Genomic DNA, 458,615 nt, shown 5'->3' on the forward strand with positions numbered 1-458,615 from the left:
TAAATTAAAAAAAAAAAAAAGATGAAGGGAAAGATGGCTGATGGGCAAATGAGCAGCTTCTGCCACCAGCATGGGACAAAACCTGTAAAAATCTGTGTCCTTTGGAGCTTACCTTTTAGTGGTGACAGATGGACAAGAAAATAAGCAAAGACACAACTAAACCACTCCTCAATGGTTTCCCAGTAGTACATCTGACCCTGTTTTCCACAATGGCCACCAGATACCATTGTGACCCATCATATCATTCCCTCAGCATCAAGAGCTCCCAAAGCCAGAGCTTTCACACATGCTCTTCTCTGGGCCTTCGTGTGTCCATTTTTTTCTTTCTCTTCTGATACAAAAGTAATAAATAGCAAGGGAAACCTAGTTTGTGGGATGGTAAGTACCAGAGGGAGAAATAAAAGGGGAAGAAGAAAAGAGAGTTCCCTGTGTCCTGGGGTGCGTGTGTTGCTGTTTTAAATAAAATGGCCAGAAATTCCTTCTTTATAAACTTCTGCAGCTACACACAAAGCTGCAGGGTCCCCATAAAAGCTTGCCACCACTGTGGATGCGGGAAATTCCACCTGTCACCAACAGATGGCGGGAGAGGCCCTGCTCTGGTGTGTGGTCCCCAGTCCAGGTCATTGCACTGTTGAGCCTACAATGTTGTCTGCTTATTTGAGAGGTGATTCTGCAAGAGGTGCACAAGACTTTCAGAGCCCCTAAGCCCTGCAAAGATTTTACTACCTTCCCCAGATACGTACCTCAAAATTAAAAATCACTCAGACCATAAATTTTGTTTTTTCCATGAAGACTCCCGTTTAAATTTTTTTTAATTTTATGCTTTTTTTTTTTTTTTAGTTTTATTTATTCATCCATGAGAGACACAGAGAGAGAGAGAGAGAGAGAGAGAGAGAGAGTCAGAGACACAGGCAGAGGGAGAAGCAGGCTCCATGCAGGGAGCCCGACGTGGGACTCGATCTCGGGTCTCCAGGATCAGGCCCTGGGATGAAGGCAGCGCTAAACCACTGAGCCACCCGGGCTGTCCAAGACTCCCTTTTAAAAATATCAAATATGGATTTCTTTTCCCAAAGAAATTCAAAGACCATTTTTTCTGTAGCCCTAAGGCACATGTTTTGTGTTCAGAAGGTGATCCAGCTAATTTTACAACATTATTAGTCACAATGATAGTCTATCAGGACAAAGGAGCAAATATTCAAAGTGCTTATAAGAGGGGCATCCAGGGGGCACCTGGGTGGCTCAGTCAGTTAAGCATCTGCCATCTTCTCAGGTCATGATCTCAGGGTCCTGGGATCAAACCCCACATCGGGCTCCCTGCTTCTCCCTCTCCTGCTCCCCCTGCTTATGCTCTCTTTCTCTCTCTCTCTCTCTCTCAATAAATAAAATCTACTTTTAAAAAGAGGAGCATCCAGTTATAATGGGGAAGAAGATAAAATGTAACTTTGCATGGAGATGTACATGTTACTGGGTGTCTGGTATTGTGGCACTTTTTTAGGACTTGGGATCCAATGCCTCACAAGCTGTTGGTATGAATGTCACAAGATGGTTCAAGATGGTATTTGTGTGTAGGAAAGACAAATAATATTCAATCTATTGCATTTGTAAGTTCAAAAACCTAGTTCTTAATCTTTGGGGTTCAGCTTAGAAATTCTATTATTTCTCAGCCTAGTTTCTAGCAATTTTTTAAAAACTTTTAAATAATGTTGGCTCTTTTTCTTTGTCAGTTAAAAGCCTTCAAATATTTTATGTGGTATTTATACATTGCATGAAATTTATTTCTGTCTTAAGCCCTTCAATTATCCGACTTAAGCAAATCTTTCTGCGTATTTAAGTGTTTTATAAATGCAAATGTATAATATAAATAGTACATAAATCAGTGGCCTTAAAGTTCTTTTATATATCCCAAAGTGGAAAATTAATCTAATATGGCTTTAACTTAAAATTATAAATTTAAATCAAGTACTCAATGACACATTTTAAATTGGCATCATAAGCTACCATTCTCATAGTTCAAATGTTTAAAGTCATGGCAATTATATAAGCTATCAAATTTTTACATGTTTCTAACACTAAAATCTTAATACAATCATTCCGATTCCCTTAAGCATTTTTATATCTTAAGTCCTACTGTTAGCATGCATAAACGTTGAGCATTGTACAGCTGCTGCAGAGCCAGACTCCCACTGAGCATAAGATCCAGAGCGGGAGACAGCCAGGGTGGTTCTTCTCATTGCAACTAGGGAAACCTTTTGTATTTATGTCCTATTGTTGCTGTAACACATTTCCTCAGGCCAGGTTTAAAACACTATGAAAGGGCGCCTGGGTGGCTCAGTCAGTTAAGCATCTGCCTTCAGCTCAGGTCCTGATCCCAGGCTGCATGTCAGGCTCCCTGCTCAGCGAGGAGTCTGCTTCTCCTTCTCCCTCTGCCCCTCGCCCTGCTCATGCACACACTCTCTCTCTCTCTGTCAAATAAATAAATAAAATATTTTTTAAAAACAATATAAATGTATTACTTCATAGTTCTGGAGGTCAGACATCTTAAATGGGTCGGTAGGGCTGTGTTCCTTCTGGAGGTTCTAGGGGAGAATCAATTTCCTTGCCTTTCCAGCTTCTAGAGGCCATCTACCCTCCTTGGCTCACAGCCCCTCCTCCATCTTTGAAGCCAGCAGTGGTAGCACTGAAAAGTAGCCTTTTCAGGGGCACCTGGGTGGCTCAGTTAAGGATCTGGCTCTTGGTTTCAGCTCAGGTCATGATCTCAGGGTGACAGGAATGAGCCCTGTGTGGGGCTATGTGCTCAGCACCAAGTTGGCTTGAGATTCTCTCTCTCCTCCCTGTGCACCACCTCCCCTCCACTCACACATGAGCTCACACTCTCTCAAACAAATAAATCTTAAAAAAGAAAACAAGAAAAAGAAAAAAGAAAAGTAGCATTTTCAGATTTCTTTCTCCCTATCTGACCTCTGCTTCCATCAGCATAACACCTTCTCTGACTTTGACTCACTTGCTTCATTTTTTATTGCATTGGGCCCACCAGATAAGCAACAGTATCTTTCTTATCTTGAGATCCTTAACATGATCCTATCTGCAAAGTCCCTAATGACATGTCAGGTAAGCCCCTGTGATATGTTTGGAGATTGAGACGTGGTTATCATTGGGGGTCATGATTCTGCCTACTGTACCTTCTCTGCATATTTAAGGACCAGAGATATTGGTCAGATGCTGACATGATTGTTCAAATCCCAAATGGGCCACGCTGGCTTTTAATGTCTTTGACCCTCAAGACAGGAGTGTCCCCCAGCCCCTGTTCCTGGATTTGAATTCTGTGCAGTACCTAATTTTTTTCAACCACGTTCCAAAGTCTGCAACAAACTGTTTGATTCAATTTTGCATGCAGCTCTTATACATGAATATCTTCCTGTCTTGGTCCAAAGACTTTTGAACTTGACAAGAATTCTGTTTTCACATGTACTTCCTAGGATGTAGAAGTCTGACGACACTAAAGAGACCAGGTGTGCTGAATTCTGGGTATCTCTTGTACTTGGACATCTCTGACCTGCCCTGAAGAATTATAGGACCTCTCTTATGACAGCCTTCTAGAACAAAAGCCATTATATGAACCCTTCATAGGAATACTTGGTATCAGTACGTTTATCATCTTTCTTGTCAGGCCAGGATGCTTCTTCAGTGCCTTAATGCTCAGCTTCACAATACCACAGAATGGGTGTGCATATGGGAGCTTCCTGAGCCCCAACTTACCCAGGGCAAAGGAAGGAGACTTCAGGGACTTCCCGTGTGGTCCCTGGGCACACACCTAAGTTTAATCAATATCTCTAGAGATAGGGCCTAAGAATCTGCCTTTTTAACAGGTTTCCCAAGTGATATGTCTGCACATGAGGGAGAACCCACCACCACCCCAGAGTTTCCTTCTTCCCACACAGTGTGAGCACCTCCAGACAGTATCAGTTTCCTGCTCCCTCACTCTAGCACTTACCTTCGCCTGTTGTGAGTCTGTGGTCAGTACCCATGGGCTCTAGAACATGGTGGAATGGCTTGTCTTGGCCTTGGACATGATGCCTACACTTCCCAGCCTCATTTTCTTCTTCAGTGACATGAGGGATGATAATGGATCCCAAGTTATTTGGTTGCCATGAGGATTCAACGTGTGAATACCTTTAAAGCATTTAGAACATCAATTGGAAAAAAAAAAAAGAACATCAATTGGCATGTAGCAAGTACTCAGTATCTCTTCGCTATTGGAACATATATGTAAAACATAAGTACGTGCTATGTATAACCTATGCTTTAATTTGGGAAAGGCTACTGTGGGGAAAGTATGAAGACATTGGCCCAACTTTTACCTCAACAGCATGTCCTAGAGTTGAGAAAACTAGGTTTTCGTGTAGGTCCCTCGTGAGATTCCATTTGTGTACAAAATGCTATGGTTCTTTGTTTCCTTTCCCAAAATGTGAATGACAGCTACGAATCAGAGGTTGATGTCAAGACGGGGAGGAACCTGGAAGGATATACAGACCAACGATAATCACAGTAACTACATCAAAAGAATAATAGAAACTGTATTTATTGACCATTCACTATGTATGATGGTTAATTTGTGCATCAATTTGGCGAATCCACAGTACCCTGTTTTTAGTCAAACACCAGGCTAGATGTTGCTGTGAAGGGGTTTGGTGGGATTTTTTTGGTTGGTTTTTTTTTTTTTTTTTTTTTTTTTGGATGTGCTTAACATTTAAATCAGTAGACTTTGGGTAAAGCAGCTTACTCTCTACGCTGCAGGAAACTTCATCCGATCAGTGGAAATTCTTAAGAGAAAAAGACTGAGGTCCCCTGAGGATGAAGGTCTTGGGCCACTAGGCTGCCTTCAGACTGCAACATCAGCTCTTCCTGGGTCTCTGCTCTGCACATTTTGGACTTGCCAGCCCACACAATCACAGAGGCCATAGAAATAAATCTCTAGATAGATAGTATCATAGAATCTAGTGTTTATCTCGATATATTCTGTGTCTATATCTGACAGATCTCTCCTATTAGTTCTGTTCTTCTGGAGAACCCCAACTAATAGACTATGTCACAGGCCAGGGCCACCCCTTCGCACAACTCTAGAGGGAATCATTCCCCATGAGCCCTGAATGCTTTGCACGTGTCCTGTCACCGACCCCTCATGACAGCTTCCTGGGGGAACCAGTATGTTTATTCCCATTTTAGAGCCAAAGGTTGGGTCTGATAGCCTGACGCCCAAACCCAGGGTCTTCACCACTTGGGGGAGGCGACACCCAGAGCCGCCGCCTCCTCACTCCCCACACACTGGCTCTCCACACCAGCGAGCTCCGTCACGGAAAGAAGAGGACCTCCAGGATCTTGGTGCAGGTGGGCCAGCCGAGGGAGAGAGAAAGCCGTGCCCCCGGGAGGCTTCCCGTGACCGCCCCACTGTCTCCTGGCCCAGCCGCCAGCACCTGCGAGGTCAAGATGAAGCCAGGTTCCAGGTAACGAGTTCGAGTCTCCTCCTCTCGCACTCCTCGCCGTGGCTCCACTTCCTCCGACTGAGCGGAGCTGCCGGGCGGCCTCCCCCGGGCACCGGCCAGGGCCCCCCGACTCTGGGCCTGAAAGGGAAGCCCTTCGTCCAGGCCGGAGCCAGCTGTGGCTCAGCAGCTGTGGGGAGCAGAGACCCCGCCGTGTCTGAAGGGGGGTATTTTCCATCTCTGCCCAGGTATTAGTGTACTTAGGAAATGAAGTGTTAAAAGCAATTGCTCGGCCGGTTTGGGCTAACCCAGGGGTTGGCAGATCCCGGCTTCTTGCACAATTTACAAAATAGTTTCTTTGTAGCTGTCCTTGAAGCCCGAGGGGGACTAATGGCTTTAACTACCAGCCGCCGCGTTTCAAAGTGATCTCCACATCGGGAAGCCATCGTCGGCTTCCCCAACCCCTTCATTGCTGTAGGATGTGAGCGGTTCTGGAAGGCCCGACCCCCGCTCACAGAGGAGCTGGTTTTCAGCAGCAATTTCCACTTCTGCCTCCTCGTGCGTGCTAAATCATTTATGGCCCCATTTTTCTATGGGATAAGAGGGCTCCTTGGTAATGAGAGGGCGTGCTAATCCTCGCGGCCCCTAGCAAATGGAGTGGGCTCGGCCTTGGCAGAAAGTCGCGGAGGAGGAGCGTCCAAACAGTCTTGGCGAGTGCCTGGTGGCGAGGGGTGCGGTTCCTAAAATCTGGACGTGCTGCTTCCTGCTCTAGAACTCAGTTTCCCCGGTTGTAAGTCAGAGCAATCATGGCATGGACCTCGTGTCCTTGTGGCACAACAAAACGCCCCAAAACTGCAAAATACAACCATACACGTCTTGCCTCAGGGTAGGGTCTGTGGGTAGGAGACCCAGGTACGAGGTAGCTTTTTCTCCCTCGAGGGGAGCCTCTCTCCCACAGGCTCCATTCAAGGTGTCGGCAGGGGCTGCAGTCAGTTCTAGGCTGACGAGGGGGCATCTGCTTCCAAGCTCATGCCCGTGGTTGTTGGCAGGATTTTGTTTCCTGCAGGCTGTTGGCTGGATGCTGCCCTTAGTTCCTGCCCAGTGGATCTTCCTATAGATCCAGAGTGGATCTCTGATCAGAGTGAGCAAGCAGAAAAAGCCAGAAAGAGAGTGTCCGTCAAGTGGATGTCAGTCTTTTATAACCTAATCTCAGAGGTGGCATCCCATCCCTTTCGTTGTTTTCTAGTCACAAGAAGCAAATCGTTAGCTAAGTTCAAACATCAGGAGCTTTTACTCCTAAGCTCTTCAATTATTCATCTCAAAAAAATAGACATTCTCCTCCTTAGCCACAATGCCTTATGACATCTAAAATGATGACAATAATTCTTTTAATTTTTTTTTTATGATAGTCAGAGAGAGAGAGGCAGAGACACAGGCAGAGGGAGAAGCAGGCTCCATGCACTGGGAGCCTGACGTGGGATTCGATCCCGGGTCTCCAGGATCGCGCCCTGGGCCAAAGGCAGGAGCCAAACCGCTGCGCCACCCAGGGATCCCAAAATAATTCTTTATATCACCAAAATTCCCGTTTATGTTTCCAGTTGTCCTGCAATGTCTCTTGTGGATAGTTTTTTTTTTTTTTTTTTTTTGAGAGAGAGAGAGAGAGGAGTGAAGCAGACTATCCGCTGAGCAGGGAACCTGACTTGGGGCTGTATCTCAGGACCCCAGGATCATGACCTGAACCAAAGGCAGATGCTTAACCTACTGAGCCACCCAGGCACCCCTCCCATGGATCGTTTATTGGAACCATGATCAATTAAGATCCACTCATAGCATAAATTTGATTGTGATATCTTTTAACTCTCTTTTTTTATTTTTTTAAAGATTTTATTTATTTATTCATGAGAGAACAGAGAGAGAGAGGCAGAAGGAGAAGCAGGCTCCATGCAGGGAGCCTGATGTGGGGCTCAATCCCAGGACTCCAGGATCATGCCCTGGGCTGAAGGCAGTCACTTTAAATGCTGAACCACCCAGGTGTCCCTCTCTCTCTCTCTCTCTTTTTTTTTTTTTTTTTTTAAAGACTTTACCTATTTATTCATGAGAGACAGAGAGAGAGAGAGAGGCAGAAGGAGAAGCAGGCTCCACGCAGTGAGCCCAATGTGGGACTCGATCCCAGGTCCTCAGGATCAGGCCCTGGGCTGAAGGCAGCACTAAACCGCTGAGCCACCCGAGCTGCCCATCTTTTAACTCTCTTTCAATCTATAACACCCTCCACCCTTTTTTCATGCCATTGATTTATTTTTCCATTTTTCTTCTTCATTGATTTTGTTGAAAGAAAGGATGCCACTGGTTTCACCTTCTGGATTTATCTGAGTGTTTCCTTGTGATATCCTTGAACTTGTTCTTCTATCTCCTGTATGTATGTTTATGTTCCCATAAACTGGATGTTAGATTTAAAGAATTATATTCAGCAAACTATTTCATCAGTGACACCGTGTCATCCAATTTCTATTTCACTAGGAGACACATTAATGTCTGGTTGTGCCACTACTAGTGATTTTAAGATTAATCAGAGTGGTGTTTTTAAAATGTTTATGTTACTGCTCTGCTTAATACCCTGGAAGGGTAATCCATTACACTTAGGATAAATCCCAGCTCCCTACCATAATCTGGCTCTGGGCTAATTTTTTTTTCTATTTGTCACTATACCTCAACTGCAGTGAGTTATCTTCCCTCATACTTGCCAAGATCTTTCTCAACTTAAGACCTTTGCATTAATTACTTGGGACACTCTCCCCCTAGAGCTTTGCATGGCTGGTTACTTCTCACCCCTTCTCAACAGCCCTCCTTCCCAAACCACTCCCTAACTCACAGCCCTGTTTTATTTTCTTTTGCCATGTTTCACAAACAGAAACAATTTCATCTTTTCTTGCTTGTATATTTCCTTATGTGTTTCTGAGTATATTGTCTGACTTTCCATACTGGAATGGAAATATCTCATGGTCAGAGACCTTGTCATGGGTACTTACCACTGCACTCCAGAAACCTGAAACAGTGCCGAGCACCTAGTCAAAGCTCAATCAATATTTGTTGAGCAAATAAATGAATCTTACCAGGTGGTTTATGTTAAGCTATGGCCTCTAAGACACCTATCTGCTGAGAATGAAAATAGCACTGACTCCTATTTGTACTTCTGGGGTTTGGGGGTTTTTTGTTTCGTTTTGGTGTACTGATGTCATTCAAGGGGTATATAATGCTTTCCTATCACAGATCGTTGCTATTCAAAGTGTAGCGCACAGACCAGGTTTGGCCTTACCTGTAACCCTATTAAAAATGCAGAATCTTATGGGATGCCCAGGTGGCTCAGTTGGTTAAGCATCTGCCTTCCACTCAGGTCATGATCGCAGGGTCCTGGGATCCCACGCTGCCCCCCACGCCCCCCACCTGCCACTCTGCTCAGCAGGAAGCCTGCTTCTCCCTTTCCCTCTGCCCCACTCCCCTTCTCCCTTCCCTTGTGCTCTCTCTCGTCTGCTCTCTCTCAAATAAATGAATAAAATCTTTTTTAAAAAATGCAGACTCTTAGGCCTCAGTGCAGACCTACTGAATCAGAAGCAGTATTGAACCAGATGCCCAGGTGCTACACATCTGAAAATTTGAGGAACCCTGGTCTGTTTCATTTCTCTTCCCCACCCTTCTCTCCAGCTTTACCCAATTGCTGCCACTGTTAAGCCTGCCTTATCCCGGGAAGCAGCTTCTGAGGCCTCCTGAACTATTTACCTAAAGGCTTATCTTCCAGGGCTCCTTCCCTCCGGATTTCGTTCTGTTTATAAATATTGAAGCTGAAATGTAAACCATGTTGAAACTCTTCCCCCAAAGGCCTGCGTGTCCTGGTAAGATTCTACATTTGTCCGTATCTCTTGACCTATCTTTAGGCAAAAAGTCTTAAATGTTTTCACTCGTGCCTTGGGTTTAGCTTTTCCTTTCATCTTGCCCAGTGAGCAGATCGAAGTTAGCATTTATTTTGAAAGCATGAAATTTTTGCAATATTTCTTAACTGTGGGTTGAAGTCACAAAGCACCATGCCATGGAAGTAGGATTTGATCCCGTGCAGCCCTGATGGCAAAATCGGGCTCGATAACCCAGTGATAATGGCGGTGTGTGCAAAGTGTGCTTTACAACAATGTTCTTCGTGTGTCCCGGCTTTTATTCATTCATTGCTTCATTGGAAAGGCATATGAGAGGGCAGCCCGGGTGGCTCAGCGGTTTAGCACTGCCTTCAGCCCAGGGCCTGATCCTGGAGACTCGGGATCGAGTCCCCTGTCGGGCTACCTGCATGGAGCCTGCTTCTCCCTCTGTCTGTGTCTCTGCCTCTCTCTCATGAAAAAAAATAATAAAATCCTAAAAAAAAAAAAAAAAGGCATGTGAGGATGTTGACATGGTAGAGCTTGTCAGCCCTTCAGAAGAGGATGAGCAAGAATGGAGTATAAAAGGAACCTCACAAGGTTGAGTCATGTAGATGGTCCTACTGTGTGCTTTGAGGACCGTGGGAGAGTTCGTGGGGCAGGGGGGACAGAGGACAGACAGCAAGTATAGGTGTCCTTGAAGAGCAGATCACCCAGGAAGTCAGGGTGCCCCTAAACCCTTCCATCAGACTTTGTCCAGCATCTTGACTGTGTTCCACACTGTCACTAGATCTCGGCCTCTCAGGATGTATGAATAAGAGCCCAGGAATCACACAAGACCTTAGGGCAAAGAGTATTCACCTCCACTAAATATTTTCCTGAGCATTTGCTATGTGCTCCACATGGCCCTTGAGGACTGAGAGCACCTCTGACGGGAGTTGACATCCCAAAACCATTCTTCCAGACCTTCTATTTGAAGGGGAGATAAGTGATGTCAATAATGTCTGAAGGACTTGAAGTTTTGGGGGTACAAGAAAGACTGTTCTGAAGTGTATCTTGGCTTTAGAAGTTAACAATTTCTTGAAGTCACATGTTGAAAAAGCAAGGGTTTAGGCTCACCTTATACATCTACCTTTAAGTCTGAAACACATGAGCCATCATGTGCAAGGGCTATTTGGAAGATGTTTGATTGCATTTGCAAACTTAATTAAGCCACATTTATAAATTCTGTGTATTCAGTTTCATTTTTTAGTAGCTCATCTGTGTTATTGACAAATCTTCCTAGGTGCTTAAGTAATTTTTATAAAGCTATTAAATTAAGCTAATAAATGTGGTGATCCTTAAAACATCTTCACATTCTAACTTTATATATAAATTTAGTTAAGATTTCAAATTAAAATCATAAGTCAAGCTCAATTATTACTCAATTACGTATTTTAAGTGGCTGTTATAGGTTGATCTGTTCACTCTAACAGATCAAATCCTGTAAGCAAAATAAGCGTACAAAATATACATTTTGCTATTGAAATATTTAAAATATAAATAGTAATACTATGGATTTTGTCCTCTCAAACATTTTTGTGATTAATTTTACATCTCCTAAGGATAGTAATATGCTTAACCTTTAAGGAACAATGATATGAACCCCTTCCAGGTTCACAGAGTATGATGACCAGCTATAGCTAGGCAACTGAGGTGTCATGTGCCACCGAACCCCCTTCTCAGAGTTGCCAAAGGAAGAAGGTGGTGGCTTCACTCGTGTCCCTTAATTCACGTGTAATTCATGCCTCTTCACCCAGATGGCTGCACTGTGGGTTTCGTATTCACTTTACAGATAAGGACCATGTCTAAAAGACATGGGTACCTAACCAGATTCTGGCTTTGTTTTCCTTTTTCTTTTCTTTTTTTCTTTTCCTTCCATAATCTGAAGGGCACACAACACTTACAGATTTCCAATCACACTGTGGATATCCCTCAGCGGGCCATAGAATTTTAAGCACAATGTCCGAGATCATTCTGTTGATAAGAGGTGCAAAGTGAAGAGGATAAAAATAAGGTAGAGTAGAGGGTTTAGGAAGTGAGGGGTGGGTACTGGTTTACAGGGTAGTCTGAGATGGCCTGAGGAGAGGACATTGGATCAGACACAGAAGGATGGAAGGGACAAGGCCAAGCAGATATCTGGCAAGGTCATGTTTTGGATAGAGGGAAGAGTGGATGCAAAGGGCCTGAGGTAGGAGTGTGCTTGGCATTTTAAAAGAATAGCAGGGAATCCAGGGTTAGGGTTGTATACATGGGGTGGGGGTGGGAGGATAGTGAGAAGAGATGAAATCAGAGGGGAAATAGCAGGATGAGATGGGGACACTTAGACATTATTGACCAGCATAAGGATCCTACATTCTATTCTGAATCAGCTAGGAAGCCATTGGACCTGGTTTAGGTTTTCAAAAGCTTTCTCTAGGTACCAGTTGGAAAAATAGAATGTAGTGAGAGGCTAATCCAGATAACCAGCGAGGAAGAAACTCTTCAAATAGTCCCATCTGGTACTGGCTTTGGCAGCACATATACTAAAACTGGCACCATACAGAGAAGGTTAAGCATGGCTCCTGCACAAGGATGACACACAAAACAGTCCCATCTAGAAAGCATGGTGGCCTATGGTACCAGTGGAAATTGTGCGAAGTGATTGGATTACAGGCACATTTTCAAGGTAGTGAAAACACAATCAGTTAAGGATGGGAGACCAGGAGAGGAATGGAGGAGAGCAGAGTATTCAGAAGAATGAAGTGGCTAGGTTCAGAGACGGGGGAAGTACCAGGTGGAGTGGTAGCAGTCAGGAGTTCAGTTGAGGGCATGTCAAGGAGCAGCTGGTCACATGAACTGGAAGTGCAAGGAGGATGCTGGAGCCATCCTGGCTGCCAACTCTGGCCACAACCACCCCCCCACTAAACTCCTGGTCGATGTCCACTTGCTCTTTGACACCTCCCCTGTATGTCTAAGGGGCATCTCTACCTCTCTGCAAAATTAAATAAGTAAGTAAATAAATAAATAAATAAATAAATAAATAAACAAATCATTATTATCTATAAGCACTAGCTGTCATGGGTGTCTGGTGCGGTGGGTGAGAAGGGAAGGAGGGGCAGAGAAGCAAAAGTAAATGGTATATTCTTCTAGGAAAAGTGAGTAATATCCTATGGGCAGCTTTTCAGGACTTCTTGTTGCTTTGGCAATGCAATTTCAAAGATTAATGTACCCCACTGAAATTCCAGCCCACTGTTGATCCAACTTGCGTAAAATGCTGTGGATGTATGTAGAGTCCAGGGACTTGATATCAAAACATGGGCAAGAATCTCTTGACTTGACTTCTTCCAGTGTTTACGTGCCTCCCACACAGCGGCATGTTCATTCCCTAGAGCTGCCATAACATATTTCCACAAACTGGGTGGCTTAACACAACAGAAATATATTCTCTTGTGGTTCTGCAAGCCAGAAGTCAGAAATCCAGCTGTCAGCAGGGCCATGCTCCCTCTGGAGGCTCTAGAGGGCAACCCTTCCTTTTGTCTTCTAGCTTCCAGAAGCTGCTGGCATTCCCTGTGGCTCACATCACTCCTGTCCCAGCGTCCATCTTCACATGACCTTCTCTGTTTCTGTGACTTCTCTTCTGTCCCTCATCAGGACCCTTGTTATTGGATTTAGGTATGCTATAGGATGAAATTATAATTATAACCAATTACAGGGATTGTATGCCCCCAAAACTAGTACGTTGAAACCTTTTCCCCAGTATGATAGTATTAGGAGATGGGGCCTTTGGGAGGTGCTGAGGTCATGAAAGGGGGGCCTCATGCATGGGATGAGTGCCCTTATAAAAGAGATCCCAGAGAGGTCCCTCATCCCTTCTACCATGTGAGGACACAATGACAAAGTGGCTGTCTGTGAATGTTAGCCAGGAAGCAGGCTCTGACCAGATACCGGATCTGCTGGCACCCTGATCTTGGACTTCCCAGCCTCTAGACCTGTGAGAAACAGATGTTTGAGTGTATAAGCCACCAAGTCTATGGTGTTTTGTTTTGTTTTTAATATTTTATTTTTAAGTTATCTCTATACCCATCGTGAGGCTTGAACCCACAATCCTGAGATCAAGCGTTGCACGCTCCACTGACTGAGCCAGCCAGTTGCCTCTATGGTATTTTTGCTATGGCAACCTGAATAGATTAAAATAGGTTCCACTCAAATAATCCAGGAAGATCTCATCTGGACATCATTAAATTAATTACATCTGCCAAGACCCTCTAGCCAACTAAGGTCATAATCACAGGTTCTGGGGATGTGGACATATCTTCTGGCATGGTACCATTCAATCCATTAGATTTGACTAGTATTTTAGAGGAAAAGATCTAACCTCTTCACACATTCATGCGCCTATTAATTAGTTTAGCAAATGTTTACTGAGCAGATTATAAGACAAGGCCTATGTGTGGCATTGCACACTGGGGTCAAGATAATAAGCAAAGGCTTTACAGAGACCTCACAGCCCTGTTAGGGTAACAGGATAAAAACAAAACAAAAAACCAATTCAGCTCACCTAGGAGCATTCATGGTGTCCTCATGTATATTGATATATAGATATTAGTATATATATTACATATACATATTATATATACAATATATAGGTAATATACATGTATATTTTATATATAAATTATTTTATATATATAAAAAATATAAATACATATATAGACAATGTATAGATATTATACATGTATATTTTATTTATATATATATAAATTATTTTTATATATGCATATATATATATGTGTATATATATCCTACCAATTACTTCCATCTAGCAAGTAACTATTACTGTTTCTATTTACAGTCATGGAAATTGGCTGAGAGAAGTAAAGTGACTTCCACAGGGTGACAATATGTAAGTGGTACGGTCAGGATTCAAACCTAGGTGTGCCCAAATTGGGGGAGGGAGATGTTCTTTAAATCTTCTGGTCAATCTCTTTTGGGAAGTACTCACTTTTATTTTATAACCTGTAAATCAAAAGGTGTAGGAGGGATGACTGGGTGGCTCAGTGGTTGAGCGTCGGCCTTTGGCTCAGGGTGTGATCCCTGTCTAGAAATCGAGTCCCTCATCAGGCTCCCCGCAGGGAGCCTGCTTCTCTCTCTGCCTATGTCTCTGCCTCTTTATCGTGTGTCTCTCATGAATAAATAAATAAATTAAAAAAAAAAAAAAACAGGTGTAGGACTTGGGTTTCCTTAAGGTCTGGTGTTCTCAGAGCCCTCAGTCCTGTCAAACAGTATGAGAATGACAAAATATCTCTGAGCCCCCATGACCCAGACTCTGTTTCCAAAAGAGTGGTACCCTCCACGTGTGTGCATCTGAAAAACAGCAATCCCTGTAATCGATTATAATTAGATGCAGCACGGAGCGGCCAACCAGTACTTTGCAGCATAGTTAGAAATGTGCTTTCATTTATACTTACTACTTGGTAGGACAGTAGTAATTCTTTTTTTCTTTTTCCTACTGTGGCTTATGGAAGCAGTCATGTGGCACACAGGAGAGGTGTGTACCCTCTTGCAACACCACCTCTGAGTTGAGTGATCCAGGGCAACATTGCTTCTATCCTGAGCCCTGGGGTCCTCATCGCTAAGGTGAATGTTTGTACTGGGTGGTCTTTGAAGTTCCTTCTGCCTCTGAAATGTTGTAATGGCAAGGCTAAATATTTAGTGCTAATTATATTTGTTAGGATATATGTTCTGTATGGCTAGGCTTAGTTTACATTTTTTATGAGACAGATGAATGAGGTTAATAAGAATAGATAATTTTTAAAAAAATACTGGATTCCCAGAAGGCATTTTACTGTGAATTTAATTATGGAAAATGTTAATTGTAGCACTTCAAGACTTGAAAGTTGTCCAATTGCTTCATGCACGAGTAAGGGACAGCTTTTCTCAAGTTAGCCTCTGTTCTAAACTAGTACCAGATGGGATCCCTGGGTGGCGCAGCGGTTTGGCGCCTGCCTTTGACCCAGGGCGCGATCCTGGAGACCCGGGATCGAATCCCACATCGGGCTCCCGGTGCATGGAGCCTGCTTCTCCCTCTGCCTGTGTCTCTGCCTCTCTCTCTCTCACTGTGTGCCTATCATAAATAAATTAAAAAAATAAAAAAAAAATGTTTAAACTAGTACCAGAGATGCAGAATGGCTACTTTCTAGCCATAGAAAGAAAGAAAATGCCAGGCAGTTGGCATAGTCAGTTTCTTTCTTGGTCTTTGGCAAATTAATGTGTCTACAACAGATAGGAAATACACATTTTTAAATGGAGCTCCACTATTATCCACCTACTGTATGCTCTCACTGTAGGGCTGTCACTAGCCTATATGGCCTCTTCATTACAGATTAGCCAAAGGCATGTTCTTTCAGAGCATTACAGCTCCACAAACAGCTTGGTGAGCAAGTGGCTCTGCACCTGCATGGGTATGAGATGACTACTGGAGCTTGGGATGAATTGCAGTCTCTACTCCTGGCCTTGGCTATTTGTGCAGTGCACACACTGCCCCACTGAACACGGCAGCCCTTCCTGGCTCAATCACTTAAACTCTTTCTACTCCTCCCAGGAAGCAGCCTATCCCTATTTTTAAAGAGCCCATCATCACTGCTTTGAAAATGGCTTCATTTGAGTTTGCAGGCAGAGGGCCTGGAATATTTGAGGACCTTGGAGAGAACAACACTTTTGAACAATGGAAAGAAAAACCATTGTGGCTAAGGTTAGGGAATAAGGGATATGAAGTTAGGAGACAAGATTCTAGAGATAATAGAGGTCATTCTTTAATTTCTAGGCCATTGGTGAGGAACTTTCTCCTAAAAACAACAGGACTCTGTGACTGTGTAAGCATTGAACAGTTTAAACAGATCTAACCGGTTACTCTGTAGAGACTAAATTGTGGGAAGCCTGGAGTGGCTTGGGCAAGGGTGATGCTGGATAAAGAGGAATGGATTATAAAGATATTTATAAAGTAGAATTACCCAGGAATGGGGATGATTTGGGTTGAGGGATGAGAGAGAATTTCAAAGGTAGGAATAATTGCTTACATGACACTTGGATGTGCCAGGTGCCATTCTAGACGTCCTACATATACTAGTTGTTTTAATCTGTGAAGGAGGGACTATTATCTTCCTCCCTTTATATAAAACATGAACTTGAAGCACAGAAAGATTAAATAATTTGCCCATGTCCCACGGCACAGTTGGGATTTCAAGCCTGAGAGTCTGAGCTTTAATTTAAGTCCTTGCTGCAAACCAGTGGTCTGCACCAGAGGACGTTTGGCAATATCTGGTGGCATTAATGGCCACCAACTCAGGGTTAGGGGGCGCTACTGTCATCTACAGGATGGAAGCCATGACTGCTGCCAAACTTCTTATATCACAGGACGGCCCCCACCAGAGAGGATGATCTGGCCCCGTCTGTCTAGTAGTGCCAAGATCGGGGGTTGAGCTCTGATCACTGCCTTAGACTACCTCTTGAGGATAGTGCCTGGGTTACATCTTAGACTAGGGTAAGACCAGTTTGAGGGAGACTATGAGTTACTGTCTGGGCACATCCAGTTAAAGTCCTTAAAGACACCCAAGAGAACATGACAAATGCATGGCTGGATGCCTGCTGGGATCCAGCATTGGTTGAAGTTGATTTCTATTCTTGGTAACTGGACACACCCAAATACCTTATACATTTTATCTTGAAGTTGTTTGTTTACACCCCACCCTCTTCTAGAAAGGATGTAAACCTGCTTACAAGGATAAGAAATAAACAACAGGTCATACAAGTTAAAAGTGGGACAAAAGGCAAGGACACCACGGGGAAGGCATGGGATGGAACCAGAAACAAGGCCTGAAAGGACCCGGACCGTCTTTCTGGCCGTTGCAGGCTTGTTATTAGGATTTTACTAGACTCATGCATTCCTGGCTGAATATTGCCCTTCTCCAGCAGATGGACCCTTAGTTGCATCTCCTGGCCTCTCTGTGGATAAGAAAACTGGATATTTTAAGTTCCTGGTATCTAGTGGGAAAGCAACAAATCGTTGTTCAGAGAATCTCTGGGAATCCAGCTGTGAACAGGACACAAACCTTCCCCTCCTATGACTGCCTTTCTAAGAGCATCCCAAAGACAGGCATCTGGTGCAGTAATTTGTGGTTTTGTTTTTTTCCATATAAATCAATAAAATAGTTTTGAGGTGTCATTCACGCTATAACAAAACAAAAGTTGGAGTCAGGAAAAAATGATGAGGACTGTGTCAGGCGGTGTGGTCGAGAGGTCTGTCCAGAGGTGATGGAACACCCAGCCCTGAAGGAGAAAAAGGAGCCAGCCGGCACAGAGTGAGCGTGGCGGGTTCCAGGCCCAGGGAACAGCATGGGTGGATACCCCAATGGAAGGAGCCTTGGCCTCTGAGAGATCCAAAGGAGGACCTGAAGGAGGACAAGGCTGGATGCTTCTACAGAAAGGAAAGGTATAGGAAAGGGTGTGGGTTTCATTCCAAGTGCAGGAAGGAGCTGTGGAGGGATTATGTGGTGAAGGCCAATGGATGTCTCCTTGTATCCATGTTCCCCTTCTTCCTCATTGCTAAATCACACAGCTCTTGAACTGGGCTGGGGGCAGCCTAGGATGGGCACAGCTTCCCTAGCCTTCTTGGTAGATGCGGTCATGTGATATAAGCTGGCCACAAGAATGCAAGCTGAGGTGTAGCTTGGAAAGGAGGGAATGGCACGGTCCTTGCTGCTCTATGGGATGCAGACTCAATGGCTGGAGCCCCAGCACCGTCGTGGACTTGGAGGCACCCTTGGACATGGAGCCTAGGGATGGAGGTGCCCCGAGCTAGACGGAGCCTGAATTCTGGTACTGTACTGGTACACCAGTCTTGGGTAGCCTAGTGCTGGATGCTTCTATGGGAAGGAGAAATGTCACTCTCACTGAAGACCCTGTTAGTGTGAGTTGTCTGCCACAGCTGAACCTAATCATAACTGATGGAGGTTTTCAGCGGGGGAAGGACATGGTTCTATTTATCCTATAAGAAGTTCCCTTAGACTACTGTGTGAGGAGAGTGGGCAAAAAGGGAATAGCATGGAAGCGAGGAGAAGGGGTAGAGTCTGCTGCACCTGTCCAGGCAAATGCATGAATGAATGTATCAGTGAATGAATGAATGGCCCAGTCCTGCCTGCTTCCTCATGCTCTCTGATGATCTGCTCTCCTTCGCCTTTCTGCTCCATGAGCTGGTGAGCCCTCCGTAAAGGCTGCACGGGCTGCTATAACGAAATACCCTAGGTGGGATGACTTAAAGACAGACAGAAGTTCTGGGAACTGACAAGTCCCAAGATCAAAGTGCCTATAGATGCAGTTGTTGGTGGCTGAGAGAGTAAGCTCCGATGGCTCTTCCTCCTCCCAACATGGGGGCCCCATCCCAGAAGCTCCTCTAAACCTAACTACCTCTCAAGACCCCACCTCCAAATACCCTCAAGTCATGGAGGATTAGGGCTCCAACATATGAATTATGGGAAGTGGGTTGAATTTTTACTTCTACAACAGAACACTTCACTTCTGACACTTCTGGTCGCCCAGTGTGGGGGCTGGGGTATTCCCCACAACAAGTAACTCTGCAACATCCGCTGAGTATCCTAGAATTCATTCTGATACTATCTACCTGGAGATAGTGTAAGATTCCCCCAGAGGAAGGGTTCAGTCCAAAAGACTGCTCCCACCTCATTTCAGATGTCGATTGCAAGTGGTGGGTCTCCAGGTTAGTCACAACTTCTGTCCACCTTGGCTACAAATTGGAGATCTTTGCAACCAGCTCACAGAACTCAGAAAAACACTTGCTTACATTTACCAGTTTATTAAAAGAGATGATAAAGGATATGGATGAACTGCCAGTTTGGGGGATACATAGGGCAAGGTCTGGAAGGGTGCCAGGCACAGGAGCTTCTGTCCTCATGGAGCTGGGGTGCATCACCTCCCTGGTACATGGATGTGCTCGCCAACCTGGACGTTCTCTGGACCCTGCACTGTGGAGATGTTTTATTGAGGCTTCCTCATGCAGGCACAGTAGATCAGTAACTGCATTTTCAGCCCTTCCTTCTTCACAAAAGAATAGGGGGTGGGGACTGAAGATTCCAAGCTTGGTCTTTCTTGTGGCCAGCCCCCTTCCAGAACCCCACCCAGAGTCACCTCATTAGAATTAAAAGATGCTTCCTGTCACTGAGGTTACAAGGGTCTCAAGAGCTCTATGCCAAGAATGGGGTGAAGAGACCCATATATTTTTTCTATCACCTCACTGGTGCACAATATTAATTCCATAACTTGTGCTGTTGGTACTTTCCTTCTTTCTCCTGTCCTGATCCTTAAGTTCACCAGTGCAGGCAAAAGGAAGAGACCTGGAATGTCCCCACCATCCCTGGACCTCAGCACCTGCTTGAAGATTTTACCTCCCCTTCCACAGATGGAAAAAGTTCCTGCAAACAAGAGAGCAGAGGGGAAGAGGCACATCTTTGAGTATTAACCTTGGAAGGGTCCTTCGGGGCCATTGAATCCCCACTTCATAGATGGAGAAACTGACACCCAGAAAGGGAAGGGACTTGCCCATGGCCACACAGTGTGTCAGTAGGACAGAAGTCCTAAAAGGTAGAAGGTGGAAGAAGGTGTAGAAATCATGTACCTCTCTCCCCTCACCCTCACCCCCAATTAGAGAAGAGAAAAGCAAGGCCCAGAGGAGAGGAGGTAGTGACAGCTAGGACTGGAACTCAGGACAGGGCCACCATCGCAGTGTGCAAGTAGGACACTCCCACAGAACTTTAACTTGGGACTTAATGCCCTGTGCTCATGTCTTGAAATGAGCAATCATTTTATCTTTAAATCTGTGTTTCGTAAGTGAAATCTGTTGGGACAACAGAGCATACATCAAGGGTTGGGAGCATCAGGGGCAGCCCCTGGTGGCTCAGAGGTTTAGCGCCACCTTCAGCCCAGGGCGTGATCCTGGAGACCCAGGATCAAGTCCCATGTCAGGCTCCTTGCATGGAGACTGCTTCTCCCTCTGTCCTGTGTCTCTGCCTCTCTCTCTCCTCTCTCTCTCTGTGTGTGTGTGTGTGTGTGTGTGTGTGTCTCTCATGAATAAATAAAATCTTAAAAAAAAAAAGGGTTGGGAGCATCAGTTCTTATGAACTCCTGCCTCCTGCTGCCTCCCCAGGTGGGTTCTCAGCACCCCCCACCCCCTGGGAGTGCCACACCTGGTCCAGTCTGCCCCTCCCCCCTCTCTCAGCCCCATCCCCACCACAACCACCAGGAGGGGCCTGTGGATGGAGAGGGTTGGTATGCACACCCTATGGCGTTGCAGGGTAGCGAACACTATGGCCATCGCCGCCTGAGGTTGGCTGCGCCATGGTGCATTCACTGGGCAGCCCAGCAGGACTGAGCCTCTTCCCCACCCTGATTCAGCAGCTTAGGGCATCCTGATATGGGAGTTGCAATATTTGGGGCTGCCTGTCCATTGTGGGTTGGGGTAAAGGGCATATAGGAAAACAGGATGCCTTGTTCCCCTTCCCTGTTCCCCCAGACACTTGGTGGTCATCTAGAGAGTCTGCAAAAGAAAAAAAAGCCTTATATTTTAGTAACTTCAACAGCACCTCTTTTCTACTTTTTGAACAAGGGGGCCCTGCATTTCTCTTTGCACTGAGACTTCAATTAGATAGCAGGTCCTGAGTCAGGATTTCTGGTTGCTCCTTCCATCAATTGCCAGCTCTAACTGGGCAGCACTAGCTCTTTTATGGTCAAGCTACTGTGTCCCAGGCCGGGTGCTCAGCCCTGTTCCTCTACTATCTGTTTGAAGGCTTACAAGAACATGGAGAGGTGTATACTAATAGGACACATCAGACCCAGTAGTACACAATAGACTCATTTTAAAGGGGAGCCACAAAAAGGCTATACAAAGATGTCGAAATCCTACAGCTGATGAGCAGGTGAGGCAGGCTTCCAACCCAGGCAGCTTGTCCACTTGTCCTACCCTGATCTGTGGGCAGCAGGTGTGGGAGAAGGAAGGCACAGTGTCTAGGAGCTGGCTCTAGCTGAATCTCTTCCCCCCAGCCCCCCTGCACAGGGCTGCGTGTTCCTCCCCTCCTCAGCAGGCTCACCCTGGGCCCTCCGAGGGGAGGAGACCACGTGGTCCAGATCACTGTGTAACCAGGCAACCGTTCCAAGATGCTGCTTTTTCCTCCATGCTCCCTTCTGCCTTATTCAATATCTGTTGGGCAGGCACGGCTCCTGGGAGCATCCAGAAAGACATCGTTAAGAAATAAGACTGACTGGGGAGGCCTGCGGGGACATCTAATATTCATCTCTCTGAACCATGTACCCCAAAGTCTTGAACTTGCCTGTTGGGGGTTCTGAGAGAATAATGGGAATCCAGATTGCCTGGGACTGAATCTTGGTGGATAGGGCATGGGATTTGGGAAAGGCAGGGCACGGGGGACATTTGGTGTAATACTCTGCTCTCAGCTATTCCCCGGATCCCCCTGTTTCCCCAGGATGGAGGTTCAAATACCTTGCTCTCTGAGGCAGCTCAAAGCTTAGATATCTGCCTTCTGCCCACACGGTTCCTGCCGTCTGCAATCAGGTGCGAGATGAGGGGACAACCAGGATTTATTGAGCTCCTATTATATTCCCGGTGCACTAGGGGATACTAGGGAAAAGGGAAATACTAGGGAATACTAGGGACACTAGGGAAAGAAAAATGAGCAAATCAGACCCCATTCCAATTTCACAGATGGGAAAACCAAGGCTCAGATTGGCAGGAAGAATGTGAATCTAGCTGATGACAGCATCTGCCCATGCTGCTAGCAATGCTGCTTCTACTCGAAAAAGGGAATGCAGGAGTCCTCTAGGCCAGGGGAAACTGATGAGCACCGAGACAAAGCATCTCTTCCCCGGCCACACAGCTTGCTTGGCTCCAAGGTTATCAGGGGTTACTTGAGCTTAATGTTGACCAGTTCTTAGATTCAGTAACCATTGAGAACTTCAACCGTCTATTCTGGAAACCCACTGCATTATGCTGGTGTGACGGCAACGCATATCCAGTGTGGTAATTCAGCGGTAGCAGCGGCATAATGGAGTAGAGACTCATTCCTGCTTCTTAGAAGTGGGAGATTTTATTTTATTTATTTACTTTTAAAAAGATTTTATTCACCCATTCATGAGAGACACAGAGAGAGGCAGAGACACAGGCAAAGGGAGAGGGAGAAGCAGGCTCCCCTCAGGGAGCCCGATGCAGGACTCGATCCCTGAACTCCAGGATGACACCCTGAGCCAAAGGCAGAGTCCAACCTCTGAGCCATCCAGGCGTCCCAGGAATGGGGGATTTTAGATAATTATTTCATCTCTTTCGGTCTCAGTTTCTGTCTCTGTAAAACGGGGCTGATAACAATACCTCATAGGATTCTTGTGAGCATTAAGTGAGACCATTTGTGGGATCCCTGGGTGGTGCAGCGGTTTGGCACCTGCCTTTGGCCCAGGGCACAATCCTGGAGACCCGGGATCAAATCCCACATCGGGCTCCCAATGCATGGAGCCTGCTTCTCCCTCTGCCTATGTCTCTGCCTCTCTCTCTCTTTCTCTCTATGACTATCATAAATAAATAAAAAAATTTTTAAAAATTAAAAAAAAATAAGTGAGACCATTTGTGTCGTGTATTGAATGCAATGTTGAATATTATTTGTGTTAAACTTGTTTTTTTTAAGATTGTATTTGCTCATTAGAGAGAGAGAGAGAACTTGAGTGGGGTGGGAGGGACAGAAGGCGAGGGAGAAGCAGTTTCCCTACTGAGCAGGGAGCTTGAGGTGGGGCTCGATCTCAGGACCCCAGGATCATGACCTGAGCCAAAGGAAGATGCTTAACTGACTGAGCCTCCCAAACATCCCTATTTGTGTCAAACTTTTATCACAGATGTTTTCAAATCCTCAACCATACAAAATAGGGCTTCTATCATATTCTGTATTTCTTTGTTGGTATCCCAAAAGCCTAGGACTATGTCTGTAAAACAGTAGATACTCGACAATAAGTGGTTTTTCAGTTAGTGAAATTCTGAAAAATTTAGAGTTGAAGTCAGGGTTGACACCAAAAGGGTCGACAAAGCAGTAGTTTCTGTCTAAGTCAAGACTGACCTCGAACAGTTGTGCAACTGTTCCTCTGTTCTCTGTTCTCCTCTTCCTTCCCTTGACCCTCTCCAAACCTCCAGCCTTCTCTCAGGGGAATACCGGAGGCCTGCCATTTCCTCTGTGATGTGAATTGAAGATCAAGGTGGCTGTCTTCCCAGGGGCACTGGCATTTACAATCTTCTCTGCAATTGTGGAAACGCTTCCATCAGAAAGAGGAAGTGGACCACGGTGGACAGCTCCTCACAGAGCTTGGGGAAGGAGGCCGAGACCGGCTGGCTGGCTATTCCCTAACGTTGACATCTGGGCTCTATTTCCCAGCTTCCCTTGCAGCCAAGTATGACCGTGGGACTGGGTACTGATTAGAGACTGTGGGTGCAAATGAGGTGCACCACTCCCAACCCTGACCCATCAAACTTGCTATGTGCTGTCCCCTTGCCCAGCTATGATGGTGGGAAGAAGGGGGCCTCGCTCCCCTACCCCATGTCAGAAGTACCGATTTAGGACTTTACCAGGAAGATGAACTTCTAGTATGTTAAGCCATTGAGTTTGAGAAGGGAGATGGTTATCTGTTACAGCATCTAGTATTACCTTAGCTCATACTGTCACCAGGCAGGTGACCACAAAAGGAAGTTGTATCTGCTGCCCTCCGGTATTGCAGATGTAGGCCAAGGCAGGCTCTGCAGGAAGCGGGACAGAGCTCAGGGTCTGCCTTCCTCATTTCCTACCTGAGCTTTTCTTCCAAAGGCTCTGAGCGAGCTACTAAAAATAAATAAATAAATAAATAAAAATTTTTAAAAATCTTTAAAGTTGAGACACCCATCATTGCTTGATCATTCTCTTCTAAAGAGATTCTGGGAGAATCAGAGAGCTGGAAAGTAGGGCAAGGGTTCTTTGATTTCAGCTTAGTTTTTTTTATTTTTGCCTTGGCTAAGAGTTTAGAGTTAAAAATTCCCTGAGGGAAGAGTTCTTCTAGCTCTCCCTTTGCTGCCTGCTTCTCCTTCTTCCCTCCCTCTCTCCTCTTAGGGGGATTGTGGAAGAAGGCAGCCTGGAATCCCAGCTGCTTCCACCACTTTGAGCTGTCTGACCTCAGCCCCGTATCTCTACCTCCTCGGGGTCTTCATCTTCACATCCGTAGATTGAAGATAATGCCACCTGCCTTGCCATGTCCTTGTGTGGATTAGAGATACGATGTTAAAAGACCAGCCTCAGGGGGAAGATGGCTCCTGCTTGTATTATTGCTACTTGTAAACCTTACATTCTCTGAATCTGTGTTTCTATCCAATTCTTCACTCAGTGGCCATTTATTGAGCACCTGCTATGTAACAGGTAGTGAACAAAAATGCCAAGTCGTTGCCCTCAAACAACCTGCCTTCTGGCAGAGAGGTAGATCTAATAGAAGTGAGCAGACACATAAAATAATTGCCAATTTTAACAAGTGCTATAAAGGAAATAAACAGGTTGCTGAGAGAGATAGTAAGAAGTGAGAAGGTGAAGCCCATGCATGGGGGCAGTCAGGGAAGGCTTTTTTGAGGACATGGTATTTCTATGAACCCCAAAGACTGAGAGGCAATCAGGCAAGAGATGAGGTAAAGGAGGAGCTCTCTGGGCAGGGAGAACAGCTGGTACAAAAGTCTTTAAGTGTTCAAGAGGCAGACAGGAAGCCAGTGCTCCTGGAGCAAAGGGATTAAGGGACCCCGAGATAGGAGGGGCCACATCCTGCCTGGCAGGCCATGGTATAAAAGGGGAATTTTAAAAACATACATCTAAGTGCAATGAGAAGTCATTTGAATAGGGAGCTTGTGTTTCAAGTGATATTTTTACATTCCTGATTCTCTAAGTATGGTCCCCAGACCAGCGGCATCTGTATCACCTTGGAACTTGTGGGACCCGGAAATTCTCAGGGCCACCCCAGACCTTTTAAACAGAAACTTACAGTGGGTTCTAACAAGCCTTCCAGGTGATGTTGACACTTCTGATCTGGACTGTGGTTCTCAATCCTGGCTGCACAAAAGAATCATCTGGGAGCTTTAATGAGCTACGAGTGTATGAACTATGTATCTCTGAACTGAGACTCCAAGACTCTGATGTTATAGTCTGGGATTGGCATGGAGGCATTGGTAGTGCATTAAAGCTCCCCAGGGCATTCTGGTACTCTGGGTACTCTGCAGCCAGATCACAGTTCTCATTGCTGGGTGCAACCTGGGCTGGAGAAGAGTGAAGCTGGAAGAAGGCCCAGTAGGAGGCTGATGAGGTGGCCCAGGTGAGCAATGCTGGCAGCTGAGGTGGTGACAGAACGTGGAAGGGCATGAACAGATTCTAATACTTGTAAGAGGAAAAAACCCACAGGACTTTTAGATGGTTAGGATGTAGAGACAGAGGGTGGGACTTAATTGAGCGTCGGGCTGAAGGCAACACCAGTATGATAGTGAAGACACCGTGCTGGTAGGTGGCCTGAGCCTAGACGAGTCAGGGAGCATGGGCTGGACATTGAGAATGGGGACCTAAAGCAGTTCACCTTCTCTGTCTGCTGGGCAGTGAAGGCAGCAAAGGCCCCAGCCCAGTTAGCAGCAAGCGCAGAGTTTCTCCTGAGTGATAAGAGGAGCTTCAATGTGAAAGAACCTTTTTCTTTTTCTTGGAATGCTCTGTTTTATAGCCAAGTGGCTCCAGAACGCGGTGGACTGACGGCAGCAGAGCACACCCGGCCGAGAGTGTGTCCAGGAGTGACCAGCAGGGCGCGCGCCAGACTCGGAAATGTACGTTGCAGGGCGTGAGGTTTCTGACTTAGCTGGGAGAAAGGGATTTGCTCGGGGAACGGTAATCATACCCACATCTACGTAGCTAAACAGCTTCTGCGTTCCCAATACTGTGCTAAGTGCTTTACCTGTGCAGGCTCCTTTAATCCTCATGGCTCTACAAGGTGGGTGCTGTAAATGTCCCCACTCTGGGGGCCCCTGGGTGGCTCCGTGGTTGAGGTCTGCCTTTGGCGAAGGCCGTGATCCCAGGGTCCGGTTACTCCCTCTGCCTATGTCTCTGCCTTTTTCTTTGCATCTCTCATGAATAAATAAATAAAATATATATTTTTTAAATCCCCACTTTATGGGCAGCCTTGGGTGGCTCAGCGGTTTAGCGCTGCCTTCAGCCCAGGGTGTGATCCTGGGGACCCAGGATCGAGTCCCATGTCGGGCTCCCTCCATGGAACCTGCTTCTCCCTCTGCCTGTGTCTCTGCCTCTCTCTGTGTGTGTGTCTCTCATGAATGAATGAATAAATAAAATCTTAAAATCCCCACTTTATGTATGCTCAGAGTAGATATGTGACTTGGCCAATGTCACCCAGCTAGTTGGTGGGGAAACTGGGCTTGGTCTTCTAGCCTGTATGACCCCAAAGACCTGTGGCCACTTCTGCATCAGAAGGGCTAGATTTTCTTAGCCCTGGTGGTGCTTCTCCTCACTCGGGGGGAGATGCCTTTGGAAGGTGACATCACCTGAATGAGCAAAGCTTTTGAAATCAAACTCCTGGGCTCTGCAACTCCCTTCCTATGTGACGGTGAGAGAGTTGCTTAGCCTCTCTGCGCTCAGGTTTCTTTATCTCTAAAATGGAGTGAGATGATGTTATATAACTGGCTCACACCTTGAAGCCCAGAGGACGTGCTCCATTAATAACAGCTTTTCTGTCTGCAGTGATTTCAGGAGAGGTAGAAACAGCTCTGGCAGGTCTGAGAACTGTGGTATCCAACAGCACTTTCTGTGATGTTGGAAATGCTCTATATCTGTGCCGTGTTATCGATAGGGTAGTCTCTAGCCAAAGGTGCAACCGAGCAGTTGACATGCTGCCATGTAAAATTCGAGGACTGACCTTTTAATTTTATTTCATGATAATAAATTGAAATAAACACATGTGGCTGGTAGCTACTGTGTTGGATAGTGTGAGTCTAAAACATAACTGAGCTCAAGGTCTTTGTATCCTCAAGAACCCCAGGGTGTTGGATAAAATAAGCTGTGTTCAACATTTAGAACCTGGCAAACAGCAAGTGCTCAGTGATTTTGAGTTTGTGAGAAAGAAAGAAAAGAGGAAGGGAAATTGACAAGCAAAGCCACATTCTGCATTTGACAAATTCTGTTAAACTGTGGGACTAAACTCTCAGACTTCCTCACGGCAAAGCTCCCAGTCAAGCCAGAACTCTTTAAATGTTTCTTCAAGATGTATTTAAGTGGGGATAAAGAAAAGAGCTATGTTCTAGTTAATAATGTGTATATTCAAAATAAATTTTCTTCATTTATTCTCTAAGGAAATACTTTTTTTTTCTTTTCTGTGCCCCTCTCTTCAGTTTTCTCTTGCAATATTAAAAACCAGACAATTTGGGGGCACCTGGGTGCAGCATAGGTTAAGCGACTGGCTCTTGGTTTGGGCTCAGGTAGTGATCTCAGGGTCATGAGATCAAGTCCCGAGACAGGCTTCACACTCAGCATAGAGTCTGCTTGAGATTCCCTCTGCCCCTGACCATCTCTCTCTTTCTCAAATAAATAAATAAATCTTAAAAAAAATAAATAAATAAGCAAGGCAGCCCGGGTGGCTCAGCAGTTTAGCGCCACCTTCAGCCCAGGGCATGATCCTGGAGACCTGGGATCGAGTCCCATGTCGGACTCCCTGCATGGAGCCTGCTTCTCCCTCTGCCTGTGTCTCTGCCTCTCTCTCTCTCCTCTCTGTGTTTCTCATGAATAAATAAACAAAATCTTAAAAATAAAATAAAATAAATTTTTTAAAAAGTAGAATACTTCTTAGAAAGTTTTTTAAAGGCTTCAAATGTAAATTAAATAACTAGTCTCTAGGAAACAGCACTACATCATACATTTCTCAGTTCTAAAATTTCATCCATTTGATCTTTGCCTGTAAGCAGTGGTCAGTTGGCAAATCCCAAGATTCTATGGTTGTGTCTGCAGCTCATAAGGGCTAGTGGCAATGGTTCCCCCCAGAAATAGGTCAGCATTGGTGGACACTGTCATTTGTTTCTGCCCAAGAGTAATTTCTACTCTGACAGTATTAGGGCCAATTTGCATTCTAGCCAGTTAACTGGAGTTAATGGGTGCCTTGTTTCCAGTGTATTCCTGAGATGTATAGTGTTCCTTGTGGACCGGTGCTCTGGGCTGCAGGCTGTGACCTCGTGTAATGTGAAGCCCCTGTTATCCAGACTGCCCTGGCTGCTCACGGGGCTGGCTTTACCACACTCAGCTGCCTGGCAGATCCCGTCCTCCTTTCTTACTGCCCTGGAGGCGCGTGCTTTCTGGACACTCTAACTTGATAACACGGCTCCTTGGACAGGACCTACGGTTCTAGCAACAGTGACCCCCGTAAGGAGTTACGTCTCTTTCCTAAAGTTTCCTTTCATGGCACATCAACGCTCCCAAGGAACAAAGATAATTCTTTACCAAGATGACATATTCCACCTTTTTAAAAACTTTTAACATTGAGTTGTAAGTGACATACAATGTTATATTCGTTTCTGGTGTACAGCATAATGATTCGGTATCTGTATACACTGCAAAATGATCACTACTAGAAGTCCAATTAACGTCTAGAATTACAACAGTTATTTTTCCTGTATCTCTTTTCTTCTGTCTTTACTTTTTTTCTGAACATAGCTCACTCCCAGCTCAGTCAGAAAAGTCCTGTGGTCCCCCTGGGAGTGTGGAACAGAATGAATAAAGAGGCTTCCTCCATGATTGTGTCTTTGAGTGAGGGGAGGTGAGGTCTTTGGGTCGGCCTCCTCACCCACCACTCATGTCACCTCTGTATGTCCTCACAGGTCCCCAAATGGCTGGGGGTCCTTTACCAAAATAGCTGTTTCCAGCATTTCAGCAGCCCATTTAGCTATTAACACACCCGCAGTAAGACACTGTGCTAGATGCTGTCAATGAGGTGAACATTTGCTCAAAGGGCTCAAAGAATCTGCAGCAGCCATGAAGTGCTTCACCCAGGCCTTAGCCGAGCCCCTGTGGGGGTGGCAGTTCCCACCAGTGGCTGAGTATGTGTTTTCATGCTATATTATTCCATGATTCTATCAGAGCCAATCTGCAACCCTAGCTCTCTCCTAGCCCTCCATCAGCCCTGATCTGTTCACTCCTCTGCACCTGTTTCAAGGTGAAAAGTGCTGCCTCCATCTTCTGGGCTGAGCATCTGGGCTCCCATTCAGACCCTCTGCTCTGTGCCTGGTGGCCAACCATCTGTCACGGGGTGTCCTTGACTTCTGTTGTTCAGTTGGGGTCTGCCAACGCAGAGCCCTGCAGATCGGAGAGAGGGGCAAGAGGTGGGGTAGAGATATCCTTGGTCTTCCCTTTCAAGGTCCCCTCAGCCAGGCTATGTCCCCGCCCTCATCCCTTCAGATCTAGGGATGTGACCCTGAGCTGCTCCTAGCCCTGGGTTTTTGCGAGAGTCCTTCTGTTCCTCTGCCCTGCTTGAAATAGCTCCATTCTAAATAAGCCTTCCTCTGGTTGTCCTCACTTGAGTGCATTGAGTCCCTGATTGACATAGTTTCCTTTGGCATGTATATGCATTCTGGTTTTGCTGTATTTATATTCCTGGTTGCTCAGTGAACCTCGCTACTGACATGTACACCTCCTCCAAACATTGCTTGGACTCGAGACGTTTGCTAATTGTTCCCAAACCTTAAGCCTTAATTTCCCAATTCCGGTCTCTTTCAGACTGACCAACCACCTGTGCTCCCTCTCTCCAACCCTTTCTTCCTTCCTACTAGGTAGTCAGACTGCCTTGATTAAAATCCCAGCTCCTCTGCCTAATAAGTATATGACTTTACCTTTCTAACACTGTGTAATGGGGATAATGGTTAAGTATTCATAGAATTAGGAAGATCTTAACAAGATCTGTACAGTTTGAGTCTCCACTGTATCTATTTCTATGTCCAGGCCACCCTATAACTGCCAGTTTCTTAACTTAGGTTTCTAAAGACCTTCTTTCCTGCCCTTCCAGGTGGTAGATGACTCCCCACTCCCCCAGCACTACCCAGGATCCTGCAGTAAACTTTTGCTTCCCAATCTTTAAAGAAATCCTTAATTTCCATGGGCCCAGTGTAGTCTGAGAACAAACGGTTACCTAATTCTTATTTATAGTTTGCTTATTCCCCACAGTTACTGGTAAAGAAGAGCAAAAGGTACCTTAAATTGTATTATTTTTAGTATCTCCTATGAAGTCCTGGATATTCAGAACGCCTCAGAGGGAGGCATAGAGGCCAGGAATCTTTTCTTACATAGGAGATGGGCCCAGCAGGAGGGAGAATTTGATACCAGTTCTAACAGGTTGGCAGACAGAAGAGAACAAAGTGCTTTACATGGGAAGGCTGTATAAGTATCTGTGGTTTTGCAGTGGATTTAGTGAGGATTGTAGAGGAAGCAGTTGAGACCAACGGTTAGCTCAGAGATTTAGGAAGATCCGTGGCTATAAATTTTCCATTACACTTTTGATCCATTGACAATTTTTAAGTGTTGATTATGTGATTTTTCACCGTGAAGCTCCTAAGAATTGGAGGAAAGAGATGAGGTAGATGTGTGTGTGTGTGAAACTCACCGAGAAAGAGTTAAAGATGCAGTTAACAACACCTCCACAGTGGAACGCATCTTCTTGATGCTCTGTTTATTTCATATTTTTATTTTCTCAAGAGTCCCCCAAAATAGCAATTTATGCACATTTATCTTCCCATCTAATTTTGCTTTAACAATAGTGGAAAACACAGCCAGATGCTTTCTTTTAAACAAAAGAAATCTGCATATTGTCATCAGTGTCAAAATTAGTAGTCAGTCTCCTTTAGAAAGTTACTTTTTCAGCTCAGTTAATAATTAAATTGACCCAGTCACCTCTTAAATTCTGGGATCTTGGTGAGGAGGAGAGGGCATGCCGGGAGGGGGTTGCTGAACCCTGACCTGGCCTCAGGGAAATCAGCCTGCGAAGATATTCTTTCTTGCGGTTCCCTGGAGAAGTATGCTGTAAGCCAGGCTTCCTATTTAAACAATTAAACTTTAATTACCTAAGTCAGATATGAATAGATTCTCCTTTAAAAACCTTAATAAGTCACAGATGAGGCTAAAGTTCCCTTGGACCACTACTCCTAATCATGATCCTGACCGTCTTTCCTGGAAGTTGCAAGTTTGGAGTGTATCTTTCTAGAACCTTGACTTTGTGTTTTCCAGTATATATAGGGACACAGAGAAAACAAGTAGCCTTGTTGTATGTTTTTCTCACAAACCATTTTCTCCTTGGTTCCCTGCAGTCCTGTTTTTCCTGGATCCTTGCTCTTGAAGACAGAGACCAAACTGAGTAACCCAACGGATGTATTTCATCTTTCATTCCTTCCAAGGAGTAGGGAATTAATTTATGTCCTTATAGGATGAATGATTGCTTCTTAATAAGGAAGAATTAAAGGATTAATTAAAGAAAATTATTTCTTAATAAGGTAGAGGCTAATTTATTTCATTTCAACTTATTGAGTGTAATTTGTAATTGTAATTCATTGATCCTGAAGAGAAAATTCAGGGAAAAAATTTCCCCTTAGGATGCCATGTTCATAGAGTTCATACTAGAATGATCTGAGAGTATAAGTTCAAGTGAGGAAATGAAGATAGAGAAAACATCAGGACTGGATCCCTGTCTTCTGCATTCTGCTCTATGTGCCCTTCTCTACCCCACACGCACGTAGCCCTAGAAGTTGGTTGGTGGGGAGCACATCACAAATAACCAAGGAAAAACTCCTTAAAGAAATAATGCAAAGAATTAAATATTCAACAAACACAGGACTCACCTTGGTTTTTCTTTTAAAATCAAGTAATAGAAGGTGGAGGATATCGGACTCTAACCCAAACGCCCCTTCAGATTATGATAAAAAAATTACTTTCTGTGTTCATCCCATCTCTTTATACTGCCCTGTTCCTCTGAGCCACCCTGTCTCAGCTGTGTTATCTTTCCTGAATCCATTTTGGCATTCATTAACTTTCTGCTTTGAATTTCTTAATGGCGAAGCTAATTACCAATGTTGATTATGCTTATCCTGAGAGAGACTGAATGGAGAGCTTTCCATACATTTTCCAATTTATCCTCTCAGAATGCTGTATGAGATTGGTACTGTTATTTTCCCCCCATTTTACAGTTGAGAAAGCTGAGGCTCAGGGAGCGTAGGAACCCTAGCCAAAGTCCCTTAGAGGTAAGTGATAGCATTAGGATCCAACTTCACTTGCTCCTTAACTCTGAAGCTCACACTCTCAACTCAACCCTATATAACCACATGTTTAGTTAGTTTTTAAAACCAGCAAGAAGAAATATTCACAATAGAATGGGGAGAATGGGTAAGTGACTCTTAACAAGTTCTGGCAAACTGCCCTGTATGCAGTAGGAGCTCAATAAATGTTTGAAATCTAAATGAAATGGTCTGAAGACTAAATGGGTTAATATGTGTAAAGCACCTAAAAGTTGTCTTGAACCTACTAAGTTCTAAATGAGTATTAGATGTTATTACTAATTTGTGGGATTAATCATGTCCGTGTTTATGTCCCTGGAGATAAGTCAAAGGCAAGGCATTTCTCGTCCAAGGTCCAACATCATGGGCGTCCATGATACTCTGGAGACATTTTAGAGACTGGCCTGAAATATCACTCCAAGAAACGGGAGGGCTTGGGCTTGCTAACAAAACCATCTGGGACATCCTGACAGTGGGAGTAAGTGCAGCCATGGCCCCTAAGAAAGAAGAATTGGAATCCTTTATTATTACTAAGGTTTGGAATTAGGGACCTTCTCTCCCATTGTATTTCCTTTCCTACAGAGCACAGCTACTGTTATTGCTTTATTCCCGAGCTGCTACACATTCTGCTGCTCGTCTTTTACTCTGTTACCTTTTTGTGTATGTAGATCCTTTTAGCCTGTATCCGAAATGTCAGTTAGTGTTTGCCCTGCCTCCTGGGGCAATCTGCATGTAGCCTGGCTAAGGAATCATCAAATCATGTGATCCATCCTATCCCTTCCCCAGCCATAATGAACCAGGATGAGTGCACTTGATCTTTAAGGTCATCATGTCCTATTGAGATTGGCTACCAGCTTGGGTCCCAGGCAAGATACAGAAGCAGATGGAAAAGCCAAAGCAGGATAAGGAGATGGCCTCTTTTCTCTGGGTTTTGAGTTCTAGTGCCTGCTCATGGTGACTCACTAAAGTCTGTCTCCTGTTCTTGATTCCACAACCAGTTCTCCTTTTTTTCTTTTCTTTTCTTTTTTTTTTTTCTTAAGTCTAGTGAGATTTGTGTTGTGTGGATCTAGACAAGCTTTTACCAGAATATCTCTTAATGGGCTAATTAAACTCCCTGAGGCCATAGTCCCTATGTGCCTCTCTTAGTGTAAGATGCCATCTAGGACATTGCAAGCATTTGATAAATGCAAACAAATATTTGATAAATATTCGTTTCTTGGTAATGGAGATTTGATGGAGTGGATATTATCCGGATCTGTGGATTCAGATTATCCTTTGATTTCTTGAGGGAGAGAGGCCACGTGGCAATAATACCAATCATTCATTTGTTCACCCAAAGACATTTATTCTACAGCAGAGAAATTGAAAGATAAAATAAGGTCCAAGTTCTGACCTTAGAAGCCTCTCTGTCAAGCAGGAGAGATGCCATGGCCAGTGGGAAAATTGCAGTTTGATTGGCTAGTGAGACCTAAATGAAGTGTTCCCTGTCTATACCAGCTGTGATAGTTGATCATTCTGGCAAATGCCAATGACTCTGGCAAACTCAGAGGTGAACACCAGCACTCTCACTAGCCAATGCCTACCCAAAGACCTGTGATTGAGCATCTCATGGTGATGGGTAAGTGTCCCTTACCTCATCTAATTCTAACATAGAATTCCTTTCTTCATCCCAGGCTGCTAGTCATGTCTGAATTCAAGACTGGTTCCCATAGTCTCTGTGAAGCATGTGGAGGATTTTTTTTTTTTATGAAATACCAGAATATCTTTCAATTGCCTCTCCCAGATTTCACAAGCTGGAGTATATTCAGAGTCAAAGGATTTTTCCCCTACCCTCATATTGTGAACCAGGTTGGCAACATGACTACAATTCCTTTATGTACCCCAATATGAAAACTCATGTATTTCCCATGGGAAAGGCCCAAGTCTCTGTCACTAATTAATAAATGTGTTGAATTAATTATTATGAATTATTGAATGATTAATTCATCATTTAACATGCACTTTTGAGTGTCAGCCACATTCTATCCCTCAGGCTAGGTCCTGGAACAGTGAAAATAAAATACAAGCCACTCAATACCCATTATCTTGATCTTGGAGTCCAGGGGGAAAGACGATGTTCAACAGACAGTTACATAGATGATAGGACAAATGACATTGTCCTATATGATGTGAAACAATATTATCAAGTCAGATGAGGGCATATAACAGAAGTCACAATGGATGTCTAAGAGGTGTCACAAAGTCACACTGAGGCTGAGAGTGCTGTAGGAATGAATCAGGTAAAGAAGGAGGGGAGAGCCATTTGGATTTAGAGAAGAATGTGTCCCAAAGCTCCAAGCAGGGAGAAATAGCCCAAATAACTTGGTGGCATCAAATTGTCACCTTTCAAAACACAGATGTTCTGTTTTAACCAAAATAACTGACTGATAGGTGAGAAACTCACAATCAAAATGAATGCCTCAGTTGTCACTGAATTAGAAACTGTTTGACATCAAGATGTTTAAAAATCTGCTTGGCAATTCTGATGTAATCCCACCCTGCTTCCCTCCTCCCCTCCTCTCCTCTCCTCTCCCTCCTTGGGGATGAGAATTTCGCACAACCCCAGGATCCCAGAGGATCCTTTCAATAGAAGATCCACTAAGACCTGAAGATTCCTGATTTACCTTTATGAAACATTGGCCTCCCTGACTTCGTGGAGACAAAAAGAGCAAAAACCCAAAAGTACAAGATTTGGGGGAAATAAACAGAACTATCGGTCAAGCCTGAGAACTGCTGAAATCTATCTCTCTTTCTGTTCCCTTTTTGTGACTGTTTCTTCACCACTCCTCCACCATCATCATCACCTTTATCATCACCTTCATCACCACCACCACCATCATCACTATCATCATCTTCATCCCCACCCCCACCCCATCATCATCTTCATCACCACCTCCACCCTTACCATCATCATCTTCATTACTACTACCACCATCACCATCATCAAGGTGGTAGCAGCAGGTAACACCTAGCCATGGTCTTGGTGCCAAGTGTTGTGCTAACAACTACATATGCCGCCTCTCATTTAATCCCAACAATACCCCATTAGGTGGGAACTGTTAATTTGAACAATGTGAAATTGTCAATATTCAAACATTTTTTTGGCTTATAAAAGTCATCATTTTGTCTGTTTGAACCAGTGGATTTATAAAAATTGCGTGTGTTTTTATAACCAGAGAAAGGCTGAGCTGAGATTCCCACCCAGAAGTGTATTGTTCCAAAGGGGAATGTGCTTTTTTGCTGACTTGTGAGAGGGAGGGAGGAAGGAAATAAATAGCACAAAGCTTCTTTCTTTTCTCTTCCCTTGTCCTAGTTATCTACTCTGTGTGTCTTGTGGGTTAAAAGAGGAGAGAAAAGTCAGAAGATGTTGAAGTCTGAAGATACTCCAGCAGTTCTTACCCTCTTCACTCTGCTGTACCATCCCCTGCCCTGACTCCAGCTAAAACTGATTTTTTGTGTGAAAGGTAATCACTGGTGCATGCTACTGAAAAGTCCAGGGAAGTGGTGACTGCAGGCACAGCCAGATCCAGGTCCTCAAATAATGCTGATTAAAACCTGTCTCTGGACCACTCAGATCTCCTTTCCAGTGGCTGTTCCAGGCCCATATCTCACAGCCAAACATCCCTACCAGAGAGAGAGAGAGAGAGAGAGAGAGAGAGAGAGATGAAAGGCATGAGTGTGGGTTAGGAGAGAGAGAGAAAAAAAAGAGATAGGAGGGACTTTTTTAGTACTTCCAGCAAAATCCTAGCAAAGATTCCCATTGAATTGCATATGTCACATACCCATGCCTGGGTCAGTGATGATCACAGTGGTATCAGTGTTCATTATGTATGTTATCTTAACTCTTTCTCAAAACAGCCCTATAGAGTCAGGGCTACTTTATCATCCCATTTTATAGCGGGGAAGACTGAGGCACAGAAATGACTAGGTAAGTGGCTCAAGGTCATGCCTTTGTAGACTCTGGCCCCTCCACACTGAGTGCCTCTCTGACTAAGGTCATCGACTGTAAGGACTGGCATCCAGACCCTGATGCCCACCCCTGGAGTGGGAAGCAAGGGGGCAGGATCAGCTGTATGGGGCCAGTTCCACTCCACAGCCTGGGATGAGGGCTGGGGAAGCTGATTCCCCAAAGGAAGCCTGGGTGCTCTTACCCAGGAGAAAAGAGATTGGGTGCTGGGCAGGGGAAACAACTGCCTTCTACAATGAGACTGTAGAAAAGTTTTGACAGAGAGGATATTTTTCTCTCCAATCTGATGTTGGGCCCCAATTTCAAAGAACAGGAGGCTATAAAAAGGTCAAAGGAAGGAAGTGCTAATTAAGAGGTCCCTGTGGGCTCTAGGGTCAGAGAGAACAAAGAATCATAGTTAGGGAGGCTCACAAGCTGGTGTTAACTACAAGGGCTCTGGGGCAGGGCAGAGGTTCAGACCAAGGACCCTTAGATGGGGGATGGAAACTCTCTGACTTCTTTCTCATTTGTAAAATGGTGATAAAATACTGACCTCTCAGGTTTCCTGACAAGATTAGATGTCCTCATATATGGTGATTCCCTAGCCTGGTCCTTGGCATATGGCTCATTCTCAAAAAATGGTAATAGCTGTAGTTAATGTTGCTACTAGGGCTATTCAAATATTAGGGCCCTTGTGACTCCCTTAGGCCAAAATTTTCCCTTCCTCCTGTGAGATCTTTGGTTTCTTTTTTTAGGAACACAAGATCAGGGACTTTTTATATTGATCCCAGAAGTCCCAAGGCACTTTTCCAGAACCTACATTGTCCTGACGTCAGAGGTGGCCATCGGGGCTAACATCAGTATGGCCCTCTCTGGTATATTTAGTCTGTTTCAGTCACATGCTGGACAAACAAGAGCCCTTATATATATATATATATATATATATTTTTTTTTTTTGAGCCCTTATATTCCTTTGATCCAGAGTGGCCAAATGGCAGTGTCTTTCAATATTCCTTTTATACTGATCGGCTGTCTCAGGGTACCTTGTGAAAGGCTCTGTAACCCATGTCCAGGGGCCTCTGGCAGCCAATCTAGGCTCAGCCTCCAGAACTCACTTGCTTTATCTTGTTTGTTCTTTGAATCTGGCCATTTCTTATTGAGACTTGACGCTGTAGACTTCCATGTTTCCTGACTGATACAGATAAGTCAGGCATCTTCGTTGCAAAGGAGAGAAACACAATTGAAACAGACTTCAGGGCAGCCCCAGTGGCTCAGCAGTTTAGCGCCACCTTTGGCCTGGGGCGTGATCCTGGAGACCTGGGATCGAGTCCCACGTCGGGCTCCCTGCGTGGAGTCTGCTTCTCCTTCTGCCTGTGTCTCTGCCTCTCTCTCTCTCTCTCTCTCTCTCTCTCTCTCTCTCTCTGTTCTCATAAATATATAAAATCTTAAAAAAGAAAAGAAACAGACATAAATAATTATATAATTGAAAAGTCAGGACAGGGCAGGATTATCGCGTCTCAGCCTCCATGTCTTGCCTTTGCTCTGCTTTCTGTTGGCTTCATTCAGGCAGACTTGTCCCATCAGGTGGCAAATCAGCCACCAGCAAAGGCAGCTTGTGCCGTGTGATCAACTGACAGCATGAATGTCTCCAATTCTTCGCCCCTCTTGCATGTCTGCCCTTTGCCAGTGATGTTGTAGTTTTTCCCACCAGAGGTGGAGTACGTCTGTCACCCCACTGATGTTGGGCATGGCTGCGAGAGCTATTTTGGCCAAAGAAACATGGATGGAAATGACAGTGTGCCAGTTCCAAGCCTTTCCATTTGCCTTTCTTTTGTGCTTCTGGAATTACCCTGAGCATACACCACAGGTAGCCTGCTGGTCCCTGAGAAGCAAAAGACATTTAGAGCAGAGCTACCCACTGACCACAGATGCTAACACACAGACCCATCAGTGTGACCAGTGCTTATTATTGTGTGCCAATGAACTGGGGGCAGGTCCGTTGTGTAGACTTACCGTGGCCATAGTTGAGCGATATACAAGCTATTTTCCCAACAACCTCCACCAAAAGGGAGCTTTTCTGTTCCTATCCTTCCAACAAAAATTTTAAGATTGATTTCGATTGGCCAGACTTAGGTCTCCTCCCAGTACTGGGAAGCAGGGGAAAGAGAAGCATCTGGAACCGAGACATAAGAGCTGAAAGTGAAAAAGAGGTCATTCCCTATAGGAAGACAAAGAAAGTGGTAAGGATGCCAAGCAGGCAGAATGAATGACTCTCATTACACCTGTGTCCCATGGTGCCATAAAAGCCAGGAACCAGCCTTGGTCATACCTATACCCGACAGTGTAGGGTGGAACTCAACTGGAACTAAGACCAGTCACCAGTGAGCCAGGTAGTGAGGCCCAAGTGCACGGTGTTTGCTGTACTACTGACATTGAAAAGCCCTAGCCCCTGACTTCTCTCTTTCCAGCCCAGAATGGGTAAGGTGGCTTCAGCCAACTGGCAGGCTGCTACTTGGCAACTTGCCCTCCCTTCCCCATAGTGCCAGCTCAGCTTGGAGGTAAAAGAGAGTGGCCGGGATGATTGCTGGGTCCCCACCTGGACCTGATTTAGAACAGTCCTTTCTCACCAGCCCCCAACGTCAATTGTGCTCCACGGCTTTAATCCCCAGTGGGGTTCGTGTCCTGCTGCCTCTCCGTCTTTGAGACAGAGTAGACCTGAATTGGAAGCGTGGTATGGAATAAATGTAACACCTTTGCCCTGTTCCATGGGGTCATTAAACTTCCTGCTGAATATGATTTAAAATCGAGCTGAATTAAAAACTGTGATGGCTGTAGTTTGCTTTCTTCTGCCAAATCTGACCTTTCTACCTTGACCTTTTTTTCTGCTCTATTTAGCAGCGGCTGTCTTCCAGGAATGCTGCTTGGCTCCAAGATATTCATGGAAAAGGGCAAATTTCTATCTTACTTCAACAGTATCGGGACCCCAGGGCTATGTGGCAACCTGCGCTTTCTCCAGGGCTCCTATTGTCTAGAAGCATTTGGAGATGTAAAGGGATGGCTACGTTTTCTGTATTCCAGGGGTGACCTATCGCTCTTGTCACACTCCACCCCCACCCTCCTTTATATGCCAAACCTCCCTGTGGAACTGGGAGAAAAATGTGGGCGAAGGCCCAGGTGGAGGAAAGCAAATACTGTTCAATGCATTCACTCTGATTACACCGCCATGGACGAGACAATAGCCACCGTGAACACAAGCAGGCAAGGTTCAATGCAGCTTTCTTCCCCTCCTCAATGCAGCTTTGATCCAGCCAAGCCTACCCAGGAGGAATTGCAGTCTAACTGGGGCAGCGCAATCTGGGAACTATGCCTCACTCTGTGGGGGTGGCTCCTTTCATGATTTCCGAGGCTATTGGGACTGAGTTTAGAACGTTCCATGAAGGTGGATCGCTAGCACCCCACCAGCGCCTCCACACAGCAGCACACTTGAATTTTTAGCACGTCTCCTTGATATAGATCTGCTCGCAGGTGCCATTTACTAAGCTGCTGTCTCTCAGCCTCAAAGTCCCCACCATTCTAGGCTGCTGGGCCTGGAACTGTCATTTCTCCCAGCCAGCTGGTGCCATGCTAGGCTCTGCCACTAGGGGGCACCAGAGCGAAGTTGCTGGAGGATAGAGACCTTGAAGTCTTCAGTTTTTTTTTTTCCAACAATCCCAGTACCAACCTCTTAATCATTTCTATGTTCCATGATTTACAAATTTCTCCTACATAAAAAACAACCACCTATGGGTTTTTAAAAACAATTCCAGCTCCCTGTGCGCCTTCCATTCGTGATGTAGAACAGAAACCTCAACAGCTGGTACGGTAGGCAGAGAGGTCTCTGGCTGCATAAAGATCCAATTTCTTCCCGGGTGGTGGATAAGGCTAAGAAGATAAAAAATGACCTTTAACCTTTGAGAACAGTAATGTAAGATTAATTTGAGGCCTTGAAACTAATGAGTTGGCTCATCCTGGCGCAGCACCCCGTGAATAACGTGGTATTTGCAGAGCCAGCAACCTAGTGATCTTTCTTCCTCAGATGGGGCTTGGGAGGGAGGAGGGAGGAGAAAGAAACTCACTTTTAAAAATAATCCTCAGAGGAGAGAGATCTGCTAGGTCCCCATAAAGCCGGCATTAGAGGAAAGAAGAAAAAAAAAAGCGAATTATGTACCTTTAATCTGCTTAGCTTTTCACTGTCGAATAGCTGAAGGGCTCAGACAGGCAAGAGTATTGTGAGGTGGTTAAATCCATGAACTTGGAGTTAGACCCCTTGGGGTCCAGGCCTGATCTGTGACTTTCTAGCTGTGTGATCTTGGGCATGTTTTTTAACTTGTGCTTCAGGGAGGTTTGGATTAGATAGTGCACGGAAAACGCTTCTGTTCAGGCTGGGAGTCTGGTTATTTTTGCATTTTTGATGATGATGGAGGGAGGTGGGAGCAATTTGAGGGTGATTTATCCACAGGACGGGAAGTCTGAGGTTTCTGCTCTGACAAGAGGAAATGTCTAGCAGCAGAAGACAAAAGTAGAAGCAGGCCGAGGCAAATCAGGGAAACGGGTTTCAGCACCACCCAAGAAAGAACTGTCTTACAGGGTGGCTGGCAGACGGTGGGAATGGCTGCCTGGAGAGGCAGTGAATGCCCCATCCCTGGGAGAGTTGCAAGCAGAAGCTCTTCCTATTATATGAAATCCTAGGTTAGATTATTGCTCAGGATCTTTCTGCCTCTTCAGATCTGGCTCTTCCATTTGCTAACCGTGTTGCCTGCGCTAGCTCTACCTATCAGAGCTCCAATTGCCTCCTCCATAAATCAGGGGTGGTAATGGCTTACTTTTTAGGATCTCTCTCCCTCTCCCTTTTCCTCCTTCTCGCCAACTGACGCTCACGTTGGGCTAGGCACTGTGCCAGGCTCTGGGAAGACTGCAAGGGAAAAGATGAGATATAGACACTGCCTTGGAAGAAGCTCCAACATGTAGTGAGGGAGACAGATGAACAGACATTATAAAGCAGTCCCACAGATGCACTGGTAGTGTTATGCAGTGAGTGCTCTGGGAGTCCTGAGGAGGTGGTTGCAGTAATCAGATGGTGGAAATATATGCTGTGGAAGCAGAATAAGCAGTATGATCAAAGACCCGGGGGCAAGAAACAGCGTGGTGTGCAGGGAACCATACCAGCAGTGCTGGTGGGATGCAAAACGTGAGGAGACAGTGCCAGGAGATGAGATGAAGAAAGCAGAGGCTAGGTGATGGAGATCCTTGTCTCCCATGCTAAGGAACGTGAACCTACATCCTGTCAATCAGGAAATGCAGTGGCTGATTTAAACAGTTCCTGGCGTGCTCAGGTCTCCGCGTGAAAGCAAACTCTCTGGAGCCCGTGTGGAGGATGAATTAGAAAAAGGCCAAGCTGGACCACCAGCCAGCAGACTGTGGAAGTCAGGAAGTCATCTGAGCCAGGAGTGATGGATGATGCGACCAACCAGACCTCTTCAGAAGTTGCAGTGAGAATCCGATGTTGAGATACCCAGGGAGAAGCAATGTTGAGAAGCTCCTAGTAAAACAGGAGCTGCTCTCCATATGCAAAGGGTCATTATAATTATGATCACTCCATAAAACTTTGGTTTGAGGGGCCATCATATAAATTGGGTCCCCTCATCAATTATCCAGGCAGTGGCAATAAAATTTGCGTATGTGGTCCAAATCAGTATAAATGGTACTTGTGCTTAATAACAGCCTTTAAAAAGGTAATGTGACCCCTGACTTGAGAAATTATTTTGCAGATGCTTCTGGGATCCAAAGTTTTCCATTCAAAACTGGATTCTGGTGCCGCTGAGAAGGACTGGGGGAGAGAATCACAAGATTGGATTTCACACAGGCAAACTAAGAGGGCAGATGATGCTCTTTGAGTAAAGTTCTAATGGATTTGGCACAAGAGGGCACTGGAGATGGGCCCAAATGTCTCACATTTGCTCAACTGTTTTTGCAGACAGCTGGGAATTTACCAGTAATACCTTTTTTTTTTTTTTTTAACAGGAGTATTTTAGACTGTAGATGTGCCCTGAAATGCCTCATCTCAGGGAGGGTGAGAAGAGCTTCTCTTAAGCAAGTGTGGTGTCTGCTTCTGGTGCTGTTTATGGCAGAAGCTGGAAACTGTCTTCAAAATTAACAATAGATGTGCATAAATCTTCTTCAGTTACCTAGCAACTAATACAAGACAACGCAGAGGTTCACAGGCTGGGTGGAGGTAAGCCTGTTTTAGGAATACCTGGGATCATTTCCACAATATTTGGGGGATTGTGGGGAAGGAGAGAAAGAAAATTAATGCAACTAATGAAATGTTTGCGTTTCTTTCTTTTCGTTTTTTGATAAAAATTGAATCAGAGCATAGAAACCTTTCCTAAATCTCTGAGGTTTCTAGCAACAGTGAGGATTTACAAAGACTAGATAATTTCCAGGACCCCATCCAAAGCTACACTTTTGGCTGTAAATTAGCTATGTGACCACATTTGTAAAATAAGAGGTTAGATGAGGGGAATTGGAAAGTTTCATCCACGTTACTACGATGTGTGTGGTGATAGGGTTTTTAGGTTTCTGTTCTATTCAATTAAAAGGTACGTATTCAGAATCAAAGTGGATTTTTAAAAAGGAAAAGATGTTGAAATAATGACATCAAGAGGCATGTGACTTAAGGGACACATATACATTCATGCACGTATATACATCTATTTCCGTATGGGGACTTAAGTGTGCTTATTTTTTATTTACCAAAATTAGTTTATGCATTAAGGCTTGGGTTACAAATGCAGTGCTACAGGGCCTGGCAGGCGACACGGATGAGTTCCGTGCCCAGAAGCCATGTGAGCCAGAAGGCTGGACAGCTGCTAGGTGGCTCCAGCTGAATACAGCCATAGGAGCGTCGGGCTTCGTGCTGCCAAATCTCCTGCTTTTTCACAAAGCCAGAAACCCAGCATTCGTGCAGAACCTCTTATTTTAAAAATATTGACAGCTAATTCCAAGTTTTAAAAAACGTTGTGTGGGCTCAATAAAGTAAGTCTACCTGAAAGCAAAAGTCTTGAACGTGTGGTTCTCTTTTCAAAAATGACACGGTTCCTCACGACTCACTTTATCTACAGGGAGGTAGATGAGCTTGTACAGGCCACTGGCTAACAAGTTTCATCCACTGCCTCCTACATACTGTGCTGGGGACTCCTCCCATCTGCCAGGCTCAGAATCCTCCCAAGGGGTGGGTATTATTTAGCACAGGAATCATGACCCCTGTTTCAAAGATGAGGACACTGAGGCTCACACACATCAAAGTCATACTGCAGATGGTTTAGTGCCTGAGTCCCGGGGACTGGATTCCAGTCCCATCTCTCTGACTCTAAAGCAGCTTGCTCTTAGGGGGTTGACTCACCTGGAATAAAAGGAGAAAGGACTTTTTTTATTGGGGGGTAGCTTTTTCTCTCTCTCTTTTTTTTTTTTTTAGGAAAAAATAGTTTTCTTTTAACCGAATTTCTCTGAAGAAGTATCAGGAAGCTGTATTCATTTGCTGGAACTGCTGTAAGAAAGTACCACAAACCGGGTGGCTCAAAGAACAGAAATGTATTCTCTCATGATTCCGGAGGCTAGAAGTCCAACATCAAAGTGTCAGCAGGATTAGTCCGTTCTGAAATCTTTCTTCCTGGTTTGTAGATAACTGTCTTCTCCCTGTGTCTTCACATGGTCTTTGTGTGTGTCCTACATGACTGTGTCCTTATAAGAAGAGGAGATCAGGACATAGACACATTGGATTAGGACTCACCACATGACCTCGTTTTACCTTACTCTCCTCTTTAAAGATCCTGTCTCCAAAATACAGTCACATTCTGAGGAAGGGAGGGTTTGAGCTTCCACAGAGGGATTTGGAGCAGACACAATTCAGCCCATAACAGAAGGCATCCATTTTATTGTCTTCTTCCTGCCCCTTTAGCATTATTACTACTGGAGGGACAAGAGGTTTCCGGAGCCCAGGAACCAGAGCAAAGGGCAGGGCGTTGGCACACCCGAGACGGTTTGCTTCTCTCATAACCAATTCATCAGCTGCCATCCAACCCAGGGAGGAATAGCTTCGTAGATTTGAACCAGGTAGCCTATTCCCAAGAAACAGCTTCAATGTTGGAGAATAAATAAAACATGAGATGCTTAGCAATGTCACTGTTTTCCTTGGCATCACTGGTTATATCTTAGTGTCTTGATTTAAAATAATATTGATATGGACAAGTAGCATCACTCATCATATCAAAGACTAGAAACAACTGCATTGGCCAACTATAGGGTTTAATAGGATCCTATGCAGCCTTTGGAAACCATACTGTGGAAAAATATTCACAATGTGAGAAAATTCTCATAATAGATAAAGTGGAAAAAAATGTTACAAAAAAGGATGTACGGCTTGATTCCAATTTTTTTGAAAACAGTTTATTATATGTACATATAGATTCATATATATGCATATATATGAGTGTGTGCATGTGTTCATCTGGAAAAGTATACTCCAAAATACTTAAAATAGCTCTCTCTCAGTGATGGAATTATACATATTTTAAATTTTTCTTCTGTTTTTCTAAATGCTTCATGTTTTCTGCAATAGTAGATATTATTTTTGCAATCCAGGGGAAAACATTAAAAATTATAATCCCCAATATACACACTCCATTTCCAGAAAAATCATCTTAAGTATGCCTTGTTCATAAGGAGCTCCATTATGGTTTTTCACATGGGATTGTACTTATACAATATGGAGTTTACTTGCTATTTTCCGGATACAACTGTCAACCACAATTACCTGGATCCTAGAAAAATTTCTGTGGCAAGCCTGAGAACCTCTTCTCTCTTTTTTTGTCCATCCAACTCCCTTTTCCAATGAGAAAGACTTTTTTGGAGTAAATTCAGGAAGGGGTGGTGCCCCATAGATGTGGACAAAGGGCACTAAAATAATAAAGTAGACTAGTTTAATGTGTTTAAAGTATCATCTGAGCAGATCCAAAAAGAAGCAGGATGTAACTTCATAGTGACTTTGTTCATTCTATCTATATTTATTTGAGAGATCCTCTGGACAGACTTCCTTTTCCACAGAATGTGCTCTAACTGGCTAAGGATCTCTAGATGTATTCTTTTATGAAGGAGAGGTCCATGGGGAATACTGCTGTCACGTCAAACTTGGAAGAAGCAATATTGGTCACTTTGCCCAACTCTTGACATCATTGGTTCCCAGACCCCTGAATACCCTGGAGAGGTTTTGCAAAGTGGCAGTCCCCCACACCATTATAGACATGGAAGTAGCCTGGGACTTTGGATTGGGCAAGGTCCAATCTTTTTGATGTTCAGCCTGGTTGGAGAAACCTTTCTCTACATGGCTCATGAATTTCTCCCTGAAACATCACAATAGATGGTTACATGAACACTTTTAAAGGAGAATTTTCTATCTCATGACTATGCCTACTATAATTGTTTTGTATGTAACTTGGATTCCTCTGACCAGTTAAGAGATTAAAAATGGAGTCACTTTGCTCATATAACCTGATAAAAATATCAAGGTCCAAAGATGTGGCCAAATCTCATTGTAGTCACATCTTCAAAAGCGAAAGTAATTACAATGATAACTTAGGGCTTTTTTTAAAAAGGGATTTTATTTATTTATTCATGAGAGACACAGACAAAGAGGCTGAGACATAGGCAGAGGGAGAAGCAGGCTCCATGTAGGGAGCCTGAGGCAGGACTCAATCCCAGGACCCCAGGATCATGTCCTGAGCTCAACCACTGAGCCACCCAGGTGCCCCAACTTAGGGCTTTAAATGCAACTCCCGAAGAATGTTGTAAGGGGTCTGGTTTATAACTTGTGGTAGCATTTCTCAAAACCCCAGCATTTCCCTTTCCTTCTTCATTCCCATATCCCTCCGTTGTAGAGCTTCTCATTCACTACCCCAAACCCAAGTCTCTCTGTGAGAAGCCCACATTCTCTTTCAACCTCTTTTCAACCTTTGTTTGTTCTAAGCAATACACTGTAGTTCTCTCTGGCTCTTTCCTCTCTGATTGCTCCTTCTCTCTCTCTGTCTCTTTCATTCTCTGGTTTATTACTACCCAGACTTCCCACAAGAAAGGAGAGCACAGAAAATGCCTAACAAAGATCTTCCTCCCTTTCTTCCATTCCACCTAGGTATATTTCTCTATACCCAATGTCCTGGTTTCACATTTTTTTTCCTTAAAAAAAAAACTAACTGGGTAAAGGAGATGCTGAAGTCAAAGACAAAAGTCCATTTCTAATATGATGGGGGGAGGACTAAAATTGGGTACATTAGTAAGCCTTGTGCTCATCCCAATAATGATTTCCCCCATCTGCCACTGTGAAACTATAGACCCTACATAGTTTATATGGCTTGCCCTTATTTTACTTCCCCCATCTCCCTGCTGGTCACAAATAAATCCCATCAACTACTATTTGATATAAGTTCTTTTTCCATCTCCTGTTCTAATTCTCTCTGTCTGGCAATGCCTATGGATAAATTCTTTCTTGATTACCACTTTGGGGGGATATTAAGCAATATGCTCTGAGTCCCAATGATTCATAGTGAAGCATACACTATGCATTTAGAATCTCAGCCTCTGCATCAGCCAAGCCTGGCTTCGATTGCAGCTTGGCCTTTACCTGCTATGTGACACTGAGCACACCACTTGACCTTTCTGGCCTTCAGCTTCCTCATCTGTAAAATGAGGAAATCACAAAATCTAACTTAAAGGGTTTTAAGAATTAAATGAAATGTCATTAACTCGAGTGAAATGTTTAACACAGAATGTTGGTTCTACATATACAATATTTTCATTTTTCTTTTTACCATCCTTTTTTGGGGGAATGTGGGCAGAAGAGAAGGGTGGTTTTGCTAGAAAGTAAAGAGGACCTAATGAAAGAGCAGAAATCAGGGGCTCCTGGGTGGCTCAGTCTGTTAAGCGTCTGGCTCTTGATTTTGGCTCAGCTCATGATCTCAGGGTTATGAGATGGAGCCCTGAGTCGGCTGCACACTCTGTGCAGAACCTGGGTTTCTCTTTCCTTCTCTCTTTGCCCCTCCCCCACTCTCTAAAATAAATAAATCTTAGAAAGAAAGAAAGAAAGAAAGAAAGAAAGAAAGAAAGAAAGAAAGAAAGAAAGAAAGAAAGAAAGAAATCAGCAACCTAAGCCCACAGGCCAAATTTGACATACCACCTGGTTTTGTAAAGTTGTGCTAACACACGGTCACACTTGTATCTCTATGATAGTTTTATACTACAGTTGCAGAGTTGAGTCATTGTGATAAACACTGCATGACCTACACAACCTGTAATATTTACTATCTGGCTCTTTACACAAAAAGTTCACCAACCTTGATTTGGAATGAAACAACAGAGTATTTTTTCCACATGGTTTGCCACTGGGTGATGAATGTCACCAGGCTTTTTCTTTTTTAATCAAGTGACGTGGTTGACTGTAGACCTAAGAGTCAATCTTCACCAACACCTTCATTACTGTTTTGTAAGTAATGAAGAAATTCTTTACCAAGAATTTACATCAACAACAGCCAAGAGTAAGGCAATGTTCCTTAGAAGCTTGGCTTATCCTACTAGAATGACAAGGAATGGAATATTGCACATCTGATAAGGCCATCGGGACCAGGCTACCAAGGGCTCACCCAGGTCTGTGCTTCTTTCTAGGCACAAAGCTAATCGACATGTCCCAGTTTCCTTGCAGTAAGGTGGGCCAAATCTTGAGTTTTTGCTGATGGAATTAAGGGGAAACACATCACCGTTCCCCACATCCTACTTAACTAACCCTCCATACTCTCCTCTTCTTTGCCTGTAAGATACAAACAACCCAGTGGAGGACTCTGAAGTTTAGAGCAAGATGTCCAATAGAACTTTCTGGAATGATGGGAAACTTCTATTCAGCATTGTTCGATATAGTAGCATCTCATCCCATGTGGTAATTGTGTACTGGAAATGTGTCTAGTGTAACTGAGGAGGTGAATGTTTAACCTTGGTAAGTTTTAAGAGCACATAAGACTAGTGACTGTCCTATTGGATAGTGCAGTTCTGCAAGATGGCAGATCAGAAGCCTGAGGTCTGGGTGGAGCAGAGCACGTCCTACCCTTCTCTCCACACCTCTCCCTTCCTTCTCCTGCTCCACTTGCCCTGGATTGTGATGTGAGCAAGAAATAACAGCTCTACAGACAGGCTTGTGAGAATTACTGTTTGACTAGCTAAGCAGCCCTGAGTTATACAGACACACGTCCTGGCAACCATTTTTATGAAGAGAGGACAATTCAGTCCACTACTCATCCATTTTACAAGCTTAAGGAATGCCAAGGAAGGCCTCTACTGAGATCTAGTTTTTAACCTAGTCTGTGGTGTTAATTATCCTGTTTAAAAGATGAAAGAAGTGCTTTCGTGAGCCAGAGAGTAAGTAGCTTCATTAGTGGCTTGGACATACTGATCCCAGCTATAAGCTAGGTAGGAAGGCTCAGTTCTGTTCAACACTGCCAATTTTTTTTTTTTTACAACCATTTTAAACTGTGCATGTCCCATGCATGACAGAGAAAGGGCCATCTGGTTTGATGATTTTTTGGCTTGGAAGAGGAGAACACGAAAGAAAAGTGTAAGTTTTAATACTCAAGAGATCAGATTCTCTGCTGAAGAGGAAATGACTCCATGTCCAAGAGGATTCCGCCAAGAAAGGGGCCAGACTGCTCTCTGGGGGGTGGGGGGGTTGTTCCTCAGTGGGGCTGTGCATGCCACTCAACGTTCCTTTCGTTCCTTTCTAAGGTGAGATGGTGACTCACTGGAGCAAGATGACTGGTCTCTCTTTCTTTGGCGTTGCAGGCTTCAGTCCCAAGCAAGAAGGGCTAGGATGGCACATGCTGTTTCACCTACTCTGTGTGCCAACCCATTTCTGGGCAAAGCACCACAGCACCTATTTTATTGTAAAGAGAACCAACTTTGTAACCAAACAGACCTCTACCAAAATTTCAAGTCTATTGCTTACTAGTTTGGATGAGTTACTTCACTTCTCTGAGGCTTATTTTCTTTCACTTAGGGATAATAATACATCTACCCCACAGAGCTGTAGCAAAAATAAAATGAACCCACACCTACAAAAGCAGTGAGGACAGGGCTTCATACAGAATCAGTACTTTGGGAGACTGAGGGTTTGGAGCACGTATTTCCAAGCCTGGCCCATCAAGCGGGGGCCTTTGGGTGGTCCTGTAGTGAGGATGTGGGTGTATGTGCTAATTACTACAGTGCTTCTCAGAGTCTGATACACATTTTATCGGCTGGGGAGTTTGTTTAAATGCAGATTCTGAGTTTCCAGGTAATTTCAAAGCTGCCTGTCCCTGACATCACCTTTGAAGAGCAAGAAATTCAGGTCTTGCCCTTCTCTATTTCTCTCTTCTGGTTCCTCCCTAGATGAAATGCCCTGTCTACTTTGAGTAGGGAGGATAGGGGTAAGCAGGATAGGCAGCCCGAAGTGGAACCTAGTTAGATGAGTACAGAAATCATGGAAAAAGAGATGGGTTGGGGGTTTCCAACGCTGACTAGACTTTAAACTCACCTGGAGAGCTTTAAAAACTATCCATTGTCAAGTCTCACCCCAGGAATACTGATTTAATTGATTGGGATGGGGCCAGACGTGACATATTAAAGAAAATAACTCCCCAGGTTATTCTCAGGCGCAGCCAGGGCTCAGAACCGCTGGGCTGGACAAAAGAGGCAACTTTCCCAGCTGGAAAGAATCTGGAAAGGGTCTTATCAGGATATTAAATCAGATTTGGTTTTGAGGGGCTGCTAGTTGAGGGAAAAAAAGAAAGAAAAAGGAAAAAGCATCATGGAAATTTCATGTAAGGGAAGCCACTTGGTTGAAACCTTGAAAAATCAGATCCATTTGATGAAGCTGTTACAAAAAACACTAAAACTCTGTCTCACCTGAAATGATAACTTAGCTCTGGGCCTTTGAAGCAATTTGTTGAGAAGCCAAGAGTAAATGGGAAATGTGAAATCCATGCCATTTTTGTGGAATCGGAGGCTCTTTTTCTTTCATTAACATTGTGGATTTGATTGTCCTCTGTGCTCGTTGGAGCACAGAAGCCAGCTTTGGCTAGTAGCAGTATCTAGGTCTCAGTCCAGGGGGTCTCCATCAGGGGGTCTCTATCAGGGGACTATGAGCCCAGCACAGGTGGTCCAACAAATTCGAACCAATGTGCATAAGCAGTTTTGCTGTGATTGAGTTTATGTACTTTTGAAGCCCAGGTGGTAGGCTGCCTCTTTGCCATGGGAAGCCAGCTCAGAGTTGGCCCTTCACCAGCTTTGACACGAAGCTCAGCCCCGTTCCAGAATCCAGGCATGCCAAGTGTCTGCAAATACTGTGGTCATATGTAAGATTCCTGGGTCTTGGAATGGGTGCTGCATCACCCACTGCACAACATCTTAAACAATCTGCATTAGACATACCGCTCCCTGGGAATGCCTCTGCACACAGCCAATAAGGAGATTCTCCTGCACCGCTGTGCCCCGTCCCTCTCCCAATCTTTTACTCCTTTGGAGCAGAGTTTGGCTGTGTCCTAGCTGCTCCACACTTGGCTGCCTGTCCCCAGGTATAGTGAACACAAGTCTCTCTAGAAACCCGGACCTGCTCTCTGTAGGGAGACACGTTTCTGCTGCTATTTCAAGGCAGAGTCTCCCTATGAAAGCTTTCAGCATTTCATAAATGGAAAAATCACCGTCAGATTTCTTTCAATTAGTGGAAACAGGCATGAATGTAAGTCTTTTGTAATAGCGAAGCAGCATGAAGTGAATTTTTGGATAGCGGAGGGGAGCCCTGTATGTTATGAACTATCATCTGGATGTTAACAAATTTATTTGGACAATTTTAGGGCAGGGCACAGCTTCTGGAAGGAAGAAAAAGTATAGCCGTTGCAAACCATAGCCAAAGAAGCTGGCCCTGAGAAGCCCTTGCCTAAAGTGTCACACGGGCAAGAGCTCCTGCTTTGTGCCTGGACACTGGAATCACAAGGGAGTTCTTAGTATGCTCCTGAATGGGTTGTGCCCCAGGAAATTGGGATTTAGCTGGCCTGGGGTGTGGCCTGGGCATTGGGATTCTTGAGAGTTATTCTAGGTCATTTTTAATGTCTAGCCAGGTTTGCAACTCACTTTTCTTTCTACACTGCTCAGCGCCAAAGGGCAGGAGAGCAGGGATCTTGTAAGCCAGGTTTCTTACATTCCCGTGTCCAGATTGCTGACCTATGTAGTCGTGTTTAAAGCCCATCAAGTGAGCCCTCTCAAATTCTACCATCATAAAGCATAAGCATAGAAATAAAGTCAATTCTGTGTCTTTGTGGGACAAAGGGGCCATTAAATAGCAGACAGATTGAGAAGGGCAGGCAGGGCAGAGACTTTAGTTTTGAGTTTGGATTGAGGAGACTCAGGTCTCAGCATCCAGGTATCAGCTCCCTGTGTCAGACCTTGTTGGCACAATGCTTCTCAGGCATAAACCAAGATACCGGGGCAGGGAGATGGGGAGGTGATTCCAGGAAGCTTTCATCTCTTTCCTTTTCATGGTTTCTATTTATTTCACAGAAGGCACTGCAGGAAAATTACAGAACACCAACCTGGGTGCTGAAAGGAAGCGGCATCCTTGAGAGGTGAGCAGCGGGGAAGAGAGGTGGGGAATCTGGGGAAACAGGTAGTCAAGGAGGGAAGTTGTTCACTGACATTCCCAAAAACGCTGTTTGCTCAGCCCCAAGCTGGACTTTCAAACATACTTTTGGGTGAATTAGAAGGTGACCCTTGGAGCAACCAGCTCCCACCCCAAGGCATGTGAGGAACCTGAACACTTCTGTGTGTGTGTGTGTGTGTGTGTGTAGGGGGGGATCGGGATGGGGATAGAAAGAGGGAGAGAAAGAGCACTTTAATAAAAAAGTTATCCCCCTCTAGGCAGTAAGCGATCATGAAAACCTGGCACAACACAGCTGGGCTTCATTCCTTCTGGAACCACTTCTCAACAGCACAAGGTACTAGGCAAATCACATCACCTCACTGAGCATTGGTTTCTTCTTCTGGCCTTCCTGTGAGTCTCGGGGTTCCTGCATGTCACTTAGGAATCTATTTTGGAAACAGTAGGCTGCAACATTAGTATAAGGAATTATTAAAAAGCCAACTTTGCATCTTTGTGCTTTTATAGGGGTTCTGGGGAGACCAAGAGCACAGTATTATAAAGCCCTCAAGTGAATGGCTGAAGGGAGTAACAGAAAGGAAAACCAATATTTTCCTGTTGTTACAAAAGACACATATGTCATAGGGGAAAACAACATAGAAAATTGCGAAGAAAAAAAAAAAAAAAAAAAAAAAAAGAAAATTGCGAAGAAATGAAATCTGAAATTTCTCCTCCCAAAAGAATAGCAGTATTTGTCTTATAAAACAACTATGTGTGCAGATTTAAAACCCCTTATATTTTCAAATTTGGAAGTGTTTCTTACAACAATACATGCTTCTTGCAGAAATTGAGGATAACAAAAATCATCTATATTCTCCCATTTAGGACCACCTGGTGTTCTAGAATTTTAAAAAGTCAAATAATTATTTACACCTTATACAGGAAATACCCATTTATCTTATAGAAATTAGATGAACAAAAGGGAAACTGTTAAACTACTTAAAATCCAGACCCCCAAATAGCTGGTAACAGTCTGTAATATTTTTTGTTGTAGTCTCTGGACTTTTCATTTTTTTTCTAGACTTTTCAATATTCAAATGTGTATATATATTCGAAAGCACAAGAGGTTCCTGTCAAAATCCTTTGCAAATGTGAATGCATATTGCTATTTGGTAACCTGCTTTCCAAATGAAACAATATTTGTACAAATTTCCCTATATTCTATATTACTTTTAATGTCTGAGTAGAATTCCATTAGATGGATGCAACATTATTCATCTAACAGATCCTTCTGATGTTAAGTAATTAGATCATTTGTGATTTTTCTTTTTTCTCTTACAAACAGTGCCAGGATGATTATCCTTTAACCACATGTTTGTGGTTTCTTAGTAATTTAACTTTTAGGATAAGCTGGGCCAATGGCTCTGCAGAATTCTAAGGATTTTTGAAGAGAAGACATAGGGTGCTTGGTGTAGTACCTTCTCTCATTTCAAATATTTTTGCTTTGTGTATATGAGAATATATTTATAAATTTGAGGTGATTTGATGCCCTGTGAAATACTTTGCCTACCAACACTCTTTATTACAGTTCCCTCCTGACTTAATTTTTTTTTCTGATTATACATGTCAGTGTCATGCTCATACAAGAAAATTTGTAAACTACAGAAGAGTTAGTTGGATTGAAAGAGGAAAGCCCCTTATAATCCCAGTACTGAAATGGACCCAGCTCTCCTGTCACCCCTGCCAACTCCCTTGCCACCCATGGCTTTCCATACTTTTTCAACATTCTCTTTGTAGACTTCTGATTAGGGAGATGTTTTCATGAATCTTCTAAGTGTTGGCTGCTGTTCAGGGAGATTTTACCCCCTTTGCAACACTCAGGATTGTTTCCAGTAGCTAACAGCAAGAGATGTGCACCTGGGTAAGCCTATGTTGAGCTATTGTGTTCTTACTCCCTATCTTAGGGAACACTATGTGTACACACCCCTAAGGTTTGCTGCGGGTGCATAGAAACGGGGCATCAGAGGCTTCACCTGGCTTAATAGTCTCGAGTTCATATAAGAAAAAATAGAAAAGCCCAAACAGAAGGTGGGCATGTATAGACCAAGGGAAGATGAGACCAACAACTTCTTGCTATACGTGCCCCAGATTTTATGTTAGGCGACCTCAGGCCACCAGGGTACAATTTTTCCATTCAGATAAATAACTTTACATTTCTGATTATAAAATGAACATTCATTCATTATAGGAAACACATTTAAAAGGAAAAAAGAAAAAAAAAAACTTATTTTGTGTGTTTCTTTCCAGTTTCTTGATGCCTGTTTTAAGACGAATTAAAGCCAAACAGCCTATATACTGGTTTTGTTTTCCCACTTTGTATGATAGCAGAGGCGTTTTCCATGTCAATAATCATGCATGAGGATTTCTTCAAGTTCCATCAGTAATTGCACTGCCTTGAGAAATGAGGAAAGAGCACACATCAAAGAATTCTATGAAGGGTAAACGCAGCGATATCAAGTAAAATAAAATTGTCTACAGTTCACCCACAGCTGACAGTGAGAATGAGTTTTCCTTCCCAGGTTACTAAGCCTTATCTTCCTAAGCAAGATAAAGTGGTTCTTGACTAGAGAAGTAAAATACTGCTTCTCAAACGTGAGCCTCAGGTGTAAATAAGCCCATAGAAAACTAGCTCCTGTTCAGAAGAGATAAACCAAGGAGGAACTCGTCCAGCAGGGGATGATTTGAAAGCAATTTTATTATTATTTTTTTTTAGTTTTACTGCTTTTTAAAATTGAAGTATAATTAACATTCAATGTTACATTAGTTTCAGGGTAGGTTTTTGTTTTGTTTTTAGATTTTGTTTATTTTCGAGAGAGATCATTCTACGAAGGGCTCAATCTCACAACCCCGAGAATATGACCCAAGCGAAATCAACAGTTGGACGCCCAAACTGACAGGGCCACCCAGGCACCCCAATTTCAGGTGTGATTTTTATGGCTGGTGTCAAAGGAAACACTTGGTGCTCTGTTTGGGAAGTAGAATTGGGCCTCATGAATGTGGCTTGATCAGACAACATGTGGAGACCACTTACATCTTCTTGGCATCTCCTCTTTAAAAAAAAAAAAAGTTATTTATTCATGAGAGACACAGAGAGAGGCAGAGACATAGGCAGAGGGAGAAGCGGGCTCCCTATAGGACCCCGGGATCATGCCCTGAGCCAAAGGCAGACCTCAACCACTGAGCCACCCAGTTGCCCCCTGGCATCTCCTCTTTAACGGAGAAACAAGTTAAGTGCCCAGATTACCCACCGCATTTTCCCCAAGGGCATAATGATTGTTACCTCCTTCACCAGCTACATCCTTCCAGAAGTGAGACTATTGCCACCTGCCCTTGTACTTCTTTCGGGGAATTTGAAGACGATGCTGCTTCCTTGGGATACATTCCTTCCATCTGTTAGAAACTTGTAATGCATTGGTTTTGTTCCTGACCTTGGCCGACAGTTTTCATAATTAAAATACAAGTAGGCAATAGCTGCAGTGAGAACAGAGTCCTCCCGACCCACACCTGCCAGTTATAAGGCCCCACACAGTGCAGTGCTGAGCAGGTAATGCAGTAGCCCTGCTGAGAAGGCCAGGTGAGCCTCTTGCACCGGTACCGATTATAACCTGGGGTTTTAATTGCTACCACCCCTGCCCCTCACCTCTACCAAAGCTACTGACTTCTCCTTAGTCATTTAACAAACATTTGTTAAGCATTTGAAATGAGCCAGAGCCTGTGCAAATAAAGAGATGAATGAGCTATGGCATTTACTCTCTGCAAGTATACCTCCTATTGGTGCTGGAGGGTGTTGGGTAAACAGATAAATGCAATATAAAGAAGTCTACCCTTTAGGTCGCTAAGCGTTGGAGTATTTTTTCCAGAGCTAGGATTATGGTGAGGTGAAGGAGGGAGGGACATGTAAGTATAGGGTAGGATCTGGTCTTTATTAAAAATCTTTATTTTTTTTTGCATCAATTACAATTCTTTAAAATACTGAGTGAGAATATTGTTTACCTCAATATTATGTTTACTAAGTTTTGGGGTCCCCTGTAAATTTGGCTCCTCCCTTGCCTCCCCCTTGTTCTGGCCTGGAACTCAAATCAGACCTTACTTTCTGGGCATCAGTGATCATCAGTTCACATTGATACGCAGTGGGTATCCAAGCTGAGTCACTCCCCCTGTTCTTTCGTGGTTGGAATATAAGTAGGCTGGCCTTGCCACTAATTTTGCTATTACCCCAAGCACACAGCTTTTCTTTTCTCAGCTTCAATGTCTCACCCAGAATAATAGCTAAGCCCAGAGAATTATCTTTTTGACAATGACAAGAATGTCTCCTTTTGACAAATATTTGTGGTGTACTTACCACATGCAGGCGCCTGTATACAGGCCCTAGAGCCATTGACGTGAACAAGCGTGGGTGGGGGCAAATAAGTAAGCAAGATCATTTCAGTGTATGCCACATGTGGTATGAGGGAGCATCTGTGTGTGAGACATTCCAATCGGGGGTCAGGGAAGTTCTCTCAGAGGAGGTGGTATTTAAGCAGAAACATCAATGGTAAATACACACCATGGCCTAGAAGTCTCAGGTTTGCAAACTTTTTTTTTTTTGACAGCTAATCTTTAATGAGTCCTTTGTGCCTGTTATAATATCTATAACCACTGTACCAGTGCCCACCCATCTCTCTCAATACTGTGAGATTAGGACTCTTGCTATATCTTTTTTTTTATTTTTTATTTTTAAATAAGTCTGAATGTTTTTTATTATTTTTTTAAAGATTTTATTTTTTCATGAGAGACACAGAGAGAGGCAGAGCCACAGACAGAGGGAGAAGCAGGCTCCATGCAGGGAGCCCCATGTGGGACTTGATCCCAGGACTCCAGGATCATGCCCTGAGCCGAAGGCAGACGCTCAACTGCTGAGCCACTCAGGCGTCCCTATATCTTTTTTTAAAAAAAGAAAGATTTTATTTATTTTTTCATGAGACACAGAGAGAGAGAGGCAGAGACATAGGCAGAAGGAGAAGCAGACTCCCTCTTGGGAGCCTGATGTGGGACTCAGGACCCTGGGATCACCACCTGAGCAGAAGACAGATGCTCAACCACGGTGCCACCCAGGCGACCGGGACTCTTGTCAACATCTTTTCTGAATTGATAAGGAGACAGAATCACAAAGTTAGTTACTTTGGGAAGATCACGAGCTACCAAACGGTGGGAAAAGAATGGGCACGTGATGGGTGGGGGGTGGTGGTGGGGAGCTTCCAAGCTGGCCCTGCAATGATTCACCAGTTCCTTAATGAGCATCTGCTATATTCCAGGCATTGTACGGAGAGGGGCATATGTCCTCCTCCTCCACCTCCTCTTCCTCCTCCTCTTCTCCTCCTCCTCCTCCTCCTCATCTACCAGGACTTAGTCAATGAATTCCATGCATGTCACAAACTTTTAAAACAGTTTTGGAGGACGATGGAATTGCTCTAGATCTTGATTGTGCTGGCTGTTACAGGTCTGTGTGAATCTGCCTAAACTAGCAGAATGGTGCATTAAAAAGGGTGAATTTAAAAAAAAAATAAAAAATAAAAATAAAAAAAATAAAAAGGGTGAATTTTACTATATGCGAATTATATTTAAAAAAAAAAATCTAAGACACAGACACAGACACAGCCCGCATCCGTCCCCTTGCACCGGCTCTCCCAGCCCCAGCAGCCGGGCACCTCCGAGCGGCCCCTGCCCCAACCTGGGCGGGGGTGAGGGAAGAGCCCGGGGGGCGGGCCCAGGTGCGGGGGGCGGGAAGGTCGGCGCAGCGGGTGCGGGCAGGGCTGGGAGCGCCGGCGGCCCGCGGGGCGAACCCGGGGAGGCGGGGGGATGCCGGGAGAGGGGGAGGGACGTGCGGGCGGGGGAGCGGGAGCGGGAGCGGGAGGCGGGAGGCGGGGAGGCGCGCGCTGCGGAGCGAGCCCGGGGCTGCGAGGCGGAGACAGCCAGGCCCCCGGCCGCCCCGCCCGCCCTCCCGGCCCCGCGCGGACCGACCGACGGACGGCGCTGCGTGCAGGAGGCGCCCGGCCATGTTCAGCCGGAGCTCCCGGAAAAGACTCTCCAGCCGCTCGGTGAGTGTCCCCCCCGGGGCCCCCGCCTGCGCCCTGCCCGGCCCCCCTGCGCCCGGCGGCCGCGCACCTGTGGCCCCAGGTAAGCCGGCCCCGCGGGCGGGGCGCGTCCGGGGCGCGCGGGAGCGCTCGGAGGCGCGGAGGGCGTTAAGTTCGAATCCCCCGTCGGGGCGAGAGCCGGACCCGGAGCCGCGGCCCCGAGTGTCACAGAGTGGGGCTGCCCCGGAGAGCCCCCTCCCTCGCCTTTTTCCCCTGAAGGCGGATCGGGATCACGGTACCGAGGCTCCCCCGGTGCAGGCTCCTGGAGCTCTAGCCGCGGACTTGACTTTGGGCTGTGTTTTGGGGTGCCCCGCGCTACCCCCTTCCCAGGGGCACGAGCTTGGCCCCAGGCGAAGGCGCGATGGTCGCTTCTCGGGGACCCTGGGGGAACAGAAAGGTCTTGCTTTTGTTTCTTAGGACCCCGCGACCAAGGTGTCTGGGGGAGACAAAGCCCCAGCCGTGGCCATCTCTTGGTGGCCTGGTGCCCACGCCCGAGGTAGCCCGTCCGGGTTCACAACCCTTCCCCACAACACACAGCAGCGTGGGAGTCGAACCCGATAAGGTGGGGTGGGAGGGGCAGGTCATCCGGCCCGGACGCCGGTGGGGCTTGGAGGGAGCCCCCGGGTGGAAACATGGTTGTGTTGTCTTTTCTGTTTTGAAGTTGACCGGACTGGGGCGGATAGAGAGAGGCCAGCCATGTAACGCCTGCGGTGACCAGTGCCCCGGGTTCGCCTTGCATAAATGGAGGTAGGATGCATCAAACCCGAGTCCTAAGGCGTAACGCTTCGGGGGAGGGCGGACTAGGGAAATATGTATGTGCATATATATATATACACACACGCACACACAAACGCCTATATTTATCTCCTTTTGTAAATCTCACTTGTAAGTCACATGGAAAGAATGCAAAGGCTGTTCCTTTAAGAATGAGGCTACATCTGCTACAAATATCGAAAGGTGGAAGTGGTGGCCAGACACTGGGGGATGCAGGAGAGCTGGGCTCAGGCTGCATTTCCCTGATGGGAGAGTTTTGAGTCCCTCCTACCCACGCTCTGTGTATCTAAGTTGCTCAGCCCCCAAACAATTCAACTTGGGCATGGCAGTGTCTCCAAGGGCCGCAGTGTAGGGTTCCGAGGATACCCTGGACTAGCTGGTGTTTTCCGATTGTGTTTTTAATTCAGCCCCTGTAGCTCTTGGGTCCCACCCACAAATCCACTACTGCCCGCCTGTGCTGTGTCAACCCTCTTCGGTGGCCAGATGTTTCTTATTAATGTGCCGTGAATGTTGACTTCCAGGCAGCCCCAGCCTGGATTGGAATGATTATGTTTGGGAGATGCGGGATCTGGGTGCCCTCCCATTGCATCTGGCTGCTGGGGCTCTGGTTGGAAAAAGTTGGGGTGCAGGCTTGCAGGATCTCAGTTTGATGATGTAAAGAGAAGAGGTGGATCCTTCTTGGCAACTTCACGGAAAGGAAAAACCAGTGACAGGAGGATATTCTCCGACATCATAACATGTTCTCTCTTTGATGAGTGCATCTTTCCCTTTTCCCCACCACTCATATGGCTCTTTGAAGAGGGCGGTTTCTGGGCACAAGGGGAAAAAAGGATGCTTTGATTTTATTTTACCCCTCTGTACGCGCTTCTCTACTTTCTCCCAAATGGTAATGTGTGCTGGGCACCCAGTTATAAGGAAACTCCCAACCGGCTCCTTCAGAAATTAAATGCTTTTGTTCCTGCCTCATATGGGTCTGGCAGCCTCTTTGCCTTTTGTTTCAAGGCACTGAGCGGAGCCCTTATGGCTTCCCCAGCATTTAATAACTTCTGTGTCAGAGGCAAGGCCTGGCGACCTTATAAATATGTAATGGGCAGAAAGAGGCATCCATCAGGGCTGGTTTTGTAGCCCAAATAGGTGTGGTCTGAGCTGGCCCCCTGCACATCCCAAATGCAAGAGTAGGTGATACGTGGAATAGGTGTAGGAGCTTTACTTGCAAACCCAATCCAGGAGGGCAGGACCACTCGCCGCTTCCTTCCTGATCTGTCTTGTGCTCACTGAGGGTGGGAAAGGCAGAGCCCGAACAGGAGAGTGCTTGCCAGCTCCTCCCCTACTCTGGAGTCTTCTGAGAGGTCTGTGGGGTGGTGGTTGTGTGGGGGTTGTGTGGGGGTTGTGGCGGGGTGCTCCTTCTTTCTTCCCTGTGACCTCTGACCTCCAGTAAGTCACTCACTCTCCGGGGTTCTCGGTTTCCCTAGCCATCAGGTGGGAATAATAATGGTACTTAGCTCACAGCATTATTGTAGGGTTTAATTGAGATACGGAAAGCACATTGTTTGCCAGGATTAGGCACACAGTAACTATTGGCTACCTTTGTTCATTATTTTTAGCTTCCTCTCAACTGCTGCTTGGGAGGAGGCATAGCTAGCCTGTTTGAGGCTGCTGGGTGTCCAGGTTACTTTAGACTTTCATGACCACAGTTTCTTGGAGAACCTTCAGCTGTTTTAATCCAGTTGATTTTGTGACGCGGAAAACAAGTGTTGTATTTTCAGCCCATTATGGAGCCTTTCTTTTGGAAAGAGACCCTTTCATTAGGCTGAGATGGGTTTTCATGCAGAAGCAGTTTCTCCACTGGCAGGAGAAAGGCTTCACTTTGGCTCCATGAATGGGGTTTTTATGGCATTTCCACCCATTGCTGGAAAGGAAGCAGCTCCTTGCTTTTGCTCCCTCCTTTTCCCCCATGGGCATATTTTCTGGTGACCTTTTGGAGAGGAGGGACAACCATTTCTGGGTTACAGCACAATGTTCTTTTTGGCAGTTTGAAACCTACAGCATGCTCACTTTCCACTCCTCTGCCTGGGGAGGCTGTGAGCCCCTGGGAAAGACCGTTGTGCCCTAAGAGAAGCAGAAGGCTGGCCTGACATAGGCTGAAAGGCTTCTTTTGGTCTGACCCAAAGAGAGAGAATTTTCCTTACCCTGGAGTACCAAGGCACCCGAACTATAACTGTTTGGCCTCTCCTTTAGCATCTCTGCTTCCACAGTGGTCCCCTCCAATCCACTGCGCACCAGCGGACATCTCCCAAAAGTAGAAGAGAATTGTGTCCCTGCATCCAGCTTGAAAGCACTAAGGTTCTAGGGGAGGAAGCGTCTTGTAAACAAACTTTGCTTCCTCCTCTGGTGCGGTGGAGGGAGCTAAGGCTTTGAAGTCCAGAAGGAGCCGCCCTGCTGTCTTGCTCTGGCTTTGACAAGCTGGGTGACCTTCAGCAAATGGCTTAGGCTCCCCGAGTTTCATTTCCCTCCACTGCCAAAGTGAGATCGCTCTACTGAACAAATATTTGAGTGCCTGCTTTGTGCCTGGTGCTCTGCTGGTGCTGGGGTTACTGCAAAGAACACACCAGACAGGATTCCTGCCCTCATTCACCAAATAATTACATGTTAGATAAGGTGGTCTGGAAAGGACCCCCTGAGGAGGTGACATTTGAGTGGAGACCTAGAGGAAACAAGGGAAGAGGAGGAACCCTGTTGATTCAGACCTGGGGCGAGAACCAGCTGTATCACCATCTCCTGGGAGCTTGCTAGACATGCAAAATCACAGGCCCTGCCCAAGACCTCCTGAATCTGAGTCTGAGCTTTAACAGGATCCCCAGCTGACTCGTGTGCACTTTAGAGAGAGAGAAATGGCGAGTTCTAACACCTAGCACTGCGTATGCCAAATTGTTCTCTGTACTCTGGGGCTTTCTATGTGTGAGGAAAGATGCCGAAGGTCCCATGGAAGTCTCTTAGAGCTTGTGGGTTTTCCCTGAGTTAGAATACTCTTTCCCTATTTCTACTATCACCCACACCTGTAGGTGACAAATGTGGGGATTTGTAGGCTTTTTAAAGGGGGTGGGGGGAAGCAAACCCTAGGAGGATTTTCGTGCCTTGGGGAACAGAGGGCTCGCAGTTGTCCAGCACAGCACTCTCCTCCACCTGACCTAGGGTAGGAGCAAAGGTAAGCAAGCCCTGCTCCCTGCAGGTGACCTGGCCACGAAGCAGCAGCACCTCCGGGCAGCCTAGGGCAGACCCCACAGTGGCCAGGCCTCAGAGTGAATTTTCATTAAGAGGAACATTTAAGGCATCTTCATGGACTGTGGCCAGAACAAAATCATTAATAACTAAGCTCTTAGTGTACAATGAGACAGCGTGCTCAGTGGGGGGTTCGTTGGGCTTGCTTGTTTGCAACCAGTTTGAGCAGGGAGAGAAAAATAGCCATTTTTACAGTGAAGATTTGCCCTGTGAATGCCTAGGGTCTGATGAATAAAATAGTAATAATAATGCCAAAACCTCAGCAATGCCAAGGATGAGCGTTTACCCAGTCCTGAGTGACGTGCCTCCCCATATTACATGCACTTCTAGTTCATCCTCACCAAACGCTCCAAGGTAGATGTGGTGATTTCCCTGATGAGGAGATGGAGGCTCAGAGTTGTTAAATAATCTATCCCAGGTCTCCTGGCTAGGGAGGATGAGCCGGAATTTAGCTTTAAAATCCAGGTTCATTTTCTTGTGACTTATTTCTCTTGTTACCTCTCTGTTGTAAGGCAGAGGGCTCTCTGGTCACATCTAGCCTGCAGGTGGATTTTCTTTGGTCTGCACAGTGTGTTAAGTAAGAGGGCTTTTTATAACATTAAAAATCCAGGTTTCCAGCTTCTCTTCAAAAATGCAAAGATGTGGTAGCAAGGAGCCTACTTTGCTCTCTGGCAGCGGATAAGCAGTCTCCCTTCAGATGGGTGTGACCTTGGCTTGCAGTAGTCCCTGACATTCCAGGTGCATTCAAGGACCTCTTCACATATTTAGATGGCCTGTCCCATACTGGAAGTGACTGGAGTTTGTAACTCCTGGATAAGCATTTTCCTCTCTCCAAAAATGATTTAAAAAAAATAGTAAGATTCTGTAATGTTAGCTACTATTTTAAAAGTATTGACAGTGCCAGGCAAGAATTTTACATCTTTCTTGTCTTTCACTTACAACAGTCCTTGGCAATGGCACAATTATTTATATCTGTTTTAATAAGGAAACCGAGTCTCAGGGTCGAACAATTTGCCTAGACTCCATAGCCGGCTAGTCGATGGTCCTATAACTCCTGTCTGACTGCGGAATTCTGTGTCTGGACCAGGACTTTTCAAACTTGGCTTACATGTGAATTCCCAGGGCATCTTATTCAAATGCAGATTCCAATTGAACAGGATTGAGGCAGGGGCCTAAGATTCTGCATTTCTAAGAAGCTCCCAGGTGATGCTAATGCTGCTGGTCCAGGGACCACACTTTGAATAGCAAGGGTCTGGACCAGGGGCTGGCAAATTAAGTCCCACTGGCCAAATATGACCCATTACCTGTTTTGTATGACCTATAAGACATACATGGTTTTAACATTTTTTTAATGGTTGGAAAAAAAATTAAGGATAGTTTATGACATAGGAAAATCCTATGAAATTCAAATTTCAGTGCCCATAAAGAGCTATCTGAACAAAGTCAAGCTCATTTGCTTGCATACTGTCTATGGATGTTTTCTTGCTATGGTGATAGAGTTCAGTATTTGTAACAGAGATCGTATGGCCTACAAAGCCAAAACAATTTGCTATCTTGCCATTAACAGAAAATGTTTGTTGATCACTGGTCTGTACCACTGTCTAGGGGAATATGCAAGCAGCTTCTCCTGGTTTTAGGAGAAAGGATTCTGAGAACCTTTTGGAATCAGAGGAAACCTCCCCTCCCCTCCAACCTGGATGGGATTGGTGCAGAAATCAAAGACAACCAAAGAACCAGGGAATAGACCAAAGCCATTTCTAAAGGGCATGTGGAGATGAGGTTTGCTGGACCAGATCAATGAACTGCCAGTGGATTCTAAGCTCCTTGTAATCCCTTTAACGTTTCAGCTTTGCTGATAAATGTAAATTCGACTTGACTATTAAAAGGCGGGCTTTTAGAACAAGCCTCCTGGCGTTGCACTTGCAAGAACAGCTGACGTGGACAGCTCAGACCAGTGGTAGCTATGTGAGGTGGTTTTAATAATGCAGAGCGGTTTGTCTCTGGACAACCAGCGGCCTTTCCAGGCAGGATGCTTTGGCCTCACGCAGCCACCCCAGAGGCAGTGCTCACTGGGTCAGCCAAGACTGCCTCGAAAAGCATCTTAGTTGCCCTGGCAATTGTGTTGATTGATGACTCGGGTGGTGATCTGGGGAGATGCCGGCCTGGTTTCCTTTAGTGGATTGTAATTTGGCTAAGAAATGGGTTCCCACCAATTATTTTGCTTAGGGAGGAAAAACACTCTCTGTCTCAGTCACTTGACGTGCCAAGAAAAGGGGGGAAGAAAGAGATGGTGAGTGTGTATGTGTGTGTGCACCCAAGGTTTATGCCTGGAATCCTCAAAGTAGAGAAGGATCCTTAGCAACTCAGAAACTTACTGTTTGGCTCACTTTATGTCCGTAGCATTTGATAATATGTTTGATGGAAGCTCTAGCACCTTCGTAGGATTTTTTCTCTTGAAGAAACCTAATAGTTCATCCTGTATGTCTATATTATTGTCTCCGATTTCAAAATAAGGCATGGCTATTATGAAGTATTTAAAATCACACATCCTCTCACACGTGCACATATAAAATGTACAGCACACAGAAGAAAACCCTTAATTAGATCTCAGAGAGCAGGGGTCAGCAAACTATAGCCAGTGGGACAAAATCAGGCTGCTACTTGTTTTTTAGAGCCTACTAGCCAAACATAGTTCTCATATTTTTAAATGGTTGAGGAAAAAAAAATCAACAGAAGAATAACATTTTGTGGCACATATAGATTGTATAAAATTTACATTTTAAATCCATAAATAGAGTTTTAATGGGACACAGCCATGCCCATTCATCTAGTATTCATCTCTGGTGGCTTGTGCAATAGCAGAATCAGGTAACTGAGATAGCCCTCATGGTCCAGGAAACTGAAAGTGTTGACGACATGGACCTCTGCAGAAAGTTTGCTGATCTCACAGCTAGAGACCTATTGCTTATGGCTTGGTTTTATTTCCCCAGATTCATTCAAATTATTATTTGTTGGGATGCCTGGGTGGCTCAGCGGTTGAGCATCTGCCTTTGACTCAGGGCATGATCCTGGGGTCCTGGGATCGAATCCCACATCGGGCTCCCTGCATGGAGCCTGCTTCTGCCTCTGCCTGTGTCTATGCCCCTCCCCCCTCTCTCTCTGTGTGTGTGTCTCGTGAATAAATAAATAAAATCTTTAAAAAATTATTATTTGTTAATAAGATTTCAGAGAATATATACATTCTATGTGGTCTTTTATAGCATACTTTAATAATGAGAAATTTTTTGGACATCTTCATATGTCATTATACAAAGAGCAAAAAGATGTAATCTAACACATTTATTAGCTTTCAGAATCTAGTGTATGGGTTATCTATCACTGAATTAAAAATTTTCTGTCTGTGGCCACTTTGGTTGTTTTCCATTGTCCCTGATTATATATTATATGATAATAGCTTTTCCTATGCTACAGCATGACTATGTGGGGCTCTTGTCAAGTTGTCCTCCAAGTAGATGGTGCCAAATTCCACCCCTGCTATTAAAAAAAATCTTTGTATATTTATGTGTTCTTCAGGCTGAAACTTTGAAACATCTCAGCTTGTATAGCAACCTTGTAATTAATCCTTGTTTAATCACCCTGAGTGACAATTTGTACCCGATGAATAGTGAGAAAACACGGAGCATTGTTGTCAATCATATTTTTTTCGAAATACATTTTTTTTTGTCTTTAATCCTGAAAGTGGTACTCACATTCTGCTGAAAGATTGTCATTCATCCTTATGCTTCTGTTGTTTAAGGTTGGTGGGATGAGGGGGGATCTCATAAATGTGTTATTTTGTGGTCTGTTGGTTCAAAAAGCTGTAAGGTTATCCTTTAACTCTGCCATTAATGAGAACCCCAGAGGGAATTCCCTGTGGACAGAGGAACATTCTGTAAAGGCAATGATTCCCAGAGCATTGAGCACTTTGAGATCAGAAGGCTTCTACCTGCCTTGTATATGGAAGAGCCATGGGGGGTGATCTCTGGAGAGGAATGTATACTGTGAGGCAGTGTCATAAAACTTCTATGAAGCATCTAAGGGCTTCTATGGGAACATTATAGTTGAGTGGTTAAAGGAACAGGCTTTGAAGACATTTTGCTTGGATTATAGTCTTGTTTCTGCCTTTTACTAGCTAAGAATCCTTGAAAACATAACTTAACCTTTTTGAGCCTTTCTTGGTTTTCTCGCCTGAAAAATGGGAATAATACTATTACGAGGTTCTCTTATGAGACTGTCATGAGGATTACATGGGATAAAGCATGTAACATGCCTCATTGTACATGTTGTGTAATGTAAGCTCCATCTGTTTGTGGTCAAAAGAAATGAATAGTAACAAGACTACATAGGAGTACGAAGGTAGGAGCACCTGGTGGCTCAGTTGGTTAAGCATCTGACTCTTGGTTTTGGTTCATGGCATGACCTCACAGGTTGTGAGATTGAGCCCTGCATTGGGCTCCATGCTCACTGGGGAGTCTGCTTGAAGATCCTCTTCATCTACCCCTTCCCCTACTCGCAGTGTCTGTCTCTCACTAATAAAAAAAAAAAAATCTTAAAAAAAGAAGGAAGGTGTGGGTTCATGGCCCTGGGAATTCGAGATTCAGTGACAGAACAAGTCACCCCCACCGTGAGCTGCAATGCTTCATTTGCTAAATGGATGTGATGATCCTCATTTTATGAACTTCAGCCAGAAGAGATGGGATCCCCAAGCTCCACTACCCTCAGCGACGTGGGAGTTCAGGTTCTAAAGAAATGAATATTCCAGATGGAATAGCAGATTCACATCACACACTTACCTGCCGACATAGACACTTCAGATGAAATGGAGTTTGGTAGAATTGAATCCTATACCCTCAATATCTGTTTGCTTAAATGAAGTATGCATATGATGTTTGTTCAAACAATTTGCAAACCATAACAAGAAGACATTTAAATTTTGCCCTTGGGATGAGTATATAAAAAAAAAGGACCTTTTTTGTGCCTCACACCTATCCCCTGGACCATGAAAATTCATATCCAAGATGAAAGCCACGCATCATTAAGGTGATACTTACTCCGTGTTACTCAAGCCTACTTAATAAGTGTCAGTGTTTGTGGCTTCTGGTGCGCCATACCAAACACTTTAACTTACATGATCATTAAGCAGAATCTTCCTTTTCTAAGGCATGAAAAACAAGGATAGTTATACAACATTTGAACCCAAGATTATACCCTGAGAACTCCTGAGATAAGATCTGGCCTCTACCTATATTTTGTTGACATGGTACCAGATTTAAAATGTTAGGTAGTTGCCAGCATTTGATGTTTCATGTAAGAAATCAGATTTGAGGTTTTCTCTGGGATAATGAGACTTTCTGGCAGTTCTGGCCACAGGCCATTCTTCCCTTCCTTTCTGGTAGGAACACATGGGCCCAACTTTTCCACAGTCCCCATCATTCCCTATTGCATTACACTTGGCCTGCCTTACTCATTTACATTACCGACTACCTGTTGTAGACCTATAATTTTGTGCTACTAATTTGAAGAAGCAAGTGATTATGCATGACTGGAAGGATGATAAGAATGGCAAAATAGAATAACGTTGCCACTTGGCAGGGACAAGTGTGCTGAGCAGGACATCTAAGTAGTTAAATCCTCCCTATTTGGGAGATGCTCTTTGGAAGGAGCTCACATTGTTGAGGGTCTGCCGTATTGGCTTTTTTCATACAGTGGCACATGGCTCTCTCGGAACAATTTTCTGAGGGAGCCATGTGCCATGTATTTTATCTTCTACTTGGTAAATAGGAGGAAACTGAGATCCAGGGAGGTTAGGTAAAGTGCTGTAGGGTCACATGGGTGATAACCACTGGAGTCAATATTTGAAACCAGGTCTTTGAGGCTTAAGATCACAAGTACTGTAACCAAGGCAGAGTGTTTAGCTCTGGCATTTTGACTCTCTTGGTCTAAATATAAAACTATATGTTGGGGAAAACAGTCATATTTTCAGTGATCTGGGGATGAGATTAGATTGTTGTCTACACTGAACAAAATGTCTTAAGAACCCTGGGCTAGTTGGTTTATTTGTGGATGAGACGTTAAAGGTGAAGCTTCTATAAAATCAGAGGGTGTGGTGTTGAGCTTCTTAGGGTGTCTGAAAGGTGAGAAATTGGCTACTTACAGTTTCCCCCATCAGATCTGCATACATTAAGGGCGCTCCATTCAGTTTATTGGCAGCTTTGGTGTTAAATTGGGCTATGGGGGGAGTGGTATGCTTGGGAAAGGCAGAGGTCTGCTGAATGCCATTTGCATGTGCTCTAGAGGAAACCTCCACAGAAGAGGTCAAGGGTGGGAGTTTACAGAGCACCCCTTTCCAGCCAGTTTCAAGTCCACAAGCTAAAAATAAATCTGCTCTCCAGTCTTTGGAGCTGTGCTTTTGAGCTGATGTTCCCCAATGCTCTACAGATCCTGACACCACATTGCAAACCAGACATAAGCACCTTTGACAGCTGGAAGGCATTTAATGAGAGTGTTATTTGATTTTATGTTTGGTAAACTACTTGGTGATGCAGAAACTGCTCTCACAATTCTTAAAAACTGGCTCATTAAGTGTACATGGAACATCCAAAGCGGGTCCTCCACTTTGAGTGCTGAGGAATTAGGCCTCCAGGGGGCTTATTATAAGAATGCAGGTGTTTTCTTTCTTCAACAATACTATGAAATTACTCTGATCATATAATTTCTCAAAGCCTTTTGTTCCACAGTGTGTCACCCAGGAGCACACTCCTGTCATTTGCATCCTTGATGACTCGGCCTTTGGAGCTTCTCCGTTGACTTACTGAGTTGTTTGGAAGTCATAATTACAGTCTCCTCTCAACTTCTTGAAGCCCCAAATTTGGAGGCAATTGATAACAGGAATGTCTCCATCATCTTGGGTCCAGGAATATTTGAACCCATAGGGAAGAGTGCATACATAGGTTTTCCTGGGTTCTGGAAGGTAGAACAGTTGAACAGATGTATCCTACTGCTAGGGATTTTGGAAAATTTTGGGTTTTACTCTTGAAAATTCCAGTGATAAAGCATTTTAAGGCAGGTTGATTTCTTATTTTAAATTAATTTTGATCAAATTGTTGGACAATGAATGAATGGGCCATGTAGATAGTTAAGATTCAACAAAGACAAATGATTTCTTTAGGAAAAAAAAAAAAAAAAAAAAGAGTGCAACTCCATCACCCAGAAGAGTCCTCTCATCATTAAGGTGTGATTTTTTTTTCTAGGTTTTTTTTTTTTGATAGAAAGTTTTACATAATTGTATTATTATGTAAATTAAACTGGGTGGCTTTAAATAACAGGAATTCATTCTTTAACAGTTCTGAAGGCTAGAAGTCCAAGATCAAGGTGTCAGGAATGTTGATTGTCTATGGAGGGTCCGAGGGGGAGTCCACTCCATGCCTGCATCTCAGCTTCTGGTGGCTTTTGGCAGTCTTTGCATAGGTGTCACTCCCATCTCTGCTTCTAACATCACCACGTGTTTGCTTTTGTTCTCCAGCCCTTTTTCTTTTCTTGTCATTGGACTTGGGTCCACCCTAATCCAGGATGACCTCAAGTTCCTTAACTTTGTTAGATCTGCAAAGACTCCTTTCTGAAATAAAATCAAATTTAGAGATTCCAGGTGGATGTATCTTTTGGGGGATATCAACTGTTCAACCCATTATAATAATAATCGTGGTGATAAAGCATATACTGTTTCATTATAATAATCGTTATAAAACATACACTCTTTCATATTCTTCAGCAATGCACCCAATGAGGGCTTTTTAAATGTGTTATCTGTAAAAGTATAGTGGTGCTGGAGGGCTGGGTATTGACTTTGGGGCACCTTTGTGGGGAATGTGCCTTTTTCTAGGTGCAGTTAAATGCTTTGCTTGCAATAGGTGGGGATTGTGCAAACTGCTATTAGTGGATGGAATTTGCTGTCTATATTGATGAATTCAGCAGTCTGAATTGGTTGACCCCCGGGGTCACCCTATGAAGTTCATCCATCTTCTTTTCGCTTTTGCTGGGCTTTGCCAGGAGATGTATAAGAAATGAACTGATAGTGTGTGGACAGTTATTTGTGGGAAGCACTTTTGGCCCTGGGGCTTTTAACTAATGCCTAGGTTATGCAATTGATTCACTTTCAACAGAGGGGAAAAATGGGCTCCCTTCGAAAAGAAAATTCTTCATACTCCTGGAAATCCCATCTCTACAAAGTTCCACCAGAATTAACTTACTCCACTCCTCAGCTCCTATCACTTCTCTGTAAACACAACCAGAAAAAGTATAACATTAATTATACTTCTCTATACCCTGATTTCTGTTCTGTTCAATTCAGCATGAATGGATGTTGGCTTTTCATAATAAATGAACTGAAATAAAATGAAAGCAAATGAAGATTTTTCTCATTATCCCTATCATATTAGCTATCATGAATTGACCATTTACAATGTGCAAGGGCTATTCTATTCTAACATTTCTTATATTCTCAGATTTAATTCTTGAAACCCTTTATGAGATAGACACCAGAATCCACCTTAGTTTCAAAAGGAGACCTGGATGCTACAAGTTTAACTTCCTTCCCCAAGGTCACACACACAATTAGTTAGTATTGAAGCCAAGGTTAGATCTTACGACTCAGATCTGTGGTATGGGTTTTTGAGCATCATATTATTTGCCTAGCTCCAGAGGAATCTAAATGGTAGTAGGGCTATCCGCTTCCTGCTCAGAGTTCCCCCGTTCATTAGCTCTCCGTTGGTGCTTAATTTACATCTAATAAATTAGGTGCTGCTGCTGGTGCTGCTGCTGGTGGTAGTCCAGAGAACATAGTTTGAGAACCACTATAGCCCAGCCCCCAACTCAATGTTGCATCGGGGAGACCAGATAAACCTGATTAAATGATTGTCCACGTTAGCAGTCTATGAGCTTTCTTATCATGAAGTGGTTTAGGTTACTGTGAAGTGATGGGTGTTGCAGTTGAGGGCCAGAAGTTTTAGGTTGGAGAGAGTCCCCACCCCCCACTTAAGCATTAGTATATTCTTCCTATCACTGAGAGGCCATGGAATTTACTAAACTAGATTTTAAGCTCTTTCATCAGCTGGGAAGTTGAACCAGTCAGTCTGGTATCTGTGAAAATGACTCAAGATGAAGGAGGTTCTGGCTCCACTGGACAGTAAAATACTTCCTAAGGCTAGCTACATGGGTGAACTAGTGTGGTGCTGGAGCAGGAATTGATCCTTGAGGCAGACCAGGACGCCTCCAACACTAGATCCAAGTCTCTGGGCACAGTCGTATACAAGAGAGGTGACGTGTAAAAGCAGTGGGCTAAGATTCAATAAATGGTACTAGAACAAGCAACTTTCCAGTTGCAATAAAAAGAGATCCGAAACTTAAAAAAAATTTTTTTTTTCTTTTGGGTGAATGCTTTTACAAATTTGGAAAGTAAAAGGCATATCTAAATTCAAATAGTTTCTCTTTTTCTATTCCCACTGCATACCCTCTTACCATACTGACCACCTTACTTGTCCCCAAACACAGTTGGCATATTTCCACCTCAGGGCATTTGCCTGTGCTAGTACCTCCCCCAGATGTCTACACAGTTTCCCTCCCGGCCTCTTCTCCAGTGTTTCCTTAGAGCAGCATTTCCTCACCATCCTAAATAGTGCTCCAGCCCTTCCCTTTTCCCTGCTTCTCTTAGGTTTTTCTCAGAGCACTTTTCACTACCTGACATTATATTACATTTTTAATGGATTGTCTACATTTTGATCTGCTTTCAATTTAATTACTAGAGTCTATGCAAGAATTTCAACTTCATAAGAGTCTTTTGTTCCATGTCTTTTTTTAATTCCCCAACACACCAAAAAATACCTGGTGCACAGCAAAAATCCCAATAGAAGTTGTTGAATGAATGAATAAATGAATGGATGACCTGGAGCCTGGAAGTCATAAAGGAAGATTATTTTCATGTGAATAACTTAAAAATTTTCAAAGGACAAATTGAGAAAATTATTTGTAGTGTGTGATATACAGAGACCTAATTTTTCAAAATGTGGAAACAGCTCTAATGAGGAAAATATGAAATGACTCAATAGAAAATTGGACAAAGGATCTCAACAGGCAGAGGTATGAAAAAACATTATTTGTTTTCTTAATGACATTAGCATTTCACATGTTTCTCTTTACTTGAGTCCAGTATAAATAGCTATTAGAAAACAGATTTGTTTTCTAATAGACGGGTGAAGTTTGTGTTCATGAACTATAGCATCTGTTTTCCAAGGAATTATTAAAATACTATGCATACCCTCATGTTTTGGGCCAAGCTTTATTCACTTCTGTCAAGGAGACTAAAAGAGCTCTTAAGGTTCCTTAGGATTTGATATTGTCTGTGGATGTAAGCAAGGTCCATAGCTGTGATTGTGTGATCCAGGAGACAATTGGAAAACAACTCTACAACTACAACAAAAAAATCACGTCTACATCTTGGGATGTGGGCATCTGGTCACTCATGACTGCATTTCTGTGTTCTTGTCACAGTGACTTGGAAGGGCTGCTCCTGTCACTCAGTGGGCTGGAGACAGGATTGTTGAACATTCTGCAGCCTGAGAGTCTGTGCCTTCACAGTCAAGGTAGTCCTGCCCTAAAGCCAATGGCATTCTCACCCCGGTGAGAAGTAATGCAAACTGTTGCAAGCAGCAAATGCCTTTGGGAAATGCAGAACATATCTCTGATACTTGGAAATTTACCGGACTCCTCTGGATCTCATTTTCCTTCTTCTTGAGATTGAGGCAGATAAATGAATCAGGAAGGGCTCCATCATCATTACACATGATGATAGCATTACTTACTAGGGCTTTTTGGATGAAACAGCTAACTGAGAAGATTTTGGCAAGAAGAAAATTGAGAGGAGTTTTTTATTCAATCCCCTTGCTGTGTAAACTAAAGATGTCTATTCCCTCAGTGAAACATCCAGTTATTAAGTCCTTTTTCAGGACACTCTCTTGTAATCCCTGTAGTTGTGTTGTAGACCTGTGTATTACCGGGACTGAATTTGTTCCTAAATCTATTTGTGGATGTTATACTTGGGACTGTAGGTACATATGTTAATTAACTTCATAGCTCTATGAAATAAAGATGTAAACAGAAATAAGAGTTGTGATTTCTATGAAAATTAAGCCGAATGCTTGGAAATGACCCAGTGATGAATACTAAGAACAATCCAGTTGAATTAGGTTTTGGGCAAAATGATTCTAAAAGACCAGGAATGAGGCAGAGATGGTAAAAGAACATAGATTTTGGGGGGACATCTTTAAGTTATGACACAGCTCTAAAAATAACCAAAATGGAAAGTGAAGGAAATGGATGATAGGTTTCTTTTGTCCATGGCATAAAAAGTGTTCTGTTCAGTAAACCCATATGCAAAATCTCCTCTCTCCCTAGAAATGAATGTATGGCTGTGTATTTCAAGAAAAAAATTAAGATACATATATGTTATTTTGTGATTCCTCAGTGTGGTAGGTACTGCTGGTTGTCCCCACATCCATCATCTACTCCTTCCTTAGGGATAAAACCTTTAAAATATTGTCTGGGGGCACCTGGGTATCTCAGTGGTTGAGCGTCTGTCTTTGGCTCAAGTTGTGATCCCGGGGTTCTGGGATTGAGTCCTGCATCAGGCTCCCAACAGGGAGCCTGCTTCTCCCTCTGCCTGTGTCTCTGCCTCTCTGTTTCTGTGTCTCTCATGAATAAATAAATAAGATCTTTAAAAAAATTAAAAGATAAAATATTGTCTGGCATATAGCCTGAGAATTAAGACAGTATGTCCCAACTCTTTTTACTCCTAAGGGTTGCCATTTGACTAGGTTCTACTCAAAGGCATTTAAGTTGAAATAGTAAGTAAAAATTTGGGGAAATACCTTTCAAAAGAAAGCACACCCCTGCTTCCTGCCCACTGGGACATGAGTGTGACAATTGGAGCTCAAGCAGCTAAATTGGACTGTGAAGTGGAAGCCCTGTGTTGAGGAACGCAGAACAAGACAGGCACTGCCTGGGTTCCTGGTGACCCTAGAGACATCATGGTAGCCTTGAATTGCATAACCCCAGACTGTATTGACATGAGGGAGAAATTAGTTTCTTGTTTAAGCCACTATTATCTTGGATTTTCAGTCAACCACAGCCGAATTTCATCCCAACTGGACTGCAGATGTTGATTATGTTGGATAAAAGGCTCTATTATATTAGCTATTGCCCAAGAGTCAAGAATTAGTTTTGACTACTTTGACAGATTTAGAACTGTCATTTCTAGCAATAAGCATTATGTTCTCAATGACTGAGGATCCAAAATATTTTTTTTTAAATTTCAGGAGTGCTTGCTAAGGGCAAGAGTGCTATTCCAGAACGTATTGTTCTGAGGTAGGGATGACTTCATCTGAAACCTTGAGTTTTCCTAAGTTACGAGAGTAAATTCAATTACACATGGTTATAATAAGTATTAAAGCGAGAATGTTTTTTTCCCCCCTGTAGTTCAACTTCTCTGTGAATATGCACCATTATCTATCGAGGAATAACCTGGAACATTTCAGGAATGTCATCATGGAGCACTGATTTCACTCTCTGAAAAAGTGCATATGCTGTTGTGGAATGCATTTAGAACTGCTTATTTTAGGATTAAAGGGTATAGAATGAAGGGATACGATTAATCCCTGTGATAGCCCCCTATCGTTTTACCAGCCGACGAGGCAGAAAGCTTGGGTTCACATTACATACGTGGGGAAGTATGCCACAGTGCTACTGTATGTGAGTGTGGGCAAGGCCTGAAACCTTACCGCCTTTGTGTGAAGAGAGACGGCATGTGCCTTTTTAACCTCTTAATTAAATAATCACCATTCAAAAACTTTGCTTGCCGGAAAGTCTGCCTTGTTGGTTATATTGCAGGATAGTTTTTTTGTGTGTAAAAGACTTTAAGCTGGAATTGCTTTTTTGATGGTTATTCCTCACCGGCTTTCCCAAATTATCTGAGAAGAGTGTTAAATTGGTAAAAAAAAAAAAAAAAAAAAAAAAAAAAAGTCTGAGAAAAAATTGGATGACATTTTGGGGTCAAGTTTGATTTATAAAACACACCGGGAAGTTGATTTATAAAAAGCATGTAGGGAATTCATTCATTCAAGAAAATTTATGTGCCTACTACAGCCTCACATGGCCTGAAATACAGTAAAAATCATATCATAAACTTATATAGTTTGAATTAGTTGGATGTCCTTCCTTGAGGCATGTCATATATATAGGTATGGATATCTATTATGCATATGTCCTTATGAATATACATGTGTGTATGTGTACCTAACATTTGTTTTTTTTTAACACAGATGGTAGCATATCATAGCTGCTTCCTCTTTGTCATTCAACAATAGAGCTTTTAGTATCAGTATATGTAAATATTCTTTTTAAAAAGGACTGTAAAATCCCATTAGATAGCTGTACCATAATTTGTTTTTACCAGATCTCCACCGATGATCATTTAGGATATCTAAAATTTCTGGATATTGCAAATGTTGCTCTAGCAGACATTCTTATCTGTAGCTCATCATTGCCTTTATGCATGAAAGTATAGGATACATTTTTAGAAGTAGAATCACTGAACCAAAAGGAATATATGTTTCGATTACATAAATAATATTAGAAGGAAAAATGTTGGTTTTTGAAGATATTTCTATCCATGCGTATGGGGGTAGAAGACTAATTTTAAATGGCTAAGCATTTAAGTTCAACAAACTTCTTGGAATGCCAATTAAAAACTTTTTTTATTGTGGTAAAATACACATAACTGGAATGCCATTTGTATTCATTACTTTGATTTGCCACCCTCGAGTTCTTGCAAAACCACCAAATTGGATTTAACCTCACTGTACTGAGATAGGAGCTATTAAATATTTTTCTCCTGATAGTCTCTGTGGGAGTAAAACACGCTGTCCCTACCGTAGACAAGGACCAACATGCTGGCAACGTTCGGCTGCTGATCGTGCCCACAGTGCGGGACTGGATGTCGGGTGTATACTAATAGTGGTTTGTGTTCTCCACAGGGTTGAGTGGAAGGAGGCAGAGACCTGGGTGTTCTTGATTTCAGTAGTCGTGGCTCTGTTCTGCCCCTGATTTGTCTCATCTCCTCTCTGGGTCTTGATTTACACATATGTAAAAATCAAGGGATTGAGTAAATAAATATCCCCCCCAATCATTCCCATCACACCCTCCAGAAATGTTTGGGAAATTAAACCTGGAAGCGGTTTTTTCTGTCTCCACTGAATCCCCCCTCTACTCCCCACTACCGTTCCTTCCTGTCTCAGCAGCTGCCCTTGCCCCCAGCAACTCTCCCCACTTCCACCTTTTCACCCCACTAATCGATTTTCCACACAGCGCTCAGATACAAAGCAGTAGTTCTGATGAAATATTGAGCAGATACAAACACACTCATAAAATATGTATTAGGCATAAACAATAGCAACACAATGGATGCCCGTGAGCCTACCACCTGCTTGAGGAAAAAGAACCTTGTTATCTTTTCTGATTCCATCCTGTCCTACCCCCACCTCCTCCACCCAGAGGTAACCATTCTCCCGAATTAGAAATGTATCATCTCCTTCTTTGCTTATGAGATTTGCCCCACGTCTGTCTCCCTGATAGTCTTTTGTTTGCATCTCCAGTTGCTGTTTGGGATAAATGTGCAAGAGCTGCTCTGATGCAGGGACCCAGGAGTGGCCTTGCAGGGGGAACTTACCCAGATAAGGAAATGTTTCCCGAATCAGTTCCACTCCCATCAGCGGGTAAGGTGGTTCTCGCGTTCCTCCTTGCCCACACTTGGTTTGTCACCTCTCCCCCTCGGTCCTTGCACATGTGGCTTCCTCTGCGTGAAATGTTCTTTCCTGTTTATCCCAGGCCTGGGTGCTCCTCCACTCAGCCTCTAATTCTCAGTTGAGATGTCACCTTCTCAGAGCAGTTCTCCCACCATATGCCCCCTTGGCCCAAGTTTGTAAGCCCCAGGAGGACAGGGCTCATCCCTGCAGCCTCCGGGGCCTAGCACAGTGCTGGGCACATAGGGGGTACTCAGTACACACATAGTGGGTTTATTTTTTATTTTATTTTATTATTATTATTTTTTCCCCCACACATAGTGGGTTTAATAAATAAGTGGTTGAATGAGTCAGGTCCTTTCCAGCCTAGAGTCCCCTGGTTCAGTGACATGAAAGAAGACTATGAGAAAGTGAAGGAAAACTTGCTTTATGTTTGCCTCCGGCTTCAAGGCAGTTTTGTGATGGAGACGAGAACAGAAGACCTTCTTTGAAGGTGTGTCAACACTGTGCTACTCTGGTACAGCATTTCTAACACCAGATACCAGAGATGATGTCCATTTGAATGTCCAATTGAATACCCAGAGCATAAATAAGTGAGAGTTTTATACTTGCCTGCCTTCAGATATAGGTATAAAGATAACAGGAACAGAGTGAACCTATATTCCAGTCAGTGGAACAGGGGGAAAAAAAAAAAAGTAATCCCAGATGAGAGGCCTGGGCACATTTTCCTCAAGAGCCTAGATGCCCATTGTGGACGTCCTACCAGTGGGTGTTTGTTTTTCTGCCTGGATGCATGGGACTTGGATTCTTTCAATCCTTCGTGGTAGCACATTGCCTCTGAGGTAAGCATGTTGGAAGCTGGGCAGTAGGGCTGCACGTCTGGACAGACTGGGAAGGGGGGCAGGCCCTTGTGAATGAAGCTAAGGAAGTACTCAGACTGATCTCCATAAAGAATGAAATCCATGACACAGAATCACTCAGCCAGCAGAGTCCTTTCTCATACGTAGTCTTATCAAATTGAAATGGGAGGAAGTAAACATGTGCCCAGCATTCCAGAGAAGTCCCAGCAGGGGATTGGGGGGTGGTGGTGATAATAGGCTCCAGCTGGAATCTCAGTTTGCTCATGGGCCTGCTCCGTAAACATGGGCAAGTTAACTTACCTTCTCTGTGCCTCAGTTTCCTCAGCTGTAACATGGAAATATTAATACCTCTCTTATCAGGTTTCCAGTGCAGAAAAAGTGATATAAGGAAGGTGAACCATTTGATCTAGTGACAGACACATAGTTTTTTAAATGTCTGTCTGTATTTATTTAGTTACTTAGATTTTGTTTATTTATTCATGAGAGATACGCAGAGAGAGAGAGAGAGAGAGAGGCATTGACACAGGTAGAGGGAGAAGCACGCTCCATGCAGGGAGCCCGACGCGGGACTCGATTCCGGGTCTCCAGGATCACGCCCTGGGCTGAAGGCGGTGCTAAACCACTGAGCCACCCGGGCTGCCCAAATGTCTTTATTTTAAAGAATTATCTTTATTTTACCCATAAGGGGGCAGGGGCTACACAAAGGTGGTTAACTTATTGGAATATGTATTTGGAAGTAGCCCAGAGTCCAGATCTGCGACTGCTTGCCATTGTTCTTTGTACTCACTGGACTCTACTCTTGAGAGTCGCTAAGATAACAAACTTCTCTTAATTTAACTGTTGCTGTGAAGGGGCTACTCTTAATTTTTAAAAGGTTTCACAAGTCTTTTTTTTTTTTTTTATGTTTCTTAATGGCTTATGACTTAAATTGGGAGGATTAGAACAGAGGAGTTGGCAGTAGCCTACAGGTACAAATGACTTTGAAGATTTGTTAAAAATGAAGCAAGGAGTAAGAGAGGGCTAAGGAGAGTCGTCAGAGCATCAGCTTCCAGACTGCACGCCTGTGGGAAAAGAGGCTCTGAGGGGCTCTCTGTGGTCTTGGCTTGCTCCCTGACATGAGAGGCCGTCTTCATGTCTGTGGCCAAGAGGAAGTGTCATGTTTGTGTGTGTGTGTGTGTGTGTGTGTGTGTGTGAGAGAGAGAGAGAGAGAGAAAGAGAGAGAGAGAGAGAGAGAGAGAGAGAAGTCAGCTCAGTGTGAAAAAGATAGGCAGGCTGACTTGTGATAATTAGTGACCCAGCAGGGTAGAAAAATCCCCCTCTAAAGCTGCTTACTTTCCACCAGTGGATGGATCCTCCCACTTCAGCCCTGGCCTTATCCTGACATCCTTCTAGAGCACCATTGCTTAACCTGGCCACCCCTGATTAAAATTCAGGACAACCTTGAACTTGGGTGGAGACGGTTTTACATCTTTCTACTAACCCCTGCTTGAACTTTGGCATTTCCCTCAATTATGAAGGTGACAAACCACAGTAATAGCATTAACAATACCTGTGAGTCTGTCCCCAATAAAAATTCCAGATGTCTTCATGTCACATAGTAGTCGTGGAAGTCATCTGGAAATATTATTTACATAGAAATTAGGCTGCTTAGAAATTATGGAAGTTATCAGACTTGGTGCTAGATCTTCCTGTATCATATGTTAATAAGTACAGTATTACCACATATACTAAATTATATAAATCATAGCTTACATATAAAACTTAACAGGATAAAAAAATAAAAAATTAAAATAAAAGAACTTAACAGGAGCACCTGGGTGGCTCAGTTGGTTAAGTATCCAAGGATTGATTTCAGCTCAGGTCATAATCTCAGGATCCTGGGATCAAGCCCTGCCTCAAGCTCTACCCTAGAGCCTGCTTGGGATTCTCTCCCTTTGCCTCTCCCCTGCCCTGGATCTCTTTTGTTCTCAAAAAAACAAAAACAAAAACAACAAAAAAAACAAAATTACTTACTAGCATGTAGCTTAGATTTATAAGCATATAACACATATTGTCTATGACATGCACAGTATACTAAGTTACATAGTATATATGCCATACATACTAACACAAAAGGACATAAATTGCTACATCGAATTGAAAAATGTTAGTAACTATATATTTTAATGTAACCGGTTGCCCTTATCTGATACATTTTATTTTACTCCCTTTGGGAAGCAGTTCCCCAAAGGAGAGCAAGGCACAGAAAGATGAATTCTGACACTTGTCTGGAGAGAGGAGAAGAAGGGGGAGGAAGATGCCCTCAGATATTTTGTGGTCTCTCTTTAGAAGCCTGTGAGCACAGTAGAATTGCTGGTTTGGGGTTAAGTTCGGCTTTTCATAACCATTCTGTTGAGTAGTCTTTATTTTTAAATCAGACATTGCTTTTCAGACATCTCATTTCAAAATGAGAAGCCTTTTGTTCTCCAGAGACTCATTCGTCCCCTCACTCCAGTGTTTTGTGAAGCCTCTTTTTTTTTTTGGATTCACTGAGGACCAAGTCAAAAGCAGAGTCTCCAGAGGTGAATCAGAGCTTTGTGTGTGTCTACCACTCCTCACGTTCACTGAAAATCCCACCACACACACACAGCAGGCCCTCAGGCTGCCCTCCCTCTTCCCTTCATAGCGTGATGAGCCCTTCTCTCCAGCCCTTGTCCTGATCAGAGTTTAAAGGGGTGAGAAGGCCAAATCAGGGCATCACCAAGCCCCACCAAGAACACCTCAGGGAACTGCCATGTGTCAGTGATCCATTCACTTGCAAGGGACTGGGCCTGACAGCTCCCTCTATTTCACCCAAGCAGCACTCCTTAAAAACACCGCTTCCCAAAGTCATCTGCTCCCAGCCCCTGCTCTGTGCCTTCAGCTAGATCTAGACATGGTCCCTGTGGCCGAGAGGCAATCTCAGGTGGTGGTTCTACTTAGGAGGCCTCAGACTGCCACGGTTCCCATCCCAACTCCACCCCTGGGTTGCTGTGTGTCTTTTGTCTTTGGGCAAGTTAGTTAAGCTCCCTGGGCTTTCATGTTGATTCCCCCATCCCAGAACTCAGGATTGGAAGAGTGCTTATGGGGTTGTGAGGAGGATTAAGTGAATTAGTGTGTGTGAAGTCCAAAGAGCAGCGTGTGACTTCCTAAGAAGCACTCAGTTAAGGGTTGGCTATTGAAATTTGTGATTGCTGACCTTATAATTTTGTTAACATTGGCCTACAAGAGCCAGAATGAATATAATTTAGAAAGGGAATTAGACAATATTGAGGGGGAAAAAGGTGTGAAAACAGGGAGGACCATGGGTTCAAAGAGTCGAACTCCAGGGGGAGGGAGTAGGAATTCCTGAGGCAGAGAGAAAGGTGGGTGGGGGTGGGGAGCCAGGTCCCTCACTGCAAGGGAAGTCGAGGGCCAGTGGGACTACAAGTGCCTGACCGGGCATGGGATCCAGATCTGAGGCTAGCAAAGGTCAAGCTGGTAGGAAAATGAGAGAGGAGACACAGGGTCTGAGGCTGGAGTGGGGGTGCTGGGCTGAGGGGTGATGGGAAATGCTGAGCTGTGACATGGAGAGGCATGATGGAGCCTAAGGAGGAGCTAGAAGAATTTGGAAGCTGAGGGATTGGGGGGCTGGAGGAAGTGTAGGGGCTGGGGCTGTGAAGAGGGTTGGGGGTAATGATGTAAGGCATGGAATTTGGGCTGGGGTATGGGTACTTGATGGTATAGTAATGAGTTTTCCAAGGGATGTACTTACATGGAAATTGTTTTTTGAAAACTTTTTATTTAAGTATTCCATGTAGAGATTAAAGTATACAAATCATGGGACGCCTGGGTAGCTCAATGGTTTGAGCATCTGCCTTTGACTCAGGTCATGATCCTGGGATCCTGGGATTGAGTCCTGCATCAGGTTCCCTGCAGGGAGCCTGCTTCTCCCCCTGCCTATGTCTCTGCCTTTTCTGTGTCTCTCATGAATAAATAAATACAATCTTTAAAAAAAAAAAAAAGATACAAATTATGTGTGCAGCTTGAAAAATTTCCCCAAACTGTACACTGAAGGCCTAGATCAAGGTACAATACTGTCATCCTTTCTACAGTCAGTGCTCCCACCAGTGGTATGTGTGCCGTGCTTTTGGAGGCATGCAGAAGAATCACTTGGGAAGGCTAATCACTCCAGTGGGGATTTCCTGATCATGTTGGAGTCATGAGGTTTCATAGTTTTTTTTCCTCAGTTGCAATTGGCAGTAGGTGGGAACAGTGACAGTTATATGGCCAACATTTCCCCAAGAGGCAAAGATATAAATGCAAGTAAGGAACCAAATACAAAGGGAAGGAAACCAGTGTGTGTTGGGTCCCTCTCTATGGTAGCTGCTGTGCAAGGTGCTTTATATACACTGTCTTTCAGTCCTCAAAACAGCCTCGCAAGGTAGGCGTCCATTTTACAGAGGGTAAAACTGAGTCTCAGAGGTCAGCTCTTGGCTTAGCCCACGTTGCTGGTAAATGTCAGAACCAGCATTCAAGTCCAGGTTTATCTAGTTTGAAAAGTCTGATCACGTTGCTTAGCTTTGCTCATCTTTACTGCTTCTCTTGTACATGAGAACAATGATATTCATTAAAAAATTTTTTTTGTTACAGGATTTAACCAAGTAGAATTCTATGAGGCTTAGGGAGTTTTGCAAGGATTAAATGATAATATCCCAATATACTTAGGAAATAGCCTGGCACATATTAAATTGCCCCATAAATGCTAATTACCTCACCTGACAAAGAGGTATTAAATAAATGTTAACTTTGGTTGTTGTTGTTAAGCCTCTAGGCTGAGAACTATTTGTTCAGACTCCTTATTGAGTGTGTGTCTTTAATGTTATCTGGTAATGGTTACTCCTTGGAGCTAAAACATCTAATTGCACAGGGAAAGCTTTTTAATGATGATGCCTAATAAAAATAGAATCTCTTTTTATCCACTGACTCTTTCATTGCCCAGTTAATTCACTTGATTTTTGTTTTCTGGCACAGTAGATAGAGAGTCTGTGAATAGAGACCTGTATATTTTGTTTCTTATAGATTGCAACTTTTTTTTCTTGGCCTGGTATTCACATTTGTCCTAGCTACTTAAAATTGAAAGGAAAAGAAGAAGTGGTATTTGAGAAAGTCATTTTAACATCATCCACTTAAAAAGAAAAGGCAAAACTCCCTGTAAGATATCTAATTTAGAGTATTATGAAAGATTATCTCTGAAAAATGATATGTGTTCATCCAAAAAATTTAAAGCCTTATTACTTTCACTTGAACTGAAATATCCGCAGTGATTTTTAATTAGGTTTCTTTCTTTCTTTCTTTCTTTTTTTTTTTTTTGACTCACAAAGTTCCCAGGCCTAGAATGGAAAAGGTCAAGACAGTTTCTGAAGAAAAAAGATCTGATTTTTATTCTTCACATTGTATAATCATACTCTTTTTTTTTTTTTTCGTATACTTTTTCCCCCCCATCTCAATAGCTGACATTCTAAAAATAATCTTGTGTTAGTTTGTAAGCTTCCTTAGTTTGGCCTAGGATGATTTTTTTTTTTTTTTTTTTGAGACGTTATCACTGGATTTGGTTTCCAGTGATAATCTACATGAACTTAGAAGAATTCCCCTAGCAAAACCTTGTGAGGTCGGCCAGGGCAGATGTTTAACATTTCGGCAACTTATCTCCTTGTTTGTTTAGCATTTCTTAGCCTTTGGAGCTTCCCATAAATAGTCATGAAGTTATCACAGAGGAAATCAGCGAAGATGAATTGATGTTATTCCCAAATGCAGGTTGAGTGCCAGAAGCTGGCTGGTATTTCAGAAAGGTGGCAGTGCAAGCAGTGTTGCCTGCATTGCCAAAAGCCCCTCTTTGTGGCATCAGACACTGCCATGTTAGTGTTGTTCTCCTAATGGCTAACCCTGTTGGATCTTTGCAATAAGCCTTTTGAATTTAGATTTCATCCTAGTGGACTGGAGTATGAATTAGGCAGCCAACAAAGGAAACTCTTGACTCTAAGCTAATTTACCAGTGACATGAATGCTTTTGTGGGGATGGAGGTTAGCGGAAGGAGTAAGTGCCTCCAAAATACCGTCCCTAACACATTCACGCACCCCAGTGCCACCATCAATTACCTAAGGAATTCAGAATAGAAAAATATATCAGACTCAATGGACTGGATAATTGTCCTAATTACCTACTTTGCTTTAGCCATAGAGGTTGAGTGTTGCATTGCTCTTCACTGAAAGTCCCCCCAAGGCACCATGTCTGCTCTAAGAAATGATACTGGAGCTCCGGGTGGATGATAAATCATTAAAAAGGACTTCATGAAGATCTGCCCCTTTTCCCTGACCCTTTGCTCCCTCCCTGGTCCCTGGTAGCAGGGACCAGGACAGCATGGGCTTGAATCTGTGAGTCACTTTGGAATTAGAATTCTTAAGACTCAGTGGCTGAGTTTAAATTGAGGGATTGAAAGAGAAGAAAGGTTTCTGTATTCTGGGTAATGAGGAATATCCTAAATGGGGAAGACAACATTCCCAGAACTGGGAAGAGGAGGAGAACACACTTGGGGAGAAAAAGAAGAGCTTCAGTTTGGATAAGATGGGGTTGAGTGGCCTGTGGGATGTTCTGACCAAGAAGTTCTAGAGGCTGATCTTAGATACGGGTTTGGTGTATGCCTAGCACTTGAGATAAAGATACTAGTAATTGGTGTTTAGGTAGTTAATGGGAGTTATTGAAGCCATGGGAACAACTTGAGCAGGAGAGGGTATAGACACTATATTGTATGATAAAGAGTACAATTATTGGTGAAGAACTGCACATGCAATTCTGGAATAACACAGACCCCTTCCTCCCCAAGACAAAAGTTGGCTTAAATGAATTAGGAATTTTATTTTTATTGTGTAATGAGAAAGAGTGACTTTGGGCCTTCTGGGTGGTATGTCAGCTTAGATGCTGTCATCTGAGACCCACACTTCTCGCTCTTTCAGCTCATCCATTGTTAGCATGTACTCTTATCCTCAAGAGAATAAGATGGCTTTTCTTGCCCACCTACCAGTTATGCCACTCTGCACCAACATTCTCTTTGAGATGGGAAGAAAGGGGCAGAGTAACAAGCACAGTTTCAGCTGAATTGTCTTCCTTCCCAGAAGATTCATCCATGACATTGATGCACATCTCATTGGCCAATGTGTGGTCACGTGGCCATCCCTACCTGCATGGGAGGTTAGGAAGCTGAGCTTGGTTTATTGCCACTCTGAGTATAACATTGTAGTCCTGGTAGCAAGGCATGAGGGCCAAAGGGATGAATAAATAAATGAAGTAAATGTTTGGCAAATATTTACTGAATGTGACTGTGTCCAAAATCTGTAAGCATCCTTCCTCAAGTGGCTTTCCTGTCTTTATATTACAGTCTTCTTCCAGTTGGATCATGTCCTGCCCTGAATAAACTATGGGGTACTTACAACTGGTCCAGGACTCATCCAAGAGATTGACTTGCATTCTTGTGTTTGATCTTCATCTACAACCCTTTGGGACTGGCACTGTTATGTCCATTTTGCAGGTAGAAAAACTGAGGCATAGAAAGGTTTCACTTGCCTGGTGTCACATAGCAGGTGATACTGTTTTCAGTGCTTTCTACATTTTTGGCTCCATATATGCAACCCAAAGTCCTACCTTCTGCCAAGACCGTTTCTTGTGCCCAGTTGTTTTATACCAGTTCATTTCCTGAGTTAACATAGTTTCCTCCCTACTTAAAGGCCACGTGCTACTTATCTCACCTAGGATTCACATTTTTAAGCAGAGTTTGCAACTGAAGAGGCCCATTTTGTGTGACAAATGGTGGATCCAAAGGAGAATTCCAAGAGTATTCACCTGTACCAAAGTGGGAAGTATTTGGGGGATGCAGGTAGAGGGATTCCAGTGGAGAGAAACCTAACCCCTGTGGCAAGATGGTGGCAGGTGAGTTCCTGTTGGACTAATTCATCCTTGTGGCAAAGACAGAATGAGAGATGGAAATACTGTAGGAAAGTATGGACACGTTATCTTCCATGCGACTCCTGTGGCCCAGCCCCAGGGTGAACAGGAGAGCCAGAACATGAATCTCTTGCTTCTTGTTGGTTTCAGCTTCTGAATCCCTGTGGTAGTATGGGCTTCTGGCCATGCTGGGTGAGATGCTAGTGTTTACAGATAAATATTTTTTAATGCATTGATGCAAACTGGTGACTTTGTTTAGTTTTCAACTTGAAGCAGTAGCAGTGTCTGTTTCAACATTGGCAGAAGACTGCCTGGGGTAGACCAGGAGAGAGGATTATCATTGTGCAAGGTCACACCTTTCTCAAGCGTATTGTTAAAGAATAATTTCCCCTCTACATCAGGGTTTCTTATCTTGACACTATCGACATGTAGACTGGATAACTCTGGTGTCTGTATGTGTGTAGGGGTGGGGGGTTCTCTTGTTTATTGTAGGACATTCAGCAATGTCCCTGATTTCAATGCACTAGATGCCAGTTGTGGCGACCAAAAATTTCTTTGGCTATCACCACATGTTTCCTGAGGGGGCACATCGTCCCCAGTCCAGAGCCACTCCTCTACTTTGGTTGGCTTTGTGTGCTAACTTTAAAACCCAAGCCTTAGCTGTGGTATAACTCCACTTCATATTTTTTTCTAGCTCTATTGAGATAAAATTGATATGTAACATTTCCAGCCTGTATTTATAAGACTCCTGTAAAGCTACCAGGAGTGAGATACCTGGGACTTAGAAAAATACCATAACATGACATCGAGCAGAGACAAAACCTTTGTTTTGGCATGACATTGGGCAGTTACCAAAACCATGGTAACATACCATGGAACTATTTATTACATTTTTATTGAGTGCCAGTCAAGTGCAAGTCACCAAACTATAATGCCTGTGTACAGCAGTATAAAGCATAGATATAGTTCATGCCCTCATAGAGATTCTTCTCTACCTCTTCGTGCTCATGAGTCCTGAAAGATTAAATTGTAGATTTCATTAAATTGCAGCAAATGCTCTACAGGGAAGGATGGGATGGCCTGATCAAGCTGAGCAAACCAGAGAAGGTGATGTTTAATCATTTAGTCTGAAAGATGAACAGGTGACAAAGGGAGGGAGGAAGAATCTCCTGGGCAGAGGAAATGGCATGTGCAAAGGCCCTGTGGCAGGGAGGAACATAGCATATTTGATGTACTGAAAACCAGGGCAGCTGATTCACAGAAAATAAGACAGAGAGTGGGAGAGGTGAGATGGAAGAAGGATGCATGGACTAATGCCATCTTGGGGAGTTAAGATTTTATCCTAAGGACGGTAGGAGGCCATTGATTTGACCTGGGGGAGCGATATGTTTCACTTAGGGCTTTAAAAGATAAATCTGTCTCTGTCCACAAAGTACAGGTTTCTCTCCAGACCTTGAGGGATTGATCTTGTCCCCTGCAGGCCGACCCTGATGGGAGACTTTTGAGGTTACCCCTGCCATTGGAACCTGTGCCCATCCTCCAACCAACCCAGTTTGGAACCTTTTAAAACTTTAAATAAAAGAAGCAATTTCTGTCCATGTTCTCCCTTTGTTCTCCTTCTTTAAACAGTGATTGAAGCTGAGCTCAGATATCTGAAAACCCCAGAGAAGAAAATGATTTCCATAGCAGCCGTAACCATGGGAAACCTTCAAAATAGCTCCCATTCCTATATTCCGCTCTGCTCTATTGGTTGGCTAGAAATGAGGGCTCACATTTTGGTGTTCTTCTTTTTGTCAAAATCCATGTAGATGAGAGTCGTCTTTTCATTTCCACATATATCTTATCATAGCTTGAGAATCAAAGGATGGCATATTTGGGGTGAGGAAGAAAAGATGAAGCCGCTAGGATACCTTCATTTGTTCCTAACCTAGAGATGCTCGAGTGGAATGTTGATTTAGAAGATGAGACCTCAGGTTGCTTTTCCTGTGGCTTATTTCCTCCCAAGGTGCATGCTAGGACCAACTATATCTCCTTTGAGAGGTATCAGGAGAAAACATTTTTTTTTTCTTTTTTGAGAAACTTGAAAGTGCTTTTCATCAGTTTCCCTTCCATTTTGCTCTCCCAGTCTCTTGGTAGTGAGCCATTTCTTTGTCGCTTCAGAGATGCTCAAAATTCTTCCAGAAACACGTGATTCCCCTTCGGAGGGTTTCTGTCATAAAAAATCAGGACTTTTTTGGGGGGAAGGGAGCCGAATCTCTGGTCCAGTGCCCCTTTCTGGGGTGGGCACAGGGCAAAAATGGGCTGGTCGGTGTTGTTCGTGATGAGCAGAGTGTAATGAGATGAAAGCATGACAGTGAATCAGAAGTTATTGCCGCAGAAGTTCATAAGGAGACTGGAACATATGAGTGTAGTGTTTGCTTTTGGAATTTAGCCAGACCGCTGGGAGAGGCTCAGGAGGAAAGCTGAGAAAGGAAATACAAAGTTCAGGCAAGTCCGTTATGTGCATTCTCATTTCCAAAATGTTTGAAAACCATGTCGAGAAATGCATTGCCTAAGTTAAACCAGCTGCTGGCGACTTCAACGTTCCTCCCTTTCCTGGGTCACCAGATAACAGGCCAACTTCTCCAAGATCTCTGTGTGTACGATTGAAGACTGGGGGGTTGGGGGGTGGTGTTTCCTTTATGCAACATCCTTATCCTAACAGGGCGGCATCCTTTTACCTCCGGAACTCACTGTATAAAAAGAAATGACGACTGTGGTTGAGTTGGACTTACTGCCTGTTGTCCTTTGAGGTTTAGGTTTCTAAACAAGGCACCGAGGACCAGGCAGACGGTCTATTGGAATCATGACGCAGGAATTGAAGAGTTTTGCCCTAGTTCAAGAGTTTGGCCTGGTCTTCCAGAGTTCTCCTGTTGACATTCATGCACCTGATCAGAGAGTTTGCTTGTTAAAATGAAATAAGATGACGGACGCAGCTTGCCTAGCATATGTTCCATAAATGTCAGCTCCTGTCTCTGGTTAAACTCTTATAAGGACGGTCCTAAGATATGACAGTCGAGTCTGCTGGATTGAAGCATGTTGGGGTGGGCATGTTGAGATGTCTTCAACAGCTACAGTTTTCCATGAGACATGTAGCATAAAACCAGACCAGGAGGTCTGGAATGATAATGACAGTCCTGTTAGCCTCTCTATCACTTGTGGTGGAGACTGGCTTGTGTGAAAGCAGTCCTTTCTCTCCGTGTGCAGCACAAGGCCCTGGACAGTGTGCCTCGCTAGCATGAGGTAGCCTCTTTGAGGTCACCACCGAAGATGCTGGTTCCTGTGCTGGAAAAACACACTTTACCACAGCCTGCCTACTAACATGTTTTTTCTGGGTGAGTTGTTAGTTGTTAAGTAACAAATGTCTCTATGTCCTTTAGATGTGATCAGAACCACCGCAGAGTTTTTCAGTCCACATTCGTCTTTCAGGGGTACCTTGAGAAATTTCTAGTTGGAGATTCCCTTTCCTCGCAGACTCTATTGTTCAGTTCTTGATGAGAAGAAAACTTTTCTTACATAATCCCAGAGAAAACTACCTTTTCTTTCTGTGTCTTATAGAATCTCAGACCTGGAAAGACTCTCAGAGAGTTCCTGGTCTGTCCAGTTGAGAAAACCGATTTACAAGGAGCAGACGTGACTTTTCTTAAGAGAACATTCTGGGTCGCATAGCCCAGGCCACAATCTGGGTCTGCTGTGGTGATTTACCAACTAAGGTCTATACATTCTGTATACATTTTTTTTTAATGAGCTTTTATTATTATTTTTTTAATTTTTATTTATTTATGATAGTCACACACACACACAGAGAGAGAGAGAGAGAGAGAGAGAGGCAGAGACACAGGCAGAGGGAGAAGCAGGCTCCATGCACCGGGAGCCCGACGTGGGATTCGATCCCGGGTCTCCAGGATCGCGACCTGGGCCAAAGGCAGGTGCCAAACCGCTGCGCCACCCAGAGATCCCTATTCTGTATACATTTTTTTCCAATTTTTTAAAATACTAGTAAAAAATTACTAGTTATAAAAGCAAAATGCATCTTTTATAGTGAGTGGTTTTTGATCGATAAACATTTTAAGTGCATAAGATTTGGTCACTGAAGTCTCCCTCCAACCACGGACCTAATCCATGGTGATTGGCAGGTGGGAGGGGGGACTGTGTGAGACTGGTCCTCCTTTTAAAGCTTGCCTTTAACAAAGATTGATTTTGTGCTGAAGACATCCGATTCTAAAAGATGGGAAGATTGATGTCTCAGATCCCTTTGTGGATGTTATTTGGGGGAGGGTTTGAATTTAGCCGGGCCTGGAGGCAATCCCTGGCATTCCTGCCACCTAATTTTGTGGGTGCGGGGCTGGCACTCGCTAAGCTCCCACTTTCTCCTCAGCACGATGAAGACCATAATACTGCTTTGATGAGGTTATTGTGAAGATAAAATGGTGTATAGTCCATGGAAAGCCTTTAGCACAGTGCCTGGCGGTAGCTACAAACTATTATTAGCTCCAAGATCAGCCACTCATTTCCACTCCTGAATTTGAGTCCAGGCTGACAAAGAAGGCACCCTCAACTTCCCTTGTAATATGAACAAGTTATTGAACACTCTGGCTCAATTTTTTTCCCCCTAATCTCTTAGACTGACTGAATCAGACCATTCTTACCTGTAGGAAAAGATGTTTGTTCATTGGCTAACCTGTTTTTCCCTAAAGTCTCCTGTGTCCATATTCAGATGGATCTTCTGATTTTTAGGCTCTTTATTACCAGGGTCCTGATAGACCCACTGTATCTCCCTATTTTGTTTCCAGTCCTGTTATTTATCCTTAGGAATCTGAGTCGTTCCCCTCCACCCCAAGCAGGGATACAAAAGTCCTATTTAAGACGGTGTGATGAAGAAAAGAACAAGAAATCATACGGGAACAATGCGGAGATGCAGAATAGCTACCCTTTCTCACACATGGAACTAATCGAGGCTCTCGTCTTGGGGCCCAGTTTCTGCACTGGGATCCCAGAGCCTGTCCTATAAAGAGGTGGTGGAACCACACCTCCGTTGGTGCCCAGTCGGAGAGGCTGCGCCCTCAGCTTGGAGCTGTGCAATAATAATAAAGCTGAACATGTGTAGGGAAAGGTGACCCATATATTTAATAGATCCCAGTGTGTGAACCGAAGTCAAGTCTGATCACAAGGCACGTAAAAGCTTCATGGCGGGGGTGGGGGGGGTGGGATGGTTCTCATTTTTCCCACCGTTTCTTTGAAACATGGATTATTTACTGAGGCTCTGTTTGTGGCTGCTCTCCCTGCACCGTTCACCCATTCTGTGACCCCACCAAAGGAGGAAACTCTGAATCCTGCATTCATGCTTTGAGGTTCCAAGATTGCGTTTCACCACCTTCTCAGACCAAAAGGGACATTAATCATAATAGTGGAGCTAACAGAACTCTGTGACTTTCTACCCTCTTTGAAAGCCCCTTGAATTACATTTTCATTTTTGGATTGGCTAGTTCTCAATAAGTGGGTCTCCTTTAAGTTCCTATAGTTTTTCATAGGTAGATTGCAGTAGTAGTTTTAAATATTCATTATGAAGCATCACGAGTTCTAGTTTTTAAGTACCATTAAAACAGGATTGTTCCCTGAAGGTGTCGCTGTGCTTCCGTCCAAGAGTAAGAATAACCTATATTTGCAAGGCTCTCCATGGTTTTCTAAACCCTTTTGCATATATTAGCTCATGATACTGGCACCCCAGAATATTCTTTTGCTTTTTTTTTTTTTTTTTTTAATGATCATCATTTTCCAGATGCTGAAGCCAAGGCTCAGAAGTAGAGTGTTCAGCATAGGTGGGGTGAGACAAAACCAGGACAGGAATCTGGTTCTGACCCTAAAACAAGAGCTCAAAAATAAACAAATAAACAAGAGCTCTTGCCTCTTCCTCAAGTGGTCTCTCCATACTTCAGCTACAGTTCATACTGACCAAGGCATCGGCAGCAGATGTCCACACATTCATTGAGCACCTTCTATAACCAAGTAGCTTATACATCAGTTCGTTAAACCTCTCTACAACCCTCTAAAGTAAGTAGGAGTCCCATCTTACAGATGAGAAAACAAGTTCAGGGAGGAGGGTTTTGCACAGAATCCAGAGTTCCAGAGTTTAGATTTATTTTTGCAGCCTCTGCCTTATCCTGCCTTCCTACAAAATAGTTAAACCTGTAGGCTGTATACTCTGCTGGCTAAGGTGGGCAAGTCTATAAAATATTTGGAAAAATTAAAAATGGATTTGCTAGAGTTGAGGTTTTTTTAAAAAGATAATCTACAAATATTTGGAAAATGAATACATTCATTAAAAGTTAAACAGCCGAGACAGCCCAATATGGTGACCCATATTCTTGGTCCCAGCTCAATCATTTTTCTTTGCTTGAGCAAAAGACTCACTTCTCTTATAGCCAAGAATTGGGAAAGAGGTCAAGAGCATTTTATAGAAGGTAGGTGGGAGTGAGATTGAGATGCTGCACTCTGCTTATACGACTCAGCCCTAATGGCATCAGGTTATTCTTCTTCTACTCTAAGAAAATTCCACAATTTAGATCCTATATCAGCTAGCTATTGTCACAGTAATGATGTTTAACAGATAACCTCAGAATTTCAGTGGTATGCAACGCTAAGCATTTTTTTTCTCACTCTTGAGTTTGTGAGTTGGGTGATTTGGCTCTGCTTCTCAAGTCTTTCATCCTGTTCTTGGGACGTGTAGCTAATCTGGACAAGTTCTGCTCATGGCAGGGGCAGAGGTACAAAACTGACAATCATTATGTGCTCTGAAGGCTTCAGTTTGGAGGTGGGATATTGTTATTTCCGCTCATTTGCCATTGGCCAAGGCAAGTCATGTGGTCAACTCAGTGGTGAGGAGTGGGGAAAAAAGTCCCATGATGGGCAAGTGTGGATGCAGGGAGAGGTGACAATGGGGACTATTTTAATCTGCTATACATTCCAGTAGGGCATATTTTGGCATTGGCCCTTTTTAACAGTGACTTTATAGTTTTTGAGTTTGAGTCTTTTTTTTTAATAAAGATTTTATTTATTAAATTATGAGAGACAGAGAGAGAGAGAGAAAGAGAGGGAGAGAGGCAGAAGAAGCAGGCTCCATGCAGGGAGCCCGACGTGGGACTTGATCCTGGGTCTGCAGTATCACTGCCCTGGGCTGAAGGCAGTGCTAAACTGCTGAGCCACCGGGGCTGCCCTGAATCTCTTTTTGAACATGATGTCTAAACACGTTCTCTGAGAAAATACAATACATACCTAATTTGACAATCGTTTTTCAGGGGATCTCTCAAGTCCAACAATGAGCTCTAAGTTCTGAGTAGGGGAGCATTGCCCTGGGTAGTACCCTGTCTTTTCCAGGTGGTGAGTGAAACAGCATGGTACCACTTTAGCCACCTTTCAAGAATTTCCTCTTTCCCTGCTGCTCAACACCGATCCTCCTAAATTTTTAAATGCAAACAAAATTGGATGGAGGGTTTTTTTTTTTTTAAAAGATCTTTTCCGAAATTAAGATAACTTTCTCAATCTTTTTTGATCACACACACAGTTTCTCCAAAATAATGGGTAAATATGCACTGTTCTAAAATACTTTAATTTGTTCACAGATAAATGTGAAAAGTAAGGGTTGTGAAACTAAATACAATTTAAAGAATATTTCTTCTTTCTCTGATACTTGTCTCGATCTTTAGATTTGTTTTATTTTTTAAAAGATTTTATTTATTTATTCATGAGAGACACAGAGAAAGAGATAGAGGCAGAGACACAGGCAGAGGGAGAAGCAGGCTCCATTGGACTCGATCCTGGATCTCCAGGATCACACCCTGGGCTGAAGGCGGAGCTAAACCGCTGAGCCACCGGGGCTGCCCTTTAGATTTGTTTTAAATTATTCCTTCTTTAAATAAACTGTGGCGATATTAAATAGTTTTTATAAATGTCCCTAAACCCTGCATAGTTCCTTTAAATTATTTTGGACCTTGTTTGGAGCCTGTGAAATGTCAGACTCTGAGAATTACTGATTTAGACCAACTGTCCATCTGAATCTGAAATCTGGAGATTTCTCCCCCAGACCTAAGGACTCATCCAGGCTGTGTTTGAATGGCTCCGGAAATGGAAGGTTGCCAGGCATCCCTGGGTCAGCTGTGACCACAGGATCCTTCTCCCTTATATAATGGACAATCTTCCCCCTGTACCCAGTACCCGAGGAGACTGGGATTCAGCACCGTGACTTTTTGAAGTTTGCCCAGCATTTCAGCTGTGGAAAGAGGAGCTGACTTAACTTTCATCTGCCTATTGCTGGTTCTGTAAACTCATCACTTGGGGATTTTGTAATAACTTGTGGTCCATCTGAAATGTAGGGACTCTTCAGAAGTGAACCAGCTTCTATTCTCCCTGTGGGCTCTTCCCTGGATTTGAGGTTGGGTAGGCAGGGATGGGAGTGTATCATTTTGTAGCTACACCTCCCCGCTCTGTCCCAGCCTCTCCTCTGGAATTCTTCATTTGACGGAGAATCCTGTACATTGTTCTTTCCCTTTTGCGGGGAACAGAGCTCAAAGAATCTGTGTCCTCCAGTCCAACAGGCCTTTCAGGTTTCCTGGACTTTGATCCACTCACTGCCTGGCCCAGCAGCTGTCAAACCAACCCTTGGTGCACTAATGAAAACCCACAGCAGAGGGCGGTCTCTCATGCTTATCAAGACCATTGGCGTGATGGCTATTTCATTGAAGAACCCATAAAAATGTTTCCTTGATTAAGTTGGCCTCATAAAGGGGAGAAAAGTCCCTTACTCTCCTAGAGGCCATGTTCAGTCTGTGAGAAGGGCCATTTTTTCCTCTGGAGAGTGATTTGCCTCTTCTTCTGTCCCCAACCCCCTCCTACTGTTGGGGTTATTTGTGAAGTTCAAAGACAAAAGGGGATTGATTTTGGAGTCACCTTTCCAGTTTTGTGGGTGTGTGTGTGTCTACCAAATACACAAAGTGGTAGGGATGCTGGACAAACTGTAGCCAGCCTCGCTGATTTCTCAGGCTCTCCTAACAGCTCCTGGCTCAAAAGATCAGCCTGGAGAAGATTATTAATGCCAAACATCTGTTTTTCTTTCTTGTGCCTGGCACTCTGCTGGGTCTGTTCTATACAGTATTGCGTTTAATCGTCATAAGGCAGCTATGTTTGTTATTGACACTTTACAATGGAGAGATGGAGTCCTGAGGTTAAGGGCTGTGCTGTGTGGCCTTGAGCAGGTTGCTGGGGTTCTCTGGGTTTTGTCTTGCTCTTCTTTAGTGAAACAAAGGCATTAAAGAGCTTCTGAAATCCCCATTTCCTTGAGGTTCCAGACAAAATCAAATGAAAAGCACTGAAAGGAAAGTTATCATGAAAATGAGACCTCTTTTTTGTGTGTGTGGGGAGGAGGGAGGGCAGGAGTGTTGGTGTCAGTGACAAGGGAGCAAGGCTGTGCTTTTTGCCGTTGGTTTAAAATTCTTTGAGCTGAGCTGATGGCGAGTCAGGAGCCCAGAAACCCCAGAAGGAGTAACACCCACAAATGATAAAGTGCTGAGCCTGGTCCAGTTTTAGCAATAACCTGCCTCAATTGCCAGGGCATGTTAAAATGGGAATTGCATTAGTGCTTCTGGAAGTTTGGCCAATCTTAGCATATGTATCTACTCTCTCAGGAAAGGCAGAAGCAAATTGTGAACTCACTGAATTATACAAAAGAGATGACTCTCATTTTGTTTCCCCTGATAAAAATTTACCAGAAAACCTGACTTGCCCCCTTCCCAAAACATAAAAGTTTCAAAAAGGAAACAAATACAGCTTTTGGTGGCCAGTCCCCTTAGAGAGAAGTGTTATTCTCTGAAGTATCAACCACCTCCCAAGACTTAAGGGGAGTCCTTTCTGATGGATTTATATTCTTTCAGGTACCTCCCAGCAGGCCCCAGATGGTGCTGGGAGCTACCTAACAGGAGTGAGGTGGAGACGGAGAGGAAAAAAAAAACACACTAAGAGCTTCTCCAGTAACAGTGGCTTTATCTTGGTTGTGTGTGAACTGGGCCAAGCCTGTTACAAAAGGTGGAGGTGATTATTCAATGATTTTGGGGGTTTATAAATTGTGTGATGAGAAAGAATCATTTTAAAGAGAGAAAAAAAATTTAAGGTATGAGTGAGAAGCTTTTTATTGGTGGATATATTAAGCTGTACCTAGGAAATTGCTGTTTGGTAGAGAAGGTCGGGGCTGGGAAAAATAAATTCAGAATTCATCAGCATACTGATGATACTTAAATCTGTGATTGAGATGACTTCAGGAGGGGATGGATGTAGGACAGAGGGTCTGCCCAAGGCCTGAGGCCTTGCAGTGTTCAGAGGATTTATAGAGGAATCAGCAAAGGATTTAAAGAAGGGTGGAAAAAATGTGTCCTTAGATAATATTCTATCAGCTGAGTGTAATATGCGCGCGCACAAACACACACAAATAAGCACCGTTAGAAGTCCGGCATACAGCATTGCTTTTTACAAGTGAATTCTCCCCTCCCAAATAACCTTGCCTGACAACATCCTATTTTGTCCGAGGAAACAGCAGGAGCTGCTAAGCTCAGATGATGATTCATTATCTGTTAATAGTTTCCCCCTGGGGTGTGTCTCTCATCCTCGCCATCCCCCACCCCTTTTAGTGGAGATTTCTATGTGCTAGAAAATCCATCTCTGTAAAATCTCCAGAATTCCCAAGCCTTATGGACTTTTCTTGACACATGGAACCCAGAAACTTTTATGCCAATCCAGAATAATTGGCTGTCACACTGTGCCTGAAACATAGTTAACTTGTCTAGATAGATGCTTATGATGGGTGATTTTATGTCAAGTGGCCTGGACAATAGGGTGCCCAGAGAGCAGTCAAACATAATCCTTCTGGGTGTTTCTGTGGGGTGTTTTTGAGTGAGATTAATATTGAAATAGGTGGACTTGAGTAAAGCAGGTCGCCTTCCATAATGTGGGCGGGCCTTGTCCAATCAGTTGAAAGCCTCCATAGAACCAAAAAACCCCACCTTCCCTGAATAAGAGACAGTTTTCCAGCTGACTGCCTTTGGACTTCATCTGCAATATTAGCTCTTCCTGCCCAATGACCTTCAAACTGGAATGTGGACTCTCCCTAGGTCCACACCCCTGGCTTACTCTGCACATTTTAGACTTCTTAACCTCCATAATCATGTGAGCCAATTCCTTCTCATTAACAAGCCTTCACTTCTCTCTCTAGATAAAGAGAGTGGGCATGCAGCACTGCCATTGGTTCTGTTTCTAATATGATGCTTTTTACCACTGTTCCTACTGTCTGTCTCTTTACTCACCTGCGCTTCAAAGGCCTGGTCCGGTACCACCTGACTCTTCTACTATGGAGAGCCCCCTATGTTCTGGGACGGCATAACAAGGGTAGAGGCCTTAGGACTGCATACATCCGGTGTAGATTAATCGCAGACCCCCCAGGCTAGGAGCACTGCCATTATTACAGGATTATGAGCTGCGTGTTGGCCAGGAAGGACTATTTTTACCCCCACTCTCTTACCTGTTTGAACTCTGCCCAGCACAGCAGTCTGCTGACAAACAGCCCTCTTGGTTTCTTTTACATGCTTTGCAGATTGCTTCCTAGGATTAGTGACCGGAAAGCAACAGAAGAGTGGAAGAGGAACACTGGATTTCTTTTGCTGTATCAAGTATGCATTTGGGGCCTGAAAACATGTCCCAAAGCATTTTCTCAGCAGTTATTTCCTATTTATTTTGAAGATATCTCCTACATTTGCTCATTTAAATAGCACAGAAAGCCATAGTAGGTGCAAAAAACAAGTATTGCTCAGGACTGAAATTTAGTCACTGGGCACCAGGAGAGCTTTACTGTGGTTACACTGTTGATTGACATGGCCACCAAGCCAGCAGTGAAGGAGGCCTGGCCTGCTACCAGGGCTGGGGTAGCTGATGGTCGGAGGCAGGCCTCTGCAGCCCTGGCACTGATTGGGACTTCAGAGAAGTCAGGAGGTCAAGTTGGTCAAGAGGCTAACTTCAAGATCTCTAGGTCCAGCTTCTGTAGGAAATGCTGACACCCTTTCACTGACCAAGACACACACACCAGCAGCATCTGGCCTCCCTCTAGCTACCAGTTGTTGGTGGTTGGGGTCCTAATGACTATTATAATGTGGGAATGCCCTTGAATGACCTTAGGATGGTTCTCTATGTCAACTGCGATTCAGACAGTATCAGTCACTAGTGACAAGTGCCTCAGACAAAAGAGTGTGCTAACAGGCCTCTCACAATCAACAAATGATTTGGGAAATTGTAAAGAACAGGTTGAAACATGGTATATGGTATGGCTTGTATCATTTAGCAACTTCTGACAAGCACTTCACTTTTATGCACACACGTATATTATGTGGAGAATGAAGGGGAATCCATTTTAAGATTTTGGTACGTATTTTTTATATCAACTTAAGTATAGTGTCTTGGGTATAATCACTGAATAGTCTGAATTTACGGAAAAGGAACCAAAGGTATCTGAAACCAAGGGCTTCTTCCCCCTCCTGCTCTGCTCCTTGGAGCTTTGTTGATTTCCTCCCTCTATGGTTTTTATTCAGAGATGGGCAGCAGCCAGTCAGATCTTGTATCTTGAGTCTTATCCTATATTCTCCCTAGAAACTGTCTTAGTTAATATACAAATGGAAGAAATACTAAATTAGACTAGTGAGGCATTGAGTAAAATGTAGGCGTTTTTAGACAGAATAGTCTTTCTGTCAGGAACAGAAGATTCAGGAGCTCTGAGTATTTATAAATAAAGAGAACAGTATGACAAGGCCATTGAGACTTACATGAATGAAGACAGGGATGGTATAGGGTAGTGGTAAGATGCACCATCTGTACAACCACGTGGACCTGGGTTCAAGTTCTGGTGCTTCTTTTACTATTTGTGGGTTCTTGGACAGTTGAACCCCTGGCCTTGGTTTCCACATCTGTAAAATTGGCATCATCATCATAATATCTACGGTTTGCTATCAAAATTAAGAATAGGAAACCCTGGGTGGCGCAGCGGTTTGGCGCCTGCCTTTGGCCTGGGGCGGGCGCGATCCTGGAGACCCGGGATCGAGTCCCACGTCGGGCTCCCGGTGCATGGAGCCTGCTTCTCCCTCTGCCTGTGTCTCTGCCTCTCTCTCTCTCTCTCTCTCTCTCTCTCTCTCATGTGTGACTATCATAAATAAATAAAAATTAAAAAAAAATTAAGAAGAATAACTCCTAGAAAGTGTTTAGCCCAAACATGGTAAGTGCTGCATCAATGTTTGCAGTTATTGCAGTTACTCTTGCTAGGCCATTATAGGCTGTAAATAAGAGTCTATTCTAGCTTAGTCAGAAACGTTCAACCATTGTTCAGAGGTGTTTTGGTAATTTTACTCATTAGTGACTGTCCCTCTTGATTTTCAGAAGAGTGTATAACTGTTTTACCAGGTGATTCATGCACTACCTGGAATTCAACATCAAAATGTCTCAGAATTGACCACCTTTTGCCATCTAGACCACTCTCCTCAGGAGGTATTTCTCACCTGGGAGGGCATAAAAATCCTAGTCAAGCCTGATTTGGGGCTCAGAAAGTATCGTTACTGGCTCTATAATGCGACCAGGACCAATTCTTCCCTGCCTCCGTTTATGTTATCCTGCTCCAACGCAGCCATGGGGCTGCTTTGACCAGTGGGATGTTAGCAAACCTGATGTATGCAGAGGCTTGGAAAAAGTGCAGGCATGTTTTCTGCATGAGTTCTTCCACTCCACTGCCATCCTGAGTATAGCTTAGCCTATGGTCCAGGAAAAACAGCAAGAGACACATAAAGTAGAGCAGAGTAGACCAGCGGAACTTAACCTAAATCAGCCAGCCTGCAGATGTGTGAGGGAGCCCAGCCCTAGAGTGGCTCTTGCAAGACCCCTGGGAAAGACATACCACTGAGGTCTTCTGTTCAGCATTATTGTTGCAACAGACAACTGATACAACCTGGTGGGGAGGAAACTCTGTTTTCTGGCGGTCAATTTCTCTATGAGGAGGAAAATGTTGGAATCTCTGTCTTTTTAAATTTTTATATTTCATAAAATTTTTTTGATGCCTTAAAAGGGAATGAAGCTGCAAGCTGACATGTCCTCAGGAGTGCCAACCAGATTTTCAGCTCATGGCAGGATGTCGTTATTTAAAGTCTGCTGGGAAATAAAACATGTGTACTCATTTGAAGCTGCTTGTAAGTGCCACAAACAATAATCTATAAGAATGGGGAAGGGGATGAGAGGGGGACTTTGTTTCCCTGCCACATGCTGCTGAGAAGTACTCAGAATAGTGGGAGCCCAGGTCCTCGGATCACTGCTATATGAGATCTTTGGGGTAATCATGGCTGGTGGGGGCTCATGTAGCTGAGGAAGAGAGGATGCTACCAAAGAGCAAGCAATCACTGGAGGATTCCATTGCCAGTGTCCTTGGCAGGGGTGGACACTGTTGATCACCTGGCTCCATCTTCTTTTGGATTCCTATTCTCTGACCTGTGTTGGAACCTGAGCATCTGCCACCATTGTGCTTCCTACATGGTATCCTGTGAACCTATTTGGAGGTTTTCCCACTAGCCTGTGACTCTTCTGAGGGCAACAAGTGGGGCTCATTCATTCTTTTTGGTTTATGAACTATCCAGTATGTAGTTGGATTCAAAGAGTGAATGGAATGAACGAACGAATGAACGAAATAGCATAAAGTATTCACAAGGTGCTGAATTTTTCCCTATTTGACAGACATACTTTGGAGACTGCAGACAGATAAAGAAGCCACATATGATATCGGAGAAGCTATGTCATCTTTTTAAGCCTGATTTTGCCTGTGTGGGAAGGACAGTAAAAATAACTAACTAACAAACAAACAAACACGTCCTAGAGTTAGGATGGGAATTCTGTGAGTAGGCTTCAGGCTCGGCCCAGTGCCTGGCACACTCTACATGGCTAACCGAACATTAGTGGTGTCAATAGTGGGATTTATATTTTAAAAGTATAAATTATGCTTAAGACGTAAGACCCCCAAAGAGAATCTATGTGCAAGTACTTGAATGGGGATGGTAAGAGAAAGACACAGTCACAGTGGGAGTCAAAGCAAGGACACAGCTCCCCATGGGGACTGCTGCATCTGAGATGGCTGTGCAGGCCACAGTGGGGCCCAGAACGGTCAGAAGAGACTCTGAGGAGTGGGTGGTTTTTGAAGGATGGGTGAGATTTCAACAATGGTCATTGATGTGACACAGATTTGGGGACTTCATGGAATTCTGAGAAGGTACACATCTGCCTGGATGTGTGGCTTTGGGGGTTTGATGAGGAAAGTGGACCTTCCATCGGGCCTTGCGGGGAAATAGAAGGACAGAATTATAGAGGAGAAAGCTTTATTTCTTGGACCCCTTTAAATCTTACTTCTATATTCTGGATAGATATAATGCATTGCAGAGTACATTGTATTTCTTCTCTTCCTATGTTTTTCTCTGTTTCTTCCATTTCTTTTCACCCTTCACAAAAGCTCATGGGCTGTGGATTTGAGCAGATCTGGGTTCTAATTTCAAACACCATAGCTTATTTCTAGTGTGGCTTCAGGAAAGATATTTTGCTTTCTGGGTCTTGATTTTCTCATCTGTAAAATGTGAAAATAATTCCTACTTAAGAAGGTCACCACTGTCTTTCAGTTTTTTTGTTTGTTTGTTTTTGTCATTCAGTTTTTATTCTGCTTGCCATCCAAGTACAAGGGACTCTCTTCAACTGGCCTCAAGCTTGGAGAGAAACCAGTTTAGACCCAAAGGCTGCTAAGTGATTCAGCATTACCATTTGGCTCAGCCACCCCACTTAAGCTGAGTGGTCTTCCTGTGGGACAGTCCACTGGTTACCATCATACACCATAGGAAAACCTTGGGGGTCTGTCCTCTGAGTATGCTGTTTCCCTGAGTCCTTATCTGCCACTGGTGGATGCCTTCACAATCCACAGCTGATACCCAGCACTTGAGAAGGTTCTAAGTCTCTTAGTTTACACTCATCCATAGTCATTGCTGGTTACTAAGTATTTTGATTGTTGCTCTTGGCTGCCACCTTCCCAGGCATTGGTTTGCAGGACAAATGATTAGGAGATGAGTTATTAATGTCTACCATTGAAGACTGTAATTTAGAGACTGGCAGCATCTGGGCTGTGACCAGATAGCTCAAATCTGCATGGACAGGTAACAGAGACTAAGGAATTGGAGACGGTTTCTAAGAAAGAAACCCTTATTTTCTAGAAAAATTCAGTTCCTCAGTAGTTCTGTATTTCTCAATAGGGGAGCTATAGGATTTGGGGTTGGGTACATTCTTCATGGTAAAAGAAAGACAAAATCACATGTATATCTTTGTCCTTTGTGCAGTAAACACACAGCACCAAAAACTGCCCCTGAGTATTTCCAGATGTGTCTGGTGGGAGATTGGTGGTGGAGAGGAGTAGTAATAAGGCCTTTGGTGGAGAACTGCCATGTAAGCAGCCAAACCAAAATAGTGAACAATGGTTTTATGAGTACATTGCAGAATTAAATTCAAGGTAGAAAAGCTGCACATAATAAAAAATAATAATAAGGAAGATTGAACTCGCTGCTTAATTCTTGACTTTAAAACTGATAGGTAGTAGCCCTGAAGTGTTTCATTTAGCTTATGCTTAGCAGTTACACTGTGCCAGGGCCTGGACGAGGTGTTGGAAGCACAAGGGAATACCAGGTAGTTCTTGCTCTTCACAAGCTAACGTTTGCCGGCCTGCCAGACTGGGTTCTGCTGGCTTCATTCACTGGGCAGCAGAAGTGTGGGCGGGGAATGTCCATTTATTCCTCCTCCTCATTCTAGAAGGAATACAGGCACACCTCAGAGTTACTGCGGGTTTGATTCCAGACCACCACAATCAAGCATGTATCACAATAAAGCAAGTCAAATGAATGTTTGGTTTTCCAGTGCCTTTAAAAGTTAAGTTGAGCAGCAACTTCTTTCTAGATGGGCCTCTTGAGGCAAGGGAAACAAAATTCAAGAACAAGCATTTGGGATATCATCAAAATAAAAAGCTTCTGCACAAAAAGGAAATAATCTGCCAAACTAAAAGGCAGCCTACGGAATGGGAGAAGAGATTTCAGATGACATATCTGATAAAAGCTTAGTATCCAAAATAACTAAAGAACTTAACAAAATTCAACACCCTAAAAAAAGAATAATCCAATTAAAAATGGGCAGAGGAACTCAGTAGGAATTTCCAGAGGAGACATCCAGATGGCCAACAGGTACATGAAAAGATGCTCAACATCACTGATCATCAGGGAAATACAAATAAAAATTACAACGAGTAATTGTAATCACCTCACACCCATCAGAATGGCCTAAAATCAACAACACAAGAAACAACAGGTATTGGCGAGGATGTAGAGAAAAAGGAACTCTCTTTCACTGTTGGTGGAAATGCAAACTGGAATAGCCACTCTGGAAAACAGTATGCAGGTTCCTCAAAAAGTTAAAAATAGAACTACCCTGTGACCTGGCAATTGCACCACTAGATATTTACCCAAAGAACATAAAAATAGTGACTCAAAGGGATACATGCATCCCAGTGTTTATAGCAGCATTATCTACAATAGCCAAATTATGGAAGCAGGCTAAGTATCCATTGACTAATGAATAGATAAAGAAGATGTGTGTGTGTGTGTGTGTGTGTGTGTGTATACACACAGACACCTAAATATTACTCAGCCTCAGCCATAAAAAAGTAAAATCTTGCCATTTGCAACAACATGGTTAGAGCTAGAACATATTATGCTAAGTGAAATAAGTCCAACAGAGCCAAATCCATTTGATTTCACTCATATTTGGAATTTAAGAAACTAACAAGCAAAGGGAAAATACAAGTAAACCAAGAAACCGATTCTTACCCACAGAAAACAAACTGATGGTTGCCAGAGGGGAGGTGGGTGGAGGCATGGGTGAAATAGGTGATAGGGTAAAAGAGGGTACTTGTCATGAGCACTGGGTGATGTATGGAAGTGTTGAATCACTATATTGTACACTTGAAACTAACACTACGCTGTTAACTAAATGGAATTTAAAAGCTTTTTTAAAAAGGTATGCTTATACCATACTGTTATAATCTGTTAAGTATAATCTTTTTTTTTTTTAATTTTTTATTTATTTTTATTTATGATAGTCACACAGAGAGAGAGAGAGGCAGAGACACAGGCAGAAGGAGAGGCAGAGACACAGGCAGAGGGAGAAGCAGGCTCCATGCACCGGGAGCCTGACGTGGGATTCGATCCCGGGTCTCCAGGATCGCGCCCTGGGCCAAAGGCAGGCGCTAAACCGCTGCGCCACCCAGGGATCCCTGTTAAGTATAATCTGATAAGTATGTAATAGCATTTAAAATAGCAATGTACATACCTTAATTAATAATACTTGATTGCTTAAGAAAAAAAGGCTAAAACTTACCATTGTCTGGACTTTCAGTGAATCATAACCTTTTTGCTGGTGGAGGGTCTTGCCTCCATGTTGATGGCGCTCACGGATCAGGGTGGTGGTTGCTGAAGGTTGGGGCAGTGTGGCAGATTCTTAAGATAAGACAACAATGAAGTTTGCTACATAAATTGACTCTTCCTCTCATGAACAACTTCCCTGCAGCATGTGATACTGTTTGACAGCATTTTGCCCACAGTAGAAGTTTTTTTTCAAAACTGGAATCAATACTCTCAAACCCCGCCACTACTTCATCAACCAAGTCGATGGTAATATTCTAAATCCTTTGTTGTCATGTTAACAATCATCATAGCATCTTCACCAGGAGTAGATACCATCTTAAGAAACCCCTTTATTTAGGGATGCCTGGGTGGCTCAGCAGTTGAGCATCTGCCTTCGGCTTAGGGTGCGATCCCGGAGTCTCCGGGATCGAGTCCCATATCGGGCCCTCTGTGTGGACCCTGGTTCTCCCTCTGCCTGCGTCTCTGCCTCTCTCTCTGTGTGTCTCTCATGAATAAATAAATAAAATCTTTTTTTAAAAAAACTTTCTTTAAAAGAAGGAAAGAAAGAAAACAAGCAAGCGTTTTCTTTGCTCATCCAACTCATCCTCATAGTTGTTTCCTATGCTCATCCATAGGAAACAACTCCTCATCCATTAAAGTTTGATCATGAGATTGCAAGCAGAGCCATCACATCTTTAGGCTCCACTTCAAATTCAAGTTCTGTTGCTATTTCCACCTCATCTGCAGTCAGACCGCACACGTAACGTTTACTGATTAAGTTTCTCATCTTACATGGGCACTGTTCATGGCGTCCCAAAACAATTACAATAGTAACAACACCAGTGATCACAGATCACTGGGACAGACATAATGAAAATGCTTGAACCGTTGTGAGAATTGCCCGAATGTGACAGAGATGCAAAGTGAGCAAATGCCGTAGGGAAGATGGCACCAGTAGGCCTGCCAGATACAGGGTTGCTACGAACCTTCAATTTCTAAAAGATGCAGTATCTATGGAGTACAATAAAATGGGGTGTGCCGGGAGACCTTGATCTCATTCCTCTGGGATTTTATAAAGCAATATTTAAGTTCCTAGTTGATGGGTTCATCCTTTTCTCACCCCTGGAATAAGATGGGGAAATGTCATGTACACAAAAATGATATTAAGAATATTTAATAAATGCCATGGCACAGAAGCCTGGAATTGAAAACCAGTCCTGGCCCTCACCCTGGCAATGGGCCCCTGGGAGAGTCCCTTCTGGACCCCAAGCAAGCCCTTTGTTGCTGGTGGGGCTGCCTCAGGGAGGGTTTTGGAGAAGCGGCTGTTTGCCAAGTATTTCAGTACTTCAGCCGTAGATACGGTTGTTCATTCTTACCACCCAAAGTCAACCTTGCGTGTCAGTCCTTGTGACCCTCCTTTTGCAGGCAGGCAGAAGACTTCCCAGGTCACTGTATCGGAAACCCTGTGCCCAGTTTCCCTCCTTGGAGGTGGGGTGCCATTCTCCCTGTGTCAGCTAGGTGTCCTCATTAAAGCACCATTAGTGGCACACGGGTTGGACCTAAGTGCTTCTGGAAAAAGTCCATCTGCTTACTGCAAGGCAAACATCATAAACACATTTAATGAAGATGTAATACGTTTTTAAGCCAAAATGAAGGGGTTTCTCCCCCATTAGTACCAGTTGTGCTCTTTCTCTTTTTATACAAGGTCACGTGGTATCTTTTTAAAGGTGGTTCCTCCCTCCTTTGGACCAGATTGCACACACCCAGCTGGCTCTCTGGGAATCTGTTCCCAGCCCTGGTGCTTTCGTGTTTTTGCTTCTGTGGTTTCAAGACAAACCTCTAACATTTGTCCAATGTAGCATTTTGTGGTCACATACATGTGAGCACAGAGCTTTTTGAAGTTGATTGACATTCTTGTTTTACAAATTGCTACCTTTTGAGATTTTCATTTGGTTTTCTTTGGCAAAATAACTTTTCAGTCTTGAGATCCTGGCAGCATCGGATGTCTGCTGGCTTTTGTGTGTTTAATATTATAATTGCTTTGATATCTGTTCTTACCTCTAACTTGGTTAGAATATTTTTTCACAGTGCTCTGTGTTTGCTCAAGGGAGACTGTAAATCTATAAAAGTGTTTGATTTCTGTTCCCTAGTTTATTTTAAGGGGAAAATAAATGGCCTTTGAGTACAGAATGGTGGAAGCTGATGTCTTCGAACCCATTTGATAATCATCAGCCACCCAAATAAGAACGTGAAAAGGGGTATTTATCCCAATCATAACCCCTAAATTCCTATTAGCATTTGAAAGAAAAATGTACCTGAGATGATAGAATTACAAAATGGGCTGTTTAGCAAACATTTGTAGAGTCGTAAGTCATTAAATCATCTCTGTTCATGGCTTTAGGTGAAAGAAACCTAATTTGTCAACTGCCTTACAGAAAAGAAATTGGCGCCTCCAAGACTTGGTAATTTTAATCAAATCAGATCTTTATTGGCTTGTATCATTGAAGCTGCTCGGGAATGATTTTTAAACATAATTATTTAGTCACAAATCAAAGCCTCAGCAAAAGGGAAATGTCACGGAGTAAAATGGAGAACACTCCTTTAGCTGTGTAATACAGGTCAATTTGCCCTCCTTTTGAAACCAGGAGAGGGCCTTCTGGATTCTTTCCTCCTGGTCCCTTGTGGTTCAGAGCCATTTCTCACTTTCTCCTCCCAATGTCCCTATTAAAGGCTTTTAGGGATCAGAGGCAAAAGGGGTCGGTGGGGGATTTGTGCACGGGGAGTGGGGAGTGGTGTCGGATGGGAAAGATGTGATTCAGAATGTAGGAATGGAGGCAGAGTGAGAGGTAAGGGATGGTAGGAAGACAGAAACAGGGGCCAAGTCTATGCCTGGCTGAATTTCTGGGGACAGCTCCAAGCTCCATGTACAGCCAGCTTGGCAGATACCTCTTTTGGTTATGATCAATTAGGGTGGAAATTCATGATGGTGGTAGTAGTCCTAGCCATAGCAGCTAACTTATAACTGAGTACTGACTATCTACCCTTTGAAATGCGAAGTGTTTGATTGGATTATCCCCTTTAATCCTCATGGAGACCTTAAGAAGATGAAATTTATTATCTTCATTTTCCTGTTGAAAAAACTAGGGCTTAGAGAAAAAACTCAGGGTGAAAAGAAGTAATCGTTAAACTGGAAACGGAGGTTTGTTATCTATACTTTTCACATGAGGTATCCGTAGGAGCCTGTTTGAGACCATCTCCATGGTGAAATTCCAATCCAGATGTGACCAAGAAGGCACAAATGGGAAGATGGAAAACACTTTGAGGTAGGCTTCCACTGTTTGGGAAATATGGCGTTACACCAAGTCAGAGGTTGGAATTTATCAATTTGTTTTATTTTTATTGGAAGACAGAACTTTTAATATGTTAACATGTGTCACAAATTCTCTAGAAAATTTAAGTCTATTTTTCTGAACCTTCTTGGCCATAGAACCACTCCTTTTCTTTTTCTTTCTCTTTTTCTCTCTTCCTCCTTTCCTCCCTCCCCCCTTCTCTCTTTCCTTTGGATTATCTATTAACTTCTCAAAACGTATATATGAAGCACCTTTTGAGAAACACAGATGAAAGGATAGAATGTCTGACTGGAAGGAAAACGATCTAGGTGCCTCCTTAGTTTCACTCCTGACTCCATAATTCAGGGTAAAATTTCACTGCTTTCTGCCAAAGCTTTGCCTCTACAGCTTGGAATGTGTGCGTCTCTGATACTACGTTACAGAATTGTGTTACTGTGAGTAGTTAAAGTAAAAATTAAAACATATTTCATTGTGGATACTAAAGTGATATGACTGCATTTTGTAAAGAAAAAAATAAGAATACATTATCAGCCTTCAGTAGTGGCCCCCTGGAAGAGGAAATTTGAATTTTCTTTCAGTACCTAGTAATCTAATAATCTAAAGTATTGAAACTGATTCTTTTCCTTCATGCTTGGGACGTTGGAAGGAACATTTTGAAAAAATGATTGAGACGGTTGGGTTCTGACACGTAGGACCTTGTATAGACACGAAAGCACACACACCTCAGCTGGAAGTTGGTAACCCTGCTTGGATGAAGAACCCCAAATTCTGAGCCAGAGTCCTCTGAAACTGTGGTCTTGTTCTTGTGATGTAGAGCTCCTGGTGACTGTTCGATCCTTGTCAGAAACAACACGAGTGCAGTAACTAGACAGGAATAGTTTGTACAGTCAAAAAGGAAAAGATCACACCTCCCAGAATCCCCCGGGCAGGAAGAGAGCCTGGACCAAATTAGACACCACAGGGAGTGAAGTGGCCATATTGCAGAAACACATCCTTGAATGTTCTGTGGGTTTTTCTTTCTCTTTCTCTTTCTTTTCCTTTGAGGTATCGGTTGTGAAGCCAGTAGAGAGAAGACCTCTCCCTACCACCAAACAGGAAAATGCCGTGAAGCCTTCTGAAGTGAACGGTACCGGGTGCAGAGCTGTGGAAAGAAGAATACATTTTCTCCTCAGTGAGGTCATGCATTTAGCAGCTTTTTGATTGCACTTGACCTCTGAAGCGTGGCTGTGGCCAGTTTCGGTTGCTGAAACCTAAGATGGCGTAGAGGACCACGGAGGCAAGGCCGCCGCCTCGCTGACGGTCCGAGATTCAGCTCCGGTTAGCAAGAATGTAAAATATCTTTCCATCCCAACAACGCCAGGCTGGCGGTGGGTTTTTGTTGTTGCTTCTTCCACCCTTCTTTCTTTTACAGTTCATTGACAATTCTGCTCAGGCTTTAAAATAATCTGGGCTCGAAGTGAGGCTTGCATCGCGCTGATTTTGATTACTCCCACATACCGTATTTATTTGCCATTTAAAGCATCTTTGTCTGGAGGAGATTCAGTTTCTGCAGCAACTGATCTTGCTGCCGTTAACTAAGGAAAGGTGAAGGGGAGGCAGGTCCCTCCAGTGTGGGGCCTATTGTGTGAGGAGGCCTCCAGGGAAGATGGAAGCCAAAATAACACTCAGAATGACCAGGGGAGCTTGACTGTTCACTCAAACCTTTGTCTGGTGCCTCTGCACTCTCTCTAGGGCTTGATGGGTGGTTGTGCCATCAGGACTGTCCTTATCCCAGGAAATACAGCATTCATTGTGGACCTGGCAGCTGGGCCCTGGATGCAGTTCCATAGGCTGCTGTCCTGGGACTCCGCTCTTCTTTCTCTTGTCCTGTGGTGACACGAGATGCTAAGGGACCAGGTATTTCCATGTTTCCCATAAGTTCAAGGGCCCAGGGTTGGGGGAGTCATCCCCCCCGCCCCCCTCCTGGCATGAGAACAAAACATCAAAATTTTGGATAATGAACTTTGTGTGAAGACTGCATCTTCACAGTGCCATACAGGAGCCAGAAGCAAAAGGGGGAAAATTTGCTGACACTAATTTTGTTTTTATTTAAAAACTCTTGACGATCTGTTTAGTGTCAGCTGTTTTGCATTAAATTTGATTTTTTTAAAAATATTACATCAAACCATGATTTTCTCAATGGCTAAGTTTTGTGGTGCCCTCTTAAATGTTGCATCCAAAGCGAGTGCCTCACTTGGTGTCAGCCCTGATAACAAGTTCCATAGGAGTGCTTTTTTTTATTATTAAAAATTATTATATAGTAATGTTGATAATGTAACTTACCTCGTGACACATGGGCCTCTTAGCATCATGGGAAACATTCATAAGGGTTAACTCATGAAATAGGCCCAGAGATAGGCACTGTGATTATTCCCATCCTACAAAGGAAGAAATTGAGGCATCAAAAAATTTAGGTTGTTGGCCTGAAGTCATCACTCAGCCAATAAAGGCAGAAGTAGGATTTGAGCCCTGTCATTGATGGCTCCAATTCTCTTTCTTAGCCTCCTATCCTTGAGGGCCCGAATTCTTTTCACCCTACTCCATGTGGGTTGATTCTCTTTTACCTGGCTGGCAACTTCACCTTTTCCATGGTTGAAATGTATCATGTCGACTTCTGCCCCAGAGATAATACATCAAATTGAAAGCGAAGCCTGAAATAGGAGATCACAGAAAGCACATGGAAGTCCTTGATTCTGTGAATCCATGGAAAAGGGGTAGCTGGGTGTCAGTCTCATCCTCTAGCCCTTGTCATGCAGATGGTTTTCTCATAATGGCTTTAATAGCTTTTAAAAAATTGTAATATTGAAAATGTGTGCCTATTGGTTGGTTCTTCAGTGATATCGTAGCATAATTTCATCGCCTTTATTTTCTTTTTCCTCAAACACATTCATTTTGGAATTCTTGTTAGGAAATTTGGGTCTTGGCTGGAAGTGTTGCCACCCCCGCTCTGTAGACCTATGCTGTGCGGTACGGTAGCCACCCACCACATATGGTTATTGAAGTGTGTCTCATCCTTTTTTATTTTTTATTTAAGATTTTATTTATGTATTTTACAGAGAGAGTGTGCAAGAGCGGGTGAGGGGCAGAAGGAGAGGGAGAGAATCTCAACCAGACTCTCTGCTGAGCATGGAGCTCAAAGTCTGACATGGGGCTTAACCTCAGGACCTCACGACCCTGAGCCCAAATCAAGAGTCAGACGCTTAGCCTACTGAGCGACCCAGGTGCCCCAAGTGTGACTCATCCTAAGATGTGCTCTAAGTGAGAAATCATGCTGGAATTGAAAGTCTTATATGCTACAGACAATGGAAACTATCTCATTACTAATTTTTTTGTTGCTTACATATGGCGATGGTATTGTGTATCTACTTGTTTAAATATGATATACTGATAAAATTAATTTTGAGGGTTTTATTTTTTAGACATGAGCCGTGGGGAATTTAAAGTCACGTACACGACTTGCATTTATTTCTCTTGGACAGTGCTGCCGTGAAATATTGCCTTTTAACTGTTCCATTTATGAGGCAAGTGGTTGGTGTGTTCTGTTTTGTTTATAACTGTTAGAGGAGCAAGTAAACTTTGCCCAAAAAGAAAGAAAGAGAAAACATTTGAAGCTTGAGACTTTGAGTCAACAGACAGTTGCTTCATTAAGGAAACTTCACCTTTGTTCCTGCCACCTCTGCAGACAAGTGAATTCTTTAGGCTCTAGCATTAATTTACATTCCAAGAGGTGTGTACACAATCGGGCCTGTCTTCCAGAGCTGCTGGCTTTAAATGACATCATGGCACTCTAAACCATGTTGAGGTGCTCCTTTAGGTATTGGATGCTGATGGAGCTGAGTAGCCTGTGTTTGCCAAGTTAGGAGCTCTGCCGCCTTTTCCTCAAATTCTTGCAGAATGGTTCTCTGAGCACTAAGGCCTGCATTTTGGCCCTCAATCTCTTGTTTGCAGGAGAACCTGGGGACCTCCATAGAGATGCAGATTCCTGCAGGCTGTTCCCTGGAGTGCCTGGCTTGGCTTTCCTGGATCAAGCACATCTGTATTCTTTCTAACAAAGCCCTCAAACCTTCCTCTTCATTCAGATATGGGTATTCCCTCTTCCTGTTCACTCTATCTTGGGGATATCTTTCCTCTTTCCAGAAAGCATTCATCAGTAATCCAATCAGTTTCCCCTTCTCCTTCCTTTCCATAAGCTGGAGATGCTAATTTACTTCCAAATCCATATTAGCCACCCTTAGCTTTACAAAAATATCCTTCTAGTGCATGAGGACAGGAGATGGGGGGGAGGGGCAGTCTTTTTTTCCTTTTCTCTTCATTGTCTTACGGATCAGTGAAGTTTAACTTGAAAGATATCTGAATTCCCCTTTGAAGTAAATGAGATAATTTTTCAGCAAATGTTAGCTTCAGTGCCTGATAGAAGATGCTCCATAAATATCTATTGAATGAATGAATTTCTGTCCTGCATATCTTCCTTGGAAGCTGCATTAATTCCCTGTTACCAAGGGTCTGAATCTGTAGTGCTCTAAGGCACTAATTAGGTAACTACCTAGAGGAATTGTGGGGGGGGGGGGGGAGCTTTAATGCCAATTTATAGATTGTGCCTCAATGCAGTAAATAAAATGCATCCTCAGGAGTAACTGAGCACAACTTCCCCTCGGTATTTTTTCCACTCCCCTTGGACCACCACATCTGCCCACTTGCCATTCGGCATCTCTTCCTTATAGTGTGGAATTGTATTTCTCTGGACTCTGGGTTGCAAGTGTCAGAGACCAATTTTAAAGGGGTTTATGCATAAAACTGAGAATTTATTGGTTGAGGTTATCAGAATACCCAGATATGGCTATGTGCAACGGTTCCAGGGACATCTTTAGGGTACGGATCTCTCCATTACTTGGCTCTACTATCCCATCCTGTCCACCACCCTTGTTAGTCAGATGGTAGGTCATTGTTAAAAGTCTTCTCAATGCTCTACACCCCTCCCCCAGCCCTGACCAGCCACACTTAAGACCTTATCTCTCCGAGTAGCTCCAGGGAAAATTCTAATTCTCAGGGTTGGCTCTGATTGGATTGTGTGAACTGTGGCCAAACAGATTAAATGCTTGGATTTGCCTGATCTGGGTCACATACCTCCCCTGGATCAGGATTCTGGGCTAGCCCATCCAAACTGCTCGAATGGAGAGAGGGGCAGGGCATGGCACTCCAGAGCTACTTCAAGGTCAATTTATCATTGAAAAGAAGGAAAGGCACTGAGCTGGGAAAACATATCAAAGCGCTGTTTTAAAAACCTACAAAGGAATCACTTTTCTGTTTCTATAGGAGAATGACTCTCGCCACAGAAATCATAGCTCTCCCCCACATCCAAAAATCATTTCAGGGGGGGTTCCTCAGTCATCAGCAGCTGGGAAGACCCTGCTCTTTGAACATACTCCAGTACATTGCATACAGCAGGTTTTTAATCATTGTTCCAATCAACATAACTGTGCACCTAATGTGTGCCTGGCAGTATTCAATCACTGAGCATCTCCTGTTGCAATAATCATTCAAACTAGCTTTTTCACCACAGCCTCCTGACAGCATGAGCCTCGAGAGGGTGCAAAGATAGCTCCAAATCTGACTGCCATTGACTAGCTCTGTGGGTCTGGGTGAATCGCCAGCCCCTCTATGCCTCAGTTTTTGCATTTATGAAATGAAGTTACTATAGTAACTTCTCCATATAGTGCGTGTGATGGGGATCCCTGGGTGGCGCAGCGGTTTGGCGCCTGCCTTTGGCCCAGGGCGTGATCCTGGAGACCCGGGATCGAATCCCATGTTGGGCTCCCGGTGCATAGAGCCTGCTTCTCCCTCTTCCTGTGTCTCTGCCTCTCTCTCTTTCTCTCTCTCTCTGTGTGACTATCATAAATAAATTTAAAAAAATAAATAAAAAAGAATTATAGTGCGTGCGATGGTTAAATGAGATGATGCATATAAGGTGCTTTGCACAGCAGCTGGCTTAGAGTGAAGGCTGACACATAGTCATTAGTAATTAATGTTAATATATGTTGAAGAACATATTTGGTGGCCATTTACATTCATTTGGTATCTATTAAATTTTTGTTATATGCTGGGTCTTTTGCTAGACTCGGGATAAAGATGAATAAGATACAACTCTTGTTCTTAAGGAATTTGTGGTCTCTTGGTAGAGGCAATCATGTAGATAATCAGAGGTAATGCAGATAATTGCATGGTCCATGTGATTCAATCCCTAGAGCTGTGTACAACCAAAAGCAATTTATTCAGATTTCTAGAATATCACAAAGGGAATCCTATGCTCTGTACGTATCATTCCCTCTTTCCCTCTTTCATTGACCACCCTCAGCCTTCCGAGACACGCAAGTCCCTGTATTTCATGGACCTTGCTGAGCTCCTCTGCCCCATGCACTATGACAAAGACTCCCTGATGACTCCTTTTCCTTCCCTACCTTAGATTCTCCATCCAGTCATTTTCTCTGCCAAAAAAAAAGGCTCTCTCTATCCCTATGTAGGTTGAGCGACATTTACTATTCCTTCAAGACTTAGCTTAAGTGCCGCCCTTGATTTTAGGCCTTCCTGGCCTCTTAGGCCCTAGCAAGCGGTGTACACCACTGTTCAGAGACTAGCTTTCTGAGGATGTGATGATTGGCCTTTCTGACTATTGTGTGTGGACTGCAGGCAGGTAGGTCCTCCAGAGAGAAAAATCATCATTTCCTGTATTTCCTCTGGCATGCTGGCACCATGTGGGATGGGGGGAGAGAGGGAAAGTGGCCGTTCCCAAAGGCCAGCTGGAGGGTCCTCTAAGGTTGACAGTTCTCTATGGCTAATTTCAAATGGCCATCACCTAGGAAATGATGTTTCTTCGTGTCAGTTATAAAATGACAGTAAAGGCAGAGTAGTGTGGTGTGGCCACCGCAAAGCATGGTCTTTGCCAGCAGCTAGAACTGGGATGGACTCTTAGCTCTCACTGGCAGGGGGCAAGTTACTTAACCTCTTATACCTCCTTATCATTACAATGGACATGATGACAGGGTTTATCATAGGGGTGCTGTGAGATCTCATTTTATGAGATGGTGCTGGGAAAGTCCGTGGCACAAAACCTGGCACCCAGTAAAGTCCTCAATCACAGTGGATACTGTTATTACAAACATGAAAATATATTTCTGAGAGCTCCAGTGATTTTTCAAGGTGAACAACCAACAACAGTGTTCTTCAAGGCAGTGACTCGAAGGTTTCTTGTGACAATTAGGAAGAAAGAAACAAACAGCATATTGGTTGCAGTGAGGGAACGTGATTTTGTTTTGGTTGTTGTTTGCTTGTGTTTTTCACACCTGTTTTCTCAGGGGATTGGGAGGTAGTGTCTCGCCAAGACTTGACGGCAAGTAAAATATATAGTTGAAAGTCCTCAGCAGTCACAGCAAATGTGAAATCAAATCTCTCATTTGCTTTGGAGCGTCCGGACGGCAAGGACAGCTGCAGTGTTGCTATTTTTTATTTCAAATAAAAGAGTCAGCTCCTTGTTACCATAGAAACCACCAACCTAATTATAAGGAGTTTTGTTCACTGGATAAAAGTCATCATTTCTCTTTCCTCCCCACGCTCATACAGGTCCCCAAAATATTGGCATGGATTTGATCCTAGATGAAGGGATTTGCAATCTTTAGCAAGATGATTATAGTGCACTGACCACCCCACACAGGAAAGGAAAGCACTTGGAGCTGGCCAGAGACTTGGAGCGTCTGAAGCTCATTTTCTACTTTGAAAACAAGCATTTAGCAAGAACAAATTCATGTTTTTAAAGTAACATTTAAAGAAAGATGATCCTGATCTATCCTACCACTAGGTAGACATCCCCTTTCTTATTTGGAAGTAGAAAAGTAGATGCTAGCTCCAGGGTCCTTCTGTGCTAGGATTTTATACTGGAATTCTGAGATCAATCATATTATATAACATTGCAGTATTTGGAGAAGAAATGCTGGACCATGGGTTTCCAAGGGCTGTTTGATGTATGTTGGGGGTTTGCTAGAATGGTAAATAGTTGTATGTCACCATTAAGGCTCACCCAGAGAATGTGGAACCTTCTGGTACATGCTTCTCTCTTCTTGAACCCACTCTTCCATCTGTTTCCTGACCTTCATGCTGATAAGTACCTAAGTGGAGATTTGTTTTCCCTGACCCTGAAGAGGTGGTCCCTCAATAGTCAGCTGGTAGAAAGCTAAGTGGCACTGAGGATTAAGAGTCTTAGAGGTATTTCAGGCATAAGGTTACTTAGGGGTTAGAGATTTGCAAGTACAATTAATATATATATATTTTGAAGATTCCATTTATAGAATGTGCCAGCTGTAGGTCAGTGCTGGCACTGAGCACATTGCTTGCATTTTGTAGATACTGTAATACTCGGTGACATGAATGTTCCATATACACATCAGGAATTTTGGAAGATACATCAAGCCATTAGGGGGAGGGGGAAACGAGGCTTGCTGTACAGAAGAACTGGACTAGGATGGGGCCAGGTGAAAGCCTGACAGTGAAGACAGGAGTCCCTGAAGAGTCCCTAAACATGAAAAGAAGCTTACATAGATATGTGTGGGGGACAAGGTAGGAGAGACGGTGCTAAGAATGCCCCTGGCTCTTAACTTTTTAATCTGGGGCAGGTCAGTGCGTCCTTGGTGCTTGTCCAGAACTAGTCCCTTGATTGGGAAACAGGTGTCTTTGACCTGGACTTGATCGTTGTATGGTTTCCTTTCCCCTTTGTGCTATGGACACCCCTTCTCTTGATCGTGGGGCGAGAGGAGTGATGGAAATGTTGGTGGCACTTGTAATGACCATGGTGGTGGGGATGATGGAAATTGTGATAATCGTGGGGTTGTAATGACCTTGTTGATGTTGATGGTGCAGGATGGTGCTTCATGTTTTGAGCACTTTCTCAATTGTTGGCCCATGTTGTAAGCGCTTATATCCACTTATATCCAATGTCTAGTCCTTTATTTAGGCCAGAAACCTGCGATTCTTTCCTGATTGATCCTTTTTCTCACACATGCCATCAGACTATCAGCAAGCTTTCACCAGTTCTACCTTTAGAACCTATGTGTGTTTGTCCCCTTTCACCATCTCCTTTGCTACCACTGTGGGCCACACTGCCTCCCTCATTCAACCTGTCTTACTGCCAGACCTTCTCCCTGGATTCCCTGATTCCATTTTTGCCTCTTATTATTCATTCACAAAGCAGGCAGAGTGACCTTGTAAAATCATACGTACTCCCAATCCAGAACCTTCTTTATGGTTTCCCTTCACACTGACAGTGAAATCCAAGACCTTAACACCAGTTAGGTCTCAAATGCCCATCTTACTGGCTTCATCTCCTACCCTTTACCAGTTGCTTATTCTCCATTCCTACCACCTTTCTTCCTGATCTGTGAGTAATGCTGGTCCTGCATCCTTAGCTCCTCCCCATAGGATTTAGCAGGGCTTATTCCCTTATTTCATTTAGGGCTCTCCTCAAACTCAGCTTCCTCAGGGAGGATTTCCCTGGCCATCCGTTATGAAACAGCAATCCACCTTTCTCTGTCCCTCATCTTCCCTCTATCCCATTAACCTGATTTATTTTCTTCATAACATGTAACACTCTTGCCATCATTTTATAAAGTTGTATAATTTATTCTATCACTGGGGGAGTTTTCCTCCCTAGAACATCAACTTCCTAAAGACAAGAACCTCCTCTGAGTTACTCACTTGTATACACTCATGGTCTAGAAGTGTGCCTGGCTCATAGCTGGTTTGAAGGAATGAACAAATGATAAGCGTGTGCAATTTAAAAATAAAATCCTAAGACTTGGGGACTTTGGGAGAGAAAATCTAGGGACGTCACTTTCCTGGGAAACTTGTTTGTAACTCATTTGAATTTCTCAAAGTTGCAACTCTGGCAGGCCTAATACAGCATTCGTCCAACTATGTGATCCTTGGCATTGGTGGTATACAAGATGTCTTAGTTCATAGACAAGACAATACTGTTGAATCACAGCGTGAATCTCCTTTTTTTGGCAGTGGAATTTAAAAATTTTCTATTTTATTTAACAGTGACTTAATTTACATGGCATACAATTCAACAGTTCAAGTTGTATCATTCAGCATATTTCAGTCTCTTCAGAGTTGTGCAACTATCGCCATAATCAATTTTAGAACATTTTTATCACTCACAAAAAGAAACCTTATGCCCACGAGCAGTCATGTCGCCTCTCCCCAGCCCCAGACAACCACTTACATTTTTTCTGTCTGTATGGATTTGCCTTTTCTTGTTATTTTGTGTCAATGGAATCATGCAATTTTTTCTAGATATACAATTTTGTGTCTGGCTCCTTTTACTTTAGTATGATGTTTACAAGGTTCTTCAGAGTTTTAGCATTAGTCATGATTCCATTCCTTTTTATGATTGAATAATACTCCTCTGTATGGATGTATCCCAGTTTGTTCGTTCATCATTTGCTATATAAAAAGTGTGGTGTTTACACTTTTTGGCTATCAAGAATAATGCTGGGGATCCCTGGGTGGCGCAGCGGTTTGGCTCCTGCCTGCGGCCCAGGGCGCGATCCTGGAGACCCGGGATTGAATCCCACGTCAGGCTCCCGGTGCATGGAGCCTGCCTCTCCCTCTGCCTGTGTCTCTGCCTCTCTCTCTCTTTCTCTCTCTCTATCATAAATAAATAAATAAATAAAAATTAAAAAAAAAGAATAATGCTGCTATGAACACTCATGTACAAGTTTTCTATGTGGACATATATTTTCAGTTCTCTTGTATACACCTAGTATACACCTAGGAGTGGAATTGCTGGTTCACACAGCAATTCTATGCTTACCATTTTGAGGAACCACCAAACTGTTTCCCAAAGGGCTTCCACCATTTTACATTCCCAGCAGCAATGTATAGGTGTTCCACTTTCTGGGCAACCCTGGTGGCTCAGCGGTTTAGCACTGCCCTTCACCTGCCCAGGGTGTGATCCTGGAGACCCGGGATCAAGTCCCACATCGGGCTCCCTGCATGGAGCCTGCTTCTCCCTCTGCCTGTGTCTCTGCCTCTCTTGCTGTGTCTGTCATGAATAAATAAATAAAATCTTTAAAAAAAAAAAAAAAAAAAGGAGTTCCACTTTCTGTGCATTCTTGCCATCACTTGCTGCTGACTACATTTTGCACTATAGCCCTCCTAAAGGGTGCAAGAATGAATTCACTTTTGTGTTTCCCTTTTTAAGAAAGAAGTTAGAAGGTAAATGGGTGGCTCAGTCGGTTGAACTTCTGACTTTGGCTCAGGTTATGATCTCAGGGTCCTCGGATGGAACCCCATATGGAGCTCCCTGCTCAGTGGAGAATCTGCTTGTCCTTCTCCCTCTGCCTTTCCCCCCATGCATGCTCATGCATTCTCTCTCTCTCTCTCTTAAATAAATAAAATCTTAAAAACAAAAGAAGGTAGGCCCTCAGAGCTGTCATCAGGGAGACTACAGGGTCTAAGTAGAATTTTATAACATTATTTGACATTTACTGTATTTTATAATAACAAATCACTTTCCTTTTATTGCTCCTTTATTTTAAAGTGAGAGCATTATATAGACTTTCAAAAACACAGCTTTATGAAGATATAATTTACGTCCCACACAATTCACTCACTTAAGGTGTATAATTCAATGGCTTTTAGCATATTCACAGGGTTGGGCATCCTTCATCACAGTCAATTTTCAGGTATTTTTATTACCTTAGAAGAAACCCCCACACCCCTTAGCCATCATCTTCCAAGTTCCCCTCTATGTGAGCCTCTGGCAACCAGTAATCTACTTTTTATTTGTATAGATTTGCCTATTCTGGATATTTTGTGTATTTTTTTAAAAAATGGTTAGCTTCTGGGGCACCTGGCTGGTTCAGTCAGTGGAGTGAGCTACTCTTGATCTCAGGGTTGTGAGTTTGAGCCCCACATAGGCTGTGGAGATTAACTGGAAATAAAAAATCTTTTAAAAAAATTATTAACTACTATTTATAGCAAAATGTATTATTTTCCTATTGAAATACAAAGTTTCCTATTAAAGTAAATATATTAAAATGAAATACTAGTGGGGCACCTTAGTAGCTGAGCATCTGTCTTTGGCTCAAATTGTGATCCTGGGGTTTGGGGATCGAGTCCTGCAAACTCGGTCTATGTTTCTGCTTTTCTCTGTGTGTCTCTCAAGAATAAATAAAAATGGGCAGCCCTGGTGGTGGAGCGGTTTAGTGCTGCCTGCAGCCCACGGCGTGATCCTGGAGACCCGGGGTCGAGTCCCAGGTTGGGCATGGAGCCTGCTTTTCCCTCTGCCTGTGTCTCTGCCTCTCTCTCGCTCCGTATCTCTCATGAGTAAATAAAATAAAATCTTTAAAAAAAAAAATCAGATGTTTAAAAAAAAGAATAAAAACATAAAAATAAAAAAAATAGTAAGATAAAATAAGTGCTATGTACATAAAAGGTAAATATTGCTGCAGTGATCAGTGATGGGCTGTAGGTAGGGTAGGTATCCTCACAGTATACCTGTAGGTGCCTGTGGCCACCGTTTGAGAAATGGTGGATGATCAATGTCCGTGGTCTACATTGATCAAGAGAAATAATATGTCTTTGGACTAGAACACTAGGATGCTCAGGGAGACTAAGCACCTTCTAGGCCCACACATCCACATTGTCAAAGAGCACTGTCCACTCAAGAGTCATGTGACCTTGTACATCAGTGCCTCAGTTTGCCAATTTAGCCTGGAGGGGACAAGACCCATCTCATGGGGTCATAGTGAGGACTAAATGACTGACTCATAGAAAGCATTTAGAACATTGCCTGACACAATTCGCTGCTAGCAGATTTCAGTTATCGCCAAGAGGGAGCTCTGACTCCTCCCTACCCCCACTTTATCCCACCCCACTTTGATCACTTCTTTGTGGCCTTGTCTTGTCTCTGCACCCCCTGCTGCTTTGCCTTCCCAAGGCAGACAGCTTTGCCAGAAGAATACCCTACCCCTAATAGCCAGGCAAAGCTTTCTGTAGTTGAGGATTGAGGGTATTTGAGTAGCTGTGTTAGAAATATCCCAGCTAGCTTTCAAGTCAGAAACATATTGCCCTTAACCAAGTTTACAAAACCACAGGTTACCTCTTTATGTTTTTGCAAATTGCATCAAGTCAAACACTGAAAGCCAAACTCCATGGGGGCTGAGTGCCTTTGTTATCAGTTTAGCAAGTAACCCTTGGACATGTACATGTTTCCATACCCTAACATTTGGAATGTATCAGCAGACCAGAAACACGATAAATGATTTTTTAAAAACCATTATACAAGTAAATTGGGATTTTAAAAATGCATTTTTAACATGTTTTTCTTCAGTTGGATCAACCATATGTTAAAGTAAGCTTCACCTATGGCAACAGTTTTCATCTGTGGCTTATTATAGCTTAATAAAAGAGTGTGTGGGTGGTGAGCCCAACCTCCTGCAGAGCTGCTAGAAAATCGGAACTAAAGGGCTTTTGTCTTTTTGCCTTGTTGATTGAAAATGGTTTGATTTTTGCCAAGATTATGGATGGGTGAGTCCAGATCACCATTACTGCAGGACTTAAGCTAGACTCTGTAGATGTCCAAAGAGAAGATCTCATTAGGGCAGAAGCCACGAGCAGAAGAACCCAGGACTGAGAATGCCTGGGTTCTCATCCCAGGTGTCCCCCATTTAACAGCTGTGTGAAAATTATAATTTATTAATTCCTCCAACCTTAGGTTGCTTAATCTTTGAAAAATAGAGCAGATGACATTTACCTTGCATGATCATGCTGGGTCAAATGGAATATCGCATGTGAAGTTCTTTGCATGATGCTTGGCATGGAGCTAATTTGCCTGCCATCATTGCTATTATAATTGTTTTCCTTCCCTCATTTCTGGAGAATTTGACTCCTTCAGGCCTGTCTGGAATGCCGTCTGATGTCTGGTCTAATTGCATTTAATTTCCACACTGGGCTCCTCTCTGTTTCTTGAACATACCCGTTTTGTTCCTGCATCAGAGCTTTGCATTCACTGCCCACCTACCCTGCCTGCCCTTTCACCAGCTCTCCACATGGTAGCTCCTTACTAACCCTCAGGCCTCTCCTTCAGATCTGCACCTCCACTCACATGCGGTTTCATCTCATAGTGTTTCTTGCCTTCATTGCCCTTGCCTCACCTGAAGCTGTCCTGGTCATTGGTCTGTTTCCTTGTCTGTTGTCTGTCTCCCCCGCTAGCCTGTAGGCTCCAAGAAGGCACTGTCTGGCTGAGGTCTGATGGCCCCCTCCTAGCTCAGTGCCTGGCATGTAAAGGGCACTCCTTAAATATCTGTTAAATTTCAGCATACAGCGTGGAGCTCACATACAAGGTTTCATAAGTAGTGGGACGTGAAGCTTTAAAATAAGTCCTATACTAGAAGGGCTACCATGGTTTTACAAGCCTTGTGTTCTGAATTTATCTCTCCCCCAACTGTCTCCTTGATCCAACCTGATGTCGTTAGGAGGAAGGGATATAGGGTGATAACAATAATTGATACAGGGAAATAGGACTGGTTTAAAGGCCTTGAGAGGATATAATTTTCATGCCACAATATAGGCAGCCAAATTTCACCTGTGGTAAAATGCAGGCATATGCATGGACTGTGTTACCTCCTTTTTTGCCAGTTAGTAGATGTTTCATGGAAACAATTGGAATGATCATAATGAAAATTTTGTGGTGCTTGTATGACATGGTCCTGAAGGGAGGAAGAATATCCTTCTGGGGCATCCATGTCAGTAGATCCTTGCTGTTCTGTTTCTAGTGTCCTTAGGTCCCCAGAGATAGCATTAAAGAAGTAAGCTTTAATATATTTATTATATATTAATAATACGTTACAAGTATATTATTAATTGCTTACTATAATAAATGCCATGGAGGAAAAAAATGGTTTCTAATAAGAAAATAATTGTTGCAGCAAACCTACTTTCTATTGGATGATCAAAATGAATGAATCCCTAAGAAAAGATGAATATCATTTCTTATAATTTGGTGTGAAAAATAGATACTCTGATGTCTTCACACCAGAATCCTTTTCCTTGTACTACTGGCACAAGGCAGAAGGAACATCAGTGATTCTTCAAGCACCCAGCTGATTTCTGTCTTTTTCAGGCAGGTAGTGTGTGCTAGATCCTCTCCTTGCTCCAGCATCTCTTCCCTCCCTGCATCCCTCCCCACCTGAGAGAAAGGAGTACCATGTGGTCCAGAGCTACACAAGGACCTTGGACTTGCTGGGTGGCCACCTGCTGTGGTACATTGATAAAAAACAAAATCCTCTTGGAAAGGAGTGAGGACAGTGGTGACCTCTGGGTCACGTCCTTGGCAGAGCATGTGCTTGTCTGCAGCGTTGCAGAAGCCTCTGGAACAGATCCTCAGTGCTGTTTGGAGTAGTACAGGAAGGTAGATGTTTTGGCAAGTGGCCCCTCTCCACCTGTTCACCAACCCAGCCAGGGCCGCCTTACACTTCAGATGTGGGAGCGCAACACCTGGAGCATACATTCTGGCCATGTCTTCCGAAAGACCCAGTGTGCATATTTGTTTATTGATGTTTATTTCTTTAAATCTCTTCCTGTTTCAAAGGTTTCGATTTATTTAAGGACTGTGTGCCATCATCTGGATTAAACACTGTACATGGACCTTATCACAGTGCTAAGAGAGGGGCCTGATTTTGGGGTGCAGTTCTTTTTTTTTAGATGGGGAAATTAAGGCTGCGAGAAATTCTGTTTACTTAGGTTAGCATCGGTAGGAATCACACAGCCCTTTCTCTTAACCACTGTGCTCTCTCTCTCCTCACAAATCGCACATGCTCATCATGAATACTCAGATGATAGGGATAAGAGAAATAAAAATTAAAACTAAACCTGTGGGGATCCCTGGGTGGCGCAGCGGTTTGGCGCCTGCCTTTGGCCCGGGGCGCGATCCTGGAGACCCGGGATCGAATCCCATGTCGGGCTCCTGGTGCATGGAGCCTGCTTCTCCCTCTGCCTGTGTCTCTGCCTCTCTCTCTCTGTGTGACTATCATAAATAAATAAAAATTTAAAAAAAAAAAAAAAAAAAAAAAAAAAAAAAACTAAACCTGTGAGTCATTCATAGGGTCTACTATTTAGCCCCTCATAAGTTTATTAACCACTGTTAAATTTTTACGTTTTAAATTCTGTGGGCGTGTGTATTTGTGTGTGTCTGTTTATGTAAAATATCCAATGCATGTACCTTTATTTTTTTATTATTTTTTTTAAAGATTTTATTTATTTATTCATGATAGTCACAGAGAGAGAGAGAGAGAGAGAGGCAGAGACACAGGCAGAGGGAGAAGCAGGCTCCATGCACCGGGAGCCCGATGTGGGATTCGATCCCGGGTCTCCAGGATCGTGCCCTGGGCCAAAGGCAGGCGCCAAACCGCTGCGCCACCCAGGGATCCCCTGCATGTACCTTTATATAAATATGTGATTATAGTTTGACACTTTAAGAAAAAAGCAACTAATAACTTCCCCTATCAATTATAGCTACATGTTATTTAAAAATACTGTGATATCCTATGCTTGTAACATCTAGTGTAATGTGCTATACCATGACTTATTTTTACCAAATCCCTATTATTGGACTCTCCGTGGTCCCTCCCTCCCAGATGACAATAATAAGCCTACTGTGGTCCAGTCTTCCACTATTCCAGACTTCTGCTATGGATGTTTTTGTACATAAGTCTTTTTGAATTTGTTATTTCTGTAGGATGATTCCTTGGGTGGTATCCAAGCCCTGCCACAAAAGATAATTCGGGATAATGACTATAGGCCATCAGTCTTTGAAATAATATAGTGCTTTGATTATTTAACCTGCCTCTCTGTTTCCTGGTTGACTAGTTGCTTGCAGCTAGCAAGGAGCAATGCAGTAGAGTAGAGAGAGGTTGAAGCTTGGTGTTATGATGTGATAAGTTCAGTAATAGAAATATGCTTAGTATATAGGACAGAGAAAAGTTGCACTTGCCTAACTCTACCTGGCACTGGATGGATGGATAGGGCAGAGGATGAACAGCTTAGATTTGCAAAGTGGAATATATAGTAGAATAGCCAGTGATGGAGCCAGAAAAATAGCCAGGAGCTATATCAAAGAGGGCTTAATATATATTACTGAGAATGTTTCGACCACCCTCTGGATTTGATACAGATGTGATGAGTGAAGACCTTGGAAAGGCCCTAAGGGTAGCTGATTTGCATTGTAGAAGATTCCTGCTGCCCGGGGGATGGAGGACAAGCTGTGTGGAGACAAGGTTGGAGACAAAGAGAGATGTTGGAAGGAGGGTACCGTTTTCTGGGTGAGAGGTCATGAGGTCTAGAGGCATGAAGTCAAGAAGAGCGGATGGCAGGGCTAGACTGGAGACTGTGTAGATCAGTGGCCTCCACTTGGATATGGAGTTAACTTTACAGGAATATCTGACCCCTGAAATTCTATCCAAAATTGTGCAAAGATGGAAGAACAGCTCTCTTTCTAAATATTATCCCCACCCTTCCCACTTCCCAGTATACATCCCTCCCTAGCTTGAGTGTTCAAGTAATATTTGTGACAATTATAAAATTTTGTATACTGACACTTGCTCCATCCAAATTTTAAAAACCCTTTCCATTTAGAAAGGCAAGAGTGATTCCTTTACTGCCTGGCTAAGAAATATGAAATGATTTTTTTCACTTATTTCAGGAGTCAAAAGCAAACATGAGTTTGATCCTATAAATTCATAGATCTGCTTTATATCTACCAAAGAAAGAGAACCAAGTTTAATAAGCAACACAATTTTATATTCAAATGAAAAAAATATATACAAATATTAAGAATATTTACACTGCTAAGCCTTAAATGTTGGGCATAAACAACCTGTAGTGTTGTACCTGTTTGTTCTGGCTGAGTTATTAGATTTTCCAAAGGATCCTCATATGTGAGCGATCTTATTAGTGATAAAAGTCTTCTAAACTGGATGATATTGATGGTGTAGAACTTGATAAACTTACTAAAAATCATCCATTTGTGTACTTAAAATAGATGAGTTTTATGATAGATGAACTATACCTCAATGAACTTTATGAAGGGGAGAGATCCAAAGTCCAAAGAAGATAAAAGCCACTGAATTACATGTGTTGAATTAAGATGTGTTGGTTAATTCAATGTGTCAGCTTGACTAGGCTTTGGTGCCCAGTTGTTTGTTTGTTTTTTAAAGATTTATTTCTTTATTCATGATAGACATAGAGAGAGACAGAGACAGAGACACAGGAGGAGAGAGAAGCAGGCTCCATGCACCGGGAGCCCGACGTGGGATTCGATCCCGGGTCTCCAGGATCATGCCCTGGGCCAAAGGCAGGCGCTAAACTGCTGAGCCACCCAGGGATCCCCGGTGCCCAGCTGTTTTGTCAAAGACTAGCCTAGATGTTGCTGTGAAGCATTTTTTTCAGATGTGGTTGGTGTTTAGTCGGTTGACTTTAAGTAAAACAGGTTGCCCTCTGTAACGTGGGTGGGCCTTTTCTAGTCAATTAAAGGTCTTAAGAGAAAAAGCCTGAGGTGCCCCCAGGAAAGAAGGGATTTGGCTTCCAGACTGCAACATAGAAACCCTGCATGCATATATCCAGACTGCTGGCCTGCTCTATAGATTTCAGACTCAAGACAGCAGTATTGACTCACCTGAATTTTTAGTCTGCTGAACTGCCCTGTGCATTTCAGATTTGCCAGCCCCTACAACTGTGTGAGCTAGTTCCTTAAAATACCTCTCTCTTTCCTTCTCTCTCTCCATTTATATATATGCATACATACATATACACACGCACACAACTGTACATTATGTATATCCTCCTGGTCCTTTCTCTGAACAACTCTGACTGATACAAAAGGAAAAATGAAGTATTTTGGTTGCTTTAATTTTTTTTATACATATATATATTTTTTTATTTATGATAGTCACACAGAGAGAGAGGGGCAGAGACACAGGCAGAGGGAGAAGCAGGCTCCATGCACTGGGAGCCCGACGTGAGATTCAATCCCGGGTCTCCAGGATCGCGCCCTGGGCCAAAGGCAGGCGCTAAACCGCTGCGCCACCCAGGGATCCCGGTTGCTTTAATTTTTGAAGTCCTTGTCACTCTGAAAGGTATCTTCTGATCTGCTGTTCATATTCCAGCCTGGTATGCCATGGGCCTGACATTCTGGCATATTTTGGGGCAAGTTAGGCAGAGCTCTGAGGGCCCTAGGTCTGCTCCATGCAAAATTAGATGTCAGCTCCAGTACAGTATGGGTGAGTGGACAGGCCATGTAGACGGGCTTGTAATAGTGGTCTGAGAGAGGCTGCTCCTTTTGTAAACAAGAACCCAAATGAATCACAGAGAAGATGGCCCCTGTGTGACTGTGCTCTCAGAAACCTAGCTACCCCTCCACCGTGCCCCCCCCACCCCAGCCTTCAATCCAAAGTGTGTGTTTTGAAAGAAGGCACACCAATGTGATCAGCTACAGCTCTGAGTTTTGTTAAGGGTTGGCCAGAAACTATGTGAAAATGGAAGCCAGTTCCCAGCTCTGGGTTCTCATCCCTTTACATATCATGACTCAGTGTGGGTCCCTCTCGCAGCTTCACAAAAGGGGAGCTAACGGTTGCTTTCTCTGGTTTCTGTTTCTGCCATGGCATGTGGGGATGGAGGAGGGAATTCCAGGCAGACATTTCTGGGGAAACTTGAAAGAGTGGAAGCTTCTTACATAGAATGCACTGGAATTTAGGTTCGCGTTGAATATGTTAGTGATCTAGTTTTTATTGAATACCTACTATGTGCCAGGAATTATGTTGGGCTTTTGGGCTGCTGTTGGCCCAAGGTCTTCCTTCCTGAAATAGTCTTCCTTCCTGAAGGAACAAAGGAAAAGAATATATCCTCAGTGGGAAAACTGTATTCTAACTAATTCTAATAGAACTGTCTATTCTAACACAAAGAAAGGACAAAGACTTGCCTACTTACCTTGTTCCCTCATCTACAAAACCCTTCTCATCACAGAACTGTGGCAAGGAATAGATGAAACTGACTGTAAAAAGAATTTGTAAGGAGTTACGTGTGCCCAGCACGAAGAGTCATGTCGTCTTTTAACAGTACAAGAAATGCCTCCTGGTCTTAGTGAAATTGCATTCAAAGGAGGGAGATAGACCTCAATAAAGCGGGGTGTGTACTGTTTTGTGTGAGTGTGTGTGTGTGTGTCCAGAGCCCAATGTGTTGAAGAGATGTTGTCATCAAAGACATTTTGACAATTTTTTGTAGGTAATATAAAAAAAAAAAATGCATCCTTTTCTCAGACGTCATAAAGTGATACATGAACGCAGTCCTTTAAAAAAAAAAGATTTTCCGCATCCATCTACTTTTCTCTCACACATTGTTGGTTCCCCTCCATCTTTGTCATCCAGACTTACCCAGAAATTCCTCAGAAAGCACTCTCCCCCAGCCCTCCTCCTCACAGCTCTTCAATTTCTCCTTTTCCACCCCCACTTTCTCTCAATTCAGCTTCACAGAGGCCTAATCTAGTGCCCTAGTGAATGCAAACCCCCTTGGCCTGCACGACCACAGATGGGGTGCAAGGTAGGCATAAGGTGGAGATAAAGAAAGCATATTGGCAAAGCCAGAACTTTTAAAAACATTTTAGTTCTTGATTGAGAAAGAAACATACAAGCCAAAGGAGAAGGGCAGGGAGAGAGAGAGAGAAGTAGACTTCCCATTGAGCAGGGAGCCCGACATGGGGCTCCATCCTGGGACCCCAAGATCATGACTTGAGCCAAAGGCAGATGCTTAACCAGCAGAGCCACCCAGGTGGCAAAGCCAGAACTCCTGTCACTAGTGTGGGGGCAGGGAGCGGAGTCTGGAATCACGTGTCCATCAATATTTGCCTGGTCACATGTACCTAATGCTATGGCCTTTCTCAGGGAGTCCACACAAAAGGCCACTAACTCTGCCTGGAGAAGCCACAGGAGGTCTCTGAATTGGGCTGGAGAGGAGAAGTACAGTGGTGTTGAGGTGGCAGCAAGGAGTAGCATGCTGTGAATCAGGGAAGAGAAGGACATTCTGTGAGCTTGGATAGTCAGGCAGGATGAAGAAGATGGAAGACAGATAAGGCTGGACAGGATCTTTGGGGGCCGTGTATGGCGCGCGCTATCTGCACAGGTGATCTCCATCCCCTTGGTCAGGATGCCTCCTCACACTTGCCGGTTGGTTTGCAGATGATCCACCCTGTGACCACAAGGCAGGTGGGTGAGGTTTTTGTGGCCTTAGGCAACCATCTCTGGCCCCTGAAAAACTGCGGGGGAAGTGTTCAACATTTTCTCCCTGGTGTCTCCCTCAGATTGCTTGGGTGACAGAAACCTAAGTTACTAACTGATGCAAAAATGTTGACACAAGTAACTAAGAGGTGGTGGGGGCAGGGGACGGGAGGTGGGGTGTAGTGAGTGCCTGGCTTTCGGCTTGGGCACTGATGGTGTTTTTATTTCAGTCTGTCTGTCTGTCTCTCCTTGTGTTCTCTTGTCCAGACAGATCCTCTGCCGATGATGGCAGAAGGACCCAGGCAGCCCTAGGCTGACATGCTATTAACATAATGCTCCAGGGAAAGAGAACTTTCCCTTCCAGTTACCCCTGTAGGAGTTGCCACATTGACTGTCCTTGTACGTTCCCATCCCTGAACTCTGGCTGCGAGGATGGACTATGCTGATCAGCCAGTCCTGGCTCATTTGTTCTAGGGTAGAAGCTGCCCGGTGTGCTCAGACCTGTGAACTGAGAATGAGGGAAGCGTGCCTCCCCCCGGAGGATGACCAGGGTGCCACTAACCAGACCTAGGAACGGATCAAGGTTAAAACAGCAGATGCCTACAACATACAATTTCTCTTCCATCTTAGATCTTGGAAGCACTGAGAAAATGACCTACCCTAGAGGTAATGAACATAGCTATTGTTAGGGCTTTTTATGGAGGGAAGGGGTGGGATGACTTCAGGGAATATATGTGCAGCAGGAAAAAAGATTTGAAACGAAGCCCAGCTTCTTATGGGTTTTTTAGTATCTTGTTTGCTGAGGCGAATTAAGCAAGAAGAGAACTTGATTGCGTCTGATTGCTTGTAAAAGTGTTCAAAAGGCATTTTATCACGCTGTTTAGATGGGTAAACGGCTAGGAGGTGAGCGCCACCCTCCAAAGTAATCAACAGAATGTGAAGGCCTTCCTTCATATTGCATTTATTTACGATTTTGAAAGTGCAGCCTGTGTTCATTGCTTGAACTTGGGAGGAGTTGTGTTAACTCAGGACAGATGGTGCTTAATACTGACCACACATGAAGACTGGTGGCCCCAGGCTCCAAGTTCAGGCAGAAGGCAAAACAGATTTGCTTCCATATGGGATGAGTATCATTACATACTAGGACACTGTGGTTTGGGAGTGAAACTGCAGAATTGTCTTGACTAGGTATGTATTGTTAATCCGCTAATTTCAATAACCATTTTATTTGTATTAAAGCAGGGTTTTACCATTTACCTAATGCTTTCAGGCACATCTCTTGTCTTTATCCTAATAATCATCATGTGCAATAAAGTTTGTTCATCTCCGTTTTTACAGATGACAAGTGCCTGACTCATTATCACAAAGCTATGTTGTCTTGCCAGCAGTTGAGCATTTGTATCCATACCTTTGCAAATCCAGGGCTGTTTCAATGGTTCCATGATTACTTGTCTAGCAACCCTCCTCAGTTATGAAAGTGCTGGATTTCTTTATGTGCCCATCAATGCAAGCATCAGAATTAAACTGCTCTCTACCCAGTAATCTTCATCAGCATCCTTGGCCTTATTCGTTAATCTCCGAAGTATATGGACATGATAGCCCATTCAGGGAGGGAAGATGATATTAACATTACTGTGAATAATTATTTTTAAACAACTGAACTAGTCTTTAAAAACTTGTTATTTTGAAATATTTTAGAAGTACAGAGAATTGCAAAACTACTGCAGAGAGTTCTTGCACACCTTTCTTGCAGGTTCTTATAATGTTCATATCTTCCAAAATTACTATGTCATCATCAGAACCAGGAAATTGTCATCCACACAATATTACTATCTAAATTACAGACTTTATTTAAAAGTCGGGAGCTTTCCTCCTGATGTCCTTTTTTCCTGATCGTGGATCCCCTCCAGGACCTCATATTACACTTAGCTGTCATGTGCTTTATAGTTTTCTACTCCAGCCTTGGACATTGCTCGGTCTTTGTCCTCATGACTTTGACACATTGGAATAGAACTGGTCATTTATTTTGTGGAGCGTTCTTCTATTTTGATTTGTCTGATATTTTGTATGATCAGATTGAAGTGTGCCTTTTTTGACAAGAAGACCACAAACAGATGTTGGGCTCCTCTCAGTTCATTGTATCAGGGGCTACGTGATCTCAATGTGTTTTGGTATCAGAAATACCAATCTTTTTTTTTTTAAGATCTTATTTATTTGTTTTTTGAGGGGTTAGGAACAGAGAGGAAGGGAGAAGAAGAGGGAAAGAACCCCAGGCAGACTCCTTGCTCAGCACCAAGCCCAATGCGAGCTCGATCTCACAACCCTGAGATCGCAACCTGAGCCGAAACCAAGAATCAGATTCTTAACTGACTGAGCCACCCAGGTGCCCCAGAAATGCCAATCTTGACACCTTGTTTAAGGTACTGTTTGCCAGATTTCTCTTATATCAAGCTATTATTTTTCCTTTTGTAATCAACGGGGAAACATTTTTGAGATTTACAAATATCCTGTTTCAGCATACATTTTGCCCACCATTTTTGCCTCCGTTAATGTTTTTTGTTAGCAACATTTATTACTGTGGCATTCACCTAATGAGTTTGACTGAAATTTCATAAATTTTCCCTTAATGCTCTTACTCAGATGTCACATCACGTGATGACATGCCATGGTAGTACTCTATATTTTTATGTTTTCTTTTCCTTTGTCTCTTCACATTGATGCATGTTTTTACTCAAAATAATAGTTTGTGGGCAACTTTTAAAATACTTTTTTTAAAAAGAAATACAAAAAAAGTGTTTTTGGAAGCATATTATTGACTTAAAGAATTGCCAGGAGGCTAGAGAATTGAGCATGGAACTCTAAGATCATGCAGGAGGACGCATGGAAAAGACAATATTCTGCTTTCTGTTGCCCACTGGAGACAAAATCCAACCTCGTCCATCCCACTTGATGCTATATCACAAGGATTTCTACATGTTTCCAGTTATCATTCTTTAATACCTGTGTAAGATCCCCCATACTACCGTTGGGTGTTTAGGTTGTTCCAAGTTTCCTAGGGGATGAATTAATAAATATCTTCTTGCTCAGTGTTTCTGAAACTTGGCTGCACATTAGCATAACGTATGGAATTTTAAGAAACATGGTTCCTTGGGCTCTACCCCCAGAGATTTTGACATAACAGGTATAGCTATGGACTGGGCATGGGGAGTTTTTAAAGGTCTCCAAAGATTCTAGTGTGTATCAAAGGTTGAGAACCATTATTATAGAAGCCTCTTTGCCTGTATGGTGTGTGTTTTCTTATACATGAATAATTCATGTATTCACTAGTTCCTATTGACCACAGAAACTTGTGCTGTTTTCTCTTCACTAGACAAAAACAACACATTCACACCCAGAGGCATTCACACACGAGGGTGGCCTAAGATTGCTTTATGATATTACCATTTCCTGATTATACAAATAGGACAAGGTGTATGGCTTTCTGTACCTTTGGGGTTTTTTTCTTTAAAGATTTATTTATTTATTTTAGAGAGAGAGAATGCACACAAGTGCACGCATGCTGTGGAGAGGGGGAGAGGGTGAGGGAGAGATATAATCTCAAGCATATTCCCCACTGAGCATGGAGCAGGACGTGCGGCTCAGTCTTAATGACCCCGAGATCATGACCTGAAAAAACATCAAGAGTCAGATGCCAGGTGCACCTACATTTGTTTTCTCATCTGTGAAATGGAGAAACATCATGTCTCCTTCCTAGGGTTCTGGGGATGATTTAAAAATTGAAATTTAGACTCTTTAAGCACAGCTGTTTAGTGCAACTATTTTAGAGAACAATTTGGCAATATCTGATAAAAAGGAAGATGTGCATCCCCTGCTCTGGAAAGAGCTTCAGGCATATGACAGTGGTTAAATTCTTGAAGAGTTAGAAAACCATGATCATGTTTTTCTAGGGCTGGGCTTAAGAAGTCATGGAGCCATGATGTTGGTTCTCCAAGACTGGGTTTGGTAGAAAGCACGAAAGGGTATCAACCTCTTCTCTTAGGGAGCTGGCCACCTTTGGTATAGCCGTCTCCGTGATTGGTAAGTTTCATTACCAGTTTTTTGGTTTGTTTCTCCCCTTATTTCATTTGAAATGTGTTTTTAGCTTTGTTTTACACAACCGATAGCACAGTTTTGAATTACCTGTGTGATATCCTAAGCATTTGCTCATCAATGCCAGATTCCCAAATGAAAATGGAAATGAATGAGTGAGGGTTTGGTAAATTCAGGACCAGAATGGAGATGTTCTAACATTGTATAATTTTTATTTTATTGTATCGTAAAGATTTTATTTATTTTAGAGAAACAGAGGGGGTGAAAGCAGGGGGAAGGAAAAGGGAAAGAATCTCAAGCTGACTCTGCTGATTATAGAGCCTGATGTGGGGCTTGATCTCACAACCTGGGCCAAAACCAAGAGTGGGATGCCCAACCAACTGAGCTACCCAGGCACCCTGATTATATACTTTTTAAATTCTGAAGCTCTTCATTAATTAAAAAGTCTAGCTGCCATTATTGAACACTTCCTCTGGGCCAGGTACAATGATGAACATCTCACAAGATTTATTTAATCCTCACAATTTAGCCCTCAAGGGGTAGTTTGAGTTAGAAATACATGTTATTTTAAGGTTGAGGAAACGTAATAACAATAACAAGATTATCTCCCTCTCTCTCCCTCTCCAAGGTAAGGACAGTCCTTACCATGTCCCAGCTACTGTTTAAATAGTCTTATTTGAACTCACTTATTAATTGCCCCACAAGAATATAAGTAACTTGCCCATTGTCATACAACCCACAAGCAGAGAGCTAGGAATTGAATCCAGTCCTGTCTGCCTGATGTTGAGGCCTGTTTACTTGTCCCCAGAAGGCTGATTGTTGGTCAGCTATGTAAGTATTCAGGTGCAGATGACACAGGAAGATTTTGTTTCATTTCAGTCCCAGCCAAGTGCTGACCTCATTGCCAGGTAAAACAGCACCTAGGTACAGAGCAACTGTAGCAGCATTGTCATTGGCTGCCCCAATCCAGTGCTTACCTGGCTCTTTAGGACACATGCCTGCTAGGTAGGATAAGTGCAATCAGTGTTTCGTGAAGTTAGGTTTATGAATTAAAAAAATGAAATAGAACAGGCTTTTGTTAGTAACAAGACCAAGGTGAAGGAAAGTCCCTGTTGATTTTCACTCCAGAGAGGAGTGGACGCTTCAGGCAAGTCAGCGTAGATTCTGTTGTCTCAGAGCTTCTGCAATTAGTCCTGGGCATGCCAGGAAAAACAACTCCATTCTTTCTTGTTTAACATCCACAGTGAGGATGTTTATTTTGAGGAGTGCTGCTACATGGATATTAGAAATGCGATTCCAGGTCTCTCATTTAATCTTGTATATTTAACCTTGGATTCCTTATTCTGTTGTCTCTGTGACTTTGCAGAGCCCAAGCACTATGCGCCTGATTTCCTGCAAACAGAAGTATTTCCAAAGAATTAATACTCAGCTCTGTGACAGGGTGGGTCTTTCCTCCTCAGGCCCCCAAACTCCTGTGTGCTGAGTTTCCATCTATTTCATGGGATGTTCTCTGAGACACATGGCTCAGAGGGCACCTCAGCATGGTGTGCGTGCCAGTCTCCATGCCTCTATAGGGAGGCAGCTTGGTTGGAAGTGACCAGGGCTGGAATCAATTTTGGCAGATCTCTAATCTTTCTAATCGGAGGCTGGTGTTGGAGGTGGTTCTCTGTGATGCTGCTTATAGAATTCACTTCCATCCCCCTCTGAACTCTTGGGGTTTTCTTTTCCCACTGGAGTCTGTGGGCTCTGGCTTGTAAGGGGTGAGAAAAACAGCAGACATGATGAGCAGTCCAGCAATTCCTAAGCCGGGGAGGAAGAGGCAGCCCTCTCTTCTATAGGTGGGAATGCATTCTCTGCCATTAATGTTCACTTCCCCATATTAGAACATCAATAAGAAGATGAAGCTAAGAGGAAGAAAAACAAGATTAAAGAGCATGGACTGAACCTATTCTCTTGTTCACAAACGAAGACTGCTTGCTTTCAGAGTGCCTTCCAGATGGGCAAAGGATCTGAACGGAAAGTGCAGAGAGGCTGAGTCCACATGGCAAATGGGGATTTTAAAAGTTCAGCTCATCAGCAATGAAAGCAGTGCACATTAGCCCAAAAATGAAATGCCATTTTATGTATTAATTTAACAAAGTTTTGTTGTTGTTGTTGTTGTCGTTTGGGTTGCCAGTGATAAAACAGTGCTAAGAGGGTGCGGTGACAGGCACTTACAGACATTGCTGTTGGGAACACACATTGGTTCAAAATTTCTGGCAAGATATTATCAGGAGCCCAAAAAATACTCATGCCCTTTCTCTCAATAATGACACTTCCAGGATTCCTTGCTAAGGAAACCATCCAAAAACAGGAAGAAAAAAACTGCAGTGCTTTGGTGTTTATAACAATGTTATTTCTTATAATTACAAATCGGAAATAACATAAATATGTAGCAATAAGATTGTGAAACGTTCTAGCAAGAGGAGACTAGAATATTAATATATTTAAATAATGTACCCATTAAAAGTGTTGTTGACTAAGATTTTTATGACACAGGAAATGCTTATGATATATTAATAAGGGAGAATTGTGTATTTAGTTTCTCATTATTTTTTAAAATAATGCATACACACAGAAAAAAAGACAGAAAAGAAATATACCAACATGGTAATTATGGTTATGTCTGGGTGGTGGAATTTTCTTTCCCTTAAAAAAAAAGACAATTCGATGTATATTGAGCTTATTTAATTCTGTTCAGCATTAATTTAATTAATTTTGATCAAGTTCCAATTATATATCAGCACTGATTTGTTTTGGCTGTATTTATCTTAAAAGTGTTTTTATTTGTATATATCTAAGTTGGTTACAGTATTCAAAGTTGTTTTCTCAGGGCTCTCAGGGAAGTGTGAGTTTCCACTGATGAGGACTAACGAACCCTCCTGTACCTAGCCACAATATGACAAGAGGAGAAATCATCATTCTCTGTGTGTCATTGTTTCATTGTCTTGTGCTTCATGGTCTCGAGAAGGTTATGGACTCATGGTCCCTGGAAAGAGGGCCTATGTGAAATGGTGCTAGAGGTGTCATGAAAATGCCAAGGAAATCTAAACCGAATGGATATTAAGAATGCAAGAGCTACACAGAGCAACTTCCACATTTGTGGGGAGGGGCACTTATTTTTTAAATAAGGAAGAAGGATCAGGAGTGGGGATGAAAGGAAGGAGGGGGAGATAAAGAATTCTCCTAGTAAACTCTGTGTTCACACCATGGCTTTGGGTGATTGTCTTGGACCCTCTGGATTTTGAAACTGAGAGGTAGGTCCATGATTTTATATTTTACTGTTGATTGTATATGTCACCAACGTGGTACCTGCTAGGACAGAGGGGAAATTACCATGTCATATCAAAAGGGCTTCTTGAGAAGGTCCATCTAGGCTCAGGGTCTTGCTTTAACCTTGGGTGACTTAAGCTGTTTGTGCCTGTTTCCTGATCCACAAATCTCCATTAGAGATTTGTAAAATGATCTTTGAGGTCCCTTAACTTCCAGTGATTTTGTTGCTTATATGAGATATCTGGAGATATGAACTTGGCAAGAGAAGGAATTAAGCCTTATTGTGCTAGTTTCCCTGGGGGTTCGCATGCTTCTCTTGGCATAGGTTGAACTGTGGTTGGGTGTCTAAACAAGCAGAGTCACCTCATGAGGATCTTTCTTGAGATATAGGAAGGACTTTTTATAGCATTGCACATGGTTAGAAGTGAAAATAAGTATATTGATAAAATTAACTATCCTATATTAAATGCCATGTCCCGTCATGTCACATTTAATCCTCACAGCTCCCCTGAGAGGTAGATGTACCATTATACCCATTTTACAGAGGGAGGGAGAAAGAGAAAAAGAGAGAGTGAGAAGCTAAGATCTCATGGCAAGTTACTTAGCTGGTAGGTGTTAAAGAGTAGAGTCTAGATCTAGCCGACTCCAAGATCTGTACGATTCATCTTCATCCATGTTCCTTCTCTCTCTTCTTTTACTACCATCATCATTGGAATTCACAAGTTAGCCCAGGGCTCAAGTAACTCAAAGCAGTGATACAAAATGGTGGCCATAGGCAGCGATATACCTATAATGTGTTTGTTGGGCCGTAAAGAATGGGATCAGTTGCTAATGTTTATAAATTGATATTTCACCTTGGACTCACAGCATTGAAAACCTGGTTGGAACTCAATAACTGGGCCACTTTTAGGTGGGGCATTTGCTGTGCAGTTTGCTGCCTACCCATCTGACCTGGCTCCCTTATGTACATTAGTTCTCAGGTTGGAAGAAAAATTCAACCTTTTGAATGATGCAGAAACAGGACAGCTAGTTCCTGAATGATTATAATCCAACCACAGCTACAATAGAATTGAAAGCACTACAGATGTAAATACCTCCCCCTATGAAAGTAACTGAATACCATGTCTGAAAATAAAAATGTGCAAAACAATGAGTTATCAGGTACACACTGTGCAAAAAGAGTCTCTCATGCTTCCAAAAGGCTTTACCAGAATATTCTCTAAAATGATGAGCTCATTTAAATTACAATTTAAAAAAAATTAAAACTAAGTGCTGCTTCCTAGAAATGCCCCTGATATAGAGTGAAGTTTGAAATAGCTTTTATCTGCTCAAGGCACCACAGCCGCTATGGCAATGTTGGGGGTGGAGTGGTTGCAGCCTATATAGGTGTTAGCATTGCTTAATGATTTTAGAACCTGAAAAGCTTGGGTTCAAGCACTAGCTCGCTCTTATATATGTTGTACATATTTGGGACACCTGCTCAATCTCTCTGAGACTCAATATCATTTTTTATAAAATGGATTGTTTGAAGATGAAAGAACACACACACATACACATTATTATATGTTTGTTTCTATATTATCTATATCACTTAAACATAGTGCCTGGCATATTGAAATAATGAATTTATTACAGTTATTATTGTTTTTCTCTTTAACCTTTGAGAAATTACATGTTTATCTCTCTTGATCCTGACCTGGTCACTTCCTGATATTTCTTGAAAAGTCTTGTGACATCAGAGAGACCGATGCCCTGAAGTAGGTGACTTTCCTTCTAGTAAAAGCAAGAGTGGGTACAATTACCTGAGTTCAGAAAGAGGAACGAAAGAACCACTTGTGCGATGGTGTTTGGAAATAATGCCAGCCATCAGGTGAGGTTGCTTGAGGCTGAGCTCCAATGCAGGGCTGTGGAGAGTCCGGGGTGAGTTCAGCTTCCAGGCTTTGGGCTGCTCTAAGGGCAATCCCTCCTGAAAGGAGCTTGCTTCCTTCCAAGTTGTTATCCCATTAATTTGCCTAGGCAGGAAGGAGATGCCAGGTGTCATTACTTGGAGGTGGGAGGATAAATGGTGGGACCTCATTCTGTTCCTTTTCTATCTTTCACACCCTCCATTTTGTAGTCCTCACACTGTTTCCTGTCACTCTTGCCATTTTCCTCCTTTTTTCTCACTGCTTTGTGCAGCTGGAAGGAAAGGACCCTCTGCAGGATAAAGTAGCAGAGCTAATTAATTCTCTTCTTGTCTCTCATGCTAAGGACTTGAACGCCCCATTCCTTACTACTTTGTGGCAGATAATGCCTATCTCTCCCAACATCCATTCTCCCAGTCGGCTTTTCTGCTGAAATTTAGGAAGATACGTGGCAAAGACTACATTTCTCAGCCTCCCTTGAAACCAGGTGGAGCCACGTCCCTTAGTTACGACCAGTGGATGAGGGAACCTACTGGGTCACAATCTCAGAAGGAGGAGGCAAGCCCTCCTCTCCTCCTTTGTCTCCTTCTTCCCAACCTCAGGGATGTGGCCATGGTGGCAGTGAGGCATCACTGACTTGGGATGATAGCGATGCTTTAAAGATGGGAGCATAACAGAGGAGGAGGAGGCTGGGTCCCTGAACCCATGGAATCTCTGCATCAGTGCTGGTCCCCATATCCTCAGACAATTAGCCTAAAAGGGAAATAGCCTGTCTTTTGTTTAGGTCACCGTTGGTTTGGTCTGTGTGATGACTGACAAACTAGGATTCTGAGAGATGAGATGAGCATGCACACACAAAGCCCTTCCATTGTGAATAAAGATTTTGTGGCGATCCATAACTCTCATGGTCAGAAGTTATTGTTGTATCCTGAGAGCTTTTGGCTCTATGTGCCTTGATCCCTGAGGCACTGTTGAAGACTGGGTGGAAGAGCTGGGAATTAGAGAAATCTGGATTTGAATGTTGGCTCTGTCATTTATTAGCTGTGTGATGTTGAACAAATTAAACTCCTGTTTCCTCACCTGTAAAATGAGATAATAGTGCCTGCCTTACAGTGTTGTATTTTTATAAAGCCCTTTGCCAGTTGCTTAGAATATGTAAATGGATATCTATCTATCTATCTATCTATCTATCTATCTATCTATCTATCTATCTATCTATCTATCTTTTGGGGTTATCCTTAGCAAACAATACTGAAGGAGTTTCTGTATGACCAGGAAATCAGTAGATGTCTGCAGGGTTATGGGTGTTGGTTGTTCCTGAAAATGAGTCGTCATTCATTGTTTGATTGTAATGATTGTAACAAGACCTCCACAATCAGGTTTCTCGGTGCTCTTCTTCCTCCTTTTGTCCAATATTCACTTCATGCAGAGCTGCCGGAAATGCTATTACATTAAATTGTGAATTGGTTATATGTTTTTTTTAGTCTTACTGTGTTTTTTCAGTGTATAAGAAGTTAGGGCCTTTTCTTTTTATTTAAGATCTATTTATTCATTTTAGAGAGCACACACAAGAGTTGCGGGAGGGGCAGAGGGATTGAACTTTAAGACTCCTTGCTGAGCTAGGAGCTAGATGGACTTGAGGCTCGGTACCACGACCCATGAGATCATGACCTGAGCTGAAACCAACAGTAGGAAGCCCAACTGACAGAGCCACCCAGGCACCCTGGGCATTCTCATTTTATTTATTTATTTTTAATTTTTTTTATTTATTTATGATAGTCACACAGAGAGAGAGAGAGGCAGAGACATAGGCAGAGGGAGAAGCAGGCTCCATGCCCCGGGAGACTGACGTGGGATTCGATCCTGGGTCTCCAGGATCGCGCCCTGGGCCAAAGGCAGGCGCTAAACCGCTGCGCCACCCAGGGATCCCGGCATTCTCATTTTAAAGTAGCATGTCTCCAAAAACATTTGAGTTCTATCTCACTTTAAATGGTGGTATTACCTTATCTGTTTGGGTCAGCTATAAATATTTCTATCTCCAGGAAGGAGCCTATGTCTCCAATATATTCCTCAGTGTTTTGTAGTCATAGCTTAGATAATAGTTGTCATGATATCTGACTTCTTGAGATGAGTCCCATTATTTTGTTCAACTGAATAGTGATAAATACCTACTGGTAAGTGACCTTCAGGTTGGTACACCTGTCCAGTGTCTGCAAAAAGTAGAAGAGTCTAGGAATTGAAGTATAAATTTTAAAGGTCATCTGACCCATCTAGGGTCACATACCAGTTCTGTGCTTATTAACTATGTGACTTCAGCAAGCTTAAATCTCTGGGCCTCAGTTTCTACATCTATAAAATAGGGAAAATTCATGTCTCAAGGGATTGTTAGGATAAAGTAAGTTATTATTATAGACTCTATTTTCACAAATATTTTCTCCTAATGCCCCATAATACTTTATGTATGAGTCTGGTTACTCTCAGGAATGGTTATTTAATGTGCTTTGCCTAATTAATTACAACTAAAAGGATATGTGTGATTTCCCAGCATGGTTTGCTATGTTTTCCTGTCCTCCCACCACAAGTCTGGCAGTGGTCCTAATAGAGGCTGCTCCATCATCCTGGACTCAGGAGCAGAGCTCATGGGGCAGAGCCACAACCAGCGGACGTGTAGCCTGAGGGAGAAGTAAACCTCTGTGATTGTAAGCAGTGAGCTACTGGCATCCTGTGTCACCATGGCATGACCTCTCCTATCCTTACTAATATGTGTAAAGCCCTTAGCTTGGTGCCTGGCATGTATTAAGCATTCAACCAACTTAGCTTTATATAATTATCGGTCTGCTCGCCTTGTATTTTTCCAGTTGCTGGCCCCACTATTAACTTTCTTTAAACCTCTTTGGTCTTCTGCTCTCATTACATTAAGGCATGGAAATGTCACTGGCCTTGGGTAGTTTGTTCAAGAACAGAACAACCAAAACATTATAAGGAAAGATACATTTAGCAAAAACAGATTCAGTATTCTTGGTCAGGGCTTGGTAACTGCCAGTTTGAGGGCGAATCTGGCACACTTCCTATTTTTTGTAAAATCTGTAAGCTAAGAATGGTTTTTACATTTGTAAATGGTTAGGAAAAATAAAAACAAGGAAAATACTTTGTGACTTATAAAAATTATATGAAATTCAAATTTCAGTTCCCATAAAGTTTTGCTTAAAACATAGCTATGTCCTTTTGTTTATGTGTTGTCAGGTTTAGCCAGTTACCGTACTATTTGGTCTCAATGTTCTAATCTGTACATATCTTAAGACTATTTTATTTTATTTTTTAAAGGTATTTATTTATTTATTTATTTATTTATTTATTTATTTATTTATTTATTTATTTATTTATTTATTTATAGAGACAGAGAGAGGCAGAGACACAGGCAGAGGGAGAAGCAAGCTCCATGCAGAGAGCCTGATGTGGGACTCGATCCAGGGTCTCCAGGATCACACCCTAGGCTGCAGGCGGCGCTAAACCGCTGCGCCACCAGGGCTGCCCTTAAGACCATTTTAGAGACCCAAACTATGTATATGACATTGTATTAAAAAAAAAAAGTAAGAAATTATGATATACTCTTAGGTGGAAAACCTATATAACACAGAATGTCATTTGAAATCATTTTTTGTTGTTAACATGTTGCTGGAAAAATTACTTGAAATATGTAGAAACAAATCTTAGGTGGTCCTGGGTAGTCGGGTAACTGACAATTTTTATATTCTATAAATCTGTGTATCTGGGTGTTTTCTTTGCGTCTTATCCATTGAAGACATAATTAGAGAAGTTATTTTAAGTTAATAAAAGGGTAAGAACATAAGATAGAAGGACTGAGGGGTGGGGACATGGGTAATTTAGGTGATGGGGATGAAGGAGGACACTTGTATGAGTGTCAGGTGGCTTATAGAAGTGTTGAATCACCATATTGTTCACCTGAAACTAATATTACACTCTATGTTAACTAACTGGAATTAAAAACTTAAAAGAATTTGGACCATTACACATACACACACACCATAGAAGGAGCGGAAATAACTCCATTTATCCCATTCAACAGTGCATTGGGCCTCTCAGGCCCTGATCCTATGTTGCACTGAAAAGAAAGGTTCTGTTCCAGAGAATGTCTCCTTCAAACACCATTCCATTATTTTCTGTGTCACTTGGAAACAGAAACATCCTCTTCTTTCCATACATTTTTCATCTTGGCTCCTGAGCCAGGCATCTCCATGTGCTTTGGAGACTGTACTTAGAATTGGTGACTTCTTAGAACCCCACCAGAACTTCCAGATGCCACCTGACCTGTGGACTCAGCAGTGGCTGGCAGACATGCCTGTTCCGACTTGTGAAACTGTCTGGGCCGGTTCTACTTTTTTTGAGAGCATCCTTCCAGGACCCAGTGCCAGGACTGCCAAGTTCCTATATACAACCTTTGGCTTTGAACATGAGCCTCTGTGTTATCCACAGAAGTGTTGCATGGAGAGCTAAAAAGGGGCGTTGGTGTGAACCTTTCAGAGGGAGCAGACTTCTCCACTGGTGGGCAGGCCTGGACTTTGGGAGAAGGAGTACCAGTTATCAGAGCCATCTGGCCCATCCCTGGACTTATCACTTCCATGCAGGCAGTCTCCCCAGGCTCGCAGGAGCCACCCTTTTTATAAGTGGCATAGTTCTGGAGCTTCCAAGACGAATGTGGCTTACACAATTCCTCCTTTGTTCTCCAGGGCCTGGGCAGAGCAAATGCTCTCCAGAAGGCATCTCAGCAGGTGTCCTTGGGTACGTGTGCTTTATTTAGGCCTCCTTAAGTTGGAGCATTTAGTGGACAGCCTACAGAGAAAATGTGGCAGACAAAAAAAAAAAAAAAAAAAAAAAAGTCAAGAACACTATGTGTTGTTCAAGTCCATCAGAGGGAAACTGATTCACTGTTGTGCGTCCCTGGGTCACACTGTGCTTTTATTCCCAGGATAAAAGCCAGGTAGAGGTGATAGAACTATAGTTAAACACTCAGATCAGAGTCAAGTGCACCTGCATTCTGGTCCTGGTGCTGTTGTAAACTGGCTAAGTGCCCTTGGGCATGATTCTTCATTTGGGTAGATTTTCTTTTCCTCACTGCCAAGAGGAAGCTGTGAAAGAGCACCTACTTCGTGGTGTTAGAAACAGCAACCGAGATATGATGTGATGGAGAGTGTCATGTGGGGCACACAGTAAGTGCACAGGCATTTTAATTGTATCTGTTTATACATCCATTGGCTCACGTAGCCCTTGGAGCAAATGTAAAGGGCCTATTTGTATCTGTCATCCATCTGAGCATAGTTCCTTTTCTAAGAAACTGTAAAGTCCAAAGTTGATTTTGAGAACAATTGACATGTCTTTCTCACGTCCAGAACTTCCTGCCATTCTCCTATTTCACCAAGGGATTAAGAAATGATATTAGTAACTGTAATAATAACAGCAACAAATATTCAGAAGTAGGCATTGTACTAAGCATTTTACTCTATTAATCTTCATGATACCCATACAAAGTGTCATGAAGGAGAGATATCCCCCTTTGGCAGATTAGGAAAATGAGACACAAAGAGTTTAAGTAACTTGCCCAAGGTTGTACAATTAATAAATGGTGGAGCTGGGATTCACTGGTAGACCAACTGGTTCTGGATTCCTGGCTCTAAAGTACCATGTGAAGAACTTCCCAGATAGTGACTGTTCAACAGTTTCACCATTGAATCTAGCTTCCTCCTTTCAAAAGAACCAGGCAGTAATAGTTGAGCACATTCAAAGCAAGGCTTCACACTGGCCTTGGAAGGAAATGAATCATACTTATTCCTTGAGTGCATTTTAAAAAAATCTTTTCACAAGATCTATGAAATGCCAAACAAAATGAATCAGACTTTTTTTTTCTTTTTGCAGGAAGGTAAACTCTCTCCAGGTAGCTAAAGATAATAATTCAATGGGTTATTAAGTTGAGAAATATAAACATCTCTCCTCCTAAATCTTTGTGCTTCCATTTTTCAATCTGTCAGGAGTGAAGGATTTCACTGGAGAATTTTCTAAGGCAAAGTTTCTCAGCCTTGGCAGTATTGACATTTTGAGTCAGCTAGTTCTTGGCTTTAGGGCCTATCCTGTGCATTACAGGATGTTTAGCAGCATCCCTGGCTTCTAGGTGACCTTCTAAGATGCCAGAAACACCTTCTCCTTTCAGTTGGACAAACAAAAATTTCTCCAGATTCCCCATTGTCCCCTGGGGAGTGGAACTGCCATTGGTTGAGAACTGCCACTCTTAAGTGCCCATGAAATGCATCTTGGAATTTGACTTCTGTCACTTGCACAGTTGGGCAGCGTGGCCATGGACATGCCTTATGAGCCCTCTCAGCTCTCATTTCCTCACCTGCATCCAGAAGGGCATATTGAGGGCACCTGGGTGTGCAGTCAGTTAAGTGTCCCACTCTCGATTTCGGCTCAGGTCATCATCTCAGGGTCACGGGATTGAGGCCCACATTGGGCTCCATGCTCAGTGGGGAGTGTGCTCAAGATTTTCTCTCTCCCTCTAGCCCTCCTGCTTCTGTTCTCTCTCCAAAATAAATAAATAAATCTTAAAAAAATAGAAAAGAAGACGACTAAGGGCACATTGACCCCTTTCTGTAGGGTGACAGGAAGGCTGATGTGAGGAAACCTAATTAAATTATAGTGGATGGTTAGTAAATGTATCTATACATATTTTTCAACTGTCCTTTGCCTTTCAGCTTCAAAATTCAATTCCAATCATAATTATAGTTCTTCATTTCCCTCCAGATGCTAACATATGTATGTGATAAATCATTTTATATTTTTCTGGAAGACTACGCCTGGGAATAAAAGTTGAGCACAATTTTTCTCCTTTTTCTTTTTTTTTTTTTTCTGAGTTTATGCACTCCTTTCTTTTGCTTCCACTGCAGAGAAGTCTTTTATATTATTCCACATGAAGGATTGCTTCAGAGAAGATCGAGACCAACCCTTTTGAATATCTACTAGCACTTAAGGAGTAAATGAGTTGAAATACCAGCTCCTGAGAGTTAAGTCAGATAAAGGAAGGAACTTTCAGACAAAGATATCCAACAATGAGAATCCATTGCCAGAGCAGGTGATAGAATTGTCTTTTTGGAGACTAATAAAACCTAGAAAGCCATTGATCTGGAACAGTCTGGCGAAAGACTTCTAAATTTGGAAAGCAGTCTAAACCTTGCACGTGTGCCCTTGAAAAATCTGCAAGCTCCACTCCTGATCTCAGCTTCTGAGAAAGACTCTGGAATACTTTGGCAAGTGTGTTTCATCCTCCCTCCCTGGTAATTCGGCCCCTTTCCCCCTCTCACCTCTTGCTAAAAGAACTCGAGAAACAATTGGCTGAATTTTGGCACTTAAGACCTTGATGAAGGCAAAAACAAAAGCAAGGAATAATTATTCTTCCTTTGTTAGCAATTTCTTGTACTTTGAATGTAACTTTTTGTTATTGGAGACATGGCGAAACAGATGCCATGCTTCTTTAACAGCCACAGCATTGCCTGAATTACCACTGGCTGAGTCACCCCTGTAGCTTCTGAAAAAGATGAATGCTTAGGCCTCATCTCTGGGATTCTAATTCAGGAGGTTGGGAATTACCAGACAGCTGTGTTAAGCGTGCACATACACACACACACACACACACACACACACACACGATTCTCATGATGGTCTTAATTCTTACAAGCATGGACTCTGGATCCTAGATGTTTCCTATCTGTGTTTCTCCTCATCAGTAATATGGTGATAGTAACAATAGTACCAACCACACAGAGTGGCTGAGGTGATGGTGCAGATAAATCAGATCAAGCGCTTAGCACAGAGCCCAGAGGAGCTGGGGCCTCAGTTTCCCTGACCTGGTGTTGTACTGTCATCATTTCTACCTTTAGAAACATTTTTTTTCTATTTTTACTCCTCTCATGCATACCTGGCCCAGAAAATAAGCAGCCTCTTTACTGATCTTCCTGCCCCCTTGCCTTCCTGTCTTTTCTCCCACACGTAGCCTGAGTGATCTTTCAAATGTACCTTGGGTATCATTCCCTAGCTTAAAACTCTTTATTGTAGTCAAGATAAAACCAAAATCTTTCCAAGATATACATGGCCTTGAATGATCTGATTTGCCAGTGGGCACCCCATGCCACCTTCTGCACTGCCTTCTGTATTTGAGCCACAGTGACCTCTGGTCACATTTAGCTGTACTTCAATCATGCCAAGTTTTTTTCTTCCTCAGGACCTTTGCAGGGGGCTTTTCCTGCAGCTCCATGGTTCTTCACATACCTACCTCACTCTTACTTTGGGTCTTAGCCATTATCACCTTTTCAGAAAGGCCTTCCGGAGTACACCCATTCACAGTCAATATTTTATTCTCATTATTTGCATCTCAGCCTCCTGCAAAGGTCCTTCCCTTCATAGTATGAGACACTTTGTAATTATTTTATTTGTAGGCTTACTTGTGTTTTCTCACACTCCTTCACTAGAATGTAACAACCACTCAGGAAGTGACCGTGTTTGTTTTCTTCACCAACCTGTCCCTAGCACCGAGTTCAGTGCCTGGCACAAAGTCTCTGCCCAAGAAGCTTTCCTGGGGGAAGGGAATGAATGATAAATGAAGGGGTGAGTGAGTTTATTTGCTTACATATTCATTCCCATATCTACAGACACTGAAGAGCTCCAAGAGACAAGTCGTGAGCTGGGTGCCTAAAGGGAGGAAGGGATCGAGTGATGTTATCTAGGGCGTATGGGAGTGTTTTAATTTTTCCAGAGCATTTGGACTGATTTTACTTTTTGGACACGGTGAGTTGTGTAATTATGTCATTTTTCCTTTTCCACATCGGCTGCTACAAATTTAGAGCCAAGTCTGTGGCCCATACATCTTCTCGGTATGCAGTGTAGCCTCATTCTTGGATCCGCTTTATGTCCCCGTCCTCATTTCTCTTTTCCTTTTGTTCCTATTTTAAATTTATGCCATCTTGTATTTTATGTCTTTTCATAAGCTGCCTCAAATTCTCCCTAAAACAAGACAAAGTATATATCAATCAATATATAAAAACGTGAAGAGTTTTATGAGAAGTATAAATAAAGTGCTTCTTGCATTAGAGAGGGAGATCTTGCGCAGATGGCTCCCAGGAGCTCCAGGGGGTGGAGAGGAGAGGTGAGCGCCTTCTCCAGGGGAGCCCTGAACGCTTAGTGGGCACAGGAAATAGGACTTCACTGAAATTAGTTGGGGGGTGCGGATTTAATTCAGGTAACTGGTTATTTTGCCTGTTTTGACTGCACACTGGAGCTCTAGAGCTCCCGCTGTTTTTTCCCATTATCTTCTTTCTCTGGAAGCACCATATAATTTTCAAAATAAGCAGGAGTCACCCACTCTGCTGTCTCTGAAAGCTTCATGCAAGCTTTCACGCAACTCTCTTTGTGCATTCTTAGCTGACCGTGACTTTGGTTTGAAGAGCAAGGTGTGGCTGCTCTTCTGCTCCCTTCTTTTTTTTTTTTTTAAGGATTTTATTTATTTATTCATGAGAGACACAGAGAGAGGCAGAAACATAGGTAGAGGGAGAAGCAGGCTCCTCACGGGGAGCTTGATGCGGGACTCTATCTTAGGACCCTGGGATCACGCCCTGAGCCAAACATAGAAGCTCAACCAGTTGAGCCACTGAGGCACCCTCCTCCTCTGCTTCTGTCTGTGGTTGCATTTGTTTGCAGGCCTCCTGATTCAGGACTAGATGGAGAAGGGGATCAAACCCTTTCCTGGATAAGGGTGACTTTGTATGTAAAATGCCTGGAAGAGTGGTGAGCTCACCCTTCTCCCTTCTCAGGGCTCTGAGCACCCCACCTGCCCCCAACCGGAAGCTTTGCGTCTCCGGTTCAGACTTCTGGCCAGGACTCAGTGGCTGTCTCCACATCTCTCTCTTCTTGAACGACTAGTAGACAAAGGGAGCTTAACGTGTCCAAAGTTGGGTTCCTCATCCTCTTTCTATTCCAGCTGCAGCTTTGCCATATCACTTGATGACAGTTTCATTCATCCCTTTCACAGGCCAAAAGCTTTGAGGTCATCTTTGACTCTTCCTCTGACATCTCATGCTTAGTCCACCAGGAAGTGCTACAGCCTCTGCCTACAGAATATGCAGACACTGACCTTACCCAGCACACCCCTGTTCCAGTCACTACCGTCTCTTGCCTGGATTCCAGCAAGAGCCTCCAGAGGGATATTTGGAAAACCTAAATCAGATCTTCAATCAAAAGCCTCCAGGGGCAACCCCATCTCCCATAGTCTAAAAGCCAAAGTCCTTCAGTGACCTTGGAGTCATCACGTGATCAGCTGGCCCTTTCCTCACCCCGACTTCCAGTTTTCATCCACCACCACTCACTCAGCCTCACTACTCCAGCGACGCCAGACTGTTCCTGGAGCACACTATGCCTGCTCTGGCCTGAGGACCTCTGCATCAGACTTCCCTTCTGTGTGGAATACCTTTACCTCCTTAAAGTCTTTGCTTGGCTGCCCTAGACAATCTATTTCTAATTACAACATTCTTCCCTGGGATTCCCAGTCTTTCTAGTATGCTTTTCTTCTTTCATGCAGAAGTCTTTTTTTTTTTTTTTTTTAATTTTATTTATTTATTCGTGAGAGACACAGTGAGTAAAGAGAGAGAGAGACACAGGCAGAGGGAGAAGCAGGCTCCATGCAGGGAGCCCGACGTGGGACTCCATCCCGGGTCTCCAAGATCACGTCCTGGGCTGAAGGTGGTGCTATACCGCTGAGCCCCCCGGGCTGCCCTCATGCAGAAGTCTTAACAACCTCCTAACACAATATATAGTTTGCTTATTTATTTGGTCTATTTTTTTTTTTTTTTTTGGTCTTTTTACCCTTCTCGCACCATGCACTAAATGTAAGGGCAGGAATCTTGTTTTATACACTAACGTATGCCATGGGCCTAGAATAGTGCCTGACACATAGTGGAATCTGAGTAATCTTTGTTATTAATGAAGCATTAGCTCTTCTCAAGTGAGAGTGCTTTTCACGGCTTACCATCGTTTAACCCAGCACACTGTCCTGCTTGAGGGAACACTCTGTAAAGTCTTAATTACATTGATAAAGCTGGGGCAGATTCCTCTGAAATAAACTCTGGCTTAACAGCACCCTCCATGTGAACCTTGCATGATTCTTTAGTAACCTCTCTTTTGGAGCCTCCTGGATCCATCTGGAAACCATTCCAGCAAACATCCATCCTATATAATAGATCACAATTTTCCTTTTTAATACGACTCTGGCTCCCCAGAGCCTACAGTCAGCATCGAGATGGATTTCTTATCTCTGTTGCTTCATTAAGAGTGTACATGTTTGGTTGCCAATGCTACAGTCCTCCCCAGTGCAGTTTGTTGCAACAAAAGAAAGTGTTTGCCAAATGATTTGTCAGCATATGTTATAAAGCCACACAGGCGCTCTTTATGTAACTGGAAAATACTCATCCCTATTAGTGACAGATTAAAGACCAGGAGGGAAAAATGGCATTGCTTTCTTCATAGGAACTTGGAGGGGTGGTACAAAGGTGTAGGGGTGGAGTGAGGAGAAAGAGGGGAGAGAGGCAGAGAGAAGAAAAGGAGCAGACTGTAGGTGATGAGGTAAAACTCTGGAACTGAGGAAACAAAGACTTAGCATCAGAGGGCCTAGCTATTTATCTTCTAGACACCTAACATTCTTCAAGGTAATAACCTTTCAAGGCTGACAGCTGGTCTTATGAGTCAACTCTAGGGAAGAGACACATTCATGGACTTTCTGAAATGGTAGTGACCATGGCTGACCTGTCAAGGAGCACAGTCCTGCCCTCCTGCCGTGAGGAGCCCCCCTAGGTGGGTTGGTGAGCGAGATGCCTGCAGCTCTAGGGAAGGAGGTCCTAACTGCTGGGGTTGGCAGCCATTTATAAATTCAGCAGCTTGTGATTCTGGCTGCTTTTGGAAGTGACTCACCTACCCATTGGGAGAGCACATTAGGCAAGCCTGGCCTCTTCTCTGCAAATAAATATTTGACCTCTTGATGTTCTCCAGGCTTCTTCCTAATTAGGAAACTCAGACAGATTTCTAAGAGCAAAACCAAACATGGCTTCCCAGCTCAGGGAAGGCAGACCTTCCCTCCAGTGTTAAGTGCCCAAGCTCATAACACCCAGTTGTTGGTGACTCGGAAACCTCTCTTAGACTTGCCTCTAATGAGAAAAAAAAAAAAAAAAAAGCAAGAGCAGCCTTTTGGTTTATTTCCATGTAGAAGAAATGAACTTCTCTTATCAAAACCAAATGTTTATCTAGCAAAAGGCTCGCTTCATCTAGCATTCTTTGGGTGATGTCAGCAAATGTAAATGCTTGGAGGACAGACAAATATGTCTTGTCAGGAGGTGAGGTGGCTGACAATGTAAATTCAACTTTTTCCACAAAGGATGCCACGTTCTGACATTCTGCATGCCTGTGGCAAGGGGGGGAGGCTGGAAATGCCCCCTTGTTTACTCTGAAGCTATTTAGTGGTAATGTTCCTTGGAATGTTTTTCAATTGAGCTCAAGAATTTATAATTGTTAGATCATGGCGGTGTTTTAAGCTTTTACGGTGCAGCCTTGAGGCTCCCACACTAAATGGGCACAGAATGTGCTCATCCTGTGGTGCGTGGTCTTGGGGTCCAGACTCTGTGAGTTCAAGTTAATGTTCTTTAGCTCCACCATTTCTAGTTGCAGAACAGCCCCCACTTCACCCCTCCTCAGCCCAACTGCAGTCAACAGGAAGATACTTTACATGAAGAAGCCGTTCCTTGGGAAATGTAAGCAAATGGGGAGCTAGGCTGCAAAATCCAAGTGGTTTTTCCATCAAGTGATTTTTGTCTTTCTCTCACTATCGAGAACCCTCACTCACAGGGCTCTGACATACTTGACCTGAGAGGGAGTCCAGGTTGGGGATTCAGTAGGTAGTCTGCGGGCACATGGCACAAAAGTTATCTTCAATGTTGTCTCGTTGTCAGCCCCAGCATATTATCCCGTGTGTTAGCTAGGACAAGGATAGCAGGGGAGGGCTGAGAAGCAGACTCTTCTGTGGTTAATAATGTCGTATCTATCTTTGGGTAGCATCTGATTACAGCCTTGTGTATTATTTAAAAGGTTCTTTAAAAAAACATGACCACAGGGGACAAAGAGTGGCTTTCTCTTCCTGCTGTCTGGAGATTGTATTTTAATCATGCACATGTAAAGATGTGGTGTTTTCTCAAGAAATTTGTCAAAACTAATAAGGCCATTTTCTATCCTGTGGCAATGCCATTAAGTAACTGGTGTAAGTTTACTCAGGACAACCCAGGCCGGCTCTGGGATGAAGGTATAGGTTGCTCTTTTTTCTCTATCCCCTTCAAAACCTACTTGGGATGAACCAGTACCTGTATTTCAAAATCCTGCCAGGGGACATGGAGCTGGATATTCCTGAGAAATTTATAGAGAAGGGGGTTTTAAATGCAAATAGCCCAGAAGACCTGGTGCTTGTGGGTCTGGGGTCCAGAGATGGATGAGAAGTAAGCAGGCCTCCTTGGAACTGCTACCATACTAAATCCCCGAACAGTGCACTGTGAAGGTGCTCAGCCAGGACTGAGGGGGCTTGCAGGGTAGAAGGCATTCCCACCTGTCACACAGTAGTCTGTAACATAGCAGGTTCTGATCCTATAGGTTTCAGGGTGAGTTTTCACCCACAGTGACTTAGCCAAATAAACTATGCCTTAAATCTGGCCTACCTCCTGTTTTTGTAAATAAAGTTTTATTGGAACACAGCCAGGCAATTTGTTTAGTTATTCCATTGTAGAGGAAAGTGGTGGCTTTCCTCTACAATGGCACAGTTAAGTAGCTGGGGCAGAGACCATGTGATGCAAAGTTGAAAATATTTACCATCTGGCTCTATACAGAAAGAGTTTGCCAACCCTCAGTGGATTTTTAACTTGGAGACTCTGGTTTTTCAAGGGTATATCCATCGATGGCCCTCTGTGGAACAAATCCCCTGAAATAACATGCAAAATATTTCATCTGTGTGCATGCCCACATAGGATTTTTCTGGAGAGGGAATGCATGGATTATAATATTTTTTCCAAGGTATCAGTGATTCTAAGATGAAAATCCTAAACCTGAAAGGATATGCAAATTTTACCCAGGTTTATAGACTTCAATTTTGCTTTCCCTTAACCTTTTTTTTTTTTTTTTAATCCTAAGCTCTTCTGCTAAGTAATTGGTCCAAAAAATAAGTTATATCTGAAGTATCAGGGTCTATCAGGAAAATATTTTGCTACATGACAATAGTTTTGTTTTGTTTTTTAAACCAAGCAAGGCCTTTTATGCTAGAGCCTAAAGGTTGTCAGGGGCAATATCAGAAACCAGGGCAAGAGTAGGGGAGAGGAGGGGGCTGTGGTGACCAGGAGGCTGTTGAGTGGAGGCAAATGCAAGTTTTGCTCCTTTTTAAGGAGACAACAGGGCAGTTATCTTACTGGTCAGACACAGCTGTAAAACCCTAACAGTAGCGGCTCTGTAACAATGGGTAAGGCTGTATGCTAACTAAGCATATTATGTGAAATATTTTACTTTACAACTGGCACCTCCCCAGTGAATTAACATCCTTAATTTTACAACAGCAACCAGCACAAAGTGCACACAATAAAGTTGTTAGAGGCTCTATTTACTTGTCCTTGGCCTCACCATCCCCCATTTATTACCTGAGGAAATTGAGGCTCAGGCTTGCCTAAGGCTTCCCAGCTCCTAAATCCTAGCTCCTAAATCACAGAGGAGGAGCTGGACCTTGTGTCTGTCAGCCTCACCTATTGAATGAGAAGCCAAATCCATGCACTTCCAAAGTTACCATTTTTAAAACCCCGTCTTTCTGACCAACTCCATTTATACCAGGTTGTGGGTTATTTCTCTCTCAAAGGCACCCAGGCAGGATCCTGTGCTATTCATGTCAAGAAACATGTATTTTCTCATATTTCCTCATCTCACTTCTTTGATAGACTTACCTTTAGTATCTTGGTTCTAGAACACAGGTATCCATCTACCCTTCTTAGGAAGCATACAAAAAAAATATCTAGATTCTCAGTTATCATGTCAGGACCTACTGAATTCAAAGTTCTGGGGGTGGGCCTTGGAAGTCGTTATGTTTTATAAACCTGTAGAGGTAGTGATGCTCTGGCCAGCCAAGCATTGGTCCATCAACGGCTGCTTGGATACCCCTGTTGTAGACAAGAACGGGGGTGTAATGTTGCTCAGATCTGACTGCTTGAACCAAGGTGACTCACTCCCCTTTTGGAAACAGGCAAGATGTTCCCTCTTTGCAGTTGGGTCCTCCTGTCCAAACAGAGCCAGGAGTCTGTGGGTGGTCCTAGGCATGCAGGAGGGCTCCCTTCTGGCAGAGCCAAGAGAGAACAGGCTGAGATGCAGTTGGTTCTTAGGAAGGGAGTAGAGAAGGGTGGGGGTGGTTGGCCCAGAAACAGCAGGATTAGGAAGTTGATTCGGAACTCCAAAGTGGAGTTGGAGGAGGAAGAATGTTCCTCTTTTTCCTCTGGGCCTCATTTTAAGGTCTTTAAGACATCTTCATTTAACTCTTAAGAGCTAGCTCTGTAAGTATAGAGGTTTCCTGAAGAAAAGCACATTGTATGACAAATTATGGCCCTTTATTTCATAGTTTATGGGCAATGTCCCTAGTGTTCATACCGGTGACCCCCTCCAGAGCCCTGGGCAATTTACAGATTGGCCACTGAACTTTGATTGCACGTAGGTCTGAATTACGTACTGCCTGAAAGCATGAGGGGGGAAGCTCCAAGTTTGGAAAAGACTCCAGGACCCAGCAGGCGAGCCTGCCAGATTCTTGATGAAAAATCTGAGCCCCTCAAAAAAATGAGAGCAAGGTGCTCTGTGCGTGCATGTTTGTGTGTGTACATATTTGCTAGTCTGCACTGGTCTTTTAGGGGGTCAGAGCAATTAACCTTTTTTTTTTTTTTTTAATTCTTGTAACTAGGAGTCTGGAAAGAACTTGCAGCCTTTAAAGTTTGGAAAATACGCAGGGAACAGACGTATTTATGTTAAACTCGATATTTGAGAGCCTTCTTTCCTACAAAGCACCATGAGTAACAAACTACCAGTGGGAATCGAGCACTTTGAGTCATGCATTTAGGTTTCTGTCTGGCTTTTCCTGGCGAGTTGACATCCCTGGAGTCTCAGGGATACACGGAAACATCATTTCTAGTGTTTTTTTTTTTTTTTTTTTCTTTTCTTTTTCTCAAGTGCTGCTCTCTTGGGCTAATTCATACAGGGGGCAATGTCATAATTGAAGTGTAGATTGCCCATGATATCTCAGCTAATTGAGTTATTAATTATACAAATAAGCCTCCATCAAATTCTGACTTCTGTAAATTCTTTGCTGTTCCAACCTGGCTGGATGGAAAGTTTGGACTGGGATGCAATCTCATGTTCTGCTGGTATAAGGATTTAAGAAGGGATGGCAGATGGAGTCAGCCTAATTAAAATGGAAATCTAATTAGTTGAGGAGAAGGAGAGAAATTCAGTGTCACACTTCTACCACATTAACAATGGCACTTCCCCCAACCATCTTCCCTAGGCTCTGTTACTTTTATTTAGACATCAAGACTTGAACTCTGTTCCCTAGCTGGTTTCCCTGCCTCCTCTGAGAAGAGTCCCAAATGACAAGCTTGACTCCTCCATAGAGGGTATTAAAAACTGCCAAGCAGGACTGGCATGTGAGTCGGTGACTACGTTAATTGTAACACTGGGTCTAGAGGGACCTCACTGCCTGGATCCCCATCCTTGAGAGTGAAGACACTTCTGTTTAAACAGTCGATGGATACAGAAGCAGGAGTGGGCCAGGCTTAAGGGAATAACTGAGCTCCAGCCTTTGACTGACCTGAATCAGCAGATCTGTCCTTAGGTGGGAAAGGAAACAGCATTAGGCTCCCAATTTTTTCAACAGCTTTATAAAACTATAATTCCCATGCCATTCAACTCATCTATATAAGTGTGCAATTCAGTGGTCATTAGTGTACTCACAGACTTACACATCTGTCACCACTGTCTAATTCCAGAATATTCTCATCACTCCAAGGGAAAAGATCCATATCTATCGGCAGTCATGCCCCACGTGCCCTCCAGCTCCCCCTCCCCCAGCCCTAGGTAGTCCCTAATCTATTTTCTGCCTCTGTGGAGTTACTTATTCTGGACATTTCATATAAGTAAAATCATACAATATGCAGTCTTTTGTGACTGGCATCTTTCATTTAGTTTTATGCCTTTATGGCTCATCTATGCTAGCAATGATCAATACTTAACACCTTTTAATTGGTGAATAATCATAGGTTGTATGGATATACCGCATTTTGTCTATTCAGATGTTGATGGCCATTTGAGTTGTTTCCTCTTCGTAGCTATTATGGTGGTTGTATGGTGTCTTTTATCTTGGTTTATATACCACATATATCTACGAGTAGATTGCTGGATCAAGTAGTAACTTCATCCTAACATTTTGAGAAATGGTCAAACTGTTGCAAAGTGGGTATCTCCTTTTACATGCCCAGGAGCAGTATGTGAGGATTGCCATGTCTCCACATCTTCCCCCACGCTTATTAGTTTCTGTGTTTTGATTAGAGCCATCCTGGTGGACATGAAGTGCAGCAGAGGGTGGTGATTTGCTTTTCCATGCTGACTAATGATGATAACCACCTTTACATGTGCACTTGGCCATTGTGTATCTTCTTCAAACAAGTATCTTTTGCCCACTTTTAATTGATTTGCCTTTTTATTGTTAAATTTTAAAGATTCTTTGTATGTTGTAGATTTAAGTCCCCTATCAGATGCTTTGCAAATATTTTCTCCCATTTTATGGGTTATCTTCACTTTCTTGATGGTCTCCTTTGAAACACAAAAAGTTTTCTATTATGATGACGTCCGTGTGAGCTATACTTTTTTTTGCGGGGGGGTCACTTGTAATTTAGGATCATCTCTAAGAAAACATTGCCTATCCCCAGGTTACAAAGATTGACATATATTTTCTTCTAGGAATTTTATAGTTTTAGCTCGTACACGTACGTCTGTGATCCATTTTGAGTTAATTTTTGTTCATAGTATGAGGATATCTACTTGTCCTAGAACCATGTATTGCAACAACTATCATTTTCCCCATTGGAATTCTTTTGGGTCCCTTTTCATCAATCACTTGATGATAGATCATGATTTTATTTCTGGGCTCTCAGTTCTCTTCCATTTATCAATATGTCTGTCTTATGTCAGTAACACACTGTCTTGATTATTGCAAATTTTTGGTAAGTTTTGGAATAGGGAAATGCAAGTCTTCCAACTTTGCTTTTCTGTTTCAAGATTGTTTTTGGCTCTTCTCAGTGCCCTGAATTTCCACATGGAGTTGGTCAATTTCTGCAAAACAGCCAGTGGGGATTTTGACCTATCCCCCAAATTTGAGATGGTTTTCAATTTGTTGACTATAGGTAGTAACTAAGGGAAGTAGTCTAGAGAGATCCAGAAAAAGGGAGGTGGTGGTTCAAGATAAGCAGCTGACTTTTCCTGCTGAAATTAAAGCATGTGTGCATACACACACACACACACACACACACACGTGCATATATACCCTCTGAGGTTCACATATACAGGCAGCTGCACATTCTCAACCTACCACCCAATGTCATCTAGGCTCTGTGCAATTCTGTACCTTATATGTATGTTGGGAGTAGTATCATTATTCCCATTTTACAGATCACGTGAGGTGAGTCTTCAGTGAGAGGATATCAGTGGTTTATCGCATTGCCTGGCATAGAGTGAGTGCTTAATGAATCTTTGCTATTGCTGATATTACTGTTTTTGGTGAGTGACATCAGTCACCTGGAGAAGTAGTAAGTCCTTAAACAAAACATAGACTTTAGGGATCCCTGGGTGGTGCAGCGGTTTGGCGCCTGCCTTTGGCCCAGGGCGCGATCCTAGAGACCCGGGATCGAATCCCACGTTGGGCTCCCAGTGCATAGAGCCTGCTTCTCCCTCTGCCTGTGTCTCTGTCTCTCTCTTTCTGTGTGACTATCGTAAATAAAAAAAAAAAAAATCAAAACATAGACTTTAGTACTAAGTAGACTGCAGCCCATCAGTATATGACATAGTGAATCCCTATCTCTTCCTGATCCCTGCATTGCCTCATAGACTCAGACATGAAGTCTAGGGTCATGCTTTTCAAATTTCACGATATAGGAATCACTTGTAGATCTTATTAAAATGAAGATTCTAATTCAGTAGGTCTAGGGGTAGGGCCTCCAACCTGCATTTCTAACAAGCTCTGGGTGATGTCTTTCTGAAGACCACCTCTGAAGATTAAGGTGATAGAGGTCCTGGAGGACATGCCCAGGTTGGAGGTGTTCATGATGGCCTCTGCACTTGGGAGCAGGCTGGAGGTTAGAAGGAAAAGCTAGCATCAAGGGGAATTTAAGAAATCAACATCATGATATATAGATTATCCTTGTCCCTTGTTATTGTGGTTATTTCCCTGTTGCCATCCTGTGTTCTCCAGTAAACATGGTCTGAGTCACTGGTTTCTAGACTCTTCTAACTTCATACTCCGTCAGTAGAAAATGTTTGAACACAGACTGCCAAACCATGTACAGTTACTTGTCAATAAATTATAAACATATACTCCTATGATTAGCTAAAACAGTCAGTACTAGCTTTGCATGGCAGTGTGGGACTATAAATATAACCACGCAAGCTAAAACTTTGCAGAGTGATCTTAATAAGCAGTGGGAAAAATTACAATTGTATCAGGACCCTTAAAATTTTTCAACATGGTAAAAACTCTCTTACTGTTGGTTATAAATGCATAGGGAAATAAGAAAAATAGTAAAACTAATATTTAGTATACTCCAATTTAAGACATGAGAAGCATTGACCATGAACATTTTTTTTAGTCAAAATCTTATCAAAAGTAGTTCGAACAGTGCTTGTCTTCCTTTTTCATCTTAAAACTATGATACAGAGTAATATCTTCTTTATAACCTGGCAAATTGTCACACTCCTTTCTAATCTAGATTCAGTTTCCATTTTATGCTTTGTGATTTCATGAAATGTCTCCAAGAGCTCCTTTTTTTTTTTTTTTAATATTTATTTATTTATTTTAGAGAATGAGCATGAGCAGGGGATAAGGGCAAAAGGGAAATGGGGAGAGAGAATCCTAAGCAGACTCTTTGCTGAGCACAGAGCCTGGCAGGGGGTTCAATCCCACGACCCTAACATCATGACCTGAGCCAAACCAAGAATTGAACGGTTAACTGACTGAGCCACCCAACCGCCCCTCCAGGAGCTCCTTTAGAGAGAACTTTTTTGTTGTATGCCACTTCCTCTCTCACATAAATCGTCATCCTTTTTGTCACAATGACTTTTCTATCAATGTTATAAGTTCTCCTTCATTAAATCCTTCTGGGGGCATATCCATGATCAACCCCATGGTCAGCTATTCCTTCTTTCATAATTCAATTTATATTCTCTTTGTATTTCATTTCTAGCATTACCACTTTATGTTTCTTTGCTACATTTTGAATATTGGTGAGCAGTTCAGTCATATGGGTGTATCACTGGGAGACAAGCAAACAACACAGCTACATGCTTTGCTGTCTGTGTATGAACTAAGTAACAAACGTGTGCAGACAGTGACCAGTCATTGGCAGACGTTGAGAGAGGTAACATGATTGGTTACTGATCATAATGTGTATTTGTTTTTTACATAGTGATTTTGTGGAAGGAGTGAAGTTTATACTTTATGTAAATTACTCACAGTTAAATACCATGCAAATTACTCACAGTTAAAATAGCATAGAAATTGAAATTTGAACCGTGATGGGAGACTGACATTACTTAACTAAACTGGGGTAACTGAAATTTGTGCATAAGGAACCGTGCAAAGTGAATACTGTCTGTATTCCAAAGCATGACATATATGTAAATCAACGTTTGTGGTTTCAATAATAGTATGCAAAAGCCATACTTCAAAGAACTGTCTTGATCTTTTGGTTTTAACCAATTTATGGTTAGTTTTTCTTGTTTTTGCTTTTACTTGATGATGTGGCATTCAAAGAGCCTACACTAGGAGTAGAAAATGGACCAACTCTGCCTATTTCTCTGTGTTTACATTATTAGAATTATACTCTGTCTATGGAGTTTTTGTAGAATCTGTTTAAGTTGTTTATAAAAGTTTGAATAATACTAGATTTCCACAACTCCATAAATCCATTTAACCTGGCAAACTCAATAGTATGTCACAGAGTGCTAAAATTTAATACTCAATATGCCCATCATCACCTGTCCCATATTGTGACATTCCCACCCTTTTCTCAGGGTCCTGTCAATGCCACATGTGTCATAGAGGCACACCCCATGCCCAGCTGACAGAAAACTCAAGTGAGGGTCCCATTGTTAAACCATATAGTAAATATCTATAAAGTTTAAGATTTTTTAAACATTTTATTCATGAGAGAGAGGGAGAGAGAGAGAGAGAGAGGCAGACACAGGCAGAGGGAGAAGCAGGCTCTGTGCCAGGAGCCTGACGCGGGACTCCATCCCGGGACTCTAGGATCGCACCCTGGGCCAAAGGCAGGTGCCAAACCGCTACACCACCCATGGATCCCCAATATCTATAAAGTTTAATCCTCTAATTTTTAGGTAAACATTTAAATATAAACTTTAAATATTTTCCATTCATTGTGTAGACCATTGGCCTAAACATTCTGGTTGTGCTTGAGTTTTGCTAAGGGAGAAGGTCCTTTGTGGGAAGAGGTCAGTTCTTCCCCAATGACAGCAGGGTGATTGGGAGTTGATCATCTTCAAAGTCATAGTTCTCAATTCAGGCACAGTAGATTTCCCTGGGAAACTTTGAAAAGTACCAGTGCTGGAGGTTCCACCCCAGAGCCTTTATTTTAATTTTTAATTTTATTATTTTTTAAAGATTTTATTTGAGATAGCATGAGAGAGAGAGAGAGATTGAGCACACCAGCAGGAGTGGGGGAAGGGCAGAGAGAGAAGCAGACTCCCCACTGAACAGGGAGCCTGATGTGGGGCTCCATCCCAGGACCCAGAGATCATGACCTGAACTGAATCAGAGGCTTAACTGACTGAGCCACCCAGGTACCCCTCACCCCAGACCCTTTATATAAAAATCTTTGAGTGGGTATAGGAGAATGTATACATTTTCTTACAGCCCACATTTGGTTCTAACGCACAGGTAGGATTGGCAACTATAGCCTCAAGAGGAAAGCAAATCTTGAGCAAGGTTTTCCCTCCATTGCCAAATTTGAAGGACTCTCATTTATATGTATATATTTGTGTACATTTTTGTGTATGTGTATGTATTTGTGTGTGTTTCAAAATGCTGAGGAATCCCCTCTGACAAATAGCATTTGTGTGCTGCCTCCTTAATTATATATATTTGCCAAGGAGGGGGCCTCCTGCAGTCATTTAAATACTGGTAGAAGAAAGTTAAGTTAAGCTGATGGCTCTGCCCTCCAAGATGACTCTATGGTTGTAGTGGAGTCCTGCAAATGCCAGAAGAGGCCTAGGCTTCCTCATGGTGTTCTACCCCTTCATTTGGAGCTTGTTCTGCAGTTAAAAAACAAAAGCCCTTACTAGACATCCCTGTGGATGATAGCTAGCACAGTGACCATACACTAAAAGATCGTCCTGCCCACCCAGAAGTTTTGAAACCCACAAAGCCCAGTTAGTCAAAAGGATGACGGCCAGATAATCCAAATAAGACAAGAGTTGCTTTCCAAAGCAAAAGTCCAAAGAGGGGGCAGCCCCAGTGGCTCAGCGGTTTAGCACCTGCCTTCAGCCCAGAGCGTGATCCTGGAGACTCAGGATCGAGTCCCACGTCAGGCTCCTTGCATAGAGCCTGCTTGTGTCTCTGCCCCCACCCCTCTGTCATGAATAAATAAATAAAAATCTTAAAAAAAAAAACGTCCAAAGAGGTTAGGTGAGTTGTTAAAGGCTTTATAGCAAACGTGCCCCAGAGCTAAGCTGTGGGTTCCTGATTCCCCACCCACTTCTCCGTCACCTAACTGTGGTCTGAGACCAACTGGCATGGGAATAACTGGGAGTTTATGAAAAGTCAGATTCCTGGGCTCCACCTTAAGCAGGTTGGATGATCATGGGGTGGCAGGGAGGCTGGGAGCCTGCATTTTTACTTGGCTTTCCAGATACATGCTCATTAAGGCAAGCTCACGTTGGAGTATCATTGTCCTGGCATAAGCTGCCGTTATGCAGTATTCTGCACTGTGCACACCCTTGTTAATAATGTTCTAGAAATTGAAGAATGAATGGGAAGCGTCTATAGTACTCTTACCAGGTTGTAGTACTTGAACACAGGTCCCAAAGAATGCTCATTTCTTTTTGGTAAGAAGAATAGTGTCTTAATATTTGTAGAAAGGGCAGAGTTATTCATAATATATACAAGTAAGTGTAGAAATTACTTAAATTATAAGAGGCACTGTGATGGACCGTTGTGTCCACTGGCCCACCAAGCTTTGCACAATTTAGAAATGCAGGTGCCCTCTGACGCCAAAGCAGTCTGATCTGGGATCAAATCTTGCCTGTGCTGCTTATTAGCTGTGTGAAATTAGACGAGTTATTTAAACTGAGTTTCAGTTTTCACATCAAAAACTGAGGCTAGTTATATCAATCCTGAAGGGCTATGGGGAAGATTAAATCAGAAAATAAATTCAAAGAACTCAATTTCCATTTTAGAAATAGTATTGCTATTTTGGGGGCAATCAGATCATATTTCAGATGTATTGGTAGAATCGACTGAAGAAAACCTTAGGCGAACCCTTTCGTGGGGTACAAAGATGTTTGAAAACCAGCCACTCGCACAAAACCTCGGCTCTGCACTTAATGTGGTAGGAGGTGCAAAGAAATACGAGATGACTCTTCTGTATACAGCCGTAGTAGTTCCCGAGCCCAGGTGAGGCAAAGATGATGGTCATGATCCCCTTGCTTTTGATTGTTCCTTTGTAGTTTCTGATGTGGTATTTTATCCTTGGTGTACCCCACGGGTAAGATAGGGCAGCTGTGATTGTCACCATCACCTCCCATTCCACAAGTTAGGAAACTGAGATTCAGGGGCGTCTCTGACTTGATCATTGCTGCTAAAACCCACGCTGAGTTCTGCCCATGCTCCCTCTTTCTACCCATCAAACAATCCGAGGACACCAACCAACCAAGCCTTGTGGCTAATGGTCAGGTGTGTACCTTGGAGTGGTGATGGATTGCCTTTCTTATACCCGGTAGCTTTGCATGCTTTGTTTCCAGGGACAGGGTCTGACCTGTGCTGACTCCCGAAATGGGCCATGATGTGAAAGAGGGACGCTGGCATTGACTTATTGGCGTTCTCTTTGTTAACTCTCTCCGCCTTGGCATTTTCATTCCATTACGCGTCAAGTTTGTAAAGGCACATACCACTGGCTACAGCTCATCTCCTTAGTGCTGAATTGAAAATAATTAAAGCACATGTAAAGTCAGCATATCTGTCTTCCAAGTGTTTAAAAAAAAAAGGAAGTCTTGTTGAAATTGAATTAACTGCTGGAATCAAGAATGCAGTAACTATTTTAAGGAATTCACTTAGACTTTTTTTTTCCAATCTGTTTTTTAATATGTAACATCAGCCTAGGGCTGCTTACCTACCTCAAAGCAGAGTCCTGTGGCTTTAGTGAGTGAATGTTTGGTGAGTGCCAGCCATGGTCAACAGTATCATGATCATTATTATTTTTATCAGCCTTATCATTTTTTATTATCATCATCACGTACAGTTCCTTATGTAATAACTGTACTTTCAAGGACACAGAAACATTTTTCTTTAATAAGCTCCCAAACTTTTTCTTCTCCTCCTCCTCCCAACTACCTTTCCATTTCTGTTGCTCTGGGATTTGGCAACCCAGTTTAATTTATGATGAGAAGACACTCTGGAAAATTGAAACGAGATAACATGAGTTGATTGGGGGAAAAAATAACTTCATCTTAACTCTTGAAGCAGAAGACATCAGGTTTCCTAATTCCTTCCTTTCGTCCTTGAAAATAGAACATCAGCCACGGAGCGCACCTGTGCCGAGTTCTAAAATGAATCTGTGGCAGCCGTTGCCAGAGTAGCAATTAGACAATTAAAGCTAAATTTCACCTGCAGAGGCAGACCAAAAAAAAAAAAAAAGAGAGAGAGAGACAACAGAAAACTGGCGGTTTGACCTTCCACACTTTGGGATGAGGTAAATAATCCGTGGGAGATATGATGTCATGAATTTGGTATTGGCAGGGAAGTCAGGCAGTGGTGTGGTTCCTGGCCGACCTCCACAGCCTGGGGGACGTTGGTCGCAGCACAGAATTCAACTATTTTTGTCTGCTACTCAGCTGTGATGGAGGCATAGTACACTTTCCCTTCTTTCTTCTAGAGTTGTAAATAATCAAGGAAATCATCCAGTCTATCACCCTGCTGGGTTTTTTGCAGGGAACTTGCCATAGTGGGAAAGATCTTTTTGATTTGTTTCATTAGTTTTGTTTTTCCCACTCCCGTCCCTGTCACCACCCCAACTGTGACCTCTGCAAAGAGAGACCTTCTCATCTGCCTGGCTCATCTCTCGACTCATTTCCCATATCAGCCCCTGGTGTGTAACAAGTGCTCAATAAACATTTGTTGCATAAATGTGTTAAAAATGCTTTTGACACGTAAAACGCAAATCACAAACCAACAGCCCAGAGGCCAAATTTGGCTTGCTAGCTTGTTTCTGGGTTGTTTTTGTTTTTGTTGTTGTTGTTGGCTTGCACAGTATTGTTAAAAATAGTGAATTAGTCGCCAGCATTTAAATATGGTGAGCCTTCGTACAGCAGGCCACATTTCTGGCTTCTCTTAAAATTCAATCAGAAAATCTGGAATACAGGACCAGCCTTAGGAGAGGAAAAATAGCTTAGGACAGTGGTTCTCCAGGTGTGGTCCTCAGATCAACGTCGTCAGTATCACCCGGGAACTTGTTAGCAATGCAGATTCTTGGTCCTTTCCCCATTCCTGACATATGGAATCATGGGGCAGTTTTTATTTTAACAAGTTCTCTGGGTGATTCTGATGGACCCAAAAAGCTTGAGAGCCACTCACTGCCCTTAGAGTGTAAAGAGAGTTGACTGGCTCTGAAAACAGAGTGCCTGGGGGGAACATCTGGGTGGCTCAGTGGTTGAGCATCTACTTTTGGCTCAGGTCATGGTCCCGTGGTCCCAGGATGGAGTGCCACACCAGGCTCCCCACAGGGAGCCTGCTTCTCCCTCTGCCTATGTCTCTTCCTCTCTCTCTGTGTCTCTCATGAATAAATAAATAAAATCTTAAAAAAAAAAAAAAAAAGGAAAGGAAAGGAAACAGAATGCCTAGGTCTGGCTTTGCCACTTCCTAAGTTGTATGGGATCAGACAAGTTAGCAGATCTCACCGTACCTCAGTTGGCTCACACGAAGGTGAGCTAGTATAGTATATATACTAGGTGAGCTAGTATAACCTGAAGTTGATACTAGGACCTCCCTCCTAGGGCTAAGATTAAATAAGTAATGGTAATAGCTTAATAAATGTCAACTGATTGTTACCATCACCATGGTCAGCTGAGGATGAACAAACAGCTGCCTCTTTTAGACACAACCTTAGCTGGATCTAGGACACTATCCAACATGTTTACTTCCTTCATGTGACTTGCTGGGCCCCTGTGGGCACCCAGGTTGTCATTCTTGACAGGAACCCACTTTTTCAGTATCAGCAATGATTCCTATGCTTTCCCATCAAAGAGTTTTACTGTATATTGTGTGCCTACTGGGTTCCAAGCACTAAGCTAGGCATATTTTATCCCTTTCTCTTTCCCAGCAGCCATACAAAGTTGATATTATTATATTCACTTGACAGACGAAGAGCCGGTAATTCAGAGAAGTTAAGTAATTTGCTTAAAGCCACACAGCTGCTAAGTAGCAGAGTGGGAATCCAACCCAGGTATAGAACTCGAAAGTCTGTCTTGTTTTCTCTTTACCTGTGTGCCCCCATGTGGGACACATGCCACAGCAGTTTAAAAATGATTTTATATGGCACTGAATTGTTTCTAGGTGGTAAGGAAGATGGTTTCAGTTGGTGTACAAATTCTACACTATGTACAAATAAAGTACATTGTGAAAAAGTTAATGCATTCTACATTCTTCCACAAACGTGAGGGGAAAGTCTTAAGTGTTACTTGTAGGTCTTTTCTCTTTTATTTTTTTATTTTTTTAAAGATTTTATTTATTTATTCATGAGACACACACACACACAGAGGCAGAGACACAGGCAGAGGAGAAGCAGGCTCCATGCAGGGAGCCCGACGTGGGACTCGATTCCGGGTCTCCAGGATCACACCCTGGACTGAAGGCGGCGCTAAACTGCTGAGCCACCCGGGCTGCCTTTTCTCTTTTAGCTGAAATTCCGGTTTAATAATCTTTAAGATTGTGTGTTTTAGTTATGTGAATTGAAGATGTATTTTCATGGATGGCATTAGAAAAAAGGAAGGGAGGGATCCCTGGGTGGTGCAGCGGTTTGGCGCCTGCCTTTGGCCCAGGGCGCGATCCTGGAGACCCGGGATCGAATCCCACATCGGGCTCCCGGTGCATGGAGCCTGCCTCTCCCTCTGCCTATGTCTCTGCCTCTCTCCCTTTCTCTCTCTGTGACTATCATAAATAAATAAATTAAAAAAAAAAAAAAAGAAAAAAGGAAGGGAAATCCTATGCTTATATGGGCACTTAAAAATCAGAGCATATGAAAATGTTTCTCTTTATGTTGAAACATAATTGTATTCGATGTCAAAACTTTTTTTTTTTGGAGATGTCAAAACTTTTTATTTAAACATTTCTGATGGAAGTCTTACTAAAATGGTTTGTCAAGAATAACCAGCACAGATTCTGACCCAAAATAGGTGTTTGGTCAAGGTTCGCTGACCCAAAGTGCTTCATGTACTCCCTGGCTTTTCAAATAATGTGTCATTTAGTCTGATTTTACTCAAGGTTACTAGCTAATAGATCTTTAACACCTCTCTACTACTTGTAATCTTGCTTTTTTTTTTTTTTTTCTTGTTCAGCCTCCTGGCCTTTGCTGGACAAATGTGTTTAGTAAAATTGCTTATGTTTTTAAGACTTCTTTTTTCCCCAATACATTTTCTATTTATAGCAAGTAAAAATAGTCTCTCTATATAAAATTATATAAAACTCCTTTTGAAATTGATTTATTTTAATGAAACAAGGAGCCGGTTAAAACTATGCTATAAATAATGTTAAAGGTAGTCTGTAAAAAAAAAAAAAAAAAAAAAGGTAGCCTGTGAATATGACGTATATATCATGGAGGGGAGATATAAATGACAAATATTTAGAAACAGCCACTCCTGCGACCATAAGGAGAGAGCTCACGAATGTCCTCCCTTCTGCCCAGAGTCCTTAAAGCCTCTGCTTAGACTTCAGAGGGTATCTGCTGCCAGTTCTTTCTTTCTCCATTCTGGCAGCTGGCCATCCATGTTACCCTAAAGCTGCACCTGACAACAACAATAACAACAACAAAAAAATCAGGCCATGACCAAGGAAAGGTAAAGAAAGGTGTGAGTTAACTCATGTCAGTAAGCCTCATAGCATTTTAGGAATTGGAGTTGGGACCCTACTCTCTAGGGGCAGAGACCACAGCCCTGTGACTCAATGACTCATGCCAGACCAGCACCACCCATAAGGAGGAGTTTAAATTGACCAAGGGATCCCAACTGGAGGAAGAGTGGCAGGAGCATGGATTATGCTTGTGGGCTTGCTGCTTCTTGTAATTACTTTTGTGGCCCCATGCCCCAAATCTCTGAGAAAGAAGAGTAACCTCAGGAATTTTATCCCAGAAATTGGGGAGCTGAGCTGGTGGGTGAAGTCTTTGTGATAGATCTAGGGAGGCCTGAGTTGGTTTCCTGGATCTTCATTACTAGCATTTGACGTGGGACAAGTCATTTAACCTCTGATTATCTACAAAAGTGGGAATAGTATACTAGATAATTAAGCTGACAGGAACAAAGATGTCACACAGAACCTAGTATGTAGCATGTATGATTTATTGTTGAAGATGAAGGTAGAGTTGGTGAGAGTGCTGGCATTATGTTCTTGCCACTGCAAATTCTGCAAGCCAACGCATTGTGCTGGGACCACCATTTGATCATGTATTAGGGTTCTCAAGAGAAACCTATCTCTCTAGATCTATACTTATATCTCTATCTATATAGGTATAGAGATTAATGCAGATTTATCTTAAGGATTTATTTTAGATTTGTTTTAAGGAATTGGTTTGGGCCCCTGTGGATGCCAGCAAGTCTAGAATCTGCAGGGTAAGCTGGCAAGCTGGAGACCTAGGGAGGAGTTGGAGTTAAGAGTTCAGAGGCATTCTGCTGACTGAATTCCCTCTTCTTCCAAGGAGGTCGTCTTTTCTCTTAAGGCCTTCAACTGTTTGGATGAGGCCCACCCACATTACATAGGATAATTTGCTTTACCCAAAGTCTATTTAAATGAAAATCTCATCTTAAAAATACCTTTACAGAAACATATAATGTCATACCATATCATGTCCAGGAACCATGATGCTGCCAAATTGACATATGATTATCATCCCAGATAGTGTTCCTTCCTGTCATTGGGGGCCACTGGTGGAACCCCATTGATTTTCTTCCATGTTAAACAGAATTCTTTATATTGCTAGCAGCAGAACACTAATTCAAACTGGTTTAAAAAAATTTGGGGGTGGGAGGGAGGAATCACTGATTCGGCTCAAATGATCAGAGGTTTCTAGCTTCTAGATCAGGGTTCCATATAGTATGAGGACCTCTCTCTATTCCCATTCTCCTGTGCAGGCTAGACTGCTGCCAGCTACTCTTAGCTTTAAAGTCTTTCCAGAGTCATTTTCTTCTCAAAATTTCCAACAGAAGTCCTGGGCCTCAATCTTATTGGCCCATTCGGGTCATGTGCTCATCCCTAACCCCATCATGCAGCAGGGGGAATGAATGTGTGGATTGGCTTAGATCAGGTCTTGTGGCCTCTACTGTGGCTGCACTTCCACACCACCCAAACCGAGTGGCCTGAAGCACTGAAAAAGCGTGGCTTCCCATGGGAAATCAGATGGCCACATGCAGAAAGAGGATGGCTTGCTGGAGGGGCTACATCACAGAACTGCTCTAGCTTCACACACCCAATGCTCTTCTTCTTGCCTTCACCTTTTTCTCTCTCCCTTCTTTCTCCTCGTCAGTGCATAAACCCCTTTCTATCCCTTTAAAAACCTGGTTCTTTGCTTCCTGATTTTGAAACTCCCAATTCATTTAGGAAAGCAGATGCTTCAGAAGCAGGCTGCCTCAGAGAAGCAGTTTTGAGCCTGATCCTGTTCACATGATTACTGTCCAGGGACAGTTTGGTACCAGCTGATCCTTCAGAGCTTCTGTTCCTGGTGTGGGAGGATGGAACTCAGAGTAACTGGGTCCTAACTTGCACTGTGCACTGTAGAAAGGCAAGTTATGCTTCCTGTGGCTTCCCTTTGTCCACTTAGCCAGAGGTCTATAGGAAGCTGTTTAGATTGGAAATATGGGACTTACCTATGAATTGTAGCAGATGGGAAGAAATGTCTCTCTAGAAAGACCAAAGATGATGGGAAAGTCTCCTTGCCAACACTTTTGAGGTCATAATTGTGTGTGTGTACATATGTATGTATATACATATATATGAAATATATGTGTTTTAAGTCAACCTCATAGAGATAATCCACCAGACAGTTCATAGAGATAATCCACCAGTTTCATATATACAAAATATATGTAAAGTCAGCTTCATAGAGATAATCCACCAGACAGTTAATGTACAATTCTTTGTGTTTTAGTATTTTCACAGGATTGTGAAATCACCACTAAAATCTAATTTAGAACATTTTTTTTAATCCCTTAAGTAAATCCCATTGGTATTAGCAGTCACTCTCCATCCTCCTCTTCCTTCAAGCCTCCAGCAACCACTAATCACTTTCTGTCCCCAGAGATTTGCACACTCTGGACATTTCATATAAATGAAGTCAGACCCTCTGTAGGCTTTGTGATTGGCTTCTTGCATTCAATGTGATGTTTTCAAGGTTCATCCACTCTGTTATGTGTATCAGCGTGCCCTTTGTTTTTATTGCCAAATCCTCTTCCATTGCCTAGATACACCACAGCTGATGGGCATTTGGACTGTGCCCACTTTTTGGCTATAGTAAGTAATGCTGCTGTGAAACATTTGTGTACACATTTTCATATATATGGATGTTTTCATTTTTCTTGTGTATATGCCTAGGAAAGGAGTGGCTCTCCTGAGTCACAAGGTAATTGTGCTTAAATTTGAAGAACTGCTGAACTGTTTTCCAGAGTTGGCTGTACCACTTAGGTTCTCTGTTAGGGTTCCAGTTTCTCCACCTCTTCACTAACACTTGTTATTGTCTGTCTGTTTTGATCATAGCTATTCTGGTAGATGCAAAGTGGAGTCTCATGGTATCTTTGATCGGCATTTGTCTAGTGGCTAATGGTACTGAGTGTCTGTTCATGTGCTCATTGGCCATTTGTATATCTTCCCTGGAAAAATATATGTTACCTATTTTTTCATTAAGTTGTCACTTTATTATTGAGTTGTAAATATTCTTTATATATTCTGGCTGCGAACACTTCTGACATTGGTTCTTCACGTCCTATGAGGCCTCAACTTCTAACAGCTTCTGGGTGAATGAGAATATCTTTTATTCAAGCCTGAGGCGAAACCAAGAGATGGACGAAGCTCTAATTGATAACATTGCCAGTGGTGTGGGTGTGTCATTTAATGATGTCTCTGAACCTGAGTCTTTGTTCCCTCCAAGTTTTTTTTTTCCTTGAAAAAATGTTAAAATACTGAAATGAAAGGACAGCACACAGAACCTCTCTATATCTTCCCCTAGATTCACCAGTCATGAACATTTTGCCACAGTTGCTTTCTTGTTCTCTGTGTGTGTGTGTGTGTGTGTGTGTGCGTGTATATACAACTTAACAGAGCTGAATCCTTTGAAAGTAATTTGCAGACATATTGCTACATATGAAGAACTCTAGCATATGTAGATGGTAAACCAGGATCCACTCCTACATAACCACTGTAACTTTCTCACATCTAAGAAATATCATATTAATTCAGTAATATCTAATAAATAGTCCAGATTTCTCCAGTATTCCCCCAAATATCTTTTCATGCCTTTTAAAAAAAAATTCCAGGATCCATTCAAAATTCACATGTTACCTTTGCTTGTGTCGTCTCCTACTCTCCTATGAGATAGAAAATTTTCTCCCTTTTTTGTCTTTTGTGACATTGATATTTTTTGAAACGTCCAAACTATCTTGTAGAATGATCTATGCTCTGGGTTTGTTGGATTGTTTCCTTAAGATTGGAATTAGGGTAGACTTTTCTTGGTAAGAATATTGCATGGGTGCTGCTGTGGGTTTCCCCTCCATCTGGAGCAACATAACATGAATTTGTCCTGTAATTGGCCATACTTATTTTGATCATTTGATCAAGAGATTGCCTGTCAGATCTCTTCATTGTAGAGGTAACTTTCCCCCACTGTAGTTAATAAGTAATCTGTGTCACTATCTTGTTCCCTGAAATCCTTCCACCCCATTGTTGTAGCATGCACTGATGAGCCTCACTTGGATTGGTTGTTACAGGGGAAGTTGCAAGACATTGATTTTTCTAATTCTACCATTCATTGTCCATTTTGTAGATATTCTTCTGTCAAGAAGAGCTTTACCAAAAAAAAAAAAAAAAGAAAGAAAGAAGAGCTTTACCTTGTACTTTCTCAGACTTTAAAAATTTTACCTTTCTCCTTTTCCCTTTTTCTTTTTGAGTATCATGATGAACTCAAGAATCACTTTAATCATTGTTTCCTAACTCAAAAAGCTATTTATCCTCTCAACAGGTGTTTCTGAGTGCCTACTATGCAGTAGGCATTACTGTTCAAAAAAAAAAAAAAAAAAATCAGATTACCTTTAAGGCCTCTTTCAGCCCTAATTTCTGGTTCTATGACCATTGAGTAAATCACTTCCTTGTATCTGTGTTTTTGTATTTATCTCTGCCTGCCTCTAAGTTATGTATTTAATTCCATGTGTTTGTTGATTTTATTTTAGTGTTTTGTCAAAATGTTTTTATAGATTTGCATTTCTGTTTTATTAAAGAAGGCAAAGCAAGCAAAGAACTTTAGGATAATCTGTATCTCTTAGTGTTCCAAGTTTAGGCTTAGACCAACTCTGTGGGCTCAATGAAGCTTCCAGGGCTGTCTAAAATAGGTAGCGGCCCCCTGAGTACTTCCAGGTCCCCTGGGTGAAGTAAATGACCTTTTAAGGTCACAGCATTGTATTAGATATACTTCTAACTTGCATTCATTAAGTACTTGACCATCAACTCCCTCCGCAAACAAAAATAACACTTAAAATACCACAGGTGATTCTACCTGCAATTCTATTAAATAAGGTTTGTGCCCAGATTATGTGTGAGATAAGAGACACGTCTCTTTTTTTTAGAACCCACTTGCTGCTTGTAGTGTGGGCTTCTCACACATGGAGATTTCATGTTTCAGATTCTGTCTTACGTAGTTAAAAATATAAAATTACATTTTGCGTTTGTACTCTTATTACACAATGTACATTTTAGTCTCTGTAATACATTTATAATGATCTCTCCGTGTATGGGATCATCAGTTATATTGTACTGTTTGGTAATTCAAAAGATAAGTTGATTGTGACTCAATTACATTTGCCTTGTACAATGACTTCAGAACCTAACCCCTAAGATGTCTCTATTATCCTGTTCTTGCAACTCCATCTCTAGATAGTTTTGACGTCTCTTTTCCTTTTGAACTTTGTTTTTTTCTCTTGGATGATGAAATCCACTAGCCTCACTTAATTAATCCCACAAGAGTGCCAGTCTATCAGTTATGCCCGTGCCCTCCTGCCTCCCCCTCATCTCTGCTCTACTCTGGTAACTGGCAGGAGAAATGAAAACTATTAAACTAAGATACCCTTGGTGACAATTTTACAGCTGTCTTGAAAATAGCTCCTTGCTCGCAATAAAAAAAGCCAGTGCACAGCTGGTAAATGCAAACATACCAACTTATTGTTTTTCCTGAACTGCTGCTCTTTCCTTGGGAAGGCTAGATTTAGAGCTTACATCATTTGTGAGTCTTTGGTTGCACGCAACAGAAAGTGCTTTTGCTAGCTTCAATAAAAAGGAAGGATGTAGGGTGACTTACAGATTCTAAGGCAAAGCAGAAAAAGCAGACCTCTTGAAAGAGCAGGACCTGAGGATCAAGGGAGCAGGAACCCACGTCTGTTGATTGGCCTTCTTTAATATCGTACTTCTCTGCTGAAAATGGTAAAGCATGGGAGAGAAAAATGGAAATTGTTTTCCCTGGATCACGTACTTGGTAGGGGGTGGAGGAATGGAATATGATAGACATTCCCAACCAAAATTGGGGAGGGAGCCTGCTGCCAAGGGAAATTTGAATGGCTCTTTCCAGAAGAAGGTAAAAGAAGTTGGCCAGACAGGTAGCCCTGGCCTCAATCCAGCACCTCCATGTATCTTTGTCAAGCATTGTCTGTGATGCCCGATACTGTAAAGCATTATGCTGCTCTTCCTGCACTAACAGCCACCAGCCCTAGATCAAGCCTTGTCTCACAATCTGTTTCCCTGTCCCCTTCTTTGAACGTCCTCTCTCTGGGCTGTTCCTCTAAGAACGCTGGTAGTCAGTATCAGCTCGATAGATGAAAAAATGTGAAAGGCAAGAGAGCAACAAAGATAGGAGAAAAATGGCTGAGAATGGGTTAAACTGGTTAACTTTCTTCTGGAGATATCCAGCTGTCAAATGTTTATTTCCAGAGACCCAAACCTTCCTCATTAGAAATTCCCTGGCTTGGTCACTGCTGCCTGGAGCTGTGGGTGTGTAAATGTCAACTCTCTCACTAGCAAGTCAGTGAAATTTGCTGATGACACAAATCTGCGTAGGTTTGGGAGAAGGCAGGGTTGTGAGAAACTCCAGATGCATCACAGCAAACTGTGTGAGTCACTCAGACTGGTCAATGAGAGTCTGCGGGTTGCCTGGAAGTGGGAAGGAAAAGAGAAATTAGCATATTTAGCACCAGAAAAGGGGAAAAAAAAAAAACAGTCAAACTTGAGGGCAGCAGTGTTATTAACTGGCCTTCTACAAAAATCATCTCAAGTTCTTTCTTGGAACTGTGTACTAAATTTGACTCTTCCTATGTCAGAGAGAGAAAAAGGAAAAAATAGAGCAGAGCATCAGAGCGAGGCTGAGATGAAGTTCCTGGTTCCTATACCCAGAATCTATTTTTATTAATGTTGATAATAATAACAGTTAACCATTTATTGATGACTTAACTGAATTACTGAATAATACGGGGTACTATTACTGGGCATTTTATGTACATCATCAGTCGGCTTAGTAAGTACATGAGGAAATTCAGCGGACAACACCGAGGCTCAGTTTGATTGTCCACGGTGTTCAGTTCATAAGTGGTAAGAAAAGAATGCAAAATAAAGACGTTAGCACTCCTGCCATAGAAGTAGCAGGTGCATCATTTCTTAATGCCTCATGCACTGTTAGTGGATGTCCTTCATTGTGAACCTGAGATGTCTGTGATAAAGAGCCTGTACCAAAGCCCCCCATTGGACATGTAAATATTAATATTTTCATTTAACAGATACCTATTGAGCTGTTCCTCTATGCTAGATACACACCTTTATTACCGGAGCAGGATCCCCACTAGGACGGTCAGCTTTTTAATGCCCATTTTTTACTCACGGGCCAGACGCTTTTTAGATGTTTCTCTGATTTGGGGGCCTCTTTGAGCTTCTCACATCCTTTTTTAACCCCTTGATCAAAGGGGTAGAATGCAACAGACATCAGTCCCTCTCTGCATTTATAACTTTAAACTGTGTTGGGCTTTAATGCATTTACTTAAGAATGAGGTTGAAAAAAGAGGAAGTCCCAATGGGATGGGACAGGGAAGAATCAGGCATTTAATAGTAAGCAATGAGGAAAGAAAAGCTGACTGTTTCTGAGCACCTGCTAGATTTCAGAACACATTACCATATTTAATTCTGGCAAAAATCCTGTCTCGAACAAGTGAACTGCCATTTTATTTTATTATTCAACATACTACTAGTATGGAAAGCTTCGATGGTTTGCTCAAGGATGCACAGGTTGCAAATGCAAAAGTCAGAGTCTTTAATTTCCTTATTCTCTTTCTCTCTCTCATCTTTGTGGGCTCCACCTTCCAAATATATTAAGTATCTGACCACTTCAGAGTAAACAGCCCCTCTGGTACCCACATCCCCATCTGAGCCACCTTCCTCTCTTGCCAGAATTATTGAACACAGTAAGCTGAAGTCCGTGGAGTGGCCTGCAAAGCCTTTGGAGGGTCTCTATGATTCAGAACCACAATTGTAACCTCAGGGACTGCCTCTCCTCCTGTCCTTCCCATCACTCGCTGCACTCAGCCATCTGGCCTCCAGCTGTTCCTTGAACACCTGAGCTGAGTTCCTTCCCAGGGACTTGGCACTTGCAGTTCCCTCTGCCTGGAATGTTCTTCCATGTAGCTTATTTACTCACATCCATCATGTCATCTTCCCAGTGAGACTGGCTCTGTCCAGACTACTGAAAATTATAGCTGTACCAGAGGCCCAGGCACAGGGTGGTGTGGTAGGCTGAAACTGTTAGGTGGCTTCTTGACCTCCTTCCCTGATGTCACTGCCACAGTTCTGATACATTACATGGCCACAGGCAAAGGGAAGCCATTTGGGCCTACAATCACAAAGAAGTAAATTCTGCAACAACTTGAACCAGCTTGGGGTGGATACCTCCCTGGAGCCTCCAGATAAGAGATCCGCCCACCAACACCTGGTTTAAGACTTGGGACAGCCAAGCAGAGAAGGGCTGCAGAGCCCCCTGGACTTGGACCTACAGAACCCTGGGATGAGTGAGTGCTGTTTCCAGCTGCTAAGTCTGTGGCGCGTTGCTGGAGCACAATGAACAGAGATGGCAAACAGGATTCACCTCTCCTGGAGGAGTTGATCACTGAGCAGCGCCTGACCACACACAGCTGTGTTGAGGAGGGTTTGGAGACTCCACGATGGTTTAGAGTAGCTGCATATCAGCGTGTATCCAGTCTGGGCTCTTCCTACCGACCTGGGATGGTGCAGTTACATGGACTTCATCAAGCGGTCGGGCTGGGTTCAGGGACAGAGAACATGGTGCCATTAAAACCAGCCAGCAGAATCAGAAATCAAGAATTTAAGGATCTCTTTGTTTGGGCTGCTCTGACAAAAATACAGACCGGGTGGCCTATAAACTGCACAGATTTCTTTCTCACAGTTCTGAGGCTGGAAAGGCTAAGATGAAGGTGCTGGTGGATTCTGTGTCTAGTGAGAGCAGGCTTCCAGATTCAGAGACTGCTGTCTTCCTGCTCTGAGACCTCAGGTCTCTTCTCTAAGGGTGCTAATCCCATTTATGATGGCTCCACCCTCATGACTGAGTCACCCACCAATGACCTCACCTCTTCATACCATTACACTGAAGGTCAGGATTTCTATATATTACTTGGGGGTGGGGGGAAGGAGGGGCAGGCAAATATCCAGTCTTTAGCAAAGACCTAGAATGTAAATCCTGTTAGGGCACAGCTTTTTGCTTGTTATTGTTCTATCCTTGGTGTCTAGAATTGTGCCTGGCATATAGTGGATTCTCCATAAAATTTTTTGAATTAATGATCTAGGTCCCAAGGGATAGGAGTTAAAATCTGGCCTGGCAGTTAACTGGGTATATGGGTACTCTAGTGGCCTGAAGTCAAATTCCATTTCTACCACTCTACCATTCCCTCCCTCCCTCCCTCCCTCCCTCCCTCCCTCCCTCCCTTCCTTCCTTCCTTCCTTTTCTTTCTTTCCTCCTTTCAAAGAGGGAGACAAGAGGATTTCTTTGCAGTGGGTTGCGAAAATTAATTGAGATACCATGCAGAAAATGCTGGACCCAGGGCTGGCACCTGGTCAGATTTACTGTGCGGAAGCTATTTTAGGATTACTGTATCAGTCAAGGTTCTTAGCAGCAGCAGTGAGCTCAGGCTGATTTAATCAGGGAGATCTCTATTCAGAGGTTATCAGGAAGCTTACCAAATCCTCAGGAAGGCTGGAGAGTCAGATTCTGAGTGCAGACAGATAAAAGGGAGGCAGTCTTTTGAGTCAGACAACCAGAAGCGCACCAGAAAATAGGTTCATGGGGACATGGCGGCTGACACTGCAATGGCTGGGGTTTCAGTCACGTACCTCAGGGTGCCTGACCTGGACACCGGCTTCCTCCCTGCCACCCCTAGAAGCCCACGTTGCAGCTGTTGAAAGACTCACAAGATGCCCCATTCTTGGTTCTTTGTGTCATTAGATCCATATTCTAGTCCATGTTCTGGTCTAGACAAGTACATGTGATTGGTCAGACCTGGCTCATGCCTATGCTCCAGCCAGCAGGAGAGCCAGCAAGTGGGGTTTTGGCTTTTCACCCTCTCCAGTGTGAGATAGTCTCTGTCTTCCTTTTATAAAGCAAGGATTCTCAAAACCTTAAAAGAGCTGAAGTGCCAGGCAGCACCCCTCACCCCACCCCTGCAAAAAAAGACAAAACTCCCTGCATTCATCCTTCAGTGGCGGATTTGGGGTCAGACATACCATTTCAAGAGGGCAGGGAAAGCTCTAATATCTAGTCTCAGGATGATTCCAGGTGGGAGGCATGATTCATGGGGGCCTTAAATAGATCTAGAGGAGGGTGTCTTTTATTCCATTTAATACTGGCTTTCAACTTGACCTCTTATGATTAATTCTGCACCAGAGTCACGCATAATTAAAGGGTCACTTATCTTTGACCTCAGAATAGGGTTGCAGCAGGATGGTACCTGTAAGGATGAGCAGCTTTATCTGAACCCAGGTCCAGAGCTCTTGGCCTTTATGCTCTGATAGGACCTACGGAGTCCTGTGACATGTCCAAGGGTGAATCATTCTGAGGTAATAAGTCAGTAATGACTGTCATTCTTTTCCTGCAGTTTTTACACCTGAGAACACCTTTTAAAAAATAACCTGGGGTGCCTGGGTGGCTCATCACGTAAGCATCTGACTTTGGCTCAGGTCATGATCCCAGGGTCCTCGGACTGAGTCCCACATCAGGCTCCCTGCTCAGCAGGAAGTTTTCTTCTCCTCACTCTCCCTGTACCTCTCCCCCTGCTCATACTCTGTCTGTCTCTTGCTTGCTCTCTCTTCTCAAATAAAATCTTTTTTTTTTAAAATCTTATGTTAACAGGTAACATTTATGCTTGTCATTTTGTGGCTGCTGGCTAAATGCTTTAAGTTGTACATGGTCTCATTTAGTTCTTCCTTTTGTGAAGCATGGTGTAATTATGCCCATTTTATAGACCAGGAAACTGAGGCTTGGGAAACACATCAACCAGGTTGTAAATGGTAGAACTTGGACTTTGAACCAAAGTGTGCCCAACACCAAAAGATATGGTCTTCATCACAAATTTACATGAAACTGACAGATGGTGAGCACTAAAAGCCTTTTGCACAGCAAGCTATGCTCTTCGTCGTTCAGCATTACAGAAGGTCAATTTTGGTGAAGTCTGCCATAAAGACTGTAGAAAATTCACAGATGCTCTTTTAGATTTGGGGTGGGATTTGGGAATTTTGGGGTCCCCAGGTCTTTCCTCAAGGTTTTGCCTGCAGATGAAGTTTTTTTTTTTTTAATGTAGTAGCAGTATGAGAGAACATATAATTTTTTTCTGTAATCAGGATAATGAACTGAGCTTGCCTATATTTATTTCCATTAGCACAGTGATTACATATAATTAAAACTAAGACATCATCATCAGAAAAGGTCAGATAACAAAAAACATAGGATGAACAGATGAATTATCTTTTCACAGAAAAGATTTGTGCAGGCCCACCCAGAAGAAATGCCCATGTCCCTCCCTCCCCTTCAGCAGCCCCCAGTGCTCCCTGCTACTTTCTCCTTTTCTATTGCATTTCACCTTTTAAACCTACTCTTTTTTCTTGTATTTCTTTTCTGTCCTCCTCCCTTTAAAATGTAAGCTCCTTGAGGGCAGAAGCCTTTGTTGCCTTCTGTGATGCATCTCAAATGTCAGCAGGACTCTTGCTGTGCTCTCAGTGCTCAGTAAATATTTGTTGAATGGATGAGTGATTGTAATAAATAGTAGTAGAAGTAAAATGAGATGAGAGGAAATTCTTTAAAACAAGGGCATGCATTTGCATGACTGCTTCAGTTCTCTATTGCTGTGAGACAAACCACCTCACAATGTGGTGGTTTAAGGCAATAACCAATCTGTGGCCTACCTAGCGTTCTGTGGTCAGGAATCTGGGCAGGGTTCAGCTCCCATGGCTTGCCTCTATTCCCCATGGGGCTGCCTGGGGTCGTTGAGCCGGTTCTGGAGAATCTGAGCTGGCCCTTCTCAAGTGACTGGGTGCTGATTCTTGGCTGGGGTCCCTTCGTTTTCCTCATGTGGCCTGTCTCTGCACATGGCCCTTCCTCTTGCAAGGGTCTTTCTTTCCATATGGCCTCTCTCTCCAGACAGTCAGGAATTCTTCATGGGGTGGCCAGATTCTGAGTGTGAAAGGGGAGCTGCAAGGCATCTCAAGGCCTCAGCTCCAACATCCCAGAACATCACTTCCGCCACATTCTGTGGTGAAAGCCAGTCTGTCCCAGAGCCAGCCCAGATTCAAGGGCTGGGGACAGGGATGCTGCCTCTTGGCCGGAGACCTTGCAGAAAGGGTGTGGATGGAGGGGAGGGGGCTCCTTTTGTGTTCTGAGGGTTTTTCCCTCCAGTTTACTTTATTGTGGTAATATACATGTAACATACAATTTATCATTTTAGTCATTTTTAAGTGTACAGTTCATTGGCACCAAGTATATTCATGCTGTTGTGCGGCCATCACCACCATCCATCTCCAGATTTTTTTTGTACCTCCCTAAACTGAAACTTCCGCATCATTAACCAATAATCCCCCATTCCATGTTCCCTCCCCGAGCCCCTGGTAACCACCTTTCTACTTTCTGTCCCTATTAATTGGACTACTTTAGGGATAACCTATCTAGATACTTTTTTTTTTAAGGATTTTTATTTATTTATTCATGAGAAACACAGAGAGAAGCAGAGACATGGGCAGAGGCTTCCTGTTGGGAGCCTGATGTAGGACTTAATCCCAGGACCCCAGGATCACAACCTGAGCCAAAGGTAGATGCTCAATCACTGAACCACACAGGTGCCCTTATCTAGATACTTCTGCATGGAATGATACAGTATTTGTCTTTTTGTGATGAGCTTATTTCATTTGGCATGATAATGTCCTCAGTGAGCATCCATGTTATAGCCTGGGTCAGAATTCTGTTTCTCTTGAAGGCTTAATATATACTTTTTTGTATGTAGGTACCACGTTTTATGAATCCATTTATCCTCCAATGGGCACTTAAGTTGTTCCCACCTTTTGGCTACTGTGAATAATGCTACTATGAACACAAGTGTACAGATACCTGTTTGAGTCCTTGCTTGCAGTTCCTTTGGGTATATACCCAACAGCGTATACTGTTTAATTTTTTGAGGAGCCTCCAGACTTTTCCACAGTGACTGCACTATTTCACAGAGAGGGAGCTTTTTAAAATAACCTATTAGACCACAGTAATATAATCTCATTTTCTTTATAGCCTGTATTCACCACCTTTATAAGGACTGATTTTAACTTCTTTTTTTTTTTTTTTTCCTGCTGAAACGTATTATAATGCACATTTTCCCCCTTTACTTTGTTTTTCAAGTCTTCCTTTCTTTTTCCACATGTATTTATGGTCCTGGAGAACTTCATTGTGTCAGGTTTTCTACCATTTCTAGATTACTCCTCCGTTTAGTGAAGAAAAGGTCCATTCCAAGTTCAGCTAAATAGCAAGGGTCACTTACCCCAAGGTTTCTACACTCTGCATTGCTTAAACTCTGCAGCTCACACAGATTTCTGGGCAAGGGCAGCATCATTTCCCTGAAAAGCTTTGGAGAATTGCCCTAGAAGACGGCTCTGAAGTACCTTCAACTTCTCAGCATCTTGCCAGCCCTCTGTGACTAATCTGAAAATGAATCTTTTGAGAAACAAGAGAGAAAGAGAAAAGCACCCTCCCAAGACAAATAACGAGAAATTGCTAAAAATAATAGATGCTTTCTTGTTTCTCTTCCTAAAGGCCATATTTTTGGCTGGCTTTAACTATTATTCATTCCCCTGGGGCACATTTCGTTTTTGCTGAAAGATTGTATAGTAAGGGGGGATAGCTTATAATTTAGGCTACAAATTGTGCGTGACGTTTCTGTATCTTGTTTGGTTGTTCTTATCTCTATTGTTGCCTAAGAAGAGCTTTTCCTTTCATAGGCATTGTTTGAAAGTAGGTAATGCTCCTCACAAACAGATATCCCCCTTCTGTAAAGATGTATATAATATGGCTCATTTCTGTGTTTTTTAAAGACTGAGATTCATGATTTACCCCTTAGGTTCACAGTACTGTTCTATACCCCAACCCATAACAGAAGTAATTCTGTTCTTTGTGTCCCTAGAGCCTTGAATGTTGGAATATTGGAACCATATAAAGATGGGTATGTTGGGATTTCTTGGGGCCTTTTTGGAGTAAGGACATACTTCTGTTTCCCTTTGAAGGTAAACTCTGGTTCAATACTTTCTAGGGTCCACGTGGTATTGGTAAAGACCAAGGCCTTTGTGGTCACACGTGTAGGTTTTACTTGATATACACCTACTTGCTAACTGTATGCTTTGGGGCACGTTGTTACATCTTTGTCAGTCTCAGTAATTGCCTCTATAAAATGCAGAAGTCAATAGTAACTATCTCAGTGGTTTGAACTGAATAGTCAAAAGTAGCTTGGTACAAAGTATGACCTAAATAATTATTCTTCTTCTTATTAAGTTATAAATTCCATGAGGACACAGTCATTTGGGGGTGGGGGGGGCACAATCTGTTTCTTTTGATCTTTGAATGCATTGTGTTTATTGATGCATAGTATTCCTTTTTAAAAAAGATTTTATTTATTTGTTTTAGAGGGAGAGAGAGGGCATGAGCAGGAGAAGGGGCAGAGGGAGAAGGAGAGAGAGAATCTTAAGTAGACTCTGCACCGAACATGGAGCCCAACACAGGGCTTGCCCTCATGACCCTGGGATCATGACCTGAGCTGAAATCAAGAGTCAAACACTTAACTAACTGAGCCACCCAGGCACCCTGATACATAGTATTTCTAAATAATCTGCTAAAAGGAATTGTTACACCCAAAACAGTACATATATATTGTAGTGCTCTGTATAATTCAATTTTTATGCCATATTTTCAACTTTAGTAATAATGATCATAGCAACTAAGATTTTTTTTTTAGCATTCAGTGAACTAAGCATTTTACCTATATTAACTCATTTAATCCTCAAATTAACCTTGGGAGATACGTACTATAATATGTCCATTTTACAAATGAGAAAAGTAAGGACAGCCAAGAAAAGTTAAGTCACTTCCCTCCCTCAGTAGGTCAGTGAGTAGCATAGCCAAAATTTGAACTCACTTTGCCTGGCTCCCAAATCCATGTTCTGCATGAGTTTTCAAAGTTTTTATTCTCAAGACTCCTTTAGTCTGTTAAAAGAACTTGATTTGAGTGGGTTCTATTTATAAATATTTATCATAATCAAACCCTACCTGGAAAAAATTTTAAATTAATTATTTAAAACATAAGAATAAGGAATTCGTTATATGTTATCATAAATACCATATTTTGTAAACAACAAAAATGACTGGGCCCAATGCAATTGTTTTTCAAAATCTTAACATCTAGCTTAATAGAACACAGCTGGATAACCACATTGGCCTCTGCATTCAGTTTGTTGTGGTATCACAAATCATTTAACCTCTGGAAAACTTAATTGATCATTAAAGAATGAGGACAACATCTCAGTGTTATTATCAGAATAGTTTTATCTCACAGACCCCCTGGAAGTATTTTGGGGGTTCTTAGGAGTTTTCAGACCACACTTTGAGAACTACTCTCTACCTTTTCCTCCTCTTCTGGTAAGAAGTATATGAACTAGATAAAACAGGAAAGGGAAGAAGTATTAGTAGCTGTTTTTGAACCACCAAATGATGGCTGGCCCAGTTGGTAGCCAGATGTCACCTACTGCTTCTCATTTCATTTACATGATTAGCCCAAAGAGAAATATTTTTAACATCCATTTTATAGGGAAGAACAATCAGGCTTAAAGATCATCTTACTCAGAGACACCCCCAGAAGAGCTGAGATTTGAACCCATATCATCTGAGCCCAAGGAAGCCTGCTTGTTCTGTTCTTTTCACAGGAAGTAGTTGACATACTACACTGTTAGGTAGGCCACTACGAGTGAGGGACCTTTATAGATCAGGACTTCGGGTTGTTAGTGATAGAAGTCCAATTCAAACTTATTTCAACCGAGAAAGGTAAATTTGTTGCCAGCAGAACCAAGTGGTAGATTAACTTCAAGCATGACTAGATCTAGGAGCTCCTCTGTCACCTCACTGACAAAATCAGACCTCATATTTTTCTCTCCGCATCCCTTGGGCTTGCTTCCCTTTTGTTTGGCATCATTCTTAGGTGAGATATGACCTGAACACCTCTAGACTTTTTCTAACCAGCTTGACAACCCCTGCAACAAGGAAATGAATCTTTCTCAGAAGTTTCAGCACTAGTCTTGGGAAGGACTCCTTCACTTAGAATAAGAGTCTGCCCATAAGCCAATCCCTGATCCACAGCTGAAGGGACAAGTGGCCAGGGTTAAGACCACGTGCCAGTGGTTGAAGCCTAAGGGTTGAGTAGGGTTAACCCACCTACTTTTATGTTAGTCAGTAACCTCATCTGAGAGTGGTGGAGGGGTAGTTTCCAAATGAAAACCAGGGTGCTTTTACCAAAGAAATGGGAAAAACCCATTAGGTAAAACCCCACAGATGCCCACTATAGATCTCATTTTTCTTATATATACCATTTAAACTCATACCCTGAATGGAATCCATTGATTTCCCTCCCCGCTCTTCTTCATTCTACAAGGTTATTGTATGTGATGCTGTGGTCATTTCAAAATGTTCTTTGGCTCCTAGCTGTTAAGGAACTTACAGCAGCATTGTCCTGGAGACACATCACACATACATACAAAATGCTCTAAAAATAGATACCGAGCAACAAAGTAGCGCACAGAAATGAACTTACAGTCCAGGTCAAATGTCTGTGAGCCAAGAGATTGTGCAGAGGGTCATGAAAGACACAAATTTGGGACAGAGCAGCATCTTTGATGTATAAATTACAGAGAAACAGGCTCACTGTGGCCTTTGTTGTGCAAGAGTGTTCTGAAGGAGTCAGCTCCTCTCTACCTGGGAGATAGCTTGAAGTTGAAAGAGTATGAGATAGAAGTTAGAGACTCAATACTGGGATTTGCATTCTGGTCAGAGTTTGCATGTCCAAGTAGAACTTGAGAGGCACGCTGTTCCTATTCTTTCCATTTTGCTGTCCTCACATGTGGAATATGTATTTTTCAACAACTGGTATCCAGGTGACCATTCAGTCCTGGACCCTGAGGAGCAGTGTCTTGGGATGGTGGTTGTTTCCACTGGAAAGAGGTATAATTCAGGAGAGTGAATGATTGGTTGTTGTTGTCACGATTGAGCCGAACATGGCTTGTATTGATCAACAGCCATGGCCTCAATTTTGTGACTGGATACAGGTAAATTGCAATGTGGTATTAAAACTGATTTAAACAAGATGTTTTTTTAGCAGCTTAGGATTTCTATTTAAAGGATATTTAAAAAAATATTTCAAGCACTTCATATGTTATGACTGAGCATTATTATTAACTGCTGTGATGCATTTTTTTAAAAAGAGAAAGAAAAATGTAGCTTGTGTTTCGTGAAGCTTATTTAGCTGTTAGCCGAGCTTGAGGAATCCAGATATTGTTCCATTTATTTCCAGCGTCAAAAACAGCCACTCTGAATTAGTCTTTACTTGAAGATTTTGCTTTGAAATGTTCAGAGATTGTTTTCTCCAAAGCTCCCTTTTCCAACCCAAACATGCACAGATCGAAATTTCTTGCTCAGACAATTGTAATGCTCACTCACTCCAGTGCAGAAAATGGAAGAAATTGGCATTTCTACAACCAGTTGGAAGCTTTTATCTCCAGGTTTTTTGGTTTGATACTTAAACTGCACTACGTGCATTGGCCTGAGCCCTGCTTTCACTCTGAGTCCTGAATGGCCAATCATAAGGACTAACTAGCTTTTGGACTTTCCATTTGCAACTTGTTTTTTGATGGCATATCGTGGGGGCATTTTTTTTTTTCACTCCTTCCCCCAACCTCAGTTTTGATAGAGAAAAGTCTCCATACTGTAGTGAGTTGAACTCCTCCTGGTAAAATGGAGACCCATTTCTCTTCTTAGAAGAGAAATACTTTCAAGATTAGTGCATTAGTCAGCTAGGGCTGCCATAACACAGTCCCACACACGGGGTGAGTTAAGTAGCACAGATTTATAGTTCTCATAGTTCTAGAGGCTAGAAGTTCAAGAGTGAGGTGCCAGCCAGATTCATTTCTGGTGAGACCTCTTTTCTTGGCTTGCAGATGACTGCCTTCTTGCTATGTCTACACTTGCCCTTTCCTCTGTGTGTGTGGAGAGAGAGAGAGACAGATAGACAAAGTGATATCTCTGGTGTTTCTTCCTCTTCTAATAAGGACACTAGTCCTGTGTGATTAGTGCCCTACCTAATGAGCTCCTTAGAGGCCCAGTCTCCAAATTCAGTCACAGTGTGCGGTTAGGGCTGTAATATATGAATTTGTGGGAGACACATTTCAGTTTACTAGAATTATCCTATTTTTTTTTTTCTTTCATGAAGGGTAACATGAAAATGTTTTCTATGCTTGCTTCTAATTCATATGGTGTTCTTGTCGACCACAGTCTCTGCTGGGAGATCTCAGTGAGCACGCTGTGGGTGGAAAAAGGACATGGTAAACTCTTTCAGCTGGTGAGAGTGACATGAGAGATTAAAAGCACAGAAAATTTAATCTCATCTCTTCTTGTTCTCCTCTCCTGTGAATGTAGTCCGTCCTATTTGTAACTGTCTGTTTATTTTGCGGTCCTCTTCTGATGGATGCCTGTTATTAAAGTGGATAGGGCCCTGAAGTGGTAATAACAGAGAGCTCCTGGGGAGAGGTTTGCTTAGTGTGGAGATGAGCCCAGTGTTCAGCAATCTAGTCTTTGTCAAGACACTGGGAAGAAAAGACCAGGGGTTACATGTCTACCTTCCTTCCATCATTTTGCCATTGAGTTTAAATGTGTCAGGGCATTTTCCAAGATACTTGGCTGTGGCCTCTAATTCTATACCTATATGTGCCCACTTATTTATGGATTTATAATAGAATAGTGTTTGGGAACTGACAGAAGTCATACCCTGTTATTCCAGAATTTTGGCCAAGACCCAGAGTATGAACAGAAGATGCAAGTACCATGTACTCTATATTCAAAAGTTGGGGCCATCCAGCACTTGCCAATGGGCTCCATTTCAGTAGAATGGGCCTTCTGGCTTCACCCACAAATGAGTTTATGAAAGGTTGTTTTTTTTAGCAAGAAGTGTTTCCCAAAAGCTATTATCTCCCTCCCCTTCCTATAAGAGAAGTAGGGGATGGTCCCCTCACTGTGAGCTGACCAAAGCCAATTTGATCCCTCCAGATTTTTTGGAAGCCGCCAAAGAAGCTAGAGTTGGTGAGCATTAGCTGTTCTTCTATAACCTTGCTCCAGTTTTAATGAACGCAGGCCTCAGACCAAAGTTCTCCCACGCATACAGACACTTACTAAATGAATATTCATTAGCAAAGCAGGCTCAAAACAGCTCATCACCCCCTTCTGCAAGCCCGGTGCAGTCCCAGCACGCCGTATTGCTGTTCAGTGGTGGTGCTTATCCTGGCTACTCACTGGAACCATCAGGGGAGCTTTAAAAAGGTACGGAGTCTAGTCCTCCCTTAAGAGATTCCTGCACCATTTTGCTAGGTGAGGCCTGGCTATTGAGATTCTGAAAGCTCCTGTGCAATGCTCATGTTCGGCCTAGGTTGAGAATGAGTGTTTTAGAAACTCCCATCATATACCTTGTATGAAAGGTCATTTAAGGCCAACCCAGCAACGTCACAGAGGCAGGATTCTGACTCTGCTAGCTAGGACTCTTCAATTAGAAAATCTCCAATGTTGGGCCGCCTGGGTGACTCAGTGGTTGAGTGTCTGCCTTCGGCTCAGGGTGGGATCCCGGGGTCCAGGAGCAAAGTCCCACACTGGGCTTTCTTGCACTGAACCTGCTTCTCCCTCTGCCTGTGTCTCTGCCTCTCTCTGTGTCTCTCATGAATAAATAAATGAAATCTTTAAAAAGAAAAATCTCTAATGTCTGCCCCTAGGGTTGGGAATGACGTTGGGGTGTCAGCATAAGGCATACAGGGTACAAGCAAAAGTGGATTTTTATTTCCAGTTCGTGCAGAAGTAGAAAGTATACCCAGACTATTTTAGCCACTTCAAGTATTCTAAATACCTTGGATTTCACCAACGAGGCCCTATTTCTAACATCCATCATGCTAATTAACAAGTCATTAGTTTTACCAATAAGAACCTGTTTTGGCATCCCTGATGCTAATTAACAACTGCTGGTTGTTGATTAAACTCAGCTAAGGAAGTGTGCATATGGTAGCTGTCCTTGGATTATGGCCCTTTCCAGTGTGGTGCTAAGTGGCCTCCCTGAGTTTGTGTATTCTTGGTCACATGTTAGCTTACAACCCCTAAATTTAAGACTAAACTAACTGGCACATACAGGATATCACCCTAATTATGCAGATGTATTTTAAACAAAATTACAGCCCTATAGTGCTGCATTTTTTTGAGGCCGCAGGAGGGATGTTCCAAGAGAGAGCTGTTTGTAAAGTCTGGACATGTCCCAGCTGCCAATCATCCCCTCTCTACCCTCCAGTCAAGTCAGGGCCTGGTGATCTTCTCTGGTGTGTGCGCATTTTGCAGAGCAACTACAGTGGCTTATTACCTTCTGGGACCTTCGTGAAAAGACTTAGCCAAAAAACAGGGGATATGTGACCAGTGGGGTGGTCAGACCTAGGTTGGGCCAGGGTACCCTCTAGTTCTTCAGAGGAATAGATCTCTCCTCATTGTACCTGAGAGTTCTAGAGTTGGAGGACAGAGAGAGGAAATGAGGTGGAGGATTTGGACTTGGAAAGAAGTGCTGCCTAGGGCAGTGGCACATATGCTAGAGGAATGTGACCCACGGCCACCAGCTGGGAGTCAGCTAAATTCTCTCAGGAGGACCTCCAGTGACTAGGGCAGCAAGGTGCCACTTGTTCATACCAAGTGCACATTAAGAAACCATATGAATTCTACACGTTCTCTGTGATCCCGCTGTATTGTTGGCTTTTCCTGCAATGGTACTGTGTGGCAATCCACCCCTAATCAAAATGGCCCATGACAATCATTTCCTCTTGCTCATGTCAGCTTTTCTAAGACGGGTTGGTGTTAGACTTCAAGGTGTGAGTTGAGTAATGCCTGTCCACTATGGGTTAGCTCAGTTCTGCTCCCCTGTGTTTAATTTGGTACCCAGGCCAAAGGGGCTGCAGCTACCTGGGGAAATTTTTGCTCATGGCAGTGAATGAAGTGCAAAAGAGCAAGCTCTACTGCTCATGCATGCACTAAGATTCTGCTGATGTCATGACTGTTAACATCCTATTGGTCAAAGTGAGTCACATGACCAAGCCCAACATCAAGGAGGGAGAGAAAGATATTCCTTCTGAAAAGGCATATTGGAGAGATGGATATTTTTGAACAATCTCTAATCTGCTACAGAGGCCAATAAAGAGGCAAACCTCATCTTTCCTTTTATCCTCTGTGTCCCAAACACCAGAGCAGATAGTTCAGGAAAGAGAGTACATTGGAAGGCAGGCCACACCCCTCTGCCTTTGGATTTTAGCCACCTGTGCTGTTGGGATGGGGGAAGGAATGTTGACCCAAATACAAAATAGGGTTTTTAAAAGAACAGCGGCTTAGTCTTAGAAAACCAGAATGGGACACCTGAAATAATTAGAAGTTAATGGAAAATTAGAGTCAGATTAAGATGTTTATTGATGGAGCCTTCCACCTGATAGGTAAGAGGGGTTTGACACAGCAGAGTTGAACGCTGAGATTGGTCAAGTGATGCCATCTCATGTTTATGCCTCACTTGCCCAGATGCTGTGGTCATCTGTTACATGTGTCTGCTTTGATGTCATGGAAGGAAATACCTTCACACATTCCTTGTCTAGTGGAATGGTTCGCATGAGCCATGCCTGGGGAAATTCACATAGTTGGCAGGGTAAAAAGGAACAGAACTGGATGTTTCTGTGGAGGTTTTTCCTTATCAAGCCCTAAGAAGTTCTTTCCCTCTTTGGGATTCCAGTTGCCCTTTTGTTCATTATTGAGAATAGTGCCTTTTCATCAAATAATATGTCTCAGAGTATGCTTCACAGACCTCATGTTTGAATTATATTATAAAAGTTTCTCTAGAAAGAGAAGATTCTCTCATCAAATAAATTTGGGAAACTCTGGGTTAAATAAATAGTTTTCTTCACAGCACGACTTTTCAGAGCCTTAAATATGCTAATATTCACTGTAAGTATCTAAAAAGAGGAATATTTTGTAATGATTTTTAAAAGTCATTTTAACTAGAGAATGCTTTTTTTCCCAAGGAATACCTAGATCTGCACATGGTGATGCATCAACTGCTGCCCTGGGGGAATTTATACAATAAATTGTGTTACATTACTTTGGGTTTTGGAGAAAAGTGGGAGGTAAATTCATGGGTTATTATTATTGTTGTTATTATTCTTATGTACTTCCCTTCAATGTACTATTTCACACATACCACCTCCATTAAAATGTGAGTGAGCCTGAGTAATAAAATCCATTTCCAGCAAGAAAATGTGACAGTGATAAGGTGTTGGAGAAAAAGAACTATAGAGAGAAAGAAAACGTGGAAAGAAATAAAAATCAACAAAACAATGAACACGTCATCATTGACTTTTCTCATTTCCAGGCTAAAGAAGCCTAGTTCCTTTCTTCCTGCTGGAGAGCTAAGCTTTGTTTTAGACTCACCATCTCTCAAGAAATTTCACGCAATTGTTTCATTCTTGGCTCTGTTAGCAGCACATCCTTCCTCTGTTCTCGGCTGAAACTCCATTGCCAGTCCCTCAGTGACATTTCTGAGCATACTCTTTTTCCCTCACTTCATTTTTCTTTGCCCACAGCCCCAGCCCATCAACAGCCCCAGAAAAGTCCTGTCATCCTGTTTTCTGTTATTGACTCCTGGTCGCCATGTTTTTGTAAGGGAGGACTGTCACAGCCATGTGAGTGACATCCCTGAACTTATGTGTTTTTTTGCCTCAGCTGGCCTCTCATCTATTTGTCAGCTTTGCCAAGGTGACTTCTTTCCCAACCCCCCACAGCCCATTCTCTCAGCACACACACATAAAAATAAAAGCACTCATGGGTTATATCTTCAGCTTCATTCTTCTCCAATTCTAGACACACCTGCTCCATCATCTCTCTTTCCCTCCTTTCTTCCTCAGAAGGTCAGGAAAAGGCTGAAACTCCTCCTCCCCGAATAATAGCAATAGTTGATTCATTTAATCCCCACAACAATCTCACTAAGTAGGTACTATCATGGCACCCATTTTACAGATGAAGATACTGAGGTACACAGAGGTTAAATAGTTTGCAAGAGTCTCACAGTTAATAAGTGTCATAACTGAGATTTAACCTGGTAGTCTGGCTCCAGAATCCTGGCAATCTATTTTTTGTTTGTTCCTATCAGCTTAATTAAAAAAAAAACAAGCAAACAGCTTTATAGAGCTATGTATGATTCACATATCATAAAATTTTCCCTTTTAAAATGAACAGTTTAGTACGTTCTAGGATAATTACAAGATTGTGCAACCAACACACTATCTAATTCCAAAATATTTTCATCACTCCCAAAGAAATCTTGTACTCATTAACCGTCATCCCCCCATTGTTTCCTGTCCCTAGTCCCTGCTAATCTACTCCTGGCCTCTGGATTTGCCTGTTCTAGACATTTTATATAAATGGTGTCATGCAATCTGTGGTTGTTTATGACTGGCTTTTTTACCTTAGCATAATATCTTCAAGGTTCAGTTACTTTGCAGCATGTATCAGTACTTTGTTCCCCTTTTTGTTGTTGAATAATATTTCATTGTGTGAATTTGTCACATTTTGTGTTTCCATCCGTCAGTCAATGGACATTTGGATTGCTTCTACTTTTTGGCTGTTGTGAATATGCTGCTATGAATATTCACATACAAGTTTTTGTGTGTACCTACATTTTCATTTCTCATAGGTATATGCTTGGGAGTGGAATAATGTTTTGAAGAACCGCCAAGCTGTTTTCCAACGCAACTGCACCATTTTATGATCCCACCAAGAATGTGTGAGGGTTCTGTTGTTTCTGCATTCTTAAGAACACTTGTCTTTTTTATCATAGATGTCCTAGTCTACGTGACGTGGTGTCTCATTGTGGTTTTGATTTGTACTTTCCTGATGACTGATGATGTAGAGCATCTTTTCTTATGCTTACTGGTCATTTGTATAACATTTTGGAAGACAGATGTGTCAAAACCCTTGACCTTTCTATAATTGGATTATTTGTCTTTTTATTGTGGAATTGTAAGAGTTCTTTATACAGTCTGGATCCAAATCCCTCATTGGATATACAATTTATGGTCTTTTTCTCATTTTATGAGTTATCTTTTTGCTTTCATGATAGAATCCTGGGAAGAACAGAAGTTTTTCATTTTGATGAAGACCAGTTTTTCTATTTTTTTTTCTTTTTTGCTTGTGCTTTCAGTTTTATATCTAAGAAATTGTTATCTAACCCAAGGTCATAAAGATTTATTCCTCTGTTTTCTTCTAAGAATCTTTTTTTATAGTGTTAGGTCTTACATGTAGGTTTCACACTTAGGTCTCTGATTAATTTTGAGTTAATTTTTATATATGGTATAGGGAAAGCGGTCCAGCTTCACAGTCCAGCATGTGAGTATTAGCCTGAAGGTGTACCTTTATTAGTATTTCTTGCAGCACAGGTATGCTAGTGGCAAAATCTCTCAATATTTGTTTATCTGGGAATATCTTAATTTCTTCTTTGGTTTTGAAGGATAGTCTTAATGGATTCATGGTTGACAGTCTTTCCCCCTCCCTACTCCACCCCCAGTAATTTGAATATGCCATCCAACTGCTTTCTGACCTCTATGGTTTTTAAATTTTTTTTAAATTTTAATTCAGTTAATTAACATATAGTGTATTATTAGTTTCAGAAGTAGCATTCAGTGATTCATCAGCTGTATAGAACACCCAGTGCTCATTACAGCATGTGCCCTCCTTAATACCTATCACCATGTTACCGCATCCCCTACAGCAACCCTCAGTTTGTTTCCCATAGTTTAAGAGTCTCAAAAGGTTTGTCCCTCTCTCTGATTACATCTTGTTTTGTTTTTTCCTCTCTTCCTCTATGCTCCTCTGTTTTGTTTCTTAAATTCCACAAATGAGTGAAATTATATGATCATTGTCTTTCTGTAATTGACTTATTTCACTTAGCATAATACCCTCTAGTTTCATCCATGGCTCTATGGTTTTTGATGAGAAATATGTGCTCATTATTGAGAATTTCTTGTACTTGAGAAGTCACTTTTGTCAGGCTGCTTTTAAGTTTCTCTTCTTGTCTTTGGCCTTTTATAATTTATGTTGTGTCTAGGAGGAGATACTTCTGAATTTAACATACTTGATGTTTGTTTAGCTTCTTGGATGTGCACATGCATGTTTATTAAATTTGGGTATCTTTTAGTTATTTTATATTCACATTTTCTTTCTGTGTATTTCTTTTTTACCTTTCCTTCTGGAATGTCTCTTATGTATATGTTGGTACACTTGATGGCATCCTGTTGGTCTCTGAGGCTTTATTCATTTTCCTACATTCTTTTTCTTTTGTGTTCCTCAGACTAGATCATCTTTAGTCTGTCTTCAAGCTTGCTGATTATTTCTTCTGGTAGCTCATGAATCTCCAGTGAAATGAAATTTTTATTTCAATTATTATTGCTTTTCAATTCAATTTCAGTTTGGGCATTTGGTTTCTTGTTTGTTTTTTAGAGGGCTGGGAGTGGCAGAAGGAGAGAGAAAAAGAATCTTAAGCAGGCTCCACACCCAGTGCATGCAGGGCTCAATCTCATAAACCTGAGATAATAATCTGAGCCACAAACACTAGTTGGACACTTAACTGACTGAGCCACCCAGGCTCCCTTTTTGGTTTGTTTTTACATTTTTTATCTTTTGTTGGGATCTTCTATTTAGTAGACATCATTCACATACTTTCCTTTAGTACTTTAGGCATGTTTTCCTTTAACTCTTTGAATATATTTATAATAAACTCTTTGTTCAGAAAATCTAATGTTTAGCCTTCTTCAGGATCAGTTTATACTGAGTGCTCTTTTTTCCTGTGTATGGGCTATAGTTTTCTGGTCTCATAATTAGAAATGAAATCTGAACATTCAAAATAATATTGTTAAAACTCCAGAAATCATACCTTCCCCCACCTGCAGAGGGTTTGTTGTTATAGTTATTGTCTGTTCAGTGACTTTCCTGGATGAATTCTATAGTGTCTGTATTCTGTGTCACATGTGTCACTAGGGTTTTTTTTTTTTTTAATTTTTATTTATTTATGATAGTCACAGAGAGAGAGAGAGAGAGAGAGAGAGAGGCAGAGACATAGGCAGAGGGAGAAGCAGGCTCCATGCACCGGGAGCCCGACGTGGGATTCAATCCCAGGTCTCCAGGATCGCGCCCTGGGCCAAAGGCAGGCGCTAAACCGCTGCGCCACCCAGGGATCTTTTTTTTTTTTTTTTTTTTTAATTTTTATTTATTCCACTAGGGTTTTTATAGAGTTACCTTCATGACCACCTAGTAAATGGACAGAGATATTCTTCAATACCTAAGGCAAATAAGTCTCATCTCCACCAGAAGGTGTGGTGTGTGTGTTGACCTATACCTTCACTCAGGCAGCTTCCAACTCTGCATTAGCTTTCACTTCCCATTTGTCAGAACATCAAGGTCAATAAGAGGTCAGAGAGCCCTCTTGTGTCTTTCATGGGCACGTTCATGGCCCTTTACATGCCTACTTTTTAGAGCCTCAAGAATATGTTGGAGCTTTTCTAAACCCTCCATATTCACCTCATTCTCTAAATTTCCTTTTTAAGACTTTTGGCCAGCCTCTTATTTCCCTCAAATGGTATTACTTTCTCAGGCAACTGCAATGTTAAACAATTGCTGCTAAATGTTTTCAACAAACATCTGGGGATAGGGTTTTTACCGCTGAGCTAACTCTGGTTGGGATCAACTGAACAGAAGCCCTGTTAATAGGGCTTTTAAAGGAAACTTCCAGACTGGCCAAATAGTGAAAAGTCTCTGTGGATGGGACTCTCTTGGGGGGAGCAGGGAGGCTATCCAAGCACATTCTACCGTCCCTCTAGTGACTGCCAGGTTATTGATTTTTATAGTTGCCATTATTGTAAGACTGCTGGTTTTAAGAGCTATTGCAGAAAGGGGAAGAAGAGGATGGGGACAATATCAGCTAAAAAGCTACAGAGCTTGCTGTTCTCATCAAGATTGTGATGTTTTTCTCAAATTAATGCCCTTTTTGGTTGTTCCAGGGCCCTGAAAAAGTTTAGTTTGACAATTTTATCCTTGTTGCTTTTATGGAGGAATCAATTTTTTGGAGGCCCTTACTCTCTCATTCTGGAATTTCTTCTCTAGGCAATCCGGTTTTAATTTATGAACACAAATTTTTAAAAATCCTTAATTAGTACTCTGAAGACCTAGTTATGAGTGAAAGTGGAAGTCTCTAGGATTTTAAGTCATTTTTGCGGAAGAACTCAAGAAGTGATTTAAATTTTTTCCTTCTGGGTGTTCAAGACCATCAAGACATTTGTAGCCAGTATGTGCCACAAATGATTTAAGAACTCATTTCTCTGTGAGTTAAATTTTCATGACTGGATAGTGTTACTTTTGTATGGCTGTGTCCTAATTTTTGACTAATGAACACTTAGGTATTTTCCCCTAGCTTTCACTGCCACAAGTAGTGGTATAGACATATTACTGGGCAAATATGTTAGTGTGTGTAAGTCATTTGGTGAGATAAATCTATTGCACTGAATTTGCTAGCTCAAATGATGTATGTGTTTAAAATCTTGGTAACTAGGCTGATAAATTCATTTTTTTTTAATCTTTAGAGTTTGTATTTTCTTTCTCATGCTAGTTTTGAAAGTATTTTTCTTTATGGGTGGTTCTTTGTCCTTTATTTTAAATGGCCCTGAATATGTACAGAATCTCTAAGATATTGGGAGATAAGATAAACTAATTTTAAACTCCTTATTATTTTTTCTAATATATTTTTCTGTACCCTCCTGACATCTTTATAGATGAAATACACCTAAATTTAAGGCACTGGGGATAATTGTTAATCTGAAAAGTAGATTGTGAATACACTATTTCTCATAAAATGCCCAAAATTTTGAATATCCTATAGATTGGCAAGTAAGATATTTCATTTTATCATGACTTACAATTTTTGTACCCAGTACCAACTTGAATGGCTAAAACCCTTCTTGGGATCTGAAATCCTACTTTTTCATTTGCTCCTTTTGAATATTTTTCTCTTTCAAGTGAGTTGTAGTGGGATGACTCACCTTCCTGTATTTGTTACCCAGAGGACGTGGTATCTTAAATTATAACGTAGGTGCTCCTCTAGCTGGGTTAGATTAGATCATGATTGAAAGTAACACAGTACAAGCAGAACCTGGCTGTTTATAAGACTTTTTTAAGAAGGTACCTTGAATTGTGATGTATTCTTTTTCATGACATAAAGGGAGAATAAAAATAATGTCTTATTGATAGCCTCTCTCCCCTTTACCTTAATGTTTATCTGGCTGCCTTTTGATATTTTATTACTCATCCTACCTTCTGATGAGCAAGCAGTAAAATGTGTTTTAGGCAGACTATGTTGAGGTATTAATTGCCTCATTAGGAGAAAGCTGGTTCTTGTGCCAGTACCCTCTGGCACTAGGATTCAGGAAATAAAAGTGGCCTTTTGCTAATTCTCAGTTAAGTTATAGGCCAAATCCCATTACAGCAAATCCTAACACAACAGAATCTTTATATGACAACAGATTTCCAAAGCTCAGCCAAACAATGACCTGCTCCTTGCCGGCAACACCATCCTGGCCTACATATGCATTAGGAGTTTTCTTCATAATGGAATTTAACCTGTGGTTATGTTTGAAATTAGAATTATGTTTTGGGAATAGTGATTCTGCACACGAATGCAAGGCCTCATTTGCCTTCCCCTGAAATATGTTATCAGTGAACCGGAGCAACCCTCTAATAACGTGGTGAATTCTCCTAAGTATACAGGAGATTAGTAAAAGCCATTCATCACAACATGATCCACAGCTCAGGCTCCTATACCAAATGGCAGCTGCCAATCTCTGCCCCATCACACAGTCCCTGGCACTTAAATTACATTCAGGGAATACCTGTTGAATGGAGAAGAGACCAGAAACAGCTTTGAGTTGCATTTCCATAGCCTCTGAGTGAGAAAGGTCCACAGGGGGACTTAGGCTTTGCAGGGAGCCTGGATTTTCATTGCACTGCAAACAAGTCCAGTCTTTTATTAGTCTACTGGCCAAGGTGCTGAGAGCACCTGAGCACCCGCCAGCCGGCTCCTGAGGTACATAGCTGATGAAGGAGCAGCACTGTTATTATGAGCTCAGGAGTCCTTGGGATCAAGGGACCCTTTGCAGAGCTGCTGCTCTCAGCCTGTCTACAGAGGACCTTAGGGAGGGTGTGGGGGGTCTGTAGAATGTGGAACTGAAGCTCTTCTTCCAGGAATGGAAGAACTCCATTGTGGCTACTAGTGTCACCTGTGCCGAGATCAGAGAATATCACCCTGTCACTTTAGCCATTGTACAGAAAGAAAAATACCACTCCTAATACAAATTTTAACAATAACAGTGTTAACAACTTCTTACATTTTTTTATGTCCCAGACACTGTTGGAAGGCTTTAGATACTTACATGCTTTATCAATAAGGATGCTGTGAATAAAGTGGGGTCCTCTCTTCCCCACTTTATAAGGAAAGTAAGGCTCAGGTCTCACAGCTATTAAGTGACAGAGCAGGAATTTGAACCAAGGCAATTGAACTCCTTAACTCATGCACTTAATCACTTTGCTTTAGTGCATCTCATCTGTGAAACCTCTATTTTCAAACAATGTCTCTCTGTGAAGTTACTGATGATGCAGGTATATTCAACAAACATTTATTTAGCACCTATCGCGGGCCAGGCACTGGGATTATAAAGGTGAACAAAAGTAGACAAGGTGCCTGCCCTCTTTTGTGATCAGTTGCCAGGTGGACAAATGCTAGGAAAGTAAAACTTGGTTCCATGGTGACCTCTGAGGAGGGTCCCTGCTCCAGGCCAGGAAGAAGCAACACTGAGGCTGACAGGACAGGCAAAGGGAGAAGGAAATGGTGTTCCACACATAGAACAGCATATCCAAAAGTTGGAGGAGGGGGGCACGTGTGGGATCATGGTCTTTTCCAGGAATTGCAGCCCCTGTAGTAAAAGGAGGAGGCTGCAGAGATTGGCTGAGGCAGACCTCCCAGGGCTCTGTACAACGTGTTAAGGAAACTTACCTAACTAGTAATGGAAAGCCACTAAAGAGCCTTCAGCAGGAGAGTGGAATGAATAAATTTAGGTTTTATTTTTTATTTTATTATTTTTTAAAGATTTTATTTATCCATTCATGAAAGACATAGAGAGAGAGAGAGAGAGAGAGAGAGAGAGGCAGAGACACAGGCAGAGGGAGAAGCAGGCTCCATGCAGGGAGCCCGACATGGGACTCCATCCGGGGTCTCCAGTATCACACCCTGGGCCAAAGGCAGGCACTAAACCACTGAGCCACCAGGCTGCCCATAAATTTAGGTTTTAAAAATGCCTGTCTCAGGCAGAACAGATGGGGGGGCGGTCACCAGAAGAGGGTACTGGGACAGCAGTGAGGAGGCTCATCCTGTGGTCCACACAAAAGAGGAGGCAGCTTGGTTGGGCTAGGGTGGCGGCAGTGAAGATGAGGAGGATCAGAAATATCTGGGGGATAAAATCAATTTATTAAGGGTGAAATATAGAGAATTAATGATAACTCCATCTGTCATGGAAACCAACTATCAGAATGAAGCAGTGCAAAGATTTAGACTCAGATTTCATTCTGGGTCCCCTAGGTTGATAAGATGTTACCAATGCTAACAATGTCCTTAGCTATATCACTGGAGAAAGACATTGTGCAGTGATTTCAGTGTTTATTAAAAACCTACTGTGTGCCAGGCCCTGCATCAGGCAGTAGGTTAAACAGTGAGGTGGACAGAAACCTTGTTCTCAAGGGGTTTGATAGCAATAGTTCTCAACCACAAGCAATTTTACCCTGTTTGGTCAGGTTTGCTATTGGCATCTAAGTGGTCAGAAGCCAGGGAGGCTGCTAAACATCCTACAATTCCCAGGACGTGCTCCACAGGAAGGAACTCTGTGGCCCCAAGGGTCCACACATACCCTGGTTTGTACTTCAGATGGGAAGACAGCACCAAGCGGTACAGTTAATAATACGATGTGAGGAGTCAAGAGCAAGGCATTATGGCAGTACCAGGCTTAAAACCCAGCCTTATTTGGGGGAAGAGAGAAGCAGAGGTGTCTACTTCTAGCAAAGTTTGGAAAGAGCATTGTAACATGTAAACATACTGGAACAGTCCTTGAGTTCTGATTAATTCAGATTAATTTAATTTTTTAAAGATTTATTTTATTTTATTTATTCATAGAGACACAGAGAGAGAGAGGCAGAGACACAGGCAGAGGGAGAAGCAGGCTCCATGCAGGGAGCCCGATGTGGGACTCGATCCCGGGTCTCCAGGATCACGCCCTGGGCTGCAGGCGGCGCTAAACCACTGTGCCATTGGGGCTGCCCTAATTCAGATTAATTTAAGTGATAAGTATTAGTTAGACCCCTGGGCTCTGGTCTCTGCAGTGGCATGACCTTTGACCTCACTGTGCCTCAGTGGTGGGATTGTGGTGGGATTGTGGGATTGTGGGAGATAGTCTTTGTGAAGGCTTGTACACAGTATCTTGTAAACGATAATCACTCAGTAAATGCCCGTAATAAACACTGTTTCTCTCAGTTACCTCACTGATACCATTTTTAGTTTCTCTCCATTTTCTTGAATGAGCAGAGAACATAAAACTGCTTGGCTCCAGCACCTTCCCCAGACCAGCTCCTAAACTCCTTTCCTGAGTTTTCCCGCTGAATGCAAGCAGCCTCTTTCTGCTTGTGACAAGAAGCATGAAAGAGAAGACAATAATGCAGTAGCTGTTCATTTTAACTGTAGTATTCAGATCGTTGTGGGAACGTGTGATGGAAAAGTTGAGCTCTTGAAATGGGCCGCTCAGCCTTTACTCTGTTGAGCCATCAGTGTGGTGCTCCTAATGCAAGACTGAGCATGTCTGCAGAGCCTAATTGTCAGCTATGGAACTGCTGTCCAACACACTGAATCATCATGTAGTAATTGGCTCAGAAGTTCTTCAGAATTTGAGGGCATGGTAGTCTGTTAATGTGCTAAAGCCAGTTGCATTCATGCAGTTGCGTTTATTGAAAAGTAAGACCAATTGTTTGTTAATTCCCCAAAGAACGAACTTAACAATGCACTCACACTCTTTTAATTTGATGTCTTTGTACCAAAGGGAAAAAGCATTTGGGGGGAATTTCCCACTGGCCTTGTGAACCCTGGGCCATCTGTAAAATGATGTTAAAATTGAGACAACCATCTCACCTGAAGAAAAAGAGAGTATTTGAGGAGGTTGGTAGATGGTATAGCTGGGAATTTGCTGCTTGGTAGCAATGGGTGAAGTTAGTTGGGAAATATGTTCAGTTGTCTTCCAGCAGATCAGAGAATGAATCCATCTGTATGGTATAGCCATTCGACTCTGGACTGTTGGCTGGCAAGCTGTGGCCCACAGGCCACATCTGTCTCATGACCTTTTTTTGGCAAATAAAGAATTTTTGGAACACAGCCAGGCTTAGTCAATTATATATTGCCTGTGGCTGCTTTCATGGCAAACTTGAGTGATGGCAACACAGCACGGAAGACACACCAAGCTCAAATTGCTTTCTATCTGGTCTTTTACAGAAAAAGTTTGCTGGCCCTTGCTCTAGAAGAGTGCTTCTCAAATGCTAATGTACCTAAGAATCACCCACAGATTCTGATTCAGTAGGTGTGAGAATCTGCATTTCTAACAATCTCCCAAGTGATGCCAATTCTGATGGTCCCTACTGAATAGCAAGATTCTAGAAACTCACTGGCTTCGTGGGATGTTGTTCCTATTGGGGGGTAGAATGCTTGGTGGTTAAGAGCAAGGGGTTCAAGTCCTGTTTTTAGCATTTATTACCTTGTCATCTTGGTAAGATAGATAATGTCCTTAAGCTTTGGATTGCTGTTCTATAAAACAGAGAGGTACTCTTTACAAAGAGCTTAGCCAGGGGTTGGCCTACAGTATGGATTTGGTGCTTATTATCAGCTAATACATGGGCATACCCTGACACGTGTTATATTACCACATATTACCTTTGTCAGGCATAATCCCTGCTGTGGCCTTCATTAGAGTCACCTTAGTGACAGGAGTCTTGTGAGTACTTTGGAGTCACTAGAGTGTAGTTGTTTGTTTTTGTTTTTGTTTTAAGGGAAGATTATTTCAAGATTGCTTTGGTTTTAAAACTTAATATTCAAGTAATTGAAAAACCTAATTCTGGGACCCCTGGGTGGCCCAGCAGTTGAGTGTCTACCCTTGACTCAGGGCATGATCCCGGGAGTCTGGAGATTCAGTCCCACATCGGGCTCCCTGCATGGAGCCTGCTTCTCCCTCTGCCTGTGTCTCTGCCTCTCTCTCTCTGTGTCTCTCATGAATAAATAAATAAAAATCTTAAAAAAAAAAAAAAAAAAACAAACCTAATTCTTTAAGTTTTGCATTCATAACTTACTATTCTATAATGGTTGTAATCTTTGGTCCCTGTTTATGAATTTAATAATTAAATTCTTTACATTTTAAGATGCATTCATAAATGTAAAATATTTGGCCTTTTTTAAAGTTCTCTGACTGAACCCCCTCCTTTCCCAAGAAAACACCCTTTCCAAACTCCCCGTTTAATAATTCTTGCAAGTCTCATAAACTTATAAATGAAGTCTCCTAAAACTATGTAAATTTTGTAAGATTTTAGTTTAAAATCGTAAGTCTATACCAATTACTCAAACATTTTAAATTAGAATTACAAAAACAACCTGATTATATGAATAGGGCGTATTCTTTTAAATGTTAAAATGATTAAAGTCTGCAATAGGTACAGATTCCATAATACAAGCTATATAAAGATTATAAGTTTGGTTCTCTGAAATGTTCTATAAAATGACTTATATCATTATAAATCTTAGCAGGGTTAAAAGATGCTTACCTACCAGGGAAACATTTGTTATCCCAAGCAATTTTGGGGTATACCTTTTCAGCCACCTTGAAATTGCATGATGATAGGAAATTTCAGGTGGGATGTAGATTAGTTTCTTGTCTTTAATGCTTTTGGGAAACCCTGAGCCCTGTTAATAATCCTTATGTCATTGACTTCATAAATTAATAAAATGAATAGTCAGGTAGTCTATAACCTTTAAATGCAAGTTAGAACACTCTTCAAAGCTGCTCCAAGCTCACTGCTTGGATGTTGCCTTTCTTTGTTTCTTAAGGAATGTGAGTATCTTCCCAGCTAACTTGAGTGACTTTTGAACTTGTTGGAAAATGATGTCTTTTAAAAAATGTCCTGTCTCAGTCACAATTCTTTTAGATATTAGAAAGAGAACCTGTTTAATTTTGGATACCTTTACTGACAGGTAGTGACAATTTCTAAGGTCATTCTGCTAGTTGAATTGGCCCAGGTCAGTAAACTCTTTTGGTATTGAAAACAATGAGAATTATTAAAGATTATTCATGTGGTATCTTTGGTAGTCCAATTATAATGGAATTATAGTCCAACTGTAACTGTATTACAGTTACAAGTGGTTAAGACTGTCTAGGTTGTATAGTCCAACCTTTTCATTTTAAGGAAAGGGAAGGTTCAAGTTCAGACCGAGCCAGAGAAGGCCTAAGACAGGCCCCGCTGTGTGCCAGGTAGATCAGATGGTTGAGTCTTGCTTGGGAGACCAATGCTATCCATAGTTATCCTCTTTTCATAATTGAACATTTCATGGAAGTTTGTCATAATTGGGATGAGAGCAATGACTCCAGATGATTAATTTCTGCCCACATTTCATTATTTGAAAATGTGAGTAGGTCTTGGATTATATTACCATAATTCATTTGAAAGGCATTCAATTGAAAGATAGTATTACTCCACCTTTGGCCATTTGCTAGATGGGTACCTGATGTAGATTTTTTACCAGAACAAGCTTTTCTTTTATTTTTTTCTTTTTTCTTTTTTTTTAGAACAAGCTTTTCTTAGATGGAATTGAACTTCAGGTACACACTGCAATCTTTATTTTATTTTATTTTATTTTATTTTATTTTATTTTATTTTATTTACTATTTTTAAATTTTATTTTGTGGTTGTTAAAAAAGTTCACTGCATACCTATATAATTTTATGAGCTTAACTGTTGAAGGAATAGAGTACTCTAATCCTATTTTGCCAGTCTGTCTACCCAAGGAGGGCCATTCTCAGCAACCTAAAGGTAACCAGAGTTTTATGTGGAATTCACACCTAGCCATCTCAAGACTTCTCTACTACATACGAGTGTATTTTGTAATTGAGGGTAAAAAGAGCATTTTTTGGTCCATTTATGCTTGGGGGCCCCAGAAGTTAAACCTGTCAGTGGTATTATAGGTATTAAATATGATCTTATTCCCTTGGAATAAATTAAGAAATTAAATGATTTCCTTCCTGCTCATGGTTAGGATTAAAACTGCTGTGGTTAAGCCAAACATTTATCCACATTGGACAATTTTGAGCAATGAAAAATTCTTTCAAATGATAACATGGAGAGTTGATAGCTATCCCATTTATTACCCCTGTTGTAAATTTTGGTAGCACACCAAGACATATGGCTTTCTTCCTTTCTTGGGAATCCATTCTTCTTGCATTTGAATTGCTGTTAAATGACATACTCCCTTCCAGAGATATTTTTTGGGCCTTGTTGTCCTTGCTGCTGTTATTGTTACTGAAGCACATGAAAGTTAAGTCAGCCTTTAAGATTTTCATTAACATTCCTGATGCGGTCACTGCTGCTCAGAATACACGAATGTGCTATGGTTCTGGGAACTTTGAGAAACTATTGAAGTGCAGCTGAAAAAAGGAGAGAGGTGATTTTTATTGAATCTTGAAAGATACCAAACTCTTCATTTTGACTTGAGTTCAAAATTCAAGTCCCTAAGTTCACATTTGTTACTTGAAAAGCACAGTGCTGATGATTAGGATCTGATACTAGTTCATATATCCCTGACTAGGAAAGATGTCCTAAGTTGCAAAAGTCTTTTAAAACCCTATCTGATCTGCTTGCTACAGGCTCTTTTCCCAATGCTAAGTGTGAGAATGTGATGCTTGTCAATGTGTCAATGCTTCCCTAAAAGGTAGTGGTAGGGAATTTATAGTCCTCAGAGTGAGTTCCCACTTAGAATTCGACTTCCTTAAGGGCAGCAACTGTTTCCTAGCTCAGTTTTATCCACGTCTTTGGTCTCTGTTCATTCAATGAATCATAAATATTTGTGTGCCTCCTGCATACAAGGCACTCTGTGCTTCTAGGATTGCAGTCATGGATAAACCTGGGTCCCACTAGCTGGTGCTTTTTTTTTTTTTTTTTTTTTTTTTTTTTTTTTTTTTTTTTTTTTTTTTTTTTTTTTTTTTTTTTTAAGATTTTATTTTTTATTTATTTAGAGAGAGAGAGAGAAAGAGAGAGAGAGAGATTGAGAGGCAGAATCACAGGCAGAGGGAGGAGCAGGCTCCATGCAGGGAGCCCGACGTGGGACTCGATCCCGGGTCTCCAGGATCACACCCCGGGCTGCAGGCGGCGCTAAACCACTGCGCCACCGGGGCTGCCCGGCTGGTGCTTTTATATTCTAGAATGGAAGGCCAACCTGAAACAGATGATCACATGATCAGTTTGTCACAGTTTGTGACAAGTGAATACTACCATGTATTGCATGTAATAAAATTACATTCACCCATAGGCCATATGATCAGGAATTGTTGCTTGTAATTGGACAGGAACTCGAAGGGTCCACTTAGTTCATTTTGGATTGCCTTGCAGTATTGGGTAACATGTTTTTAAAGCAGTTTCTTATACATTTGTTATTTATGCCAAAGTGCATTATCTGGAAAGCTTTAAAAATTGGGATTTGAATACTATAAGCAAACATAGAAAAACAGGATTACGTTAATATTATCTAACTATGTATATGTCAATAGGATATGGAGTCTCTCAGTTCCTTTTTGTTATTATCACGAAATGAATATATATGTGGCCTAATCACGTGTATGCCTTATTATGCTTGTGCTATGAGCTCCATCTTCCCCCCCTTGGGTTGCTATAAGCATTTATTCCTTGTCAATGATTTTTCCAAAAAATTTTACCCCACATCTTACCATGAGCTCTATGAAAATGTCAAGTTTTGGTTAAAGAATTCAGCAATGATGGGTAACAATAGGTTCAAATTCAAGAAAGGCTCATAAAAATGACCCTGGTAATGACAAGTAATGATGAATAAGATGCATGGTAGCAGTTACAAACAGAAGAGACTTACCTGATTTTATTTTTTACAAGCCTAATTCCAGTCCAACCCAGTAATAATAGATCTTTCTCATCATAGGAATTGACGGACACATCAGCTATTGGAAGCACCAGAGACTAAGTGATTTCCGGTATACTTTTCATCAATTGATACTAAAATGTTATCAGTCCATTTCACTCTGTCTATTAACACATGGACAGCAGGGGTGTCTCGTGAGGACTTTTGGCAATTGTAGAAGCCTGAGCCATGAAGCGGAACACTTCTCTCTTATCAAAATGCGAAGACATCCTTCAAATGCGAAAAAAAGCCAGGTTGCCAGTGTGCAGATTAGTATTCCACAATGAAAAGACGTGTGGTCTGTCCGCTTGTACCCACTCCTGCACTTGCTGACACATACATTCTCTCCAGGTGGAGTCCCTCCCCCAAATTCTGGCCAACACTTGAGTTCAAGAAGTGCTTCCATATGTGCTCAGGGGCTGACATCTTAAAGGATGAGAGTGGGTTCTTTGGAAACTCAGCCAGTTGAGTTTCCTGGGCTGCTCCCCAGACTGGCATCTGATGCCTGAGGCCATGCAGTCTTACTGTCCATGCTTGTCCTTCCATAAATGCCCTGTTATCTTCGTAATGGGGTATACTGAAATGCCACCTTGGAGCAGCTCAGGTACTTGCCAAGTCAGATGAATTTGGCAGCAGAAAGCTGTGCTGTTTTCATAAAAGGCTGTTGGTCCTTTCTTATTATAAAGTAATGGTGCCGGTTCCTGCCAGGTGTGCAGGCAGCTCCTGGAAGAATGTTGGGTGGTTGGGTGGGTTGTTAACACTTTCAAGGTGCTAGATACCTAAGGAAAAGGAAGGCATGTGGAATGAAGTCAGGGAAGGTAAGAACTCCCGTGGGAGTCAGGCCACTGCGGAAAACCAAAGATCACAGGCATCCACCAGCTTGACTGCTGCCTTGAAGAAATTTAAAGCCCATTTTGTCAGATGTAAATTTCTTAAAAGAAGCTGGAATTGCTGCTTTTTATATAAAATCTCCTGATTTTTATAAGTTGCCAACTAAAAGACTTTTTGGAACACTGCAAGAGCCAAACACAACACATCTGTTGGCCAGGGGCTTTTGTGCAAGGGACTGGCTACTCCAAGTGTGGTCTCCAGACCAGCAGCCTCGGCATCTCCCTGGAACTGATTAGCAAAACAGAATCGCAGGTCTGCCCTGGACCTACTGAGTCAGAATCTGTCTTTGAACAGATCCCAGGTGATTCAAATACATGTTAAAATTGGACACTTGCACTGGTGGCCCGATTCAGGTCATCATGCCCTCAATGCCAGAAAGAGCTCTCAAATCATTAGCTAGAAGTTAAATATTTTAAACAGAATTCTGTTTTAAAAGCCCAAAGAGAACCTCATCCTTGAGGTATGAACTTGAATATAACTTGTCTGGGAAGGCCTCTTCCCTAAAACTAGGTTAGGTGTCCTTGCTCTGTGACTCCCTCCCACCGTGTTCTTACAGTTGCCTTTTGACATGAGGTCCCCATGAGGGCAGGAGGCATGTCTTGCTCAGTTTATATTTCCAGCACTTATCACATTGCCTGGCACATAAGGATGTTCAATGAGTAAGTGCTGTGAAATCTCACGATCTCAACTCCACGGTTGAATTTTGCATGGTAACTTATTTACTATTTGAAAGGTCTTAACTAGATTTGTTCAAGGAGGGAACCCAGCAGTGGCACCAACTTTTTTGTACCTACAGTCTTGTCCACTCTTTTGGGGTGTAGCTTCCATCTCACTATATTGCTTATTTGTGCCTACATTCCTGGGACTCATCCCAAGACCAGCCACATAGCAGCTATTCCATTAGGATGTCTTGAATGGATTGAACTAGAAAAAATAAAGGGTTTAGGACTGGCTCCTGTGCTCATGCTCCTTTTAATATCATCCCTTAATTACTCATTCAGGTTATAGACTCGTGGGTACATTATGGACTTAAGAAAAAATTATAGATATATAGTTGGCTGTTCACTGTTGTGAATTAAATAGGCTTATAGTGCCCTTAAAGATGTAGAATGCATTCCATTATGGAAATGATGAAGTAGTGTCTTTATGTTTATCTTGTTCAGGTAGAAGAAGGCAGGAGTACTTCCCTTTCCTCATCTCAGTAGATTGCTATTATGAAATCTGAAGTGGATTTTAACTATCTTGACCTCATATTCTTTATCCACAGATAGTCTAGAATAGCATATCATGAAGGAGAAAGAGGACAGGGCAGCCCAGGTGGCTCATTGGTTTAGCGCCGCCTTTGGCCCAGGGTGTGATCCTGGAGTCCCGGGATCGAGTCCCACGTCAGGCTCTCTGCATGGAGCCTGCTTTTCCCTCTGCCTGTGTCTCTGCCTCTCTTTCTCTCTCCTCTCTGTGTATTCTCATGAATAAATAAATAAAAATCTTAAAAAAAAAAAAAAAACAGAAGAAAGAGGACAGGCCAAAGCAGATACAAAGATAATATTTCCTACATCAATATTCACTTATTCTATATTCTCTACAAAGGTCATTTGTCATCAAAAACCTTTTGATCCAAACAAAAATATTTTAGGTTGGATTCTCAAAAAATCAAATTCAGACATATTTGAATGCAATGAAAAGTGAATTGCTTTGCTGTGATTCCATCACTTGATAGAAATTGACTTCCCATGGTTCCTATCTACTGGCAATATATATCAACACTCTTACCTTCTAAAGGAATTCATTCCATTTAGTGGCACACTCTTATTCTGCACTGGGATGGCCTCTCATTTTTGTATTTGTGCATTTATTGTTTTTTTTGTTTTGTTTTGTTTTGTTTTGTTTTGTTTTGTTTTGGGGGAGTGGTGTATATAGATACGTGTCTGTGATTTTAATGGCTTCTTTTAAAATTCCTAGACTCTCATCTAGCATGGCCATTCTGAGAGTATGACTTTAATTCTAAAAGATGTAGTAATGCCTTTTGGATAAGAATTCTATTTTAGACCAAAAAAACAGAAAATTGACTTCCTGTATATGTGTCATAGAAATTAATTTTTCTGTTGATTGTGTAAAGTGAAGGAATAATTGTCACTTTAAGAATTAATGTACAGTTAATGTCGTAGGTACTTGATATCATGAACTGAGACTTATAAAATTTCTTTGAATGACAAGCCTGTTAAAATATGCTCTTCAGTGTATAGTCAACTCATTTTTTTTCTTATTTTCTATTTTAAAGAACAATAACCTGGTAAGCCTTTAATAACTGCATAATTAAAGGAAAAGTATAAATGGATACACATTAAATTATTAATAGTTTGTCACATTAAACAAGGTGAAGTTGGAGGTGAGTGAGGTAGAGACTCATTTTTCACTTTATATTTAAAAAGCTTGTATTACTTTTGTGATTTAATTGCCTGAAATAAAATGTATGAAGAATTGAGTAGGTACATGACCTAAAAAATTAATCAATTCTGATGGGACTTTCTTATTTACTTTCTATTTTCAAATTCATTATAAAAGCTCCATTGTGTCAGTCAGATTTAAAATTATTTTGAGTATATTTGACAATGGTTTTAAGTGTACATCAAGTTATATTGTATGCATCAGAATTTTGGCATGCAACTTGATGTTTGGGTGATGAGGGGGTACTTTTAATTGACTGCTTTCTGGATCCAAAATGCATTCTTTATGGAACAATAGTATTTTGTGATCTTGATTGTTGACATAAATGTTTACCTTAAATAATGCTTTCCATAATGTATAGAAAAAACATTTCTGTAGGGGGAAAAATGAGAAGGTTTGGGAATTAGTACTGTGGTTTTGGGACAGGTATCTGGAACCAGACTGGTTTCAAAGTCAGTCTCCATTATGTTCTAGCTGTGTGATCTCAGGCTAGTTATGGGATCTCTATGTGCTTTAATTTTTTCTTCTGTGAAATAAAGAATGGTACTATCCCCAAAAGGTTGTGATAGGGAGGAAATCAGTTTACTTATATAAAGCACTTTGAAGACTGCCTGATATAATATAAACATTGTATCAGTTAGCCCATGCTGTATAACAAAGCACTCCCCAAATTTTGTAGTTTAAAATAACACCCATTTATTATCTCTCATGATTTAGATTGACAGGCCCATCCTTCTGGTCTGGGTCACTTTGGCTGGGGCTGGATTAGACTACTTACTGAATGGCCTCTCTTCCATGTTTCATGTGATGATGGCTGAGATAGTGGCAGCTGGGCTTGTTCACATGGTTGTGGCCACAGAGTTCTCAACAGTAGCAAAAGGGCAAAAGCCAAATGCACAGTTTCTTTTCAAGCCTTTCCTTCTGTCATTTTTGCTAATAATGCATTGGTCAAAGCAAGTCACATAGCCAAGGCCATAGCCAGAATGGTAGAAGACTACTCAGGAGCATGAATATGGGTAGGGAAATTATTCAGACCATTTTTACAGACAATCTGCTTCAAACACTATATAAACATTATCTGCTGCTTATTATTATTATTACTATTATCACTATTATCATCATCATTATTATTACTAATATTAACTCTCCAAACATAAAGCTACTAAGAGTAAAGACATACTCTAGTAAAGCTCTTGAGTATGTCTTTAGTTAGTCATTAGCATTTGCCATTTCCAGATATTGTGGGAGCCTCAAAAATTAATACTTGCAACAAGAGAGTTTTTAAGAGGAGCTTATTCTGCAGGGCTGAAATTATTATTTTTGTTACAAACCATAGCTGTCCCTACTGGTCTCCCTGGGAGCATTTTGCAGGTTATAAAATACAGCTATTACTATGGTAATCATATTGCAAGTATAAAATGGCTTTGACCTACTTGTTAAAATGCAGTGTGTATTAAAATAAAGACTGTGAGCTTAAAGCTAAATGAACTCAGAATAAAAACAGAATGGCAAGTCCAAAGTGCTTGAGAGATCTTCAAATGAAAGAAGGGCATTTGATGAAGAGGATACACTTTTCCTCATTCTTTTCATTTTCCCCTTGTTGTGATGACCTCCGGGAAATGACACTCATCTCTAAAAGCATTTCTGTCCTCTGACTTGCAGGCAAAATTTTTTTTAAATAATAAGAGCTACCATTTGCACAGTTGCTTACTTCACACCAGCCATGTGCTGGGTCTATGATACAGTCTTTCACTATCTCATCATGACACCTCTCTAAAGTAGGAGCAGTTATTCTCTTTTTATAAATGAGGAAGCTGAGGTTCAGAGAAGAAATGACTTACCCCAAAGCATGGGACTTCCTGCTCTTAGAGGCTTGGATCTAAAACTTAGAAGAAATTGGTTCTAATTGTCTCAGTCAGTTTGTACATTGCCATCTTCATTTACTCAGGAAATAGTGATTATGCAGCAGACATCACGCTGATTGTTGTGTTAGTCAACAGATGGGCCATTTGAGAGGTCTTCTGAGGTCAAGGGAAGCTTCCCGATGTCCAAAATGCGACGTGGAGGATATGTAGACATTGCTTAGGAGTAAAGGGCTGACCTGTGTTTCAGGTAGCAGGAGGAGTAGGAGCAAGAAACCAGAGGACATGCAAACAGGTCAGCTTAGCTACATTTGGGAGGCAATTTTGATAAACTGGCATTGTAAATAAGGTCACATCCTAGAGGTCTTCGTGAGTCCAGTTCCTTTACCTGAGGGCACTGGAGAGCTATAGGAATGTTCTGAGCGGGAGATGTCATGATCATATGGTTTGTTTAAACAGGTCATTCCAGTCACAGCTTATAAAATGGGGTTGGCTGGGCCGGAAGGAGAGGCAGGAGTTCTGGTTGCAAGTCAGACCAACACCCTGGCCAGGGAAGGAGACAACAGTGCCAGGATCAGGGCATGAGAGCAGAAATCTGTTTGGATAGAGGGGGAGGAGTTACAGATGACATCTGCTTGCCTGACTTAGAGGTCTGAGTGGATGGGATGGTTCCCCTGAGGAAGAAGACTTGAAAGAGGATGATGTATCTTTGATGAACTCAGTGGTTTTGTGCCTCTGGAACTTCCTGGTGGAGGCACCCAGATGGTGGTGAGGACTCACTAGTCTTATCCTTATAAGAGCTCTCACGACTAGAAGGAGATCTGAGGTCCTGAGCACCCTCTAAGCTTGCATCTCCTCATCTTTCTCCTCCTTTGACTGACTTTGCCCCTTTAGTACTTCTAATGTTATTTCCTTATTGTCTTTCTCTACCACAATAGAATATAAGCTCCATGAGTATAAGCTCCATGAGAACAAAAAATGTACGTGTTCTCTTCACTGCCACATCCCCTGTACCTAGACCGATGCTGGGCTGTAAACGAGCCAGCCATCAGAGGGTGACAGATGCCTCTAGAGATAGGGGGAGTTTATCAGCTTATCTTCAGAGAATGTGGAAAAGAGCCCAGGACAGAACCTTGGAAGGGACTCCAGTAAAAGGAAAGACCAAGAAAGAAAGAAAGAGGAGTCTTCAAAGAAAACAGAAGATGTTTCCTCTCTTTGCTCTGAAGTTTGAATGACAAAACATTGCGAACTTATAAGTATCCAAAAAGAGTGGCTCTTGGGGACCTTATGGTTTCTGGAAACACAACAGGATAGAACTGAGTAGGCAATGTGCTTCAGTTTTATTTTTGTTTTTGTTTTTAAGGATTTTATTTATTTATTCATGAGAGACACAGAGACATAGGCAGAAGGAGAAGGAAGCTCCCTGCAGGGAGCCTTGATGGGTACTCGATCCCAGGACCCCGGGATCATGACCTGAGCCAAGCCAAAGGCAGACGTTCAACCCAGGAGCCACCTAAGCATCCCAAGTTTCTTTTTTCTTTTCTTATTTTCTTTTTCCTTGCCTGCATTAAAAAAATAATAATAATTTTTAAAATAAATAAATAATCAGCCAAGTTCAAGCAGGGCTCTAGGTAAGGAGTACGAACTCTTGGTACATTCAATTCAACAGGAAGCAGATTAAATTTATCTTGCAGGCCAATTGGGATTATTTAGTAGGCACTTTATTCCCAAGACAGTTGTGTTGAGAAAGATTCTGAGGCCCATTCCAAGCCCAGCAGGAAAGAGTGCTGTGGTCATTTAGTGCTCTTTGCTGTGGAAACTGTCCTTGGGTGGCAACAAAGCTGACATTCACCACCCTCATCTAGCAAATGTGTTACTATGAATAATAATTTTCCAGAATTACTTCCATTCTATCTCTCACAGTATGTATTATTTCCCAGATATGAATCCTGCCCACCTTCCTCAGTCCCTGGTACCCTGCTTGGTAACTTGTGGTCCTCCGGTCTCATTAGCACAACTCACTAAGGGACTTGAATGAGGCCAGAGTGAAGCTTGACTTTTTATAGCCTGATCATTTTTTTTTTTAATTTTTATTTATTTATGATAGTCACAGAGAGAGAGAGAGAGAGAGGCAGAGACATAGGCAGAGGGAGAAGCAGGCTCCATGCACTGGAGCCCGACGTGGGATTCGATCCCAGGTCTCCAGGATCGCGCCCTGGGCCAAAGGCAGGCGCTAAACCGCTGCGCCACCCAGGGATCCCTAGCCTGATCATTTTTATGCACCCTGGAAAGCTGTGTCTCCATAGCTTATAAGTTCAGGTGCTGAGTTTTGTCCATAATTATTTGCTCTTTAGCATAGATAGTTTTGAGACCTAATCCATCCCAACTTAACTTACTTCAGTTAATAGTTTCTATTAATTATTCTTTTCTACTTGTGCTAATCCTTGTCCCAGATAAAAGTAAATCCTTGAAATTCTCTTGTTGCCCCCCTAGAAGAGAGTAGAATACTCGATAGGCAATGCTAATGGCAGGCTTCCTTTTGGAAAGCTCCTCAGTTGTGTCTCCTAACTAGGAGAGTAAACTCCAAGGCCAATAACCAGAAACCTCAAGCTTCAATATCTGGAAGGAGGAGCACCAAGAAAGTCTGAAATGCAAGGAACATTGAGATTTTTGGCTGGCAGCTCATAGTAACCTATCATTACTTGACCCTGAGAAGTTAAATGACTCATGAGAGGTCACCATAACTTGATGAGAATCATTATCACTCGAGAGAGTGAGCTCATGTAATTATCAAAATATAAATGGTTCTTTGGAATGCTAGCCTGTTGCTCCAAGTCAGTTCAATCATAATGTGAATTTTGGCAATAGTATGCAATACCTTTTCTCCCCTCATGTTGGGGTAGAGGGTGAAGACCCATGGTCATCAATCAGTAATGATTTACCAAGTGTCTACATCGGCCTCACCTTTGTTACAGACATTATGGAAAAATTCAAAAGAGCCTTGTAGAGATGCCCGGTATCTTCCAAATGCTGATTTTTGCAAGGGGAAGTGGAGGAGAGGTACAAACAAATGAAAAAGCAAGAAACCATTCAGAGCATATTCAATGGTGGACAGATGGTAGTTTATCAACATGAGATACCCCATAAAGTGTCTGGGGCAGCAGGATCAGCATGAGAGGGTATGTGGTGATTCGAGAAAACTTGAAATGGCCCTGCCTGCCCTTTGTACAGTGGGGAGAGGCTTTATGGAGGAGGAGGATCTTCCCTGGACCTGGGAGGATTGGAGGATCTAAGATGTATTTGTTTTCTGTTGCTGCATAACAGATTACCACTGGTTTAGTAGCTTCAAACAACATCTATTTCTCATCTCACAGTTCTATGGGTTAGAAGTTCAGGCATAGTATTCCTGGCTTCTCCACACAGGTTCTCAAAAAGCTAAAATCAAGGTTTTGCCATCTGTGTCCTCGTCTGCTCCTCTTCTGAACTCCTTTAAATCGTTAGCAGAATTCAATTCTTTGCATTGGGTAAAGGACTGAGCTCCCTGTTTCCCTGCTAGCTGTCAACTAGGGGCCACTGTCAGCTCTTAAGGGTAACTGTTAAATCCTTGCCACGTGGCCTTCCATCTGCAGAGCCAGTGACTGACAACCACCCCCTTATATAAAAGTGCCCCTCACTCTTTGAATCTGTATCTCCAGAAAGATCCGAGTCTTTTTAAAGGACTCCTAAGATTAGGTCAGGCTCACTGTGGATAATCTCCTAATCTTAAAACCAACTCATTTGGGACCTCAATTACAGTGATAAAATTCCTTCCCATCAGCTCCTACATTCGTGTTTGATTGGAAAACCAGGAGAGTGTGTGTGTGTGTCCCCAGGCCAGGAGTCTTGGGGACCATCTCCGAATTCTGCCTACCGTATGATTAGGTAGAGGGCATGAAATGTCCAAGCTGGTAACTAAATTATCAAAATAATGGCTTCTATGTGGATCTCATGCACAGCCTGAAATTGGAAGGAGGCCCTTTTAAAGAAAATGAGCTTCAGAGTGGCCAGATGGTGACTTAGAACTTGAGGGATCTGACCGACTGTCTGATTTCACCATTTGTTTTTTTTTTTTTTTTTTTTTTAATATTTTATTTATTTATTTAGGATAGTCACAGAGAGAGAGAGAGAGAGAGGCAGAGACACAGGCAGAGGGAGAAGCAGGCTCCATGCACCGGGAGCCTGACGTGGGATTCGATCCCAGGTCTCCAGGATCGCGCCCTGGGCCAAAGGCAGGCGCCAAACCGCTGCGCCACCCAGGGATCCCTGATTTCACCATTTGGAACCAGAGTACCTCACTGGGTTGTTTTAGTCTACTGGCAGGCTCTTCTTTCTGTCCTCTTCTCTCACATGCATGTACAAGTTTTCCCATTTGTCCACATTTCAGTGGGATGTGTTACTCAGAAACACGTGGCAGCATCTGGAGATACTTTGGTCATCACAGAGAGAGAGGATACTTACTGGCATGTGGCAGGTAGAAAGAAGCCAGAGATGCTGCTAACCATCCTTCATGGACAGAACAGCCTTCACAACAAAGAATTATCTGGTCCCCAGTGTCACCAGTGCCAAGGTTGATTTCCTTTATGAAATGACATGTCACTTGCCCGTGCAGGGTCTCTCTCAAACTTCCTAAATTTTGATCATAATATTGTATCTGCCTGGCTTCGCCATCGAACCCCTTCGCCATCTCAAGGGTTCCCACTCATTCTTCAAGACTTGGTGCCAACATAACCTTCTTATCTGGTTGGTCCATGTTACTTGCTCTGCACCACTTCATCATACCTGGGATACCTTACTCAGGGCTTTGTTTGATGTATGTACATATAACAGATCTAGATCTGTCTCTCTCCCATCAGACTGTAGGTTCCTTTTGAGAGTGAACTGTGTCTTTTTTGTTCCTATATCCCCAAAGCTTATTACCATACTGTGTCTATATAGTAGATACTCAGTAAGTGTAAGGTAGACAGGTGGATGGACAAGTGTATGATTGCCTGAAAAGTTCCTGGAAGTAAACTACAGTTCTCAGTTTCCTCTCTGCTTCTCTTCTGAATGTCTTTGGTGACTACGTATTGGCCAGAGTGATTGGTATATGCAACTGCTCAAGGATCTGGAAGCAGAACCACCTGGGTTTGAATCCCATCCCTGCCACTTACAAGCTGTGTTACTAGAGGCAGTTTACTAAACTCTTCTTTGCCTCAGTTTTTTTCTGCTAAAAAATGGAGATCATCATAATCCCTGCCTCAAAGGGCTGTTTCAAGGATTTAATGAGAGAGTTTATAAAAGGGCAGAGTTAGAGGAAATGGGGAGGGGTGGCATTTGCATAATGCTTCCTTGTTTTTCAAATGTCACGGTAATGGACTTCCCCCAAAAAATCGGGGTGTGGGTCAGCATGGCTGAAAGTGACATACACCTCCACAGGAATATTCCTAAAAATACAGGGGCAAATTTTCTCCACAAGCACACTATTTTGAGTGGTTGGGGTATCAAAGAGTTTGAAACCATGCCCCATGAGGAGCAGTTAACAGATGTAAGTTGACAGAAGATGAGGTTTGGGTTATTGAAGGATGTTGAATGGGAGAGTTGGCTGAAGTGGCTCTGTGTGATCCATATTGATAGAGTGTTGGCTGCCAGTTTACTGGAAGGAAGAACTTAATCCAGGAGCCAGCTGTCCAGTGATGAACTGAGCTGCCGCAGGAGCTTTCCTTCTTGGAGGGCTGGAATGTGGGACACTGTAAAAAAGATTCATTTGCTTTATTTTATGAATATTTGTCAAGTGCATACTATATTAGCCCTCAGGATGCTGTGAAAAACAAGATGGAGACAATCCCTACCGTAATGGGGCTTCCAATCTATGGCACCTATTTCCCAAAATGTGAGGTGGTTTGGGATGGTATAGAGTCAAGTCATTAACCAAAACTGAGTTATGCATAATTAAAAATTCTCTTTCCAAACTTCTAAACCTTATAAATACATCAAGAAGGAGATCTCATGGGACACCTGGGTGGCTCAGCAGTTGAGAGACTGCCTTCAGCTCAGGGCCTGATCCTGGGGTCCTGTGATCGAGTCCTGTATCGGGCTCCCTATAAGGAGCCTGCTTCTTCCTCTGCCTGTGTCTCTGCCTCTCTCTCTCTCTCTCTCTCTCTCTCTCTCTGTCTCTCATGAATAAAGAAAAAGAAGGAAATCTCATTTGGTGGCTAGAGTTGTCACTTTTCTAAAACTTGATCATCTCCCTTTTTAGTGAAAAAGAGTGACTTGAGGGTTACAGTCTTAGGCCACAGTTCCTAAGTAACTATTTTTTGAGTGATTTGCTATACATCTTTATAAAAATAAGACAACAGAAAGTATTTAATACAGAATAATTAAAACCAAAGTGATACTAGGGGTGATTTTATCTGGCTGGGCTTTTTTTCACTTTTCATATGTCCATACAGTAAAATTCACTCTTGGGTTTACAGTTTAATGATTTTTACAAATGCATATGGTCTTATAACTGCTCCCCTAGTCAAGATACAGTTCAGTTCTATCACCTTCCAAAATTTTCTCATGCTACTCAATCCCACCTACCATCTCCAGCCTTTGGCAACTACTGGATCTGCTTTGTGTTCCCATAATTTTGTCCCTTTGGGATGTCATGTCCTGAAATCCTCTAGTATGTAGCCTTTTTAGTCTGGCTTTTTCTTAGCATAATGCATTTGAGATTCATCCATCTTGTTGCGTGTGCTCAGTTCTTTTAATTGCTGAGTAGTAGTCCATTATATGGATATACCACAATATATTCATTCTAAATAATAATACATTCTAAATAAATAATTTGTTCAATATGACAAATTATGAACATGGTACTTAGTAAAAGCAGATTTGGCTGAAATCCTATAGGTGGTATGCAAATAAGTGAGTCTGGCAGGGGAGGTGGGAACTAGTCTGACTCATTATGCATTAAGGAATTGTTTGTGATGGGTAGCCTTTTAATTTTTTATCCAAACCTTCAGCAGTGTGTTGATTGAACTATAAACAGGCTTTCTGTCTTCTTGAGTAAGAAAATACCTTTTGGGCCCTTGAGGTAAACCTAGTGGCCTCTAGACCATCCATTCTTGTCTCTTATTTATTCATTTCCTCCTTGTCTCCCTTCCTCCCTCTTTCCCTGCCTCCTTCATTCCTTCCATCAACCCCTCCTTGTCTTTGTCCTCTTCATCCTCATCCTCACATTCTCTTTCTCTCTCTCTCCCCTCATACCCTCCCCCTAATATTTCATTGGAGTTTATGTAACTGAATTAATTAGACCTATTTCTCAAAGAGTTGGTTTTCTGTAAAATTCACTTTGCAGTTGGCATAACAGAAGAGCTGGCATATTAATCAAATGCTACAATTTGTTCTTTGTATCTGAATCAGGCTTGGGTTGGGCTTCCTGCTTATCTGTTGTCCGTTTATACTGTTTTGTCCTTTGCAGCAAATGAGCCTGGATTCTTTGTGATTGGGCCAGGTGATGGCTGTGAGTGTTGATAGATTGGGTGTGGAAATGCTTAACAGGGACAGACCCTATCTCCTTAGTTAGTGTTACAGAGTCCCCAGGATATAAGGTGTCTGTATGAAAATAAATAAGGGCTTTTCTTTTCCTTTCTTTGGCTGATATCAATACCATTTAATAGAATAAAATGATAAAAATCCCGTCCTGTCTTAAATAACGTGTTAATCGCTGTTCTATGTATTTATTCATGTTGTGTTTCTGAAATATGCTTATAGACATTTCCTTCACCCAGTGCATTTTAAATCCTCAAGCATGTTCAAATTATATATATATTTAATTATCTTGTGTGTGTTGGGGGGGGGGAGCGAAGGAAAGATGCCCTTTGTATCTAACCAGATCCAAGTTGGTAGCCTCCTCCATTTAGTCGGTTTGCTACAGAATATAAAGCCTCTTAAAGGATTCGAGTGCATATCTTAAAAGCTCATCAGAAATATTCTAAGCCATAGATGTTTTTTTCTCTCTCAGCAACATTTCAGATATGGAGGTTCTCCTCGGTTGCCCCTGCTAGAGTTGCTGAATTTATAATGCCACAGGAAGAAAGAAAGATCTGTTCTGTTTTCTCGTCTATGGAACGAGGGGGTTGAACTGGATGGGAGATGTCAAATTTACAGCACTAGGGCTGTCACTCCCTTTCCATCCACATGACAGACATCACTAATCAATCACAGCATGCTTTGCTGCCAAATGTAGTCTCAGACTTCTTGTCAAGTCAGCACTCCAGGAAGCCACGGTTAATCAATCAGTGTTAGTCCAAGAGATGAAATCTATTTGCCATTCTGAAACATGATGATGTTTAATCTGTAAAGGTTGCATCACTGTTTCATAGTAAAAGGAAGAATGTTGGAGGATATGGGTAGTTTCAAGTGAAGAGGATTTCAGATCATTCTATTTTATGCTCCTTGAAGGCAGGCATTGTGTTTTATTCATATTTCTCCATGTTTCTCTACTCTATAAGGCAAACCCTTTCTCACAATAGACATTCCATAAATGTTTGTGAAGTGGTGCACGCAGGAATGAATAGAAAGCATGTCTTTCTTCCCAAATGTCTGGCCAGTTCTTTGCTCCTTCCGTAAGACTGTACAGTTCAGTGCTTCTTCCAAAGGGCAGGCACAACCATTACCATGACTGAATTTTGTCTGCTTTCATTCTGGCCGTTCCTGCAGACTGGCTAGATCAATGTGTGCTTTTATCCACCAAGCATTGGCAGAGCCAGGCAACTTGGCATCCTTAGCTGGACTTGATGAGTTTCCCCTCCATCCATTGTCCTATTCATAAACCTATTGAGTAATACAGATGGGGGTCCACTTAATCCTTCCCCTGCTGGACTCTGAATTCTTGCAATCTGACTTATGGCTGGGAATCTGAAGTTTTAATGCTGTAGATAGGAATTCTGTCCATTTCAGGATTTAACACCAGGGGGAATTGTGTATTTGACACAAGATATGCAGCCTTGAGTTATTGTTTGTAACTCAAAGTAGATTTGGGAAGTAGATTTTAGGTTCCTTATGGAAAGGACCAGATCTGATAACTTTTTATATTTTGATAGCATGATAATATGCCTTTTGCAGGATAGATTCTCACTGACCATTTCATATTCCTCAAGGTAGTTTGATGAAATTTCTGCAAACCTCTGTCTTCTTTAACTTTTAGAAGAAAATCATCTTTCAAAAACAGAAAGCAAAACAAAACAAAACAAAACAAAACAAAAACAGAAAGCATTTTTCCCCATCCAGGCACTGGATTTCATCTAATGAGAATACTAGCTGTCCATTTAATGGAAAATCACTTATAGGCAGGGCATTCTACTAAGTGCTTTATATATATTATGCCTAAACCTCAAAACAACACCAAGGCTAGTGATATGAATACCATTTCATATATGAATAAATGAGCCTTGGGAAAATTATGCAACTTGGCCAAAGTCACAAGATAATAGTAAGTGGCAGTAAGTACTGGGATTTAAAGCCAGACCTAACTCTAAAGTCTTTTCCCCCTAAAGATTCCAGCTGTCTCAGTTCAGATGCTACTTCCTCTAGGAAGCTTTCCATAAGGTAATACTTCCCTCTGCAAGGCTGTTTGAGACGTTCTTCCTCTGTGTTTCCATAGCAGTTTATACTCCCTTGTTAGGATACTCTGTTCTGTGATGGGCTGTTTCTCTGCTGCCACCCCACCCCTTGCTTTTGTCTGATGGCTGAATGAGTCCATCTTTCCCAGGAGAACATCTGTCACGTTTCCTTCTTCCCAGTGCACCATATATAATGTACAGCTACACCCTCAACAGTCTAGTGCAGTTGAGAATTCATTATATTTGGGGAGGAAGAATATAGGGAAATGTAATCCATCTCTAAATGTGGAATGGTGGAGTTGCCTCTCTCCTCTACTACTAAGTGCCTTCTGCTTCCCTCTGTCATGGCATTATTAAACCATTCCATTTTTTAACACTTCACTGTTTTATTAACTGTACTTCTATGAATAATTAATACGTGCAGATGTTCTTATGTTTATTTATTGTGCTTCAGATACCTTGTGTTTCTTGAATCTGAGAATCCATGAGTTTTATAAATTCTAGAAATTTCTCAGCTATTATGCCTCTCCCCAATTTCTTTATTCTCTCCCTGTGGGACTTCTAGTAGACGTATGTTGGATCTTCTCATTCTCTTCTCCATATCTCTTACCCTCTCTTTCATCATTTTCCACTCTTTATCCCTCTGTGCTTCATTTTGTGTTACATCCTAAAATCTCTATTTTTCTTTTCAGTAGTATCTGACCTCCTACTTAACTGATTGATAGGCTTTTTAATTTCAATGAATCAGTGGGGAGAGATAGAAATCACTTCTAGTTTTCTTGTAGGCTTTCATGTTTTTAATCATTGTAGACTTTATTGCGTGTTCTATTTCACAATGTTATTTTATGACCCTAAACTCTTGAGCTCTCATCCTCATATTTGTTAACATGGGTGTCCTGAAATTTATTCTTGGAAGCTCATGTTTCTGCAGGGCCAGTTATATAGCCCAGGTTAGGAAACTGGCTCTCCAGGGCCATCATTTTCAACTGCTTTTGTGAGACATTCCAGGCATATCATGAACAGGATTGATTTTTATGTTTATTTTTCAGTCAGGGTTTCTTGGTTCTGACCTTTGTTATTCGTATTCCACTCCCAAGAAAGACACAGGCCTAGGGTTTCTAATTCTTAGCTTAAACTTTTCCATCCTCTTCAGAGCACAGGTAAAGATAGACAAGTTTCACTGGGCTGGTCGATAGTTCTTCTAACCTATTTTGTTCTTTGAGGGTGCAACCCTCACTAAATGTTCCTGGTTTTCTGCAGGGGTCCCATAACAAATTCCTGCTTCTCCTTATCCCAAGGCCTTGTCTCCCATGCTGCTTGGGTTAAAACCCTAGCCCCTTGGGTTTAACCCAAACTTTTCCATTGCTGCAACTGCCTTTCCCTCTCCCTCATGAGTTCACATGCTTACCATTCTTTTCTTCAGATACCTCTTTATTTCTGCCAGCTGGGTGTTTTCCTCTCTTTATTGTGGGTCAGTTAAGAACTTAAAGATTTTGTTAAATATTTTATCCAGCATACCTAGGTGTTTGAAGGGTGGGAATTTTCAGCCTGTCATCATTTACCATCTTGCCCAGACCTAGGAATTTACTATAAGTTCATGGTAAAATAATCAAATAATACACAGGGACGTATTAGTCTCCTTCCCATCTTAGACCTGTGTACTTCTCAATTCACCTAACTAGATGTCATAATCTTTATCCTTCTCTGAGGTATCCTCCTAGAAGCATTTATGTATATTACAGTGTGCATATGTATATACCATACATAAAGATTTATTTATGCTGGTGAGAATATATTTTACCTTCTGCACTGCACTTAGCAATATATTTTGGAGTTCATCATACATTAATCCACTCAGCTCTGCCTCTTTTCTTGTCATGACTGCATTTATTCCATTAAGTGGATGTACTATAATTCATTTAACAATGTCCCCTATTAGATAATTTTTGTTACTTGGATCTTATAAACTATCCAATAAACATTCCAATACATATAAATTTGCTTGTGTATCATTTAACATAGTTTTCTTTGTTGACCTGTTTCTCTGTTTTTCTCTCTTCTCCCCAACCTAAGATGGTTAATTTTATGTATCAACTTGACTGGGCTAAGGTATACCCAGATGACTGGTAAAACATTATTTTGGGACGTATCTGTGTGTTTCCAGCAGAGATTAATGTTTGAATCAGCAGACTTCCCTGAGATTGCCCTCACCAATGCAGGTGAGCATCACCCATTACTCTCTCTCTACTTGAGCTGAGATATTCATATTCCCTTGGCTTCAGACATCACCATTCCTGGCTCTCAGGATTTCAGACTCAGACCAAGTCTTACACCATTGGCTTTCAGTTCTCAGACCTTTACTCCAGCCTGATTTATGCTATTGGTTCTCCAGGTTGCAAACTGTGTATCATGGGACTTCTTGGCTTCTATGACTACAAGAGCCAATTCTGTTAATAAATCTCAAATGTATGTGTATCCTATTGGTTCTGTTTCTCTGGAAAACCCTGGCTGACATATACACCCAGGCCTTGCAGTTAAGGACATTATCAATCATTGGTGATTCTGGCACCTTATGTGGGCCTGGTGCTGATTCAGCACTTAATTTAGATCTGTTTCGTGAATGACGGGGTACTTACCAAAAAGCCAAACCAGTGGTTGGACCAGTCCCAACCTCAGGCAGATGTATTTTGATTTCAGTAATAACAACAGCTATTGACTATTCAATAGCTCTGAAGCTATTTACTGAGCACCTCCTCTACTCTAGACATGAACTAATGCAATCTTGACAACAACTCTGTGAGGCCAGAGACATCATCTTACTTTACAGACCAGGGCACTGAGGCACATGTTATTTACATAACTAGCAAGAAGTAGAGGCCACATTTGGGTACAGTTGTGTCTGAAATCAGTGCCTGGCTTCTTGAATAGTGCCTCTTAATTAACATTTGTATTGTCACAAAGGAGGCAGGACTATCTTTCCCTTCCCTCCCTTCCCTCCCTTCTTGCCTTCCTTGCTTCCTTAAATGTCTACTGAGAGCTCACAGTGTTCCAGGCAGGGAGTGATAGTATGATTATTGGTGAAATAATTTCTGCTCTGATGGAACATGCAGTGGAAAGGCAGAGACAGATTAAGAAAAAAAAAAAGTGTGATGAGTGTCTGGAAGGGGAGATAATGGGGAGGCTTTAGAAGTACATAGCTTGGAGGCTCTTTTCAGGCATAGAGGGTCTCCAGCATCCGTGATAAATTGGATGACCCTTGAACCATGAGTGAACTGAGAGAAGATGGACCAGAGAGGTGAAGGAGAAGGGTCTGGCATGTTTCTTGTCTTCTTCCAGGGCTCTCTACAGTGTAATCTTGCTCTTGCAGCCACAGCCAGCTCTCAGGACCTCTGCATGCAAAAGCCAGAGAGCCTGTGTCCTGCTTCTGAAAGGTGGCCGAACCCCCCACCCTCACCCCCACCCCACCCCACCCCACCACCACCACCACCACCACCACCACCACCACCCATCAGCCCTTTCTAATTTTAAAGCAGTAGCTCCCCTGATTGAAATCTCAATTCGGGAACAGGCCTAGGATTGGCCTGTGGCTCGGGATTTTCACCAATAAGCAGAGTGGGAGGTGGAGAGGCGTCCCTTTAAGCAGCAGGGAGGCAGCCTTGGAGAGCTTGAAGCTTCTCTCCCCGGGACCTGAGCGATTATCCTGGACCCAGAGCTGCGCACGGAGCAGCTGCCACAGCCCCGGGAATGTCACCCCCCTTGCGCGGAGCCCCTGCAGGGCCCCTCTCTGGCTCCGGGCAGTTGGCGGCCGACGCCCCGCTGGGCTTCCTAGCCGCGGCCGCACCCCAGGTCCCCAGGTCTGCGGCCCCCTCCTCGCTCCCCCCCAGTCCCCCGCCGGCGGAGGCGCCGCAGCGGCGAGCAATGCGAGGCTGAGCCTGGTAAGTGGCCCTCCCTTGGCCGGGGCGCTCGGAGGGGCGCTGGGGCGCCTGTGCGCCTGGTTTGGCACGACCCTCCCAGGGAAGGGGGCTTGCGCTGGGGCACTAACCCCTGGCAGTGATGTGCCTTGCCACACAGAGACACGGAGGCCGTCGTGAGCTCTGGGGATGGGGGGACCTAGGGATCATTTTGCTCTGCCTGCCAGCTCTTGCGCAGCCACTTTATTAACCAATACTAATAACCAATAATGATATCAGGGGGTGGGGGTATCATCGTGACTGTATGAGGACGATGTGTGTGTGTGGGGGGGGGGGACGACATTTAAACTTCTCCGAACTTGCTGTTTAAACAGTCCTTATTCTCTTACAATTCATTTTCCTCAAATATTTGAAATGTATTTATTGCTCACGACCTACGTATTTATTTCCGTTGCACTACCAAAAAATATTTTCAGTGTATTCAGAAATATCGTAAAATAATGAAGGATAGCTCCCCACACTCCTTATTGCTTTCCTTTCTAGAACTTTTTAATATTCTTCCCTTTTCTCCTTTGGTAGATACCCGTAATTTAGCAATTCCGGATTTATGTCTTCTCTCTGAACTGGGAGTAGAGGTAGGGGAGAGATCTCATCTCTTGGCCGCCTTCTAGTTCACACAGAGGAGTCTATAGGAGGAGGAAAGGGGTTGTTTTTTTTTTTTTTTTGTGGAGTGGGTCGTTAATTGGAATCTTACTCTTCCAGCTTTTCAAATGCACCCTCAGCTTCTAGGAGTCAGGGCTTGAGGACTGGAATCATGCATATCTGGAGCGTCTAGGCAGCTGTATCTTAGGGAATTTTAAAACCAAAATAACCTATAGGGTTTGGAGCGGGGGTGGGGGGGTGGTAAGGTTTATTGAAAGAGACAATTTTAGCTTTCTTCTTCTCCCTCCCTATCTGTCTGTTCACTTGCATATAACCTAAGCAAGAAGTTGAAAGCCTAATGCAAAGGGTCAGGGATTTTTTTTTTTTTTTTTTAAGATGAGGCAGCTGGAAGAAATGCCTTCCAAAATTGGAGCAAAGTCTGATGCATGGATTGCCAAACTCCATTTCTGCCCATATTAAATTATTTCGACTGTTAGCAGACCTCATTTTGCTGGGCTGGCCTTTATTTTCAGTCGTTGAGGTGGTGTGAATCATTTGTATGCTTTGAGTTCCCTGACTTCTGCAAACAGATGTTTTTATCTGTGCAACTAGTTGAATAATTAGAGAGATGGACATGGGCCTCTACGCACAGAGCGGACAAACACTGCTTGGGGAGGATTTGGGCATTTCCTTTTCAAATCATCAATTGCCAAATCTTCCCAGCCGTTGGGCAATTCAGATAAAGGTGTCAAGTGAGCTGAGCAGTGAAGAATTTATATGTGCAGCTAATTCTGCTCGTCCTACAATAAAACATCTTCCCATGGGGCCAGAAAGTCGGGGGAAGGGAGGCTTATAAAAATGATCCTGTGTTCTTAGTCACTGACTACCCAGCTCTCCCTGGATTTCTGAGAACCTGCCAGGAGAAACTGTTGACTGAATGGAAGTTTCAAGAAATGCAGAACAGAAATCAGTACAAGCCCTCCTCGAGTGACTTTTATTTCTGTTTGGAGGAAAGGAACACTTTGTTAGAATAACAAATCGTGGCTGCTTTTCAAGAGCAGAAAATGGTTCTCGCTCCAAAGGCAGATTCGTTTTAAGAGTGTGAATCATTTGGTTTAGGTTTTTTCTTTTTTCTTAACCCCCCCCCCCCCCCCCGCCTTTTGCAGTGAAGGCTTGGAGATGATTAAACGTCCTGTCTGCAGGAAATTACCAGGAGATTTGAGTATTTTCCTGAATCAGCCTCAGATGGTACACAGCTTTGGGTGTAATACAAGAAAGCTCTGTTACCAGGCAATCTTTCTGCAGTGATAACCTCAACTCCCAGTCTTTCAAGCTTCTCCATCAACAAGCCTTTTATTTTTTATTTTTGGGGTTGTGCTTTCATTTAAGAAACTGAAATAACTCTCTCATTCCCTTCATGAGCTTTTTAAGATGGAACTTATTTTTGAGACAGTTTTATCGAGCACACTTCCCCACTGGCCTCCTCCCACTAGCCTCAGCAGGAAAAGCTCTTGGCTGCTTTTCCCCAGATTTCCTATAAGCCGGGATTGGTATCCTTAGGGACACAGATGTCTCAAGGAAGGAGATGCGCCAGGGTTGGAGCTAGTGCTCACCAATTTGGTAGTGACATTTATGTCTGTGTAGAGCTGTATGCAGAGAAGGCAAAGTCGTTCTGTGTTGAGTTTACCATAAAGTGCTTCGTGCATCAGCAGTGTGGAGAATGGGCAATTAAAAGACTGTAAGAGATAACCAAGGGACACAACGTGCTGCTTTGTCAAGTTGTGATAATAGAGATCTGCAGTTTTTAATAATTTGGAAAACCAAGTCTCAGAGATGCTGTGCTCCCCAGGCCATTTTTCTTAATCTTTCCTTAAAGGCACCCCCATCACATTAAGCACTTCCTAGCCACATCATCAAATAGGAGAGCTTTGGGTGAATATAAGCTCAGTGCACTATTCCAATGTCAATGAGAGGAAGCAGAGGGAGTAATTTTTTTTTTTTTTTTTTTTTTTTAGCTTCTGGAGCACAGAATGGTAATCCTGGTTGAATAAAATGAAACTTTATGAAAATTGTAGCAAGAGTTTAAATGCAATGTTGAAAAAAATGTTTCTCTGCTATTTTTTATTTTCTCAAAATCTAAATGGCAAGGGATTCTTTTTCAGGATACTTAGCATTTGATTACCATGCAGTTGTTTTGGTGACGTTCTTTTTCATATCCTGCTGCTCTGCGTGACAAGCAGGAGAAGATGCGGGTTTTTTTGCAGAGATGGTATCTGGACGTTTTCCAGAACAATGGAAGGTGTAGGGGCGGTGGAGGAAACAGACAGACACAGGTACTGTGGGACTCAGTGTCTGGGAAAACTCATGAATGATTTCACTGCAAATTTAGCCTACAGGCCTTTGAGAATTGCTTCATATTTGACTTTTACCAGGCAGCCTGTGTATAGAAATCATGGTACCCATCACAGGGGGCTCTCTCCTCACAAACCACCTTCCAGAAGATGCCAAACCACAGGGAGTGTGTACGTGACATTGCTTATCACATCTTTGAAAATTTGCTTCATGCCATTTTTTCTTAAACCGACCACCCAAACAAAAACTATGACTACTTGATTTGCTGGGAACATTTGCAGAAGGTTACTTTGCATTCACTTGGACTGCTATAATTATGCACTTTAATTTTTTCAGTCATCAGGGTTTTGTTCAGGCTTCTGAGGATGAGCAAATATCTGTTGAGTTGGATTTCAAACAATTCCTTTTTTTTTTAAAGATTGATTTATTTATTTTAGAGAGAATGTGGAGGGGGGGGCAGAGGAAGAGAGAGAATCTCAAGCAGACTTCTTGCTGAACATGGAGCTTTACTCAGAGCTGGATCCTGACCCTGAGATCATGACCTGAGTCAAAATCAAGAGTCAGATGCTTAACTGACCACCTCATCTATGCACCCCTCAAACAGTTCCATTTTTGAGCGGTTGGCTGTCTAGCCAGGAGTAAAGGTCTCATATATGCATACTGCAAGTGATCATAAACAGAATGACAACGATTAACTTACTTTTTGTCAAGCACAAACTAAATGTGTTCTCAACCTTTCTTAGACTTCATTATACATAAGAATATCCTTCTGAGAGTCTGTTTCAGTAAATCTGTGATGTGACCTGGAAATTTGCATTTTAAGAAGCATCTCAGGAGGGACCTTGGATTCTCTTTTGAAACACACTTTGCTTTTTTGTTCATTATCATTCAGAATCCCCGCAATAACCCCAGTAGATGCTATTGTCATCCCTATTTCACAGATAAGGAAGAGTAGGCTTAGAAAGGTTCAGCCACTCCCTGGGGTCACACAGCTACTAAGTGGCCACGCTGGGGACCTGAACCCGTAACTGTCCAACTCCAGTGTCCATATGCTCAAGCCCATGCCCTGTGTGATTAGGAGGTCTTATCTTTACCACTTGGACCTAGTGACCCTCCCTCACCAACTTTCTCTGCTAAAGTCCCCTTCTCTATGACACTGGCATCTGGGGGATGCTAGTCCCCAGGGACCCCTTTTATGTAGTCTGCCCCAGCAGAATTTAGGAAGGACTGAATAGGGGTGTAGGCATTCAGGTTAATACTTAAAGAGTATCCAGCTAATTTCCCCTGAGTTCTCTAACTGCTGAGCCAAGATAAGTCAAGATCCGATTAATTTATTTATGAGGTGCTTTTCAGTCCTCCAGCTTTTGGAATCTTTAAAGCAGCTCTGTCCCCTTCACTGGGCCCGTTCACAACTCCCAGGGCCACTTCCTGTCTTCTCTGCCTACACTTCCACAGATTCCTCCCGCATGAACCCTCATGGTTCCCGTGACCAAGGAGGTAGAAGCTCTTTCCTGATGCCCATAACCTGAGCCCACCTGGAGCCCTGCTTTTCTCTCAGTCTTCTATATAAACTGCCCCCAATCTGGGGAGGTTCCCGAAGAAAACAAACACAAAGGGAATATTGTGAAGAAGAGAAGCAGAGACGAGGAGTCTCATTTAGACCTCTCGCCTGATTCCCCCTTGGCCTGACCTGATTTCCCTTGCCTCTGGGCACACGGACTGGTGCTGATTTATCTTGCTTAATTGCTGCAAGATTGTGATATAGGACAAACCACTTAACCTCATGAGCTTTGCCTCCATTATCTGTACAATGGAATGTTCATGTCAACCCTGTCTCCTCTGGGTACAAGTGACATAACGACCGTGGAAGCACTTTGGGCTTTGTTCAAACACATTCTGAAGATGCGCTTCTGTTGCCTTCAAGCAAGTGGTAGTTCTCATTCTGCGTTCCAGGGAGCACCTGTTGGCAAGTTGCTCTTCCAGACAAGAAGGCAAAAAATGGTTCCATGTAGATTTGCAAAATGTGACATCCTGCATCTTTTTTTTTTTGAGGAATCACAATTTGTGCTAGTATATTAAAGTGCTGAAGGAGAGAAACCTGTTTGGCTCTGCATGTTCCTTGTTAAAGGGGATCCCAGAACCCCTTGGCAGTGTCATCCATGACTGTGCTGCACAACATAGCTGGGGGAGCTGCTGTGCTTCAAACTGGCAGCTACTGCTTACTAGTGGTGTGCCTTTAGACAAGTCACCCATATCTCTGAATCTCTGTTTCCTTCTCTCTGAAATGGGAATAATCATGATACCCACCCCACAGAATTTTAAATAAAGTTGTGTACTTTAGGAGACTGCCTTCCACCTGTCAGAAACATTCATCTGAGCCCTCTGGGAATGTCATTCCTTCTTTCTGGTTTGCTCGCTCTCTCTAAGCTTGTGAGAGCTTAGACACAAATGTGTCCCATTTGTCCTATTTTCCTTTCTTTATTCTCCTCCACTAGTTCTTTATAAGTTGAACTATTCTAGTCCTCTCTCTCTCTCTCTGTTCTTCCGTTGCTCATTTTTTGTTTGTTTGCTTGCTGACATCCATCTCTGGCTGCATGTTGTCACATGCTGATGACTCCCAGATTGACGTATTCGACCTGGACCCCTCTCCTGAGCTCCAGACTTGCGTACACACATCTCTTCTTAGTGTCTTTATTAGATATTAAACAGGCTCCTCACTTCGTCTGTCAAAGTACAACCCTAAATTTATTCCTCTACCCGAGTCTTTACCCGGTCAGCAAATGGACACCCCCACTCCTACCTCCCTGCCACCCAGTTGCTGAGCTACAAATTTTTGGCATCTTTCTCTTTTCCACACACTCCCTTGTCTGGTCTGGTGGGAATAAGTCCTTGCAGCTCTACCTCAAAAATATACTCCAAATGGGACATGGGGAAGGAAGAGGGAGGACTGCTTAGAGAGGGGCTTCAGGTAATTTCCTGGTGTTCTGCAGGTGCTTATATCTTGGTTAGTGTGTGTGAGTTTCACGGGTCTAGGCAGTTGTCAAAATGGATCAGACTCTCCATGTAAAATACACGTTTTGCTGTATGTAAATTATACCTCAATAAAAAATATGATCGAAAAGATATATATCCCAAATGGCACCACTGCTTCCTGTCTCCGCAGGCACGACTTTAGAATGCCACCATCCTGCCTCACTTTGATTTTCAGCCACCTTCCCAAATACCTAGTGTTTCTAAAGCTTAAATCTGATTCCCCCACTCCCTTAACAGCACCTTCTGATAGCTTCCTATTACAGTAAGGACAAACTCTATACATATTACCATGAGCTACGAGACCACGCACTCCTACTCTGACAACACCAGCACAAACCTTTCTATGTAAGGAGATCTTCCTCCCCAACCTCTGGTACCTGTACTCCAGTCATACCAACCCTTTAACACCCAAGCTCCTGCCTGCCTCTGGGCCTTTGTACCTGCTATTCCCTTTGCTCAGAATGTTCTAGGACTTTGTCGGGCTGGCAGCTTCTCATCACTGACCTTCTTAGCTTAAATGTCATTCTACCAGGAGGACTCCCTACCTGGCTTTGCCTCCCCCACCCCCAACATACATACACTACATTTTTCTTTGCCACATCACTTTATTAATTTTTGTTCAAAGCACTTCTGAAGATAGAAGTGCTTGTTTTTCGAGATAATGACTGTCTGCCTCTCCCTCCTGAAGTGCAAGGAGCATGTCATTCAGTTCCCATCTTCTGTGCACAGAACTGCCACCCAGCAGGGACCCACTAAGTTGAATGCCCGTCACCTACCTCAGTGTTTGATGCAGCAACTGCAAGAAAATTGTTGCTTAATAAACAGTTTTAAAGTTCTGTTTTATTGCTCTTCTCCTTTTCTCATCTCCCTCTTCCTTGGGGATGGGAAGACTAATGTGCTTTGTGACCCCACTAAATCCACATTTTTAATGTTTCTGACCCTCTGTTTGTTTTGTTTTGTTTAATTATAAAACAAGGTCAGTGATAGCTGCCCCTTGTAGGGGTCTATAAACTCTTTGGAGGAAGGTGTTATCACAGTAGGGGTGAGGCATTAGTGGTTTATCACCTTTTAAAAATTGTCCCCGCAGCTAATGGTTTTCTTTGAAGACCCTGAGCCTCTGAGCTCTCCTGCTGAGGAAATCTTACCAGATCAGCTGCTGCTCTGGGAACATTACTTGAGATGCAAAGATTTTTAAGATTCACTGAAACTCCCACACATGGCCTTGGAACTCAGAGAGCAGTAAACATGTACATATTTTAACCTGTTGGAGAAAATGTTACCCACAGAACAAAGGTGAACTGGATGTATAGTGCCCCAGACTTCCTCCCCTCCCTAGTCATAAAGGCTCTCACCCAACATCATTACTAGAATACCCATTTAAAAATCAGAGCAAAGGATTGTATATTCTAGAAATGAGTAAAACTCATCTAGTATTGGTGAGGAAGAGAATGATACTGACATATCTGAAAACCTACAGGCCAGGGTTTATTTAGACTGTTCATCCAGTCACTAGAACAGGAAAAATGCAGAGGGTTTATTTGCTTGGAGCTCTGGTTGGAAGCATTAAAGGGCCCTTTCAGAGCTCAGGGGGCAGTGCTGTGATTGATGAGCAGTGTCTGCTGTGGGCAAGGATTATCTTTGGTCTTGTCCATAAAGAATGAGATTGTTAGATTGGGAAGGGCCCAAGGAGATTGTCCAGTCCAACTCTTGACCTGGTAACTACTAAGCCGTGTTTTGGGGGCTTTAGAAAAATAATCATGAGCTTGGCAAAGTAATAACCCTTAACTTTTTAGGCCTTTGTTTCCCTCATGAGTCACATCAGTTCATTCAGCATGGCGCACTACAGCATTTCCTGGGGATGTTTGGGATCCTCCAGTTAAGTTTGGGGAAATTCTGCATTACTATATTCCTTCTGAAACACACATAAGGCAGAGTAAACATAGAAGTTCAACTATAAAGAAACCGATCTAACATCGTTTCCCAAATCTGTGTGATCCCAGGATACTTTTCAGGGACACCTGTTGCCATCTTGTTGAACACCCCCTTTGGATGATGCCATATGATGTTTAGGAAGTGGCGAGTGTATTAGTTTCCAAGAGCTGCTGTATTCCAAGTGTCATCAAGTTGGAACTGTTAAGCAACAGAAATGTATTCTTTCACAGTTTTGGAGGCCAGAGGCTTAAAAATGAAGGTGACACCAGGGCCACACTCCCTTCAGAAGCTCCTTCCTTGCCAGTTCACTGGAACTGGTGCCTGCTGGCAATCCTTGGTGTTTCTTGGTTCGTAGGTGTATCATTTCCAGTATCTGCCTCATCTTCACATGGCCTTCTTTCTCTCTGTGTGTTTCTTAAATCTCCCTTGGCCTTCCCTTATAAGTTCATTTACAATGACTTTTAGGCTCACCCAGATAATGCAGAATAATCTCATTTCAAAATCCATAATTTTAATTGTATCTGCAGAGACCCTTTTCTATATAAGAGAACATTCACAGATTCCAGGATTTAGGACATGGACACATCTTTAGAGGATCATTTTTCAACCTCACACAAGGACATCGACTCAAGAATCAGGAGACCTGGGTGAAGTCCTTGTTTTGCCAAGAGCTCCACCCACCACAGCTACACAGGGTAGCAGTTAGAAAGCTTAAATTAGGAGACAGGGCCCATTTCCTTACCCTCAAAACCTCAGTCCCCTCAACTATTAAATGGGATGTAATTGTACCTACTTCAAAGGATTATCATAATAGTTTTCGTAGTGTGCTTAGCACAGGTGAGTACTAAGTATTAGCCTGTTACTATAATTACGAGTTTTTACTGTTGCTGCTGCTCCTACCACTCTTACCATGTTCCTTCTCTTTGGACTTTATTGTTAAATGCAGTAATAAGGTCTGCTTCATCACACCAGATATCCAGGTCCTTTTAGAACTGGTGGATGGGGGATCCCTGGGTGGCGCAGCGGTTTGGCGCCTGCCTTTGGCTCAGGGCGCGATCCTGGAGACCCGGGATCGAATCCCACTCGGGCTCCCGGGGCATGGAGCCTGCTTCTCTCTCTGCCTGTGTCTCTGCCTCTCTCTCTTTCTCTCTCTGTGACTATCATAAATAAATAAAAATTTTTAAAAAAATTTAAAAATAAAGAACTAGTGGATGGTTCTGGATCTCTCAAAGGCCTTATTATATTTATAAAATCTTTTCATGGAAGTATACTATACATAAAGGAAAGTGAACATAAGTGATCAGCTCAGGGAGATTTTATAAACTGACCCCACCCGTGTCACTAGCACACAGATCAAGAATCAGACATCACCCGTGTTCCAGAGCCCTTTCTGTGTCCCCTTCTTTGGGCTTTTTACACTAACGATTATCCTTACTTCTAGCGTCATAGAGTCTTCCTGTTTTTAGAGCTTACATGAATAGAATCGCACAATAGGTACTCTTTTGTATTTGACTTTCACTCAATGTTTTGTTTGTGAGATTCAATCATTTTGGTGCATATAGTTACAGATCTTTAATTTTAATTGTTTAGTATTCCATTCTTTCATGAACCACAATGTATCCATTCAATTGTTGATGGGTGTTTGGTTAGTTTCTTGTTAGAGGCTATTACAAAGAGTACTGTTTTGATCATTCTAGTATGTATCTTGGGGAATATACAATGCTCAAACAAAATCCACAATATTTTAAGTCAAGAACTCTTTTTTTCCCATATAGCCCATTTCAGATGCTCTGCAACATGGAAAGCATCTCGTAACCAAGGGTCATGGCTACTTTGAAGGAATCATTCTCCTTCCCTCATCACCGCCTTCCTAAACTGTTGGCTAATGCTACATTTCCATAATGGTTGAAATCTATTTGAAGTACCACACTTTGCAGAATACTGTTCCCTTGGACTGCCTTCCAGTGGGCTGGGACCAGATGTGGTCATTCAAAGTAGTCAACACCCAGCCAGGGACACAGCTCCACCTCCTGGCACCCTACTCAGTGCCACTGCATTCATTTACTCATGTCCCCACTGCCAGTGGGAAGTCCACCCTTTCTTCCCTGACTGCCTTAAGGAGAGTTGAGATGGGCCACAGATGTCCCCTTCCTTCTTCATCTGCGGCCTCCCCTGAAGTAATCCTACACACTCATCTCATAATCCGAAGCCTCGCATTTGGAACAACCCAAACTGTCTTATAGATTAGAGCGTGTCCGACTGAAGGCTGGGGGCAGAAGGGTGGAGGGAGGAGTTGGCACAGACTGGTAGTGTGATGTGGGCATGAGCCAGAAACTTGGCACCATTGCTGACAAAGGTTGGGAGCTGCTGGTTTAACTCAGCCATATAATTTTCCTTTTGTTGGGGAAGGTTGGAACTCATACTTCAACTGTTCCTGGTATTACGTGCATGAGAGATTCATTCCTAGATCCCTGAATTGAGTTTGGTCATGGGTGAAGCATTACCACCATATGGTGAATGGTAGGATCCATTGGAGGCCTGGCCTGGGGTTCTATTCATTTGTGCCAGATTACGCATGTCAAATCTGGAATTCACTGGGGAAATAGAAGATGGTTATCAGGCCCAGTTACCAAAATATTTAGAGAGATCTAAATGAAATTAGGCTTGTCTTGTCCTTTTGTCTTATTCATTTTGTCCCTTTTTTTGATAGGTGGCCTTAAAATATATCTATGATGGCTGGAGTGGGGAGGGAAGCATGGGAAACAATACATTGTGTCTTTGTTATGCTCTTGTGTTTATTTGTATTCCCTGACGACCAAGAAGTGGCAGAGAAGTGGGGCTATTTAGGAAGGGTGAGGTTCACTCTCGGAGATTTCTTATCCGTTAAACTCAACAAAAAATTAAACCATACTTTCTAGAGGATTATAATCTCTCACAAAAATGAGCAAATAATTGAGCAACTTCTATGTCATCTTCCTTTGGAGATTTAATTATAATAATAGCTGTCATTTATTAAGCTTTTTTTATAAGACCAGCAGTGTCATGGGTCTCTGTCATGAGCCAACAGACTTTTTTTTTTTTTTGGTAAAGGGCTGGACAGTAAATATTTATATTTTGCAAGTAAAGAGGTAAAATTGTGGACAGTATGTAGGTACTTACATGATGATAGGACAGATTTCCACAAAATTTTTATTTAATTTACAATGTAAGGATAATAATTGGGCATAATGTTTTCACAATACAGGTCTGCTAATGAGAAGAATGGAATTATTTTTTGAGGAGGTGGAAATTCACATTACTGTTCCCTATCATGAAATTGATTGCAAATGTTTATCTCAGAAAAATCTCTTTTTACTCATGGGCCAGGTGGTGGGCTGGATTGGTTCTGTAGGCCACAGTTTAATTTACATTGTTGCTGAGCTTTACGTATCAGTAATGATTAAGTTGGGCTGCATAGGATAGGGAAAAACTCAATAGCGGCATAAATGTGTTATCATTTATTTCTCTCTCTTTCATCTAAAAGAAGTTTAGAGGTGACTGTGAGGGCTGACCTGGCAGCTTCACTATGTCATAGTGACCTAGGTTTATTTTTTCTGCCCTGCCAATCTCAGCATATGGCTTCTGTCCTCAAAATTAACCCCCCACCCCGTCCCAGCTACTTCTGTCATATTTGCATCTCAGGAAGCAAGAATAAAGGGGGGAAGAAATGCATAGCTTCTCTTTTTAAAGGAATCTTCTCTAAGTGCCCCCTAATCCTACCATGTCTCATTGACCATGGTCACATGGTCACACATCTCTGCAGAAAGGATTATCTACTCCTCTTGTTCATGTGTTTACAGAATGGTTGGAATCCTAACTCCTGAGGGGACAGGAGAGATGTTAGGATCAGGAACTAGAGTTCTCTGCCATGTGTACCAAGGGCAGGAGGAGAGCCTTGACAAGAGTGCCACCTTCCTCAAGGGCATGAGGTAGCAGACTGGGATTTGAACCAGGTCTTCCCAACTCCAGAGTCTTCTGTCCCTCTCCCCAAGTCTACCCTTAAGCATTGTGGGGAGGTCCACATGCATAACATTAGGAATGAGGTGATGAGTGATCTGTATCCTTGATCCTTCCAAAGATGTTCCCAAATACCTATAAGGAAGGATGATGACCATCATCCTTCAGTGGAGAGCCCAGTGAAGGCTGGACCAGGGCACATGGCTGGGCTCTTCTACTTCCCCCCCCCCAAAACATTAATGCAAATCTTAAGATCCTACCAAACCGTTTCTGCAGTCACACAGAAGTAAATACAGTGACCATCAAGCTCAGACATGCAGAGAGAAAGCTGATAAGCCTTATCATAAGCCCACTTACCTGCCAAACTTCATGGAAGCAAGGACATAGGAACAAGGACACAGTGACTGTGCACGTGGACTTCTAAAGTGACTCTACTCACTACTATGGTTTGGCATTTAGCCAACTAGGCTCAGTTGGGGAAAGGTCAGTATGAGACCTCAGATTCCTTCTGCTTGCTATGTATACAAGATACTTCTACATATTCCATGGATGTGGATGCAATCTGAAACCTCACGCCCATGTGTATGTCTGTCTGTGTGTGTGTGTGTATGTATGAGTAATGTATAAATATAGATATAGGTACAGATGTCCAGCTATTAGAACATTTGAGTACTTGCTAAGTACCAAATCATTTAATTCCCATAATCCCACAGTAGCCCTTTGGGGTATCATCATCCTCGCCATGTTAAAGACAAGTCAGTATCGTGCTAAAGGGGTAAGTAACTTGTCCAAGGCCACAGGGCTGGACATGGCAAACCCAGGCAGTTGGACTTCAGTCTTTACTTTCACCTCTACTACTTTTGACTGTTAATACTTAAGTTACCCTGTAAGCTAAAAGCTGCAATAGCATTTTCAACAAATCACATGAGATTACCACAGTGGGAATGATTAATTTTGACTTGGGGAGAGAAACAGGCAAAGCTTTCAAGAGGAGGGGACATGTGAGCTGGACTCAAACGTTTGAGTAGGGTCATGTGGGTGGAAAGCATGAAATCCACTGAAACAGATGATTATTGGTCAAAGAAGTTACACAATCCTCTATTATAATAACAAATAACTAGCTCTGACCAGTGAGGAGGTGAGAAGTGGATTCAGGGGCCCCATCTTTTGTTCACCTCCCTCTGAATACTCCCATCCCTATAAAAATAGCTGATCCGTATTCCTGAGGTGGCTTCTTTTCTCCAGCTCAGTCTTGTCTGCCACTTTGGGAACCAGGAGCAAAGCTTCTTGCCAGGAGACAATTTGCACCAAATTTCGATGGCCTGGTCTTGAATGGTTTGTTCCTCTTTCTACTGTCTTCAGGACTTTGGTTTGTCTAAACTGGGCTCTATGTGATAATGTAAAGGAATAAAGCTCATAAATAAAAGAGGAGGTGGAAGTAGGTTTTAGTAATGAGGCTCCTGCTTGATCGCATCAGCAAGCTAAGGAAAGAGCCATTAAATATTTATTGAATTGTTGCATTAACATTTTTACTGTGCCTGCTGTGGACACTAAAACTCTCTGGAGAGTCCAGTCATCTGCCACCAAACAGGGAAGGGAACTGTGGCTGAGCTGAAACCTACACCTCAATTATTACAGTCCTCCATCTATCCGAGGGGCCCACAGAGACTGCATTAATAATTGCCAGTTGCTCCAGGAGACTTTGTTGAAGTTTAAGACAGTGAGACAGTGCACAGGCGTTGATGGAGCATCAGCAGGCGCCCTACCTTGAAACGCCTCTCAGGAGATCAGCCAGCAGGTCCCATGTACATTCCAAGCTGCCCTTTGATTTTTTCCAAGGCCACTGTTTTTAAAGAGTTCTGTTTATGATTAGTTTAATTATGATAAACCATGGTTAAGATGTAGACCCTTGGCTCTTCTTCCTTGCCCCCACCCGCACCCCTTCTTCTTAGTTTAAAAGAATCTTTAAACGGAGCTGTGTTAGCCTGGGTGAGAGAGTGCAGATTGCTTCAGCAGACCCAGTGCTTGTCTTGTGGTCACCTTCCAAATAAGGCATGCTGTAGGTATTCCAGCCGCTGTAAGGTCTTGAGCTGGTCAAGGAGTCAATTATTATGCATTAAAAAGCAATTCATCATCTAGAGTAGTGAACTCTTATGTTATTTTTAGGCCAACCTTTTAATTTATTTGGCATGCAAGAACAGGGTTTCTCACGTGAACTTCTGGAGGGTTCATGGAACAATAACCAGGGTAGGGGGTGGAACGGCCAGCAGGAGTAGGTCTCTGGACAACTTCATGACAATCCCATAGTTGACTAATTTTTAGCAAGGACATTGGAGTCAGACAGTAGTTCAGATTCCAGCTATGCACTTCCCACTTTGATGATGTCGAGTGGGTCACTTACACTGCATAAGTCTGTTTCTTTACTTGTAAAATGGATTCATTATGGTGTGTACCTCAACAAATTGCTCTGAGGACAAGATGAGGTAGTGCACATAAAGCCCCAAAGACAATACTTGGTACACAGCAATGACTTAATAAGTGCTAGCTGTTGTTACAGTTTCTTAAACTTTTAATTCTAACTTAGAACTTTCTAGCCTTTGAGACTTCCTGTAAGGCCAGACAGGAGGTGAATTTTGAATCATTGAATCATGGACATTCAGAACCGCAAGGTACCAAGAAAAGATCATCGAATCGGGGCTTGACAAAGTATGGCACCCTAGGCACATCCAGCCTGCAGTCTTCTTTGTAGGTCATTTTATTGGAACACATTCAGGCCCATTCATTTATGTTTTCTGTTCTACTCTATGACTGTTCTCCTACTTCAAGGGCAGAGCCTGAATAGTTATGACAGATATGATATGAACTCAAAGCCTAAAAGGTTTACTATCTGACCCTTTATAGAACAGGTTTGTTGACCCCAATCTAATCCACTGAAGATTTGCCCCTTAGGAAACCAAGGCCCAAAGGAGGACAAAGACTTGAAGAGAGACACTTCCAAGTCTTTATCTCAAGCTCCCTGACTGCTCTCATGCCATTGTGCATCCTGCCTCCTAGCTTGATAGGAAAGGGATGATGGAAGCACCAGGGAAACCTCATGCCACTCATGTATTGAAAACCATAACAGAAGTGCTGTTGACCAGCAAATAGACCAATACTGCCATGGAAGACACCACTTCTTGGAGGTAAAGGATCAACACTGGTATGATGCAGGATCATGCCTACTACTCTGGTGCTCAGGTCAGCTGAAGGACTTACTGCTTTATGCTCCATGTTCTCCAACCAGTCAACCAGTAGGTGGGGAAGAGGGCCTGCTGTGGCAGAGCTGGCTGGGTACAGTCAGTGGTGACCAATTATGAACTTTCCTTAAAGAGAAAGCTGATAGGGGAAGTCATTTCCATAGGTTTTTTTTGCTTCAGAGTCCCTCCCTGTGCTGATTGCCTCCTTGTTTTTTTTTTTTCCCCCCATTATGTTGAGTTTCCTATTTGAAGCACTTCCTTGAATCCTCCTAACAGCCTTATAAGATAGGAAACTGTTGTTCCCTCATTTTACAGAAGAGGAAGTGGAAGTTCAGAGCAGTTAATTGACCTGGTCATGGTCATGAGACCAGTGGTGGAGCCAGGGCCCAGATGAGGTCTGTTAGATTCCAAAGAAAAGAAGGCATATATTACAGATGAGGGAAGACTGTTGGCATAAGTGTAGGCAATGCCCATTATTTTTTTCTAGACCATCTTGGGTTGATTCATACACATTCTTAATCTCTTTGTTATAATGTCTCCAATGTGTTCCATTAAAAATGTGAATTCACCCATAAGAATGTCTGACCAGAAAAGCAATAAATCTTGTCTGCGTCCAAAGTGGTAAGAGACCCCCTTTCCCTGGATGGTTCATCAGAGCAGGGGGATATACCTGTTGCGCGCATTGATATGTCCCCAGAGCCTAGAACAGAGCCTGGCGTGTGTTAGGAGCTTAGTTAAAGATTGTCTTGTGACTGCTGCTCTGCCTCCAGAAAGGGTATGCTGCATACAGACTTCGGGGAACCAAGGCATCCTGATATTGGAGGTGTGTCCCAGGCAGAGGGACCAGCACACAGCACAGCTGGGGTGTCAAGGAACAGCAGGGAGAGTGACCCTGAGGCCGGAGCAGGGGTGAATGAGCAGGGAGGATGGGAAATACCAGAGCATGTAAGGCCTTGCTGGCCTGGAAGAGGAGTCTGGTTTGCATTCTGAGCCAGAAGCCCATATTAGGCTTCACATACTAAATGAGACCTCTTGGGGTCTCAGGTTCAGAATTTCAAGTCAAAGCAGTTTAAACCTAGAGGGAATTTATTGGTTCAGGGGAATTCTGAGGGGTGGCCCTTATTTCAGGCACTACTGGAGGTGTGTTCTTGCACAGTGTCATAGGGACTCTGTCTCTTCTCTTGCATCTGTACCACTCTGTATTGGCTTCATTTCCAGGCATGCTCTCTCTACCTTTCACCAAAGATGAAGGCAGCTCCAGACCTAAGAGTGCCATGATCTCAGGAACAAGGCTTTCTCACACTTCCCACGTCCTTATCAGTGCCCTTGCCATGAAAAAGTTATTGATTGGCCCTTCTTGCTGACATATACGCTCATGGACTAATCAGGAGCAGGGGACACTCTGCTTGGTTGATTTGGGTCATATGCCCCCCTACAGGCAAGGTAAACTTGTCCTCTCTGTAGCCCCCTGGTTGCCAGTGTGTGGTCCACTCCTCCCTCTCTCACAGGGATAGTTGCCAATGTCAGAAAATATGAACAGATGAGAAGCCCAGTATAGCCCCATGAGGACAGAGCTCCGCAAGTAGAACTTGTAATGCAGATCTGCTGATCAGTAACACTATGGTTGAGAGCTAAAATCAGCATATCCTTTGGTGGCCAAGGGAAGGGAAATAATGATAGCATCTGAAATACTGAGTTCCATTCTACCTCTGTTCCTTAAGAGTGTTCAGGCCTTGAGCAAATCATTAAACTTCTATTTTGTCTTCAGGAAAATCGCTGGAAATAGACCCCATCTCACCAAGTGTTGGGAGGGTTTGATTGAAGCTTCTTGTGAAAGCAGTTTATAAACTGATAAGCTACACAAGTCATGCATGCTCAAGACCCCCCTCTTGGGTTCGGGGGACTTTGCTACCTGTTGCATGTTCCACAAAAGAGTCTGTGCCCTGAAGAAACATCCATTACAGTGTGGGTGACAGGACTATACTTCTAGTATAGGACAGCAAGTAGAAAAGCACCCCCCCAAAAGTAGGAGGGATTCAAACCTGGATAATGGAATATTCTGGGAGTGCAAAAGAGCCAGTGAGCTGTCAGGCACAAGGGAAAGGACTGTGTAGTCCTCAGGGCATTTACTGTGTAGCTTCTCTCCATTTGAAGGTTCAGCCTTGCAGGAACAAACAGTTGGTTGTGTAGTTTATTGGCAAGTAATAATCTTTCACACTGAGCCTCCATTTGACAAGACTATGACTGGCACTATAGTTAATACAGCTGCAATTTTTCCCCTTAGATTGTTAATGTATGTTATTTTTTTTATGGAAAAGGGAAAGATTGTTAGAGTTTTAGAATTTTTTTTTTTTGAAGATTTTTTTATTTACTCATGAGAGACACAGAGAGAGAGAGAGAGGCAGAGATACAGGCAGAGGGAGAAGCAGGCTCCATGCAGGGAACCTGATGTGGGACTCGATCCCGGGTCTCCAGGATCATGCCCTGGGCTGAAGGCGGCGCTAAACCGCTTCGCCACCCAGGCTGCCCGATTACTAGAGTTTTATTTTATTTTATTTTTATTTTTTTAATTTTTATTTATTTACTTATGATAGTCACAGAGAGAGAGAGAGGCAGAGACACAGGCAGAGGGAGAAGCAGGCTCCATGCACCAGGAGCCTGATATGGGATTCGATCCCGGGTCTCCAGGATCGCGCCCTGGGCCAAAGGCAGGCGCCAAACCGCTGCGCCACCCAGGGATCCCTGCTAGAGTTTTAAAGGTAGTAAATTGTATTGAGGAAATGTTTGATAAGTTTGTATATCAAAGGAATTTACTTTAAATCATAGTTTTAAATTATGGCTTTGGGTAAGGAATCAAGAAAGAATTTCCTTTAAGAGTTAAATTCTTGACATATTTTTCAGCTTCCCTTAAGTCCTGTTACTAACCAAGGTAGTGGGTGATCATGGTTTCTATGGAATCTACTATTATTGTTTAATTCTCTTTCCTGAGAGAGTCAGGATAAAAGATTTGCTGCATCTTGCAATGGAGAGTAGAGTTTGTGTGGGGGGGTGTCTTTTAAAAAGGGGTGATGCATTGTCAAATGAAGGGACACAGTTTTCCAGCTGGATCTGTCTCATTGGCTTTACCTCTCACTCCTTTGATGTGAATGGTGATTGATCTGTGGTTCCAGTCACCACTGGCCTGATAGCTAGAGAGGTTGACCTTTTGCTGTTCACGTGGCAGACTTTAATTATTAGCCTGCAACTTACTGAATGTGTGTGTGTCCCCACATCCACATGCTGTTGCACATTAATTAGCTCTCCTTGGTCATTACTGATTGGGAAGTTATTGGGGACGAGAGGCAATTTCCCTTTGGAGTTGACTGGAAGTTGTCTCCGCCCATAATTATTTGCCATTTGCCCATTATTAAATGCTTTCCTTGAAATGAGTAAGGAAGACAGAAGAGGACTTAGATGAAGTAGGTTTCTGCCAAGACAGATCATTAGCAAGAAGTTAGTGGGAATGACTCATGAAAATTAACTGATGTTAAGAGAATTATTTCTAATGTGCAGGTTAATTTTTATCTGGTGAGATGGTGGGCTGCCTTTTTAAAAAAAGAAGTACTAAGTGCTCAGCTTTCTATTGCACAAATGTTCAGGGAGTAAAGTCTCAGTTACATAAGTTTTATAGAGGATGGACTTTAAAGTTTTATGGATTGGAGTGTGCAGACCATGGAGGGGCTGTCAGTTTTCCTGCCATCTAAAGAATGAATGGCTGATTTCTCAGTTGGTGACAAGCTGGTGAAAACCGTTACAGACCCGGAGCCACTTTGATCTCAAAATTATTTTATACAGCCACTTGTGTTTCAGGCCCATTAGAAAATGAAGTTCCATACTGTAATTCCTAAATTGAATTAATTTTCCTTCATTAAAAATCAATTTGAGTTGTCAGCTCAGTAGTATCCCACACTGGAAGGCCTATGTCTTGTGAAAGTCTTTGTATCTTATCACATGTCTAAAGAAACTTTAGGAGGAACACAGTTCATTCTATCCTGTGTTATGGTTAGGGCCCAGGTCTCTTAAATTATGACCTACAATACTTTAGTCTAGGCACTCCTTCCTTTGAAATGGTGTTGTACTAAGTTAGGGAAAAAACTTTGTGCCTTGCTCCTAATTTCTGCAAAATTTTGCATAGCTAAACAATGGAATGAAAAGAATCCACCTACAATTCAGGAGGTTATATATGATACAAGACAAAAGGATTGCAAAATAAAATGTCTTTATCCCTTGAGAATAATAGTCATTTTAGAGTGTTACTCTTTTAAAATCAGAATGCTTAAAGGTAATCTGTAGCCTATAAATACATGGCAAGGTAATATAAATAGGATGGTGCTGCTTCAAAAAGAACCTCACTTCTATCTTCCTTGCACATTTAAACGCATGCATAGTAATGGCTGCAATTATTAAACTGTATTTTAGGAGCTTTCTGTTCAAACGAGGAAAAAAAATAATATATAGATCATCGAAATGTATCCCCTGATAACGGAGCCTGGCCTTCTGGAGAAGAATTCTGTACTGGAAACTGACCAATCAAGAGGCCTAGATTGTAGGTACAGCCCGGCTAGCTACCACTATCTAGCATTGTGACTTTGGACAAGCCACACGACCTGTTTTGGTTTCAGGATTTCATCTACAAAATGAGATGTTCGAATAGGTGATGCCAAATATATGAGTTTTGAAAAATGGACTTCAGATTGACCCATGGAAACCTTCCTGTGAACAAATATTGGTAAACCTGGGAATGAGCCCTGTGGATAGATCCTGCCCCTCCTTCTCTGAGATTCCTCCCTGTATCAGCGGGGCAGGATGGCCCCAGGAAACCTGAGAACTTGGTGAACCTGAACCACTTTTTACCAGGGACTTCACTGAAGCAAAGGTAGAGGTGTAGCATGGGTGAGTAAGACCTTTGACTGTGAACTGGATCCAGCTCTACCACTTAAGTTTAAGCATCTAATTTAGTGGTCCTCAGAGCATGATCCCTAGGTTAGCAGCATTAGCCTTATCATCACAGGGAAATTTGTTAGAAATGTGAATTCTCAGGCTCCACACGTCCCAGACCCACGGGCAAGCAGAAAGTCTGGGGTTGCGGCTCCAGGTCTCTAGATAATAAGCCCTCCAGGTGATTGATTCTCTTGCACATTAAAACTTAAAAACACTGATATAACTGAACCTAGACCCCAGGCTTTATCATGTGGAGAAACTAGAAGGACAAAAACAAAGGGGGATTTTATTCTAATGTCTAAAGATGGGGACTGGGACTAGGGGTTGGATGAGGGTACCTGAGATGATCCCAAGATCTGTTTTTAATAGCATCACCAGGATCCCTGGGATAAAGTTTTAAAGTGACAACTACAGCAGTGAGGTTTTCCAAGGAAGTGGGGTGTACACAGGAATGATAATGATATTCAGGAGAGATCAGACTGACAAGAGAAGTCTCAGAAAACACTCTTTAAAAAGGGAGACAGTCATATTTACAGAAATACTTGGGTTATTGGCCAAATGGAGAGCACACAGTGATTCACAGACTTGGTCCTTTCACCCATGCTTTCTGCTATACCTAAAAACTCTGAGGCCAAATTTGGGTTTCAAACCATAAAACCTTCAGCTAGAAAAAGCTTGGCTTGCCTGTGAATCTGGATTTGAAATGCTTTCAGGAATCATCCATTGGGCCAAAAAAGAATCTCCCTCCATACCTCCCTGGATTTCTGTGATTGGTTTGATTGAGGAAATAGTTTTATCACCAAGTAAACATCATTGAACTGCTCAGTGTATCCTCCTAAAGTCTACGAGAACACATCTCACCCCTTCAAGGTTGTCATTTTTCTTTAAGATCTGTTGGTATGAGCATGGAGTCTGATTCCAAGTCGAAGCTGCAATCAACGTGTACAGCATGGATTTCTGAGTCCTCTGGATGCTCTAAAAGCAGAAGGATGGTGGTAGGAGCTGAGGGCCACTAGTGCTTAGATAGCCTTGATGACAAAGAATTCTAATCCATTTTTCCCTTCTTTGTTCCAGATTGAGAAACCTAGTATATCCACAGAGGTGCTTCCCCTGTCCTTCCTCATCTACCCATCCAACCCTTTTAGTTGTGGAACTCTAAGAAATACTAGAATTTTTGGCAGATCATTTTAAGGGAATAGAATTGAACCTTTTTTTTTTAAGCCAGTTTTGGAAAATTGAAAAAGAAAATTTCAATGTTCTTGATCTACTGGACATACAATTTTTCTCTTAGAAAAGTTGGCTTGAAACTATTCCCATGTTTCTTACCTTTTCTTACTAATAATTCACCCCATTGACACCAACTGTCTAAATAACCTAATTCTGTGGCAGAATATCAATGTTCATCTTTGACTGCAAAAATAATGTATACACACTGATCAAAATTTGACAGCTCAATTTTGAAGCATACAGGGTGCACTGTGGTATACTATGACACTGGTGTAGAACCACTGGTCTACTGACAACTTCAAAGTAATCACATATGTGTATTATGTATGCAACTGTATCTTTCTGTCTTAAGCTGTGATCCACTTGAGTCAAGGACTGTGCCTTATTCTTCCTGTATCCTGGTGATCAAATGAAGCCTAGATCATGCTACACTGTGGTTTGTTAGAGGAATGTATGAATTTACCCATACTCATTCTTTGTCTGCCCCCCCTACACACAAATACACACACACACACACACACACACACACACACACACACCAGCCATTCATTTTTTCCCTCTAGGCTTATCACTGTTTTTCCTATAATTTTCATCACCTAGTGACCAACATCAGAAGGTCCAGCACGTGTCCACTAAATCCAGGGTAATTGAATGTCGACTCCATCTAGGAAGAGCTCTCTTCTAAATGTGATTTGATAATTATCCTGGACATTTTCAAGTGAGAGACTAATTATTGCATTACTTACTACTTGACTCCCTCCACCAGCTAGCTTGTCTTATAACTTCCCTTAAAATGACAGGGCACAAATGAGTTTATGAACTGGAGCATATCAAGATGATATTTTTCCCTGAAGTTCCAGGGTTTCTGGCCATGGTTACCAAGTGGTGGCCCAAACATTTTCACTGAGCAAAATCAAAGAACATGGGGTAGTCCGCCACCAGGGTTGATTTCAGCAGACTATCAAGGCCAAAATACTGTAACTTCAACAATGCCAGAAGGGTCTCTGGGAGCCACTGCTGTGGTTTCATGCAAGTTAACACTTCTTTTTCTCCTGTTGTTTTGTCTTTGGTTCATTGCATCATCAAATGGATGGTAGGTCCTTACCTAAAAGACTCACTTTGTCCCATTCCATAACTTGCCACAAATGGAATACTAGCAATTATGAGATGAAAGAACATGGGAAGTACAGAAATAATGTATTAGGAGGCTCTAAGACATAGGTTTATGGGGCAGAAATGATCATGGGTATTTGGAGTGGTGACCAAAACTATGTATTCTTGGGGAAGTAGAACGAGTCCTGATTAGAAATAATACCTATTTCTGAGCCTCAGTTTATCATGAGTTGAGGTGATTAAACAAACACCTTCTAACATCTGTTTTTCTTAATCACAATAACAGTGGCTGCCATTATCACATTGTTACTATGTCAGGCACTCTGCTAAAGCCTTCATCTGCATTTTCTCCTTTAATCCTCAAAATATTATACTCTGTCCCATTTTAAACTGAAAAGCTCAGAGCTGGTAAGTGACAGACTTGGGGACTCTGACTCAGCTATGTTGAATGTTAAAATTTATGCTCTTCACCTCTACTTTCTATGGTCCCTAAAGAGGCAGTTAATAACTCACTGCAAGGTAGCAACTACTAGACCAGTGGTTCCCAGCAGGGGCATTTTTGTCCTCCAGGGGACATATGGCCATGTCTGCAGGCATTTCTAGTTCTCACAATTAGGAAGAGGGGTGCTACTGGCCTCTGGTGGATAGAAGCCAGAGACACTAATAAACACTGTATAATATATGGCACAGATCCCTATGCCCAAGAATTACCTGGCACAGAATGTCCATAATACCAAGGTCAAGAAATCCTGGTCTAGGCCCAGCATAGAAACACCCTCTTCATCACTGTCCCCAGAAGTTAAGTAACAAGGACCCAGCCTCAAGGAGTGACAGCCCTATTGTTAGAGTTGTATACACATGTGCTCCACAGCTGAACCCTCTTAGTCCATCACTGCATCTAAACCACAGACCTCGGGATCCCTGGGTGGCGCAGCGGTTTGGCGCCTGCCTTTGGCCCAGGGCATGATCCCGGAGACCCGGGATCGAATCCCACATCGGGCTCCCGGTGCATGGAGCCTGCTTCTCCCTCTGCCTGTGTCTCTGCCTCCCTCTCTCTCTCTCTGTAACTACATAAATAAATAAAAATAAATAAATAAATAAATAAATAAACCACAGACCTCTGTATAAGACAGACCCATGTTCAAATTTCTGGTCCATCACTTATGCTCTTGAGCCTCACTTTTCTCATCTCACAAATAAAGATCCTCATTCTGTATCCTGGGTCATAGTAAGAGCTCAGTATCCTTACAACCTTCTCTCATCATTGCTTCCCTTCCCTTTTCTAGATCTTTCAGTCTACCTGTGCTCTTAAGGATGGCCAGGTATGTTCTTGGCTCCACCATTGATGCTGGCAGGAGCCACAGGCTGCCATTTGTAGAATGGTGCTCAGTGTCTTAGATAAGTGAAATGCACTCCAAGAAAAGCAGCTGGGAAGTATTGTGGCCCGTGCGAGTGCAGGAGTCAGAGTGGTAGAAGCAAAAGAATCCAGGAATCTTGGCTCCCGGCCAACGCATTGGCTGAAGTGGACTCCCAGGGTTGGCTAGTTTTATTGTAGAATAAATTGTTGCTCCATAATGTAAATGGAAAATTAACTGTGTAACCAGTCAAAGAATCTTTGTGATTCTCTGTGAAACATACCACCCAGATAAGTTAAAGATTTATGTATTTTCTTTCAAGAGACATTTTCTGGAAGAGACCGGGTAGGAAAAGGGTACGAGTGGAAGAAAGACGGCCGTGGTTTGGTGGAGGAATTTCCTTCATGGAAAAAGGAAGAAAAAAGAAGAAAAGGCGTAGTTCAAAATGCTGTGTTTGCTTCATGTAACTTAAGTTAAAATGGAGGGTTCCAGCTAGCTTGCTAAGAAGGTGAAATTAAATATGCCTTTTCCTTCTTTTTTTTTTTAAAGAGATTATTATCATTACACACACAGTATTTATTTATTTGGGTCAGTGTGAAATGGAAAGAAAGAGAAAGAAAACGGGATGAGGGTGGAAGGCTCCTGGTAAGACCTCCGATGCTTTGAGCCACTTGCAGAGAAGAACAGATGCTCAGAAGTCACACCTGGCATCCTGAGCTTATCAAAGAACCCTCCAGCTGATCTGAGCAAAGTAACACATAGGCAGGGATTTCTCTACCATCTTTCAGGCACAGTCTGTGAGGTGAGTAAGGACAGAAAAGTGTACTGGAACAGCACCCATTTTGACTTAAGGAATTGTTCAGATACCTGATGTCGGAGAAAACTAAACAAAACAAAGCCCTTTCCTCTCTGCTCGGCCAGCCCTCCAAGCATGCTGTGTGCTGCTGTCCCAGGGTGTTCAACTGGCTCATTCTCACAGTGACCCTGGGAGGCATGGCTTCCATATTTGGACACAAGAGGAAGCTGTACCCCTGAGAGGGTCAGACCCTGGTTCAAGTGACAGCTTCAAGGACAAAGCAATGGCTGGAGCCCTCATCCCTGGACTCAAAACTAGCCTTTATACCACTGTAGTATTAAAGCCTGTTAGAGATCATTGAGATATCTCCATAGCAGAAGCGTACCAAAAGCTAGTGAATATTAAAATGCACATTTATGTCAGTAAAAGTAGATAAATGAGACAGTGAGCAGGATGTTGATGGGAACTGACTCTCTGCCCTGGTATCTGGGAGAGAAGAGGTAGGGAATATGGAAAACCAGAGTGTCCCCAGCCTGTATAAAGGCTACTCCATTCAGCTCGACCACCTCATCAGTGTGTCTTGGGAACTTGAACTCAGAATGGCCAGGTCTTCTAAGGGTTTTTCTTTCCTTTTTTGTTAGAAGCTGTTGTGCAGATGTAGGGTTGGCAAGCCACACCCTACAGCCCAGATTCGGGCAACATCTGTTTAAAGATTGGTTGGAATAAGCCCCTCCTGCTTGTTTTCATGCTGCAGTAGCAGGGCCGAGGAGTTAGGACAGAGATTCTATGGCCTTCACAGCCTAACATCTATACTGTTTGGCTCTTTGCAGTTTCCTGACCTCTGATGTAGGCCCAATGAAACAAGGTAGGGCCAAATTCCACCTCCAGCCAACCATCCTAGACCCCTCAGAGGTCATCCACTCTCACACCTCCTTCCTCTTGTTGGCTTTCAGCAGCAAATGCTGGGGATCAGTTAGACCACCATTTCTCACAATTCACCCTACATGCAGATCATCTGGATGGTTAGACTCCTACCTCTGATTCAGTGGGTCCAGGTGGGGCCTAAGAACCTGCATGTTCAGCAAGTTCCCTGGTAAAGCTATTGCTGCTAGTCCAGGATTCCACTTTGGGAGGTAGGGGCTTAGACTCGCCATGTTTTTGTTTTCAGGTTTTTTAGAGGGGTGGGTGCGTCTCAAAGCCCCAGGCCTATCATGTGGATGACTTAGTTGGCCAACGCAGAGGGATGAATTCTGTAGAACCCCTAAAATAGGCTCACTGAGGCATTGCACAGCCCAGAGGAGAATTCTGTGAATCCTCCTGTACCTATAGAATGGCTACATTTCTTCAATTTGAGGAGCATCACACTGACCCAAATCTATCCTAGACCAACTCCATAGCCTGCCAAGGGGCTCTAGCTATGTGTAAAGTATTCAATATTGGGATCCCTGGGTGGCGCAGTGGTTTGGTGTGCCTGCCTTTGGCCCCAGGGCGCGATCCTGGAGACCCAGGATCGAATCCCACGTCGGGCTCCCGGTGCATGGAGCCTGCTTCTCCCTCTGCCTACGTCTTTGCCTCTCTCTCTCTCTCTCTCTCTCTCTCTGTGACTATCATTAAAAAAAAAAAAAAAATTATTCAATATTTCCCATGGCAGTGTTGCCATAAGAAGGGGCTGTGGTTGGCTAACCCTGTACAAAAAGCTTGTCTCTTATTCCTGGAGTACCATCTCTTATGTCAAGGTCAACCCAAATCTGGGATAGAACGGGAAGAATGGACTCAGCAAGCTACATGAGATTTTTAAGGATGCCATTTTAAGAGAAGAAAAGGGAAATAGATTCAGAAATTGGAGGACTACACATAGTTAATAGCTATTTTGATTTCTTTGAGCCTCCATTTACTTATCTATAACGCAGTTTTCCTTACATTATTGGTATAACCTTGAAGGTTGTCCCAGGGGTTATTTTAGAGGTTGTGTATGTAGTAAATGTCATGTATATCCTGGCTTATAAATCTCTCCACGTATGGCCCTATGGCTCAATATGCTGATAGCAGTCATCTGAGAGATCCAAAAAGACTGGGTGCTTAGAAGGTCTGTGGGTAGCACCTGGTGGCTCTGATTTGGCTCTGCCAAAGGGTCCCTCCAAGAAGCATTCCTGTTTTTTTCTGGGCAGCTGACTCCAGCTACTGGCTGACTCAAAGCGTTTTCCATTCCTCGTGTTTCTGGTTGCCAGTCCTATGGCTCCTCTCATCCCAGCTAGCTGAACCCCCTGTTTGTATCTTCTTGTTGGCTGGGCTCCTAACAGCCCTTCTTTGCACAGCCTCCCCAGCTGTGCAGAGTTGAGCAGTAAAGGCTCTGCCAGCTTCAGCCCCCAGCAGGACTCTCTTTGTGCCATTTATGGGACAAGGAATGTGGCTCCTGCCGGATGAGTCTGGCCACTGCCATAAAGAAGGGGTGCTAAATAATTCACCACAGCAGCCTGCTCTGGCATCCATCTGGGCTGTCCCCCAGCGACCCTGAGGATGCCCCAGCAGGACTTCTCCTTGCTACAGTGCAGCATCCAGGGTTGCTGGGAGAATAAACAAGTCAGCATGAAAACCCCCTGGGCCGTCAAGGGCTCTGTGGGCCTCAGTGTCAGGGAAGTGTGCAGCCTGAGTGGACTGGTCATGTGCCCTGCCAGCTGCTCAGATCAGAGGGCTCCGGATGCCTTCACTCTACAGACCATAACTGATGGCATGTTCACACTCAGGCCCAAGAAACATTTTTTAAGAACCTGCTGTGTGCTGGCACTTTGACCTGTATTATCTCCTATAATCCAGAAAGTCTGTGAGGCAGAGCCTGTTAGTAAAGGCTGAGAGAAGACAAGTGACTTGTCACCCTTCACACAGTTAATAAGGGGGCAGAGTCAGACTTGCCCTTGGATACATCCTGTCTGACTAGATCCCGTGTTATCCAGAGGTCCTGGCCATCAGGGACCCTTTCCCTCTCCTCCAGACATTGGCTGTTTCAGTGGGTCAGGCTCCCACACCTGAGGTCAAACACTACTAGCTTCTCTGTAGGGAAGCACATTGCAGTGTGTAACTGAACTTCTCACACTGCCCATTCTGGCTGATGTTTCAAGTTCTGTGATATGGTTTTTGTAGTTTGGATCTTGCCTTGGCCTGGCTCTCTGCTGAGCAAGATGGTAGCTGGGAGGCAGTGCTGAAGATGATAGGCCTTGTCCCCTGATCTTCCTACCTGAGGGAAGTGAGGGTCTTGAAGCAGGATTCCCAAGTTCTCCTGCAGGGCCTCAGGGAGTCTAAAGGTTGAAAAGTTGGGACACAGGCTCAGAGGAGTGGAAGGATAGGCTGAGGCAGAAATGAAAGTTAAATGGGGCTTTTTCTCAGTCCAGCAAGACAGGAAGACTCAGTTCTGTAGTTCTCATCAGGCCATTTTGCACAATGCATCACAGGAACAATCTACTTGCCGAGCTATTCTCCCATTGGACATAGAAATCATCCCATGCATTAAGCGGCAGGTCTGTGATGACTGTTGTACAGATAATGATAATAATGTCTAACGCTTACTGAGTGTTCTTGGTGTGTCTCCTACTATGCAAGGTGCTTTGTGAAGATGATTTGAACTCATAAAATAAGAGGTATTAGAGTTATCACTGTTACATTTTCCAAGAAGACTTCTGAGGAACAGAGAGGTTAAAAGCTTGCCCAGTGTCACACAGATAGCAAGAGTCAGAGCCCAGAATCAAATACAGATTTCTTGATTGCAATTCTGGGGCTAGTTTCACTGTAGCAGGACTCTCTTTTAAGCAGGATAAATTAGTCCTTTATAGCTATTTATAGATGCTAAGGAGATTTAAGATGAAAAGGAACAGAGGCAGAATCCAGCACAGTGGATTGAGCAATATGTGTACCATAGCTACATGTCTCATTCTTTTTTTCTCCATCAGTCACTGCCTGATGACATTCACAGGTGTGACAGTTTCCCAGGGCTGTGATCAGCTTCTGAGAACATTACAAAAAAAAAAAAAAGTTACATGGACATAAAGGACTGCAGTTATTAATAATTGTCACAACCATAAATGGATCATCAGCTGTGGTGGTTTATGATTGCCCATGACATACATAGGATAGGCCATGGGTCATGGGCACTTCATCCAACTGTATTTTTAGAGGGTCTACTGTGTGCTAAGCAGTGTTCAGGTTTTGAGGATAGAGTGCTCAATGACACAAAAATCCTGCCCACCATACCCTAGAGCTTACTTTTTAAGCCTCCATAGTGAGACAGAGTATATAGCAACAAAAACAAGTAAAAATATATAGTGATTTAAAAGTACTAAGTCCTGTGTATCAGCTTCCAAAATGACAGTGTGAGGAGCACAGCAGACCCTTTAACCAGGGAAATAATAATTTGATTGTGAAAATAATTTTTTTTTAAAAAACCTAAGGTTTCTGAAAATTGTCACAAGGGTATGTAGCAAACGTAGAAGTATCTATTCAAGACAATCTACTAAATTTTGGTAAGGAGAGTGAGTCTGTGGCATGTGAGCCATTACCCACACATCTCCTGCTACCCCTTATCCCCATCACAGATCAATGTGGCGTATACTCTACTCTGGAAGTATGCAGCCAAGAACATGGGGTTCCTTCTCCACCTAGCTCTCAGTCGAGGGCTATGATTTCACCCTGGGAGGGGCACTTCAGAGATTGACAACGCCCTGCCCCTGCAAAGAAGCCCTACCTTAGATCAAACTGTGGAGCAATTTGTGCCCGAGGCTATTGTCAAGAATAATAGAACAATCACCTAGCCATTAGTGGAGATTAACAGCTGGGTGTGATACCAATAAATATAGATCAAGCCGGGTGCTCAGGGAGACTGTACTCTTGCCTTTTAAGTAGCAATATCAGAGGCTGCACACTGCAGGGGAAACAGATTTCACTCAACTTGTCTACCCAGTCACTAAACAAATAAAACAATAATAATAACAAGCTTCAGAAAGGGGGAGGGGGGGTTCATCATTCGGAATTGCTTCAATATGTTATCTAAAATGTTCCATTTCCAATAAAATATCATGAATCATTCAAAGAAACAGAAAAGTCTGGCCCATACACAGGGGAAAAGTAAGCAAAAGAAACTGCCAGTGAAGGTGTGTAAATGCCAGAATTATTAGGCAAAAACTTTAAAGTAGGGATTATAAATATGTGCAAAGAACTGTAGAGACTATGTCTAAAGAATTAAAGGAAAGTACAATGATAATCCCTCATCAAAGAGAGAATATCAATGAAGAGAAATTATTTTAAAAAAATAATTACTTAAAAAATGGAAATTTGGGGGTTGAAAAGTATAATAATTGAAATGAAAAATTCACTTGAGGGGCTCAACAGCAGATTTAATCGGGAGGAAGAAAGAAACCAAAAACTTGAAGGTAGGTGAATAAAGATGATGCAACCTAAAGAATAGGAGAAAAAAGAAAAATGAACAGAGCTTTTTAAAAATAATTTATTTTTTTCCAGTTTTATTAATAATTGACAAACATCAGTATATAAAGTTTAAGATACACAGTGTGATGGTTTGATTTACTGAATAGTGTTTGAGAATATGGAATAGCATTATGCACACCAATATATGCATGAGATTAGCTCAAGAGAGGAAAAAAGAGCAGAAAAAAACAATACTTATTTCCAGTAGTGGAAAACTTCCAAATCTGATGAAAAATATTAGTTTTCACATCTAAGAAGCTAATGCAACCCAAGTAGGTAAATTTTAAAAGATCTACATTCACTACATTGAGACACATCACAGTCAGAATGTCAAAAGACAAAGAGAAAATGTTGAAAGTAGCAGAGGAAAACAACTTATCACAGACAAGGGAACCCTCAGAGAATTAACAGCTGATTCTTAAGTCTTGGCAAAGAGATTGCTACTCTCCTTAAATGTTAAACAGAATAAACTTGTGTCCCACCAATTCTATTCTTTGATATATACCCAAGAAAAGTTGAACATGCATCCTCAAAAGAACTGTACACAAATGCTCCTGATAGCATTCTTAGTAGTCAAAAAGTGGAAATAACCCAAATGTCTATCAGTTGATGAAATGTTAAATAAAATGTACATCTGTACAATGGCATATTATTCAATAGTAAAAAATAATGAAGCTCTGGTATGAGCTACAACATGGATGAACCATGAAAATATAACACTAAATGAAGGAAACAGATTATCAAAGACCACATATTATATGATTCCACTTATATGAAATGCTCAGAATAGGCAAATCTGTACACACAGAGAATGTATCACTGTCTGCTTGAGGCTGGAATAGAGGGACAAATGGGGAGTGATTATTCCTGGCTAAGCATGAAGGGTTGGTGAAAGTGTTTTAAAATTAGATTGTGATACAGTTTTGTAAGTCTATGAGTATACTAAAATCTATTGAATTGTACACTTTAAATGGGTGAAGTGTATGATATGTAAATTGTATTTGAATAAAACCTTTTTTTAAAGAGTGCCAAGTGCAAAGGAAAAAAAAAAATAAAGTAGGGTAAAGCTTTGTCAGTATTAGCAAGATGGGAAGGAGGACAATCTGGGATAGGATGGAGAGGCTGCACTTCAGTGACATTTTAAGACTAGAAAAGGTGAGGGAGTGAGCCATGCTACTATCTCCAAGAAGAACCATTCAGACAGAGGGAAGAGCCAATGCGAAGGCCTGGAAGCAAGTATATGCCTGGTGTGTGTGAGAACTAGTGTTCATATGACAGTAAAGCAGAGAGTAGCAGGAGATGGTATCAGAGAAGTCATAGGGCCCCAAACTCAAGGGCCTGACTCTGAGATGAGCAGCACTGGTGCATTTTGAGTAGAAGTGAGACACGCTATTTTCAGAGAATCACTATGGTTGCAGTTTTGTGAATAGACTGAGGGAAGCCAGGTAGAGGCAATAGCTGATGGTGGCTTGTATCTCCATCCAGGAGGGTGATGATATGGCTTGGAGCAGGGGAAGAAGGGTGGGGATGATGGGAAAGTGGTTCTGCATGCACTTTGAAGGTAGAGCCAACAGGACTAGTCAGGGATCACAAAATGTTCCACAAAGAGTAAATATGTTAGGCTTTTCAGGCCATACAGTCTCTGTTGGAACTCTTCAACTCTGCTATTGAAATCTGGAAGTGGCTCTAGCCATGTATAAATGAATGAGCATGGTTGTGTTGCAGTAAAACTGTATTTGCAAAACATGTGGAACATTAGATTTGGCCAATGGGATGTGATTTGCCAACTCCTGGGTTAATTATCAGAGCAAGAGGAGAAAATGAGTGAAGGAGAACTCCAAGGTGTTTGTTCTCAACCATTGGAAAGATGGAGCTGCCATTAACTGTGATAGTGAATCCTGCAGGCAGAGCAGATCTGTGGAGGGTATGAAGAACTGATCTCTTGCTAAATTTGAGAAGCCTTAAGACATTGAGATGTAGTTTCAGGTGGATTTGTGAGCCTTACATTCCAGAGAAAGTCTGGTTGGATGAAGAACTGGAGACCGTAGACCAGGTCAAGGAAGTGCACGTACATAGAGAAAAAAGCAAGGCTCTGAGGGCTGAGCCCTGGGATGTGACAGGGCTTCACAGTTAGCAAGATGAAGAGGAACCAACAAAGAGACACATGAAGTACAACCACAAGAAGGGAGACCAGGAGAAGGTGGCATCATGGGAGCTAAGCTAAGGAAGGGCTTCAGAAAGGGTAAATCCATCCTTTCCTTCCCGGCTCACAAAAGCACGTTGGTATGCAAATGAGCAGAGAAATGTTCTGACAGGAAGAATCCTGAATTCCCTCTAATTTCCAGATGAGAAAATTGTCAGATCTTTTATTCATTTAACAAATATTGATGAGCTGTCATGTCTCCAGGCACTGTGCTAGATGCTTGGAACAGAACAGCATGCCAAAAAAGGCATAGTCCTTATCCTCAGAGAGCATGCGGTCTCTTTAGGGACAGAGGGACGTTAATCAGGTAACTCAGTAACATTACCAAGGGGTGAATCGTAGTTACTCACCATGGATGAAGACCTATGAAACACAAGAGTTCTAAAGGAAAGGAATTCTCTAAGAAAGCAATATTATGAGTTTTCTACAAAAGGATTGATCTAAAGGCACCTGGGTGGCTCAGTGGGTTAAGCACGTGACTGGATTTTGGCTCAGGTCTTGATCTTAGGGTTGTGAGCTCAAGCCCCATGCTGAACTGGGATAGATTTCATGCCACTATAGAGCTTACTTGTGGTGGGGGGGGGGGGGAGGGGAGGAGATCATCGACCTAATCTGGAGGTCCAGAGGACCTTCCATCCTTTTTTAAAATAATAAATGCTTTCTGATATGTCACATCCTGATTGGGACACACCTGGTTTTTGAGAGGATGTTTGAGAACCTCTGAATTCGAGGAAGAAATGCAGGCTTTGTCTTCAGACCCAGGACCAAATCTCAACTTTGGGTCCTGATGCCATTCTTTATCCTCTTGGAAACTCATTGTCCTCCTGTATAGAAGAGAAGATATTAAAAGCTACAGTTTGAGATGATCGTGAGGGCTCAATGAGATAAAGTACATAAAACACCTGGCATGCAGGTCCTTCCCATTCCTTGAAAAAAATAGTATGCCATTTCATACATCTGTGACATTATGTCTTCCAAAATCATTTTCCCAAGACAGGTCTTGGCTGCAAGTTTGCCGTTTTCTGAGAGCGAGAGTTTTTTGGCTTTTTTTTCTGGGGTATCTTCCATCTTGCCAGCGTTCTCTCCCAAGAGAAGCGTGTGGGAGCTCTCGTGCCCACATTTAGGAAGTGCTGGAAAACCGAAGCATCCCTGTGCAACCCTTGCTCGTTCTTCTGGTCCTTTACACAGAGACAATTCAGGCTTCTACTCGGCTGTTTAATGAAAATGAGGACTTCCAAAAAGCTGCTGTAATAAAGGACAGCTTTCTTTCTCTAAAACAAAAACGATGTTTGCTAGCACATCATGTCCGTTTAACAATATTTTCATGGAAGTGTGCAGTGGTAAGCGGGTTTAAAACATTGATGCAGTTTCTAATCTTTTGTGGGGAGGGAGCAAAATCTGAGCAGCCTTTCATTTTGATTTGCCCATGCTAGCCTGTCCACATTGCTCCTTTTAATTAATGTAATTAAAAAAGGATAAGAGGCTGTGGTAGAGTTTTGTGCATTAGATTATCAGGATCAAGAATAATTAAAATGTCGGAAATGAGGCAGATTCCTAAAATGGCGGAAAAGAGCAAAGGAAGGCTTTTTTTCTGGATTTAAAGTGTGCCAGATTATTTTTCACAAGATTCTGAAATGGATCCATGGTCCAAGAAACATTTATGATATGGAATCTTAAATGGGCAAGAAGGAAGGGGTGCCGGGGGTGAGTCAATCCTTATGTTTGTCACAATTTTATGATTTACCTTCGCACCTCTCATTCTTGCCCCCTTATCTGAAAATCAAGTCAAGAATAACATTAACACTATATGCTAGGCACTCTTCAGAGTACTTTATATATTTTAACTCAGCTCATCTTATCCGAACTCCTTGTAGATAGATGTCTCCATTTTATAGAAGGGGAAACTGAGACTTAAAAATGATGAGTGGCTGTTCTTGCCGAGTCACACCGGTAGGAGGTTATAGAGCCAAATTGGAATTCAGGTCTTTCTGTTGCAGAAGGCACGTGTTTTATTGTAAGTCCTAATTAGACAAGTAGCTAGAAACTGTTGAGGACCATCTCCTTGGAGTGTTTCTTTTTCATGAAGGCAGCCCTGTCTCTTTGGGTGCCTTATTTATCTTTACCTGCACTGGGTGAGCCCTATATGTATATCGCCTGTGCTACAGAAACCTCACAAGTTTATTTTCTGTGTGGTTATGTGGGTTGGCTGTTGTTGCTGAGAGTTATTACAAACCTAGAACATGGACTTTTTTGTTGTTGTTTTTCTTTTTGGAGCAGACCAGATGCATCCTTGATCTCTAACATTCCTTTAGAACTGTCATCATTTTTTGATGTTCAACATCCCTTTGTTTTAAGACATTATGGTTTTAGTATGTTGTGCTAATGGATTTACATGGCAAACATAAAAATTGACAGCTGTGGTATATGTTACCAGGGTCCCCCAGGATCCCTTTTTCCTCTTCTTCCTGGGCATGTACTGACCAGCCCCACTGCAGTTGTTTGAGGTCATGCGACAAGTTCAACCAATAGAAGTGATGTCATTTGCCTCCATGTTAATGCACCTAAAAGCACCTCTAGAGATTAGGTGTTGAGACCACAGAAACACAAGAAGGAAGCAGACTGGATCCCTGAGTCACTGCTTGGAATGGAAGTGCCTGCAGAGCCTCTGTACCTCCAGCCAATTTTGCATGAGTGAGAAATCAATTCTTATTGTCAAACCACTGAGATTATGATTGTTATTGTGTCAGAGTCCAGCTTATTCCAGCTAATAAGACAATTCTTTGACAGTCTTCTCACCCCCATTTAAAAAAATTTACTGGATGTTGAAATTTGAGGATTATTTAAAACTGTATAAAATTATGCATTTGTGTGTGTGTGTGTGTATGCACACATATGTATATATGTATAAACTGATTTTTTTGGAGATTTTATTTATTTATTCATGAGAGACAGAGAGAGAGAGGCAGAGACACAGGCAGAGGGAGAAGCAGGCTCCATGCTGGGAGCCCGACGTGGGACTCCATCCTGGGACTCCAGGATCACTCCCTGGGCTAAAGGCAGGTGCTGAACCGCTGAGCCACCCAGGGATCCCCCACAAATACTTTAAAAAAAAATAAACTTACGACCTTTGTTAGATGCATGCTTTGAAACTTTAGTAATATCCATTATAGTAATTAGGATTTCACAGTAGGAGGGTCAGGAGTACTAATTTAAACCAGCTAGGACTGGTTTTCTCTCTCTCTATCTCTTTCTTTAGAGAAAGAACAGGGAGAGGGACAGAGGAAGAGAGAGAATCCCAAGCACGTGCCATGCCTATTATGGAGCCTGACACGGCTTGATCTCACAACCCTGAGATCTGGACCTGAGCTAAAATCAAGAGTCAGACGCTTAACTTCCTACACTACCAGGTGCCCCCATATTTCTCCTTTAAAGTGTTCCTGAGACCAAATGGCCGCCATTGCTCGGAGTGACCCATGCCAGTTCTTACCATCTCAGTATTCAAAAGTCTTCCTTGAGTCCAAGTGAAATCTTCTTTAATTCATTTCAAATCCATTCTGTCTTATTTTATACCTCTGGAAGTGGAGATAAAAAGCTGCCAGTTAGGACTGTCCTCCACAGAGCCCTTCATCCTGGGGGCCACAGCACCCCTGTCACTTCTTCTCTTCTATGAGCCAACCAGCAGTGATTGACTTACCCTTCCCTATACTCCTCTAACAAGATTATGACAGATGCTAGCTGGAATGTAAAGCTGATTCGATTTTCCTCAATGTCAGGAGCACCCTCTTTGTCAGCCCTCCCCAGTGTCCCGTCGGTGTTGCTCCACTGTCTCATGCCCTTGCAGACAAGTCTTTAATTCTCCATGGGTGCTAACACTTTTATCTCCTATTTTTCTCCCTCCTGCCTGCAACACCCTCTCTAGCAGCTCAAATTTGACCTTGGCAATTAGAGCAGACTTTTCACTTATGGCTTCTGGATCTTGTGTCATGCTGTGTAAGACCTTCCCCTCTCTAAAATTATTTTCTCATTCCAAAAAAAAAAAAAGATTTTTGACCTTCAATGTAACTCAAATTATACTTTTCTTGATTTCTGATCACCTCAGCCACAATTACTCTCATCTTCTGTGTCTCTTTTCCTGTATACTGTATGCAGTCCTGGCCACTTATGTGAATATCTGATTTAGTATCTAAATAGAAAGTTGTGAAGGTCAGCAGTTGTGTTTTTGTTGTTGTTGTTTTAATGAGAGAGAAGTCTCTTATTTTTCTTTTTACTGTACTCTTTTTTTTAAGGTTTTATTTATTCATGAGACAGAGAGAGAGAGAGAGAGAAGCAGGGACATAGGCAGAGAGAGAAGCAGACTCCATGCAGGGAGCTTGACCTGGGACTCGATCCTGAGACTTCAGGATCACGCCCTGGGGCAAAGGCAGGCGCTCAACCACTTAGCCACCCAGGCGTCCCAAGCAGTTGTGTTCTTGTCTCAAAAAGCATGTCCTGAATTTCACAGATTCCCTAATAAATACTTGATTGAGTGTCTCATATGTATTGTGTGCTCTCCCTGCCACCCCCTGCCAAGAAGTTTGCTGTCTTAACTGTGGAATTTCACTGTTTTTCTAGAAAACAGTGTGAGGTTTGTCCCCATTTCCCCGGGCTCTGAAATTTCCAAGCAGTTGGGGTCTCACCTTGTCTAATACTTAACAGTATACTTTCTAAAAATCCTGAGTAGAATGGTGTCCAGGATGAAAATACTTGTCATGAGGCATTACTGATCTGTGGGCTTTATTATTTCAATAATCTGTACAGAGACAATGCATCCAGATGCATCTCCAGATTCCCCATCACTAAGCCATGCCACAGGGAACTCAGAAATGTGCTTTTGCACCATCCCCCTCCTGACTGCAGTTAGACCTTCGAGAACCCTGCACACACCCAGTCCTGACATGCACCATGCTCGTTCTAATTGCTTGCTTACTTGTCTTCCCTCCTCATTCCTAAGCTTGTTTAAGGCAGGACTTCGTGTCCGTCTTGGTCACCATGATGTACCTAAGGCCTAACACAGAGACTGATAAATAATGAGTGAATGGATAATGAATGAATGGATGAAGTGTCCATGCTTCCTAGAAATCTAGCTATCTTGGCCTTTGCACAGCCTCAAAGGAGGCTCCTGATGTCTCTTGGTCATTTTTACTGCTCTTCCCTAGTTTCATAGCCCTTGCAAATGTTTGTTGTTTCATGTAGGAAGAGCATGTCAGCAGCTCACCCATGTGAGGTGGGACTTTGAGTTATACCCAGGAAGTGGGGATGATTTTGCGGTCTCCATTGACCCACCTCCTCCTATGTTTTGAACTTTGTATAGTCAGTTAACAATCAGTACTAAAGTTAGCAGTGAAAGCATCATTATGTCCATTACTGAGAGCTTACATTTATTGAACGCTTGCTGTGTGCTAGGCTCAGTGCTCAATGCTTCACACTGAGGATCATCTGATTCTCTAAACAGCCCTGCAAAGGTAGGCACTATTCTTGTCCCTCCTGTTATAGATGAAAACCTCTGGCCCCAAATCCTACAGTTAGCAAATGTCAGAGCCAGATCTGTCCCCAGGCCATTTTTTCCAGACCCCATGTTCTACTGTTAACTCTCATGAGGTTGGTAGTCCTGTGCCAGCTTTCTTCTTCATTGCTTCCCTTTGAATCACTTGTGAATTGCTTCTCATAATTCTCATAGGATAATAAGTCCATCAGAGAGCAGTGGGCCCATCTTCAGGTGAAGAAACTGGGACATGGGCATACAAAGTCAAAGTGACTTCTCCATGGCCACCCCCAGAGCGGGATGCCTCTTTGCCACTGGTGGCTCCAAATTCGTGTATTTGCTAGTCTCCTTCATGAAGGATATTGAGGCCTAGGGGGACCATCCACTTTCCTCCATGCTCTGAGTTCTGAATGATGGACATCCTAAAGCAGAGTGTTACTCATCCATTCGTATTCTGTTTCTATTGGTGCCAACTTAAACCAGGTCCCATGATTCTCACCATGAAAGGTCTTCTCTGAACCGAAGAGAAGCATTCTGAAAGAAGTTATAGGGCATTATTAATACAATTACATATAACAAAAGACATAATTTAACTTTGCCACCTCCAACAAAGAAATTCATTTGAAGCTTCAGGAACTCCAGCTGGAAGGGCAGAGCTCATCAGAGTGGGTTCTTCAGGCGGGGGAGTGTGGGCAAGGAGCCGTGCTGACTGCTTTGTCCTGAGGGACACTTCTGTGCATGATGGAATATACCTCTCTCCCTGCTCCCCCAGCCCTTCCCTCAGCCTCTACCTAAGGAACCCACAACACTTCCTTATCACAGGGGGCCAGAATATTGGCTTGTACTTGCCTCTCTCCTAGCCCAGAATACTGCATAGACAACACTGAAAGAACACTTGATTTTATTTTTTTTTATTTTTTTTTAAGATTTTATTTATTTATTCGTGAGAAACAGAGAGAGAGAGAGAGAGAAAGGCAGAGACATAGGCAGAGGGAGAAGCAGGCTCCATGCAGGGAGCCTGATGTGGGACCCGATCCTGGGTCTCCAGAATCACGCCGCGGGCCAAAGGCGGCGCTAAACCGCTGAGCCACCGGGGCTGCCCAACACTTGATTTTAAACAATAAGAGGTGAACATGGAAATACTCAGAGGATGGAAACAATGACCATCCTAGTGGAAAGAAGGCCTTGGTGATTTTTTTTTTTCCTGACTTCATCCAAAGTGTCAGAAATCACTGTTATTTATGAAGTGTGACATTGTGTCAATCTTCACTATCGTTGCCTTCAACACTTAATCGCACTAGAACATGAGCTAGGAGAGATCAAACTGTATATCTATACCTAGTCCTTAGAACAGTGCACGGCACAGAGTAGATGCTCGCAGATATTCCTTGAATGAAGGGATGGGACAGATGAAAATATTGAAGACCCCAAGAGTTAAGTTACTAGTGCAGGGTCACATCACTTGCAGAAAATTGAAATCAGGATTCAAACCCAGGAGTCCCCAGCTCTGTGGCGTGCCTTCTTCATGATTGCTTGGCTAGGCCTGTGTTGTAGGAGTGAATGGGATATATTAGAGACCCAAAGGTGTCTAACAAAGCTGCAGTCTGAGATTCAGGAAATGTGGGTTCTATCCTATCCTTCCTGAAGTCCCAGTATGATTGTGGGGGGAAAAAAAAAAAAACATGCTCTCTAAGGGTCCTCAAATGGCCCTGGACCGGTTTATGCTTTGTCATCTCTTATACTCAGGAGGAGCTAGGGTCAGGGCTTGGAGGGAGGGAATGACTAAGTCATCACCCAAGCACCTGAGGAAAGTAGTCTTGTGTTTTATTTCCAGCGTGCACAAAAATTCGAGGAGGATGACGTAGTCTCCAGCCAGCAAACACCCAGAAATAAAAGTTAAAGAGAGAAAAGAAAGTACAGGCATTCGAAGACTCCACACAGTTTTGGGGGAGGAAAGGAAAAAAAAAAAAAAAAAGAGCTTGGATTCCACTCCTGGGTTAGTGCAACATATAATCTAAAACAGGCGCTCAGGTTGAGAACTGTGCCCAGATCCGATCCCCAACACATAAGAGCACAGCCTTGAAAAAGAAAAAAGAAAAAAAGAAAAAAAAAAAACCCAGGCATATATCTTTAAAGCCTCTGTTCTTACGTGTGATATTTTTATGCTCCTTCGGAGGTAGCAGAGCTGGGGCCTTTGCATCCCGAGAAGGCTTTCTTCCCCTCTCCCCGGCTTGGGGATTATTGATTTGGAAGGAGGCTAATTTCCATGTAAATAAAGCTCGGTGCTGGGCAGTGGGACGGGATGTCCAGATGCGGTGACTGACTAGCTGACGTCACGGCTTCATTAGCATGCGGAGGATGCGGGCACTGCAACAGCGGCTTCTCAGGCACCACCAGCCTCTCCGACGACAGTTAATATTATTTTTTTGGCCGAGCCGCACATTTCCTGGTTCGGTGTCTCGGGCTCTGCGACCTGCCGACGGGTCGCCCCGGGTCTGGCTCGGCATCAGTTGGTGACGCTGACTCTGGGGTCTGTGACTTCCTGCAGATTGACAAGCTGGGTTCTCAGGAAGGCAATCCGGAGCCAGAGGAAGGGCAGAAGTCACACTTTTTTTTTTTTTTTTTTCCTTGCTCGGTGGGTGCCCAGCAGGGTCTCCATCCAGCAGTGCTTGTTTTCCATGAGTGCACGCAGAGCAGCTCCGCCTTGAGCCTGCTTCTGGCTTGGGAAGGGTCTAGGTTTTGAGAAGGGTTTCCAGAAGAAGATGCTTTGGCTGCCTGCGGTCCTGCTTGCGTTCTTAGAAGCCGGACCTGGGGAGAAAGTGAACTGTGGCAACTGACAAGCTTAGAGGGTCTGGTGGAAGCTTCCCTCTCCACCCGGAAACTGGGCATTTTATCCTCCCCAGAGGTAGGTAAGAAATTTGTTCTAATTCACATATTAAACAACTGTATGTTTTCTAGGGAGGATGAGAAAGCTGGATGTAAATGCTTTGCATGAGGACAGGTTATCACAGCTCCGTTATCCTGGTCAAGTGACGTTTTTAGTGGTCCTCTGGCACCTTTTACCATTTCTCTACTGATTAGAAAGCTCACTCGCAAAGTGACATGTCACAGCTGTAGGGAGTCTTGAAGAAACGCTTCAGTCTCAGTGCTTTAGAAGCAGCAGTTCTGTAAAAGAAGTGCAGCTATCTTTAAAAAATAATGATAAAGGGGAGAGGGTTTAAAAACCAAACACCTGGTAATGTTCATGCACAGTAGTCATTTCCGCTCAGGATGTCAGAAACCATTAGAGGGTCTGGGGAATGAGGACTTCGCTGAGACTTCCAGGTAAAGAAATGGTGCTCGAATAATTTAGGTTTAATTTTAGCCAGTGCTTTCATATTAGCAATGGTGACAGAGCTCCCGAATGTGACTGCACTACCAGGCTGAAACACATGACTCAGTGTGTTCTCTACATTGGGCTTTTAGGCAAGGTCTCCTAGTTAGTGCTCCTCACTCTTGGTTTCCCAAAAACCAATCATAGCACTGCTAATCTGCCATGGAGGTCTTGAGATGAAATCCAGATCTTTAATCCCATTATTCTTTGTTGTGTGGTCTTAGAATATGCTGGGGTCCAACAGGACTCTTATGAACCATAAATAAGCCGGGCTGGGCCAAATCACACCAGGGTAAGTGATCTGTACCAGATGCGATGCCATCCCCCGATCCAAGCATGGCTCTTGTATAATTTAGGCACATATATTATTTCCCTAGTGAGAGAGTTCTGCTTCCAGGCAATGCATCCATGACCACAGTCAGGGGAGGGCTCCAGTGTGCCGTGAATATATCGGCACCAACTGCCATGTACCAGAGCTGCAGCTTAGCTTGCAAGGCTGCAATTTGTTTTGCTTGAACATCTCTTCCCAGAGACTGTTTTAAACCATCTCAGTGAGACTTAAACTAAACGAAGCAGCCTGGCCTCCTAGCTGGAGGCCGAATTGGCAGCTCTAATCCTGCTCCCCAGAAGGTTTATTGGCTGCTGATGGCTTTCACAGATGGGTCAGGATGAGTATCCCCCTGGGCTCCAGAGTAAGTCACAACTTTGACAGAATTACCATATTTTGGAAATTTGGATTTTAATGGCTCCTTGAGTGCTTGTAAAGATTTTGCCTTTCCATCAGATGCTCTTTCCCCTCGGAAATTCTTTTTTTAAATTAAAACATGTTGGCCCCACTGGGCATTTCAGCCTATAAATAGTCACGGGGCAGCCAGAAATAATAAAATAGCGTTGTTTGGAATGGCAGGTTTGTAAAGGTTCCCCATGCAATGTAGGGAAATAAATAGAAATGTAGGAAAGAAGATGCATTTATGGAAGCCTAAAGAATGAGAAGAAAACTTAGAGGTTAGGCACTATGGGATGATGGTGACTGAGGGCTCAGACTCTGGATTCAGACAGCACTGAAGACACAGCTAGCTAGTCCTCTCTGAGGACTGATACCTGTCTGGATGACGGGGAGAGCAGTAGAACCTACAGACAGTTTACTGGGTTTACAGATTTAATGAGATGACATGAGAGCATGTAGCACAGTGCTAGCCATGTGGCACATGCTCAGCAAATGTTAGCTGTTGTTATTGCTGTCACTGTTTTCTTTTTGTAACTATTATTATAAACATTGCTATTTATAATACATTTCATTTGTCCGCAAAGAGGTGTTACTGGCAGAAAGGGTGCCATTTGCAGTGACTGTACTGTCCACATCCCTTCCCACTCGAGGAAACTTTCCACCCTATTGATCGAGTTGACAGAGTAAAGTGTATCATCCAGGGCTCCTGTGTTTTGTAGAACTCAGAGTGACCGGATGGTGTAATGAAAATCATTTAGCACTAGCTGGGGCTCAGGCATGCTGAAAGAAGGTCTCCTGTTTTGGCAGCTGACGAGTCACATGCAGAAAGCTGTGGGATCCAAATTGGAATTGACGCATTTCTGGATTTCTGTTCACATTTCTCTTCGGTTCCAACTTTGCAGGGGAGAGGCAGTTGGCATTTTTCTTCTCCATCCAGAGAGGCCTTTGGATGTGGGCTTCACCTGCTGGTTGGGTCCTTCGAAGTTCCAGGGCTGAATATATACCACCGTATGGGTGACTTCAGTGTGGAGGTGTGCTGTCAAGAAGGGGCTAGGCCTCCCTGCGCCCGTTTGGTCTCCACTGACACAATAGGTCTTTTTCAGACTTGGATGCATACTCCTCGTACCACTGCATGTACTTGAGTCACATAGTTTGACAGCTCTTTCTTCCTTTCTTCTCAACATCTTTCTTTTAAATTTAGGTGAAGCGGAGCTCCGATGTAGGGGTTCAAAAGACCAATGAAAAGTGACCAAAGGAGCCCAAGGGGTCTTGCAGAAAATTTTTTCTCAGAAGACTCAGAATGGAGAGTTGGTCATTCTCGGTTTCTGTTGATTTTTAGTAAAGTTGTGCTTTGCTTAGAGAATTGTATTTATACCTTGATAATGGCCCACCTCCATTATCTCCTGCCGGAGCATGTGATCTTGAGAGAGTTGCCTAACATCTCTGAACTTTGGTTTCATTCTGGGAAAATTGGAAATCTGTTCCCCTGGGCACACAGCATGGCCGTGAAATGGAGGCTGTGATGTCCTTGGCCACTAGGTGTTGGACTTTCTTTCTGGTTCCAGTAGTTTTCGTATTTCCCATTTAGTCCCAACCTATGAACAACAGGAGGTAGTAGCTTCAATGCCCATTTGATGGAAGAAATGGAAGGCCACAGAGGGAAAGCACTTACCTTAAGCGACACACTGTTGATGAAGCTTGGTTCCTGGCAAAATGTTGCTTCCACTACCCATCGATTCCAAAGGCTCAGAGTTGGAGCAGAGCTTTTAACCACCCCATGGCACTGCCAGCCATTAGCAGCAATGTGTCTCTTGAGAAGCCTCAAGACATGGTCCTCTCTCATCTCTGTTGTTTTCAAACACACTCCAGTGAAAATGTCCTGTCCCTCAGTCAGAACTGTGGCTGTCATTTGGCCGAGGACTTTTCTTTTGTGTCTCAAGGCCCATGAAAAGCATTCTGTCTCCCGTCTCCCCGCTGAGTGTTGTACTCAAAAATCAGGTGACTGCTGGTGACCCGTGAACTGTCACAAACTAAGAAGCTTTGGGGTTAGGCAGTGGGACAGTCTGTTTCCCTCATTCATGTTCATGACTGCCACTTGCCACTTTGCTCCTGTCCCAACCTGTAAAGATTTGTAATGAAACATTCTTGATTTTAATACCTTGCCCGCATGCACATGCGGACCCACGTTTGAATGATGCAGGAAAGAAACTGTTGGATAAGATCACGCTGGGTTCCCAGCCATGTAAGTCCTCCAGAATCTCACTGGGGACTTGGCCAGTTGAGTTTGGAGACTTGGTTTTCTTTTTTCTTTGGCCTGTTGTTTGAGCAGCTCTTTGTTTGGAGTCTGAAGGCCTGAGGCTTGCTCGTTTTTGTTATTTCCCTGGGGAAGAGGCCAAGGGAGAAAGAAGCAAGGAAAGAGAAAGGAGGGGGTGGGGGAACTAGTTGGAGGAAGTTAGGAGGAGGGGAGGAGGGAAGCCAGAATGCAGAAGCAGCTGGGAGTGTATCAGAGCAATCTCCAATCCACCATGAAAGTGTAAAGCTGAAGGTTCCCTGTGGGTGAGGTTGCAACTCAAAGACAGGAGCCTCTGTTCTCCTTCAGCTAGAAATTCCTCTCCCCATCTGTCCTACAGAATTCTTAGTGCAGCCATTTTAAATCCTCAAACCCTACTGGTGGCTGAACACAGTGTGTGTTTCCCACCAGAGCACCATGGACCATTTCGAAATATGCATTGAAAAGAGCATGTTTTTAAGCACAATATGAACCTGCCTTTCCTTGGTGCATATAGATGGTAAACTTCCAGTACATATTTGGCCACAAAGTCTGTAAAAATCAAGTTGGTGGAACGAAAGACTCAAATTTTCTGAGCACTGACACAGAAGAAGAGATACGACACTCGAAGGGACACAGAATCTGGAAGCATCACTGGTTGGAAGTAGGGGCCCAGGGAATTCAGAGCTGGCGTCGTATGGGCAAGTGTTACCCAAATCATACTCCCTCAGAACAGCAGAGTGAACCCAGAGGAGGAAGGAAGAATGATGATTTCCGGTATCCCCCTTCTTCCTGGTCCTAGCATTTGAGCTGCCGTATGTAAACCATCCTGAGGCTCTGAAGGGATCACAGGTATCATTTAGTCCTTGGAATATGGCACAGAGTTGAAACCCAGGTTGGTACCTTTGACAGTCTGGCACTCTGCATGCCTCATGATAAATGGCTGACTTGAGTTGCCTTCATTCCTCTCACATAGGGAGTGTCACTGGCCTCAGAGCCTCCACCCCTCCCGGACTCCTTAAAATCAAAACTTATACGTGTTATCCAGCCCCATCCAGGGTTAAAAGTAACTAGGACAAAAATTCTTAGCATTGCATTTCAACTGGGCAAGATGCCATTTTTCCAGCTCTTTTCTTGGCATCCATTCGTCAGTTGTGAGTCCTCAGAGATGCTTGTTCAAGAAAGTTCCAGAGCTCAGCTGAGAAACAGCCATACTTTCTGTGCTCACAGGGTCAGATAGGTTTTCAGAGTAGCTGTTAGCATACATGCAAGTATGTTTTGGGTGTCTGTGTATCTATTTATAGTTTTTGTGTTAGTGTTTGTATGTATAGAAAAAGTGATAACTATCACAGATGGCATACCTACTGTGTGTTTTACATACCTTGCCTTATTAGTTCTTGCAGCAATTACTGTAGCTACGTATTACTAGCTTTATTTCATAGTAAAGAAACCAAGACTGCTAGAAGTTAAGTGACTTGCCCAAGGTTACATGGATGGTAAAGAGTGAAACTGGGATTCAAACTCAGGATAATCATCATCCAAAGCCTGAGGGGTGTCCCCCATTCTGGGCCTCTGTACACTCTTTACCATAACATCCACTATAAATGTTTTTCTTTACCTTCTAGATCATTTCTGTGGATCTCTTATTTGAGAAACATCTCATTATTCATCCCTTAAATTAAAATCCTTTCAGCTAATCTTTTTGGTAAGATTAGAAGAAATATTAAAGAGAATTTGTCAGGCCTGAAACAGAATACAGTGGCATCTTCAATTCCGGTTTCGAATGTGGCTCTTAGAATATAAGAGAGGTTGGTTGGAGAGTCAGTTAAGACACATTGAGGTGAGGAGTAAAAGCTAAAGGCCGGTGGAAGCAGCCCTTGGTTGGACAAGAGGCATCATGGGAAGTTCTGCTGTTCTAAAACTGTAGGCAAACGTAGGCTAACAACCCAGTTGGAATGTGGGTGGGGGCAAGGGGGGGACCACACTTGTTAGCTTTTAATGCCTAGTTGTATATACATCATGTTCTAACTAGAATGTATGTATTTTCCTTTCTGAACTTCTGTTCTTTCATCCTGAAAATGAAGGTCTTGGAGGTACTGGGTGGCTCATTTGGTTAAGCATCTGCCTTTGGCTCAGGTCTTGATTCCAGGATTCTGGGATTGAGCCCTGCATTGGGCTCCCTGCTCAGTGGGGAGCCTGCTTCTCCCTCTCACCTTGCTCCTTCCCCCCCATTCATTTGTGCGTGTGTTCTCGTTCTCTCTCTCTCTCTCTCTCTCTCTCTCTCCCCTCCTCCTCCTCTCCCCCTCACTCACTCTCTCTCAAATAAATAAAATCTTTTTTTAAAAAATCAAATAAAATGAAGATCCTGAATCAAATAATCTATAAGTTCTCTTTCAGCACTGACCTTGATGAGTGTGAACTTTGAGAATGAGCTCAGCCTTGTCAGTGGATACATGTGATTTGCAGCATCGGCTGCTCTGGCGCAGAGAACTAAAAGGTCAGGTTTTATATCAGGACCTGACCCCTCTGTGTTGTGACTATGTGCTGCAAGATGAGAAGCAGTAGCTCTCCAGAGAATGACTCGGCGCTTCCTGGAGAAACATCTGACCTTTGGATGTCTCACACTAGTGAAGAGGGGGTGCATGTATCTCACCCGCCCTGGCGCTGCTCATTCACTCTTAGAAGCCCTCTGGGGCTGTTGCATATGCAAGCATCCTGCAGAGTGCAGAGAGAAAGGCTGCTCCAGTTGAATGTGTATACACCTTGGGGTGCTGCTAAAATTCAGACTCAGCATTTTGAACATGCTCCCTGATGGATGCCAATGCTGTTCTTTCTTAGCCACCTTTCTACTAGGCATAGAGGAAAGAAAATTTAACTAAATTCAGACATCCTAGGTTCTAATCCCAATGATATCATTCCTTATCTGAGCAAACCTCAAAGAAATCACTTAGCTCTTATAGAGTTTCTCCTACAGAGTTATAAAAATAATTAATAACTAGTGTTTAATGATGGCATATTCATGTGCCAGGCATTGTGCTCACTCTGGTGTGTGCTGTATCTTATTTCATACTCATGATAACCTTATGAGGTACAGTCTGTTATCATCTGTATTCTACAGAAGCTAGGCAGGAAGAGGTTAAATAACTTGCCCAAGGTCCACAACTAATAAATGGGTAAGCTGGGATTTGAGTTTCTACCATCTGACTCTAGAGCCTTCACAACTTGTAGAGATGGGGCACCTGGGTGGTGCCTGGCGATGATAGATGGGAAAGATCTAGGGACTTACTTGTATGTATGTGTGTGTTACATAAACATACCACAGAAATAAATAAGTTCATTAGGTGAATGTACTATAGAAATGAAGGTATTTATTTCTATGGTACGTTCACCTAAATATTTAGAACACCCGAAATTATAAGCAGTGGATGAGGTGTTTTCCAGATGTAGTTGTATTTGTCTTAAGTAAAACGTATTCCAATTTATATAAAGTCAGATGCTCTGTGAAGTTTTGAAGAGCACAGGTGTTTGCCGTGGCATCTCCGTAGTTCAGCTAGCCCTCCAAAAAAGGTGTTACCTCAGAGGAATGGAGGTTCTGGCTAACTGAGGTTTTCGTTGTTTGGAGTTAAATCCAAGTTAGTTTCCTATCTTATTTTTGCCAATTTGGAAAATATACCCAATCGCTTTTCTGCCTTGGTAGAAAGAGCAGGGTTATCTAACTGCATACCCATTTAGGACATGGCAGCCATGTGAATTATTATCCTGAACGTGAATTCCCAGTGAATTTGTCCTTCAAGTGGAAGGCATAAGAGGTTGATTGCAAACATCCTCTGAATTTGATATCTGTCACCTTGCTGGACATCAGGCTGTGATCTGGTAAGACAAGCAGCTATCTACTTTCTTCCCCCACTGCTCCTTGTTATTCTCCAAAAGCTTCTATCTGACTGGTAGAGGCAGTCTTCTTCAGGTGGGAAAATTATTCTTATGTGAATGTGTACCCATGTATGAACTCCATTCTTAGAAGCCTCATGACTGTAGTTAGTGTGGCGCTTAGCTAGCACCTGCATCACCAGGCCCCAGTCTCCCTTGTCTGTTGCAGACCTCACTGATGAAAGCCTACAATCTTTTCATCACACCCCAACAGAATCTTGGAATCTTTCTCAACACAGCACACCAGGCAGCCTGTACCCATCAGTTGCAGTTGGCTCAAGAAATTTAACCTACATGCAATGTCTACCCTTAAAAACTCCCTGAAAGCTGATACTCTTTTCAATGTGGTAAATATGTATTTAACACCTAATTGCTTAGACGTGTGAAAAAGAAATTATGTTTTCCACTTGCTCCACATTTTGTTCTTCCCTCCCCAAAGTGGACAACCTGCAGGCCTATTGGAAGTTTTGAGTTAGTTGAATTTTTAGTAAACTGAAGTTTTAATAGAGTTTTTCTTCTTTTTCTGGGTTATGCATCCTGTTGTTCTGATTAATTTGGTGAGCATTGTTAAGATTCCTGCCACTTTTCATCACTGGTGAATGTAGTCTTCATCCAGCTTTCCTGCTACGATGCTCCCGGAGGAATACCCACTTTACAATGACCTGCTTTCGGTAGACATCCACTGGGTGATTCAGCCATTGGGTAGGTGGCCACTGCATAGGGAATGGCTGCTTTTGGCCCAACAACCACACAGCGCTTGGCTAAAGCCCTCCCCTGACCGTTTATCTAGCAAAATTCAGGAGTTGGTTTAAATGACTGCTTACATTTACTCCTTGCATTTGAGTTCATCATGTCAGAAGTCACCTGGGAAGCCTGTCTAGACTGGATGCTTGCCACCAGCCAGAACAGTGAATGAACACCCTGCCCCACCCCATCTCTCACGCTTTCTGTCCAGTTAGGACATTCTGACACACCTGCCTCATTATGAAGTGATGTGGAAATGCAAAGCAAAGGCTTCACATATTCCTCCCAACCCTGTGAGCTCAGGTTCCTGCTAGAATGCCTTCTGAAAGGTGAGTGGGTGAAAAGTAATCTAGGCACACGACTCCACTGATCAGACTGGCATAAACCTGCCTTCCCCTCCTAGTGTCAGTTCAGCTGCCTGACCCGCTTCCTGGACACCATGGTGGTTTGCCTTCACCGCACTTAAAGATTGATTTGAATTCCATACCACTGAGTTGCTAAGGTTCAGCTTCCTTAGTGGTAACTATGATATCATTTGCTATTTTGAATTTTTAAAAGAGAGTGAGAAATAGAGCATCTGCAAAATGCAAGGCACTGTTTCTGGCCCTACAGGGAATGGCAGAGAAGGCCTATTACAACTGGTTCTTGAAACCAGGTGTTTTTAACTTGGAATCCAGGAGCACCAAAGGACCAGCAAAGATTGCTGAACTTTTTGAAATTAAATGCAATCTCTATTTCTGTGAATGTGTATATGTAAGGGTTATTTTGGCAGGAGGATGTATTTTTGTTTTTAAAGGGAGAGGATCTGAGTCTTCATCAGATTCCTAAAGATGTAAAGTGACTCATAAGAAATGCTAAACTGACTGTTAGATTGTTGTAACCTTGTCCAGGAAAGTATCTAAAGGCGACTTGACTGGGAAAACCTATCCACCTATTCTGTGAAAGGAAGCACACCACTTTTCTGTGTGGCTACCCGGGAGCTAATGTTAAGCTCCGTGGAACTAGAAGGGGAATTACCTGGATCTCTTTCATTTTACAGATGAGTAAATCAAGGTCTGCAGTTTCAGGTGCCAAGGCCATGGCAGTCTTTGTTTCTTATGTGTTTCAGAGACTTTGGGGTTTAAAAAAAATTTTTTTATTATTTATTTATTCATGAGAGACACAGAGGGAGTCAGAGTCAGAGACAGAGGCAGAGGGGGAAGCAGGCTCCTTGCGGGCAGCCTGATATGGGACTCAATCCCAGGACCCTGGTATCACAACCTGAGCCAAACGCAGACACTCAACTACTGAGCCACCCAGGTGCCCTTCAGAGACTTTTTTAGTATTCATTTAACACTCTAACGATGTTTTGAATATTTGCTTTGGGTTAGGTCAGGAGTTTTCCGTCTCTCACTATATTCAAGGCACTCTTTTAAAAACTTGACATTTCACAATACACTTAACAGAATAAAATTTCACCCTAGTTATGATTTGATTCTCACTCATCCTAAATGCTTTCTTCTCTGCCCATACTTTACTCTTTGCATACTTTCATTTAATCCAGGAAAAATGTAGTCTTTCTTTGGTATGGTTTTGATGATCTACTACCGATCGTGTTGATAGTAGACTCACACTCTACATTTCTGGCGTTATTGTAACTGTACATTTTTAATTAATGCAAAAAATAAGTATAAAGAAGATAAAATTATACACAACGATCACAAGGGTTTGGAGACTTCTGGTTGAGAACTGCCAAGCTAGATTCTGGGCTAGGCATGAAAGATTCAAAATTTTAAGGAACTATACCTATTGAATGCTTATTGTTCTAGATACAAGATAAGCTCCTTAACTTTGTAGACGTTACTAATTACAGTGGGAAAAACATAATGGACACATTGACAAGACAGTTTCTGAGCATGACAAGTGTTAAGAAAAAACATCAAAGGATGATAAAACAGCGAGTGAATGAGAAGGGGAAGTTGGCTACTTTCTGGAGGGTCCTTGGTGAAGGTGACTGTGAGTGACATGAATGGTGAAGAGTAGGCTGGTCTGCTCCTAAAGAGCGCAGGGAAGGAAGGCTATTCCAGGCAGAGGAAGAGTTGCTACAAAGATCCTAAGAGAAGGATGGCCTTGGCAAGTTCATAGGAAAAACAAAAGGTCAATGAGGCTGAAGTACAGTAGACGATGTGCAGAGTGGGACAAAATGAAGTTGGAGAAAGAGGAAAAAGGGTAGATGACATTGGATCTTGTGAGCCAGGGTTAAAGAGAGTATACTTCATTCTGATTGCATTGGGAACGAGCAGTTTAAGTAGGAGAGTGGAGTGTTATCACCCTTGTTTTAAAAACAAACAGCTGGTGGACAATAGGTTCTAGAAGGGCAGGGTTGGAAGCAGGGAATTAGAATAGCAGGCTGTTACAATAGCCCAGGCAGAAGGTTGTGGTGAATTGGACTAGGAGAGTAAAGGCAGGAATAGTGTGAAGAGCCAATGAAGAAATGACCAACACTGATCCACACACCAAAGAAGTCCACTGTCTGGATGGTTGTTCATTGTAACAACTATGGCAAGAGTGTGTGGGCATGGCTATTTCCAACATGCTTTGGGGGTGGGGGGAGGGTACGTCCAGGGGGCACACGTTCTTCAAGCATCACCTTGTCAAAATCTGAATACAATAAATTTTTAAGTGTTTTCCTGTAGACCATGTGAATTCAATTCATCGAGGGCTTCTTTCCAATAAAACATGAAACTAGGAAATGTCATTTTCTTTCCATGTGCTTCCCCCTGTCCTCTTGCTGCTGCAGAATGAGGAAACTAGTTGTGGCTCGGAACAAAACCACAAAAACCGTTCCATAGATCCAGCTTCCATAGAAGGGAAGTCAGCATCTTGCCTTTTTTTTTTTTTTTTTTTTTTTGCCTAGCCCTCCTGTGGGAAACCCTGAGAAATTTGTTTTGTTTTGTTTTTTCCCTTGGACTTGACTGAAGCCAGGTCTCTCCTGAAAATCACGTCTTTCCCTATTGTGTCTGACTCGATCTGAATTGAGGGGGCTTTACTTCCAGCTTTGGGATTTGGGAAACACCCAATTTCTTGATGTTCTCGTTTCCCAAATCTGCTGGGGTTGTCTTGAGCCTTTGGCCTCATTCACTGAGGAACACGGATTTCTGGGAAGGTTTTGCCTCAAGCCCTTCAGCGCGGATATTAAAGGGCCCCTGTCAAGTTTTGAAGGGTGTGACCATTGCCAGAATCCCCACAAGCCAAGCCCCTGAGGGATGCTGTTGCCAGCTGGCCCACAGCCATACCAGAAATGGCTGGATTTCAGTGGTTCTCTGTGTATGGAGCTGGCTGAGTTCCCCTGGATGAAAGGCAGTCTAATATAAACTGAAAATGTTATTAATAAGCAGCCACTTAAGAATTTCCTATGACTTGCCAGTGATTTGGGGGCCTCTATGTGAACAAGGAGAAAAGCACAACTTGTTTTACATGGATTAGGGGACCGGTGCCGTCAGCCTGAAAGGGCATCAAAAAGGCATTCAGGTGTTGGGTGAAGGGCTCTGGAGTCCAACAGATCTCAGTTTGCATTCCCATTTTCATCACCTCCTGGCTGTGGGAGCTGGGGTAAGTTCCAGAAATGCTCTGAGCCTTGGTTTTCCCATCTGTAAAATGAGAATAATAATGGTAATTTCCATTGCATACTGTGCTTTGAGGATTGAAGAAGGAAATGTGGAAAGTGCTTAGCACAGAGCCTAGCATACAATCAGAAAATATTTTCTTAAAAAAAGAAAAGTCGGAGGGTGCCTGGGTGGCTCAATCAGTTGACCATCTGACTCTTGATTTCAGGTCAGGTCATGGTCTCACAGTCACGAGATTGAGCCCTGCATTGGGTTACATGTTCAGTGGGGAGTTTGCTAGAGATTCTCTCCCCCTCCCTGTCTCCCTCCCTCTCCATGTGCAAGCACATTCACGTTTCGTCTCTCTCTCTTTCACTCAAATAAATACATTTTAAAAAGAAAAGTTACAGGGATCCCTGGGTGGCGCAGCGGTTTGGCGCCTACCTTTGGCCCAGGGCGCGATCCTGGAGACCCGGGATCGAATCCCACATCGGGCTCCCGGTGCATGGAGCCTGCTTCTCCCTCTGCCTGTGTCTCTGCCTCTCTCTCTCTCTCTCTCTCTGTGACTATCATAAATAAATACATTTAAAAAAAAAAAAGTTACAGAAATCATACCCTAGAAATGGAGCCAACCTGACCTCACTTCCCCTGCTCATGGGAAAAAAAAAGAATTTGGGGTTCTAGACACTCCCAACCATGGCAATTGGTGTCTCTGAACTTCACTTTCTTTATCTCTAAAAGGGCAAAAATAGCCCTTGCTATTTTCATTAACATTGTAAGGATTCAAAAAAGTAATTCAAAGATTTACCTCAACTGAAACTGCATGGTAGGCTTTAAAGTGCTTGATTCGCCCCAGAAGTCAATAATTTAACATGTAACGTGTCTGCCAATTGTATTTTGGTAAGAAAAGAAGGTCATTTGTGTCACCCTGAAATACTAAAAGCATGCTAAAGATAAGTAATCCTTTGGTAAGGAAAATAATCAAGTTACCTTGCTCAGCACAGCTCACTTTTAAGTATATAGTGGGTGTTTAATAAAGACTTATAGAAATAACTTGTTTGCTCCTCATCTGTTTTCCATTGATCTATCTTCTATCCCAAGTAGAATACATTAGTACGGTCTAGATTGAGTTCTAGAGAACAGGAACCATGACTACTTTTACTTGTTTGCTTTATTTTCCATCCTTCCACATACCATAGGGTGTGACATACCAGCAACATAGTCAGGTTTTGCTATGTGAAGCATGCTGTATATATATATATATATTTTTTTTTTTTTTTCACTGTCTGATCCTAGCAGCAAGCCAATAAAGTGGTGGAGTTAGGATTTGAAACCAAGTCAGCTTGACTCTAGAATCTAAGATCTTACTTAATCCACTGCACTATATACTGCCTTTAAGTACTTAGGCAATATTTAATGCCTTAGATCTTGTCTTCCTGAGATTAGCCATTTTCTTCTACAAGGGAAGTAGAGATAAAACAAGTAGTTCAGCAGATGGCATGGAAGAAGGCAAACAAAAAGATATTTTGTGGAATCTCCCAGGCTTTGCCATGAAGTTTGGAGGCAAATGTTAGAATTCTATTTGTAGTCACTTCCTCAGAAACTTCTCCTAAAGGACTTCTCTGGTAAGGAAGTGCTCTTGGAACTTGGTCTGCTAAATGACCAATGAAGCAAAACATACATGTCATAAAATCATAGTTTGGGGACAAAATGAAGTTGAAGAATTTTTCCCAGAAAAAACTGGGAAAACTGTTCTGTCTACCTTGGTTTATTCTTAACGGGGCAGTGGGTCTGAGAGGCAGCTAAGGAAATCAGAGCTTCTCTAGATACCCATAGCCTTTCTTGGGGATGCAGTGATGCAGGTAACAGTGTTGCCATGGAGACACCATCCGTGGCCAAGCTCTTCTCCTTTGAGGGTTCACTGTGTGTACTCATTATGATGCTGAATTAGCTAGCTGTGTGTTTGGGTAGGCAGATTCCTTACTGGCCAGGGAACGCTTTTACAATGAAGTCAAAACTCCTTCAGATGGATTGTATGTATAATTCTCCAGCTGCCCTCTTGTCGCCATCTTTGACTCCTATCTGTATCTTGATGACACCTTGTTCTCTCCTAACTCCATGTCCTTTATTCACCTGTTGAGAATATTTCTTCCTTCTCTTTTTGCTTAGTATCCTCCTACTTGGCAACCTTTAGGTCCAGCTTCCTCAAAGGAGCCCTCCCTGACTCCTTGATAACCAAGAACTCTCTGTAGCACAGTGCCTGGCACATGGTAGGTTTCCTGTTAATAACTCCTCTAATAGCAAAGGAAATGACTTTCTAGTTGGTTTATTTTAAGACATTATTTTGGGAAACTGCAGTATTACATGATTGTTTCAAGAATAGTGTAGTGAACTTCCATACATTCCTTTTTTTTTTTTAAGATTTTATTTATTTATTTATTCATGAGAATATAGACAGAGAGAGAGAGAGGCAGAGACACAGGCAGAGGGAGAAGCAGGCTCCATGCAGGAAGCCTGACGTGGGACTCGATCCCGGGTCTCCAGGATCACACCGTGGGCTGAAGGCAGTGCTAAACCACTGAGCCACCTGGGCTGCCCAATTCCCTTTTTTTTTTTTTTTTTTAAGATTTCATTTATTCATGAGAGATACACAGAGAGAGACAGGCAGAGACATAGGTGGAGAGGGAAGCAGGCTCCCTGTGGGGGGCCTGATGTGGGGCTCAATCCCAGGACCCCAAGATCACAACTTGAGCCAAAGGTGGACGCTCAACCACTGAGCCACCCACGTGCCCCGAACTTCCATACGTTCTTCTAGATTTCTCTGTTGTTAACATTTTGCCACATTTGCTACATGTTGTATCTCTCTCTCTCTCTCCCTACACATGCATACATATATTAATATTCTAGCTTAACCATGTGAAAATAAATGACAAACATCATCCTTTACCTGATCCTATTTCAGCATCTACCTCCTCAAAACAAGGACATTCTCCTCTGTATCCCCGCAAACAACCCTTCACTTTGGTATGTGTGGTTTAGCTCTTTGTGACTATATCTTTGTGTCCTAGTCAGACAGGGACTCTTGGTTTTTTTTGTTTTTTGTTTTTTGTTTTGTTTTTTGTTTTGTTTTAATCCCTCACAGTAACCCCTGGGATGTATAGTACATACATGTTCAGTGAATTATTGTATAATAAATGAAGCTGCCTGCAGCAAACATTTTTGGTATTCTCATCTTCCCCTTGGCACTCACCAGCCCAGTTTACTGTGACCCATGGTTCCTGCTGTAGTAGGAACTGCAGACTCCCTGTCTTGCCTGCGGGTAAGCGACAGGACCCCAGGAATAGTCCTCACCCAGTTGGTAATTGATGGGTGACCACCTCTGCCTCTTTGACTCTCCAGTGACACATTTCTGAGGAGTGTTTCAAGCTATCTTCCATAGCTCCTCAACTGAAATGGGTCACCATGGTCCAAAGCTTCAGCCTGCACATTACCTCACCTTATGTTGGCATCCTTCCCTTTGCCAAGTCCCTTTTCAATTTCCCTGTCAGGACTGTTTGGAGACCATCTCCCACAATTCTTTACACTCAGATACCTCCTGAGGATCTGATTCTGGGGAAAGCCAATCTAAGGCATTGTCCCTCAGTTACTGAGACATCATACCCCTAAATCAAAGTATGGTAAGAGAGGTTCAAAAAAGTCTTTCTTAGAGAGGTCATCCAGGAGGCTTATTTTTCAAAGGGGGTATGTTTCAACTGCTCAGAAATTACAAGGTGAATTCAGAATAGGAGCCATGTATATTTGCTCATGGAAATATGAAATGACATATTACGAGAGGAAACCACTGCCACTGAAAATTATCCACTACCAACTTTGGCAGTGCCTGGGAGAGAGAAGCTCCTCTTGATGCAGATGGCCAGAGCCACTGGAGCCCAGGCAGAGGGCAGGGAGTTGGATGGAGCCAGGCAGCATGGTCTTGGCTCTCAGCACACACCAGCCTCCTACCCAGCTGGCCCTGTCACGGTCTCACCCTTTAGCTTCTGTGTTTATTCGGAAACCATTTTTCCTTTCTCACAGAGATAGGAATCTTGCTTCTAGACATGGCCAGTGTCAAGGTTCATGCCTGGGCCCCTCATTCAGACTGAGTGCTTGCCAAAAAGAGGGGAAAACAAAGTATTGTGGCTGGGAAGAGGGAGTGAAGGAGCCAGCCAGACTGCAAATAACAGGATACACTGGTATCTGGGTATCAAGAACAAGGAACATAGGAATTTCAAGAAGGGGATGAAAAAGAACAGAGGAGCTGACGGCACCCACTCAGATGGTGCTATCCCCTGAATTTCACATTTTATGCTTGGGTTTTGAGACAGGCAGTGGCTCATACATTCTGGTCACTGTCGTGGAGGCAGATAGTAATGGGGGAGGGAAGCCTCAGACCACCTCCTGAGAGTGCTTCATGCCACACTCTTCCCCACCTCAGGGCCTTTGTGCTTGCTTTCCTCTGCCTGGAGATCTCGCTGCCTGGGTTCTCTCAGAGAACTGAGAATATCATATTCAATATTCTGATCACAGCTCAGATGCCACTGGAGCGGGAAGACCTATCCTGACCCATCCTCAGTCCCTCTCTTCTTCATCTTCCTATTTATTTCCATCATTGCATTTACCAAAATCTGCAAATGGGAGGTTTCCCTATTTGTCTACCTGCCTATTGTCTATCGTCCCCACTGGAGTCAAAGCTCCATGAGGTTAAAGCTGTTGTATGTCTTTATCACTGCTCTGTGCCCAACATCTTAATACTGTACCTGTGTCCTATAGATGCTCATTCACTGTCATCTGCTTGGGTGGTGGGCAGGTTGGATGGATGGATGGATATGGATATGGATGAATGGACCAATGGATAGTAGGACAGAAGGACACATGGAAAAAAAGAAGGAAGGAAGATTTGGCCACTCCATTTACAACAAGATGGTAGAAAGATCCCTCATCTTAGAATCAGATGACATAAGTGCTAATCTGTACAATTTTGGTGAAGTCATAGATGAGTTTACAGCCTTAATTTTTGTGTCTGCGTAGTAGATTCAAATGCTAACTCAACAGAACTGAGAATGAATAAAGGAACTATGTGAAGATCACACAAATATCATACATCCTCCATAAATGTGGGAAATGACACAAGTAGTAGAAATGTAGCCACCGTGTTCACCCTTACCTGGTGTCCTCCGGTCAGAAAGCACATGTTGGAGTGGAGAGGAAGGAGCCCAAGCCCTGGAGCTGTCATGTTAAGCCCTTGCTCCTTTGGGGGCAGTTTCACCAACTGAACATCCTCACTTCATTACAGGCCAGCCTCCACTCATGTATCTCTTCTTGCCTGCCTCCCTTTCTGCCATTCTGATCCTTCACATGTGTTTTGTGAACGATGTAAAAGGTGGGAGCAGAAGCCTCATGTGTAGGTTCTATAATCATGTGACCTGTGCAGTTTCAGAGGGAAGCAGCTGATGTTCCTGTGAGAGCTCAAATTTGATAGCTTTTTTTGCCTTATTCACGACAGGATTATCTCAGCCCTATTTTAGGCAGGCAGACCCCACTTCCATTTCTTACCAGCTTACTAGAAACACAGCATGGTGATGACTTTTCTGCTAATAGCATCCACTGTCTTTTCATTTGTTGACCTCCGGGAAGCCTGCAGTCCAGTAAAAACTCTTTCACCCCACACATTTATGTACCTCCTAGGAACACCCAGGGGAGGTATCCCCACAGGACAGTGAACCAGAGCAACATTCACCTCATTTTAGGCTGGCACTTTGCATGCACGTGAAAAGTTGATGCTCTCATTAGAAACTTAAGGAGACTGGGTGACAGAGCAGACTGCGAAAATAAGGCCCCTGCCTAGCTCTTCCTGAGTCCATCTTGCCCAGGGTGGATCCTCCAGGTGGTTTGAAGTGATGGAAGTTTCCACAGCATTGAGAGTATGTGACTGATGTACAAAGACCCAATTCTCAGCCAAGGCTTAGTGGTTTTAAATTATCCATGCCCCATCTCTCCCCACTTGCACAGAAAATTGAAAGTCGATAGCTGTTGAAATCTGGTTTTCAGATGTTTTTTATCTGACGGACCTAACTTAACTCTGTGATACCCGTAAATATATATGTGGGCCCCACATTGCCAGCATCTTCCCTGCTACGTAAGTCCTCTAATCCTGTTACAGGGCACTGGATCAGAACAAACCCACTTATCTGGATTGAATAATGCTCTTCTATTTGCTGAGAGTGTTGTGTGTACGTGTGTGGGTGTTCTGGCTCACGCTTTGTTATTCCAGGCCAGTCTTGTCTCTTGGTACTTGCTAATGGCGAGCACATAGAATGAAATCTGGTCTCCAGTTTCTTAACATGAAGGAAAAAGAGGACCAGCAGCTGTTTCTGTTTAACAGTGATTATCCCTGGGATTGTGGGTGTTTTGAAATATTTCTTCTCTTGCTTATCTGCAATTCCTGATTCTTTCCTACATTAACTGTGTGCTACTTTTTTTTTTTTTTTTTTAAGGATAAGGAATCAGTAAAAGGTTTCCCCCTTTTCCTCTTAGTAAGAATAAAAGAAGTTATTTTTTTGCCTTCAGTGAGCTGGAGTCATGGAAGAATTTAAATACCCAGGACACATCCGTTACATAGCTTTTTGCTATTTGGGTTATTTTATCCCTTTTGTCTTAACAAAAGTGTTTTTTCCCACACCTGATCTCGGCAGCCTGAGGCGCTGCCATGTTGCCACATTCCCATGTGTCCAGTGTTGCACGTTCCTCATGAGTCACTTAGTATGTGATGCTGCTGAGTTGCCCTTTAAGCAGTCTACCCTTTGACCTTTGCATAAAAGTGGCCTGAACCTGATCTGGCTATGGACTTGGGACAGAGAAGCCCATAATACAGGGAAGGTGGAAGGCTGGAAGGACAGATGGCAGGGCTGGCAGCGAGACACCCCTCTGGTGGCTGATGTGGTACTGCCTCTCTCTAGCACTTTGTTACATCCATGCTCTGATCAGTACCCAGCTGAGTGACAGTTGGGCTTAGTGACCTCAGAGTCTAAGACACAGTGGTCAGGAGGGATCACCGTAGGTTCCCTGTAACAGTTTTAAAAATGTGTGCTGCCCAGAGTTCCTGAGTCCATCCGGTGTGTTGGTGGAACACACGTTTCCAGACCATTCCCTGACTCTGGTGTTCCTTCTAACTGAAATGCCAGCAACAGAAGGTGTCCTCTAACTGTGCATCGGAGATGCTGGTAGAAATGCACTTCCTGGGCCTGGTCTCAGATCAATCAAATCTGAGTCTCCAGTTTATCCCAGGCCTCCCCAAGCACCTCCATGTAATGTCTTGGCAACCGGATATGTAATTTCCCATGATTAGAATCAGTATTTATACGCAGAGTTTCATGATTAGGAATTGTTTGTCTTTTAAAAGCCATTGACAGTCTCTCTTTTTTTGGTCTTTCTATCATCTATCAGAATATTGAGCATCTAATTCATATTTTGCTAAGTGCTAGGAATGACCTTGAGCTGTCAAGGGAAGTATGCTTGTTTCCAAACTTACATTCTTGAAATCTTAAGGCCATGAAAATGCCTGGAGTTTGAAAGCAGGTTGAGCTTGAGAGGGGTTAGGCCTCCTCCCCTTACATCAATCTGGGCAGCTGTTTTATATATCGAGTTTTCACATAGGGGTTCTTTTGCAAAAAATGTTTTCCTCTCATTAAAAAAGGAAGGGGGGGGGGGTGAAAGAGAGAAAGCCATTTTTTTTGAAAAAGGACTTAATGATGTTTGCAATGCCATCTGAATCTAGAATCCTGCAGTTGAGGAAACGAACTTGTCAGAATCACATTATAAAGGAGGATCCCTTTTTCCCTTCATCCTATCACTTCTCATACAAAACAAGACATTTGGGTTCTGAGATCAGTGTTGTAAATAATGTGTCAACATTTCCAAGATGAGTCCCTTCCACATACACACACAGGCACCCAGCCTATTTATAATGAATCCTTTCACAGCACTGTAGGTAAATTAATTAGCATAAATTAGTTATTCTCCAAATGGTGTGGCCCTGGGCCCAGATGACCAGAATACTGTGAGATGGTTAGAAAAGAGAGCCTCTGCTGCCCACCAGTCTTGTGTGTTCCATGGAAGAGCAGATTGAGGCCTCTGGATGTGGAAGCAAATACATTAATAGCTTTTGGATTAGGAGGGTTGCAAGGGTGGTTGCCGGGCAGAGGGAGGGAAGGAAGGGGAATGAGGGATCACTGCTCGGAATCCTGCCTTCTTCCTTGGAAACCTGTCATTCACAAACCCAATTATGTGCAGGTAGCATGTCAACTCTGACAGAATGAAACCAATGCACACTTTATATGGCCTTTTTTTTTTTTTTTTAATGAAATCCTGCTATACTAGCAGGTTCTATTTTCATAAATGTCTTTTTTTTTTTTAAGCCAAATCATAGATTTCCTCCACACACCCCTGAAGAGCTTTAATCAGTGTGTTGGAAGACAGAGCCATTGGGTGTTGCTATGTACATTTTACCAAGAGGGGGAGAGAGACATGAGGATCAAGAGAAATCCTTATGGCCTATCTCTGACCCTCTGCTCCTTTCTGAGCATCTGGGCCTTGGGTTCCCCATTTGTAAACAGGGGTTATTAGATTAGTCTTTCCAAAGGCTGTCATGGACTCACTCAAAGATTGAAAATTCTTTGCAAATAAAAATGCCTTTCCACGGGAGTGCCTGTTAATTATCAATGAGAAGTAGAAGGCAAGCAGCTAGCAGGGAAAACACATGAGGTCCTCATGGTTTTGATTTAACATTTTGTTTTCTTTTTTCCTTTTTCTTTCTCTTTGATTTTGATATTTCTGAATGTGTTTGTTGTTCAAGGGCAAAAGGGTATTCTGTGGTTGGGGTCAAGTGCACCTTCTGCAGTTAATTGTTGGGGTTTGGGGTCACGTAAATCCTATTTTGAGTCTCTGTTCCGCTCACCATTTCGGGTTTACTTTGAACATGTTGCTTGATCCCTCTGGGCCTTTGCTTTCTTCTCTGGAAAGTGGGGATAATATTTTCTTTCTTGGAGGACTGGTGTACAAATCTGAACTCATGAGTGTAAGGTATGCGTAAGCCCAGTGCTGTGTGTTCTGCCCATGTATGCACCCTCGCAATTCAGATCACCCTCATCCTGATTCACCTTTCTTGTATTCCTGAGCACTTAGCATCTTTAATGTGCTATTTGACCAAATTATTCATTATGTGGATTGCTCAGGTCCCAGGAGGGCAGAGATCATTGTTTTGGTTAGGTATCCCAGGTACAAGAGCAGTGCGTGCCTGGAACATGGTAGGTACTTGATGGTTGTTGAGTGACAAAATAGGCCCTTAGCCATCTCCCCTTTCTCTGTTCTGTTCATAGTTCTACTCAGTGAGATTCATTCTGGATCTGGTTCTGTATTCTGTATTTTGTTATTTTCTTGTCTTTTTTTCTTTTCCTGGGACTTCAGTTCGTTAGATTATGTCCTTCAAACATTAAATATTGCACTTTTCCCTGCAGTGCCGAATACATGAGTTGCACAGATCAATATTTTGGAGGCTGAGTTTGGCAAAAAATCTTTTACATTTTGTTTGAAAAGTATGACTTTCTAGTATAAACCATAAGTCACCAAAGAGCTTCCTAAACTTGCTAAAACACACTGAGTTTTTTTTTTTTTTTCTCTTAAGTCATTAACTGGTATAAAAATAACTGGAGAGGAAAATCCCTGACCACTTCCTAACACCCTTGACTTCTTTACAGTAGCTGGTTAATTAAAGAGTTACTGTTAAAATGGGCTCTGACTATTTTTAAAAGCAGCAGCCAAGGTTTGGAAGAAACCCCTTTGAGTTTGGAGATGCAAACCAGATCCAAGTGTGCATTCTGTCTGTGTATATTTTCGATCTGATGAAAAGCAGGAAGTGGGAGAATCTGACAAGCCTGACTTGGCTGAACTAAACTGATTTTGTTTCTTGAGTACATTTTGGTGTCAAATGTTAGGCATAAGACATTAATAGAGTGAGGACAAAAACCAACTGATCATCTTAATAGTTGGAAAAAACATTTGACAAAACCCAATACCCTTCTGTCATTAAAAAAAAAAAAAAAACACTCAACAAACTAGCGTAGAAAGAATCTTCTTCAACTTGATAAAGGGCATCTACAAAAAGCCTAGAGCTAAATAATACTTGATGGTGAAAGATTGGATGTTTTTCCTTAAGATCAAGAACAAGACAAAGATATCTGCCACTGCCACTTCTGTTGACCGTTGTGCTGAAGGTTGTAGCCAGGGCAATAAGGCAAGACAAAGACATAAAAGGTATCAAATTGGAAAAGAAAGAATAAAACTATCTCCATTTGTAGATGACATGATCTTGCATATGGGAAATGCTAAGGAATACAAACACATACACCATACTCTTAAAACTGAAAAAAACTAGTTCAACAAGATCGTATGATGGAAGATCAATGTACAAGCATTCTTGGTGTTTCTATACCATAACAATGTGAAAAGGAAATTAAGCAAACAATTTTACAATAGCATTAAAAGAATAAAATACTTGGGAATAAACTTAACAAAAAATATGTAAGACTCATGACAGAAAACCATAAAATAGCATTGAAAGAAACTAAAATAGACTGAAATAAATGGAAAGACATCTTTCGTTCATGAATTGGAAGATCTAATATTGTTAAGATAGCAGTATTCTCAAAATTGATCTCTAGATTCAGTGCAATTCCTGTTGGAATCCCAGCTAGATTTTTTGCAAAAAACGGGCAAGTTAATCCAAAATTCATATTTTATGATACAAATGCCAGGGACCTAAGAGAGCCAACACAATTTTTTTTAAGGACAAAGCTGGACAACTCATATTCACAATTTCAAAACCTACTGCAAAACTACAGTAATGAAGACAGAGTGGTAATGGCATAAGGTAGACAGAGAACTCAATGGACTAGAACTGAAAATCCAAAAATAAACTCTTACATTTATGATCAACTGATTTTTGACAAAGACACCAAGACAACCCAAAGGAAAAAGAATCGAGTTTTTAACCAATGGTGCTAAGACAGTTGAATAACTACATGAGTATGAAGTTGGACTCCTAACTTACACCATGCATGAAAACCAATTCAAAATGGAATATAGACCTAAATATAAGAGCTAAAGCCGGGGATCCTTGGGTGGCTCAGCGGTTTGGCGCCTGCCTTCAGCCCAGGGCGTGATCCTGGAGTCCCGGGATCAAGTCCCACATCAGGCTCCCTGCGTGGAGCCTGCTTCTCCCTCTGCCTGTGTCTCTGCCTCTCTCTTTCTTTCTCTCCCTGTGTCTCTCATGAATAAATAAATAAAATATTTTTTTAAAAAGAGCTAAAGCCATAAACATCTTAGATGAAAACATAGGAGTAAATCTTTATGAATTTGAGTTAGACAAGGTTTCTTAGATGTGACACCAAAAGCACAAAGCATAGCAGAAGACTTTATCAGAATAAGAAACTTTGGTGCTTCAGTAGTCATATCAAGAATGTGGCAACCAGGGGCGCCTGAGTGGTTCAGTTAAGTATCTGACTCTTGATTTTGGCTCAGGTCATGATCTCAGGGTTGTAAGATCAGACTCTGAATCAGGCTCCATGCTGCTTAAGATTCTCTTCTTTCTCTGCCCGCCCCCCCCCAATACAAATAGATAAATTAGTTAGTTAATTAATTAAAATAAAATCCCAAAGGCCTATGTTTTTTAAAAAAAAAAAAACAGACTTGGAAGTGTTCATACAATTAAAAAAAGAAGTGAAGACCACCCACAAAATGGGAGAATATTTTTACAAATCTTATTTCTGATAAAGGACTTATATTCAGAAATATATATATATAAAGAATGCTTATAATTCAACAAGAAAAAGACAACAATTTTAAAAATGGACTAAGACTTTTTTTTTTAAGATTTTATTTATTTATTCATAGAGACACACGGGGATGGGGCGGGGGGGGGGGGGGAGGCAGAGGGAGAAGCAGGCCCCATGCAGGGAGCCTGACGTGGGACTCGATCCTGGGTCTCCAGGATCACACCCCAGGCTGCAGGCGGCGCCAAACCGCTGCGCCACCAGGGCTGCCCGGACTAAGACTTTCAATGGACACTTCTCCAAAGAGGAGAAGTGTATTTAATAAAAATAATAAAAATTTAATTAAAAAAAGTGTATTTAATAAAATAAAAAGATGCTCAGTATCATTAGCTATTAATGAAGTACAAATCAAAACCACAATAAGATGGACACTTCTCCAAAGAGAAGTGTATTTAATAAAAATAATAAAAATTTAATAAAAAGAAGTGTATTTAATAAAATAAAAAGATGCTCAGTATCATTAGCTATTAATGAAGTACAAATCAAAACCACAATGTCACTCCACACCCACTAGGATGGAAACAATGGAAAGATATTAACAAGTGTGGCAAGGATATAAAGAAAATAAAACAGTCATTCATTAATGGTGGGAATATAAAAACGGTGCAGCTATTTCTGAAAAACAGTTTGACAGTTCCTCAAAATGTTAAACATAAGGTTACCATATGACCTAGCAATTCTACTCCTGGATATATACTCAAGAAAATTGAAAACCTGTGTTCACACAAAAACACTTGTATATAAATATTTAGAGCAGTATTATTCACAAAAATAAAAATAGTGGAAATAATCCAAATGTCCAACTGATGAATGGATGAACAAAATGTAATATATCCATTCTCTGGAATATTATAATGCAATAAAAAGGAAGGAAGGATTGTCACATGCTACAACATGAATTAATCTTGAAAACATCCTACTCTGTAAAAGAAGCCAGTTTCAAAAAACTACATATTGCATGATTCCATACATATGCCTTTCTAGAACAGGCAAAGCCACATAGAGACAAAAAAAAAAAAAGAAAAAAAAAAACAGATAAGTGGTTGTCAGGGCCTGGGGTTGAAGGGGAGAGGATTGTGGAAAGTCACTGCTAACGTGCCTTGGGTTTCTTTTGGGATGATGAAAACATTCTACCATTAAATAGTGGTGAGAGTTTTAAACTCTGTGAATGTCTAAAAGCCAGTGATTTGTACATTTTAAAATGATGACCTTTATGGTACAGGAATTCTATCTTAACAAAGCTGTTGTCAAAAAATTAGGCATATGTGGGGATTCTGAACCCTCTCATTGCCTCAATAAGATGCTACTGAAACTAATCATAAAGATCTGAGTACCACGTAGAACAGCTCATTTTCTAAAAATTTTCCTCCTTGATTTCTTTTTCTTCTCTTTTTCATTGGTAGAAGCTAGAAATGCTTTTGTACTGCTGACATCAACCTTTTTACTGCTTCATCATTTTTGTAGCCATGGAAAAGGGAACAGATGGTAACCTTAAAAGAGAAATGTTCAACTTTGGGGAGAGATTTTATCTTTGGCTGCTACCTTTTGAAATAATTCACATGCATGATCCTCTTATACTGTATTTAAAAAAAAAAAAAAAACAACCAATGTGGGAAAGATTTGGGTTTCTGATTGGAATTTCAAACCTATGGGGATATTTACTAGAGGTGAAAATGTCTTTCCCATGAGATCTTAGGGCCAGATTTGTTTGGTGGGAAAATATATTCTTACTCTTTTTCTTAAAGAAAACCTCGCGGGCAGTTCTCTTTAAAACCTTCCAGAGCTGGTCGCTCAGTGGTTTAGCGCCACCTTCAGCCCAGGGCGTGATCCTGGAGACACAGGATCGAGTCCCACATCAGGCTCCCTGCATGGAGCCTCCCTGCATGTCTCTCTGTGTCTCTTGTGAATAAATAAATAAAATATTAAAAAAAAAAAAAACTTCCAGGGCAGCCCGGGTGGCTCAGCGGTTTAGCGCCACCTTCAGCCCAGGGCGTGATCCTGGAGACTGAGGCTCGAGTTCCACATCCAGCTCCCTGGATGAAGCCTACTTCTCCCTCTGCCTGTGTCTCTGCCGCTCTCTCAGTGTCTCTCATGAATAAATAAGTAAGATCTTAAAAAATAAAATAAAACCGCCTAAGCTTCTAGGAAATGCAAATGGTATGTTGTCAGCATTTGTTAAGTCCCCTGGTAATATTTCTGATCATCATATGTATTATGTCGATTTAATTACTATTCTAGTTAAAATTGTAGTCATGGTCCCTATCCAGTGCTCTAATAAAAGATATTTTGACATGATTTTTGGGATATTGATTTAGAAGAAGAGGTGGGAGTCCATGTTCAAATATTCTCATCAGGCTTACCTGGTGGCCTCTGACCTTTCGTGACATTTCCACATGTGCAGCACCACACCTTCAAGAAGACAGGCATGCTGTGGAGTACCGCTTTAGATGCTCTTGCCAAAAGCCAGTTGCCAAGGAATGTGTTTATGGTTTGGGATCCAAGGGCTGGTGACTGGCAGCCAGATGATCAATGGTTTCTTTTACCTTCCTTCTTACCTCCTACCTTTGCTGCTTGCAGGAAGATCTGCCTACACTGCAAGTGCCCTCAGGAGGAGCACATGGTGACAGTGATGCCCCTAGAGATGGAGAAGACTGTCAGCAAACTCATGTTTGACTTCCAGAGGAACTCCACATCAGATGACGACTCGGGCTGTGCCTTGGAGGAGTACGCTTGGATCCCGCCGGGGCTGAAGCCTGAACAGGTACCATTCTTGATGGGGAGGGCAAGTGTGGTTTGGGCTGTTTTTCTTTGTCCTGCCCATCCTTCTTCATTCCAGTTCAGAAGGAAGAGTTCATTTTGCTGATTCAGACAAGTGGCTGGGGCTCCACGGGTTGGCGACATCTGGGGCACCAGTGGGTACTGAAGAAGAGAAAAGAAACTGAGTCCTGTGTGGGCCATTGCTCATTTGTTCTGGGTTGCTATTATTCACTGTCAACAGAAGATGGAAACTTCTCAGAAATGTTGGCTTTGAGACATTAGGGAGGGAGACTTGATTTTTGGAGAGGGAAAGGGAGTGCTACATTGGCCAATAGTCTTAATGATTCTTTGTTAAAGGAGAGTGAGGAAATAAGGATTTGCCTTATTCCTCCCAGTGATATATGCTGTGTTTAATTCTAAGTTCAGCCTTGCTTTACAAAGAAAGACATTGGCATTTCCTGAAATATTTGGCAATACCTACAGGCCATAAGTATTATTGGCTCGATTAGATGAACTTTGTTTCTTTCACTGCATTTTTCTCAATAGTATATACACTCTTCGCTTTGTATTTCTATACTTGGGGTTTTCTCTTTCACCAACCTTCTGTTGGTTTAGAAGCTGGACACTTTTCATGGTCCTGGAGAGCTCCACCCCTATTTTTGCCTTGTGACACAGAAGATGGCTTTCTCTAGTGATCTTTCCCTATGGCTGACAGAATGTTTTGAAGCTTAAAATACCCCAAAATTTTGATGTCAGGAACTTTCAGGATGATAAGTCTTCCAGGAAATGTTCTTTGTGATTAGGCAAGGCTGAAGAATTTGCAAACAACTCAAGAATGGACCCTCAGTAACATCCCTTTGGCCATTTCTCATTCTCTTCTTCTAGTATTTGAGAGCACAAACTGGCACCTGAAATCAAGTACACAGGCAGGATTTGCTTAGCTAGAAAAGTATTATTTAAAATTTTGAATTAGGGGGAGGTGGGCAGGGGGTTGGGGTGACTGGGTGATGGGCACTGAGGGGGGCACTTGGCGGGATGAGTACTGGGTGTTATGCTATATGTTGGCAAATTGAACTCCAATAAAAAAATTAAAATAAAATTTTGAATTAGTTACTAATTCTTAAAAATTAGGAATTTTTATGTAGAAATTCATATCGATGTCTGAAGAACTGAAGATCTGGCATCTCATCCCTGCAAGGATTGGTGCTGGCCAGTTAGCTGAGCGCTGGCCATTCATTCTAGGCAGTTGGATCTCTCTAGGTCACCCAGCCACTTTGTGTTACCTTCCTAAGCTCTGAAGACATTTCATTTTTTGTGATCTCTTTTCTCATTCTTCTAAGGAAGAAAATGTTATAGAACAGAAAACATTCTCAGAAAATAATCTCCACGAGGATTTGGGGAGTTCTGTGTTGAGATATTAGCTGCAAGAAATAAGAACATTTTCTCTCAGTTTGCAGGTTGTTATATCTTTATTTCCTTCTGTTTTGGTGAAGATGGTATTATTAAAGAGTAAGCTTCAGAAGAATGAGAGTATTTGATTGAGTTTGTCTGAACACTCAAAAGAGGTGGTGGATGACTGAATATCTTTGTTTGACATCACCATTCTGCTGCCAGTGTTTGAGCATGGAGTTTTCACACCTAGATACATCTGTGAGCTTGTTTCATTTTCTTGCTAACCTCATTTCCAGCAGCTTCTAAGAGACCCATCTTTCTTTTGTTCACATTGCTTTCTACTAAAAACTGGCCCCTGAAATTCTGAAGTTAAGCTATTTGGGGTTTCCTGCTTATGTAGAAGACCATGAAACATTATTCTGAGATTTTCAGATGCAGGGAAAAATTTCTGTTGGCTTAAGAGAACAGACAGTTGCAGAAGCTGGGGTCTTGGTTCAGTTCACAATTCCAAAAGTGAATGCGGATAGTGTTTTTGAGGGCCGCTTGACTCATCCAAAATGAACGTTTTGGGGAAACAAAAACCAACTTTCTTTGATTTGTTTGACAGAAAACAATTAATGCTATTAAACAAATGGTTTTAATTATGTCCATTGAAAGGATATTCCCATCTCTTATAATTCTGCTATTCCTTGGATGGTTTTCTCTATTCCCTGAATTTATTCAAACCTATGTGACACAGATGGTTAGGAAGGGCAGTTGTTCTCTAGAGAGAGACTCTCTCTTCAAGCTGTTTGAAGGGCTGTATATTTGCCTAATAAAATAGGAGTCTGTATTTAAAGGTATTTGAAGGGATCATGCTGCATAAGAGAAATGGGGTTCAAATTTTAAAATTACGAGATCTTTTAAAATCTATTACTTATGGAACTACTTATAGATTTAAAGATTTTTTAAAAGCTGTGTAGAATGTTTTAAGATTAGACAAATTTGAAACCCTGAATGCCTTTCACTAAAAATTCTGATGTTTAATATCATGTTTAGTTGTCTCTGATTTAAGAAACTTCATTTTTCTATCAAGAGAAATTACAATGAAAGTTGAATGCTTTGTGCCACAGGCGAAATACTAAAGACCAGTTAGGGTTGAGAGTAATGTGCTTTCATTTCTGGTAGAAACCTTTCATTTTACTCCCTGATCATGGGGTTGGTAATATACTTTCAGGTGATACTCTTTATTATTCTATTTCTTCTGAGAAATGCCTTCAATTAAATATAATGCACACGGAAGTCACCTCCCACTTAGGGAGGTGTTTTTGAATAGGGGCATTTAATTTCATAAAAACCTACTACTGCAAAACCCAACCATCTTAAAGTAATGTGAAAAGTGATAAATATAATAGATGATGCCAGAAAGGAAGAGCATTTATGCTGTGATTCTTAATGACTGGCCTAAAAAGTCATGAGTGAGGTTGCTCCGATCCTCCCCCCTTTGTTCACTTCTGATGTTTCTATGACATCAGAAAGCCCTCCAGTACCTGAACTGTCCTAATTGCCCATCCAGTTTCTTTAAAGCTCCAGTTTGTCTTCAAATCAGTTTATAGTATGTGCCCCATCTTATAGAGCTGTTATTGTGATAAATTTACAGTAGATGGTACTTCAGAAAAAAAATTGGAGGATTTTTAACAAGCCATGAGACAAGCAAATGGTGGCCACCTGGGTGGTTCAGTGGTTGAGGGTCTGCCTTTCGCTCAAATTGTGGTCCTGGGGTCCTGGGGTTGAGTTCTGCATTGGGCTGCCCACAGGAAGCCTGTTTATCCCTCTGCCTGTGTCTCTGCCTCTCTCTCTCTGTGTGGGTCTCTCATGAATAAAGAAATAAAATCTTTGAAACAAAAGAAAAGAGAGGCAGGCAAATGGTGAACATGATTTCTGTACCTGAGCACTATTGGAATTCTGGGCTGGATAATTCTTTGCTGTTGGGGCTATCCTGTGCAGTGTAGGATGACTAGCAGTTTCCTTGTCTTCTACTCATGAGATACCAGAAGCACACAACACCTGTTCCTCTAGACTTTGAGGTGACCCAACCTCTCTCCAGGCAGTGCCCAGTGATCCTGGGGGTTAGGTTGGGCACCCCAGTTGAGAACCACTGAATGAAAGTGATGTTGAAACCTAAAGGATCTGTCAGCAAAAATTCTGGCCCAATCAAAACATAAAATTCTGACTCACATCAGCAGACATTTGTTTGAGTACCTACCATGTTCTAGCTCCAGTTTAATAGCTGCTCCCTTGTAACAGGGTCAAGTATTTGGCAGAGGGAAAACATGGTGATTCCTTGCTGCTTGAACAGGGGCCAGTGCTCTCCGAACAGACCCCATGGTGCTCAATAAGACAAAAGAAGAATCTGAGTGTTATGAGGAGCAGGCAGTGGTGGGTGGGTCACCTTTTGTTCTCCAAAACAGAAATCGCTTTTTGATTAAGGAAAGCTGGCTTATTGGAAAACAAACAAACAAACAAACCAGAAAGAAGAGAAAATATAAAACACCTAAGGAAGTGGATCAAAATCCTCCATCATTCCACCAATCCAGGAGTATTGTTTTGTAACCTTTATTGTATGCATGTAGCAAGTATCTTTGTAATAGGAGTACTTTCTGTTTTGTTTTGGACAAAAATGTGATGACGCTGTCCACTTACTCTGACTTTTGTTTCACTTCATGTATTATGAACATTTTTTGGTATCCGTGTATTTAGATCCAACTTATCCTTTCGGAGGTTGTCTGGTCTTCACTGATATTTTCTAACCTGGAAAGGTACCATCCACCACTAGGGAGCATTTGGAAATGTATGTTCAGAAGGGGGTACTTTGTCAAAATAACTCTACTAGCATTAAAATGGGTAGGCTTGGATGCTTAACATCCTGATAATTACCAGATGATTCTGCGCAAAGAAGCAGCCACCCCTCCCGAATGCCAAGAGTACCACCCCTGAGCCAAAGGTCTATTTTTGACTGTGTGCCTTGTTGGCAGCTTTCTTCCACATTAAATAAGATGGGCAGTAGCCCTCCGTCTTGCACATTCGCCTATTCCTCACAATTCTTAGAGGCAGAATGGTCTCATGTAAACCTTTTTAAGGCTTTTGATTTATGGTGACAAACTGCTATCTGGAAAGTTAACTAACTGGTAAGTCCTCTGGGTAGACAGTCTTCATTACGACCATGTCAATTTGGTTTTTTTTTTTTTTTTTTTTTTCTGTTAATTCTACTCATTACTCCATGCAAACCTGAAGAGACCATCAGGTTGTGTCTCCTGACTTGTGTCTCCTTTCCATCCATGTTTTGGATGCTCTAGGGATCTGTGGAAGATTCTCAAATATGAAGGCACCAATCCTTGGTACTCCAAACATTAGTAATATCACCTTGACCTTTACTGTGGTTTTGCTCATAAAGAGTGGTGATTCAGTTACTTCTCCAGAAGTACTTGCACATCAAACCAACATAGGAAAGATGAAGATATCAGGGGTAATTGTCTGATGTTTGGCTTTTTTTTTCTTTCTTTTTCTTTTTTAAGATTTTATTTATTTGAGAGAGAGGAAGGGAGAGAGAGCATGAGCAGGGTGGAGAGACAGAGGGAGAGGGAGAAGCAGGCTCCCCACTGAGCAGGAAGCCTGACACAAGGCTCGACCCCAGGACCCCAGAATCATGACCCGAGCCAAAGGCAGACACTTAACTGGCTGAGCCACCTAGGTGCGTCTGAGCCACCCAGGTGCCCCTGATGTTTGACTTTCATAGTATTCCACAACATGTGGCAAAGCAGACCATCCAGTAGTACCTACAGGAGGGGGTGAATTAGTTGGTTTTGAGCTCTATGTAAGTCTACAACATCTCTCTTAGAGGTACATAAAATTCTGTGTTTGACTTTCAAGGCAGTGACTTTTGCTCATCCATCAAGTATCAGATTAAATGTGTTTCCTCAGGGAGCTTCTGTGGCCATTTTCTACTTCCAACAGAAGATTAGGTCCCCAGTTACATACTCTGTAGCAATCACTGCTACTACTACTTAAGACTTTTCAAAAAAAAAAAGACTTTTCAAACATAATTAGATACTTACTGGTGTAATTATCTGTTTGATATTTGCCTCCTCCACTCTGCTCTAAGATCCAAGAGGGCTGGGATCGTGTCTGGTTTGTTCTTCAGGAATCCTCCACCTCCTAGCACAGAGCCTGACCATGGCAGCCACCCAGCTAATAGTTGATAAGAGACAGGCAGATGACTGGGGTCCTCTGCAGAAGCAGAAAGGCTCAGGATAAAAAGTCTTCAAAATGTTCTTCTACATTAAGGATGGTTCTGTATCAATTTTTCCTACTCCCCTAACCATCTCGATTACTTCAGAGTTTTCTCAGCCAACAAGGGGCAGGAGATGGGTGGCCTCTCATGAAGGACTGTGCTCTAACACACACATGAAGCAGCACTGCTAGCTCCAAGACCCAGATCTGGAGCCAGGTGGAAAGAGCCAAGGGCCTGGCAGGGAGTCACTTGTGTCCCAAATGTAGGGAGCCCTTTGGGAGCCACAGGGTGAAGAGGAAGCAGCGTGGTCCAGAGGGAAGAACCTCACCTCTAGAGTCAGACCCAACTGGCTGCTGCTCCCTCTCTTTCTGGCCTCAGCAAGGATGTTTGGCTTCCAAAAGCCTCGGTTTTCTGATGATGGTGATGATGGTGATGATGATGATGATGATGACGATGACGACGACAACAACAGTGCGGAAAATTATTAACACCTGTTATTTGCCCACTAGTTTTTAACTTTGCTTACATGATCCTGTTTCATTCTGGAAACAGCCTTATTTGGTAATTATTATTCCTGCCTATGTTTCGGAGATGAATAAAGCAAGGCTCAAAGAAATTAAAACACATGCCCGCGGTCACACAGCTGAGCAACAGAGACAGATTCAGCCTCAGGCAACCCGACCTGCGTACCGATACTCTCAGAGCTGTGGGCCACAGGAGCTGCTCTGGGTCCCGAATGAGGGATGCACACAGAAGGTGCTAGATAAAATGGTTGTCACCTTACTGCCCTTCCTGTGAAGCTGTGGTGACACGGATGACTATTGCCCCGAGCAGGCAGGAGGAGGGGGGAAGGGATCTTTAAGCCACCAGGACAGGGGAAGGTTAGGTGGGGGTGGAGGAGGTGAGTGGAGCATAGGCTTAGCAGGAGTCCTAGATCCCTTCCCAGCCTTCTCAAGGACTTCAGTAAAATCATTTTTAATTCTGCAATACAGAGGCCTTCCTGTTCCCTGGGTTGTCTGCTGTGTGAGTGTTGTAAAGGTGCACCGTCTTTCTGATGAAGTTCTGGCTCCACTCAGCCAGAGCAACTTGGACAGGGCCCACCTGGAGCCACCCTGACCATGCGAATTCTCTCATGCACCCAGCAGGTTTCTGGGCTGCCTGCTGATAAAAACAGCTCTGCCGCCCACTTCCCTCCATGCCTGAGGAGGTCTCCTGCAACATCCCGGTCACCAGGCCTGGGAGGAGTGAGTCCCTGGGGCATCTTCTGTAGGCTGCTCTGAGTGCAAAGAGAGCCTTTCCAAGAAGAATATTCTACAAATCAACCCACCCTCACCCCCCCACCCCCCCACCCCCACCCCACTCCCCGGGAATCAACAGGTCAGCAGGAGGCATCACTCCTGGTCTGGCCTCTCTTTGTCACTTAGAGCATTTTTAGGACCTGTCTCTAACGAGTGAGCTTGGCAGTGTTCCACGGGATTGCATTCCCCCCTGAGATTGTGGATTGCATTCCTCCTGAGAGTGTATGGAGTGAATCAGAGAGTATGCTGGAGAATTTTGTCGAAAGGAAATAGCAGTTGGGCTTTTTTCATGCACTCATTCACTTATCCAAGAGATACTAGCATTTAGCTATTATGCTTCAGGCACTACTCTAGGCACTAAGGATAAAACAGTAAACAAGATAATTAAGGTTTCTACTAGATTGTAGTTGCAAGGGGGTGGGTGTTAGAGACATAAATTAGAAAATAAATCAATGTTCAAGATAATCCAAGATCAAAAAAAAGATAATCCAAGACTCTGATAAGTGAAAAAACAATGATGTTAATAATGGCGATATGAACATTTGGCATCAGGCATTACCCTAGGTGCTTTACAAGTTGTGTCCCAGTTAATCCATACCATGAAGAAAATACAGCAACTTCTGTGATAATGGATGTGGGCTGGAGTGTTGGAGGGACCAGCTAATCTAGACCAATTGGTCAGGAACGGCCTCTCTGGGGAGGTGGTATTTGAACTATTGCTGAAGGACATGAAGAAGCCGGGCATGCAAAGATCTAGCTTCACAGATGGTACACGACCCACTTGTATGAAGCTCAGAAGTGAAACGAAATCGCTACCAACTTTGTATTTGCTTGAAGATATTGGGCAGGGGGTCATGAACGGCTTGGGGAGAGATGAATGGAGCCCATGCAGTGTCCAGCTCTCGCCAAGGCATCCAAGGATGTGAAGGCTGCAAAACCCCACTGTCTTTTTGGTTGCCCCATCACACCTATCACCACCTTGATGTTTCTGCCTGCAGGTGAAAATAAGGCAACAGAGGGCCCCCATATGGATACTCCCTGTAGGTTTATGTCTGCGCGTTTTGTCAGATGCCCTAACCTTCTCAAATCTGAGCCTGTTGGTGGGAGTCTCACATTGTCTTGTCCACTGCCTGTGCTTGGTGCCTAAAATAATGTCTGATACATACTACTCATTCAGTAAACAGATGTCACCTGAAAAAACAATTGCATCTACTCCTTGTACAAAATATCCCTCCCTTTTGCAGGGAATATCTTGCCACCCAGAGGGGATCAGACACTCGACCAGGTTGCCACAGGTAATAAAGGGCAGAACCACGATTCACACCAGCTGTCTTTGCAACTCCAGTGCCTGTTGGGGCTCTTCCTCCTCCACCCCTCTTTCTTCTGTGGCGATCCACCCAGGATATCAGATCCAAGGAAGCAGACTTGGCATGTGTTAGAAGAGCAGGCAACGTGTGCCACACAAGGCTCTTTCATTCTTAGGGGAGGGACGTTTCTCCTAATCTCAGGTTGACTCTGGTGACTAAGGGATTCTTTTCTCCACCTCCTGTTGCTCCATCATTGCAGGAAGCAGGAAACTTCAAAGGCTGATTTTCCCCATCAACAATCTCTGTTTATCTCTGGCTCCTCTCCCGCTCTCATTCTGGCTGACAGCCCACATGGTGAGAACCACATTTCCTCTACTTCGCGCTGTGGCCCTCGTGTTCCTAGGCAGTATCACATACCTGGGCACTCAACAGTGATACTCATTCATTCAGCTTATGTTAATGGAGTGCCAACTGTATGCCAGGCAATGAGAGGCAGCCGTGAACAAACAAGTATCCCTGCCCTTCTAGAGTTGGCATGAGAGCAAAGGCTATGGACAAATTAGCAATTTGTCTGTACAAGTGAATGAGACACTTTTAGAAAATGATTCGTGCTGGAAAAGCAATAAAAATGGGAGATACGATTTAGAGCCAGAGAGGACATACTTTTTCTTGAAGAGCCATAGAGTAAATATTTTAGGCTTTGGAGGACATATAATCTCTGTCTCAAATACCCAATGCTGATATTGTAGTGGGAAAGCCGTCATAAACAGTATGTAGATGAAGAGGCATGGCCAGATAACGATAAAACTTTATTTACAAAAATAGTCAGCAGGCCTGATTCGACCCAAAGGCTGTAGTTTGCTGGTCCCTGATTTAGAGAAGCTACTTTAGATGGGGTAGCCAAGGAAGGCCTCTCTGAAGAGATGACATTTGAGCTGAGTTTTCCTTAGAATGATGGTTAGAGGGGATCCCCAGGTGGCTCAGCAGTTTGGCGCCTGCCTTTGGCCCAGGGCGTGATCCTGGGGACCCGGGATCAAGTCCCACATTGGGTTCCCTGCATGGAGCCTGCTTCTCCCTCTGCCTGTGTCTCTGCCCCCCGCCCCCCTGTGTGTCTCTCATGGATAAATAAATAAAATCTTTAAAAAAAAAAAAAAAAAAAAAAGAATGATGGTTATTTTACCCACATTTTGTCAGCCAGTCCAGTGGTTTTCAAAGTATGGTTCCTATACCAGCAGTGTTAACACCACCTAGGTACTTATTTAAAAATGCATATTCCCAGGCTCTGTCCCAGCCCTAGTGAACCAGAACTCTGAAGGTAGGCTAATTTTTTTTTTTTTTTTGACAAGGATTTCAGGTGTTTCTGATATGTGCCGAAGTTTGAGAACTGCTGCTCTAGGGTAATGGAAAAGCCAATGTTAGAAATATATGGAGCCAAATCTTGGCTCTACCAGTTATTAGCTATAGCTATGGACCTGGAGTGCCCTGAGCTTCACTCACTCTGAATGTAAAATGAAGAGGCTTATACCCAAGTCTGAAGTAGCTGTGACTACAGACTAATTCAGTTTCTCTCTAAAGACCCTAAAAGATGCTGACCCATAGTTGATCCTTATTGAGTGGCAGCTACTGTCATCACTAAGGTCATTATTTGGGTCTTCAAGATGTTGCAGCAGAGTTAGTTGCCTGTGGATAATAACAGGGAATGAGCCCCAGAAGCTATTCCCTTCCATCTCCAGCATCTTGCCCCTGACCCACGTCTCTTGAATATGGCCTGAATACAAGGCTGTTTGTTTGTTTGTTTTAAATTTTATTTATTTATTCATGAGAGACAGAGAAAGAGAGGCAGAGGCATAGGCAGAGGGAGAAGCAGGCTCCATGCAGGGAGCCCGATGTGGGACTGGATCCCAGGACTCCAGGATCACATGCCTCTAGGTTGAAGGCAGACCCTCAACTGCTGAGCCACCCAGGCATCTGCCAAGGCTGTTCGTTAAAGGAGAATTCAGGATGTTTTCAAAATCCTTTTCGTTGATCCTGTTCCTCAGCTTTCCCCTTGGCCTGTTAACCCAGAAATTGCTCTGGTCTCTGTTACTGTAGAACCATGAGCTTTACAGCTGTGACTCACTCCTGGGCTGGGGCCACGGTACCAACAACCAGTTTTGCCATTCATTTTCGGGCTATTGACAGTTTGTTCTCTTTAATGTGTGAAGCTATTTATGTCAAGAGGGATGGGGGCTGGCAGCTCTGGGGGAAGGGAGAGAAGAATGACAAAGTGGTTCATCTCTCTAGGCCTGCTGGGTGGTCCTGGTTCCTAAGAAGGGAATGTACAATCAAATCAGCCCTCTAAGAATGTCACAAACACCATTATTAGACTCACCAGCCGTTTGTACCACCATCTTCATTTCATTATTCTATCAGTGCATGCTGAGCTCAAAAATGGAATTTCATGGCTGCAGTGGGATGCATGGCTCTCCAACTGGATTGGATTAAATTTCTTCTAAGCGGCCTCTCCTACGTTCACCTTTGCTGTCACTCATCCTTATGCTTTCTGAGCAGTGTGAGAGGTGAGTGGGGAAGGGAGGTAGAAGGAGGCCCCAGAGCGATCTCCCGCACAGTTCTCAGGATACCAGTCACATGAACGATGGATGCTGTGTTGATCTTGGCTCCAGAAATGCACTGACATCATCACATGGCAATGGGAAATATGCCTGTGTGCAGTATTCAATAAAACTGCCTGTTAATGAACTTGTTTTCAATGGAGCTGTCAGAGATGGGGCTAGAAGCTGGGTTCAGGCTTCAGGGCCTCTACTAGATCAAATCAGCAGCCTTGTGGCCAGGTTCCATGAGCAGGGCCTTGTCAAGACTTGTGTGTAGAGTGTGATGCCTGGAGAAACCAAGACTCCTTTGCAAACATAGTAAAGGAGAGCTGCCTTTGGGGTTTCTAGCTCTCAAGATGGATGGCCCAGCCTTTACATAAAGCATTCTGGGATCCTTAGGATGGCAAGTAGGCCCTGGGACTTGGACTTCCTGCCTGAATTCACAGCTGCCCACACTTTCTGTGGACTGAGTGGCCTACCCCGTGAGTGGATGTGACAGTTGATTTACTATCAGGATGATCTCTGCCTTATTACTCATGAGATATTTTGAGTAGTTTCATGGGATTGTTGGATGAGTTTACCATCAAGTCAATTAATAACTCATCTTCTCCACCTATTCATCTGTTTCTCTGTACATTCATTTATTCACTTTGCACTCAGCCATTTATTCATTTGACCTTTAGTAAATAATCATTACCTGCAAGCCCTTCGTGCAGGTGTGATCCCAGTGTGGCTGTTTTCTGACTCCAGTGTAAAACTGGAGCTTCCCAGCCCCTGACTTGAGATTTTGCTCCATGTGACATGGACTCATTCACAGGCAGATGTAGACAACTGTCTTTATGGAAGACTCACACAGACTTCAGGCTTTGTGCTGATCTCTTGTCACTTCTTTCTTTGAAGTATCTATTCTTCTCAGCTCATAGTATTCCAGAGCGTGAACTTTGACACCCACTCGCTCTGTGTTCAAATCCTACTGTGCTGCTTCCAAACATTGACCAAGTTAGTTTGCCTTCCTGAGCTTTCCGTTCACCATCTGAAAAATAAGAATATCATTATCTAACTATAGCATGGTTGTAGGAATTAAATGAGACAATACCTTAAAGATGGGGCTTTCTTTTTAATAGTGAAAAATCGAAACCACATGTCTATCCATAAATGAGTAGGTAAAGTGTGTTGTATTCATATAGTAGAATACTATATGAATGAACTCTTGAGACATGCAACCACATGAAGGAATCTAAAAATCATTCTAAGTGAAAGAAGTCAGACCAAAAAATTATATAGTGTGATTCCATTTATATAAAACTCTAGAAAATTTAATCTATAGTGACAGAAAGCAGATCAGTGGTTACAGATAGGAGAAGTGGGGAGAGTGGGAAGGAGAAATGGCAAAAAGGAAGAGGAACTTTTGAGAGTAATAGGATTTTTTTCTCTATCTTGATTATGCTGATGGTTTTGTGGTTATATATGTATACACATATATATAGTGTGACATATATGTCAAAATTTATCAAGTTATATTCTTTGAATATGTGCAGTTTATTGTATCTCAATCTAGTGACTGAATGAACTTGCTCTTTAGCAGAAAGGAAGGAAAGCATCTTCTCATACCAATGGTGAGTTCTTCTGAGGGTTCTGTGGTTGCCTCAGAAATTAATGGAGCCTCTTGGCCAAGTGCTATCAGAAAGAATTTGCTTAGTATTAATTATGCACAATAAAAAAGGAGATTGGAGACCGAAATTCATCAATATCCAGATGGATGGCACTAAAAAATCAATTCCACAGACTGGCTCATTTCATCATCTGTAAATTCTCTAGGACAGTGCTTAATATTTAGTTGGCACTCAGTAAATAGAGGTGGTAGTTGTTATTGCTATGGCTGATTAAAACTCAGTGATCAGATCTTGCTAAGAGAAGCTAATTATTCAGGCAGTTTCTAAATCTGAATTTTCTGCGCCAAATGGATAAATTCATAAGCTCTTGCTTGAGAGGGAATCAGGGCTGCCATATACAGTTATACAGTTTGTGCACTGCACAAAGCTTCCCGGCCAACAGGGTGATTGGAAGCTGATATTCATCTGTGCTCTGATGATTCCCCAAAGGAGGAGTACCTCTTGTTTAGCATAAGGCACCTTGCAGCTTACCTTGCTGTGATGCAGGACCTTATCAAGAGATTGGGGGATTTTTCTAATTTGTACTTAGGAGGGTATCTGTGTAATTTCCATAAAGGTACCAAAAATCTAGCAGCCACATAGAAGAGACTGTAAACATTAACTAGCCTAGCTCATTGATGACTTTATTTCTCATTTCCCTGCAATCCTGGGGTTTTGGGAAACCTCTTGTCTGACTCTTGCCAAAGGATATTAGAAGAAGTGATGATATTCCCATCCTCACTGTCATTGAGTGATTGGTAGCAGAAAGGAGGGAGGTTTCTTCCTCTTCTTTTTTTTTTTTTTTTTTTTCAGTTTTGATGATCAAGATTGTGAATACTTCATGCTCTTTTCTATTTTCTCCTTTCTCTTTCACATTTAAAAATCATTGCAAGCATCATAGCCTTGGACAGAGAGGTAGGCAGGGAAAGTAATTCAAATACCAACCAACCAATTTTGCTAAGCACTTGGCAACTCTTTTCATGTTTGAAGAAGAAGTTCAGATCAGTGTGGATAAATTTGACATTGAGCTTGTGCATGGTTTTGAAGCATCCATCTTCTCCTGGACCCCGTTGCTATGTGGATAATCAAGAATTCATCTGGATGATGAATATTACATAAGAAACAGCTCTGTTGAAATAAGGTCTGTGGGTGGTCTTTCCCAGGCATAGGGATTAAAAGCCAGAACAGTGATACCCGACACACCAGGAACCTGATCCACATCTGCCACTCTCTGTCTATATTTATGATTGGAGCAAGTTCTTTTACCTTGGTGAAGTCACTTTTCTTCATTTATAAAATGAAGTAGTAATGGTTCCTGCTTTATAGGGCAACAGTTACAGTACCTGGCATTTTAAGAAGCATTAGATAGAATTACTGATTGAAAAGTCCAGTTGGTGTGAAAACACTTTTCTTGGAAAGGCCCATCTGTGATAACAAAACTGAGATCTAAGTCTAAAGTGGTAGTCCAGAGAACGGGGAGAGAGAGTGGGCAGACACAAGAACTGTAGAAATAAGACCACAGAAATTACTGAATCTAAACCGTGCGTTTGGTGCTTAAGAACACACTCTGAGAGAAAGCATATGATTTGCACATGGTTACATAAAGCCAGAATTTAAGGAGCAGTGTTTATTTACTTGACCACTCTTCCCTCTACAACATCAGCGAAAATACTTAAGGACTGTAGATCTGACAGATAGATGGGAAAAAGGGTATTCAAATCCAGAAAAAGTTATGTATCAGAAAATTCAGTTTCAGACAATGACCTTAACCAAGTTTTAAGCACCTTATCGCTTTCGTTTCTCCTTTGGAAAAAAGAATATTAAATCTTTCTTCCCAATATAAAGTAAGAATAAAGAAGGTAATGTTTCCAGATCGTTAGAAAAAATCATGGTAGGGTTAGCAATAATTACTATTGATATAATAACCTCCTTTGCCTTCATAATTGTTTGCTTTTTTAATTGTTCTGTGCCTGAGAGAGGGTTCTTAAAATCCCTCATTGTATTTATAGGTTTGTTTATCCTTGTATTTCTGTTTTTGCTTTATACGTTTTGAGGCTATATTTTGAGTACCTACATGTTTATGGTTACACTATATTTTTCTAGGTGTTTCCATTTATTATTTTGTGGCATCCTTTTTCAGTATTTTTTGCATTTGATTTATTTTAATAAAATCATTTTTAAAGGGCAGCCTGGGTAGCGCAGTGGTTTAGCGCCACCTGCAGCCCGGGGCGTGATCCTGGAGACCCAGGATCGAGTCCAACGTCTGGTTCCCTGCATGGAGCCTGCTTCTCCCTCTGTCTCTGTCTCTGTCTGTCTGTCTGTCTCTCTCTCTCTCTATCTCTCCTCTCTGTGTATTCTCATGAAGAAATAAATAAAATCTTTTAAAAAATCATTTTTATAGTTTTTATTTTTATTTTTACTTTTTAAGATTTTATTCATGAGAGACACACAGAGAGAGGCAGAGACACAGGCAGAGGGAAAAGCAGGCTCCATGCAGGGAGCCGGACATGGGACTCGATCCCAGGTCTCCAGGATCAGGCCGTCGACTGAAGGCGGCGCTAAACCACTGAGCCACCGGGCTGCCCCATTTTTATAGTTTTTAAAAAGCTATGAATGCTGCATTAATAATATTTTCCTGGAACATAAGTAATGAACCAGTGGCAATTACAAAGTGATCAACAATTGTATCACTAATAATTTTGAAATGACCAAGGATCAGATCATCAGTTGTAACTGATTATCACTACTAATTATATTAACTTAAATTCTAGTTTGTATAATATTAACATTGTATACCAACTTCCTTTTGGTGAGTAATTGCAAGAATGTGCCTTTTCATCCCCTTATTTCAACCTTTTCTTATGGATTTCAGTAAGCAGCATATGATAGATAATGTGTTTTTCTTTCTAATCCAAACCGATAATCCATCTTCTAATTGATGGATATAATATATTTACATTTGTTATGATAACTTAATAATTCTTACTACCACTTTTTGTTGCTTTGTGTTTGCCATCTTTTTCCTCTACTTTTTTCTATTTTCTTCTATTTTTTAATAGAAGTTTCCTTCATTTTCCTTTACCTTTGGAAAGCTATGGAGTATATTCCTATTTTTGTAGGGGTGGCTAACCATTTCTTAACATTCAGCCATGCTGGATCCCTTGCCTCTGTTTAAGTACTCTGGGCTCCCTTCAACGTCAGGGTATTCTCCTGTCATGCATTTTAAACAAGTATCAGTGTTCCATCCTCCTCTTAACTGTGACATACAACTTATGTGATATATTTTTAGTACCATTTCTTAGATTACTTATAGAAGATTTTTTCCTCCCATCTTGAAAAGCCTGCATGGCAGTATGCTTTTCAGCCACCTCATTTGAGTTCATATTGCTCGAAGCATGAGTAAAACAATTTAAAACCAAAATTGTATTAATACTAGTAATTTTGAGATCATCTCATGTCTATTTTACATCTTTATTCCCTTTTCTTAGCATAGATAAGAACATATTTGGAAACTCCCCATTTTTACAGGTCTGCTTTCTTAAAAATGTATGAGTAAAATTGAGGCTTTGCTTTTCTTTTTCATACATTTTCTGCTGATTTCCAAAAAAGTTTTAGAGGAATGTTCAGTAAACTATAACAAGAGTAAAGAAGGCTATAGGCAACAAAGGAATATATTGTGATTATGACAGAGTACCAAGACTATGGGGTACTACTGCAAATATACAATATTGTTGGCTAAGCGCATAATGATATCTACTGTTTTTTTACTTGAGATGGTGATGACATGTGGATGAGCATTGTTTTATACTAGATTGTCAGTATGCTGAACAGTGCCTGCCAGAACTACCTATCTGGGCTGAGCCGAGCTGATATTGAGTTCTCTGTTCTTGCAATCAGTGGCTAACACTTTTGATTCTTCTCATGCCACTTCTAGAATAATAAAGAAACTGTCTTGAGTGAGGAAGAGATACTATATAATGGAAATTCTATGATCTGTGAAATGTTAAGTTAACGCCCTGAGGCTGGAAAGTCAGGAGAAATAACTTGCCCAATTATCAGTGGCGATTTATCACATGGGTCTTCTCTGTGAAAAGCTGAGTTCCCACATCCTCCCATTTGTTATAGATACTGATGGCTGGGGCCAGTGTCTCCTCTGGAATCCTTAATTGTCTTATTAAAAAGAGAAGGAATGTTGCTTATAAAAAGACTTAAATGTAAGTGTAGATATATTGTCTGACTCATTTTTTTCCCTACTGATTTTCATCAGAATTTCAGAGAAGTAATGCTGAAGAAGAACATTTGGTCCCAACATGTAATAAAAATTACTCTCAAGTAGTCAAGTTCATAGAGACAGAAAAGACAATGACAGTTGTGCAGAGCCAGTGGAGGGGAGGGCTGTGGAAGGTGCAGGAAAAGTTCTGGAGATGTATGGCGGTGATGATTGCCCACCAATGTACTTAATGCCACTTAAACATGGTTAAAGTGGTAAGTTTTATATTATGTGTATTTTACCACAAAATAAATACATAAAATGATAGTAAACTAATAAGATTTAAAAATGTACCCTCAGCAATTGGAGCAATCATTTCAAGGACCACATGGTCTTTGTTGGGGATAAACTTGAACACATTATCTTCTCTTGCACAGACCTCAAAGAAAAAACTTCATCTAGCCTGAGTTAGTTCTTATGATTCTTACCACATAACATTCAAAGCATGCACATTACCAAATGGCTGTTGATTTCTACCTTCTTTGGAGTTCCATTTGGTCCATGTAGTTTTCATGATTAAGCAGCAACTCTAGCCTGTTCATTATTCAAGGCTTTAGCAGGAATCTCAAGCTTGAAGAATGAACTGTGACTGCATTGGCCATTTATTCATCAAATACTTAGAGCAAAGTGTAATCCTGTGACTAGTTTATAAGGACAGTGTAGTGAATTGGAAAGAGAATAAGCTTTGAAATCAGACCTAAATTGGAATCCTGAGTAAACCCCTTACTCCTGAACAGGTCAAGTAGATTAGAATCTAGTTGATTCTCATTATTCATGGAGTATTTGCAAATTCACCTATTCATCATCAAAATTTGTCACCCCCAAATCAATACACAGCACTTTTGCAGTTATTCCCAGACATGTGTAAAGGGGTGAAAAAATTGAGTCACCCAACATGTACGTTGCCAGTTGAGGTTGAATGAAGCAATGCTCTGCCTTTTGTCTCAGCTCTCATAAAATAAAGAAGCATGCTCTTTGTCGTCTATTTAGTGCTACATGTTTTGCACTTGGTGATTTCACTATTTAAGTTACATCTCAAGCTCAGTGCTGAAGTGTTGTCTAATGTTCCCAAAGGCAAGAAGCCTGTCAGATGCCTCATGGAGAATATATGTTTGATGGATAATAATAGATCTTCACTCAGCATGAGCTATAGTGCTGTCGACCATGAATTTAGTGTTAGTGAATCAACTACATATATGTAGTTAAAACAAGGTCATGGATTTATGACAAAATGTGACCACCGACAAAATGTGACCAGAGGCTGGCAGGAATTTCCCTTAGGAGCAGTGGTTTACTATTCACTACTTCAATGTTTGCTATTACTTTTCGAATATAACTACCATGAATAAAAAAAATTGACTATACTTTCCTTTCCAAAAGGTAGTATCTTATTCATATACCACTCGTCTTTCTCTACTATAGTGAGCATTAGGGCTATGCACAAATGATTGACTCCTTCCAGGCACTTGAAAATTACTCCTGTGCAAATTAGGCATGAGCATGTGACTTGCTTTAATCAATGAAATATACACAGAAGTTGGGTGTTTCACATCCACATAAAAGCATTTAATTGCCAGTGTTCAGCTCCAACCTCTGTTTTCTCTGCTGCCATGATTATGGAGACAGATATTAATATATAGCCTCGATTACCTGGATCTCAGCCTACTATATCAGAGATATAGTATAAGTGAGAAGTAACACTGTGGTATGGATAAGGCTTTCATATACAGAAGAGATAAAAAACTCCTATAGCTCAACAACAAAATTAAAAAACCACAATCAAAAAATAAGCAAAGAACTTGAATAGAGACTTTTTCCAAAGAAGATCAACAAATGACCAATAAACACTTGAAAAGATGCTTGACATCCTTATTCATTAGAGAAATGCAAATCAAAACCCCAATGAGATGCCATTTCACATCTACTAGGATGCCTATAATTTTTGAAAATGGGAGATTAAAAAATAATTTTAAAAATTTAAAAATTAAAATAAAATGGGAGATAACAAGTGTGGGTGAGGGACTTCTGGGTGGCTCAGTGATTGAGCATCTGCATTTGGCTCAGGTCATGATCCCGGGGTCCTAGAATCAAGTCCTGCGTCAGGCTCCCCACAGGGAGCCTACTTCTCCCTCCACCTATGTCTCTGCCTCTCTCTCTCTGTGTCTCTTGGTGATTTCACTATTTAAGTTACACTCAAGATTTATTTATAAATCTTATTTATTTAATAAATATTAAGTTACACTCAATATTTATTTATTTATTTATTAAATAAATAAATAAATAAATAAATAAATAAATAAATAAATAAATAAAAATCTTCAAAAAAAAAGTGTGGGTGAGGAAAGGAAGAAGTTGGAATCCTTGTACATGTACACTGGTGGTGGAAATGGCAAACACTGTGGAAAAGAGTTTGAGGTCTTCAAAAAAATTAAACACATGATCTGACAACTCCACTCCTACGTGTATACCCAAACAACTAGAAGCAGATTCAAACAGATATTTGTACACGATACAAGTACACATTGAAGCATTATTCACAGTAGCCAAAAGGTGGAAACAACTCAAGTTTTACCAACAGATGAATGGGTAAACAAAATGTGGTATAGTCATGCAGTGGAATAGTATTCAGCCATAAAAAGGAAGGTGTTCTGGTAGATGCTATGAAATGAATGAACCTTGAAAAAATTATGCTAAGTTAAATAAGCTAGAAAAGAAAAATATTGTGTGATTGACCTTAGATGAAATATCTGCACTGGGTAAATTCATAGAGGCAGAAAGTAGATTAGAAGCTAGGGGAAGGGAGAAATAAGGAATTACTGCTTAATGTAAGGTAGAGAGTTTCTGTTCGGTATGATGAAAATATTTTTGTAAAAGATTATGGTGGTGGTTGTACAATATAGTGATTGTAATTAATGAATTGTGTACTTTAAAATGGGGGCACCTGGGTGGCTCGGTCAGTTAAGTGTCAGACTCTTGATCTCAGCCCAAGGCCTGATGTGAGTTCAAACTCTTATTTGGATTCCACACTTGGCAGGGAGCCTACTTAAAAATACCAACAACAGCAAACAAAACTAAAATAAAATAATTAAAATGGCAAATCTTATATATGCTTTACCACAATAAGAACATTTAAAATTTTTTTTAATTAAAAAATGACTGTGGTGCAAAGCCAGTGATATTTTGTTGTTTGTTACAGTGGCGTAATCTAGGTCATCAAAACCAAACCTTCCTTTCCATCTGTTTCTCCACAATAGCACAGTATAGGATATTCAGGGTTTTATGACCATATCTAACCTTGAAATCTAGGCCAAGGTATTACTTCACTGATCTTTTGGCCTCTCAGAGCAGGGGAGACTCAAATTCTTGCTATTGGATCCGTGATACATTTGAAACTTAATGCAGCGGTCAGTGGAACTCAGGCTGATGATAGCCATGGTGGTCAGAAATACTTATTCGGAACTATATATGGAGCCCCTTAGTTCTCATACTTTGTCATGGGTTCACAACCATCATTTAATGGGCAGAAATGAAACTGCCTTAAATGAACTGATTCCAAATAAAGATCACCAATATATGTATATATTTCTTTTGTGAGAGAGAGAGAGAGAGAGCACGTGCCTGCACACATGGTGAGTATATAGGGAAGAGGGGACTCATCCTCCCCTTGCAGGTCTCATCCCTGAGAACATGACTGAGCTGAAATCAAGAGCTCAATGCTTAAACAACTGAGCCACTCAGCACCCCAACCAACTTTTTTTTTTTTTTTTAAGATTTTATTTACTTATTTGACAGAGAGCATGAGCCGGGAGGAGAGAGAGAAGCAGGCTCCCCACTCATACAAGTAAGACTGATGTGGGGCTCAATCCAAGGATGGCAGACATTTAATTGACTGAGCCACTCAGGCACCCTAACCAACTTTTAAAACCATGTTCAAATGGGTTTCCAACAGCATCCTGTAATCACCAATCTCTTATTTAAGGAAGAATTCTTACAGAATTATAGCTGTGTCCTTATGTATCACTTTGGGTAGTTAAAAAGTTGAATTTGTTGTAGAATTTCTCTTGTTGCTGGCTTTCTAAATTTTCTTCAAAATGGTTTTACACAACATTGTGAATCTGTACTTTAGTAGAGGAGGAAAATGGGCTAATTATGTTGTATATGAAGTATAGAATCAGAAACAATAACAACACACAGGAAACATGCCATATAGGAAACTATATAGGAGTCCACCTAGGGAAGAGGTAACTCAAAACTCATATGTTTACTGGGACATAATTGCTACATATGCATCCAATGTCAGTGTCTCCTCATTTCTTACGAACAAAACCTGATTTTTTTCTGGACAGCAATTGCTTAACTAGGGGTTATATTTCCTAGCTTCTCCTGGAGCTTGGTATAGACAAATGGTTATAAATAGAAGTTGGATAGTACTTCGAGGAAATCTCTTCATTTTTTTTATTTTTTTGAAAGATTTATTTATTTATTTATGAGAGAGAGAGAGAGAGAGGCAGAGACACAGGAGGAGGGAGAAGTAGGCTCCATGCCAGAACTCCAGGATCGCGCCCTGGGCCAAAGGCAGGCGCTAAACTGTGGAGCCACCCAGGGATCCCCTAGGAAATCTCTTTAAATGTTACGATCCAACTGGGAGATAGGTAATTTTCCCCTTGGCCTTCCCCATCTTCTTGCCTAGAATGTGAATATGCTGTCTAGAACTCCAGCAGTCATTTGTGATTTGGAGAATAGATGCCACAAATAGTTAGGGTAGTGGTACAGAAAGCTAAAACCTAAATGCTTGATGGTTTTTACAGAATGCCATATTGGCCCTAGACCACTATACTTAGGTTGTTATTACTAGCTGTCCAGTTATAATGCAACACAATTCTAATCTCTACTGTATTTATTTTCAGTAATAATATTCACCTCACAATTATATATGGCCTTACAGTTAAGTGTATTTTCATTCTGTCATCAAACTTTAATCCTCACAACCCTGCAAGATGAGTACCTAGTCTTAGAAATGAAGACACTAAAAAAAAAAAAAAAAAAAAAAAAAAAGAAATGAAGACACTGAAGCCCAGAGAATTTAGATAACTTGGTCACAGTTGAAGCTTAGTATCTGTCATAGTGAAGACTCAAACCTTAAATATCAAATGCAGTTTCTCTCTTCTGTAGACAAATAGTAACATAGTTGAAGTTTGAGTGGATATCCCAGAAGTGGAGAATCTTTTCCTTTTTTTTTTTTTAAAGTAAGAATCACTAACTTACTAGAACACCATTGGCCATTCCCAGGCTAGTTTTTAAGAAGTTGAGTTTATTTAAGGTTTCAGGTGGGGTTTTTGTTGTTGTTTTTCTATATTTTGTGGATACTGACCATATGTTCAACTCAAATCCTTTATAACTTCAGAAGAGAAAATCAGACACCTGCCAGTACATTAATAACTATTTTTAAATGTTCTTGACTTCTGGATTATGCCCAGGGATTTAAGAAGGAAACAAGAAGAGAGCAAAGGAAAAGATGTATAAAGAAAGGGCAGAGTTTTTGGCATGTGGATGGAGGGAATATGGAAAGGATTAGCAGAGTGACCTGTAAATATTTTGAAGAATATATCAGGGAAAGTAGATGACTTGGCACACTGTGCTCTTTGCCAGAACCATCAAAGAGAGAGCTAGAGCTGGATGGGTTGTCTTCATGCCCTTTGAAGTAGTCTTTAGGTATTTACAGGCCTCCTAGTGTTTTTACCTTTTTAAAGAAAGTTTGCCAAAGAAACTGATGATATAAGTTTCTGACAGTGGTGTGCTGGAATTGACTGGCCTCACAAGATCCGGTTGATCAGTTTTCAGGAATTCAGTAAGCCAGTTGTTAAATTCAGCCATTTTTTAAACTTAACTTATATTAAAAATAAAGTAATAGATACTCAGAACTTATCCCTTCATAATTAATTTCCTATGTTTCATGGTTATCTGTGTTCTTGGGTTTATTTCATCTGTCATATCCATGTGGTAGAAATACCATATATAATGGATACGACTCGGCATCTCTTCTCGGGCCCACATCCAATGATGTCACATAGGTAGCTAGAAGTCATCCACAGTGGATTGTTTCCACCATGGAAATTGGTTGACAGATGTACCAATTTAGGCATTTGATTTATTGTTCTTTAACACTTTGTAGTATTTTTGTCTGCCTCGGATGGCTCTTGCATTATTTTAATCTTGCATCATGGTGACTTTCGTACTTGTCTTATACACCGTACTCAAATACAACCTCCTTCATCCAGGGGTCATTTGTATGTGTATCCTCTCCCCACAAGGACTGAACTGTTCCTTGCATATAGGAGACTGTCTTGTCAGTCTGCTCAGGTGCCATAATAGAATACCACAGACTGGGTGGTTTCAACAGCACATTTTATTCCTTCACAGTCCTAGATGCAAGAAGTCCAAGATCTAGGTCCCGGAAGGACTGGTTTCTGGTAAGACCTCTCTTGGGCTGCAGGCGACTGCCCTCTGTGTGTCTTCACATGGCTTTTTCTCTGTGCATGTGCACTCCTGGTGTCTCCTCCTCTTCTTATAAGGACATCAGTTCGTTCTGAGTCCAGCCCCACCCTTCTGACCTCATTTAAATGTAATTCTCTTTAAAGGCTCTGTCTCCAAATACAATCACTTTGGGGGTTAGGGCTTCAATGTGTGAACAGGCGGGCACAATTCAATCCACAACACAGGCATTTATGACTTATGAATTTGATTGCTTCAAAGCTAAGAAATAGAGCCTTTGCTGTGTGTCTGCCTCTGCACTAGTTGCATTATACCATTTGAGCCTCATGGCAATACATTAAGGTGAGTATTATTGTCCCCATTTTACAGATGAGACGCTGACTTTATAAGAGATAGAGTAACTTGCCCAACTATGTACAGATGGTGAGTGTTCAATCCGGTATTCAGACCCAAACAATGTGATTCCAGAGTCCAAACACTTAACCACTATAGGAAACTACCATCCTGCTTTTTCCATACATATGTATGTGTATATTTTGTCTAAAGGCAATATTGAAACTGTTACCAAAAAAAAGTAAGCAACTGTTGAAGAATTTTTAGCAGGGCATGTATGCAAATGTGTAGACGTTCTGCAAAGAATGTTTTGGTAAAATTGGGGTAGGGGAGTCTTTATGTAATTGTAGTTTGAAGGGTAAGTGTTTAAACTCCAAGTTCTTTCATTTTGGGACCTCTTCCTTTTTCAAAAGATTTTATTTAGGGATCCCTGGGTGGCGCAGCGGTTTGGCGCCTGCCTTTGGCCCAGGGCGCGATCCTGGAGACCCGGGATCGAATCCCACATCGGGCTCCCGGTGCATGGAGCCTGCTTCTCCTTCTGCCTATGTCTCTGCCTCTCTCTCTCTCTGTGTGACTATCATAAATAAATAAAAATTAAAAAAAAAAAAAGATTTTATTTATTTATTCATGAGAGACACAGCAAGAGAGAAAGAGAAATAAAATAGGCAGAGACCTATTATTTTAGACAGGTAAAATAACTGCCAGGTAATGCTCCAAAATAAATGGAAAGTATTTTCTAACTAAACATTGAAGTTTAATATTCTAATATTCTAAATTTAAAAAACATTTAACTTAAAAGGTTTGGAAAGAGTGAGTGTGTGGAGCTAACAGGCATACAGGCAGAACAACTCATGTGATTTGCAAGTACAGGAGCTACTTAGAACATAATGTGATTATTTTCCTTAATTTGAATAAAGTTGACTCAACTTAAATTCTCTAGCTTCAAAAACACATGGGTGTTGTTTTGGCCCCTTCCTTTTATAGAAACAGTCCCTTTGGGACACTTCGGTGACTCAGTGGTTGAGCATCTGCCTTTGACTCAGGCATGATTCCAGGGTCCTGGGATCGAGTCCCACATCATATTCCCCATAGGGAGTCTGCTTCTCCCTCTGCCTATGTCTCTGCCTGTCTCTCTGTGTCTCTCAGGAATAAATAAATAAAATCTTAAAAAAAAAAAAAAAGAAAGGAAAGAAACAGTCTCTTGTCAGGTATTCCATTCATCTTTCTAGCTGCTCCTCTATCCCCCTACACCAGGAACCTTCAGTGACAAAGTAGGTGCTTTGATGGGATGAAAGGGAAGCTCTGTGAGTTTGACTCTGGTTCCTCCAGAAACCTCACTTCTCTTGCTCCATGTATCTGTCCAAATCCTTTGATAAACCAAAGAGGCAGTAAGGTGAGATTTGAACACAGCATGCATTCACTCAGCAAACGTGTGTTGAGCACCTGCTAGGTATGATACTCATCTGGAGCTATATAGTGAATAAAATACCAGGTAATCACATTCTAGAGGGGAGAGAGAGATAATGAATTAGTACATTATGCATCAGCCAGTGGTAAATTCTTTGAAGAAAAGCAGATTGTTTACCAGTTTCAATGCTACTGACATTTTGAGTCAGACTATTCTTTACTGTAGAAATTATCTTATACATCATAGAAAACTTAGCAGCATCCCCATCCTCAACCAAACATGTGTGCTATACGCCAATAGCACACATGTTTGCACATATACATGCACTCACCCCAGTTGTGACTATGAAAAATGTCTCCAGACATTCCTAAATAACCCCCGCGGGTCAACATTAGACCCATTTGAGAAGCACTGGTCTCGAGAGTAAGAGGTGAAGGTAGCTGATTTATTAAGGTAGGCCTCTCTGATAGGGAAGACCTCTCTGATGAGGTGTCCTTTAGGCAAAGACTGGAGAAAGTGAGGATGGGCATCATGTAAGTATGTGGGGAGAAGAATGTGCCTGGCAAAGAGAATGGCTAGTACAAAGGCCCTGAGGTAAGAGGAACAGCAAGGAGGCTATTGGGAGTAGAACTGAACCACAGGAATATCGTAAGTAATACAATCAGCCAAGGGTTAAGGAGGCATGATCCTGATCTTTCACTAAAGACTTTGCGTTTGGATCAGAGGGGAATGGGAAGTCATGAAAGGTTTTGAGAAGTGACATGACTTGGTTAATATTCAAATAGAGTTGTTCTTGCTGCTGAATAGAGTATCACCTTCAGGGGAACAAAAGGTGAAAGCTGGGATCCAGAAGCAGTCATGGCAATAACCAGTCATGGCTAAATGGTCCTAGAGATGTGTGGAAAAATGACTGGATTCTGAGTATGTTTTAAACCTATGTCCACATGATTTAATGTTGAATCAGACATTGGGTAAAAGAAAAAAAAAAAAGCCCTCTGAAATATTCTTTGAAAATACCCCATATGAGCTTTTATTTCTGATTTTTTCATCCTAATCCTATGGGAGCTAAAGCATGATGGAGGCATTGTTTAGGCATTAGGTATTAGACTGCTGTTATTTTCCTACATTACTTCCTGAGTAAACCAATTAAAATTATAATGTGGGTCTCCAGGAGAAAAGGAAAGAAGCCAAACTTGGTACAATTTTACCTCTTAGATGCCACTTAACACCACTTTTCTCCTCTTGCTTGGGTAATGAAATTCTGGCAAGTGGGGACACAGTGAACAAATGGGCCCTTAAAAGCAGCCTATCACCACTTGCTTATAGCTGTAATGCTCCCCAATTGTTCTCAAGGTCTCCATTTTGGAACTAGTGTGCACTTTTCATAAAAACCACCACGTGCCACAAATTCAGGCAGCATATTTCCCTTTTTTATAGTACCTGCCTTCTGAGACCTCAGGCATATTCTAGATATTGCCTTCCTGAATTGAGGTAGATTAACTGAGATTCCAAGCTTCTCAAACTGCAGGAGAGGGAGAGTGTGAAATAAAGGTCCAATCTTCTAGTTAGTTTCTGGGTTAAGAGGGCTTTTAGAAAGCCTTTCAAATGTGTCATCCCACATCAGAGATTACACTTCAGGAGTTTTTACTTTCACCTTATGGAGTCATGTTTGCCTTCCTCTTAAACCAGTGTTTTTCCTGGTGTGGTGTGAGGTATTTATTAAAAATATAGAATTCTGGGCTTTTTTTCAGACTGAGAAGAATGAAAAAGGAGATAATACTTATTGAAGACATCCAATGATTCTGCAGTGTGTTAACATTTGAAAACCATTGCTGTATCATTTAGGAATTGCATTCAGTTCCTAGTAACTGAGACTGTAAATAAAGAAATCATTTATTTCTCTCATTGGTAAAAGAAGTTCAGAGATAGACAGTCCAGAGCTGGTATGGTGCTACATGTTATAATAAAGAACTTCATGGTACAAGATGGCTGCTGAAGCTCCAGCCATTGTTTTTATATTCCAGACAGGAAACAGTAAGAAGGGGAATGGGAAAACAAACAAAACCAAACCAAACAAAAAAACAGCCTTTGCCAACTGCTCAGCCTCCTTTAAAAGAACTCTCCCAGGAGTCACATGGTGTGTGTCATTGGCCAAAATTTATTTGCATGGCCACTCATAGCTACTAGGGAGGTATAAACATATTATTCTAAGCTGGGCACACTGATGCTGTAAGTAGGATTTTGGTATTCTTATTAAGGAAGGAAAGGAAAATAGATGAGTGTAGGCAGCCACATCTGCCATAACTCCCTTACACCATCATTGCATGGTATTGTGTGGAAAGACAGTTCCATTTGGAGTACCTCATTTTTTTTTTTACCTACTGCCAGTTCCTTTCGGACCATATGTTGGTTATTTTCTGAAGAACACCAAAGGAAAACGTGTTCATCATTTATGTGGTCAGTCATAATACTGGGAATCTACTATATCTGGTTTTTAGTTCCTTTTCATCCATCTGCCAGTCTCTTTCTCTCTTGATAAAGAAGGCCAAGAATCCACGAAAAACAAAAGGAGAGGATGAGGAAGCCAAGTCCAAAAACGGCTCTCCCACATTTTAGCTGTGTGATGCTCAGTCTAATGAGTACCATGTACCAAACTCCAGTGTATGGGGAGGGTTCATGAGATACTGTATATAAAAACACTTCTGGCATAAGAGCTGCTCAGTAAATAAATACATTCATTGATTCCTTCCTTCATGTAGAGGGTGAAGGACATTGAACCTGAGATCAAGAAAGTAGAACTCTTTTGTTGGGTTCCCACTCTGAAGAAAACAGGGATGCTTTTGATATGGAAAATGTTCCACCCAGTAATACTTTGCCCTTAGGACTTATCCTTGCCACAGTTGGTGGAATCCGCCTTCTTAGGCATACATGTAGGTGTGGCAAGAGACCCTTGCAAAATTGAGTGAGATCCAACAAGTTCCTTCCCCTTTTCTAGGCCTCCTGGGTCTCCTAGAGAGCATAGGCATACCATCATTTACCCTGGCAACCTCACAGGGTTGGCTGTGGAGGGACAGTAGTTGGATGACTCTAAAGCCCTCAAAATATGCTCCCTGGACCACCAGCAGGGGCATCCCATGAGAAGGCGTTACAAATTCGAACCATCGGGCCCTACCGCATGCAGTCCTGCGGAATTAGAAATGTGTCTTAATAAGCCCTCCACGTGTTCTGATGCAAGCTAAAATTTGAGAACCACTGCTCTCAATTAAGCACTTCACACTTTTTTTTTTAATTAGCACACTTTTCTCTCCGACAGGGAGTCATTTGACTCCCCAGGCCGAAATGCTGTCAAATGTGCAGTTCCTTCTAACAAACCCAGTCTTTCAAACTGGGTGAGGCCTTGCTTTGTAGATTTTATTTGCACACTGACTAAAGTTCTTAAAATCCATGTGACACAGACTGAAGTTCTTGCCAAACCTCGCTGTGGAGAGTGACACCATAAATAAAGGCCTTCAGCTATCTCATTTTCCTGAGCCAGTTGATTGTGTTCAAAATGCTTTTGTTTGGGGGAAATGGACCTCATACAGCTCGACCCAAGGCAGTATCACAGGGCACTTCTACCTGAGTAATGAGTAAATAGAACAAAGTTTCTAGCATATTCCATAGTTCTGCTTTTGGAGAATGATATTCATTATACACAGGAGGAAAAAGTTAATACCGTACCAGGTAATAGGCCGGTAATGGTCATCATTGACAAAATTCTATTGGATTTGATTATTTGCTTGTGAAAATTAATAAGAGAAACATGGCTGGATGAAAATGAGCAATCTGCAGGATTTTCAGGGGTGGTGCCAAATTTAATTTCCGTAGTGCCAGAAAGTATACTAAATATTTTTCCCTTACCGTTGGTTTGCTGACTGTTTGTTTTGGGCTACACAGTAGTTTTATTTTGGAGAACGCCAGAGGAATTTTACATGCAGCAGTTCTGTGTTTAGCCAGAGCCAGACTGGGAATTCAAAAGGGGAATTTCCCCATCGTTCCCATCCCTTTGCTCAAGGAAGAGCTTGGACTCCTCAAGGAGGAGGGAAGACAGGAGGAGACACAGAAACCAAGGGGTGGAAGGACCAATGCAAGTGGTGAAGAACCAACTCATTCCCCTTCCTCAGAGCAAGCTGGATCACCAACCACGTGACACGGGGATGATTTGGGAGGTTGTTAGTTAATCTCAGGTGATTTGGTTTAATAATGGTGCATTTCACTAGGTAAGTTTTTAAGTCATCCACCATACTGTGGACTGCCTCCTGAGGAGTTATTTTTAGTACATTCTATATTCAAGAAATTATGGAATGCTGGTAGTAGAAAGGACATGTTTTCTGCGGCATTGATCATTAGGCTTGAGTTATAAAAGGCAACACAAGATGACCCAGGCAGGAAGGATGGAGTTATGTTCTTGAAGAGTAGCCACTGCCTCTGTTGACATAAGAATTCTAAGTCTTTAGGACAGACTTCAGCGTGCCAGGGTATTTATTTAGCTCACCGTCCCTGGAGGTCTCCAGTCACAGTCGCCTCTGCTTTCACCCAGTCCTGACATGTTGGGACTCCTTTATCGCCAGTCTCAAAACAGGGTGGGACTTCTACAATCCACTCAGCAGGTGCGGACCTTGCCCGAGATGGGGTAAGCAGGGGCCTTCTCTGGCAACTTCAAAACTGAGCCAAGTGAGTCAGTCTAGGATGGACACAACGTGAAGTTGTGTAAGTTCAGGTGCTAAGGGAAACCTTAAGCTCTGAGAAGCTAAGGAACAGGTCTGCAGAGGAAGAAGATTAGGGCAGAGATGAGAGGACACTGGGCATAGAGATATAAGAATCCCTTACCAGTCACCTTCCAGCAGCAGGTCCCATTTCCTCATGAGGCCCCACTGTACTGCTGGGTTTCTCAAGAGAACGCCCACATCTTTATAAGAATCTGCCTTTTTTTTTCCCCCTCTAAAATCAAACTAGCTTAAATAACTTTCTTTTTTCCTTGCCGCCTTCTTTCTCAGACAAAGGCTATTGGGGGCCTCCAGGCTTGGTCTCACTCTGCAACCTAACAGTATTTCTCTATTTCTCAAAATGGTGGGGAGGCCAGGAAAATCTGGATTGTTCCCTTGGGAGCATGCAGGCCAGATAATAGACTCACTGCTATGTGTTCATGGTTTTGATTGTCATTGAGGGCCAAGTGCTTAGACTTCACTCTGATTTAATTGCCACAGTCCTGTGATGAGGATTCTGAGAGGTTATGGAACTCGCTCAGGAACACAGAGATGGGAAGTGACAGATGGGAAGTCAAGAATTGGGGTTCAGGAGGAGCTGGCCAAGCTGCAGAGGAGACAAGGAAGATTCCAACCAGGCTCAGCTGTGGCTGGTATCAGCAAAGGCTTGGCTCAAAGTGCTGAGTCACTGGGACTCTCAGGGATGCCTGTGCTCTGGGCAGTGAAGAGGGATGTGTGAGTCATGTGGGGCAACGCAGGGGAGGGTCCATCGTGTTCAAATTGGAGTCTACTATCAAGCATCTGCGGTGATTTCTCTTCTTATTAGCATCTGTCCCTGAGGTTCTGTCAGTGGAGTGGGTGTTGTGAGAAGGACAAAGGGACATTGCCCCGAGGCTTTGCTACAAGCCGTCTCTCAGCTTGGGAGGTGAGGCCCATTCCCCAAGACACAGGCCTCTGCTTTTCTGCCTGCACTTACCTGCTATTGTGTATACGATGCACGGATTCCTCTGAGTACAAAATGGTGGGTCAGTCTCTGATGGGTCCATGGCCAGCATCTAATCAATCCCAAACGAACTCGGGATCTGGGCTTTCATTTCTTCTGGGAGAGAGTGCTGGTAACCTGTGGGCTGCTTTCAAAACCCGGAGCCCTTCCTTCCCATCCCAGAATGTGGCTTCCTGCCAGGTGCCTCTAGGGAGGGGTTGAGGGCCCTGTCTTGAGAAAGCCAGCTAGTCTAAGACAAGCAGTCTGTTTATGGTTGCCTCTGGGCTTTGCCTAAGACAGTAATATGCACACGATGGTGAATGGTTACAGTCATTTGTTACGAAAATAAAGGTGGCTTTCACATTGTTTTAAGGCCTTGTCATTGCAAAGCGTTTCCCTCCCCTCCCCTTTTAAAAGTTATGATTTAGTTTCTGGAGATCAGAGTAGACCAAGCTTTTGTAGCTCTGTGCTCCAGCATACCCAAAACATGTCCAGGGCTTCCTAAACTCAAGGGAATTAGACCAAGTTTGTGGAGTGGAACAAATTTGATGAATTTAGAGCCACAAGTCTTCTGTCTTCTGTGTCTTGTTGAATGAATGCCTTGTTTCGCAAGAGCTGGTCATGATGCTAAGAGATAGCTGAAAAGAATTTTCCATGATGTCATCTGAGCTTGTGGGATTTGTGTGTGTGTGTGTGTGTGTGTGTGTGTGTGTGCGCGCATGCGCGCGCACCTCTCCTGGATAATAGCATACCTTCTGTTTTGGCCAGTTTTTCCTGACCCTAGTTTTGCATACAGCCGGATAGTAGAATGTCTATTTTCTCTTCTCAGGCAAAATTACTTGCTTTCCCAAATCTTTGTTAGAGTTGAATGAACCCCAGAAAGTGTGAGAATATATCCTAACAGCTGTCAATGGGAGCATTCTAGAATGTGCAAAACTACATTGATGGCAAGTTTTAATTACATGCTCGGTATCCCAGATGTGGTGACTCTCTCTTCTGACAGATGTGAAATGCTACCTGCCCTTCCAAAGTGCTCAAAACCTAGAGGGCTTTTAACGTAGGTGGAGGCTGAGGGACCCAGCAGCTCACCGAGTGCCAAAGCCTGGCTCTGACCCCAGTGCGAGGCAGGCACTGACACATCCCTTTGGCTAGGGAGGCACGGTGCGTGCCTGCATGCCAGAGACACAGACAAAATGGTAAAGTTGCTCGCTCTCTCTGGGGGGGAGCCTGCCGACAAAGCCCTACCCTTGGGTCCACCCACCTATTTGCTGAATTCTCTTTTTCTAGGAGAGTTTGCTGGCTTTGTTTTTTCCCTTACAAGAGGGGGAAAGCCCCGGGATATGGGTGATTTGCCCCACTCTTTATTCAAAAATGAATTTGGCTGCTTGTAGTGAGAAATGCATATGCCCTTGAGCTTCAGAAGGGTGGAAACAGCGGGGAAGTACACTGTGTCCTGCTGCCGGAATCGTCTTCCTAGGGGGGCTGGGAATGGGCAAGTGATTTGACGAATGGGCAAACAATCCATGTGCTTTCTATCCTTCAGGTTCACCAGTACTACAGCTGTCTTCCAGAAGAGAAGGTTCCTTATGTCAACAGTCCTGGAGAGAAGCTACGGATCAAGCAGCTACTACATCAGCTGCCGCCACATGACAATGAGGTAAGGGGCTAGTGGGACTTTATGAAACCATTTCTTCGAAGGTTCTGTGAATTGTTACCTACTTCAAAATCAGAATGCTGCAGTCAGTGAGATCTCTCAAGAAAAACTCTGGCCATTCATTTTAGACTTTTGCTTCCTTAATTAGAGATAAAAGAAACTGCCCAACACTTTCTGGAGAGTGTTACTGAAAAGCAGATCTCATTATGGACTGGATTCACCTCTATGCCTGGACACTACTAGCTGTTCTGGGGTATCCAGGGAGCACTAAAAGTTAAAAGCTCAAGCCCAGGTTTTTCCCTAGTTGAAGAAGAACGTGCTGGTGGCTGGAGTCCCTTAACTGATTGCAATTCCCTGGGCCAGTTCAAGCCCTGCAAAAACGGTGGGATTCTCTGGAATTCTCAGCATTGTTTCATTGTTAAGTAAGTGTGTAAGTTTTCCACGTTATGCTGATGTAGAAATCACATGTCCAAATTTACAGCTCTGAATGTCTGTGTTTTTGTCGTTTAAAGGCCAACTTTGGGGACGCCTGGCCGGCTCAGTGGTTGAGTGTTTGCCTTCGGCTCAGGGGGTGATCCCAGAGTCCTGGGATCGAGTCCCACGTCGGGCTCCCTGCATGGAGCCTGCTTCTCCCTCTGCCTGTGTCTCTGCCTCTCTCTCTCTCTCTCTCTCTCTCTCATGAATAAATAAAATATTTAAAAAATAAATAAATAAAATAAAAAATAAAGGCCAACTTTGCAGGGTCACCATTTGTGGAAGGATGGCTTACAGGCTGTCCTTTTTTCCTGAACCTAGATAAAAGGCACTATAATAAGTAGGCATTTCTTATCTTTGAAGTCAAATTGCTCATGAAGGGAAATCCATGAATACATTTTTAAAAGATCATCCAGCTTGAGGGACCTAGGTTTTAAACTAGAAATTAATTTTTAAGTATCTGTCTTTTAAAATTAGTCCTCCTCTAGAATTCAATTGTCCACTTAACCGATTGCATTTTAAACAATTTTAAATTGAAAGGAGAAATAAACCCCTTTAGAGAGCCTGGACCCAGCTTTCTACCCACTGCTCCCACCCACAAGCTGGGCTCTCTGGGGAAATGAGTAGGTGCTATTTTAGTCTTTATCTTCCCATATTCAGATCAAAAGGGATAATTCAAAAGCTTCAAAGATAAATTTGAGTAAGTGAAGCAAAAGCTTTACTAAAACTAAAGCAAGTCCCTAGAAAGAGAACCACAATTTCCTGTCGCCCATTTCTGACTTCATAAAACAAATACAAACAATGTTTTCTCCTTTAAAGCTGAGAGCAAGCACTGTAACCCGATGCTCAGCTAACTAATTTGGAAGTGAAAATGCGGGTTTTTACAAGCAAGAGGGGAGTGCCTTTCTTTAAAAGCACATCCATAAAATGTCAGTGGTGTAACCATATATTCTGGGCTAGTCAGGTCACAGTGGTGCTCGCAGGGACATCCACACAAGAACTTTCTTTTAACACTTTTTTACTTGATAGAGCAAGGTGATCTGTTCTCTGCTTTTAATGACTTATTCTATTTACAGTTAAATGTGGTTTTATGAAAAGAGACCATTCAAACTCCTTCTTCCTGTTGGTGAGAATTCCTTACATGTGACCCAATGGGCAGATTTTGCCCACTTGACATGGCCCTTTTGAGGACAAAGAGTGATTCTAAAGTCAATATCTAATCATTTGCTCTTTCACCCAGATGAAACAACTGAGACACAGACAGCTGCACTGCTTTTCCAGCTAGGATGCAATGCAACAGTCTTGGTCCAAAAGTTTCCCACTAACTGTCATACAACCATCTGAACATTTCACCTAACTTTCCGCAGTTCAGATTATTCAAAAGTAGACAGAAAGTGGGACTAGATCCACGTTTCCCAAAGTGTGGCAGACACAGAACTTTGAGTGGTACCTAGACATGGCCATAAGTGAAAGTGAGCCAAGTAATGAGAGAATCACCCCCTTTTAAATTGAGCACTGGGTGTTATTCTATATGTTGGCAAATTGAACACCAATAAAAAATAAATTTATGAAAAATAAATAAATAAATTGTGCTTCATTCTTTGAGGATTGAGTGGTTGAATAAGCCCCAGGGGGGGGGGGGGGTGGGGGTTGGATTTCAGTTTGGGCTAGTAGTTTTCTGACACCAGTCTCCACTTTTCAGTAACCACATTAAGAATCTCCATTTCAGGATCTCCCTTGAACAGAAGTAGCTAAAATCTAACAACATGATTTTGTTCTCACACTGTTTCGCTTTATGGTCACGTTCTGGGTTTTGTAGGTGATACTGACTTTTAATTTATAGTCATAATATACTTTCTTTTTAGTAAATGTATTCAGGTTTTAAAAAGTGAGACCAATTTAAAGACAGTAATAAGTAAATAATAGTGTAAGACTACGGTAGACTTTCCGTGGTATGTGTTAATAAGAGGAGAGACTGGGAAATGCTGGATTTGAGTGTCTATAGTGTCCCTCCCTTAACTCTGTGAGTTTTTGTGTTGAACAAGAAGGAAAAGATCTTACGAAAGTTGATGGATTAGCCAGTGGGCAGCCCTTCCCTCCTGCACACAGATAAACATGCAGGGACTTCTGGGAAACAGCACGCATACCTCTGGACCAACCCCTCCACCTCAAGACTTTGGTTCCCCATTTTCCCAAAATGAGGTAGGAGGACAGGAACTCTGAGCCCTCTGACAGCTGTTCTGGCTCGCTGGCCTGGAGCCATCCTTTGGTGTCAAGGATCACTGACATGGACACATGGAGGTGAATATATTAGGACCCCACAATCCATTTGAAGATCCACATCATTTTTAAAGTAGGAAAAAGCCCCAGATCTTGACTAGCACCAGAGCTGCCCTACATGATGTGGATCTTAATGGGATAGTAGAGCAGGGCAGTAAGGATGAGGGACAATTACAGAATCTTTAGCCTTCTCGTGACTTGGGCTCTGGACTTGGGAGCCTTTGGTAAGTTCTTTTGGCCATCAGCCATCTCAGGTAGAGACTCACTTTGACCAGCCCCGAGCCTGCTGGTGGGACAGTGCAGGGCAGTGCTGTAAAACTGAATAGGAGCATGCTTAAGGAGAAAACTCTGGCATGGGCTTCAGAAATCCCACGGAGCAAGGGCAACATCTTCCGTGACTCACCTCTGTGTCTATTCAGGTTCGATATTGCAACTCCCTGGATGAAGAAGAGAAGAGGGAGCTAAAGCTCTTCAGCAACCAGAGAAAACGTGAAAACTTGGGTCGAGGGAATGTCAGGCCCTTCCCAGTCACGATGACAGGGGCTATCTGTGAACAGGTGAGAATGGATTCCAGGGAAGGGGGAGGGATGGCTCTGGCATCCTCTTACGCATTCGTTCATTCAATAGGTGTTGTAGTGAGTGCCTACTATGGGCCGGGCACAGTTCTAGCTCTTGGGGATACATTGGTGAACAAAAGATTTGAAGGCTCATTTTACCCTTTTAAGGGTAGTGAGATCCTACCTGAGGGGAGTGGGTGCCATTCGGTGGCCCTCTTTGGAGATTTCAGAGGGATGGGATGAGAAGGTTCAGGTGGGTGGAATGGAGAAGCTACTTAACAGGGCAGCCACAGCACCAGAGAGTTGGCAGTGGAGTCTTCACTCTCAATACTCACCCTTGAGATGCAAGTGGTCAGCAGTTAAGATGTGAGATTTGGGGGAAAAGAGAAAAGGAGAGGGGCTCCTGGGTAGCTCAGTGGGTTGGACAGCTGATTCTTGGTTTCAGCTCAGGTCGTGATCTTAGGGTCTTGGGATGGAGCCCTGCATCTGGCTCTACGCTCAGCAGGAGTGTGCTTGAGGATTCTTCCTCCTTTTCCCTTTGCCATACCTCCCTCCTTCCCCACCCAAATAAACAAATAGATAAATCTTTGAAAAATATGAGGCACCTGGGTGATCTAGTCAGTTAAGCATCCAACCCTTGGTTTCAGATCAGATCATGATCTTGGGTTGTGAGATCAAGCCCTATGTCAGGCTCCCTGCTCAGTGTGGAATCTGCTTGAGTTCCTCTCTCCCTCCGCCACTGTCCCTCTTCCCAGCACACTCTCTTCTTTCTAAAATAAAGAAACAAACCTTTAAAGAAATGCTAATAGCAGTTTTTAAAATAAAGATATAAGATTCAGTGTCCTTACATCAGGAATTCTAACACTCTGAGATGGGTCTCCTGGGACCAGCCCAGCTCGACTCTCCTAAGGAAAAAGGAAGGTTGGGCATCACTTCATGAGCAGGTATCAAAAGTCGTGTAGAATAGTGACAAGAGCACCGAGGCAGTAAAGTTTAACTCCTGTTTCTGCCAGATGACCTTGACCATGTTATTTTCCCTCCATTTTGTCATCTGCAAAATGCAGGTGATAAATGTCTACATCATGGAACTAAGGTGAGGATTATATGGGATCCTGTATTGTTAAAGGAACTAAGCAAGGAGGCCATTACACTGAGGTAGGTGTCTCTGATATCTTCATAGCTACTTAAGCAAACCAAAACCAAGCCAAAGGCAATGTCTTAGTATTGAGAAAAATGACAATACAAATGACAATACAAACAATGTCTCCCTTAAGACAATAGGCAACCAGCCTTTCTCAAATAAGGCAACTGCTTAAGCTACAGCCAGTTAAATAATGTCCCTGCTTTGCATCCCCATCTTCTGTAAGAACCTCTCTGCTCACTCCAGATAGGTAGAGCCCTCCTTACCAAGTAAACTCTTGCAAATTTTAATATGCCTCAGTTTACGTTTTAGCGCTGTACATATCCCAGGTCTACTAATGGTCTAAAAGGCAAGGGTAGTACTTTCTGTAACAGTGTCTTTCTTCTGTCTGGTCACTACCACAGATGAGCTCCCCGAGACTGTTGCATGAGACCTTTACTTCATTTCCTGTGAAATGTTTAATCCCACATGATGGCCATGACATGGGAAAGGTTTGGAAGTATCTTTTCTACACTGCAGACATTGTCCCCAGAGCCAGCCACTCACACAGGGCCAAGGAACTAGACCCTCGGCCCCTGAAGGTCAAGGCCAATGCCATGGTCAGCAGAGAGCCTTTCCCTGGACCTCCCAGCTCACACTTTACTCCTCCCTCCAAGGCCCAACCTCAGCCATAACATGGGATATCAGAGATACCGCCTTGTACCTTTTTGGAACAGAAGCCAGAAGATAGGAGAGGTGGGAGGAAGAAGTCCTTCCCCTAGTGTGGCCTTAGACCTGGTGCTTTTGCAGTCAAGACTAGGTAAACAGGGATGCTTGGGTGGCTCAGCGGTTGAGCATCTGCCTTCGGTTCAGGTCGCGATCCCAGGGTCCTGGGATGGAGTCCTACGTTGGGCTCCCCACAGGGAGCCTGCTTCTCCCTCTGCCTATGTCTCTGCCTCTCTGTCTCTCCTGAATAAATAAACATCTTTAAAAAATAAATAAATAAATAAATAAAAAGACTAGATAAATAGACGTTAGATAAAACAGATTGAAAGCATGCCTAAAAGGCTTTGGAGAAATCATTAAAGTACTTTTATGAACCCACTCCCTGCTCCACTCCCTGTCCCCCTCTTGTACCCCCACCCCCACCCCTGAAACCTACTGCTTGTGGCATTCAACTTGGCTGTGCCTCCGAATGGAGTTGGGAGCTCCTAGGAGATACAGACACCTTCTCCACTTGTCAGCTTGCCTCCGGCTGCAGAGCTCCTGTGTGTCATTGTGCCAAAGGAGCTTTTCTTTCTTTCCCAACTTGTCATGCCTGATTTTCCCAGTCACTTCATCTTGGTCTTATTCGCAAGGAAGGGGTGTGGGAAGGAGGGCAAGCAAACCCTGCACGGCCACGTGCATAAAGCAGGTGGCATGGTGACTAGCTTGAGAATAAGAGTGCAGTAACCCGCTCTTGGGGGGCTGTGGGGGTCTTAGAGCCTTTGCGCGTGGCCCTGAGAGAAGGGACCGGCGTGCGGACTGACGTGTCTGTTTGCCTTGCAGTGCGGAGGCCAGATTAACGGCGGGGACATCGCTGTGTTTGCGTCGCGCGCCGGCCACGGTGTTTGCTGGCACCCACCGTGCTTCATATGCACTGTCTGCAACGAGCTGCTGGTGGACTTGATCTACTTCTACCAAGATGGGAAGATATACTGTGGCAGGCACCACGCCGAGTGCCTGAAGCCGCGCTGCGCAGCCTGCGACGAGGTCAGAGCACACTGCATGGGGCTCCCAGCAAGGCCCATCGCCCCTCGCTTCTGCCAGAGGCAACACTTGGTCCTGTGCTGTCTTTGCTGCCCAGAAGAAAACCATAGGCCACTCCACCTTCTTATATTAGAGCCTTGCAAGAGAAGCCCCACCCATCCCCGGTTGCTAGCATGTCCAAAAGTCCCAGTGTCCTGGGCATCCAGGTAGGAAGGCAGTTTCTGTAGCTGAGGAGAGTCTCTGGCACTGGGGCAGTTACAAACTCTCAAAGCAGCTTGAGATTTCAGCCCGAGTCCCAGAGAGTAATCAATCATTGATAACTGTGGGGCACTTAAGTCTTAAAATAGTTCCGAATCCTAAGCTTCAATAGGACAAACCTGGTTTGAGAAGAGAGACATTTGGTGGCACTATTTAGTGTTCCCATAATTTACAAGCGTTCTGATGGGGATTGAGGAGGCAGGTGCATACTCCCTGGTCTGAGAGGTACTTGAATTTGCGACTCCAGGTCAGACAGTAGACTAGAACATAAAGCCTGTGCCTGGTGTTTCTCCCACCAGGGGCACATCCAGATATGATCTGTAAGCTGCAAGTACAGAAAACCTGCTTTGGCTTCAAAAGTTTGGAGCTTATATTTCTATAAAAAAATCTTTTTTTTCAAGTTTGGAGGAGAAAGGAGAGTATTCTAAACCTGACCACTTTTATGGGAATAATTTAGGAAAGATCTTGGATAGGGGTTTACTCCTGCACAGAATAGAGTTCTGATTGTCTGCCCCTGCCTCTGCAAACAGCAGTATGGGCTTCTGGAAGCAGGACTCCCCCTTTTCATCCATAGCCCACTCCTGCCTGCCTTGGAGGGGTTCCCTCTTCTAGGAAGAAGTTGAGCAGCCTTAAGGAATCTGTATTCTAATGCTAATGGTGGTGTTTCTAGAGAGACCCTCTAGATGGGTATTTGGGAAAATGAATTCAGGTCCACCTGAATTCAGGTGGCCACTTTACCTTCACGCCTCAGTTTCTACTTCTGGAAAGGAGGGCTCCTCATGCTTTATGTTATCTAATGGCAGATAGAGCATGATGATTGAAGTGTTTTGAAATTTTTGTTTATTGAGACGTAATTCACCTAGCATAAGGCCCACTTTTGTTAGGTGTCTCCAATTTGGTGGATTTTAGTATATTCACAGTTTTGCATCTCTCACTGCTGTCTAATCCCAGGACATTTTCATTACCCCAAAAGAAACTTTGTATCTATTTACAGTCATTTCCCTTCTCCCCCTTCCTGGCAGCCACTAATCTCTTCTCTGCATGTTTTCAAATATTCTGGACATTTTACATAAGTGGAATCAGACAACGTGTGATCTTTTGTGTCTGACCGCTTTCATTTAGCCTAAGGTTTTCAGAGTTAATATGTCATAGTGTATCAATACGTTATTCTTTCCAAAGGCTGAATAATATTAAGTTGTGCGTATAGATCCCATTTGGTTGAGCCATTTGTCAGGTGAGAGACATTTAAAGTTCTTTCCACTTTTTGAGTATTATGATCAGTGCTGCTATGAACATTCATATGCAGGTTTTTGCATGGACTTATATTTTTAGTTTTCTTGAGTTTATCTGTAGGAGGTGAATTGTTGGGTCATGTGGCATTTCTGTGTTTAACTTTTGAGGCAATGCAGACTTTCTTTCAGAGAAGCTATACCATTTTATATTCCCACTCTCACTGAAGAAGTTTCCAGTTTCTCCACATCCTCCTCAATACTGTACTTTTCATTGTAGTCATCTTAGTGGGTGCAAAGTGACATCACATTGTGGTTTTGATATGTATGTCCTAATGAGTAATAACATTGAGTATCTTTTCATGTGTTTGTTGGCTTTTTGTGTATCTTCTGTTTTGGAGAATGGTGTATTCAAATCCTTTGCCTGTTTTGTTTTTTTTTTTAATTGGGTGATTTTTCTTTTTATTGTGGGGCTACTAGTATATTCTGGATATTAGCTCCTTATCTGATACATGCTTTGCAACTTTTTCCTCCCACTTTGTGGTTACATTTTCACTTTCTTGATGTCTTTTGAAGTTTTAATTCTGATGAAGTCTAATTTATCTGTTTTTTTTTTTCTTTCGTTGCTCACATTTGTGGTGTCTTAGCTAAGAAATCATTGCTTAATCCAGGTCCTGAAGATTTATATTTGTGTTTTCTTTTAAGCACTTTATAGTATTTGGCTCTTTAGGTCTCTGATCTCTTTTGAATTAATTTTTGTGTACAGATCGGATTCGTTCTTTTGCATGTGGTTATCCAGCTGTCCCAGCCACATTTGTTGAAAAGACTGTTGTTTCCCCATTGAATGTCCTTGGCATCTTTGTTGATAATCAGTTGGCCATAAATGTTTGGGTTTGTTTCTGGACTTTCAGTTCTCTTCTATTGATCTATACGTCTGTTTTTATACCAGGACCACACTGCCCTGATTACTATAGTTTGTAGTAAGCTTTGAAGTCTGTGCTTTGAAATTTTAAAGACTATATTAGAGGTCAAAAACACAAGTGCTTCTGAGGGCAAGGCAGGTTTTGTACATGAAGGTGACTCATTTTAAGACAACAGTGAGTGTTGAAAAATATGACCAAATTGGAGAACTCACCACTCATCTGGAAGCAGCAGCAATCCTTCTCAACTACTGTGTTTTCGACAAAGAAACCAGGATTCAAGGTGTTAATATGACATTTCCTATTTTTAAAAAGATTGTGCATCAGCCAAGTAAAACATGTATGTGTTTCCAAAGTGCCCATGAGCTGTCAGTTTCTGGTCTTGCTTTATCTTCTTCAGGGTAGATTATTTCTTTTGTTAAAATGTAGTTCAATTAATATCTGGCCGGGCCAAAAACTGAGGTTAATTGTGCTTGGGGCAAATCATAATATGTAAACGGATATAGATCTGGAATACTCATAGAAATAGAGATTTTTGTTAATAATTGGTGGGAAGGACCTGCTTTCCTATCCTTCTAGTTTGGGGCCCCTATAGCTGTTTTCTTTTTGAGTGCGTTCTCAGGGCTGGGTCTTAAACACTCATCATTTGGCTTCCCCATCTCCAGATCATCTTTGCAGATGAATGCACAGAAGCCGAGGGACGCCACTGGCACATGAAACACTTCTGCTGCTTTGAGTGCGAGACCGTGCTTGGTGGCCAGCGCTACATCATGAAAGAGGGAAGGCCCTACTGTTGTCACTGCTTCGAGTCCTTGTATGCAGAATACTGCGACACCTGTGCCCAACACATAGGTGAGGCAGCGCTTGGTGCTTGACTCAGTCCAACTTAGTGTCTGATATAGTTAGAAGCCCTTTGGCCAACTCATACTGGCTGAAGCCAACAGGGGAATTTCTTGGCTCCTGTTACTGGAAAGGCCAAGGAGTATTCTTGCTTCAGGTAGGGATGGCTCAAGGGTTTAGACAAAGTCTGAGGGTTTTTTGTGTCAGCTCTGCTTGCCTTCTATTTCCATTGCTAAAAAGGAAGCTGTCTTCACATGCTGGCTAAGAGGACTCCCCACTTATACATAATCTTAGCACTCACATTCTCAAAAGGAATGGGGCCATGTCTGTTCTGGTATCTAAATCAGTTCCTTCCAGTAGGAATCTTATCATCCCTGGTTTGGTCATGTCTTGCATCCTGGAAAAAAGAGAATAGGGTATTTTGGTTGGTCTGCCGGCATCATAACCCTCACCTCCCACCCCGAAATAGGGTTATGTGATATACAGCCCCACTACTGAGTGGACAAGGAGAGGTCTCAGAAGGAAACTATGAGGGAAAATATAAGCAGATGTCTTCCACATCTTGGAAAACTTGAGGATCAGTGGAGGGAGGAACCAAAATAGCCCTCTTGGTAGGAAGAGGTAGTCAAGAAAACCAAATGGTTTCTGGCAAGCATGTCTTTAAAAAAAAAACAGCAAAAGCTGACCCAGCCAAATACAAAGCAAGAGAACCTGAAATAGCTTATAAGCTCTCAACTCCCCAAATAAGCAGCAGATCTGAGATGGTGGAAATCATTTCCCTTTTACAAATAACCGATTTGTTCAACCCTTCAGTGCTATTCCAAATCATGCTGCATCTGTGGCTTCTTCATTCAACTTGCCTGTTCTGGCACCTTGAGAATGAGCCACCCTTTAAAAAGGAAAAGAAAGAGTTGGCAGGGGATGAACGTCTGTGAGACCAGCAGCCTGCTCTTTGCTATGGCTTGTGTTCTTCCAAGAAATCTGCTCAGAAGCTGCCAGCTTCTTACCTCTAGAGGGAAGATGGGGAGATAATCAGTCTGGGAGCCCATTTTGCCCCACTTCAAAGATTTTATCAGGAACAGAAAGAGGTGACTTTGTCTCCTTGCTTCATCAGAAGTGATATTAATCAAATGAAAACCTGGCTAGTAATGTGGAGAGCTTTGTGAGCCGATGAAAATCACAGCTTTATGGACTAGGCACCTACTATGTGTTCAGTGGTCGTTTGTCATTGGGAAGTCTGTCCCACAGACTCCGGCCTGCTTCTGCGAGGTCTTTCTGAGCTGGGATCCCCACGGGCCCGGAGTTCACCATTGCTATGCAGCAGTATTATCCAGCAGTATTCCCTGCTGGGGGCCTGGGTGATGTGCAGATCCACTTTCCTCTGAAGGCCTCACTCTCTCACCGCCTGATACCTCAACCAAGGGCCCAGCAGCTTTCATTTCTCACAAGATTGAAACAGTGAAACAGACCTGCTCTGATGGTAAGAGTTAGGAGACAGGGAGATGATGTGGACAGGTGGCTGGCCATGTGAGGAAGGACAGGATGGGCTGTGTCAGGGGAGAGCAGTGAAGCTTTCAGACCCAGTGCTGCTCACCCTGGATTCTGGTCTGCCAGCAGGTGCCGAGCGCACAGATAGTTAACCTGCAGCCATGACACCTCCTTCTCACTGGTGTTGCTGTTTCTTCTGTTCCTTTCCATTGAGGCTTAAAAGCCTCTCCAGAAACCACCACTTAGAATTTTTGCTCACCAACTTGGAAGAGAGAAAATATGTCTGTCACCACAGCATGCCTCCCTCAGAAGGCCCCTCTGTTTTCTTCTCTTTCTCCTTCTAGCTATTCGAGACTTTGATTGGCGTTCCCTCCTCCTCCCACTTAAATCCATAAAAAGGCATCAATGTTTTACCAGAAAAGGGGACCTCCATGGCCTGCAGTATTATCGTTGCTGTAGTTAAAATATAGCCCCGGATATTTTTTTTCTCCTCAATCTACTTTTCTGTGAAACCTAATTTTCCTGCAACAGTGAAAGGGTGTATTCTGTATATCATGCATACCACCATCTCCTGGTGCTTTGCTCTGACCATATTATACAAATATTGCATATTTATACAGCCGCCCAGAGTGGACTCTGCATCAGGCAGCCGTTGCTAGGGCAACGGTACTTTTGCCTGCGCGCAGCAGAGTAAACAGTCCTATAAACAGACTGAAGCTAGAGCAGCAGTAGACACACACACCCTCCGAGGAGGGCTTACAGGGCTTAGAGGGGGGAATTAAAAAGGAACGCTTAGATGTAGAACAGCAGAGCCCTTTTCCAGATGTTTCGAGTTCAGGACTAGTTCAGAGGACTATCTGACATCAGGGATGTTTATCAGGGACCACAAATGGCTCACTGCCTGTTGAGCCATTTTGTCCCCTTCTTCCTCTCTGCTCGCCCCAGCCCAGCCTTCTGCAAGACCCTTTCTCCAGAACTGGGCTCCTGCTGCCCCATCTGAGCACACGTCCTCACAGAAGCAGGGAGAGGCAGCTGGCAAGGGCCCATACGGGAACTAGGCTTCCTGTGTGCCTCTGACAACCAGCCGGTGAGGCTGCAGCTGCTTGGGATGCAGGGCAGCCCAGGGTGTGAGCACAGCCTGCCGCAGGGGAGGGCAGGGAAGACCCAGCCAGCCTTTCTTGGACCACGTCCAGGCCATGGCCCTCAGTACAGAGAGGAAGACGTTAGGCATTAGGACCTAACAAAAATAGAAGAAGAGCACTGGGGATGGCTAGCAAATGCAGGCCCAAGTACCCTCTGCAGATTAACTCACAACAACCCTGTGAAGTCACAACTATTATTATCTCCAGTCCCCTACAGAGGGGACTGAGGCAGAGAAACGAAGCCGCTTGCTTAGGGTCACACAGCTGCAGAGCCAAGATTGGAAGCTCAGCAGATGGGCTTCAGCTGGGATGAGATGGGAACCTTGTTTCCTCTGACTCCTCAGGAACTCCTGAAGCGTCACTCCTAACCACAACAGGGCTCTGCCCCCATGTGCGGCCTGCCCTGCGCACTCCTAGAAGCCAGGGGAGAAAGCATGGATGGAGCGGTGGCTCTGGGTCCTGTCTCCAGCCCCGCCCCGCCAGTGCTCACCCCTCCTGGGAATGCCCTGTTGAAAGGGACTAGATCCCCACAGTGGCCATTCTGCCTTGGAGTGCCTTCATGGCTGCTCCTGTCCCTCTAAAACTCCCCTCTTACTCCCTAGGGCCAGATTCTCAAATAAAAACAGAGACCTCTTAGTTTGGGGTGGAGCTCAGAGGGGAGGAAAGGTCCTGTGCCTCTCTCTTCCAGTGCTCCAGGGACCTGAAGGTAGGCGGCAGAGAACACAGAAGGCCAGGACCACTGCTTTGCCTTTTTGCCCTTTATTCTTGCCTTTCTCTTTTTCTGGGTAGAGATCGCTTTCCTGTTTCTTACTGACCACCTCTCTAGACACGTCTCTCAAAGTTATTTCTGGAAAGTCCAAGGCTCAGGACTGTCAGCCACTAAAGGTGAAGGTTTACATTAGTACTTCCTTTCCTTTCTGAGAAGGTTTTTATTATCAAAAATCAGGAGTCTTGCAAAGGTCCCCTTCCATCCTACAGTAATTGCATGAGACTGAACACCCCACAGGCTCTCCTCACAGGTAGGGGACCCCAATGTGTCCAGACTTCCATTCTGCCAATTTAGTAACTGCTGTCAAAATAGAGCCTCCCTACGTCACACTCTTAGCAATTGTCCCAGGGAACTCTCCCACTGGTCTAGTGCAAGCTATGTACCCAACCTCTGAAGCAGTCACTAGGGTGGAAGATACAGTTTTTTTACTGGCCAGTGCTAGGTCCCAGGCATGGCTTTAGGCTTGCCCAAAGCTCATGGTCCAAAGCTGGCAAGAAGATGGCGTCCCACGGGAAGATGAAGTCCTAGAACCAGCAGGGGGTGGAGGAGATGCCAAGAAGCAAGAGCACTTGGGCCTCTGGGCGGTTCCTGCAGGGCAGGTGTAACAAGATAATGCAAACCAGGACAGCCTTGGCATGGGGAGGAAATGTGTTTCTTCCTTCCCTGGCGACATGAAACAAAGGGTGTGCGTGCTTATGGAGGGTGTCTTTGATGAACCACACCCAAGTTTTTCCTTACTGAGTGTCGAAATCCACTTTTTTCTTTTCCACGGAACTGTTACGGTGATTTCTTCATCTGAATGGCCTATACTGGTATGGGATTCAGTTCATCCAGTCAATATATAAAGAGCCCCTCTGATGCATCAGGCCATGTTCCTGGACATGCCACAGAAAACTAATGACTCTGTTGTCCTAGAGCTTCACTTCTGGTGGGGGAGAGAATTAATAAGCAGATGCACCTGTGTAGTGGTGCAATGTCAAGCAGTATTCATGCTGTGAAGAAAGTACAGCAGGTCAGGGTGAAGAATGGGGAGTGTATGCTATCAGATGTACAGAAAGACGTCTCCAAGGAGTTGGTGTTTGAGCGGATCCCCAAGTAGAGTGAAAGAGAAAATGTCAGATTCGACAGGTACGGGCCAGACTTCCGAATACAGATCTCACCTGTGATTCTTAGTTGTATTGAGTTAGGCAAGTTTTTGAACCCTCCTGAACCTCTGTTTTTTCATCTGAGAATTGGAAATAATATTAGAAACCTACCTCATATGGTGAAGGAACTAAATGACTTTACATATATGCAAAGGAAGCACTTGAAGCAGTGTTTTCTCCTGTGTTAGTATCAATATTGTTACTTTGTCTGGAGGATTTTGTCCCAGGCAGAAGGATTCATGCGCAGGCCATTTGATCTAGGTTTTTTTTTTTTTTTTTTTTTTTTTCCCTGCTCAGAGCAAATGAGTTAAGAAGCAGCTGAGTGGTAGAACAAGGGGGCTCTCATAAGAGGACATGAGGACCATTTATATGAGGTCCTGATTATTGATTTATTGTTATTTTATTCTGTTCTGTTTGGAATCCTGGGCCAAACCAGGATGCTGTGTGTTTCACATCATAATACAGGGCTCTAAGCAGTTGTCAGCCTCTTCCATGTCTTTTCTGTCCCCAGGGATTGACCAGGGTCAGATGACCTACGACGGCCAACACTGGCATGCCACCGAGACCTGTTTCTGCTGTGCTCACTGCAAGAAATCCCTCCTGGGGCGGCCATTCCTCCCAAAGCAGGGCCAGATATTCTGCTCGCGGGCCTGCAGTGCCGGGGAGGACCCCAACGGCTCTGACTCATCTGATTCGGCTTTCCAGAATGCCAGGGCCAAGGAGTCCCGGCGCAGTGCCAAAATCGGCAAGAACAAGGGCAAGGCAGAGGAGCCCATGCTGAACCAGCACAGCCAGCTGCAGGTGAGTTCCAACCGGCTGTCGGCCGACGTGGACCCCCTGTCGCTGCAGATGGACCTGCTCAGCTTGTCCAGCCAGACGCCCAGCCTCAACCGGGACCCCATTTGGAGGAGCCGGGATGAGCCCTACCATTATGGGAACAAGATGGAGCAGAACCAGTCCCAGAGTCCTCTGCAGCTTCTCAGCCAGTGCAACATCAGAACGTCCTACAGTCCGGGAGGGCAGGGGGCCGGGGCCCAGTCCGACATGTGGGGCAAGCACTTCAGCAACCCCAAAAGGAGCTCATCACTGGCCATGAAGGGGCACGGTGGTAGCTTCATGAAGGAATGCCGAGAGGACTATTACCCTGGAAGGTTGAGATCCCAGGAGAGCTACAGCGATATGTCCAGTCAGAGCTTCAGTGAAACCCGAGGCAACATCCCAGTCCCCAAATATGAGGAGGAGGAAGAGGAGGAGGAAGGAGGCATATCCACTCAGCAGTGTCGGACCCGCCATCCGATCAGTTCCCTGAAATATACTGAGAACATGACGCCCACCGAGCAGACCCCTCCAGGCTCCATGGAATCACTGGCCCTGTCTAATGCCACAGGTAGGTTCTGTTCACCTGGAAAGCAGAAAGCAAGAGGTAATAATTTCTGGGTGACCTAATGCTGGTTGTCAGGACTTTCATGTTGTTCCTGCCATGTGCCTTCCTCCAACAGGTTGTCTAGGAGGGGAACCCCAATTTCAGATGGCTTCTCTCTTTGAATCGCACTCCCTATAAGCAGGGCCTGAGACAGGGTTGAGGATGCCTATGACACATTCAGTGCATGCTCCCAGGGAAGGGGACTGAGAGAGATAGGCCAGGGTTGGGGGAGGAGCCAACTGGGTCTGGAATCTAACCTCAGCCTGACCTCACAGGAGGCTCTGGAGGATGGGCTGCATCATACAGTTGGCTCACTCTTTCAACAAAGGGGCTGACGTCTCACACCACCGTGTCTGTCAGTCACCGGCTCTGAGCTACTAGAGAGCAGCTTTGGGACAAGGTTGTGGATATGGGCGGGGGGCATGGCAGGTGCTATTGGCCAAAGATAACATTCAGGAGAAGAGGCAGCTGTGAGCTGGAGGCAGTACTCACAAAACTGAGTAGTGCTTGAGACACCAGAGCACCCATGACAGCTTCCAAAGCTGTTCTGAACCCCAGTATCTCATTAGGGAGCTCATTTTAATGTGTAAGATGTTCTCAAAAGAAATGTAGATAGACAAGAGAAGGCAGGCAAGCTGAAAAGGACCCAAGTGGGGAGAGAGAGAGAGAAACAATCCAGAGCCTGCCTTCTCCAGCCAAATTGTCCAGCTGGTTTGCATGCATGTGAAGACGGCTGTAGATAATCTCTAAGATGGTGCTGCACAGCATGGAGCCTGAGGATGGAAGCTAGCTGCAGTCTGCAGTGAGATGGGTACTAAAAATGACAATGTTTAGGAACTCTTGAAACAATTTGACACTGCTGCAATGTCCAGGTGCACGCTCGATGGGCTCCGGTCCAGGTACTGACCAGTCAGGGTCTTGTACAACCCATGAGTAAGTTGTATGTGGCATGTGCTGTTTGTCACTCAGGCTCAGGAGGGTCTCATATTTGTCCACAGTGGATTGAAAATTAAAAACAGGTCCTTCGCCATGGATAGCTGAGAAGTACTGTCCTGAGATGCACTTCCCTTATGGGCTGAACACCGAGGAGGGAGACACACCCACTTATATCAGGGACCCCATGGTCAAATGGGTCTTGGTGGTGCTTGTGATAAGCTTGTGCATGTCAGCCCCATCTGGAGGTGACAGGCACTGCTCAGCTCCAGCTGGTTGTTGCCACATGCAAAGACATTTATTTATTCAACTAGCAGTTGGGTAGCTCTTACCATGTGCCAAACTTTGTTCTCAGCACTTTATAAATATTAACTCACTTAATTAGACCCTCACAGCCCTACAAAACAGATATACTATTAAGATTCCCATTTCAGAGTTGAAGAAACCAAAGCACAGAGAAGTTGAAGGATTTGCCCGAGTCACCCAGCTTTTAAAGGGTGGAGTGGGGACCTGAACATGTGCATATGACCCCAGAGCAGCACTCTTAACCATACCAGGTTGCCAACAGTTCCAGTTTCTTCAGACAAGTTAAAGATGAAAAATTTTTAAATGAGAAATCTATTTCAACTCTCTGCTAGACAAGCAAAATGTCTGTATCCCTCCCAGATGCGTTCCCGCCTGTGTTCTCATTTGTCCTAGAGGACAAATAATAGCAGATATCCTTACCCTTATGTTTCATATGAAACGAAAATGAGGCCTTAGTGACCAAGCACTTTACCTCATGTCATAGAAGTGAGCAATTAGTGCAGAGTGATGACTGCCTGGCTTTCAGCCCAGTTTGTGCTATCCTCAAAAAATGTATATGCTTTAATTATTTAAGAGGCCAGGAGATAAATATGTAATTCAGCCTCTAAAGCAGCGTTTCTCAAAGCTAGACCACCTGCATTAGACCTTGACTGCTTGATTCAAATCTGGGATCCAGGGCCTCCCCTTAGACCTCCTGCATCAGACCCTATGGAGGGGGTACCCAGGAGCATGCATTTTAACCAACTCCCTCCTGAAGCTAATGTGACCACTGTCTGAGGACAGTTGTTCCTGGGCTTGTCTGCTTTGACTTTATTGTCCTCATGCAGCGAGTTAGGAGAAAATCAGGAGATCTGGGTGTTGGGAAATATTGGAAAGGCCATGTTTGGTGTGTTTGAAACATACACATATTGGTATGTGGGGAAGATAATCAGACTTCTCTCACAGGGCTGTTAGGATTTAAAGACATGTTACATGTGAAATCATCATGTGAGACCACACAGTCTATGGTCTTACGGCCATAGAATATACCATCTCTCATCCTAAAAAAGAGGCATGGAGTTTATCTCCATGATTTTCTATGGGCTCTTGGGCAAAGCATCCTAATGTCCCTCTGTCTCTGAGATTTGGGGGAAGCATCCCTAAACCATGTCTGATACAGCTAAAAAAATAAATTTCTGAGATCAGCACTGCCCAGTGAAGTCAACAGTCACATGGGACTCTTGAAATTTCGATCCATGCAAATTAAATGAAATTAAAATTTTAGGCCATCAGCCTCACTAGCCACATTTCAAGTCCTCAACAGCACTGACCAAAATTTGAAACTACATTTAATTTCAGTAGCCACATATAGCTAGCAGCCGCCCTATTGGACAGCACAGATGGCAAAAGGGAGTTGGTAGGATGGGCACAATTTTAACTTCATCGTTAGTCTCTTTGGAAATTCTCCCACGAGCCCTAGCTTTTCGGATTGTCAATTAATGATTCGGAGTACCAGTTCAAATGCACCCTTCATCATGTTGGAGCTATGTGGCCTTGAACAAATTGCTTACATTCTGTTCAGTTACCTCATCTATGGAATTTGGTGAATAATAGTACTTCCTTCATAGTGTTTTTGGGAGAATTAAATGATAATGCATTTAAACTCATTAGTATAGTCTTTGACACCGAGGACCTTCTATTATGGTTACCTGATACTTTTTGTTATGATTTCATTTTTATCATTCTTACCCCAAGCATACTGGTGCACACTTTTGGCCTCCAGGGATGTTTTGGCTACTGACATCTCCCAGCGTCCACCAGCTGTGCAGGTTTGCATTTTTAGATTTGCAAATGTTCCCATGGGATCCTCTTTTTTTTTAACCAGCATATGAAGAGCATGAGAAATAGGAAACTGAAGAAATACATTCTGTGCCCCTCTGTTTCCAGAGATCTGTCAGACACAGCAGTGTGGAAGAAAGATTGCAGCTCATATTCTAAGCACTGCTTCATCCTTGGTCACTGGAGCAAACCTTTAATAGCCTTCAGGATCCTATGCTGCACGTGCGTGCGCGCGCACGCACACACACACACACACACACACACACACACACCAAAGACATGGTATTGACTAGACTTAGAAAGTTGGCCGTTGGGCAGCTTGGGTGGCTCGGCGGTTTAGCGCCGCCTTCAGCCCAGGGTGTGATCCTGGAGACCCGGGATCAAGTCCCACATCAGGCTCCCTGCATGGAGCCTGCTTCTCCCTCTGCCTGTGTCTCTGCCTCTCTCTCTGTGTCTCCCATGAATAAATAAATAAAATCTTTTAAAAAATTGAAAAATAAATAAATAATTTAAAAAAAAGAAAGTTGGCCGTTTTGCTGCCAATCCGAACTATTGCATTTAAATTTGCTATGTCTCTGCCTCTCCCTTTGTGTCCCTCATGAATGAATGAATGAATGAATGAATGAATGAATAAATAAAATAAAATAAAATAAAATAAAATAAAATAAAATAAAATAAAAAAAGACCCTACCAGTTCTCACAAGATCTCAATCTAAAACTGTGCTTTTTCCAGGTGTATCTTTTCTCTACAATACAAATACTGTAACTGGCACAGTTTCACCAAGAACAATTTGGAATTGCACTGACCTTTTGGGGGGGCTTTTAACGTGAACAAAGTCGTGCATTTAGGAAGAACCTAAAACAAAAAGTGAAGAAATCTTATAAGGAGATTCTTTGTCTTGTTTTTCTAAAAAAGAAATATCTTAATATAGGTGGTATCCTGTTGTTCCTTCCCATACTTCAAAGAATAGCAAGTATGGGCTTTTTGATTAGATAGCTTGATAAAATTTTAAAGCCTCCAAGTTACTGTCTAAATCATCTGTCCTTGTTTATAAGTATATACGTTTCAAAATTTGTTAACTGCATTTAAATTTTTCTCTCAATTAACTTGATCTTATGTAAATAAGTTAATAAAGAATCTTTGCAAATCTAGACAGTTTCTAAATAAACAGATACAAGGTGTTAGTAAATAAATAAATAAATAAATAAATAAATAAATAAATAAATAAATAAATTTGCTAGAAAATTCCCTAGTCTTTGGAGAAGGCAGTGCTCAGAACTGTGTATCTTTAAATCCTGGAATCCCACTCTGTGAGTAACAAGTATGTGTCATAGAAGGCTTAGTCAAAACACCTTGATCCTTGGGTGAAAGCTAGTTTTCAAGATAATGGATTTTTTTTTTCTTCCTCGTCAGTAACTCATGTTACTGAGTAAGTTTGTAGTGTTTAAACTGGCACGAAGCATGATCATTTTGTAGGCAGCATTTTTCCTTTGAATAGATCTGGAGAAACAGCCCCAGTGACTTGCCAGCCTCAGATCTGGGCTTTGCTACCCCCTGATTTGTTTAGAACCAGGAGCACACTGCCCCTTGTCCCTGGAAAACACAGTCCATCCATTATGCTCACACAGAGTGAGTCAGGCGAGCACAGTCACCATTTACACTAGCACTGTGTGGAGCCTTGCAGAAGCTCTTGAACCCTGCCATTGCCTAAACATGCCTGCCAAGCAGCTTGCAGCCTGGGTGATCACAGGATTGCAGATAGTAACAGGGACAGCTGTAAGACCGTAGACTGTGGTCTGACATGATGGTTTCACATGTAACATCTCTTTAAATCCTCCTAACAGCCCTGTGAGAGAAGTCTGAGTGCTTCCCCATTTTACAGAGAAGTACGCTTGGGTTCACAGGAGTTGTGGCCTCCCCGTGGTCCCCACTGACAGACCAGGACCTGAACCTGGGTGTGAGAGTCTGCAAGGCCCTTGCTCTTAACCTCCTTGGTAGCATCCTCACACAAAGGGTTATGGTCACAGTCGGGATTTGCACAGGACTCAATCTGAAGGGATGAGGATTTCTTTTCCTGTCATAGCCAGTTTGTTAATGTCCATCTGGCCCTGGCGGGGCTGGAGCAAAGCTGGAGAGCATGGCAGAAGGCAAGGCTGGCAGTCCACAGTGGTGTGCTGGGTCAGAGGCACTTAAAAGAGACAGGTGCAGATTGTCCCGGGGTTGGCGCCCTCAGAGAGGAGAGGAAGCCTGTAGTGCAAGTTACGGCCATGGTTCAAGTCACACTGGGGCCAGGGAAAGAGTAGAGTTCAGATTGGGACCAGTGGCCTCAGAGGCCACACCAAAAGACAATAGGAGATGGTCAGCTGGAGCCCTGGAGCACAGCAGTGAGGCTGGGAACACGGCTCTTCCTTGAGGATCAGCCACATGCCATAAGGAGTGGCTGGGTCAGAGAGCTGGGACCTGAAGGAAGGAAGTGTGGGTGTGGATGAGAGTAAAGAAAGGATGGTTTCCATCCATTCATTCATTCATTTGGCCAGCCACTGTGACTTGAGTGCCTACCCTGTGAGTTACCACAGAGTGACTGAGAGCATGGTCTGTAGACCAGTCTGCCAGAGTTGGAAATTGGACGTTGTGCTTTGATACCTCTGTGACCTTGGGCTTATCTTTTCTGTGTCCCCATCCTTGAATGAAAAGACAGCCCTGCCTTCTAGGGTTGTCATGGGAATTAAAGGAATTAATTCCTATAAAGAACTCAGGACAGCGCCTCTCCTCTAAGCGCTCAGTGCCATTAGCGGATAATACTATTAAGTAGGTGCCACTGCCTGTGCAAGGCACTAGGGATACAGTGCTGAGCTAAGTGGACAAGGGGCCTACCTTCCTGCCCCTCACGATCTAGTGGAGTTTGGTAGATAGTAAGCATATAATTGTACAATATGAAATTGAATCTGTGGTAATTGTGGGCTAGGAGGGCATACAAAAAAGGGGTATAGCCAAGTCAGGGAGGTCAGATAGGGTATCCTGAAAAAGTGAAGCTTAAAAGACAAGGGAAGGAGGATTCCAGGCAGCAAGAGCAGCATGTGTAAAGGCCCGGTGGTAGGAATGTATGGCAACTATAAACACATGAAAGAAGGCCCACAGTATAAACAACAGTGACGACTGATATAAGAGGATGGATGGGATGGTGACCTAGGAGAGAATATTGGCCGGTTTACAGTGCCCTTGGGGGATGGGTCTGGAGAGACAGAAGAGGATAGAATTAAAAACCTAGAAATGTATAAAAGTTTGCCAACTCTATGATTAAAAATGCTGGCCATTTAGTGCTGAAAGCACATGTGTCATTGGCCTGGATACGTAGAGACACAGTAGAAATGGAAGTCCAAAAGGGCTTCCTGCTGCCTTTAAAGAGTGTTGCATGGTTGTGACACCTCCACACCTGTACCACCTCCTCATCTTGACAAGGGACACTTCATCCTGCAACATCAAGATATATTGATTGCTAGGGGGTCACAGAGTAACTTTTCAGCATTGCTGGCAAACTGGTAGAGAACAAGAGAACAATAGTGTGGGGATCTGAAGCAACAACTGGATCAGCTCACTTGACCAAGAATGCCTGAAATGTTTTTTAATCCTTGTAATGCAAAACATTTCTATATTTAATTCTGGGCAGGAACATTGCTCCTTTTCTTCTGCATAGTTTGGATATGCATCCGCTACCCCAGTTTCTTTATTTAAATTGCTGGGTAAAACCTCCTAACCAGCTGGTGCCCGTTACTTGAGCAGCCACACCTCACTCATGCTCATGAATCTTATGGCCCAGATCCTTTGTTCATCCCTTCCCCTGGGAATGATGGGTGGCCCAGTCTGGAGTTACAGATTAGAAAATCCAAAGTCCTGTCAGTTGGCCTCAGGGCCAGCCTGGAAAATATGTAGGGATTGTCTTCCTTCATGGGAATTACAGAACTCTTGTTTGCAAGTGTCAGAATCGCAACTTGGCTAGTGTAAACAAATAAGTTTTGTTTGTTTTTTTTAATCAAGTGTCTACAGAGTTCATAGAATTTTGGTTCTGGGAACAGCTGGATCCAAGGGCCCAAATGATGTCCTCAGGACCCACCTTCCTTCCCCCTCTCTCTCTCTATTCTTTTTTTTTTTTTTAAGATTTATTTATTTATGTATTTATTTATGTATTTATTTATTTATTTATTTATTTATGATGGGGGGGGGGCAGAGACACAGGAGGACGGAGAAGCAGGCTCCATGCAGGGAGCCCAATGTGGGACTCGATCCCGGGACTCCAGGATCACGCCCTGGGCCAAAGGCAGGCACTAAACCGCTGAGCCACCCAGGGATCCCCTCTCTATATATTCTTATTTTCTCCCTGAATACTGGCTTGGTTCTCAGGCAGGCTCTTCCCAGTGGTAGCAGAGATAGCTGTGGGCAGCTCTAGGCTAACATCCATTAGCTTCAAATGAAAGGGAATGGGAACTCATCTTTCTTAATAGTATCACCGAAAGCCCCAGAATTGGGTCTCATTTGCCTGACTTGGGTCACCTAACAGTTCTTAAACTAACTCCTGTGGTGGGAGGAGCAGAAGACTGATGCTCTGATTGGTCCATCTTGAGTCACGTGCCGATCAGAACTAGGCAGTGGGGTCAAGCCCATCCCAACTGCAGGGACTGAGAAGGGAGATGGGCTTCCCAAAGAGAAATCAAGGTAGTATATTCAAAGGAAATGGGTACTGCAAGGAAGTAAACAGCACAGGTGTCTGCTACTGAGCCCATCCCATCTAGTGTGTCCCATCCATCTGAGACTGATCCCGGATCTGGTTCCTTCCTCTAGAAGCCCCATCATGTGAACTTGAGGTCATATGTCTATTATGTAGGTTTGCCATGGGTTTCTGGAGACAGTGGCATGTCTCTGTGGTGATTTAGATGTGGGGAATTCAGGCCAGCAAGGAGATGTTTTGCAACGGCAGATTGGACAGAGCTCAGTGTTGAGGATGTGATTTGGGTTTCTGACTGGTCCCACGGGGTGACTTTCACTGTGTTCCTTATGGAAGGCAGTGCCCTCTTGCTGGTTCATGGCTCTGAACAAGACTCACAGACCAAGGGCCAGATGAAAACCAGCAGAAAGTTGTGACAAAATCTGTTCAACTTACTTTTCTCTTTTTGGGTCAATTCCATGGTGTGGAAGCAGAAGGATATTCTTAGAGCCAGGTGAGTGGAATGGGGGGCAAAGGACAGACCAGTCTGGACAGAGCTCACCCTAGAGGGGCCGATGCATCCCTGTTACAGGTCATGGTCTCACATTTCCTGGGTTCAGGGAAATTTTTTCAGTGTCCTGGTTTTTAATAACCGTTCAGGAGGCTTATTTATAACCTCCCTGGGCGTGAGCAGTCATCTATACCCAGAGTAAGTAACCATGGTTGCTGACAGGAGAGAAAAGATTGCTGATTTGATTCATTCTAGTACTGAAAAGGCAACACTGGAAAATGGATCCGGGGTGGAGGCAGGGGGCTGATGGGCTCTTCAGACTGGTGCAAGATTTTGTAGATTTTTTTAAGAACCTGTGTACATTGCTCTTGGAGGTTTTGAATGTGGGACTCTGACAAAGGGAAATGACATTGTTCTCATCCACTTTGATAATGGCTTTGAAATGCAGGTTTTCAGGATTTATTTTTGTAATTATGGGCAACTAGGAAAATGTACAAGAGAAAAATTAAGATAGAAATAGAGAAAAATATATCCCAGCTCTTTCCATTTGACTAACACTAATATTTTGGTGAATTTTCAAATTTTTTCTCTATATACCGTTATGTATTTCTTCTGCATTGTAAACATACTGAATGTTCTGCGTCCTAGATTTTTTTCATTTGCATTCTGTCATTAGCTCATTTTCATAGCTTATGTCACCATCATGTGTAAATGACTGCATTAATATTCAGTTAAATGGATGTCACCACATCCCTGGAATGGGACATTTTGGAGGTTCCCAAATCTGTATTTAAATCTTGATTTCCTTTGACTTAGATCCACAAAATGTACTTTTTTGCCCCACTCTTTCCTTATAAACATAATCAAACCTTCTAAATAGTTTGGCATACTTTCTAGCCAGATGCTTGACCTTCTCACTTGAGCATCTCCTCCATGGAGTGTTCTGAGGGGACTGGGAGGCCCATCAGCAATTCTGTGCCAACCATCCCTGGCCTGGCCACCCCTCTTCTGCCCCTACATGAAGTGCCTCCCAGAGCAGTGGAAAATGAGTGTGATTAAAACCCCACTTCCTAGTACAAGCCACCTGGGACAGCTTTAAGAAAACTAGTTCTCCATGTAAACAGTCACCATCCCCTCCATCAATTAGAGCAACCCGAGGACCACCTACTGCACATTCATCTGGGATGCTTGTCAACAGTGCACATACTTGGGCCCATCCCAGTCCTACAAACAGAATCTCTCAGGGCCCAGACCTGGGAATCAACATTTCTAACAAATGCCCCCACAGAACTCTTAGGCCCCCTAAGTTTAAGGAACAGTGAGCTAGAGAAACCCAGGCTCCCCACCTCATGCCTGAGTGAGCAGCCCTACCTACCACCTCGTCTGTGGCTAGAACTCTTTCCTTGCCCATGGCGCCCCTTTGCCATGAGTCCAGCCTCCTACTTAGAAAAAAGAAAAATTAGACTATGCTTTTTTCCAAAAAGCTCTGAAAATGTCCCTGACATCCAATAGCTCTTGGTACAGTAAATAGTATCTTAGTAAGTTCAGAGCACATTATCAAAAACACAGATGGTGTGTTTCTTAATTACACAGTGTGGACTAAATGCGAAAGAGAGGTAAGACCGGCCGAGAGCATTCGGTGGTTTGGGGATTGTCCTTGACTGCAGCAGGAAAAGTGGACAATAAGATACTCTTAACCTCCAGATAGGGCCTGGTTCAGCTGAAAATCAACGTGCAAGTGAAAAAGCCAGAAGGCCAGAGTTTCCCATGAATTCGAGGGAGTTTGATTGGTAGTTAACATAGAATAATGTTCACCAACATCACCTTGAACATCCAGGTAGTTTTGTGTGTGTCTGTCTGTCTGTCTGTCTGTCTGTGTTTTTCCCAGCCATGTTCCTCCAGGCACCTCCTCCCGCCTGCCCTTCCCAAATCAAAACCAGACCCCGACATGTTTCTGGGAGGCAGCTGTCACAAATCAGGCTGAGTAAACAGGCGGGGCATCGTCTAGAAGATAAAGTCTGTGTCTTCCAACAGAATTACTAAGAAAAAGCCGAGTGTTTTCTTTAGTACAACAGCTTTTAACAGCTTAAAAATGTCATGCTGAATTCCCCATCCACTTACTAAAACGAGCCTATTTCTCCCATTCTTTTCCTTGGTTCCAGAAAAGAGCCTTTCTCAACTCTTGGCTACCCAAGGGTTTGGTGTCCCAGTTTGCAGATGACCCAGCTCCTGTCTTCTCTTTTCTCTTTTGTTCTTCCCATGTCCAAGGAGTGGGGGCAAAAACGTGTTCATTTTGCTTTTTGCAGAAAGCAGTAGAAAATGTCCTCTTGTGAATTTCTGTTCTCTGGGCCTTTTGTTGGAACAGATGCTTGACTCTCAAGTGTGCGAAGCGTAAAGGGATTCTTGCTTCCTGGAGTCCGGCATCCTGCCCAGTCCCGCCTGCCCCACTGAGGGTGTTATCAGTCCAGGGCCACCTGTGAGGATTAACTCCAACTCTGATGGCACCACTCTTGGTGTGACAGTCCCTGGCAGGGACTCTGCTGCTCAGTAGTGAGCAGTGTGGGCCTTGCCTGGATGTCTCAGCCTGGCAGGAGCAGACCACCCGAGGGCTGCCTGTTAAGTTAGTTACAGGTGCTGATTTTCAAAGGCAGAAAAGTCCAGTTCAGGCTTTACTTGTGTCTCTTCCTTGGGAGCAGATTGAGCTGAGAGCAGAAAAGGAGAGGAGTGAAGAGAATGGCCTAGAATAACTCAATTTTTAAAAAAAATTTCCATCTCTATATCTGGATACTGAGTCCTAGGTAAAAACACCAGGAGAGAGATCCCCTTTACCGGGGATACACATTCATACACAAACACCCTTGCAGTGTGAGCATGGTGGGCTAGGTCAGCAGTTCTCAACAGGGGTGAGGTGGGGAGGGGTAGGGACTTTGTCAGCTAAGGGACGCTAGGGGACGTGTGGCAATGTCTAGAGATTATTTTTAAGACTTATTTATTTTAGAGAGAGAGCAATAGCAAGATGGGCAGAGGGAAAGGGAGAAATCTCAAGCAGATTCCATGCTGAGGGCAAAGCCTGGCGCGAGGTTGGATCCCAGGGCCCCAAGATCACAACCTGAGCTGAAACCAAGAGTCAGACACTCAACTGACTGCGCCACTCAGGTGCTGCATTTGATTGTCACAATTTGGGGTGCAGAGTGCTAGTGGCTTCCAGTTGGTAGAGGTCAGGGATGGCAATGCACAGAACAGCACCTCGCCTCCCAACCCGAGTCCTCTGCTCCCATAAGACAGTAGTGCCAAGGTTGAGAAAGCCTGGTCTAGCACAGGGTTTCACATTAGAAATCACTACTTCCCCCATGGAAGGATCCCATCTGAGGAGGGCCTGAGGGCATGTGAAGGAGACACACAGGCTGGGCATTTCCAAAGCAACCCTTGCTGGGGAAAGAGTCCTTTTTGCTTCTTGCTCTGACCCCAGCTGCAGCGCACATTGGAGTTTAGTGTTTAAGGATCTCACTGACCTGGTTGAAATCCCACACTGTTGTGGCTGTGTGACCTCGGGCTGGTGGCTTAAATCTCTCACCCCCTCAGCATCCTGGAGGCTGAATGTAAATGTCTGCCACATGGGGCCGTTGTGAAGCATGAGGTAAAATGCAGAAAGCACTTAATTGCATGCCTGGCACATGGCAAACTCAATATTTGAGAGTTATTTTTATTATCAGGTGCCCCAGAGTACTGACCTCCTGCCACCTTCCTTTTAACTGTGTCTCAGCCCATTGCTCACTTACCAAGGAGAGGAAAGATGGAATGGAATTCAGATGTACAGGGATGAAAGGAGAGGCTGGAATCGATGGATGGGCATGGTGCGCGGCGGTTCTGGAGCTGTCCATAATCCAGACCCACACTGACACCCACAAGTGGGGAGCTCTGCTGCTTGGATCTTCAGGAATGATTGCAGCAAGAAAGACGAACCCTTTCTCTCTGGATCTCCATCTCCAACCTTATCTGAGCATAAAGAGGCCACCATAATCTGTGGCCTAATTATGCCCATGTAACACCTATTAGCGCTAATGGAGCGCCCCCCCCGCCCCCATGTGCGGAAAGGCCTGCCAGCTCCCAGACCTCAGCCCTTTCTTCACTGATGTCCCTTCCCCCCAGCATCAATTAACTTCTCAGAGAATTCCCATTTGCCACAGCTTAGAGGAGTTAATTTGTTCTTTGAATCTGTGGATGAGAAACAGGCTGTGCTTCGTGCTTGGGGCCCTGAGCAGGGGAGAGACAATGGGGACAGGCAACAATGGAAGTTTCCTGAGGAGATCACTATCAGCCCCAGGAACAAGCCCAGCCAGGCCCTTGGCTGCAGATGTGTTTTCAAGCTTGGGACGGGCCCCAGGGCAGGGAGAGGAATTCCAGCCCATCCGGAGGTCCCCAGACTGTTGAGTGCAGCCCAGATCTCACCATCCTTGAGTGGACCATGACCTGTAAGTGGCTGGGCTTTCTGTCACCTTGAGCATTGTCCTTTGTGACCTGCTTTCTGCTCAGGATTAGGGCTGCACAAGAAGCAGATGGCCCCTCTGTCCCTTTTTGCCCTCTGAATCTGTTCGTTGCGTGGGGCCTTGGTAGTCGGGGGATGTGGGTGACACATACCTTTATCTAGCAGTATTAGCTAAAGCACCTCAGGTCAGAGGACATTTTTTATTCCAGTTTTCCTCTGTGCCCCAAGACCACAACAAAAAAAAGCATTTTCAACACTTTTCCATGGGTGCACATAAATACCATCTCCTCACCACCCCTTTCACCAGCTGAACCCCAGGTCCTCTTGGGAGCATTGAGATAGAAATACTCAGTCTCAGCCCAGCCCCTAATATCGCACACCTCAATTGTATACACAGAAGATGCCACATCCTCCTTCATTGCATTCTCCCCAAAATAGATCTCCAATATGCGGGGTTTCTAGAGTGGCCATTCAAAAGAAGACCATGCTTTGTGTCTCTCCCACCCACCCAGAATCCCAACAACCCTGTTTTATCTATTTTCTACCCTAGGGTTTAATTCAAGATTGTTTTGGAAACAGAATGGGGGAGAGAAAGACATTTTTAAAAATCTTGATTCTTCATTCTTCTATATTCATTTATTCAATAGATATTTATTGCGCACCTACCGTGTGTCAGTTATACATTGGTGAATAAATCAGACCCAGTCTCTGTTGGGGATCAGCCCCCCCCACACACACACACACACAGGAAATAGGTGGCACAGGAAGTAAGGCCTCAGGGAGAGAAATACAAGCAACCTGCAGCCTGGCGGAGGGACCCAGAGGAAAACCTTGACCTCGCTCACTCTTTGCCTTCTGATCTCCTCCTTTGAGTCAAGCCTCACCCACTAGAGGCCAGAGGGTAAGAGAGCCAGCCATTGGTGCAGCTTTCAGGGAGAACAGGATGGAGATGGTTTATAATCTGGTAGTCAACACACACTCACACACACACACACACACACACACACTGGACATTTGTAATAAGTGCCATGATGGAAATGACCAGGGTCAAGAATAGAGAATATTGAGGGTTAAGCACCTAAAAAGAATGATCTGGAAGCTCTCTGAAGTGATATTTAAGCGAAGAATTGGAGAAGAACTTGGCCTTGCACAGAAAGAGAAGGGGAGGGAAAAGAGGCTATTGGCCTTAGGAATGGCACATGCAAAGGCCCTGAGGCAAGAGAGCATTTGTGCAGTTCCAGCAACTGAAAGCAGGCCAGTGTAGTTGTCAAGGGGGAGAGAACTATATTTAGACCTGTGAGGCTGGCTCCAGTTCAACCTCCTGGAATCCCTCTGAGAACACTGTCCTCGTCCCCTTTTTCAGTGGGGTGCTTAAAGTAGAAAAAGTCAGATGACTTGCAGAGTGAGTTGAGAAAGTAAATGCAAGCGTACAAAGAAGCATTAGGTCAAAAATATGTGTTACAGAGTGTGAGGGGAGAACGTGCCATTTAAAACAAGTTTTGTTAAAAAAAAGTCTGTGAACTCTTTCTGTTGATCTTTCTATTGCTGTAGCTTACTTTTACTTTCAGTGCTGATTTCTGACTTAGTCATATCCTGGGTTTCATGTACGCAGTACATTTGAATTTTACCCCAGGTATCCAGGCTTAGCCAAGCAACTAATGCATAAATCTGATTAATGCAAAAGTCTTTCCTTAAGTAAACAGTAATCCTTCAAAACATATGCTCTGCAGAAGTATGATTCACAAACCCCCTTCTTTCTTATCGCACAAATTAGCCGGTATTGGCCCTGGCAAACAGACTCCAGGGCTCTTTGGATATGTTTGTTGGTGTTTAAGAAGAAAAACTGAGCAGCTGTCATTTTTTCCCTTGTGGATGTTGCCAAAATTATAGAAGGCTTCCACTTAACCTTCCACCTTTCCTCAAGATCCCTTTCTGAGGTCAAGGTCCAGAAGTTCAGCAGGAGGATTTTATATTGTTGGTAAGGGAAATTGTCATGTGACATTGCCCTTCTAGAATCTCATCACTATGATGGGACAAGAGATGGGACCTTCAGTAATTCACAGTTAGGTCATATTCACGGAGTGGTGACCAAGGCTTATCCTTGGCAAATGTCAGGAACCATCACATGTTTTGGCTGCCATTAACATGGAAAAAGGATCCAATGTCTCATGGGATTTCCTACCTCAAACTCGAAAGGTTTAGAGTGAATACTTAACACCTACTCTAATGAAAGTGACCACCAAGTCTTCTCCATCCTTTCTCAAGGAAAGTGTGATTGGACACCTATTGGCGAGATGTAACATAGATGCTAATACTCAGACACTGGTTCTCAATCTTGGTCACACGTGGAATCATCTGGGGAGTGTAAAGAATACAGATGTCTGGGCCCCATCCCTAAGAGTCCACTTTAACTGGTCTGGCATTTGGCTTGGGCAGGGGGATATTTTCATGCTCCCCAGTAATTCTATCAAGGAGACATGATTGAGAAGCAAAGCCTTAAGGCAAATCCAAATTCTTCATCAGGTGCATTTGTTTCTAGCTTCTGGGATGATCCGTGAAGTAGTTCTACTTTTATTGCCCTAGCTTGGCCCTTCCTCTCTATGAAGTACCACATCTCCAGAGAGAGAGTGCTCATTTATGAACACACTAAAATGTTGTCTAGTAACGTCTCTGCTCCACCAAATCCTACTCAGCGGGCCTAGAAATTGCTATTAAGGTGACAGTCTCAAGAGTCAGATAGACCTGTTAACTCCTGGCTCTGTTCGGTACCAGCTCTGTGACCTTGAGCAAATGACCTAAACTTCTCCAGCCCGAATTCCCTCGCCTTTATCAACCCTGTCATAGGATTAGAAGAGAAGACACTTAATACAATGCAGAGATCACAGTAAACACTAAAAAGTATTTGTTGTTTCCGCATCTGCAGAGATGCAGAATATTCTCAGGACCCGTGTATTGTATCAAAATACTTGGAAAAGCCAAGCGACAATGGTAACAACAACAGTTACAGCTATTATCCCCTTCTTGGAGATGAGAGAACTAAGAGTTAAAGAATTTAAGGTCGCATAGCTAGTTAATGGGGTTTGCTGGTCTACACATGTAACCACTATTCCGTATTTCCATCTATCGATTAAAAGCTCTGAAGAAGAAGGAGGGGAGCTCTCAGTAACATCACCTATTAATTGTGCCTGAAAAGGGGGTATTTACACAAAGCTTAGGTCTTTCTCTGGTGGGAAGGGTTCTCCAGAGAGTCATCAGCATTTGAAGCCAAAATGGACAGAGTCCACTGGCGGCCACAGGCCCCTCCAAAAATCATTTTCCACACCTTTCATTGTTTGCTTTCCTTCCTCACAGCAGCCAGCCTGGGCTCAGCCAAAACAACCTCCCTAGCTGCCACTGCAGGATGAGAGCAGCCCGCTGGGACAGGGGAGTCCCACCTCTTCATCCTCCTGCTCAGTGCTTTTCCTGGTTCCAGTAGAACCAAGAGCCTCTGCGGCTCTGCCCCAAACAGTACTGATTCTGATTGGTGTTCCCCAAGTTTTGTTGTTTTACGAATAAGGCATGCCCTCTTTTTAACACACTAAACACAAGCCTCTGACACACACACCCCCCCCCCTCGCCAGAGTTTCTCATTCTTTGCACCCCCACCCTCTTGTTCGGAGACCATCCTCTGTACATCCCCAAGGCAACAAAGATCTACTGTCATAAATAGAGCCAACAGCTGTGAAGCCTCTTAAGTGGGACACTGTGTTAACTAGAAATGCAGACTTTTCTTGGTTAATCTTGATAATGACGCCATAAAACATACATATCATATCATCTCCATTTCACAGATAAGAAATCCAGGACTTGGAGGTGTTGAATGACATGTTCAGGATCACAGTACAGCCGATGGCCTGAACCAAAATCCACACGCTTAAGTCCTGAACTTGTAAACATAACCTGGTGCTTCTCAGTGAGGGAGATTTTACTCTTCACAGGACATTTGGCAGTGTCTGGGAACATTTTGATTTGTCACAATGGATTGTGGGATGCTACTGCATCTAGTGGGCAGAGGCTGAATATGCCTTTTCTTTTTTTTTTTTTTTAAGATTTTTATTTATTTATTCTTGAGAGAGAGAGAGAGGCAGAGACACAGGCAGAAGGAGAAGCAGGCTCCATGCAGGGAGCCTGACATGGGACTCCTGAGACTCTAGGATCAGGCCCTGGGCCGAAGGCAGGCGCTAAACCACTGAGCCACCTGGGCCGCCCTGAATATGCCTTTTAAAGTGCCCATAGCCCTCCCTGACTATACATCTCTCCCTGCACCAGGGAAACATAGCCACACCAATCCCCACCTTGATGATCCCTGGCTTGACTTTGCCAAAACCCCTACAACCTCTTAGCAACGGAGGTCGACTCTGTCTCCAGAAGCTTCTTTCTCCCTAGGGAGAAGTTCCATGTATGTGTTGTACCAGCTGCAGGGACTCCATGGCGCTGGGCATGGAGAGAGCAAGTAGCACTCCTTGCCCTACTGATTGGCCGTGGGCACTCTCAGACCACGCCAGCCTTCCTGCTTCCTTTCTCCTCTTTCTGCTCTTCATCTTCTGCCACCAGCACCTCATCTCTGTGAGATTGGAGGCTCTCTCCATGGGGGCAGCCCAAAGTGCAGCATGAAAAGGAACAAGGGGAACTTTTTAAATCATATAATCTATGCAGGAATCATCTAGAGATCTAGCCTCAACTGTTTAATTAATCTGCTCGCACTCAACCCCGACTCCCTAGCTGAGGGTTCTAGTTTAATCGGTGCCTACTGCCCACTTCCTGAGTCTGTTTATGGGGAGACCCCAAATCACAAAGTAGGACCAAGAGAGAGAAAGCTTGTCAGGACTCCACATTTGCCTCAGTCAGTTGTCTTCAGCATCATGGGCCGCCCGCCACCATTCACCAGGCAGGAAGTGGTGCTATAGGGCATGTGGGCTCGGTTGCTGGATTCCCAGGAAAGACATTGTCTGCTCTAAGCTGGGCAGGTGGGTCCCAGCATTCAGGCCTGGGAGGCCGAAGAGCTCTGCATTCAGTCAGGCCAACTCGGATTCGAATGCTTTCTGTGTGATCTCCCCGCCACCACCACACTGTCCCTCCCTGCACAACCTCCCTGAGCCTCAAATTCCTCTTTTGAAAAAAACAGAAGTAACAAAATGTACTCTTAGGGGATTCATGAAAATCAAATGAGGTTGGATATGTACAGTTGTTTAGCGGCATGCCTTGTCCACGGTAAATACACAAAAAGGTACCTCTTGTGAAAATCAATGGACCAAAACTTACAAAGGACAGGAATTGGCTGCAGAGGTGGGGGAGGAGGTGGACAGTGGTGGTCACAATGGTAGTCTTGGTAGTAAAGCCATTAATGACTAATTGCTATGGATGGGGCTATGCCTAGAGCATTACATCCTTTAGCTCTTTTTGTAAGGTGAGGTCTATTCCTATTCCCTGATGCAACCCTCCACAGAATGCTTCCCTCCCCTCTCCCTGCCTTACATTCCTCTATAGCATTTAGCACTGTTTGCCACTTAACACTTATTTTGTTGATTGTCTCCCTCACCTACTGGGAGGAAGGCTGCTTGAGGGCAGAGACTTGCATCTGGTTTGCCTTTGCCTTGGTTGCCCCAGCAGCTGGGACCACTTGTCTGACACATGGTGGATATTTGTTAATTCTCATACATGGTACGAATTCATGAAATATTTGTTGAACAAATAAGCCTCCATTTTACAGATGGGAAAACAGAGGCTAAGAGAGGTTAAGGGATTTGTCCAAGATCACATAGCGAATGAGAGAGGCAGCCCAAGTCCAGAGCCTTTAACTACCAGGACACAGTTTCTTATACAGCGTTGTATGACTAGCAGTGATGACCACTGGTAAATGTCCTTCTGGCTCATACTTAAAACCAGCTATAGAGGCGGCATGTCCTTTGGGGCTCAGAGCTTTGGAGTAAAGGTGTGGGTAGTGATGGGACAGTTTGAGATATGGAACAACCAGCCCAGATTTCCCATGCCTCCATGTGAACTATGGATATTTTCCCATCGCAAACAGTTCCAATTAACTTAGCACAAGATTTGGGGTAGAATTTGTTGTCTTTGCTGTATCTTGTAGTGTTCTATAAGAGGTAGACTTTGTGCTTAATATCCTTGTCCTGAGCTCCGTTTCGGTCCCAGAAAAAGCATCTTGCCTCTAGCTCTCCTGAGAAGTGGGCCAAGGTGAAAAGGGATGAGCGCCCAACTTTTTCCATGTAATTTTATTGTCTTCTCTAAATTACAAACAAAAATAGTTTTTAAAATATTAGAAGACTAGAGAAATGTAAACAGTTGACACTTGAACAACACAGGGCCAGGGGTACCGAATCCCCGTATAGTTGAAAGTCTGTACATAACTTTTGACTCCTCTAAACTTAACTACTCAAAGCCTCCTGTTGACTGGAAGTCTTACCAATGACACAAATAGTTTAACACATTTTTATATTAAATGTATTGCATACTAGGTTTATGCAATAAAGTAAACTAGAAAAGAGAAAACCTTTACAGCACTACACTGTATCCAAAAAAAAAAAAAAAAATCTGTGTATAAGTGGACCCTGCATAGTTGTAACCTGTGTGGTTCAGAGGTCAATTGTACTATTGAAATTGAAATTGCAACCTAATTTGCATCCACCCACCAGTAGGTGACTTTTCCATTAGTATTTGTCTCTGGGCATACACTGACAGCTAAATAATTATGAACAAAAAAAAGTCATCATACCATTTTGCAATTTGTTTTTTTGTTTTTTTTTTTTTTTTTTTTACTTAACAGTAGACCTTGTTCATCTTTCTCTGTTGGTGTAGATAGTTCTAACTTAAAGGAAGCGACATCGTGTTTCATTGTATGATTGTACCAACGTTCTTTTAACACATCCCCTATTGCTGAACACTTGGGTTTTTTCCAGTTTTTCACTGGTACGATTTGTGTTTCAGGGCAGATTCTTTGTATTTGTGTGCTTGTTCATGTTTTTCCATAGCATACATCCCCAGAAGTGGGACCTCTGGATCAAAGGATATGCCCATTGCAAGTTTCTATAGATGCTGCCAAATTGCCCTCTTCTAGGTAGTGTAAATTTGTACTTTCAATTGAAAGACTGGGTCCTCTGAGCTGGACACTTGGTAAGACCAAATCATGCTTGAAGACGAGGACTATAGAACATGCCCAGTGTGGTCACCTATCTGCTCTGATATTTGGGGGTTTTATGTGCTTGCAGAGCAGAGAACAGCTCTGATGGCCCAAGGGCTGGAGCCAGACCAAGTAAAATCCCTCCCTCTCTACATTCTCCATCAGCCTGATGGGTTTCTCGGGAGCTAGCCATCTGAACAGTTTCCAGAGGAGCTGGGTTGCCATCCACCCTGGCTGGGTTGGCACAGGGACCACACTTAGTGACAGGGGCTGGGGAATTAAGTCATCAGTCTTCACCAGCCAAGATCTGGTGGGAAAGGTAACACAAACTGTCCTGGAAATCCTGCGTCTGAAAGCAGCTCAGGGCTTGGCAGGTTGCAGAATCCTCGCACCTTGCTTGGCACTAGCGAGGCAGAGTTATATAACAGGCGGCTTTTCAGACTCTGAACTCCAAGGTTGCTGGCTAGTGAGGGGGGCTGACCTGTTTATTTATTCACATTCATCTGACTTCAAAGCAGTGGGTTTTTAAATTTGAAATAGGCATCAGAATCAACCAAAACACTTGCTGAAAATTCAATCTTGAGCTCCATTCCCATTAATTCTGATGCAGTAGGTCTGGGACAAGAACCAGGAAACTGCATTTGAACAAGACGCACAGGTGATTCTGAAACAGGTAGTGTCAGGACCACAGTCTATTTTAAAGTGAGCCTTGGCCATTTCATTTTGGCTTTCTGGGGACAAAGCACATGCTAGCGGGTATAATAGGATCCACTCGTGAGCTAGCAATAGGTTTGACATAACAAGCAGTGATGAAATACACAAATCTTGGGTTTAGGTTTCTCCTCTCTTTTCTTTCGGTCAATGGACTACATCCTTAAATGTTCCTTGACTTAGGGAACCTCCTAAGTGTTTTCATTTCAGACAACACTTCAGTATTTCTCTTTGCTCTCTCATTTACCTCCTTGATTGTTTGATCGGGGAATCCACATTCCTTTAGGGATTAGGCTCTTTTCTGGTACCTATATGGTAATCAATGCTGATCCCATAATGGGAGGTATCTGTCTTGGATCATAGAATCAAAATCACAAACTTTCACAGAAATTAATAAAGGGGGTCAAAAAAAATTTTTTTAAATAATAAAGGGGGTCAAAAGGTACAAATGCCCAGTTATAAAATAAGTAAGTCCTGGGGGAGTGCCTGGTTGGCTCATTGATTAAGCATCCAACTCTTGATTTCAGCGCATGTCATGATCTCAAGGTCGTGATACTGAGCTGCATGTTGGGCTCCACACTCCGCTCAGAGTTAGCTTGGAGTTCTCTTCCTCTCCCTCTGCCCCTCCCCCTGCACATGCACTTGCAGGTGCTGTCTCTCTCTCTCTCAAATTTTTTTTTTTTAATTTAAAAAAGTAAGTCCTGGGGATATATTTATGCAACATGGTGACTGTAGTTAATAGTACTATATTCTATATTTGAAAGTTGCTAAGAGAAAGATTTTAAAAATCTCATCACAAGAAAAACCTGAAATTTGATATGGTGATGAACGTTAACTAGACTTATTGTGGTGATCACTTTGCAATATATACATATATCAAATCATTGTGTTGAACGCCCAAAACTAATACAACCAATACAAAACTAATACAATGTCAAATATCTCAATAGAAACAAAAGACAAGCCTTTTGAACATCTCAAAAAAAGAAAAAAATCACAGACTCTCAGCTGGGAGAAGGTTGGAGAATCTCTAGTGCAGGTTCAGAAGAGGAGCTGAGGTTCAGAGGGGGGAAATGATTTATTCAGTCTTCCTGGCATGTGCAGCAGAGCCGTGACTAGACTCGAGGCCCTTCCCTATCCAGACCAATTACTTTTTCACCACCCCAGTAAACACAGTTTATAGGAAATGTACAATCCATGGAATTTCACAAAGGAAATGAAAAGTTTGAATAAGGCAAAAGGAGAGTGGCCTGTCTGGTAGGCATGGACCAGGAGGAGGCATGAGGCATGTCTGTGAGTACATAATTGGAAGGGGTGCCAAAAACACAGTAATCAAGATAAGCAGTAGTTTGGGGCATCTGGGTGGCTCAGTCGGTTAAGCATCTGCCTTCAGCTCAGATCATGATGCCTGGGTCCTGGGATGGAAACTCCTCATCGGGGTCCCTGCTCTGCGGAGAGTCTGCTTCTCCCTTCTCCCTCTTCCTCTGCCTGCTGCTCCCCCTCCTTATGCTCTCTATCGAATGAATGAATAAAATCTTAAAAAAAAAAAAAAGATAAGCAGTAGTTCATTGTGGTATTTTAAGAATCAAAATTCATGGGGACGCCTGGGTGGCTCAGTGGTTGAGCGTCTGCCTTTGGCTCAGGACATGATCCTGGAGTCCCTCTGCCTATGTCTCTGCCTCTCTCTCTCTGTGTCTTTCATGAAAAAGTAAATAAAATATTTTTTTAAAAAATCAAAAATCATGCAAAAACCCATGGTTAACAAAACTTAAAAATCTTCTCTTTTTTTTTTTTTTTAAGAAATCTGGAACTTCTTTCCAGGGGCTTCAGGAAAGCATAGATTTTTTTTTTTTTAATTTATTTATTTATGATAGTCACAGAGAGAGAAAGAGAGAGAGGCAGAGACAGAAGCAGGCTCCATGCACCAGGAGCCCGATGTGGGATTCGATCCCGGGTCTCCAGGATCGCGCCCTGGGCCAAAGGCAGGCGCCAAACCGTTGCGCCACCCAGGGATCCCCAAAACTTAAAAATTCTTAATAAAGGATCAATTTTACTGATAATCTTCTTTTTGCCTTAACCTTCCATTTCCACTGCCCGTGGCACTGTTCCAGTGACAGGGATAGAAATTGTAAGCAGATATGTTTGGCTTTTAACAGGAAATCAACCTTGAGCCACTGGTTCCCAAAAATGTATCCTTCTGAATGAGGGTGGAGCAAGGTGGGGAGGGGACCTATTGTCAAAGTATCTTCTTTCTTGTACTTCCTACTGCACTGAAGCCAGTTAAAGGTTTTGAGAAGCGCTTCAGGAATCACCCAATTTAAGTGCTTACAGAATCCTTTTTCGAATAATCCGGAGAGGACACTTTGGAACAGCTTCCTTAACTCCCAGGCTGGGATATGTGTGCGATTGGCAAGGGAGGAGGAGAGAGATTTGAGTGCTTTGGAGAACTCTGGATTCTCAGCTCCTCCTGGGCTAGCAGCTGCTTCTCCCATCTGCGTGGAGGGTGAGCCTCGCCAAGCCCAAGCTGCCTCAGGAAGCCTGGTGAAGGGCACAGATCGAGAGCAGGAAGGGAAGTTTGCACGGCCAGGTTCAGTGTCTTTCTGCTTTCTAAGAACTCAGTCCTGGCTGTGCTCTTGTCCGAATGCAGGGAATTAGGTTGGTGGCAGCTTCATTTATGTCAATGAGTGGAGAAGAAGGGAACAGGGTAGAGCAAGATCATACTTTCTCTCCCTCTTTGTCAGAGTTCTTTGGTTCCCTGGCCAGAGATTTGGGGGCATTACATGCTCAGGAACAGTCCTCTGCTTGGTCTGGGATCCACACCTTCCTGGATGTGTTAGGAGGAACAAGGGAAACCAGGCTTTCTTTCCAAATTCACAATAAAGGATAGGACCCAGGCCACTGCTGTTTCAAGTGGGGCCTGTGGACCACCAACATCAGCATCACCCTGGGGATTTGTTAGAATTTCAGAATCTCGGAGCCAGCCCCAGAGGCAGTGGAGCCAAATCATCATTTTAAGAAGATCCCTGGGTGACTTGCATGCCCACTCAAGTTTGAGAAGAAGCTGCCTTTGGAAGTCTGGAGAACTAATTCAGTCCCTGCCTTTGTCACTGATTCCCTACCTCATCCATGACTTTGGGCAAGTTGCTCATCTTTTTTTTCCCCTTTTTTCAGTTCTTCGTCTTCTACCATCCTGCCTTCCCCTCCAGACATGGAGGGAGGCACCAGTGAAGAGTATCTTAAGTGTAAATTAATAATAGAAGTAATAATGATTCCTTGAAAATTTAGTTCTTACCCAAGAACTGTATTCTGTAGCTTGAATTTGTAAGAGCTTGATAAAAATCCCGAAACCATGTCTCTTTCTACACATCATTTTGTGTGCATTTATTCATTCATCCACTTTCTATCCCCTCCCTGCCCTTTCAGCTCTTCGTGCCATCCACCCATCCCTTTGAAAGCCACTCCATCTACCTGTGCTTCATTGTATCTTGTCGCCCATCTGTCAGTCCAGGAATTGGCTCCATCACACATGATGTCATGAACTTTTATGCTAAGAACAGCACTTTGTCAACTCCCAGCTATGTGTAAATAGGATCTTGAGAAGCAAAGATCCCAAGCTTAAAAGAGTACTGCCCCTCAAGTCCATAAACCAAACTTCTACCCTATTGTCAAGCTGGCCCACACTGGTGGGAAATGCATGTGCCTAAGAGGGAAGAGAGGCTTGTGGACAGGCAGGTTAAAGTGTGTAAATGTGCCCGGGGATGAGCCCATAGGTGGTGAAGGTCCCCGTGCATTCCAATTTAAAGAGGAAAGAAAGAAATTGAACAAGGCCTAGCATATTAGCTGCCAGTTTGACCCACAGGTACTAGCCGTACCAGTCTAGTACACCAGAAGGGGAGTGTGTGACACATATTCACCGTTCAAACTGTCATGAGTATATCTTTGCCTCTCTTTGTGGTAATTTTTAATAAACATTTGATAGGTGTGTAACAAGCAGAGATGTGCAGGAATCATAAGTTGCAAGCTCATTGAATTATGTCACTCCTGGCACCACTTCCCTGGTCAAGCAATAGACCATCACCAGGGCTACAGAAACTCCCCAAAGCCCCTTTCACCCTCCGCCCCTCCCTCATCTCCAAAGCAAGCACTATCCTAAGTTCAAATAGGTTGGATTCGTTTGGGATGGTTTTTAATTTTATATAAGTGGGATCGTACTATTTGTATTCTTTTGTATCTGGCATCTTTCACTTTATGAGATTCATCCATGCTGTTATGAGTAGCGATAATTCATATTTATGCAATAGGAAATTATCCATTGATGAAAAAGATTTTTTGAATTGTGGCCACTGGTTCAAAGCTCAATTGTGGGAGCAGTTCTTTACTTCTCTCTTTGCCTCCTGTCCCACAGATCTCTAGCAGCCCTGTGGCCATCTTCCTTGTACTCTTTCTACTCACAAAAATAAAAGGCAGGAAGTAGTTGTGAAGTGGCTGCCGTGTGACCTTAGGTGCATGATTCCAGCACTCTGTTACCCACCTGAAAACCTTGCATATCAATGCCCAGCAATTTCATATATGACAACATGCAGAAAAATACTTGAAAAGTGACAAATAGGTGAAAGTGAGAATAATTCCATCTGATGTCACCGCACCAGCACCACTAAGTATTCACTGTCACCCGAATGAGGTGGAGTCCACTCTTACTCCCATTTTACAGGTGAGGGAACTGAGGCACAAAGCCAGCCAGGAGCTTGCCTGAGGACTACACACACTGTGTGCACTGTGTTCCGGTGACACTGCCCTACTGTCACTTCTTAGAGCACTCAAAACTTTCTCTGGTACAGAATGTTCTCATGCCCTCTGCCTGGAATGCTTTCTCTCATTCTTGGTGGGGCTGGCTCCTTCCCATGCTTTAGGTGTTAGGATAATTATCACCCACCAGCACAGGGTTCTCTGCCAATGCTCAGTCTAGGTAGAGCTAGTCTTTTACTCCCTGTTAGAGTGTTGCGCTTCCTCCCTCCTGTGACTACTGTCTGTAATAGCTGTACATCATGATATGCTGATTGGGTTATCTGTCTTTTGTGTACAGTATAATATCCTTTCGAGGTGTCACCCAAAAGGGCCTGGTTCACAGAGCCTGGCAGTGGCAGGGCTTTGTCTAGAACCTTTAAAGAACCCAAATGGATCTCCAAGTCCCTGGCTGCCCACCCTCTGCCCCTGGAGAGCCATTGAGCTTCTGCCCCATGTCAAGTGTTTCCTAAGCATGGACCCCAGTGTGGGTCTCCTTGTTGACTTGGGTAAATGGATTCTGGAAAGCAGCATGGGGTCAGCAGGAGCCCAGAGCAAACCCTGGCAAACAGTCTTCACCTGGTTTGAATTTTTTATGCATCCTTTCAATTAGCAATAGGCTTTGTGGCTACACAGCCACAATCCCCCATGGAGCTGAATAGGAGTTAAAATTGACCCCACATGTTTCTAAAAATGTTACTTCCTGGTCTGCCCCTTCACTGTGTTTTACACATCGGTCTTTATTGGGGTAACTTTGTTGGGAAGTTAATGAGCAATTCAGCAGATAGAAGGGAAGGGACCTCCAGTCTGAATCGGGGTTTTGATCTTGACCGGCCTCTATTTTGTAACTGTCCTGGGTCTGCACAAAGAGTGGTTTTAGTCCTATTGTGACACTTGTCACTTCCCAACTACTCTGGCTCAAAGACAAGTCTCTGGAATGAATGCTGCTAAAAAACCAATGCCTCTGTTGTTGGGGAAACCAGCATTGGTCATGGGCTTCTTTAGAACCAGCTGGTTATAAAGCAGCTGTGCTTTACTGTGGGTCAGTCTCCCCAAGTGGTCAGGGATGGAGAAGTGGCCCTTCCCTGGAGGGGGACCCAGGCAGGCAGCGGGGAGGTGTGAAGTCAGAAGCGTGCGCCTCTCCCCCCCAGCCTGCCTCAGCCTCCCTCTCGGCAGCAGCTGCCTGAAGGAAATTGTTTCTTGCGTCTGCCAGCACTTTTCCTGGAACCACAGGAGCAGATGGCAGACACGTGACTGTAACCACTTATGACCAGCTCGTCACTGGGGACCCACTAGACAGGCTGGTGTCCAGAGTAAGGAAGTAAGAGAGCTGCCTCAGGCCTTGAGATTTCAAAAGCTTCAAATGGGGGAGGAGAATGAGACAGTGAAGGCCTTAGCCACAGGGAACTCTTGAAACCCACTGAGGGAGAGACAGACTGTCAGGAGTGGGTTTGTTAAGGGGAAATTAGAAAACAACTTTGCAATTCCCCGATTTGGGAGACGTTCCACCCCCAACCTTGTGGAAAGCACAAAGCCTTCTCTAGAAAGAGAGGGTGTTGTGTCCACCCCACCCCACCCCCCGCCGCATCTGGTGGTCAGACTCATGTTTGCATTTGGGGTGGAGCAGGATTAACCCGGTTTTGCTGGAAGATCAGGAACCAGAGTCCTTAGGCTATAATCAGAAGCATCCCAATTCCGGGAGATTTGATCTATTCGAGCAGTAGTCCTCAGCTGGGGCAGTTGTACTCCAACAGGACATTCGGCGGTGTCTGGAGACATTGCGAGTTGTCACAACTGGGGTGGTGTGCTACTGGCATCTAGTGAGCCGAGCTGGGATGGTGCTAAACATCCTCCGATGCATACAACAGCTCCCACACAGGAAAAAAAAAAAAAAAGATCCTGCCTAAGATGCTAATAGTTGAGAAACCCTGAATCAGTGTCTGAGGGTGTGGGGTTGCCTGGTGTCTAAAGGCCTTTAGTTGCAAAGCAGATTGTCCCTGAAACTCTGTCACAACTCTGGCACAGTGTTCCTCTAACCCTCAAGGGCATGTGACTCACCAGAGGCTCCAGTGCAAATGCAGGTCGGGATTCTGCAAGTCGGGTTAGGATGCCGTTGCCACTGGTCACAGGCCACACTCTTAGTAGCGAGGAATTTTGAGTGTGTCCATAATCTCTCCCTTCCTTTCCTTTTCCCTCTCCTTGTCTTGCCAGCCTCACCCCTCAGCCTTCCCTGTCCTACTCTTTTCAAACATTCTGTGCCCTGTCACTAAGGAACATGTGGTGGTGGTTAAACTCCACTGCCCAGATGACAGCTTCTCTCCAGCTGTTGCCAATTTGAAATTCAGAGTGTTGATGAAATCAATTGACTTAGTTGGAAAGAGGGGATCCCAAGGGATCCGATCAGTCTACCTTCCCCACCCCCGACACACTTGAATCAGCTTGTCCCTCAAAGACTTTTTTTTTTTTTTTCATGCTCTGAGAGACTTAGACTGTGCAGAGTGCACGACTTTGGGGATGCTTAGGCTTGAGACAGCTTCCCAGCACATTCCCGTTCTAAACCAGAGGTTGACAGTTTCTAGAAAGGACCAGATAACAAATATTTTAGGTTTTGTAGGTCATACAGTCTCTGTCACAACTATTTATTCCTGTCATTATAGTGGGAGAGCAGTTCTAGACAATATACAAATGAATAGGTATAGTTGCATTCTAATAAAACTTTATTTACAAAAACAATTAGTAATCTGAATTTGGACCATGGGCTTTAGTTTCCAAATTCCTGTTCCAAACAGTTCCTATTCATATCTCTACTTCAGGGGAAAAAAAATTAAAAAGTCATATAGGGAAAACCTTCCTCCAAGTGAACTAAATCATCAGTGTGAGTTGTAAATGTCTAGAGGTCTAAGGTGAGTAGTTACTCTTTCTTTTACTACACTGAGACGTAAAATGAGAATGCACCATTTAGGTTGGCAGAAACACTACTATGTCTTTCTCTGCCAGATTCTGTGGAGGGGAGAAATAGGACTAGAAAGGCAATAAATAAGGAATGGAAAGATGTAGCAAAAGGGCTGTTGTTACCTTGAAGTCTGCATTGTCGTCTCTCTGGACTCGAGCATGTACTTTCTGTTCTCATAATAAACAGAGAGAGGCAACACCACAAAGATTGTCTTTCTTCCATCAGACCCAGGGCATTCTTTGAGGGTATTGATTTTTCTCGCTGTCATTGGCTTCTCCGAGACCTTCCATTTGCCGTGCAGGGATATTGCTCAGACTGACATGCTGGCATTGCTTACAGCACCCCAGCTGGAGCTTCGTGTTGACAGTTTAACCACAGAGAAGCGTGGACTAAATCCTGCGTGGACCTCCCCTTGTGGGGCAAGGCCTACGGATGTTGTTGGAAACCTACAGCCCCTGGACATTTGTGTAGCTCCTGGCCACACTGATCGCTGAGATAAGGATAAAGGCAGACCATTAGTTTCACAGTCACGGTGTAGCACCTCTCACAAATTCTGCATTATTTGGAGAGGCAAAGACTCTCTTTGTCTATTAGTAAAACAGAGTCCCACTGGAGAAGGAAGGACCTAACATCCATGTCTCATGCAGTCACATGGGATGCTTCAGCCAGGTTCTCCAGAACGCGTTGGGGCACTGTGATCATGCCAGTGTCACATGTGAGGTCAGACTGTATGGGCTTCCCAGAGAATTTAGTTTGCAATCTCCACCTCCCCCACCACACCCTGCTTGCAGGCATGCATGTGCACACATCGTAGCTTGGGCAGCAAGAAAAGTGTCTATTGCAGCAGGAGAGAGTGACATTTAGAGCCCCATTTGGTTGGACTCTATCAATATGCAGTGATATGACACTGAGTTTCATGCTGCCCAAATGGAATAAAGAGTTGAATTTCCTCTGTGTAGAGAAGTAGTCCCCAGCTGCAGTTTGGAGACACAAATTATTTTAAGAGTGGCTCATCTTCAATGAACATTGCCATGTGTCTGGCCTGTGTGGGTCATCTTTCTCGGATTCATTCATTCATTTACTCATTCATTCATAGAATCACACCTTCAGGCATTTGTTTGCCTTTACAGTTGGCTGGGTATAAAAATCTTGGGACATCCTTCCTTTCATTGGCAGTTTGGGGTCTTGCTTACTACTTTCTTCCAGCATACAGAATACCACAATACCAGGCAGTGAGATGGGGGCTAGCAAACAGGAGTCAGTTTCCTGCCCTCTTGGAGGTTCTAGACCAGCCGAGGAGTTGAAGGTGAAATAGAGACAACACAAAGTTATGACAATTGTGATGAGTCTTAATAAGGAAGAGTACATTTCTCCTCATCTAATGTCACTACAACTTCTGAACTCAGATTTGTTTTTTTGTTTTTTTTTTTAATTTTTATTTATTTATGATAGTCACACAGTGAGAGAGAGAGAGAGGCAGAGACACAGGCAGAGGGAGAAGCAGGCTCCATGCCCCGGGAGCCCAACATGGGATTCGATCCCGGGTCTCCAGGATCGCGCCCTGGGCTGAAGGCAGGCGCTAAACCGCTGCACCACCCAGGGATCCCTGAACTCAGATTTGTTATACCCATTTTAGAGATGTGCCTCTAGAGGCTCAAAGATTGTCCTAAGTCACCCAGCCAGGAAGTAGCTCTCTGGTTCAACTTACAGAGAAAGAAGGAGGGTTTCTCAAGTTGAGGTGTGATCTGTGATAGTCTTGGGGGCATGGAAGCTGCTAATTTAAACACATCTCCAGAGCTATGATTAATAAACCCAAACACTTTGTGCAGATCGAGGAGCTAATTATAAACCACACGTTCTTCAACTTTAAAATTGGAGAAGCCCCAGATGGTAGACCGTATAACAGAGCACCACAATGAGATTGACATGTGTGACCGTGTGTTTCTGTTCTTGACAGTTGGCATCCCACCCATCCGAATTACCATTGGTAGTTCTTTAAGTCCTGGCCCACTCCAGGTCAGAGGGCAGCTGCTTCTTCCTAGCTGTGGCAGAGTGAGGATTCATTGACCTTAATTCCATAAATACTTACTGAGCACCAGTGGGGCACTCCTATTTCAGGGGGAGTCCAGTGAACAGGGGACATGATCCCTGCTCCCAGGAGACATCCATTCAACTGCAAACATAGGAACTTAAAAAAATTAGTCAGGGTGGGGCCCTTAAAAGTCAAGGCTACAAAGTGACTGGTTGTTGAGGGGGACAACTTGCTACTTTAGAAAGTATAATCAGGACAGGTATCTCTGAAAGAGGTGACATTAATGATCTGCAGAAATCAGCCATACAAGGGGAGAGTTTTCCAAAGAAGGCTGGAATGAGCTTGCAGGTGGGTGTGTAGATACAGCTAAAACCAAGTAAGCTGGGAAGAGCATCCAGCGGGTGATCTTGGAGAGACCTGAGGGCTTTGAGGTCTGCATAAGGACTCTGGATTTTGCCAATATTGAAATTAACCACAGAGACACCTGTTTTAGGGCAAATACATGATTGTTGCTCATCAGTGGGCAACATTGGCCATTCTGTTCATGTTCTGTGTGCAGGAAGACCCTGGGGAAAAGTCTGAGTTAATCAATAAGAAGGTTTATTAGTGGGATCTCTCGGTGGCTCAGCGGTTTAGTGCCTGCCTTTGGCCCAGAGTGTGATCCTGGGGTCCCGGGATCAAGTCCCGCATCGGGCTCCCTGCATGGAGCCTGCTTCTCCCTCTGCCTCTCTCTCTGTCTCTGTGTGTCTCTCATGAATAAATAAATAAAATATTTAAAAAGAAGGTTTATTAGTAAGTAAATAAATGTATTAATGATGTCTGCACTGTGCAGGTAGCATTTCCAATTCCACCCACGTATCCCCCAGGGAATAGCCTATGTTTGGGGTAAGTGATAGTGGTCAGTGGTGAGTTGAGCAACGGGCCCCTCCTGTTCTTGAAGAAGCATGTTTCTTTTCTGGGGAGGGCCAAGGTGGTTAGGGTTATCCTAAGATTGCCCAGAACACAGAAGTACAACAAGAGAGGGCAAGATCACCTCCCAGCAGGACAGAAGCTGCCCATCTTCATGCTGACCTCCTCATCGAAAAAAGGAATCTGTTCACACATGGGATGTCCTCAGAAATGCTTGACTTAGGGGCTTATAAATGACAGGGTCAGGAAAACGGCTTGTTTGGGAATTTATGGTATTTGCTGGCTTCTTGACGCTGACGCCGATTCCACTCCGGAGCTGGAGGAGAAAGCCGGGAAAGCTCATATGCCCACCTGTATAGTTTTTGCTTCTCCCTGTAATTGGAAGAATCTTTTCCTTCCCTACTGGATGGAGTTCATCCGCTCCGACGACTCATTCATCATCCTTGGTTGATGTCCTGTCCTCTCCACCTTCAGGTTGGGGAGGTTCTGGAAGTGATTAGGCTGTTGTAAATCAGCTTTTATGATGTGTGTGTCAGGGATAAGCAGCAGGGAAAACCAGAGTTAAAGCACTCATCCCCTCCTGCCCTGACAAGTACCCCAGCAATGAAGCTAAAAACTACATATGAAAATATCGTGGTTGGCAGAATGGTTTCTCCATAAGCATATCTGGCATTCAAATCTGGCACTTTAATGACAGCACTGCTTTATTTTTACACCATTTTACTGAGGTATGACTTATGTAAGGTAAAGTAAACAAAATATTAAAACTACACCTCACAGAATTTTTCCATGTGTCTCCTTTTATAACCATCATCCAGACCTAGATATAGAACATCTCCAGCATCTTCGAAGTTGGTCTTATGTGCCTTCCCACTGTCCTGATCTCTGCCACCATAGACAGCCTCAGGCTTCTCTTGAGCTTCATGTCAATGGGCTCACATAGCACGTGTGTCTGCCAGCATTTTCTATGACATTCAGCCTTCGGGTATTGCTGGGTATAGTTCATTCCCATCATCACGTGGAATTCCACATCATGGTTTCTTAGCTGTGGCATTACTGACGTCTGGCACTGGATAAGTTTTTGTTGTGGGGACTGCCCTCTGTGTGCATCGTGGGGTGTTCAGCAACCTCTCTCTGGCCTCTGCCCACTAGACACCAACAGCATATGCCACCCACCCCCTGCCTCCTGCCTCCCAGCCCCCAGTAACTTCCCCATGCATTGAAACCCAAACCATTGTATATGCATACACTATAATTTTTAGGAAGCTTTTTAGTTGGCAATGATTTCAAATCTACTGAAAAGTTGCAAAAATGGAACAAATGATACCCAGAATGTACTTTACCTACCTAGATTTACCTGTGGTTAACAGTTTACCCCTTTCGTTTATTAGTGTATTGTTTGTTCCATCGCATGCGCGCACACACACACACACACACACACACACAGAGACGCAATCTATTTCTGAACCATTTGAGAGGAAGTCACATCCAGCTCTGTACTATCATATCCTTTCATGGGTATTTCCCAAGAGGAAGGATCTTCTCCAACAATTATCATAATTACCACTGTTATCAAAATTACCACAGTAAATTTAGCATAATATGTTTATTAATTGCCCATGTCCCAATTTTTGCCCACAGTTATCCTCTCTAATATTCTCACTAGAGAATAGGTTCCAGTCGGGATCAGGTATTCCATATAGTTGCCATGGTTCCTTAGTGTTCTTCAGCGTAGAGCATTCCCTCAGACTTTTATGATACTGAAAAAGATATATGTTTAGGAATATAGTCCTCTTAAAAAAAAAAAAAAGAATTTATTTATTTATTCATGAGAGACACAGGCAGAGGGAGAAGCAGGCTCCCTGCAGGAAGTCCAATGCAGGACTCGATCCCAGAACCCCAGGATCACTACCTGAGCCAAAGGCAGACGCTCAACCACTGAGCCACCCAGATGCCCCTCGTCCCTTTTTTTCTTAATAGAATTTTACCCATTTGGGAGTTGTTCTAATGTTTCCTTCTGAATCCATTCAGGAAATGTGTTCCTGGCTGGAACACTGCATGAGTGATAGTGTGTCCTTCTAGGACCTATGTCGGGAGGCACACAATGTCCAGTCCCACCTCATCAATGTCGTTAAGTTTGATCTCCTGGTCAAAGTGCTGTCTGATTTCTCCATTGTGTAGCTACTAGGTTTTTCCTTACAGCTAATAAATATGTGAAGAAACACTTAACACCACGCAAATATCCTGTTCCTCCATCAAATTTTACCCCCTGACTTTAGCGTAATTCAATTCTTGCATGAATCAGTCTTTACCTAGAGTGGTTATGAAATGATGGGCTTCCAAATCCAGCACCGCTTCTGTGTGTACTCATTCTGCCCAATATTCTGTGTATAAGAGCCCACTTTTCTCCCCCGTTAATTTATTGATGTTTATCTGCTCTCAGTTTGGACTCATGATTCCCTCTTTTTTTTCAGTGGTTTATAAACCATTACTGTTTAAAATGTTTTGATGCTCGGGTTGCTCTGCTTTAGCTAGTGGGAGACCCTCATTTTTAATTTGTAAGACTTTCTTCCTTTAAAAAAAAAAGATTTTATTTATTTATTCATGAGAGATGCAGGGAAAGAGGCAGAGGGAGAAGCAGGCTCCCTGCAGGAAGCCCAATGTGGGACTCGATCCCAGGACCCCAGGATCATGACCTGAGCCAAAGGCAGGTGCTTAACCACTGAGCCACCCAGGCATCCCTTTCTTCCTTTTTGACATAGCAAAATATTCCAGGCTTCTATTTTACCTTCACTTCTCCTGTCCTGGAATCAGCCACCTCTCTAGACTCCTAATTCCTTTTAAGAAGGAATGGTAGAAAATACCACAACTTATTTATCCTTTTTCCTATTAATTGATGTCTGAGTGTTTCTAGTTCTAGGCTATTATAAAGAGAGCTTCTCTGAATACCCTTATACTTTTTTGGACCTACAAACTGATTTCTGTTAGGTATATAATCAAGACTAGCAATGGAAAATCACAGAACCTCCACTCTCATTGTACACCCAACAGAAATAATACAGGAGTCCACACACACACACACACACACACACACACACACACAAAGGACACACATATTCAAAGCAGCTTCATTGATAATTCGTGTGTGTGTGAGGGTGTGTTTAGCTAAAATAGATATTGCTAAGTAGTTTTTCAAACTGTTCATAACATTGGTTTTGTCAAGGGAGTGGAAGCTGCTGGCTCCAGCAGGTAGGGAAGCATAATCAGTGGCAGGGGTCATAATGGGCCATTGCGACCCAAAGACAGGTTTTCTGCAACCAGCAATGGCAAAACCGCTCATCTTCCAACAGATAATGAGTAAAAATGCTGAGATTTTACCGCCTGGGCCATTCTTAAGCTTTTCTTCAGAGTGTGTTGCTTTAGGGTGGGCAAAATGGAAGTTACTTAAGTCAAGAATCTCCTGCTACCTGCAAAACAGTTTTTATTTCAGCTGTGCCAGTGATGACACTTAGGGGCTCCACATCCATTGCTAGAGATTACCCGCTGTTCATGATGTTGTTTTAAAAAGTGCCTGCCCAGAGGAGGAAGGAGAGCCCCAGAGCTCCATTCACATCTTCTAGCTGTTAGGAGCCCCTTTAAAACCCTGGAGCAGTCATTCACTAAACAGCCTGAGAGAGCAAATATCCCTCTGCGTACACCCAGGGAGTCACTTAGTGTACCAGACATTGGAGATGTGGTGCTCAGGGACTGCGGGCACAGGAGGATTTGCTTGGGCATGGCCCAGCCTCTGTAGCTGAAACCCTCCACATCCAAAACATCTGTCCTGCGTACTTACAGTGCATCATCAGATCAAAAAGGTAATTGAAGCACTCTGTAAAGTGAAATTCTAAACAGAGGAAGCATCATGCATAAGATGCACAATGAGTCTTTGGAGGAGTTCGTAGCTAGTAGAAGGTACCTCTGTGGATGCATTTTTTTTTTTTTAAGATTTATTTATTTATGAGAGAGAGAGAGAGAGAGGCAGAGACACAGGCAGAGGGAGAAGCAGGCTCCATGCAGGGAGCCCAATGTGGGACTCCATCCTGGAACTCCAGGATGGCGCCCTGGGCCAAAGGAAGGTGCTAAACCACTGAGCCACCCAGGGATCCCCCTGTGGATGCATTTTAACCAGGTGCCCTACCCGCTGTGGAGGAGAGAGAGAGAGAGAGAGAGAGAGAGAGCCCCTGCCCCCGCCCAGGCACGTCCTGAGACAGCCTCTGTGCAGTGTACAAACTGCACAACCGTATGCAGCGATCTCCAACAGGGGGTGGTTCAGATGAACAAGACTGCACGTTTGCGTTAACCTCCGCGGTCCTCTCTTCCCTCTCCCCTCCCCAGGCCTGTCCGCAGACGGCGGCGCCAAGCGCCAGGAGCACCTGTCCCGCTTTTCCATGCCTGACCTCAGCAAAGACTCTGGAATGAACGTCTCGGAGAAGCTGAGCAACATGGGCACGCTGAACTCGTCCATGCAGTTCCGCAGCGCAGAGTCGGTCCGCAGCCTGCTCTCGGCGCAGCAGTACCAGGAGATGGAGGGGAACCTGCACCAGCTGGGCAACCCCATCGGCTACAGAGACCTGCAGGCCCACGGGAGGCTGCACCAGAGCTTTGATTTCGATGGGGGCATGGCGGGCGGCAAGCTGCCCGGGCAGGAGGGCCTGAGGATCCAGCCCCTGAGCGAGCGCACGCGGCGGCGGAGTGTCTCCCGCGACGACGGCCGCCGCCCCCGGCCTCACCGCTCCCGGCGCTCCCGGCGCTCCCGCTCCGACAACGCCCTGCACCTGGCCAGCGAGCGCGAGGCCCTGTCTCGGTTGAAAGAAAGGCCCCCGCTCCGAGCCCGGGAGGACTACGACCAGTTCCTGCGCCAGCGGAGCTTCCAGGAGAGCCTGGGCCAGGGGTCCCGGAGGGACCTGTACGGCCAGTGCCCGAGAACCGTGTCGGACCTGGCCCTGCAGAACGCCTTTGGGGAGCGATGGGGACCCTACTTCACCGAGTACGATTGGTGCTCCACGTGCTCCTCCTCCTCGGAGTCCGACAACGAGGGCTATTTCCTAGGAGAACCCATCCCCCAGCCGGCCCGCCTGCGATATGTCACGAGCGATGAGCTGTTGCACAAATACAGCTCCTACGGCCTCCCCAAGTCCTCCACGTTAGGGGGCAGGGGACAGTTGCACAGCAGGAAAAGACAGAAGAGCAAAAACTGCATCATCTCTTAATAGGATGGGGGTCAGGGGAATGGGGGGAAGATGGGAGCTGAGAATGTACGTGGAGAAACTTGCACTGTTTTAAGTCCTAAAGCGCTTTTGGGGGGGTGGTTGCTGGAGGAGACAGAGGGAAATGCTGGCGGTCGTGGAGGCAAGGTTATATAGACTGACTCAATAGGTAGTCACAGTTCTCGGCATGTTGAATATTATTTGCACATTTCACTTTGGAAACGCTCTAGACTCTGTGGAGGCCAGGGTTGGTCACCTCCTTCCCTTCCCGTAAGTCTGTGTTGAGTCGCCTTTTCGCAAGATGGCAAACTGTTTTCCCCGCTCGCTTATATCCTCTCTGGTTCTCTTACTTTTAGGGCCCCCCCTTTTTTTTCTTTTTCCAGTAAGTAATTTGTTTATTAGCCAGGACCCCAGACTAAGTTATTTACATGTCCATTGTAAATGCAATGTAAATGAGAGTTCTGATAAAATATTTTTGTATTTTGTAATATCAAAGGAATTTCTATATCGTAGGACTCAGTGAAGACTTGCATGCACATCCAGCGTCGTCTTTGAGTAGTACTCACAGGTGGTCCAGGACCGCCTTTTTTTTTTTTTTTTCTTTTTCTTTTTTCTATACAAATTTGTTACATGTCAGTGAGACCTTTTTTCAAAGGAGTTTATTCAATTTGGCTTTTTGTGGCTAAAAAAAAAAGTATTATTACACCCAAAGCATTTTATGCTCCATTCCATCTTAAGGAGACATCCTTAAGTCTGCTCCCACCCTTGGTAGAATTTCTTCCCTACAAAGTGATAGTAATTTTTTTTTTTAATTGCAAACGTTAACTTTTGCCAATTAGAGAAACCAACCAGTGTCCGTAAAGTCCCGTGAGCAACAATGCTGTCCCCACTAGGAATGTGGAAGTTGCTCACTCTTGATCTGTCCCTTGGGGAAAATGAAAGTGACTGTGAGTGGTACCCGTCGTGTGATGTCAGCATGACGTTGCTTTGAGTGTGGCATTATTTTCTGGTGCTCATGTTTCCTGGATTATATTATCTGCTTTCCTTTACCAAGGCAGACGGAACAGCTGCCTTAGCCTGACAACCGGTTGTCCTCAGTGCAAATGAACTGAAGCTGTAGACATTTAAGGACAGAAGGTTCTGTGGGGCTCTGGGAGTGATGGGGTGTCCTAGGTTGTACGTCATGCGGGGAGAAGGACCGAGGAAATTGGAAAGCGGGAGGCAGGTCAAGCGTAGAGGCTGAAGGGGAAGGTCAGAGCAAAGAAGTACTTCTGGAGATGCAGTAGAGTGGAAGTGACTGCCACCTTGAAGAACGCCCCCCACCCCACCCCAGTGCTTGTGGAAAGAGTCCAGTTTAACACACCCCACAACCAGAGTGTCTGGGTAACCCAGGAAAGGGAGCTGCTCAGGAGATTTCAGGGTAATGACCTTGAAAAATAAATGCTATTCAGAGGGGGATTTCCATGTTGAACTTTGGGGACTGTTGGTCAGACAGAAAATGGGCTCAAAAAAAGTGAGTTTGCTTGAAGAAGACATTTAACGGTTGTGTTGTTTATAGTAAAATAAAACTTCCTACCTTGCTTCAGTTCCGAATGAAGCGCTTGCTTTTTGTTCCATTCTCCTCCTCCCTTTAATGGATTGTGGCAGTAGAAATAATCCATCGGAGGACCCACCTTTAGTGAGATGTACTGTTGATGTAGTACACGGTGTATCTCAGTGGCCATCTGCCATGGTGAGGTGAGCGTGGTCTCTTTTCAGTATAGTAGTTAATATTTTCTAGTATTTTTTTATGGAGAGAATGTGAAAAGTGGCTTTTCAGACACCATCCCAAATGGGTCTGGGGAAAAGAAGGCTGTAAAGGACGTGAAAATGGCACTCCATTCAGGATGTATTAAAATAATTTGCTTTTCAGGTATTAATATGACATTTGTCATTGTCACTGATTTTTTAAAAAAAAGCAATGCAAATGTTGGTTGTGGCTGTTTTCCGCATGCTATCTTCATATCTAAATGCTTCATTAATTATCCAAGCCTCCGGAGAATTAACTCTATTACGTTTGTATAGTAAGTTTGTAAACTGCTTGGCAAAAAACCGATTAAGAAATAATGTGCAACACCATGCTACTGAAGTGGCAGGTTTCTGGTAGAAATCGGGCGAGTCCAATTTGGAGTTTCGAGTTCCTTGATTGATTGAGAATAAAAAAAGGCATTCTGGAAAAAGAAAAGAGAGACAAAAGTAGATCGCTTAACATAGCAAAAAAGCTGAAAATAATGTCTATCCTCTGCGGCCTGGAATCCATTGAAAGAAATTCTCCTGGTAAAAGCTGCTTTCTAACTCCATCCTTTTCAAAAGTTCCTCTTACTTTCCCCAGATGAGGCTTGAGCCACTATCAGCAGAAAGAAGAGGGTGGCCGGAAGTCCACAAGTAGCCACATCCCATGAAGCGATGGGAGGAAGAAGCGATTTCAGAGCTAGCTGCCCAGGGAGCATCCGGCCGCTGAACTGGCCAGAGCTTGAAGCATAGTGAGATGCGAGCCTCAGGGTCGCACCGTCTAGAAACAAGATCACCTCCACGTGTTTCACCGCTGCTTCTCCCCACCCCACGTGCAGCCAGGCACCTTACAGACAATGCCCGTGAGGACGGTCCAATCGCCACAAAGCTGATGGGACCTCCCAGTGAAGGCCCTGGAGAGAGCAGGATGTCATTGTTTTAGGAAGTCCAGCTGTTAATGATAGCTTACACCTAGCATCACAGAATCCCGTTCCCTAAAACTCAATGCGTTCTCTTCTGAGGCAAGAGCTTAATTAAGGTCGTTACCTGATTCCTCCGTCATGACCACGAGCTCTTCCTTGTCAAGTTTGGCCTGTGAGTGGGGCTTACACTCACCTCTTCCTGGATCATCATTTCATGTTTGATAGACTGTTCTAGAAAAGCAATCTTTTGCTAGTTTCCTCTCATCTCTAATGCCTTGGGTTTGCTTTTCCTACCTCTCTTCATATTGGTCTTCTAGTCTTTTGGTTAAAACCACGGCTTTGGAGTTCAGTTCATTTCCTCTCGCTGCCCTCAATTCAGTGGCAGCAGAACTGGCTCTTTCCCAGGAAGAAGTAGCCACCATCCATCTCCTGAAAGGCACTGCCAATTCATACAACCCTTGATACCGGGAACAGGTTTCCTAGCAGTCTGGTGGCATTGAGTGTGGCATTCAGGTAACCCTTCCTTCTGTCATGTAGTTCCGGGATCTCTATCAAGTGTGAAGGTGAGTGGGGTGAGACCATGCTTCCTGGTCCTGTGCAGGTTCAAGACGGGTGGAATTCCTAGTGTTGCTTGTTTGATGCCTTCTTTCTACATTCACCTTCTCATCTCTCATTCTTCCTTTCTGCCCTCAGCCAGCCCAGGGAACAGGCAATTTTGTATTTGCAATAGGGGATCAGAAGGCAGCTCTTTCTCATCCTCTTGTCCCATTCTGTGGCATGCTTTTGCACTGCAACAAATGATCATTCCTTCTCCTACGGTGGCTTTCCACTTCTTGGGTACCACTCGCCATTGCTGAGTTCAGAAGCAGCCGGTGATGACATGTATGTTGCACATGCTCTGCTATCCCTGATAGCCCGGCAGATAAAACCAATTTGTCACTGTACACCTTCCCAGGGAGCACGGATGCAGCTTCAGAAATCCTTGTGACACTCCCACTGGCTAGGATCAGTCGATCAGAACTGAGGTTATTTGATAACAAATCTCATTTGTGAACTGATTTTTGTCTTTCCATCTTTTGCCATTGGCCCCAAACAGTACACCAACTTTTTAGGAAGCATCGTTCATAAATGACTGTGAGTTCATTTAAGTTATTAAGTGACTGCCCAGTTCCTTTGTGGATGCTAAAAGTGGAGGCTGACTTCTTTAAGCAAAACAAAGACAAATCTCTGGCCTCCTTTTGCATTCCCGTGTTCTTGGCCAATCATTACAGGCAGCCTTCTGTTCATCCTTTTGCAGAGGTCAAATAAGAGGCCATCTTATTCTTCATCTAATCCCACCTTCTAACAAGAAATAACACAAATATTTAAATTCCAAGGAGAAGTGCTCTTTGTATGTTTCTGTCTAACAGAAACCAGATGCTAAATGCCTAAGGAGGAGAATCTATCTATGACAAAGGAAAGTGGGAAATAAAACCAGTTATCTGAATATTCCATGCCAGGAGAGTTGCTATTAGCAACCGTTTAGCACCTTCAAGGCTTTGAAATGGGCTCTATGGACAGCCCTCCAGCTGCTGGACTCAGCTAAGCCTCCCCTCCTGATTTTGAAGGCAGTCACAGATTGCCGCCTTTTGAGATACAGCTCTCAAAGCTCAAGGGAAGCAGAAATGAAAACAGCTTTGCCTTGGTCCTATGGGGGCATCAGCAGACACTGGGGCTTGTTTGACCACTTGGAAGTAGTTGTCAAGGGTTAGGACCAAGAAAGGATTGGATTCCTTTTCCATTTTCTCATAATAGTAGCCCAGTCAACACAAGACTGCCATAAACCATGACTCACTATTGGGAGCTATACTCTTTTATAAGCTTACTTCCTGCTGACAAAACTAGCTTTCCCCAAAGGGGAATAAAAAAAAAAAGGAGGGAGGAAAGTCAAGCAGTGTAGGAAAACATTTCTGGTGATTTAGATATGATGGATCTGTAGGATAGAAAAAAAAAATTGTTCTATCCTGAGAGTTTTTGGAGACATCCCTTCACCCTACTGGGCATTTGGCCATTCGTGTTCAATAGGTCACTGACCCACGTTTTAAAAAATTTTTGGAGAGTTTTACCCACTAGTAGGATCTGTTCTCCAGCCTCTCTAGTTGATATTTATGTGTTTCCAGAGAGCATTTTGGTTCTACCATGGACCCTGACTTAACATTCTAAGGTCTATGAGTCTTTCATTTTCCTTAGCAAATTAGGACTTTGGCAGTTTTCCCTCTCCTAAACACATTCTTTCCTGTACAGGATTGCTCTGCCCATCTCCTGCTTTAACTCCAAGTGCATAAACAAAACCTCAGAGGGTCTGAGAAGGTGAGGCAGGCCAGACTCTGTTTTGTGTGTCGAGTGTCAAGCTATTTGTAAAGAAGGTCTGCAATGGGCCTTTGGTGTGGGCTCTGCCAGAGACTGTTGTGAACACTTTGCTTGAGATCCGTGCCCTGTAAAATGGATATGTTTTACTGATGTCTGTAATACATTTGTAAACTTCCAATAAAATTTGAATAAAAGAAATGTTGCCCATCTTCTCAGTCCTCACTCCCTTTCCAGATTTTTAAAAATATTTGCCCTCGAGCATCAAAGAATACAGAGGCCACACGAGTCAGGGAATGAGGTTTACCAGGAAGGAGGGACCTGATTGTGTAAACTGGGAGTTTTCAACCTCAACGCTGTTGACATTTGGGATCAGTTCATTCTTTGTGGCAGAGAACTGTCCTATGCCTTGTAAGATGTTTAGCAACGTCGCTGACCTCTCTACGCACTAGATGTCAGTAGCACCCCTCCCCCTCAGTTTTGACAACCAAAAATCTCTCCATACGTCATGCCCATTAGGATGGCTACTATCAAAAAATAAAAATTAAAAAATAGGGTGGGTGAGGAAGCAAAGAAATTGGAGCCCTGGTGTACTGTGGGTGACAATGTAAAATGGTGTGTCCTCTATTGGAAAAGAGTACAGCAGTTTCTCAAAAATTTATGCATAGAACTACCATAAGATCCAGCAATTCTACTTTTGAGCTTATACCCAAAAGAATTGAAAGCAGGGCCTCAGAAAGATATGAGTATGTGCTATGTTCATCGCGGCATTAGTCACAATAGCTAAAAGGTGGAAACAACCCAAATGTCTGTCCGTGGATGAAAAGATAAACGAGATATGGTGTATACATACAGTAGTATATCATTCAGTCTTAAAAAGGAAGAAAATCCTGTTATATGCTACGACATAGATGAATCTAGAGGACATCATGCGAAGTGACATAAACCAGTTAGAAAAAAACATTGTGTAATTCCACTTACGTGAGACACCTAGGGTAGTCAAATTCATAGCGATGGAAAATAGAATGGTAGTGTCCAGAGACTGGCAGGGAAAGGAGAATAGAAAGTTACTTGATGGGTGTAGAGTCCCAGTTTTTCAAGATGAAAAATCTGGAGATTGTTTGCCCAAATATATTAATGCAATTAATACTACTGAACTCAGCACTTGAAAATGATAAATTGTATGTTATCTTTATTTTAACACAATTTTTTTAAAGTGTGGTACATTCCTGAATGTACCTTTGGGGCAAAATCACTCCTGGTTGAGAACTACCAGTTTAAATGCTTTGTTTTCTTTGCACCTTTGTTCCTTAAGGATCCTAGAAACCAACTCCTACTCAGGCCACACAGTTAATTTTTAGTTATTAGCAGGAATTAAAACCAAACAACCCCAAAATATTTGTAATAGCCTCTAAGCAAATAATAAGCGGGTTGTCTAGAGAGTTATGTCCATGGCTGTGTTGTGGTTAGGATGGCATTAACATTGTCAAGGGGCCAGGACCAAAGCAGTATGTAAATCAGATTTTCCCGTGTCTGATCCACAACATTTGGGAGTTGCTGGATAGTGCAATAACATTTATTCATTCAACAAGTATTTATTGGGAACCTCCTCTGTGCTGGGCACTGTTCTACGTGCTTGGAATACAGCAATGCACAAAACATAACTTCCTACCCTAAAGGAGCTTACAAACTCGACTTTCCACCAGGCATAAAATCGGAAGTAGCAAATACTCTCACCCATGCTAACCATGAGGACTTGGGAGTTGCAGACGAGTCTTATTTCATCCTAAGGCCTTCTGAGAGCCTTTGGATGAAGGCTTGAGTTGTGTTGGAAATACTCTGCCTTCCTGGGGAGCATGGCCTTCAGGTAGCCACGGTTTTACCTTACGACGCACTCTCCTTCCTCCTCTTCAGCCACAATGCTGGAGTCAAGTATGGCACCTAGCCAGCAATCTTTAAGTGATGTAAGTGATGTAGCATGGTAGACTAGACCAATCAGATTACCTTTCTCAAGAATATAAATTAAGGGATTCTGAGAGAATGGGGCTGTAGGCAATGTAGGCTGAAGCTGGGATGATGTCTAGGGAGGGCAGCCAGAAGGCAGAGCTGGGCCCTCTAGCATCGGGGCAAGATAAAAGATGAGGGAGCAGAAGCTCAAGCTGAGAGCAGGACCAGGAACAGAGATGTGTGTGAGCCCAGAAAGATCTGAAACGACCCAAGGGAGCTCGTCCCCATAACCTCTCACCTCCAAACAGACTCCAATTTCTGCCCTGGAGGTACTCTTCTGGGATCACCACGCAGTTTGGTCCTTCACACACCCCTTCCCCGTGGTGCTTATGTATCATTACATTATGCACTGTCACCAACTCTTATCCGCGTTCAGGTGTTCTTTGCAACCATAATTAAAGCACATGAAAAGTTTCCATATATTTTATTTTGCTCTGCTGCCCTTCAGCAATTTTTTTAAAGATTTTATTTATTTGAGAGAGACACAGAGAGAGAGAGAGAGAGAGAGTATGAGCAGGGGGAGGGTGCAGAGAGAGAGGGAGAAGGAGACTCCCCAGATGTAGACTTCCTGCTGCGCAGGAGCCTGAAGCAGGGCTCTTATCCCAGGGCCCCAGGATCACAACCTGAGCCAAAGACAGACAGTTAATGGACTAAGTAAGCCACATAGGCAGCCCTCCCCGTTAGCAATTTAATCCCCTCTCAGCCACTTGTTCGTTGTATCATCTCGGGAAATGTGCATGTCTTCTCTGAGCCTCAGTTTTTATCTAACTAATGGGAGAGTAATGGGGTCATGTGGGTTTACTTGTGGGAATAATGCATGTAAATCTCTTAGTGCTCTGTCTGCCACTGTAAGAGCTCAAAACATCTGTTGCTGTGATTACTATCATTACCATCTCAAAGACAAAGAGGAGCAGAAAGTAGATACCATTGGTATCTGGTCTAACAGTGCTCATGTATTTTTGCTTAATGTAAGCATTGAACTGGAATTAGAGACATCCCAGGAAGTCCTGAATCTTTGTTTAAGAAATGCCTGCAGCTTTATTAAACAAAACAAATCTTCTGGTCCTAACCACAGACATTCTGGTTCAGTGGATCTGAGGTCAAACTCTGGATTCTGCTTTTTAAATGAGGCTTTGCACATCATTCCAATCCAGCAGGTTTGAGGACCGTACTTCATGGAACTCTGACTTAGCAATTGTTTGTTTCCAAAGCAAACAAAAAAACATGTCTCCCTAGTCCCACCCACTTCAGGAGAATCTGATAACTGGTCCATTGGTCAGGTTGGAAAGATCTGAGGCTGGGGTTTACAATACAATTTTGGAGGATCTAAGATATATTCATTCACTTTTTCCCAGAAGTGACAGTCTTCACAAATAGAAGTGTAGTTTAACTGATTTTAATTTTTCTGAGATAAAGATAGATATATGGATGATATAGATAGATATAGATATAGATATAGATATAGATGGATATATAGACAGATATAGATACAGATATAGATATATCAGGACTACATTGAAGAGGGTGAGCTCATCGTGAAATTCAGTCTAACAATTATGTTTGGATCTGAGAATTGTTACTTTTGGCTCATAACGAATGGCTTTCACACATCAAAATTACCTGGGTAAATAATTTAAAATCCAGAGTCTCTGTCCCCATCCCTAGAAAGTCTGATTCAGCAGGTGTTCAGCAGGACTAGGAAAACTGCATCTTTCATGTGCTTATGAAGGTAGGGATGGGAGACCAGCCTTGGGAGAAACTGCTCACAGGTGCTCTCAATGTGGGAAATTCATCCTCTGAGAGCCCTTTGTGCTACCTGCAGTCCAGCCTATGTTACAGAGCTTTACTTTGGAAGAATCTTCTTCTCAAATATTCCTCTACCATAGGTGCAGATACTGGTTTGCTTTCAGGCCACAGTCAGAAACAGCAGCCCCTTTGGAAAACCCATACCAGTGTAGCTTCAAAATACAACTAATTTTGTCTGAGAGAGATGTCAAGACAAAAGCCCAAAAGGGAAAGCTTCTCAGAAGATGCAATAGATAAATAATCAGAAACACAGGCTGGAGTGTAGCGGGGAGGGGGGAGGGTTAAGCCCTTAAATGACACAATCCTACCCAGCAGGATAGGAGATGCTTTAAGAGCTTTCTCAGCAAATTACTAGCAGGTACTTGTTTCCCTGCTTGGTTGGTGATGTAGAGATAAAACAGATTATCAAGGTTGACACTCAGCTTTGTGCCGTGAACACACAAGTTAGCAAACAGATGAGACCAGAAGTACCAGAAAGTAAGCCCCAAAACTTGAGGAATTGGGGCAGCTGTCTTAGGCCAGGTTCTCTGGATTTTAAGCAGGCAAAAGTGACTACAGAGTAACTAGAGCGAAAAGGGAAACGGAAAGAGAATTGATTTGCAGGATACTACGTGTCTTACAAGAACCTAAGGGCAGCTCCTTTGTGGGAGCCTGGAACCAGGAGGAGGAAAGCCACCAAGACCTCAGAAGGATTCAGTCCCAAGGTTTCCCAATTTTCCAAGGGAAATCTGTTTCCCAGTCTCCTTGGTCTTCAGCCTTTGCTTTTGCTTTGGGGAGCTCAGGGACATATGTGGCTCCCCACTGCTCCTGAGTCGCCATCCTGCACACTTAGCCCCTTATTCTCAGGGAAAAACTCTGGCCCAGTTTGGATCAGGGACTCTTTCCTTGTCTAATCACTGTTGGAGGGAAGGGGGTGACTCCTCGTGCAAAGGAGGAGGCTGGCAGAAGGAAACAGTTTTCAGACAGAGAAAGCCATGGGCTGAGCAGACATCCCAAAATGTATCTCCTGTAAGAACTATCCTGGTAATATCCCAAGGGAAGAACCAGGACTATTTCTAAACAGTCATTTTTGTGCTTACTTATTGAATTGGAGGTGCTTCTCATGGGAAAGTTTCTTTCTTTTTTTTTTTTTTTAATTTTTTTTATTTATTTATGATAGTCACACACAGATAGAGAGAGAGGCAGAGACACAGGCAGAGGGAGAAGCAGGATCCATGCACCGGGAGCTTTTTTTTTTTTTTTTTTTTTTTTTTAAATTTTTTTTATTTATTCATGGGAAAGTTTCTACAGCCCCCAAACCCCACGACTCCAGTTGGCCCAGTCTCAGCCAAGCATTGCATTCAAAGAAACACAATCCAGGAAACGAAAAGTATTATAAACCTATACTTAGTTTATCAAATCTATACTGTCTCTCAAGGAAATACTAAAGGAGAAGGTGAACTCTTCATGTATTAGTGAATATCTTAAAATTCTCTCTCTGTTGTGCTCCCCCTGCCCACTCTCCTGCATGTGGTTGCTAGCTTTTCCCCAAACTGTTCTTCCCTAATTCTCAACTTGTACCCCCAAACATACCTAGTGCTCAGATCTTTTCTGTCCCACTTTCCTTTCTCCTTCACCTGCTCCTTAGTCTGTAAATCAGATTAGCCACTCTCTGGTGCTTGGTTTTTAACCTCTTCTTTGCTCACTACTCAGATACCCTCCATACGATGCTGTTTCTGACACTGGGTGAATTTTTTTCCTCCTAAACTGCAGAGAAGACTTCATACCTTGTGTGAATTCCATCCAGCTGGTGGCCTCACACTGGGAAAGAGGAAGGCTCTGGGAAAGTCATTGTATCTGTTCTCATGGTCAAGGCCCATTATTTAGGAAACCTTTGTGGTAGACAAGATCTCAGGTCTGGCCCCTTCTCTGTCTTCAGCCCATTTTGGCTCCCGGAGAAGTCTCGACATGAACATGAACATACAAGCCACAACTGCTGGATAGCCCTGCATGATGGGCCTGTGACAGATAAATGCATGAAAGTTCAACCCAATCCATCCTCCTATTAACTATTGAATTCTCTCTCTTGCACTGAGACCTTTGTTCTGGCTGCTGTATCTGTTTAAAACACCCACACTTCTAGCTGTTCTTTTCTACCTGTCTTCATGTGACTGCTTCTCATTTTTCAGTTCTCAATGTACATGGGTTTCCTTCACGATGAAAAAGTTGCTCCCAGAAAGTCGGAAATAGGTACCCCTGCATTGGTCTCCTAGGGGGACCCTGCATGTCCCATACCACCATTTTGTAAGTGTGAGTTTACTCTTCTCCCCTTTACAATCTGAACTCCATGAGGGGTGGGGTCTTGGCTGTCTTTTCAACACTGTTTTTCTGGGGTCTAAAACAATAGAGGCTCAAAAATATTTTAAAGGGGTGTCAAAAGGAAGATTCCTAAAAATCTTGGTTCAGTAAATCAAAGGGCCAAGAGAGATTATGGGCTTGGTCTTCTACACCTTTGAGTATCCAGGTTTCCTCTGATACCCCAACTTCCTTCATAGGTGAAGACTTTTTTCCTCTGGATGATGAGTCGCTGCAAGGCAAAATTTCACTCCCATTCCCTATGATCAGGTTTTCATTACTGAATTTTCCCCAAATTGGTGGTGGTTTTTTTTTTTTTAACTCCAGCTAAGCATAGTATTTTCCAATTTCAAGGAGTAATAGTGCCCTTGGACTCCATAATGAAGCTACCAACGTTTCAAGTACTAGCAACTATAAATGCAAAAACTAAAGTCAAGGGCACATGCCCCTGAATTGTAATCAGATGATTTATGATATAATGAATGAACCATCACTAGGAAGTGAAGGTTTAAGAATAATCAAATCCATACTGATCTGGCAAAATGCTACCCAGGAATAAACTTATATCAGCAAATGGAATAAATTAACATATTTCAACATACTTCTTTCATGGATCTAGTGCTAATTACACCACCATTTTTTATTGGAAAATGTGCCTGAGCAGGCCAGGACAAAATCAGGGCACACTTAATAGATAATGGAAATCTACAGCTGAATTAGAAATAAATGAGATGATACAACACTTAATAAAAGCTCCAATGGCAGAAGAAACACAAAGAAAGAAGTTGATGCTTTCTATCCAGTATCAAAAAGTCAGCCTGTATTATAACTATAATATAGTTATTTCCTATATTCCTTTCATTTCGGAATTATTTCCAGATAAAGAACTCAGGAAAGAAATTGGCCCATTTATTTGTAAAATCTATCCTCTAGGGATCCCTGGGTGGCGCAGCGGTTTAGCGCCTGCCTTTGGCCCAGGGCGCGATCCTGGAGACCCAGGATCGAATCCCACGTCAGGCTCCCGGTGCATGGAGCCTGCTTCTCCCTCTGCCTGTGTCTCTGCCTCTCTCTCTCTCTCACTGTGTGCCTATCATAAATAAGTAAAATTAAAAAAAAAAATCTATCCTCTAAATTTCATCTAACAACTGTGTCAACATTGTTTCTCAATTCTGCACAATAATGAATTGGGGGGGGGCGGGTTGTATAAAGAACGGGCATGTCTGAGGCATTTAATGCTCACTGAATGTCCAGTGGAATATTCCCTTCCATTCCCAACCCTCTCGCAACTGGGTAGGATCAAGAAACTGGTGCTGGGCCAAAAAGTGAGGGCAAGTGAGATGTCACTTCCAGACTAAGGTGATGAACCACCCTATGCGTTCATTTGCCTACCATTGCTCCTTCCAAACCGCAGTGATCTGGATGCCTCAGGATGAGATGCTAAGTAACTGGACAGAAGCAAACTTCCCTGAGTCACTATGTGGAAGAAGCCATGCATAACAAGCTTTGTATAAACAAGAAATACACCTTGGTTGTATTAAACAGTAGAGATTTCAGGGTTAATTTGTTACTATAGGATAACCCAGCCCATTGTGACTACTATGTGGGGGTAAGTCTGAAATGACTTCTCAAGGTTCTTTCTGGTCTGGGTGATCTGGTCCTGTGAGTCCCTGGATGACCATGCGAAGTTCTGAGGGCTGAAAAGGCCAATGCTTTGGATGTAGTTTCTTTTTCTGTGGCTTGATTGGTTTGGTGGGTCGGTTGCTTTGGTGTGGTTAAATTACTCAGTTATTTTAGCCTCCAATCATGAAGGTGGGCTTAGAGAATTAGATTCCACAAGACTGTAAGCTCCAAGCGGGCACATATCTGTACCATTGCATTTATGCATGTTAAGCTCAACCAGTGCCTGCAGAGAGTAGATTTTTGATAAATATTTGTTAGACAAAAGAAATAAAAGAATTAAATAATCAAAATGGCCCATGCAAAGAGAACCCAGATGACATGAAGCCTCCATCAACCTGAGTGCTGCCCTAGAAAGACTGAGGGAAGATTTTCTCCTCCATATAAGAGCAGAGGCTCTGGAGGGAAAGCACTAAGCTTAATTAAATGGGATAGCATATTCATTCCTCAGATATTTATTGAGCACCCACTGTGTGCCTTATTCTAGGACTTGGGATAAAACAGTGAATAAGGTAGACAAATTTCCCGTTCCCGTGGAGCTCTCCTTTGCTTTTCCCTCATCTTTTTTTTGAAGTCAAATTTGACCTGCAGAAAGAAAAGTTTTCAATTATCTAGTTATCAGAGTTATCCAGTATAAAAAAGCAAGTCATGGCAGAAGGTCCAATTATCTTCCAAAATGTTAACTCCATAAACCCTATTTCCCTGGAGCTCCCAATTAATAACCAGCCTTCTTTGCTTCACCCTTCACTTCTGGTGCTTTACCTTGGAGATTCCCACCTCCCTATGTCTTTTGAACTGAGCAGTGACCCCTACCCTCCTCCTTGGCCAACTTCATTCTTAGGAGAAACTATTTCCTTCCATGGGCTTCTCTTAATCTACTCGTGAGTCAGTTTCCTGTGGCTTTTCCCTATCAGTGGTTTTGGAGACGGCTTGCTAGGCTGTCCTGTGTTAACCATCTTCAGCCAGGGGCTCAGAGCTATGAGTGTCTTCAAAGGGGTCACTGCATCTCCAGAGACATGCTCCCAGCAGTCCTAACTGAAGCCTGCCCTGAACTGGCCCAAGGACTCAAGAAAAAAGTTTGCTTCTTCCATCTGATCCTCAGAGTGTTGCCCAAGACCACACAGCGTGGTATCTAAGCTGATCGCGGTGCTCAGAGGGGCAGCAGCACAGAGGCACAGCTGCTGACTACCCCTCCCTGCCAGTGCTCTTTCCCCTAACTCCCTTACCACAGCGACACCAGACAGCTGTCAGGTTGCTGGGATGCAAGGAACATCTCCATCATCCATTCCTGCCTTTGTGCCTCCTGCAGCGCCTTGACTGCTTGGCCAGTTTTGAGTGAATCCAAGCTCACCTATGAGATCTGTGTCACCAGAAGCACATTTTCCCCTGAAAGGAGTCTTCTTGACATCATCAGGGCAGTTCTCTTCCTTTCTTCCTCATTCCAGCTCTTTGTTTTGCAAATTAATGCCATCCACACAACCCTGTCATTCATTCATTCATTCATTCATTCATTCATTTTAATTTTATTTTTTTCCCCTGTCATTTAAATTTTTTTTTCTTTTTTTTTAGACTGAGGCCAAGAACTCAGCACACAATTCCCAGGCACACCAACCAGGGTGCAAACAAGTTTTCAACCTCGTGTGGCAGTTGAAAATAAAATCTTTAATGTGAACAGTAGCATGCCCTGCAAAGAACCAGCTAGGGAAGAAGTTTGGAATGGAATAGGACCCCAGAGAATAGAAACACTGGATGCGTCCAGGTCTTCATTTGCTCCCTTGGAGGATACCTTGCTTCTGTTTTCTCCTCTGCCCTAAAGATGAGTGAGTGACCCGTGAGGAAATGCAAAGAGCCATTCCTGTTAGCTGGGCCACCCAGGTAAAGAACAGGTATAATAACAAATGAAACCACATCCAAAATTTCAAAGAAGCACTGCAGAAGGAGATTTTGTGCTGCCTTCACCTAGGCAAGAGTGTGCCTCCCCTGCAGAGCCCTGTGAACCGAGATCTCAACCAAGAATGTGAGTGGGCTAGACCAACGGGGAAGGGGGAAGGGCAGGGAGGACACAGCCACCTCCAGGCCCCAGCACTAATGGTCCCACAAGTCTGAAATCTGGACAGGATGCATCTCCAAGCATTCTCTGAATGGATCTTTGTCAAAAATTTTGAGGGTATCAAGGGAAAAGCTTCTCGCTAGATTGAGCCAAGTATACCCTTTCATCTGCTCAGATGACTGTGCTAATGAGCAAACTTCTAAGTAGTAGACATGGTTAATTTTTGTATGAGACACACTCAATGGAATGAAATTAAGGGAATTATCCTATCTTTGTGCATGCTTACCAGTTCTATTTTTGAATTTCAATTGGAAACATGATTTTTCTCTTGTCACTCCCTTCTCTGAGACTACGGCATGCGAAAGAAAGCTGCGTTGTAAGTATACCTTCTCTCCCTTGCATTCATCACCTTCCATCACAAAGCACAGAAACTTAGCAGGTAAGTGATCATACATAACACCTGTCTGATAAAGGTGCTGCATTCAGGAGCACGAGGTCCTGGGGCCATAATTGGACTCAGGGCCGGCTGCAATGTGCACTAGAAGAACATTAATAACATGCCCACACGTATGTGCATGTGTAAGGATCCATTTCTTCAGGAACTGTATGTATCTGCCAGGCAGAAAGATTTATTGCACTGGAACAAACCCACCAAAGATATTTATTTAAGGACTTGCCATACAAAAGTTTTATAAAAACACCACTTTCTAGCATTACACACAGAGAAGTTAAATTACTACACTGTACACCTGAAATGAACGTAACATTGTGCATCAACTACACTCAAACTTTTAAATATCACTTTTCTATTTCTTAAAAATAAGCTTTTTGCTAAAATGATATTACAAAAGAACATGTATGTACTACTAACCCCTGTTGCAAATCCTAGATATTGTAAGTGAAATTCCTTTTTTTTAGATTTACTTATTTATTTAGAAAGATGCAAAGTGAAAGTGTGCCCATGCTCTCATGCACGTGAGACTCTGAGAATGGAGCCTCAGCTTCCATCTCACAATCCTGAGATCATGACCTGAGCTAATATCAAGACTTGGACATTCAACCAACTGAGCCACCCAGGCACCTTGGTAAGTTTAAAAGAAGTAAGGGTGTTGTGATATGAAAGAGTGCATTCACCATTCAGCCCTAAAGAGCATCCTAAGAGTTTTTGTTATTAAATTTTTATATTTTGGGCAGCCTGGGTGGCTCAGCGGTTTAGTGCCGCCTTCAGTCCAGGGCATGATCCTGGAGACCCGGGATCAAATCCCACATCGGGCTTCCTGCATGGAGCCTGCTTCTCCCTCTGCCTGTGTCACTGCCTCTCTCTCTCTCTCTCTCTCTCTCATTAATAAATAAATAAATAAATAAATAAATAAATAAATAAATAAATAAATAAAATCTTTAAAAATTTTTTGTTTTATATTTTTAGGGGCCCAATTAGCAGAAGGTCTGACCCATACTAAATGCTCAACAAAATATTCTTTCCCAAAATCACATTAAGAACATGTGGGGCACCTGGGTGGCTCAGTGGTTGAGCATCTGCCTTTGGCTCAGGTCATGATCCTGGGGTCCTGAGATCGAGTCCCGAATCAAGCTCCTGGCAGGAAGCCTGCTTCTCCCTCTGCCTATGTCTCTGCCTCTCTCTCTGTGTCTCTTTTGAATAAATAATCTTTTTTTTAATAATCTTTTTTTTAAAAAAGAAGAGAAAAAGTTAATTAAAAAAAAATCCGGGGATCCCTGGGTGGCGCAGCAGGTTAGCGCCTGCCTTTGGCCCAGGGCGCAATCCTGGAGACCCGGGATCGAATCCCACATCGGGCTCTCGGTGCATGGAGCCTGCTTCTCCCTCTGCCTGTGTCTCTGCCTCTCTCTCTCTCTCTCTCTCTCTGTGACTATCATAAATAAAATAAAATTTTAAAAAAAGATTAAAAAAAAATCCCATGTACTGCCATTGGACTTGGTACCAGACATACTTAAAAGGATATTGCTTCCAACCTTGAGGAGTTCAAGGAATAGACATAAAGGTTTTTCAAAAGAACCAAGTTTGATTTTGAAGGATGTGTAGTTGTTCAGCAGGTAAAGACATTGTGGAAGAGCAGAGGAAACCACAGGGCTCAGCAACATAGAGCAGTATGATGTATTCCAGGAACACTGTGCCATTAGTGTGGTTGGGAGCCTTGGTGCCAGGAGACGACACTGAGGAGATGGATGGGGTGGGTAGTGAAAGGTTTTGGATGCCAGGCAAAAGAGTGAGCTTCATTTTATGGGCAGTGAGGAGCCTTTTAAGGTTCTTAAGTAAGGACATGAAGTGATTCCATTTGTTTTGTAGAACATCTACTCTGGCAGTAGAAGGCAGGGTAGTTCTGGAGTGGAAGGAAGATTGAGTTGAGACAGAGCGATTGTTGCATCAAACGAAGCAAGTTTAACCAGAACAGTGGGCATCAGGAGGGAAGAATTGGGAAGAAAAGCCAGAAAATTTGGTAAGTAAAGGTAGTGTAGTGAAGCCATTGAAGAAGTGCAGTAGGAACCAACTGGAAGATAGTTTTCCTGCTATTGGGATGTTTCTTTCAGTAGCTGTGGCCTTCTGGGAACCTAGGATCCCTTAAATGGGAACTACACACAGATTCACATTCTCCATCGTGGATCTGTCCTTTGCTGACTGTGTGCCCTTGGGCACATTTTTGCTTTCTCTATGTCCCAGTTCGAAAAAAAAAAGGCACAAAACATGAGAGGCAAAGAGATATTCGCATTTACTAAGAGGAGAAAGGGTACAAATGAAGCCCAAGTAGGCTGAGCCGAGGAAAGAAATGCAATGGGTCAGCTGGTTGGCTCTGGTTACTTCTCCTTTCTGTCCTCACTCCTATCAAACTTCTTTGTTTTCAGGTGAAAATCATCACCCAGCTTCCCAGCCTGGCGGATGGCTCTGTTGGGGGATGTACAGGAGGTGTAGGAGGAGAAGAGAGGGTTCCTTCAGATATGCTGGTTGAACTGCAGGTGGGACAGGCCCCTGTTTATTTTCCCAGTGGAACACCACGTAGTTTACACTCAGTCTCTTCCAACCAAAATGATTGAGGAAATAATGATTACCAAGTAATCTAGCCTTTGGATCTAATCCATATGGCATCCCATTTGTGAGCCTCGGGGAGTTGCAATGTTGGCCAGTGTTGGTTGATGGGAATGCAAACTGGTGCAGTCACTCTGGAAAACAGTATGAAGTTTCTTCAAAAAGTTAAAAATAGAACTACCTCATGATCCAGCAATGGCACTACTAGGTATTTACCTAAATAATACAAAAATATTATTCAAAGGGATACACACGCTCCAATGTTTATAGCAGCATTATTTACAATAGCCAAATTATAGAATCAGCCCTAGTGCCCATTGAATGATAAATGGATGAGGAAGAGGTGGTGTATATTTATATATTTATATACCATGGGATGTTACTCAGCCACAAAAAAGAATGAAATCTTGCATTTGCCACAACACAGATGGAGCTAGTGTATTATGCTAAGCAAAATAAGTCAGTCGGAGAAAGACAACATAGGATTTCATTCATATGTGGAATTGAAGAAACACAAAACAAATGAGCAAAGGGGAACAAAAGAGAGAGGAAAACCAAGAAATAGACTCTTAACTGTAGAGAACAGCCCGATGGTTAGCAGAGGGGAGGTGCATGGGGGGATGGATAACATTGGTGAAGGGGATTAAGGAGTGCACTTGTCATGATGAGCACCGGTCATTGTATGGAAGCATGGAATCACTATATTGTGCACATGAAGCTAAAATTACACTGTACGTTAACTAACTGAAATTTAAATAAAAACTTAAAAAGACACACAGAGTTGGCCAGTGCTGGAGGCCAGTTCATATTTATGCCATTTCAGACAGCACCTTTTGATTGACATTTGGCAAGTACATGAGAAAGTTTCCTTTCTTAAAAACTGTTTTTGGGGCAGCCCCGGTGGCTCAGCAGTTTAGCGCCACCTTCAGCGCAGGGCGGGATCCTGGAGTCTCGGGATCGAGTCCCACATCGGGCTCCCTGCATGGAGCCTGCTTCTCCCTCTGCCTAAGTCTCTGCCTCTCTCTCTCTCTCTCTCTCTCTCTATCTCTCATGAATAAATAAATAAAATCCTTTAAAAAAACTGTTTTGATTTCCAACACCGCGATGTCTAATGCCTACAAGTCTTTCAATAATTATTGAAACTCATATTTAGTTTGGGACCTGTTAGAATGTCAGAGCTTTTGGAATTTGTCTTCCTGAGCAATGGGGTTAGACTATATCCCTGAGAGTGAGGCCAGGGTGGCGCTTCCCCTCAAGGCAATGGAATTCCCATTGCCAATTGACTTGGCCATAAGTCACTTTGGGAGAAAGGAGGATTTCCTTTATAGTAAAGATAGATGTCAGTTAGGCCAAGATTTGAGGAATGGAGAGATCCCAAGCATGGATGCACTCTCTGTCCATGTCAGAAGTGGGCAGGCATGGCCCACAACATCAGGATTCTCCAGGAATAAAATATGTATGGTACCCCTGAAGTTATGTAGCAAGGTGGCCCCTTCACCGCTCAGATGAAGAACTGACTTATTTGGAGAGCCTGGGACAGGTTTGGGCTTGTGCATAAGTTGAGAGAGCATATTGCCACCTTTGGGGTAAGGTGGCAGAGAAGAAGCCCTATTTTCCCCACTGCTATAATCAGAGAGCAGAGCATTGGCGCTAGGAGCAGCAATGGCCCCTGGGACACAAGGTCAGCACATAGCAGGTGCTAGCTTTGGGGCACAGGTTGCTGGCTTCTGGGGCAGTGAGTGAAGTAGTCATTGCATCCTTCAGCTTCATGGGACAAGTATCATCTTTGAGCAACCAGGCATTTGGATGTGATTAATTATTATGCTTCTTAGACACATGGGGTGAAGGAGGGAGACAGGCCCATCTGAGCAGCCAGGGTCATGGAGTCATTGTACTTGGGAGCATCACTGTGGGGTGATAATTCTTGTTCTTCATGCTGGAGAGTTAACACCCCAGGTTTCTGTGATTCCTTATAGCCCAAGGAGGGGGAAAAGGTGACTAAATGACTAGATTATGTTTATCTGTGAAAACAAAACAAAACAAAACTGGGGAGTTTTAGGAAGATTTGGATTATAGTTATGCTGGACACTGTGGATGGCTGAACTTTAACCTCCCAAAGGTAAATCCAAGTCTCAGCCCCAGGACCTGTGAATGTGACCATAACAGAGGGTCTTTGCTCTGTAATTAAGTTAGGGATTTCCAGATGAGGTCTCCCAAGATGTAAGGCTGGCCCTATAGCCAATGACTGTTGTTCATATAAGAGGAAGGAAAGAGGGGGGCACGTGAGGAGACATGCAGAGGACACTGTGAAAGCGAGGTGGAGACTTCCACAGTGACCTCGAGCCAAGGGATGCCAAGAGCTACTAGAAGCTGGAAGAGGCCAGGAAGGATTCTGCTGGAGAGCCTTTGGAGGGAGCGTGGCCCTGCCAACACCTTCCTTTTGGACATCTGGTCTCCAGAACATGAGAGAAAAAAATTTCTGTTGTTTTAAGCCATGAGGTTTGTGGTAATTTGGTTTGGGTTTTGTTTTGTTTTGGGGGCTGGGGGGGGTGTCTTTTTAAAATTTTAATTCCAGTATAGTTAACATACAGTGTCAACATTAGTTTCAGGTGTACAACATAGTGATTCGACAATTCTATACATTACTCAGGGCTCATAGGTTTGCAGTAACTTGTGACAGCAGCCCTAAAAAAAAACAATGCAGGCATATTCAGCATTTGTTGGTATTAAGTGAAAACCAAGTCAAGATGTCGTGCCTCGTGCTCTACCGGGAGTTTCTGAAAACCTGGCTGGGAACGTGTGACTGATTAAGTGTTCTCAGGCAGCGCTTCTTAAACTGAGCATGCATCAGAATCACCTGGAAGTCTTAAAACACATTGCTGAGCCCTACCCCAGAGTTTCTGATCCAGGAAATCTGGGGTGGGCCAAAGAATCTGAATTCCTGACGAGTTGCCAGGTGATGATGATGATGCGAGTTTGAGCCACGCTCTGAGAACCGCTGAGCTTCAGTTCACAGCTCCTTCCTCCCCAGTAGGGAAATGGGGCTTCTGATTTCAGAAACTAGTGGAAATTTTTTACCTACTCAGGGTAACATTGGTGAATTTTTTTTAATTTGTTGTGATTTACAGGGGTTCCAACTTATAAATCAAACAACTGGGAGCAGTATCACCTCTTTTCTTAGTCGACCCCTTGCCATTATCCTCTGAGCGTAGACAAGGCTGTGGATTAACGTGCTGCTCTGTAGGCAGCCCTTCTGCGGTCCTTCTGAGATTGTGGATCTGTGCAGGAATTGCAAACTTGGTTAGAACTGCAGGATCATTTAACACCTGGACCCTAGTACACAACTTCACACCCACCCAGCCCAGCCTCTTAAGGCACCTGCTGCTCTGCCAGTGAGACCACAGGGCTTTAAACAGCTCCACGGCTGACTTGGCCAGATAACACCTCCCTCTGGGCTTGGCCCAAAGCCACTTGCCTCTTGCTTTCTGCCCTGACTCTTCTCTGACTTTTCACCCCCTCCACACAAAGCGTATAATGAGAGAAGTTAACATCCATCAGGCCATTCTTGACATTGAGGAATTGAGTGGAAGTGTCAATTCCCCTTTTCAATTCCTAGGTGGACAATTCTGGCTTCTGGGTCATAAGATTTCTCAAAACGTCCTGTGGGATTTTTTTTTTATTATTATTATTGTTCATAGAGCTTTCCAACTAAATTATTCTTAGAATAGATTTTCACTACTTTCTTGTTGATCCCTCCACCCCTCACTCCTCCCTGGGATCACTTCCCAAAGAAGACCTACCTGCACCCAAGCCTTTGTCTCACTATTTAGAGAACCCATGTGTAGATCCAGACTGCAGTCCCCTTCTTCCTTTCCCACCTTCTGGAGATTGATGCAAGTCCAGAGATACGGGTGGGGGTTGTTGTTCTCTCTGACACTGAGAAATGAAGTTCCCTGCAAGTGGATCAGAGAAGTGGGCTACAGGAGCTGAAATACCCCCAGTTTGCCACCCTCCTGGGAGAAAGACCTTACACCTCACAGCTTTCATCAGAGAGAGGCCCTTTATTGGCTCAGACAGATACCAAAAAGACTTGGAGTTCATTTGCACTCACAAGTTCCTATATTCCAAAGGGAGGCCCTATGGTCTGTTTTAACTTAATACCATGCAAACGCTTTGGCTTCTTTAAGCCTTTCAAACTCTTAAAGCTGTATGATAAACGAGTCTAGTGGTTCTCCAAAACTGCTTTGTGGACTGCTTTGAAATCAGCTGGGGATTTGTGGGTTTTTTTAAAATCGTAGTAAGATATACATAACATAAAATTTACCATTTTGAGGGTCCCTGAATGACTCAGCTGTGTCTGACTCTCGGTTTCAGTTCTGACCATGATCTCCAAGTTGTGAGATCAAGCTCTGCGATGGGCTCTGCACTCACTGGGGGAGTCTGCTTGAGATTCACCCTCTCCATCTGCTCCTCATGCTCGCTCTCCCTCACTCTCATATAAATAAACAAAAAGTCTAGGGGTGCCTGGGTGGCTCAGTGGTTGAGTGCCTGCCTTTGGCTCAGGTCATGATCCAGGGGTCCTGGGATCGAGTCCCATGTCAGGCTCCCTGCAGGGAGCCTGCTTCTCCCTCTGCCTGTGTCTCTGCCTCTCTGTGTGTCTCTCAGGAATAAATAGAATCTAGAAAGAAAGAAAAGAAAAGAAAAGAAAAGAAAAGAAAAGAAAAAGAAAGAAAAGAAAAGAAAGAAAGAAAGAAAAGAAAGAAAGAATAAAAAGAAAGAAGATAGAGAAATAAAGAAAGACGCAAAGAAAGCCCTCCAGAAGAAAGACCCCCTGCCGTCCCCCTCCTGAACTCCTTCCTACCCGCCTCCCCATTCCTCCTTCAGTCCTTCCTTCCTCCCTGCCAGTCCTGGCCTGCCTGTTCCTGTCCTTGGAAGGAAGGAAAGAAGGTCTTTTGGTTATTTCCATAGCTTGGCTGTAGTAAATAATACTGCAGTGAACATTGGGGTGTATATATCTTTTTGGCTTAGTATTTTTGTTTTCCTTGGATAAATACCCAGAAGTGGAATTGTTGGATTATATGATAGTTTTATTTTTAATTTTTTTGAGGAAACTCAGTACTGTTCGTCATCGTGGCTTCACCAAATTACATTCCTTCCAACCATGCCCAAAGGTTCTCTTTTCTCCACACCCCTGCCAACACTTACTGTCTTTTTGATACTAGTCCTTCTGACTGCCGTGGGGTGATATCTCATTGTGGTTTTGCTTTGCATTTCCCTGATTACTGATGTTGAGCACCTTTTCATGTACCGGTGAGCCATCTGTACGTCTTATTTAGAAAAAATCCTCTGCCCATTTTTAAATCAGTTTTTCTGCTGTTGAGTTGTGTGAATTCTTTGTATGTTTTGGATATTAGCCCCTTATCAGATACGATTTGCAATGATTTTCTCCCGTTCAATAGGCTGTCTTTTCATTTGGTTGATGGTTTCTTTTTTAGTTTGATCCCACTTGTTTACTTTCACTTTTGTTTCTTTTGTTTTGGGTGAGAAATTTATTTTTATAATTCCCCAAAATGTTAATGCAGTCTTTGCACACTTCTAATAAATGGAACTTCATGCTTTCTGGGGAAGCCCATTCCATTTGGACACCGTTTTTAGTAACTTGTCTCCTAATCGAAATTCATGTAAATAACAGCCATCGACCCAGTGCATGGCATCCAGATTTCCTTTGCCTGAAGTACCCCATTCTCTCCCCTCTGCTTACCTGGCTCCTTCACACTCTACCTCTTCCTCCTGTAGGCTGGCTCAGACATCCCTATCTGAATTTAGTGAACCCCTTCTCTGCTCCTGTAGCATCTTAATCTTACTCTGTCATAGCATTTCCACATGTGTTATCATTTCCTGTTTACTTGTCTGTCTCTGCTCCTACACTGCATTTTTTAAAAGCTCACAGCTGTCTACGACACAGTTTCCTGCAGTCCCCCCGAACCCCACTGCCCACTGTTCCGTGTGCTACATAGGCTCAGAACAAATAGAGGTTGAGGCATTTGTGGAAAAGCACAAATTATGCCCTGGATGCACACGAAACCACTCTGGGGATTCTTTAGTATGAAATAAGTATGCTTGCTAACATTAAGAGTTCCTCAATCAGCAAGAAGGAAAGATGATTGAATAAAATTTGCACTGTCTTCAAATCAGGTGATGGAATCTTAAAGCAATGAGCAATACCATCTGTAGGTACAGGCTGCTGGGGAGGCTGCCTAATTTCTTTCTCCACTGTTTTCCCTCGAATAGACTTCTTGCAAGCACATGCATTTGCTCAAGCTGGACTTTCTCTGTGCTAAAGAAAAATAAAGCACCTTAGGGTGTATTTAAACAACCATAGTTATATTTTTACTTGTGCATTTTACCTACAGCATTGGAAAAAGTAATTTTGTCCCAATTAGGATAGGTCTTTTCAACTGCTGACACATGTTTATAGAGCATCTGGATATAATCTGTTTAGCATCTGGTGTAAGGCTGTGAGATACTATCTCCTGAGGTCTCCCATGGAGAAGGAAAGGCATAAACTTGCACTCATTTGGACCATCCTAGTGTTGACATCTGCTGTTGGGTCAAGGCATCTGGGCCTCCCATCTTCTGCCATTTTGCCAAAGTTCATGAGGACAGAGTGTCACCCTAAACTCTCAAGGTCCTGCATTAATTGGAGCAGAAAACCAATGTCAGCCTCTGGCTGGTATAAGAATTTTAACATTCTTTTTCCTCTGCGCACGTTAGGTCCAGCACGGAATGGATCACACACATCTAAAAAAGCAGAAGTATCAATAATGGCTAGGTCTCTCCCTGCCCCAGCTGTAGATGTTGCCAGCTTTTTGGTTTATGTGTTCCCCACTCATGTTCAATTTGTGTCCTCAGATAAGGATGCATGCTATATTCCGTGAGAGTTCCCTGCCTGGTTTTTTGGTGTTTTGTTTTTGTTTTTGTTTTTGTTTTTTCTCTCTCTCTCTCTCTCTCAGCTTTGAGGCAGAGGCTTAAAGGAAAATGGTCTCATGAAGTTGTGTTTTGTTTTATTTTCTTATGTTCAGTTTTTGTTTTAGATTGAAGCAAATAGAAAAATCGGGGGGGGGGCATCCTCTCCTTGCAATGCTTATTTATTGAGATTTGATTGATACATTTAACTGAATTCGGGATGTGTGAGCAGCCACTTGGTATCCATCACCCAGCCTACTAGGAAGGATGAGAAAAGCTATTCTGTATAAGGAGGAAGGGGAAGGTGCTCTTAGGTGTTGATGAATGGCTAATTGTGCAGGATCTGATTTAATCCTATATTCGTAACTTTGTGTGATGGGTTTGGAGAGAGAGGATGGCTTGTAAATATTGGGCTGAGTCTCACATACCCTTTACCTAATTAAGTCCTGAAGGGCCAAACAAACACTTTGACTTATAATAAAGACTCAGGCAACAGATATTTACTGAATATCCTTAATCTATCAGCACATGTACAGAAGGAAATAGGTCCAACATGTCCCCTTGTCCTTACAACAGAGGGTCTAGCAGGGAATATTGGTCATCATTGGTGGCTACACACATCAACATGGTGTCCCCGACTTTGGAGAAGTCATAAGTGAGCATATAGCCCAAGAAGAAGGGAGATGGGGAAGTGTTCCGCCTGAGGTAATGAGGATGCCTCCCTGTGGATGTGGCATTTCACCTGATGCTTAGAGGCATCAGTCAGTTGGGGAAGGAGAGTTCAAGAATGGGGAACAATATACACAAAGCTGGGAAAGCACCAGACTCATTCAAGGAACTGAAAAAATGTCAGTGCAGGGTGAACAGAGAACAAGAAGGTAGAAGATGAGACTAGGGGGGTGGGAGAGAGGAAAGCAGTGGTGCCAAGTCACATAGGCATTTTAGCCTTAAATGGCTATGGTCTTCTTCAAAGGATAAAGTAAGCCATTAAAGGTGTTGAAATTGGAAAGTACCTATAATCCAAATTAGAAACAATGGTTGTTTGGAGAATGAGTTCTATGAACAATAGTAAAAGCTGGAGAACAAGACTGTAAGCATGGAAGAGTGCTAATAACCCATTTAATAAACTTTTTTCCACCTTCTACAATAGAACTCTGATTTTATTCTAATTGGTGGTATGATTATATCTCCCTAACTCATTCAAGCTAGGATTGAACAATGAGATGTAAGTAAAGCAAGTGAAGTTTTTAGTTAAGTCAGTTCCTCTCAAAGAACTTTCAGAAGCCTTATCTAAGAGGAGGCCTTTTTGCATTTCACCTCCTTCTCCTACCCTGTTGCCTAGAATGCAGATATGATGGCTAGAGTTTCAGCAGCCATTATGGATCATGATATGATCAACTTTGATGATAACTTGCACTATGGAAGTGATAGAGGGGATGGAATAATGGGAGAGTGGGAAGAGGAGGGCATGTTTAGACATGCTTCTCATAAGAGATGTTGCTTGTAGTGAAAAGCCGAGACACCTGCACCCCAATATTTATAGCAGTAATATCCACAGTGGCCAAACTGTGGAAGGAGCTTCAGTGTCCATCGAAAGATGAATAGATAAAGAAGCTGTGGTCTATGTATACAATGGAATATTACTCAGCCATTAGAAACGACAAATACCCACCGTTTGCTTTGACGTGGATGGAACTGGAGGGTGTTATCCTGGTGAAGTAAGTAAATCGGAGAAGGACAAACATATGGTTTCACTCATATGGGGAATATAAAAAATAGTGAAAGGGATTACAGGGAACAGGAGAGAAAAATGAGTGGTTAAAATCAGAGAGGGTGACAAAACATGAAAGACCCCTAACTCTGGGAAACGAACAAGGGGTAGTGGAAGGAAACATGGACGGGGGGATGAGGTGACTGGGTGACAGGTACTGAGGTGGGCACTTGATGGGATGACCACTGGGTGTTATACTATATGTTGGCAAATCAAACTCCAATAAAAAATATACAAAAAAAAAAAAGAGATGTTGCTTGCATAGCATTTTGAAGGACTAAATGATTTAAGAAACATTGGGGTAGCTATAAACATTTCTTGTTATTTTTAGAAGTTCAGTTTTGTGTTTATTTCAACATGCGTGAAGGATAAGGCCAGGGGTTGAAAATGGTAGCTCATGGTCATGTCAGCCCTGTGATATATTCTCTTTGGATGTTTGGCTTAAAAAAATTTTTAATACCTTGTTAATATTTAAAACTTAGGAGCATTCATATAATAACCTGGCTTGGAGGGAATTCTCTGGAATTCCCCACATTACCACCCTGTTTGTGCAAGGCAAGAGAATTAGCTAAGTAGTGATTGCCCTATTCACCTGTAGTCCCCGTTGGCCCACTCACTGCTGACCTTCCCCACCTGGTCCTGCATGCACTTGAGTTTGCAGCCCTAAACCAGGGTTCCCTGCCATCATGAGCATTAGGAGGCCCCCTATGCTGACCCTCTCTGATGGCAAGGAGGGAGGCACCAAGTGTTAAATGCGTTGGAGAATGCAATGCAGATGAATTAGGATTGCTACCCTGTTGTGTGCAGTCTTAGGTGGCAGACGAGGCCAGGATACACAGAAGCCAGACTAGCGAGGCTGTGTGGGCTAAGCTGTAAAGGTTTGAACATTTTCTGGAAAATGATGGAGAACCATGGAGGATTTCGACATGAGAGCCCCATAATCAGGTTAAATTTTCAAGTCTCCATGTTGAAAGCTGAATGAAGAATGGATTGGATGAGACCGTGTTGTGTTGTAAATGAGTATAATTACCATTTTGTGTAGAGGTTACTAGCTTGTACATTTATTTGACTTTCATAACACTTCAGGAGTCAGGTCGTATGTATAGTTATTTTAAATACCAGAAAGCTGAGGCTCAGAGAGAAACAAAAATTGCCCAAAGTCCTATACAAAGTGACAGAACCATGACTTCCAAGACCAAAGCCCAGGTGATTTTTGCTCCTGGACCTCATTTGTAAGACAAAAGATGAAAATCTGATGTATTTCAGTAATGAGTTAGCAATAAAAAAGAAATATTATAAAAATTGAGATGATGAAATAGGCCTATTTCATGATCTTGAAGCCTACTTTTCTTCCTTTCCATTCTATTAAATCAAAGTGTCACCATAATAGTCTTGGTGGCCTTTCATTTGTCCTTTGTCTATATGTGTCACTTTCTAAAGACCCTCCCATCCACTCTAGTTCCCTTGGCTTCCCATTCTCTCTCTCTCTACTTCTTCCTTTTCTGTATAGGCCTGTTCTAGCAGTGGGCTCTGATTCACATTCAAATCTAGAAGTTTCTCTGGAGTTCCTCGTCTCCCCATTGCAGCTACCAACATGTCGGAGCTCTATGTTACTGGCCCCATGCCCACGCCCCATGTACTCACGTTACCCATCCCCAGAGCCCACACAGATCTAGGACTCTGTGAGCTGGGAGACACACCTTGAGAGGTCACTCCGGTTGTCTGGGCTGGCTGAGGTAAGCAGAAGAGTCAGAACCACCCAGGTGGCCCTGACCTCCAGGAAAGGGTGTTTCACAGCTGCCCGGGGCATCCTGTTGCAGGATCTGTCCACACTGGTGCTCAGAAAGTTTTCTCAGTCATTCACCTAAGTCATACCATGCATATTTGGCAAGGACAGTGGCCATTCATGCCGGCTTCTCCCTGTCTTCACTTCTTTTCCAGAAATGAAAAGCTTGGCCTTCCCCAGCCATACACACCCTCCACTCTGCTCCTCCAAGGAATGAGAAATTTGGCTCAGGAATCAACTCAGGGCTCCCAGCTTGAGCTGGCCATCTGGCATGACTGCTGCTTCCAAATTATGTTCACATCCATGGATAACCAAGTGGATTATCTCCAAGAATCATCTCAGTGAGAAGAGAGGAGGCGGAGAAAATATCACATTCATTTGCTTGCTCAGAAAAGACCACGGACATCAGCTCTTTGCCCTTGCTGGCAATACCACTTGGTTGCTGCTCTGTAATGCAAAGCCTAAATCAGACTTATTAGTGTGGAACTAAAAGGCCCGGGAGGGCAGCCAGAGTTTCCAGAACTGGCATTCACTGTAGTCTGGCACAGCCATGGAACTGACAGGCCCCAGCTTGGGAAAGGTCAGTAAGGGCTTAGGGCACCCCAAATGCTCACTAACCCATTAACCACCACAGCTATAATTAAGATACATGTCCTTCCATTGCTGGATGTCATCTGCTTGTTGACAAGTGGCTCAGAGAATGGAGAGTAATGTTTAATAATTTTCCCCAGCAAAATATTGTCAGGGAGGCAAATCTGGGAGAAGGACCATGTCTAGGTGGCCTCTCTTACACGAGTAATAGATCAATGTCAAGGTCTATAAAGAATCCCTACTCATAATCTCAAAAGTAGCAGCCTTCCTTTACTTTTGCTTAAATCACTGGTTTTCAGTCAGGTACCATCTGCCCCACCTCCAGGGACCATTTGGCAATGTGTGACATTTGGTTATCAGAACTGGGGGCAGGGAAGGGATGCTACTGGTATTTAGTGGGTAGAGGCCAAGAATGCTGCTAAACATCCTACAATGCAAGGGACAGACACCACAGGAAAAAAAAAAAATCACAACTATCAATAGTGCTGGTGTCAAGAAATCTTGCATAAATCAACATGATTGCTACTCCAAGTCTCCCATTCTGGGGCTAGATGATTAATGTCAGTTCCGACTGGGGTTTTAACCCAGGGCTGTACCATAGTTCTGGGGGCTTGTCCTGAGCTGAGGTTGGGTAGGGGGTAATATGCTTAGAAAGGGGAATCTTTAGGGAAACAGCACAAGGGCCAACCTGCTATACCCTGATGTTCAGCCCCTGTTCCTTGAAGTCTTCCCTTCTCTGCCAGATAGTTAAATGGCTCCAGAATCTGCAGGCTTTTCCCTTCTTCTGCCCCTAGCTTAGGAATAACACTTGATCTAGCCTCTTCCCCTGCATGTTCTTCCACTCTGTTTCCTCTTGGAAATCTTGCTTCCTCCTGGCACTGAGGAAATTTCCCAAATTCTGTATAGGACAAGAAACCTCCCAGGCCCCTTCCACTGTCTTCTTTGGCATCTCATTCCTGTAAACTCCTTGCTTAAATAAAGGGAAGGGAAAGAATAGTGCAGAATGGGACAGGGGGAAAAATTAACACCTCAAAACCTTATTCAGCAGTCACAAAGGTAACAGTGAAGTCAAATTAAAGAATTTGCATCATCCTTGACGGGGGTGGGGGTAAAGGGTGTCTTTGTGAGGTAGCCAAGCATCCTTGCCTTCTTCCCAGAGCACCACTTGCCGTGCCTGTGGGTAACATGAAGTTACCAGATAGGCCAACCTCTGTTACCCCTACACGCTTGGATGAGAAAGGCTTCTAAGGTCTCAGCCCTGGAGAGAGTTTCTTGTAAACATTTCCATGTTGGTATAAGAAGAAAATGTTTAATTTGGGGGCTTTCCCTGACCAGAGCTGACCTGGCTGTTCTAGAATCACCCCTACGCGTTTGGTTTAAACCCTAAAAACTCATTTCAGAAGTCATGTGACAGCATCTGTTAAAATGACAAGTAAGCAGACCCTGGGACCCAATCATCTTCTGGGATTCTATCTCCTAGAAATGAAGGCTTTTGATACATGAGCATTGTTCATAGAGGCACAGTGAATACAGAAAGCCCATCACCAGAGAAATGAATTGGGCGGTGAGTGAATTGGGCTGCATCTATGCCATGTGTGATGGTTAAATCTATGTGTCAGCTTGGCTGGACCACAGTGCGTAGATGTTTGGTCAAACATTCTTCTGGATGTTTCTGTGAAGGTGTTTTTGGATGAGGTTTGCATCCAAATAGGTGGACTTTGAGTGAAGCAGATTACAGTCTGTAATGTGGGTGACCCTCCTCCTTGATATTCCAAAGACTAACGGCTCAAGGCAAGAGAGAGTTCTTCCAGCAGACTACCTTTGGATTTGGACTCCAAACCTTCCCTGGGTCGCCAGCCTGCCAGCCTACTCTGCAGATTTTGCACTGACTAAGCCTCCACAGTCCTATCAACCAATTGTTTAAAATCTGTTCTTCCCCCACCCTGTTGGTTCTGTTTCTTTGGAGAACCCTAATTAATACACCATGAGACATTATGCAACTATGAGTTATGTCAACACCTAGGGACCTGGAGAATTGCCATGATGTATAATGTGGAAATAAGGCAATATACAGAGATACATGTGAAAGAAGCAATCGCCAAGAATGTGTGTGTGTATTAGCATATTATGTATAAGCATAGAGATGTGTGGAAGAAAATGTGACACGCTTTAACAGTGGTAACCTGGAAGGAGAGTAGGGAGGTAAAATAAAAAACTAGAGTAAACTAGAATACTCATCAGATAATGTTAATGAAAAGTGTAGATGCGAGAATGTAATCAGATTCAGGGGCACCCGTGTGGTTCAGTCAGTTAAGCGACTAACTCTTGGTTTCGGCTCAGGTCATGATCACATGAATCTGATGTCCCCTGGGCATTTAGGACTGGACAAATCCTTAAATTTCACCTCGAGACCTCAAACCCAGAACTTCATTTCCTGGCCCACACTGTGGTAGCATCCTCCTCAGGAATGGCCTTGGCTCCTGGAGGTGAAGACAGATAGAAGGTATAGGTGTCCATGCATTTAGGTTCATGAGTCCCTCGAGTTGATCAATCAGCTGTGGCCATGGGGAGGCAGGAAACCCGAGTGTGTGACACAGGTGGACTGTGGAAGGAGGGCAGCGACCCTCCCTTGGTGTGCCGGTCCACGTGCACACTTGCTTCTCCTGGGGCAACTCCTCTTCTTTTTCTCTTTTCTTTTCTCTGTGCTTTTTCCTCTTTCTTTTCTTCTTCTCTACTTTCTCCTGAAGCCCCAAGGCGATTAGAACGGAGTATACAGTCTCAGTTGCAACAAACTCATTTCAGTTTACTACTTTCCTCCCTCAAGGCCCCAGTTAAAGTCCCAGAGAATCTCAAAACCATGAATCTCACCTCACGGACACTCCAACTGCCCTTACCCCCATCTCTTGCTAATTCCATTAACATTGTTTCAAGTTCAAACACATCTGGGTTTTCCATAAAAACAATGAACGCAGCTCTCATCCTGAACCAGAGGGAAATTCCAGGGCCTTGGCTAGCTCTGCATCTGAGTGGCATGCCCCGAAGTCTCCCTTGCACCCTACTGGAAAGGTCTGGTAAGCTGGTCACCCGAACTGGGATGAGGGACGTGGGAGGGGGATTGAAGGGGCAGGTCAGTCCCAGCTCTCACAAGCCACAGACCCATCCACTGATTCTCCACCTCTGTTCTTTCAAGTGACCTCTTTTTAGAAATTCAGATATTCATATAGCACCGTGCAGTAAACTCACATCCAATATCTCCTTTGAGTCTCATGAGTTCCCAGCAGGGGGGATGGAGAGCTGTTGCCTCATCATCCCCATCTATCCAGGGTGGAAATGAGGCTAAGAAACTAGTCAGGGGACCCCCCGAGACCCAACTAATTCACAGAAGAAATGGTACTTGGCCTCAAGTATGACTCCAAATTTCTTTTTCCCCAAACCCACCACACTGCTTTCTTACCTTCCTTAAATTGTTAACGGACCCCCTCTTTCTCATGCCTTAAATACCCAGCCTTTAATCTTTCTTTGATGATTAAATGTGAAAAACATTCTCTTGTGATTGACACGGCACCTGACGCACGCTGTTTTATTTTTGTGTTTGCTTTTATTGTGAGCTGTTTTGCATCTGCCTCGTTCGTCATTCCATGTGGGGGTTTCTACTTTATACTCTATGCCTCGCAGATTATTCAGGGCAAAGAGTTTTACAAATGTGTTTGGGAAAATATGAACTGAATTGGCAAGATGTATTTTTCCCCCTAAGTGGAAATTATTGTTCTGTTGATGGGATGGTTTGTCTTCTTCATTCTGAGGACACTTGAACAATGGGTTTGAAAGTTGCTCCTGAGCCAACAGAACAAATAGCACACCTGAGAATTAAAGCAGAGAAATGTCTTGAAATTTGTGATAAGAGTAGAGTTCTTCAGTTAAGGGAAACTTTCCTGTTCTAAAAAAAAAAAAATTTAGCATGGACCAGAGCCAGGCCCACGGGCGGCAGGAGAATATCATTACTGCTAGCAAAATTGTCTGAAGCCTGGATTTTTGTTCCTGACTAAATGGAAAGGTCTGCTGTTTGCTCATAGGAGATATTTTCCTAATGGGAAGCCCCCATATATTTTTAAAGAATTTTCCAGGTGTCAGCAACTGGCAGGAAGTAGAAAATACTCATTAGCAGTATTGGAGAAAGAAAGCAGAATGGAGAAAGAAAGGGGTGGGGGGTTAGAGTATTAGCTTGGGCAATTTTGGTCATCTGCAGTATTTTGATGAAAAGCCAGGGAGTTATTCCATGGTAAGATTGATCTCCCCGGGTAGAATCAAAGAAGTTGAAAATTTCCTTAATGAGCTGCAAGGACAACTAACCTCATGACTGGCAATCTCTCTGATGACCAAATTCCTTCTGCTCAATCCAAAGCTCACTTGAACCTGACCTTTAGTTTGGCCTGCATTTGAAGTCACTGGAAGGTGTCTCTGGACACCATGCTGCTGCAGCCTTGCAGTGGATCTGTCTCAGGGACAGTAAATATCTATTCTTGCGACACTGGAACCCATGTGGCCTGTGCGATGTGGGACATGTCTCCTTAATAACTTAGGCAACTGAAGCCACCCTGCTTCCTTTCTTCCCTCCTAAAGCTCAAAGGCCCTAATTTTGTGTCTTGGTCTTTTTTAAAATTTTTTTTAATTGGAGTTCAATTTGCCAACATATAGCATAATGCTCAGTGCTCATCTTGCCAAGTACCTCCCTTAGTGCCCATCACCCAGTCACCCCAACCCCCTGCCCACCTCCCTTTCCACTACCCGTTGTTCATTTCCCAGAGTTAGGTGTCTCTCATGCTTTGTCACCCTCGCTGATATTTTCACTCATTTTCTCTCCTTTCCCTTTATTCCCTTTCACTAATTTTTATATTTCCCAAATGAATGAGATCATATAATGTTTGTCCTTCTCCAATTGACTTATTTTACTCAGAATAATACCCTCCAGGTCCATCCACGTTGAAGCAAATGGTGGGTATTTGTGGTTTCTAATGGCTGAGTAATACTCCATTGTATACATAAACCACAGCTTCTTTATCCATTCATCTTTCAATGGACACTGAGGCTCCTTCCACAGTTTGACTATTATGGACATTGCTGCTAGAAACATCGGGGTGCAGGTGTCCCGGCGTTTCATTGCATCTGTATCTTTGGGTTAAATCCCCAGCAGTGCAATTGCTGGGTCGTAGGGCAGGTCTACTTTTAACTCTTTGAGGAACCTCCACACAGTTTTTGAGAGTGGCTGCACCAGTTCACATTCCCACCAACAGTGCAGGAGGGTTTCCCTTTCTCCACATCCTCTCCAACATTTGTGGTTTCCTGCCTTGTTAGTTGTCCCCATTCTCACTGGTGTGAGGTGGTATCTCATGGTGGCTTTGATTTGTATTTCCCTGATGGCAAGGGATGCGGAGCATTTTCTCATGTGCTTGTTGACCATGTGTATGTCTTCCTCGGTGACATTTCTGTTCATGTCTTTTGCCCATTTCATGATTGGATTGTTTGTTTCTTTGCTGTTGAGTTTAAGAAGTTCTTTATAGATCTTGGATACTAGCCCTTTATCTGATAGGTCTTTTGCAAATATCTTCTCCCTTTCTGTAGGTTGTCTTTTTAGTTTGTTGACTGTATCCTTTGCTGTGCAAAAGCTTCTTATCTTGATGAAGTCCCCAAAATTCATTTTTGCTTTTGTTTCTCTTGCCTTCATGGATGTATCTTGCAAGAAGCTACTGTGGCCAAGTTCAAAAAGGGTGTTGCCTGTGTTCTCCTCTAGGATTTTGATGGAATCTTGTCTCACATTGAGATCTTTCATCCATTTTGAGTTTATCTTTGTGTCTGGTGTAAGAGAATGGTCTAGTTTCATTCTCCTGCATGTGACTGTCCAATTTTCACAGAACCATTTATTGAAGAGACTGTCTTTTTTCCAGTGGATAGTCTTTCCTGCTTTGTCGAATATTTGGTCTTTTTTTTTCTAATTATTTTAGTAATCTTATGCCTGCCATGGGGCTCAAACTCATGACCCTGAGATTGAGAGTCACATACTCTACTCACTGAGTCAGCCAGGCACCCCTGTCTTGGTCTTTTTTTAACGCCAAATTCAAGAATAAAGTTGAAGGCTACATTGGCTGGCATCATGTGCAAATGAGCCAGTGCCCTGGAGACAAGGCTGCAAGCCATTCTGAAGGCAAAGTCAAACCTCTCTAGCTGTCAGGGGAGGTGGAATTGCCTTGTCTTAGGAAGAAGCTGGATGCCTCCGTATTGCATGAGAGAGTACAGAGAGGGCTCTTATGAATCTGACCTACAGGTGACTTTTCCTTAAGGCTCTTATCTTCCCACCTCTCGCTGGCATTAACCACTGATTAAGCAATACAGATCCCTTGCCAGCTCACCTCTCTGAAGGGTACTGAAAAAAAGACCCCCGCTTCATTTCAGTTTTAACTTCATGAAGCAGGCAGGAAAATGACCTCTTTCTCTTTGCTCTTGATTAGTAACGAAGAGCCCTCTGAGTCTGGTGGTTTCTGCCTATGTGAGCAAAGGACCACCCTAAAAAAAAATAGAACAAAGGTCTTTGAAGTTCTATCAATATGGAACTGACTAAAATTGAAATACTAAAGCAATCAACTTTGGTATAGAACAAGTTGTCATGACTTTTTCATCACAGAATTGCCCAGAGCTTTGGCATTAAACATTACCATGTGGCATATAAACTGTAACTGTTTATTATGTAGCATCAGCTCGTACTCTCTCACCCCACATAGGGCTCCATAGCAGGCAGGGTCATGTTTTGCTTTACAGTTTGTGAGACACTTTGATGTGTATTAACTCATTGGGCTTCTCAGAAATGCAACTGGGGTGGTGGTGGTGTCCTTTTACCCATTTTACAGATGAAGTTATTGAGTCTTGCAAGAGCTTAATATGTTTATTTGTTCATAGTTCCTCTGACAGAATGTGAAGAACTTGCCTTTATGTGTCTTCCTCCTTCAGCCTGGTCAGTCCCCTTACTGTTCTGACTGAGGGCAAGCTGGCCCTGCAGTTTGGGAAAAAAAATGAGATGTCACCACGGTGCCCAAGCACAGGGATGTCCCACAGGACTGAGCAGAAAATGTGAAAACACCAGCATACACACATGTATTTATGTACATGTGATAAACAGAAAGAGTTCTGGAAGCAGGAATGACCGGTAACAGTGGTCCCTTCTGGAGTACAGATGATGAGAGATGGGACCAGCTTCACTATTTATTTCATATACTCGGGTACTGTTTTACTTTATAATAACTAAGATAAGTTACATTTATGACCCATTTTTTTCTTTTTCATTCAGTTTTTAATTTTAATTCCTGTATTGTGAACCTAGTGTTATATTAGTTTCAGGTATAAGATAGTGATTCAACAACTCCATCTATTACTCTGGGCACATCGTGAGGAATGTACTCTCAGTCTCCTTCACCTATTTCACCCATCCCCTCACCCACCTCCCCTCTCCTTCGAAGTTTCCTTTATTGAATATACAGACTAAAACATCCCCCTACCTTAAATCTCTGTTCTCCCTTCTGTCTCCACTTCTGTAGATCTGCAATAAGCAAAAAGAACATAATTATTTTCCATGTTAAAACTAATCCACAGTGACACACATGCACATGGCTGGTGTCCCACGGTACATCACACCTGCTCTTGTGAGAGGTAGTCCGTGAGTGTAAAACGAGGAATGAACAAACATTAATTCCTTTGTATGTGAAAGGCTCTTTCCACTGTCAGGTGATGTGAGCCGTAGGTATATACAGAGAAGGCACTCATAGCCCTGGTTCTCCTGTGATAAATCCAGACCTCCAGAAGAGCAGGCGACTTGCCCGTGATCACATATAACATGTGGGAGAGCTGTGATTGTGCCTCTTCTACACTGCAACGCCTTCTGGAAACTAGCTTAATAAAATTGTATTTCAGTGTAATGTACAATCCAGATTAATCATCATTTGGTTTCTATTTCTGCTTTTGTGAGACCTTTGAGTTTAATTCCTCTTGGCAATAATCTGTGTGATCCTCGCTTAGAGAAATAGGGAGAGTCCCCTGGGAGAAAGACCAGGGCCGCTGGTTAGTGTCATTTTGTTGTTGTTCAATATAAATTTTATTAGCTAAATAGAATTTTTGATGGTGGAGGCACTGAATGAGAGTTGGTGATAGCAGCTCTCATGGAATTTAAAGCTGCCTCTTAGCTTTGAATATTCAATTTCTACATTGTTGTCTCTTGTGTCCCACTGTCTTGTCCTTGGCCCAGACCTTCTCTAAAAGGCTTCCACCTGGGAGGAGCAGATAGGTTGCAACTCTAGAGGTATCTTTGTCCCCAGATAATATTGCATATCCCCTCAATTTGTATTAAGCTCCTTGACTTTTCCAGGGTCTTTAACTGAAATCTTGGATAAATGGTACTTGAACACTTAAAAAATGACCCCACTCTCTCATGTGAATCTAAAAGTTTGTTAAAGACCAAGGGAAAAAAATCCTGGAAGGGAAGGTCACCAAAATATTAACAGTGATTATGTGAGGTGATGAGATTCCTAGTGATTTTTTACTTCTTCTTTACACCTCTCTAGTTGTTTTCAGATTTTCTACAATGAACATGCATCTGCTTTATTTTTTTAAGATTTCATTTATTTATTCATGAGAAACAGGGAGAGACAGGCAGAGACATAGACAGAAGGGGAAAGAGGTTCCCTGTGGAAAGCCTGATACAGGACTTGATCCCAGGACCGCTGGATCATGACCTGAGCTAAAGACAGATGCTCAACCACTGAGCCACCCAGGTGTTCTGCATCTGCTTTTTAGTCAGAATAAAATGTAATTTTTTCATCTAAAAAGCAGGATGCAAAGGCTTACTGGTAATATTATCCTATGTAACAAGGGTGCTTAAAAAATTATTGGGGGAAAATAAGCCAAAATGTTTATGATGTCTGTTTCTAGGTAAAGGCATTATGCTTGGATTTTGTTTATATATATATATATATAAAGTATTGGCTATATTCTCTCTCAGGAGCCTGTGCAGGATTTTTATCCTTAAATAATAAACATTTTTATAGTATTGAAGTTTGATGAGGAATGTGTGTGGCAGGGAAGAGATTTATTAAACTCCAAAATGTTGTTGTTATTATTCCCATAATAATGACATATCTTCCTAATTCCTGGAATAGTTGAAGTTTCTCCAAAATATCTAATATATACTTGGGGAATAATGTATTCATCTTTTGGGATCTGATGCAAATATGCTCTTAATTCCTCCCAAACAGACCAAAGTCATTTTGCTCACAAAGTACATTAATGAACCTCTACTTCACACCAGATATGGTGAAGGACACTTTGAAGGACATCCTCAACTTCAAGTGGCCTTCCTTCATCGGAATGCCCTGGTTATCTTGATTTTCCCTCTAGACTTCTGCCTCAAAAAATTAAAGGGGTCTGGACACATACCAAAAGTCCTTCCATGCTCTTCCATTCTTTCTTTTCTTTCCTTCACTCCACAGCTAGAGCTATGTTTATGGCTTCCATTCCTATTAGCGTAAATGAGATTTCACATCCTAGACAATGTGATGATCCTTTGACTTAGCAAGTTACCATCTACTTCATTTCAAAATGGTATCAAATGCAGTAGGTGGAGGTGAGAGGGCAAACTTGATGGAATTCATGTAAGAAAGGTCAGCATTACCTTCCTAATTCTGTGAGTCCTTTGTTCATCCTTGAAATTAGGACTGAATCTTATCTAGCAGTTGTGGCTTAGAAAAAAAGTCCTTTGGCCAGCTGCATCTAATTTGAGACCTTGTTTCATTAAATACAGTAAGGTCTGGCAAATATATGAATTAATCTATTAGGCTAGATCCCTTTTTAAAACATATAAAGAAAAAAATAAAACATAAAAAGTTCTGATTTTATGTCTTAGTTTAAAACTGGAATTCTTTGCTTTAAATGAATACTTTAAACAAAAAAAGGGGGGAGATATTTTTTTCTATGAGGAGGAAACAGTGACTATAAAGTACAGATGTAAATCAAAGCACCATACCAGCATCAAAAAAAGAAATCTGTTTTTGGAGCTAAACATTCCTTCTTTGACACAATACAGTAAATGCAATATGGTGACACAAACCATTTAAGTAAATACCAGCTCTAATAATAGCTGTGTATCAATTGGAAAGTATTTTTATCATGTGTGTGCTAGCTCCCCAGCCGTAGCCTTTATCAAGCTGAGCAAAACGTGTGATCACTCTGGCCCCCTTTCAGAGAAAGAAATGATTGATTGTTTGATCCGTGGAAGCATCGATGTTGCTTAATGGGTCCTTAGCAGGAAGAATAATGGAGGAAAAAACGCTGTGTGTCATTTGATAGCCTCCATGGCTAAGGAGAAAGGTTTGGAAGGGAAACGAGTGGAACAAGAAAAGAGATTTAATTCCCCAATTAATCTCACTCTGCTTTTGACATAATTCTGGATGGCATAGAATATTAAAAATCAGCATGCCCAATATTCACATTCTTCTCCTCCATCCTGTCTCCTATCCATCTCTGTCAGATTTTCCCTATAGAATAGGGACAGGATTTCTCAAGGACTTGTGAGAGAGAGAAGACAATGAGTCCTCCCTACATTTTATATTCTTTGATTCAGTTTTCACCTGAAGTTATCTCTACGTGGTTCTATGAGATTAAAGGTGTTCTCCTCACAATGGTTTTAAATATGCCCACACTCTCTGACATTCCCTTTAAAAAGTGGAGCTTAATTCCCATCCCCTTGAGTGTGGGTTGGATTTAATAACTTGATTCTAACAAATAAAATATGGCGGAAGTTACAGCATGAGACTTCTGAACTAAATCATGAAAGTCAGAGTTGTCTCCCTACCACTATGTTGAGAGGCAACCGTCATGTTGGGGTCCAGCAGCCATGTTGGGAGAACACTCAAAGTGGTCCCGTGGAAAAGGGACTTGATAAGGGACCTCTATCAAGAACCTCTGCAGGAAACTGAGACCTACGGCCAGTAGCCACATGGGGGAGCCATCTTGGAAGCCAGCTTGCCCACCTCAATCAACCCTTCAGATGACTGCAGTCTAGCATCTTCAGGAGACACTCAAGTAGAAGCACTGAGCTCAGCCATTTCCTCTCCCAAAGAAGCTGTACGATATCGTAAATATTTGTTGATCTTACTGCTGAGATAACTTGGTTGATAACATAGCAGTTAGTTCTTCACCTTTCCTCTTGAGGGCTGAATAAGAACACATTCCTCATAAGGATGTTGATGACAAATTTAAATCTTGAGCTTGTGTGTTTATTTACTGTGAAGATTTGTGTACCTTTATATTCCTATATTTGAGGTGGATGTAGGTTCCCTAGCTGCTTTTGGACAGACTTCATCATTTTTATGTCATTCAGCCATCTAGTTGACACTTATGGTTTTGTAGATGCTGGATATCATCTCAATCATCTCATTTTACAGATAACATCAAAAGTGACCTGGTTGCGCCCCAGATGATGGTTGTTGGCAGAGATGCCAGTGTCTGATCAGGATGAGTGACTTCAACCATTTAGATGTGGTGAATTTTAACAAATGGAATAGTAGCAGGGACCAGGGTTCTCCTTAGGAAGATAACTGTCTCTGAAAAAATACCTTGATGAGTTTCCAAGAGAAAAGATAAAGCTTTAAGGGCATAGATTTGTCAGGAGTAACAACAGCATTTAGTTATTAGGAAGAATTCCATGTAACAATAGAAGTGGTGGCGGGAAGAAGTGAAAGACCAGGAGACTAGGAGGGACGCTACAACTAATTCAAGCCATAGAAATAGCTGTGGCTCTTTTAGAAACAGGATTTTTCTAGTGTTAGATTTTTAGTGGTTTGAATTTCAGCAATAGAAATCCCTACATACATCTTCTAGGCTTTTAATAAATGCTCTGGTTGTGTGAGGGGTTCATTTAAAGGGAATTAAGAAAAGACTGAGAAGGAGTGGGAATGGAGATAGTAGAAGATTAATTCAGAACTGGAAGTTCAGGACCATGGTAATTCATTGACACCTAAGCCCCCCAAGGAATTTAGAGAAATCTTGGAGATAGCAGTGAACTTCTCAGAATCTGTGAAAAGCATGTGTGGTTCAAACAAGGTAACCCAACTGACCTCCATATTAGGAGCATAGCTCATCTCAGACTTTCAGATGATTATAAATCCTAACTATGGAATTTTGCACATGGTCACACATTTTCCTTTGTTTCTATGCTCAGAGACCTCTCTCTTCAGAGTGTGATGTTACCTAGACCTTATTTTTTTCATGACTTCCTCTACAACATACACATAGTGATTATCATCTAATAGCATGATTTTATCCTTTGTGTGTCCAGTGTGTGTTTCTTAGCTTGCTCTGAAGTGTTACATATGGGGTGCTGAGTAATGCAGTTGATTGAACCTCCGACCCTTGGTTTAGCCCCAGGTTGTGATCTCAGGGTTGTGAGATCGAACCTCACACCAGACGTACGCTTAGCACAGAGTCTCCTTGGAATTCTCTCTCTCTCCCTCTGCCCCTCCTCCTTGTGCATGTCCTCTCTCTAAAATAAACAAATAAATCTTTAAAAATATGTATTTATAAAACATTTATATTAAAAAAGGTGTTACATACAAAAGTCTATATGACAATTGTGTGAGGTAGACTCCTTTACTATCATCATTTTATAAATAAAGAAACTGAGACTTGGTGAAGTTACATACATGTTCCAAGACATACAGCTAATAGATGAGATCAAGACTCAAATTTGACCTTGTTCAGCTGAACAGCCCCAATTGTTGAGTTAGGTGCTGAGCTATCTTTCTACTGAAAAGGGGTGAAATTTTGCAAAAGATCCCAAAGAGGACAAGAAGGCCTGAGAACAAAGCAATGGATTGAGGGTCAAATAGAAAATAACAGGCAGCCAAAATGATTAAAGCAATGTATTATGTAAATACTTGAACAGGAGAGATCATTGACATGGCAGGTCATCTAGAAAGGCTTTGAGGAGGTAGGTTTGGGATGAGTACTGAAAAATAGAACCAAGGGAGGCATAAAATATTCTAGGCAGGGACACGTCAGGCTGGTTACAGCCAGAGAGGTGAGAATGTTCTGGCATATTTACAGAGCAAAATGGCCTTTCTAGGGTGAAAGACAGTGACTGGTGTATGGGAAGAGCAAGCTGGATGAAAGTGGAGAGAAGAGGGGGCATTATGAGAGATCACAGCTGCCAAGTGAAGAGCAGGGAGGAGTGTGAGGCTCTGGAGCTGGGCCGTACCGGCTCAGAGCTGGGGTCCCTTTGCTCTTGAGATACTTTAATACCCTACCAAATGCTTCTGTTTCTTTTTCAAGAAGGTTCATTTCTTATTCTTCCCAACATCTGCCCCCATTCATAACAGGGTACCTGATGCACAGAGGCACTTATTCATAGATGAATGAATAAATGAATGATCAAAATACGAAGAAAGACAAAGGGTGGTAGCACAGAGTAATGGTAGAGTCAGATACACCTGACTGCCCACTTCCTTTCCACTTAGTGTCTCGGTACCTTTGGACAGATTTCTTCCTAAGCCTCAGTTTCCTTGTCCGCAAAATACGATGAATAGCAGTCGCAACCCCATTGGGTTATTGTGAAATAATGTGTGTAAAACATTCACTGTGGTGCTTTCCATAAAATAAGCTTTCACTACAGTATGTTAATGTTGTAAATCAACTTGAGTGAGTCTAGAACAAGAGAATATAAACTCTAGATTTTAGGAAAAACCTTAGGAAGAATTGTAAACCTTTCTCAGGAACCAAGAGAGGGGCTCATATTGCATTTTGGATAGGTCTCAAGGGGACATGTTGACCTCAGCTGGCCTCTCAATTTTAATTGGAAAAATGCCAGGGAATGTGATTGTGGAGGGCCTTGAATGTCCTGCCAAAGGATGTTGTTGAGTAAAGTAACAAGACTGTATATCTCTTTCAGAACGATCTATCTGGTGGCCATGTGAGTGATGGCTTAGGGAACAGCAGGAGTAGGGAAGTTCCTTGAGAGGCTACTGCAATGGTCCTGGTAAAGTTGATGAGGATTTGCATTAATGCTGTGACTTTGAGAACATAGAGAAGTCTGATTTAAGAGGCCATGAGAAGAAACTGCCCCAGATTTAGAGACCAAATAAATGTTGGGGCAAGTAAGGAAAGAAGGCAAGAATCACTGAGGTTTATTTGAGCATCTGGGTAGCAGGCAATGCTGGGGACAGGAGTGAGGGCAGAGGCAGGAATAACTGAGGATTTTAGTTTAAGCAACCAGGTAATTGATTAACAAAGAGAAATTAGGAGTGGATGAATTTTATTTATCTCTTTATAACCTCTCCTTTCAGGAACACTTGTCCAGACAATGAAGGCTGGCCCTGACTTAATTTCCAATGGACTTTATCCAAAAAAAAAAAAAAAAAAAGGAAAGAAAGAAAAAAAAAAACAGTCCTTAAGACAGTCCTCTTATTCACTTTTGACCTGGCACCTCTCTCCACCCCGTATTTCACCATATGAGGGAGATCTTTGCCTCAGGGAGGTCTATAGCTACAATGAAAATTTCTGTGCAACAGAAAATCTTCCTCCTTTCAACTCATGACCTCATGAGAAGTAAGATAAAAAAAAAAAAAGTCAATACTAGAATGACATTCCTACCCAGCAAAAGAATCCATGATTGGATTTGGCTTGTGTGTCCATGCATCACCCCTGAAATACACACATAGAGAAATACGCAGACACAGAACACACAACACTTCAGAAAACTCCCTTTGAATCGGTCTGGGTATCGCCATGGTAACATGAACAAAAGCCATCCTCCTAACCACCAAGGGGAAAACCTGCAGTTCTGTGATAGGCGCCTCGGGGGAGGACTCCAGCCGCTGCAGGGACCTGTTCAGCTCATGATGCTCCAACAACCTCACGGGCTGTGTTTATCTAGACTCTTCCTAATCTTCCTCCTATCTGCTCTTTCGACCGGCCTTCCTTTTTTTTTTTTTTTTTTTTTTTTTTTTTTTTTTTTTTATTGGTGTTCAATTTACTAACATACAGAATAATACCCAGTGCCCGTCACTCGACCGGCCTTCCTCTGGGACCATGGCACTCCTCCCTGCTATGCTGCTTGCTTCCAAGGAAAAATGCTTCTCTGAGGTTCTTTTGGCCACTGTAAATGGGGCCTTTCCTCACTTAGAGGAGTGTGGTGCAGAAATAAAATGATTCTGCTGTGCCTTAAAGTTATTTAAAATTATATATCATTTAAAAGTAATCTTTAAAAAGAGGCTTCAAAATGCCAGCAGCATCCATTTCTCGGGTTACTTATGCACGCACTCATGAAAATGATGTGTCTCTGACCTACAGACTTGAAATACCAAGTCAGAGGTCTGCTACCTGTCGGTGAGGCTTAGGAATGCCTACTCAATCCCTGCAAACGAAAATCAATCTGGCCTTTATTATTTTTCTTAGGAGAATCAGAAATAGCATTCATTAGAGAAATCTACTTCCCTCCAACTCCCAGGGGATTTCAAGTTTTCCAATTGTACTTAAATATTGTATCTCTGGTAATAATTGTCCTAAGGGAGAGGTTCTTTCTTCGAAATAACATTCAAATAATAATCTTTGAAGGCTTCTATCTGCTAAAACTGATATGAAAATTGCTTTTTACTTAAGAATTTGTCTTTAAGTACCAAACCGTTGTTTTTGCTGCTGTTCTGTGTTGTTCAAACCTTTAAAAAGTCAATGATTTTCTTCTGAGGTTTAGTTGAAACAGAACTTGAAAAATTTAACAGTTTATTAAAAAAAATTCAACAGTTTAATAATTTTAGAATGTTTTATGGTAAAGATAAGTTTCTGTGTATTCACACAAATGTGCACATATATACTTGTATGTACATGTGCATATGTACATATGCACATTATATGGCATAGAGGTGAAGAGGATGGGTTCTGGAATCAAACTGTCATGGTGTGATTTTTCTCTCTTGTGTGGCTTTGTATAAGTCATTTCTGCCTCTCAGTTTCATCTGTAAAATAGAAACAAAACTAGTAACCACTTCCTAGAACTGTGTGATGATTAATGAGTTAATAAATATTTGTGCTTAAAACAGAGCCTGCCACATAGTAAGTGATCAGTAATATTAGCTAGTTTTAGTAGAAGTAGTCTAAAATGGCTGATTGTTTAAAAAATTGAGTTACCTGCAAAGAAAAAACTTTTAAGTTACTGGCATGTTTTACGTAATATACCCATTTGTAAAGGTAATGGCTTTTTGCTATTATTTGCTCCGACTGCAGAGCATGAGTAAATGGTGTCCTTCTCCTGTCATATTCTCTGCTTTCATGACACCATAAGGAGAATCTGGATCCAAGGCTCTCTTTTGCAGAATTTGCCATTCCGGTGGCAATCCTCCTTTAAAGACTTCAACCTGTAGAAGTGCAAATGACATCGATGCAGAGGAACATGGTGCAGGGTGGTGACTTGTCATTATTAGTGGTGGTCCTGGGGGCACTGTTTATTTTGAAAATTCCTTTCATTGTTGGTGTAAGAAGAAAGAAAAAGAAAGAAAGAAAGAAAGAAAGAAAGAAAGAAAGAAAGAAAGAAAGAAAGAAAGAAAGAAGAAAAGAAAGAAAGAAAGAGAGAGAGAGAGAGAAAGAAAGAAAGAAAGAAAGAAAGAAAGAAAGAAAGAAAGAAAGAAAAAAGAGAAAGAAAGAAAGAAAGAAAGAAAGAAAGAAAGAAAGAAAGAAAGAAAGAAAGAAAGAAAGAAGAAAGAAAGAAGGAAAGAAAAAGAGAAAGAAAGTTTCTACAGTGGGCACCTATATTCAAGCAAGGTTGGAATCTCAGAAAAGGTTATAAAATGAAGATGATTTATAGATCTGCTTATTTTGAAATCCAGAGTCAGGGTGACTGGGTGATGGGCACTGAGGGGGGCACTTGGTGGGATGAGCACTGGGTGTTATGCTATACGTTGGCAAATTGAACTCCAATAAAAAAGAAAGAAAGAAAGAAAGAAAGAAAGAAATCCAGAGTCAGTGGTGGTGGATGATGATCGCAGTTATGGTGGGGAGTCTTTCTTCAGCTTATTAGTATCTTGGAAGTTAGACACATACCTTCTATCTTCATAAAAGCTGGACTCAGGAAAGGCTAATGACTGAAATAAGAAAGAGAGAATGAGGAATGTTGCGCCCTCTACCCTGAGCTCTCCCTCTGAGCCAGGCACTGTACTCTGCTCACTGGGGACCATTCCTTCCCCACGACATCTCCCAGGGAGGGCCCAACTGGGCATTACCACAGCCCTTACCACAGTTCCGTCCACACTTCTACTTTTGGGTCTTCAGATGGCTCTACAATAACACTTTCTCTAACCATGTATAGAGTGCTCTTCCAACTCATTTTTAATAGACTTTATTTTTAGAAAGCTTTTTTTTTGACAGATAAATTGGATAGTACAGAGAGTTCTGATATATCAGGTGCCAAGTTTCCCAGTTACTAATGTCTTAATTAAAATGGTACATTTGTTACAGTTAATGAATCAATATTGGTACATTATAATTAGCTAAAGTCCATATTTCCAATTGTCTGTTTTTACTAATGTCTCTCTCTCTCTTTTTTTTTCAACCTACTGTCTCTACTTTATTTTTGCCTAGTTTTCCCTAATGCCCCAGGACACCAGATTCCATTGAGTTGTCCTATCTCCTTAGGTTCCTCTTGGCTGTGACGGTTTCTCAGACTTGGCTTCCTATGACCCTTACAGTTAGAAGAGAACTGGTCAGATATTCTGTAAGATGGTCCACTATTGGAATTCTTCTGATGTTTTTCTCATGGTAAGCCAGCCAGGAGGCTGCCTGGCTGGCTTAGTGGTTGAGTGTCTGCCTTTGGCTTGGGTCATGATCCTGGGGTCCTGAGATCGAGCTCTGTTTTGAGCTCACTGCATGGAGCCTGCTTCTCCCTCTGCCTATGTCTCTGCCTCTCACTCTCTGTGTCTCTCATGAGTAACATCTTAAAAAAAAAAAAAAGGCTGGAGTAGAGGTTATTGAGAGGAAGACCATGGAGGTAAAGTGTGTTTTCATCACCTCTTACCAAGGGTGGGAACTAGTAACATGATTTATGACCATTTGTGGGATCTTGGTCACTTGGCTGAGACAGTTGTCCAGTTTCTCCACTATAAGGCCACCCCCCTAATTTCTTCATACAGCGCTCTCCAGAGGGAACCCACTATGTACAGTCCACATTTAAGGAGTGGGAGTCATGCTCTCCCTCCCTGAGGGCAGAGTATCCACATACATTATTTGGAATCCTTCTTCATGGGAGACTTGTAAAGTCATTTTTCAAGTGAGACTGTGCAAGAAAATTGGTCAAAGAGAAAATTATGCTCAACAGATGTGTAGCGATGAAGAGGAAGTATTGAAAATAACAAAGAAAGAAGTCTGAGGAAACATTTTTTGTCTACTTAGAAAAATTACCTGGATAGCCAGACAAGGGCTCAGAAATACGTCCAAAAATGTTCATTGCGCATAATCCCTAGAAACAGAAAGCAAAAAAAAAAAAAAAAAGAAAGAAAGAAAGAAACAGAAAGCAAGGAGAGTATCCAAACAAATTATAGTACATTCATGTAAGTCAAAAACCATTTTTATATATGTATATATATAAATTATTGGCACAGAGACAACAATCTGCTGGTAAATGAATTATATACAATATGAGTACACTTGTGTAAATACACACACTTATATGCTTAAATAAGAACACACGTATATAAAAATACAATATAAGTATATGCACAAATGTGTGTGCAAGTATGTGTGTAAACTTAATGCTTGCAAGGTTAGTTTATACAAAAAAAAAAAAAGGTCATTATCTCCAGCTGGCAGGCTTATACGTCAGTTAGAATATTCCTTTTAATACGTATACCTACCTTCTTTTTTCTTCAATAACTTTTTATTCATCTAATAAACCTAAATATTAACAGAAACTTGCTTAAAGCAAAGGCTTTACTGACACATATAACACTAGCACGTGGTGTCAGTAATCTAAATCGTTAAAAACCCACTATGTAAAGTCAGCCTCTGAAATGCCTCTACTAGGACTCATGACAAGTAAGGAGGGTAAGAACTTCCCTAGTGTTTCTATTTCTCTAACACCAGCTAATCCTGACCAGGTAGCTCTCCATCCATCCTGGGACGCTAGACGCCGAGACCCACAGAATAAAGGGCTGTGTCACCCCGGCCGTCCCCCATCTCCTCTGCTACCCCAGTGCCTTCCTTCCACCCCTCACAACCTCACAGGATCCTCCAATCCTCTCCTCTGATTTTTCACCTCCCAGTCATACTCCAATATGCCCACTGTAACTTTCTCTGTGAACTCATACCATCACCTCCCCCTCCAACTGCAGGTCCTCCACGATACACCAGACTCCTTATATCATCACACAAGACCCTTCATCATCGTGCATCGAGGCCTCTTCAAAGTCAACCTAACCCCTCACTTGAATCAAAAAAGTCTCACTCCAGCCAAGGTGTCTACGTGGCATGTGTCATCTTCCTAAAGTGTCTTTTTTCCCGCCTTCCTGCACCTCCCCTCCATGCCATCACCTCGGTTCCCCACTTTCTGACCCCTCTCTTTCCTTTCCCCCCATAAATACACACACACACACACACACACACACATACGCACACACAATTTCCCAGCTACCTCAAAGCTTGTTCCCACTTTCCCTTATCTTCCTATTGTCTATCAACTGGGTCTTACTGGAAGCTATCTTGGACCATTACATTTTCATCATTTTCCCCAGGAGCTGGCAGGTTCATCTTTCAATTACTCCTGGTGCCTCGGGTAATGGAATGAATGCATGTGGCCCTCACTAAATATTTGTTGATGCTTGTGACTATGTGACAGTCACAGAGAGAAAGAAGTAAAGGTGTAACAAGTGGGGTTTTTTAAATAATTTTTTTAATTTATTCATGAGAGACACACACAGAGAGAGAAAGAGAGAGAGAGGCAGAGACACAGGCAGAGGGAGAAGCAGGGTCCATGCAGGGAGCCCCACGTGGGACTCCATCCCGGGTCTCCAGGATCACGCTCTTGGCTAAAGGGGGCGCTAAACCGCTAAGCCACCCGGGCTGCCCTAACAAGTTGGTTTGAGGTAAGAATCAGTATCATATAAACAGAGCATTAAAAATAGCCACTGGAGCCAGACTGTCTCTGAGCTCATTGGCCCACAAGCTGAGTCATCTCACACTTCTTCCTCACCCTCTCTGAGTCTGTTTGCTCCTGTGTAAAGTAGGAATGATGATGGCACCTAGTGTGTAGAGTTGGTTGAGGATGAAATGAGTTGAGCCCTGTGAAGCGCTCATGATTTGCAAGTCGTTAGACAAGGTTGGCTGTAATCGTAATTACCTGCTTGGTGAACTCGGCCTTCAAAATCATATAGACTATGAGCACAAAGTTTATCTCACAGACCACTGCTGCACCAACACAATTTAGAAGCACACATGCTCTCGAGGATTCAGAATGATGTCTTGTAGCTGTTTTAAATGTACCCACATTCTGTTTTCATCAGGAATGATAGTGACAGACATAGAGACAATGGCCTTTGAAAGAAGACTTTATTGCTCACTGTTCTCAAGAGAAGGGCGACACACCACATCACATAGGGCCATGTGGAGAGGCACCAGAGTTGCTCAGGAGGCAAAAGGAGTGAAGGAGAAGCATGGATGAAGGCCTTTATTAATATAGCAGTGGGCAGCTGGCAGATGGGCATATCCCTTATTGGGCAGGAAGTGAAGCAGAGTTGGGATTTGTGGTTGGATGATTTGTAGCATGAATCCCATGTGCTAGCAGAAACCCAGGGCCAGTACTGTTGTCGACAATTTTGGCTGCTAAGTTGGCCCCTGACTTCACAATGCCAAGTCATCAATTACAGGATATCTAGAGCAATTATGACAGAAGTGTGAGCCACTGCCTCACTGTGATTGCTCTTCATCTGGTCTTCAGTGACTCTGATCCTTTTCACCAAAGTTTGGATCTCTTGCTATCTTCTTGACATGACCCCACTGGACCTTGGGTTTTATTTAGATCTTCTGTTCTTTGGCCCATTTTGGTTTCTCTCTCTCCTACTCTGACTCTGCTTCCGTTATACCTAGAGATTTTCTCCATTTTCCCCCCTTTCTCATACATAGGAGAGCTGCTTCTTTCCACAGACAAGCATAGAAACTTGGCAAACAGCGGGAAGCTCAGTCTGTGTTGCCATGTCAACCGAAAGCAGAGCTGACTTTTCAGCATCACACACTAATCGTTCCGGTTTATGGACTGGCAGGGCCCTAGAAGACCATTTTCATCCACTGGAAAGTCTCCCGTCAGTTATGAACGGGCTCCAAGGCTAGCCCATCCTGGCTGTGGGTGAGCTGCTGGTGGGACCTTGGTGAAATTATCTCACTGCCAAGACAGGACCCAAACCATGGCCCAACACCCACCTTCCTTTCTCCCTTTTCCCTTTTTTTTTTTTTTTCTAAGATTTTATTTATTTATGAGAGACACACACACATGGGGGGGGTGGGGGGAAGAGACATAGGCAGAGGGAGAAGCAGGCTCCATGTAGGGAGCCCGATGTGGGGCTCAATCCTGGGTCTCTGGGATCACCCCCTGAGCTGAAGGCAGACGCCCAACCGCTGAGCCACCCAGGCATCCCCTTTTCTCCCTTTTCCAAAGAGGAGCCTCACTTAATATCCACAGCAGCCCCTGGCTGCATAATTACAGGAAATCCTGGCTCCCCTCAGCTAAAAAGACAGAATTCTTGAGGAAGAATTTCAGGCTCTTTTACTATTTCCCTTTGCCCTGTAGTCTGGCTCTGCGCCCTCATTTTGCTTTCTTTTCTCTGTGGTGGTGCTGTGCCCCCCCCCACCCCTACCCCTCACCCCTGCCACCCTCCGCTTAGAGGAACGTGAGACTCTTGATATGCAGCCTTCCACTCTAAATTAGCTGAAATTCTTTCTCTTTAGTGAGAAAAGTATATATATTTTACTCCATAGCTCTTGCTTTCTTCTTTTATTTTTTGGCTTTTTTTTTTCTTTGAGATAGGAAAAATGTATTGGTAGCTAGCAATCTCTCTAGTTTTGATTCTGCTCCCTTTCATGGGGCGGGAGGAGGCTCTCACCTGATTATATCCTTTAATGATGGCAGCAAAAGAAAGGAGGAGATTCATTCAGAGTTCTAGAAGGACCTCTTGGTTTAGGTATATATTTATGAGCAGAAGAACAGATTCAACAGGAGCCCGGGGATTTACAGAGTGAGTGTCTTTCTCTGACAATTGTACTTTCTACAATTGGGCATCCTGTTACCTCACTTGGAGTGTCACATTGCAGGTTTCAGCAAACGGGACAGAGCAGATCCGTGTTGGGTGCATGCGGAGGGGAGCCTGCCAGTGACCCACTGAAACCATCCGAGTTCTGGTGATGGAACTGATTCCAGCATAGGTTCCAGACAGAAATGCAGCTGCGTCTTTGCTTCGTTTGACTGAAGCAAATGCAATCAGTTTTCATCTTCTCTGACATTTATTATTTTGGGGAGGGGGTGTCAGGGGAAGGGACATTAGCCACAAATATGACAAGGTTAAAGGACAATGAGTCTGGTCTGAAGCATTGCATTCTAGACGGTTGACATCCTAAGTTCATCAATCAATATTATTGACTTGGCCGTGCTTCAAGATGGAGTAATTTCTATAATGCAATTTAGCCTGTGCCACAAAATGGTGTGTTGGGGATAAAATGTCTGAAGCCAGTCAGTCGTCTGTGAGATACATTTTGGGAAACATTCTTAATCTTAAAAATAGAACTTGAAGTGTTTGCAGCCAGGAAGATGCTTAATTAGATTCACATAGGAGCCACCAGCTGTTCATAAGACAAACAGAAATGTCTGAAGTCTCTTCCGGTTCTCTGGAGACAGGCAGAATGGCTCCCCTTTTCCGAGCCAAATCTGAGAGACCCTTCAGTGAAAAGCTCTCCAGGCCTGAGTGGCCAAGCTCGGCACACAGAGCTCACGTTTTCCTCTTCCTCTGGCCTCTTGCTCTGCTCTCAAAACCTGAGGAGCTTCTAGTTATCCTGGTAAAATGTCCACAAAGTGACACTCCCATGGAACGGGCCACACTGTGCCATGTGTGCCCGGCCCTATGCCCACTCCTTCCTCCCTCAGCTTCTCTCTCACTCAGTGAAATCTTGTCTTCACCAGACTGACTTCTGGATCTTGGTGATGCAGTTGAGGAAGAGTATGGGGGAGGCAGGAAGAGGACCCATGTGAAGGAAGCTGGGAGGCAGGAGGGGAGGCAGAGAGACTTTTCCAGAAACATAAAGTTGATCTGTATAACCAAGATTTGGGAGAGAACAAGAGAGTAGGGAGGGAAAGTCATGAGGCTCTGTATTTTGGTAAGTCATGGCTCTTGAATTGGGGAGGGGAAAAGGAGACTGTGAGAAGTATGGTTAGGAGTTTAGAACCTATCGCGAAGATTTGGAAACGGGGGTGCCTGAGTGGTTCAGGGTGTTGAGCATCTATTTGGGTTCAGGTCATGATCCTGGGGTCCTGGGATTGAGCCTCACGTCAGGGCTCCCTGCTCAATGGGGAGCCTGCTTCTCCCTCTCCCTCTGCTTTTCCCCCAGCTTATGCTCTCTCTCTCCCGCTCTCAGATAATTAAATAAAACCTAAAAAAAGAGAGAAAGAAAGAAGAAAGAACGAAAGAACGAAAGAACGAAAGAACGAAAGAACGAAAGAAAGAAAGAAAGAAAGAAGAAAAGATTTGAGATGAGTTACCAGGCTCACAAGTTGACAGGAGAAAGGGACCTTAGAAGTGATGTAGCTTAGCCTTCCATTCAATGCGGGAAACTCTTTTAGGGCATTCCTGCAAATGAGCCATCCTACCCTCACTCAGAAACCTCTGGTGATAGGCACTGTGCTATTACTCTGGCAGTATAGAAAAGTGGCCAGGAACACAGATGCTAGAGCCAGACTGCCTAGGCTCAAATCCAGGAGCCACCAGTTACCAGCTGTGGCACCTTATGTATTTTGTTCCCATAAATTAAAGATAGTAATAGTAGAGGGTAGTTATGGCGATTAATTTTACATGTATCTTTAATTCTTCCTAAAGGATATGTATCACTTAGAACACTGCTTGGCACGTATCAAGTATCCTATAACTATTTGCTATTATTATCACTATGGTAAGGTGGTTCCATGAATCAGGTTCCAAATCTAAGAAATTGGTTTCTCTTATTCCTGACTGTTGATCCCATTTCTCAGCTCTGAGATAACTCAAACCAAGGCTACTCTGCCTTCCACACGGGTACCACCAAACATCTGAAGATAACTATCCTATGGCTTTTTGTTCTTATGATACAGAGGAGAGTTTTTTTTTTAATTTTTTAAATTTATTTATGATAGTCACAGAGAGAGAGAGAGAGGCAGAGACACAGGCGGAGGGAGAAGCAGGCTCCATGCACCGGGAGCCCGACGTGGGATTCGATCCCGGGTCTCCGGGATCGCGCCCTGGGCCAAATGCAGGCGCCAAACCGCTGTGCCACCCAGGGATCCCCAGAGGAGAGTTTTTTGCAAATGCTATTCCTTCTGTCTAGAACACTGTTCCTGCCCCCATGTTCTTCATGTTTGAAGTCAGATTCCTTCTTCAATACCCCTTTGCACATCTGAGTAATTATACAATATTTTATCCACATTCTCTGTGTATAAAGATGAAAGGACATAGTGCGGATTCTCCTAGCTGTTGGCATGTGTTGCCATTGTAACATGTGCCTTGTGCATCTCGGTAACCAGCAGCTAGCACACAATTCTTATTGAATGAATGAGGTGGAATATGAAAGATGAATGGGTGTACAGCAAAGGCCCTCTTCATTTGCCTTGGAGACTGGAGTCTTGGGTGTCAGGAGCCAGGTGAAATTGTCAAACGATTGTAGGAAGCAGGCATGCCCAGAATTCCTACAGCTCATAATGTTGTCCCTATTAATTCAATCAGAAACGAAAGTTTTCCTTGGATTCTTGATTTTTTTGATTGGTTGGTGACAGGTTCAGACTCGATTTTCTTGTGCAGAATCCTGTTCATGGGAGAATTGAAAAACAAGAAATAAAGAAGAAAGCAAGAATGAGCGGGTCTAGATAATGAAGAAACAAGGCAGGGAGTGAAGATAGGGACACCAGGGGTAAAAGAGCCCCCAGGTCGAGATGTGGGCAGAGGGTCCCTTGGAAGAGGAGAGAGACAAGACAGCATTCTGGTAGATGTCTCTGGCAGCAGTATCAGAGACTTTGAACCTGGAATATCATCTAAAGAGGCTTAGGGAAACTTGCTTTACACTAAAAACATTTTATGCAGCGTTTTCTTGTAGGACTGAGCAAGATTCACTGGCTTTTGATGTGCATTTTCTATGAGACTGCTGTTTCTTTAACTATGATGGAGCCCAGAGCCCCAGCTGTGTGGATCCCCTGATATTTAGGTTATGTTCTGCTTTGGCTGGTCAGTTGGGTCGACACTCAAATCCTTGGGTGCTTTTGTTCTGTAGGATGCTGATTGGTGCTTCACTATAGCACCTGGCAGCCTTGTAAGAGAGCAGCTGTGACATAGGGCAGCAAGTCTATGGTGATAAACGTGTGACATAACCAGGCATGGGTACAGTTCAAATAGCCCCGAGGCCTCCTAAGTCTCCCCTTTGTATTAATGTGGGTTGTTCCTCCTAGCTTCCCAAATGGATCCAGTCCTCATCACCCTCTTTGCCTAGAGACTGGCCCAACTTGCACATTATTTGGAGGTTAAGACCAGGGCAACGATATTTGTTGTCTCTATCTTTTTTTCCTATAACCTACTGGTGGCAATGTTAACCGAGACAGAAATTTTATGTAAAATACGAGCATTCTTTTCCAGACCGAGCTACTGAATTCCACCAAAAGATATTGGAATTAAGTCTTTTGCTGCAACTTCTGCTTAAATTTGCAAAAGCCACCCATCAGAGGAAATATATACATGCTCTGGTTGCACAAAATGTAAAAGGACTAGCTATTCCTATCCAATTATGGCCACATGTTCATATTTTCAAGCTGCTGTTTTAATTGTGCAAAGAAGGGAAAATCGACATTCTCTAGTTGTTCAAAGGAAAGGTGATGCATACACCCTTCCCATTAGAGGATTATATTCACTTTTAAGAAAAGCATCAACCAAAAATACAAAAGAAATGGCATTATGGTAATACATGGAAAAAGGATCTTTAAAAACAATTCCCTGTTGAACCATTTCTTAGAGAATGTCAGTTTCTGCTTGTGTTATACAAATCCAGTCATCTTGCTGGTTTCTTAGTTTGTTGCTCTTTTGGGGTTAAGCTTTTCCACCTTCATTACAGAACACTTAGCATAAATACCATAATTAGCAGCTTGGAATTTGTATTTAGGTAATCTTCCCAGACAGCTCCATCAGAACTGGCCTCAGCTTTTCAGGAATATGTTTGAGTTCATTTATTATTTGACTGTTGGAACAATGCCAATTTGCTACCAAATCTTGACTTCATTTTACCATTAAAATTGACTTTAAACATTTGCAGAAAGCTTTTTCTGAAATTCTCTCTGTTTTTAAGAGATTAGATTACTAGACACCAACATGGTAAAAGTGATTATCTCTAAAAGGTAAAATTACAATTTTAATTTTCTTCTCTTGGATAATAGAAAGAAGCCTAACGAAAAAAGTAAATGTTATTTTTAAATATATTTTTAAGTACATTATAAAAGGAGACTGTTTCCTTTGTGTTCCCAAACTTTCAGAAGAGGTAGAGGGCAGATTTCTCTGGCATCATTCACATGTGTTCTAGATTGTTTATAAAAAGAAAATTCAGCAAAAAGAGAGAAGGGGGGGTAAAAAAATTATGCATGGTGACATGCAAAACTGGTTGTATTATAAGTGTCTGTAAAGTTTGAAAGTGATTTAAGCTTGGTCGATGGCAATTACTCAACCAATTTAGGTCAAAAGCCACACTTAAAAAAAAAAAAAAACACTGGCAATTCAAAGAAAAGTTTTTCCTGGGTTTTTTTTTTTTTTTGATGTATAGTTGACATGCAATGTTATATTAGTTTCAGGTGTGCCACATAGTTATTGGACAAATACATAACACGATGCTCATCGCAATAAGTGTAGTTACCATGTCCCCAAACTTTTACAATATTGTCAACTCTATTCCCGAAACCGTACTCTCCATCCCTGTGACTTACTAATTTTTAACCAGAGGTTTGTCCAATTTTAATCTCCTTCACCAAACAGAAGCATTTTATCTTCATTAATTTCTATTCCGTATAAATGTAAAATTAGCCCAAGCTTTTGGAAGAAAAAAAAAATAGAAGCATTCTCATTCTCTCCATCTCCTGCTCAGAATGTGAGCGCATCATAGATGAAAATAAAACAGGTAAGGTCAGAGTTTCAGCAGGTATCATCCTGGGAAATCCAGGGAAGGCTGAGAGTGGGTGGTGGGTGAAGAGATATTAAGAATAAAATCTCCTGGGATCCCTGGGTGGCGCAGCGGTTTGGCGCCTGCCTTTGGCCCAGGGGGGCGATCCTGGAGACCCAGGATCGAATCCCACGTCGGGCTCCCGGTGCATGGAGCCTGCTTCTCCCTCTGCCTGTGTCTCTGCCTCTCTCTCTCTCTCTCTCTATCATAAATAAATAAAAAAATTAAAAAAAAAAAAAGAATAAAATCTCCTAAAAAAATAAATAAAAAAAAAAAAAGAATAAAATCTCCTCTTCTGGGTTGCTGGATTGCCGGTGGAACCGTGCCCACCCTCTGCTTTGCTCTGGCGGAGAAGCTGAGCTCTCACGTGGCTCTGTGACATTCCATGACATGTGCCTCAAAGCTCTGAGACATGGCAGGGAAAATGTCACAGTGTAAGGGCAGTCTGTCTCAGGGCAGCACAGCAGGGCTCTCCGAGGTACTGCTTGGGGACCGAGTGAGTCTCAGAACACAAACACTGAGCGCTATCGATCTAAGGACAAGACGCTCCTGAGGTCGGGAGATGCTCAGCAAGTACAGGGAATTACATGGCACACGCGGGCCAAGAAGGAAACTGGGGACAGGAGTCTACGTGCAGGTGACAGAAGCGATGACAGTGTGTTGACAGCAATATTTTGTGAACCACTGGCAGTTGTTAATAAAGGACACTCTTCAGAACCACCAGAACAAGGACATACCTAAGTGAGCCCAACTGATAACCATATCCTAAGGTTTGGGTTTTTTTGTGTTTTTTTTTTTTTTTCAGCTCAAAGGCAAATTGCTTCAGAGCAAGCGAAATGCTCTATTTAAGATTCATAATTGGAGGGCACTTTATCAACCTAATGATCAGGAGCATGCTGTTATTAGCAATGCCTGCATTAAAGACACTAAGCACATTTGCGTTCGGTTCAGAGTTAGAATAAAGTGAAAATAATCAGGATGCTCTTAGGATATGGATCTTAAGTTCTTTGCAGCCCTTGTGTCAATGGCTCTCTTGGAGTTCAGCCTCAGAGAAAGTGAGCGGAGAATAATCCCCCCAGTAGCCAGCGTGGACGCTGCCTCCCACCGCACAGAGAGCTGTGCCCCGGGTTATCAGCAAAGGCCGTGCTCCCCGCAGAACCCGGCACCGGCCCGGGCCAACCCCGAGAGCTCACAGGCAACATTGCACGGGGCCCAGCAAAGGAGAATCCAATCTTGTTCTATTCACAGTGAAGAATAGGTCTGCTCCTCACTGCACACCCACCTCCTCTCTCTGTTTTCCCTCATCATTTACATAGTTGAGATCAAAGTGGCATTTGGGGTCTGACTTACCGAGCTAATGACCTCACTTTCTCTAATTCATTCCGAATACATATATGTAGCCTTATTTTCAAAAATAACTTAAAATAGTGACTTGGTGCCTATGTTAAGAGGTGTCATTTTTTTTTTTATTTGAATAGATATGATGAGCATATGTTTAACACATGATAGGTACTGGGCATCTATGAGTGTGTGCTCTCCCCACTACACACACACACACACACACACACACACTTTGATTATACTGTCCTCAGGCAGAGAGACTGGAGGCAGGGAGGCCAGGAGGAAATCACCTGTACAGTTGTCCAGCAAACAGTAATAAGCAGTAGAGCATTGGGAGTCATATGTTATATTTCGGGATCTTGGCCCTCTTTCCTGGTTCGGGCACCAGAACTCCCAGATCCATTTAAGAGGGAATTAACAGGATGTGGTAACTGAGCAGATCTAGAAGAAAAGAGAAAAGGAGGAGCTGAGGATGGGCCTGATTTTTCTGGCTTAGGCAGCACAGTGGATGGAGAGGCCATTACCAACAGCAAGGAAGTCAGGTCCCCGGGTCATCCTTGAGAGCATCAATCACTGTGCTGTGTTCAGAAGCCCCTGAGGGTTATTGAGCTGTGCCGGACTGTTTGCTCTGCTTTTTAATTTTCTTGCTTCTTCCTTAGCTGACAAACTGTCAGCTGTCACTTCTTGCTACTGGCAGTATGCCTGCTTCTAAGCATTTCTCTCCTTTACTTTCTAATTGGCTGCTTCTGGAAAACCCAAGAGGCAAGGTTGCTAGAAATGTATGTAAAGCAAGAGTCTATAGGGGCAAAGTGATGGCCCAAGGACTGATGTATATTATAAAGCACTAGCCATATTTTTTTAAAGATTTTATTTATTTATTCATGAGAGAGAGGCAGAGGGAGAAGCAGGGTTCTCGTGGGGAGCCTGATGCAGGATTCGATCCCAGGGCCCCATGATCATGACCTAAGCCAAAGGCAGACGCTCAGCCACTGAGCCACCCAGGCGCCCGAGGACTGGTATATATTATAAAGCACCAGCCTTTGTGCCTGCTGTCTCGGCTGTGCCAAAGACTCTAATTTTAAATGGATTAGGTCTTCACAGAGCTGGCATTCATATAGCTAAAGAGATATTAATTTCTATCCGTATAGCAACTCTGAGAATAAAACAGTTCCTCACATCATCTGGTGATAAATTTTTAAGGTAGGATTTTAAAGTTTCTGGGCTGCCACATAATAAATACTAGCTGACATTTATTGGGCACTTAGTATGTACCAGGCCCTGTTCTAAGCGTTTTTCTTGAGTATCACGAGGAATGAGCATAGTAGCACTATGGATCGGGCAATGTTATTATTACTCATTTTATAGATAGGAAATCTGAAGCTCTAAGTTAATTTTTCCAAGGCTACAAAGTCCATTAGCAGCAGAGCCAGAATTCAAATGCAAGCCGACTGACCTCAGCCCCCGTATTCTTAGCACTTTGCTGTGTTACTCCACAAAGCGGGCCCTGGGTGGAGGGCGGCAAACCCAAGTGTACTGTAGTCTCTCTGGTTAAATCAGTGAATGGGGCTTAGAGCAAACTTGCGAATTGTTTCAGTGAGTCTTTGGGGCATTAAGATTGTAGTTGATCAGTAGCACAACCCAGTCTTAACTCCCCTCCACCTTCCTCTAAATTCGCCACATACAAGCCTCAGCCACATCCGACCCGTGCGCAGTGCCCCGACATGGCTAATAATGCAGAAAAGCAAAACAAGGATGAAGCAGTGTTCAGAAGTTAGGGGGGCAAAGTGAGTGCTGACTTAATAACAGAGTGTCCCCAGCTGGTTCCTGAAGGCATGTGGATGTGCGTCGCCCTCCCTGATTTTCTCCCAGCCTGCGCCAAGCAGCTTCTCACCATGTGTGTCCGTTCTGTTACAGGTTGAATTCTGTCTCCTGATAATTCGTATGTTGAAGTCCTAACCACCCCCCACATTACTTCAGAATATAACTGTATTTGATGATAGGCCTTTAAAGAGGTTATGAAGGTTAAAAAAAAAAAAAAGGTCATATGATGGGTCCTAACACAAAAACTGGGGTCCTTATATGACCTGTTTAGGACATAGACACCTACAGAGGAAAGACTACGAGAAGACAAAAGAGAGCCATCTACAAGCCACTGAGAAAGGACTCAGAAGTTAAGCCTGCCAACGTGTTGATCTCAGACTTTCAGCCTCCAGAACACTGAGGGAGTCCATTTCTTTTTGTTTTTTCAGATTTTATTTATTTATTGATGAGAGACAGAGAGAGATGGAGGCAGAGGGAAAGGCAGGCTTCTCATGGAGTACAAAGTCCGATGCGGGGCTCAATCCCAGGACCCCGGCATCATGACCTGAGCTGAAGGCAGATGCTTTTTTTTTTTTTAATAATAAATTTATTTTTTATTGGTGTTCAATTTAAGGCAGATGCTTAACCAGTTGAGCCACCGGGTGCCCGAGGGAGTCAATTTCTACTATCTAAACCACCTCACATGAAGTACTTGGTTCCGACGGCCTTAGGAAACCAACCCAGCGGCCACAGGTCTGTTTGCAGAGCCTAAAGTAGAGATTTCCTGAAAATAGCCATCTCTCTGTCATTTTCCCCCCAAAGCTTAAGTTTATTTAGGAATGACCTTAGGAAGAAGGAAAGAAGTTGAATTTCTTGATGGAGTTGGAGGGGTGGAGGCTTAGAGGTCAGAGGTGAAGAAGGCTGAGGGGTGAAGAAGATTCACCCAGGCCAGCAGGGCACCTGGCTCGGGGAGCAGAAGGCCTCCTAGACTCTGGGGCCCAGGTGTTTTCACTTGCCAGGGACAAGTATGGGACCAGCTGGACCAAATGGATTGTCCCCACCTTTTGAATCTTGAGAAAAGTGATCTGAGGAAGAGCAGATGCTAGAACTAATTCAGCCCGACTTTCACTCCCTGAAGTAACTGGCCAGATGGCTGGAGTTCCTTGGCGCCCCTGTAATGAAACTAATTCTGCAGGGTCCACACTTCCCTCCAATAAGTTTCCTTTTTGCTTAAGTCCACCAGAGGCCGCGTCTGTGGCTTACAACCACAGAGCCTTAGTCAATATAGTGACTGTGGAAGCAGACCCTGGAGGTTAAGCGGGAAACAGCAAATATTGACCACCATCCTATTGGGAATGTCATCATTGCCTGCTGTTTATTGAGATTTTCAGCCACCCATTTCCTCATAGGGGGGTCAGTATGCTAAGTTGCAATGTAAAAATTTCCAGATGAGAGACCATTTGCCACTGAATCTGGAGTTGAAACCATGATTGTTCTGTGCAACCAAAAATGGGCGTTATTTCAGAGCCATGTGGTGAAAGTAGTGGTTCTAATTCACTGACTTAATTTGTTCAGCAAATGCCTATTGAGTGCCTGTTTTGTGCCAGAACCGTCTAAGCAAAGCGGATACAGCAGCAGATAAACCCCCTGAAAAATCCCTGCACTTGTGGAGTTGGATTACAGTGTAATTTTGAATAAATAAGCTGAGAACTCAGAATTGCGTAATGTTATCTGTCTATATCTGTCAAGGCAACAGAGGGGAGGAGTAGGGTCTTCCTTTTACTTATTTAATTTGGTATCAGTTTTATTGAGATACAATTTCTACACAACTCACCCACCCAAGTGCAATGCATTCCCTTTCAGTACAGTGCTAGGATTGTACAACCATCAATACAGTTGATTTTAGTACTTTTCATTACCCCCAAACAAAACTCTATAGTCCAGCTATCAACTTCTAATGTCCCTGTCCTCGGCCACCCACCACCACCCTCCAGCCCCAAGCATCACTAATCTATTTTCTGTTTCTATAGATTTGCATGTTCTGGACATTTCACATAAATGGAATCATAGAATGTGTGGTCTTTTGTGAGTGGCTTCTTTCATTCAGAATAGTTATTTGGAGATACATTCAAATTGTTGTGTGTACATTGCTTTTTATTGTTAAGCCATATTCCATGGTATGAATACACCAAAATCTGTTTAATCATTCATCTCTTGTACATTTGGGCCATTTCAAGTTTTGGGCTATTTCAAATAAAGTTTCTAGGAATGTTTTTGAATGCATGTTAATTTCCTATCCCCTTGGTTATAACTAGAAGTAGAACTGCCGGATCACACCTTTTAAGAACGTGCCATACTATTTGCTGAAGTGTCCTAACATCTTATGTACCCACCAGCAAAGGGTTAGAGTTCCAGTTTCTTCACATCCTAGCCACCACTTGGCATGGGCAGACTTTTTAATTGTAGCCATTGTAATAGGTATCTCTTGAGGTCTTAATTCCTATTTCCCCAATGATTAATGGGGTTGAGCACTTCTTTATGTGCTTATTTGCCATCTGTTTATATCTCCTTTGGCAGTGTATCTGTTCACATCGTTTGCTCATTTTGATTGGGTTGTTTCCTTTCTTATTGTTGAGTTTTGAGATTTCTTTAATCGGGATACAAGTTTTTATTTTTTTATCTGATATACACTTTCCAGAGAGTTTCTTCCAATCCGTGGCTTGTCTTTTTATTCTCTTATCAGTGTCTTTTGAACACTAGAGGTTTTATATTTTCATAAAATCCAGTGCATAAATTTGTTCTTTTGTGGATTTGGGTGTTAAATCTAATAAATCTTTTTTTTTTAAAGATTTTATTTATTCATTCATTCATGAAAGACACACACACAGAGAGAGAGAGAGAGAGAGAGAGAGGCAGAGACACAGGCAGAGGGAGAAGCAGGCTCCATGCTGGGAGCCTGATATGGGACTTGATCCCGGGTCTCCAAGATCATGCCCTGGGCCAAAGACAAGGGTTAAACGGCTGAGCCACCCAGGGATCCCAAATCTAATAAATCTTTGTTTAACCTGAGGTCACAAGGATTTTCTCTTGTTTTCTTCTGGAAGTTTTATAAACTTAGATTGTAATGTGCTGAGAGGTAGAGATCCAAGTTCACTTTTTTGCATATGTATATCCAATTGTTCTAGGATCATTCGTAGAAAAGTGACCATCCTTTGCATTGCCTTTGTCCCTTTGTCTTTTGTCAGTCAGTTGTCCATGGGGTGGCAGGGGCGGGGTAGTATTTAGGGCCTGTCTAGTCTGTTCCTTCAATTACTTTGTCTATCTTTACACACTAGTACCATGCTGTTTTGATTATTGTAGTTTTATGATACTGCTCTGTGTGTGTGTGTGTGTGTGTGTAGATTACATATATCATGATAATTCATCCCTAAATACTTTAGCATGAAAGTTCTTTTGTTTTGTTTTTAAAGATTTATTTCTTTATTTGAGAAAGAGAGAGAGCACATGCAGGAGCAGGGGCAGAGGGAGAGAAAGTGAGAAGCCTCAAGCAGACTCCACTGAGTGTGGAGCCCAACATGAGGTTCAATCCCAGGACACTCAGATCATGACCCGAGCCAAAATCAAGAGTCAGATGATGCTTAACTAACTGAGCCACCCAGGCACCCCTAACACAAAAGTTTTAAGGAGAGGGGCTTTGTCATACTTTAACAGCAAAGAAAGTTAGTGGTAATACCCAAATATCATTTAATATATAATCAATATTCAAATATCTCTAATGTCTCCCAAACATCTATAGCTTTTTGAAGAAATATGTGATAGATCTTTTATCAATATCTTCAGGGCAGCCCTGGCGGCTCAGCGGTTTAGCGTCGCCTTCAGCCCAGGGTGTGATCCTGGGGACCCGGAATCGAGTCCCACATCAGGCTCCCTGCATGGAGCCTGCTTCTCCCTCTGCCTGTGTCTCTGCCTCTCTCTCTCTGTGTGTCTCTCATTAATAAATAAAATCTTAAAAAAATATATCTTCAGCTACATTTCGATCATTCAAAAGTGTAAACTTTTTGCCTAGGTCAGTTTTTATAACCGATCATATTGCTAGGAATTTGTCCTTCCAAGTTTTGAAAATTGTTACAATAAAACTGACTATTCTCTTAATTTATTTTGACCACTTCTGTCTCTGTGGTTATTTCTCCTTCCTCCTTTCTAATCTGACCTGTTTCTGCTTATCATCTTCCTTTACCTCTCTCTCTTTCCATTTCTTAATCATGATCTTAAAAGGTTTTTAAAATTTCATTAGCCTTTGCAAGAGGCAACTTTTGAGTTTATTTATCAGCTCTCCCATCTACTTTTTCTACCTTATTACTTTGAAGTTTTATCTTTATCTCTCTTTCTAGTTTCTTTGGGTTTGTTTTATTGTGCTTGCTAGGAAATGATAACTCCTTAGTGCCTCTTGGTCTTCTGTCTTTAGCCAGGAAGGCATTCAAGACCGTGAACTCTCAGGAGGAGTCTTACTGTCTCTAAAAGGTTTTGTATGCTCTGTACTCTGTTGCATTCTAGATAGCTATTTATTTTTCTTTATGACTTCTTTAATCCAACCTTGTCTACACCCCTTTTTCATTTCCAAATGGAAAAGATTTTCAGGCATTTTTAAGTTACTTATACCTGATTTTATTTGATTATGAGTTGGAAAATTGTGGCTTATAAAATCTGAATGCTGTTGAATTTTTATTTTTCTTTTTTCTATTTTATTTTACATTTTAAAAATTTAAATTCAATTTGCCAACATATACTATAATACCCAGTGCTCATCCCATCAATTTCCCTCTTATTGCCTGTGACCCAGTTACCCCATCCCCCATCCACCTCCCCTTCTGCAACCCTTTGTTTATTTCCCAGAGTTAGGAGTGTCTCATGGTTTGTCTCCCTCTCTAATTTTTCCCACTCAGTTCCCTTCCTTTCCCTTATAATCCCTTTCGCTATTTCTTATATTCCACCTATGAGCGAAATCATATGATGATTGTCTTTCTCCAACTGACTTATTTCACTCAGCATAATACCCACTAGTTCCATCCACATCGAAGCAAATGGTGGGTGTTCATCCTTTCTGATGGCTGAGTAATATTCCATTGTATACACAGATCACATCTTCTTTATCCATTCATCTGTCAAAGGACATCATGGCTCCTTCCACAGTTTGGCTCTTGTGGACATTGCTGCTATGTACATTGGGGTGCAGATGTCCCGGCATTCACTATATCAGAATCTTTGGGGTAAATACCTAGTAGTGCAATTGCTGGGTTGTAGGGTACTCTATTTTTAACTTCTTGAGGAACCTCCACCCTGTTTCTCCGATACTTGCCTTCCCAGTCTTAATCAGTGGTGGAAGAATGGTCTCAGAACTATTTGTGTCAGTTGACCATTTAAGTTTAATAGTAAAAGACTGGTTAATGATAACAATGCATCGTAAAACCTTCAGAAGGAAAGGAGAATGTTTTGTGGACCTCTTGTTTTGTGTGTATGTGCGGCAGTTTTAAGTTATTAGTTTTTTTTTAAGATTTTTAAAATTTATTTATTCATGAGAGACACACAGAGAGAGAGAGACAGAGACACAGGCAAAGGGAGAAGCAGGCTCCATGCAGGGAGCCTGATGTGGGACTCGAGCCCGGGGCTCCAGGATCACACCCCACCCAGGCTGATGACGGTGCTAAACTGCTAAGCCACGGGGGCTGCCCAAGTTAATAGTTTTTAAAATTGGTACTTTTTAATGGAAACAACTTGACCAAAGATCTGTCACAGAATTTTGAGACCCATTAAAACAAAAGTTTAATGAGAAAAAAAAATGCTGTTGAATTTTTAAAGTTTTAATTGTGGACTTATGCCACTTCTCTTGATACCTTTGAGGATATTCCTGGACTTTTTAAAATTTTTTTTTAATTTTTTTATTCCTGGACCTTTAAAAAGAATGTATATTCCCTCAGAACACCTGGGTGGCTAGGTCGGTTAACTGTCCAGCTCTCCATTTCAGTTCAGGTCATGATCTCAGGGTTGTGGGATCGAGCCCTACATCGGGCTCTGGGCTCAGTTTGAGGTTTTTTTCCTCTCTCTCTCTCTCTGCTTGAGATTTTCTCTCCCTCCCTCTGCATATGTGTGCATGCTCTCTTTCTCTAAAATAAATAATTATTTTTTAAAAATGTATATTCCCTCTTCAATGGATATAAGTTTCTGTAAGTACCAGTTTCCTCAAGTTTATTGATTGTATTTTTTAAATTCCTTGTGGTTCTTAATTTTACTGCTAGATATGCTAAGGGAGCAACCTAGAAGACTCTGATTATAATAGTAATTTTATCAAGTTCTCCTTGAATTTGTAATCATTTATTACTTTATGCTTTTAGCTTCTAGAGTTTGGTGCATAGGTTGCTATGTCTGTTAGATTGGTTTAACAAATACCAGCTTTGTGGTTGCAAAATGGCACTCAACATCCTATTGACTGGTTGTGACCTCTCCATTTATCTTCTTCCATCTTGGGATCTCTCTTTTGGCTCATCTGTGGTTAGTTTTGAGTCTTTATTATTGCCTTGGCAAGTGGTATCTGGGTATTATGGTTTCAGGCTATTTGCTTATCTGCAGATATCTTCCTTTCAACCTGACAGATGGGAGATATCTTGGCTGGGTAGAGGAATCTTGGGTCCTTCTCTCTTTGATGCGACCCTACTATGTCAGTGTTGCAGGTGAGCAGTCACAGGCCCTTCTGATGAGTTTTTCTCCATGTGCATGTTGGAGGAGGAGGTGTAATCTGAGAGGATGAGGAAAAAATATCAACCAGAATTGGTACCATGCACAATTCCAGGAGGCATCAGCCATGTTAGCTGTCCTCACAAGAACCACACAGGGCCAGGGGTCAAATTCTTCCCAGCATTTGTCATTCTCTTGTGCTCACCCAGCTCATGGGGGAAAAATACTCCCACAGGTTTCTCCACTAGAGCTTCCACAGAGCTGAAGGCTCACCTCAACCCCATTACCCTGACTTCAGCAGAAGGACCCCAGAAGATTCAGAGAGATGGAGGCGCACATGAAGATGCAAATAGTTGCTAACTTGCAGCCTTGTTCCCAGAACCCTCCTCATCTTTCTCGGCACAAAGCTTTTGGAGCAAGGCTTGCTTGAGATGTTTCGTGCACTCTGCATAATGAGAGATCTCTCAGAGATGACAAAGCTCCTGGACAGTAATTGTAGCATCCTTTTAAACAGATAAGGTACTAAATTATTTTCCCCCAAAATAAAGCTGAATGCGTGGAACCAATGTTCTCTATTAAAAAAAAAAAAAAAAAAAGGAATGCTGAAAATTTCAGACATTTGGCTTGTACATGGTCTAGGAAATCTCCCAGCCAACTTGCTTTTGAAAAGGGATAGATAAGATTCCTCCGTGCATGGCGTGGCAGTCCAGAGCCTCGGTGACCCCTCTTGGAGAAAATATGCCACAAAAGACCATCTGATTGGAAAGCAGAGTCCGTGAAATAAACTTGGTTGACTACTTCTGTATCCTTTCAGAAGGCCTGTGCTCACTAAGAAGAAACAAAAGACTGTTCCTATAAGCTGGGGACAGAAAAACAATAAAAACCACTAGAGACATTCTGAAAGTTTTGTTTTAATCTTCCACGGATCAGAGGGAGGGAGAAAGCAGGAAACCTTGCATGGTTCAAGAATTAGTGGGTTGCGTGGAGAGTTCCCGTTTTCTGCCTTGTATAAGGGTGAACAATAACAGGAGGAGGGAGGTTCAGAGAGAAGCAGCGATTGGTCTCTTGGACTAGAATAGAGCATATTCTTGAATTTTTTATTATAAAATATATATAACATAAAATTTGACATTTTGATCATTTTTAAGTGTTCAATTCAGTGGCATGAATTATATTCACAGTGTCGTGCAAGCTTCATGCTATTTCCAAAATGTTTTCCTCTCCTCAAACTGTCACTTTGTGATGATTAAGCACGGACTCCCCACTTCTCCCTCCCTCCACCCCCCTACCCTGTAACCTCTATTCTCTCTGTCTTTATGAATTTACCTATACAATGAAGCATTTTTTGGACTGGGGAGTAGTAAAAAGTTGGAGCTCAGGTGAAAAGACTAATCCTTAATGGAGTCAGTACTTAATTCTGCAGACAAGGGAAGCCATGTAAGGTTTCAGAGCAAGAAATACGGCCTCATACGGATGTTGCTTTCAGACGCTTCATCTGGCAGAGGTTTTCAGGACGGATGGGGGTCTGGAGACCTGTTGAGAGGCTGTTATAAAGGCCCAGGCTGAGGGGAGGGAGCATTTGAAACTGCTACTGAAATGGAAAAGATTTAAGAGGTGTTTTAGGGAATATAGTAGGGGAAGCCACTGTATGACCTGGCAAGATTACCTTGGGGATCAGGGGAGGGAAGATGACAGCTGTTTTGAGTCTGGGTGTAAGTCAGGTGATTAATTTCTTTTCATTAACTCATGTTTGACCTATACATTGGAAATTCGGCTTCTATTTGGAAGTCACAGAAGCAGTAGTTTAAATTACCAACACAGAGTACAAGCAAAAGTTCAGATGAGTGAAACCCATAGGACACAAGAGAATTCGATCTTCTCTTAAAATGCCAAGGTTCATGCGACGTGGCACCTCCGCAGAAGACTGAGAGGCAAAAGATTGAGGTCATCTGTCTAGAGAGACAGAAGGTTAGAATTCAGGGGAAGATGGGACGCCTGAGTGGCTCAATGGTTGAGAGTCGGCCTTTGGCTCAGGTCATGATTCCGGGGTCCTGGGATCAAGTCCCTCATCTGGCTCCCTGCAGGGAGCCTGCTTCTCCCTCTGCCTCTCTCTGTGCGTCTCTCATGAATAAATAAATAAAATATTTTTTTTAAAAAAAGAATTCAGGGGAAGGAGAGTGAGGTAATTCTATGGGAAGGTTTCATGCTTGCGGGGGCACATGGTGTGGTTAATGTTTGACACCAGGAAGCACGATATCATGGATGGGAGCATCCACTGGGATCCAGACTTCCTAAATTCAAATCCTACTCCGTCATGGACTAGCTGTGTGGCCTTGGTCAAGGTAGTTAACCTCTCTGAACTTTTGTAATACAGGAAAATAATAGTGGCTACCTTATTGAGCTGTACTGATTAAATGACTTAATATCTGTTGAGTGTGTAACAAAGTATCTAGCACACGGTAAACGCTGTGTGAGCTTGGTGCTATTATTATTTTTAGGCTAATTTAAAATATAAACCAAAATAAAAGTTTCCCTGTAAGTCTGAACAACTCACTTACCAAGGACATCAGGAATGAAGAAACCAGAAAGTCTGAGAAGCAGCCAGGACTCAAATGTCTACTCTCTGTGGTTTGAGTTAACCGAGAGCGCTAGCTTCCGGATCACTGCTAAGTATTCTCCTTTGGGTTAAACATTATTTTAAAAATACATAATTAGGACCTTCGTAAGTCAGTTTTAAAAATTCATTGGCTGAGGGGATCCCTGGGTGGCTCAGCGGTTTGGTGCCGCCTTTGGCCCAGGGTGTGATCCTGGAGTCCCAGGGTTGAGTCCCACGTCGGGCTCCCTGCATGGAGCCTGCTTCTCCCTCTGCCTGTGTCTCTGCCTCTCTCTGTGTGTCTCTCATGAATAAATAAATAAAATTTTTAAAAAATTCATTGGCTTAGGACCTTTTTTTAAAAAGATTTTTAAAATTTATGTATGTATATATGTATGTATGAATGACACAGAGAGAGGCAGAGACACAGGCAGAGGGAGAAGCAGGCTCCATGCAGGGAGCCTGATGCCAGACTCAATCCCAAACTCTGGGATCACCACCTGAGCCAAAGGCAGATGCTCAACCACTGAGCCACCCAGTCATCCCTTGACTTGAGAGAGAGAGAGAGAGTTTTAGATTTGTGTCCAGGGCCAGAGGCTACCTTTTCTGTCGTGTTTTGTCTCCTGCCACACACGTGAGAATGAGTCAAGCCCATAGCAGGGGCTGAAGGAATGAATAGCTTCATGCTTGACTGTATGCGCGATATACTCAGTTATGTCCGTGTTTTCCGATTTTCAATGGTCAGGATCTAAAATTAGGAATACAAACCTTGGGGCAGCCCTGGTGGCGCAGCGGTTTAGCACCACCTGCAGCCTGGGCTGTGATCCTGGAGCCCCGGGATGGAGTCCCACATCGGGCTCCCTGCATGGAGCCTGCTTCTCCCTCTGCCTGTGTCTCTGTGTCTATGAATAAAGAAATAAAAACTTTAAAATATAAAAAGGAATACAAACCTTTAAGGATCTTTTGCTTCCACTGTAACTAAAACTGGGGGGGGGGGAGGGTTGCAAAGGTCATATTCAACTTTTAAATGAGGGGGTCTTCCTGATTTTTTCTCCTGTGAAATGAAGAAGAGGCCCACATTTGCTGTGCTTAGAAGTGGGGGGCTCTGCGCTGCGCAGGGTCGCGGGGAGGGGGTGGGGGGCGCTCGGCCCAGTCCTGGGGGCCCCCCCGCGCGCGGGCTGGGCGGGCTGGGCGGGCTGGGCGGGCGCTGCTGCCCTCTGCCGGGAGCCGCGCCAAGCACCGCGCGCCCCGCGCTCCGCAGGGCTCTGCGCGGGAAGGGGCAGCTCGGGGCTCCCTCCGTCCCCATCCGTCCCCATCCATCCCCATCCCCACCAAGCCAGCAGGGGCTGCAAATAAAAGCGCTGCTGAGTAGTGCAGACGAGCCCTAAGAAGCGCAGCACCCGCGTGATTTATGCACAAGGCTTGTTTAAATATTCACTATTTAATTTGTTCCCAAAATTCCCTTCCTTGTGTCTTTTCCTTGCTGAATCTGCTGGTGGTTGAAACAGCGGCTATTGCAATGGGTCCTCTGTAGGGTTTTCCAGGTTTATCTTAAGAAGAACAAGGAGCCCCAGTGGTGCAGCGGTTTGGGCCCGCCTTCAGCCCAGGGCCTGAATCTGGAGACCCAGGATTGAGTCCCACATCGGGCTCCCTGCATGGAGCCTGCTTCTCCCTCTGCCTGTGTCTCTGCCTTTCTCTCTCTCTCTGTGTCTCTCATGAATAAATAAAATCTTAAAACATATATAAATTCAAAGGTAACTAAGGTGGTGGGCAGTGTAAGGCATTAAGCAATGTATAAGGTATAAATTCAAAGGTAAGGCCGTAGGCAATGTAGACAGTGTAAAAGGTACAAAGGTAGGCAATGTAAAAGGTATAAATGCAAAGATAACTTATAGGACACAAAATATCAAAAGAGAGAGAAGAAAAGTGGGCCTCTGATTTGGGTTATCAGAAGAGTCTAAGACAGGACAACCGTGGAGCATGACTGGAACAGGGTACCACCAGCCCAGTGGAACACATGGCACCTGAGTTCCTCCTCCTCCTCCTCCTCCGCCTTCTTCTTCTTCTTCTTCTTTTTAAAGATTTTACTTATTTATTCATGTCTGACACAGAGAGATAGAGAGAGGCAGGGACACAGGCAGAGGGAGAAGCAGGCTCCATGCAGGGAGCCTAACGTGGGACTTGATCCCGGGTCTCCAGGATCACGCCCTGGGCTGCAGACGGCGCTAAACTGCTGCACCACTGGGGCTGCCCCAAATTTATACTTTTTACACTGATAACTGTTGATTTCTGGAAGCCACTCCATAAAAGGTCTTAAAGATCTCCTTTACTCTTTTTCGATGCTGCATAGTATTTCATTGTATGTTACGTGCCATAGTTTGTTCAGCCAATTTCCTATACTTGGCCATTTAAATGGTTTCCGGCACTGTACAGTTTCAAATGCCCTCAGGCAAATATAACCATGTGCAGGTATATTTTTGTATTCCTGGAGGTGTGTCTTCAGGGTAGGTTCCTAGAAGCGATTGCTAGATGAAAGGGTGAGGACATGTGTAGTTTTGTTCACCTTTACCAAAGGGCTCTTCCTGTGGGCAGAGAGGCACCCTGAGACTGTTAGTGAGTAGCATTTAATGTAAGGATCCCTGTGATAAAGAAGGAGGGAAGGGAGGGAGGAGGAAAGGAAACTGGAATATTAGCCGTGTGGTCCGAAATGTTTCATGAGTCCTCCAGAAAGTAGGCTGGTTGGTGAGGTGGGGGCGAGGCTTGCTCTAGAGCTCGTTGGAAGGTGGCAGTGGCACAACTCATCCTCATCCTCCTCCAGCTCGATTTGCTGCTGGTTCTGGACCTAAAGCACCCTTGATCCCTTCTCAGTGTGAGGTTGATGAATATTCATTCTGGTATGTGAAGCTACTCCCTTCTGTCCGTCTGTTCTGCCAGAAGACACGACCTTACGTCTTTGCCCTACCAGACGTAAGCACACTCCTCCTGCACCTCCTTGCCCATGGTTTCAGCTTGCTCCTCACTTATGGCTGCTCTGTCCACCATCCTCTCTCCTCCACAACCATGGTTTCTGTGACCACTACTAAGTGGTGATTCTCACCCATTTCTAATTCAATTTCTGACAAGTCCAAGTCTGAGTGCCCCATATCTTCCCTTTGGGTCAGAATTTTTCATGCCAGGACCTCTCCTAGGCCACAGGTAGATTCCCACCTGCAGGTCACACTGCTGTACCCAGGGCCACGTGCTTACCTAGAGCAGCCCGTCCTAAGGGGCTCTGGGGAGATGAGAGGTACCATGACTGATATGTTCAATTTAGCAATTTACCAGAAATGGGAGAGTGGCCACTCTTCAGACTTTGGTGTGTTCTCCAAGGCTGCATGAGGTCAGTTGCAAATTCCTGCTCTTTCCCATCACTCTTGCTTTTAAACAGTGAAGGGAAAAATGCTATAAAACCTTTCCATCACTACTTATATTGTATGTGAAAGGAAGTCATTACCAACGAAATCAAGAGACTTGGCATGAGGTAACTTGTTTAAGTATGATCCTAAACCAAGCCCATCCTTTTTTCTTACCCTAATGTCACCTCACCAAAGAGCCTTTCTTAGTATCTCTGCTCCACTAATGTGTCCACGTTATCATGGTTCTGGCCACTATCTGAATAATTTACTTAGTGGTTTAATGTTTGCATGGTCTTTCCCCATCCTTCCCCACCAGAACACAAGCTCCATGAACCTAGTGGCCACTGGTCTGTTCCACACCCCGGCATCTAGAACACAGTAAGAGCCACACTTGGCACATAGCCACAGCTTGGCACACAGCAGGAGTCCAACAAATATTTGCTCAGAACATCAGTGGGGTTGCGTGATAGCGTCATATTGTGCCAACACATTTGCCACTTCCTCCTCTGTGCCAGTGGCTTCTAGCAATCCAAAAAGGAAAACAGACATGGTTTACATCAATTACTCAAGCTTGATAACCAGATCCAGGAATAAGAGCATTTTCTAAGCCCTCTTCTGGCTCCAAAATGATCCTTTGGAAAGGTGTAATTTAGTGAGGAAGAAATGAGCATGCTCTATCAGTTGATCATTGTGTTGCAATAACACTGAAATTCTGTGCTTTCCGAGCAGATGCTCTATGTAAAGAATGTGTCCTATAAGGTGTCATGAATTACTACCCACCAGGAAAGCCACTCACAGGAGCAGAGATAATTGCCCACACACACAAACCCATCTCGGACACAAGCAGGGGAGCCGTGACCAGAGCCTCTCACATCAAGTCTTTGAAACTCAATGAAAAACCCCAAAGTGCATGTAATTAAAAGTGAGCACCACCACAGCCAAGCAGATAGAGTTAATTATACAGTAAAAAGAACACTTTTTTTTTTTTTTTTTTTGCAGTGGGTATGGTACTCATCACAATCAACAGCCGGCAGGGCTGGTACGCGGAGCAAACTCCATTCTGCTCAGAATGAAAGAATCCAGCACCCTGAAACAGAACATCCTTCTCAGAGCCAGATGCTCAAACATAAAGGCAAAGAACAAAGGCTGTGAAGGAGGAGGAGGGCTTGCTTGCTAGGATCTCTAAATAAAACCAGGCCTGAAGAGAAAAGGGCTTGTGATACAGATAATAAAAAATGAAGAAAGTCTGATTTTAAAATAAGCCCCAGAAGCAGAGCAAATAACGAAGGCGTATGTGCCCTTAGCTCATCTTAGCCTGTTTTGATTAAACAGTCTAATTTCCGTGGAGCCACATTCTACAAAGAAGATGCATATTTATTTTTTCTCTGTGATAGCACATGGATCCCAAAATTCCAGGTAAAAGAAGGGTCTTTGTAAAAGAAGTTAATCCAGTCCACTTGAGTTAATGGCTGCAGAGAGGTTCATGGAATGGGTGATTTAGTGTTCAATAATGAGTTGTCGATAGGGGCAAAGAGCCACTTTGGTCAATGAAATCATAGCAACAGGCCAGGGTTCGATTGATCTCTCAGCAATTAGCGGTAACAGTGCTAAAAAGCCAAGAAAGAGACACATTTGACTGGAAAGGTGTCTCCCCTGCACTGAATGGAAAACCTGGCAGCAGGACTGTGTGAGTGGTTCGGAGGATGTTGGCACCTGGGGTGGGCACCCATCACGGATCCCCTGTAATGTTGATCCTCCGGCGGTGGCGATCTCAGTTTGATTTATGAATCTGTACCAGGAAGAGTAGGAGACCAAACTGTATCAGTTCTAGCTAATTTAAACTGCCTTCTCTCTATAAATGATGATAAAGGCAGGTTTTCCCTTTAAACTTAATAATGAATTTTCTACCATATACCCAATTCCTGTCACACATCTGAATCTCTGATGATCACTTACTTTTTAATTGTTTGCTGATGGACTTGAGTTAATCCAACCCCTCCCCCTTTGAATGGAAATATTTCTTGTCTTAGCTCTTAATTTTATAACATTGGGTAATATGCATATTGGATTTTGTGTAAACCTGGGATTCACCTGAACTAATCAAATTACAGAAATAGGGTGCCTGGGTGGCTCAGTGGTGGAGCATCTGCCTTTGGCTCAGGTCGTGATAACACAGTCCCGGGATCGAGTTCCGCATCAGGCTCCCCGCAGGGAGCCTGCTTCTCCCTCTGCCTGTGTCTCTGCCTCTCTCTCTCTCTCTGTGTCTCTCGTGAATCAATTTAAAAAATTACTTATTTATTCCTGAGAAACAGAGAGAGGGGCAGAGACACAGGCAGAGGGAGAAGCAGGCTCCATGCAGGGAGCCTGTCACAGGACTCGATCCCAGGGCTCCAGGATCATGCCCTGGACCAAAGGCAGGTGCTAAACCTCTAAGCCACCCAGGGATCCCCAATCTTTTTTTTTTTTATTACATAAATGACTATTTTCACACAATTAACCATGAGATTTATCTTTATACACACACACAAAATGTGAAAACTTGGGGTGAGAGAAGTAATAAATGACCACTAAAAGCATCCCACGTATAAAAGTCAAAATGTCTTCTGCATTTGCTGCAATCTGTGCATTATTTTCATTCAGGAATGTTCATTGGTGTTGGAATTTACCTGTCTGTCTGTGGGGGTAAAAGTAATTCCTCCAGTGGAGAACCTCCACCAGTGATGCAAGTTTCCAGAAGTGTCAACAGTGAGTACTGCATTTACAAAAGCACACTCATAATGTATCTGTGAAGAAGAAGAATTTTAGGAGGCAAAAAGTTGCAGATTAAAAATCTTCAAAATTATAAATTCAAAAGAGAGTTTTAAGACAAAAAAGCAGAGCCTAGTCTACTTTTCTCAAATATTTAAATATGTTCCCCAAAGTATTCAAGTCATATATGATTTATAAAGATTTATTTTGGGGAAAAAAGAAAATCCACAGTGCCTGGATGACAGCATTGCCCTAATAAAATTCTGCTGTCTGGAGACCACGGCTTTTCACCTTGTGTTTTGGGGGGTTGGCCCTCATATTTCTAAATGATTTACTTGTGCTACTTTTTTCTTCTTTTCCAGTTTTACTTATTAACTTTTAACTCCCTACTATGGAAGATAAAGCCCCACAGAGACACACATTTTCTCAGACTCTCTAAGAGTAGGTTTAGTCCTGGCTTGTAACGGGGCGCAGGGGTGCCAGGGCACCTGACCCCAAGGTCCTGAACAAACACGGCTCAGCTACTCACCGCTGACAAAATCCAAAGGCAGAGATGTGAGTGGTGGTGAAACTAGAAAGTAATTTATTTCAATGAGGCCAACACTGGGAAGATAGTGAACTGGCATCTCAAAGATCACCCCCAAAGAGCCGAAAATACTTCTGGTTTATATAAGGAGAATGTAAGACGAAGGCCGGTGGGCGGTAGGGACTTGCAGGTGGGCAGTAAAGCAGGTGGATCCTTACTTTGGGGTTGATCACGTGGGGTCCGGCTGACGCCAGGGCTGTCCCTATTGCTTGGGGGCATAGTTTAGGTTCCCATCACAGGATGCTTTGCCCTCTGGGTCTTCTGCTAGAGTTAAGAGATAAGCTGGAAAGAGGAACACAATCAATTAGAAAGTACTGACTGAGGGGCGTCTGGGTGGCTCAGTTTATTGAGCATCTGCCTTTCGCTCAGGCCGTGATCCCAGGGTCCTGGGATCGAGGCCTGCATCAGGCTCCCCACAGGGAGCCTGCTTCTCCCTCTGCCTGTGTCTCTGCCTCTATTTATTCTCTCCCATGAATAAATAAATAATTTATTTTGAAGTCAAAATGGAAGTAGTTGGAAGTTCCTTTGTCAGGCTGAAGAAAAAAAAAAACTTAGGACAAGAACACGGGAGTCGGTGCTGATGTAGAGCACAGCAATCTGCCTCCAGTCCCAATCACTGGTCTGGCCCTCATCGGTCCCAGCCCCCTCTCTATTCTTCGTGTCTCTTTATGTCACAGCTTTGTGTCCATTCTTGCCCAGGCTTTACATTTTTACAACTACATAAATGTCACCCCCAAGGGAGCCCATGGAGTATTTTGAAGTTACACTTCCCTTCTTGTACAGTTTTGGTACAGTTGGAATTCATAATTGTCTTGTGTTCCTTTGGCATAGTTTTCCAAACTCCCATGACTGTCTCATCCCTGCTATCTTGGGCAAGAGTATAGATGTGTTCTCAGGATTTTCAAACTCATTATGTATTGATCTGTTTCTTCTTCTTCTTCTTGGCGACTCTCTTCTGGAGCCCTACCCCATTTATTCACTCATTCATTCATTCCGGAAACATCTGTGAGGGCCTGCCAGATGCCAGGCTCTGCTCTCAGCACTGGACGTGTAGCAGTGCACATGTCAGAATCATCACCCTCCTGGAGTTTACTCTGGAGATGGGGGAGACAGAAATAGCAATAAGTGTAAGAAAAAATACGACTTTAGAAGATAGTATGTTTTATGGGAAAAATTGAGCTTGATAAAATGGATTGGAAGGGCAGGCAGGGAGACATAATGAAATTCTAAATAGATGGTGGTGACTCCTCTGAGAGGTAGCATCTGAGTACCCTTGAAGAGAACGAGGGTATCTTGGGGCAGCACTTTCCAGGTAGGGGGATGGTCAGGGCAAAGGCCCTGCTGGGAGAAGATGCTACGTTGTGATGGGGGCCAGACAGGGGCCAGGGGGACAGTGGCGGGCAGCAGGGTGAGTGGAGGGAGAGGTCGAGGGGCACAGCAGGGACTTCAGGAAATGATATCTTGTAGGGCCTCATCGGCCACTGTAAGGACTTGATTTCACAAGTAAAATGAGCAACTTGAATTCTGAAAGGATGATGCCTTACTGGGAGATCGCAAGAAGATCGCAAGGGGTCTCAGGGAGACCCCTTAGGAGAGCACAGTGATCCTGGTAAGAAATAATGGTGGGCTGGACCAGAGTGTAAATAATACAGATGGTAGAGAGAGTGGTCAGCTTCTGGATAGATTTGGGAGTTAGACTAAGATCTCCTTGTGGACTGAGTGTGTGTGTGTGTGTGTGTGTGTGGATGTGTATCTGTTAGAGACAGAGAGAGAGATAGAGGCAGAGAGAGTGTACACACACAAGAGACTTGTCAAGGAGAACCCACTTCTTGCTGCACTTCTGATGGGCAGCTCTCCAGGTCACCTGCAAGGTTGTCCTGAGGTCTACCTTTACACCATCCTAGAGATCCCTCTTCTCTTGGGGGGGATTCCTCATTTTCTAGGGACACTTCATCCTTACTTCATGGGAAGTAAGTTTTGAGATGTTGCAGGTCTTTTAATGCCCATATTTGCTGCAGAATAAAAGCTGAGTATGGAATTCTAGGTTGGAAACCATTCTGATCTTTTTTGAAGGTCTCGTTCCATTGACTTCTGGTTACCAGTGTTGCGTGTCCAAAGATACCTTTCACTCCAATTCTTATTCCTAAGTGACCTTATTGTCTTCTCTTTGAAAACCTTGAGAATTTTCTCCTTGGACCCAGTGTTCTAAGCTTTCACAATGAAAATTTTAGAAAAAAATTCTGCATTGCTGGATGTGCAGTGGATTCTTTCAAGCTAGAAATGCCATGTCCTTCAGTTTGAGGATGTCTGCCCCCTTGGGTTTCTCTATTCTTTCTAGAATTATTATTCAGGTATTGGCTTCCCTGGACTGGTTCTTTCTGAACACCACCAGGGAGTTTCCTAGTTCAAATTCTCCTGAAGAAAACAGAATTCACCCAACCAGCTCATCTAGTCAAGACAAGCCAGATTAGTCATGAACTGCCAAGCAGACAATGAATTGGTTTCCTTTGGCTTCACTTGGTTTAATCAGCTCTGGGTCATGTGACACAGAGCCACCACTCCTATGAGTTCCATTAGCAGGAGGGTAGGCATTTGAGAACAGGCTTGTTTCATTAAGATAAAGCTAATTGCAAATATTCTTTGCTGTCAAATCTTATGTCAAGTAATGGGTTCTGAGTTTAAAAAAATATGGTTATACTGTGTATATATATATATATGTATATTTTTGACTAGTAAATTGTAAAAACATTTTAAATATGACATACCATATTCTTTAGACATATATTCCAGATGGATCAAAGATTAAAGCATTTGAAGAAAGAAAAGACAAAAGAAAGAGAAAGAAAGAAATATATTAGAGGAAACACGGGTTAATAATTTTCAAACCATGATGTTGGAAAGATCTTACTAAGACTTGACAGTAAGAACAGAGACCATAAAGGAAAAGGAAGATAAATTTAACTATATAAACATTGAATATTTATGTTGAAAAAATTTCATAAAATGTAAAAAAAAAAAAATAACCAGGAGGAAATTTGCAACACTTGACAAGCAGTTAGTATCCTTAAAATATGAAGAGCGCTTACAAATTAGTAAGAAAATTCCATAGAGGAATTGACAAAGCAAAACAGGCATTTCTTTTTTCTTAAAGATTTTATTTATTTATTCATGAGAGACACAGAAACAGAGAGGCAAGGACACAAGCAGAGGGAGAAGCAGGCTGCCTATGGGGGGCCTGATGCAGGATTGGATTCCAGGACCCCAGGATCATGACCTGAGCTGAAGGCAGACGCTCAACCACTGAGCCACCCAAGAGTCCCACAGGCATTTCTTAAGAGGAAATATACATAGTAGAAATGTGAAAAGAATTCAACCTTATGATAATGAATGTAAAGGATAAACAACATTGTTATAATTGTCAAAGCTTGAAATGGTTGATAAAAGTGTACTGGCAAAGAGAGAGACATTTCCTCTTTTTATATTGGCCAGAATATAAATTGTTATATCGTTTTTTGGAAAAATAATTTATATAATCCTTATGTAATATGTCAAAATACAAAGTGCTTAAGACCTTCTTTTTTTTTTTTTTTTTTAAAGATTTTATTTATTTATTCCTGAGAGACACAGAAAGAAAGAGAGGCAGAGACACAGGCCGAGGGAGAAGCAGGCTTCATGCAGGGAGCCCGATGTGGGACTCGATCCAGGGCCTCCAGGATCATGCCCTGAGCCGAAGGCAGGAGCTAAACTGCTGAGCCACCCAGGGACCCCCAAGACCTTCTTATTCAGAAATGACACCTCTAGGGATTTGGGTTAAGAAATGATTGTACAGGAGCACCTGGGTGGCTCAGTTGGTTAAACATCTGACTCTTGGTTTTGGCTCAGGTCATCATCTCAGGGTCCTGGGATCGAGCCCCACATCAGACTCCATATGCTCATCAGGGAGTCTGCTAAGGATTCTCTCTCCCTTTCCCTCTGCCCCTCCCCCTGCTCATTCTCTCTCTCTCTCTCTCTCTCTCTCAAATAAATAAATAAATAAATAAATCTTAAAAAAGAGATGTTTGTATAATTGTGAAAACATATGTACATAGATGATTAACACTATGGTATTTATGAGACTGAAGACATAATAGTTACCCAGATTGATAGCAGTTAAAGATTGATGAGACAAAATTTGGTACATAAACACAGTGGAGCCCTATGAGGTCATTAGAGGTGATGATGTCAATCCGTATTTATTGGCATGGAAAGGTATCTACATATGTGGTGGATGAGCCACCCAGGATCCCGATGATGATGTTTTCAAGAATTTCAAAAGCCCGCCGGCCCTAGACGTTTACGAGCAGAAAGACGGACTAGATAAGCGTGGAGCGAGCGAGCGGGTCCGGGAGTCGGCCCGAGCCCGGATCCTGGCACCGAGCGAGGGAAAGCCACACGGGGGCGCCGGCGCGCAGGCCGCGCCGGGCGGTCCAAGCATGTCCAGCAGGGGGCGCTGCCGGCGGAGGCCCACCCGGGGCCGGCCGGAAGCCGGGCCGGAGGCGGCCGGGCGCCGTCGCGACTCCTCCCGCTTCCGCTTCCGCTGCCGCTGCCGCTGCCACTGCCGCTGCCGCAGACGCCGCGGCCCCGCGCCGAGCCGCAGAGCGCCGAGCCGCAGTCCGCGCCGCCGCCGCGATGCCGCTGGAGAACCTGGAGGAGGAGGGGCTGCCCAAGAACCCCGACCTGCGCATCGCGCAGCTGCGCTTCCTGCTCAGCCTGCCCGAGCACCGCGGGGACGCGGCCGTGCGCGACGAGCTGATGGCGGCCGTCCGCGACAACAGTGAGGCCCGCGGGAGCGCCGAGTCAGCGGCCTAGGCCTGGGCTGGCGGGGGGGGGGGGGGGGGGGGGACGGGGGGGAAGGCTCTGGCCGTGCGGGCCTCCCCGGCAGGCGGTGCCCGGGCTGCCCGGACGGGAGCGGGAGCCGCGTGCGAGGAGCCCGGGGGGCGGGGGGTGGGGGGGCGAGGGGGCGCCGGCGCGCCCCCGCCCCCGCCCGTGGGTAAGTCGGGGCCGCCCTCTCTGGCTCTCAGACATGGCTCCCTACTACGAAGCCCTGTGCAAATCCCTCGACTGGCAGCTGGACACGGACCTGCTCAATAAAATGAGGAAGGCCAACGAGGACGAGTTGAAGCGTTTGGACGAGGAGCTGGAAGACGCGGAGAAGAACCTGGGGGAGAGCGAGATCCGGGACGCCATGATGGCCAAGGCCGAGTACCTGTGCCGCGTCGGCGACAAGGTGAGTGGCCGTGGCGCGCGTCTCCGTGGGGCTCGCGCGGGACACCGGCTTCCGGGGGCGCCCGCTTCTCCCTCTCCTCCCGATCAGGCGCTCGGTCCCTACTAAATAAATAGCGTCTTTTTTTTTTTTTTTTTTTTAATATTTTACTTACTTATTCACTAGAGACCCAGAGAGAGAGAGAGAGAGAGAAGCAGGCTCCATGCAGGGAGCCCGACGCAGGACTCGATCCCGGGTCTCCAGGATCACGCCCTGGGCTGAAGGCGGCGCCAAACCGCTGAGCCACCCGCGCTGCCCAAATAAATAACATTTTTTTTTTGTTTTTAAAGATTTAATTTATTTATTCATGACTCAGAGACACACAGAGACAGAGAGAGAGAGAGGCAGAGACACAGGCAGAAGGAGAAGCAGGCTCCATGCAGAGAGCCAGATGCGGGACTCGATCACAGGTCTCCAGGATCACGCCCTGGGCTCAACCCCTGAGCCACCAGGCATCCCTATAAATAACATCTTTAAGAAAAAATTTATCTTAAAAAAAATTTAAAAATTACCTTCTTTTTAAAAAATAATTGCAGAGGTAATGTGCTCACCTGGCCTAATGCAGCAGCACAAAAATGAGTGACAAAAAGTCGATTTTCTTGCTACCCCCCCCCCCCCCTTCCTGGCCAGGTGTGTGTGTTCTGTGCTGTGTCCATGCCAGTAAGACCTTAAGGGCACTTGCAGAGATTTTTGTTGGTTTCCTGCTGTTACAAAGGTGGGATCATTCTCAGTGGTGCACACTTTTCTCACCTTGGCGGGAAGCATTGCTTCTGCTGAATTTGAAGAATTATCTCTACAAGTAATAGTCTCATTATAAGAAACTGAACATTACAGATAATGCTGAAGTTCTACTTGATTTTTATTTCCTAGCACCTCAAGGTAACCTTTTAGTTTTATTGTACATTTACAAGCACATAAATTAGGTAGTATTGTGTTTTTAAAAATTGTTTTTAGGGGCACCCAGCTGGCTTGGTCAGAGGAGCTTGTGACCCCTTGGTCTTGGAGTCATGGCTGTGAGCCCTATGTGGATATTACTTTAAAACAAACAAACACCAAAAATGTTTTGTTTTTTTTTAAAGTGAGACCATACTGTACTCAGGTGTTCCCATTTACTTTTTCATGCAGCATTGTATCAGGATCTTTCCACGTTAATGTACATGAATCTTGCTGATTCTGGTTAACTGCTAGCCAGTAGTCTGTTGTAGGGCTGTGCCAGTTTGCTTACCTCTTCAGCTGTTGATGGACACGTAGGTTTGTTTTCAGCTGTATTTGCTTGTACAAGACACTTTTGTAGAAATTTGATTGAATGTGTCTCCTGGGAGATAAATGCTAATGTTCTCTAGGGTATATTCTGGGAAATTCAATTGGTGGGACAAGGTTATGATGATGGTTGGTGAGATTGAGCCCCACAACCCCATGACTCACTTTGCACTCAGCGGGGACTCAGCTTGAGGATTCTCTCTCTCTCCTATATATATTCTTGCAAATGAATGAATAAATCTTAAAAGAAAACAGCTCCTAGTTTGTGTGGTTTTCTTGGATTTGAGGAATTTCAACAAGGACGTGCTTGAGTCAGCATTAGGAGTTATAAATTGGTGATGTGCCCATGTCATTTTCCATGTTTATTAAGTTGCATTTTTCTAAAAAAGAAGAGCTTTCTTTTTTTATTCCTGTTTACTCTCATCTGAGGTATATTATTTACTGTTACCTAATGGATTTTTATCATTCACTGTGTTACCACTGATCACAGTCATTACTCTTTCATGGTGCTCATCTTGTTACAGGCGTGTTAGTGGGAGCTCCTTCAAGAAGGCTTCTTTGTTGGACATCTCCTTGGTCTTCCTTATTTTCTCATATAGCTGGCTATTATAGGCTCACCTGTTATTTTTACTCTCCAAACCTGG

General features: G+C 43.0%; 2 protein-coding genes, 3 long non-coding RNA genes and 1 other non-coding gene across 17 annotated transcripts in view; 4 read left to right on the forward strand and 2 right to left on the reverse strand.

Moving 5' to 3' along the window:
• Positions 1–11,916: 11,916 nt before the first annotated feature.
• Positions 11,917–12,024, forward strand: LOC119864835. The gene has a single exon (XR_005375318.1). It is a non-coding gene; the product is annotated as a U6 spliceosomal RNA (small nuclear RNA).
• Positions 12,025–58,576: 46,552 nt separating this feature from the next.
• Positions 58,577–380,887, forward strand: PRICKLE2 (prickle planar cell polarity protein 2). Of its 12 annotated transcripts, none has more exons than XM_038565923.1 (11): positions 58,811–58,939; positions 59,366–59,451; positions 99,996–100,103; positions 100,675–100,795; positions 291,112–291,295; positions 323,575–323,688; positions 326,859–326,996; positions 329,665–329,868; positions 332,938–333,124; positions 338,168–339,043; positions 374,772–380,887. In XM_038565923.1, exons 5-11 carry the CDS (start codon positions 291,152–291,154, stop codon positions 375,644–375,646), a joined length of 2,538 nt encoding a protein of 845 aa, XP_038421851.1. In that variant the 5' UTR covers positions 58,811–58,939; positions 59,366–59,451; positions 99,996–100,103; positions 100,675–100,795; positions 291,112–291,151; the 3' UTR covers positions 375,647–380,887. The 12 variants fall into 12 exon arrangements, with proteins under 12 accessions (XP_038421850.1, XP_038421857.1, XP_038421851.1 ...); XM_038565926.1 differs by lacking the exons at positions 58,811–58,939; positions 59,366–59,451 and adding exons at positions 88,273–88,538; positions 89,745–89,872; XM_038565929.1 differs by lacking the exons at positions 58,811–58,939; positions 99,996–100,103 and adding an exon at positions 58,653–58,668.
• A 12,448-nt stretch (positions 380,888–393,335) lies between these two features.
• On the reverse strand, positions 393,336–404,662 carry LOC119877304. Its single transcript, XR_005374433.1, has 4 exons — positions 404,052–404,662; positions 397,415–397,567; positions 396,784–396,892; positions 393,336–393,748 (listed from the first exon to the last, which is right to left on the reverse strand). It is a non-coding gene; the product is annotated as an uncharacterized LOC119877304 (long non-coding RNA).
• Positions 404,663–420,590: 15,928 nt separating this feature from the next.
• Positions 420,591–423,259, reverse strand: LOC119864582. Its single transcript, XR_005374434.1, has 4 exons — positions 423,206–423,259; positions 421,853–421,893; positions 420,944–421,170; positions 420,591–420,771 (listed from the first exon to the last, which is right to left on the reverse strand). It is a non-coding gene; the product is annotated as an uncharacterized LOC119864582 (long non-coding RNA).
• Positions 423,260–425,720: 2,461 nt separating this feature from the next.
• LOC119864583 lies at positions 425,721–427,879 on the forward strand. Its single transcript, XR_005374435.1, has 3 exons — positions 425,721–426,140; positions 426,921–427,026; positions 427,103–427,879. It is a non-coding gene; the product is annotated as an uncharacterized LOC119864583 (long non-coding RNA).
• Positions 427,880–456,012: 28,133 nt separating this feature from the next.
• The window catches only part of PSMD6 (proteasome 26S subunit, non-ATPase 6), a 54,905-nt gene continuing 52,302 nt past the window's right edge, over positions 456,013–458,615 (forward strand). Inside the window, exons 1-3 of the mRNA XM_038565261.1 lie at positions 456,013–456,222; positions 456,470–456,675; positions 456,838–456,891. Of these exons, the coding sequence (XP_038421189.1) occupies positions 456,078–456,222; positions 456,470–456,675; positions 456,838–456,891 (405 nt within the window). The 5' untranslated portion in view covers positions 456,013–456,077. The remainder of the gene's footprint in view (positions 456,223–456,469; positions 456,676–456,837; positions 456,892–458,615) is intronic.

The sequence above is a fragment of the Canis lupus genome, chromosome 20, assembly GCF_011100685.1.
Source record: "Canis lupus familiaris isolate Mischka breed German Shepherd chromosome 20, alternate assembly UU_Cfam_GSD_1.0, whole genome shotgun sequence".
NCBI lineage: Eukaryota > Metazoa > Chordata > Mammalia > Carnivora > Canidae > Canis > Canis lupus.

Coding starts and splice junctions, on each gene's coding strand:
- PRICKLE2 (XM_038565922.1), top strand. CDS start 58,627: ATGTTCAGCCGGAGCTCCCGGAAAAGACTCTCCAGCCGCTCG. Junction 329,869..332,937: donor GCTGCGCAGCCTGCGACGAG/GTCAGAGCACAC, acceptor CCCCATCTCCAG/ATCATCTTTGCAGATGAATG. Junction 339,044..374,771: donor GGCCCTGTCTAATGCCACAG/GTAGGTTCTGTT, acceptor TCCCCTCCCCAG/GCCTGTCCGCAGACGGCGGC.